Here is a 576,716-nt window from a genome sequence, read left to right as displayed (position 1 = left end):
GAAACCAACAACAAAAATCCAGCTTAATATTTGGCTTTGTTTTCAAGTTATTTCAGCCATCTTCTAATCCTCTGGGGGGAAAAATGTACAGCAGAATTTGAAATGAAAAAGTTTGTTTGAAATAAAGAGCTGTAACGTTTTGTTTCAAAAAATAAAAAGTAGAAACAAGAAAAAGACTGGTAGGGAAGAAAAAATCTCCAAAGGGAAAACAGAGATGCAAGTCTAACTTTGAACTTAGACGCTTCCCACATTGTAATCAAGTGACTTGCCAGCCAACCACACATGTATACCAGAGAAACAAGTGAGAATGAGACTGTGGGGAGTGTGGTAACAGTTCTGCACTCATAGTACTTTCATCTCGTAGTACATATATTTGTGCAGTTGATACATTTGCCAGTTGCATTTTTTTCATGTTGCAGATGACAGTTTGCTCAATAGCTTGTAGACTTCTAATAAAAAAATAAAGTAATTAAAGGGTTTAATAATATGCAAGCAACTCTTGTACACACTACACAGAAGGCAGTCTGTGAGGGTTTCACATGTGTACTCCTCAGTGACTCAGTTTTAGACAAATTATTTTCAGGTTTTAGATCACAAAGGAACTAGAGAATTCCTTCCCTCTCTCTTTGAAATTTTCTTAGAAGGTTATTTCTCTTAGCTCATATGGAAATAATACAGATACTCTATTTCAGACTTCAAGGAGCACTGGACGTCATGGAAGAAAATTAGGATGTTGCAAGTATTTCCTGGCATTATTTAGTACTGAATCATATTGCAATACATAGAATCATAGAATCAAAGAAGCATTTAAGTTGGAAAAGACCTTTAAGATCATCGAGTCCAACTGTAAATGTAACACTGCCAAGTCCACCACTAAACCATATCCTTAAGTGCCACATCTATATGTCTTTTAAATACCTCCAGGGATGGTGACTCGAGCACTTCCCTGGGCAGCCTGTTCCAGTGCTTGATAATCCTCTCCATGAAGAAATTTTTCCTAATATCCCATCTAAACCTCCCCTGGCACAAGTTGAAGGCCATTTCCCCTTGTCCTATCACTTGTTACTTCCTTTCAGGTAGTTGTAGAGAGCGATAACGTCTCCCCTCAGCCTCCTTTTCTCCAGACTGAACAGCCCCGGTTCCCTCAGCCGCTCCTCATAAGGCTTGTGCTCCAGGCCCCTCACCAACTCGGTTGCCCTCCTCTGAACACGCTCCAGCAACTCAATGTCTTTCCCGGAGCGAGGGGCCCAAAACTGAACACAGGACTCGAGGTGCGGCCTCACCAGTGCCGAGCACAGGGGAACGACCACCTCCCTGCTCCTGCTGGCCACACTATTGCTGATACAGGCCAGGATGCCGTTGGCCGCCTTGGCCACCTGGGCACACTGCCGGCTCATATTCAGCCAACATGTTAGGCTAGAGTCATAGCTGAACATTTCAATAAGTTTCATGTATTTATTTGCATTTGCCTTCCTTCAAGCTTTATGGCTTGAATGATGCCAGTAATAGAGGGGAAGCATGTTTGTCTTTCTTAACTGTCAGTGATGACACAGATAAGTAAAATGGATGTGGGTGTTTCTGTTTTGTTTCTTACTAATGAGGCTTTTCAAGTATTTCAGTAATGAAGAGTTTGACATTCGAAACGTTTGCATCTATTGCCCTCAGCAGGGTATGTCATGAAGAAGGCAGCCAAAGTTTTGTACTGATAAGAAATACAGGGGTAATCTAGCAAAGACAGCAAGAACTAGGGAAAAAAAAAAAAGACTAAATGTAATCCCTCAGGTTTGGTGCAGCAAAACACACATGGAGGGTCACTTTGACCTGAAAATAATGTATTGCCACTGGTGCAGCTAGTGAGTGGACAGACAGTGGAATGACAGCACAGCCCACAGGCCTCTCAAGAGCTAAAATCAGAGAAGAAAGAGGCAAAAAACCAGTATTTAGCTGGAAACGACTGTTTTCATCTGTGCACTTGGGCCAATGCTGACTATTCTACTCCCCTGTGTGCTATTAGATTATTTGACCTGATCAATTAATCTAATTTTAGACTGTTTGGAGGAAGGGAAAGTCAGTTAGAGGAATACATTGATGGTGGCATCAAATATGTTTGATTCAGTCTTGTCGTCTATCTACAACAAAATGTATATAGCACAGTTTCCTTGAACACAATCAGAATCAGACAAGACAGTTTCCTTGCTGACTGCTTCAAGCTCTTGTTATGTAAAGTTCAGCTTCAAAAACAACCCTTTCAGCCTTTCCTCTATTCCGTGTTAGCCAGCTACTGAAACCATGTCTGTTCCTTCCTTGCTGCCCTGTTTCTTTCCTCCTTTCTCTGAGCTTTTGCCTCTCTATCACAAGCTCTCAGACCCCTAAAAATACAATACCCAAGAAAATCCCTCCACACTGGTATGTATTTCAAATGTCCTGCTGGTGATTGCTATTGCTTCAACTGTCTGGTTCCACTGGGAATTTTCACAGGTTCTCACCTTTATCCCTAAATGAAACAATGCTGTTTACATTCATTAACGAAAACAGAAGGCATAACCAACTTCTAACCATATGATTTCATGAACAATTGCTGTGCATTAGGAATCCTGATGGAAATAACCTGACTCTAAAGCTAAGCCACAAGAACAAGACTGTTTAGAAACACATGTTTAAATAATAGATCAGATGATCACTTTTGCTAGACCTGGAAAACAAATCTGGTATACAGAGACATGGAAAGGTAGTGTCAGAAAGAACATTGCTTAGACCTCCAAACTTCTAGCTGTAGCATTGGCTAAAGAACGTAAGAAAATCTCTTTTAAAATGTTCATTTATAACCCTTTTTCTCTGACAAGAAAAAGAAAAAGGAGTGCAAGAAGAAGAACTGATTTAAAAATAAAAAGAAAACCTACCTCTTCTTTACTATTCCTAATATTTTACTGCAATCTCACATGAGTTTTAGTACAAAAATGGTTAAAATGTAAAAGTTATTTCTTTCCAAGTGAAAAGCCAAAGCCAAAAAGAAGAATTCTCATCAAAATTTGTTTAGTCAAAATGTGCATGTTCTATCAAAAAAATGAATAAAAACTATGTAATGAGCCGTATTTGTTCTCTTCCTTCATCACTAGAGCACACTGATATCCCTCCCTGCACCCCAATAAAAAGGAGATGCAGCAGCTCCTTTAAAAAATCTGACCACTGGAAAGCAGAGTGAGACTTGGCAGGAGCAACCTTCCCTATGGCAGAGATTGAGTTTGCATCAGCAGCAGTCATGGAAGTTAATACTAAATAAGAGAGTAGATAGTAAAGTGGCATTCATGTCACTTACTTTTAGACTACCACTATTAGACACCTACCTTTTTATTATTCGCCCTAGTCACTTTTTACAGTCAGTAGAGAGGAACAGGCATTTTTAAGGTGTTTCAGCTGACCTGTTTTAAATGTTTACACTGGGATGAGATAAACTGTATTCTAGTAGTGTCTTAGTTTCTCTAGGGGGAGTCATAGGAGTTCAGACATAGACATCTACATTGTACTCCTTCACTGCAGACATCTGCATTTAGTGATCTAAATCTCAGCCAAAAAGAAAACAAGACCAAGGGAGAAAAAGAGGGAGAAAGACTTAAGGGAGATATCATAACAGTGGAGTCCCCAGTATGTAATGCAACCTAAAATTTAAAAGCTAAGAAGTCACAAATTTAAAGTTAAAAAAAGATAAAACAGCATCTCAAAAAGTACTCAAATATCTCAGTTCATATTCACTAGATGGATCAGAAGCAGCATGTAGTCTTCTCCCCTTAAATCAAGACTGAAAGGTCATCTAGCTCACCACCCTGGCACTGCAAGTTTGTTCTGCATGGTAAATCTGTTAGTGTCCTCATAGGTGTCAAAATATATGAACTCAAGGAATGTTATTCTTTCCCTAAGGAAAAAAGGAAACAGTTTTTTAAAAGCATCTTCAAAGGATTATTTTTTTCTGAGATTAACTACAAATATTCTTTTTCCTGTTTTGGTTCTATTTCCTTCTTATACCTTCCAAAAAATTCTATTTGTTTTCATACATGTTAAGCTACTTACAAGCACTAATTGTGGAGAAAAGAGAAGGGGTTAAACTCTACTGTACTACTGTTATAGCTGGACTCAAAGCCATCAACTCAGCAAGGGGGTCAAAGTGTAATTAACAGATTTATAGATGAAATTATCTCATGACACTAAATTACAATTACTGCAAGGGATTTTTTAATTTTCAAATTACCATGCTGTACAATTTCAACAATTTGAAACCTTTCCTTTTTTTCAGAATGAGAAGGAATTCAAACAGCTGAGAGTGAAAAAGAATATTAAGAAAAGAAACAATGCAGAAAATTTTCACTCCATCAGTGGAGGAGACTACTTTTTTTCTTTCAGTTAGGGGAAAATTCATACATAAAAACCAGTCTTTTTCAGATTTGTATTACACTTTTTTCACTTTACAAACAAATATAAATGTGTAGCATCTTGTAAAAGACCACAACTTAAAAGATCACAGGTTTTGAGCACTATTTTTTAAAGTTTGTAAAGCTTTGTAACAACGGAGAAGGTTGATAGCAGGAGTATTAATGGGAGGTAGAACTGAGTATGACAGGGAAGTTTTTAGAGTCTTTTGTCTCTTTTAGAGTTGATACATATCAGTTCTTCAACCGTTCCTAAATACTTTCTTTCTCTACCAGAGTTTTAGCATTCAGTTATACAATATTGCACTTCAGGTAATCTTATTTGTAAATGAATCTGTAGGATTGATGTTCATATGTAGTTTAATTTGTTAGACACAATCTTGAAAAGTCATAAACTCACTTTGCATCTTTACGTACTCATATATTAAAGAGGTATAATTTATAATAAACATCTGCTTTATAATACCAATGTGACAGAAAGCATTAGGCAAGGAAAATTGACTGTGGGTGTGAGAGACACCAAACACAAATATGCACATATATAATTAAACCTTTAAAATATAGCTGAGTGATTTTCTTATGCCAGTCCAAGGATTATTAATACACATGTCAATGTCAAAATTAATAAAGCTGTTGCGTTAATTGTAACTATGGTGCCTTGTACTAACACCTGTCAAGGTATTTCTGGTGCAGAAAATCTTTGTCATGAGTGAGCTAGATAACATAAATTATAAGTGAACTAGCCTTTTACCTCTGGAGATCCGAATTCAAATACTGCTTTTAGTCTCAAATGAGTTGTTTGTCACACCCCACTGAACCTCCAAATATGGCACAGTTCTGCATGGCTGGAAATCCGGACTCTGGAGATGTGAAGGATTGGAATATCAGGCTGTATCACTAATCAAGATTATGGTGTATTGGCAGAGACAAGTAGGAAAGTGTGTGTGTGTGTAGTAATTGCCAGCTCCTTCCCTCACAAGCCAGCAATATTCATGTCTTAAATTCTATAAGCAGGAAGTTTGTTAACAAATTTTGGACAGAAAAACAAGCTGCTGTTACTAATGTCAGCTTTTGCAGATCAACCTCATACAACTGTCGATGATATTCTCCCATCAGAAGCAATGGTATCCATGTGAATGCCAGCCAGTGCTGCTTGATCTCTGAAAATGCTGAACGCCATCTTTTGAAGCCTGAATGCAGAGATCTATGAAAACTGCAATCCTATCAGTTTCAGCTTTCTACAGAACTGCTCTCATATAAAATAAAATTTTAGAGAAGTGTCTCATTCAAGAAAAAAAGGAAAAATTTCCAATGGAAAGTCAATAAAAAGTATTTTTAAGCCAGTAACTACACCTACTAATATCTCTCTGCAGAAATCATATCCCTTAAAATTAATCCAGCCAATTTTCATTGGAGGTAAGAAGACTGGCACAGAGCTAGAATCACAACTCGCGTTCATTTACACAAACATACAGAGCCAGCTACAGGCAGCTCCTGACATGTTCAGGTATACGATATTCAGCAACCATGGGAAGATGGCACTATCTTTCATCAGTAAGCAGAAGAGAGAAGAAGAGGGTGCTGGCAGCATGGTAGAACCACACAAACATTACTAGAGGCTATGGTGAAACCACATGTCCACCTGAAGATCTCATCATTGCATGTTCTCTTTTTTACACACCTAACTCCCAGATGCGCCTCAAAGAGTTTCGTGCCACAATATGTGTCTCAAGTTTGCGTAGGCTTAAGCAATACATCACTAAGAATCTCTAGGTTGAACGTGGAGATGCAAAGCCCCAACTTAAAAGTAAAATCTTTATATTTTTAGAATAAAGCAAGTAAAACCCTTGTTAGCACAAGACCAAGTTGTTAGCATGCAAAGCATTAGGTTAACTTCCAACAGCCCAAAGACTGACCTTCTGTACTACCTCAAAGAAAGGAAAAAGGAAACAACATACACTCAGTATACATAAGGCAAGCTGTAGAGGGTGGATACAAAGCAGAAAGTGACAGTTACAACATCGCATAATAAGCCTTGAGTCCTCAATTAGCAGACACTTAACATATACCCTCCCAGTTTTACTAGCACAGTACCCTGGGAGATCACAAAGAGGAGGGGAGAACCATTTTACCTTTCCTGTCTTCTTAAGTGAAGGATCCCAGCTGAACAGACTGAGATGTCCAAAGCAAAGAAGGGTGAAAAAGACCTACTTAGCAGGTGGTTTTTTACTATGAGTTTTCAATAAATAAAACCAAACTCACATCCCCATGTGAAAATCTGCGGGGAAAAAAATAAATCTGGTGTTTGCAATGTTCAGAAGCCAGCCAAGATGGCAAATTTTTTGTGTCTTAATAAAAAACTGTCTCACTCTGCTCTTAAATAGGGATTTCATTACACTAATGTAGATTGGATTTTGTCTTAGTATAGAAACTCCCAAATGGCAGTGTTAAATGAAAAAGATCACTGAAATTACAAAAAAATTTTTAGAATTACACGTTAGTCAAGAGCTATGTTATGATCTATCAGTCCAATAAGTAATATGTATTTTATAAAAGGCCTAATACATATTTACATAAATAGACAATTAATGCTTGAGAAGGTAAATGTGTATTCAGTTATTTATTTAAATAGCAATCCTATTTCAACCTCCTTTAAAAAAATAAAAAAATAGTATTTATACAAACTTATACAAGGATAAGAATATGAAAACCTACTCAAAAACCAAAACTCCTCAATAATAAACAATAAACAAAAGTCAAAATGAAGACCAAATGCTATGCTTAGTTATGCTTATTATGGAAAGAGATTGTATAGGAAAAAATAAGTCTCTGTAATTCACATGGTCATGCCTATGTCTTGTAGCTGATATAGTCTTCTAGAACTGCACAGAACAATAAGCAATGTTTTGACACACTGATTTTGTAATGGGGTAGGAAATAGATAGTTAATAAGTCATGTGTAATTGGTAAATAAGAAGCATACAGACTTAAGGGATACAGATCATTCAGACTAAGTTTTCTGACATTTATCTTCAGATAAATTAAGCATTAGAAGGCTATAGATACACACACGTACACATATATTTGTGTCTGTCTTCTAACTAAACGAGGGGATGTAAGTATTGTTTCACTCTCAGAGAGAAACTGGTAATAGAGTCAGATGTTTCTTTGATATAATCCTGTCTGTTTACGAAAATGTTCAGAATCCTGCTTTTCATAACAAAGTAGGAAATAAATAAAGGAATTAAAAATGCATTAAATGTTGCCTTTGGTCACAGTTGTCAGTGCTATTTTCAATCAGAACTTTTCTCAAAAGCTTTTGCTTTTACTCTTACCTTTTCTTCAAGCTGCATTCTCAGGATTTGTTCAAAATACATCTGATCCTTACTTACAGTCTTGCTTATTTGTTTGTCCCAACTTGCATCTCTCTGTCACAGATGCATACGTCTTCAAAAACAGTAACTAGCAAAACTCCTTCATCCATATGGGCCCATGCACATGCTCTCAGTGCTTTGGACAGTGACAGATGGCTGGATTTGGGGTGGAGGGTGCTATTGTTTCAACTATCTGGTTCCATAAAGGATCATAACTATCGATTATAATTATCTTAAATGATCTGAAAGTGGATTTTGTCCAATGAATAAAAGATGCATGTTTGAGGGCACATGGATTTAAAAGTATACTTTAAAACAATTCATGCAGAACCCTAACATTACCGCAGTACTACATTTATTAGAAGTACAAGAGACCAAAACTATTTTAGAAGTTTGAGATTCACTTTCAAGGAACAAAGAAAAGTTCAAAATGGATAAAGACCAATCAAGAATTAATTAAACTCATTGCTCTAAGATCATAGAGTGACAAGAATGACCACCAAGTGAGTATACTCAGTGGTCACTGAGGGGAAAAAAGCTCACAAGCAGTTACTGAAATATAGGTAAAAAGAATTAAGTGAGTCTTCTAAAAAAGTAAAAAGAAAACAAGGAGAAAGATACTGAAGGATTTAGCCAGTCCAAATATTATTTTGTACTGTAGATATCAAAAAATTTGACAGAAGTTTTTAAGTAAAAAGCCTACCTTTGTCCATTTACTATGTCTTTTGATTCTGATGGCACAGTAAGTTCTAAGAGTGAGAAAGCTAATGTTTTGATCTGGAGAAAAAAGGCAGAAGAATATCATCCATATCTCTGAAAAGCTTTGGAAAAAAACAGAGCAACTGATTTCAAATTAAACAATCAACATGCAGATTCCTGGGACTAATAAACCTGGAAAACACGGCAAGTCAGAAAAGGTTACGAGTTTGCTCTTGATGTGGTTAAGACTGTGATCATCATGCCAGCCCGAAATGACAGGAAAGAGATAGAAGGAGTCCTCGGAATGGTAAAGCATGAAAGAACATGTATAATGAGAACAGGAGCGCTACCGTGGAAAGCAAGCCAACGACAGTTCTTTGCAAATCTTCATAAACACTTTCAAAGACCTTAAGAAAAGAGTCCCTAGTCCAAAGGTGCTTTGGCAGTGAAAATGAAATTAAACCATCTCCAGATCAACATCCAGTCCAGTAAGAGCAGTCTGGTCACAATTGTTTAATGAGTCATAAGTGTTAATGAAACCTGCATGTCAGTACAGTCAAACACAGAAGGAGACTTTAGCCTTAGTGACAGGATACGGTATGGCTCATCTCTCTAAGTGCAGGAAGGCAGCATTAGTTGAAAACAAACTGTTTGTTTTGACATGTATTGTTAAAACTTAGGCATGTGAAACTTCAGCAGACAGGATCTCCCTCTGGAGGCATTCACAGGCAGCTACTGCTTTTTATTGACTGTATAAGGAAGTGAAGCATGCATTTTTAGAAAACTGGTTCACTAGCTGCTAAAATGTAGTTGCCAGTTAGGTGACTAAGCTGGAACAAGTGGGTCCCATTCCTCAAATATAAAAAGTATTTCTTTGATTACAGATATCAGATCTGCAAATTAAACATGAGTCTAAGAAAGATTTGAAGGCTGCCGACTCTCTTTCTGGAACATTTGGCAGAAGTGAGGTAGAACAGATTCAAGTGCGAGATATTGATACATCAAACTGAATTTTTTCAAAGTAGCCTAGAAAAGTATGGAGACTGTGATTCTCAGAACAATTGCTTAGGAGAGGGAGCTGCAGAAAGTGGTCCCAACTCTTAAGATAGGAATGGTTATCACCTGTCACTAGTCTTATCTGAAGTCAAAGCTCTCAGGTTTATGTGAAACTTTAAAGATACCACACATGGTGAACTCAAGTAATATGTGAAAAAATGTTGAAACATATACAGTAAGACCATTTAGGCCTACCAAAACATTTGGAAACAATATCTGCAAGGTAAATATCAGTGTTTAGATCATACAGCAAGAACAAAAGCCTAGTTAGAAAAAGAACTCATGTTTATATGTCTCAAAGGGATGGAAAAGGTGGTGATGATTGATCAGGATGGAACTGAAGGTATGGGAACTGAGCATGATGTCAATGGTATAGAATAAGGGGTGGATACTGTCCTGGTTTGAACTGGGATGGAGTTAATTGTCTTCCTAGTAGCTGGTGCAGTGCTATGTTTTGGGTTCAGTATGAGAAGAATGTTGATAACACACTGATGTTTTCAGTTGTTGCTAAGTAGCGTTTAGACTAAGTCAAGGATTTTTCAGCTTCTCATGCCCAGCCAGCAAGAAGGCTGGAGGGGCACAAGGAGTTGGGAGGGGACAGAGCCAGGGCAGCTGACCCAAACTGGCCAAAGGGGTATTCCATACCATGTGACGTCATGCCCAGTATATAAACTGGGGGGAGTTGGCCTGGGGAGGTCGCTGCTCAGGAACTAACTGGCATCGATCGGCGGGTGGTAAGCAATTGCACTGTGCACCATTTGTATATTCCAATCCTTTTATTATTACTGTTGTCATTTTATTAGTGTTATCATTATTAGTTTCTTCTTTTCTGTTCTATTAAACTGTTCTTATCTCAACCCACGAGTTTTACTTCTTTTCCTGATTTTCTCCCCCATCCCACGGGGTGGGGGGGAAGTGAGTGAGTGGCTGCGTGGTGCTTAGTTGCTGGGTTAAACCACGACAGTGACAGGAGGAACTGCACAGATTTGTTTATGTTAACTAAAGAAATTTATTGCTCCTACGCTTATAGTCTCACTTCCCTGAGACAGCTTTGCAAATGGATATTACAGCTGACTACATGGTTACGTATATTGTACCCATTCCTGCCAAACATACCACACTTAACACAGTAATATCTAAATATGGACATAAGGATTTTGGTTACAAACAACAAAAAATCTTGCAGAGGAGTTTGATGTAGCCATACATATGAGGGCATGCAAATTGCAGCCTCTAGATCTAGAGCTGTTACATTTCATCTTTTACTGTTTTCCCTTTTAAAAGGTTAGAGATGGCTTTTTTTCGCTTGTAGTTGGAAAATGGTGTCTGAAAATACAGCTCATTCTAAAAAAAGCTTATGAATTCAGTCTCTGATCATCTTATAATATAATTAAATTGCAGGATAACATCAACAAAGCATAAGACCATTACATCTTGACAATTTATTTTTTATGAGAATTAATTATAAAAAAAATGAAAACAAAACTGTCTTTTCTGTTAGAAACTTCTAGGAAAGAAAACAAAAATTTGCATACGTTGAACTTGCAAAGGCAAGTTCAAATAAACAAGCATTAAGAATGGCAAGTTGCCAAATTAATGTAAAAGTTAAATGAATCTTGCATATAACATCTCTTGCACCTAACTATTTTTCCAATAAATTGCTGTCTATCAGCCAGGATGACAGAATGGGTGAAACTTTTTCAACTTTCCTAAGAAGGAAATAATGAACACTGTCCACCATTTTGTCCTAGATGCTTTCAACAAGAGAACAATTTTATCAGAATAAGGCAAATAAGAGATCACACTACCTAAATGAACAGGCTAACCGTTTTTTACCAACAGCACTTTCATATCTCCAGAGGAACTTGCAAGTACAAATTATGACTGGGCAACCCCCGTGAGGCAAAAAAATCAAGACGAAAAACTAAGTTATGAGCAAACTTAGACCACACATAAGTATTGCTTGAGTGAATATGTTGAATTTAGAAAAATGAAGATACTTGAATGTATTTTCCCATTTTGAAATGAAAATTGCATTGAAAAAAAAGTTAAGCTGATTTTATAAAACCTAGATATCTGAAAAAGAACCCTAATATTAGGGCATAAATTATTTTTTTGTCATGAAAAAAAATTTCTAGAACTTTTCATTTCATTTGGATGAAAACTAAACTTTTCTACATAGAATGAAACCCAAAGTAATTTTTCCAATGTTGTAATTTAGCCACGTAACAAAAAGAAAAAAAAATATCAATCTCAGAGTTTTTCATACTAACCCTTCTTTTATTTATGTGGGAAAGGAATAAGTAGGCATTATACTTTTCAGATGCTCACATAATGTAATGAAGGGGTTCAAGGTGAAGAAGTACTACAGACATAATTTTAACTACAACATGAGTGAAGCAAATCTCTGCTGACCACCCTGTTTTAGGATGACCTGTATATACTCCATGAGTACCTCAGTGCTGGCAGTCAGTGGATAATGCTTCCAGGTATGCCAGGATTTCACCATAAATATTAACAGAAATATTAGCAGAATATTAACTGTTTCATCATGGAAGAAAAATTTAGGGGCCATTGGTCAACAGTGTGAGTATGAGTGAACTAATGAAAGAAGCTCCTTCTAAATCCCCTTCCAGTACACTAAAATAAATAGGCTGGTTTTGTATGGGACCTTTCACCCTGAATTTCACAGCTTCACAAGCATATAGGAGAGATTGATAGACTAGCACAGTGCCTGCGTGTGTGAGCAGCAATATGCATTGGATAATTAAGTAAAAATGTAGGTACTAACTGCAGGATCATTGGTGGGACTACGTACATTACAAAAGTCATGCCCAGCCTACATGATGGGTTTTTAGAAGCAATATCACTTAAAGTTCTTTTAATAATATGTATCCTTCCTCACAGAATTTATCGCCACATGGGAATGTAACAGCTTTTTTTCGATACAGCCTATGGATGTAGCCTGACTCTATCTGGAGCTGAGCATAAAGGTATAAATCAATAGATCCCTGCTAGTGCGATCAAGAGCCTATCTTTCAAAAATACCAGGAAAGCCAAGGCCTTCATATGCAGAAACACTATTTGCAGCTCTCCTTCAGCGCTACAGACACTGCTCCCCAAGGCTCCATCAGGTTTTAAACAAAAAGAAAGGCAGGGCAATAACACAATGATCAGAAAATTGAAAGGGTTCCTCTCTACGAAAATAAAACCCAACACATTATTGTTAGTGTTGTTGCTGCTGTTGTTATTACAGCTATGATTAAAGATTGTGCGTTTATGTTTTTATAATGGATTTTATAGGGTTAACACAGCAAGACCTTACTTATTCTACCACCTTCCACTGGGTACAACTGAAGACTTAATGAAAGCCTGCTTTCATTTGCCCAACAACTTTAATTTCTAATTTTGTCAAACTGCAAACAATATATTTAACAGGTTGGGGGCGGGGGATGTTACTGTAATGAGCATGTGTCTGTATACTTTCATGACTGTAAACCTATACCTCACACAGATTACACATGTGGTCATGTATTTATGACAGGAGTGCCCACATCTGTCTAAACAGATGCGGTGTGTATGTATGTTTGTGACACTCGCAAGGTACCAAGTAGCCCAACAGATAGCAAAAAAAGCATAGGTGGTATTTTTCCCTGAAGTATTGAGCAGCTTACAATAAAAACAGTATGAAAATACAGATTAGTCTAATGAAGCACTCAATAGCAAATCAGGACATGTCTCCAACAAGCAATGGAGTGCAGTATGAAACCCCTGCAATAGTCTCAGCGCTGTTCTCTCCTGAGCTCGAAGAGGTATAGACCTATCAGCAGAGCATATTTTAAAACTAACTAGCTCTGCTGAGAAGCTGGGATCACTAGCTCAGTCACAGAAGTCACTTACAGCACTGGTTTTGGTATCTGAGCTTGATCCTTGGCACAATTCCGCGCTGCAGGATGTGACACACCAACAAGACGAGCTTTAGCCAAGAGGTATCTCCAAAGCCAACATGTGGAAGTGTTTGCTGTTTTTATACCTGACCCTATGAGCAATCTTGAGTGTGCTCTCCAGTCACTGTCATGTGCCACACCATGCAATAGTTTCCTTGTGTTTTTTTCCTTGAGACCACCCCGTACCTGAGCCCTAAACCACTTTTCTTGCGGCGTAAGCACTTGACAGACTGTATCTTTAAATGGTAGCCTTTCTATACAAAGCACAATTCCTGATTTCTCTGAAAGGTACAATGAATACAGAACACAGGTAAAAATATATGCTTAGATATTCTCTTGCTTGCTTTATAAGTTCTCAGCGCAAAAGTAGCTTTAGCTGGGAAAAACACACTACCTACATGCCTGGACTTTAAAAATAGGAAGGCATTCAGAAACATCCCTTTCTTTCATGTTTCTTTATGGATTGCGTCTAGACAGCATCTGCACACTATGCTACTTACTGTGAATACATTCTTCAGGTGTTTGTCTCTCCCTATGGATCGCACAAAGTGCAAGTGCCTCAAGAGAATCCTGGACTGCAATCCAGGGTCTGAGGCATAAAAGTTAGGCATTGTAAAGCTCAACATTATGTCTTTTTTTTTTTGGATTGAGCTTTCTAGCCCCAGGCATGTTCAGTCTGCATCGACACCTAACATAGAAGTCATTGCAGCATCTCAAGCAAGACCCCTACAGCATTTTCCCTCCGCCACTTTTATTTCTTGCCTGCAGCATCCTTATTCTGTAACCCCATCACATAATCCTACACAGAGTACTGCCTGACCTCGGACAGCAAGAATTCAACAGGACTTTTGCACTTCACTCTGCAGCACCCTTTTGACTTGCTGCTTGTGTTATTGAAAGAGAAAAGATTGCAGACAATTAGTGGTAAAGCTGCAAAAAATTAAAATCTGGTAGGCATTTTTCTCCTCTCTCTAAACCTTTCAGATGAGGACAGAATTTCACCTTTCACTTCTGAACTTCCTGTTACTTGCACTAAAAAAACATATGTAGGTATGTCACTACCAAAGCTCTTCCTTGGTGCTGTTTCCCAGGACTGTGAAATCAATACATACTTTCTGAAGCAATAGTACTGAAACGTAAAATGTGAATTTCTTAGTTTGTAATTTTTCCCAGGTTTCACTTTTTCTTTTTACCTATGCTTCTCTGTTCTGTATGCTGTTAAAACGAAACAAACAAATGAATCTTCAGATGGTTGATAGCAATTGATCATAATAATTCTTATGTATTATTATTAAGGAGAAACTACAGGAGTTTTAATCTACAGTGTATCAATATCATACATCAAACTACCTCCTTCAGAGCAGTTGCAGTCTATCATCACAAAATAATCTACCATCAGTATCATACAACATGCACAGGCAAGAAACCTGCATATTAAAGCTTTTATTAATGCAGTCACATTGTATGCAAGGCAACTTTCTCAGTATCCAATGCATGTACTTTTCCAATAAAAATATTCAAACTTTCATCATACGGTCTACTACAGAGAATGCTTTGTCTTAAGACAAAAATCTGAGCTGTGAAAATACATGAAAAAATGTTTTACTTCTGTACAGCTTCTGTGCACTTTTCAGACAAGGATATTAATTCTATTTACAACCACTAATGAAAACTTTCAACACCTCTGTAAGACAGTAAGATAAATTATTGTTAGTGCATAGACAGGGACTGTGAGCTGCAAGACCAGCAAGTCACAGCAGACCTTGAATTATTAGTATTGAATCCAGATGCGGATTATTGCATCATCCAGATCCAGATTATTACCCAATTATTACTGAATCCAGATCCAGATTGGTCCAGATCACTGAATTATTATTACTGTTGAATTCAGATTTTGGATTCATATTTCTTTTCACTAAAATAATAACTTCCTGACAGGGTGGCCCTATACTGTGATCAGTAGGACCTTACAGAACTCTTGTTCCAGGAGGTTATTGGTAGTAAACAACAGCTTAAGTAAAGGAAGAAATAAGATCTGGAGGCTTTACTGGCTTTCTGCTCTGCTCCTCTCTTCCCCCCTGCCCCCCCTCTTCCTCTCTCCTCCTTGACCATTTTGTGCCAGAAATGAATTTCAAGAGAAATGTAAAATCAGATACAAAAAGAACAAGGAAAAAAAAAAAAGAAAAGAAAGAAACTAGGAGAAAGAAAAGGTCACAACTTAGCTGCATAAGGAGATGAGCATGAGAGGAACTTCCCTGACTAAGTAAGCAATCTTTCACCCATACAAGGAAAACTGCAAAGTAATCCATTTAAAAAGGATGCAAACTAAAACTGTCTCTAGATTGGAGGCCAAGACTATGCCGCTTCGTCCTTTCCCTTGATTGCTCAAGCTGGAAGACAAAACTAAAGCGCACCATGACGCTCCTGCAAATTCAGATTTCTTTCATACAGGAGCAAGGGCACAGAGAAGGGGAGGACACAATGTCATCCCAAATTGGAATGCCAGTGCAGCAGACAGATTCATCAGGGCTCAGATCTGGGAAGCACCGTTATACTCCGCAGCACAGACAAGCCCAAGAAGATAGTCTATAAATTGCAATGCCCCAAGCTCTAATGGAATTTATGTATTTCGGTGAAAATTCTGAACAATCAAACAAATCCTCTCAAAAAGCTTTATGTGGACACAAAGATGTTATATGCATTTTCTCAATAATTTAAAATGAAGACTGATGAAATAAAAAAGTATATTGCTAAGCTTCACAGGGTAGCTGGTGTGTATATCAGAAATTTTAGGAAAGTACTGGGTGTGGGTGGGATGGAGTTAATTTTCTTCATAGCAGCCCATACTGTGCTGTGTTTTAGATTTTTGACTAAAACAGTGTTGATAAAACACCAATGTTTTACCTATTGCTGAAAAGTCCTTACACAATGTCAAGGTCTTCTCTGTTTCTCACTCTGACACCCCCAGCAAGTAAGCTGGGGCACTGGCAAGATGTTGGGAGGGCACACAGCTGACCCAAACTGACCAAGGAGTATGTATGGTATACCATACGATGTCAGGTTCAACGATAAAACTGAGGAGGGATGAGTTTTTCCAACGTAGCCATTGCTCAGAGACTAACTGGACATCAGACTGCTGGTGGGAGGTGGTGAGTGATTGCCTTTGCATCACCTGGTGTTTTTCTTGGGTTTTTTTCCCTCCACTTATTAAACTGTCTTCATCTTGACCCACACTTTTTTCTCACTTTTGCCCTCTGTTTCTCTCCCCCATCCCATTGGGGGCGAGGGGTGAGTGAAAGACTGGGTGGGGACTTACCTGCCAGCTGGGGTCAACTCAACACAAGGACATAAATTAACCTGTGATAAATCAGTAACAGAGATGAAAAATATAGCAGCTGAAATGTAAATGCTCGAGAATCCCAAAGAAGCTCTTCAGAAAGCAACAGGTATGTGCAATCCAGAAGACTAGGCAGAGCTTTAGTGGAGCAGACAGATGAGTAATTTACTGATCAGCATTGAGAAAGCATGGAAATAGGGAAGAAACACCAAAATCCTCCCAAAATAATCAAACAAATATAACTCAAAGAAATATTGAGGCTGTAAGGAAGACTTGAAAGCTCAGTGGTGGAAATGCTTTGCATATGATGACATACACAACTATTGTAATAAAGAGAAATCAGTCTGCTAAATCAAAAAAGCAAGTATCGATTCAATGGATCTTTTCTTGCACATATATCACACTAATGCAGTGGAAATTAACGAAAATAAATGGTTTGCATAGTGTGGACTATCATCAACTGCAAAGACAAGATAGTAGAAAATATAGAAAATTTAAGGGCAGATAGCAAGTTCACTACATGAAGATTCCCTTAGCATTACATAAGCAAAAAAACCCCCTGCAATCAGGCTAACCTATTTTGAAATCATATGATGATATTTTCAATAACAACTGCAAGCACAAAACCAAAGAAAAGTATAAATGCTGGAATTTCAAGCATCTTGTTTAACACAGGAAAAATGCTTTCAGATAAAATAAGTTAATCCATAAATTTAGCAGAGTTCAGGCAGGGAGCAATGATTCACATTCTAATCAAAATTAAAAAAAAAAAAACCCACAACAAACACCTACAGCAGGCAAACCCACTGTGGTATCTGTCTGCTAAAGGTTACCATGATGTTTCTGAAAATCTGAAATGGCTTCTTCTATGCTACATATGAAGATAGCTGAAGCAATGTTGCTGGAACAGCACCTGCCTTTCAAAGTGTCCAGTGCATTAGCAGAAAAAATATATAAAGAAGAGGAGCAAATAAATACATGATAGATAAAGACATCTTTATGAAAGTCACAGAGCATACATGTTGGCTAAGTAGTGTGGTAGATATTGAAATGTCACGTAAGAAGTGCATTTGTATAGACTTAAGATATTTAAATAAAACACAAAAAGTGCTTACTGCCAAATGTCTACAGTTATGAAATATTACCTGACTTGGCAAAAGCAAAAATTAAAAATTACAGGAAAAAAACCTAGTGCCAAATTCCAAAATGCAAAGATAGATGTTGGCAAGTATTCCTGAGTAGCAAAAGTGGCTACCTCACCACATTCTGCACAACAGAAGTGTATCCAAATTGTCTGAGGATGTTCCCTGGAATGAAAATTAGTCCAGCTATACCACAGTTGATGTTGGACAGACACACTATGGTAGAGGGTATAGCAGACCACAACCATAACTTCCTTTGCATGATATAGGAATTGGGGAAATCAGTCACAAACTGTGTAAGTACAAGATGGCTTCACGATCAGCAATACTTACTGCTGTACAGGTCACCTATAACAGTCCTCTTTTTTCCCCAGCAGCTTAAATCTAAGAAAGTAAAACAAAGTGAGATATGTCCATACTTGAGATACTAATTGCTCAGAGGCTACTAGTAATTACAAAATACTTTTATGGGGAGGGGGAAAACAACCTGTGTGTGCAAATCTTTGAAGCTACTGCTGAAAGAAGATGACATATGACAATCAGTTCAATAAAACATAGCCATTAGATGTATCAATACATGGATGTAAATAAAGAAACTGCTGTCAGTGTGATGTTAGCGAGATGGGACACGGGGCAGTACTCTTACAGAAGAGACAGCCTGAAGTTGTCATGTCTCGGATTATTAGCATCACCCAAATCCAAATAAGTCAAAATTGAAAAGCAGTTTCTTATAACAGTGTTTGCATGCAAAAAGTTTGAACAATATGGTCAAAGATAGGAAAACTATCCCAGTAGGAAGTACCCATAAATCACTTGGGAGTGCTTTTTAAAAAACACTGTCAGTCACAGAAAGCCTTTAGTGTATGCTACTGAAACTGTAAAATGTAAGTATGAAAGAGACTGACAAATACATTGCTGATTTCTTATCCAGAGAAACCTTGCAGTGCACAACTACAGCAACTGAACGAGAATGTGAAATCTCTAGCCTGATATTAATGCAGAAAATGCAGAGAGACAGAAGCATCAGCTAAGTCTGTTATGTGCCAGTCTCAAGGTAGGGGCTACAACATATCTAAGAACAAATGATACAAGACATAGATTTACAAGTGCTTGCATCTATCATTCTGTCATAGTCTGTCAGGACAGCCAGACACTGTGGGAGATGCCTTGTCTGCTTCCCAAGAATACTGGAACTGACCAGATGAGCTAGGAATCCAAGATAGCATCATATATAAAGCCAATTGAATCATAAACCCAAGGTCAGTAAAAATAAATTCTTTCAGGTATACACTGAAGCCATCCAGGAATAGTGTCCCGTTCATTCAGAATGCAGTGCCATTGCATACTCTGCAGCAGTGCTGCACTAAGCCAAGGTATTTGAGACCTCAGGAGTAGCTTTGTAACGCCTATGATGAAACAGAAGCTAGGCTATAGGACACCATGCCTGCTAAAGGTTTTTATTCTAACGACAATAGTTGATAAAAGGCAATGAAATTACACAAAATCCCAACAGGCTTTGAACAGCCCACAGTCATAATTATAACTGGGCATTTTGTTTGCATGCCAATACAGATTATTTCTTCATTGAAGTGTGCTATTCGGGCATCAGTGGCAGAATTCAGATTCTCTAAATTCTGTTGTCTGCAAATGTAAGCATCTACATGTGAATTAGAAGCGTAAGATCCTATTACAGTCACTGGAAGTATAGCCAACACAGCCAATGAAGTCCTTAGGACTGTTCAGCCCACCAAATATATCCACCTACTTTACAGAGGATAACTACTCTCCAGTCTCCAGACTGGTGTACTGACAGGCCACTACCAACTATGATGAAGTTTAGATACTTGGTGCACATACAGATGTATAGATGTATTACACACAACTAAACTTGGGTATTTTAACCTTGAGCTGAATCCCACACTAGTGACATCATTCACGTCACTTAATTTCAGTTATCTAGGATTTAGTATTCAGCCAAAGCGTGTTGCCAGCTTCTTTCTGTAGTCAGCAGAAGCTGGAGAGCTAAGCCCTTCCAGAGGATGACGCATCACACCTACCAAGGCATCTCTCTTAAAATACCATATGCCTATTAAGGGATGCTTGTTTCTCTCCACTGACTACAGAGGCAGGCTACTGAAGGAGACTAGGGAGAACTAATCTGAAGTGAGACAAATCCCACCCAAAGACAATACGATAGTCACTGTCAACACTGTAGAGAAGTATTTTAACAGGCACTGCATCTTATATCATATCTAAATACATGGGAGCAGGACCAGAGCAATTTTGGTTCCCTGCCTTCCTCTATGCCCACATGCTCTCAGGTGGGACACGAGGGCTTTCCTCCATGCGTTACATTTTTCTAAGCAGCAGAAGGAAAAGAGGACCCATAAAAGATTCCTTGGAAAGAAACAAATGAAGGTGGAAGGAGAGGAGAGTCTGTTACTGACCCTTGATGGCACAAATTGTCAAGCTCACTAGGGAGAGAGGTGCAAAGCAAGATGTTCGGGGAAACCACATCAAAGAGAATCTAACATTCCACTCTGGGAATCAGACACTTAGAATTTACTAATTGCAACATTCCTTCATTCATTAAAAATGGATAAATAATTGCAAAGGTTTATTAACTAAAATGGTTAGTCATTTTTTAAAGAATCTAACAGAATAGTAGAGAGCTTGTATCTATTGATAATAACTTCTAATGAACAGATTATTGCCATCTACAAAGTATTTATTAATAGTTTACCAGTATATTATGGACATTAGTACCATCTGTTGCACATAGTTGTAATCATGTTGATAGGTGCTTGAACTGATTATAAGACACATATGACTCACTTAAACTTTATTATAAATGATTAACCATTTCAAAGAATCATTTTGTAAACTTATTATAACTGATTCATAAATGAATCTTTATTTAAAGGATCACAAGCTTCATTTGTTTTTCAAGATCAGATGATATACATCCAAATGCATGTTTTGCAGTTAAGAAAGTCTGCCAGGTTAAACGATAGCCATTTAACGTATATATTAGGGTAACACATTGAATAAAAATTGCCACAAATACACATAAAAAGACTGAATTATGGAGTAGCCTTTCATGATATGTGCAATCTGGTATGCCGCTCATTTAAGTGATTGCCATGACTAATTTATGTTCACATTTAGCTTTTGCTGGCATTCTGGAAAATATGCTATTAAAAAATTACACAAACCAAGGGCATAAACAAGGGTCTAGGCTGAGACTATTTATGCCAAGCTTTGTTCTGGATTGAGAAAAAAACCACCTTAAATTAGAATCTTCAGTTCAATTGCACACGAAAGCAGTAAGAAAATAAGGTTTTATGATAAAAACACTGACAACAATGGCAGTATAAGTCAGCACCACTAAAATATCCCCATCTACGGAAGAAAATGTTCATGTACAATACATGCTTGTACTACAGATGGACACAGCTTAGCAGAGACATGCTCGGTGCTTTAGCTGTTTACTTAGGCAGCAACGGAGTTCTAAGAAATAGTTGCTATGCCAACCCATCACAGGACTATATATATACATTCACGACCAGGGCTTATTTTGAGAGCTCTGTTACCCTTTCTTTCAGAAGTTTAAATACACTACTGCTATATTGTTTCCATTAAGGCAAAACTCCGTAGTCTGTGAACAATTCGCAGCCCTGACTTTTTAAAGGTAGGGTGTGGAGTATATAGAATAACACGATGAGATTTCAAAAAAGGAGCAGAACAGCCTTTTGACGTCACGTTTCTACAATCACTGAACAGACTGTTCTATTTGCAAGCCTCTAAAGATTTGGTGTTTAGATGATAAAGGGCACTGCTTTTTATAATCTATTATTAACTGTCGTGTGTGTATTACCGCAGGAGTTCTCCGAAGAGAAAGCAAAGCATGTTTTGGTGGTGCGATGATGAAGTGCTTTTTTGTACTATTTACGAGAACAATTTTCCATATTAACTCTGTCCAGTCAGTCTTCTTTTTGTAATACAGGAACAAGGCATAGTAATCTACCTCTGGAGCTTAGAAGTGATGTCTTCAGATAAATATGCATTTTGAAAAAATAAAAAATCATAGCAGGAGATCTTTAATTACCTTTTTCTGTTTATAGTACTTTAGGGGCTGTTTTTTCAAATGCATTTGAATTTTCAGTCTATTTATTTCATAATTATTGGATGACTACATGCAGCACTGCCATTTCAATTAGATTTTGATAGCTGATAAAATCATTGTTGACAGCAAGTGTGCAAATGAATGAAGGGAAACCAGATTTGCAATGTTTGTGTCATTGCATTTAAATAAAACTAAATGTTCGGGCAGCAATGCGATCAAATCTGGAGTCTGAAGAGAGAAGAAACACAGTAAATGGGATGGCAGGGAAGGGATCAGGTCACAGATAATCTTTCTTTAGACATTGGGTTTTCTGAAGAAGAGCTGTTTCCTTTTGAGACATAATTTTAATTCCTGGAGAGTATAGCCACTTCTTTTTCAAACAGATTAGAAACCCAAAAACATTTTTATATGTCTTCTAACAAGAGTTTTGCAACTAGACAGACTTCCTGAAATGTGAGAAGAGCAAGAAGATAGGAAAGATCTCAATGCAGATACAGAGAGCTCAACCCACTAGAATTGATAAGGCAAGAAAAGCCATTGTGATAAATTCCAAAGGTTAGGACTTTCTGTCTATTGTAAAAATCAATAACAAGGGGAGAGGAGAGGATGACTGTGATAACACCTTCATATCCATTTAAGAATGATGATATACATGCCAGATGAGAACCTGCATCAGACAGTTGTACTTTTTAAGAATATAATAGAGCATCACTGAAGCAACTGTCTCTTGTGTCTCTCAGATTGAAATGAATGACATATTTGGTATTCATTCAAATGTCTACAGAGAAGACACATGAAACTGAGGACAAGAAAAAAAAAACCATATTAAATGCACTGAATTAAATTTGATACAATGGGGCTGCCACAGGCTGAATGCAGTTCGCTGTTCAGTCTCAGAGCCCGATTCAGTTCAGTGTTTTTTTAGGTTCTACAGCTCTTTTTAGAATATTTCTCTATGAAGCAACAAATTAAGCCCATTTTTCAGTGAACTAACTTCATTTTAAAGATTAGCATACTTTGATTATTAGAGAAATGTTGCATTTCTTGCTGAAAGTCTATATAAAAATCTAAAATTTCTTAGAATTAATTTGCTTTGTTTACATCTCACACAAATTCATTAATTTCTTGGCTTTTGGACTTTTTTCTCCACACATTTTCTACACGGCATTTTTCTGTTTCTTGCCCACCTTCCATAAGGCCATACAGGCTCTTTGCAATATGCATCCAAAAGGCACCTTACTCTTTGTCTAAGCTAGGTCCATACTGTATTTGTCATCCAAACCCAGTCCACAGACACAATCGGCAGATGTGTCTCCTCACTTAGAAATGGACGTAACACAACTTTGAGGAGCAATAAAGAGAAAATATACTGAATTATGCATCTCGGTAGCAAAAAGTGTGAACTTACTTGCACGGTAAAAGGACAAAGACTTCTGAAGGTTACTGAAATTGACTGCAGCACCACCACAAAACCCAGAGTTTTCATTTGAGAACCATGGATGTAGTCTGTCAAAGGGCAAATAGAAAGGACCATTGAGAAGGTTTGCTGTTCAAAATCAACATGCCAGGGCTATTGCAGCTACAGATGTTCCAACAGCAGCAATAGAGAGAGAGAGGAGGTAGCTCAAGAAGCACATCACATCTCTCGTCTGGCCTGGCAAAGCCAGTTCAGACTGTGCCACAGTAACCAGCCATCCTCCAAACACGCTAACCAACACATACCTTTGGCTGTCAATAGCACTGTGGTACTTGGGTTCAGAGCAGAGCAGCCAGTGAGAATTTGTATTGCAGAAGTGTTTGAGGCAAGGAAGTGTAGACACTGAAGTAGTGAAGAGGGTTAAGGTTCTTTTTGTATTTGCCTTGACCTTGAAAAGAATCTTAAAGTCTGGATGACTCCCAGGATAACTGCAGAGCAGGGGAGGAAAAGAGGGGTGACCAGTTCTGAAGGATGTCACGATCCAGTTTACAAGAGAACAACAGAATAGATACCTGCATTTTAGACAGTATCATCAGAATGTATGTATCAATCCTTAGTTTCTACTTGACCTTTGAACTGCTATTTGAAGACACAAACTTCTAAACAAATTTGTAAATTTCAAATGTGATCTTAAAGAAATTATATCTTTTAAGTTTACCACTATTAATTTATTAGATAAAAAGTAATAAAAATTTTCTGTGCATTTTTTTTAAACGTAAAGGCAAAAAATTCCTCCCTACAGTACATTCCATCAAATGGTCAAATTCAAAACAGTGTGCAGGACCTCACCCTAAAGCCAGAACACAGCAAATCAACAATGGAGCAGAATTACTGCAACACAGGAAGTGTGTGTGTGGGGGTGGGTCCTCCTTTTTAAATTTAATATAGCTGACTTTTCTAAATGACTTAGGGGGCGGAAGTCCTGCCTCTCTTATCCTTTCAAGAACAATCACAGTAGGCTGGAATGGCTTGAAAGCCTGAGGTAAGGGAGAATCTGCATCCTTTTCACCTGTAACACTCAGGTGCTCACTGATCTGTTTTCTCAGATTCCTATTCACAACAAAATTGCTGATCTCAAACCAGCTGCGTTATTTCTGTTTTAGTGCTCAATCTGTAAAGAGAGAAAAACATGAGAGATTAATGAGATCTTTTTCTTCTCATGTTGCTCCATTTATCTCATAAGATCTATTTCTTGAGTCTTTCTTTCAAGAACTGCCTGATATCTCTTTGTATCCTCCAGCACACCTCTCCAATTTCTCATTTTCTTTTCCAGTACTTTCTCAGCAGCTTCTCAAATTACCATGTTATGGGAGAAAAGGTAATAATTAGCCTCACATTTCCTGATAGATTCTGGAGTCACAAATATCTAACTACAAACTAAAGATGAAGTAAAAAAAAATTCTGCTGGCCACATACACCACATAAATTCTTACAATTAACCATTCTATGCCAGTAATTTGGATTTTTTTAGTTATTCATAAAACCAGTGGAAGTCAATATGGTTCAATATGAAGATGTGTAAAGGACATCCTAACATGAACCTAAAAATAAGAAATATAGTAATATATAGTCATTCTATTCCCTTTTGTTATTATTATTCAGTCGTACCAGAAAATTGATAGCATTGCTGAATTCTACTAACCACTGTGATTATCCATAGTTCATATATTCCTATGAAGTAAATACCAGTGAAGCTTACTGCATTATTGCACAGTGAAACTCCTGTGCTACTGTAAATAAGGGAACAGTACTTAAAAACAATACATACACAAACCAAACCAAACAAACACAAAACCAAACCCAAACAAACAAGTAAACAAAAGAGCAGTTCTACACTGGAAGACAATATGTTTGTGTAAAGCTGTTTGTGGTGCCCTCTCAAAGTGCAGAAGAAATTCCCAGATACCATGATCATTACAGGAATTTCAGCAGCTGCCATTTCAAATCCAGTAAGAGTTTACTTGATCTTACTTTCAATCACAAATAACCATAGTATCTCAGGCATGAATTATATATATATTTGCATCTTCCTAGGTCAAAAAACTTCAGATAATTTCCCACTTGAAGGAAAGGAGTGAGAATAAGATGTGACAAATGCTAGTCACATCAGTTAATGATCTTCTGGGATATGCTCACATATTACACTGGTGAGGGCTGTATAAGAACCTGGGTAGAAGAGAACAGAAAATTCCAATGTAAGTAATTACATTCAAACCAGATTTTCTGTTACAGTTTTTCAATTACATACAATAATATTCTCTACTCCCCACCATGCATTTTTGTAGTGGTGCTGTATGTTGTTAAGCATTTACTGAATTTGTAATACAGATGTGACTATGTGTCGGCAGTTTGTCAAGCTATTTTATATGTTCATTTTATTGAATGCATTTTTAATCTTTCTGGATGAAAAGTACGTTTATACATGTAAGTCATTATCATTCCATCTATCTTTGGAATGCCTAAAAGTAAAAATAGTGTGCAATATGTTATCTGTATAGATTTTCTTGTAAAGCTGAGAAATTGCACAAGCTATTTAATAGAGCTGTCACAAACTGCATCCTATCTTCCATCCCAACAGAGTTTTGGGGCCATTTTGGTAAATTAAAACTGGCTTCCAATGGCATAAATGGTTCAATCCATAAAATCCAAGCAGGACTTTGATTTTAATTACAGTGCAGCAAATCACAAACAAGCATGCTTTTTCTTTGCAGAGTAAATCTAGATTTTAAGTGAGATAGCCTCAGTACGGTTAGAATCTGCCTCTATGCTTTTCCACCCAAATATGTGTCAGTGCTGTTTTATTTCAACAGTCAAATGAAATTACTCTCGCATTTCAGCTGTGCATCTTCTAAAATTGCTGTTGTGAAGTCTTCCCTCAAAAGCAAATTAAGGGGAGTTTGAGGTGTGGGGAAACCTCAGTTGCCACTATTTGAGTTTCATATGAATTAGTGTATTTCACTTATTTGATTCACTGAAACAAAATGGATTTGTTTTCTTTGGTGTCACTCAGAAGCCTAGAATTCAATTCTGAAGAAATACTGAGATAGAAACTGTATTAGCCTGCTCTAAAATACTTACTGAAGATACTTCTTTGGTAAGCTATGCTCATGTCAACAAAAAAAAGATGCACTAGAGATCACACACACAGCAACAGGAGCAGAAGGAGGATGGAAACCTGTGGTTCAACTGTCCCTGTAGGTGAGTAAAATTTTATTACAGATATCTCGTGCAGCAACTGTACAGCTAGCCCCAGTTGGCACCAGCAAAATCTTGGCTTGTAAGGCATATAATTCCTGTCTTCTATAGAAGTATGTGCAGCTTTAGCAGCCTACGAAGCCTTTGAATGTCAACACAAAACCTTCTGGGAGTTGCTTCTGATAGCTGATTAGGAGACAAGTAAAATGAAAATCCTTGTTTTATTACTAAGTGTGATGTTTAAAAATATATGAACTCAGGGGAGATATTTTTAGGTACATATATTTTCTTTTTTTTTTTTTTTCTGCTTTTCTCTTCTGTATTTGAGTATGCAAACTTAATAGTTGTATGTTTTCTATACATGGCAAATATTATATAGGAGCAAATCCAGCTTGGTCTCCATGCCAAGGAGTGGAAAAAATAGTATTATTTTTTACCTATCTTATGATGGATGGCAAGGGAATCTTTGGCAGCAGGCTGGCCAACTTGGTGAGATGGGCTTTAAACTGAAGGACTTGGGGAGTAGGTTCCAAAGTAACAATGTTCACGCCATTGCATCTAACTGGGGAATAAGCCAGGCCAAACAGAGCAGCGACAAATATTCGTTAGCTGCCTACCAAGATGAGAACCAGAAGACCAACCACCTGAAGTGTATGTATAGCAATGCACACAGCCTGGGGAACAAACAGGAGGAACTGGAGCTCCGCTCCCAGTCAGAAAGTTAAGATATCATACGAATAACTGAAACATGGTGGGACAACTCACATCACTGGAGGATTGCGATGGAGGCTGTAGGCTGATTCGTAAAGACAGGCAGGGAAGAAGAGGAGGAGGAGGAGTCACACTCTATGTTAAGGAGAACCTTGAATGTATAGAAGTCAACTACAGCGATTGTGGAAACCCTATCGAATGCCTCTGGGTCGAGATCAGAGGGGTCATCTCCAAAGGGGATCCTACAGTAGGCATCTGCTACCGACCTCCAAACCAAGATGATAAGGCCAACGAAGCAATATTTGGGTTACTTAAGCAAGCTTCGGGTCAAGAGAACCTGGTTCTTATGGGTGACTTCAACTACCCAGACATTTGTTGGAAGAAAATACAGCAGTTCACATGTCATCCATCAGGTTCCTGGAAAGCTTAGAGGACTGCTTCCTCATACAAATGTTAGATGTGCCAACCAGGAATGAGGCACTGCTGGACTTGCTACTCACAAACCAAGAAAACTTGCTTTGTAATACCTCGTTTAGCGATAGCCTTGGCTGCAGTGATCACAATATCATGGAGTTTGGGATCCTGCTGAGCACGCTGAAGGGTAGTACTGAGAAAAAAGCTTTAGATTTTAGAAAAGCAAACTTCAGCTCGCTCAGAGCTCAGTTGGGAGGGATTCCGTGGGAAGCTTCCATGGGGGTTAAAGGAGCTAGCGAGTGCTGGGAGTTTTTCAAGAACACTCTCCTGGAAGCACAAAAACAGTTCATCCCCTGTAAAGGTAAGGGAAGTAGGCAGAGCAAGAGACCCCCCTTGGCTTAACTGCGAGCTTCTGAGTCTGCTCAAAACCAAAAGAGAAGCGTACCAGAGATAGAAAAGTGGACAAATACCTGTCGAGCACTACAAGGGCATTGCCAGGCAATGCAGAGATACAGTTAGAAAAGCAAAAGCTCAGCTCGAATTGAAATTGGCCAGAGATGTCAAAAGCTACAAGAAACGATTCTTCATGTACATAACCAACAAGCAGAAACAGAAGGAAAATACTGATGTGCTGTTAAACAGGAGAGGTGAATTAGTCACCAACAATGCTGAAAAGACAGAGGTTTTCAACACTTACTTCACCTCTGTCCTTACCAGCACTCTTGGGTCCCAGGCTTTGGGAACAAAAATCCAGGTTGATGTAAACACAGACCCAGCGTCAGTGAAGGAAGAGTTGATTTGTGAAATATTACAGGAGCTTAACCCCTACAAATCAATGGGCCCTGACAATATCCACCCCAGGGTGTTAAGAGAGCTGGCTGACATCCTTGCGTCGTTCCATAATCTTTGAGAAGTCATGGAGATGAAGGGACATCCCAGAAGACTGGAAGAAGGCTAATGTTACCCCCATCTACAAGAAGGGCTTAAAAGAGGATCCAGGAAATTACAGGGCCATCAGTTTTACTTCAGTCCCTGCAAAGCTATGGAACGAATCCTCCTGGGGGCTATCACAAGTCAAATGAAGCACGTGACTGGGAAAAGCCAGCATGGATTCACCAAGGTCAAATCGTGCTTGACAAACCTGATCGCCTTCTACAACAAAGTAACCTGCTCAGTTGATGTGGGGTGAGTTGTGGACATTCTCTACCCGGATTTCTCCAAGGCTTTCGATACGGTTTCCCACAGCTCCTCCTAGAGACACTGATGCATTGCAGTCTAGACAAGTGGTCTGTGCGGTGGGTGGGCAACTGGCTGACACGCCGCACCCAGAGGGTGGTGGTAAATAGCTCCTTTTCAAACTGGCAACCTGTCACAAGCGGGGTCCCCCAGGGATCGATATTGGGCCCAACGCTGTTTAATATCTTCATAAGTGATCTGGACGATGGGATCAAATGCACCCTGATGAAGTTTGCCAATGGTACCAAACTGAGTGGGGAAGTGGACACTTTGGAAAGAAGAGCCACCCTGCAGGAAGACCTGGATAGGCTGGAAGGGTGGGCTAACAAGAACCTTGTGAAGTTCAACAAGGACAAGTATAAGGTCTTGCGCCTGGGAAAACATAACCCAGGAGTGCAGCACAGGCTGGGATCTACCTGGCTGGGGAGCAGCTCTGTGGAAAGGGACCTGAGGGTCCTGGTGGACAACAAGCTCAATGTGAGTGAACAGTGTGCTGCTGTGGCAAAGCAAGCCAACAGGATACTGGGTTGCATCAACAAGGGCATCACCAGCAGAGATAAAGAAGCCATTATCCCACTCTACACAGTGCTTGTCAGGCCACACCTGGACTACTGTGTTCCGTTTTGGTCCCCGCTCTGCAAAAAAGCTGTGGACAGGCTGGAGACGGTCCAGAGAAGGGCCACAGAGATGATCAAAGGACTGGGAAGCCTGCCATGTGAGGAAAGGCTGAGAGAACTAGGCTTGTTCAGCCTTGAAAAAAGAAGGCTGAGGGGAGACCTTATCACCATGTTCCAGTATTTAAAGGGTGGCTACAAAGAAGATGGAGACCCCCTTTTTACAAGGAGTCACATGGAAAAGGTGAGGGGTAATGGGTACAAGTCATTCCTGGGGAGATTCCGATTGGACACAAGAGAAAAATTTTTCACAATGAGAACAATCAGCCATTGGGATAATCTCCCCAGGGAAGTGGTGGATTCCCCAACATTGGACACTTTTAAGATTCGGCTGTACAGGGTGGTGGGCCATCTTGTCTAGATCCTGCTTTTGCCAAGAAAGGTTGGACCAGATGATCGTTCCAGTCCCTTCCAACCTGGTATTCTGTGATACTATGATTATCCTGCATAAATTAAAAGCACTCAGAATTGTTAGGTGTATGCACTATCCCTTCTTTGCTCTTCCAGGAGCCCCAGTGCTCCTGAAGGAAGAGATATGAAGAAGATGGAGATATAGCTAACTCGCCCCCCCGAAATGAATCCTATCTGAGTGAAGGTAATCATCACTTTCAAAGATGTTGCAGTTGCAACCACATATTCTATGCACACACTGAAAATTTTGAAGAGTTTTGCAGAAAACCTTCAAGCATTTCTCCTGAGGTGGTGTGGGTCAGTGTTTTTTTTCAGTCAGCTAAAACAGTCACAGTGACATTAGCAGAAACTACGCAGAGGTAAGAGTGAATTAATGGGAGAGTGGGAGGAAAAAATTTCATCATGCTTCTGAAGATAATGCTTTTGGCACTGTACAATAATTAGCCTTAATTTGCTACATTGCCAAAAAATGTCCTGACTCAAATTTTGAAGCTTTGGCATATTTTGCTTGTGTCTTTCTTTTCATGTTATTTTCTTGATAAGACAAATGTAAGTAATATATAAGGACTAATTTAAATAATATTATAATGTGTATTGTGGCCCTAGTCCCTCATGCTCACAAAGGAAGCTTATTGAAGGACTGAATTAGTGAACCCTTAGTAACAGCACACCAGTGGTACTAGACAAGCAGAGGACGGTCACTCATTAGAAAGGCACAAATTCTGCTAGCAGGCACTCTATCTGACCCAGTTTGATTTCAAGATTATTACTGAAAGTAATATTCAACTTACTGTCTTGTTCTAATAATTTTTTACAGTAATTTCAATAGTACCTTAGAATCTCTTGAATGCAATTTATAAAAAAAATCTAAAGGGACTGAACCTCACGATTTCCATTGAAAAGTAATAGGACTCTAAGGTACTGTGAGATGCTCCTTAGCATTCTACCTCTGGTTGATAAATTTGAGGAAATTTTTCCTGCACCAATTGTAACTCTGGGAGAAAAGCTCCTGACTGGGAAATTACAAGGAATCTTAGCCTCAGCAATATTGATACTTTATGGTGGATATATGCTCAAAGAGGAGTCAAATTCTTCCTGAGGAACAGGTTTTCTCACTTAGCTATGTCTATTAATTACACATCTAACCTGTTCAGCCCTGGTGAGGCCAAACCTGGAGTACTATGTCGTATTCCAGGCTCCCCAGTGCAAGAGAGACATGAACATACTGGAGGCAGTCCAGCAAAGGGCCACAAGGCCAAGGGCAAGGTCCTGCGCATGGGCTGGGGCAATCCCAAGCACAAGCACAAATACAGGTTGAACAGAGAATGCATTGAGAGCAGCCCTGAGGAGAAGGACTTGGGGGTGTTGGTTGATGAGAAGCTCAACATCACCCGGCAATGTGCATTTGTAGCCCAGAAAGCCAACCATATCCCGGGCTGCATCAAGAGAAGTGTGACCAGCAGGTTGAGGGAGGTGGTTCTCCCCCTCTACTCTGCTCTCGTGAGACCCCACCTGCAGTACTGCATTCAGCTCTGGGGCCCCCAACATAAGAAGGACATGGACCTGCTGGAGCACGTCCAGAGGAGGGCCACGAAGATGATCAGAGGGCTGGAGCACCTCTCCTATGAAGACAGGCTGAGAGAGTTGGGGTTGTTCAGCCTGGAGAAGGGAAGGCTCCAGGAAGAGCATATAGCAGCCTGCCAGTACCTAATGGGGCCCTACAAGAAAGCTGGAGAGGGACTTTTTACAAGGGCATGTAGTGATAGGACAAGGGGTAGTGGCTTTAAACTGGAAGAGGGTAGATTTAGATTAGATGTAAGGAAGAAGTTCTTCACTGTGAGGGTGGTGAGGCACTGGCACAGGTTGCCTGGAGAGGTTGTGGATGCTCCATCCCTGGCAGTGTTCAAGGCCAGGTTGGATGGGGCTTTGAGCAACCTGGTCTAGTGGAAGGTGTCCCTGCCCATGGCAGGGGGGTTGGAACTGGATGATCTTTAAGGTCCCTTCCAACCCAAACCATTCTATGACTCTATGATTATTAAAGAGGTGAAATTCATCATCAGAAATGAAGCTCAGAACAACTAGCCTAAATCTTTTAGGATGGAAGAAGTTATTCCAGAAATAAAGTGTGTTGGCTAGATGGTGGAATCTAGCTCAGACCAGATATTTAACTTTTCCCTGTCTGAAGTATATGAGACAAGTAACGGCTGCTTGCAGACTTTTGATCTTTTTCTTTGGTTTTTTTTTTTTTTTTTTTGTCTAAAGAACATTGGGGTAGAAGTCCTAAGCAGCTTGAAGTGAACTGCAGTGAGGTTGAAGATCACACAAATATTTGAAGATGTAACGATTTGCAATTTTCAAGTATATGAAGTTTGGGCCTAACTTTACTTTCATAGGAGTCAATAAAAGCCCTTTTGTTTTCAAAAAAAGCACAATCATGACAACAACATCCACTTTGGAAAATTACATGATAGGAATAAAACTGTTGTTGACAGGAAATACAAAAAAATTGGATCAAGCAAATAAAAAGGATGGGGACTGACTGAATTAGGACTGTTGACTATATGCTCATGTGCCCAGGCAAGGTTACAGGACTACTAGAGCCAGACCACAGTGCTGTTACAATGGGACGAGTGTGCCCATTGACACTACTGTATTATTGATTTGATGGATAGTTCTAAGAGATAAGTTGGGTAGCTATTTTAATAAAGCACTTATTAAAAAAAAACATTTGGCAGCTTATTTCTCACTCTTACCTTTTAGGGAACTTTAGTCAACTTTACCACCCCAAGATAACAGTGCTATTGTCTGCCGCCTTTTCCCCCTTCCTTGGTCACTAAAGATGCTCTGCTTAGAATAAACTAAGAGGAGGAACCAAATAACAGAAGTTCTTTCAGTATGTTCTCCGAAAAGAAATGGAACCCCAGCCTCCTTTCTAGTACTCCCTATCTTTTTTCAATTGCTCTATCAATCTTCTGTGTTCCAATTTTGCCATTTACTCTTCTACCTTCTTTGCACTTTGATTTCATGCTAAAATCGATGCTGAACCTACAGAAAAGGATTTGTCTGCAACAGATTGACAAAAATAAAAACAAACAACAAAAAAGGCAAACATTTTGCAAAGCCTAGGGACCCTGGCATGGTAGCAGTGGTCTTGTCACACATCCTTGCAGTCTCTTAGCAAATTAATTGGCATACATCTTCAGAATCCACTTTCTTCTTATCTTCTCCTATTTTTTCTCTCTCCATCTCTGTATATATCTTGTTTTCTCCCAAGAGGAAATGCCAGATTTCAAAACAAAAAAAGCATAGGAACAACCAATTTAAATTGACTCCATTCTTTTCTTCAAAATGAGGGACAAACACCCCTCCCTTTTTTCCCTAAGCATGCACTAGACAGAGATTATATGTACTAAAACAAAGCAATATAATGAAGGTTTCTTCATTTCTTCTGTCTTCAATATAGTATTAATAATAATTTTGTATGTTCAGTATAATTTTTCCTTGATAACATGTCAGAGAATGTCAGTGCTGCTTGATATAGACCACTAACAATCCACAAACAAAAGGAACTTCAGAGGCAAAGATGTGGAATAACTTCTGTAATATTAGAAACTATTTCACACAGAGGTTTATCAGCAGATAGAGTATGACATTTTCATTAATTGAATGATCACTCGGTCAGTCCAAATCTGCTGAGGTTTATGGAAATAGCTGAGTTACAGGAAGTTGGCTTAGAGCTTAATGCAAGTCACAGCACAATGACTCTTACATTATCATTACATCATTTCATTTACACAGTCACTCTAATTGACTTTAATAGGTTTTGGATCAGAGCAAACACACAGACAAAAAGATTGATTATACAAAACCAGAATGTTTTTATTAAACTTGCCTCAAGAATATACAATCTCGCAAAATTCTCTAAATTAGCAGCTAGAGGCTTTAGGGATTTGTGGCAGCCAGCGTGGAGACATTTTGTCAGCTCCAATTTAATTTTGAAAAGATAAGGTTTCCAGAAACTTCTTTGTGGGATGTGTTTAAACATAAAATCTGTCTCATGGATGGCCCTCTGCTCACAGTGACCACTAACAACTAACTAATGATTACACACAGTAACAATCATTTGCATGAAAACATAATGTTAAGAAATTATCTGATGATCTTTTTTATTATTTCTTTTTTAATATGACTTATAAGGAGAGAAGAAAAATAAGAGGGCTGGACTACATGATCACCAACAATCTATATAGATGAAGCAAGGTTTTTTTGCAAATAATAGGCAGTCCACAAGCTACAGTTTAGGAAACTGTTAAAGTTGATCCTGTCCTACAGAGCATCATTGCATCGCTCCATCAGAGGAAGCAGATGTAAATCACAGGAAAAGCAATGCAGTGTGTTTTGTGAAAAAAATGTTGTAGCCCATGCTGAGAATCAAAAATCACCAGTGTGTGTATTTTTTGCCACAAAATACTAAATAAGAGTGTGGGGTGAAAGGTAGATCTTTATAGCCTATTTTCAAATTGGTCTCTGCTTATATCTAAAAGACTTTGTATGTGTGGACACCTGCCTAGATGCTTTTCCAGTATCAGTTCTGCGGAGGTCCAAGGTCAAAATTTCCATGCATATGTCCATATATGTGGATATGTTTTACATGTGGAAATTCTAACTCTAGCAACTGTCAGTGTTAGCATTTATCCGTCATGCAAAAATACTCATTCTGGAAATATGAGAGTACAAAATTCTAGGTGCATGAGAGTGCTATACTGAAATCTTCTTTCAATCACAGTCTTAATTTCTATATACTGTAGCCCTCTTTTGTCTAACCATGCAATCATATTGTTCCTTTACTGTTAATATATAAGTGAAAAAGAAAAATGTATTCATAGAATTAACTAGTTTGTAGAACAAATTGGTTCTCGTTTGTTGTACTTGTACATGTGACAGCAGTTGATCTTGGAACAATCATTCCTGTTTTGTTTTTGACATAAATTTCTCAAGGCCTATTCTGCATGTGCAAACTCATCTAAAGTATTGGTAGACTCAGAATAAATTCCTCTCTCACCCTCTGCTCCACGTTTTCCCTCTTCTTTCCATAACTGTTTTCAGTCTGTCAAGGATTTTTTCTCCTATTTCTTAAGCTGGTTGGTTGATTTTTTTTTTTTATTGGGCTCTTCAACTTCTCTGATTTTTAAAGACAAGAGAAATGAAATGAGATATATAATCAAGATAGTTTTCACTTCGCTTGTTTCTCTAAGAGATATTTAAAAAGAGATTTTGATGAAGGGGAAAAACAGCTCTACTATGTAATGATCTTTTCTATGGTAATCCACCCACAGGGGCATTTTAATATGTAAATCACGTTATTGTCTCACACATGACAATCTGATGGATTTTAAATTCCTCATTTGTTAAAGTATAATGAACAGCACTTTTGGTATTTTTGTTGATGCAATAGCACTTTGTTCACACAAGAAGGTATAGTTGTGCCAAGCTACATAAGGTGATACTATTAATGAATCATCTGAGAGCCAGCAAATATAAATAGTAAGGAGCTCATTTCCACAGAAATACTCTCTAACCCCATGCTGGCAGCAAAGAGGTACAGAGACCAATTTCATGTCAGCAAGCAGGTGTCCTCTGGCCTGCCCAGGCAAAATAATCCCCTTACTAATATATACACAAATACATAAATATGCACTAACACATATATTCTCATTGTACAATGATTTCTAGAAACCCCAAAAATAAAACCAAAACCAGGCAAAGCTCTATGGACTGATGGATAGGTATCAAAGCTATGACAATAGAAACAAACTCCTCTTCTTACACACTGCTCTCCCTTAACAATTCCCAGGTATATATAAGCAAACACAAACAGAATGAATCTAAAGAAGAGATAAAAATAACTGGAGTATCTCTTTGAAAGATGCTGTAAATATACTTTGGCATGTATTTATTTGGATGGCATTTTCTTTGCTCTCTCTGTGTCTTTTGGCGAGTATATAGCATATTCTTTTTTAAAAATGTAAACATGAAAAACACAGGCTCAAAAATTGTGTGCATGTTATATTGTGATCTTAAAAACCCAACTCTATTTTCTGTAAAGGGCAGAAGTCTCAATACTGCTAATATAGCAGAAATGAAGGGGTACAGAGTCAGAACAAGTCCATTATTGACCTTATATCGTCTAAACCTTCAAACACTAGAAAACAAAACAAAACAGAACAAAACAAAACCCTCCCACCAGATCACTGAAACTGTAAGACTTATTTTAGAAATATCAAGAACATTTAAAGATCATGAATAAAGGTCACTTCTTTGTACTGTCACCACCTTTTCATACACTACAATTGACCTACAAAAGATCCTTTAAATGGTTTCAAAAGCCATAACACTTCTTTCAGGTTCCTTTGCAGGCAACTAGGATTTGCCTAGAAGTTGATGGAATGATAATTCACCACTGCTTTTGTATTTTTCACTCTCAATTTGGAGACTTAGGAGTGTGAACATTTCTGCAAGAAAATTGCAAATGTGCATAGACACTTTTTCAGACTAGTTAAAAAAGCCATAATGGATTTAACATGAAACAGGTATCCTAATAAAGTCAAACTCCAAAGAACTCTAATGGAAGGCAAAAAATATCATTCCCAGATGGATTATCAAATCTTTTGCAGCTTTGTCTTACAACAGAAGGGAAACCACTAAACAACAGGAAAAACAGTGGTTTACTAACATTATGACTTTGCCATAAGTATCAGGGAAAAGGGCACAAAATATCATTTTATTGTGCTCTTAAGTAGCACCTAGCAAAACAGAATAGGTCATCAACGGAATAGTACTGTACAAATGTTAAATGGAGAAATTAACACACATCACGAGTTGGATGGCACATTAAATAGTACTACATATTTAAGATTACTATCTGCAGCTAGTGATTCTCAAACATTTCAAACTACTGCATCACCACTAAAGGTTAAATTTCTACTGGATGCTGCACTTATCCTCAAGCTGTTTATTTGAAAATGCTGTGCATTTTATTGTTTAATTGCAGCTATACATAAACTGGTATGTTAAAGAGAGGGAAAAATGCCATGCCAGGAGCAGCCAAAACTTGGCAACTGTGAATTTATTTGTACCCTAACAGTCATTTTTCCAGGTTATTTCCTAATCACATATTGCACATATAACAACCACTCCACGCCACTATATGTCTTCTGCTTTACTGCAGTCTTGCATTTCTTTCTGGTTTTCTCCATGCTTGCAATTACTGAGGTGAAGAAAGGTCTGTTTCTTAATAGATGTCATATTTTCAGATAGGCTCCATCTAGAAAGTAAGAAGTGCCAACTGTGCTGTACGAATTAAGGATATCACAAAAAAAAATCCCCTACAGACTGGACTGACTGAATTGATTTTTTTTTCTGCTCTGGGAAACTAAGCAATTTTGATATTGCCCTGATGTCCAAGATACTATAAATACAAGGAAAGACCTTAGGTAGGATTCCTTTGACTAAATGTAGAGTTCTAGAATGTAAACATTTATTGATATGTCAAGGTAAGAAACCATGGCCTAGCCCCCAAGACTGATTGACACTGCCTAGCTCATATTCAGCTTTGTACAGGTGACTACTTCTCTGGGAAGAGAGAACTAGCTGGAAGAGTCCAAAACAGAGCCGAGAACTGAGATAGCCACTAGTTGGTGCTCAAAGGTTTGCTCCTGGGATCACTTTGGTGAGCAATGTAGAGTTGCCTTATGACTGAGACTGGCACACTAAGTTTCTTTCCAATGGATGACAGTAGGTACTTCTCAGGAGTGATTCATCTAACAGGATTTGAATATTTAACGTTAATCATGCCTTGAAACACTTATTTCTCACCACTATAGCAACTAGTTAAGCTACAGAAAATTGCAGCAGTGACACCTAAAGTTAGGTGAGGTAAGTCTCACTTCTGTGGACACCAGACCACTGAAGAAAAGGTTCTTTGAAGATTCTGTTTGCTCCCATTCATCTCGGTAAAGTTGTCACATGGAGAAAAGAAGGAGGAGGTAAAACTTCAAACATGTTTCTTCTAAAAGTAAAAAAAATAGGGATGCCCTGTCAAACATGTGCGCAAGTTCAACCAATTTCAGAAAGAGTACTATGGTATATATACATGCAACTTCTATATTTGGGCTTCAGCCAAATGTGAGAAAAAGTCTTTGTACCATAGCAGCCTTTAGAGAATGATTAATATAATAATTCACTCAACTTAATAATTTAAAATTTTATTATTTTAAATAGTAATTTTAAAATATGTCATAGTTTTAGCCTAACAGAAAGGTGTTAGATATACTTGGATATACTTGTATGACAAGTATGAGATGATAATGCAATCAGCCTCATAAAAGTATTTTTCAAATGAGTAATTTTATTAAAATTATTTTGGGCAATATACTTTTCACCTCATTTTAGACATCCATGGTACAGACAACTACAGCTGTGTCACTCACCTGAAATTCCATTTTCAGTCAAAGAAGAAAAATGGGCATTTGAAGGCACAAGTCTTTTGACCTATTTTAGAAAGAGATGATTCATACCCTACAAATGCCTATTTCCCTTCATAAAGGGAGCTTAAGATGACTAACTTGGATGTAGTCCTTCATATTCTATACTCACATTCATTGAGCTGGCTCCCATCCCTTGAAGTGTTTCTTCAAAACTTCATGTTGTTTTCTTAACCTGAAGAATTAGAGGAGATCTGAAAATTAAGTATTGTGGGTTTGGTTACGTATCACTAAGAGATGAGAGGGACTATTTCCATATTTGGGGGTGGGGCACGGGGGGAATGGTAATGGTGCATATGTATACATATATAACTCCAAAGAATATTTGGATTATAGTTTTACCTGAACTTAATTTCCTTCTGAGATGGTTTGAGCACAGAGATTCCCAGAAACTGGAATTTTTAATTCTTCTGGCCTGCCAAGCATGTCAGGTCAGATTCTTTCCACTCATAAATTGTTTTCTGATCTCCTAAACAACACTGCACTGCATTTTTGTCTTTAGAAAAAGGAAGACTTCAGAAAAGGCATGTTGTTGATTTTGATAGGCATTTTTTAAAAGGAAGTCCTTGCAGTTTAAGTGCTGAAAGTTAGCTTACAATTTTGCACTGTAAATTGTACTTAGATACTTACATTTTACTGTAATCATTAAAACTATAGGCCTAAGTATGTTATTTACAACCAACCAAAAGCATCTAAATCTGTTGTATTTCTAAAAACCAACCTCTTTGTCATGTGTCATTCTTTAGCGTAAACAGACACTGCATGCAGAATGAAATACAAATTTAGGTGGAAATGAATGTGCTGAACTTTTTTGTTAAAAGAACCATACAGTCAGTATGCTACACTGCAGGCAAAGAATAGGCTAGAACCAAGTGTGCAGAGTTCTACCATTTTATCATGTGTTTCTTTAGGTTAAATTTCAGTTTTCTGCTTAAAGCAAATCAAAACAAAACAAACCCTCTTTTCATGGTAAAGACGACAGTCTATCCTTTCCAGAATAACCCATTCATATTGATACAGCCACATGCATAGGATCAGTTGTCTGTTACCTTTCTCTGATAAATACAGTCCTCAGGACTTTATTATCTTTTGATATCAGTTTTAATATCAGTTGTTTTCTGCCTTGCAAAGCCCCACCTTCTCCTGCTGTCTGCTTGAATCTTCACAAAAATTTGGGGTGATATAATTTTGCTAATTCCTTTTATACACCAAGGTGCATATCATGCAGAGTCAATAATTTCTATGTGTTTAAATTTCACAAGTATTCCTATTCCTAATTTTCTCCTATTTAACTTGTGCAATTCTTTTTATATGTCTGGCTTTGTACAGATCATATTGTCATTTGGTGAATCAATTCTCTTCTGACTTGACAAATTTTGTATTTTTTCTTTTTTACTGTGAAATGTCTTGGATTCAGTTAAAAATACTCAGCAGTGTTTTCCCATAGGGGTTAGCATTCACACCACAATGAAAGAACAGTATCATATTCTCAGTGAAGATCCTAGGTCACTGAACATTTTATCAGGATTACTACTTTTGGTACATAAAAGAGGGAAATACATACATTTGTCATAGATTTTTGGTCCTTCTTTCTTGTACTCCTAAAGCTATGAATGTTGTATTAGACTTGGTACAGCACTGCCACTAGGTACTGGAGATGCACCTAGTGTAGTAGTATATGTTAAATAAGTACCATTCATTACTTCCCCACAGACGAGGAATTTAAAATCCATCAATTCCTCACATGTGAGGCAGATTGTGATTTACATGTTAAAGTGCCCCTGTGAATTGATTTGCATAGGAAAGACTTCTGGGGCACCGAAACAAAGGATTAGTGAGCATGACAAGAGTGCTATTAGCATAGAGAATACAGATTCTCCTACAACACACCCTTCAAACAATGTAAATATATTCATCATGAATATATAGATCTTGGTGGGTTTCCCGGCCAGGAACAAAACACAGGTCTTGTCTCAAGAGCCGCAAGTCTAAAGACGTAAACACTGAGCGATCCTCTAAGCAGAGTCAGAGACAGGGGTCTGCAGACAGGCCTTCCTTACACCAAACTCAGCTGGACTTTTGGGTTACTTCAAGTCATAAATCATAAACATTTACACCTGAGCTAATCTGCTAGATTTCCTTTTATTGACCGTGTATGGAAATAGGATCTTAGTGGTGTGTTTCATCTTATCCTAAGGCAGACCTCTAAAATAATAGGAAGAATTTCCTCTTACTATAATTGCATATTTCTCTTCAAGTTTTGGGGTTTTTTTGGTAATAGAAAACAACTATAGAGACAGTTACCTAAGCTTCTGTTATAGACAGACCTCATTAACATTGGAGCCTTTTGGGCTATTCACTCTAAGACAGCTACTTGTAGGTACCTGCAGTCCAAACCTGAACGCCTGTGTTGTAGATACATGCAATAAAACTCAACTGGCTAAACAAAAACTTGTGGCTTTGTATGGCTTTGTGGAGTATCCTTCCTCCCTTACGGCTAACTCTAGCAGGGAGCGGATTTGCTGCGTGCCATATCTGTCTGTCTGGGATGCCTGGGGAATCTCAAATGGCACTAGGTGCCTGTGTTTTGGCGCCTAACTCAAAAGTTACAATCACACTTTGCAGTGAAATAATATCTAGAAAGGCTTTAAACTATTTAAACTGGGTAAAAAGGGTAGAAAGGAGGACCCTGGGAACTACTGACCTGTCAGCCTCACCTCTGTGCCTGGGAAGATCATGGAACAGATCATCCTGGAAGCTATGCTAAGGCACATGAAGGACAGGGAGGTGATTTGAAAAAGCCAGCATGGCTTCACCAAGGTCAAGTCTTGCCTGACCAACCTAGTGGTCTTCTGTGATGGAGTGCCTACATCAGTGGACAAGGGAAGAGCTATGGATGTCATCCACCTGGACTTCTGTAAGGCCTTTGACATGGTCCCCCACAACATCCTTCTCTCTCGTCGTGGCTTAACCCCAGCCAGCAACTAAGCACCACACAGCTGCTCACTCCCTCCCCGCCCCCCCAGTGGAATGGGGGAGAGAATCAGGAAAAAACAAGTAAAACTCGTGGGTTGAGATAAGAACAGTTTAATAGAACAGAAAGGAAGAAACTAATAATGATAGTAATAACAATAATAAAATTACAATAATAATAAAAATAATTGCAATACACAAAACAAGTGATGCACAATGCAATTGCTTACCACTCGCCGACTGATGCCCCCTTCGTTCCTGAGCAGCGATCCCCCCAGGCCCACTCCCCCAGTTTACATACTGGGCATGACGTCACATGGTATGGAAGTAAGGCTTCCTTATTATTTGTAGAGTTCAGTGAAGTCTGTGAAGGAAATCTAGAGGAAAAACCAGCCAACTTCTAAAGCACACAACAATTTCAAAGGTGTGAATATTTTCCTAGAGTTCCATACGGCTGCTAAGGTCAACAGACAGTTGCTGGCTATGTGAAATAATCTGTGAAATCTATAGGTGATTTCTTCTAGGCAACAGAACTGCTGATCAGGAGTGTTTCTCCTTCCCTTTTTTGCCTTTACACATGTGAAATAAAATGCTATTAATATAATACTTCTCAATTAAGTCCCATTTTAATACAACTTTACTGATATCCACTTAACTTTCTTTCTAACTGATTTTACCTTTATGTGATTGGAATATTCTAATATAATATTCTAGTAAAGTGGACTTTCTGTGTACTCCACAGAGGAGTTACAGTGCCCAGTGTAATGGCTGTATGTTTTCATATGTATCTTTCTAGTCTTGCTCATTCCACAATACTTCTTGATGCAAATGTGTTCTGCTTATTTTTGTTTGAAATTTATGAAACATCTGGCCTGAAAAGTCTTTATAGATCAAGTATTTCAAGTGTTTAAAATTGCAGATTATTTCCAAGGCCTTTAATGGCACAAAGAGGACTTTCCTGCAATGGATAATACATCAGTGCAGAGCAAATAAAACCCAGACCTACAGCCAAGATATCTAAATTATGAGTCTTAAAGAGGAGACTGTGCAAAGTATTCACAAAGTCTATCTTTAGCATTATCAAGAGCAGTTTGCGTAGTCTTTGTCTACAGTCAGTAAAAGGAGAGGTTTCTCCTGTAGTTGATTCAGAGCAAAAACCTAATTTTAGATGCTTGTAATCAGCCCCATCAAAACTGCTCCACTTCACTGTCTGTAAAGGTAGCCTTGGTAAAATAGTCTCACTCAGGTAAATCTAACCTTTGGAAGTATTTCCATTTATCTTGCTTCGGATGATTTGAAACAGAACACCTATGCCAAAACACTGGCAACTCAAAGTCACTAGAGCAGATTCCAGCTCTGGAGTGTCTCCTGCAAGCTCTAGTCCCACCTTTCACTGCTGTGGTCCCTGTTGTATGTGATGGGCTCCCATTTAAACCACAGGGCTAGATATATGCTACAGCTAAGGTAAAGGAATCTCAGTTGTGGTCCCTCCTTGGTGACTTAGCCCAGTGATCTCTGCTGGGTCACTCACATTTACAAGAGAGGTACCTTCCAGCACGTTATTACTCCTCCCAGTCAGAGTGGCATGGCTGGCAAATACAGGACTACGCAGGAGCAGGGAAGACACTGGACTGCTATCCATTTCTTTTGAGGAATAGGTGGCCAGAGAAAAGTAATCTTCAGGCTGTAGGCTACCAGTTGTGAGGAGGCAGAAATTAATTCAGGGTCTTTGTACACTTTCATGCTATGCTGATTGAAAGTTCATTCTGGACTTTACCTAACCCATCTTCTGCTGTTTCCCCTCCAGGAGGTTTGAGTATTAAATGGCATTGATTCTTCCTATGGAGAGAGAAGACTGCAAATACATTAACATTAAAAGGGATATGCCCTTGAGAAAGCCATTGTCAAAACACTGAGCTACAGAACATCAGCTTTAAAAGATTTGGCTGAGGTTAGTGTTCTTGATGTCTTAGTATGTGGCACTGACTGCAAAAGTGAAATTCTTGTCTTCTGTAACATATTGCCCAAGGCACTAATGCTACCAGGATTTAGAACAGAAGTATCTTTATACACAGGCACAGTCCCACTAAAGTCAGGTTATTTCAGGGTTAGGTCCCTGTTTTCTCATTTTTGAAACAATGCTGCATATCCTTACATAGTGCTGTTGGTCTCTTTAACTACAAAACTAATTTTTAAAAAACACGACTGTGGTTATCTAATGGACATTTGCAGGTGCTTCACAGCAAATCTTTTTACCCTTAAAGATCCTGCGATTGAGTGTGCAAGAGGAAATGAGGAAAAACTTTATATTCATTAAGTTATACGAATTGTCCATTGTATATGGAAGATTTTTAGCATACTTATTTTTATTTTACAACAATAAAAAGCCTGTTCTATATTGCTTTTCCTCTATTTAGAGCACAAATTAATTGAGGTCATGTTTCTGTTAGGGGAACACAGCCATATTTCTAGCGAAAACACCATGAAAATTTAATCTGTGTCTGAGAGACTTTTGACCTTTCAAACTTGCAGGGTATTTATTATTCCTATTTTATTTTACGTTGGGAGTCCTCACATTCATCTGTTCTCTTTAAATATTTACATTGTAACTTCTCCAGCTAAAGTACCAGGTGCTTAGCTTATACATAATGCTCATTATTTGTGCTGCTGGCTTTCTTGACCATCTTACATTTTGTCAAGGGGTCTTCCAAAATTACAAGTGAAAAAAAAAGTTCATCTTGACTACTGTTTATTAATTATATATTATAAATTATCTTTAATAATTACTTCAATGAAGTATGAAAAATAACTTACTGAATGCAATCGCAGCCTTCCATTTTTAATATATTAGTCTCACCTTCCCACTTTTCCCTCTATGATCATTCACTTTCCTCTTTCTCAGGAAATAAATCTAAGTCTTCCAACCTCATTTATACTTTATATTTCATATTTTATTTATAATCTTTGTTTCAATTGCCTTTACTGGTAATTTATTCCACTTGTTCATTTATCTTTTTATGAAATACATTAATTCTGTCCAAGTTCCCTAATCTTTCTGGTTTGTTTATTATGTCTTGTTATATCTTCTAGATTTTAACCCCCTCTTAGCATAAAGACAAGTATCCATGTTCTGAATTGTTCCTTTCTTCCCTACTCACAAGTTTGTATTTTCCTTTCAGTGTTTTGTATTTTATATTCAAGTATTTTCCAGTGCTTATTAGACCACACTGAACAACACTGCTGTAGTGTTACAAAAAGGGCTAGTTATGTTAATCATGTAGGGGATGATTGGAGCAGATTTCTTACCAATGACTTTTAAAAGGCTTCAGGTTCTAGAACAGAATATTGTTCAAGGTCTGGTTATTTAAGTAGGCATCCTCTTTAAAGCACTGAAATCATATTTACCGTACAGTTACTAACATGAACCATAATATTCCAGATTGTTTTTTGAGATGGTGTCCTTATTCAAGAAATACAATTATCATATAAGAGTTTTCTTTCGTTTGTTTTCCCTTACTACATATTCTTTGATTCTTTTCTAGGTTTCCTGGTTGGTCCAAGACAGAGTATATAGGAATAGGTTTTCACATCAGTTTATCTAAAAGATTGTTGTTCTTCTTTTTGAGGTCCTGTATGGATCTTTTGTGATAAGGAAATATAAGAAAGCATCTGAAGAAAATATTTTAAACACAATAAATATCTGTAGGAATTATATTCAGATCATCTGGATTTAGCCCTCTCAAATACAGGCAAGTGGTCCTAACTGGTCATTTATACTCCTTCATTAAGGAGTGGAAAAAGACAGGAATTTCCACACAGGGACAGGATTTTTCCTGTGCTAAGTGCCTAAGTTGGGGATAGGTATATGCTAATAAAGTAAGCAATGCACAGGAACCCTTCTGGGCACTGGAACCGGACCATTGGTGTTATGAACCTACTCAGACTTTGCCTGGCATGATTTTGGGCAATGCCAATTACCACTTTCCCAAATAGCTCCTGGGCACAGTTCAGGAACTAGAGCTTACTAGGGACTATTCACAACGGGTATGTCACACATGGCCACATGGTTTTGGGGCCACAACATTTTACTAGCAAAGACGCAGGGCATTATGTACCAGCCTGCCCCACTGCCTCAATTCTGATGAATGTTCTGACAAATAGAGCCTAGATGACTAAACTTTAAATTACTTGAGAAAAAGATTATCCTGTGGGCACATTTTGCATTATGACTACAATTACTCAGAGTCTTCTCTTCATGAAATCAATTGCTAAAGTGACAGCAGGACTTTAAACATTTGTATTTTCTTTAGAGAAAAGTAATGAATGAAAACAAAAGTACCAGCAGCCAAGGCTCAGATTCACCATGTCCGGCTTCAGTTACTAGCAGAGCCATCCAGGATAGAAGATCAGTCTCTACAGTTAACAGGAAAAGGTGTGCTGAATTATTTTCGGTGACTGCACTCTGCAGTTAAGTTCAGCCCATAAACCACCATTTCAAAATATTTCTAATATGTTAGTTTTCTTTTCTATTTTTAATAACTGAACAAAAGGAAAAAATGTACCAAGCACAGTCTCTTCTCTTTGGGGACATCTTTGAGCTGGCTGTAATGTCCTTTCATCATTTAACAATTGGTAATAATATTCAAATGGCTAGAAATCCTCTTTAACTTTCTTATTTTGTTATAGTTGAGAAAATGTCATCAGCTGTGGAAAGCAGATGGATCAAAATTCTTTACTAGCTTTTTCCTTTGTATTATACTACAAAAAGATGATAACTCATAGCAAAAGCTGAAATACATAGAAAGTATTATTGAATTTAAATAATAGCAATTCTACCTTGTCAGTGTAATTTTTCAGACTCTTTTTACTATGTCTTACTAATGGCTCAAAGTCTTCTTTTTTTTACCACTTTGCTGATATAAATATCATAATACCACATTTTCAAGGGGAGGAGGGGAAAAAAATATACTTTTAAGACAAAACTAAATTTCACTTTTCATAATACACAAAGAAGTAAAATCTATACAAAAATCAGGCAAAGGGCCAGACTTTCAAAGGGTTCAACACACAGCAGGTCTACCTGAGAGAAACCTTTTTGAAAATTCACTTATTTAGGTGTTGTAGTAGGACATGCCAGGTTTGAAGTATTTTGAAACTCTGGGCATTATTTGTGCTTACTGTAAGAACATGAGAAATGCCCTACCACACCAAAGGCTCACCTTACCCAGTATTCTCTCTAACTGCGGTGGACAGCAGTTGCTTAGGGACTAGTATAAGAAACAGGGTATATATGATGAGTGATGTCTTAGCTAGGTCTTCCTAAATGCCAATGATTTAGGGCATTCCTGATAGGGGTGCTATTCCATAGGTCCTGTAGCACGACCCAAAGCTCACTTATATTATCAGGCATACACAATGCAATTGTTTTTACAGCAGCAGTAGTGTATCCTGCGGCAGTAAGAAGCTGTCCACAAAAGGAGGATTCTGAGGAGGAATATGGTATTAGTGTTGGCTGCAAATGCACAAATACCTTGATTAGCTGCACTATTTCACAGAAATCACGTGATTCTCGTGACTTTTTTCCCTATTTTGATTTATTTTACATTTAACTATATCATGAGTTTGTCTTCTCATTTTATAAATGTAATGGAAACTTTATATAGTTGCAGGTCTTCATCCTAATCCTTATTTCTTTATTCTACTGGAATATTTATGAAACAATGTCGGGGTTTTGGGGGTGGTTTTTTTAGGCAGGGAAGGAAATAGGAAGAAATTCTTTCATTCCAAATTAATTAACACAATAAAGAACAGATCCTTATGCACAATGAGGGAGATTAAGAGGTAACTACTTTTTCAGGGACTTATTACCAAACCTTCTTTTTCAAGAATTAGATTTATAGGTGAGAGTTAAGGGACTATCCATGTAAATACAGACATGTTGACAATATTCTTCTTTTAAAACAGAGGAAAAGTAAATTTATGCACTCCAAACACAGCTCCCTCGATAACTCAACAAGGGACTGACTTTGTTTTCCTTTTACTATCTCCTCTGGGGTACTTTATGGACCAGTTCTCTCATCTCAAGTGTCTGATCACAAGACGTAAATTAATTTTAGATGCACCTTTTATTCTTTGTGGCTGCTAAGGCAATATTCACTATTTGTTTTGGTTGCCATGGAGATAATTGACTTCCTGTGGTGGCAAGAGCCTTGTTTGGGGTATTAAAGGGGCTTGGGTGCAGGGATTCTTTAATTTTCATGCAGTGAAGAAAGTAATTTCATCAACAAAACCTTTGTAAGATTTCTCTCCCTTATAATTTGAGTCATTCTTGTTATAATCTTGTGAATATTTGGAGGGTTTTTTAGCTTTCCTTCCTTCCTTTTGTAGCTCAGCCTGCACACTCCACAATGCTGACTCAAACCACAGGGAAGAGCAGATAGTCTATTTATTAGTGTTGTACATTGGTCAGGCACAAGCTCCCAACAGCATATTATCTGATAGAACATCAACAGAAACAAAGATAATAAAACATTTGCTTATAACATAGCCTTCAAGATGAACTGGTTAGGATTCAGAGACAGAAGTTTCAGACAAACAGTCTTGTACTGAGGCTGTCAATAAAGAAAAAAAGCAAAGGCCATTGAGTTCATATTAGCTGTCTTCCTTACACAGCACTAAATTTTGGGCACCTCATATCAGACCTTCAAGCTAGAGACCTCAGCATCTGTATACTCAGCAAAGAGAGTAAGGCATGTTCCAAAAGTACAGTCCGCTAACCAAAAACTGCTCAAAAGTACCTTCTAAGGAGTTCCAGACATAGGGGTGCTGTGTAAATCCTTGAACCAAGTGCTTCCAACAGGAAAGTATGGCAAAGGATTTTGTGCAACACTCAGCTGAGTTTGGGGTTTTTTTGTTTAGTATTTGAAAAAATATACTTCAGCAGTTTGGCTCTGGCCAAGAAGATACAAAGTCAACATGGTTAACTTCGGTGAAATTCTTGTATGTACTATCCATCCCTTTCCTTGCATCATTCGCAACAGTTACCATCCCCTCTTCTGAGTTCAGGTATTACCACATTAACTATGAAACAAAATCGTTAAATGAGCAAAAAGAAGCTGGGACCCTGTTCAGATAGTATTGAGCCTATTTATGCCTGCTCAGGATTTATACACTCTTCAGAGTAACCTGGTGCAGCTCAGCATCACTCTGTGACAACGGTCATGAGCCAGGATGGATGGCAGCATGGGACTGGTGGCAAGCACTGGTCTCCACATCCGTGTATTCAGCTACGGTCCTTTCTGTAGCAGAACAGACTGCGACGTGATGTGACGTAACAACAGATGTGCTCCCACCATGCACATCTTGAACTTGAGATGGTACTGCAAGTCCCTGAGGAATAATACCTCTAAGTCCTCCAGCTGCAATGGTAAGCTTATGCATTTCCCAAGCACAAGGCTTCCACTGAAGGCACGATAAAGCCTTTGGACAAATCTTCATTAATAACGAGAATTAAAAGGGGATTTGTCCTGTTTCCACACTAACAGTGGATAAAAGCATATAAATACAGGAGGGATTATAAATTAAATCTACATTAATCCCACGATTAGCTCTCTGCCCTCCAACCCCCACCTCCTATACTGAGGGTTATGCCCTTTAAAGCAGCAGATCTGTTACAGTTAACAAAAGAACACACAATAGTCATTGCAGTTTTTTTCTAATGCATTGGGGTTTTTGGTCTGTTTTGTTTTGAATTTGGTGTACAACACCAAAATGCTCACAGGTATTACATTCAGGAGTATACTTTTGCTCCATGGAAATGATGTCATTTGTTCCTAAAGCATCTCACAGTGAAGAAAAAAAATTAAAATCAATAATAAAAATGGAAATCTTTCAGAACAAGTAATAGTAAAACAAAACTTTAGAAATCTCCTTTTAAGTGTACAACACAAAATCAATTTGCCATGACCCTGAGAGTCAGCTATTCTTGCCCTTGTGACAGCAGAAGAAAAAAGAAAAGAAACAAATTAAAGCAGTACATAAGTCTTTTGCTTCCCAAAGACTTTGGAGTGCTTTTGAGCTAGGAGAACATTTAAAGCAAGCTTTTGAATTTTTATCAATACTGTCTTACAGTATTTTTTTAGTGTCTGACATAGCATTAGCCTTCTAGTGTATCTGTCACTTTTCTTTTCTTTGCATGAAGATTGTTCTTTAGGTAGGGTGCAATCTGAGAACTACTACTGCTCTTGTAGTTATCCCACATCCTGTGTTTATAGTCTGTCCACCTAATCCATTATTGTTTGTTTATTAAGGTTCCTTTTTAATATTTATCAAAATCTGCATATGAATAATAACTTAAGATCTAAATTTGAAGATATCCAGACAATATTAAAATACTCGTACTGGACAAGAGGTTGATCATACTAGAGCAACATACTGCATTTTTAAAAAAATATAGAACAGCAATGTAGTCTTCAGCAATCATGAAAAAGCAATTTTTAAGCAACTGTCTCAAGGTTTCTAGGTTGCTTTTGTGTTCAGCTGAAATTTATATTAATCTCTTTCCTTAAATTAACTGAACTGAAGCATTCAGGGATTCTTTCACAAAATGTTCATTTCTCTGCAATATTTCCAAAAGAAGAGCCTAATACAATGCACAGTGAGAGATATGAAGAAGAGACTACAATAGGAGTACTTAATTTTTATTTCCTAAAAGCAAAACTTAAATACAGCTTCCTTACCAGCACTGAAATTGTAGTTACTGTAAGAGGTGTTTAAACCACTATGATGTCTTTCTCCCCACATCTGTACTGATACTGCATTTAGAAATCCTGAATAGAAAAATCCTATTTTCCTATTATAAGGTCAAGTTACATCAAGTTCTTGCTAGTAAAAAAAGATCTTTAGCATCCTATTGGAATGTTAATACATCTAAAACCTCTGAGACTCAATATTGTGATCTTTCATGATGATTTACTGCAGATAAAACTCCTGCGCAGCTCCAGCAGCACTTTAAAACACAAGATTTTACTAAGTAGAAAAAGATTTTCAAGCTAAAGTAACCATATGAAAAGATTCAATCTAATGTCACTGAGTCTGGAAACCTGTTTTCTAAAAATCCAACATGCAGACAGTGTTCAAATATAATATCAGCTCTTTCCCACACAGATATGGTAAAGGTGAACTCCTTGCATCTTAATATGATTCAAGAGCACAGTACAAATTTTATAGTTGTAAATAAGGTACCCAATAAAAGAAATTGCTAAAGTCTCTAACCCTTTTTTTCCATCCTACCCACTTCATATTTATTCATCATCTGCTCTGAACTGTGAACACAAATATCAGGTTTACAAACTGCAAGCAGAATTCCAATAAAGGTATGGGATTCCCATATTTTTGACCAAATAAAATATGTGCATAATTTCTGCAGTGAAAGATGAAATTCCCCTTCCAACAATGTGAAGTTTGAGCCTGGTAAGGGACTAAACTAGAAGCAGTAGCAGGTGTTCACAGTCCCGAATTCGTTAATGCTGAGGGTTAATAACCACAGGTGGTAAATACATTAAAAAAAATAAACAAACAGCCATTCAAAATTGAACATTTCCTGTTCTTTCACTGAAATATTTTCAAGAAATGCATCTTTCAGATATCACAAATATACAATTTTAGGCTTACAATACAATCACAGGGAACCTGACACTTTTCTGATGAACAGTGATGTTACAGCTTTATGGATTTTGGAAAACTAGTGATTGGATTTTCTAAAATAAACCTTATTTGTGAGTAACCTTAAGCATGCATCACTTTGCAAAACTACCCAGTTAAGGTCTGCTACTTCTCTTACTCTATCTCATTAAAAGCTTTATTAACTCAATGGATGTTGGAATAAATTCTTTAGGATTGTTTCCAAATGACTTCTACTCCAGCTAGTACTGTATTCCCACACAGAACCATGGTAATGAATCAACACAGTGGAGTAAAATCTTGGTAGTCAGGGATACGTTGGACCTTTTAGCGTCAAAATTTTATATTTAGTTTTAAATGTATTTCTGAAGTAAATTTTTTCAGACACAGAGTATCAAAATCATGTTTCCCCTGTTTCCCTTCCTATGCATTCAAATAATACTGAGCCCCAGAATAGGCAATTCTCTCTATCCCATAAGTAACATGTTTAAGGGCCAATATCTTACAACCACATGAGGCTATAAATGTGAGCTCTACACCACTGAAAAGGGGCCTCAACTTCTCATAATGGAAGGTCAGGCAACATCAGGCCATAAAACAGTGACATTATTATGTATAGAAAAGCTATTTTACAGAAGGTAATTTTTAGAGGCTTCAAAAATTTATTAGCTATCATTTTCCTCTCCCTCTGTATCCCATGCTCTGGAGGGCATGGTAAAGGAGCAAACCTGACTCAAAGTAGAAGGGCATGAAAAATAGTAATAATAAAAAAAAAATGAACTAAAATATTTCTAAAACTTTCTTTTTTTTTTTTTCCAAATGCACAGCATAAACAACATGTATAATAGTATAGTGTGGTCTGTAGGATTTATGGCATATGATAATGGAGTAATAAGAGCAACTAAATTCTCAGGTGGTAAAAATAGTTGTAACCATTGTAGCCAAGCTATACATACCAGCTCAGGATCTTTCTCTCTTTTCTGCTCTGCCAGATATTCAAGCTATCAAAACTGTCAAGATATGCTAGCCCCCGATAGACATAATCTATAAGTCACATTAGTTATTTATGTGCTTATACACACCGATTCTTTTTTTATTATTATTAAATTCCTACCTCCTTCAGTTAACCAGAAGGACATGAGAAACTGGCAAGCTGACTAAATACAAAGATCCACAATAGGACTTCTACTGGACATGGGATTTAGCTCTAAACTCGTAACTATTGAATGCTATTTTATGTTCGAGTCTATATGTATGTATCCCCAAATCACATTTATCATGTATGATTCTTTTCATTTTTCTTTTGGACATTGCTCTTGTGTTTCAGAAATTTGAAATAATGTATCTCCAAAATACAGATTATGCCATTGTCAAACTGGACCACTAAACTAAAATGAGATTTAAGACTTGCCTTTACATATCCTACACTGCACTACTGGGAATGTCACCTGGTGCGGAGACTCTTGAGCTGATGCTGGTCCAAGCCAATGAGCTGTCATGTTTATTGAAGAGGGTATGGAGGCTTGAAATTGGAAAGGCTCTTTCTTTTGGATGCATAAATTGTTTCCAGAACTAAGCTGACACATCCACACAGCACAACACAAGTGTCCATTAATATTTTGTGCCAAATACGAAACATCTAGAACCTGATTTTCTGTGATCAAAATGCAGCTTCTTTTGATTTCACTTGCAATTTGTAGGTGTTAGGATTTCTCCAGTTATTCTCAAGATGGAGAACAAGAGAGGTCAGGGGGATGACAATCTAGTAACATCTATTCCTTTCCATTGTCCATAAAGGAAGATGAGTTCAGTCATTCAAACTAAATTAGAAGAATTCCATTCTCCTGATGGAACAGGCAATGAATGAGAAACATTTACTGCATCATTTTTCATTTAAGGGCACTTGTGGCAGAGGTATGTCCAGGGTGACATTTGACTACATTAACCACAAGAAAAAACGTCTTATGCTCCTCAATTCCCTGTTGAATTCACTACAAACACACCAGTCTCTTCAGTAAACAAGGTAGGAGTCTTACAGACAAAACCTCACAAATTTTACCAGTCTGATTTTACCAGGCACCTTAAATAATACATTTGATAATTTAAGTGCTTGACTTTGCACCTCTGATATTCTGGTAGTTTAATAACATAAAACTGTAAAAACAACTCTGTAAGATCCGGATTTTCAAACCCATAATTACCATTTTCTAGCAGAATCAAACTGAAAATAAGGTCTATTTTCCGCTACAGAGAACTGCACAGAACACTCAGAGTAGCCATCAGGAGAGGTGGAATCTGTAGCTCTGCAGTGAAGGTCTCTGTCCCCTGAGCTAATGGAATAACCACCGATGCTGCCACACAGCCATCCTTCATTTGGGACGCGTATCCAAAGGGGATAAAGCATAGATTTGGTGTGCCTGCACACAACCCCAGTGGGGTTTCACAGAGATTGGCTGACATTATGATACTGCAATTTTGTAGTCCTGCCTCCTATTCTCAGCAACGTCTGCTATAAGCAAAGCCAGCAGAAAAGTGACAAGGTTCAACTGAAATATTAAGAGAGAAAAATTTCTTTTAAAACTTATAAATTGTTCACACAAGACCAAGCATACACTCTTCAGACAAAACTGACATCTATAGGATTGAACCCAACAGAGAAATTCATGATGAGGCTTTAATGGCATACCATAGGGAAATAAGTGAAGAGACCTGCTCATGGGATGTGTAAGATTGATGCATATGATGGGATTATTCACTGGTCTTTCTCAATAACCCTTTGTTACCAGCTTGCCCTTCATCGCTATTAAAAATATTTGTATTTATAAAGGTTACTCACCCTGAAAACAACTTAAGGCTAATGTGCTCTGTCCAGATCAAGCTTTTCATGAGATTAAAGCTTTTAAATATGTCTGCATATTTCCTTAGTGAACAATATATTTATATTCCTGAAAAAGAAAGATAATCTTTCCAAGCACTATTAACATGCTTTATTACACTGGGTTTTTACACATATTTTATACAAATGTTACTTATACCTAATGTCCAAAATATTTGGAAGCATGCTTGTTTTTCAATTCCATCATCTTTTTAGATGAAAAATTCTTACTAAACAAGCTGACTAGAACATCATTAAAATTTCTTCGCTTTTTAAGACACTGCATGATTGTTAAATATATTATTTTGTTGCAATACATTCAAAGAAAAAAAAAATCCACAAATGTCTTCAGCATAATTCCATGAAGACTGACCATCTGTTTGCTGTCATTATTTTTAATCATGTCTATATAATGCTTGGTGCTGAAATAAAATGTATCACCAAGGCTCAAACCAGCTGGCTTAACATGTTATTTAGAAATTCTCCTGCTCGCATTGTCTGTCTTCCTCAGGCTTCTTGAAGAAACGTGGCCAGAACACTTTTGGACTGACACAGCACCCCACTACTATAGTGGTTCCTCAGGGCTTTCTGAAGCGGTTTTGCAGGACTGGCCTGACGCCTCACAACATTTACAAACATATGTGCACACCCAGAAACTTGAGATAGGATTCACTTCCATTCCTAGTATAGAATTTTTGGCATGAAGAACTGACACTTCAAAAGACATACAATGATCAGATAAGAAAAATATTGGGAAAGCTATCTGAACATGACTGATTTAGTTTGTTAGAAAGTGTAAAACTCTTAACTGAGCCATGCTAAGCTACACATGCTAGCCAAAGTATTGATAGCAGAGGTTGATCTATATTGTCAGCTTCAAAACCACAAACATTTAAACTAATAATAAACAATTTCTTTTTTAGGAACACAGGACTGAAGAGGACCTCTTGACCCTCTGAATTTATTCTCAGGCAAGCGATGGTTACTCCAGGAGACTTTACTAAAGATCTTTTACATATTCTTTTACCATATTCTATAAAATGCTTCTACACATCTAGAAATAAAACTAAACCCAAAATAAAGTTAAACTCTATAATACAGTTTCAACACAGCTGTGTAACATTGGCAGTGAGCTAAACACAGACCCTGGGGTATTCCTTCTGGCTTCTAGATGCTGGTCCAGAAGAGCGTGAGTCTTTTGTTTCTTCTGGTCCAAATGTCTCAGCCTCAGGTATCTCCCACATATCCTAGAAAATTTTGAATGGCACTCAACAGTTATGTTTAGGGAATTGAACAGAGCTTAATGAGACAAAATGGGTGGGATTTAGCTTACAGGTTGTGAAGACCAAAGGTAGGTTGTCTATAGATAGAGATGTACACGTGAACTAGCTGTCTAAGTTTCCATTATACTCAGTGGTAATCTATGGCTTGATTCAACAATCCATACACAAGGTTGAGTGCAACTTAAGCTTCTCTATGATTTCCTTCCTGGCCTTTCAGAATGACACAGTCTACCATAGGTCTTACATTGTATCTGTCAGCCCCATGTGAATATCTGAGATACCCTAGGGCACCTCAGAGATTGAGATATTTATCCTGCTTCTGGTCAATACAGTCAGAGGAGTCTGGAGAGCCATCCAAATGACAAAATGTACATGACTAGTGTAGGATAAACTTGTGTGTCACAAGATAGCTGCAGACTGAAGTCTTTCACCTTAATTCCCATTAGAGTAAAGTACAGATATATATAGTATTAGTGGCAACAATGGTCCTAAGCCAGGTGTCCCAAGTGGACAGAAGAACAGCAGAAGGTTTAGTCCCTTTATGACTATGTGCCCTCTCTTGGGGAGACTATGTATAATGGGCCCTGGTTCCACTCTGCTCTTTTCTCCCTCTGCAGAAGAGCTCAGCATCCTTGACATCTATTCCTTTCACCCTTTGACACTAAGAAGAGAGACTGGCTTGGTCAGTGGAAGCATAAATGTTCCTTTTCACAAAGGATGATCTTTGTGCAGTATCTTTTAAAGTCAGGAAATGCAGTATGCAGTAGACCTAGTGAAGTGGAAAATCCATTTCTATAGGTTCTGTAGAATGAAATACAGTTTAAAAAAAAATCCTCTACAAAGTTAAGAAATTTAACAAGAAATTAGGTTCTTTCTGTTCAAGGTTTAATCCAGTCTATAGAATTTAATAGAGAATTACATCCTTGCTATAGAGTGGTTTACTGTTCCTGAAGAAAGGTGATTATTCTCTATTTAATTCTCCAGATCTTATTCTATAAGGGTAATTTCAGATTCATTCAACTGTTATGCTTCTTCTGCCACCTTGGAAATTCTCCCACTTTCATGAATTTGGCATGCATCCATCAACAGAGCCAGAAACAGGGAATTTCCATTCCTAATACAAAAGTGCAATGCTATACTGTTTTATAACTTCCCATTTGATAATTCATATGTAACAGTACCATCATCTTCCATTCTATCTAGACTAATTTTTAAGTTTTATTCAGAGAAAGGGCTAAAATGATTTGGAAAAAATCATGCTAAAACTCTGGTATTTCAGGCTGCAGTACAGCTATGCTAGTATCTTACTTTATTCAGCCAAGGTACAGTCCATTTTAGTGCTAAGTTAGCCTTCCAGAATACACGAGGCAAGTCATCACTTACACAGCAAGTGAAATATTTGAATTATTTTTGTGTTGCAAGTAAAAATCTTAATTATAAGGACAGAAACCTTCCCTCCTTACATTTTGGTAAAATGCTGTATTGGGTTTGAGTGGCAAGGTTTTGGTAGCGGGGGGGCTACATGGGTGGCTTCTGTGAGAAGCTGCTGGAAGCTTCCCCTATGTCCGACAGAGCCAATGGCAGCCGGATCCAAGACGGACCTGCCACAGGCCAAGGCCGAGCCCATCAGCGACAGTGGTAGCACCTCTTGGATAATGTACCTAAGAAGGGAGGAAAAAAACCCAATTGCACAACTCCAGCTGGAGAGAGGAGTTGAGAACATGTGAGAGCAACAGCCCTGCAGACCCCAGGTCGGTGCAGCAGGAGGGGAGGAGGAGCTCCAGGCACTGGAGCAGAGATTCCCCTGCAGCCTGTGGGGAAGACCATGGTGAGGCAGGCTGTGCCCCTGCAGCCCGGGGAGGTCCACGGGGGAGAAGATCTCCACCTGCAGCCCGTGGAAGACCCCACACCAGAGCAGGGGGATGCCCAAAGGAGGCTGTGACCCTGTGGGAAGCCCGTGCTGGAGCAGGCTCCTGGCAGGACCTGCAGATCTGTGGAGAGAGGAGCCCACGCTGGAGCAGGTTTTCTGGCAGGACTTGTGACCCCATGGGGCACCCACGCTGGAGCAGTCTGTGCCTGAAGGACTGCAGCCCGGGGAAGGGACCCACGCTGGAGCAGTTCTGAAGAACTGCAGCCCGTGGGAAGGACCCATGTTGGAGAAGTTCGTGGAGGACTGTCTCCCGCGGGAGGGACCCCACGGTGGAGCAGGGGAGGAGTGAGGAGTCCTCCTCCCCCTGAGGAGGAAGGAGCGGCAGAGACAAGGTATGACGGACTGACCCCAACCCCCATTCCCTGTCTCGCTCTGCCACTGGTGGGGGGGTGGGTAGGTAGAGAATCTGGGAGTGAAGCTGTGCCCAGGAAGGGATGGGTGGGAGGAAGGTGTTTTAAGATTTTGTTTTATTTCTCATTACCCTACTCTGATTTGATTGGTAATAAATTAAACTGATTTCCCCAAGTCAAGTCTGTTTTGCCTGTGACAGTAATTGGTGAGTGATCTCTGCCTGTCCTTATCTCGACCCACGAGCTTTTACTTATATTTTCTCTCCCCTGTCCAGCTGAGGAGGGGAGTGATATGGAGGCTTTGGTGGGCACCTGGTGTCCAGCCAGGGCCAACCTACCACAAAGGCCATGCACGTAGAAACACATAACTAGCAAGTAACAATTCCCTGTGTATTTTGTTCCATACACAATGGCTTTTATGAAGACCAATGTGTTTCAGTCAGTGAAATGCAGTATAAGGTGGGGGGCAAGGGGCAGGAATTACATTTGGACAATCATTAAGAATTTGTCACTAGCATTATGAAAGTCTTGTTCATATAAAAAATATTTATATGTATTTTCTGTATATTTTAAAATCAGGTAATCTCAATATAAGTCACTAAATATATTCTATATTCTGTAACCTGAGAAGTATGAAAATATTGAAAATAGATAAGCCAGGGGCCATTGGATTAGTACGCAGTTTTGAGTAGACTGTAACTGTAATACAGGGGTGCAGATGTCACTCAAACAGGACAAAAGTTATATAAACAAAGGTAAATAAAGAGTAAAGTGCAATTATATCATATAACTTCAAGTGTTTCTGCTTGTGGCATCCACCCCTGAGCTAATGACCTTAGGTTTTTTTTATTCAGGAGAGACAAATGTACATGTTAAAGTTTACATCAGAGTCATTTGACCTAATTAGGATGAGAGTGCATGTCCTATATACACCTATGTCTCTCTACTGATTATAAAGACAGTCTATGGCAACTGGTTCACCAATACTGTAGAGGTCAGCCCCTAGACAGATGAATAACATTGTGTCTAATCGTAGTAAAAAGAAACAAAATAGCCATCACCAAATATCCATTTTTTTAAACCTTTGTCCCTAAAAATATTTTGTGAGGAATCCAGAAGAGCTGATCTTTTGCATCATAAAGCATTGCTTTATATTAATGTAAAGGAGGTGCTGTAAAGCTGATGCTTACTAGCTCCAGTGAACTGTATGCTGTTAACCACAATTTTTCTGCCAGTGTTCTGCCAATGTTTGGGAGATTGCACTCTTAATGAATTAATAGACGGACATGCTCTGTAGTTTCTTGAGCAAATATTTCAGACTCTGCCATATCAAATTCAATTTGGATAGCAATTAATAATAGCTTTCTGTAAAGTTAGCTCTGATTCTAATAATAGTCACTCACTTCTGCTAGAGATGGCTGATTTCTTCACAAATTGGTCTCTGATAATTTCAACAGATTTGTTGTTATATCTGTATGTAAAAGTTTCTGTGAACTTGCAATACATTAATTCTAGATTCCCCTCCTTTTTCAGGGCATACATGAAACACACATCCTTCCAGTACTGTGTTCCTTTTTTTTCTTTAAGTTTCAAATTGTTCATTTAAGGTGAATCTGAGGTAACTATACAATTGTCCTTGAGAAGAAGCATCGTGTAAATACTTCTAAACAAAAAACTCAGTTAAAGTTTTGTTAAGACCATTATGGAGTCACTGAGTGTCAAAACTTACCTGCCTTCACCTAAACTTCTGCTGAGTTCAATTCTGAAGGCACTACTTGAAATTTAAAGTTTGAGTACAGATTTTGATATTTCCAAGATACTTTATGGTTTTAAAAAAATAGTTCTAATAGTTGTTAAATTACATAATTTCAATCTGTACTTATTAAATTACTTAAAAATTTACACACTGCAAGAAATTCACATTAATTGAACAAAACAGAGTACTGCTAACACCATAACCACACAGAATTGATTGCTGTGGATGCTAGGGAATGAAAATAAATAAATAAATAAAATAAAATCAGAGAAATTATTAAATATAGCAATAAAGCTAAAATTTAAAATACAGCAGTACAGATTTCTCCAGAACTATATAAGGAGAAAAACAAGCAAAGCAAGATAAAGAAACTAAAAAACCAAGGTGAATTCACCTTCTCCTTAACATATACAACAACAAAACACTGGAAAAATTCAGTGCTTTTGACTTAGGTGATAGAAAATTCAATATTGTCAGAAGAAAGAAATTAAAGAAATACAGGGGAGAAAAAAAATCACCTGGACTTGCCAACTACAGTCCAAAAGTATTTTAAGAAAAATTGTGTATAACAGAGTAATAAGTGTGACTGTTACCTAACATGTCTATATGTGACATTTTCCTTCAAGCAACAAGCTTCTGTAATAGTATGTATGTGTATGGGTTTGTGTGTACTTCTGTAAAAAAATAAAAAAAAAAAAGGAGAAAGAAAAAAGGTTCCCTGTAAGAAGAAAAGTGGATTTTTTTTTAATTCCTGAAAGATGAAACATGTAAAGATAACCAGAAGCTAGTTTTACTGCTAACTAAGTGCTAGAGGTTCATTTTGCTGAGACAGATATGAAGAGAATAATGCTAGTGCTCATGGATGATACATTCCCTATCTAAAATATTTACTTCAGAGAAATTTACATTGGTATAAATTGTAAACAAGCCCTGGGAAGCCAGAGCCTTCATAAAGGCTGGATTTTGCCTTTAGGTTCACATATGGGCAAAGCAAAATTTAGTATAAATGAAAAATTTTTCATTTTGTTTCCATTTAATAGACCTGAGGAATTATTTTAAGAACAGCCTTAAAACAAATACACAATTTGTGTCAGCATTTCAATAGAATATATTTTTTTTCCTGAACATTGCACTTTGAATGTGTCCTGATATCCTGCACAACTCCTCATCGAGATGGCAAAATCTCAGTGTGAACATTTATCATGAACAGCTTTCCTTATTTCCGTACAGAACATTTTTTTTCTGCTGTAATGATATTTTCTATATCATCAGTCATAGCTTATAATCAAGTCCATCTTAAAATGAAAAACATTTTAGGGTTTTTTTTGCACATGCTCTGGATGAAATTTTGTTTGGTATATCCTCTTTATTTACATTAATATGGTTCTCTATGTCTTTTAAAAGTGTATTTGTCTCTAGTATTAAAACACCCTGGCTTCTGGTGCAGTTCTCTGTGCCCACAAGCAGTCTCACTGAATCTCCCAAAAGGACAGATTCCAGGTCTGCAAATAACTAAAAAACCAAATTCAAAGTCTGCATGTTAGGATATTAATTTAAGGCTGAGGGGAAAAAGTGTAACAAGTATTGTCTGCCAGAGAAATAAACTCAAAGGAAACTGAATACAACAGTCCTGCTGAGTCACTAGATAATAGCTCTATATCCTCTGTTTTTAACACAATTGCTCATTGGATGGGGAAAAAAAAAGAAAAAAAACCCAAACAATTAAACCCCCCAAAACAACCACTATTTAATTTTCCTGAACCTGGGAGAAATTGGTAAGTTTTAAACTGCTTCCTAAATTTAAAAAAATTATAAATCAACTTACAAATTTATGTGTCTTTCCCTTATCTATTTAGCAGTTCCAAATATGTTTGTTTTTCATGTCTTATAATGTGCTCTTATTGTGTTATTTTTATGGTGTCTTAGTTGGTTTATGCTTTGTAACCCAAGTAAGAAGCATATGTGGACATATGTGATATTTAATGAATAAATTAAATCTGAGTTGATTTATCTGCTCTACCTTTGTTTTCAAATTACTGTTCTGCAGAGTAAGAGGATAGGGTGTGTGCTGCTTGTTTGCAGTAAGTATTTGAGAAGGAAGCCGTAATTTAGAATAGCTTCATTTGCATTAAAATCTAACTAAACTTATTGCTATTAAAAAAATAGTTTAAATGAACCAAGAGTGAGGCTTTGGCAACTGAAAATGGTAAATCTTCATGAATAATTTACATAGATGTTGTTTATGCTAATGAAACCTCTCATTTATCTCTATTTTGTGCAATTACTACACAATTGCAAAGATTCAAAGACAATAAAAACTAAAGGAGAGGATTTGGAACAGTTTTGTTGAGTACTGTTTGGCAAGTCAGCAGAGTTCAAGGTTATCTTTTTAGCAAATGTTACAACTCAGCTGCAGATTAGATTTGGGTACCCATCACAGATGGAAAGATCGCATTATGACCCCAAGAAACACTGTCAGAGAGAGAGTGACAGGGCAGAAGAGCTTCTCTGTGTTTTCTGGGATTCATAAAGTGGGAGCGCAGAGAGGAAATAGGACAAACAGTTACATCTATACATACCCTTTTATTTTAAAATGGGCTGACATACTTTAGGCTATTCTGTAGCATACGTATTACACCTTTAATTAGATTTATTTGTATTAAAAGCAAAACGCTGAAGCAAATCAAAACACATACATGATTTCTTTTTGGATTAAATTTAGGAAAATATATCATTGGTAAATGGAGCAGCAAGTTATTGCTGCTTCTCCTATTTTTGCTAAAATGCTGTGAAGAGAATGGAGGACATGTGAATCAACAAGCTAATTTCTAGGTACATACTACTGCTGCAAAGTTCAGATCCAGACCTGATCTTACCAAGTTTCATGTACAGGCTATACTAGTAATAATTTTTCAATGGAAAAAAATGGTTCCATCCTTTGTGGCTACGGAACCCCCCTAAAAATACAAATGAAGTATCATGATGACTCAAAAATCAGTACATCATATCTATTAAATCTAAAGGTATTCTAATTTTTAAAATGTACATTTAAAATTCACTTTTTTTTCTTTTTTTTTTTTTTTTAAGGTATTAAAATGTAACTTTTGAAAACTTGGGTGATAGATAAGCCTGGACACTCAGATTTGATTTTCAGTAGGAACAAAACCTAAAATAAATCTATTTTAATAGCGGTTACATGTTTAGACAGGAGGGATTTGGCACAGCTGCTTTTGAATGTCAAAAGCAAGTTTCTGGGGCATTTCCATTCCTCCTTTTATCTTCTGCCACAGAGATCAGAATAAAAAATTATCAGGAGGACCCAGTGTCATACAGGTCTAAACACAAATGAGACAAGTGAAGTCTAAAACAATTCTTCCAATTTCAGCTTTCCCTCTGGCTTTATTCTTACTACTCCAGGAATATTAAAAAGAAATGGGATGTTTTTAATGGATTGTCAACAGCATTGTTTTCATTAACAAAAGGGAACTCAATCAACTGCTCTGCCAAACCTCTCTGTCTGTTCTTTGATGGGCATGATAAATGGTGCCAAGCATTGTCAGATCCTGCCAGATTAAATTAAAATGATAGGTGTTCAAAATCTTTTATGACTAAGCCTAATGTAATTTTGACCGTGTTTCTTCCTGAAAGAAAAAGAATAGTTAAAAAGTAAGCAAGAAAGACAATAAAAGTTTAGAGATAAAGTAGATTAACGGAAACATTCTATCATTAAAAGTTTCTTTCCAAGGCAATGATAGAGATTGACTGAATTCAGAACATGTCTATTTACAAATGACTGCCAGCACTAGTGAGAACAAGATGAAAAATGGTAACTCACAATAGCACTACAGAAATAATTTTCAAAGAAGTGACATAAAACTAAAACATGTTTAGTGAGCGTTTTAAAACACCCCAAAGTTTATCAGGCTGTTAACCAACTATGTTAAAACAGTAAGATTGTGCCTGGGATTATTGTCAATCCTAGCAAATAAGGAGAAAATGTAAAGCCTTTTTAGGGGATAAGGGGTTAGTGTTTACAGATACAGGGTTAAACAGCAGTAGTAGTTTTATTTTTACTAGCATGAAATATTCAACTAGTTTTAAAATGTAATGTGCTTAAAAAGGGAAATTCCACTGAATCTTTCAAACCAGTAAATTTGTTCTTCACACAGCCACAAATTAAACCCTCTCAACGTATTTGCTCCCTGCCTCTTTAAATTTCAACGTATTTGCTCCCTGCCTCTTTAAATTTAGAAGCCTGGCCTGCTGTCCCACTTCATTTTCAGAAGAGTAAGCATCCTCACAAGTTTCAATGTGAGTGCTATATTATCTGAGTTTGCAGGTAGTATAATCCAGATTGTAAAAAAAAAAAAAAAACAAACCACTGTTACCACAGTGATATTTTCAAATACAAATTTTAATGACAGAAATGCGAGTTTCAGAAGATGACTTTGTGTGGCTGCTGTTCTTGGCAATGAGGGAAAAGCTCTGGCCAAGTAGCACGCCCTGGAAGTGGCTCTTATACCAAACAAAACATTAACACAACGTGCAGGATTATATTTTGCTTAGAACTGAAGTTTGGCAGCTGCTTTATAATAAGTCTTCAGGAAGTGTTGTATGATTTACTACTATTATATTTATTGTTGGTGGTCTTGTGGGCCAGCGCTGGATAATATTGAAGACATTTATGAAATATTCTTTACCTTTCTAACTCTATTTTATGTCAGTAGTTCAGACAATTTACAACTGCTGTTATGTGTACAACTGTACAGTGAAATGGAGCTTGTTGCAGGAGCTCCAGGTCCATGTCTCCTCCTACATAGTATGTGTCTTTTTAATTTGCAGTGCTGCTGACACAGTATGCTTGATTAGGGACTAGTGTTGAAGATAACTCTGTAGGATAAAATGCTTGCTCTCTTAGCTGCGTTGTTATATAAATTCTGCCATGTATACATGCCGAGGGAGAACTTGAGAGACGTAAAATGTAGCTTGGTGCAAGCAGGAATACCTCTATTGCTTTTAGTAGAGTTGCACAAAAAAACCCCCTCTCGAGACTTTGACCTACAGCAGTTGTTAAATTAATATGGCAGGATGATAGGGGGGTGTTATATATCCTCTGTTACTAATTATGTGGCAAATCACTGTTTTGTTTTATGCTAGTACTGAGGCTTTTGTAGGTAAAGGGAGCAGTCCCATAGCTGGACTGAAATCCAGGATTTCTGACGTCTGCTCTAGTGAAGTAAACAAAGACATTTTGAGAACTGGGGGTGGTGGTGTAAGGGCTAAAAGAGGCGTATATTTTAACACAGATGTAATATAGATTATTCTACAGCATGCTCTTTAGAGACAGAAGAGATCAATTATAGCTAAAGTGAGATGTGATAGAAGGAGATTTAGTGATATGAGGAAGCTTAAATTAATCCCCCCTAAGGTAATATCGACAAATGTTTCTTGCTGGTGTCGTCAGACCAGTGCTTTCAGTAGTCTGTGACAAAGGCAAGAGAACTGCATCACGTGAAAGGAAGGAAGCAGTTCATCGCCAGCCAAAACCCGTTCAGCGGATTCTCAAAATCTAGAAAAAAAACCCACCAATAATAAAACCCTGAATACAGACTGGCCTCAAGGACTGAATTTTCGCTGTCTCGTCCGATTGCCCTTGAACTCAATGCCTTGCTTTCATTTAAGGTCAAACCAGAGCGGCCGACCACAGCACAAGCCCCTCTCAGTGAGGCTCTTCTCAGAGACCTGCCACATGGTGGAACAGCTGAAGCTCGAGCCCACCTGCACCCACAACCACGCCTAGGGAGCTGCCTGGGCAGCCCGAACAGCAGCACCCGCCATCTTTGCTTCTACCAGCACTCACCTTCTTCTCGCCCTGCCCCCCCCCCCCCCCCGGAGGGTTTCCAGGTGACCCAAATCTGCCTAACAACCAGTGATGACATACCCTGAGCCGACTGCAGCCAATCACTCGTTGCCAGGCAAGCCTCTCGCGCAGGGCACGCCCATCCTTCTCTTAGCGCTGCGCCACAGCAGCCCCCGGCCTGTGGAGCTGCGGACCCTCGTCCTCCAGTCTCCCTCCTCGGAGATGGAGGTTGCCGGGGAGAAAAGGCCAGCCAGGAGCAGTCTTCAGTTTTCCTGTCCCCTGTTTCCCTCCCGGCCCAGGGTGGCTGTGGCAGGGAGGAACAAGATGGCTGCGGGTCCCCATCGGGCGTCCCCAGCCGCTGCGGCACAGGCGGCAGCTGCTGCCGCACCTGGCCCTCCTCCAGAGTGCCTTTGTCATCTGTGCCTTTGCTCCACATATTGCTACCTGAAGGCTAAAACCTAAACCCACATGTTTATTTTTCCACAGGGAAAAGAAACTACGGAAGCTGCGCATCTTAGCCTATGTGAAGGACCATTCTGCTGTTCACATATACCATGATTAAACACTTGTTCTGATATCACTGTGGTTCAGTTCCTTATGTGATCTTCAAAGGTGAAACCTAAACTCCCCCCAGCCCTCTAAATTCAATGGAACTCTTCATCCTTTGATGGTACTCCACATAAAACCCTTTGAATATGTGGGACTTTAATTTGATCTGATCCTAAAAGCCATCATACTAGAGCAGACCAAAGGCTCGTGTCGTCCCCCGCAGCGGCCGAAGGCTTCGTGGCTCTCAGTGGATTTCTGTTCCACTTGAAGTCTCCCCTTGAACCCGCTTGCTGTCTAGATAACCTGGCAGGATGGCACTGAAATCTGCCTGTCCGCAGAATAAACAGCGCCTTAATGAGGCAGGATACTTTTTGAGAGAGGAAACAGAGGGAGAATGCAGAAACGATAGGTTGTGGAACATCAGATACTGCCTGGAAAACATCTGAAACTGCATTAATGAAAGTTGCTAATACAGCTTTGGGGTGGATTGAGGGAAGGGAGGAGAGAAAGGAGCTGCTGGTCATAAACTTCAGAGAGAGATCTAAAATTAGAAAAATCCTGTTTAAACAGCAGCTTTGAAAATTATAAATTGAGCTACCTTTTGAGGGCAGTTAAATACTAATCTCGGGGGACTGTGGGCAGAACCTGACAGACTTCGAATGGCTAAAGCAACGTTTTCTTGAAAGAAGCAATAAAGCTTGTATGCTGCTAGCTTACAGGCTCAGACAGGGAAAGGGAAAAAAAAAAGAGATCTATTTTAGCAATTAGGAACTGTATTGGAGCTATGAAATATAAAACAAAAGAAATTTGTGAACTCTTTGAAGATTTCTATTAACACCTTTATACTTGCAAGAAACAGGTCTCTGGAGATAAAAGGTCAGATTGTGAAGGCTAATATGTCTAGTTACTCAGCAGAATAAAAGGCCAGGTTGGACTGTCCTTTTGAAGCTAAGGAAATTCAAAAGTGATTTTAAAAAAATGCCAGCAGGAAAAACTTCTGGGCTTTTCCAATTCCCTTGTGATTTTTTTTCCTATATTTTCAGAATATACTGGGTAACACACATAGCTTGGAGGACAAATTTGCCTTTCCATTATGATGGAGGCAAATTTTATGCATTCCTATAATTCATAAACATATTATAAAATGTAGATATTACGGATCCACTTTTCTGTTTGTCTAGTAGAGTATTTCCCATTACTACAGCCACAAGAAATAGAAATTGAGTTTTTGCATAGATGTTTGTTGAGACAGGCTTCGAATTTGCTAAACGCAGTGTATTATGTAAAAGTGGTGAATTAGGAGAATGAAGGTAGAAAGGAAACTGGATATTGCATGGCTGAGCTCCGTTTGAAGGTGAGTTTCATTTTTTATTTGGAGGGACTGAAGCTACTGACTGCAATAAATTCAAAGCTGAATTTATTGCTTTTGAATGTTGTGGTACCTTGGTTCATCCAGGCGTACATTACATTGTTCTTGAACTCAAAAGAAGCACTGAAACTGTTCCAACTACTGGCTTCCACTGTGGAAGGCTTTGCCTTAGCAGTCAAGCTCAAGCAGACTCCAGATTGACAGGCTTGTGAGTTTGTGTAGTGGGCGCTCACCTATCAGCTATTTGATGTTGTCTGACAAAGCCATTTGGTAGAAGCTGTGCTTCCTCATCTTACTCTTTCTTCCTGCCTCCTGAATTCTGCATTAAGAACTTGCTGCTGGTCTTCAGCACACTTTTGACTACAGTGCGATCTTGCCCAGTGGTTTTGGATTTTCCAGGTTCTGCTCTCAGTTTACCCTGATCATGGTACATGGATCTAGCTCCAACCCCTGACTCTGGCTGAGCCTTAGCAGTTGGGTATGACTGCTCACATCGAGTCATACATACAAGCTCAAATCTTGCGTATGCCTTTTTATTAATATTTTTGCCTTTCAGATAAGCAGCAGAACTCTTTTACTGGGGCTGGAAAGTTATTAGTGTAAGGTATAAAGACTTCCACAGCACACTAATATAAGATCAATTCTAACTTTGCTTATAGGGCAGGGACATTATAAAGATGTCACAGAATCACAGAATACAACACAGAACAGTTGAGGATGGAAGTGACCTCTGGAGGTCATCTTGTCCAGCCCCGCTACTCAAGCAGGGCCACCTCGAGCAGGCTGCCCAGGACCATGTCCAGATGGCTTTTGAATATCTCCAAGGATGGAGGCTCCACAACCTCCCTGGGCAACCAGTGCCAGTGCTCAGTCACCCTCACAGTAAAAAAAGTGTTTCCTAATGTTCAGATGGAGCCACCTGTGTTTCAGTTTGGGCCCATTGCCTCTTGTCCTGTCATTGGGCACGACTGAAAAAAGCCGAGCTTCATCTTTTTTACAGTCTCCCTCAGGTATTTGTATACATTGATAAGATCCCCCTGAGCCTTCTCTTCTCTAGGCTAAATAGTCGCAGGTCTCTCAGCCTTTCCTCATAAGAGAGATACTCCAGTCCCTTAATCATCATAAAATCATATCATAGAATGTTTTGGGTTGGAAAGGACCTTAAAGATCATCCAGTTCCAACCCCCCTGCCATAAGCAGGGACACCTTCCACTAGACCAGGTTGCTCAAAGCCCCATCCAACCTGGCCTTGAACACTGCCAGGGATGGGGCATCCACAACCTCTCCAGGCAACCTGTTCCAGTGCCTCACCACCCTCACAGTGAAGAACTTCTTCCTTACATCTAATCTAAATCTACCCTCTTCCAGTTTAAAGCCACTACCCCTTGTCCTATCACTACATGCCCTTGTAAAAAGTCCCTCTCCAGCTTTCTTGTAGGGCCCCATTAGGTACTGGCAGGCTGCTATAAGGTCTCCCTGGAGCCTTCCCTTCTCCAGGCTGAACAACCCCAACTCTCTCAGCCTGTCTTCATAGGAGAGGTGCTCCAGCTCTCTGATCATCTTCGTGGCCCTCCTCTGGACGTGCTCCAGCAGGTCCATGTCCTTCTTATGTTGGGGGCCCCAGAGCTGAATGCAGTACTGCAGGTGGGGTCTCACGAGAGCAGAGTAGAGGGGGAGAACCACCTCCCTCAACCTGCTGGTCACACTTCTCTTGATGCAGCCCGGGATATGGTTGGCTTTCTGGGCTACAAATGCACATTGCCGGGTGATGTTGAGCTTCTCATCAACCAACACCCCCAAGTCCTTCTCCTCAGGGCTGCTCTCAATGCATTCTCTGTTCAACCTGTATTTGTGCTTGTGCTTGGGATTGCCCCAGCCCATGCGCAGGACCTTGCCCTTGGCCTTGTGGCCCTTTGCTGGACTGCCTCCAGTATGTTCATGTCTCTCTTGCACTGGGGAGCCCGGAATAGGACACAGTACTCCAGGTTTGGCCTCACCAGGGCTGAAGAGGGGGGAAGGATCACCTCCCTACCTTCACCTGCTGGCAACACTCCATCTAATGCCGCCCAGGATACTGACAGTCGTCTTTACCGCAAGGTCACATTGCTGGCTCACGTTCAACCCGGCATCCCCCAGGACCCCTAGGTCTTTTTCTGCAAAGCAGCTTTCCAGCTGAGCAGCCCCCAACATATATTGGTGCCTGGGGTTGTTCCTCCCTGGGTGCAGGACTTTGCACTTTCCTCTGTTGAAGATCTTATGGGAGATGGTATTGATAACCTGTCAGTGGAATTCCTTCACAAGTATCTTCTCTGGAGGCCTATAATGTGATATTTGGCTACTGCTGGCCCCATGACAGAATTAAAATATGGTCCCTGCTTGGTTCTCAGCATTCTTTATATATTGCTATGTAATCTTTATATATTTGTGTTGGTCACTTCATAATTATCTTAGAAAATGAATCTTATTTCATTGTTGCATGACTTTAAAAGACCGTATTAGGTTGGTAAAGATTGAAAGATTGACTGTGTTTGCTCTAATGAAAGCATCTCTTTCATACCTTTAAAAAATAATTTATTACTGTTTAGAGTTCTGCACTGCTTGCTCTCTAAATACTGCTAGCGTTAATAAAAATCTTTCTGGCGCAACCCTAATAAATGTTTTATCAACTTGGGAACTTCTCAGAACAGATGACTTTGAGACTGACGTGAATAAAATTCAACTAGTGAGAAATTATCTGTAACAGAAAGAAGCAAAGTACTTTTTGGAGGTCTTGCTAATAACCTATTTGCCTTACCAGAGGTAGCAGCTCTTCTCCAATTTAAAACTACTCAAAATAACTGAATTTTAATATAGATATTTACTTCCATTTTATTTTGTATTGCATACCCTGCCCATTCATTTTCTGCAAGCTCTGTCCAAGGATATTAAGGTTTTATGTAATGTCCAGTAATGTTGTAGTGGAGCAATCTTTATGAGAGGTAAACTCAGATGTCTTCCCCTCCAGAGAAGTGCTCTCATTACAGGGCTACAAAGTGAAGCTTCTTCCTTTTTCTCTCCCTAATGCACAAGTTGACATTCCTTTTTATGTAGTAGTGATGGAAAATTATTTGGAAATCACAGAATCATAAAATAATTCAGATTGGAATGAGACTCAGGAGGTCATCTAGTCCAGATTCCTGTTCAAAGCAGGGTTAACTTCAAAGTAAGGTCAAGTCAACTGGGGCCTTGCCCAGCTCAATTTTGAAAATCTTCCAGGAGAGAGTTTCCAACAGCTTTTCTGGGTACCTTTTCCAGTGCTCAACAGACCTCACTATGAAGAATTTTATCCAGCTTATCCAGCCATAACTTCCCCTGCTGCAGCCTGTGACTACTGCCTCTTGTCCTTGACTGCGCACCTCTGAGAAGAGTCTGTCTTCTCCATAACTGCCCTTTTAGAAGTTGAAAGCGGGAGCTGGGTTCATACTTAGCCTTCACTTCTCCAGGCTAAACAAACATAGCTTCCTGGGGCTTTTTCTGTACATGAAGTTCTCTACAAACCTAGTCACTAGGTGACCTAGACAGGCATCTTAGTAACTCTGGACTGGATCCTTCCCAGTTTGTCAGTGCTTTTGTACTGGGGAGCTCAAAGCTGGACGTAGTGCTCCAAACCTCGGAAGGGTGGAGTAGAAGGAAATAATCACTTCTCTTCCGTTGACCTGCTGGCTGTCCTCTTGCTAATGCATCCTAGTATATGGTTAGCCTTAATCTGCAGGAGGCCCTGCTGCTGATTTATGTTCCATTTGTTCATGAGGATTGCACCTCCTTGACCAGTGCTATTCTGCATAGCTTCTGCCTGTCCATTCAGGCCCAGCCTATACCACATGGGCTTATTCCATCCCAGGTGAAGGACTTTTAATTTGCCTTTGCTGAGTTTCCCCAGGTTCCTGTTTGCTCATTCCCGCAGGCTGTGGAGGTATTGCAGCCCTGCCCTCCAGTGTATCAACTGCTTCACCTTGTCTAGTGTCATCTGGGAACTCAACAAAGATGCTTTCTGTCCCATTGCCCAAGTCATTGATGAAGACATTAAACAGTATTGAGAAGGCCGCTAGTGGCTCAGCTGTATAAAAAGCTCGCAGAGGTAAAGTGGAGGATGGTTAACTGCTCATTTCTGAAGCATTCAGATACAATAATAATAGATGCCATAGGGAATACCCATGCGGACAGTAATAATTCAGTCGTCAGAATGACATTTGAATAGTGTGCAGCAAACAGGGCCTGAGGCCACACATCAAATACTAAGGATAAAAGAAAAAACTAGCATCTGCTCGCTCTTTGAGCATTATCTATCTTTTGTGTTGAAAGGGCCAGGCGTTCAGTGAGAAATAACCAGTGATCACGTGATCATGAAAAATAATCAGTGGTCATTTACTTATGTGCACAAGGGGACTGAATCCAATATTTCCTATCTTATGCATGCTTATCATTGCAACCTGAAAAATAATATTTTGTCAAAGACATGCATGTATGTACTCCGGATGGATGAAAAAGCTTTATCTTGGAGCAGAGAGCTCCAGTGAAGGGACATGTGTTCCTGCAGCTTGGTCAGGTCTTGACACTGGTATCCTACATGAAACTACTGCTCTGAACAATCTTCATTTTAGTTGATCACTTCTACAGTATTGTAAGAGGAGAGGAGGAGGAGATTTGGTTAAGCTGAGGAGTAAGAGGAAGAGAAATAATATGGTAGAAGAGAACTAGATATGCTGGTTTTCATATTTTGTGGGGAAATTGAGCTATACTCTAATTTATTAAACTACTGCAAATTTATTAATATGTAGTCATCTTCTCTTGCAAGGTGTACATACTGCTACTACCATCAGTGTGTTCTTCATTTTGCACATTAGTTGTCTAGGAATTTGGATAAGATTTTAAACCCGCATCTGTCTTTAATCATTGCTCTTACTGAAACCAATACTAATTGGTTATTATAACCAATTATATTGGTTATATATTAATATGTATAATCACATATATAATTATGATTATAAAAAATATAATAATATAATTCTTGTATAACCAATAACCAATTATAACCAATTACTATAATATCTAGATGTTGAAATGGCCTGCTGATATCACACACCAATTCAAATATATATTTGCACTGTCTGCCAAGGAGAGTGCTGTGAAGAAAGCCATGTTTAAGATACTTTAAAGAATTCAATTTCAAACACTGTTAGTGTGTTAGTGTCCTGCACACGCAAATGTGTATATGCAAGCACTGGACTGAAACTGGAAGGCAAATAAATTATCGCTACTTGTATTTTATTACACTTAATTATTGTTTTATTTGTCAACTATTTTCAAATTCTAGCTGAAAAGGAACAGCAAATCATATTGCATAGGTGTAAAAATACAGCCATTTAATGATATGGCTGTGATTCATGCTGCATAGCTTATGATTTTCCTCTAGCTGGCAGATACTTAACGGTTATTAAAGAACTGCACATGATAAGGGAAGAGCAGAAATCTGGAATGTATTCAGATGCTGAAAAATACATGGCTGCTCTTAGTTGAGTGAAAATATGATTTATCCTGCTTATGATTTCTTCTAAAAGAGGAAATCCACTAACTTGCTTGAAAAAATAGGACCTGCAAAGTTCCTACTTGTTTGCTTTTCAAGCAGATCAGTGGCTTTTCTCTTTTACAAGAGAATATGAAGGGCACAATAAAGAATGTCAAAAAGAAATTTGTTCAGTTTGAAAGGTGCTGAAACAATTAATTGGAATGTCACTATTATAATGAGGCAATCATGTATTAACAACTATTACTTTTATTAATGATCTGCAGAAGGCTTGTATTTGCAGCTAGCTTGGGTGGACTTTTTACTCCTGAAACTTTGCGTATCTCCCTGTCTCTTTTTAAATAGTGCTGTAACTTGCTCGGAAATTTAATTTTCACCTGAGCAGTAGAAAAAGCATTATGCTAATGACAAATATATTAATAAAATCTTTGAAGAATCATGATGTTGCTTGAACGGGTGCACTGATTTCTTTTACTGTGAAGTCCCCAATCTGGAGGACTTTAATTCTGTTCTCTCTCATATGAAGAGATGTGCATTTCTTTTCACTGGACATTGTAATTGCCAAAATAGGTGGCTATGGCTTCATAAAACTGCCAAATTTATAAATAGTTTTTTCCAGCTATCATATATATCTAGACGTATGATTTTTTTTTTTTTTTACTACGACATTGCATTTCCAGAAGAGTGTTAGTGTTAAATAATGCATTTTAAACAACTGGAAACCATAAATTCTAATAGCAGGATTTTTAATCTTTTTCAAAAGACAAATCTTTTACTGCTGACTTAAAGATAATAGTGGGGAGATGCTCACTGTTGACACTGAGGGACACTTTTAGCCATATAAAAGTAAATGTCATATTTTGAGGTTGTATCCCAAATGAGTAGGAGATGGGGTTTTTTTCTAGTTAAAGAATTGAAACGCCCATAGTCTTTTTTTTTTTTTTCCTTTGTTGCCATGTAATCAGCTTCAATGCTTCACAGATCCTCTTGCCCAGGTCTTTAGAAACTGACCTGTGTGCCTCTGCTCTGTTAAGAAATAATGTAGTGTGCCACTTACTGACCTACTGACCAATGCCACTGGTTGGCACAGGCTCTTGACAATGGCAGACAAATTCGCTGTTCCCCAAGGAAGCTCCTTCAAAACTGGAAATGAATTCTAAAGTTTTAGTTTTACAGTTGGGTTTCAGTGTCTTCTGCATAAAGCATCTCAGAAAGGTTTACTTTTACTGCTGTACAGCACTGATGTGAGGTGGTACTGTGGAGGCTTGACTTAAAAGATGCAGAAATGCTTGGCTAGCTTCTTCAAATCCAGACATGTACAATGCCAAAGTTTAAGCAAGGTGTGGACGAAAGGTTTCCTATGTGATGAACAAGTAAATTGTATAGGATATAATACGCGAAAGCATTTTCCAAAATTACTGTGGAAGGGGTTTATATTTTTCTTTTCAATTTTTAACTAAGCATATTATTTATCACACAAGTGGTTTCATGTCAAGTAGGCAGAGGAATTATGTGAGCTCTAGTGATTAAACACAGAGATGTTAAACCTTGTCATAGCCTTGTGTTTGTCTCTGGGGCTGTCACTATAGGAGGTACCAGCTACTGAGGCCTGTCAAAATGCATTAAATGTGATCTGCTGCTTAATGCTCTGCATATGAAGACAGGGTAGGGAATCTGACAATACAAGAGGAGCGGGTAAACAAAACAGTGCTCATAAGAGAATCCCTGCTGAAGTGTGGAGAAGTTTTCATCACCAGTTTCTAAAGATCTTTTTTGAATAAAAACCAGTGGGGAATTTTAGAAAAGGAGTGGTTCATAATTGGAGAGGAGACACTGGTGAGATTCTTCCTTTTCTCCAAGAAAGAAATAGGAAATACCTGTCTCATTCAAGCTAAGCAACCAGGAGCATCTAAATCAGGAGAATCTAAATATTTTATCTAATTGGGAGGGTCCTAGCAGTCCAGACTATGAAGGTTGTAGGTAAAAATACACTTCCCAGTGAGGGCACAGAGATGGAACAAGAAGCTGGGACACAACAAGGGACAAACACTGCACCAGACTGGCATTCACTGCTGCTGTATGTAGACAAAAGAGGAAAAAAAGACTTTTTCCAGTAATTTCTCAGCGTTGATTACTCACACCAGTGCACAAAAAGAATTTGAGCCATAGCGCTCTGTTTTGCTGTTCATTCGCTTGCATTCAGCTGTGTGTGGGCAGAAAAAATACTGGGAATTACACAGTGCCAGGGCCCTGGGGGCCTGCCTGTCTCTGCCCACCCCTCCGGGCTCCCCCACCCTGCCCACGGCCCAGGACGCCATCTCAGCCCCCGGGGCCGTCAGCCCCCGCCCCAGCGACGCCGCAGCATGGCCGGTCTCCAGCTCCCCACAGCCCTGCCCGGCCACGGACCTCCCCCCCAGCCGGGCCCACCCGTGGGCCCACGTCCCAGCCCGGCCTCGGCCTGTCCCCGTCCCCAGGGAGGTGCCCGATGCCCGGGGCCGGGGCTGCCCCGGTGCCCCCGGCTGCCCTGCTCCTGCCTGGGGCGGTGGGACGGGCCCGTGGGGAGTCCTTGCATCTCCCTGTCCCGTAGCAAGCCACAGGCCCTCGCTGCCCGCCCGATTTTGAGAACCTGAGGCATAAGGAGCTGAATTCTTGAATTTGCTATGAGTTGATCAGTCTCCAGTTTTAAGTAATCTAATCTAGTGCCTGTTTCCATGACACCTATGGGGAGATTTTCCACAGTCTAATGAGTCTTCACTAGTAAGAACACTGAAATGAAGCCTTCCTGGTTTGCAGAGGTTTGTCATTTGACTGAGAAAAGCCTTACACTAAACCTTTATTTGGTCAAAAGCAGGCAACACATTTAAAATTCATTACATACACCCAAGCACGATAAGAAGGGAGATACAGTAGATTTGAACTGGAGTGGCACCTTTACTGTACTGAATGTTTGCTCGGTGGCTAAAGCATGAAATGGTTCTCAGTGCTCACAAAACAATTGTGCATCCTGCGTCTTTCCTGGTTTTTTTTTTAATTATCTTGCCATAGAAATACTAGTTTCAGAACTGCTATACCTTTGTTGATACTTACTGGACTATTAAATATGTCCCACTTCTTGCATTCATAAATATACCCACAAATGCGCAAGAATATTAAAAACCCGAGAAATCTGTCCCTCAGGGACATATTTTTATAGCTATGAGATGACAGTGTTTTACATAGGTCTGAAAAGATTCTCCTAGGTCATAAATCAAGAGTTCTCCTTTTGCAAGTAACCACATACATGACTTTATAAATTTATCAAGTGCCATATTAGAGACTGGGATTTTAATCTCATTACTACTACTGGATGGTTGTCCAAAACCTCTTTTCTGTAAAGGTTAGAAACCCTTGCCTAATTCACAACTTAATTATGTTTACACAGTTAGTTTTTGTGCCAGCCTCATCCTTTAATTTAAATAGTTTTTCCTTCCCATTTTTGTAATGCATTTTTAGAAACAGGTGAGTTTGCCTCACAGCTTTCATCTTGCTGGGCTAAAGAAAGCCAGCCTTCATTGGAAGGGTTTGCATTTTATGTCCTTATCCTAACACCTTATGTCTAAACCAGCTGCAGTTTTTCTTGATTACAAATGACCAAAATAATTTACTGTGTTCTAGAGAATAACTTACAGGTCATAAGAAAATACAATTCACTGACAAAGTATATTCCATTTTGATAATACAGTACTCTGCCCTTTTAGAAGATGCAGAAAGTACTCCACTCTCATTAGGTGGAAACGTGGTCCTCTTCATGGTAGTTTGGGTTCTGACTTCAGTAAGGCCAGTATTTCAGCTATTCTTTTCAGCAGATTTAGGAGTCACAGACACATCTCGACATTTTGTGAGTAAAATAAATCCCTTTAATTATAACAAAATGTTAAAGCTCCACAAATGTTCTATGGATATTACACAAGTGGGAAATGAGGCAATGCTCAGAAAAAAAACCCCAAATATTTAAACTGAAAAGGGATGGACTGGGGAATAATACTGTTATCTTGATAAAAGCGATAGTGGAGTTATATTTATGGTACTTTTTTTCCGCTACCTCCAGCAACTGGGGGAGCTATCTGCTTTTAATAGCAGTTGTTTCTTCGGTCAGTGCATGCATCCACTAAGCATGCAGTTTGGACTAAGAAAGGCTGTGTGTAACTAGACATGTGGCTCCGGTAATAGTTAGTGGCTTATAGTGTTCCTCTAGACTGAATCAAAGGTGACTCTTATTTGCTGTATAGCAAGTTCAAGTTCATCTTTGCATCCTTTCCAGTATTTTCAACTGTTGCATTGTAAGTACCAGTCTGTAGCATCTCAACAGAGCTGTTGTACCTCTAGCACAGTGGTAACCTCTCTCTTACTTGTTTTACTAACAGGCTGCTGGCATGAGTAATAAAGAACTGTCCTGAGACACAGACTCCAGTATCTGATAAAAATTAGCATTATATCCTGATGGCATGCTGTTGTATGTCTTTTCTTCAGTAACCTCAATATCAAATTTAATTACATAGGTTGAGCTTTTTAGACTTGTCTCAGGATATAAAATTAATTCCCATAAATCTCATGCTCTCCTCATTCTGCTCTGTGCAGAGGTTAGTGAACAACTGTCCCCCTTCCTTGCTGTTCAAGTTGGCTTTCAAAAGACTTGTAGTCTTAAGCGTAAATATTATTGAAAGACTGACAGACTTCTGCAAAACTAATTTTCCCATCCTCTTATCAAGGATTTGTAGACAAGTAGGCACCTAGAAACTGCTGTTTAAAAGCTGGACAGTGCAGGCTAATGCTTCTAAATGGAACTGGCTGCCTTAGGTATATTTATTTGTTATTTTGCCTATTCCTATTCAGATTCATTCTCCCTCCTCTTTTCCCCTGGAGTCTTAATGAATAGTTATTCACTTTCAATTGGTTGAAAAATAAACCAGCAGAGAAGATGAAAGCTTACCTCAGAGGCATTAGGAGGAATTGCATTCCTCAAGTTTTCTGTCGACTACCAGGTCAGTTCTTCACTGTGTTGGAGACTGGCCCTCAAAAAGGCATCAGGAGATGGACAGTGTCTTGCAAGTGTTAGTCTGAGAGTTAACTGTCCCCAAGGCAGACTGGGAGTGTGCCTTTCAGGGAATTGTTATCACAACCCTATATATTTTACAGCATTAGCAGGGCCTTCATGCACTCAAATTTTTAAAAGACTAGAGCAATTGTGTATTATACCACAAGGATATACTCAATGGCAGTTTCAACTATTATCTATAGGAATACAAAGAAATACAGAAGGCATCTGTGGAATAACATGAGAGCAGAATGCATATCCCATAGCCTCAACAGTGCATTTTAGTAGCATCTTGTAAACAATGGACTTAACTCTGCACTTATGTGCAGTGAATGTATAATTTGTCAGCACAGTGGTAGTCTGTTTAAAATATAAAGCAGTGAGGTTATAGTTGTCATAAATAGAGCTGGCCAGGATTTTTCCAATGGGAAATTTTATTTCATGGAAAAAGTTATTTGCAGGTAATAATTTAAAAAGTGAAGGAATACATATGTTAGTTTCAACAGTGGTGGAATTTATGATCAAAACAGGAAAGACCTTCATTCACCAGAACAGCTGGCAGCCCTGAGCTCTTGAGGATGAGGTGGGAGATCAGTGTGAAGATGCTGTGCTGTGAGATTCAGAAGAAGGATTTAATCTGCAGACTTCCCATTCTTAGATGAGTGGCCTGATCATCCCACATTTCAACTACTCTGGATGTATCTTTCCTTCTGGAGATGTTCCACTTTGTATTAATAGTGGATTGAAAGAGAATGAAAGAGACTAGTTTTAGCATTGCTTTTGGGTACAGAAGATGAAAGATCAGATACCTGTTCTGAAGGATATTTATTTAGACAGCAAGCAGCAGCTCCAACAAGAGATACTAGAAAACTCTTTTAATTTCCTCAACTGCTTTGTAGCCTAGTAGGTTAGACATTCATCTGGGATGTCAGAGACTGAAGTTTCAATTTCTGGACTGGATCACTTAGAATAAGCACTTGAATTTTAGTCTTTCTTATCTTAGGTGAACACACAAATATAAACGTGTGAGGATCTCCATATTTGCTGGTCTTAGCCTCAACCTCACATGTAGTGGGAAACTTAATGGAGCATAAGGAATCCACAGCACTCTGCATTTTGCAAATCTTCGCTCTGGCGTTTGAACCCACAGTACATATCAATAGCAGGGTAGAAGGGGTTTCCTTCTCAGTGGTACCATCATTTGGTTGTATCAAGTGATGTTCAAGCAATTCCCTTTCTCCCATGGTACACCAATTGTAACTGACAGCTCCCAGGGCATATTTTGTAGTGATAAAGAGATAACTGTAGTAGCCTTGCAAGAATTCACCTCTTATTCAATCCTTCAGACATACATATGCTCTCTAATGTCCATAAGTTCTCCAATATTGTCAAATAAATTACCCATCTACAGCATGAACTACTAGATATAACTTCTACAAACAGCTTTAGGAAACCTGGGGATTAAACGATGTGACACAAAAACGATTTTCATTCCTTTTCATATTGGGAGGGGTCTATGCTGTTGGTAACAAGAAAAGCACAGTTTTGTCAGTTAGGTTTTCCAAAGATTGGTACCTTTTATTTTTCTTTATAATAATCTCAAAGTGCCAAAAAATATTTACACTTCTAACAGAAAGAAAAAATTTGCACACACCTAAAGCCATTTAATCTGAATCATCTCTATTTTCTTCTCCTTTCTGCTTTCATCCTACTACATTTATTGTTGTTTTTCCTGTCAGTGGATAGACATAAATGCTGTTGCAGGAACAATTGGAAAACAGGAACATATATTTATGTAAACTGGTATTGATTCAACTTTTTAAAAAAAAGGAAAAAGAAACTAAGGCTTTCAACACTGTGCTGCAAATCATTATGATCAGGGCTGCCTATGTGCAAAGAATACGTGAATGAGTTCTGCTGATATTCCTTAGGTGTACTATGAACTTAGAGAGTTAAAAATTAAAATTGTTATATGTAGTAAAAAATCTCTGCACAATATTCATCATCAGATGTAGGTCCTTGTGTTGTTTTTTCTTGGTCTCACAACAATGATGGCTGTTTTATTTGTTTATGCAGCTCTATGCTCTATGGTTGACAGTTCCACTTTTGGGAACATCCAAAAAAGAGGTCACATGAACTTTCCAAACACGGGAAAACTCTGTTCTTCTCAAGATGACCTGAAATGTTCTAATTATTGGTTATTCCCTCTAGTTGTTGATGCAGCCAACAAGCACGTAAAGTTCAGTGAACCCACAAGCATACAGCTGTTATCTTTGACTTGTGGCCAAAATAAAAATTGGAACAAAATTTACCCAGACAAGTATAAAGCCTCCTGTTTAAAGCAGTTATTTTCTAAGGCAAATAATCAGATTGAAACTAAGGAGGAGTGAATCCTTTTTCTAGAAACATTGATTCAAACCAGGGTCAACATTTCAGAGATGAGATGTTAACATGGATTACTGACTTGACTGCAGAAGTCTCCCAAAGACTGCCCAAGTCTCAAATCTATTGATATGTGTGCAGTTTTACCTTGTAATCCAATTGTTCCAATTTCATCATATATGTAATCTTTTCTTACAGACTTGAAAAGAAGTTGATTTTATTTGTCTCCTGCATAATCAAGGTGAAGGTTGAAAGATACCAGTGATAGGTAAGCTGGTATAACCTTTGACACACACCAGTGATATCTGCTCTGGTGTACCAGTTTGGAGCAGCCAGAAATGAGAAAGCAATAGTTCCCTACTATTTTTGCCATTAGTGTTTCTTAGGAAATTTCTGTAATTAACTAATCTGAGTCTTCTTATATGAGGTCAAAAGGTATAATAGAGATCGGAAACATAATAGAAATTGTACACACCTCCTCTTCCTACTGCTTATCCAGACACTGCTGTCTGATCTGTTCTTCAGATCAATTTTGTATTACCCAAGACTATAGAGAAGGGAGACAATGTAATCAGAAATAAAGTTTCACGGTGCTTTTCATAGCTGTGCTTGCCTGTGTTGTACAGCGAGTAGATATAAAAAAGCTGATTCCTGAGCGTATGTAAGTCACATCCCTAGTAAGCCAGAGGAGAGAGGTCTTTCCACTACAGTGAATGTGCGTATCAACTCATCCGAATGGATATTTGATTTCTGTTGAACTGTATCATGAGTTGCAAATCAGCTTCTACTTTCCAGGTAGTATAGTCTGCTTGACTGATAACAAGGCTTAATTAATGTGCATCTGAAAAGCTCCTTCCTCTTTCTTTACTTTGAGATGAGGCACATTTGTACAGGGAACAGTACAGGTCTTACTAGCAGATGTAATCCTATCCAGAATTCTCCCTGCACTATCTGTTTGCGACAATAACAGAAATGCAGCAGTTCACTGAGATAAGACTTTTTTGGAATAGAAAGCACCTTGTTACACTGGATGGCAAAAACAATTGTGACTACAACTTCTTACAGCAAATTCTAAAATAGTTCACATTTTAGGCCATCAGCTCAGTAATCTGTGATCAAGGACAGTTTTCAGAAGTCAGTTGAACAAATGAATGGATTTTCTCAAACTTAAATGCATTGTACGCCTCAAAAAACAGTGGCTGGCTGTTCAAGTCATACTTTAAAAGGACAGGTTTAAATGTGAAGTGGTTTTAAAGGAGCACGGGTTTTATATTGGTTGGAAATTGGATTTTTCATCAAACAAAAAGATATTTCAAGGTAATGCTTGATAGACCGACAAATAACTGGCAACTAATCAGTGGTTGGACAAATCTATCTATAAAGGCAATGTTGCAGTTAAAAGTTTCTACAAACATAGCAGGCCATCAAAACATTTCATTGCAACTGTTGTGCATTTTAGGGAGAAAAGTTCTAGCAAAATTCATCCCCTCCTAAACTGTCTGTTTCCTGTCTCTAAGTGGCAAATAACTTCTTAGCCAGGAAATGGATTTTCTCTTGTCTTTTTCCTTTGACTAAACATTTATTTGAACGTATTAAGCAATGAGTTCTACCTCATTAAGTTCTTACTAAGATGTCTCCCCACTCTGCGACCCAGCCATTTAACAAATAAATTGCGGGATAGAGTAATGTATAAGCAGTCATCTCCAAGCTGTAGGTACCTGGTTCTTCTCAGTATTCCAGGTATTAAATGCTTTCTTTCCTGTTTGACTGTTCAATTGCTTGTCTTTCGGGTTTTGGGGTGCTTTTTTTCCCTCCTTCCAATGGGTGCTCTTGTTGTCTTATCTATCTGATGTTTTACTTGTGTTATTTAAAGTATGTTTTTCCTAGAAAACAAAGGGATAGGAAAGCTATTACCAGAGGCAAACAAGATGGATTAATCTCAATGTGATAAAGTAATCAGATTTCAAGATAAAAACAGAATTACCATGGAATGTTATGAGACACACACACACACACTACATGGAGGGAGGAAAGCATATCACACCAGATTATATGTATTTAAATAAATTTGCTGCACAAGTAATTTGTCCTTTTTAAAGTACATTTTATAAGGAAAAAGTATACCAATAGATTACTTTAAGATCGATTACAAAATGTCTTGTATCATGAACTGATTTTTTACCATCTGAGCTGACTAATGTTTATTTCTCCCCAGATCCGTCTGTGCCTTTCTGGTGCAGTTTCTTTCTTCAGCAGGAGGAGCAAGGCAGAGTCAAGTGCTTGGGTTAGGGAATGAAGGAATTTCTTGCTGCTTCATCAGAAGTCACTACTAGTGGGAAGGATATCCAGATGGGGAAGCTTGGTCTGTTGCCCAGAAACCCTGCTTGTGCATGATATGAGTGAGAGTTTGACAGCCACAGAGAATATCAGGTTGCAGCTCAGGTAGGTGGGTGGCACGGTCCCACCTGATGAGCCATTCAAGCAACCCTGCTGGATACTTTGGATCTTCCTGGATCCTACAGAGCTGATAAGATTTGTTGTTTTGAGAGCAGAGAGGGAAGGAGATACCCATCAGACAGATTAAGGGGGAGCTTAAACATTAGCTGGAAGGAATGCTGGAGAGGAAATGCTAATGAAAGGAGACAAAGACAGCATGGTCTTAAGAATTTGATGGGAGCCATAGGGGAAAAGTAGGCGTAGGAAATGTGTGGATAGCCATCAGTGAGGGGATGGCAGATGAGAAAGCTGTGACTATGTAAGAAAGGCTAATATGCGAAGGAGAGGGTTGGGTGAGGGCAATACCAAATATTTATGACAAAGAGGAATGAGATGGAATGGTTGTGAATAATCAAAAAGATAGTTCATTCAGTGGGCAGGAATAAACCAGGCTGTTAGAGTGGGTGTAGAAAGATAGGTGCAGTGATGTTGGATAAGAGGAGGGGGGGGAGAGGCAGGAAGCAGACACTGTCTGTGGAGGTTAAGTGATGCTTGCGGGGGTCAGAAATGGCATAGGACAGTTACAAGTCAGAGAAATGGGGTGAGGTGGTAGCTGGCACAGAAATGAGTGAAGGATTTATGGAATAATCTAGTTCAGGTATGTGGTGACTTGCAAGGCAAAATGATGATACTGAGCGGTGTGCATGTAGTGTGTGTGCTCAACTGCATGATGCTGCCGTGTCTTGTGGCCACTGAGAGGCTCGCTACCAGAGCACTTTTAGCCCTCCAAACGTTATTTACTACTAAGAGCCAAACAGGGAGATCCTGTCTGCTGCTCTTTTCTTTATTGTGCCATACCACCCTTAGCTAAACAAGTTTAAAGAGCATTTGCTGCAGTCTGAGAAGTAAAGTGATTTTAAACATTTAGTGTCCTAGATTTGCAGTTATCCTCTGCAACAGTACAGAGCATCATTAAGGTTCATGACATCACACTGTAAAATACAGAACAGTAGAACTGCATGTACAAGAGGTTGCAAAGTTTGTGTTTAAAAAAAGTATTATAAGCAGATTGAGGGGCTCTTCTGCTATAAACTATGGTAACAACAGGATTGTTGGTTATATGGTATAGTTGTTCTCTTAATCAGTTAAACTGTAGTCTTATTTACACTACCTACAGGTAAATTATTCTGTATTTTAAAGACAAAAATATCCATAAATGCATTAAGGAGGATATCTATCACCATTTATCATCTGAACAGGGGGACAAGGTCTACTGTACTTGTGACATGAGCGCAGAAAGATCGTGTTAGATTTATGAAAGTCTCTGCTAGAAAATGAAACTCTTCCATCTCCTGTCCTGCAGAGCCCCCTATCTATGGGCTTATTCTGTGCAACTTGATTATTTGGGGATGTCTTGTAAACTCTTTTGATTTCCCTGCACACAGTGAAATTTTCCTTGCCAGATAACAATGTTTTGTCTTCCATATACAGCAGCTTGTTAAGTATTCTTTGGTTTGCTATTAAAGAAAAGGTTTTCTTTGAACATCATAGAACTTTGCAGTTTGTAAGTTGATGCAGTTGCCATGTCAGGGGAGGGAACTTAAAATATATAGAAACGTAAGGTAACAGGTCCTTCTGAATAGTTAGGCACTGACAAGAATTTAAGCCAGTTAGCGTTCACTGCTACAGTTCTGTAAGATGAGAATGATTTTTTAATGGAGCTGGGAATCAATGTCTGTTAGTCTTGAGATGGAGTGAGTCTATTTCTTCTAAATTTGACTGCTCCTAGTTGTTGGCAAATTAGTTGCCAGCAAATATGACACAAATTTGTGCCAGGAAAAACACCAACAAATAACTTAATGGAAAAGTTTCTCACTTGGCTGAAATGACAAAGTGATATTTTCCCCTTCTTATCTACATTTTAAATTATGTGTGGGGAAAAGGTGACTTTTACATGATAAATTACAGACATAGTGAGTGATCTCAGTGGGTTTTACCTCCTTTTCTGCTTCAGATGTGCCTACGCTGCAGCCGAAAATACAGTGCAACTCCTGTAGGCTGTGAGCTCTGCTACAACAAAATGTAGTAAAAAAACAACACAGAGCTTAGAGCTTGTGCAATAAACCTGTGCAGACCTCAGGTATATAACTAGGAGGTACAACCATGCTGAGCTCCCATCTGCCCTCATGACACTGCTAGCAGGACCCAGCTTAGCTAGTATTAAAGCAGTCTCTGATACATCAGTATGAGCCACTTTCATAATTTTGTAGTTAAGACTATCATGACTAGGGCAAAGTCATTCTTGGTCTGGCCCCATTTCAGTGGATGCGTGTCTGTTGCTATGCAAAAGTGGCCCAAGGAGCAAGCTTGAGCACTGGACCTTGATCGTCATTGTGTAATTATTAGCTTTGTCCTTTCCTGTGCATTGGACTGCTCCTACTAGGCTCCTACTTGTTGACTCCAAGATGGGCCTTACATGATCATTTGTAGACAGATGAAATGCAGTTTCACTTGTAGTCTGAGTCAGAGAAGCATGGGGCAGTGTCGGTATAAAAGCCATGCTCTGCTTTAACTCAGTTCTGTGCCGGTACCAGTCAACATCACCAGCATTAGCTGAATTTGGTTTTAATTACCTCAATTCTGTCAGCATCTGTTAGACTTTTTTCAGCTTGGGCATCTATGAGTGTGTATGAAACCTAACCACCTCTGCCTGGGGCTTTGGGACTTTGGCAACAGATGGGTACCTGTCTCTCAAGGCAGGGTACCTCTGAGCTGTATCTAACTTTTAGGTGCCAAGAGAATGCGTAGAAGAACCAGTATTCTGTTTCTGATAGTGGCAAAAGAGGATGCTTTCTAGGGAGACCACATGGTCCTGGCTTCTTCTGTGATCCTTCCCCTTACAGTCCCCTGGCATCTACAACAGTTGTATCAGAGTAGTTAAAGAGTGCATCCCTGTCTAGTCCTTTTAGTACCCCTTAACAGATGTGCTGTCTATGAATTTATCTAACCTCTTTTAAATCCTGCTGATACTGTCTGCTTCCACAGCCTCTGTGTCCAGAACACTACCTGCTACATAGAAAAATACCTTCTTTTATTCAGTTAAACTTAACTACTACAGTTCAGTCCAGGTTTAGTATGTGAGATTTGGTAAATAACAGTTCTGCGTTCAGCTTATCTATTGCCTTCATTATTTTGCAAACCTTGATCATATCTCCTCTCCTGCTTATCCTCTCCAAACTGAAGAGTCTCAGCCTCTACTCCTTATGAAGCAGCTACTCCTCACCATAGACCATTTTAGCTGTCCTCTTCTGCACTGTCTCCACTCCACTCCACCCTTCTTCGAGATGCAGAGAACAGAATGACACACAGGACTCAGTGTGTGCACAGCAGAGCTTTTGTATAGCAGCACAGTGATATCCTTTGTCTTGACCACAGCACCCGTCCTGGTGATGTCCAAGATTTTGCAAGCTTTTTTGGCTGCCACTGCACACTGAGCCAATGATTCACAAAACTGTCTGAATCTCTTTCGTTAGTTTTAATATCAGTTCTGAAGTGAGCACCATGTAGACAGGGTTTAGATTCGTTTTCTCTAGATGCATTACTTCATGTCTGCCTACACTGAAGCTCACCTGCCAACCTTTTTGCCTTAGGTGGCCTTGCTTTCTGCAGACTAGGAAATGTTGCTGTTTATTCCCTTCTCCAGACCCTGCTGAAGATATTGGTAAAAATAGTTCCCATGCTGATCTCTGGGAGACTCCACTGATGATTATTCTTCATTTAGAAAAGTGACCATTAACCCCTCTGTATAGCACCTATTCTTTAACCAGCTTTCAGTCCGTAAAAGAGCCTTTCCACCACTTCCAGTGGCAACTTAGATTCTTTCATAATCTTTGACATAGAATCTTATCAAAGACTTATCAAAACCACCTATATCAATCTTATCAAAACCACCTATATTATGGAGACAGATTCCTTTTGTCCAGGTACGTCCTGACACTCTGTTCAAGTAGCAGCAGATTAGCATTGCAAGATTCCACTTTACAGAAGCTATGCCTACTCTTTTCGCAGAAGTCCATGTTCACCTGGGCTCTCAGTGATCTTGTTCTCTATTATAAATACTACCACCTTAACAGCAGTGGAAGCCAGAGTCGCCAGTCCAGTCTGTAGCTCTCAGGATCTCCTCTAGTGCCATTTCTGTAGGTGGGGTTTACACTGTTCATCCACCTGTACATGGGCACAATGACTGTAAAAATAGGCTTCATGACTTGGCCAGCATCTCTACAATTTCACATTTGAACAAATAAAATATGTACTGGTGGAGGGTCGATTAAGTATTTTGGTACCTGGCTAGACATCCAGCTTTGCATATACAGTGTGTTTCTCCAGTAACACACACGGTGCACATCCTGCGTGCCTTAGAGTCTCTGTGTAAAGCTGATATTGCCTTTGGCAACTACAGAATGTCTCTCACTCTCAGCTTCCAGGAGAATGGAAGATGCTAATACACTCATGCTGTTCTTCACCTTGTACTTGCTGTTTCACTCAGTATGTCAGTACTTGAAAAGTGCCAGGCATATGTTGGTTGCTGCATGTCACTCTTGCTGTCTTGGAGTCTTGAGACACATACATTAGATATGTGACATATGCTAAGAGTGAACTGTTAATGTTTGAAAAGGATTTCCATTGCTTAACATCAACTTTGTGAGTGTTAGCCCTCCAGCTTCTCATACCTAATTCTGTTTGTGTCCCCTGACTAGTTAACTCTGTGCTCTTATGAGCCTGCACAGTACGTGGAATTTGCAACATAACTATTCAGTGAATTTAATCAGTTGCTTATCAAACCTTTCTTCGAGCTCTGCTTTGTGAGGATGAATTGGCAAATCCAGAATGTTTCCATCCCCTGCCCTACTGTGCATTCTTTCATCTTTCATCTGCTTATTTTCATCTTACCACTTAATTCATTTTTAATTCTTGTTTAATTCTTTTGTCCTTATTTCCCCTCATCTCTGTATGTAAATAATACGTTTTAATGTATTTATTGACTCTTACCTGTTTGATTCTTTTCTCTTCTCAAGTAAGTGAGAAATCTAAATAATTATGTAATGGCTGTATCACAACGAAAATAATTTTCTAGAGGTTCTGCGCATACCAATTCAGACCTAAGCATAATCTTAATCAAGCCTCAGTAAACAACATAGAACTCCTTGTTAGCATGAACATAGTTGAACACAGAGTCATTTAACTTAAAGTGTTGTAACTGGGCTTTTTACTTCATCAAATAGAACTTCAAAACAAATTAGAGATGTAGTAGGAAGGACTTATCAGCTGTCTGCTATCTTTTATCCAGGAGGAGCAAAAATGCCTGGCTTGCATGTAGAAATAACATTGTAGATGTGATGAATCAAGGGTTATAAATGAGGTAAGTTTTACAGGGAGATGTGGCAAGTTTGATTAAACTTACTGATATAGCTTGGGGGGAAAAAAAAGACAAGCTTGATGAGTATTTTAGGGTGATTTAGAACAATTTGTATAGAGGCTGAGTATGACCCAGTTTTGCTTTCTTTCAGTCATTTGAAGCATATGTTTGTTTCTGGTCCTAGTGTATTCTAGGAGGAGATGAAGAGACGAAGTGAAGAGGTGTTTTTTTGCAGATTCTCTTTTGCATATAATGTCATTGTAATGGTCTGATAATCAGGGTTATGCATGATATATTTTCTGAGGATGATGTCATATTCCATAAGACTCCAACAGAGATGATACAATCATTTCACAGAGGAGGCTATATGATGTAATTGCCAGCAACCCCACATGGATCAGTGGCCCAGCAGGTTACATTCAATTCACATTTCATATGGTGCTAATGTGTCTTTTTTAGGTGTTTTCCATCTGAAGATATCACAGTGAATAATTTTTTTATTATGTTCAGATGTTTTATTTCAAACCTGATTTTTTGTTTGTTTTTTAAATATAGTCATTAAAAATGTCATAATATTTTTTAACTTTTGGGGTTTCTATCTGCTTTATCCACTTTATAACCTGATACTACTTGGGTTTGCATGGCAAGGTTTTTGTAGCGGGGGGGGGGGGGGGGCTTCTGTGAGAAGCTGCTGGAAGCTTCCCCTACGTCCGACAGAGCCAATGGCAGCCGGATCCAAGACGGACCTGCCGCTGGCCCAGGCCGAGCCCATCAGTGACAGTGGTAGTGCCTCTGGGAGAACAGATTTAAGAAGGGGGAAAAATACTGCTGGGGAACAGCAGCCAGAAGAGAGGAATGAGAATGAGAGCAACAGCCCTGCAGACCCCCAGGTCAGTGCAGCAGGAGGGCAGGAGGTGCTCCAGGCGCCGGAGCAGAGATTCCCCTACAGCCCGTGGGGAAGACCATGGTGAGGCAGGCTGTGCCCCTGCAGCCCGGGGAGGTCCACGGGGGAGAAGATCTCCACCTGCAGCCCGTGGAGGACCCCACACCGGAGCAGGGGGATGCCTGAAGGAGGCTGTGACCCTGTGGGAAGCCCGTGCTGGAGCAGGCTCCGGGCAGGACCTGCAGATCTGTGGAAAGAGGAGCCCACGCTGGAGCAGGTTTTCTGGCAGGACTTGTGACCCCATGGGGGACCCACGCTGGAGCAGTCTGTGCCTGAAGGACTGCAGCCCGGGGAAGGGACCCACGCTGGAGCAGCTCATGAAGGACTGCAGCCTGTGGGAAGGACTCATGATGGAGAAGTTCATGGAGGACTGTCTCCCCTGGGAAGAACCCCACGGTGGAGCAGGGGAAGAGTGAGGAGTCCTCCCCCTGAGGAGGAAGGAGTAGCCGAGACAACATGTGATGAACTGACCCCAACCCCCATTCCCCGTCCCCCTGCGCTGCTGGTGGGGAGGAGGTAGCAAAAAATTGGGAGTGAAGTTCAGCCTGGGAAGAAGGGAGGGGTGGGAGGAAGGTGTTTTTAAGATTTGATTTTATTTCCCATTATCTTACTCTGATTTGGTTGGTAATAAATTAAACTGATTTCCCCAAGTCGAGTCTGTTTTGCCTGTGACGGTAATTGGTGAGTGATCTCTCCCCGTCCTTATCTCGACCCACGAGCCTTTCCTTATATTTTCTCTCCCCTGTCCAGCTGAGGAGGGGAGTGATATGGATGCTTTGGTGGGCACCTGACATCCAGCCAGGGTCAACCCACCACAATGTCATAATACTTTTTAACTTTTGGGGTTTCTACCTGCTTTCCCCGCTTTATAACCTGAAACTACGTTATAAAGATTCTAGGTATAAAATGTACTTGAAGGCGTTTTTTTTTCTCCATTTTCCCAATTATTAGTGGAACCTTAGACTTCTCCTCAGTTATATTTTTTCTACTGATCAATCTAATAGGTAAAGCGTGGATGTCTACTTTGAAGAGTGTAATCCTTCAAAGGGTTTGAAGGATAAGAAGGAAACACAAATAGTCAACTGATAAACATATAGCCCACCTGGTATTTCCTATTAGTGTTGCCTTCTGCTGTGTTGTACCTCCACAATCGAAAAAGCTGTGTTGTTTCAGTCTCATAATGTAATTTTGGTAGGGATACAATTCCAAGTCACTGGGAAATGAGCAACTAAGAAATTTATAACCCATTCAAGTGCTTTAGAAAAACCCATTCTGAAATGGGAAGGTGCCCTAATGGGAGTGCCACAGACCCTCCTGGCAAATGGAGTCTTCCTACAGGTTTCCAAGTCATTCTGTCAGCAAACAAATAACATTTCTACTCTTTGTGGAAATAAACTATTGCAAATGTTAGTCTACCTTAGCTTCAGCATGGTATCAGGAGAATGAGTGAGAACTGGAGAGTGAGGAGAGGATAGAAATTAATCATGGAAAAAACATATAAACCTTTTCTTTTTTTGAAGAAAGGTTTCTAAAACAGAGACAGAAAATGTATAACAGTACTCCTAAGGTTCTCAGTGGGGTGTGACATTAGTTTTCCTGCTTTTGTATTCAGGTTTCTTTTCTACTGATAACAGAGTAGTTTTTTTAGAAGATAGGTATTGGTAAAATGATATGAATTTTTATCCAGATATCTTAGTATTTAGATTTATTTCTTAACTCTGGAAATTTTGCTTTAAAAATGGGTAGGCAATGCTTGATGTCTGACCTGTGGGGTTAAGTATGGAAAGATACAATATTATACGGAAAAAGAGTTCAGTAATACTGAAGGATCTTTCAGCAGGAAGAAGAAATGGGAGGACATGCCAATTATTTCTTTGCTGTCTTTGTAAATGCTGTCTGTCCATTTATTTTTCAAGGATAAAAGGGCATCTATTGTAGGATTCTACCTGGCCTTAGTGAAATAATTATTAATTGTGGTCTCAGCAGGTTCAGCATTCATCTGGAGAGCAAACATTCTCATCCTTAGTCTGCTTGATCTGAAATATCAGATGGTGCCCTGTTCTGTCACCACTAGTCAGTTTTGTGCATGCATTGCTCAGCGAAACCATCTTTCCATTGTATTAAACTTTTTATTGCTTAATTATCCTAGAACCTCTCACCCATTGTTCTTTTCCTTTCTCCTCTAACTTTTGGGTTAATTCAGTGCTCACAAATGTGAAAAGCTACTGATACGTCTCTGTGCCAGATATGGGGCAAATAGATACCATGAAAACATCCCCACACCCCTCTGCTAACGCATGGCCATTCTGTTCCATTGCCTTCCTTCTGTCAATTAGACACTACTAACTAGTAACTAGTCATAGGATGTAAACAAACATAAGACCACATCATTATTCCCTTGCTCAATTTTTACTGAAGCTAAATGGTCTTTGAAGTCTTTAACGGAGTTGCCTAGATAAAGATTGGGTTAAGTAAGATTCGATCCTCTGGAACTAAGAATAATGGAAGTAAAATTGCTTCCACATGCAAACAAAGTAGAGATTGAATTCAGACTTCTACAAAATTGTGTTGGAACTTTTATTTTCTGGTCCTTCCTTCCAGTCTTGCCTCATGAAGGATTGTCGAACAAATTCAGTTCTGCCCTTCTGACTGATCCCTCATTACAGACTGTTATTACCAGCACTCCTCTTCACGTGTACATTCAGTGGACACCAACACCTCTTCTCTGTATGTGTTCAGTTGCACCAATCTGTTCTTTTTGCCCTCTTATCTTTCTCTGGGGTCTGCCCTCTCCCCCTGTCTTGTTTATTTTCATGCGTCCAAGCTGCCCTGTTTCTGAGATTATGCAAATAAAAATATCAATCATTCAAGCTCTTTCTCTGAGATGATTGCTGTTATGATCCTCTACATATTCATCTTCAGGTTCCAAACCACAGAGGCCTAGAAAACAAAAATTTGATTTCACATTCAGCATGTGATCATAAAAGAGAGTACCTGTGGTGTGTGGGCTTTAGAAGTAGATGGATGCCCATTTTGACTTCTCATTACATTAAGAAAAAGATCAGCAGCGTGTCTTGGTGGCATCTTTCAGTGTTGCACATTCTTTTTAAGTAAGTAAGTGCCTAATCTCAGATTGAGAGGCTTTGCAAGTGTGGAGTATTTCCAGATTTCTTAGTCCCCAGTGTCCACCAAAGTTCACTCTTAGTGACTAAAGAAAAAATGGAGTCCTCCCCTAATAGACATCTCCCTGTTAGACCATATGTGCATCACGAGACAGCTCCCAACTTCTGTAGCCCTCATTAAAGCTTCAACTGCAATGGGTAATGCCAACACCCACTTGCCTAGCAAGCCAATTTACCATAAACACTGGAGTAACAGTGCTCTTGCTGCATTCTTGCTCTCCAGCGATGCGCAGTCTGAGTACACAATCTGGTTCCAGTTTGGTGGACTGGTGTGTGCAGCTTTCTGTAATGTCCCCTTAGATAACATGTATTCTCTGAGCCCTGAGGTTACTGTCCAGTAGATATTGCTCATGCATTTTGGGTATGAGAACGGGATATTTGTTTGGCAGCAGTTCATACTCTAAAGTGTAAAAATCAGCACAAGTTTTGATGAAGTGACCATTGCTTTGTCCCTCAAGTCTAAATGCAAAATGCCACAGGAAGAGCTGCGGACACAACCATACCCATTAAAATACAGATGCAAGGTTTTTCTTCTTCTCACTTACAGGAAGAGAAAGATTGGTTTTCTGCTTCTGTTTGGATACAATGGAAAGATACAAGCATTACTCTGGTCAGATTATATATGTATTTAAAATATATAGATCACATTATTGGATGTCAAATCAGGATTAAGGAAATTCCAAAGATACAGCAATTAAAAATTAAATTTAAAAGTAAAAAAAAAAAAGTGGAAAAGTAGTCAGTTTTTTTAAAGTACTGTCATCAGAAGTGCAAGTTGTAAAGAAACTCAGTTTACAAAATGCCATCACTCCAAATGATTTTGAAACACAAATATTAATCCAACTATCCTAATATCCACAGTATCATCCTGTTATTCAAACTGTACTTACTGTTTGGTAAACTTGCTCAGTTATACTCCGATGTAAACTTGATTTGACATCCATATTTCAAAATTGCATCTCCTATTTCATATATTTGTTTCAGTTGTTTAAAATTACATTGGGAGCAGTTTGACACTTTTCACTTGTGAGCATATTTACTCAGAAGTAGATTCATTTTATTTGTTATTCATCTCTGATTGCTCATATTTAGCTGGTCACAGTCCTTTATGAAGTAGCTGGTTTTTCCTGGATAATATATATAAAAATATTGGAAAATGTGACATTTAGATCTGTCGTCATCAATATTTCTTTATGATATTTCTGGATATAAATGTGTTTCTTCATTATTTTTACCCAAGGGTCCTTCAGGCAGTCACTGTCCATTACCTTGGGCAGAGCTGGACACTAAGCACTGTTGCTTTAGAAACTGATTGTAAATCAAATGCTTTAAAATGCAATTAATTTGTTTCCACACAGAATAAAGAATTATCTTGTCCATTTCTCTCCCATTTTGACTTTGTGCAAACTTCTGTGTTCAGTTAGATGGCCCTTTTTTCTGTCCACTCAGTTGTAGGGAATTTCCTCTTTAATGATAAGAAATAAAAATGGCTTACTCCAGAGCAAGGGGCAAGAAGAGAAATTAGAGGAATGTAAGGATGTTGTATTCCATTTGATTTTTATGATGGAGTCTCTGATTTCTTTGGGGGTGATTGCTCAATTTATGCTTTTACAAGAACTGAAATCAAGTGATTACATTGAAAATATGTCTTGACAGATACGGCTGTGCAAAATGCAGTCTCCATCATTTCCTCACACCTATTACCTGTAGTTCATTCTCTTCAGAAGAAAAAAAGGCTATCTTCTGTTTAGATAATGATATTTTTTTACCTCTGGTCTTTTTTTCAAGCAGAGACCATCAAATAGAGAAAATGGATCTACCTGTAACTACAGACCTCCACCTCATGAAGCTCAGAGATACAGAGCAGTGTATATGGTATGAAATTTTCTAGTCAGGCCTGAATACAACAGCTAATATAACCCACTTAACAACTTCTGAGACATTTTTTAAATTTCTTAAAATAGTTTCATTATTTGGTTACAATTAGCAATTTTAATAGTACTTCCTTCTCCTTTTATTGCAACATACTTTCCTTTAAAGCCTTATTATTGCCATCTTGTTGATGTTTTCTGGTCATGGCACTAATTATAAGATAGAGGTATTCTTCTTTCATTCAATAACTTGCAAGAAAAAGTGATTTAAAGAGAGATACTTAGCATAGAAAACTCATAAACTTCCACCTAAATAAGCAGTTAGAGCATAGCAGATGTTTTTAGATTGCATTGGTAAATGGTGCAGTGTTATAGACCAATCAATACAGTTAATGCTAATTGTAATGCACTTTTGTCAAAATGATGCTTTTTCTTAAAGTTAATTTCTAATTTATGTCATTTTCCGTAGAGTAATTCTGCAAACCTGGTGTCTTTTGCATTTTGTGCCTGCTAATGGAAAGCTGGATTCATTTGGGTATTAATCTGGCTCAAGTATATTAAAACAGACTTTGACATGCTTGATGGAAAAGCATATCAGATACTACAGAAGACTTGTTTTTTACTTTTCCATGGTATTGTGTTAAGTTACTTGGCTTGGTATAAACCAAGCAATGTTCAAGAACTTTCAAAGTCTGGATTTCTTGAAATTCTAATCTCATGCACTTGTACAGTCATATAATGCTGTTGGCTTTGGAAGCTTAACTGTTGAATTAGAAAGCAAATTGGATTTTTTGCTATAGAAAATAGCATGAATTTTTTGCCATTTTATTTCTGAAATGCTTTAATTTAAAATATGTGTTTCTAATGTGTTGTTTAAGCTTTCTCATAAGATCTTTGGGACAGAAGCAGTGCTGTATTTTCATTGTGTACAGTACCTGGGAGAGTGGAGCATTTTTCAACATGAGAGTGCTGCCGCAATATCAATTGTAGCTGTTCTGTGAAGTAAAATGGTTGCTTTTTAAATAGGTCAGTTTATCCTACTCTGCTCTTCTGGTGTCTCAAATGCCATTTTGTAGGCCATTTTTTGTTCAAAATACAATACAGTACAAAATGTGGTAATATAATAAAGGGGCTCATGTGAAAGACCAAATAAAAGGAAAAAAAAATCCCTGAGACAACTGTGATAATGAAAGTAAAATGTAATTAACTCATTGAAAATATTAAAGAGCTATTTGGCTTATGAAGTATCAATATTTTCTTCCATCTGCAACACTGAATGTATACTTATGCCACACATACAGAAAGCGAGTTTCTCATCCCAGTTGCTCAAAATTAAGAGAAACCCAAAGACAGTTGGTCTGGGCCTACATCAGTCTAATGCTTGGCTCATTGATTTAGCACACCTGTATTTTATACACACACTTTTATTTACATCTGCTCAGACAGCTCGCCCACTATTAAAGTCTAACATTTCACAACCTGTATAAAAGCACGTTTATTCTTTTCTGATAAATACTTGTTTAGAACACTTCCTTTTCTGTCCTCTTTTCTTGGAAGAAAATAGTATTATGCAAGTGCCTACATCTATACAGCAGTGACAGAAATAGAGAATATTGCACTGACTTCAACATACTCCCTGAAAAATGAACTGAAAATATTCTCTTTGTGAGACTGCCAGTCTGACTTTTTACTGTTGCTTGTACAAACACTGGCTCTGACCAAGGAAGGCTGTTTCTCATACGCCCATCATCAGTCTGAAATCATCTCATTAGCCTAATGAGGGCAAAGATGGGCAAGAGTTAACGGAGCTGATTGCATCAGCAGGCATTAGAGTTGTTCTTGCATGGACAGCGGTGGCCAAATGCGGACTGTGTACTGACAGGCAGGTCATCTCCGAATTTCTGGATGAGGAAAAAAAAAGGTTCTGTTCAGATTTTCACCTGACTTTTTAACACTGCAGCTCTCTGTGTTCCCTCCTGAAATCTTTCTTAATGCATTCTGATACTATTTAGATTAAACATGTCATTCACATTTGGATACAGCCAAACCTCCAGTGTCCCTTTCTGCCAGCGTTCAGTTATCACAAACATGGCTCTACTGACTAGGATGAAATAGGGTTTTCTTACATTAGTAGGATTATTGGTAAAATGACCCTCTGCTATTACTGGAATTGCTTCCCTTTGAAGTACTGAGAGATACAGTATAAAAGTTTCTGAATAGTTGAAAACTACAATACATTGATAGGTAATTTTTCTCTCTCTTGGGCTGTACCAGACATTTTAAGCCAGAGAGGGGCTATGTTGTCCCACACCAGGACTTCTGGGCAGGTGAAGATGTAGGGAATGACAGATGTCAAGTGAGGTGCAATAATCCTGAGGCAGCGTTTGCTTGGAAAGCTTCCAGCTTAGTCTTACTTTTTTAAAGCCTGAGATCATCAGACTTGAGACCGGGGCTAAACAGAGCTCCCTCCTCTCTCAGACAGTAAGTACGAGTTGTTCTTTTCTGGCAAGCCAGCGACTGAGAGCCAGACTGCCCTTTAGACTCCCGCAGCTGGGCAACGTGGCACGAAAGTATTACTTCTCCCTGCCGTGGCCTCCGAGGTAGGAGAGGAGTGAATACCCCGGCCCTCTCCACCTCCCTGCAAGGAAAGACACCGGGAAGGGGAGGTGGGCAAGGAGCTGGGTAGGAAAACTCCCTTCAAGTGCTCAGTGTTTGAAGGGCTTTGCTGAAAATCTGAGTGGGTCTGGAAGGAAGGAGATAAATGGCCAGGTTTGAAAAGCTGCATCAGGACCGCGTCTACAAATCTCACTTTTTTTGTTACGTCAGGCCTGATTTTACTGAAGGTGGGGAGGCAAAGGGGGTTGTAATGCTTTTGGTCACACAGCATGTTATCGGTTATACAGCTGTACACCCATTCACATTCTGCCAGCCCCATATTTTCTCCCTTACCCATCCCTGTGTGTGTCACAACTAGAGACTCAAAGGCACAGATCAAAAGTGTTTACAGAGATGTTGATTCCAGTCTCAGTTTTCACATAGCTGGTGAGTAATTTAGATATTCACAGGCCACTCTACACCTGTGTATTTCTCTGTAAAGTATATATTTGCCATGATCTTTTCTGGAATGGGGACAGATCCTGAGCACACTTCCTTGGAGTCAGAGAGACAATGTTACCATCAAGAATTTATCATGTCCTAATAACAAAGATGATTTCTGTGCTTTTCCTCAAGAAGATACTTTCTGAAGTATTTCAGGATTCAACAGAGATTAAATTAATCTAAAAATGATAGAATGTAATAGAGGATTACACTATCTCAGTGATGCGACTTCACAGCAGTCACTTCTTTTCAGACTCTTCAGGATTTTTCAAAAACTCTGCAATGTCTGTGTTTTAAAATAGTTTTCTGAAAGGAGTAAAGCAAACACACAGGACATCAGTGACCTTAAATCTTCATATGAATCTTTGTCTACTGTCTGATCATGGCAGTATGGTGACAAGCTGCTTCATTTTTTCCTAAGTAATTAAATATTATTTCAGCCTTTTGGAGCTCAACCTAATGATACAGGATTGTATCCAGGAAAAAAGCCTGCGTGGGAGCCTATCAGAGATGCTTTGCTTTCTTCAAGAATATACAAGCACTTAGTTAGCAGAAACATGCTAACTAACTCTTTTTTCCCAGCAGCAGCTTGTTACAGAGAAGTTTTGCTCACAGTGCAGAAGCACTGGTGCTCATACCTGCTAGTGTTCCTATTCTGGCCAAACTGGTCCAGGACTGCAAAATCCTCATGAAGATATTTTCTATGAAAGTTCCCTGTGGAAAGTGGGTAGGGAGAGTTTGGACAGCATCAGCCTCCTCTATTGTTCCTTTACAGATATATATGTCTCTCTCAGTTGGAATTTTGGAGTTTAAAAATAAAGTAATAGTAGGAGAAACTGATGTTAATCTCCATAGGCCCCATTAGCTCAATAACTTGCTTAGTCTCTAATGTGTGATAGCAGGGTGCAAGAGAGGTTGCTATAGTGTTAGCTTGACTTCTGTGTATTTTTTAGTCTTAGCAGCTATGCAGAAATGCCAGCACAACTCAAAAGTAATTGTTGTGCTGTGATAATCAGAATTGCTGCACTTTGTCAGCTCATTAGGAAGGCAAATATATCTCATTTACAAAGGAACTTTTTGGCTGATGATTATAGTACAGGACTGGAAGTCAGTTACTTAAGATCATGTTTCCATCTCTGTAGTGTCTGGGGGTTTTTTTATGTCTTGGTTTTTTTTTTTTCTGTGAAAACTTTGCTTAACCATACTGTTCCTCAGTTTCCTTTCAGGTACCAGGAAGAGAATATGTTGGAAGCTTTTGATTGACAAATTTAATGTTTGTCAGGTGCTTTGAGGTGTTCAGATAAAAGGGTCTCTTGAAGTGCAGATTACAGAGGCAAGCATGGCTGAGGTGGAAGTGCCCTGTTCCTATTTTGGTGTCAGCAGCTGCCAGACTTTTAACTGATTTTTTGTGAAAGCCTGTCTGGCAGCACTGGCTAATGTTCTGTTTCATTTCTTTTATGGGGAGAGCCTTGTTTTGCTAGGAAGCCATGCATTAGTTTCCTTTTCACCATAGGAAACTTATTTTTATGAAGTGTTTAAGGAACTCTATAAGTGGGAGATATAATACATATTTTTTATGAGTAGTCTGGGTGAAGTATTGCTATTTATTGAGATAGCTTTGGTGCATGGAGGTAAATTTCAGCTGATAAGGGTCAACTAGCTAATGGTTAAGCTCAAGTCCTTAAAGCTCTAAGTATGCTAAGGCTATACCTAGCTATCCTTCAGTCAAGAGTCATTGTTTATAAAGATGACCTCAAGATGTACAGTTAAGGTGCCTTTGTCCCTCTTGAGCCATCCCCTTTCTCAGGTCATCAGCTACCACCTTTGTTGGGTGGGATCCTCTTTCTCCCTTGACAAGAGAGGTTTAGGGAGGGAGTTGTTCGGTGATTCCCACCTCGCCGCTCCGAGTTCAGCTCGCTGTCTGCAGCTCTGCACCCACACTGCAGGAATAACAGAAGTGAGCCAGGGCGCTTGGTAGTTAGACGCTTCACATTATCCTCTGCCCTCATACTAGCTTGTGTTTCATGGGTAGATTCCTTTGGCACTACCTCAACACAAATGAAAATGAATATACCTACAGTAACTCTGGGAAAATTGAAAAAGGCAGATATTTCAAGGGGAAGGTCTTCATTAGGCTTCATGAATGAACTCTTCATTTTTAGAGTTTACAAAGCATTAGAGGGGAAAAAAGACTTTATCAACCAAAAGGGATTTCACATCAGGGCAGAAGATATGTAAATTAGTCTTAGCCTGTTTTATCAGCAGCTTTTTCATCATATCTGCGTGATGTTGGGAGAGGTTGGCAGCCTGGGAAAGCTATTAATTTTGCATTGTTTTCACTGTACCATGTCTATTTTTGAAAAATTACCTTTGATTTAGGTGCATTACTTTGAAGAAATAATTGTAATGTATTAACCAAAATCTTTTCCAACAATCCACAGTGGTGAACATGTAAGTGTGCATGTTTGTGTGTACCCATACAGTCTTCTAGCTACAAACCAAACAGGCTTATAGCTTCTGCAGGGCTGAGTTAAACTAGATGGACTTCATGTGCCTTCTACCTGCTACCTCTTCTAGAGGTCAGCACCTTGTAGGAATAAGTCAGTAGGCCATCCCCCAAGTTCACAGGTCATATTGACTTTTCACTGTCATATTTGAAAGGTGATAAGTAATACTTACAGTTTTAACTTTAAACTGTCCATTGAATATCAGTGTCTATAATAGTTACTGTCATTTGGCAATGCCTCGTGGAATGCAACTAGTGATTTCCTATTAATTAACATAAAACCTTGCACTCTTTTACTTTTGTACCCCTAGAATTTATCAGGGAGGTGTTCAATTCTCAGGAATCTGCCTTACCCTCTAAAAATGAGCCAGGCTAGGGGTCCAAGAACACTTGAAGACCACTGTATTTCAAAGCAAGCAAGGAAAAACAGTAGCTTTATCATCAGCAGAGATAAGGAAGCCTTGTATCCAAGAAATTTGGTCTTCTCATTGAATTATTTGATCTAATTCAGCTGAAGCTTTTTGCTAGTTGGAACATTTCTAACGTGATTTTTTTTCACTGCAGAAATTTGTTATTGTTGAGTAATATCTGCAGCTTTTTCCTTGGAGGAGAGGAGACTGATGGAGATTCTTCTTTACTTAGTCACTTACTTTTGTAAGTAAGATTTTGCTGAAATACATCTCTACATTCAAAAATTGTAAGGGAAAGGACAGAAAGATGTGCGTGCATATATACACTTGCCCACATTTTGATCCTAAACATCCTGTAATCTCAGGAATCCAGGCTAAAAATTAAACCTGCAGCATTAACAAAACGTGTTCTAAAGCAACAATAAGGTCATTTTGGTGGGAATATGCCTAACGTTTCTTGCAATCTCTGCTGAAAAGCTTTAAGTTGGTGTGAAGGTAGGAAGCGCTTCTGCCTTCCATTGTCCTTCCTTGCCTTGAGAGCACACAAGACCACAGAATAGAAGATTTGGTCAAGTACTTCCATTTTACCAGCCCTTGTTCAGAGGCAAAAAGTGTAAGAATCTGTTGTTAGTCTATTTTGCTTTTGTAAACTCTAGCAGGGAAAGTCAGCACTGTTATGAAATTCATTATAATCACAAGTGTCAGTGTGTCTGGAGTATCTGTGGAAAGTGTTGAGTCCTCTAGGGGATGTTTATTTCAGTTGTTTCATTTGTTCTAGCTATTTAGATTGTCCCTTGTCTGGATTTCTTTCTCTATTTGCTGCACCTTCAAAGCAAATACATATCTCAGAGTCTTAACAGCTGACAGCTCTCTTGGGCTTAACAGAAGCAACATATTTTTCTCCCCCACCCCCCACCCTGTGAATAACTTAAATGCAGTGGTATGCTCTCCTGGGCTTTCGTGTTTCTAACTATATATAAATAAACCAGATGCAAGTTCTTTAGAGCAGGGTTCCTGTCATCTTGCATTTGTCTGTAAAGTACCTTAGTATTTATCTTTGGAATTAAACAAACAATTCAGTCTTATATCTGATAAAGCACAGCAAATAATAATGATTAATCAAAAAAATTGTAATCTTCAGTCTAGCTTTAAGAAATATCTCCAGCTGTCTCAGGATTACTAAAACCTGTTTCTTCTTTCCATGTAAATGAGTTGTTTACAGATACTAATTTTAAATCACCCATGATTTTCACACAGGTTTTTGTAGGCCTTTTTAATGTCCTGCTTTAAAATGATCCCAGCTATTCTTGTAACCCTAGTGAGTAGGTGGATTTTTTATTTTTGGTCAGTAAGGTATTTATTTCAGTGGTGTATTCTGATATGTCTCTGGGATTTGTAGGATTTTATGTTTAGTTATACTGTTTAGTTACAAGGATTTCCTTGAGGACTTCTATCTTCAGGCAATAAACGCAGTTCTTCAGTGTTTCCTTACCAGTCCCTGAAAGTGTTAAGAAAGAACGCTACCTGATTTTTTTTTACCAAGCTGTTACATGACCATATTTCCCTCCAATACCTCAGCAAAAGGTTACAAGGACTGCAGGATGTTGAAATTCATACATCTAAAAAGGGAATTTAGCTCAGTTTGTAAGGGACAACTTGATTTTGCTCTTATATTCTCCAGGAAAAATGCCATGCTCTTCTGAACGTGAAAGTGATGTAACCAGAGACAAAGTTTGCATTTATAAAGCTTTAGTTGGGTATCATTTCCACCTTTTCCCTGATAGCTCCATATCATATGAGTATTTCGTTACAGGTGAATACACTAATGCTATTCACAGTCCAGTATGTATGTATGTCATAAGTTGAGAACAAGGCTACTTCTGCCAAAACCTGGGGGCAGAACCACATCTCTTGGTGACTGGTACCAAACACCACCATATATCCTCAAGGTCACACCAAGCATCCTGACTGCGAAAGGTAAATTTCAAATTTCTTTTCCAACCAGTAGACTCAAAATCAGCCTTGTAATGTATATAATTCTTGAGATATTGTCTCTTTTGTTAGACATTTCTTCCAGACAGATCCAAGTACTGTTCTAAGACACATGGCCCTTAAAAATGCAATCTTTCTGTAAGTAAAATCAGGGAAGATTCCTCTGTTGGTTAAACATCCAAGTCCAGTCCTCAGGAAAAAAGGCAGGGGTAGTCATAACTTCTCATTTATTGACAAGTGCTGAGCAGCATAGCTCATAGCATATTCTCATCAATATGGAAATCCATCAAGTTGTATATTCTGAATGTTTTTTTCTTAGCCAATTCCATTTTTAAGCAGAAGTTTTAATTTACTTTAATACCCAGAGCATTTGCGGGTTTTGTTGTTGTTGTTGTTTTGGTTTTTTTATATTGAACACTATTTCATCCTGGTATCTGCCTTGACAAGTAAAAATGACTGCTATGAAGTGGCCAGTTTACCTGCTTTAGAGAAGAGTGGGAAAATACATGCAAGTTTACCTGTAAACTTTCATTTTTCAAGTATTAGTATCCCCTGATTTAGGTGACCCTAAGATAAAAAAACGATCTAGAAATAAAAATGGAGATTGATATCCAAGGACTTGTGTTTGCTGTTATTAGGTGAAGTTTGTCAGACTCCATCATATTTTACCTGTATAGAGCATTGTTTGACTGAAAGCAGCAAATTTGACTGAATCTGGACATACAAATTAAAAGGAGATGGTTATTTTTTTGCTGTCAGTAGCTGGCAAAGCTGGCTGCATTCCAGCATGTGAGCAGATTTTAATGTGCATTATCAAACACAGGAATTTAGGTATTTTTCAGGGAACAATGTTTAATTTTCTGCTTGACGACAGAGCTTCAGTTTTCAAGTTGCTGTTCACCGGTTCAGCATGACAGGTGGGGAGCTCAGGCTCCGACCTCAACGTGTGAGCTCTGCACTTGATGTCCAGGTCCGCATTGCCGCTAGAGTTATCGGGCCAGGCTATAGCTACGTAGGTGGTTGCTCCGTCTGGCAGCCCAGGGAGATCTCGTGGACGACCCCGATGGACCTGGGAGTCACCACGTCCCTCTCTCATCAGCCTGCCCTCCTTAGGATGGGACCACATGAGCTTTCTTGTACCAAGCCCAGTCCTGTGCTCGCCTCCTCCATTGCCTCCCGCCAGCCCCAAGGTACGAGGTGCAACTAAGGCAGTGTGGCAAAACAAGCCGAGGCGTGCGGAGAACGGCCCTCGCTCGCTTGCTCTCTCTCTCGGTATCTGAGGAGCTAGTGCTGATCCTGAAGTTAAGTACCACTGATGGGGCCCCTAGCCCTTTCCATCACAGGGTTGTTTTGGTGAGACCTAGCTGAAGGACTGTAAGGCAGAAGCATGGCATGAGCCAAGAGTGGGACGATGAGGGGCCCACTGCTGTGCCTTGCTCCTTGGACATCTTTTTATACCTCTATTTTTAGGTGAGTCTGTTAGCTGGAACTTTTGTGTGCGCTCCTGGGAAGAAGAAAGGGAGGGTATAGACTGTGGCATCTTAGGTAGTGGCCTTTCACAGAAACATTTTTTAAAGTATTTTTTTGAGATCCCCAAGGTGGCAAAATTCAGCTTTGCCTACAGAGATGAGAAGTCTGAACCAAGCATGCTGAGTGATAAAATCCGTAGTTTCTTGCAAGCAAGCAGAATAGGTTAGTTAGTATTTACATTTCTTTTCAAGTTTTTCAGTTTTCTCTTGCAGGTCATAGGAAAAAAATCCTTATAACAATCTCATTGATTTTCATTTATAAATCCTGTTCTCAGAATAATTTAAGAGCAAAACAACATTAACTCTCAAGGAGACTTCTGATTCAAAATGTCTGCCCCTTTTGAAAATGGGCTTTAGCTTCTCAACCTGTTACTTTTTGGAAATCTAAACTAGGGAGAACAGACTACCACACATTGTTGGAGAAAGGCCAGATTTTAAAGACTACAAGATAAATGTATTGATAAATATGTATATATGGTGATAAATATCCAAAACCATTTTAGTTTTTCTTACAGCTGTCTGTGGAAATGCTTTCATTTTTTGAAGAACATAAAGTAAGTGTTCATCAAGTAAATAATAACCAAAGCTTAGGACCCTTAAATGTTGAAAGGGAAAAAATAATCTGTTACTGAAAATGTTTATCAGCAATTAGTTCTGAGCATTTTTTCTGCTGTCTGTTTCTTTGCTACAGTTATTGAAATGATGCCCACCCAGGGTCTATGGAAATAACAACTTATGATCCACTGCAGAGAGGACTTTTTTAAGCAAAAATAGGCTGCTTTTTGTTCTTTTCCTTTAACTCAAAGGCTCCGGATAAATACAGGAAAGAGATATGTTTCTTCATCTTCTCTGTATAGTTCTCAACAGTTTCCCCAATTTTTTGAGACTTTTCACTGAAAAAATGGCATTACCAACCAAAGTCTCTGTTTTTCATAATGAATTCAGCAACAGACTCGCAAAGTGAAATCCTTCTTTGTCCTGCATAATCTATAGTGTGTGCACTACCGTGTCTGTTATCAGTGCAGTGCACTATGTGACTGCAAACAGTAATACAATCAGGTTTTCATTTGTATTAATGTGACTAAGCTCTGTGTTTGATCATGTTAAAAGATACGCACTTTCTAAATGTAATTCCCATATATTAATATATTACCAACGAAAGGCCGTTGTTTATGTAGCGTGACTCACATGAGGATTTTGAATGAAAATTTATCAGTGAGATTGGTAAATATCATCATTTAGTTTTAGAAGATTCTTTTTTGAAAATAGAATTCACTTAAAATTTGCAAAGTACCATCGGCAGCAGATTTACCATCAGCATTGCAAGACAAAAGTCATCATTATGTATAAAGCCAAATTCCACAGTCCTGTTCCGGAATACATCCATTATTATTGAGTTAAAACTGAACTTTGCATTCCTGCTACAGAGGAATCACCTTCCTTATGCACAGGGAACTTTGGCAAAATAAAATCCAGATCTTAGCACTGTGGCCCATCACAATTTCTGTCTTACAATTAGAGCTGTGCCAGTAATCGATATTCCAGCAGCTGATATTCATAAAACTGAAAGTAACCAACAGCCTTTTCCTTGGTAAAACAGTGGTTAGAGAATGTTCTCGAAATGCAAAAAACCTGCCTCAGTTCCTTCTTTTCCTTGAAAGGACTTGAACTCTCATTTCCCAAAGATGTCCATTTTGCATTTGTTGTTAATTGAACATGAACTGGAACAAAGACTTAGATGCAAGTATTCTCATGCTGAGATGTCCTACTCTCTTATCGTAATCTTGTACTTTTCCTCACTGGACAATTTTTTTTAAGGTACCAGCACTGGCTTCAAACCCCTTCAAAGAAAGGAAGGAATTTAACCGAAGCCTAACCACATCCTAAATAAGTGCACTTCCCACTGAGGTATGAAGTAAAAGGGGATTATATGCACATACTCATTGTCATCTAGCTCTCCAGAGAACATAGGAAATTGCATTCTCTGGATACTTCCTTATGATTTCTTCTCACACAGCACAGATGCTAAATTAGTGGGAACTGGAGCCCTGTTAGTAAATTGGAGCTCTGTTCCCATTTACTTCAAAAATGTATCTGAACAGCATTTTATATTAATGTCACTTGGCAGAGAATGAAAAGATACCAATCTGATTGCTTATCAATACCCTGTATACCTCCGTTTACAGGTAGAGATCATCCTGCCTGCCTAGACAGAGTTAAAGGTTTGAAGAGGTAAAACTAGGAGAATAGGGAAAGCTATGGGAGGTGGAAAAGATACAGCATTGCACTACGGGATTTCTCTCTGGAGAAGTTAGTTATTGAGGAGGGGTTTAGCTAGGGTGGGAAATCTTAGTCTGTCAGGCTAGACCTAGTTTTGGAGGAGATAATGAAGCCTTAAAGATGGCAGGGTTTACTGGGAATGAAGATGAATAATAAGTTGTTACCAGCAGCTGGATAAGAGTCTCTGACAAAGAAAGGGGTGCATAAACTGAAGGAAGCAGATTGCATGTACTGGGCTGCCTGGAATATATCAAAGCTTCAAGGAAAATTTACTTTGAGGGAGGAAGGGAATATCCAAAGAAGGTTATTTTATTTTTAATGCTCTGCTCTGCATGTATGCACCTTTGAAAAAGGGAGTGCTTTGTTCTGAAAAAAGCCATTCTGAAAAAGCTTCAGTCAGCTCAGTAGTCACACATCCCTGAAGGAAGAAGGGTTCACAGATGCCAGATGCACTTGTCGTGCTACCAGAGTGGAAAAATGGGAATGTCTGGCCAGTGATCCATTTCGGGTTTCAGCTTTTGAGAGAGTGGCCTGCTCACTGACTACATGGAAGAAAGATGGAAACAGTCCAAAGGGAAGCTCTCCCGAACACGATGATGCTCCGTTTTGTTCAGTGACCAGTTTTAGCCGGTAACAAAGACAGCTGAAGAAATCTCTGTCCCCAGGCACTTGTTCTACAGCTTAGTAGCCCATCAGTTTTGCAAACTTTACTTTTGCTGGGGCTGCACTGTAACCTGGCGCAACAAAGCCGTCAGGCTGAAAAGAAACCAACCGATCCGGACTGGGAACTTCTTTAAATCTCGGCTGGTGGTCCCCTGACCACCACATCAGCGTGGCCACTCAGACACACTTTGGCATTACAAAAAGAGAGAGAGTGCAGTGCTGAGCTCTGAGGGAACAGCTACAGATGGGAACGGAGCGGGCAGCCTTTCAGCCTGTCAGCCAGCGTGGGTCACGCACCCCTGTGATGCTCACATTGCTCACAGCGAGCACTGGGGCTGGCCAGGTACTGCAAACTGTTGCATGTGTTTCTAAGATACAGTATATATTGGTTGATGGTTTGTCATGGCTTTGGGAAGGTATGGTTAAATGAGCATGGGATCAATGTGGACACAGCTTAGCTTTGTCAAGAGAGTGGAGAAGTTTTCTTTTTCTGAAAGCATATAATACTTCTGCTTTTTGCTTGCATACCACAAATCAGCATTCGTTTACAGAAAAGCTCAGAATAAGAGAGCCGATTAGCTTGGAGGTAATTAAAATCTTATTGTTATCCATGGGTAGGGGAATGATCTGGGATGTACCTTGTATATTATATGAAGTACAACATAAAACCACTGAAGCAATATCAGATGGCTCTTTGACAACACTTTATGTGGTGCCACCACATTACTGAAAAACTACTGACATTTTTTAAAGGGAATGTTGTGGTGCAGTTTTCCATGAGATACTGATTAATATGCTATTGAGTCTATAAATAAGGTGCCAACCAGTGACAGTTGTGACAGCATGTCTGCACTTTGCTAGGATGGGACCGAGACCAGTAACTCAGTTCACACAGGCCAGTTATCTACTATCTAACAGTAATGAATGGTGAAAGGCAGGATATGAGTTGCTATTTAGAGAGAAAGTGTTCAGAAAAAAGGACAAGATGAGAATTTCCTCATACAACTTTAGCCATGTTACAAACATACTCAGACAGAAAAATGAGAGAAGTGTCTAAGTGCAAAACAAGCAATAAATCCAAAGATAATAAAAAGCGGTGACTGACAGTCCAAGGCCACACACTGCATTTCACCATGTGTACAAAAAAAAAAAAAAAAAAAAAACAGAGGAAAAAAACCCCAAACAGCCCTCTGATCTTTGGTTTAGGCTTAAGGTAGTTAGTCCTGTATGCCTATGTCTTTTCTTATTCAAGTCCCATTTTGATACAGCTTCAATTGATTTAAAATTGAGCACATATCTTTTTTTTCTTCTGTGTTCTGGACTGGATTCTAATTTTGAAATATCTTTATGGACCTCTCGGAGGTTTGTACTGTGGAAATAGCGAGGCTGCAGTAGAAATGTTGGCGGAAGGAGAGGAACCATTTAATGAATGAGATGCTCTGCTTTGGGAGTAACTCAAACACATGGGTTTCAGTAGGTACCTCTCTGTGTGCAGTTTGTAATTTCTAACCTCTGTTTTTTCTAGGACATTAATGGAAGCCCGTGCAGTCCTTTTGTGTCCATTAGAAGTAATGAAATAGGGTAGCTTCCTTAAAATTACAGCATATAGTAGGAAATCTAAAGCCAGCGGAGACTATAAGCAAAATAAATCTCACACAATTTATTGATATAGACTATTGAAATAATAATATCTTCAGTATCCCAGGCAGTGGTTTGTAACTCTTGGTATGTGGTAAGTTTTCTATGGCAGTTGTGTATCCTAACCAACACTAGTTTATAAAAAAACTTATTAATATTTCAACAGTCTATAGCAATAATTTGTGTGAGATTTATTTTGCTTAAAATTTTGCCCTGAGCCTTCTCTTCTCCAGGCTGATCATCCTCAGTTCTCTCAGCATCTCCTCATGTGACAGATGCTCCAGTCCCTTAATTACCTCCATGGCCCTTCGCTGGACTTGCTCCAGCATGTCTATGTCAGTCTTGTACTGGGGAGCCCCACACTGGACCCAGCACTCCAGATATGTCTCCCCAGGGCTGGACAGAGTGGAAGGATCACCCCCCTCCATCTGCTGCCAACGCTCTTCTTGCTGCAAGGGCCTTCTTTGGTTTCCTTGTTACTTAAAAAAACCTACTCTTTCCGTTGACAGGGCTTTAAGAAAAATTACATTTTATGCAACTATCAGGAACAATAACTTGTAAACTGTAATGGAATGTAGGCACAGCATACTAATTTAGGAATTGTCATACTGAGGGTATTGGCACTTATTAATTTTGGGCACCTGTGTGTCCGTGTTTGGAGGTTAGTCTGCATTACGTAGCAGCTAGTACCAATTGCTTGTGGGATACCAGCCACTGGTAGGATATCATATGGGTCCTAATATGTTTTCTCCTTACAGGTCAGTCCTGAAACTTTAAATTCCACCTTTTTATTTTTATTTGGTTTTGCTGCTTGAGATTATACCAATTTTATTAATAGGATTATGTGTAGACTTCCTTTAATTTTGCTGGTTTATTAATCTCAAGAGCATCCTATGACAATCCGTTCCACAGGCTGGTCACACTTTCTTGTTTTGCCTACTCAATCAATCTGTTCTTCTTTATTCAAATTTGGATTTGCTGTCTTTTAGTGTATCTGGATGTCATTTTAGTCTTATCCTGAGAAAAGAAGAAAGAAGATAGCAATTATCTTTCTTTACACTATTCATTATTTACACTCTTTATTATTTCTTGCATCCCTTGTGATTTAAATGCTTTTACATGAAAAATCCTATTCTCTTTTTGAGATTTTTTCCCTGTTAAAATCATTCTTGTTGCCATAAGGGCTTTGTTTTTGCGAATGATGTCAGCAGAATCATTTTATGGCATTTTAGCTTTTTGCTTAATGGTTGCATATCAAAGTATATAATCACTTATGTCTGATGATTGATTGATTACTGTTCTGCTGTAAACATGCACACAGGTATCTCTCTTTGTGTTTCATCTTGCCAGTGAAACTGGGGGCTATTTTCCTTTTGTTAAAGACGTACAAAACCCGTTTGCCTGCTTTTTATTTTTCTTACCTTTCCTAAGCAAAAATCCCATTCTGCTCTTTGTGATTTCCTTGCTGTTTACCAGAGGGACATCAATTAAAAAGATCAGGCATTATGAAAAGTCATTATTGCTTAAAGACTTTAAAATCCATGCTTTTGTGACTCCCTTGTTACCTATTTTCATATAACCTCTTCCAAATTCACTAAGCTGATATGAATTGAGATAAATTAGATCATTTGTAGCCTAGTCTTTACTGCCAAATTCAGATCAGTAGTCTGTGTGCTTCACTGTGCAGAGCATGGCATTGTATTCTGGGTTCTCTTGGAGGATGAAATCTCAGATTTACTCTCAGTTCAGACAGTGATTTTGCTTCCCCAGTGCAGGTCGTAGTCGTTGCTTTCCTCATTTTCTTTCCACAATTGTCAACACTTACTTTACATCTTTTCTTCTTTTAAGAAATACGTATATTGTAGAGTTCAGTTCTGCCTGTAGCACTCTTTGGAGGAGTGGCATTTCTGCAATGAAAAGTGAAGTTTGAGTAGAGCAAAATTCATTTGAATTTTTATGTGAACTTTCCAAACTACAGTGGTCTGGAATAGAATCTGCCTTCAAAAATGCCCCCACATTTGGCTTTGTAACAGTTGACAAAATTTTGAATGGGAGAAAAAAAACCTGTTGTACATCAAATTGTCCCTCTGAAACCTGGCAAATGTAGATTTGGAGAGCAAGGTTGGGATTACATTAGGAGTCCTGGCAAGCTGCTGCGTATAGTTATTACTTTGGAAAATCGGGTAACATCCATCTCAGTTCAGAACTCGGAAGAATGACAAAGCTGCAGTTGTTTACAGAGACCTGCTCCTAGGCTCTGTTTGCCCAAGACTTCAGTGACCTGCTTAAAACGGTAAGTCCGGTTTTACTCACAAGACTCCTGTCTGCTTCCAAACACCAGAGGTGCTCCAGGGAATTGGTATGAATGGATCATCTGTGGTTTGAAAGGACGTTAAAGCTTAATTGATAGAAACTCTTCCATCAGTTGTCTTGCAGCATGTGTGTTGAGCAGCTGTTTTAAGGGAGGTGGCTCATGGCTGCAGAGGCCACAGGTTGGAGGTGGGTCACACTTGAGGGAGTAAAGTGCTGCTACTAATAGGCTTCTGCATTAAGGATTGGTCCACGCACACAAAATAAAGGATTTAAGAACAGGATTAGGAATCACAAAATGACCAACAATGATCATGCAGACCAGCTGTTCCACCACAAGCCAGCTGTAGTTCACTGGCCACATAAGCAGTCAGTGAAGGAGGTGGAGGAGGCATTCGCATTGTGCTGGAGCTAACCTGGTTTACAAAAGTGTTAGCACACGTACAGTACTATGTGGCTGTATTCATATAATAATAAACAAAATAAAATTTTGTTTTAAAATTACTTTAAAAATAAAATTATGATTGTGTTTCTGGGTATTTCTGTGCGTTTTTTCAGCCTTTGGAATATGTTTAGGACATTATTCAAGCTTGTCTTCACACACAGACTGTGAATGTGCTCTCTACTTAAGTTAGGGCTGAAGCACTGAAAAATCACCAAGAGCGATTCAGGACTGTGTAGCTCTGTACAGACCAGAGTCATAAAATGCCACCCTATGTGATGTAAATTCTTGGAATTACCTTTTCTGGTAATACGAGTATGCAGCTGTCATTTTTTTATCTTCATGAATTCGGGGGAAGATGGATAAGCACCGCAACCAAGTCACCTGAAAAAAAACTCCAAAAGTTAGGCATGGTTGATATTACAGCTAGTTTCATCTGAGGAGGTGGTGCACAATTTATGCCTTCAGAAATCACCAAGGAGGACATAACCAGGAAATAGGTAAACCTCATTCTAACCGTCATTCATCCTAAACCAGCTTGAACAGTCTCTGATAAACGATGAGAATGCTCTGACTTCAAGACCATGGGAGCATTTTGGGTAAGAAGACTTAAAATCGCTCCTTTGAATGTGGGCAACTGTATTGCCTGGCATGCAAGAGTCCTGTGGATAGCTGGCAAAAAACCCCAACCAACCAAAGCAACAAACCCCCAAAACAACAACAAAAAACCCCAAACCAAACCCAGAAGATGGGGAAGCCCTTCTTTAGCTTTGTGCCTAGGGCACCTAGCTGAAGCGTTAAAAATCAGCCCAGAGGTTTATGTGTTACACTTATGTTAGACCACGGCTAGATAAAATGGAACAAGGAGCAGACCCCAAAATCTCGCTATCCGGTGGAGCGCCCCGAGTTAACACTGGACTGCCCTTTGGCAGATCTAGTGCCTTTTGCAATCCGGACTGCACAGAAGTCCGGCTACAAGAGGTGCCGAGAACAACCCGCTAGTGACTACACCTCTGGGGGCAACGGCATTTCTTTCTACCGAGTTGAGTTTAGAGTCTGAGGGCCTCACCATCTCCTGGGAAGCGAGACCTTTGCGCAGAAGGTGCCTGCTCCTGTCACGGTGCTCTCTTGCCCTGCCTGCAGAGACGGCCGATGACGCTGAGTCCTGACCGAGGCGGCGGTAGGAAATTGCTCTGCACCGGACCGACAGACGGCTTCTCACCCCCATCTCCTCTTCTCTCTCCTATCCCTTTGCTTTCTCCTGGAGTTGCTGTGGACTGAGCAGCTGGTGACAGCACTCTGTTGCTCTTTCCCCGTCCCTCGCCTTTACTGGCCGTGGCTGACACCCCACAGCAGGCGCCCGCGCTGATGGGCTGGAGGATGCTGTGAGGACTAACGGGAAGGAGAAGTGGGGCTGCACTACCGGCGGCAGCAGAGGAACATCCAGCAAGACTCAGAAAATACAGAAAAAGGTAATAGCCTAGATTGTGATAGTTACAGCATTAGGCTGGCTGCAGCATTCAGAGAGTTTCAGTGAGATCATTTCTTCTGTGAAAGGAAATGTGGGATCCTCCTCCAGCATGTAAGCTATCGCTGCAGACGCACCAGCTCCACTTTGAGGTATATTGTGCTGCGCTGAACAGACCTCACCAGTGACATGGTGGGCAATAGGGAAAAGCAGTATGAAAATCATTGGCATAAAGGAGATATTGTAAAATAAATTCATCTGTGCTATTCAGAAATAAGAGTATTCTTGCACAGCAGCTGCTAAAGGCGAATGCGATCTGTGCAGCTCTGCTCCGGTAGCAGCACTGGAATGGAGACAGCATTGGAAGACTTAAGCTTTACAGTGTCTGTTCACAGCGTATCAAACTGATGGAGATAGACAAAATGGGAAGATTGGCTGACAGGAATTCATGCTTCTGAGGAGATCATACACCAACAGATTTTGAAACCAAAGTTAATGGCTAAAGTGCCTAAAAACTGGACACTGCGGGGGGGGGGGGGGGGGGGGAGCAAAAACTTCTTTTGAACACTTTCTGGAGTCAGGCTAGAAGAGGAATAAATCAGATGGCTTTGAGGAAAATGAAATGCATGTGTTGTGTTACTCAGAGAAGATGGAAGTTAGGCATTAACGTGTACCAGTCGAGCTCAATGATCTCCATAGCAGATGTGAGCTGCTATAATCTGTGAAGATGCACTGTAATAGTGCAGAGCAGGACTGAAAACTCTAGTATAGGCACCCCCCGCTTTTCCTATATATGTTAGAAGACCTGGTGATGCATGCCAAGTTCTGTGCTTTCCCCTGTGTAATAAAAAAAGGCAAAAGAAAAACATATCTAGCTTGTTATTACAAGGGGAAAAGCAGAGACCGGTTGCAAGAATGAGAACTGAACTGGGATCCTGTTTGCACTCGCAGTCTGGAAAGAGTCAGTACCAGCTCATCTCTTCATTCAAGCAGAGTTATGGATCTCAGAGGGTGTAAAATATAGAGTGTATATCCAGGAGGAGATCTAACCACAAGACCAATTATTTTTGTCCTCAGGGCAAAAACAGCCTGAAGACCAATTTAGACCAGCTGGGAAACAGGATATCTCTTCCCTACTGCGGTTGAGTGGATGACATTTTGGTATAAAAATGTGTATATTGTTAATTGGCCATGAGTTCCTGCATTTAACAAGGACCCGCTCAGGGCACAAAATGTAATAAATCAGCCAGGCAAGACCACAGAGGAAACTGGAGGACTGTTGGAAGGACTGGACCAGTACAAACTCCTGGAAGTGTTTTTCAGTCGAGTGCCACGTGGTAAATTAGTGAGATAAATACAAGTCAGGGAGTGTGTTCATCGTCCTGCTCTGAGGAAGGGTCCACCATACCTAGACTACCTTGCACTGATGTTTGTCTAATCTTTTCCTTGAAAATCCTTGATGATGGGTGTCATGCCTGGGGGGTAGTGGTGTAGCTGTTGCCCACTCATTGTCTGATATTTTTCGTCTCCAAGGGAGACAACGTGCAGCACAAGCATCCTGTGCTGGCTCCCTGCAATGTGTATTCGCCAGCCTCTGAACCTCTTCAGTACTCAGATCTCTGCAAACTGCCTTAGGCTGATCTGTCATTTCCACAGAGACTGTGCATCCCAGTTTATCATCTCCTCCCTGGTTCGTCCCATGACACTCGGCTCTTCCCATGAAACTAGGCTGTCTTTTTAATGAAACAAATTACAAGTGTAATTATCCAGGCTTCATATGTCAAAGGAATAGACACAACAACTGAAAGAAAAAAGATTACAAGTGAAGTAAAAGTCAGCTTAACAATGGGATACATCCCTTGTTGCACTACTGGCCTGGGATGCAGACTGCCTCCTCTTTCCCCTCTTTTTTAGCAGAAGACCACTATGTCTCAGGATTAGCTGCTTCCCTGCTCAGGAGAGTCATACCTATCTTTAAAATGTCTTACATTTACAGCACTCCATGCATGGTGCATTGCCAAACTGTTTGTTGTACATATGTTCGGTTGTGTCAGTGCCCTGCAGCATATTCTCAGGTTTTTATTATTAAAAAGGTACCACAGGAACAGATATTCTCTCTTGACTTGTGTCTGAAGGCAGGCTGTTCCCTCACCTACTCGAGTGTGGGGGCACGGTGGGAACTTCAACACTTCCATCGTAATCTAATAATTTGGTGATACTCAAATCCACTTTTCCTGTGCTGTGAACCGAGTGGATTGCACCCTGTCTTCCCTTTTAGTGAATTTGGACAACGACTGCCATTTCTCCCTTTGCGTGTGTGTGTGTGTAGGTATAAGAAAGCATAAAGTGTATACATACATAACAAGTATGTGTTGTGTGAATATATATGTATAAATATATAAGAATATGTTATTTTCCCTCAATCTATTCTCTTGGACAGAGAGTCCTTTAACCATTCCTCACAGATCTTCTGTTCCCAAAAGTGTCGTCTCTGTTGTATCAGCTGTCTGTTTCCCATGGACTCTTCTGCATTCTTTCCAGCTCTCTGCTGAAGTGTGCTCCATGAAGCTGGACACAGCGCTCTGAGTGGAGTGCGGTCACATAGGGTACACTAGTTTGTGTACGGTCACATAAAGGTTACTGTGAATACATCCCAAAATGCGAAAAAGGGCAAATCGCAATGGTAATTTGTTGTCTCAAATTAGGATTGCTTGACAGTACACTACTGGATTAATCAAGCTCTCCACATTTTTATTGTTATATTAATCCTTTTAAATACTACCTTTTATTGTTTATTGAATAGCATCATGCTTATTTCATACTATGTCTCCAATTTACAGACTAATTTAAGACTTCAATCCTATTACCCCAAATGCTTGCAAGGCCTCATGGCCCAGTACCATCTGTAGGTTTTCCAAATGTAATCTCTTCTGTAATCCAACCAGTTCAAAGTAAACCTGGCATAGAACTGGATCCATGATTGATCTCTCAGGATCTGGTGCAAAATGTTCTCCCCATTTTATCAGCGAATTACTTACAGGTACTCACTGGATGAGGCCTTTTTGAACAGCTATGTAGCTACCCCAAGGCAATTTCATTTAGATAAAATTACGCGGGGTTTGGTAAAAAAAAAAAAGTCATCTGGATTAATGTGAGAAGCGCTAGTGAAGTCAGAGTGTCTCAAAAGATCTGGCAACCCCTTCTGATCCACCAGGTCCGATCAGAGAAATGAGATAGGTCTGCCACAGTTTATTCTCCACAGCCTTAGGTTGGCTGCCCATCCCAGCCCCAAGTGTCTGTCAAACTGCTCGTGGTGCAGGAGGCTGTTGTAAGTGGCCTGGAGCTGCTCCGTGGTTGGCATCTGCACCTAAAGGGGCCACATGAGTTTGTCGTCCTCTTCCCCACCATCCAGCCTGGCAGGTGTCACCTCAGACCTGCCTGCTGCCTGAATATGTTTAAGGAGGTAACAAGGGTCAGGAATGCTACTTTCAGGGCTTGTAAGTTGCTAGGCGGTAACTTGTATAAATATTAAAGTAATTACTCTTGGTTCCTCAGGCTCTCTTTTTTTCATCAGACAGGGGTATATTTACCTTCCTCTTGATCACTTGGGCCTTCCTTGTGTCCACAAGTTTTGAAGACCATGAAGATTCCAGAACTTAGAGTTCAGAGTCTGCTTTGACTCACATCTTCTGTGCCTTAGGAGGCATGTCTTTGAGCAATACTGACAAGAATTCATCTAAACTATTTAAGTGTTATTTCTTTATTCTATCCCTCTCCTAGCCTATGTTTCTTTCTCCTTGTAAAACCATTGCTCTAAGTAGCTGATCACACATAATCATTTTTATGAAGACTGATGCAAAAAAGCAATTAAATTTTTCAGGCATCTCTATACCATCAGTTATTGCTCTCCTTGATTTGAATAATCAGCCTATATTTTCCTTTGCCTTTTTCACACTTCTATTTTATTTGTAAAACCTTTTCTAGTTTCCTCTTATGTCCTTTTCTACTTGTAAACCGTTTCGGAAATGACTTTTTCTGATTTTATCCCTGCATGCCTTGCTTTTTCCTTAATACCGGTATGATCAAATGAAGTGGTAGGCTCTTGCCTGTAGCACTAGAACTAGGGTTTTACTTCTTATTACCATAGGCAAATGTGGGAGTCCAGATTTAAAATCCCATCTCTGCAAGATGTTGAGATGGAATTCTTCAGCCCCAACCTTTTCTCACGAAGCACCAAACATCACGATGAGTGTGATCTTTAAAGCTTAAAAAAATTGTTTTGGATCACCTGGAATTTTTTTATTTCCTACAGATACGACGTGGACTTACCATACTGTAGTTAAAAAAAAAAAAAAAAGCTTCCTGAGTAATCGTGGAAAGTCGACTATTAAATGTCAAATGGAATAATCTTTATATTACAATTTTCTTAGAGTTGCTGTGAGTTTATACATTACCTCTCCAAAGCATACAAGTATAGCACAACTGAAATGAAGCCAACTCTGGAGCGAAGGGCATTAGCCAGGCTGGCTGTTGACGAGGCAGAGAAAATGTTGGTGAAGGACAATGGGGCAATCCTTCTTTTCATGAGAAAAGTGTCACTCATTCTTTAATGTCCTTGCAGAGCAGACAAGGCCTCATTTTTTACAGTCCCGTATTATCATAATGGCTCTCTGTTATACACTGAGTAGTCACTAACAAGGCTACCCCCTGCCCTTTCTTTTTAATTACTTCCAGGTTAATGCATCACATTTCATTCAGGTTCATTTGCCCAGGCCACATTTTTCCCTTCTGGATGCCCATTCTGGCCTCTCTGTGCCTCAAACACTGACAATATGAATATCAGTCTCAAAGCAAAAAATATCTCTGCCTATCAGACAACTCTGTAATTTACATTTAGATTTATTTAATTTCTCAGACTCTGCAAGTTACAGAGCTGGGAACATTTTGGCCTGCAAAACCTTTTTCAAATAGCTGAAGCTGCATTCTCATCCTCTTTTCAAACCATCAGACACCAGGTGCTGACCCAGTCCCATTAACCAATTACTCACACGTCACACAATTAATCTTTCATTGCGATTCGATCAAGTTCATTCCCATCTCCATATTATTCTTTACAATCCTACTGTGTAAAACCTGCACATTTTGTCACTGTTCATTTTGCCCTGGTCTGCGCTGCTTCAGGCTGGGAAATGAAGTGACTGTAAATGTAATTTATAGAATCATTGGCTGTATGGAAACTCTTTTCAGGCTGACCTGATACGACAGGTTGTAATCGTTTCTTTGGAACCACTCTGGTTTGTCAAGTAGACAGGCTTTTTTCTTTAAATATCCAAAATAACAGATTTGTTTGAGCAGGATTAGGTGGTGTTCAGAGCTCTATTGCTGTCTTATCCTTTGTCTCTTTTGTTTCACACAACCCCTTTTTCTTGCAGCCTTTGGCTCATACTGAGCTTTGGAAAGAAAAGGAAGGGAGTTCTAGCAGGTAAAAATTAGGGACGGAAATTGAAATCCCCACCCTCACCTTCAGGTATTTGAACGGAATTCAGTAAAAGCCTTTGCCATAGGTGGGGTGCAGGACCATGCGCTGCCTCTTCTGACAGAAATAGAGTTCTCTGTTCCCATTTCCCTCCCAGCATTCACACGCTGTGGACAGGGCTCTGAATTAGAATTATATCTGCTCAGCACAGGGCGGTCAAATATCGTGGTTTGGTTCCAGGGAAAGAATAGCATGTGGACCACACATCTCGGTGTGAGCACCGGCAGATCGGCTTAGGTGTCAGGGGGTTACTCTGACTGCCGTTATCACCAAGGAGGAGGATAAAAGTCCTGTTTTTCTCAGATGGACAAAAAAATTAGAGGGCAAGAAGGGATCTTAAGAGACTGCTTACTTAATCCACCACCCTGCCATAAGGCAGGTTCAAGTCTAATTATGGAAATCCTGATAGATACTTGACTAAGCAGTTAAAAGACGTGCGATGTGGGGACTGCACATCCTCTGCCAACGAGGGGTGTATGCAGCGGAAGCGGGATGTATGGTGGAATCACTGCCCTTCTCCATATGGCTGGGAAGTTTTCTTTATTGTCTCTCTGAATCACTGTCACTTCAGTTTGTCTGTGACTTTCATCCTGACCATCAAAGGCATCAAAAACAGAGTATTCCTCTTTTCTTTGTGATCCTTTTCCCTACTTTATTTTGTATGCCTCCTCATTTTTATTTAGGTAAAAAAACCCAAATCTTTCATTCTTTCCTGCTAGGTCACATTTGCTAGATCTCTGATTATTCTCCTTGCTGTTCTCAGGATTTATGCCTGGATTTATTATTGAAGTGCAGTGCTGGAAAACTGGACACAGGTTTCCACGGACGTTTTACCTGGGCTAAATAAAAAGACTTGATTACTTTAAGGGTGTGTCATGCTGTACAAGTATCTATAAGCCCCAGTAGGTTGATTACCTGGTTTTGAGACAGTATGCTGTTATTCACTTCTACTTGCTTTGGTTGTACAAAAATCCTTACTACTTTTTTTTGACATAGCTACTTACAGTTGTTTTTTTTTTTTTTTCCTATTTGCACAACAGATTATTTCTGCCTACAACAGAATACATTCTTCTAACCAGCTTCGTAACCATTTGCAACTGTTTTTGTGTAGTCTGTGTTTTCCTGCGAGAAAGTTACGGAGCATAGTGTGAAATGCCACATGGATGCCAGGGTATATGAAATTCTGAGGCATTGCTCTATGGCTTCTCCCTCTTTTCTGTTAGGCACCATGATAGCCCTTTCCTATCCTTTTCGCATCTCCTGAACCCTTAGTTCTCAGGGATGGTCACTGAATGAACGGGAATAAAAGGCTCTGTAGCCTATGTTTCCCTATTCAAAAATGAGGTCTTGTCCCTTACTCGCACTTATGAACTGCCAGCCATTTGATCACAGTTTCTCTTTTTAGTGAATGCATGCAAGAAAGTTAAAAGAGCTTTCCTGAAGCTGTCTCTTGAGCTGAATATCAGACCATCACTTCTTAATCTTTGTGTTAATGCCAGTATTCTTACAAACCAATTTCTTACTATCTTCCATGTTCCTTGTTAGTTGAATCTCATGTTACATTGTTTATTTTCTGGGGGGTTTTTTGTGTTTTCAGTGTTCTTCTTTTTGTCCTCGGAAGCTTGACTTATATTTGTCTCGTGAAATCTTTCTGGCTCTCAAATCCAACTTACTCATATTTGTATCTGACAACCTTTTCCTCTACAGATTTGTACCTATCCCCATGGTTGGTTTGTTTTGGTGGGATATTGTTTTAGGAAATGCCATCTTTAACTCTTATTTATTTTCTTTGGATTAGATCCACAGATGATTTTACCATGCAAATCTCTGAATTCATTGAAGTCTCCCTTCCAGAACTCTAATATTTTGTTTTGTTATTATTCTTCTGCTGGTAAGCTTTATCCACGTAATTGTGTTATGCCAGTTCAGTTGTGGACTTGATTGTGTATCTAGTTTTCCATCGTCTCCTGTTTACTTGCATTAGGATACAGTAACTGGATTGCTCTGGGGACTGATTTAGCATCCTCCTCTATGGACCCTATGGGAATATGCTGATTTCCCCTCATTTTTAGGGCAGTCTGTTTATAGAATCATAGGATCACAGAATCATAGAATAGTTTGGGTTGGAAGGGACATTAAAGGTCATCTAGTCCAACCCTCCAGCCATGAGCAGGGACATCTTCAACTCAATCAGGTTGCTCAGAGCCCCGTCCAACCTGACCTTGAATGTTTCCAGGGATGGGGCATCCACAACCTCTCTGGGCAACCTGTTCCAGTGTTTTACCACCCTCATCATAAAAAATTTCTTCCTTATGCCTAGTCTGAATCTACCCTCTTTTAGTTTAAAACCATTGCTCCTTGTCCTATTGCAACAGGCCCTGCTAAAAAGTCTGTCCCCATCTTTCTTATAAGCCCCCTTTCAGTATTGAAAGGCCACAATAAGGTCTCCCTGGAGCCTTCCCTTCTCCAGGCTGAACAACCCCAACTCCCTCAGCCTGTCCTTATAGGAAAGGTGTTCCATCTCTCTGATCATCTTTGTGGCCCTCCTCTGGACTCGCTCCAACAGGTCACTGTACTGAGCACTCCAGAGCTGATGCAGCACTCCAGTTGGGGTTTCCTTCCTTTTACTATCCTCTATTAAATGCAAATACACTCATAAAGTTAACTTAATCCTTTCCCAACTGCTCATTAAATAACAGCCCACAGATGAGAAAGCCAGTACTCCAGTGTCACCTTGTCGTGGTTTAACCCCAGCCGGTAACTAAGCACCACGCAGCCGCTCACTCACTGCCCTTCCCCACCCTGCCCCCATGGGATGGCGGAGAGAATTGGGAAAAAACAAGTAAAACTCATGGGCTGAGATAAGAACAGTTCAGATAAGAACAGAAAGGAAGAAACTAATAATGATAATGATAACACTAATAAAATGACAATAATAATAACAACAACAACAACAACAATAATAATAATAATAATGGAATTGGCATATACAAAACAAGTGATGCACAATGCAATTGCTCACCACTCGCTGACTGATGCCCAGTTAGTTCCCAAGCAGTGATGCCTCCCCCAGGCCCACTCCCCCCAGTTTATATACTGGGCATGACATCACACGGTATGGAATATGCCTTTGGCCAGTTTGGGTCAGCTGCCCTGGCTGTGTCCCCTCCCAGCTCCTTGTGCCCCTCCAGCCTTCTTGCTGGCTGGGCATCAGAAGCTGAAAAATCCTGGACTTAGTCTAAACACTACTTAGCAACAACTGAAAACATCAGTGTGTTATCAACATTCTTCTCATACTGAACCCAAACCACAGCACTATGCCAGCTACTAGGAAGAAAATTAACTCTATCCCAGCTGAAACCAGGACATACCTCCAAAAGCCTACTCCGTTTTTACATGAAACATGATTCTTGTTAGAGGCGATTGGTGCATGCAAGTTTTTCCACCCACGCTCTAGTTCCTTGTAGCCACTTTTGGTCTGCCATGGTCATTCCTGTCAGTGTTATTAATAGCATACGGATAAGCAGCATAGGGTAGCAGTTGGTGCTAACTTTCACTGGATGCCACGTCTGGTTGACAGATATGTTCCTCTGTCGCCCTTAGGAAAGAGGCAGCAATCACCACCGTTGCTCTTTTGCTTCTTTCTGGAAATGATGATGAATTGCCGAGCCTTCGGAGTGTGCGTCTCCTCCTAAACTGGCCGTGAGGTTGGTGCTATACCTGCAACACGAGAATTAGGACCGGAACGTGGCATCGGTAGGAGTCAGGTTCAAAATAAACAAAGGAGATGCAGACGGGGAGTAAAAGGGCTGAGTTCCTTGCCAAAGGACGCTGTCTGCAAGAGATGTTTACATGACTGGACAAACAGCAGAAAGACAGATCAGCTGGGTGCTAGACATGTTTACAGAACTGAATCGTTTCCATAATACGTAACTTCCCGCAGTGGAGTACGTAGCCAGCTAGACACAGGTAAGTCCCTGCATTCCCCTTCAGGGATCAGAGATGGTTTGTTGTTATTGCTATGTTCCCTTAACAGTATTCCAGTTATCTCTGGAAAAATCTCATGGTTTTTTGTGAGCTGCTGGCAGAAAGGTTTCTCTGCCTTCAGTAGTACAAAGATCTTTGCTTTGGAATAAAATCTCATTGCTTTTTGTCTTGATGCCATGTGTCTGCAGCAATCTTGGAGGAATGTGCATTTTACTTTTCCCATTACTAAAAAAAAAAAAAAAAGCATATCTACACTAGATATTTTCCTACCTGACAGCAGCCGTGCCTTTCAGAAGCCCTCTGTGCAAAAGTGGCACTCTTCATCCTTTTGGAACACGACACAAGACAATCCCCCTTTGCCTTCCCTGAGATGGTGTAAATCTGCCACAAAAGCAGAGGCTTTCGATGTGCTGCTGCGCCTATGATCTACGAAGCATCTTGGAATACTGCGGCAGGAGATTATGCAGTTCTGCATGTCGATATAATTAGGTGAGATAAAGGTGAAACTGGGAGGTCAGTATTCTGAGATGTCCTTGTTTTTGCAAGCTTAAGTAATTTATCCTGTTATGTTCACAGGCTTTTCTGAGATATAAAGTGTCTAAAAACCACAGATATCAAGTCCTTTGCTATGTAACACTTAAGCTGTATCTTCTTTTTATTTTTACAAAGAACCTAGAGTCATATTATAAACCTGCAAGATGAAGTCCGAGGAGTTGTTCTTGTCATCAAATCCTGAGGTGAAAATACAGCCTTTCATTGTACGTTTTATATATAAAATTCTTAAGAGAGAATTTTCATAGCTGTAGAATATGAGATGGCAAACAGGTTTTATAGGTGACTGCATGCTGGTGCAAAGCTGAGACATTTGCAGAAGTTGCTTATTACAAATATAATCCAGGCCGTGAATAGCTGTTGTACCAGACAAAGGCTGATTCAAGGCACAGCAACATACAGGAGGAAGAGCAAAAGATGACACCTCCTTGCCATGTGATTGCTACAAAGATTATGTTTTCTTCAACCTGCAGTGCCTGCTGCTTTGTTGATGGATTGGTTTTAAGTGAATCGTTGTTTTGCCATAAGCTTAACGAGTCAATGCTGGTGGATGGGTCAAAGGTGGGCATTTAATTTCAAGGACTAAACTGAGCAGAAAATCCATGAGACAACAGACGACACCATCGCACTAAAGTCCAGATTAAAACGTACGCTCTATTGGATCGTGGTCAGTGCTTCAGCCTTTGGGTTATATATCCAGAATATTGTCAACTGTAAGGCAGACAGAAGGGCCCTGGGGAAGAGAATTGTCCAGGTATTTTTTTTAGGTTCTGTAAGGAAAAAAAGTTGTGCTAATACCATTCAAGGAGAGAATTTTCTGGCAAGAGGACTCGGTTCAGCTCCTCCTTTTGAGAGACAGCTGCCGTTTCAAGACTGGCAAGAAAGAACAAAGCACGTGAAGTTCGTGACACAACGCTGAGCAGGAGCTCCATCTTCCCTTTATTCTAGATTTAGGTAGCACACCAGTTTCTCTAATCATTTGAAAATGCTCAGATTCATCTGCCCACATCTGAGCTGGTCCCCTCAGGCTCTCTTTCTAGTCAAAAGAGGGAATAGGCATGGCTGCAGACTGCTTTCTCTCTTCCCGATGTATGCAGTCAAAAGAGTTCGAATTGGCCTGTTCTATACAGGAGGAAAGCCAGGATGAATGATAAAGAAAAGCCGGGATGAATGATAATCTCTGTTGGGGATTTTTACATCAGCAACTTCTGAAGTTAGGTGATATGAAGCCTGCAGAAGAGATTGTGTATTGTTCCAGGCAAAAAAAAGCTTTCCTTTCACTTTTGTTATTAGCAAGAGCAATTTGTACAAAATGCATTTTGCTCTCCATTATAGCTGGATTGTGTGCAGGGACCCTAGATTTCCATGGCAGTGCTCTCCTGCAGCCCTCAGTCTGATGTTGCTAACAATAAGCATCTTCTTTCGTGCATGACATCTCTCAGGGAAGCATAGAGAGGTGTCATATCACAGACTTCTGGGCCTCATTTTTATATAATTAACTGGTTTGCCACCTGAAATGTTGTAATTAAGCTTTCATGTGTAAAGCAGGAGCATATGCCACTGTCAAGCAAATGTGAATGAGACAAGTCAGGCATTTCATGTTAATTTAACTTTACCATGATTAACTCTCTTCCACTCGTTAGTGGTGACCACACACACAAACTACTGGTGGTGACTATTGCTTGCAAACAAACTTGAGAGGTTCCTTGCTAAGGTTATGTACTGTGCCGTGCACTAACAACCTGATGTATGTTAAAGGTGGGAGTTAGTTCTGTCCAGCATGACTAATCTCAGTGATACAGAGGAATTTTCACTCAGAGATTTCTTACTCCTACTCAGTAACGTACATCTGAGTTAGCATTGGATAGACAGAAGATGCGTGCTAACGTACTTTGTTTTTTAAAGAATGCTAGAGCATGGATTTCAAGTTCACAAAGTCTCTGAATATTATATTACTCTAGAAGGGGTCATGGCACGGGCTGAGGCACTGGCCCAGGATCACCCATACTATAAAATTGTTAAACTGTCCCTGAAACAAGTTTGACCCATGCCAACGTGCCCATGACGAGTCTGTGGGGTGACACAAGAGGCAACATGGAGACGACGTGGTCTGGGACATGGTCTTCAAGACTGCTTGCCCATTGCTTTGTCCCTCAGTTGGTTCAGCCACTAACTGGGATGCTGTCTTGTAGACTCTGTGTCTTCTGTTGAGTGGACTTAATGGCTGTGGATCATTTAGGGAAAATAAGAACCGTACGCAAGACCTGACTCTTGCTTGACATCCTTTCTTTTCTTTCCTTGAGAAACCAGTGTGATGGCAACACGGAACCGTTACGTGAAATCTGATTGCAGGATCATTTTTGCTGGTTAAAATTTCAGGCAGGGATTCAACTCGCCTATTCAGCATCATATTTATTGGGCTGGCAACTAGAAAATAATAATTATACTTAAAAACTGCACAGATTGGAGCTGGAAGCAGAGACAATAAAGCCCCACAATACCAGCTGTACAGCTGCCTCCAGGCTAGAGCTGCACTTTGAGTCATCCCATTTAGGAGCTGTCTCCAGCAGTCACTGAAGTCAACAGGAGCCTTTGATTTCTTCTCAGTAGGTGCTGGATCAGATTGCTATAGTCTCCTTTTAAAGTCTAAGAACAAGGGGGCAAAAGGCATGTTTAGTAAGCTACACTGTGTGGATGAAATAATATCACTTTAAGAAGAACCATTCCCTTTGGAGGAGCATTAAATTTGCAGGGGGATAAGAGTTCAGGGCACTGCAATTACTACCTAATAGTAACATTTCATCAGCGAGCAAGGACAAAGCTGAATTTCTGGGGTAATGCTTGGTGTGCAGCGTGGGGAGATTTGTAAAAAACAAATCCATGCTTGGAAAATGGACAGCATTTAGAAATAAAAACATAACAATTAACAGTGCAGTTCACATGCAAGGTGCTTGAAGTTAAAAAGGTATTATACACTCATCTAAAACTTTACAGTGATGTGAGATATAGCTGCTGTATATATGGTGCAACACGCCAATCATTTGGCAAAAAATTGCCTAAAGTTCAGTTGGATGAATTGGTTAGTTAGAGCATTACCCATTCCTTTCTCAAGGCCAGTCACACAGGGGTCAGGTTGTTCTGCCAGGAAAATGTCCTAAGAGGAATATTTTATTTTACCTTTGTCAGCACATTGGAGAGGATTTTACTCGAGTCACCTTTGTATATTTTATTCATTAGGGCATGATCCTTAAAGGCTATAGTAACCCTCTGCTCGGAATGATTTTGTGCAGTCTGAGGATGATGAGTACTTGCGAGGACATGCAGGGGACCTCACAGGATTAGGTCCTTATTTTGGCCATCTATGTTCACATATTGGACTTCTGAGTTGAAAAATGGGACAGGTTAATTCTTTGAGACAAGGTGCTGAAACTGTGCTAATCAAAGCATCTCAGTAAAAGGTGCAGGATGAACACTGAGTCTTCTTGGTTTTATCTAATTAAAGCAATTCTAACTTTATTTTAATATAGATTTGTGTATTTAGTATTAAAGATATTGGAGATGGAAAGGGAAGAAATGATCCCGCACAGCCTTTCTCAGGAAGGGCTTAATTTGTTCTTGCCTGCTGATTGTGATGCTCTACCTAGGTGCTATTGAATTTTAACTGGTTATTAGTTTGTGGAAAGAATTACTGTAGTGCAGTCCTTCTGAGAAAAATGAAAACTTCTCATCCCTCTTTGGGGATTTGGTAATCAAGGAATAGAAAATTGTATTCTGGAGCTGAAGTTTATGAGAGCTCATTCTGTTCCTCGTGGACCAGAGTGCCCCGCGTTCCCTGCAGAGGGGACAGGGAGAAAGCTGGCTCTTCTCCCCTGTCATCTTGAGGCTTCAGCCGTTAATCTGTAGCGCGGGTTTGCAGGTGGGAACCTGTTAAACCCCAAGTGAAAAAAATTCTCTTACTACTATAGTTACTGTTCCCTCTGATTCTCCACAGTGTCAGCGGATTCAAGGATAGATATGAAGATAGGACCCTTCGTTGCCTTACTGTAATGCTGCAGCACAAAATGGCGAGGTGCCACTAACTACGTGGCAGGATCATATTTTTTTCTCTCCAAGCGTCTTTAAAGCAGTGCCCAGGCACCTTGGAGATAAATTCGTCATAATCAATTCCACTTTTAAAGGGGTGGAAAGCTCTCATCCCATTTTTCATTTCAAACCACTTTTTGTGGTTCCTCTACCTCAGTGGCTGTCTTTCAGGAGCAATGCTGATGGGTTGTGCTCCAAGATTCATTACTGAAGAAGTTGTGTGCAAAATTGATGGGTCTTGCATTATACTATCAAGGTGACTTGTTTGACTGGACTGCTTTGCTTTCCTATCCATTAACAGAAAGTACCCTTCATTAGTAAAAAATCCGATCAACAGACTGCATAATTGCCATTTCTGTCTTACTTAATGGAAAGAGTCTTGTTGCACTGCATGTTTTCAACTACGTGCAACAACCTTCACATTAAAATGCAACAAATTTAGCAGAGCTTGTACAAAAGCCATTTTTTTTGCTAACAGTTATAGACTGCAAAGTTTATATGGCTTGCTTTGGACTGAAAATTTCAATTAGAGGTTGAACTATATATAACAAAGAAGCCTAAATAATTGAGAATTAAAGCTCCTTCTGAGTGTGTAGCTTGCATGGAGTCATCAGAGTTGCAGGGTTGATGTAATAGCTGTCTTTAGGAGATATCAGGAGTATGCTCACATTCTGCTGCCATTTTGACACCTGAACATTTTAGAAGACAGTCTTTTTCAATTATACTTCATGTGTGGCTATAGAACTGGGGGGGGTTATTGTAATCCCATGATTTGAGCCCACATTTGCTGGCCGTGGCCCTTGTGGCTCTCTCCCCATCTGAAACACTACCCACTGCAGCTACCACGAGCAGTAGCGTCCGGCACGGCAGCACAGGCGTATGAGCATTATGCGGACTCCTCTCTCTCCTCATGCTCTTCCTTTAGCTATCACAGAGAATAGGAGCAGGACTGACGCTTGGATTTAAGATGAAAATATTCTTAGGTTTTATGGGGGCTCACATTTATCTCTGTCAGACTTTTCCTTCCTTTTATTCATTTGAGGGCTCTGAGAACTAACAGCCCAACAGCACTGCTATTCTGAGGATATTCTGATATATGTCTTCGAATAGACAAGACACCTGTGGCCATACCAACTCTGGATCACCCACCATCATTTCCTTCATGACCTTTAAAGATGTCAGATGAGACTGGTTTTTTTTCCCCCAGTTGCTTCATTCTGCACTAGATGCAATTTCAGGTCCCAGAAGTGAAATCAGGCAGCACATTAATCAACTCTGCTTCCCAGTCTCTGCACTTCTGTCTTTCCATAGTTTATTTTTCTGGATAATATAACACAGATTTAAAAATAGAGGTGTATTACCCTCTCAAAATACATGCAATTCTGGTATCAGCAGTGGAATAAGCTCATTTAGATGAAAGGAACTATTTTCTTTCAGTGGAGTGAAATACCTTATCTGCCTCTGTTTGGATTACATTCAAGTGTTATGCCTCCTATGGTATATAGGACTGATGTTGCATGCAAGTCATCTGCTCAGTGTATTTTTGGTATGCTGCCGGAAAATATTTCCCTTAATAATACTTCAGTGTATGCTGTTGCATGGATCACAAAAAGAAAAAGCTGCATTACTGAATTAAAAGTACGGAGAGGTTTAAAATGTACCCAGCTAATGTATGAAACTTAATGGCTCTCTTTGTAACTGGGAGGGAGAGAAAAATTCTATCTATCTATCTGGACCACCTCTTGTTTCTTCTTCACTGGTCTCAGAGTGACCAGAATGCTTTACCAGCATGGTTTTACAGTGAGATGTATAGCCCTGATCTTAATACAGTACTTCAGGTAAAACACAAAATAGTGTGATGTAGAAAGTGTATTTGGAAAGGAAGAAAATGTGTTTGCTTCATGTGCCAAAAAAATTTAAATCAGTTGGTTAGTTGGTGGCATAGTTAATTTAATAGCAGACGGTAATTTTAGAATTTCTTACATATAGGAACGTTGGCACAAAATTAGACTGAAAAGTGTTAAAATCTGCAATTCCTCTAATTCTTTTTATTTCATATACTAGACAAACAGTTCCTCAAACTTTTAAGTGAAGTTATTTTTCTGCTGAAGTTCAGTTGTGTAAAACCCACACATCACATTAAAAAAATAGAAAATGGTATAGGATTTTGTTCTGGAGAAAACAATGTTGTCATGTAATTGCTTTTTTTCTGAGCTCTTTCACTTGACCCTGGTTGCTTATTATAATGTTTTAGGTACCATAGCTTAGGTTTTATTGACCCCTGCTTGCTGCCTATTTGTTTTATAGTTACTGAGTATTGTAAGGCTTGGAAAGTTTAGTGTAAAAATTGTAATTTGGTCCTGTTCATTAGAAATGGATGTGGAAAAAGTGTTAGCAGTAAATGTCTTCTTTTTCAGCTTTTATTATAAAAGCCTAAAGGGCTGCAGTACCTCAAGCTGCTCAGCATTAACTTGTTCAGCTCTGGAAAGTGTGACTTTGGATGGGCCAGGCTGACGACTGGTCATATATGGTAAAACAAGGAAAACAGTGTGTTGGAGTAAAGGTGTTTGTAACGACTGCATCTGAGATTTTTTTTTCAACATGTGGTCTTTTCAGTCTCCTGAGCAGTAGCATGGCCATAATTAATGGGGAACCAAAAGTAACTACAGTTTTTTCAGGTTGCTAGTCCATGCTCCTTTAACAAAGTGCCTGATTCAGAGCAGTATCATATCTCATGGCAGCCACCACCTCCTGATGCTGTTGTACTATTTTGTAATAAAGTTGCCACCATCATTTTTCCTTCTGGGTTTACACAGACTAGTATATTACCTACGGTCCACAAACCGGGTGTCAAGATTGGTTGCATGCAGCTTGAAGAGACTGATCGCAAACACTCATATTTTGAGAAGGTCAAAATATTAGAATATTACATATGAATTTAGACCACCACCATGAATAATATGGTGTATATATAAAGTAAAAATTGGATGTAGTAATCAAAATTCTTTTACTGAGTGTCATGGTTTAACCCCAGCTGGCAGCTCAGCCCCACACAGCCGCTCACTCACTCCCCCATGGTGGGATGGGAGAGAGAATCAGAAGAGTAAAAGTGAGAAAACTCATGGGTTCAGATAAAGACAGTTTAATAGGTAAAGCAAAAGCCACGCACACAAGCAAAGCAAAACCAGGAATTCATTCCCCACTTCCCACGGGCAGGCAGACGTTCAGCCATCTCCAGGAAAGCAGGGCTCCATCACGCCTAACGGTGACTTGGGAAGACAAACGCCATCACTCCAAACGTCCCCCTTCCTCCTTCTTCCCCAGCTTTACATGCTGAGCATGACGTCGTATGGTGTGGGATATCCCTTGGGTCAGTTGGGGTCAGCTGTCCCGGCTGTGTCCCCTCCCAACTCCTTGTGCCCCCCCAGCCTGCTCGCTGGTGGGGTGGGGGGGAGAAGCAGCAAAGCCCTTGGCTCTGGGTAAGCACTGCCCAGCAGTAATGAAAACACCCCTGTGTTATCAACACCGTTTCCAGCACAAATCCAAAACACAGCCCCATACCTACTATGATGAAAATTAACTCTACCCCAGCCAAAACCAGCACACTGAGTGAAATGAAAAGTCATCCAAAATGAACGTGAAGAATCAAAACGATGTGTTAGACCTTTACAGTTTTACTGGTAAGAAAAGCCATGGGCATTTATGCCTTCTGTCTGCTGCTCAGGTAGAGAAGGAGCAGTGGAATGTACCTCGCAAGATTACTTCAAATGCTTTTATCTGATCAGTCATGTTTGAAGAAATCAGGAAGCTCTTTTTATAAGGATTTAATTTTCAGGTGTGAATTACAGAAAGAGAGGGTTTTGCACGGTATTTGAAACCTTCTTCAATATCTAGCACAAGTGGTATATAGCTCAATCCCTCACTTCAAGGAATAGACTTGATACTTACTAAAAAATGGCTTACTAAAAGTAACTAGCACACACCATTAAGTATTTTTAGATTGAATTAACTTTAAATTTTAGACTGAATAAAGGAATTAATTTTTAAATTTAATTAAAGCAATTTACTCCATATAATTTAGAAGCTAAGTTTTATACTTTAATAAAAACATAAAAGCACAGAAAAAGAATACAGACGTAATACTTTCAAAGTTATTTTTACTTGAATTCATTAGGCAATACAATCATTTTTTCCTATCAAAAATGTCCTGTGTATTTGTTTGCTTCTAAGTGAAGATAAAGAAAGATGAAATGTAGAAAGAAAACTTACTGTGTACTTCAACTGGACTGTGTACTTGAACTCTGAATACATCAAATTATGATGGTACAAAGAAATACTGAAGGGAAAAAATTACATACTGTATTTACACGGATTCTAAGATGTATAGCTTTTTTTATTCTCCTAGTTATACAAAAGAAACTGTGAATTAACTTGATGGCTGCTTGAAAGGATTAATTCAGAAACACAGTATCTTAGAAGGACTAAAAGCCCTGGAATACATTTCTAAAAGCTTCTCAAACTGTAAGAAAAGGTAGCTTAAGATTTATAAATCTGAATGTAAATATTTCTTTTAAAATCAGAAGATGCTAGGCTGCTAGTGGCATTTTGTTCATTGAAAATTTCAGTAGATAGATAGTTTTGTAACTTTTCTTTGCTTGATAAACTACACAGTAGTGTCCTGAACTGTCAGTTTTCTGTTGTGGAGTATTACCCACTAATTTAAATGAACAAGTTTACTGATTCCGGAAAATGAGTTTGTACTTCCACCTTCACTTGGTAGGTCACCCTGCTAATATTTCAGAGACAGTTCTCTACTCCTAGCTCTTTTATTTTAGCACATCCTCAGCAGCTGAAGACATCCAGTGAATGGTTAATTTTTTTTCCTTCAACATACATTTTCTTTCTGTTTGAATCACCGTTTTGTTTAGTCAAGCATATCGTACTTTGCAGACAGTAATTTTTACCGCACCCTGTAAATGGGGGCAGTAAGTCTAACAGGGGAGGTGCAGAAGACCTTAGTGGAACAACTAGTAGTAGTTGTATTTCTAGTTATTCACTAAAGCTGCATTAAGCCCCAATTCTATGGTTACTCTATGCAATTTCAAGTTACCGAAGGTGGCCTTGTATGACAGCTTTGCCCGTTGTTTGCAAGGAGAGCTGAAGAAATAACTGTCTGATAGGCTTTCTCTGTATCTTTCCCTGACTTCTGTTTATACCTCTTATTTTTTTCAGCTAAGGCGGGAAATGTAATTAGAGGGTATAATGACAGTTACAGCAGCCCCAGAAACATGAGATTGATTCCCATGACGGCTGAAAAACCCTCCATGCAGTACATATAAACAGGCCCAGTTTCTGAGTTCTAATTAACTTTATTAACGTTTAGTGCAGGAAGTACGAAGGCAACTTAAACAAGGATATAAAAAGCACTGGAGCATTGAAACACTGGTTTCGTGTAACTGACTCTTATTGAAAGACATATTTTTCAGCGTTTTGTAAAGAAAAATAGAGTAATTTAGAAGAAAGATATTAGCTACCTAATACACTCTTATAATAACGAAGCTTTAAATAATGGAGCAAAGATACTAATAGTAGCTTCCTACTTGGTAACATAGGTAGCGATTCTTTATGATGTGCAATTAATAAATACGCTAGCTAACACGTAACAATGTACAATGACAATGCGATAAAAGAGATGCAATTATGTGCAAGATTCCTATTGTGCCAGCAAATAAGACTTTATGGGCTACTGGAAAATGAGTTTGGGAAAAACCAATTGTAAAAACCTTTTCCATTACATGTTCCTTCTATAGAAACATATTAACTCACATGTGAAAAGCTAAAATATTACACTGGTAAATAACTGTGAAGACATTTTCCCCCACTATGGACACAATTGCAAAACTTTGCAATCACAGAAATTGTATATATTATTTTGATATAATAATCATAACTAAGCTTAACAGCAGTGATATATTAATCACACATAAAGTATATTTTTTGCATAGATTTTTTTGTTCACTGTCCATGGATTTCCATTTTGTACATATATATATATAATTCAGCAAGCTTTGGTGCTCTTTGATGAACTCAAACTGGAATATGGCTGATTTATATGATACGTATTTCCTATTACTATAATTGCAAACAATGCTATAATAATACTTTTCAGGTGCTAAAATCTCTTAAGTATAGAAATTGCAGTAGAAAAACTAAGATTATCTTTTCTGTTACTTACTGACCCTTATTCCCAGGCATGACGATTTAACAATATTTAAAAGATATTCTTGTTTTGAGAAGCTCTCAAAACATGTGGTCAGCAGTTTGTCCACTAAAAGGATTGTGCCCTGGAATAATTTAGTATCTGTTTTCTTCTGATATTTTTTGTATGCTCAGTAGGTAAAAACATACAATAAAAATAATCTTGCAGTCACGCAAAACTATAGTATCATTTTGTACAGTCTTGCAAACAAACAGCATAGAAGTAGATCATTTATCCATAGAGAAGTTTGGAACTCGGAAGTACGTAATGTCAATAATAGAAAATTAGTGTATCTTTAAAGATGTAGGCTATCATAGCTTGTTTTTAAGCTTTGATTTAATCCTTTATATGATTATTCTATAGTGCTCGCAGTCTTGCCAGGAGAGCTTCTACTTCTGGCACGGCTTCTCCCTTAGAAGGAGACCCAATACGATCCATTTTCTTTTCTTTGTTGCCTTCTCCATGACAGGCTTCCTTTCTCCCAACAGCCTTGTTCCACGCCGTAGAACTTGGTTCCACATCATAAGTAACCTCTTTGGTGACTGGGCTTCTTGTCAAGTTTAAACTGATATTGTGGTGCGAACATGATTTCTCTAGTTGCCCTTTCTGGTTCTCTGCAGAAAAACCAAACAAACCTTGTTTCACTATTAAAATACTCAGTTTCAATATTTTGTAATATAAAAGACCTCTTGATCAGACAAAATTTTACATGCAGATGATGTACTAGAAGGAGTAATAATTGCCAAGGAAGCAAGACAAAAAATATTATCACTTCAAAAGCACTGGGCTTGGTCCCTTGGAAGTGATACAGACTGTACATGACTCCATTAGATTAGCATCCATATTTCCTATAAAATCACATATAGAGCCTGACAGGATCCTCCTTTCTTACTGGAATCAAGGAGAAAACAGAGTACTTGCCACCTCTCAGTGTCTTCCAAAATTTTATCTAGTAAATTACATTACCTACGTATTTTTTTAATTGTTCAAATTTTAAAATGTATTAAAAAAATCTATTTCAATTTAATTATCCATTGTAATAATTTTTCTTTCCTTTGTGCCAAGGAAATTACAGCTAAGTAATTTTAAGAATTTGCATAACTTGCTACTTTTTGCTAAACAGTACTGGCATTGACTGTCACAAGAAGTTGCACTCAGTTAATATCCAGAAGCTTTGCTCAATTGACATGTATTAATAGACAGATTTCTTTTTTTGTTCCCCCCCCAAATCAAGTGACTGTTCTCTAAACCAGCATAGGAGTGGTCCCTCTCATAGATCTCAAACTTTTTAAAAACAGGTGTACTCAATATTCATGTAACCTTGAGCAAGGCTTGAAAATGGCTTCAACAAACTTGACATGACATTTAAAGTTTTTTGGTTATTCGCTGAAAGATGTTCCATCATCCCAGTAGTAATGACTTTGGAGCACAGGCAGTCACTCATGACAGTGTGTTTTATGTGAGTGCTGAAAATTCCTACCGAAAACAGCTTGTACATTAAAAGGCAGCTGCTGAAGATATTTACTGCACTGTCATTCCCTGACCAGGGGCCCTCGGTGATGGATGAGGATTTTACACACTTTCTTGGACAATCTCAGCAAATTTTGTAAGTACGATCACCTTTTGGCAAGTGGAAGAAAATAAATACCTTCCTTCTATCATCTTCTAAATCAGATAACCAATTCTTAATTAAAATTTGAGAATAGCCAAATTTTGCACTTAGCTGAAAAATGCAATTTCCATTTTATACTATGGAAAATAATTTGACCCTGAAGATGCAGCAGCACACATTTCAGTTCTCCTGAATTACAGGAGGCCAAAGATTGGGTATGAACACATCTTTATAATTACATATAATAAAACCATCATATATAATTAAAATATCCCTGGTGTGTACACTCTTAAATATCCCATTCTACTTAAATGTTTATAGTCATCGATTCTGAACACATATTTGCAGGCTGATAAAAGCATGCTACCTGTATCAATATACAAAATACTAGCTGCACCATAGCCCTTTTTGTTTACATTCAGTCTAGGGGCAGTGGAAAAAATACTTGGTGTTTTGAAGATCGATACATTTTTTTTGAAGTAGAAGAAAACATACTGTCATATAATCAGAGATTAAGTATAGGTGTTGGACTTATAAAAAGGCAAAAAAATAAATTAGGCCCCGAAAGTAAGCTTCTCAAGTGTACCAACAACCAAATTTTAACTACTTTGCAGTTCAGCGGAGTCTTCACCCCAAAATACTCAAGCATGAGGATCAGTTAGGTATCATCAACTAGACTGAATAACAGAGGTGCTGAACACTTATGAACTGAGGCCTCAAAGTAAAATCTAGCTGTATTTTCCCCAGTTTCTCATAGTGTGCGAGGGGCAGAGTAAGGTGCCTTAGAGTGAGATTTAGAGCAGCAAATAGTCTAAGCAGGGAACTGCTGCAAGTTAGCTATTAAGAAGTAGTAGATGTTGGGTTCTATGTAAACTCTTGTCCCACTTTGAAACTCGGTAACTGATTTAGCCTTGCAGGAAGGTGTATCCCATAACTTGCTGCTTACAATCTGGAATTGTTGCGTGGGGATAGTGACTGAGTAAAGCTGACTACAGCTGTGTCTTTTTCCCCCCCTTAAAACAGCAGCAATCGTGTTGATATTTGTGACTTTCTAGGCATAGACTAATGAGTGGAGCTTTCAACTTGAAGGACCAGTGTCTTTCCCTTCAGTCTGAGGGGCCCTGCAACAGTGGGAAATGGGATTGGGAAAGCGCCTTAATCACTGGCCAGTTTATGTGAGTAGTCCTTGTTTCATCTGTTGTAACTCCTGTGCAGTGAAGATGCCATGATTCACTGGAAAAATCACAAAGTGTCATGGTCTTAATACAGGACACTTTACCTAGTGATTAGCAGCACTTCCTAAATAACGAGAACACTTTGGTCTCAGCCATGCTACAAAAAATACTAAGCAGCTAGTGTGAATTAAAAAAAATAATGTGGACACGCATTTTATCTAAGTCCAGTTTTATCATTTCAAAGTTATTTCAGCTGCTTCCTAAAACATGTGGCGTCTTTACTGTATATGTTGTTTCAATCAAGGAGGAGCTTCTCCATATGGCATTGCTACGCCTAAGTGCGTGTCCAGTATTAGCAGATCTGTAGATAGGCAGTTCCCTGCTTAGTAAACTGGCTGTTGTGAATTTCATTCAGAAACACTGAACTTTGCTAGGCCTGGCTCAGAAAGCATACATATTTACATACAGTCCTAGATTTCACTTTGGTAAATATGCACCTAAAGAATTAACTGCTGTAATACTTGAGGTATATATGCTGCTAGTGGCATTCTTCTTATCTGAGTGAAAGATCACTTCCATTTAAGTCAAAGTTTAAAATTAGTTTAGGTACTAGCAAGGTAAAAGGTCTCACTAATTCCTCAGAAATTAATGTCTACCCTGCCAATTTTTTATTTTAATCAAGCAGGAATTAATTTGTGTTAAACCCAAACTCTTAAACACCCTGTACTGCTTCACACACTGATTCAAAACTTGCATGCATTAGTGATTTGGTACCCCATCCATTCCACTGGCGTGACTTTGGATTGTTACCACACCTCCCTCAAATCTTACGCTACAGTGGTTTAAAAAAGCCAATGCACCTTGCATATGAATTTAAAACTACAAGGCTGCAAGCTACTGCAAGGTTAGCATGTAACTTTGATCACAACAATAGAAGAGCTGGACTTCCTTAGTTCAGTGTGATAAAGGCTATAAAGCATAGAATTATTTACTTTCAAGAAAAGCCCCAAGTTGAGATTAACTGACAAAGTATGCACAAGAATAAACAGCCATTAATATATTTCTATCAGAAATTAAAACCTTTTGAACCATCAGAGTAATGAAGTTTTGGAATGCACATATAGAAGTGAGAGCAAAAAACCATAACCAGTTATAAGCAGGAATTTGATCTGTTTCTGAAGACAATTTTTGACATGGCTGCCTGCAACAGCAAGGAGATAGCTTAGTGACATTGGCCACCATTTTAATCCTACGTTTCTAGAACAAGGGTACCCACAGAAAATCCACAAACCATACAGATATTAACAGACTTTTCCTAAACTACTTTGAGCCATTACATCATGGACATACGTCCATTTGGTTTTGTGTTTTTGGCAGTAAACTATATGTGAAACAAGTTGCAGAATAAAGTAAATATATTTACACACTTACACACCTTGGTTCAAATACACTTTTAAAGAACTGAATATAATAAAGTTATAGAAGGTTAAAAGAAAACTACTCATGGAAAGGCACTTCTACATGACGTCTTGTTAAGAAGAAAGCTTACATTTCTGGAGATGCGCTATTTGTCCACCTACTGTAGCAAGGTGTACCTTCCGGCAGTAGCAAGGCAAAAAGAAATCAGACATTAAAAATCACTGGATAAAACCAGAACTTATTAATTTGCTGTATATATTGGAAGTAGTTGAGACAAATTTCTAATGTTTGGTCACTTTTAGTAATCAAAACCTGTCGTACACCTGTATCACAACAACCACTCTGCAGATGAAAAAAAAAGCTAAAACTTTGAATTCATGTTTAAGTTTTCTAAACACTGGGGTGAGAAGACATTTACCCATAATAGTTTTGACTTTACTGCTACTGAATGCTTCCAGGCACGGGTTAGGCAGAGATCACGTTGTACCACTACTAAAGTCTCGGTGTCCAGATTCCATGGCATTTAAATCTTTTTCTTTCCCTTCTTCAATATCTAAATCTTGTGGGTCCTTCAGACCTATTAAAATTCAGTTTTCACAGATACGAATTTCCTGAACATTGCTGTTAATCAAAACCATTTCAAAATCATAGTCACATAACCCAGAGCCAAATAGCTACTATCATCCAGATACAAGTCTTTTAAAATTACTTTGATTAACAGCAATGCTCAGGAAATTCAGTTGACAGAAAATTGTGCTTAATAGCTTTCCATAGTTTAAATGGTGTCCTAGCATAGAATAACTTACAATGATATGCTTATAATCTATTAAAGGCTACATACTTTATATTCAGAAAAAGGAAATTGTGCACTAGCATGTGAACAAAAAAAATCAGCAGCATGAGACCTGCCTGCTGTGAACTTGGGGAAGCAAAATATGATCAGTTGGAGTTTTTTAAATCCTGCATAATACTGTTATATATTACCTTTAATAGAGAACAAAAATGATTGCAAGAGACTCACTAAAGAAGAGATACGGATTTTTTTAAAACGACTAATAAATATTTAAAATAAAAAAGGACTTTGAAAAGCTTTATTTCATTGCATAGTTTCTCAATAAAAGTCTTGATACTAAGGACATATTTAGTTTTTATGTAAATACTTGTACACCGATTGAAAAATAAAGTTGCAAATACAATAAGGAGAACTGCATTACGTGGTATTATATGTGTGTATTACAGTCATACATCTCAATGTGGGGCATGACAAAATCGTAACATAAGAAAGAACAATTGCAGTTACAACCTCATTACATCTTTTACCAAGTTAACAGGGAAAAATGCTCAAAAACCCAGTGGAATATTTCTGATCTCTCTGGCTTGTGATCTGCATGCTACATCATATTCCTGAAGCTATGTCTATGCCGGGATTTCCTAAAGCCCACACGTACCAACCTTACTACCAATGCAAATTATTTTTATGTTTTAAGTCACGACTTGCCTGTGCTAGAAGCTACTCTGAGGGCATGTCCCCATGCCAAATGGCTTTGGCTTGGGAAAAGTAACAGCCCCAGCCGTAATCCTCATCACTGGCTCCCCAGTGCGGTGCCATAGTTTGTCTCTGGTTCCGTGCCCCTGATCCATGGAACTGAAAGTCAGGGAAAAGCTACACCACCATGTCGGTGCTGTGCTCACGTTTTCCCAGCAAAACAGCAGGGGAAAAGAGGACGTGTTTTTGACAACAGTGTGATGTGCTGATTCCGGATGCCGCTGTAGAGCATTCCCACAAGCTGGAATGCTTGCAGCAGTCCAGCCTCCGTCTGGAAGTCCTGGCCATCTTCCACAAATGACACTAACCGCGTCATCACGCGTGTCCCAGTGCAACCTTACCAAGTGTATTTAGACAGTGCTCACATACCATGAGCCTTGTGAGGATATCAGTGTATACCCCCATATGCTCCATCTAAATAAACAGAAACCCATGAGAAGTTAGTCTGGAGATGTTCCTAAAGGGTTCCCCTGCCGATACCAAAGTATAAAGCATTCCTGGTGCTTTGCTGAAGATATGAGGAAACCCGCAAAACAGTTTCTAAGCGTGAACTACTTTTTCTGATATAAACTGGGCAATGCTGGCTTATGTTTCAGACGGTTGAGATTTACTTAGGTAGACTCTTGTTTTGAAAGGCTGAATGTGACCACTGCTGGCAGACATTTTGAGGACCCCGGTTTTTAAGTTCAGGACAAAGCGGAGGTTCTGAATTCCCACTTCAGCTGCATCTCGCTTCAGCTCTGAAGTAGACAGCTGTATTGGGTGTAGGTAGCAAGGTTTTGGTAGCAGGGGGGCTGTGGGGCGGCCCCTGTGAGGAGCGGCCGGGGCTGCCCCGTGCCGGACACAGCCGGTTCCAGCCGGTTCCAGCCGGCTCCAACCCGCCCACCCCAGGGCACGGCCGAGCCTGTCGCCCCTTTGTGCCGTTAGTTGCCTCACTGATGGGACCGAGTGTATCCTGCGGTGATAATAAGGAGGTAGGAGGGGGGTCTGGAGCGAAGCCGAGCCTGAGAAAGCAGGAGGAGTGTGTTTTCCCTAAGTGTTTTGATTCTTTGTTTCTCAGTACCCAAATCAGTAGTTATATATATATATATAAATTGGCAATAAAATAATTTTCCCCAAGTCGAGACTGTTTTGCCCGTGACAGTAACTGGTAAGTGATCTTCCCGTCTTTATCTTGACCCATGAGCTTTCCCGCTCCTGTTCTTCCTATTCCCCTCCGCGTCCCACCCCACCAAAGGGAGGACTGAATGAGCGGCTGGGTGGGAGTTTGGCTGCTATCCAAGAAGAAAACACCACATAAGCTTAGCCATAAGAAATTTTAAATTTTCCCATTGAAACACCCCACCAATTCTGAAAATTGTCATTTTGAACTTCCAGATTCCAAACTCTTGGCTTTTTACTATCAGAAATGTCAACAAGAAAATCATTAATTCTTGTTTTCTTCTCAAGTATGAAATGGGAGTCTCGTTTCCTGCACTGATCCCCCATTCCTGTTAGAGCCTAAGATACTGGACAGTTGCAAGCCCTGAATTTTATTCAGGCACCCATCTTTCCTTAATGTCATTTATACAGCCCAAAGTTGGCCTTCTAAAATCCATTCCCAGACCTTGGCATTGGTGTTAGAACATAAGAAGACCCAATCACCTTTCTTAAAAGCCTGCCTTACCACCCAGAAGCAGAATTTAGACATAATATGAAAGACTGCTATAGCTAGAAGGTCCATGTCTATTACATAACATCACTCAAAAAATGGGATAGCTCCTTGCTGGATAGTATAATGGAAAATACTTTAAATACTTTTTATTGCCACTTTTTCTTAGTTGCATATTTTTCAACAATTTCTGTGACTGACGAGGGTAGGATTGGAGAATGTCTCTGAAATGTTAAAGGAGTGCTGTGTGGTGTTACCACTTATTTCAGTTATACCCTGCAGCCCCAGCCCTAACACCTAAAGGAGTGGTAGCTATACTCAAATGATCTTTGCTTGATAAGTAATTTCTTACACCTTAGTATTTCATGCTGAATGCTCACAATTTGACTAATCTAAAGCAGACAATAATTAATGACGCATGGAAAAGTGCCACTGATTTTTGGAACATTTAAAAAAACCATTTTTATGCACATTTCATTTAACAGTTGCTGTTGTTCTTGAGTATTGTGTTAAAAAGGTGTGAAACACAAGGAACAAACACTAATCAGTAAGTTCAATTTAGATGAGAAAGTTTTCAGAAACAGTGAATATAGGGTTTTTTGTTCATTTCAAAGGCAAGAATAGAGTATGTCAGCACCAAGTGAGGCTAGCAGAGGATTTATAGAAACTGAATTTCAAAGAAAATCCATTACAAACTGTGAGCAAACTAATTTGTGATGAGAGGAACTATGCTGGACCAGCTCCCTTTTACTTGGCCCTAAAGAAAATCCTTTAAAAATTCTTTTAATCCCTTACCTACCTACATCTCCTCAAAGACTACTTTAAGTTCCTGTTGATCACTCCATTCAATCTTCTTCCTATCTTTTCCAAATGTATTTTGCATTTGCATTGAGTAGGGACCAATTTCTTTGTTTAAACTAATATATTCTCACCTCTAATATGGCAATGACTTTTGTTACAAGAAATGCAACTTTAAGTTACTGGGATTTAAATGGAAGTCTTGAGTGCCTGTCGAGATGAAAAGAGAACAAAAGTGTGGATCAGACTACTGACAGAAATCACCCAAGGTTTTTATCTAAGTGAGAGAAGAAAACTCTGAAGGTGTCTGATGGCTAATTCAGATTTAGGAGTTTGGCATCCTCCCTGTTTCACTCCGAATTACAGTGGATCTTCTGTGTCTTCTCACGCATCTTTCCCCAAATGAAGGCACATTTGGGAGTTTCTAGGAAACTGCAAATCATAACCTTCAAAACCAGAAACCTACTTTGTGGTCATTATTGATTTTTAGAGCAGACAGTGTCGTGGTTTAACCCCAGCCAGCAACTAAGCACCACGCAGCTGCTCACTCACTCCCCCCACCCAGTGGGATGGGGGAGAAAATCGGGGAAAAAAAAGTAAAACTCATGGGTTGAGATAAGGACAGTTTAATAGAACAGAAAAGAAGAAACTAATAATGATAATACTAATAAAATGACAGCAGTAAAAATAAAAGAATTGGAATATACAAATGAGGCACAGTGCAATTGCTCACCACCCGCCGATCGACACCCAGTTAGTCCCCAAGCAGCGATCCCCCGCCCCCACTCCCCCAGTTTATATACTGGGCATGACGTCACATGGTATGGAATACCCCTTTGGCCAGTTTGGGTCAGCTGCCCTGGCTGTGTCCCCTCCCAACTTCTTGTGCCCCTCCAGCCTTCTTGCTGGCTGGGCATCAGAAGCTGAAAAATCCTTGACTTTAGACTAAACACTACTTAGCAACCACTGAAAACACCAGTGTGTTACCAGCATTCTTCACATGCTGAACCCAAAACATAGCACTGCACCAGCTACTAGGAAGACAATTAACTCTATCCCAGCTGAAACCAGGACAGACAGTTTGAATCATTCTTAAAAAACTAAATGTGTAAGTCTTTTAATTTCAAAATGGATAAATAATTTGGCATAACCTTAGAATTAATAAATAATAAATTAATCTTCTCATTTATGTTGGGATGAAGGGGGTAAAAAGATAAATATTGATCCACATGGATATCCTGTGGCAGTGGGTCTTCAGGCAGTGGCCAGAAATGTTATGCAGGCTAGCTGTTTATGGGATTTCTCCCAAGGTAAAAATAGGACAAACATCAACTTTTGCTCTTCTTTAAATCAGGAAATGATCATGAAATTACAATGATAAAACTGGAAGTTAACATATTTAGACTATTTTAAACTCCTGAAATGTGGTTTATTACTTGTTTTTTTTACTTTGTTCACAAGTATATTGTAGCTTGCCATTCCAAATCATCTTTAGAGTTAACAGAGAGTCAAAAATGATGACTGTGTAAGTCAGTGAACTGTGACAAGATACATAAAGGTCCATAGTCTAAAGCTATCCTCTGTTCAGCGGATGATAATTTATGTAGATCCCACGTCCTAAACTGCCCCTGATGCTTTTGAGCAGTAGGCACATTTAGTTCCCAAACCTGTCTGCATAGCATCTACCTATAGATGAACACTGCTTTCAAGGTATGCTTTGATAAAGAATTTCAGGAATATGCATAAAGACTGCTGCCATCAAAGGAAAGCCACTGGCAGCTGCAATGGGTAATGATAAGTAATAAGCTGATGAAGATAACCAAAATGGAAAAGAAACACAATTTGTGTCGTCTTTTACCAATTGTTGCGGAAAAAAACACAGTAGGAAGCCTCCTACCTCTGGAAAATAAAACCCCCAACAAATCCAAACAACAAAGCAAGTCTTAAAGACACCTGATATTTATGAGATTCCACTCACTGCAGTTCTAATAACATTGTTTTTTCTGTTAAGTATTTACTATTTAGCATAGACATTTTAAAAAACCTATGTAACTATGTCTAGTAATTGCCTTAAGAATTTAACACTAAATTATTTCTTATCTACTATTCTTGATATTAAACATTTACAATCTATTCCCTAACTATTCTAATAACTGCTACAAAACCATACAATTTGTATTTCCTATTTTTAGCCCAAACTTCCGTTCCCAGGTTTGTATCAGCAATCAGAGTATTGGTAGGTTGCATTGCCTGGAGATAGAGCACAAATATTTTGTAATGTCAGATCAAACCAATGGGAAAAATTGTCTTTCCCTCATCACCTGTTGCACTTCTCTCCTAAGGAATCAATCTGCTTCTAAAGGAAAAGGGGGATCTACAGAGTTGTGCGAATGTTTTTGGGAGCAACATAAAGATGAGAGGCTAGAGCTAAAAGCAAATTAGGTGGGTGTTAGTTTTAACAGTTGAGTAGAAACACAGTTTTCTCACATTCCTGTAACAGGCACAGGACCAATGTCCTAGGGCAGTTCTTGCCCACACTGGTCACAGGCACAGTGGGCTGTCATTCACTATTATCCTAAAGATTGCAAGAATAGCATACGGCTCTCAGGCACCTCTCATTTTAAAACATTTTTAAAACAAGTCTCTGGAGGGAAGGAGGGCAACAGAGAGCACTGCATGCTGTTGTTGCTGTGACAGGTGAAAGCGTAGTGATTTACTAAACTGGAAAAGTATTTATGAGAACTCCAAATCCTAAGTAGATCGAAAAAAGATTTACACAACATTGATGTCAGCTTAAAGATATCTGTGCTTCTTTATAGCATGGGTGCTTCTCAACAAGACAGAAGCAGACTTGATTGTTAAGTTCAACCTGTGTAAACTAACATCCAAGATTGCCTTCATGAATACACTGGAGATGGGATGAAGCCAAATCATCTTAGTTCGTGTAACTTTAATTGTTCAAGCATTATTATTATGGTCCTTTCTTTCCTCTGCAAAAGCTCTGCAGAAAACAGTCAAAAGCATGCCATCGAGGAGACTGAAACTGTGTAGCAGGAAATAGTACATTTTCAAGAAGATCCTCATACAAAACTAAATATTGGGAAATAAAGGCAGAGGAAAAGTGATTCATCTTCCACTTGCTCTGCAAGATTGCATATATATTCCTTTGACAATTCTTCTCTCTCTCTTTACATGAAGCTCTAATTAATGCTATGTGCTTTCACTTAATTATTTCTTCTCTTTGGGATGGACTGTAATTAGACCTTGCTCATGTGTGGAGAGAGACGTGATATAAAAAAATGTTTCTACTCCGCACATGATCCAGCTGTAAGTGTATTTGACACCAACAACTGTACTTGCAAGTGTGACAAATTGCTTTGAAAAGGGACCAGGATTTCAACAGAGTCTAAAAGCGGAATTATTTTTTAAAGATGGCTTTTACTGACTCTTCCAAATATCACTGAATTATCATATGAGACAAATTCGAGACACATTGTCATGGGTAATTAATCCAGTCATTGTGAATTCAAAATGCTGTGTTTAACATCATTAATGGTATGCATTTTTCACGTGATGAATGTATTTACTGCCTTATATTCTAACAATTAGACTCTTAGCAGCCACTTTGGTGTGTAAAAAAGTCAGAAGCCAACTGTAGCATTTCCAGTTTCCTCTTTTCCTAATCAATTGCACGCAATTATTGTTTAGTGATAACCAGCTAACAGAAGTTAATCTTGCTATGTAAGAGAGGATTTTTTTAATTTTAAGAAATTAAAGACACAATACATCTTTGTGCTTACAGAAGAAACCTCTCTCACTTACAGAGGAACTTAGAAAATTTTACGTAGTGTATGAAAAAATAAGATAGACTGAAAAACCAAACCCTTTACACTCACTGAGAAATCAAGGCAGAAGGCAGTAAGACCTTCCAAGCCACTGAAACAAAGGATTCTTACATATAGACTTGGTTTTCCTTTGTCTGTTCTGACTTATGAAGCAGCCTTGCAAACGTGTTTAGCGCAAAAGGTGATATTAAAAACAAATGGTTAGAGATCATCATAGTATATTAATTATGCAAAAGAAGCCAAACCAAATTTAATCGGAAACCACAGACTCCAAACAGGAAAAATCTTCTTTTTTTTGACACAGACAGTTAAGAAAACATTTATGGTAATGCCGGAGCATCTGCTGATTACAGTCAAAGCTGCAGGACCCCAACATTAAATCACTGAACCATCTTGACAGCTTCTGGGTATTTGAGTTTCATTCTAATAATAATTTGCTGTGAAATTTACCAAAATTTGAAAATTAGCCAGAAAATGTTTACAAAGAATACAGGTAACAGTAAATAAAGTAGATATAAAATTGATTTTCATCTGAAAAAACATATCTAAAATAGATGTTCAGCACTCAGACTTTTCAGAGCTGCATGTAAATTGGTAAATCTCTAAAAAAGACTAAGCACTTTAAGAACAGAATATAATTTTATCGTCCATTTCCTATTGATTGTGACCTATCACTTTTTTTGTTTAGAATTGTTAGTATGCTTGTTTGTTTAATATAAACACAGATTAGCCATTTGAAGGCGGCCTGCACCATTTAAAATCAATTTTTAATTCCTGACACCTGAGGATTCTACACAGAACAATATACTTCATTGTAAAGCTTTAATTGATGCATCTATGTGCTGCAGAGGGTGATTACTTGAATAATAAGTATAAGAGACGTGTGTGCTCTGGTTGCTAAGCAAATGTGAGTAAGAGAAAAAGCCCAAGAAACGACGTAACAATGAATCAAGGTGTGATGACAGGATAATTATTCTATGAACTGTCATGTTGAAGGACTCGCAGAACATTGACCTGCACATGATCACACATCAGAAGACTGCCTGAGGGGTAATTAAAATAATAATACACAAGGCCAGCCAGTCACAAAGAGAAAAATATATGCTTAACTTATTTCTCTGTAGCATGCACGGTCAAATGCATTCTCATGTTAAATGTAAATGCTTGAACGGTGCAAGCATTCAGAGGACAACAGATTACAGCAAAGACCACTGAAGTTTATCTGAACTAGCATTAATGCTTTTCTTTCTTCAGTTACTCTGGGCATTCAGCTAAATATTATTCATACTATGACACATTAAAGCATAAAACATGTGAACTGACTTTCTAAAGGAAGTTGGGAAAAAATGTAATCCTTTCAAAATATGTTTAAGGTTGTAACGTAATACGTTTTAAAAGAATTACTGTTGTGGTGGGTTGACCCTGGCCAACAGCCAAACACCCATCCGGCCTCTTGCTCACTTCTCTTTTCTATGGGGTGAGGAGAAAATAGAAGGCAGGCAAAAAGACTCATGGATAGAGATAATGACAGTTTAATACAGATGGCAAAAGCTGTGCTTGCTAGCAAAGCAAAATAAGGAGTTCATTTGCTATTTTCCACTGGCAGGCAGACGTCCAGCCACCTCCCAGAAAGCAGGGCCTCAGTTGCTTGGGAAGACAAACGCCATAACCAGGAACGTTCCCCTTTCCTCCTGCCTTCCCCGAGTTTTTATTGCTGAGCGTGACATCATACGGCATGGAGCATCAGTTTGGGTCAGCTGTGGCGGTTACGTCCCCTCCCAACCTGCTGCCCGCCCCCAGCCTCCTTGCTGTGTGTGTTCTGGGACGGAGGCAGAGCAAGCCCGGGGGCTGCGCAAGCACTGCTCAGCTACAGCCACACCACCGGGGCGGTACCGCCGCTCTTCTCGTCGCTCGTACGAAGGGCAGCAGCACACGGGCTGCCCTGCGGAAAGTGAGCTCCACCCCAGGCTCACGCAGTAGAACTGCAGATATTGTAACAACGCTGTACTCGCTCGGCTGCCATTGCGTGTCTGAACTTGATGAAAGCTGTTCACGTGACAGATTTAAGACTTTCAAGGCAGACTTTTACACAATTCCATTTTTTCTCTTTAGGCTTTTGTTCGGTTGTTTACTGTATCAGTTTATATTGGCATACACCCCTCTACAAGCCTAGACTTCAGCTCCGAGCACATACCCCTGATCACGTTCAAGCAATGTATTCTGCGTTTCCTTCTCACATGTAAATGTGCAGAGACACTTGAACTGCCTTTAAACTGGCCATCATCAGTCTTGTTCATGGCAGAAATGTTCTTTGCACTGTCTGTGCTCTTCAACCTGCTTTTTGGGTGAGCTTTGACAGCTGTGTGGAGTCACTGATGGTTACTACTTCGCAACTACATCGATTATAGATGCCTACTCAGTGCAGACAAAAAAAACCCATAAAACAACTTACTGCCAGAAACAAGTCAGTCTGTGATGGAAACCACTTGTTTGTGCAGAAGAATAATAAATTCAGAAATCTCCTCACTTTCTTTTCCCCCTGTTATTCCTTATGCAACTGAAGATACTGGAAGACAGCCAATCAGAAGCTCTGTGGATACTCTTCAAAAATTTAAGACAACTGAGAACACCTGAAGATTTTTTGGAACACAAGGTAAGCGTACAGTTTATGTGTACATAAATTCATACAGACCAGGATGTCCATCGGATACTCTCACGTTGTATATAGGCACAACCATCGCACAATTCTAAAAAAGAAAATTCTTTTTCTCCCACCGTATTCTAAAGAGATGCTAAAAACACCTTTTAGGAAATGCACTACGTGTAATAATTATCATAATGACACTTCTTTCTAGAACAAATATGTTCTGTAAACACATTGCTAGCTCATCAATGAAGTTACTCACTCATACTAAATATACTAGAGTTATAGTCTCAAATCTTTTCTAGCATCTTCATTAGTGCTCATTTCAAGAGAGTAATGCTATACCCACACAGCTTTAAATGAAGGAAAACAAATGCTATTGAAAAATCTCCCGATGTTCAGCAGCTCACTGTGGTCTAAGTAAAATTTATTAAAATGCAAATCTCAAGCATGTTAGTATTAATTTCAAAGTAACATCCTTTGTAATAAAATAATAATAAAATAATACCACTTACAAATCTAGATTCTCAACATTAGCCAGCAGTGTTAAGAGTAACAATTCAGAAGACTCCAAAGACATTTGTAAAAATTTTGGAGCAAAAATAGTAGGCCAGATATTTGTATATTTTTACTCCAGAAACATCTTAACTGAGGAAAACAATGGGGAAGGGAGAATATCCTCTGCCTCTAAGAATTCAGCTATTGCAATCGAGAATTTATCAGACATCTTCTCTTAAAAATGTTTGCTTTTTCTGAGATTATTAACCACACAGATTTTTTCCGTAAGTTAAGCTTAAAATCAGGACAGTTTCAATAAGCTGAAGTGGATGTATAAATTTAACTCTTTCATTATCTAGGAGTATACAGCTTAAACCAAAAGTTTGATTACCTTTGTGTAGGTGCATTTCCCTTTTCTTCACATTAACAAACATTTTTTTTTTTTGTGGTAATGAATATGCTAAATTTCAAACCAGAAACCACAAATCTAACTGGGCTTATTATAACTACAACTATGAAATACATATAATTCGTTGATTACAGATACATACGTATTGCAGCTACAGAAACAGAACCAGCTCTTTTCTTCAGTGTTGTATAAAATTATTTGAAACAAAAGCATGCTTAGTCCTGTGCATCCTTGTGCCTGACCAAAGGCCGTTGATCCCAGTGTGAGATTCACTGGACTGAATGAATTTGTGCTGGTTGCCTTAGGCTCCCTTCCAGTCAATGAGGAGAAACAAGCACTTCTAAACTGCGCTTCATTTCACCCTAATGTAGATACTTTAAACAGGTAAAGAGAGCTTACGGTAACTAACTCAGATGTGAATGCCTGCACTCCAAACATCTAAAGGTGACTTCTGTATCTGGAAGCTTCCAACTTTTGACTACAGCAAAGTCTGCATAAAAGATGCGGTTCCTAGTCTGGACAGTGACAACAGATTGTAGAGATCATACGTTGTCTGTGAGGGAGGACAGGGTGCAGATTCACTGATTTTAAAGCCTCACAGAACATTATGGGTATCGATCTCACCACCTATTTTACACAAGCTATAGAATTTCACAAAGCTTTTTTTAGCTGCATAAAGAATAGAATTGAAATAAATTATATTCTGGTTGCTACAGTGAACACTTTGGATATGAACAGGGGAATTCTGTTTTGTATATAACATAGTGACTAGAAGTGTAGATGTGAAAGTTGCCGTTATTAAGTTTGCTGCTCAGCCATTAGCTATCTCAATTTTTTCCTTTTTAAAAATCCATGTTCACTAATCTTTTTCTTACATAGACATAGATCTTACAGTTTTTTAGGTTCCTGTCTCTTACAGATTTGATACCCATGCTTTTGCGTAGCTTTGCAAGTTTCTGACAAGCTTGAAACCTATTCTGGATTTAAAGTCAGCCTATAAAATAAATGATTCCTACTTCTGTACTGGTATATGGAATCCTACCCTTCACATGAAAATCATCACTGCTTTAAACTGAAGCTGGCTTAGATTTAGTCCTGGCCATGCAAAAGTTATAAACTCCAGTAGTGTACATTCAAACTTATGAATCTCACATCCACAGAGGACTACGTGTTTTAAGTTTAGTCTTTAGGGATGCAGATATAAAAGTGATACTTTGCTTGGCAAGGCAACTCCATGATTTTTAGACATTACTCAGGCCTGTGCGCTTGAATTTTTGTTAAGATAGCTAGCGTAGTAGATGAAACAATTAAAGGAAGAGTGATTTGAGTCCCATGAAAACATTTTATGAACACTCAAAAAAAAAAAAAAAAATCCCGTAACGGTGCTTATGTTGAGTATGCAGCAAGTTAAAAACAAGGATAAAAATAGTATGCAGTGATAAAAACTATAACAGCACCTGTTATTCAGCACTACTTTAATTCATATAGTCTCATTGCCATTCAAAATAAGCAGTAAACAAAATATTTTCATTGGATCTTATAATATTTTATGCATATATTAAAGATTATTTGCCTCTCGCTTGTAACCGTACTAAATATGATGTAAATTTGAATTATTCTATAAAACATGAAGCTAAAGAATTAGTAAAGAAAAGCATTAAGGTTTCAACATAGGAAAGGCAATAATAATAATAAAACAACAACATACAAAGGTATTTTTGGTATGAAAGGAACACATGCAGTTACTTAAGACTCAATCTTTTGAAAAGACTATTTTGATTAGTCTTTTCATTATGTTTAATAGACTTTAACAGTATATTCCATCTTTCATTCAGAAACAAATCCAAACGACCTATGCCCATCAGAATTGAAATTCTGATTTGGCAGAATCAGAGGGAAATGCCATTTCTCTCACTGGATTATGCACAGCTCCATATTCTTTCATGCATGTAGGAATGACTGGGATACACAAAGAACCAGCTGAAATGTATTTCAAATTTAGGAGACACCTTTTTTATAGGCAAGTACATAAACAATTTGTAGGTAGATGATGTTGTTTTGTACTGTACTAACTATGCAAACTACATAATTTTTGAGTGTAACACAAAGTGTGGGATGTTGTCTACGGATCCTATGCACCCACTAGTGCTGTATTTCACTAAAATAAAATAGTTGTAGCGTATAGTAGCCCTGGTGCAGAATCGTTGTGCCTGACTCTGCAGGACAATAATGGCAAAGAGGTTGCAAAGGACTAGTCAAGGGAAAAAGGCAATCTTCAGAGCACAATTAAAAGCACATAATTTAGATATCTATTGCCTTCTTTCGATTAGAGAGAGAGAGCCTAGCTTAGATTAGTTATAAATAGATAGTGAGGGCAAGTAAATTAGATCCCATGTAATTAAGCAGAATATGCCTACGTCAGACCGTGAACTTTATTTACCTTCTTTACATGTGTCTAAACCTGCCTGAGAACTGCCAGCTTTGAACAGCAATTTCTGACCGATACTCTGTTTGGAAAAAAAAAAAAAAAAAAAAGAAGTTTTTTCAAACAGAAGTGGTGTAAGTCAGATAGAGAGGTGGGCTGAAGTAGCTAAATGGGGTACATGGCAGACAGACACCGTTGAGAGTAGCGCTGTGGATGATAGCTGGCTGGCTGTAGAGGATGCACTGACACGACTTCCCCAGCCAGAAAGACTGGTAAATCTTGGACTTGGAGTCCTCACCTGCCACGGGAAGACATTTCTGCTATTCAGAGAACAGCAGTTCTTGACTGCTTGGTTTTGGTGGGCGACATGAATGTCATTAGGAGGAGACTGTACTTCTTGTGTTAGTTCAGTAACGACAGACTAGTTTCAACTGCAATTGTTTTTCTGAGGATTTCATTCTAAATCAGATCATAATGAGAGGACAGCTTGCCTTCTAACCCTGGGACCTTCACCAGGTCTAGTTTCAACCAGCTGTTTTCATTTGTAGTTTCACTTGGTTTTAAATGGTGTTTAAGACTTCTTTAAAAAGACAGATTAGTAAGATAGCTAATAGTAATAAAATTACTGTGAGATAGTTAATTATACATATTTATATAAAACATTGACTATATATGAATCTGCATTAGATGATAAAGCATCTTGGAAAGAATTAAACACTTCCGATGGATGAGAGAGTGTTGGAAAATCATTTTCAGCTGCACCTGATAGCATATAGGGAAAGGAAGGATAGGGAAAGGCAAGATATCCAAATTTATGATTATATAAATCTAGGGCTCAGAACAGCACTTAGATTTTGGGCAGACTTATTTGACTTGGAGACATGAAATCCACTAAATAGGAGCATTTAACAACAGGAAGTTACCATACAGTAAGATGTTGGGTCCAATTTAAGAAAGCAATCACCACCTGCATTTTCTAGGTTTGAAGAAACATTATAAAAAATAGAAATGAAGAAATGACATGACAAAGAAAAAATGTCTTTGATGTTGTGTATTTTTGACTGATGCTTCATATTGCTTCTCTTTTAGTCTAATTAAATGTCCTTTGTTATTATCAAAGCATGAGTTTTTTTTTATTGGGTTGAAATAATATACGTCTAGCTATAGCATCAGCTCAGGATTTTATTCTCAAAAATACATTAATTACATCTTCTTGCTGTATTTATTAAAATATAAATAAAATATTAAAAAAAGCTATTACAGGGTAAAGCAGAATGTCCGCTAATATGAAATCAGCATTCCTGGAACTGTTTTTGTCTAAACGTAAATATTTGGAGGTTAGAAGCTACAATTATACATGGGTTATCAAAGAAAATATACGAACTCTGTGGAGAAAATCATTAGCTTTCTTGGACAAAATTTAAAGTCTTTTTTAGTGAAGTCTTCATGTAAAATGTTTCATTGAATAATTGCCGTAATATTTCAAAAAATAACAATGAAATGCAACAGCTGACTGAAGATAAATTCTGTCATATTTCACACTCACAATTTGAAGGAAATCATATTTTTATTTTTGTAACTGCTTTACTAATAGGTTTGTCCTACTTTCTGCTGGGATAGAGTTAATTGTCTTCCTAGTAGCTGGTGCAGTGCTATGTTTTGGGTTCAGTATGAGAAGAATGCTGATAACACACTGGTGTTTTCAGTTGTTGCTAAGTAGTGTTTAGACTAAAGTCAAGGATTTTTCAGCTTCTGATGCCCAGCCAGCAAGAAGGCTGGAGGGGCACAAGAAGTTGGGAGGGGACACAGCCAGGGCAGCTGACCCAAACTGGGCAAAGGGGTATTCCAGACCATGTGACGTCATGCCCAGTATATAAACTGGGGGGAGTGGGTCTGGGGGGGATCGCTGCTCAGGAACTAACTGGGCATCAGTCAGCAAGTGGTGAGCAATTGCATTGTGCATCACTTGTCTTGTAAATTCCTATTCCTTTATTATTATTATTGTCATTTTATTATTGTTATTGTTATCATTATTAGTTTCTTCCTTTCTGTTCTATTAAACCGTTCTTATCTCAACCCACGAGTTTTACTTTTTTTTCCCCGATTCTTTCCCCCATCCCTCTGGGTCGGGGGGAGTGAGTGAGCGGCTGCGTGGTGCTTAGTTACCAGCTGGGGTTAAACCACGACAAGGTTTTACTCCCATGAATGGGAAACATTACATTTGTCCTCATTTGAAAACTTGGTTTTCAATGTTCAATATCCTGTGTAATTCGTAAGTCAAATATACCGTATTGTCCTTCTTACTACAGAGAAACTGGTTTACAGTAGGATGCATACCGTTGCAAGTAAGACTGTGGTAGCTGTTCATTGGTAGCCAGAGTTTTCTAACAAAAGCAATTGAGTAAGGAGAGAAAATGTCCTTATTTAAGACTATAAGGAATACTCTAATAGACAGAAGCAATTAAAAAGATATGCACTACTACATCTTTTAGAAACAGGCATTGGGAAGTGTCTAGTGTCCAGCGTAAAAGACATTAGACATCATCTTGTGGAAAATAACCCTCCAGAGAAATGAAAAAAATGCAACACACCCCACTCTGGATGATACTGTGTAAGAAGAATTTTCAATTCTTTGAAGAACTGAACTTTCATCACTGGACATAAATTAGTTTATTGCAATTATCACTGCACTACCCGATGACTTCCTATTTGGAAAAAAAACGAGTATTTTTTTCATTCTCACCGCATTTATTGCTTTTAAGCAGGGGTAAGAAAAAATAATTTTCCAAAGTAAAGAAAACCATGCATAACTGCTTGCTTTCTTTCTTTCCCCCCAAACAACAGCAATGTTGTTTAAATAACTGCTCATTTAAAAATACTTTATTTTTTTTATACATAGCTTTCAGTTGATTTCAGTTAAAAGAAATACAAGACACTTACTAATGTTGCATTATTAAAACATAAAATTAGGGGTAGTTTAAAAACCTGTTGCTTGATGCAGTTACTCTTTCACAACGGGAGGAATAATTTCTTGTAGAGTGACATGTTTCCTTATGTCACAGCTATTCTTCCTTTACAAAAGCTGTTACTGTGATGGGGAGGACAAATGCCTGCCATATATTACTATGCAGTCCATTACAATGGGTTCATTCATATTTATAATACAATCTGTGATGTTGATGCAATCACTTTAGACTTCACTGTTATTTCAAACAAATCCATAACTGAGAAAAAGGCAGGCTGTTGACAGGAGTTAATGTGGGTTTTACTCTGTTTACAATTGCTTTCTAATCTACTAAATGGCTGTGAAAATTGATGCACTGTTAGAAGTGCTTTTATACACTACTACAGATAAAGGGCTGTTATACTGCAGTAATCTCTGTAATGCTAAATTGAATTTTTGACAGTGTTTTTTTTGTTTTTCCAATTTGAATGTGACAAGGTAGGCTACTCAATTTATGGTAAGCTTAATTCCATCAATGCAAAGCATTTTTCCATCTTTATTAATTGAGATGCCTATTATTGCTAGAGAAAAAAGTTAGAGAGAAAACTTGTAACTATCACAACATGTACTTCAGGGAAAACCTCTTGGTGGCCAAAGCATGGGCCAGAGTTGCTAAATTTTGCAATCAAATTTGTGATCTGTTGAAGCTATGCAAGTGAATCCTCAGCAGGTAAAACACAGTAGTACAGCTCGCAGAATTGCCTAGCTTGCCATGAAAGTAAACAGATTCTGCTGAAACATCACAAAATAGAATTTGGTGTTAGATGATTTGCCACTAAATAACTTTCCAGTGGGATTTTAGGGTGACATGTAAAGATAGTGTTTTAGTTACATGACCAACGAAATCACAGTCATAAAGAAGTCCAAAGAATGTATACTTTAGTTTACCACCCTAAAAAGGAAGTCAATCAGAAAAAAAATAATAAAGCCTTTTAAGCTTCAGATTTCTCTGATGAAGAAGGTGCAAAGAAATACCAAGGCCACTGCTGATACGAAACAGAAGTACAGACTTTGCTACTGTAGAATACGTGCCCTAAAAAAAATTCCCGACACACTTAACTGAAATGTCTGGTGTCTCATTAAAACCTGAACCTGAGGAATGCAAGACAAAATGTCGTTTTATGTTAATCAAGGAGCTGCTAATTTTCTATAGGAATATGAAAATATTACTAAAAATTAATGAACAGAACTTTTACATGACTTCCAATGAAAAGAAATCCTTTATATTCAAGACATTTGCATGTCTAGTAACTTTAAAATTTGCTTATGTGTTTTAATTCTACAAGAATTAATAAAGAGGCATAGTTCCTGCAGATAATAGAATAATTTAGGTTGGAGGAGACCTCTCTTGAGGTCATCTGGTTCAAACCCAGTTTCAAAACGAGATACAGTGGTTAAGATGGATCATAAATTTTCTCAAAAAATAGGCTGTTAGATATAAAAATTCAAACTTCATAATTCAACCTTGATGACATTTAATCACATCAGCTGAATTCAGTAGTCAAACATAACACAAAAAATGCCCACACATTTCGTGCAGGACAGTATGATTAGTCTATGCAGAGTAGTAAGTAAAATTCACTTAAACAGTCTGTGAAATAAGGGACACAAATGTGTAGTAACCAGGCTTCATGAACAGTAAAGCTCACAGAGCATTTTATTTCTTGTGTGCTTTTTTTTTTCCCTATATGACTTATTTCTTTTCTTGAATGCTCACTTCTTATCCTCTCCATTTTCAAAAGAAAAAAGGCTTAAGAGCTAAATTCTGTAATTCTTACAGACTCAGATGAAGAACAACTATTAAAGTTAAGTGCTACTGAGTAAGTCTTATGGATTCTGCAACATAAAGAATAAATGAAAGCTTGGTATGTAAAGACTGAATGATTTTAGAAGATGACAGAATCGTAAGAAGGTACCTCTAGAGTTGCTTTAAAATGTACTGGGAATGGTCATCACTTACAAGCTATCACTGATTGTTTAAAAACACTGTATTGATTGCAGTCGCAAATGGAATTTCATCCTCTACCAAATTAAGTAAAATATTACACAAAATGGTTCTATAGAAAAGTGATTCTTTTGCTTGAGCAAGGTTAAGAAGAAGGAAAATCTGCTGCACACCTGTAATTTTCCAATATCTCTTATCTGAGATCAGCTAATACAACCTCTTAAAAACAAAAATGTTTCTTCAGATAATTAGTGGCATTTTCTAAATGCTGTTAAGTATCATTTCATCCCAACTTGCAGTTATTTCTGAAACACAACCAAAGAAGCCATTTAGTTTAGCAGCCCTGCTTACTTCAAATACTGTCATTCTTCACAGCAATACCAAAACAGCCATTTAAATTCAAGTCTACCATTTCAGTAGAGGTTCTGCTCTGCAACACTGCATTATACAATGTTGCTTTCAAATTTTCAAACATCTAAAACATTGCTTTAAAACTATATTAGAACAAAAAAGAACTTAGTTTAAAGGGTAGTTTTATAATCTGGGAAAATTACAGAAAATCAGTAATTATATTATTTGGGCACTAACTCAGATTAAACTTAGCACTCCTTAGCCTAAACAGTGAGTGATATCTCCTTCGTTCATCTCAACAAAGTTGAGAAAGTTGATACAGGAAGCGTCCCCTTTGGTGTATTATAATACATTTACCACATAGCACTTCAAAATATGGCTGAATGAGCTATTCCTAAATATGACTGGAAGACTTCATAATGTGCAACTCAGTCCAAGCTAATGTGCATATTGCATCCTTCAGGTATTTCAAGAATCATGGGTTTTTTTTTAATCCCTACACTTAAAATTGTAATCAGATTTCTAACTTACAATTGTTCTGCTTATAAAAACGTTTGAAAGAACTCAACAATTACAGACATGCTAAGATCTAATCTAGTAGATCACAGGCTGCCAATAAGCACAGTGGCCATGAAAATCTTAGTTACAAAGACATGCTAACATTTTGGAAGGCTGACTTGTGGCAGAAAAGCAGAAATTAAGTAATAAGAACATCCTGTACAATCTAAGGGAAAAGAGGTGATGGAGAATGAACAACCATATGCCTGGAAAGACAACACACATTTTGGGTAGCAGGCATAATGAAAGTGGTAACAACTGAAGATGGAGTTATTACTAATATGGAAAACTATATAGGGTGTCAAGGATTAGCTGGTCATTTAATGCGTCGCAACTTGCAGCATGATTCTGGAAGGCTGGATTTCTTATTTAAGTACAAAAGTGAGGATGACTTGATAGAAAATGTTGCTTCTGTGAAAGCATAAGCATCTCTGCTCTAGCAGGCTGATGTGCATGAGATAGACCGTACATACTTCATACATACATACCTAAGTTCTACCTTACCATGCACTAGAAAGAGACTCCTTACTATTAAACTGTCTTAAGCTGTAATAAAGCTGGCTGACTTGCAATTTGTGGAAATTAAAATGACCTACTTTGAATAATGCGTGTAACACAAAGGATTTACTCATCTGGAGCAGAATTTGAACATATTTAACAAAAATAGCCATGCACAATTAGGGAGAAGTTTGACGAGTATTTCATAAATATACCTACTTGTATATCACAGAAATAGAACAAGATCATAAATGAACTGTAGTTGCCAAGAAATTTAGAAATCTCAGTTAACCCGTCAACAAGAAAAGGGCCTTTTCTTGAACAACAGTCTCATACAGCTGTAAGATCCTGCTTTGTCTAAGAGAAGAGGCAGAAATACGGCAGTCAGCTCATTTGATCCTTCTTTTATTCCCTCTCCTGTATAAGCAAACTATAGTTTTGCTGTCTATCCGTACTGGAATCAAAGTGAAACATTAATGAAATTTTTCTTTAGACATTCATACGAGTGCATCATAGTTAAGAAACAAGTTTGTACTCCAAATGGCACTAAGATAAGACAGCTTCATGTCTGTTGCCATAACTATTCACTGCAAATAAGTTCCCAAAGTACTCTGCAGTAGGCAGTAGATGTTAAGATTTATTTTCAAAGAAATGAACACTGAAATTTTACCTGTCCCCTAGATACATTACAGTTAAGAATCATCTACAGAATATGAAACTGGAGATGGGTTTAGACAATCATCTCACATCCCTCTTAAGAGCCTGTACAGGTGCATTCACTGAGGAAAGGCTTGCTAATTAGGGACAGGGAATGATAAGAATAACTGGGACAGTTAAACAATTGTAGGTGTATACATCTTTAAGGAATTTTAAAATAAATCTAAATTGAGAAGACATCTGAATCCTAAACTTGGGAAAGCACCTGCAGATGGCACCATGTCTACTTTGCATCACTAAGCAGAGGAATGACGTATAGTGATGTTCCCATACCTGGTGGGTTGACCCTGGCTGGATGTCAGGTGCCCACCAAAGCCTCCATATCACTCCCCTCCTCAGCTGGACAGGGGAGAGAAAATATAAGGAAAGGCTTCTGGGTCGAGATAAGGACGGGGAGAGATCACTCACTAATTACTGTCACGGGCAAAACAGACTCGACTTGGGGAAATCAGTTTAATTTATTACCAATCAAATCAGAGTAGGGTAATGAGAAATAAAACAAAATCTTAAAACACCTTCCCCCCACCCCTTCCTTCTTCCCAGGCACAGCTTCACTCCTGGATTCTTTACCTACCCCCCCCAGCGGCGCAGGGGGACGGGGAATGGGGTTTACGGTCAGTTCATCACACGTTGTCTCTGCCGCTCCTTCCTCCTCAGGGGGAGGACTCCTGACTCATCCCCTGCTCCACTGTGGGGTCCCTCCCGCGGGAGACAGTCCTCCACAAACTTCTCCAACATGGCCCCTTCCCACGGGCTGCAGTCCTTCATGAGCTGCTCCAGCGTGGGTCCCTTCCCCGGGCTGCAGTCCTTCAGGCACAGACTGCTCCAGCGTGGGTGCCCCATGGGGTCACAAGTCCTGCCAGAAAACCTGCTCCAGCGTGGGCTCCTCTCTCCCCATGGGGCCACAGGTCCTGCCAGGAGCCTGCTCCAGCACGGGCTTCCCACGGGGTCACAGCCTCCTTTGGGCATCCCCCTGCTCCGGTGTGGGGTCCCCTCTCCCTGGGCTGCAGGTGGAGATCTGCTCCACCATGGACCTCCCTGGGCTGCAGGGGGACAGCCTGCCTCACCAGGGTCTTCCCCACGGGCTGCAGGGGAATCTCTGCTCCGGCGCCTGGAGCATCTCCTGCCCTCCTGCTGCACTGACCTGGGGGTCTGCAGGGCTGTTGCCCTCACATCTTCTCACTCCTCTCTCTGGCTGCTGTTCTGCAGCAGGGTTTTTTTTCCCCCCTTCTTAAATCTGTTATCCCAGAGGCAATACCACCATCACTGATGGGCTCGGCCTTGGCCGGCGGCGGGTCTGTCTTGGAACCAGTTGACATTGGCTCTGTCGGACACGGAGGAAGCTTCCAGCAGCTTCTCACAGAAGCCACCCCTGTAGTCCCCCCGCTACCAAAACCTTGCCACTCAAACCCAATACACCATATAGGAAACACCACGCAACAGATGAGAAATCTCAGTAAAGATTCCATAAAGCTTTTCTTTAAGACATTGACTTTGGTCCATCTATGGAAGCAGTATTACAATATTAATTTTTACAAGGCCTGATCAGATTTTAGAGAATAACAAAACATTTGGATGGTGACAGCCCAACTCTGATGCAACGTCTTTGCTCTGCTGCATGAACGGAGCCAGCAGCCAAAATTCTACCATCTATCCCTATCCTATCATCTGTAATTCACTATGGAAGCTCAATTCTCTTCCTTCTTTTAATGTACTATTTTTACTTGTCTGCATATTCCCTGTATTTTTACTCTAACATGAAAATGTTAGTAAGAACATAAAATACACTGCTAGGAAACTGATTATCTCATGCAACCAATCAGACTGGAACCTAATCCAAATTGTGCTGCAATCCAGTGTCAGTGGAAATGTCCTCTTAAGTACCTGGTTTTCATACCATCCAAGTTACCTTTGGTATGTTTTGTTGCCAGAACCTGTAACTATTACCTCACTAGTTTTTGTGAAGATCTGAGCTTTGGTAGCACAGCTTTGACAGCTAAATCTGTTTCACCTTGTAATAAATTACATTTCCTGAAATGCTATTCAATGAAAACATAAAGGAAATGATGACGTATAGGCAAATATAATTAAAATCACAGTAAGATTTCAGTATGTAATATTTGTAATGTTTAAAATTAACGACATTTATAGTTTCATCACTAGCATTGGATAAAATTACTTTGTACAAAATGCTGTTTCAAAAAGAAAACAAGTTGCTTTGCAAGTACTCGTATCTCTTTGAATTCCTTCTTTAGTAGGAAGGGGGCTTCTCAAGAGAATATTTTATACCAGGCAACACAGTTTCTTCAAGTATTATTTTTTATTTTGGTTTCACTATTTCCAAAACAAAATATCAGATGAAGCCTGTCTTCAAAAGTATAAAGCTCATCATTTAGCTTCTGTGACGGTTGTCTTTTTCCCTATGTATCTTGCTTGTACAAAAGAGAAAAAGAAATTAAATACAGCTTTTATAATTTCTATTTCTTGTAATCGTGTCTTAAAGATAGGAAACCAAAAAGAAAAATCAATCACAAATGTCAGCACTGGTTTTTTAGATATACATCTGTAATATTACAGAAACCGTCATTTAGAAGCATATAATTTAAGTCCAGATTGCCTGATTTACATTACTGACTCCCTGATCTAGTTTAGCTGAACACTGAATTTAAATAGAGGTGCTTGAAGTCAGGAGGGACTTATGTATGTGCTTATATGCTGTGCTGAATCAACATCCCATTGCAGCAAATCACAAGTACAGTATGTCTAACAAGTGTAACATGGCAAGCATATTTATCTATCCACAACAAAGCCAAAAATGACATCTCCTCTATGTATTTTTGTGAGTTAGCAGAAACCAGCAGGCAACAATAACCTTACTTACTACCTACTTTTCCTTAGAAAGAATTATTTAGCATAATAAACCCAAACCAGAGTATATATGTTGAAGTTGAATGGAAAAGGTCCAAACTGGCATGCTTTAGCTGTTTGTTAACTGTTTTTCTCCTAATGAATTGCCCTGTTGTTCTGCATCACTCCAATTGCAGTATAACAGCTTTCATTAGTCATTATAAATATGGCTTTGTGCCACATTATTTACATTCTTATTGCAAGTAGCTAGAACTTCACATTACAATAATTCAGGGTATTTCTGCACTTGCTGAAAAATAATATGGTAATGCCTAACACATGATTTACCTTAAAGACCCTTAAACACAAATCTTTCAGTTTGGGGGTTTGTGGGGTTTTTGATACAACTTTGCCACCAGCATAACTCCACCATGGCCAAATTCTTGCCAATAACAAGGCTAAAGGAATCAGAATTTTACTGTAATTAAACTTTGCAAACTGGGCTTCTCTTCTGGTAGAACTGTCACATGGGGAAACTGATATTCAAAGCTTAAAATATGATTATTGCTCAGAAATGAACTAGCACTGTAAATATGCATAAAAATGAGCTTAGGAAAAATCTGAATCACAAATATGAACAATAATAAATATTAATCAGTAATAGGATGGTTTTCATAATATACAACTATTTTCTAGATATTTGCAGTAACATTTCATTAAGAGGCTTCATTTTCTTCTTAACACTTTAGCAAGTCAAAAAAGAGGACAACAATTGTTATCTAAAATACTGTTTGATGGTAGAGATCCTTTGTAAAAAAATTTTGTATTAACTACATTATTTTACCCAGGTCAATCTAAAGCCAATGAGTTTCAGACATAACTGACCTGCTCTGAATTCTAGTCAGTGATTTAGGTTCAAAAGTCAGTGTGTTTATCATCCAAAAGTGAAAAACTTCACCATTTTTTAAATTTCCCTTTAAAAATCAAACTTTTTTTCCTAAAGTTGGAAAAAGAAAAGTAACAAAACGCATATCTACATTGAACAATAACTATTACAGAGAATATTTGTCGCTACTAGTGTTCTTCAAACCCATGACTTTGGTACTGCTGAAAAATGAATGCCTGACACTAACAAATATAGATGTACGTACATATAAAAATAATTATTTCTATACACATTTTATACACACAGAGACATTACGTGTGCATATACATTGCATTCAGGTGCTTTGACTCAACAGGCTTTAGTATAACTATTGATGCCAATACAAGTTTTATTTATAATCTATGCCAATACTTTGAAACAGTGACTTCACAAAATTCCAGCTGGCAATCTAAACTCAGTTACAGAAAGGCATTTTACCTTTTAACTAACTTATTCTGCCAAAGAAAGATTTATCAAGTGCATTACAAAGATTCCAAAATAATATTTACATAATATACTGGGAAAAAGTACAAAGATGTGAAAAGATGTCTATAAATGAGGCTTAGTCAACAAAAAGGAAAAATAAAAGATTATAGAGTCCTTTGAAAGAGGAACAACGGTATTTTTTAAATTCATTTTTAACCTTCCTGAAGTAAGGAATTAAACTTCTTTTGTTCAAATATTAAGATCTTTTAAACGAACAGATAAAAAAATTCTCTTGTATTTAGCATTTTTCCTTTCTGTCTAGCTAAGTTTATATTAATCTCCTCAAATTCAGGCTGTATTCAACATCTCCGGACCCATGCTGCTGCTGAAGATAAACCTTGTACTGTGCTTTTCCAGGCGACAAACTTTCAGCAAGTAGAAAACAATTTTAATTTCATGGATGTGATATTAGGTATATTTAGTTTGTCACCTGGCTGTTTTTCTTCCCAATTACATGTTGGCAAAACAGTCCTCGAAGGGGCTTCTTTCACCTCGTAACCGGTTCTGAACCATACATCACAAATGTGGCACCCAAAATACATCTATGTAACCTCTTTGGCAGCATAACTACTTAATTCCATGGCAGAACTTGTTCTCAGTGCTATTTTTATATTCTTTTAAAAATTTGAAATGTTTTTGTAAGATTAAACTTCTAGACACAATCTACAGACCTTCTCTTGAATGCTAGAATAATTTTCCACCCAGCAAAGATGAAGAACACAGTGTTAATGCTGGTCAGCTGCTGTGGCTGTGAAGCTAGTTAACTGCTCATTCATCAAATTCTCATATGGTAACTTTAATGGAAAATATTACGTCTTCATCTCTAATGAAATTATTGTGTAATTATTGCATAATAGATTCCAATCCCTTGCACTAACAATGACACCCATTTGGCATCACTATACTTATTCTCTAGCATCAGAGGATTACATATAGCTCAGAAAAATAGCTGACAACCTCCTTCCATCAATGTACTGCATGTATTCTAGAATACGTAGGACAGTAAGTGTAGAAAGGTACAAAAACATATGGATGGGGAAATTCTTCACTATATTCAGTAAATTTGTTGAATCTGATAGGCTAAAGAGCATGCTGAAGATAGGTTTATAATATGTCAAAATCAAGGAGAGCTTAGTGTCTTTTGGTGTGCACATTAATCATTAACTATCAAGTGGTCTCAGACTCAAGTCAGTTGAAATATTCTGCATTTCCCAAATGCCACTAAAAATGCATCTTTTTTCCACTTTTGCTATTTGAAATCTTTTAAAAATAAATTAGAAGTTTACTATCCACCTTCAACACTGGTCTAGCTGAACACCAAACAGATCGGTATGAACAGCTACCTATCTTAACCACTTAATGTGGGAAATCAGAAATTTTATCAACCAGAAATCTTACCAAAAAATAGATTTTGAAATACTCCAGAAAGCTGAACTTGTGTCAGACAACCTATATATTCTCTTTCCTTAGATGTAATTAACGAATAAAATAAAAAATAGTTTTCTCCAGAAAAGTATATTTTTCTTTTTAAAAAAGAACATTTTCAAGTCATTGGATATGGCACTTTACTCAATCTTTAAGAGGGAAATTATTACTTAGTGCTACTTACTAATAAAAATAGTTGGAACACCAACATTTTAATTTAGATTAATGCTAGAAATAGTTTATAATCTCAAAAAAATGCTTTAGGAAAGGAGAAATAAATACAGGCTTTATTAGCTTTGTTGTGAACACAGCCCGTATTATTTTTTGCAGAGAAGAAACTTCCCATAGCAAGAAATACTAGGAAAAAGGGGGCTCAAAAATATTGACATGGTTTTAAGAATGTGATATAAAAGTAATGAAATCCCATTATCTCAGTGCAGAGGAAGTACAGAAAAGGTAGTAAGAAACCAACTTGATTAATTCACAATGCCTTCTATGACTTGAAATTCAGAAAGGAAAAGCAAAAACCATGGTAATGGGATAGAATTAGTAAGGATGAATATACAAAGAATAATGCGACTGTCTAAGGACAAAATAACATCATCAGTGCACAGAATGATACAACTAGCAAAGAAAGAGAGAAAAAAAATCATTCTATAAGTATAATGATAAGGAGGAGGAGACCAAATAAAGACTCAGTTCATTACTTAAAATGGAAGGAAAGCTTTGAATGGATGAGGCCACCAACACCAAAATGTTTAATGACTTCTTTTACTTTAGCATTCACTAAAATTATATTTTGAACATAATTAATACCAGTGACAGAGCACTAATGCACAGCTAGCTCTGATATTCTCTAAGAACCGCCCCCCCCCAAACCTGAGTCAGATAAAATCAGAGAGCAGGGCATTAGTTAAAGTAACCTCAAAGCAAATTGCAGTTATACTTGGTAACTTTTTTAGAAGAGATGTGATTTAAGAAAACTGGAAGAATGCAAAAGTCGTGACTTAAATAATAACAAAGGAGAGAAGTGTTAGAGAATCACTTAACACAAGTAAAAATGTCAGGCTTTTTCTAGGAGGTATGAACAGGAACATCATCTTTTAAGATACATGGAATCATGCTTTAGTTCTCCACTAAAGTTCATCAACTTCAGCTCTTTGTCCAGTTTTAGACACTGACCTACAAGAAACAGGTTTACTTTTTCCTTTTAGATATGAAGAGACTAATAAAAATCATGAATGTCTGAAAATCTGAATCTACAAGAACAGACAGAAAAAAAAAAATATAGTGCTGTTTAGTCTACAGACAACAAAATACCAAGGAAAACACAGGACGATAAAGGTACTTCAGAAGGCCACCTAAGCCTCTTTCTTATTCCCAAGGTCAATGCTGTCTGTCTTTTTCTAGTGAGATACTCCATTCAGTAATATTTTTTCAAATATATACAAAGAAGCAAAAAAGGGGAACAAATATGCAAAGAAGAAACAAATATGATCTTCTTTTTGTCCAATGTGGATGTATTTGTCTAATTTTTTCTTAGAAAGCTCCATCAAGAATGGTAACTGTATCCTCAAACTCACTGTGTAAAAGGGAAATAGATTAAATAAACTCTTAACTATTCAAAAGTTTTATGATTCTTAAGTATAGTGAAAGGAAGAAGAGCTATCCACCATGAGAAAAAGTGAATTTATGATTTCTCCTGTGTAATATGACTTTATTTTGTTTTACTCAAAATACAGGAAAACACAGTAGTACAGCAAGATCACTAATAAGGTATATGTGGATATGTTGAAAAAAAAACAACAGTGGCTCACCTGTCACACAGAACATGAAACTTCACTTAATTCTTGTTAAGGCATCAATGAGAAGATGACAATGTGCTACCAGTTAAATTATGTTTGTGAACCAGCATTTTAAAGTAAACCTCCTTCTGGCATTCATTAACAGAAATTCCACAGTGAGACTAAATAGAGCTAAGAGAGACAACTCTAAATTTAATTCCTTAAGTATCTAAAATAGTCAAATAACTCTTAATGTAAAACTAATTTTTCTGGGAAGCTGGACAGATATCAAATTAGGGCATAAGAACAGAGTTGTACTGCAGTGTCCTAGTGAAAGCATGATCGAACTTTCCTTAAGCCTTATAGTCAACGCAGTCTACATTGAAGCATTTGTATTTGTCTTATTTCTTCCTACAGAGCCAAAGTTGGGGGGTTTTGTGTGGGTTTTTTTAATTGTAGAACAGACATACATAGTGATATTCTAAGAATTTATAAATACTCCAAATCGACTTGAGCTACATATGAACAAAATAATATATTAATTTCATTTGCAAATGATTGCTACAGTCACATTAGAAGTCTGAATGAGCTTAAAAACAAGGAAACAAATTAAAACTATGTAAGAATTTTTATCAGAACAAGCTTAAAATGTATTTATATGCAAAATGTATTACTGTGCCAGTCAGGCTCTATCAGAGCTGATGATAACTCTTCTCCCTTTTTTCCCTGCAGTTTTCTTCCTGGCTACTGAATTTCTATCTACATACTGTATTTAACAACCTGTTTCATTAGATTTCCAAAATGTAAAGTTCTGTAGTGATGAATATGGAAATTATGAAGAATTAACTCAGTGAATGAGCTGGTAAGCTATGCAATAAGCAAGTAGTCACATAACATTTGGTAGAACTAAAGGCTTTAATATTAGGATGGTAGTTAAACACACAGGCATTTAGATCTACAGATCAGGCCATGTACTCACTTCCATTCCCAACTATAGTGTTTAGTTTCCCAAATAGTTATTCTTCAAACCTCTATGACTGATCCACAGTTTAGGATTACCCATCCTAGATTAGAATTACCAGTCTCAAACTAAAATGACAGATTATTTTCTTAACTCCCCAGAATACCCAACAGGATGATTGGGAATAATTACCGTCCCTTTCTGGTAGGTTTTCCCTTAGCTTTTCTCCCTGAACTGGGATAAGACTCTTAATTTTAAATTATCCGTAGATCAGGTGCCTGAGTACTAGCTTACTAAGGAACAGCCGTTCTCTCTTTTCTACTTGAAGTATTCATTCGGAGACATCTCAAACTACAGAAAATTTGGCATGGCTAGGGCAGATTTTGAGATATATACATATTCACCATGCAATAATATACATTTTGAAGCACTGCAGGTCTTAACACATTATAAGCATACACACACCTATGTGTGCATGCATACAAATGAGGAGTGGATGAGTAAAAGTCCATTGGCTGTCCTAGTAAAATGTCTTAATATAAAACTACTGTGATAGGTGATCACCATGTTTTAATTTTTAGGTTTGCAAGGTTTCAGAACACAGAATCTTAAATAACATTCTAATAATGGAGAGGCATTGTTTATATTCTCTCTGTTCAAGAAAACAGAATATGGTGAAAGGGAAAATTGGAAGGTTTTAGAAAGATAAAGAATGATGGAGATTGTTCAGTACCTCAGTAGGATTTAGTTAGGCATCAGTATCTGGTTAAATGTTTTCAAGTGCTTTAGAAAAAGGACACAGCCAACTTAGAAATCACATTTGCCCAACTGCAATTCAAAGAAATAAAATAAAGGTAATAATTTCCCTTCTATAAGGGAACATTCTGCATTATTTACCTCGCTTAGCTTACCAATTTCCTCTTTTGCATTGGTCTTTCACAAAGCAATAATGGACAGAAAACCATGAAAAATATAATAATAAAGCCACAGAAAGTAGAAATGGAATACATAGATTGGGTATAAATGCATACAATTAAAATTTCAAGCTAAAATGTGTCCCCTGAAAACTCCTAACACAAAGTATTAGGCTGTAAATATATAATCTACTGCAATATAGCATGGCCTTACCCTTCAAGGTAGGAGAAGGGGAAGTAAAATTAAAAAATAAAGAAGCAGCTAAAAATAAAAATCTTTTACAAGAAAGAAACAAAACTTAACCTAAAGATTCATGGACAACGTTGCAGAGGCAAACACTGAAAGCTTTCTTTGCTCCCCTCCCCACCAAGGCGTTAGATAACTTTTAAACACCTTAAAGTGATTCAGTTTATCTCAACTTACTGCTAGGTAACAGCATTATGCAGAAAATAGCTGTAAAGTTTGTTTGTTCACAGTTCACTGCATGGGTGCGGTAACATCCATTTTGTGAAAAGACCATACCAGCAGGGAGGAAGGTTGCCTGTTTACCATCTCCTGACCATTGCAGAGCAGGGGAATTTGAACCTTCTGGAGACAGGGCAATTTGCTTCTTGCTTGAGGAAGTAATCGTGCTCATCTTTAGCCAAGTTTCTTAATGCAGGATGGAAGGGGATGAAGGAGAGATGCACTTTTTCAGAGGACACTGAGAGCAAGATACAAACGGGTTCTGAAGTTTTTAAGGTCATCCAGCTCACCCACCAGTTTTGATTTTTCATTACATACATAACTATTTTATTCTTTTTTATATTCTTATATAACGGGAAGATAAATAGGGACCCTTTGGTGTCTTTTGGTGCACTTCCTTCAAAGCTCTGCCTGAATTGGAGTCCCATCATTATATTCTAATCGAAAAACATGCAAGTTCCTAGGGCTTTTGATATGCCAGCTTCAGAGGCAAGAAGCACCTTGGGAAATCTCAGAGGTGATTTGGTCTCAAGCTATATCAAGTCAAAGAACAGTCTGATGAGATACTATGTAAATGTTAATGAAATGCTCTCCAAAATGTTAATGGTCTAATGCAGGTGACCAGAAGGAGAGTCTCTGAATAAGTACACTAAGAAAAATCGGTAGCTACATATCAGTTTCATAAAAAGTTGCCAAAGTAGTGAAATTAAATTAATGAAAACAAGCTATTCATTTTATCCATCTGTATCTAAGCTCAAATGCTATACCTTATTTAGCTTACAGGATATGTAAATTTAGATTCTACCTTTTATAATGGCTTCATATCTATTTAGTATAAATACTGGTTTTGGAAATGATCACTATTATATGGCTCATGTTAAATAGTTGTACCCAAAGAAGAGAGGCCTCACAATATCTAGGGAAAGATGAGGAATTTCTAGAATTTGTACCCTTAAGGTCAGAGGCTAGAGTACCAATGTTGCATTCTAGTGACCTGCTTCAAATTTTGTTAAGAGGACACAGGAGTCTAAAACAGCAAGCAGAAAACAAAAATTGTGGATTAATGGTGGAGAGAAATACCAGTTTAATAACTGAAGTGATTTTTCAGATTTTGGGGCGGGGGGAGGCAGGAGGGAATGGTTAGAAACTGATAGATAACATAATGAGCATACCATGAGTGCAGAGCAGCCAGTTTTAGCTCTAAGTCTCAGTAACAGTCCTCAGTGCAGTGCCAGCTCCATAATGAGGAAGCATTTTACTCAACTGGGGAACTTAGTGTATTAAACAAATCAGAGGATATAAAAAGACACTGCTTGTGGAAACAAGCAGAAAGAGATCAGCATTAATGATGAAGTGTTGTAGGTAAAATAGTGAGTCAAGGACACAGAAGCACGACTAGTTTCGATACATCATTAAGCCCAATCACCTTTGACACAGGCAGTTTCAATATTTCTGTACTCCACCTATGTCAAAACCCATGAACTTCAGCATGTTGGAATCGTGTCTTAAAGGTTGCAGCTAATTAACCCAGATTGTCTTCTGCAAGTTCCAGACCTGTTTCTTGTGGGACAGACCTTGCAGGGTTTTTTTACAGCTTAAATTGACTGGATTTACAGTGTTACTTTTTAATATAAACGTGGCATAAAACCAGAGAAACCAAATGCATCATTTTCCGTGAGTGAGCTGTTGTTTAGGGCTTTCAGTCGGTGTTTCTAGATTTATTATAGTTGCTCAGTAATCTGAAGTAGCATATTACACCTGTGCTCCGATGCCCTGCTGTGGTCACACCTAGGTAAAATATGAGATGATAAACAGACTGTATGAAGTCCAGATAATTTAGACCCCAGTTCTTCAGAAACTCTTCTCACTGGGTTTTTAGGGTATCTGTTCCTAGAGTAACATATTTAGGAGCTGGAACAATGATCTCACTACAAGTTTTTCACTTGTAGAAACTCAAGTTCTTCAGGATTATACCCGTAATATTGCTTTTACCTACATCTTTAATCCGTTTCAATTTTCTTGCTCTCTCCAGGTTCCTTGCAGACTTCAATACTCCTTTTGTGTCTTCTTTAAATCTTAGCTTCAAGTGTTTTATCGAAACACCCATGTAATTGAAGCAGACTTCCACTTCTTATCCACCTAACACCCTCTTTAAACTGGATTTTTTTTAGAAGCAGCATGAAATATGATCCCTCTTTACCTCCATGAGTTGCCTTTTCTTTCTTTACCCTATCTATAATGTTACCCTGAAATGAATATCCATCAGCATAAACCAAAATGAACATTTTTTTTTTCTTTTTTTTTTTTTTAGCATGGAGATGTTAACTAAATTGAAGGAATTTAGGGAAACTATATATATTTAAAGAGTTATATTTGATGTTTGGAGTGCAAAACAACTTACAATGTTTTTTTCTGTAATACAAACTCAAAAAATGACCATCTCTTCTTGAGAGAGTATTTTATCTAAAAAAAAGATGATCCTTGTAAGCATACAGCCATAGACTAGGAAAGATTACAAACGAGTGTGGAAAAATCACAGTTAAAAATATAGGATATAAGTCTTAAGACATTCCAGTTCCCTATTATGTTCAATGATGATGCTAATATACTTTCACTTGTTGATAATAGATGAAATTTTAAAACATTTGACCAGCCACCCATCCTACTAGAATGCTATTTTCAAAACCTCACTTGTTACTAATCTCCCCTTGCTCTTGTGTTTATGCTGTCTGCTAATGCAACATTTCTTCCCCCACATTTACCCTCCCAAACATATACAACATATATATGATATATAACTGTATATAATTATATTGTATATATGTGTGGATTTTATATACACACACACATATATATGTGTACATATACACCTTCTTCTTGCCTTTGTTCTGTTAGACTAAACAAATCAGGCTGTTTCAATCACTTCATTTTAAATAGTCTCTATTTTTCTGTGTTACCCTAGCAGCCCTGCTCTGTATTTACTCCAGTTGAATTAATTATTTTTGAACACCGGTGAATGGCATCAATATTTCACTTTTTTTAATTGCAAAAATACTTTCCTTGTTCCAGTCAGAGAATTGCTGACTTTTCTTACAGATACACTGCAGTGGAATTAAAAAATAGGTCTGATCTTTCCACCTACTTACCTGAGTCCTTCCTAGCTCATGAGTCCCCAGTTTCTAGAAAGTATATGATGCTTTCTCATCTCTCAAGTTCTCACATACATAAAATAATTATCGAAACATAGTTCTGTTTGGAATAAAGTCTGTATCTAATTGGTATACTTCATACTTATAAATGAAAAAGAGGGCGAATGTATCCATGACTTCCATGCAATTATACCAAAATATGTTTTGAGTATTTCTTAAGATAATTCTCTGCAATGTGTTTTCTAATTCTATAATTCTTACCCTTCTAGGGAATGGTGAAGATGACAATCTGTCTTTGTTAATTAACTCAGCTGGAACCCCAAACTTCAAAATTGTTCAGTAATCAAAAATTCACACAGAAACAAGTCAGGTTTTGTGGACATTACACTACAGAATAATTTAGGGTTAACTCAGAATTAACTCCCCAAAGCCTTATCTAATAGTCTTATCAGGTCTCCAATAGCCATCATTATCTCTTTTTTTTTTTTTTTTTTTAAACCACAAAACCTAGCCTATTACAGAGGATCAAAGTGTCATAGTGATACTCTACAGTCACAGTAGGCATAACTGGGACAGATACTGTATCAGGGGAAAAGCTTCATCAAAAGACTAAACTGAATGAAATCATGTAAGCTGCTGTTCAAGGAAAAGAAAAGAGAAAAAAAAGTCTCTTTACCCATGCAAATCCTTTTAGGTCATAAAACATCTATTAAATTAATGCCACAGTATATGATAAACCCATTTCCAGACTAACCTCAAAACCGTATGCTATCAATAAATTGCATCCCAGTCTGAAAATTCTGATTTATAAAATGTTTTGACAAACATACCCCTTTAAATCATACAACTTTGCCTCTGAGGAGTCATGTCACTTCCTTTTCATGTCAATTCTCTGCACTGCTGCATTGCCACAATCTGTGGTGGCCACTAGAGCTCAAGTCAGACGGAGCTATCAAATCAATTATAACAGCCTGCCACTGTCTTACACCGACAACAAATGATTGATAACAAAACCTGCCTACTTTCAGTTCTCATCTGACAGCAACAAAACAGTCCCTGCCTGCTTTTACTGGCATTTGTCATAAATCAATAGCAATTTCATCACTCAGAAAGGTGCTGTCAACTCTACTCAGTCCATCTGGTTTCACTTTACTGTTATAATTTTTAACGCATAAACTATTCAGGAAGGTTAATGTATAAAACTGGTTTCTTTTAGAATTTCCTATACATTGGCACCAGAGCAACACTTACAAAATATAAAGCATCAATCATTTTTAAAGATGGGAGGAGGAACCAAGAGAACCATGCTCTATAATCTTAACAATATATCTACACCTATCTTTGCTGGGAATTCTCTCTTTATTAGGTAATACTATCATCTGATCCAAAAAGAAATTGCTTTTTCTGACCCGTTATTATGGCCTTACAGTAATTACACGTGCAAGTTAGAACAGTGAATCTTTTAAATGAAACTCAGACTTTTCAAGCATGAGGTGATAGATAAGCTCTGTATTCTTCCTACCATGCTCAGCCAGGATGTCAATACTATGAAAAAAAAAAAAAAAAAAAAGGGAGCTCTTCAATATTCTAGAAAAATGAAAAAAAAAATTATAATATTTTAAACCATCATGAATAGTTACAAATATAAATTACAGAATTCTCCAAACTACCGAGTGGCACAATGAATTGCGTGGCAACAGAGAAGCTACGTATCTTAACACATGGATCTGCTTCACATCAAAGTTTCCAGGGCTGATCTGAAAAGAATTGTATCACTAAATAAATGGCAGTCTTCACTTGGTGAGTATTTCAACTTTATTGCAGTGTGTGAAGCTCTGAACCATGGTATTTATCAGATTATAATATACGCTTAAGGAATAAAGGTCTTTCACACGTGGTTTTCCAGCAAACCACTGTTCAGACGTTGCAGGGAGGCTGGGGAATGCTGTTTTAATGGTTTATATCTGCATTTTGGGACACAAGCCATGTTATATTTCCACTTGGAATAACAATGATACTTCTACAGGGGTACTTTATAGTAATGTTACTATTTGGATTAATAATACTTGCATTGGCTAAAATTAAGTCCGTATTTAAATCACTTGGAAAGTATTTCTGATCCATAATATTAATATTAGGTTTTTAAAACAGCAGAAAATAGCTCCATTAACACCTAACTCTTCTATAAGAGAACACTACAATATGTACTCTTCTGGGAGAGAATATTGATTGACCAACAGATAATTCTGTTCTTCCTTCTGTAAAAACACCTAACACTATCACAGACATTCACAGGGTTCCCTATGCTAAACTCTAAAGGATTCATGAAAGAACACAGAAAAGTGAGTCCAAGTAACTCAAACTGATTCCTGGCAGTTTTGGAACATCCAACTTTACAAGAACCAACCCCCCCCACAAAACAACCAAAGCCAAGTCATGCACACAGCCTGACTGAAATTCCCTTTCTGATGTCCCTGAGTGCTGCCACTTTTTTTTTTTTTCTTTCTTTCTTTTTTCTTTTTTTTTAACTGAACATCTTTTGGGATCTTCCACTTGTATTTATAGCAAGGCTAAGAGATTATAACCAGTTTCCACATGACTTGTCTCTCTGAGTTTCCTTCCCTGGGTACTTAGGGCAAATGATATCGACTAACAGCCTTCTCGGATATTTTGTATTTAACAGGAAGACTAAGACATCACAGAACCCATGGGTTTTAAAGGAATAAATGACGTACAAATTTAGAATGCCACAGGTGAATTAAACAAGAGGCTGCTCTCTTACATTACGGAAAGTCAGAAAACTTCACCTGCTATCCAAATGAACACCTATGCCTGAAGTGTTATCTTACCACTCCCAAACAATTACTTGAATCTTTAATGTGTAGCCAGTCCAAAAGAGTAGAGTTTTTTTCCTTATGTTTTACTGTGACAGATGTATCAAAACCTAAGAATTTGTTTCAAGAAATGAGTGGGCTGATCAGGTAATGGAAGATGCTAGCATTACAATGTAAAACCCAAGAAAGAAGGAATTCATTTTTTCATAAAATACACAGAATAGGAAGGACATTTTCATTTGGGAAGAAAACCTAACCTAAATGCTACCTTATATCCTTCTGTTAGTGTAGGAAAATATGGTAGGCACATTAGAAATACATGCTGTGCTCTTCAATGCTTATCTTAACCATAACTAACGGCTAAAAAAGAAGATAAAGAAAAAAATACAAATAAATAAAATATCCAGGAAACGACTGGTTAGTACTTGCACACCAGAGCTTAATATGTACTGATGATTATTTGAAAGAAAAATACAAGAGACATTTTCCTGAAACTGTAGAAGAATTTATCTTGCTTCTGCCTAAATTGATGCATCATCTTTTTAAAACAATTTCTCCCATGAAGGACCCAGAAAAGGGCAATGAGGGAGATGATCTGGAAAAATATAAAGTGAAATTAGAACAGTAACTTTCCTCAGAAGTCACTATGTTAATTTGAATCCTGTAGCAAAACATGAACCTCCAAAAGAAACGAAAGAAAAGAAAGAAAAAAAAGCATGAAGTAGTAGTATCGGTCCTGTGATCTACAGAACTATGTCAAACACAGTATCTTTTATTCCCAAGGAATTCGGGGAAGGTGCCTTGGGATTGCATTTCTCCAAAGACAGATAAAAAAAAAAAAAGTCACTTATTGTGGCATGTTTTCATGGGTTATTACAAAAAGAAGGGTTGTATGAAAGTTGTGAAAAGAAAGGCTGCAGGCATGTTTTCTTTTGATTTTACTAGCACATCATCCACCTAGAAAATCCTGTACCTCACAGAACAGGCCCACAGATCAATCCAGATCATCTTAGATTTTATGTCCCGACCTAAGGATTATCTAAATTGTAATAACTGCAGCCGTAAACCTTGCAACTTCACCTAAAAAGTTAGTTGAAGATCCAATGCAGTGGCTGGATATCTTGACTAACTCTGTCAAACCCATTTCTCACTGAGACTTAAGTGAGACTCTCAGCCCATCAGGACTGTTCCCCTACTCATAGGTATTCAGAGCATGCTTCGACTGGGAAAGAGTATCAAAGCTGGGGAGTAGGTGACTTGTTTATTTCTAGTAAATTCACAAATATTCTCAAGCAAAGGAAAGAAACTGGATCTGTGTTCCTCACATCCTGGCTAAATGATGAAGTAATCTAGGTGTTGAGCAAAGGCAGTAACATCCAACTGCTTCTTTCTCTATTGCTTTTCTTCCTTTCTCTCAGAAAAGCAAATATTTCATGCCAAATGGAAAGAAATTTCAGTTTTCAATACAAAGCAGAAAAATGTACCTTTTTTGGTAAAATTTATTTTTTCTCTTTGTCTTCCCACCAGAAAAAGAACAATATGTATGCACAGCTTCGCTCCAGACATTTCTCTCAGGTAATATGTTCACAAACTCCTCACCAAGTAACCCATTCCATAAGTAAATCCCCCCTTTCACCAAATACATCTACAGTGGCAGAAGTCCTTCTTCTTGATGGCAGTCAGCCTGCTGTTCAGTGACAGACTCCCTTCAGCCTAAGATTTCTCTTAAATCTTTCTGGATATCCCATTACAACTTTAACAACAATGCTTCCCCCCCAAAAAAAACCCCCAACCCAAACTGAAACAACAAAACCCTCATTGTACAGGCAGTTTCAATCATTTTCCTGGAGATGAAGGAAAGAATTGAGTGAGAGGATTGGATGTTATAAATAGATATACGTGCACAGACAGGAAAGAAAAGCAGAAAGACAAACATTCTGCCTTTTAAGCCAGATTATGTGGTACAAAGGTAATACAAATCTCAGTCACCTGAAAATACAGCAACAAGTTTTAGCTGTGAACCAATTTTCACCTTTCAGAAACAAACACAAACTATGTCCTCCTCTGATGAAATTTTAAGGTTGAATGTAATTGGCTATTTTAAGGATTCTTTCTGGTATGTAAGGACACACGGCTTAAAGGCTCCATTTAAAGCCGAACAAGTACAATGCACTTTTGAGACTGCAGGTAATGCCCACTTGTGCAAGAAATAATATGTGACTCTTACTACCATCAAAGCTCATTGCTACGAGGCATATTTTCATTTTTATGCCATTTTGACAGAAGGCAATTAGAGTGTCTGTGCTACTAGTAATCATATGCATTCCTATATAAATACTAAAAAAAAAAAAAAAAAAATTTAATTCCATCATCACGAGTTTCCCTGGAGTAGTACCAGTGTTACTTTATTTTCCAAATTTGCCTTTTAAGCTGTCAGTATCGCTTCTTTTCACCAGCCGGCAGAAACACCCACGACCAGAAAGTTTTGCTAAACGTGCAACAGCTTTTGCAACCCGGCAGCAGCCTTCGGCCGGGCCTCTCTTCAGCCGGGAATGAATGCATTTTGCCAGCCAAGGGTTTGGAGGGTCGCAAACACCCGGCTGGCATCCCCGGGCGGCGGCCATCGGTACTCGCCCTGCGGCATCACCGTGGCAACCCGGGTTGCCCTGACGACGCGGGGGCATCTCACGGCTGATGCTCCCCAACACGGCGGCCACCGCTCGGGCTAATACACTCGTTCACCCGCGCTTCACATCCCTCTCCCTTTATTTCCCTCCTTAATTCATAAGAATCTGGTTTTCTTCATCCCTCCCCCCGCCCCAGCCCAGGTACATCCAGGTCAACTCAATAACCTGGAACAGCTGAAACACCTTTCTTACTCCTTCCCTGACACAGCCATAGAAACACCTGGAATACAGCCAGACAAGCAAAGGCAAGAAGCCCCTCCAAATATGCTAATTTTTTTCGCAGGTGGTTTGCATTCCTTTCACAGCAACTGATGGGGAGAAGAAAAGATTTATTCCTGAATAACAGAGCTGCTACAGCAATGGAGTAAAGGCAGCTACAGGGGTAGGCAATAGTCTGCATGGTGAGCCAAGATAAGAGGAGACTGTAATTTAATTATCCCAAAGCACATGGAATTGTTAATTTGAGCTGAATTTGAATTAACTGAAAATATTGTACCAGAAAATAAAACATGTAAATAAAGTGTTTCAGAAGCACTCTTCAAAACTTTTAACCCAAACAAAAAGAGAACTTCACGCTGCTTTTTCCTGTTGGGCCACACATTTAAGTCAGGAAGCTGCTGTGAATTTTTAAACCTTTTAAAACATCTTAGACTTACTACTTTTTTGGTAATGCTTATGAATTTATCAAATGCAAATTCCACTCTGAATAATGGCTATAAATGGTCCTTCAAGTGACTCATGTTAATGTAGCTGGGCCAATGAACTGGCTAGTAATTAAATATTCCTCACAAGAAACTAGTACACTTGAAGTCTCCAAGAGTCAGTTTGGCTATGAAGTCAGCTGCCACATTTTTTGACAGCTTCCTATATGCAGGGAAAGGGTAAAAATGAGGATACTTTACTGATTTCTTTCTGCAAAACAAGTGCTTTCATTTCTCTCTCTCTTTTTTAATATGTAGAGAATGGCTATTACCACAGTAGATTAAAAAAAGTGACTATCAAGAGATAAAACACAATCTCATTTCTAGCACCACTGTTTCTGTGAAATAATTTCCCTATTTCCTTTCCTATTCAAAAGTAGCAAAGGAATGAGCACAAACAAATCAATTTCTAAAAACAAACAAGCAAAAAACTATAAACACTGTTTCTTTAAACTAATAGCCGCCTTGCCCCAAGTTCTACTTATAACATAATTATTTCTATTGCATTAGAAATCAAACTCTTAGGTAAACTCTGATTTTGATAAAGAAATATGCAAATTTTCATCATAAGTGCCAGTGATGGCAGTTGGATAATTTATATATTATCTTCTTGCTGCTTTGGAAGACAGTCTTATTAACTTGCTTTAAGCTTTAATTTAGTTTGAAAAATAATATTGGTTAGGCCATCGTATTTCTTGTTTCCTTAAACTGCTGAAAATGTAATTCATCAACAAGAAAGAAATAAGTAATATTAATTGGAAACCTAACTTTGAAATAAAGAGTACCCCAGAAAAATCACTGCTTCTATTTGACTGTTGCACTGTGATCCAGTGAGTTTCAAGGTTCACTCAATTTTTGGTTAATATTTAATGGAATTTTATTTACAAAAAATGTAGAATGAAAACTAGTACAGATACTTCCCATGAGTACAAATTACAACAGAACATCTCTCGTGCATTGATCAGTAATGAGGTATTATATGCACTCCAATCATAAATCCCAGTGGAAAGTTTAACTGATAGAAGTTCTATTCTTAGGTTGACTTAATAAGCCTAGACTGATTTACTGAGTAAACTGAAAGATATTTCAACTTTCTTTGGGTGAATTTATTCAATTCCACACACCACTTCTATACAAGTATAAGAACTAATGTTAAATACAATACTGCACTACTCAGCTCATATACCTCAAAGATAAGAAACTCCTCAAAAGCAACGGGTAAAACATCTGTTAAAGTATATTTTACTTTCATTAAAAGAAGGAGGAAGGATTTCAACATGTACTGAAAATGGCACAGGTTCAAAGCTCAATTTTAATTTCTTTGATACACCAAACAAGAACATGTTAAAAGGACTTCAAGTACCAATTATGATACTTTTAATATTATGCAGTGTGAGAACCACCAAACTCTTTTTGTCCCAAAGAGACGCAACAGAATTTGATACTACAGAGAAGCACTGCGCTTCAATGGAACAAAATAATTCAAGGGAAATATATTTTTTTAGTTTTTCTAGTTCTTGCCAGTATACCTCATGCAAGTGTACCAAGCATACCATTAGCTCCAAAATCTGAAAATCTTGTTTAGGGCAGCAATGCTGCAGTGTTTTCTGAATACAAAGCACCTTTAAGTGGACTTCTCCACTAGCATGCTCCTCATATTCCAAGAAAACTAACAGATTATAAAATTTTACTGCACTCAATTTGGTTTTTGAAGGTGGACAATTTGATGTAAAGAGAATTCCACATTAATAACAACAAAAAAAAATTAACGCTGAAACCTGCAACTGAAGCCAAGAGCTTAAGGCAGGGGACTGTGCTCTTTACTAACATACACATCGGCAGCTTAAAAAGAGCTTTCAGATTTCTCATATTTTCCTATTGTTCTCCCTAACTTGTTCAGTTTAGCTTCAACCTTGGAAGATTAGTTTTAGTCAAACTTTATTTCCATATAAAATACAGTTAGTATTCTTGTTAAAAAGTGTTCTTGACCAAGTAAGTTTTCTTATCACTTGCAGAAATGTATTACTTACTGCAAACATTTAAATAACTTCCACTATGTCAATGCAGGCTAAGGGAATAAAGATTTTCAAACTAAAAATAAGAAGTAACTCCTGGGGTTTTTTTAGTTGTTTGTTTGTTTTTAAATGAGCTACATTAAAGCAGAGAAGTATTAAGTATAAGAGAAAATACCCTGCAACTACTCAGTGTAGTAGCACTGTAGAAACACAGATGAAGAAAACCTTGTTGGATCACATGGTGCAACACCAGAGCTAGCAGTTCTTAAAGTGCACCTTATAGCAATTCCTGAGCAAATCCAGATTCTGAGTGACACAGAGTTTTGGATGGGAGATCTTAGTGTATGATGTTTGAACCCTGCCCTGCTACCTTTCCCCCAGATCTTTAAAAGGACATAAACAGTATGGCTATTTAATTTAAAAATATTTTACGAAGTTTGGACAGTACTTTAAGTTATTGCTGACCTGCCTCTCATTTAGCTTTCTCTTAAGTAGCCAAACGATAATTTTCTAATGCATCCCTTTGTACTTTTGGATATTAGAAAAATAACAATCAAAAGTATACTGCATTTTGTGTTACTACAGCTTTCCCAGAAAAGATTAGCTGGAGATCCCTTTGCAGCCTTTCTGGCTGCTTAGTTCCTTCAACATGCAGAATTTCACCAAAGCTTTATAGCTAATGTGAGTGTACAAGATTTCTATAATAAGTAATACTCTCATTTAGGCCACACTGCATTTTACAGTTTATTGGTACAGGTCAAAAATGCCCTTTTTATTAGGCTAAGTCTGCAGTTACAGACTGAAGTAGGAGTAAAATGTTTTATATACTACAGTTAAGTGCTACTGTTGAATGTGCTAATGTACTATAGCACTGATAGATGAGTAAGAAAGATGGGCTTAGAATAAGGAAGCGACAAGACGTGGTCGAGGAACAAGAAAAACTATCATTAGGTATCACTCATACGGTTTCAGAAATAACTGGAAAGGAAGAGAAAAAGATCCATGAAGGAAGATCAGATCCCAAACCAAGAAATTTGGGATATAGCTAGTAGTATCCTCAATTAAAGACACAGTCATTAACAGTTTATTTTTTAACTTTTAATGATGAAGACAAACCTTTTTTTAATTGACTGTGATTGGAACGTGGAAAAAGAAGAAAATAATTCCACTTCAGCATGCTTTGGTTTACCTCCCATAGGAAGCAACTATTCCAAATAATATAATATCCAATCTTAGACTTGGATACGTAAGATCTACGTATTTTTGACCCCACTGAAACAAACCCAACATTTTATAATAGGAGATCTCACTACATAACAAATTTTCAATAAAATGATCTCAGAGCAACTGCTGTTAGGTGGATAAACAGAGACTGGGTAAACTCAGCGGAGAGTAATTGGCTGTGTTCTGTTTTCAGTCAGCAGCTGGCAACAGAGAAAGAACAGACTTAAAGCACTGGGGTAAGCTTGGAGACTGATTAGTCAGGAAGCTATTGCTAAAGGCAGCAAGAGTAGGAGCCATCCCAAGAGCTCTCTCACAGCAGTTTTCTCTGCCCTGTGAGACACAACTGGAAATCCCTTAATGCACTCTGCCCTTCATTTATTTTTGCTACTGGACATTTGAGAGCATTTAAGAATGTTACTTTTTTGAGTAGTTGCCTGATGATGGATAACACAGAATTAAAACGATTTTGTATTTCTTAGAGAAAGGGGAAGACTACCATCTACAGTACAATTATAAAACTAGGGATTACCTGAAAGCAAAGTACTTCTTATTCTGTGCTGAATAGCCAGAACAGAGTTTGCAACTACTCACTCATCAATCCTGATTTACTCTTTATGCTGCAATTATGAACTTACCTCGTATACCAGGAAGGCTACATAACTTAAAGCCACAGTATGGATTCATTTACTTTTAATCCAACTAGTCTAATGAAACATTAGTACACTCAAAAATATTATCATTGCAGCTAGCAGTATAATATAAATTACATATACACACTCTATAGTAAAGGGAAAGAGCTGAGTATCAAAGTACTAGAATTTGGAAGCACAACAAAGTTAGCTATCCAAATTTAATGTAAATTTTATATATATGCATTGTAAGATAATTACTCCCCCCCCCCCCCCCCCCCCCGCCCCAAGTTGCCTAGGACAGAATGTACTAACTTAAAGAGCAACTATTCAAGCTATTGTTTTATCTTCAGTATTGAGTGCACTGTGCCATGTTCTATTAACTTTATTACAGATAGAGAACTAAAACATGGAGAAACCTCTTCAGCTCTCTCAGCCTCAAGCACTTTAAGTTAGAGGCCTGAACTCATTGACTATTAACAATTTATATAAGCTAACTCCTGTGTAAGATGGCTATTTCCCACTCTCTAGACAGTATAAAGAGCCTAAGTTCTCTAAATTGTGTATCTATATCTATGAGGTATTTTATCTCTTCAAGAGAATAAATACATACATTAATTTTGGGAGATCAGTTAAAAATACTTAATACCTGATATCCCAAAGTAATTAACATTATAAAGCACTGAATGCATTTAGTGCTTTGGTCCTACTGTTTTCACTGCAGTTGTAGGTGCTCAGTATATCTTTAAAGCAGACCCTGTAGATCTCAGCTTAAGAACTAAACAATGTAAACTGCGAAAAATACCAAACAACCCAAAACCAAAGCAAACAAAACCCCCTCCCACCCAGAATGGTTTAGGACCAGAGGAAAGGGTAGGGCATTCTAGCAGTTTCTAGCATTTCTTTTGATGTAGGTCTCATTTCAGCTCTCTCATCTCATTTTTTAAACACTGACCAAAATTTAACAGTCCTCCCCAGGCTCCTCCATCAGCCTAATTGCCTACTTTGGCATGGTGTTCATGTGGGTTATCAGCAGGTTTGGAACCATTAGATTGACTCACCCAGCTCTTGAGCTAATGATGGCGGAGTGAAACATTAGACATCATAAAGTTCACTTTCTCATGGAAAAGAAGGATCAATGAAAATATTTGTATTTTAGAATGTAGGAAAGTATATTAAGTCTCCCTTCTCTGGTAATGACAGCAATAAAATGCACCCCACTGAAATAAGAATAGGTCCTCAGATAAACTTCTCAAGAGACAGTTCTTATGGGAAGAGAAAGCAATTTTGGCAAGGAATTGAAGTAAGGTATTTGAGGAGGAATCTCTACTTTTGAAACTAAGGAAACATAAAAAAAAATAAAAATCACCAAATGTAATTACGACTACAGTAAAAACCAAACAAACCCCCAACCTTATACAAAGCTATAAAAGCAATAAAAGCCTCTATGTATTAATAGAGTATATATTCTGATCCCTTCTCCAGAGGCTAGAGAAAACAACTGGAAGATCAGTGTAGCCCATCAGTCTCCACCTTGAAGACTTTTTTCTCTAGCTAACATCCGTAGTACTTCAAACCACTGTCTCTCATTTAAGGTACGCAATTCTGACACTAATTTCTTCTGCTGTTAATAAATTCAGTTACCAAACTAAAAGACCAGTAAAATTTAGGTGCCAAAGTCATCCCAGGTAATGAAAACTCTCACTCAGCTGCATTTAACCCTGGTTCATCCAGATTCCATTAGTCCCTCAGGGAGAGGATTTAAGCCATGTTTTCCATATCCCTGGAAAGTTCCCTTCTGTTCATTAGCCCCTCTACTCACAGAGTTTCACTGTAAAGAACAGATGTTACCAAGTCTAGTGATTCAAATATTCATATTGAATGGGGAAGGCTGATGATTCCTGCCACAAAAATCCAGTGACTGCAGTAAAATGCATACCATGACCTGGAAGCTCTAACCATCAAAATACCAACCTATCAATTTTTGTTGCATTAGGCAGGCATTTGCCAATAAATAGTCTACCTGTGGTTCTATTAAGCTCTTTTATCCAAGACATTTATACCAAACCAGTGGTGATTTCATTCCATTCCATGCGACACATATCTATAATATTAATACAATCTTCTCCATTTCCCACTATTACAACATTTTTTTGTGTGAAGTAGAAATTCATCTCATATTTTAAATAAAACAGTCAGTAAATCGAGCAAAATGGGAGGCATATCCTCTTTTCAGATTATTTAAAATGGTTTCCCTCTTTCTGTTTATGAAAAGCAATTACCAGAAAATGCTGTCTTTCTGGTCAGTACAGGTTCCCAAATGGCAGGGAAGAACCCAAGTGACAAAATGATTCTAGATATAAAAATATATAACCTATTAAATTAGTTAATTCAGATTTCAGAAATAGAAAAGAAACCTATGAAAAGATTGTTCATTATGGCAGTGCATCCTACTTTTCTGTGGTTCAAGGCTTGTTATAATTCTTGGACATCCTCCTGAAACCGCATAGCTCGATTAGGTGCTGTACACAGATACCCAAGTTTGTTTCGAAACCCCCAAACTTGTTTGTGATACTCAAATTAGTTCCTGACCTAAAAGCTATCCTGCTTCAAGTAGACAAAGTAGTCTGTCCAGAGCTAATTCAAGTATCTGTATGTGCACTGTACTGTAACGTACCATGTACACTCATCTCTTTTCAAATACAAAGAAACAGGCTTAAAGCCTAAGAAAACAGATAAAAGGAAAAAACTCTGGAATAATTATTTGCCCATGCTGAAAATCTGCTGATATGTCATTCCATTTCCCTGTTTATGACACTAAGTATTCTCGATGTCATCTTTTCAATTTCTTATTTTATCGTTTTGCTATGCCACAAGGAGAGAAAAAATCAAGGACTGCAAGTTTGAATACAATGTAGAATAATAGGTTTCTGATGTTTCTAAACGTCAGGTTTTAGTTTTTTGAAAACTTAAGGCAAATATGGTCAAACTTGAAGGGTCAGATAACAGTTTTTCTTTGATTCCTCTTTATGGAGTTAGATAAATAGAATGAGACAATAAAGCACAAGAAAAACTCTTTCCCCCGATAAAATAAAAAAACCTCACCATTACAAAAAAGTCTTCTTTTTAAGATATCATGACAAAATATTGTAACAGACAGACCATGCTACTAACAAGGCATTGTTAGTCTTTCAAAGAAAGAAAGAGTATATATTAGCAATCCTGATTTTTGCAAATCTTGAGGAAGTAAAATCTGCTAAGAATTGGATAGACATCAAGTAATTTTTCTGTTTGGTTAAAAGGTTTTTTTTTTTTTAAAAGACATAACCATGCAAGAACAAGGGTCAAACTAATTTACAGTGTATGCTGAAAGTGAATATATTCTTCATTAGCCTAATATCCTCCAAAATCCAAATATTCTTTCCTGAAATTACTTAAACTATAGCTTCTCATCTTGGATTTGTAAGCCACATCAACATAAGAAAAGAGGAGTTACAGTCCAACTACCTCACACTATTCCAGATCATTCACTGTAAGTCTGGCTACCATCTTTCCTTCTGCCATTCGTGTGAAAGCTGCATTTGCCCCCTGTATTTCCTTCCTTTACTACTTATGATCTCTCAGTTTGAGCCACCAAGAAAACGCCTCTTGAGGCTTCTGATTATTTTCCTGGGTGATTGATGTAGATTTTGCCTTAGGCATGTATGATGGAAATACACAGGACTCATCTATTTTTGGAATAAAACAAAGATGATACTGCATTTATCAAGCAACTTACAGACACAACCACCAGTTCTGGTTCAACTTAAATGCCAATTTCCCTTCAGAGTATTCCAAAACCTGAAAGTAATGCTTCCAAGTGTTCCTACCCCAACAAAGGGAAGAAGCTACAGGATACCCTTAGTTTCCCTGCATCTATTTAATGGCCTTTATTTGTACCTTTGCAGAGCGTTGGCTTATAATGAAAAAAAATCAGGCAGAAACATAACTCCAGTATTTCTTTTACACTGTACAGTTTTGCTCTGTTGCAACAGCCACTTAGGAAAAAAATGAAACTAAATTTTCCTAAAAGAGGAAAAAAAAGCCAGAATATTAAGAGAAGACATTCAGGAAAGAGGAATTAAGCAGTGTGCTTAAAAAGTTTCACGAGTAATATTTTGTGCTTTCTCTACATTTTTTGAATTACTGACTAAACAGTGTTGCATTAACCAGACATCACCTGAGTCACAAAACAGACGCAGGTCAGGGCTGATACACCATTTGTTTCCATCTCAGATTTTGTCCCCAGTGGAGGCTTTTAACCAGAGAAAGCTCATTTCTTATGTCTAGTTGATGAAATTTCCCTACCCAATATTTCACTTTTATTTTTTTTGTGTAAAGAAAGATAACCACTTAAAAAAGATATAAATATATATATATATAACAATATGAAGAGCATTAAGGCTTTTGTTCAGTCAATAGATACATCATTTATTCTGTCTGGATCAGAGTTCTTAAAGCCTTTGAAGAAAGAAGCAGGAGTTTTGATATTACTTCTTCTTAATATTCAGAAAACAGAAGTGAAAGAGTCTGGTAAATTTATACCTAAAATCTTGTTTAACAAATACGGAAGAGACTTGAGAAGTACTCTGAGAAGTGACAGAACCTCTTTGCTATACAGACCAACTCAGTAATTGTCTTCAAATGGGAAGTTCTGCGTGACTAAACAATGAAAAAACAAATATGGGTAAATTGTTGGTAATTTACAGCTCCCTTTGCAGATTTAAGATTGTCCACTGATGCATATTCAGAATACTGCTTTGAATATATAACTTGCCTGCCATAGCTTTTGGAAATCTGGTTACCTAGCTAGACGATTATGAAGCTGACATTTACTGTATGTGCAATTATGGAATATACAGTGTCACTGCTTTCAAATGTCACCTCTTTGCCACAGTTCTTATCTTGCAGAAAATGTCCTTGCCTCCCTTGAGAGAAGTAGTCTTATTCAACTAGTACCAATGAACACTGGCAAGATATTTACAAAAGCAATTAGCTCTTCTGAGTGCCTAATTTGACATCTTCACAAGGTCTCACTTTAGAAATGAAGTTATCAAACCTCTGGAGAATAAGCTCCACTAGGTCCACCTTGCCTCACGGTGGCACCTAAAATTTTTACTTTTAAAGAGCTTTGGTTCTCTTTCTTGTCTATATTATGTTCACATATAATTCTTTACGATAAGACACAGAATGGAGGATATGCGTGTCACCATACTCATGTGAGTTGATAAGGAAAATCTCACAAGACTAATAAAATAGACACAGACATTTTTTGTAGGATTACAATTCCTCCTTTTCTAAATATGGGTACTGCAAGGTCGACAGTGTGTGCCTGGCTTATACTAAGGGCAAGTTAACAAAAAATATTTTCTTCTGCCTATACCAATATTTTCACAGTACTAATATGCATTTACTACTAATTTGAAGTACCCTTCTCCATTCTTAACAGAGCTTGCATCTATTTTGCAGCATTTGGCATTTAAAATCAATTAATTAATTAAATAAACAAGTATTTTATACCTCTCTTTATGTCAGTCTTTATTATAAAAGTTGTTTTTCTTAACTTCGTTGGAAAGGCTCTGGAAAAAAAAATAAATCTAATTTTGTTGGTTTTCATCCAAAGCTCTTCTTGCTGGCTGTCATACCTTCTGACTTGAATACTTTCTCCACTCCAACATTAAATTACAAGAGAGGGAGATTGTTAGAAAAAGATCCTAAAAACTTTGCATCAAAATTAATCTTATTCCTAGATATTTTGGAATGTAAATTCTTCAGGGCCATCTCTATGAGAGACTGTACGTGTATGCACCTATGGCAATGCAGAAATAGTTCCAAGCAAATAAAAATGAGTAAATTCACTTTCCTTGTCTGGATCTTTTTTTCCACACATGCAAAATTGACTCTTATGGTCACAGTTTCTTTGAACTCTGCTGCCTGCTCTAGGAAAAAACTCTTTGTTATAAACAGTGCAGATGGTTTCAGGGGAATTATTTCTGTTAGAATAAGCAGCAATTTTACTTGACCTATGAAGTCAATATTGAAGAGAAGCTTTGGTCTTAAAATGGGAACAAGTGAGAACTAGGTTTTGGTTTTTTTAATAGAAATCATATTGAATGTTTTCATTTCTTAACAGTGCCTACAGATATTCCAAGTCTTCTGCCAAAAAAACGTGTCTATTGAGTAAAACTTCACAGAGCCTTACAAAAATTTTCTCCACCAGAGGTACAAACACTGATGTTTTTAGATCACATACAGAAACAAGAATAGGCTAACATGCATAGTGCCTTCAAACAGTATCTACCATGAAGAAGTGGTAGTGTTCAAGAATGCATCTTTACTATTAACATGTACTGGGTAAAAAGTTATCTTCACAGGTTTCATTATTTCTCCAGTGTTAGGTACTTCCTAATGTTCCCTACATACAGTTGTGGAAAAGATAGCAATGTACATAGACTTAAGAAAAAAATAAGGAAAAATTAGGTTGAAATGTCAGTCATAGTTTGCTGCCTTATACAGCAACGATGAAATAAAATAGTGACCTCTAAGTGGTGGCACTGTCGGTTTCAAGAATTAAGATGAGCCTGAGCTCATTGTCAGCTATGATTGTCAAAAATAAGGTGGCAGAGACACTAATATGAACCTCAGATGACAGTTCTATTACGAATAAGAGATGAAAAAAACCCAACGAACATGAAAAAAGGGTTTTCTTCTGCATAATTGGGACCAGAATGACATTGCCTGACAAGGATTTTATTTAACAGAGGTGTTTGAAATGCTTCAGGCTAAATGTGACATGAAAATTATTCCATTGTTTATAGATTTATGAACAAACAGCTATAGTAATTATGACTATCACTTACCATGGAGGTTTGATTTGAATATAGAAACAAGACCTTATTTTTACCTTTGGAAGTATAGTCCACAACCCAATTACTCATTGCAACAGAAAGATTTCTTTCTACCTTTGCAGTCACAAAAAGCAATCTGTATTTTTTTACTTCCATTTTATTACAGCTTTTCTTTACTCACAGCATTTTGAATACAACCTACTTGTAAAGAAGAACACTTTCTGCTGCATTTGAGATACAAATACATGCAATCAAAGCTGCAACTCAAATTTGTATTCATGCATTTCAGATAACATTACCTTGGCTAATGTTACTGCAAATAAATGTGTAGCCATAGCAGCAGAGAACTTGATGCAGGCTGCAAAGCCTGACCGAAAAGTTAGTGAATAATGCAGCTTTCTGTGCTGCAGTGGGCTCTGTGCTGCCTTGGATATGCTGCTATGTGTATTTGAAGTTAACTAGCTTGAAATAAATGTGCAAGCTGCAAATATGCCTTGACTGTTGTTGTAAATAATTGATAAACTCAGATCAGCCATAGCTATTAGCTGCTTGAAATGATCTTCTAATGTGCAAAATCCTGATCATTGAAAATTAAGTGCTTTCTTCTGCTCCCTAAATAAAATAAAAAAGCTCCCCTGTTAGATGCTATTGAACCAAAACCTTACCAAAGTACAACGCTAAAACTATACTAATACTCTGCTTGTGTCATACAGTGCTCTGAATAGGAATTGCAGCAAAAGCATATACCACAATATTTACTGCAATCTATGGCTCTTTGCAGTTAAAGCAAACTGTAACATTAACAGGTATTTTTGAACATATAAGTAATTGAGTTGTTAATTGAATAATACAAAGCACTATGAATGGAAACAAAGGAAATAAATATACCAATCATACCTACGTCAACAAAAATCTAGTGACAATGATTTGTATTCTTAAGGTGTTAGAACATTTCCAAGATCTAGCAATTCCAAATGTATATTATTTTTATAAGTTATGCAGCAGGGCTTTTCCTCAGCAAGAAATTATCTGACTTGATGGGCCTTGTCACAAGCAGAAAAAATACAATTGGTAATTCTGATCACAGAAATAGAGTAGATTTAGACTCGACAAAAACCACATACCATATTAGAAAGAGGCAATCTGTTCAATAAAGGAAGACTGCAGTAGGACTAAAAATAAAATAACACACCCAAGAGGCTACCCTGGGATACAGCATAAGAACCAGTACTCCTTTTTAACCAGAAATATCAGCTGAACACTACCAGAGCTTTCCGGGGAGCTCAACAGATAATGAAGAGAAAAATGGCCAACCAATAGCTAGCATACCACTAAAGGTACTATTCCTCTTTTTTTTTTTTTTAAGCAGTCCATTTAGTTAAAGGAAACAATTTCAATTCTTAGTTCTACAGCTAAGTTGCATTGCCTTGCTCCTCTGTATTATTGTGTTTCATAGGGCTTGGCTTGGCTCAGCCTCAGGAGCAAGTGATAAGTTTGGTACCTTGAGCAGTACCGTACTGAGGATGACAACGGCAATGGTTAGAGAGATTTCCTTCCTTCTTCCATTTATATTACAGCTATGGAGAAAGCGTGCATTCTGGGTGTATTTCTCTCCCTTGCCATCCCCTGTGAGACATGGAGCCACTACTCTCTAGTTCCCATCTGCGCTCGGGTCTGATTTGTATTCCACTTTTTTAGAGAAATATCTTTAATCATAAAGACTAAAGCAATTTTTGTTCATTTGCTTGTTTTTGTTTTGTTTTGAAACTGAAGAGATTAGCTAGAACTTGATGGCACCTGCCCAAAAGAGATTGCTACACTCTGAATGATTCAGAGGACAGACATTTCAAGTCATGGCTTGTAATTCCTTTTGACTGCATGAGTCGTCAAAGAAGTTCATCCTAGGTATGAATCTGCAGTGTGTATTAATAAAGTATATCTACTACAAGTGAATCTGTTAGTCTCAGCAGAATAAGCAGTAACCAAACCAGTTACCAGTTAACCCACAGCCAAAACCAGTAGAGAAGCAAAAAAGGAAAGTGCTTGAATTGCTGCTTGAGGGCTTTTATCAGTCTCCACATATTTTAAGCTTAGACTAAGCCAGTGGCTTTTTTGCCATGATACAAAATCTAGCATCCATTTGAAATTTTAGGTTGGGAAAAACAGCAAATCACTGAAAGACCAAGCCAATACTTCTGTCTAATGACATATCCCAATTTTTCTGAAGTGGGCTGAAATCACAGACTTCTTGCTTATACAGTTTATATGTAATAAACCATTATATACAGTATTCATCACTTATTATACACATATACATAGAAAGAGATTGTTGCATAAGTATCTATATTAGATATGAAGTCCAAGAAAAAATGATACAGAGGATAATACTGAAAAAACCCTGACATTATATATTGTTGAACTCGGAAACAGAAAATTAAAGAAACTTTACCATTATAATTCTTGCTTTGACTGGCCACATTGTTAACTTCAGTGAGGTTATTATTATCTAAAAATGAACTTCAATTCTCAGGGTCTAGTATTCATTCCAGATAGTATGCAGCCTACATAATTTCTGATTTCCCAATAACAAATCTCAACTTACCTATACAGCCTTTGAACGGAAAAAAAAAAAAAAATTTCACCTCAAAGCTGAACTCGAAGCAACTAATGACCATACATTTCTATCAAAAAGCGAAAAAGACTTTGATAAGTGAACTCACCATATCTACACCAAGTTTAGTGCTCTGTTTGGCTCAAGAGAGGAAGATGTAACATGTAGATATTGTGACAAGTGTCAACAAATCAAAAACATACTAATGAATTCCTTAAAAGCAAGCTCAGAGTTGTATTATCCTGTTCCTGAGCTAACAAGACAGGTGAAAGAAAAGCTGAATTCATTTTTAAATGTCTTAGAATCAGATTGTCTCAAAATGCTCTACAGAAAAACTGACATTGGTAAAAACAACAAAAAATCCAAGAGTTTACTTTTACTCTTCTCTCCAAATCAAATGTCTGAACTTCAAACTTCAGTATCAAATTATACCCATCTGATGTACAAATCAGTCCCTGGGTTAGACTAAGATTTTGCAGAATTAAAATCCTGGGTTGTTGGGGTTTTTTGTGGTTTTTTTTTTTTGTTGTTGTTTGGTTGGTTTTTTTTAGTTTGTTTTGGGTGTTTTGTTAACAACCTGAAACATAAAACATGGTCCTAATGTTTGTGCAAATGCAGTTAGTTTGAAAACTGGAAACTACACTGTCTGTCCACAGACAGCCAGATAGATAGAATGGGTTGAAAAGAAGCAATATTCACATGATTGTTCTTAAAAGCAGAAACACTTATAGGATAAATTCAGATGTGCTCTGTAGTCATTATTCAAATATCGATATGTTATGTGCCAGACAAGCACCTGTCAAATATATTTGATTCTTTTTTGAGCCAATTCCTATAAGTGAATTATCTTTAAACTGTCCTTCCAGCTCTAATTTCTTTAATTTTACGTTTAATAATGCCAAATTCTGTACATTCTTTTTTTGCTACAGACATTTAAGAAATAAACACTTAAACATGAGGTACAATTAATATCAACAATTTGATGATATTTAAATATCAAAGGATAACGCATTCCACCTAAAAAACTGAGGAGACTTTTTTTTTCTTTACGTTTCAAAGAAAATTATTCTTTAATGGAGGTACTACTTACATAACCTTTTTCCTGAGACCACTAGTTATGAGCCACTGAAAACAGTCACTCTGGACTTCTCAAGCTTAATTAAAACACAGCTAATATAATAATATTCTGCAGATTGTCTAACAAACAAAGCTAACAGGCACCCCCGCCCTCATTGTTACTTTTCACATATGAGCAAGTCCTACTGATTACAGTGAGATAATTCAGGAGTTTATGAATAAACATATGCATAAGACTCATGCTCAAAATTTGGAGAAATGTTTTGCCATGAAATAACTGATTAATTCACTTTTACTTTGCTGACACACCTTCACTTTTGAATTATACTGGTGAAAAATAGCTTAAACCATTCCACTTATAGTATCAAGAAAACCAAGACAAACAGAATGAATGCAAAAAGTTCTGTGATTCGGTATCACAAACACTTAGTAACATTTAACATGTTCCACAATCTCTGCTTTCTATTATAGTTCCACAATCCACTAAAAAACCCTTGCATAATTGTTCTTAAGGATTATAAAAGTACTACATTTAAAAATATAACCAAGCTTTAAATAAATACCAGCCCCCCCAAAAGATAGAAGAGCTTTGCAAAGTAATCTGTAAGTATAGTTTCAGAATGCAATATTCAGGTGATTCTTAAAAAGCAGGTTCTGATACGGTTTCAGTATTCCACTAATGTAGAAGACTGAAAAAATCACAGCAGTCTTTTGAAAGCACAGATCAACTACATAAGCTAAGTTAAGAAGAGCATGCAATTCATGAATATGGTTCATTACCATGGTTACAAGCTTTCAGCACAGGCCGCTGTGTAGTTGGACTGAGATTTTGTGGTACGTCTGCAAAAGCAAGGAAACAATGGAAATAAAACACACCTTTGAAAGTTACTGGAGTATTATAACAACATTACTAAGTAGAATTATTTAGAAGTTAGATATTTCTATAAGTAAAGTGATAGTTACATACCAGTGAAATAATTTGATTCAATTATGGGGCAAGATGACTTTTACTTCCCCCATGCAACTATAAACCCTAAAAAGTTAAAGTACACGTGGCTGCATTGAAGAGTGTTGTCATAATAACCAGGCTATGCTAAGTTCAGTAAATTAATCTCCAAAGTGCTACTGACATCAGCAAAACAGCCTGAACATCCCCGAAAGTTGTCATTGCAAGAAAGAATGAAACACAATAGCACTTAAGTTCTAGAGCACTGGACCTGTAACGCTTTTAACTTTCTCTGGAAAACAAAATGTAAAATAGAAAATTCACCTTTAGACCTTGGTGTCCTTTTCCTTCGGTCTCGAAAAGCTGCACCTGATTGCAAGGCCTCCAATAGGCTATCCATCACTCCAGTCTCCTCACCTTCTGTAAAGGAGAGAGAAGGAACCTTCTAGGTTACCATAGCAGTATCAAAGCATAAATAATAATAACAATAAACAACAACAATAAGAGCTATTAATGGTATTACTAAAAGTATTTATTTCAAACTTAGACCGGGGTTTTAACATTCACAAATAGCTCTCTTGCAATTAATCACAACAGATTTGGTCTTCTATACATTGAACTAGGCCAAATTTTAATCGATTCATTTCGCATTCCTCTTTCTCTATACTGAGAGTCAAGCATAGTTTTAAGTGAAATGTCATTTCACTCATATTTTCATTTCAGTACCCTTTTGCAACTGTAAATAATCAGTTTCATGTCAGCATTCAAGAGCTGTCCCTTAAATGATTTGCTATATTAGACAAGAGATCATTTCAGTTATTGTTATAAAAAGTTGAAATTGTTTCTCAGCAGGAAGCTGAGTGAACAATATTGGACTGGATAGGATACAGAGGAATATCCACAGGTAGCTTTAATCAAAAGCCATTTTCTCTTCGTATTTAATAACCTCTGGCCAATATTAAATAATTGATGTAGTTCAGGAAAACTCTACTCACCGCATTACACATGTATTTATAATATCCCCTGAAAGAATTATGAATGTTACTTTGAGATTATAACTAAATGCAAGCATTATACGCTCTACTTGTATTTCCTCAAATAAACACATCAGAAAATGTTAGATTTTTGAACCTTGTTAAGCCCTTGTGTCTATGCCTGGGAGGACAAAGAACATAACTCCAGGGATTTACTATATGACAAAAAATCACCACAGAGGAATAAAGAATTACATGATAGAAATCTCATTATGCCTCACTGGGCAAAACTCCCCAGGTCAACACGCACCTTGGATACAGTCAGACACATCACATGATTCTGCAGTTATTGCTAACAGTGAATATTCAAATCAGGATCTAAACTAGCTGATGGGTATAACGAGATGCCACGCCACCGATTTAAGGAATTCTGGAAGTGCTGGACTACAAGTAAGGAAGTAAGGCAACCTTCTAGACCTGAATACGAGGCAAAATTATTATGGGAAATCTTGCTTTCCAACACTATTTCTATTTGTTTCCCTCCTTTAAATAAATTCCTTCTTTCACTAAGCTTTAAAGCATTCTAGCATCTTTCTAAGGTAAGTGGTTTCAAGGACAACAAAAATGATTCAGACCAAAAGAGCTCAAAGTTGCAGAGAGGAAGGTCTGGAAAAGTACTGTCAAATCAGCACGGGCCAAATCATGAATACAACATTCTAGAAACAACATTTTTGCTTTCATTTTCTACCGCTATGTCAAGACTTGAATCTAATTTACCTTCTGAGAACCCTAAGCCTGGATATCATTTAAAAGCAGAAGAGGAAAGCATAACAAAAAGAGGCATAAAATTTGAGCTTTCCTGTCCACAAATTAAAGAAAAATGTCCTTCAAATGTAACTTAAAGTCACATAGCAGTAATCTCCTCATAAAATTGTAAGAGTTTATATTTATATATTCAAAAAATCTATAGAAATACACATATAAACATATGTAAATCTCATGACAGATGTTCCCTAACATTGACTCAAATTTAAATTAGATTTTCATAAACTTTTTTGTCATTTTCTCTATTACACCACCAACTACTTTGTTATTTACAGAAGGACCAAAATAATTTATTTTAAATTCTCATTTTGTCCAATTGTATTACAAATTGCATTTAGTTGGCACTTCTGTTCCTTTTGCTTGCATTTTTACCCATTCTTTAATTTCTGCTAATTCTACATGTATATTTGTGTTTAGAAGGTGATACTGGTTTAATTTTTGCAATTTCCTAAAGATATCCTCTAAGGAGAATCCTCTTCCTTCCTTGTAGTATTTGATTTCCTGCTCTCCCAAGATGTCGTTAAAACATAAAAACTGTAATCTGAGAACACCCTTAGAATCATGGAATAATTTAGGTTGGAAAAACCCTTTAAGATCAACAAATCCAACCATTAACCTAACACTGCCAAGTCCACCACTAAACCATGTCCCTAAACGCCACATCTACACGTCTTTTAAACACCTCCAGGGATGGTGACTCCACCACTTCCCTGGGCAGCCTGTGCCAATGCTTGATCACGTCCCCTGGAGCAACTTGGAAAAAGAGACTGACCCCCATCTCGCTACCAAACCCCCTTCAGGTAGTTGTAGAGAGCGATAAGGTCTCCCCTCAGCCTCCTTTTCTCCAGGATAAACAACCCCAGCTCCCTCAGCCGCTCCTCACAAGACTTGTGCTCTAGACCCTTCACCAGCTTCGTTGCCCTTCTCCGGACACGCTCCAGCACCTCAATGTCTTTCCCGGAGCGAGGGGCCCAAAACTGAACACAGGACTCGAGGTGCGGCCTCACCAGTGCCGAGCACAGGGGAACGACCACCTCCCTGCTCCTGCTGGCCACACTATTGCTGATACAGGCCAGGATGCCGTTGGCCTTCTTGGCCACCTGGGCACACTGCTGGCTCACGTTCAGCCGGCTGCCAACCAGCACACCCAGGTCTTTCTCTGCCGGGCAGCTTTCCAGCCACTCTTCCCCAAGCCCGTAGCGCTGCATGGGGTTGTTGTGACCCAAGTGCAGGACCCGGCACTTGGCCTTGTTGAACCTCATACAATTGGCCTCGGCCCATCGATCCAGCCTGTCCACATCCCTCTGGAGAGCCTGCCTACCCTCGAGCAGATCAACACTCCTGCCCAACCTGGTGTCATCTCCAAACTTACTGAGGGTGCACTCAATCCCCTGGTCTGGATCGTTGATAAAGATATTAAACAGAACTGGACCCAGTACTGAGCCCTGGGGAACACCACTTGTGACCAGTCATCAACTGGGTTTAACTCCATTCACCATGACCCTTTGGGCCCAGCCATCCAGCCACTGTTTTACCCAGGGAACAGTAACCCTTAGTTCTTCTCTTTTCTCTATACTCTGTACTACCAGACTAGTTAACAACATTACACAAGAGCGCTATACACAAAAAGAAATAGGGGAAAATTAGCAAATACTTTATAATTTTGCATAACTTTTAAGTACATTTATTTTCTGTACAATACATGGCAGATACAGAATAAAAATGAACACTGAAATACAGATTTCTTCCCCCCCCCCCCCCCCCCCCCCCCCCCTTGCTTTGTGTTTGGTATAACATGCTTTATTATGCTGAAGTTTGCTCTCTTATGACTAATAGTCTATCACAGCTATTAAAAGGGCTTGGAACATACCTTACAAAAAAATCACTCAGATTATTTATTCAGCTTCCTGGGTTTGTTGTTGTTTTATTTGTTTGTTTATTTTTTGTGTTAAAAAACCCCTTTCCTTTCTCCATCTGCTGTCATGCAGTTCTGTAAAATACTTGTGTCTGGAATGAAAACACTCAGTGAATAGTTTCAAACCAAAGAGATGCTTGAAGAAATTTCGAGGCCAAGGCATTAGTTACATTGAGGTACAGGAATGCTGGAGGGAAGTTTATAAGCATTTTGGGTAACAGTAATTCAGAAAAGGTTGAATAATATCACAGTCCCCAAAATGATACCATAAATGTTTATGGAAAAGAGTTCATAAGCTTTGTTTTAGGAAGTAGGAATAACAGAAGAAAAATTTCAATCCTATTTCAGCATGCCATCTCTTTCCTTTTAAGCCTATCCAAGACTACTACGGATTTCATAGTTATTTCAAAAACTTAACATTTTTCAGTAGAAAAAAAATCCTGGTGCATAATCTGCTATACTATAAAAAGACCCATCGAATAAATAAAAAAAGATTTTAAATAATGGAATAGAAATACTGCAAAACCACAACTTTTTGTAGCATAGCTGTAACATATTTATGGGTAATATCTGTTTTTCATACTTATCTGAAATATACTGTAGTCACAAACTGAATTATAGATTAGTGCTTCCATTGACATGCAAAACAGTTAACAGAAGAATAAATGGAGTATATAGAAACCTGAATTAAAAAACTCCTCTAGTAGTTTTCCTGTATGCACGGATGTATTGAAAAAACTTAACCACTGCAAATAAAAACATTCATAGTTAATCATCTATGTACCCAAAACATGCAGAAAGCCTGTTTTCAGACTCCTACACCTTCAGTTAGGCTCCAAATTCTGTTTTTTGATGCCTACATCAACAGTTGACTGTGACACCTATGAAGTTACACAGCTAGCTATCAATACGCACACTATCTATAATACTGTCCAAGTTCATATGATGGAAAGTTTAAGAAATGCAAGTGCACCATACAGTATTTTAGAAATCTTTTAAACTGCCCTGGGAGAACTGCATACAACATTGCTACAGTGATAGTATAAGAGTCACAAATATTGTTCAATATTAACACTTCCTATGGGACCTTTCAATCGGCTTTCACAAGCTGCTGCAGACTGCTGTCACCAGTCCCAACTGGCTTCCTAATTAGTCAAGTGCATCAGTCTTTTGACATCCTAGAACTAGTAATCCAGTTGGCTTGCAGATAGCTACATAGCCCACAATAATTCCTTTGAGAAATATACCCTTTTATGATTCAAATGATCTCTTTTCCTTCAATTGCAGAATAGGAGATTCAAACACTTTTTAATATCATACCTAATTAAAACTCATATGACTGTCTTTTAAATACCATCTAAAGCAGAAGTAAACTTGCCAAAATAGCTGGGAAGTTTTGCCCTTGACATTTCAGTGCCATGTCAGATATAAACTACCTAATTTCATAATTATGTCTTTAAAAATGTTAAGAATATTAAAGACCCTTCTTCTTTAGTGCACTGAGTATCATGAGCTTTACAGTACAAATTTAATATGTCTTATGATGATAGCAACAGATACTGCAGTTAGTAATGACTCCTGCATTTTATGTACTTATTAAGGAACAAATGATATATACCATAATTCCAGGAGCAACAGTCCACTGACATGATAGAATCACAAATATCATTAGCAATATGGTTTTAAAATAAGAGTGGTGCAACAAGATTACTTTGGATGAAAAATGTTTCATTTTTACAGTACCCCTGCATCTGTCCAATATAAACTGAAACATCATACTCAACACTAAGACTCCAGAAGTTCACTTTACCAGGAGAAAAAGATATAATAATATGTCTATTTCCTCTTTCAAGCAATCAAAGCTTTAGTCAGCTACTCTTCTCAAAAAAACCCCCACCAAAACAAAAACAAAAAACTGGCAGGTTTTTTTTTAATGAAGGAAATACTAAGGAGCTTCAGAAAAAACAAACCAAGAATTCTTTAGCATGGTTTCTGCTGATGTCACCTACTCAGTCTGTACACTTAAGAGATTTATCTACAGGGACTTCAACTGTCATTTTCCACTGGGATCTATTTATGGCATTGGAATTACATACAGCTTTTTTGTTACACTGTAAGTAATGGAAAAGATCAGCTCCTAAAGCCAACCTCTGAATACTAAGCCTCATCTGAAATTAAAACTGCACAATTTGGACAAATGTATACATTAAAAACAGACCTTAATATTTCATAGCTGTAACAGAAGGAAAAGGGTGCAAAAACTCAAGGGCTACTCATCAAGTTATCTGAATTAGCAAAGACTTTAATTATATGATCTTTGAAGTAACTCCATGGCAGCACTCAAGCTTTTACATAACTTAAAAACAAACTTGGAGTGCTGAAGCTATTGGATTTGTTTTTCTTCTCTGAAGAATTAAGTCCTGATCTCCCAATTCAGTAATTACCAGAATTAATACTTTTTTATTCTTGACTAGAATATAAACTGCTTTTTTTTTCCCTTCAGTTCAGGATATAATTCAGGTCAGATATAATGTAACCAGTTTTTGATCAAGTGAAATTTAATCCCTTCACAGCCTTCTTTCAGGTTTAGCTACATCACGTCTTGTGCCTTAATGTACGAAAATTTCTGAGGCAAGTGAACACCAGGCCTGGGACAGTGACAGCAGAGATTTTTCCGGACTGTTCACACAAGGTGAGGAGAAAAAGAAAGATACATGTTTTAACTTTGTTAACATTGTATCTTTACTCTCAAGACATCATAAAAAGTCCTGTATGTTTTTTTTGTATAATGATTGATTTTGACCAGTACAGCCTGCAAAGCAATGCTCAGCTGACTAAAGGTCTCCATCTGAGTAAAAATTGAAGGACCTCTGAACAACATCACAAGAGGAAAGATTTAGCAATGGTATAGTGTTGAGTGACTTAAGCTCCAGGGAGCAGAACAGCAGATCACAGAGAAGGAGATAATTTAAGCCATCAATGCAGGAGTGAGCTCCAATGTTTTGGAAGTGGTTCTATCTTTCAGTCTCAGAGTCTCAGGCAGCCATTCTGCAAAGTATTCATAGTGCTGACACAAAACAACTTCTAGACCTCTCAGACTTATATATGAACAGGTCAGGAGACTTTTTGAAGCTGTTATATTGTCAACATAAAAACACAAAGCAATCTTAATGTCCAGAGAAGGGAAGATTTCAAAATGTTTAACAATTTGACCACCTAAACTCAGACTCTTCACTCCAGTGAAATTCAAATGCAACCTTACAAGGAAATCGTAGGTGGATGTTAAGGGTATCTGTGTCCAGAAAATCCACAGCATATACCTTCAACCTGAACTTGCTCTAAGGCTTTGAACTTTTTCTGATAAAAGCCATAGCACCAATCAGATAATCCTTCATTGACAGGAGAGTGAAGGAATACATGGCTATCAGTTCAAGTTTCAATAATCGTGCATGGACTAAAGCCATGACTCTTAAAAAAGCACAGGGGTTCCTTTGACCCTGATCAAGTCTTGCAAGAACGTTGTTATATTACGGTCAGGAAAAAAAAATAATCCGATATACAGATGCAAAGCAGAAATAGCTGCCAAGCGTGCCTTGGATGGACTGGTTGAAAGGACAGTTCCTTTTAGATTTAAAAAGTGTTAAATCCAACTTCAGCCAGAAATATCACTATTCACTCGTCTTTCCTCCATGGTGACTTCGGGCAAAAGACACACACCAGTCCTTCCCAAAAGTGAAACACATGTATATACCTCACAGGAATCACATAAACAGTCTAGTCCAGAATCAGGAGAGTTACATTTCTTACTGATGCCCAACACAAAGTACTAAGCCTTTGCTAGTGCTTCAGAGCCCTAGGCAAGTATACAATGAAAAGGTATGATTTCCCTTAGTGACTGATGCATCTATTCCATAAATCTTCTAGCTGAGGAGAGTGTGTTTCATGCCATCTTGTTTGCTCTCACTGAAATTGTTCCATTGTTGCGTTGTCATAAAGTGCTTTTATGGTACAGAAATAGATAGATTTTGACTCTGAGCATATGAATAATAGTGTGCCCCAAGTTCCAAAGAGCTCAAAACAAGTGAAATGCAAACTAAGTATCCATCCTTCATGAACTCTGAAAGACAGCTGTCCCTTTCAAATCAGTTATTGAAATTAAGGTTGGTAACCACACCAATTTAACTTCCATAAGATAACTCATACGATATAAACCAAAAGGTAAACTGTGGTTTTAGAGGTGGTCCTGTACCACAGAGATACAAAAATACTTCAGTGATACAAGGTACCTATTTCTGCATCTCAACTGGATCACAATTTCCCATTTAAGTAATGGGACTGATAGTGAAATCATCTTAATATTGAACTTTGCAATAAAAATGTATACACTACTGATGTTCATCGTGAGTCTGTAAATCCCATTCTTCCTGTGACAACAGAAGAAAGCCACTGTAAACTCACTTTCCACAGAGATTATCCAGGATCATTTATGTTGATTCCAGATCCAGTAAAGAGTTTGCCAGAGCAAGCTTTTCTGAGAGAGATCCCAAAAAAGTTTTCCTGAGGTAAATTGGACTTACAGAAGAATAAACAGAATACCAAGCCTCTGAAGTGGTGTACCCCAGGACTTGACACTAGGGCCAATTTCTGTAACATCCTTCTTCGTGACGTGGATGATGGGACAGAGTGCACCCTGAGCAAGTTTGAACATGGTGAAAAATTCAGAGTAATGGTTGACACACCAGACGGTTGTGCTGCCATTCAGAAGGACCTTGACAAGTTGGAGAAATGGGCAGACAGGAATCTTGATGAAATTCAACGAAAGACCTGCATGTGCTGAGGCGTAACCCCATATACCAGCGTAGGTGGGGGCCAACTGGCAGGAAAGCAGCTTTTAAAAAAAATTGGGGATTCTGGTGGACAACATATTGACCATAAGTCATTATTGTGCCTTTGTGGCAAAGATGACCAAAGGAAAGCATTGCCAGCAGGTCAAGAGAGGTCATCCTTCCCCTCTACTCAGCACTGTGAGACATGGCTGCAGTGCTGGGTCCAGGTCCGGGCTCTCTGGTACAAGGGAGACACAAACATACCCACGCAAAGTCAGTCAAGGGCCACGACGATGATCAAGAGACCGGAGCATCTCTCATATCAGAATGTGCCGAGAGAGCTGGGACTATTCAGCCTAGAGAAGAGAAGGCTCAGGGGGATCTTAGCAATACATATATATACCTGATGGGGGACTGGGTGGGGTGTAAAGATGACTGAGCCAGAATCATCTCAGAGGTGCCCAGAGACGGGATAGGAAGCAATTAGCACAAAGTGAATTACAGGAATTTGCAATCAAACATAAGATTAATTTTTTTTTTTTTTTTCCTATTGATAGTGGTCAAACCCTAGAACAGGTTGCCCACCCACAGTGGAAACTCTAAACATGGCTACAACAAAAAATAGGTTACCTTTCCTCTAAGTCCACAGAAACAGTAACTAACAGTCTGAAAATGAAATGATTTATCTGTGTACACACCTACTCTCTCACCAACTCAACAATACAGGATATTCTAGTAACGTGTTATATATTGCATTACCTGATGATATTTTTAAAAAGACATTTTAAAGACACAATCTTCTTATAGCCCTTTTTCTATTCACTAGGGATACTGCCTTTTTAGTGGAAAAATAAAACTGCTAAATTAATCAGAATGCTAAGTTTTAGTTACTTACATTTAATCACTCATAACTAAAACATACCAACCTTACGGACTGTTATCTAAGATTAAGATTTGATAGGACAGCTAATAGTGAGAACCATCAGCTACATATGAAGAAGTCAGTAAGTTTTACTGTTAATGAAGGGTTTTTCTGTTTTCTTTGCACATCACAGCTCCAACTCCAACGACACTGACAAGAATGCATCCAATCTGTTTTTCAGACTAGCCAAAAACTAGTATTTTCATTAGTATTGTTTCACAGAGGGGAAAAAAAAAAAAATCTATTATTGAGACATACCAACTACAATTTCATTTAGGAAGAAGTTAAAACCACTCTAGTAGCATTCTTAACAGAATGTGGCTTCTTATAAGAGTATATGTAGCTGAATATAATATATATGTGTGTGAGTACATATGAACATCTTGTCTTTTAGTTACCGTGTACCTCTGAAAGAGTTCATTGAGCACAGGGAAAGACATTACTATTTCCATTCAAATTTATACACAACGGATAAATCAGAAAATATACACAACGATCACTCATACTGACAGTTGTGCTACAGAGATGAGTGGCTGAAGGAAATTTAAAAGTTGTATGATTTCTCACTCATGGAGTGATAGAAGTTCTGCCTGGATTACATGACTGAGCTTAGTCAAAGGAAAGCTTCCAGATAGGTTTGCGTGGGCAAGGCCCTTTTTATGTGGGTGGCTATAACTGCACAAGAATACTCAGGAGGATCAGATCAAAGGTCCACCTAGCCCTGCATCCTTCGTGCACTAGTAGTCAATAGCAAACATCTATGAAAAGGACAGGATAAATATGTAATGACATTTCTAGAATGGTCTTTTGGTGTCCAGCAGTTTGTGATTCAAAGACTTTGTATTTGCATTTAATAGCTTTCAATGGATGGAAGCTGCCAGAGGAATCAAGTAACTTCTGTCAGCAAGCTTCAGAGCAAGAATATTTTGGTATGCAGTAACAAGACTGTACTTCTGTACAACCACTGAGGTACTGCTGAGTGAAGATAAGCGTCATAGTGAACAGAACAGAAACAGAAGCAGCCGCAGACTCAGTTTGAAGGAAGAGTCAGAGACATGACCCTCCCTTCTGCTAGCTTTCCAACAATGACAGAGGAGGTTCTTGGCTCTTTTACAACCTTGGACCAAGGAAAGAAAAAATAAAGCATACCCCTCTAATGCTTTGGTAAGGATATTTATTCCTCCCTTCCTCTGCAACTTGAGAGAAGAAACTTTTGATGATTCAGAAAAAACAAAAAGAATAAAAGCTCTTACACCTAGCAGGAGTGAGAGCTGAAAGAGGACTCTGATGTCTACCTCCTTATGGAGGAGATGCGAGGTAGTATTTGGAGTAGGAAATGCTTACTCAAGCCAAAACCTACTGTCTGCATAAATGTTAGAGCTCTTAATCCCAAAGATGGCTCCACAGATTGTGATTTCTTTTCATGGTAATGCCATTTTAAGTTTGTGGCATTCTTTTCACATTTATTTAGAAATTTTACTGCTACAACATAAATGAAAAGTCATATAAGAATATTTATCTACAGACATTACTTTAATGACCCTTAATTTTTTCGACAGTTCTGTTTGGTTTGATTATTTCTTTCTCTCCTAAATACAGCTGCTACTTATTTTTCCAGTGGCTTTGTGTAAACCTCAGTTTCACAAATGCCTTTCAGCTAGTATCTCCAAAGGTTCCACTTCTAAGGAAAATTTTCAGAAAGAAAAATAATTGTTTCTTCTAAACATCTCATTCTTTTGGAGCTACTACTTAGTACAAATGAGTAACAGCTGCTGCATTCTGAGCCCATGGGTTGCCAACAAGTGCATGAACTACACCTCCGTGCTTCAGAAGATTTAGCACCTTTGAGATCTTGTTAGAACATGACTTGTGACTATTAGTTGTTGGGTTTTAATTAATATACATTCAGATCAGTTCTACTTTTTTTCACTAAAAACATCCAATTCCCTGAACATCCTACAGTGTGAGACTTGGTAAGGTTTTGTTGTATCTCTTCTTTGCTGTGACTTCTGCAGACATATCACACATTGTTTCTCAGGCCAGATTTTTTTTTTAATTCAATATACCTGTATTTTATCATTCTCTGTATCATATTCAAGTACAAATGTGACAATTATTCCTGAGGGAACATCTGTTCTCAGTAATTTATACTTTACTGTCAGAACAATACAATTGCAGCTGAAAACCAACCTCCACACTTAGTGACATAGCAGGTGACATCTCCTTTCTGATAGATTTGTGGTCAATGTCTGTCACAACTCATTCCTCATATATAGGACTTTTTTTTTTTTTTTTTTTAAATGGGCACAAAGCAAAATTAGATCTACTCTCCTAGCTTGTCATGGCCTTACTGTCTACTGCCCACTAAGTATTAACATGAGTAAGTACTGAGTAGGCAACCCTATAAAGTCCCACAGTTCTTTCTGTTTGTTGTTATTTAATGTAAGAGGAAGAAATGACACTCCTCACAATTACGGAACAGATTTATTCCCCACTGGCCTCATAATAAAAGTGATCCTTAAGAATAGATTTAAATAACAAAAAGTGACCTCAGGAATCCTCTTGGTGAAGAGGGTCTAATTTGAGAATAAGTGGAGGCAGTCATGGTACAACTGGAAAGAGTTATCCCCACCAGGGAGGAACCCAGATGAACGGAGCACTTGAAATTCCAAAAGGGGAAACTCCCCAGAGAAGAGAGCCCTTACACAAAACAGTTGTTGGATATTAATATTACACCCTCAGGATTTCTTCATATATAGCATTGTCAGCAATTCTGTCCCCTTCACAGTAAATTTAGTTGCACAAAACATATACCTAAACGCCCCAAATCGAGCAATAAACCTACCATTGTCCAAAACTTGTGGTTTTTAGGAAAGTAGCCCAGCAGACATTTTAAAACAACAAATTATCAACATATTTTAGAAACTACTGATGTCATCTCAGTTGTAATGGAACATGAGCAGATTTTTATAATCTGTGACATTTGCAGTCCTTCACTCCTCTCAGAGGAAAGGAATACTATTAAGAAGTATTGATTCTCCTCTCCCAATGCGAATAAATTAATAAAATTGAGGCCTTACGAACTTGAACTAGGTAGGGAAAATAGGGTCTTTGAGGATACCTACTAATATAAGCAGGTTTGAGGTTTTTTTAATTTATTCCAAAGGCAAGCATTTTATCTGTTGGAATCTGAATTTTAATTACCTAATTACGTTTACTATTTTCCTTGCTTAAACTGTCAGTGCTGGGATCCATGGTGTCCTTTTGTTTTGCAGAACACTACAGAACTAATGAAAATATTCATATCGCACAACTTAGCAGCCAGTAATAAAGTAGTAAATGTTTGAAGAACCAAAACCTAAAACACTCTTAGCAAGTCTGTGAGACATGAATGTTTTTTTCCAAAACCAGATAAACAATGTAAAACCTCTGCAAAAATAAGTTGCAAAATTGACTGAAAAAAAGGCCATAACTGTCTAAATGAACTGAAACGTAGATTTAAAACCAGTTAGTTGTGATAAAAGTGAAACTGAGTAACACAATTGAAAACAAACTAATATTCTAGATTGGAAATCAGATGTTTAAGACCTCATTTTGGCATCATTTCACTGCTTTTGCGTAAGAACGGGCAGCCTTTGTAAATAACCACTGATTAAAGTGGCTTGTTACTTAAATAGTATTCTAAGTAAGACACAATGAAGATGCCACAATGATGGAGTTCTCAATTATGCTACAATAAATGTAGCTGGTGTTATCACAGTTACAGAATTCTTTACACTGTGATAAGATCAAAATAATTGATTGGTGCGCTTTCTACTGAGAATCTGAACAGCATGAGAAAGCATGTATCTGAATGTTAATAGTATGCAGACAAGTGGCATTTACATAAAGAACCCCTTCCACTGGCTATTTACCTTTGGAACGATAGCATATGATAGTTTGAACTGGCTTCACAGAAGCAAGTGAAGCAATCTTACTGACAAAGCATCTCATGATGAATATCATTCTGTAGAGAGTATTTAGAGGACAGATTTTACCATCATAAAATTTCAAAATACCAAGTATCATTCCCTGCTTAGACATTCAAAATTTTTACTGAATTCCACATAATTTTCAAGTTAGGATGGAGCTGAAAGGAAAACATAGAGCTGATATTTTTCTTATGTAAACTTAAGACTCTCAGCATTTTGTATCAGTGAACCATTTGAACTGTGATCATCAGGACATGTTAAGTGTTGCTATCTAAGACGTAAACTAGAGACTGAGAATTTTAGCAAATTACAATTTAGAGGGATCTAAATCTGACATTGGCTTCATGGCCAAATCTCCAAAATATACTTGTAAGAGAGTAAGTCAAATGATTCCATATAATAACAAAAATATATGGTCTTATTAGCAGAGATCCAAATTTATACTATAAAGCCTACCTAAAATTTTAAGTTTTTCTAAAAGACGCTGTACTGCGTATTCATAAAACACTACACATTTCACAATCTACAAAATATTGATATATTTAGAACTGAAATATAAAAAAAATCAAACAGAAAACTGTATGAAGATTTATCATACAGTATACATATTTATCTAATTTTAGAAAATGATCATATCAACACTGAACATGGTGTAACAGTATTTCGAAGGCGGTCTGATGCAGAGGTATGGATGACAGTGTAAGCTGTGATCTAGATGGCTGAGTTGTCACCTGTATATCAAAGACACAACACAGACTAAGAAGACTATTACAGTTTGTGAGAAGGCTGATATATTGTAGGACCACTTTGGATCTCATGTTTGCAATAAATGTCAGGTACTAGTGATGAAATTATTGTTTTCACCATGAAGGAATCCCCCCCGCCCCAGTCCCAAAGTAGTTTAAGATAAAAATTGGGAGTTACCTTAAATCCAGAATCAAATTTTGTTTTGGGTTAATACAATCTATGTAGTGCTAGTCAAACCTGGTATAATACACTCTTAATGTGCTATATGCAACTTATTGACTCAACTCACATATTTGGTATTAATATAATAGATATTAATAATAATAGATGTTAATAAAAACTATATTTTGGTACATATTTAAGATCTTAAGTTTTTGTGAACACAAAAAAAGTCAGGAATACCCCCCAAATAGCTAAAAACTTTTGCAGTATTATGTAGGTCACTTTTATGCGAAGCAGCGAATCACTCTTTTCTCTACCTTATGCAGCTGAAGGTGGCACCATAGGCAACAAAACCCTACTCTTCAAATAACTTCCAAAAGCAGATGAAAGCTGAAGAAATCCAAAGAAAAGGACTTCAAGAACAAAGAAGAATCTAGGACAGGTTAAATGTCTGTGTTTTAAATGAGACCAGTGGTTAACAAAACAAGTTTAGGATGGTGACAGAAATCCTGTTTAAGCACTGGATAGCTGCTCAGGCCTTGAAAGGTATGGGCACAGGCTGAAAACAGAAGCTCCAGAACCGTAAACTAGTCAACTAATGGCCAATTAACAGTCACTGAAAAAAAGCACAACTTCAAGCATTGGGAAAAGACTGCTTTTACATTAAGAAAAGAAGCAGCAGCTAAGCAAGGGAAAAACATCCAGCTGAAGGCACTGCTGTGAACTGGAGAATTTTTTGGTGGTGATTTTTTTTGTGTTTTTTTGTTTGTTTGTTTGTTTTGTTTTCTTGTTGTGGGTTTTGGTTTGGGGTTTTTTTTTTAAGTTTAAGAGAAACAGTTACGAAACTATGAAGTGGCATATACCATAGTGATACACAGGCACCCCTAACCTTCAGGTCATTTTCAGTTAAAAAGCAATGTTACTCAAAAACGAAGAGTGGAGATGTAGAGTACACTATGATCTGTTCACTGAGGAAAAAAAAATAATCTTGAAGAACCAGTTAGAACATATACTTTATTCTTTTCTCCTCTTCAAGTATGCACCTCTTTGAATTCCAGAAAATAATTTCTGCAATGGTGACCTCAATGAGTTGTCAGATACTTCATTCAAGCAGTAATTGAAATAATGTTTCTACAAATCTAACATCTGATCTAGTCACCATATAAAGAAATGATACGCAGCAAAAATAAGTTATTCCACAGTCACACTCCAGGCAAGAGGGTTTTGGTATTTTGATAGAGGGAAGACCTGGTTAGAAATTTGTCAGCAAGTCAGATATAAACATTTTGTGACTGATTTACAGATTCTTAATGAGAAGACAACCTTTCAATGAACTAGTTATGGGTAGGGAAAAAAAAAAGAGGGAAAAAAAGGAAAAAATAATTTTTGAATGTCTATGTTACTCTTCCATCAGAATCAGAGCAACTTTATGCCTCTTCAATTAGTAAATACAGTTTTCATAAGACTGCCAAAATAAAAAAACAAAACCAAAAACCCAAACAAAAAACAAAACCTCACTTTTCGTATTGTTGTTGGTGCCCTTCCTGACAAACAAATCTACCACAGGTGCTTTCCACTGCCAGAATTCGTGTTTTCTAATAGACTTTTAAAATGACGTTGCAAACAAGCACAAGAAACCTTACAAGGAGCTCTGCAGAACAAAAAACAACCCATCAGTGGCCAATTTAGTGAATATCAGACTCAAGATGAGGTTCAGGTGATCTTAACACCATCTTTTCCCATTTGCTGTTGCTTAGATCAGTCATTCCAGACTGAACCTTAAGTGGCTGCTAACAAGAGCAAGAAACCTCCTTCTGTACACTTACATGATTTAATAAAAAACCAAGCTACTAAGAGACAAAACAGCTATTTACGCAATGACTTAGCTGATCTGTAGATGACAAGTACATAGTTCCCCACTACATTAGCTGAAGCAGTAGGTTTATATGACTCAGAAGTCCATAACATTGGCACCTGGATCCTGGAAAGCCTGAACATGACATTATGAAGAACAGGACTTGAGAGGAGCTTTATTTTTCCCTGAAAGACTAGCAATTTTCTATCCAAAGCACTATCAGTCATACATACAACATGCCTGAGAAAAGAATATCTAACCTCTTTTGAAACACTTCCAACCATGCATGAATACAGATACTGGTTTTACCCCTTCCTAGTCTTCTGCAGCCTCCTCTATCTTCTGTGAGCTTTAAAAAGATTGTCACTGATAGTTTTCTGATTGGGTCTTGAATTTATTTCTAAAGAATTAGAAATTCTGTGTTTGGAGGGCAGCCACCTTGTTTCCAACCTTAAGAGAAAGCTTTAGTCTTGCACCTCAAGACATGGATGTTCATATGAAAATAAATCAAAGACTTTTGGTCTGAAGAATCTCTGAAACTAAGTACACCTACTCTGGCTATTAGTGAAACATGGAAGAGACAGATAATCATTTATGCCAAAGGTGCTGACCAGGGTTTGAGTAGGGAACTATTTAACAAGATCTGCTCCGAAAAAAAATGAGAGTAGCTCACCATAATTTACACAGTAAGTCATGTATCATTCTGAAGGATTCCAGAAGCTCAGTCTACGATAAAATATAGCAGTATAGAAGATCATCAGACATCTTTTTTAGTAGAGATCTCACTGTCTGCCATCTCTTTTGGTACAAAAGACAACACAGCATAAATGAGTAACTTTAAAAATGCATGGCTAAGTTTTCTTTTAAGGTGTTTCAATAGGGACCTATTGAAATAACAATTGACATACTCAAAGAAAAATCCAGACTACTTCAGGAAGAGCTTATTCTCATAAAAGAGCAAAAATGAATATGTAACCTTAGTAAAAAGAAAGAAAATGGCTTTGTGATTTGGAAAATGTCTGTTCTCAGGTAACATAAAGGTTTCTGAGCATAACTGAACTTATACTTGGTCACACAAGGTTTAATATATTCTAATGGAAAAATACAAAGAAGCATTATGAGTTCTAAAATAGCTTGAGGAAAACAGGTAATTAGAGAAGCTCATTAACAAAACAAAATTTAAGAACCTCTTTGCTGTAAACTTTAATTGGTGAAAATCATTCATTTATTCTGTCTTTTCTCATAGCACATTCAAATAATGAAACAATAGCAGCTTTATTTCCAGTAAAATGCTAGGTAAAATGCATTTTCTACATTACTTACCCGTTTTCATTTCTAACAAGCGCTTTTTCTTTTGTTGCCTCTCTTGTTTTTCTTTTTCTGCTTTCTCCTTAGCTATTTTAGCACGCCTCTGTTTTTCTTCTGCTTCCCTTCTTCTCATATTCTCCTTTACTGCTTGCTATGAAAAAAAAAGTTCCATTAAAACAGAAGTTTTAGCAAAAACAAAGCTGAACCTTAAAAACAAAGAAAAAAGACTTAAAATCACATCTCCTAACTAACCTTAATTTATCAAGCCAAATAAACACTTTACATTCCACATTTAGTACATTTTATTCAGAAGAGTAAGCAAATGCAGAATAAATACGTTAAAAGCATACTAATTGCCCCCAAATGGGGATTATAAATTCAGCAAGAAATACATCTTAAGAATACACATGTTAATGTAGGAAAAACTCAAAATATCTAAATCACCTGGTTTTACAAAACTCTAAGTATGTTACTATTTGTATTTCTAGAATAGTTTCAACATTTATTCTTTCTCATGCTGCCCCTATACCAAGCAAAACAAAGCTGCTTGGGTGACTTAGCTGTGCATTTTTCTTATTCTTATCCACATATGCATTAATTCACTGGGTTTATAAATTCTTGTCTTCTGGTTAATACCCGTACAACACTGTTTATTCTGAATTATAAATAAGTACTCCAAAGCTTCCAATGAAGCCAAAACAGAACTATGAGTTTCAGAGTTTTTAAATCATTATTTTGCATATTCATATATTAAGCAAAAAAACCCTGTCACATTCAATAATTTTTTAACAAAGCTATTTTAGGATTACCTTTTTATTATACTGTTAGCTATGTACACTGGTAAATTCTCAGTGCTCTACTGTGGCTTGCATTGAATGTAAAGTGCCATGCACCTATTCTTCATTGCAGAAAGTTTCTCTTTTCAGAAGGCAGTTACACGCAAAGGTCTCCTTTGAGACATCAGGTAGGCAACTCTCCATATTCCACTACCTGTACTTAGTATGCATCTCCCTTGACTAGAATACGAGATGAGACACTCAAGCTCGCATACAGATGCCGATGTTTAGAGGTCTATGCCCTACAGCCAAATCCTATCCTACATATTCCATGTGTTTTCAACACAAAACATAGGTGTCAAGCTCTGCAAAATGTTTATACCAAGAATTGTCACAAACTTGACTGAGATGAACACATATTTGTCTCTCACCCTGTTTGCATTTCAAAGATTAAATGTCTTAACACTTCCTTGCTCAAAAGGCCTAAAAAGTTAGACGTGGTCTGACCACATCTGCTATATAAGAGCAGCATTGCACTCAGCATACGGCACAGTATCCAAAGGCAACTTTCAGAAGAATTACCAAAGTATATGCCTTTTGCATAACATGCCAAGGCCCAGAGTTTCCGAGATGGAGGCATTCTTGGGATCTTTCCTGTACGTTCCACAATCGTTTCTGATTTTTATTCATTTGCATAATACAAAAGAAAAATCCTCCAGAGTCTAGGGAACAAACTTTTACTTGGTTGCTCTTCTTATCATAGAATCATAGAATCATTTAGGTTGGAAAAGACCTTCAAGATCATCGAGTCCAACCATCAACCATGCCCTCTAAACCATGTGGTGAAGTACGCCATCTACTCGCTCTTTGAACACCTGCAGGGATGGTGACTCAACCACTTCCCTGGGCAGCCTGTGCCAATGTCTGACAACCCTGAGTAAAAAAATTTTTCCTAATATCTAACCTAAATCTCCCTTGCCTCAACTTGAGGCCATTTCTTCTGGTTCTTTAAGTCATATATCTGCTGCAGAGCAATCTAGTGTCGATAGGAGCAAGGGGTTTCTATAGTCCTATGATTAGCGTACTGTCTTGGACATAATAGTTGTTGCCTCAAGGCCTCTTCCCTCCCTCTCCTACAACTGCAGGAAAATTCTAACCATTAGACAAACACAAGAAGAGGAAATACTACAATTGCTTCACCTTATTTCAGGAATGAGCCTGCTAGCCGTACCTCTGAAGCTGTGAAAGTACAGGAGGAGGTTAACAGAGATGTCTGATACCTAAGGTGTTCCACTGACCGTACCAGGAATTTAGCTTTGGGAGTTGAAGCACTGAAGGTAAGGTACTTCACCCATTTTTTGGATCTGGCCAAGTAACTGCTCCAGATTTAGTGCTCACACAGTGTGAATAATAGCAGTCACAGCCGCCAAATAATACTGAAGTACAAAGTGCAGTACAAAGTTAGCTATGAACCTGAAGTCTATGTCTCCAGATTTAAACATGTTTTTTTAAACATTTTAAACATTTTCAATAATTGAGAACAAAAAAGAGCATTATAACTAGGTAAGTACTGTATGTAAATTATCAACTTGGCTTGACAACAAGGATGACTGAACTTCACTTTCCCACACCTACTGGTGACTTAAGTAGTCTTTTAGTTTGGGACTTTTTAAGAATCCAATGATATTTCAGCACTAAATTTAAAAGTCTTTTGAGCTAAGTTTTGTAGGATGCCAACCACCTTCAGTTTCTGTCAGTAATCAAGACCAAGGCTAAACAATCCTGAAAATCAGACCTCAGGTGTCTCGCACTAGGCATCTCAAAAATCTTTTCCAAAAAGTTTCAAAACTGAGCAGCTACTCAGTATTTTGTTTAGTGTCATTGAATAATAAGTGGTTTCATGCCTTATCTATACACCTTTTTCATATAGCCTTCAAACTGTGCTCTGCAAGACAGAATTATTAATTTTCCTCAAGGTTTCTTCTATCATGCCCATCAATAATATCTAACTGTTTTGAAGCATTAATTAATCTATCTATAACACTGCTGTGAAGTAGGGGTTAGTATCGGTGCTAATTTTACAGACACAGAAAAGAAATATGGGGTAATTAAGGTAAAGCATAACCATTTCTTTGAGTCTTCAATTCAAGATGAACCTAACCATTTAGAATTCTTATTCCACAGTATTTAAATGGGAGGTGTGGTTTAAACATCAGAAATTAAAGTAACATAACTATTTCATAATATTTAGCAATTCTGAAATCAAATTTGAAATTCTGAGTTTCAAATTAGGCACTGATCAAGTTAGGAAAACATAATCAATGCCCATGTTGAAAAATCTGGCATATGTAACTTGCCAAGCAAAATTATTCTGATTAAAGACTGTGCCTTTTAGGTTTTTAGCTGTTAAAACTCTGAAGTAGCAGAAGCTTGGTAATCTTCACATGTTCCAATAGGTTTGCTAAATATGGGTTCCATTTTAAGTCCTTTCCTCAAAATAGATGGACATAGGAATTTAAAACCCTTTCTCAATATCTACGAAAGAAGTATTTTTCCTTATCTACACCCTCAGACATGTCTGAAATAATTAAAAAAAAAAAAAAAAAAAATCAACCAAGCAAACCCAAACAAGACTGGGAAACATGCAAGCAACTTAAGTAAGTGTGTTGTAATGGTAAGTGTCAGGCTGCAATGAGGAGTAGATGGTAAAATAACTTAATTGAATCTTTCTACAGATCAATAGGCATGAGTCGGATCACTGCTCCAGATTTTGTCACAAAGCTCATGCTCAGATAACATGCCTGCAGGAGTGTAGCCAGTAAGTTAAGCTATTTAATCATAGGTAGCCAGATGTGACATGAGTCACCTTTTCCAAGTTATCCAAATTAATAAATTCATACACAACCAGGGACCTGCCTTTTTATTCTTCCATTTCTTCATTGAGAAAGGGTTGCTTACCAGCCAAGTGTTCAGAATCCAAGAGAAAAAACTATTTATGCAAAGAAAGCTTAAAAACCTCCGAAAACAACCACAACCTCCATACAAAATCAACAACCTCTCCTTGCCCCCCTAACTTTACCTTTTTGAATGTAGTTATAAATCACCACGATAGCAATCCCCACTAATCCTAAATAAAAGCTCTATAAAAGTATTTTGAACTTATGTAGCCATCAGCTTTCCCAAAGTTGTTTGGTTATTTTAAATGGAGAGATATACCAGTCTTGAGTATGCATTCTGAAGTATATCATCAAGTTAATAATCCTTCTTCCAGAAGAGCTAAATTGACAATGGTAAAAGAACCTGCAATATTTTGGAGAACATCTGATTATTCTGAAATTTGCCAAGAAGACTGTTTATAGTCATGTATAATCAGCTCCAAATATATAAACACACACCCTGGTAAGAAATTTCTACCTCACTTTTCAGAAAGGTCTTTTCTTAAAACTATTAAATCCCATTTTGGTAAATTAAAAAACAAAAACAAAACCCAACCTATTATTAAAATTTGTAAGCATAATGAAAATGCATTTGGGCTCAAAAAATACATAAAGAAAAATAAAATTAGATTTCCAAAATAGCTCAAGCTTTTATGATAAGCTAGTATGTGCAAACATTTGTGTACATAATGTAGGTTCTGCCCTGTGATACAAGGACAGAGCTAACCTCCACATCTGTGACTATTTTAGATGACTCTAAGGCAAAGCTCTGCTAACAGTGAGTCTGAATTATGGTTATAACTATGTTCTGAGCTCTATCCAAAAGGAGCTACCCCACAATAACCTGGATCAGCCTAATGTCTGTTTCTCAAATATAATTACAAGATTTAAATTAATAATAAAATAATAATTCTTAGCCTCTGCCCCCAACGATCATCCTTTTTAAAGGGAAAAGAAGAAAGCAGGCATATAAAATGCATAAAACCTAAAATCCTAGAGAACCTATTGTCACAAAAATTAAAGATCCTTAGAAACAGTCTGAGTTTGAGGAAAATATGCTGGTTTTTTAAGCCAGGGTAAGGAGCTCTGAGTTTCCATAGCAGGGAACCTGCTTACAGATGCAAACTTTGACACTGATCAAGTGCTGCAGGCAAATGAAAAATTAAAGGAAATAAAATCTTGGGTCTGGATTTTGCATGGGAAGAGCGTGCATTATAAATACAGACTAATTGTTAGAAAATTTATTTTTAAGTAAATAACAAGCATCCTTTAAACAGAAAATGCAGTTGTATTTAAGAAAGGCAGAGTTTCAGGTTTTTTCCCTTCAGGTTATACATGCATGTAAGAGGCTCCGTTTTAAATTACATTCATTGTTATTAGGAATCTCCAATTCTTTCAGAAAGAAATCATCCACAAATAATAATTCAAAACTCCATTATCCTTAGGATATCCTATCATTTCTGATATGAGTATCAGCTACGATTTGAGGAGGAAGAAAATTATTTTTAGTTTGTTCAGTAACTGAAAGATTACAAAAAATAATTTCTAAGAAACATTAGGCATAGAATAAACAGATTGTACCATGAACATTGTCCTGAAGTTGTTTAAGTCTGTTAAAAACTCCTCCACCGAAACTTTCTTCAGATCAATGGCATAATATCCCATCACATTCTGATAGAGTTTTTCCATGTTCTCATGCATCCTTGAAAGTTTCTGAAAATCTTCTTTGGCATGAATTAGAAAGCTGTACGCTGCTGTTAAGGTTGCAAGAATACTCAGTGAATCCAGTCAAACTCACAGTTCTTAGTTAACATTGACCTGTATTTCACACACATCTTTCATTTGCATCAAATGAAGTGTCAAAAGAATTCCTTCCATGTCATATAGGCTTCCTAGTATTTACTGTGTATATTAGACCTATGAATAAATCAGGGTGCTTTCAGAAAATTTTCTCCACCACTTTAAATTTAAAGATTATTCCATTAGCATATGCTTTTGTATGAAATGAAATGTATGGGACTAACCTAACTTCAGGCACCTATGTAGTTTATTTAGTATCACTGTCTCCTTGTTGAAGCTAAAGGCTTAGGTATATAAATTACAATTTACATGGAATTTAGGTACAGATACAAATAACTAACCTGAATACTTTAACTTATCAAGAAATAGTATAGTTCCTACTAAAATTAGAGTAAAAATAGAAATATTAATTCCTGTTCCTGCTGGCTGAATCAGGTATTTAGGCTTTTTCTAAGGCTATCTGCAACGTCAATACAACTTAATTAAATTAGAGGTGAAAACAATAGAACTAGATCTACAAGAGAAAGACAATTTATAAACAGCACCAAAATACTGTATAACATAAATGAAATAAAAACCCTATGTTTATCCAAGACTTCTGATAACATAGTTTGCCAAAGAAGCTCAAAGAAGAAATATTGCATTTAGTCATTTCCTTATGTAGGACAACTTCATAAAATGTTTACTTTAATGGCATGGTAGCTAAACAAATATTTATGTTCCATTATTTTCCTGCTCCAGGAAAGACTACAAAAGTCAAGAAATGGTAATTTTACCCTTACTCCCAATTGCCCACCCCAACTACTGCAAAAGAGAATTTACTGTATTTGTATTCTTTATACTACAGATACATACACTATGGTCACTTTATTTTATGAAGCACAGGATTTTGAATCAAGTGCATTAAAAACTAGACAAATAGAATTTTTGTCCACCATGGTGTTTTAAACACATAGTAACAATTTAGTGCTGGGTGACTGCTTTCACTCTTCAGGTTTTTTGTGATGCACTCGTCTTTTAGTTTTGTTTAGAAGCTGAATCCCATTTGAATTTCACTATTCAATGTCCTTCAGGTTTGTTAACGTTGCTTTTAAAATACCAAGTCAGCAGTTAATGGTTTTCTTTTTGTGATTTAGAATCCATGCCAGGAAGTCATACAATAATGCTCTCAGACAGATGCAGGAAAGGAGAAACAAAGCGTTTCCACAACATTAAGATTAGTCACTGTGATAGCTGTTAGCTGGGTCTGTAGGGGCAGAACAGTCTCCACTGTAACAGTCTTGTAGAAGAGGACTAACTAAAGCCTAGATATCAATGATTTTAAATCCCTCTTCCATCACCCCCAACCACTTGACTTCAGACCTTCTCTTTCTCTGACAAGGCTCCTTAGCCAGTATGAGCTTCTTTCCATGTTGCTTTTGACTTCACAAGATGCAGCTCGTGAGAGGCTTCAGACCGCCAGCGCTGACTGGCTAGCAACAGCTCAAAGAGAATTGATGTTGCCGGCCCACTTTTTCTTCCACATCAATTTGAATCTCTCCCCTTTACTTAGCTCCCAAGATGCACAAAGCCTACAGGAAACTATGCTTCAGAGCTGAGTTTCTTAAAAATTATTAAGGATGTTAAAAAGCTATTGGTGGGACAGCGAGGAAAGTTGGTGAGAGATTAGTTTGTAACAGCTGCCCAAATATTTAATAAAAAAAGGATCATGAGAAACAAGACATGACAAAACACAAGTTAGGACCATCAAAAGAAATGTCAGCAGTTCAAAAAAACCCCAAACAAACCAAAACAACAAACAACAGTAATAAAGGAAAACAGTAAAATTAATGCTGAGTGAAACTAGAAAAAAGCATTTCTACATCCTGTTTATTTTTGATCCTACAATTTAAGATACTTATTATTTGTGATTCCTAGATCATTAACAGAACTTAGGGAAAACTACATTATTTTTTGCAATTATGAGGCTGTTATTTCCACAGAGTGGAAGGGTAAAGAAAAATTAGATAAATTTGTTTTGTTGCCACTATGTATAAATGCTATACCTCAAACATTCCAGTAACTTTCTTCAGTTTTCTAGGAGAGAAAAAAACGAGGAAAAAAAAGTTACAATTATTAAAAAAATGTATACTTCATCTTGTAAATGAATGATATGCCAGAGTATATCCTGAAAAGGAAACATGGGGGGGTGGGGAGGTGAGAGAGATGAAATTTCTGTGATATTCTGCAAGACACAGCTAAAGTTACAGCTATGTTAATAGAGTCCACATAGGTTGCCTAGTTTATACTGTTAAAACTGAATCCCCTTGAATATGGGATGCACAGCTTTAACTCAAAGTACAGCACTCCGGAAAGATGTTTTACTATCCAGTATGTCAATGCCAGACACAATGAATCCTGAGATTTTTATTTTCCATCTGGTGCATTATGGGATACCCTAAGCTCTTGGTATTCTACTGAGACTGTGCTTCAATTTAGGTATTTTTAATAAGCGCTCTTCCTTTTTTCCTTAAACGTGGCTTTTGTTAGCTAGCTAAACTGGAGGCAACAGGGAATACTACTGAGTACAGCAATCCCAACTGTAATTATTATGAACAGGTTGATATATATGCATTATCAGCTACACAATTCATTGGCTTTGGATGAATGAAGACAGAAGTACAGCAGAGCTGCAACACAGGTGAGAGGAAAAGGAAGTCAAGAAGTTAGGTATTTGTTAAGTTTTTCTGAAGTGCCTTTACTTCACGAACTGCCTTTTTGGACTCAGGGGACTACAGATCATCATTCTGCTCATTAATGGAACAGGAAAGCAATGCAGGGCTGAGACAAGTAATATCTGCGGCAAAATTTCTAACTGCTGTATGTTTGGTCTTGCATATTCATGGCAGCTCTTCTCACAGTGAATTGCTTGTCTGAGGTTTATACTGATTTTAATATATTGTGGTCTAAAAATACTAATATAGTGCAGAGTATCAAGCCAAGTAAAAGCAGCTGTCACCCTAGAACAGGTAATTAATGATGTTAATCTGTACCAAACACTTCCTTAAAAGGCCCCATATTCATCACTTCTGATTTTTTCACAAACTAACCTATGTATTAAGTGTCGACAATTGAAAAAGGAATATTATTCTGCATAAGAACAAAAGATTAACAGGTACATAGATGCTGCATATATTTTAGCAGAATCTTCAAAATTGCACTGAGACTGCCACTACACTAGGCAGCAACAGTCTCCATAAAAACAAGGCAAACTTTTTGAAGGCTGGTGCAAAAAGACGTTGAGGTCACTTCAAACCAGCATTGTTTTCTACTAAGGCCAAAGGGTGTGAATGTTCTAGGGCTCTCTTGAGGATTTCCCACATCAAGTTCTTGGGAAAACAGTAGCAATTGTCTGAAAAATACATGTCACAGACACTTCCTTTCATATACATATAGCAAGGTTCAACAGCAAAATTCTGTATCTGAATAAAATACTTCAAGAAACACACAGAAATGTTTAGATTTTTAAATTAGTACCTTCTGAAGAGTATTTGTCAAATAATACCTTTTCCTTGACTCACTCCTACTTATCTATATGCTATAAAACTAAAACAAATTGACATGTATTTGTATCACACAGAGCTGCTGCATCCAGTGTGTATATCCCATATATTATGAGCAAAACCAGTACTAGCTGTAATACATGCCTGAAGTCCAGACCAGATATTAAAGACCTGTATAAAGGAATTATATACTTAAATTAAATTCACATTGTTTGCCAAAGCCCTATCTCACTACCTGTCCACACAGTCAACACCTTGACCCTCTCCCAAAGAATAACATACAATCTTTTATCACCTAACGAGCTCAGGTCCTGTAATCTTCCACAGTCCTTGGGGTATGAGGACATCTTACAGACTTCAGTTTGTTTATGTTGCACAGAGGGAAGTTCAAACTACGAGGCCGATTAAGTAACTGACAGTTTAGAGGCAGCACTTAGTGTCCTCCTTGCAGCTGAAATGGGTTTCTTCTACCTCACTTAAATCAGGCTCTGACTTGGGTAATAGTTGTTCCTTCCTTCTCTTTTCGCAATGTCAACAAATCAACTTAAATGACAGGAGGAATAGAGAACTGATCAAAAAGAAAGGACTCTGTTTCTAGCTGACAGGCAGCAACCAACTCATTGTCTCTCAAGTACTAGTTCCATAAGCTTCTGTAAAAATTGCCATCAACGCTACGTTCAGTGGTAGGCTGAAACTTGTCAAGAGTTTCTCAGCTGCTACTTAGAAACATGAGATGCCGACTGGACTGATAAAGAGCATGTTGACTAAATTACTTAATTAATTACTTAATTAAGTTTTTAATATGCAATTTAAATACTCTCCATAAACTCACTAAATTTTTATTTTGAACGTACAAGTGTATTTTGTTCACTGTGCTTTTTTATTGAACATTTCATTCAATGGATTTAATATTCTAGATCAATATTAATTCAATATTCTTTGACTTTCCTAATTAAAGCAAACAGAAGAACTGCAATAATAACTATAATTCCTTTTTAGCTAGCATACATAACATGACTGACAGACTAGCACAATTTAATATATAGGAGAAATATTCATAATTATAGACTTTGTCAATAAAAGACTGCACCAACTGTGCATATATCTGACTTCCTAAAGAAACAAGAATGCTAATCAGTTCATTAGGGGCCTTTGGGTTGTGATATTTAGCGACAGGATGTAATAGCCCGCTTGTCCATGGAGCCTAATTGTACTCAGGATGAAAAATTATTTCCAACAAAGCACCATCCTTCCTTTTTCAGATTTCCTGCTGGTTTCTTTTTATGAGCTGCATGCTTTTCAAGACATCAGCATCACTCAGCTTTCCTTGTCATAGGAATAAAAGTAAAGACAGGTCCAGGCTTCATCACGCTGTGCAGGATTATCTAACCTTTACATCAAACCTTTTTTGCTTCGTAATTATTGAAGTTCCTGTTTTTCTAAAAGTGACCTTCTTTAATTAGTGTGTTCACAGACATTACTAGAAACCACATGCAACTTTACTGTTTTGAAATTACTGCCTGTCTGCTGGGAGAGGTAGTAGGTGAGAGCAAACTATTCCTGTTCATAATATTTACTGTTCAAAATATTGCATTTCTATAGTCCTAGCAATCCTTCTGAGAATGTTATCATGGATATGTGTTCCTCTAGCTTCCTAGACAATAGTTTAACGCTTGCCTTCAGGACCCCTATCCTAGTTCTCCTATTATGCTATTGACTTCTTCAGGGAAAAAACTTATGTTTTGTACTATAGAGACACCATGCTCGTGGGCTGCAACATATCTCTCACAACCACATTGAGCTGGGAAAAAAAGCCAGCAACAACAACAACAAAGAGAACAACCTCACCAACAAAATATCCAACCTTACAAAAAATTAGTAGCAACATTGAAAGGTTACAGATAAAACACTGAGTGCAGAGAAGGCCTAAAGCTAAGATGTAAACACTTTGGTTGCAGCTAGTCTAGTGAAGATAAAACTGGCCCTAATGCAGCAAGAACCGGTATATCCACTTGGCCTCAGGGTCCCTTGCCATCTTTTATTTAATAGTATGAGGTTAATCAAGAGGACCATCTCCTGAGTACCCCTGCCTTTGTACATAACAAAGTAGTCTTCCAGCCAGGTAATAACCTAACCAGGCCTGCAGAGGAAATTTCAACCTGTCTCTATCTGCTGATATTTCTGCTTCCAGATTAGTCTCAGTGCCAAGCATATATGATGATCATCTGGTAGGGAGGTTTAAGCGAAAGAATGGGGGTTTTTTCTGCTTTAATTAAGTATCTTCATGTCACAAGCTTTCTTATGAGAGAGACAGGCAGTGAAGTTGGCTGCAGGATTTGGAATAAATAGTGAGGAAAGGAATTTTGGCAAAAACAAGACCAGAAACCTGTTTTCACATGCTATGAATCTTATTTCTGAAATAAGAGAAATTTTTTGGTTCTGTGGTTGTATGTACAAAAACATTCACAGTGGTAACACATAAACTAGAAAACTAATAAACACAGGGTAACAGACATCTCTCTCTGAGATATTCTCATGTAAAAAATCATTTAACACTAAAGTGAAGTGCTTAACATTCCTATTATAACTGCTTTTCACTAAGTTAAGAAACTTGTACACAGTGTAAAACCTGACAGTAAGCATTTTTCTCCTCATTCCATCCACTACAGATGAATCCTTTAATTGGACTATTTGTGTATTTCGTTTTTGAGGGAAAAAGAGTTATATTTTTCAAAAATAAATGCTACACGCTAGACAGAAGTTAAGCAAAGAAATTTAAAGTTTAAGGTAATGCAGTTAAGTTACTTCTGGTTTTGCTTTGTTGGTTTTGTTGTTGGTTTTTTTTCTTTTTTTTTTTTTAAAGAATACTCCAAAGGATATTGACATTTTTGCTACAAACTTATCATGCTTATCTTCAGGAACCGGAAAAGTCTGCAAATCCTTCTCGAGCTGTTGGAGTTGCCTCTCCATATGCTTCAGGCTCTTCTCCAGGTTTTCTGCTGAGACTAAAATACAGAACATTCATTCTGTTAACACCTTAAACAAGAAAGATTGTTGGTAAAATACATGAGTTAAAACCTTACCTAAATCAGCGTACTATGTTTTTAATTCTGAAATAAAAGCACCCTGAACAAATTACCATACAAGATGAGAGGGTCACTCTACAACGTTCAGTTCCCCTCACTTACGCAATTGCCTTATTCTGATTAGATGTATGCTGTTTGAACACTACATTTTGTTTTCTTTTTATGCCTAAGGTTTTGCACTGCAATTAACATTCTGTTTTAAATAACCTGAGATATACATATGCCAGTCTGTCTCTTCTGATTAACCAAAGCACAAGTTTTGAAGCTACTCCAAGAACGACAAAGCATTCTTCAGTCTCATTCTGTTAAAACAGAAAACATGAACGTTTGTATGGAAGATCATGAAGAAAATAAGACCCTCAAAACATAGAGCAAATGGGGCTATTAAACACCCACACATGAAACCTAAGACTCAATTCCCTACTTTGAAAGCACGATGCCTGGTAAAAAACAGCAGAATTCGTCAGAGCGAAAGTGCTTGCCAAGCTGGGGGGAAGTGCAAGCACTTGAGAGGGTGGAGCAGAGCAAAACAGGGACTTAGGAAAAAGAAAAAAGTAGAGGTGAAACATGAGGGATTTATAGAAGCATGTAGAAAAAGTGCAAATTTTCTTTATCAGAAGACGAGAAATACAACTTTCATCCATTTGAAGCAATGCATGGAAGTTGAACACTTGATCTGTAAATAGTTGTTTAAAATATCAACACCGTAAGAGTAACCTGAGGATAACTCCTGTTAGCATGTATTCTATCTTGGATTTATATTATTGCAATCAGTTAAAACTTATTTCCTGATTGTTTATGAAGTAAACTTAACATTTAAATACATTCCAGAGGAACAATATATATAGTTAAGAACATACTCTGAATATTAGTCTAATGACTTGATTTTTTTTTTTCATTATATATTTCATTCATAATATACTATACCTATAAAGGTAAAGCTACCTTAAACTTCATCTAACCCCTGGAGAAAGTTTGTGGCCCTATGATGTTACTAGGATCTTTAATGGATCCATGATTTCACCCACTGAGTAGAGTTATGTGATGGGAAATATAAGATACACATAGAGAACACATCTTTCTCTCATAAAAGCCTGACAGAGTCCCTGAATTATTAGAGTAAAATGTTGCATACTAACTACAATCCCATTCATAGCAGAACAGTTAAGACAACTACAAAACGACCAATGGCAACCTGTTAAAATGCTAATGTAACCTAACAAAAACCCCCCAAAACAACAAAAACCAAACCAAACAACTTGTAGACAATCAACTTTTCTAAAAAGAATAAGGGAATATAAATATAAACTCATAATTTATAATCACAATTTTTAAAACCCTCTGTTTATGCAAAAACACTGTTTTCCAATTGTATGTTAGACTTGGCAGATTTTCACTCAGCAATTGGTAAGCCCAAATCATCACCAGGTAGGTCAGCTGGCTTCAGTAGTTAAGAAACTGCCTTGTTTGGGAAGCAGAGCTAAAATTAGAAGCTGACAATGTTGACTACAGATGCGTTTCAGTGTTCACAGGTTCCAGAAACAAACGGGATTTTGTTAGAAAGTCATACTTCTGCTGTCATAAGAAGCCTTTGAGGGGAGGCACACACAATTTTAAGACAGTGATTTCCTTAGAAAGCTGCTAAGAAACACAGAATATAATACCTTGTGCTTACTATAAGTATTGATGACTCTTCACAATACAGTTTGTCTTGCATAAAGAGTTCACAGAATAAAATTAAAGTCACCTACTTACAAAATGTCAGAATTATGAGACTCAGCAAGTACACAGGTTTAAAAACAAAACAAAACCAAACCAAAAAAACCCAACACACCAAAAAAATCTCTACATCAGTTGCAGGTAGCAGCTGAGTAACAGCTACACTCTTTTACCCAGATTAAAAAAAAACCCAAACCAACCCATAACTCAGTGTCTAGAGCTGATTAACAGGTTGTGCAGAAGAGATTTTCAAATTCTTGCTTTCAGCAAAGCCAATTTTTTATTTGTATTACTTCAGTTCCTTTGACATTGAACAGTTACATAGTTGATCAAGAATCTTTACATCACTAGCTTGTTCTGACTTTTTTTTTTCTTCTGTCATGGTCTTAAGTTGTTCCCGAATATAAAAATTCAGCGTTCCTTTGATTTCAGCAGTGCACAACTATTAGACATATTTTGCTTTAAGACTGTATTTCTGGTGACATACTCAAGCAGAGGCTAGCTCGTAATATGCTGGTAATAGTTTAGTACTATTGTCTTTGCAACTTCCGATTTAGTGAAAACAGATGAAAAAAATCAAATCTGGAAATATAAGCAGCTCTTCAACAAAAAACTGACATGAAATACCTGCCAACCTTCCCTCGTGCCCCTCTGGAAGACATGGTGTAAAACCTGAAGGGCCACAGAAGAATGGCAGAAGAGAAATAAAAAAAACCAAACCCTAACTTTGACCCCTAATCCTGGGAGGATTCAGACATAAACCCAAGCCAAATTGAAGTAAACAACTCATTTGATAGTTTGGAAACAAAGTCAAAGACTGGGGTTTTGAATGTTCGTGAGCCCACAAAACCAGGCTGTTTGTTGAATACAGTGCATGTATGCCTGAACACTCTCACACCCTTTTCAAAAAGGCTCCTAATATTTTTATAGGCAATAATTAGATTTCCTCACCTTCTGCCTTTCATGGTTAAAACAACTTTGTTCTTAAAGTTTCCTCTCTTGACTCAGGTTTTCTAGTACCATGATTATTCCAGAAGCCTCTTCACCTGTATCTGTTTAAAACCTTTCTGCACAGTATTTCAGGTGATGACTCACCAGCCCTTTTAATGTTTGCCTTACTATTCTACAGTTCTACTGGAAATACCTTATCCAATTATCTTATGATAAAATATCCTTTTTTCTTGACCAAAACTCTTATTACTGCATCAAGATGCACTATCTTGTACTTGATACTATCGATTTTCATTTCTTTTACTCTGCTTCCTCAGGATCATTCAGTGATGACAACCCAATCTCTCTCTTGGCTGGCAAAGCTGTCTAACTCGTTGTGAGTTATGCTCGTTGGTTCAATACCACAATTTTATTTTTTTGCCATATTCCTTCTAGACAGTACTTTTAGACAGTTCCTTCTGTTCTTCTAATGAATATTCTCCCATTTTACATAATGTCAAATGCTTTCCTGAATGTGACGGTCTGACAAATTATAGTCAATGTCTCAAACATTCGTTAAAGAACTTTGGTGGAGAAGATGGCCTCTGTAAAAGCGCTGGAGTTGTGTGAATAGGACAATGTGGCCGGAGGAGAGGGCCCCACGGGGGGTGGGACCGCGCTTCTCCAAAGCCGCAATTCCTTATCTTGTGTGACCAGGAGAAGGAGCACAGCGTATGCGCCTGGAGGAGGGGGCCCCACAGAAGATGGGACTGTGCTTCTATCTTAAGTGGTCATGCCAGCAGGAAAAGAGGCAACTCCACAATGAACCCCCCAAGCTCACCGACTGATTCCAGAGAACCCCAGGAACGTGAATTGTGCATGTCGAGACCACCGACTATAAAAAAAGGGAGAACAAGTTCTCAGTGCGCGCCCTCCAGAACTGGATCTCTAGGCTGGCTGGACCAACACTGGACCCAGGACTGGTGAAACCGTTTTCTTCTCTCTTTCTTTCTTTCTCTCTCTCTTTTTCTTCTCTCTTTTTTACAGTCCCTACACCTCATCCTTTTAAACAAAATCCATTGACCAAGTCTGGAACTAGGAGTGGATCCAGCCGCCCTGGGCTCCTCGTTGAGAAGGAGTCCAGAAAGCAAGGGGGTCTGCTCTGAACCTCGTGACTCAATGGGAGGGCTCTCCTTCTGACACAGTTTCATGTTCCTTTTTTCCACTTCTTTTTCTACACCTCCCTTCTCTTTCCAAACAGCGGCTTAATGACATGATGCAAGGTTCATATTGATAAGTTCACTTGTAGTTGGGCAAGGTTATCTAGGTTGAATAAATGTTGATTGTTGAACTCCTCTGGTGTCGTTTCACCTTAATTCCGACAAAGGACATCCACGAGCCTGAGTCGCTCCAACCTTGGGACGCGACACTGAAGTCAACATAGATTTCATGGGGGGGAGGGGGGTTGAAATTAATAGTCAAAGCTAGCACATTAGTCTACTACCAATAAATTCATCTTCATTTTATGCTCCTCTCATTAACTTCCATGTTTGATTATTCTTTCCTCTATAAACTTTCATATCAGTAAGGTCAGATAAAGAGAGGTGTAATTGCCCAAATCATTCTTTTCTCCTCAGTGTCTTAAATATTCTGTAGTCACACAACATGACTATAGCCACAGCAAAACTTGGTAAAAAATGTACTTACTAAACTTTTAGTTCCATATCTCAGTTATCTCAGAAGGCAGAAATGGAAACGGGTATTTACAATATGAGAATACAGTACTCTGATTTCTTTTCTTTCAACAAATATCTATGGTGACATTTTGCTACCCTCTCCCCCATTCCCAGATCATTATTCTTGCTTAAAATTAAAGCAATATTTAATCTAGTTTTGAGACTATATCTGTTTTATCTCAAATCCTAGAAATAATTCTCCAAAGCAAAGCAATACTACTTGTGTGCATTCTCATTTATATTGCTGTAAACCTTCTGCTACTTTTTGCAACAGGTAGTTCAGCTGATATTTCAGAAATCTTACGTGCTGCCCACCCCGTATGACAATTTTCTTGGATGGATGCAATCTCCATATCAAGAGAATCTTCCTCTTGCCTACAGATATTTTGCTTCCCTTGTGTTATTCTGGCCCCTATATTCTGAGGGGAGAGAGTCACAGTGACAAGCTGATCTCTAGCCTGATGCAGAAAACTATACCATATTATTTAAAAAAAATATGAAAATATACTATTACTTTTGCCATTTGAACTTCAAACTGGACCGATGGACAGAGTTTACTGAATAATTCTGTAAAATTGCCAACGTATTATTGATACAGCATTTAAAAGTAAAGTTAAATTACAAAAATTTCCCCGCCCTATTGTCAGATAGGTTTAGAGCAGTAACAAAGAAATATTCCAGAGGCAATGTATTAGAAGGTTTCTGCAAACACCAGCAAAGACCTGAACTATCCATTAACAAGGGAATAAGAACTAGTTGGATATACTCACTCAGTGTCACAGACAACTGAAGAAACAATATTTATGCTTTACTTCTCCCAAGATGACGTTTCCTCTTGTCTTCTGCAGCCATTTTCTGGCTTTCTTGCCTTTCCCCCTGCCCCCCCTTCTTTGTGTGTGTGTAACAGGCATATACAATACTTTAATACTCTTGAAATCCTTTTTTCCCCAAAGTTCTGACAATGCCATTGCCTCTTGAGCCCTAAGACTTTCCCTTCTGTAGCCAAAGCAGACTCCAGTCGCACACATGAAAGAAGCAACTCTCTAAGCAGGATTTAATTAATTTTCTCCTATTTTGAATTCAAATATGAGCACACTAATGTAGCGTAATTGGTAAACAATACACAAGCATTTTTGTACCCAGTTGCCTAGTAATAACAGTACTATCATCAGTAGGAATAGGCCTCAGACCTTATACTAACTGTGCCCTATACTACCTACACAAGAGCCCTGGTCTGCTAGACTCATTATAAACTTCTTTTGAGAACCTCCTGGGTGAAATGCAGCCTGACACCACGTCTCTTTTTACAGTGTACAGTTTAAGCTCAGAACTTGAAAATATGGGCAAAAGCTGAAAACAGAAACCCCCAAATGACAAACAACTCACTGATGGTCAGTTATTCATCACTGGATTGCTACTGAAAGAAAGAAGCAGCTGCTAAGGCAAGGGCTAAAAATGGCCAAGCCATAGGATACGGCAGCTGCCCCAGCACGGAAAAGTAATATCCCTCGGTGTTGCACAGTACACAGTGATACGGTGCAGTGGTGGACTACGAGCTGCCAAGAGACAGAATCGTCTTATAAAAGAAGAAATCGAATTTTCAGGAGGGAAGAGAAAGACAACCCTCGCGTCAGTTGCGGCTTCCCTCACCCTCAGCTCTTAAGCCTCATCACCTCGACCCTTGGGGACCCAGACCATGAAGTACTGTGCTGAGTGCAGTGTATTGTATATTCACAGCTAATTTAGGATAAGATTGTTAATAACTAGTGATTAATAATGATTAAGAATGAACCATTAGCATGAAATGTTAATGAACATCAGTCTAGTAAAGTTTAAAATAAAAGTTTAAAACCAGCCAGACTTATCAGTCTTCTAAACAATGCCATCACTGCAAACTCTGACTCCCTGAGACAGATATATAGGTAGCAAGATACACAAGCCTACACATACATATATATGCACTTGCAACACTTCCCTACTAATTAAAATTAAGCTTTCTCACCTTCAAGAGTCTATACATCTGCACAATGTATTCAGCTTTTCTATTCCATTGCCCTTTCCGCCATTTTAAGGTTCCTCTTGCAACTGATTTCTGCATAACCCACTTCTTATTTTTTCTTTGTCTTTTAGCAGATATCTACATTTTTCCCTTATAGAGTATCAATATTATTTTATTTGTCTTAATCTCACTATCACTTAAAATGCTATACAGAAGTGAAATCTCTCAGTAACGTTCATATTTATACCCAGTTGAATAAAAATTAAATTAAAAGTACTGAACAGCTTTATCTGAATGCTGGTCTGCCCACAGATCAAACTGTCTACACGTTTAAATAACTGGGGGCTCAAGGATTGCACCAGGGAATAGCCATGATACTTAACTGTTGGATCACTGCAAGATGATAGAGAGCGAGCTACGTTCATGGACTACTGACATACTTCAATATCATATTAGAAATTGAAGCACTGTTTTGGTATAAATGTGCAAATATTCTAACTCTTGCTTAATATTTGATTTGCTAATTCATGCTTGTAAAAGATGCATATATTTCTATGCCCTAAAGAAACAGAATATTTCACTTACATTTTACTAGTTCATTGCATAATTATATCTTAAATTTACTTGCCAGATAACAGTACTGTGCACAACCTAAAGCCACAAACATTAAAAGAAATGAGACTATTTGCAATAAATACATAACAGTATTGCATATTCCATAATATTGCATGTTCCATCAGCTTTTAAAACCAAAATTTTTAGATTGTGAAATGCACTCACACGCACAAAAAAAAAAAAAAAAAAAAAAAAGAAGAAGAAAATCACAAGAAGGTGTGTTTAATTACTTATTTTCAGTAAGTTCAATTTATTTTAAAATGGTTCAGACGGGAATATGGCAAGTCTGTAGTGTGCTGATGTAGGACTTGTGTCCCAATAGAGCAGGCGTTGTTGATCCATTACGGGTATAAACAGGGGTGCAAAAAACATCAACAAACACAAAATTGAAGAAATATTTAAAGGTGTACTTAAACCACACCACCATGAATTTCTCTTTGCAAATATTTAATGCCCCTGGTATGGTATCTTAAATGCCGGAGTAGCACATTTTTATGTCTTAAATTGTACATTTCTGGTAAATAGATAAATATCTTTAGCCTAAGATTTTCAAGATTAAAAAACAAGCTCTCTTCAAATTTTTTCAAAAAACAGTAGCCAGAAAATAACATGATTTTTCGGTCTTGTATAGGAATCTCTTTCACACAGTTTAGAGCTTGAAATAGTCTTCTAAGTACTGCATTCATGGACAAATATTTACTTAATATCTTCCTCTATTGCTTAGTGCTCTATAATATTGTAACATTAATTGCTAAAAACATTACATGTTTTCTCAGTCTTTACAACAAAAAGCAAGAAAAAAGATGGCTTTTTAAAATTTTTATTCTTTTTAAATAATGGTACCTCAACACCCTTTTTTCCACATGGAATTCTTTGTGTGTCACTACTTTGTTACACTTCAGTATTTATTTTAAGTTTAATACCATTACTTTACAGTTAATGGGAATCTTGTTTGAAAGCCAAATCTAACCAAAACTTCAATTCCTATTAATGTTTATCTTTTGAGCCATAAAATTTAGTATTTGCTATTTTGAGTGCCACATTTATATAATCATTGTTATAAGCAATCTAACTCCAACTTAAAACATATAGTTGCTTTTTTCCACTGATGAAAATACATCTCAAGAAGGCAATTCTGTAACCTTAACTATTTTGACAGTTAGGCACATTAATCTTATTTCTAAACTAATTTGTACTTGTGGCAATGTAATCAAGTGAAATATTTTTCTGTTCTTTATTACCCCCATACCCGCACTTTAGTCCGTTTCCTGATTGTGATATTCTAACCCTCCTCTAACAACAGCGCTTAATTTTGTCTCAATGCCTCATTTCACTAGGACATTTCTACTCCTAGTAACAGTAAATATTTACTGAAGTAACAGTAAATCTTTAGAAATCAGCATAGGTACAACTGTTCCTGAAATGAGCAAGCTCCTTTACAAAATTAAGTACTGCATTCTTGTTTATACATTTATTTCTCTAATTCTCATTTTGTCTAACTTTGATAGCAATTTTCCATGGGGCAAAAAATCAAGTTATTTACTATGATAAAATTCCTGAAATTAAGTCCACATTTCTTTTAGGATTTTCTTCACTTGATGTGAGGAATGTTTAGTTTGTTTAGCTGCCTCTCGACTAACTTACAAGAGTAGACAATAGCTGTGGTAAAGCATACACTGGTTTCTTTCCATATAAACTAAGGCATAAGATATGCTTGATACCTCCCTTGGGTCCTGTCTTGATATGCAACCAACAGGATCACAGACCAAGAAACTAGAAGGTCTCATAGGTGCAAGTAATAGAGTGATTTTTCACTCAGAGGATAAACCCTGTGTTTTCATTGTAAGGTTGATTCCTGAAATTTTGTGACTATTATCAGATTACAGCCCTGTGTGTACCAGAAAGTTGCAACATAAGCCATTAGTCACATTATTTATTCTCTGCCATTGATGGAAATCTCTGAATATCTACTTTGAAATGTATTTCATAAATGTACATATAAAAAACATAACACAGATGAACTGTATACTATAAGTGAAGATACTTACCTAATAGCTGAATTAATTAAATTAACATCCAAGAATGAACAAGGATACTGTTCCTTTTTCAGCATTCTGAAGAACTCTTTTTACTCTCTTTCTGAAGAGCCACCAAAAGAGCCACCAAAAAATAAAATTCAGGTAACAGATACAGAATAAAAAAAAAGGACTTCTACAAATGGACCTCTGGTTGGTAGTAACTTTCCTGGTTATTCCTCATAGCCATTATTCTCGAAAACTGTCATTTAAGGCAGAGAAACATCTCATACATAACATTAAAAAAATTGGAAAATGAACTTTGCATTTAAAAAGAAAGGAATTCTCACCCCCCCCCCCATAATTACGATAAAATTGTTACCATGTTAGTCACAAACATTTTTCAAAGCAAATCTCTGAATGGGCTACCATTCCACAGTATGTATCTGCTATGAAAACTTAGAAACTTGTGTAATCTGCAAGGTAGTGGAATTATCTATTGATTTTGGTACTGGTTGAGTATAATACATTTTGGAGTAACTCATGAAGTTTGTAATGTTTTCTGAAAGCACAAAAAAAACCACCCAAACAAACACAACAATCCTGACTACATGAAAACACACACTGTGAATTTGCAACCTAAGACAAAATAGAAGCCCAAGCAATGCAAAGCAGAAAGTATCTTATGTAATAGTACTGAGAAATTTGCCATAGACTCTTAGAAATTCTGTAATAGGAAAAAACCACCTTTCCTTATGACATTCTCCTGGTTTCAGCTGGGATAGAGTTAATTTTCTTCCTAGTAGCTGGTATAGTGCTATGTTTTGGGTTTGGTGTGAGAAGAATGTTGATAACACACTGATGTTTTCAGTGGTTGCTAAGTAGCGTTTAGACTTAGTCAAGGATTTTTCAGCTTCTCATGCCCAGCCAGCAAGAAGGCTGGAGGGGCACAAGAAGTTGGGAGGGGACACAGCCAGGGCAGCTGACCCAAACTGGCCAAAGGGGTATTCCATACCATGTGACGTCATGCCCAGTATATAAACTGGGGGGAGTGGGTGTGGGGGGGATCGCTGCTCGGGAACTAAGCGGGTATCGGTCGGCAAGTGGTGAGCAATTGCATTGTGCATCACTTGTTTTGTGTATTCCAATTCCTTTATTATTATTATTGCCATTTTATTATTGTTGTTATTATCATTATTAGTTTCTTCCTTTCTGTTCTATTAAACTGTTCTTATCTCAACCCACAAGCATTACCTTTTCCCCCCTCCCCATTCTCTCCCCCATCCCACTGGGTGGCAGGAAGCGAGTGAGCAGCTGCATGGTGCTTAGTTACCAGCCGGGGTTAAACCACGACAGACATATAGATTGCTTATAGCATATATATTAATATTGTTCTCTCATGCTGTCCTAATATTTTTAAATGTCGTAGGTGGGGGTGTTCTGTTTTTTTAATGAATATAGATTAAACTTCATTTTTACAATTTCATTCCTAGCTTTAGAAAAAAAAAGTGAAATTAATTATCTATGAAAAAAACTGAATGAAGTTTCAAAAATGAGAAAATGGATAAGTTACTTGCAAAGCAACAATGAGTTAATGACTTTTAGAGGAAGGAAAAGCTGCAGTTCTATGTTGTTATTACAATATGAAAGGAAGACTCTATACACTGTTACCTGTAAGGTCTGTGTAAATTGGAGTCAATCAAATAAAACAGCAGCCTGGATAAATGCAATATAAATCTTTAGAATACCATAAAATAAGAAATTAGTAAAGTGTACTAAATTACCAAAATATTTCTTGTCTGGAATACTAATAGAAAAGCAGGAAAGTCATTATGTTTAAAAGAAGAGACAGCTTTAATTATATGAATCTTCAGGAACTGTCATATCAGTAGGCTCATTAGTGGCAATGAAAGTTCCTCCTGCTGATCTAAGAGTACGTAAAAAACAGGATTTGTTATACTTCAAAGCAAAAAGGTATCTTTAATTCATGTACTGTAACAGTGAATTAAGCCTACTGCTAGTATTACAAAAGTAAAAACTAAAACTTTAGCACATAATAGAAAAAAAACCCCACAAATTAAATACCCTGAAGTAACCTACAATTGCATAGGTCACATGTTCCTTGCTACTTGCCTGTCAAAGTTAGATTTTAAAAAATTAAAATTTATTTTTTGTAATGCAATTCACATATTGTGAATGTTTTATCATTTATAAAATACATGTTAGCTTCACAACTAACAGACCTTGTCACTGCTCTTAAAGTCTTGCAAGCTATGTTAACAGCTTACTGTATGATAATTACTGGACAATATTAATTAAGTGAAAGGACCAAGAATGTCTCTTCTAAAAAGCATAAAAAGAAAATGAGTTGCTAAACATTGTAATGTTCTAATGTTCACCATTTTGAATAAGAAATAACTTGAGAGAGAAGTTTTAAGAATGAGCAAGTACGAAGTAAAAAAAGATCCAACGTATGCTACAAATGGGCTGGCTGATACAAGGACAGTCATGTCAAGGAAGAATTCTGTAAAAGCATCTTTTAAGTAACTTGTTTTAAGAAACTTGTAGAAGACTCAACCACCACTTGGTGATCAAATCAAAACCAATAAATGCACAGTATAGTTCCATTTTTATACAGTGTGTTCAACTTAAAGTTTTCTGTTAATATTGTTCAAATGGCATTTACACATCTTTCTGCCACATTAATTTTGATTTATAATTTAAAGGACACTTGCAATTAATATCTTTATGCCACATATAAAATGGGAAATTATTGTATTTGAAGAAATGAATATGAAGACAGGAAATAAAAACAGCTCAATAAAAAAAATAGCTTGCAACTAAGGTATGGGAGAAAAGAATATTCTTATCAAACTTCATTGATTTAGTCTTGGGAATTACTTTTAAAAATTACTTCAGAGCACAAAGGAATGGCATTCCACCACCTCTACAAGGCCCTAAGCTTTGCTAGGACAAAAGGTAGCGAAAAGGATTTAGAAACAAATACTGGAACAAAATACAAACTATATGGTACACAGAAAATTCGAACATTATATTAGTACGATACAAAACCAGAAAAGAATGATCTATCTCCTCACCCAACAACTTTGACCAACAAAGCAGCATATATGTAAACAGAACCTTCCTATCAGATAACAGGAAAACCCCAGGCTGACTTCCTTCCTTCTGTACTATCAGCAGCCTGTAACCTTTAGATGTAACCTTTGGATCCAGTGGTTTTCCAAATTTACTGGAAGTCTGAACTGCCTCCAATAAATACAACCCAGGAGAGATTATTCTTGTTGTACAGTATCTTGGAATGGAGGAGATGCTCTAAGCCCTCAATACCCAAATTCTGTTCTAACACAACTAATATTTCTTCTGGAATAAGCATATTTGACTAGATGATCATCAAGATAAAAGATTTTTGATGACTTCCCCCTCTGTCACTCACTCTCCTTAGCAGCCATAATGATGCCTTGTAATATCTGCTGTGTTTTCCCAGCTCACTGTAAAAGCCTCAATGCAAATCATTCTTGGTCAACTTAGTCTTCATCAGCATATCAGTAAGTGACATCAGACCAGGTGAGTCCATTATGTCAGATATGGCTGATCACAACCACAGATTCACAGATTTTTTTGAACTGACCTTTTGGTAAGCTCAAGCAAAAATCGCCACCTCATTAAAAATTTACTGTGCAAAAGCTCGTGCATATTAAATCAACTTTCTTCGTAAAAATATACTTCTGCAAAAGTACTAAAAAGTTTAAAAAAAACAGTAATGAACTGCAGTCTTTGGGATGTGATGGATTTTCCAAAATTCCAGTGCAGGAGTCATCTTTCAAAACAAAATGAAATTTTGCAGGTAGGGAAACAAGTATAAACAAACACACTGATATGCTAATCTGTTAAAGACATCCTAATCCTTTGTCTTTTTCATACAGGAAAACTGAAATGCAAAATACACCTCAGAATACACTGAAGCAAATTCAATATATAAACTTGAAAATATGGTCATTGATTTCCATCCCACAACATACTGAGTGAGATCAAAGATTCATCTAGTCAATAGCAGACACCTAAAAAAGAACAGAAAGCCTGGACTAACTGATAATTTTACTGGCTACTCTTTCAATGGTCAGTGTTTTATATCTCAGAAGCTTTCCAGAAGACAATCAGCAGCTTCATATAAGATGACTGTCTACACTGAAAATAATGGCTTCTAATAAGGAACATTTTTCTGTCCGATACACAAAATTCAACCACAATACAGCCAATAACATACTAGTAAATCAAAAATCAGTGGCCAGTTAACACTGAAGGTAATGCATAAAATACTAAATTTATATACATCAGAAACTCTTTCTATTACCAGTACGAACAGTTAGATGAAGGGCTTGAAGCATTTGACAGCTATTTAAAAATACTTGAACTTCTAAGTGGTTATAATGCACCAACTAAAATTGTAAACTTTAAGAACCACGACAACAAAAAGCGAACTCTATGGGATTGACCACTACCTCAAGTTCTCTATCAGGAGCAGGTTTTGCAAAGCTGTAGTTTGTGGCAGGGAGAATGACTGAGGCATAAGAATGACACTGTACAAAGCAATACATATAAACAGTGATATTCTCCAAACTGACATAAACTAAAAAATTTTTAACTGAGACAGCCCACCCAATCTTCTTTTCCTGCAAGAGTAGGACAGTGCCAAGGTGGCATCAATTTCTAACTTCATGCTTACTCAGTTTAAATTACTTAAGCTGTGATAAAATATGGAGAAGGTACTCTTAATTAAGAAATTAACTGCAAAAAGACCACTGCTGCTTATAATGAGATTTACCATATTCTATACTGCATGATGAAGCAGTAAAAAGAGGATTTTATTTTTCCACACTTCCAATGCTACTGTTTCATGAAAAACATACACACAAGGAAAAAAAAAACCTGTTCTGATTCATGTTTAGAAAAAAAAACCAACATAAAATTAAGTGATGATATGACAGCCTTTCTGCATTTCTGAATTAAAAGACACTGAGTGTTTGTACTACACTTACCATATAAAAGATTGAGAGTTGGACATAGTTTAAGATCTGTTAACAGAAAAGAACTTTTAAAAGAAATCTATTTTGTACAATGATTCTAGAAGACATGTTAGAAGAAATGTAATGGGAAATCCTGTAGTAAATTTTAGAGGACTGAACAATAAATATCTTCAAGACCACTCGCAGCAGCTCAAATTACCAATTTATGATATAGACCACTAATGTCTATTTTTACAATAATGTTAGTAAAAAAATAAGCATCATCTCACATAAAAGACACTGCAATGCACTCAGAATCAAAACTTTTAGTTAGTTATACAAACCTTTGCTAGCTTTATCTAAATGCTGAAAATCCTCAACAAAATCCAGGACATCCTGATAGCTTTCCTCACACACTTCTACAAGAAAATGGAGCAATGTTGTTTTTTGATCTGCCGACTTCGTGTCCTTCAGCTAGAGAGAAAAAAATAAATGTTAAAACACTGAGAATAAGATTACTTCTGACTATTTTGATAATTAATATATATTACTAATTGTGAAACCAAGAAAGGTAAGAACAAACTGTTGAACTGGTAGAGCTCTTTTAAAGAAAACCCTAAATAACAGGCTGTTTCATTTTCCCCCTTGCTAAAAATCACTAGAAAGATCACATTAAATATTTTTTAATTCTACGCAATATTTGAGTTCTGTACTCAAAACCAGCGCACATTTCTCTTTTTAAATGTAATTATTTAAGCAATACAGGAATATTTGCAAAACTGTGAATAGACTCATGAAAGTGTAAAAAAAAAAAAAAAATCGGAGCTAAATCAGCAAAATCTAACAATACATGATGCACATATCCACTCTGTGATGTGATTTCCTTACGTGTGAAGCTAACTCTAGCCCAACAATATTTATGCAGTGGAAGCTGCAACCTCAACCTGCACAAGTTCTTGTTATCAATTCTCAATAGGGCAAACGAATTCATAGGCTTCATTGTTTAAAAACTTCCAACTTCAAAAATTCTTAAGCACAGTTTTCTTTCTGAACCCTTTATACATATAAAATTATTTTAAGCCCAGCCATTTTAAAACTTGCAGCTACTTATGTAAAAATACTAACAATTGACAAACATTCATTTATACATTTTTGTTGTAGTCTCCCATTTGAGCTAGTCTTTCAAACCATTGGAGAGATTTTTACAAATAGAAAATGACATCTCACATGAAAGTGTTTCTTCGCTACTTAAAAACTATTTCTGCATAAAACAATTTAACAGAAAAAGTATACATGTACATAGGCACACACAAAGTATGCACACATACTAAAGGGCTGCCACAATTGCACACAGACCTGTACATCTAAATATCGGGGGGAAAAGTCTTTAGTGCCAACTAGCTATTACAACTAGCACTAAACAAGTAGAAAACTCATGGTAGCTTGTTTCAACTTCAGGACTGTTCTTTAGTTTGGTTACCATGAAAAATACAAGTGATCAGCAACGCTCAGCGGTATAAGAGTAACTAGAGCAACAAGGCAGAACGGAAAAATCACCTTTCTTTCCAAAGAGGGTTCAAAACCAGACACAGAGCTATATGGGGATTACTTCTGAATAAGGAACTGAGAGCAAGATCAATCCCAATTTAAATATACATACAGATTTATTATTTTTTCAAAAATATATTACCACAGTTTTCCCATGGTTGCAAATTTCTTATAAAGAGATTTTTTCACACTTCTTGTGCTTCCCAATATCCTCAGAGATCACTTGAGGGGCATTTTACTGATCTGATTTAAAAACCAAATTAGAGCATACTGTTTGCTTTTTCCATACTGTATGTAAATTGAGAATTTTGGATGGTGGTTATCACTGAGGTTGATATTTCATACTTCACTGTAAAAAGTCAGTGATTATTTTCAAAGATCAAAATGCTACTATCTTAATAAATATGATGAGATATACTCTTTCAGAATGTATATGTTTTCCTTCAGATGAGTGGATTAATAATAATGTGAGACATAATTTTTTAAATAAACAGAAAATGGAACACACAGATATATATATATATATATCTCAAAAGCAAAAAATATATGATAGGGTCATTACTGTATGCAATGTTATAAAATAAGTTACTTCTACCGTGCTGGGAATCTCAGTGAGAAACATCTCAATAATTGAAACATCACACAATATTTCTACAATGTGACACTGCTTAAAATACAGGTAGTTAACAAAAGTTAGTTTTAAAAATAAACTAGTGTTATAAACATGCATATAATTTTAATATATCAGTATTTAATAAACAATTGAGTATTAGCATAGCAATATCATATCTCTCTTCTGAGAATATGCACACATGTTCTCTGATGCAGAAGAACTATTACAGTTCAATCCTACACAATGCAGGGACAAGGCAAGATATGGAATTGTCTTCTGCAAAGTGGATAGTCCCTATGGATAGTCAGGCACCAATGAAGAAGAGCATATAAATTGTATATTCCTCAGATATTACAAAAACCAACATCTTTGAAAGACAGAAGCCACTGTAAATTTCTCAAGTTCTCAGAACCCCTACTGAAAACTGATGCAGACAACAAAGCAGTCTGCAATTTGCAGCTTTCTAGTTTGGGGTCTTGAAGGAATATTCGTTTGGGTGGAGTTTTTTCCTATTTTAATACTAATATTTTTAATAGTTGAACCAGTTTATTATTCTCAGAACAGAGGAGATTAAGCATTAACCAAGACACTACACATAGTTAAGAAAATCCCAAAATTTACACATACATACTTTTACCTCTGTGTTTCCAGACAAAGTGATCTGTCTGTGTAAGACACAATTTCATAACCAGTGAAGGCTTGGCACTCACGGACTTCCTAAATGAGGCCACAATTGGATGAGGTAAATTAGGAATTGCTGACTAGTACCCTGATACACATAGGATAGTAAATGCAAATTCCCAGTGATTCTCTCTGAAAAATCTGTCAACCTTCAAAAGGACAAGTAGTTGCCTGTAGGTTGCACTTGTCTGGGGATATCTAGTGTCAGAGATCTGAAATTTTACAGATAATCTCTAAGGTGGCCATAGTTGCTGTGCCCCCCAGCAAAATCTGTAATAGTTGGTATTTCTTTCCTAATCATAGAATGGTTTGGGTTGGAAGGGACCTTTGAAGATCATCTAGTCCAACCCCCTTGCCATAGGCAGGGACATCAATACACTCATATTCAACAACCATTAAGGTTGCATTATCTTCCCCCTAGAAAAGTTTTTAAGCACTGTGGTCTGGTATTTACAAACTAGCATGAAGTGATGCTAAATCAAATATATATGAAATCTCTGTCATTGGAACTTCATTTTTTTACTTGTACATTTCTTATGTAAATGAAGCATATTGAGTACTATGATATATATTTATACATAAATTAATAAAGTCCTGAAAGGAGTAAACCAGTATCACTACTTCTAATCCTATAAGATGATACAGTATCAAAATTACACTGTACTAAGCATTTTGATAACAGGGAGCAAATTACCTTTTTTGGTCCTTATAGCTTTGTATCTACTTCACCTACAGACCATCAGTAGTGATCAGCATTTCTCTTGAGCAGAAGGTTGGACTAGATGCCTACTGACAACCCTTCCCACCTGAATTATTCCATTATTCTTAGAAACATGCACACACTTCCCAACTAGTTAACTACGTACCCTATTCAAAGTATTACTTACTTTAGCTCTTAATTTGGCCTCACGGAGACTCTTTGAGAATTATTAGTATACCTGGATTTCAAAAGCTTTCCACAATCTTCTTCACTATCAAGTTCTTAACTATCCTTCCAGTTAGGAAGCTTTCGTAACTTTTAAGCAAACTTCTTTTGTTACCAGCAAAGCCAATTATTCCATCTCCTACCTTAACTACATAGAAAACAAATGCTCCAATGCCGCCTTTATCATAAATTAATAACAAAAGAACACTTATGTCCTCCTCATGTTCCTCTTTGCTAAACTAAATACACCCAAATGCTTTTTTTTTCAGTTTGGAAGTGTTAGATGTTACTGTGATCTGGATTCTCACCAGTCAGTCTATATATTTTCTGCAGTAATTCAGACAAAACTTCACTTAAAACCTTATCAGCACCAAGGAAACAGTAGATAATTACCATCTTTATAATACATAGAAGGTCCACTAAAAGAAACATTTTTTTCCTCTCCAACAGAATGTTGTAACCTCCTGTAAAGCTAAATAACCTGTAAACATGCAAAATCTAAGCTAGTATGAGATCCTAGATTATCAAATGCATTTAATGCCAGAGCACTGTAGAGTTAGCCAGGACTTAAAGACCATTTTCTGGAATTCTGCCTAGCCATTCACTCCTTACTTTCATTATCTGCACACATCACTTCCCTTTCCTATGTGTAGTACTTCATGGTAGTCTTCAAAATTTTCATCTTCTAGATCTTAAATTTTGAATAATAATTGATTTTTAATCCTCCTCTGCAAAGTACCTGTAACAATTACCTTCATATTGTTTTCATAAGTATATTTCTTTTTTGTTGCCTTGTGCATTAAAAATACAGAGAATATAACCAGACAGATTCTTGTAAAATCATACCTAAGAAGTAAATGCACCCAATTAGAGAGAGAACCTTTAGTATGTTCCTTCTGAACATGTTTCTCAACAAATTGTACTTTTAACTCAATAATTTCATCTATGCTGTATTTCTCTAGGTGGCTGATGCATGCTTAAATGTTTACTTTAGACTAGGGAAGATATATAACTTATTCTCTATGAATATTTAAGTTATAGGTAGTGCATTCAACACTCAAGAACCATAGTGAAAGAATTCTTCTGAAACATGGCAGAGTCAGGGTCATTATTTTAAAGAATGCAGAAGTTAACATATTGTATTTTTGCTTGTGTAAAAAGATAAAGAAGCTGAGAGAAGACAAAGAGTACATACAAACTTCCAAATAATTCTTTTCTCATAAGGACTATTAAATACATGTGCACCCTCCATTAATTTTGCAGTGACCTCCCAGAGGGCAAATGAAAAAAATAACAACAATAAGTAAGGGGAAGGGAATTAGGATTAGAATCGATTATAAATTAACACTCAGGAAATTACAGATGTCTTCTTGTATATACCTTATATAAAAGTTGAACGAATGAAAATGTAAGGAAAAATAGAAGAAAAAGGGAACTGATGAAACTGAGCAACAACAGAAAAGAATCAGATAATGAGAAAATTTATGTAAAACAGAAAACATAACTGTACTAAAACAGATTAAAATGTGACAGCCTTAGAAGTGTAAGATGACAACACTACTATGATGACAGTGATATGGTCCTTCCATAACCTTATTTAGTTTGGGTTTTTTTTATTATTATTATTCTCTCAACATGGAATCTTCTAAAAGTTTAAATGCAAACCAGTCTCAAGATGGCTCTACACAGCTTAGCTGTATTGTTCAAACCATCAACTAATGCTAAGAATTATGGGAGGAAAAAAAAAAAAGAAAACAAAAAATTAACTGCAGAAAAAACATCAAAACAAAGTATTTAAGTAGCATAATAAAATCAAATTAAAACCTCAGTGTAATGCTCAACATGGACATTTCAAAACTCACTTTACATAGGGAGCTGAGATTATATCCAAAGGTCTGTGCATTTCGAGAACCTGCATTCATGTAGTTTCCCATTAACAATACTAGTTCCAAAAGCTTGCTAAAGCTTTTACTCTTCTTTATCTCTTCACAGGCAGCACTGACAGCCATGATGTCAGGTTTGATGTTGTTCACCTGCTCCTCAAACTGAAGCTTAAAAAGAATAGCACTGAGCCGTGGCCGTAGTCTCTTCACGTTGCTCATCTGATTGAAAAGAAAATAGGAGATTTCCTTTAAAATTCATGGTACACTTTGGCACTGTACAAATGCATACAATCTGAAATGATTTATTGGTGTGACAGGCTTGAAGAAGCAATATATCTGCTATAACTGATAGCAAATGAACGAATGAATGAGAGACACTTGGGTAAGCAACTGAAATCCCATCTTGTGGTTAATACGAACTGCCCCCATCCTGTCCCAATAACTAGTATGTGTAAGCAATAAAAGATAAAGTGTCATCATATATCACATCTGTCAACTCATATACCAAATCCTGTAAAACTAATCCAAGTTTATGACCCAGTAGTTGCAAAGTAATAGAAGTAGTTCGCAGATTTTGTATAACTCGGGATGTACCAAAACAAGGTAAATCTCATTTTCTGGTGCAAATATTTAAAAGCTGATTTCAATAAAAGCTTAGTATAAACTTGCAGGAAAATAACAGTTTTGAAAAAAATCTCAGCTATGAAACACTTAATATAGCATATGTTAATATATACCAGTATTCATACCATATACTCCTGTATACTAACCTCACACAGTTAATTAGGTAAAGCAGAACGCTCCAAGGAAAACAGTAGCTTCTGTAGATCATGTGCAAAAGACCTGGCCTTTTCTGTGGTTTACTGGTCAGATATTTTCAACAGAAGTTTCAATCTTCCCATATAGCTTAGGTCACTGAATTCCCAACCCAGAGTTACTTTGCACATTATTTACTCTCTCCAAACAAGAAGACTCCAGATTTTATTGCTTCTTTAAATCAAGGAACATCGAACGCATATTAATGCAATAAATTACATTCCTCCATCTCTCAAGTTTCCAATGTACTACTCATCCTTCCAAGTCTATCACAGTGTCCTGCTTTCAGCTGGGATAGAGTTAATTTTCTTCCTACTAGCTGGTACAGTGCTATGTTTTGGGTTCAGTATGAGAAGAATGTTGATAACACACTGATGTTTTCAGTTAAGTGTTTAGACTTAGTCAAGGATTTTTCAGCTTCTCATGCCCAGCCAGCAAGAAGGCTGGAGGGGCACAAGAAGTTGGGAGGGGACACAGCCAGGGCAGCTGACCCAAACTGGCCAAAGGGGTATTCCATACCGTGTGACGTCATGCCCAGTATATAAACTGGGGGGAGTGGGGGTGGGGGGGATCGCTGCTCAGGAACTAACTGGCATCGATCGGTGGGTGGTGAGCAATTGCATTGTGCATCATTTGTATATTCCAATCCTTTTATTATTACTGTTGTCATTTTATTAGTGTTATCATTATCATTATTAGTTTCTTCTTTTCTGTTCTATTAAACCGTTCTTATCTCAACCCACAAGGTTTACTTCTCCCGATTCTTTCCCCCACCCCACTGGGGGCGGGGGGGGGGGGAAGTGAGCGAGCAGCTGCGTGGTGCTTAGTTGTTGGCTGGGGTTAAACCACGACACACAGAAATCTTCAAACATTTTTTAAGTTTGGCATCACATACAATCCCCGAAGATTTCTGTTTTTCATTCTTGTTCCTTTTCTTCCTACCAGGCATTACATGTTCCTTGCTTTTTCCTTCTTCCACAGCAGAAATAATGGTTTTTTCCTCCCTGCTCTGGTTCTGTTTGCACTTGAGAAACACTAGTCTCAAATTCTGCCATGAGCTTCTTCCCTCATTTTTCCCGATCCTTATTTTCTCACCAATTTGATGAATTCTGTAAGACCTTCTTCCCCATCCTTGTATTTTTCCTTCTCAAGGCAGGGTTCAAGCCAATAATGCCTTGATAGCTCCTGAAATCCTAAACTAGGTTTGGTTTTGTTTTTTTAAAATAAAAAAACACGTTATGGTTTCCAGCTATCAGTACTTCTCAATGCAAGAAAAGCAGCAATAATATTAGCACTTCTCCTATAAAGTAATAGGTTTCATGTAGTGGCCTTAAAAGTTTGCCTTTAAATTGGAAATATCCCCCTCCAATCCACAGTGATACCTAAGGTTTTACAGAATATTTCTCAACACGTATCTAGCCTATCAATGCGAAAATCGCTGACAGTGCAACGTTCACAAGTCATTTGGTGCCAATTATCCCACAATAGACTCAGTGAAAAGGATAATGGTGACACTCTTCATCCATTTCAGTGTAAAGTCAAACAAGTTACCTTTAACTGATACTGAAGGCTGTCTAATCCAAAGGGTTTGATACAGAAGCAGAAGAGGGTGGAATTTACAGTGTATTTTATTGGTTTTACTGTGACAGCAGTAGAAAATAAAATCAGGTAGAGTTAACATTTTATGCTACTAAGCCACTTCTGCAATGCCTGCCTAGCAGTGCAACCACCTGATGATATCCCATTGAAGTAAATACACCATTTGGATTTTAGTTCAGGTAAGAAATCTTCAAGTAAAATAAGCAATCCTTTCCACTAACACTTTGGTTTTCATCACAGAGCAGAGCACACAAACAGGATGCCTTTCAGATGAAACTAGGTTGAAAAATCAACTCCACTACTGAGCTTTAGTCCACAGACTGCCTGCAGCCTGGTCCTAAAGTAAAACATTTAACATGTATACAGTTTGAATGTTAGCTCAGTATCAACTGTAGACAGATATTCTGTACTCATCATACACTAAATAGCATCCAATAGTGTGGTAAAACTGTTACTTAAGAATGGGTAAGCAAGGATAATGGGATTTGTATTTAAATAGGGCATTTCACAGGGAAATAGAAACAGAAATACCTAAAATCCACCTAAAATGAACATAGTGCTCTTACTACTTTACACCTAATTTAAGAATAAATACCTAAAAGAATATTAAGGAACTAGATAGAGGCAAGTGTCACAAGGTCATTCTCCCAGCTCCATCAGGAAGAAACTAGTATTAACTCCTTTTCCTCAAACTCCTCACTCACTAGATTTATATACGTACTACTACTTTTCAGCATAATGAGAATATTCTTCTTAATTTTAAGTTTTGCTCTCTGTTCAGCCAGGAAGAATTTGAGACTAGACTAGAAAACCCACAAAACTCCACTGAAATTATCCAGACTTTTAATATTTATCCCTACTCAGGGTGCAATAGAGATGATCATTAATATTAAACCATGGGAACTAACAAAATAAAGTGTAAGTTGCATTGATTTTAAATGGTACCAAGCTCAAGATACTACAGAACCAGCAGATGATGTATCATTTAGTGACTCTTGGCTTCTCAGACAGGCTGATTCTTGAAACTGAAATAATCAGGTACTTTAGATCACAAAGATGTGTTGCACAAACATGAGCAAGCACATATGCATAAAAGATGCAAAGTTTTTATCAGAACCAGTTATCAGAACCAGTTTATCAGAACTGCAACAAACTAAGAAGTTCTGTACATAAATCGTAAGGATAGATGCAGAAATATGTCATCTAAAAAGTCAGAAACAGAAGCACATGCCAGAAACACAACAGAAATGCCATTGGGTGCTTTTTTTGGTAATTGTTTTTTAAACACTCTGAAATCCATAGTTCATGTACAAGGCATGTTGCTGGTACTATCTGTTTACCTGTTTGCTAAGTCAATAACTGAGAAGGGAGGAGATGGAGAGTTCCCTTAGCAATATGTGGCTTTCTTTGTGTCATGTAGTCTACAAATATATTCAAACTGTAAATTCCATACACCTCATCACAAGAGATGCTAAGAATTTGTGTCGCAATGTTGAGAGGCTTATGTTCATTCCCTATACTTTTTTATACTCAGCATATAAGTCTACTTATGTCCTTACAGTGGAATCCTGAAAACAGATAATCCAAATAACTAAAAAGGGAAGTTGAAGTAGAAAGCTAAAGAATGAGCAGACTACATGTCAGAGAACTCAGTGTATAGGTAACAAATTGTGCTATCTTTCACATAGCAGTCCGCAAGAATATTCTCACTATGTGCAAGTCCAAATGGGAACTGACAACTGAGTTGAGCTGTCCAGTAGCAGCTCGCATAGCCCTTTATCCAACAGCAAAGAGAGTTTTTTCTCTCAAATACAGCATAAATCAGAAGGCACCTGCAAGAGTGTCCCATCTGGTAAACGTGTACTTTCACTGTCTGCTTTGTTGATGCCAAGTAAAGGAACACGTCTCAGAAGTTACCCTGACATTAAATTTTGATCACTGAATGGGATTCATTCTTACCACAAGCTCATAGAGAAAAACACTGCAAGTGTTCCAGTTTCACAATACACCTTCCTTAAAAGATCAACAGTGCCGAGGCTGTCAGACCACCTGAAAGTGTTCCCATCCAAAAATTAAAATATCAGTTATAGCCAAGCAGACTAAAAGAGTAAACTGGAAGGGCATCCCCTGGGGAAAACGTATGGTTTTCATCACTGCAGCATCAGTGAACTCTACAGACTGCATAGGTATAAAGTGTGAATTTCTAACATTTCTCTTTAGACTCAGGCACTTGAAAAGCAGAAAAAAAATTTCAAGTAAGGAAGAACTGATACCTTAACAGACCTTTTATCATATTTAAAGAAGAAAAAAGAACACCCTGCTTAATTTGAAATAGGCAGTCAACATCCCCAAACCTGAGGGAAGACCACCAGCATTCTGGAAAGACCAAACATTAATTCAGTGTATAGGAAGTCAATCCACTATAACGGAGCAGTATTTTTGTTCAGATGTTTTTACGGTTATGTGGAAATAGTACATCTTTCTTCACCTTTGACACAGTCTTCTTCCCAAATAAATGATAATGAAGTCAAAACCTGACAACTCAAAATTAAAATAACTTATGAGAAACCAAAAGTCTTTATATTTACAATGTCGATATGTGTACATGCAAACAATTGAACTGATGACTTTTCAGCATTACTAGCACTGATAGAGGGAACATCCTGCTACTCTATTTCTCCAGCTTGATTTATAAACAGCTTGTATTTGCACCACTGACTTGATCTCTTGTAAATCCAAGATTCTCCTAAGACATTCAAGTTAGAAGAGAAGGGAGTGTACTGTAAATGACACAGGGACAACACCTATCAGTTACCTCCTAGCTGCACACAGGTAGCCTTCCCTTGTCTTGTGGATGACAGTGCACTGATATACAGTGCAGAAAATCCCTGGTACTGTTTTTGATGGCATTATGTTCAACAAAGATGGATGGGCAAGGCCAGTCTGCAGATGTCAGAAATGGGGGCATTCCTTTTGAGTACTCCAGAAGTCACCTGTCTCATGAAATACATCTAAATTGCCAATGGGGGCTATAACAGAGTTGTCAAAATAAGCTGAGTTTACAGTCTTCATGCTGAAATTCACAGATAGGTATGTTCTACTATAAAAAGAAAGAGGTGAGTTTTTTTGTCTTATCCAAAAAATACAATTAGATTTACTGACATCTTGATCAGAATGGAACGTAGAGACAGCTTTTGTTTCTCCAAGTTAAATTTAGACAATGGTGTTTTCCTAAAAAGGAATCATCCAAGAGTGGGAGGGTCTGAGTTTACCCAAATTCTTCTATTTTTGAGGTCTATTAGAAGTCAGGTTTTTTTTTTAAAAGGTACATATTGAGCAGATGCCACTAAACTGAAAAGCTTTCCTCGTGGGAAACCAAGTCAAGAGTTTAATATAGGTGAAAATCCTCTGTAAAACCTCTAATTAGCCAGATAGCAAACAAATAAATTCATACCAGAAGTCAAAGGCAGAAGTCATTGAGGAATTGAAAAATAGAATAATATAATATCAAACCAAATGGAGAAAAGTTTCTAAAAGTAAAACAGACCTAGCTGTATTCCAGATTGAAAAATCTGATCAGCTTAGATCTAAAATAAATGCCTCGTCTTCTGTCTGGCTACTTCCAGGAATCCACCTCCTAATGAAAAGTAAGTCTACAATATCACTCTGAGTCTCCCAACATACAGGCCATGAAGGTGCAGACAGATGATTAAGGTCTGGATGCGAATGTCTGAAAACCACGACAGCTGGCTTCGTACTTTCCATCAGGCTGAACAACCATAACTCCAACATAAAAGTGGAATTTGATGCTATGTAATTATTTAAGCAATACACAGTGGTAACAGACCACAGTAGCAGCTGATTGTGATGTCTTGGATGTGACAGACACGACCCATTTCAAAAAAGCTCAGATGTCTAGCACATTCATATTTAGTATAGTCTTCTCTACTGACCCAACAAAGCGTCCAAGTTAATTTCCTAAGCAGGAAGGTATGCATCTATGATGACAGTACTGGTAAGGAAAAAAGTATTCCACTATAGATCTTCTGTGGTCCTGTCAATAGGGAATTCAATAATGGCTGTGGAATTTTTATCCATATGGTTATTTAGTGTATTTGGAACCACAGATAATCTGTGGCAAAAACAGTCTGACATGAAGTGTCACATAAGTCAATGCTGTGGAAGACTGCTTGCATAGACTGGAGAAAGTTCCCCAGTTCTACAAAATGATCACAGGGAAAGTAAATGCTAATGCACTTGGGCTCCATAGGAGCTCCACTGACCTCTAAAGTCTGAAGCTGGAATAGGTGAAATACCTCCATAGTAATTTCAAGCTCCAGGGATCTAAGAGGTACTGACTAGCCTCAAGATTCTTTCAGCACAGCTGCCCTACATCAGCCAGTCATTTGGATGCCTTGCTCAATTTAGGTGGCTAAATTCCAAGAAACCCTTGCAGCTGCTGAGAGTCAAAATGGCACAATCATGTATTATCATGGTCCTTACTCAAAACAGAAGTGTTTTTCTTAAGATGTTCACATCACAACATGAACATTAGAGGATTGCTTACATTTCTAGTGAAGCAAAAGCATCAAATCAGATTCAGGACAGGCTCTTGAGACATTTAGAGGAATCTGCAAAGCGAATGGCTGGAGGCAAAAGATGAGGACCCTTCAGACAAACAACCTTACTGATCTGAAGTTGTAGAGGTATCTGCCAAGAAAAAAACTGAAAGAGATAGCCTATGTGTGTGCTAGAAGAAACAACAACAAACCACTTCCAGCCATCTGAATTAACATCAGACAACAATAAGACAATTTTTTTTAACCTATTCTTTAGATTAGCTTCCCAAAATAGTTTTACCAGAACTTAAGAGGGATAGGAGTGAGACCTGCTAGTACTGAATCTTTTACAGGAGTGTTCCTCTATTATTCAGCATCACAATCTTTCAGTGATACAGAGGAAATAATATAATCCAATCCAATCGCAATTGCAAACACTCAGATCAGTGCAGATCATGATGGCCACTTTCAGAAGATATTTCTGGAGCCTGGTTCTCCATCCTATCCAGGTTCAAGGTTTGAAAGAGACCAACATTACAGGAGTTAAGGATGTTCTCCCTCTAAACAGCATAAATAACCTGACTGCAATTTGCCATAAAGATTTTTTAAACTGTCACAGATAGCAGATAATAGAAAGTTAACCTTTGGCAACACTCCTGGAAAGGCTGGAATTACTGAGAGAGAACAGTGACAAGGCAGAGCAGCAGATACCCAAGACTTCTAGAAGACAACAGAAGAAGGTAAGGTTTACAGAATGAAATTAAAACAATCAAAACATCTCACAGCACAGACTCACCTCACCACTTCAGGATTTTAAACAAACTGAAACGTCCCTAGGTATGGCTGTGCCAAAGCATCAAGTATTAGGAAAGGTAGAGTACAACTCTGCAGATACAGTGATAGTATGATATTTTCCAGACAACAGTGAAAAACATTAATACATTCTGAGTTATCCTCAATGAGGACATACAGGTGAAACCATCAGCTGAATATGGAATTGATCATTTTAAGTGTCTGCTGAATTATTTAAGACAAACTAGCCTTCATCAGGCCTCACTCTAATCTTCAATTTACTCTAGTGAAATCTTTTCCTTTGGTACGAACTCATTAAAAACACATCCATCAACGAACAAGCTGTGAAGCCACGTGAGGATTGCTTGCCAAATTCTATTTGGGTTAGCTATCAGTGTATTTCACAAGGTCTGGGCATTAATTATTTCTGAAACAATATTTCACAACTCCCTCAATTTTATCTTTGAGTAAATAAAAGTGATCAAGGAAAAATCTGGCTTTTTTTTTTTCACTCCCAGACAATATGGGAACATATTTCCAAATATCTGAAGTTTTAAGAAAAGAAATAAAGCAAGAGCTATCAATCACACATGGCTCTTGAGATGCTCTTCTCAGGTGTCAGACTCCTAGCACAGTTGCCTACACCTGAGGTCAAATGTCCACTAATAACATCCTGACAAGTATTAGCAACTTTCTACATCAAAAGTGGTTATAAAGAATGTCAAAATTATGGTTTCTTAAATGGAATTGCCCTTACGGATTTAAAGCCATATTAATAAACATATCCAGGACTATTTTACAGCACTAAGGATTACAGGCACTGATGAGTCTACATGCTTACTACTGGACACAGCTCCCTCCATGCAGCATAACCAAATCAGAACTACTTTTGGGAATGGTTCCTGGTGCAATAGGCAGTTAACATACATTGGCATGGATAGGCCTGAACCCTTAGCATTGTTGTGTGGGCAAGAGAGTGGGGAGAGGTGGATGTGTGCTGCTGGGGAACTGGTGGGGAACTATACTTACAGGACATTCTTAGCTGGAGCAGCAAGAAAGCCTAACCTCTAATAACAACATGCAACTATATTTTGAGTATTCTGGCACTCTTCTATATAAACTGCATCCCAAAGTAACTTGGGGAGGGTGGGGGCAAAGATCTGGAGCCACCTGATATGGGACCAAACATTGCCATGCACCTCTGTGCCTCCAAAAACGCTGTGAAATGTCAGGCCCAAGAGATGCAGGGATGCCTGCTAGACACTCAAGTTCTGAACAGCTGGAACATGCATGTACCCAGCTCCCCTATGATGTGCTTCTCTGTCTTCCCCATGGTGAAAAAGGGAAGATGTGCTTTGTAACCATTAGAACATGCCTTAATGAACCCATCTGCCTCTCTTATTCTTCAGTCCTGAACTATCTGACCAGATGCTCAGCTCTTGAGAACTTTTGCTATCTCCCAACCCGTGCCCAGAAATTGTTTGGAAAGTGCAATTCTGCACAGGCCAAAAGCATACCCGTCTCTATCCTAACTTAGCACTATGGACAATTAAGATTCAATGTCCAAAAGCATTCTCCAGTGCTTTTTAGTTTATTAGTACAGACACAGCCTTAAAATATCATCTAGTGATTTATCATCCCCACAACTGCTAAAAATAGTGGGATACAAAGTGGTTCAGAAAGTTACTTTCAAAATACTGCATAATATCCAAAACTGTCCTGGTTTCTGCTGGGATAGAGTTAATTGTCTTCTTACTAGCTGGTATAGTGCTATGTTTTGGGTTCAGTATGAGAAGAATGTTGATAACACACTGATGTTTTCAGTTGTTGCTAAGTAGTGTTTAGTCTAAAGTCAAGGATTTTTCAGCTTCTGATGCCCAGCCAGCAAGAAGGCTGGAGGGGCACAAGAAGCTGGGAGGGGACACAGCCAGGGCAGCTGACCCAAACTGGCCAAAGGCATATTCCATACCATGTGACATCATGCCCAGTATATAAACTGGGGTAGTGGGCCTGGGGGGGTGGGGAGGATCGCTGCTCGGAAACTAACTGGGCATCGGTCTGCGAGTGGTGAGCAATTGCATTGTGCATCACTTGTTTTGTATATTCCAATTCTTTTATTATATTGTCATTTTATTAGCATTATCATTATCATTATTAGTTTCTTCCTTTCTGTTCTATTAAACTGTTCTTATCTCAACCCACGAGTTTTACTTTTTTTTTCCCAATTCTTTCCCCCATCCCACTGGGATGGGGGGGAAGTGAGTGAGCAGCTGCGTGGTGCTTAGTTGCTGGCTGGGGTTAAACCACAACAAAAAACAATATAAAAATTGATGAGAACTGAAGTTGGATGGTTTTGGTCCCTACTATTCCCTGAATTATTTTAGTACAAAAAAAAGGAAAGGCCACCAAGGACACAAAGGACAGCATATGCAAAACAACACTTAGAGATCAAAAAGAATAAAGGATTTCAGATCTCATACAAAATGTAAAAGCTATGTGGATTCTCTGAACCATCACCTGCAACAAGCTATCTTAATCAACATTATTTTGCTTCGTCTCAAATACAAATATATTGAAGAGTAAGAAAAAAACCCAAATCTATCCAACATTTGCCTCAAGTATTTTCAGCATAAAACAGCATGCAGATGAAGTCAGTAAACCTCTGTCATTCCAGAATCTCTTTTTCTGAATTTAAAAGTATAAATTGTGTGAACAAAACCTGAGAAGCTTAATTCAAAAAATGGGATATCATTCTGTGTTACCAATTCTTTACCATTAATCCACTAATAAAATCCACCTTACCAGTTTGAGATGAATTTCAAGGTAGCTTGCTTAGTAAAGGCAGAGATCAGATAATCATGCTATGGCCTATGGCTTTACCCGAGATCTGTGATATGATATCCTAGGTGCAAAGTGTTTATTTTCATCAGAAAGGTGTTCTTAAAAGTAAGTATTTAAGTAGTGGTATCATACTAACTGCAAAGTCTATATGCCATAAGCTATCCAAAACAATACTGTGTTTGGACATTTTGGTTAGTGTACGTATAGAATAAGCTGGGAAACATCCTTCACTCTATTCTGGTCTCCTATGGAGGAATCAACTACGTCACCCAGAAAGGGTGCCGGATCAAAAAGATGTTGATTACAGCTTCCATAGTTTCCCTAGTCAGTCAAATCCATTGTTTTGTTATTCCCACTATTAGAAAAATATTCCCATTATCTAACCTTTATTTTTTGTGTCAAAAATGTAAGCCTATTACATACTGCTGTACCAACCATCAGTATTCATGATAAATTATTCCCTTCCTTTTTCCATTTTTCCTACATGTATTTTGAGAACACTCTGCCTTGGTCTTAAGTTAAAGGACTTACAAACAATATTTCTTCATATTAGATGTTGCTATAGCTATCATCATTAGTCATAGAATCATAGAATGATTTGGGTTGGAAGGGACCTTAAAGATCATCCAGTTCCAAACCGCTGCCATGGGCAGGGACACCTTCCACTAGACCAGGTTGCTCAAAGCCCCATCCAACCTGGCCTTGAACACTGCCAGGGATGGGGCATCCACAACTTCTCTGGGCAATCTGTTCCAGTGCCTCACCACCCTCATAGTGAAGAACTTCTTCCTAATATCTAATCTAAATCTACCCTCTTCCAGTTTAAAGCCACTACCCCTTGTCCTATCACTACATGCCCTTGTAAAAAGTCCCTCTCCAGCTTTCCTGTAGGCCCCCTTTAAGTACTGGCAGGCTGCTATAAGGTCTCCTTGGAGCCTTCCCTTATCCAGGTTGAACAACCCCAACTCTCTCAGCCTGTCTTCATAGGAGAGGTGCTCCAGCCCTCTGATCAAAGCCCTCCTCTGGACTCACTCCAACAGGTCTATGTCCTTCTTACGTTGGGGGTCCCAGAGCTGAACACAGTATTGCAGGTGGGGTCTCACAAGAGTGGAGTAGAGGGGGAGAATCACCTCCCTTGACCTGCTTCTCCTGATGCAGCCCAGGATACAGTTGGCTTTCTGGCCTACAAACGCACATTGCTGGGTCATGTTGAGCTTCTCATCAACCAACACCCCCAAGTCCTTCTCCTCAGAGCTGCTCTCAATCCATTCTCCACCCAGCCTGTATTTGTGCTTGGGATTGCCCTGACCCATGTACAGGACCTTGCACTTGGCCTTGTTGAACTTCATGAGGTTCGCACAGGCCCACCTCTCAAGCCTGTCAAGGTCCCTCTGGATGGCATCCCTTCCCTGCAGTGTGTCAACCACACCACACCACACAGCTTGGTGTCGTCATCAAACTTGCTGAGGGTGCACCCAATCCCACTGTCCATGTCACCGACAAAGCTGTCAAACAGCACCGCTCTCAATACCGACCCCTGAGGAACACCAGTCTGGAGTCTCTGTTTTGGTCCACACATTTATAACTGTTGCACTAAACATCTCCAAACTGAACGTAATATAGCTGGTGCTTCAGCAGAGGTGAAGAGAGGAAAACTTAGAAGTTTTACAGGCTACATTCATAGTTCTACATTTCAGTTTCATGTATGTTTATTGGCTGCAAAATGAGGACACAACTGATTCATGTCTGACTTCCCATCCACTAGAATCCACTGTTCTTTATCAGAACTGCTCTGTTAACTATAGACTTTAACTCTACAATCACTGCCATTTAAATCTTGAGTCACTGATGTTCCTAAAATATTTTTCACTCTCATTAAGCAACCTATATTAGGCAAAGACTGTTTAGTAAAAAGAGGTACCCAGCAAAAAAGGAAATTATTCAAGAGTCAGTCACAACAGAGCAACATAACAAGAAGATGGTTACTGTCACCTGAATTATGATGTTTCCGAAACAAAGAAAGCATAGTGTATCCAACCCCCCCCAAAAGTATTGTTTGAAATGTAAATTATGTCAACATATCTGAAATACTTAAGTTGTATATTTATCATTCCCATAGTCTTTCAAACACTGTATTTACTACACAAATAAAAAGAAGAGTTGTCTGTCAACAAGTTCTTTTTCAAGGGCATGTTTCTTGCTGAACAGGTTTTACAAGTAAAACGTGTTCAAAGTCGTCTTTGTCATGGTGGCACTTCCTGTCTGCAGGATTGTAAGAGGCTGAATTGTTATCTCGAACCATTTGCCTCAAAGATTGTTAGGTATGAGGGACTGGGCTGTCATCAAGGAACTGTGAACTGCTCATCTTGAGCCCTTTGTCTCCAAGATGGCCGGTTTAAGCGGAACACTCCTGTCCATAAGGACGATTACCAGGCCATTGAGGCATCCAGGGGAGGAAACTGGGCTGGAGCTGATAAGATATTGGTTTCTGGTATTGATCTCGCGAAGGTTGTGTGATAAATGAAACCTGCAGCGCATGACATCATCGAAATATGCCCTATAAAAAACCCCTAGAGACAAGTGGTGAGAGGGCCTTTTCTTCCTCACCAAAGAATTGAAGATTAAGGACCGACGGGACGCCGCTGGATCGGTGCTGGTGACCATCCTTGCAACTCCCACCACCTACTGCTTGCCTGAGGGCCGACGGGACGCCGCTGGATCCATGGTGGCGACTATCCTTGCAACTCTATCCCGACTGCTTGCTTAATTTCTACCTTTTCTTCCATTCTATCCTATCGCTACCATTTTCCACTTTTGATACTTTTGATAATAAAAACTCTTTTGACTATACGGCATTTGACCTCGTTTGTGTCTTAATCTCGCTCTTGGGATCATATCGAAACCTTCCCCGACATTGGATCGGGACAAGGATAAACATTCACAAAAGCCCTTTTTACTCTGACTACATTATTAGGTCGATGTGATTTCTTCCTGCTGTACTTTTCTTTAACAGAAATATTAAGGTTGATGCAAATAGAAATGTGTGCATGTAAGCAGCAGAAGACACAGCACCACAAGGGTCACCAGAATGAGCTGTATTTCTTCTCAGCATTCCCAGCAGGTTGCAGGGGCAAGTTGAATACGAGTCAACAGTGTGCCCTGGCAGCCAAAAGCGCCAACTGTGCCCTGGGGTGCATCAAGCACAGCATAGCTAGCTGGTCGAGGGAGGTGGTTGTCCCACTCTACACTGCACTGGTGCGGCCCCACCTCAAGTACTGTGTGCAGCTTGGGATGCCTGAATACAAGAAGGACATCAAACTATTAGAGTGTGTCCAGAGGAGGGTGATCAAGATGGTAAAAGGTCTCAAGGGCAACACTTATGAGGAGCAGCTGAGGTCACTTGGTCTGTTCAGCTTAGAGAAGAGAAGGCTGAGGGGTGACCTTATCACAGTCAACAACTTCCTCATGGGGGTCAGCGGAGATGGAGGTGCTGATCTCCTCTCTCTGGTGACCAGCAACAGCACATGAGGAAAGGGAATGAAGCTGCATCAGGGGAAGTTCAGGTTGGACATGAGGAAAAGGTTCTTCACTGAGAGAGTGGTCAGTCACTGGAACAGGCTCCCAAGGGAAGTGGTCATGGCACCAAGCCTGTCAGAGTTCAAGGAGCATCTGGATAACACCCTTAGGCATATGATCTAGTTTTAGGTAGTCTTGAGAAGAGCAAGGAGTTGGACTCAATGATCCTTATGGGTCCCTTCCAACTCAAGATATTCTATGATTATTCCTTTTCTTATTAGCCCACCAGTAAACTGTAAGCATGTATTTTAAACATAGATTCCAGAAGTTAGGAGATTCTGAGGTAAAGACAACCTCATGGCAACTGATGACTTCTTAACATATAGAAGATCTGTCCAAAAAAGCTTGCTGTCACCAATCAAGAACCACCACAGAGGCATAATATGGTGTTGAGAGAGTCCCTTATCCTCTGTGCTGCACATCAGCGATCCTGGCCAGACTGCTCAGACACACACATGGTGGTGCTCCAAAGGATGTGGGTATGACAGCACAAGTGAATCAAAACTATAAGAGACTGAGCAGGTAAAAATCAATTTATATCAAGTTTTTCTAAGTAAAAAAACACTTTTCCTTCTCCATAAAATCTCACACAGAGGTTTTTTTTCCTAGGTTTTTTTTTCCATTCAAGTCTGAAACTAAAAGCTTTAGGTTACTGTAAACTTCTCTTTTGTATTTATCCTTCAACTTAGAAGAAAGTTCAGAAAGTTTACTTCAAACAAGCAAGCAATAAGATGCCCTTATCAGTTGCTTCATGACCCTTACAATTTTAATCTCAGAAAAAAACCTCATGACTCAGATCTAATTAATACAAATGAACAATAGAAGATAATCTTTAGTACTTGAATATTTTACATTCAAAAACCACTGAACAAATGTTGACTCACACATATCTATTATAGCTTTATTAAAAACAACTATAATGAACAATGGTTTATTTTTCAACTCTCCAGCAGTCCTTCAAATAAGCACATATTATTTCTTTTCTCACACTATGTTTCTTAAAATGCCCTAACCTTGCTTGCCTGAAAATACCACTGTATTATCGGATCACATTCTTAATTATGCTGTAGTTGCGCAAGTGATCTCCATTACACAACTACATAACTGTAAACCATAACTCAGAATAGCATTTAACTTGGTCTTCTCACTTATTTACAAGATAAACTGTCGTTAAAAAAGGTTCATAAGGGTTCTTGTTGAAAAACTACTCTACAAGTCACGTTTCCCAATAAACCAGCTGATCTAGAAACTTTTAGCTTCTGCTTTCTTCAACATAACTATATTTTTCTTGTATTTTGTCATCCCTAAGTTCTTTTCCCGTGAAGTTGAATTGCACCTCCATGGTCCAAACCCCTGTATTTTAACCTGTTCTTTATACTTAAGATTACCCATGGTGGTGTTTTTCCTTTTAAGTTTCTCTCAAGTGAATATCTAAATGACCATTATTTTTTTCTGAAGTTATCAGCACCTTCACTTGGCAGCCAAATGATGGTTTTAGATGGCCTAAGCAAGAGTTAAGAAAAGCAGAGCTGTCCCCAGGTAAGTCAACAGTGGACTCATGCCAGAACACTGTCAGTGCCTGGAGTACAAATAAAAAACATACTCTAATGGAGTGGAACTGAAGCAATGTTAGATGTTAGCTTAGCTCACATAACCAAAGAAAGGCTCTGTTGCCCCTGGAAAGCCACACAACACCCTGAGACTTGCACTAAGAGGGAAAAAACAAACAAACAAAAACCAATCAACCAACCACACAGCTAAAACAGCTATGCGTATTGGTTTCTGTCTCAGCTGTAACTGGACACATGTTGCATGGTCATCAGTGTTCAAGACAGACATCATGCTATGCCACCCAGACAAAACCATTAAAGTCAAAAGGAAGCTGAAACTCAAGATGACCAAATAATAGCTAGAACAGGGGACAATATAATTATGTGCAAGTAAATATGAGAAACTGTTCAAGTTCGGGCAGGAAATTGTCCAGGATTTCATGAAACTATGAGAGAAAACAGAGGCAGTGAAGCTGTCAGGGCTTCAGCAAAAGGACACAACAACAGGGCTGATAAATACACTCAAGGCTAGTAGGCCTTGGTGTTTGGAAGAAGTGACTGAGAATTTCATACAGACAGGACCACTTCTTTGTAGAATGCAGTTTTGAAAGAGACCAACCTTTAAGAATTTTACACAATCAAGATAAGGAATTTTAACCAGCTAGAGAGGAATGGTGAGAAGGAAATTGAAAAAAAAAAAAAAAAGGGTAAGAAAAAAAGAAGTATAAAATTTTTTTACATGAGGAAGATAGAAGGACAAAAAACCAGCAGTGAGCTCATCATCAACAGTGGAATACAAAGAAAAGATCAATGCTATAACAGGAATGAAGATAAGTAAAAACATAGCTAAACTTATATTTGGATAAGAGACATTGGATATATTGATACAGCAGAGTGAGTGTGTAAATGACAGCTAGGATGTATTCTGAAGAATATGCAATGGATCGAGTTTTGAAGTAAAAAATTCAGAGAGAAAGAAGTTACTGCAAGCATGAATGAAGATAACAGTACATGGATAAGTGTTTCTACTTGTAAAAAAATTAAGGAGATAAATATTTGGCAAAGACAGGCAAACTAAGTGCCAAACTGCATTAAGAAGAAAACAAGAGTTAAAAAATTTAAACCTGGCTGACAACAAAATCTGGGATCATCAAAAAAGTGAAGATGACAAATGTAAAAGAAAAACAACTGCTATATGAATCAATGGACGTAAGTGCCTAATATTAGGCATTTTGGAAAAATACTGCAGATGGTTAAAGCATGAGACTTGTCCTACAGAAAATTTCCTCCTCAATCTTTGTCATACAAACAAAACAATTACCTTATACTGCTCTAATAGTGCAGGAATTCTTTATACACATGCCTAATCCTCTTTTACAACCCTTTTGCAAAAAAAGCTATATAGCATAGTTCAGAACAAAAAGTGGAGTCAGGTAAGTATTAGTTTTGTAGTTAACATTCAGTTGCCCATGCCTGATTTAGAAATGTCAAACAAAAAAATGTGAGGTTAAAAAAAGGCTTTATTTGTAACAATGATTTCCAAAGTCTGGTTATTTATTTCAGAAATATCAATTGTTATTTAGTACAAAATATCTTCTTAAACTGGGATAAATCGCCATTTGGTTAATACTTTTTAGTTTTCTTTAAAAAAATTCTAACCTATTGGGTGACATCCTAACATTTATTTCTAGATTATTATTTCTTTGATTCCAAGTCTTCTTCCAATAGAATACTCAAAAAAACTTATAAGATACGTGATGTGAGTTTACTTATCACATTTTTACAATATTCAAAATCTTACCAGTGGTTTCCGATTCACTCCTTGACTGTGAGGACCAAAAAAAAAAAAGAAGAATCACAGACAAATTCAAAAAGGACTGCAACAATTCTTCAGTGTTTTGTCATCTTGTTTGTGTGGTAGAAAGATATTTAATCACTATACTTCAAGAACACAATTTCTTCTTTGCCCAATAAATTTTAGTAAAATAGTTCAATGTTTCAGCACTTTCATCATCTCTTATCCAAAAGACTCAAAGAAACAAGCTATATTGTATACCTTAGGTATAATGAAATCTTCTAGGGCTGAATAAGACTACATAAGAACAAAAGCCTTTGGTGAAAGATGTCTGAAATGCAAAACATCTTTGTTGACGTGAACACATTGGGTCTTGTTTCAGATGAAAGCCAAATATACACCTGTACTCAGCAGCAGGGCTTGAATGGCGGTATGGCAATAATTCGCCAGTGAAAATCCATTAAACAGATTACTACATTTAAAGTATCAGTAATGATTAATAAATCTAACTAGTAACTATTATATCAACTTAACTGAAAACGAATGAGATCAACATTATTAGTCTACGCGGTAAACATTGTTTATTTGATATGATGACAGCGACTACGCCCAAAATTAGAAAAAAATATTCTGTAAACCAATACTTTTTTCTCAGTAGGAAAGAACTATCTGCAAAACAAATCAACATTGCTAAATGTTTTAAGTCCTAAAGCAACATAATACTTATACTGCCCATTGGAGAAAGCACCAAGAAAAACAATTTAAAAAACACCAAAACCCCCAACCTTCTGTCAACAGTAACCTACCAAGACGATCATCTAGCCAAAACCCCATTCATCAGATGGGTCTCTCATTGCAAGTGTGCTGTCATATGACTACTCATTTCTAAACACAAAGATAATCTTCATCATTAACAAGCTTTATAGAATATATCACCCAATATCAGTCATAATCAATGAAACCTCCAGGAATATAATCTGAAGGTTAAATTACTTTAGGAGGAAGTTTATTGCCCTAAGTACAGAACAAGAACTATAGTAAAAGAAAATGAAATTGAATATTTAAATTTCAGCAAGCACTAGCATACTTCATCAAGAATCTAAGCAATAAAATACAGCATTCAAAACAACATCGAATTAAGTTAATACTATGAAGCTAAGTTAAAGTGCTAAATAAGTGGAACAGATTTAATATAGTTTTCATAAAATAGTTCATGGATGCGTGCAAGCCAAAAAAAAAACCCAAAAGCCAAACTCCACAGTTATAGGTGATAATATCTATGTTCTGAGACATCAGCCTGAAGTAAGTGAAAGAACGAACGTACAGGAAAATAAAGTAGTTTATCTAAAGAAAACCTAAAGTCTGGAAGAGAAGATAAGGGTAATAAAGGATTTATTTTACACTTACTGCTGAATGAACAGAAAACAAAGTGCAAAGTAACTTAAAAAAGAGGACGATTGCAGAAACCACAAAAGCAACCCATAGAGTCACTATAAAAATCCCAAACAAAATCACAAGCCACACTCATGAAGGGAACCTGAACTGTTGAGAGTCATGCCCTCAACGTCTTTAAGCCAACAACAAAAGTTCATTTTAACTTCACTTGAGGTAAAACATACAATACTGTAACAGTCACAGCACGCCAGTATTTCAGTAAGTGTCTAGCTGTTTCTTTCAGAGTACCAAATCTTGACTTTGAATTCAAAGCCAGAAGGATAAAAGAAGGTTTCCATTACAAATTTTTTTATTATCACACAAGTAGTAATTATCAGTTTATTCACTACTTAGGCTTTTCCTTGGGAGTCAAGTAGTTTAGTCTTTCCCTTAATCACAACTTGAGAGCAAATTAACAGGGGATCTCCAAATTCTCTGAAATACCATAACCACAAGACACTACTCGCCTAAAATATACACCTGAATGTCTTGTATTGTGTGTCTAAGCTTGATTCTCCTCATTTGAAAAGAATACCAAAAAACGAGGCATGAACCAGCAATTTTAAGAAAAAAACCCAAAACCAGCTATACTGAGAAGATTCATATTTGTGTAAACAGCAGTTCTCAAAGAAATGAGTAGAAGTTCTCAGCCCACTCCCCAGTCAGAATAAAAAAAGATACAAGAGAGCCTGATGAAGATTGAAGATGCATAAGATTCCATATTCAAAGAGTAAAAAAAGTGACTTATTCAAAACTTCTCTCCTCCAAGAGAAATGAAAAATGTTTCATCTCAAAAACTGATTGTAGCTTGTTCTCTGAAGTCAGCTCTACTAGATGCATAGAAGGTGTGACACTAGAAAAATTGTGCCCAATGATGGGGTTTGATTTTGTTCATGCTTTTTTTTAATGCTTTGCATGGAAAACTAGGGAAAGCACACACTTGCACTGTTCAGTGGGAATCTGGTTGTTCCTTCAGAAAAGAAACTCCACCAACTTTTGAGATATAAGAACTCTTATTATTTAATGCAACATTTTTCTGAGTTATCACATTGATAAATTAATCTTAAAAAATTGAGGCAAATCAGTTGGGCCACATCCAGCAAAACATGACCTACAGTGCTCCTGGTCTAGCTCTTCTCATCAGACTGACAGTCCCATCTAACTGAAGAGGTAGGTCTGAAAGAAATAACTAACAGTTAAAAATGTCCACCAATAATGTTGCACCTTGTCAATCGATACAAGTCAATCACTGTCTTAAGCCAGATCATTTCATATTTATTTATACTTAAATACCACTGGATTTAAAAAAACACAGCAAAAGGACAGTGGCATAAAATGAATTACTACTTAAGATTTAAGAAAAATGTGAATTAACTTGCAGGGGTGCTTTAAAATATACCCTCATTTTCAAAATAACACAGAGACAGTGCTGAAAGGGAAGTAATTAAAGCATTAAAGTGACTGAACTAAGTAACACAAATATGTGTAAGAGTGTGTTCAGAAATTTTATTAATCTTAACAATATATGCAGCAGAAGAGAGTTAGACCATAGAATACTATACTGATACCAGGAAGGTTCATTGGTTATTAAGCAGATGATACCTTTTTGCTTGCCAACTAAAGTACCTTTTTAGACAAAACTGATCAGGATAGCCAATTCTGTAGTTGTACAATAGTGAGGATACTGTTAGCATTACAGAGACAGTAATACGGTATTAAAACCTCTGCCAATAAATGCTCCAATACTACAGGAGTGTCTCTGAAAGAATTAAAACTAGAGATTATTCTTTAAAATACAAAAAGATACTTGTTATGATGGTCTGATGACAGCAAAAGTTAAAAGATAAACACTTTTTTCCCCATAAAGCGAGTTTCTTTCCAGAAGACACCTTGTATTAAGTATTAGAGGGTTCCTGATCAATTGGAAAATGTTGACACACTATATTTCAAATTTATTACTGTTGTTAGTATGTCCAACTGTAGTAAGTCCGACATTTTTGAAGAGCAAAAGACAGACTTGTCAGTTGGGCGAGGCTCAAATATGAAATGAGAATAGCAAAGCAAGCTTTAACCCATGTGGAATTCATTTTTAAATGTCTTTTTTTGAATCAATGTTTATTCTTGATAATAAAGTAAAAAATATGTTTGCTACTTAACTTTGTATTTTACTAATTCGATTAAAATGCATAACCCTGCATGTAATTGTCCTATATAAGTACTTCCCCAATGAGACAGTTACATACATATTACTGTTGGAATGATTTGGCACAGTCAAGCAGGTGTCGACCCCTCAGTCCAGTTCATGGTCAAATTTACTAGTGTAAATCCATCTCTACTGGCATTTTGCCATAATTTGTCAGACTCAAATGAAGCTGCTGAAGTTTAGACATGTGCTTATCTCTGTCATCCTGGCAGACACAGTTTGAAACAAGGTTACCAGGGAGAAGCATCATGCTCAGTCTACTTTACTCAGCACAGGGCACTTCAATTTTCTCAGTAAGTCATACATATGAACCTCTCCTCTACGTTAACAATCTATCCTTTCAGTTTTCTAATATTAATTTTTCTGGAAACCCATGAACTTTTAACATTACTGACCAGAAGCGCAGCATTTTCAGAGCTCAATTCCAGAATAGACTCAATTAGTTTTTCTTTTAAAAAATAAAAATGTTTGACATTTACATAAAACTTAAACATAAAACCCAAAAAGATTTACATAAAAAGGGTCCAATTCTGACAAGTACAGAAAGACTTGTCATCTGTGCCACCAAATAGCACAAAAAAAACCCAAAACCACAAACAGAAAATGGAGCTCGACAAAGTCTTTGTAAAATATTCCATTACTAGCTTTCTCCTCTTTTCCTGCGTTGCTTATCACAGTGTCATCTAAATGTCTGGGTCAACCAGATTTATATTAAAAGACTATGGCAGAGGTAAAAATGCAAGAGACTGTTTTGTTTTCTTTATCATACTCACTCTTCCTAACAAGGAATTTTTTCCCCCTTCCTTTTGTCCTTTATCAACTCTTCTCCAAACATTTCAACTTCTAGATCAAATGAGCCAGGAACTTTATCAACAGCTTTTATTCATTACACAAGGAAATTTCATTCCTAGGGCACCACCACTCTCATATACTACTGAGATATGGGCCTATGAAGAAACATATTCTTAGGAAATGTACGTATTACAATATATTACTTAAATTTTGAACATGTGGGACTCCAGCCTAAACCTAGCACATCTGACTTCTAATTTCATCAGCTGTTTTAATGGCATTTAAGATGAAGACTTATTTCTAGAACAAGGAAGAAATTTGGATAATCTAACATAGCCGTTTCACCCTACAGGATTTGAAGAAATTTCTGGAGCAAAGATGAAAGTGAGAGGAAGGATCTAACTCTTATATCAGATAAGAAGCCTCCCATACCATAGATCTGGCTATAAATTCCAAGAATGCCCAATTAGCATCTACTGTTTATCAGCTGCAGTATTAGTACATGTTCAAGAAAGTGAAATAACATGCAAGTGAGAAAACAAAAACATTCAAAGCCTAGTACCATGGAAAATCTAAAGAGAATTTGAAAAATCAGAAGGTACACTTTAAGTCAATGTAAATTATTTTTTAAAAATTATTAAAGTGATTCTTCAAGGGTTTAGTGGTTTTGCCTTTTTTTTTTTTAAGAGACATTAATATATTGATGCATCTTAAATTTACGTTGATTACCACAACTCAGTAAATAAATGTAGGAGCTCTCATTTATAAATCTAAGTACTTAAACCAAAAGTTCCACCTGAAGAACTGATTCAAACATAATGTTCATTATCACAGCCTCCTCCCAGTTCCTACCACCAAAAGGTTAAGATCTGTTGGTCATGGTAGATTTAACTGCTACCCTGTTTCTCTCTTTCTAAAGCTATGTAATATAAACTAGGTTGAAAACAAACCTAAAACTTACCATTGTGAAACCTACCTTTGTGAAACTACTGCTATTTTCTGAATTGAATAAGAAATTTTATAACAAAACAAGTGAAAAGGTAATAATTTCTCTGACTTCAGAGCTTTTGTGTTCTTTGCAAGCAACAGAGGTGCTGAAAGCATTAGTTTCACATCTCATAAAACAAAAAAATATGTTTTGACTGGATTTTTTTTGTTGAGGGAGAATACTTCTTTTAAAGTATTTGAGAGACCTCTTCAATGACCTTTTGAGATAAGTGGTGATAATTTAATCAAATAAAGTAAGGTTAAAATAATGATGAACTACAAATAGATCCCTTAAATGTCTGATAACACCTCAACAAGAAATAAAAAGCAGAAGATTTCATTAGCTTTTGTAACTAAGAAATTTGGACCAAGAGAAATTGATAATCTGGCTTTAGTCAGAAAACTATATATGAAAATCTTGGAAAATAAATAAAAGTGTTAAAAACAGTGGTGGTCTTTCTCTTCTTTTTCTTGCTCCCAGAGTGTAGTTAGAAGACTCCCAAGAACACAGAAACCAGCATTACATTAGATGTACAATGACTGTTACTCTTGTTAAAGATGGATCGAAAATGAACAGCTGCAACAGTTTTCAGCAAAAGCACCACTTCAGAACTAGTTTTGTTTTACAAGCACCTTACTCAGAGAAGACTGCCTATGTCACATGTGTAACTGGCACCAATTCAATGCAGTAGTGTTTCCTGACCAGACCAATGTTCTTCAGCTGATTCGGAATAGCAATCACTGCTCTTATATCCCATACCTGTACTCCAGCTGTTCCAATATTTAAGTACAGGTATTTGATATCCACACAGATAACTACCAACAGTAAGTGCCTACTGTTACAAAAACATGATACTCCTTTTCCTGAAGCCCATAGATACAACTGAAAGACTTATTCCCTCCCATGGAAATCCTCCCAGATGATGCTAACAATGACCATCTTAGCTTGAAACACTAGGAGTGGACAAGAAAAATGAAAGACTTGCACAGATATATGCACCCAGGAAAAGAAATAGCCTTATTCTGTGTTTGTCTGCGTGAAATAATTAACAATCATGAATTATGAGCTATATAGAAATTATATCCAAACTATATTTCCACAGAAAGGATCAACTGCCAGCACTGAACTAGCAGTATTTTCTTTTCTCTCTTCCAGTCTTCCTTTGTTAATTCAGCCTGGGAGATGATATAAACATATCTTCCTGCTGGAAACGGAAAAAGTGACTACAAGTACTCTTGACAGAACATACTATAAAACACAGGAGGAAGGAGGCAGAATAGGTTAAACATGATGATAACTACAGTATTTTCTTCTCATTTACATGGAGAATAGAAAGAAAAACATCAGTGTAGAAAACTTCACTGAAAAAGTTAAGAGTTATTAATGCAAACAAAAGTAAAGCCAAACTATTTTAGCTATAGGAATTAAAAAATAGCTCTGTATCTCCCAGTGAAACTTTGCCACAGAAAATACCACTGATTTTTGGTTTGGGTGGTTTTTTTTTTGTAAACTAAATGACTTTTTTAGAGAAAGAGGATCCCAAATCTTTCCAACAGTAATATTCCAAGAATCAGGCCTTCCACATGTGTGGATATGTCCACCAAAAGTCCGAACAAAAGGCAGCACTTGTACTCTTCTCCCAGTCTGGAACCTCTTCACATTTAGGAAGGAGCAGCTGGTATTGTTTCTATAATATTATATTAAAACTGTATTTCAGGAAAGAACAAAAAAAAAAAAAAGTTATAACAAAACAGAACTCACCACAACTCCAAACTGCTCCGGCTCAGACAAATTATTATACTCGCTCTTGAACTTGGACAATGCATTCAATTGTTCTTGTTCAGGAAGATGTTTTATTAAATTCTATCAAGAAAAATAAAATAGGGTTAAAAATCTCAGATTCTGTGTTGCTTGTATTATTGTAGACAAATGATATTACATATGCATCATTCCCGTATACTCCAAAGACAACACTCCTGCCTGAAGACAGTAATATGTAAATAAGCAACACACAAATTAACGTAACTGAGGGTGTAAAGAGCAAGTGATACAATACTGCTAGCTATCATCTTTTGCCAATTCTACAAACATTTTTGTAGTCTTTTTTTAAACACCATTTTTAAAGAAAGAATATGCTTGATAGGCACTATGCAAACAGAACACTAAGGAGCAAATAGAACATGAATTTCAAATGTAACATACCCAACTAAAAGATCACAAGAATTATTAATGCTGGACAAAAAGTATTTTGAAAATGGATAATTTATTTTCTAGTATTTCAAAACAAAAACGTAAACCCATTACATGCTACTTAGCCCAAAAACTTGCCAGAAGTAGGAATTCAGAGGTGCGACTCAGCTTTGGCTGAATTCAGGAGTCCATATGGGGAGCTTGGACACTGACACAAGTGAGTATCTTGTGAACACAGGTAAGGGAATCTAAACATGTCACCTTCATCTGATCATCTGAAGAATCCTCAGACTCCCTGGAGCTTCCTGACACCTACATTTGTGTATAGACACTTACATTTAGGCACCTGAATCACACTCTAATTACCATCAGCTAGGTTGGCTAAAAATGGCTATCCTGAGGTTCTGGAAGTAGAGACCTTCTCAAACATTTAATTATGGTATAAAATTTGAGTCAGTAGCTCAGTTCTGTCCCTTCCCAAGACAACTACTATAACTACTAGGCTACAGTCAGGGTCCCCCTAGCCTGCTGTCTTTCTCAGGTTATGACTCTTGTGTTCCTGGTTACACATTGGCTAAGCTTCCATCACAGTAAGAAAACCAGAGAGAAATTGTGTTCTTTCTTAAAACACTGCCCGGCCTACTGGTAACATCAGTCTTCTGAACTCAAATAAAGATTCAATCCTTCTAACACTGAATTGCGTCTAGCAAACACAGCTATCCCACTACCTACTACCATATTTCAAGAACGGGTCAGAAAGACTAACTCTAGCATTTTCACATTACTCAACAGAAAAGGCAGACATTCCGATTAAGTCAAAATCTATTTTATTACCCGGCAAGTAAATAGCTTTGGTGATATACAATCAACGGAAAAGAATTTACTTAAGGTAGTGAACAGGATTGCCATCTGAAAGTCTTTAAAAAAACCACTAATTTTTTCCACAAAAGATCCTATTTCTTCTTCTATAGGAAATTCAGCCAGTTAGGATATACAAATTATCTCTCTGGGGCCAGAGAGATAGAAAGTCATAGCTATGCTTTGCTTAACACAGTTCCCTAATGTAAGAAGAAAGAATTCAACTCTTTAACTATCCCAAAAATATCCCTAAACCGCTAGTCAACTAGTGGCTCTATGCTATCTTCAGAACCTGTATTAGCTACTTCAAAGTTAGCTCCAGGTGTTTATTCAAGTTCCAATAGCACCCTTGGATCGCAGTATAGACATTCCTCTTGTTAAAGAGTGAAAATACTAGATTTGTAACTAAAGAACAGATGTACCCAACGTGTTGAAGTTTTTTAAAAGCAGCTTGAATATTTTCTTTAATACTACTTCTTTTTATTTTTTATAACTCGATCTCTTCACTTTTGTAACATTTGTTATTTTATGGTAGTTTAGCATTTATCAAACCTTTTTTCTAATGGATAAAAAGACCTAGACAGTCCTTTATCACTGTTTCAGTTCAGTGTAAAAATAGTTACTATTTTAAGAACTGAAACCCTACTTTGATTCTAAGGAGTACGATAAGTAATTTGTTTTACAATATTATGTCATATCCGAAGTAAGGATCACGTAGTTTATCAAGAAAGTTAAGTCAGCAAATAAGAAAATCTAGACTTAAGAACAAAGGTCTAAATAAACCAAAGGAAGAGTAAATGACAGTTAAAGAGTAGACTGCTTCAACACTGTTCATGCTCAAATAAGGATTTTGGTAGGGAAAAAGAGAACTATTAAAAACACATGAATGATGATGCTTAAAATAACAATGTAAACTTAAATTTTATGGAGCTTGATTTGGACATGGTCAGACTGACTTTCAGCATGAAGAATTTATGGCAGTAGTCATATATATGCTTACCATTATTACATTTGGAAAATATTTTTGTAAAAAAAGACTACATTTATTAATTATTGATGACGATGTACAGCACTAAAACAGTAAAATTGAGCAAAAATGAAAGGGTAGAGTGTAAAAATGTACATTTTAAATTAGAAATTCATAACACACTTATTTCTTGTCTTGATATACAACATCCATATAACCACCTCTAAATATACTACAATTCCTTAACCTTCACTGAGATTAAAATGTTATTGCTTGATGCTAAAATAATTTTCACATGTAGAAAAACTGACCACAAAACTTTCAAAAAAGAGAAACAGTCAAGCGTTCTATGAATGTTTTCAATATTGAGCATCAGAAAAAAAAACAAAAAACAACCACCAAACTGAAGGAGCAGCTGATATCAAAGCAGCTTTATGGTGTTCAGATAAAGCTTTTGAACTGCTAGAGATGAAACACATTTTGAATATCAAACAGAGAGTAAGCAGGAGAAAATTTTGACTAAGTCACAAGAAACATTCCAATAATTAGTCAATTATTATTTCCGATTACAATATGACTTTTAGAGTTTTTATGTCTTTCAGGACTAGATTTAATTTGTAACTGGAGAAAATGACAGGCAGAGGGGAGAGAGAGAGGGAAAGGATACATTTTACTTCTTAAGCATAACAAGAGTAGGATTAAGGACAAATTTCCAACTTCAGAAACTGTGACATTAGGATATACTGAACAATATTTAAAGCTAGAAAAAAAAAATTGATGAAGGCAAGAAATTTCCAGAAAGTAGAAGTACCATTATATCTAAGGTATCTTATAAAAATAAATAAAAATAGCCATATGCTTGCAAACCTATGTATGCTTTTGCCCTTCTCAGAATCATGAAATACACAGGACTACATTTTCATAGCATGGGCATAACCCATACTTGGGAAGGTTTTTAAAGGTAGAAATATAGAGACATGCAGCTGGATAGTTAAATTTGTTTAGTAACCTAAGCATATGTGAAGCTGGATACCAAATTTTTAAAGCAATGAGGCACATTATTCTACCACTTCCAAAGGAAGATGGGCGTCTTAAGTGCTTTTTCGAGTGTAAACTCAGATGGTCCCCTTTTCAAAGTTATTACAGGGTTGTTTTACCCAGAAACAAGAAACTTGGATGAAACCATTTGATAAAAATAATTACATCCAAACTTGCAAAGTAAATTTGGAGCCTAAGTTCTACTGAATTTTCCATTTGATGTAGGCCTGCAAGTTTAATCACTTTGCAAAAAAATGCAATCTATACTCTTGAATCATTTATATGCTTAAAAAAACCCCAATATGTGGGACTTGCCATCCTCTTAACAGTATGTCTTGTTATATATATGACTGTGTTCATGTAGGATCCTGTGAGCATTATCACTTGTATTCTACTACACTGACTCAATTCCAGCAGCTGCTAACATCACTGTCCTTTTGTAGGACATCATTCCTCTCACCTCATGTTTTGCTCTTCCACCTTCTCTTATCCTTTTCTTAAATCAAATTGTTCCCTCCCCTCCAAAAGCAAACACAAAAAGAATCAAACGCTGTCAAAAATACTTTAGACTCAATTTTGATGCCAAGAACTATATAGAGAGGTTACTGGATACACTGACTTTCAATATACTTTACTGTTAATACCGATTAAAAGACCCACAAGATTATCAGCATAGTGTCAAAAAAAAACCCCTATCTCCTATTATTGTTAACCATGCCTATTGCACAGAGAATAAAGTCAGGCTAGATTCTGTTAGATGTTTTAAATATACAGAAAAGTAGACATTCTTTATCCCAAGGTATATACCATTGAAATGGAAATAATAGTCCACAAAAGAAATTAAAAAGAAGGAAAAAAAAAAGTAAACAATTCTCAATGAAAGTAAAGTTTTTCTTCTTAGCTTATTACAACCGATGGAATATTTACCACATGTTCACATAAGTGTATGCCATTAGTTAACTACCCATTAATGGTTTGATGATCTTTTTCCCTAGAGCCTAGATGAAAAAAAAAATATTTTGCCTTCTTTAAATAATATGTATAGAAATTAAGATGCCAGTTTTTCATAATTTTGATATATAATATTTATTTAGTATATACAGGTTGCTTCATGAAATTATTGAGGACCTAATTTTGCTAAGAACATAAGTTTTCACCGTTGAAAAACAGTGCTATGGTCAAATAGCATGAAAGAGTCTCAGAGCAAGCATGGACTATCTGAGACAGAGTTCAAGCTGAACATAACAGCGTAGCATATTCCTTCTCTCAGCTTTTCATTCTATTTTAGAGACTTTCTACTATTATTGCAAATAAAATAAAATAAAGATACACATCATGCTTCCTTTGAGCATGAAGAAAACCTTGAAAAAAGAAAAGTGATGTAAGTGCAAACTAGAATAAACAAACAGCTTAGAGGTATAAACTGCTCTGATCATCCTAATAACCTTAAAGTAATACTTTCAGTGTCAATATTAACTTCAACATTGAACAAAATGAAGAGAATTATACAATGATTATATATACAGTCACTGGAAATGATGGCTCATGTTTGTTCCTTCATATATTTCTTAAGAGAAACTTCTCATTCTTCAATGAAGAAAGGAAAGTGAAGTCCAAATAACTCAAGAGTTTAAAGATCTTTGAAATCCAAGTGACAAGACTTGAGGGCCAAACTGCACGCAGGAAGAAATGGAGCATGCTAAACATTGTACAGCCTCTTCAGTAGGACCTTCTTTTGACATTCCAATATGGTGGAAATGTGTTTTGCGAGCAAAGCACACAAATACAAATTTGCCTTGTTTTGATCTTTGAATACAAAATGCTACATGTTGCAGTACAAGTCACACATTTGAATCTCAAAAAGCCTTAATGTTACAACTCATTTTATGACTCTCTCTTTTACCTGTATTCTGCAAAAAGTGTATGTTTCTCTCCTGGTTTCAGCTGGGATAGAGTTAATTGTCTTCCTACTAGCTGGTACAGTGCTATGGTTTGGGTTCAGTATGAGAAGAATGTTGATAACACACTGATGTTTTCAGTGGTTGCTAAGTAGTGTTTAGTCTAAAGTCAAGGATTTTTCAGCTTCTTATGTCCAGCCAGCAAGAAGGCTGGAGGGGCACAAGAAGTTGGCACAGGACACAGCCAGGGCAGCTGACCCAAACTGGCCACAGGGGTATTCCATACCATGTGATGTCATGCCCAGTATATAAACTGGGGGGAGTGGGAGCGGGGGATCGCCGCTCAGGGACTAGCTGAGTGTCAATCGGCAGGTGGTGAGCAATTGCACTGCGCACCATTTGTACATTCCAATCCTTTTGTTATTGCTGTTGTCATTTTATTATTGTTATTATTATCATTATTAGTTTCTTCTTTTCTGTTCTATTAAACCGTTCTTATCTCAACCCACAAGTTTTCATTCTTTTCCCGATTTTCTCCCCCACCCCACTCGGGGGGAGTGAGTGAGCAGCTGCGTGGTGCTTAGTTGCTAGCTGGGGTTAAACCATGACAGTTTCTAAAACATATAACTTTCTTGGATGTTTCAGTAGGGACTGGTACCCATGCCTCTAACACACTTTCAGGTATGCTGTAGAAATCAGCTATCTAAATCCTCTGTAATTGAAACCTATGCCATATTACTAGTAGATTGATAGTAATTATGATTTGACATTTATGAGCCATAATAGCCATAATTCAAAAAGTTCATCACAGTATGTAGGAGTCCTGTCCAAAAGACAGACAATCTTGGTCTAAAGACATATCTTTGCAAATCTAATGGATTCCCATCAAGATGACCGGGGAACATGGCACACGACAGTCAAGGAGAGGTTGAGAGAAGTGGGTTTGTTGAACTGTAAGAAAACAAGCCTCAAAGGAATTTAATGTTGTCTTCAGGTACCCAACTGGAGGGTACAGAGAAGATGCAATTAGGTTACTCTCCAACTCAAGGGTACAGAGAAGATACAATTAGGTTCCTCGTGGAGGTGTGCAGCAGAAGGCCAAGGTCACAAGTTGCAACAATGAAAATTCCAGTTTGATAAACGAGAAAAGGTCTTTCACCACAAGGGTAGTTCAACACTGGAAAAGGTGTCCAAAAAGGCTATGGAGTCTCCAGCCTTGGACATATTAAAAATTGAATGGGAAAAGGCCCTGAGCAACCTGCTCTAGCTGACCTGGCTCTGAGCAGGGGCTTGGATCAAATGACCTCCAGACATCCCTTCCAAATTATTTTTTCCCATTATTCTATAATGAAATATTTGTATTTAAATTATTTTATGAAATTCTTGAAACTATCAACCCTCTAATTAACACTGTGCGTAGAAGAACAGGAGGAACTTCCAGTTTCTTTTGTCTCCACAGAGAACCATACTGATTTTGTGCTTTGAATAAAATAATACAGAAAGGGAAAACACTATCCAAATAAACTCTAGGGAAGAACAGTGGTCACTGTGGATGCCTAAAGCAAGATCCCAGATTCTATCAGCTCTAACAGGACAGGGGAAAACAAACAAACAAAAAAACCACCAAACAAAACACCCAAACCTTTTTCCATCTAGTTTTTGACCAAGACAACAGATTTGTGCAGATGAGTCAGAGGCAGAAACAAATTAAAGGAAAAATTAGTAACTAGGGAAGAAACAGAATATCATATGCTGTTTGAATATATACCAAAGAAAAATCTCTAGGTGTGGACAATATGAATGCAGAAAATAGAGAATAGGAATTCAGCTGCTTTCATTAAAAAAAAAATAAATAGCATTACAAATATAAAAACCCTATAGTTCACAGAAAAAAAAAAGATTCTTGCAGCGATTTATTAGCCAAAAGTTTATGTTAAGAGGCTTTTTAGCTACAGGTTTCTATTTAATGTGACACTTACCCTGAAATACTGGGATTCAAAGTGTCATTTTCCTTACCTGAATCATGGACTCTGACAGATGTGTTTCGTCTACTTCCAGTATCATCATTTTGATTTCCTCATAAGGCACTCGGAAAGAGCCAAGGAAAATTGCTAAAACAAAGATTCAACACATAATGAAGAAAGCAAGACAACAACAATCTTTTTTCTACTTACAAAACACCAATTAAACAGGCTATAGCATCTACAGGTTAACAAAGACTGTCCAGAATAATACAGATAAAAGATAACAATTTAAAATGCATTTTTAATTACTGTTCTCCTACAATCCCAGCCTTCTGCATCCATTTGTTGTGCACAACATCCAGAATCAAAGAAGACCTCCATAAGTAGCCAGTGACAAGTCTACTCTGTAGGATAATCATTACTGTTCTAGTACTTTGTTCTGGGGTGATGATTACACTTTTTTCTTCAACGGTCTTGTCAGAGCTTTCTCTTTAAAAAGCACCATGAGAAACCAAAACCATATAAACAGTTAAAAAAAAAAAATGGTCTCATAAGCACTGTTTATTCATTCACTGTAATCCAATCATTTCCTATTTTATCTCTGCCGGCATTTAGGAACCTATTCTTTATAGCACTCCTCTCCGCCCAAACTTTATCATCTTTATTTGCATACTACTGCATAATGCTGAGTATTGCCTTCTCTCTACAAAGTACATAAGAGATGGCCAGACAACCTGTAGACATTATTGTCTTTTTTGTCAGGAGGGGAGTGGCGGGCGTAAGGAGGCAGGCAGTATTCCTTGATGAATATGTTGAAAATATAGAAAGATAATTAGATATATAGCTGTGTGCTTGTACTTCAATATATACAGAAGAGAATAATCTCAGTCTTAAAGGATAACCTTTAACTGTTTTCTGGGTCTCTTTAAACGTGTTTCAGTTGTATCGACTCACATGCTTGGGCTTAACACCAATATGCACATATTCTCACATGCTTTAAACAAAAAGTGGTTACCAAGCAGTCAGACAAGAGAGAAAGACATTTTTATGGAACATTTACACAACATTACTTCGTCATAAAAACAGAACCCACTTACACAGATTCTGCGCAATCTTTGGGTCCAAAACTTTTAATTCTTTGATTCGTTTCTTAATGGTTTTCTTTTCTTCAAAATCCTCCTCCTCTTTTTTTACTGCCAAAGTAAACACAAATACACTCACTGTTAACTCTTAATGTTTAGAGAAAATGTTAATGAATTCAGAAAACATATTTGCTATCAAGGGTAGTCAATTCACAAAGAAAAGAACATATAGAACATACAGACAAAAAAATACAGAGGTTTTGCATTTATTGTGTGTATTCTCAAAATTTTTGCTCTTCAGTCAAATTTGTCAGCACGTTAGCCTTCTATAACAAGATTTTTTTTTTTAATATATAGAAACTGAATAAAGATGCTAATGTTAATTGTCTGAATGGCCTGAGGTCATGAAAGTCATATTTAAAATACCATGCAACATACTTAGTCAGCCTGGCCAGGTTAGCATTCTGAATTGGATTTTAACAAAAACAAATCTTAAAGAAGATGCGATAATGTGTCTCAACATTGAACAATAAAGAGCCAATCCAAAATTTAAGTATTTTTGTGCCCGCATTTGTCTAAATATACGCGCCAAAATTATCAAAGATCACCGGCTCATTAAAAAAATTAACATTACCTTAGAATATAAGTGAGTATATACCTATTTTCCTTATCTCCTCAAAAAAAGATGTATTTTTAAATATATGATGTAATCACCTTATTATAAAACACCACAAAGACAAAGTGATTGTATAAACATACATTAACATTGCTGGAAATTTTGGCTTATTCTTTCTTTTCAGAAAATAATTCATACAAATAGGATCTCCCAAATGCATTATGTAAGCTGAATTTATTTCTCATCATTCACACACTGTCATAAGAACTTCATTTAAAATAACAGCATAGGGTTGATAATGTATTAGTAGGAACCATTCCAATTATTATGCAAACAAACAAAAAGACCAAAACCACACAAATCTTTTCGTAAATCCAATCTGGTTGTCCTTTTTTATTTTCTTCCTTTTTTTTTTTTCTTCCTTTTTTTCCCCCCAGCACAAATCTTCACTGTCAAATGTTATTCACCCAATGTATTACTACTGTTTATGTAATTCTCTATACTATACTAGACTAATTCTCTATACTATTTCACAAATGAAACTAGTTTCCAAGCTTTTACAGCATGATTGCTCCAAATTAAGTTATACATGCTTCAAATATTTGAAAACATGTTGTAATAAAAGTATATGATACTGACTTCAGAAGCAGATGGATGTAGACCAGAAGACATAGGATTAAAATTTCTAGCTCATTGATGATTCTTGACAAAACTAGATCTAACATGAATTATCAAGAGGCTTTCCCTAAATTTAAATTATTTCTGTAAAATTTAAGAGAGATCTTTGAGAGCTATATCGTTCTTAAAAAAATGTTTTTCTAAGCAAAATAAATTTTGCCCAGGATTAGGACACAGACTAAATGACCTCTTGAGGTCCTTGAGCTTTGTTGTCTAGGATACTACCAAAGAGGTAAGAACTTAAAGACCTCACATAAGGATTGAAGGAACTAGATTCTAGTCCCTTCCGAGTTGGTGGAGGCACAAATTTGAATCATCTCCTAAATCACTTTTAATACTCTACACCTGCTAGGCAGCATGATGTTCCTCCTGAGGACATGCCACAGTGCAGAAAAGAACCTGGTATTCTGAAAAATGAAATTACTGAGCTAAGACATAAAGACCCATAATTCCTGGGAAGGAGGACTGGTATCCACGGTCCCGGCAAATGGGTTACAAAGCCACAATCATCCTCTTTTGTCTTTCTCCCCACCCTACCCACAACAATCAGTTGGCCTTGAATTTCTTTTAGCACAGATTTAACAGAAAGGTTAGTATTCTCCTGTCCCAGGAAAAAGGACACACTCTACTCACTATGCATGTGAAAGCAAAAGAAGTAGGTTTTAACCACCAATGTGAGAACTCAATACCCCGTATGCAAAAGGAACAGAATGACATTTGAGCCACTGGATAAAAAGGAGGTTACCACTAAAGCTTCACTTTTTTTCTAGTTATGCTTTATGAAGAGCCCTTACTGAACCCAGAAGGGCATGTCAGAAGCTACAGATCTCAGGATCATGGAACTGTTTTCTCCTGCAGTTACACACCTTAACAGACCTCTCAAATTTCTTATCGGTTACATACTGAAAACAGTCATTCTTAAAAGCATCATTTTGAGTTGCCTGTCTTATCAATGCTAGAATTACAGATTCTACTAGAAGACCCAGACATCTCTGTAGCACACGTTCCATGCCACCTTCATGCCTTACTCATCTGAATCATAATGAAAATACAGTACTGCTTTTTGGCTACCTTGGAACTTTGCAAATCATCATTTTATGGGAAACAAAATAATTTCCTTAGTAGTCGCAATAAAAAAGTGAAATTATCTGACTTTATTAATTTACTTAAACTTTTCCTGACAGCCTTGAACTGCATACTAATAGGGGCTCAAATAGGAAAAAATACAAATATGTTTGCCTTTTCCAGCACTAAAAAGCAACAGTTATGCATTGCAAGTCTTACAAGAGATAATACACAGATACACAAACATACAAAAAAAATATCAGCAGTTATTTTAATTCCCAACTTTCAAATCAAGAAACAAGGCTGCAAATGAATTGGCTTATTCCCTCTGGAATTTTCACCCAGGAGGGGGTTACACACAATGTTACAGCAATACTTAGGGCATCACAACCCTAAGGAAAAATGTATAAGCATAGAACATATTTACTTGCGGAACTCATGCAGGAATGGTATGCAGAGTTATACAATTATGCAACAAACTAAACTACTGCAGACTTACATGATACTTCTTCAGGAGAATTCAGGTCACATCCTTATGTAGTTGGCAGCAGTAAGAAGCAGAGGATATGTATTACTTGTCTTCCCTATTGGAAATGTTGCACTTTCCAGTGAAAACTCTGATACCTCCTACTGCCACTAGAAATTTTTACCTCATTTGCTTATTAAGTTATAAGGGAGAAAGACAAACAAACAAACAAGAAACAAAACTATTATCTATTTCCAACAAAAAAAAGGGGGGGAAAAAGCCCACTGGGGGGTTGGGGGGAGAAAAAAAATGTAATAGATTTGAACAGATAAAGTAAATATCTAGACTAACAGGAAATCAAAGAAAATGACCAATTAGCTTTTTATTTGGGGAAGGCACTGGAGCAGGGAGGAAAGTACACAGAAGATAGAAAATGGGAAATATCTGCTTACACTGGAAAAAGAAAGCAGCCCAGTGAGAGTGGGCAGCTGCTGCAGAAAGGAGGTGACTCCTTAGGGAAATAAATGTAAGATGTTGTGCTAACGAGAGAAGAATCAAACCAGGGGATCTCAAAATGCACAGACAGCTCTCATGGCTCCAGAAGTTGGACCATCATGTTAAACCATTAACTTTTTCAAAATCACATGTCTTATTTCAAGTATTATAGAACTAAAAAGGAATGCTACATATCAAGAACCACACATCCTTTCAAGTTCTGTCTATGTGCTACATCTATCACACTGAGGGGCATACACATGGCCCCAGCACCTGAACTGGATAATTTTTAGTCAGTAGTACCTCATCTAATGCTGCACCTGCTCTCTGCCCTCTCAGACTGGGAAACAAAGTGCTAGAGCACTTTGAAACACACAGTATTCATCTCCCACCCTTCACAGTTCCTCTTATCTCCGCAATCCCACATCCTTATTAACATGACTCCAAAATTAACAGATGTGGTTGCCAGTGTACAGACAAATACCTCAAAGAAGTTTCAGCTATTGGAAAGATTGCTTTTACTGTCTCCTTCAAACATGCATCCATATACACGTTCAACTGTAGTCAACTACCTCCATCTGTGGCAATGACCTGACAGAAATTAGAGTCCTGAAGGGAGTGGCAACAGGACTGTTTACAAATATAACATCACAGTTGGAAGCCTACAGAATAGCATTTCATAAAAATGTGGATTGAATCCTATGTAGCTACTCTGCAGATTTCTGAAACAATTACATACTTGGTAGGTGCCACTGAAATAATCTACATTCATGAATTGCTATCCACATTTCCATTTCTGCCACAGGTCTTGATATAATCTGCTACCCACAATCTTTGTGTAAGAAAAATCATGTCTGTGCATCTGTATGCTAAAGGAAAAAAAAAAATCTTCTAAAATACATCATCCTACTGAATAAAAACAAAATACCCTTGAAATACAGGCTTCAAAAGGAACATGCAGATCTGAACATTATTTTTAAAAGTCTGAATTCCTAGTTCAGATGAAACCTGAAACTACATTACACAGAAATCTACAGAACACTCAGCGGAGTTATTTTGTCACTAAGTAACAGAGTGTACAGAAAATTAGACAAGAACTCGCACCTTTCCTACCCTCTTAGCTAAGACAACAGTCATCTTGCAGTCTGTCTTCACTGACAAATGAAAGAACAAGCCTGGGGTCACAGGCTCAAAGGATGTACCTATACCGAGTCTCATTATGAAAGCAGATGCCAACCTCATCTGTTTAAAAGTCTAACTCTTAGAAGTAAATGATAGCTTGTGCCCCATATAGTAGGATATTCAACTGAAAGACCTGCATTCTTTATCTCCAAAAAGTTATCTGCAATCAAAGGAATGGATCTTTAATAGAAGATGAGGTTGTAGCTAAATAACAAATGCTGCAGGAGTTCTTAGTTATTCAATGCAAGAAAGTGGAATAACTCACTATAAATCACAGAACTACTAAGGTTGGAAGGGAACTCTGGAAGTCATCTGGTCCAACATCCCTACTCAAGCAGGGCCACCTAGAGCCAGGTGCCCAGGACCGTGAATATTTCTAAGGAGCGAGACTCCACAGCCTCCCTGGGCAACCTGTGTCAGTGCTCAGTCACCCTCACAGTGAAAAAGTGTTTCCTGATGTTCAGAGGGAACCTCCTGTGTTTCAGTTTGTGCCCATTGCCTCTGGTCCTGTCACTGGGCACCACTGAAAAGAGCCTGGCTCCATCCTCCTTGCGCCCTCCCGTCAGGTATTTATATCAATTGCTAAGATCCCCCTGAGCCTTCTCTTCTCCAGTCTGAACAGTCCCAGCTGTCTCAGCCTTTCCTCGTAGGAGAGATGCTCCAGACCCTTCATCATCTTCGTGACCCTTTGTTGGACTTCCCCCAGTATGTCCATGTCTCTCTTGTACTGAGGAGCCCAGAACTGGACGCAGTACTCCAGGTGTGGCCTCACCAGTGTTAAAATCAAAGGCCTGACACGGAATACATGCCTTTTGGCTAACTGCAGCCTTTTGAAGACTTGGATTGTTTTAACAGCTCCACAGCTACGGTCCCACAATATGACATGAGACAAAGCAAGGCAAAGTTTAGTCTCCAAAAAAAGGACACCAACAAGCCTATTTCCCAGGCTGTGACACTACAACACAGGTGCCATCAGCTCCATTTACAGATTCCATACTGAGTTGCAGGGTTCACCAGCACAGTTATTTGTGACAACCTGCTTCAAAATAGCAAAAAAAATTATGAACTAGATCCCAATCATTCTGCAATATCATTGAAGACACCTATTTGCTTTATTTTGTGAAAACAAGGATAAAATGAGGATACTGGGCACAGCCCACAGCAGTAGGAAGAATGCCTGAATGCTGAGAGGCCAGGAAGTTGGTAAATGTTCTTCTTTCCAAACAGAGCAACCTAAGGTTGTATCAATGCAAATGTTAGCCTCAGGGACTGTTCAGCACTCCTAATAATCTAATTCAGCCCTTTTATGGGGTAGAAACTATGTTTCAAATACTATGAAAAAGCTTTCATGCTCCATCTTATTTTACATCTACATATGTATAAAACTTGAAAAATCATATGAAGTTACTAACTATGGTAGGAATATAAATAATGTTTCACAGTTTTACCTGCCAGCTATGAAATTGAAAACATTTCCAGTACTTTACATCAAGCTGGATTGCAAACTCCTAGAAAGTATGGGTACTTGCTATTCTTCTTCACGTTCACTACAACAGTTATGTGGAAAATATAATACAAAGTTGCCGAGCTCCTGTTTATTCAGGCCTCTGTCCTTTTTGACAATTTCTATTCATCAGTAACTCGTATCTTTGGAACGGTAGTTGCTGTAACAGTGAAATGTCTTAAGTTTTACCACTTGTTTTCTGAGCAGTTTGTAAGAGATTGTCACTTCTTACCTCCCTCAAACATGTGTTCAGTCATGCACACGTGCACTGTTGTTCCTATATTGACAGTGCTGCTGTTGAATTGGCACAAGTCATGCATACCTCATGATAACTCAGTCATGCTTCACGATAACTCATTCAGAATAGAGGATTTTATCACAACTAATTTCTCAAGGGTACTTAAGAACTGGCATCATTGATAACAGCAAAGGTACAAATGTAATCAGGGATTTTATCTCTGACAGGCTATTGCAAGCTAATTCAGAAGAATATGCCTCTATAATCAGCTATTAAATACATCCAATGACTGACTTTATAGATACTTTCACACAAAGTTTCTCTATGAATCAGCTTATTTTTAAAATATTTTAATCTACCACAAAATATCTATCCTATTAAACTTGTATAATTATATAATCTGCATGAGAAACCAACTGAAGCATATATAATATGTATGAGAGTTGGAGAGTAATTATAAATAAGTGCAATATACTGATACTTTCTCTTATAGCTCTGTAAAAAATTAAAAAAAAAATTTGAACATCTTTTCAGATGGTTTTAGCACATAGCACCTTTTATATTACTTAATACAGTCTTTAATATTCTGTATGTACATCACATTACATGCACAAAAATAAGTACTTCAGCTTAGAATTTTTACAGTTCCCAGCACATGCACCTTGCCCATTGAAATACTGTACAATCATGGCATCAATAGGTGGGCCAAGGTAAAAAAAAAAACAACAGGTAATTAAGATGGACATATAAGGTCCTTGTTTGCAAGAAGACATAGCGGTAACAGGCATAGGCCAACTAATCACGTAACAGGAACTAGTACACTGGCAAGTGATTAACCACATGGACTTGTGTGTGTGCTTCCACCCTTCTCCTCCTTTATAACAATGAACAGAGGAGTTTACAGTGAAAGAGTACTGCTTTTGGGAAATTAGCCAAGTGGCTAAACTAAGTCACCAAGTTTTTTAAAGCAGAAATACCATCTTCATTTTATTTTGAAAACCTAAGTGTCATCATACTGATTAAATAGTTTCTAAATAATGTTAGTTCATTCATAAACCAAAAACATGAAGCTCTCATGTTTGTTAATGGCATCCGATAAAATTGTGAAGAAAAAATATCAACTCTGAGATCCTATTTCTTAAGAAGTAACTATCTAAAATACTCTCAGAAGTATGGCGTATATAAATCAGAAGAATCTTTTTCTTAGTTACAATCTGAACACGTGCTTGGCTCCACACTAGAACTCAAAGTTTTAACCAAAACTGATTCAAATCCTGGAAGAATTTAAAACTTCACTAATTTTCCTGGAAGGGGAAAGGAAAAAGGGGTGTTTGACATGAGCTTTCTGCTACAATGGAGTTTGCTTAACAGGAAAAAGCAAAACACACTGGTGTTCTCAGCAGTAAAGCTATTTAGAGTTTAGTTCCTGTAGACACATAATTCTGCAGTTTTCAGGCGTCCCCATTTTAAGATATATTCCTACCATCAAGACTTAGCTGTTCGGGCCTTACGAGGCTGATCTGTCACTTGACAGAAGCTATCAAAAGCAGAATAACAGGACCCGAGTGCAGTTGCACCCCAGGTGAGCACAGCTGATTCAAGAAGCACCGTAATGTTACTTATTACCCTGTGAAATGGAATGACAACTTTTCAACTCCAATTTTTTGGGTCCAATATCTGAAAGGAGATAGAGAACCACACAGAAGTATTGGTCAAGGAGCCAGCATGGGTCAGATTAAGCAGGACAAGGCAACAGAATGAGCTAGACCCAGTTAAAATAAGAACAACTATGCCCTGTTGGATCAAAAGTCAACCTCTTCCTGGGATCCGTAAGATGCATAGGAAAAAGTACAAGAACAAATCAAGCATACACATCTTTGCAAGTCTCCATATATTTGCGTTTCAGAGGTTGCCCAACTCCAGAGCAAAAGCTTTTCATTTAATAATCCTCAACAGATTGTTCTTCCATGCATTTGTGTTAATTGTTTTACAGCTAGTAAATTTTAAACATTGATGATGTCCTTCAGCACAGTTTCCTTACTTAATTATTCATTGTACAAAGAAAGACTTCCTTTTATTTGATAATCTTGATCAGTTTTGCTGTACCTCTACTATACCTTTTATTAGCGAGAGGAAACAAAACCACACAAAGTATAGGATGTGGGCACAGCTTGAACTTGTAGTGATACATTTATTATTATTTTGTTCTTCTTTCCTAACAGTTCCCAAAATCCTATTCGCGTTCAACCATTACTGAGACTGAGAAGATTTTGTCAGTGTATCAGTAGTTTATTAAATTGTTAACTAATTCTACCCTTTATTAATGATTATCTACAATATGTCCACCATGGGTATCAACTTTGCTAATTGTAGATCCTCAAAGCCCAGAAACCGTTTTAAAAACTGTCATCACATTTGTCACCTTGCTTCCTTTCCTCTGATGCTAGCATAGGCTCAAATAATAGTTTACACAGCACAGTTCATAGCTCAGCTGTTTCATCCTTCAGTTCCCTTAGAAGTCTGGGGTGAATACCAGCTGGTCTTAGCAATCTGTTACTGTCCACTTTATTGACCTATTCTAAAACTCCCTCTACTGACCATGCAAGTTGTGATTCATCCTCCAACACAGCGCTCCCCCCAAAGACCAGTTTGGAGGCAACTTCACTATTGGACAAACAGAAATAATTCTAAGCTTCAGCAGCTGGAAGTAGGAAAGAGGGGTGTTACTCAAACTTTTTTTTTCCTTGGAACACAGATAAGAAGTAGTAAATCATACTTTTTAATTGCATTTTTATAAAGTCTTTATCCATGCTCAAAATACACTAGTATGAAAATTTTAACAGCTTAGCTCTAACTCAGCAAAGCAGTAAGAATTAGAACAGCATTTGAAACATACTGAAGTCCCTGGAATTTAAAGACAAGCATATACTCTTAAGTAAAATCTGAGTAAAAAAACCCCAACACTCCAAGATGTAGCTTCTGCTGCTTATAGATTTTATGTACTATATATTAAATATCATTAATATGCTGCAGTATTTGTACTGCCTTAACTATGTTCTGTTGTTGTTTACAAGTAAGACTATGTTAAACATTTTTTTAATCTTCTAATGAATAATTTATTACTTTGCTTGATACCAAAACTTTCAACTTCACTAAATAGCTTCTAGAAGTTGGACAATGATTTGTTTCTAGACCAAAGTCCAAGGTAAAACCTAATTTTAGATCTTCTTACTGTGCAATTTTTCAAACTGTTAGTATTTATCATTTTTTATTTACAAGGAAAAGTAAAAATATTTTTCCCATTTATATCTTAACTCACAACACTGTCAAAATTGTTTCATCATAATCTTTACTTTCAATAATACATATGTTTCCAGCCCTTGAGTTTCAAAGACTGGAAGTCTGGACCGAACATAAAGCAATTCAAGTTTTTTTGCCTTTAGTTTCTCATACAGTAACCACCTTTGTTCAAGTTAGACTTTTAATTCCAAAAAACACACCTAACCAAGGTTGACTTGATGACTACAGCTCCCTTTACAGAGACCTTAGGACTTGCATGTAAGAAAATAACTTTCAGCGTCTTACAGACTGAAGTATAAGGTTATGCATTGTAGATTCTTAAAAACACAGAATCTGATAAAAAGTAGGGCAGGTTTTTCAAATACCCTTATTACTATCCATTTCTGTTAACACTCCAATAGAAAACAGGCTGTAACAAGTAATTTCATGAAAGGAAAGCAAGAGCACACTTATAGACTCATTGGACAAACTTACTTCCTAAGTTACTTGCAAATTCTTACTTTATCGCTGCCATCATTACTTTATCACTACCTGATCAATAAGATCCTTGAGGTCATTTTCTCCAAACAGGATTTTGAAAACAGAGAATTTCCATGGCACTTCCTATGGCCAGAAAACAATTCCCCATACAGAAAAAGATATACAGTGCAATATATTCAAAGCTCAAGTTCTTCCTCCTGAGTGCTGCAAACCCCTTCTCTATTCTGCTTAACTGTCTTGTTAGAGCAATTAACTCTTGCCATAGCCTCTTTTGCTTATTACCCTCAAAGTCAGTGTCAAGTTTTCCACTATAAAAATTTCAAGTAATACAAGAATTCAAGTGCCTAAAGTCTACAATTTTACAAGTTTTCATCTGTGGGCCACACATAACATAAGGGGTGGGGGGGAGGAGGGAGACAAAGAAAAACCCCAAACCTCAACTTTATAGAACACAGAGTATGGCAACTAAAGAGTTAGTTGAATTGTCCTACATTTCCTGTTTAAAGTTTGCCAACCCCCTCCTTAAATTTGCAATTCTTAAAAAAAAAAAAAAAAAGAAAAAAAATCAAAAACTATACTAGCCTGCAAAATCATCACTGCAAAAAATCTTAATTATTCACTAAATTTATTTAATTAGCAAGAAAAGTTGTAATTTTGCTTCACACATATACTGTGAAGTACAAAGGAAAGACAAGTCAGAATACTTTTCAAAATTGAAAAAAAAAAAAAAAAAAATAGACCGGCTTCAGATATAAATAATGAGAACACGCAATAACCATTGATTCCATTACTTTCAAATTACCTAATTGCCCTCAGAGGTTTAGCTAGAGCTTGTCTGATATATGTCTATTATTGCATATACTGCATGCTTACCAGTTAAACAGATTTGGATTAGATGTAAGGAAGATATTCTTTACTGTGAAGGTGGTGAGACACTGGAACAGGTCGCCCAGAGAGGTGGTGGATGCCCCATCCCTGGAAACATTCAGGGTCAGGTTGGACGGGGCTCTGAGTAACCTGACCGAGTTGAAGATGTCCCTGCTCACTGCAGAGGGGTTGAACTAGATGACCTTTAAAGGTCCCTTCCAACCCTGTTCTATGATTCTATTATTCCATAAAACACAGTATGTAGACACAGCAGAGCACTGCTGGTAATACATGGGAATCTACTCCTCCCCTCACACACTCAGCTTTTCTCTTGGCTGCATATTCCTACCATTTCTGAAAAAGCCAGCATGATAATTGGGCTGCTTAAAAAATTTCTTCAACTCACTAAAATGGCAGAAAAATTATCAAGCAAAAAACCAAGACAGTGGGTAGTTTTCTACCAAAGTAGCAAGTCTGATCAGCTTGTGGAGTAGTCTAACGAGCACCAGAGTGAGGCAGACCGTGTAACCAGGAGCAGGGCAGAAGACATCAGTCTGGCCTCTTCCCTTCAGCATCAGTGAACCGATACATCTGCTCAGTTGCTCCCAGAGCACCATCCTGTGATCCCAGTTGAGCAGAAGCTGGCACTGCATCTGAAAGAGGCTGCTCCACCCTTTTTCCTGTCACTTTATACTGACCAGAGTACTTTTATCTGTACAGTGAATGCCAGAAGCTAGTTTTCAGTTGTGTCAGTTCCTTGTCCCAGTTCACTGCACAGCCACATAAACACTCGTGTCAAACAAGCAAGAGAATTGGACCCCCTCATCTAGCAGCACCAGATTCACCTGCCACTGAAATAGGGCACAAAACAAATTCACAAAATTGGCTGCCACATTAAATTATAAACCGAAGTTACACATTTTCAATTAAACATTTGTTTTTACTTAAGGGTTGTTCCTCTCATTAAGGTGTTACAGTGTACTGTTCTGAGATAAACATTTTTCATAATTGATTAGATCTTTGTTATCATAAGATTTAAAGTTAACAAGTACCATCTATATGTACAGCTAAGTTAAAGACATACTTCTGACAGAAAAATTATTCCATTAAAATCTCATCTCCTTCCTTTAAACTATGGTTTTAATTTCACTTCATAAATTCATGCAGTGTTGTATAGTCTTACCAGCACTCAGCTCTCAAAATCAGTGTTTTACTACATACCTCTCCAGATGAACAATATCTCAAGGTACTCACAAAAAAGACAATTTATACTAGTTATTATGTAAAAGTCATTTCATTGCAGAACACGTGTCGCACTATACAGTATGCTTTTGTAAGTACTTTCGCTGAACATAGATTTTCAAAGGGTACTCTATGTGTTCTGATGTTATTTTTAATTGTTTTATTAACCTCTGATCTCAACTTAAAACAATTCAAGATCTTTCCAGCAGGGAAACAGTGGATCAGGCTTTCAATCTAATTCATCAAGTAACCGCACACACACACAAAAAAAAAAAAAAAAAAAAAAAAGGGACACGGCAGCAAAAGAGACGGGGCAGTGCAATGGCAGGAATGAATGATCTGACATAAGAGGGACAAAAAACTTACTAAGCTACCACTGTCACCTCATAGCACTGTCAGTGCCTCACACACCAAAACGGCAGGGGCAGTACTAACCTGACAAAGGACTGATCATTAATTTGTGGGAAGAAACAGCAGTACATGGGACTCCAAACTGAAAGGGCAGAGAGGAGAGAACAGCAAACTGGCATTACTAGGGAGGAGCTGCTGTATCTTGAATGAAACTGAATGAGGAAGCCACGGTCAGTAGCGGACTCCCAAGTTACACAGGCAGCAGGAGACCAAGGACATCGGAGATAATACACAGCACTTTCTCACACCAGTCCCTGAAGTACCTCAAAGCACCTTAAGCACCCTGAAGTATGCCTGGAGATCTGGATGGGTCACTTCTACCAACCTAAGAGATCAGACACCAGTACATAACCAGGCAGTGCAGTATCTCCAGATCTCCAAGATGATGGCATTATGCTGAATGGCAACCTGAAAGTAGGAGTGGACTTGCAGGTCAAATGCTTGGGTTTGAACCTTCAGGGCAAACCTGCTTACTCACTGTTACAGCCCCTGGAAGCTGGGAAACCTGGGAGGCAAACCAAGAAACAGCTGAATCACTGGGAATTTCCCATCCTGCAATCCACAGCCCAGCCTCTTCCTCACACACTGCTGCTGCACCTGCTGCTCAAACTTTTACCTTATGTGGTGTATGGGGACAGGGGAGAGAAGATGAAGGAAAGCAAGTCTACCTCTTACTTGTAAATTTTTGCAACAGTAATACTAACTATAGTGTCATCTAATAAATGTAAAATAGGAACTCTCATGGTCCAAAGACCAGGTCACTGCTATATGAAAGCACAACATATACATTTTTCATATTTTTGTTCGGTCTACCTTCAAAGCACTGAGCTCTTTTTCTTAAAGATGCATTCACAAGATAAGTGTGTCTGAACCTCTCTGATCTAGTTGATTGGAACCAATCTGTAGTTTATATTTATTCATGACTAGTTTATACCTATTTCTCTTGGTTTAAACAGTTCTCTTCCTTTCCTAATGCTCTTCTAAAAGAATAAGAAAACAGCGCTACAACATGAACTTTGCTTTTTCTTAATTAAAGATTTCAAATCCATTTAATCTCTTTACCTGATGATACCAGCAGCTTCTATGCATCTGTGATTTAATCTGTCTTGAGTCTGGGACAGCAGAAATGAAAGTCACATTACAAAGCGTGACTTGTAAACATATTAAAAACAATGCTTCCCTACTGGAAACACTTCCGTGAAATCCAGGATTTGTTCTGCTCATCTTCCCTTACCTTTTTTCTTCTTTTTTTTTTTAAACAACTGATACATACATACACATACATACATGTACATCAACCCAAGTAAAAATCACAGATTCTAGCACTAACCTGCAGTTTCTGTCCACCCTGTTAAATTTCGGGCATATGCACCTCTTAGTTTAAGCTCCGATACCCTGACGACAAGGAAATGCAAGTTCTATGCTATGCTCTTATACAATATCAAATGTGTTTGAATGGACTGGCGAAGCATTAGAAGCTGTCTGAAATAAACTTTCTCAGATGATTTATTACCAGGTTTTTTCGTTTCTTGTGACACAGGTACACTTGAACTCACACTTTCCGTTCTCAACCACCACCAGTACTCTGCCACTTCGTAAGTAGTCCATCAGCTACTATATGTCTCCATAGTAAAGTATTACCAGATGGACATTTTAATGACTGCTACAAAACTTTAACATAAAGGTTACTAGTTGCTCTTCCCACCTGGCTCTCTGTATTCCCGCCCCACCCCCCCCCCACTTGCTCCCAACATCAGACACAGACACTGTGGACTAAGTAGCATGCTGTTAAATACCAGTTAGGCAAATACTGTAGCATTTAGCAATGTGAACAAGGAATTGATCATATTGAAATGTCTTTGTTATGTGACAAAAGTTCTGTTTAAATACAGACAGGCAAAGTTACAGATTAAATTTTGTATAAAAAAGTCCTATGGTTCTTACTCTGTAGATCATGTATGTAGTATAAATATCTTGAGATAGCTTAAATGCACTTAACAAGTTCTTCCAGAATTGATGGACTTAACAGCAAACAGCAAAATTTGCCAATCATAATTAAGTATTTGGCTTTGTTCCCAAATTTAATTTAATTGTGTTCCTACTAAACATCCAGTTTCTTACCTGTGACATCCTAACCTCCTTCAACTTGAGAATGCCTCCAAACTTGGCCATCACAAAGTTCAGCCTTCTCTTAACATATGCAACAAATCATTGAGACTATTTAATAAATAATTATTCCCATAACTGATCCGTCAGAAACTCCACTAATACCCTCATAGTCCAATGCATCCTTTTTCAATATTCCACACCTCCTCTTGAACTTACCTGTTTTACAAGTCTGCACCTTATCCCACTTTTCATTAATATCGGCACAGTGGCAACCCTACTGCAGTCCAGAGGTTAAAGCTATCACACTTATTTTGCTTAGAAAATTATCATCTTCTCAAATTTTATCAACTGTCTGGCACTTTTCATACACTGAATCTGACACACACGGTTTTCCTTTTTTTTTTTAAATCTACCTCTATATCTTTGATTACAATTTTGTAGAAAAACTGTTCAGTATTACTGCATATCATTGATATTGGACTAAGGAATTTACAACACAAAGTCCCCTGTGATTTTTGAAATTAACTTATAGAAAAATTACTAAGACTTTTTTCCCCGAGAAAAAAATACATATAAAACCCCCTCAGTACTCCCTTGCTATAAATACTGAAAGATGCATTATTCCCTTGCAATCATCACTAAAAATTATATACTCTGTTCCTAATAAAAGCAATGAAATGGATTTATATAATTGAATAAAGAAAAAAAACAAAAACAAAACAAAGAAAATAATGCTCCACAGTATAAGTTAAATTCAAGATCCTTATGTGCACAAGCAACCCAAGTATTAGGCTGAAACTAAATATGGCTTCAGCCAACATTTCCCATTGCTAAATCAAGAGCTGTCAATCAGCACATTTGTTTGTGTGGTCTCATTAAAGTATATTGCCTCAATCTCAACAGTCATAGAAAAGAATGAGGAAAGCGTAACTGTATCTACTTAACCTTCATCAACCAGCATTCATGCACCCTCATTAATTTTTTTCACCTCACTTTCAAGCATGACATGGCTCATACCAGAACAATAACTTGCTGATAATTGTTCAAGACAACAGCTGGACAGGAAAAGTGCAGAGGTGAACTTTCTTATAGATTATAAGATGCCTCAGTGAATTACAATTAGTTTAAAAAGTCATCTGTCCTGTTCAGCAGCTTTGAAAAGAAGACATTTCATTAGCAACTAAAGATATCCTAACATATTTTAGGCTTTAATGACCCAATTGCATTGCATTTTCTAAGATAGGGATTTCTCCAGATCACATGACAAATATTGAAATGTGTGAGCTCACAGCTCAGTAGTAGATGTAACATTTAGGAAATTATCATGTGATAGAAACTGAAGCTTAGGTTGCCATTCATTATTGTCTAATTTAAATGCTAATAAAATAACAAGAATAATTTATACAACTCCCAAATTACAAACCATCTTTACAAAACTCTCTGATAGTGACTTTATTGTACTCCTTTCAAAGAAAATCAGTGTCAATCTTAGGAATATAACAAAATAATTCAGATCAAGTACACAATGCTAAAACAAACCACAAAGGAAAACAACTGTATATATAGTTGTATAGTTGCATTCCATAACAAGCTAAAGGAAGACAGAGCTCTTGGTTTTCTTAATATTGTTCTTTCTCTGGGGTAAAAAAAGCAAGCTATCCCCCAGTCTTCCAGTCTCGCACAGAATTCCAAATATAATTTGCCATAATTGAAAAAAGGAAATATCAGTGGAAAATCCAATATATATCTGCCTTCTTGTGACAAAATACTATGTCCACCTAGTCCAGATTACGGTTATTTTAATGTACTGATAGTATATAAAAAAACACAAAACAAACAACTAACTACAACAAAACCCAACCAACCAAAAAAAAAAAAAAAACCGCAAAAAAACCCCAAACCTAACAAGATTATTTATAAAAAATATGTTAACAAATCTCTCAGATGTCTATCTCTGTTAACAAACTGTTGTGCGCTGATAATGTTCCTTGTCTCTTCTACAAGAATCACTTCAGTGCTGCATTATCTCTTGCCTTTCCTGCCCCAAAACATGACCTTTTGAAAGTCAGAGGATAACTTTCACTACATTTATCTACAGTTTTTGAGGAAGCTGTTGAAATGGAAGTGCTCCATTTCAGCAACAGAAAAATCTCCATATCTAGAGAAACATTATTTCTTAAAAATTATTCATAGTTAGAAGGCTGTCTTCATGATAATAATGTGTTTTCTTTTTATTCTTGTTAATGACAGATATCTGCAGAAATTACTAGATTATTTTTTTTACTATGATAAAAAAATAAAGAAATTTAGTGATAAAAGAAGAGCTATAAAAAGGAAGGCAGATTTTCAATAGCAAGTCTGGCTTCAGATACAGAAAAAAATTGCACCTGAAGGTCCATTAGAAACCTATATCCTGCCCAAATTCTTCACTTTTGAATAATACATGGGACTGCAGCAACAGCTAGTGATGCGAATTTATACAGAAGACAATCCTCTAAGAAAAAAACCAATTAACTAAAAAAAAAAAAAAAAAAAACAGATTTAAATTAAAATTTCCCACTGCCATAGGAAAGAGCATACATAATGACAGCATGGGAGACAGAGCAATGTGTCTATTCCAAACAGAATGTTGGACATGTATCACTAAAAACAAACAAAAATAAAGAGAGAGAGCACAAGACCTAGTCTTCTCTTCTGCATCAACCAACCAGTAGTAAGTGTCCTTCAGGAGGCAGGAAAGATATCAGATACAGTTGAAAAGTTGTTTATCAATGAATTGTTTTCTGTAGCATCCACCTCCCAAAGGCAGCACCAAGTAAAAAAGCACATCAACACTGTCATGCCAGTAGTACTTTGAGAAAAAAAGTTGCCAGTAACTGAAATTCTTTGAGATTTGTTACCCAGACATACATTTGCTGTTATAGTTTCTAGCATAAGAGCACAAGTATACCATAGTATTTTTGCCACTGCCATTTCTCAAGGTACACAGTAATTCACCATGTTCCTTTCTGTATGTCCTTCCCCAAAGCTGGGCCTGTTGCCATACAAATGTGGTTCATGATCTTTACTTTCATCCTCGCAAATTCAGAAATAGAAAGGTTACATACGTACACACAGGTAACGTCTCAATGAATTCCAATTACTGACAAGTAATCTCTGTCTCTCAAATAGTTGTTTACATAGGTGTTCAAACCGTGGGCAATGAGATGCTCTACTCGCACACCATCATTTACCTGGAATAGTATCCTGGAGTTTAATAGAATAAATATCGCTCTTCCAAAAGCGGTATGAGGCTTAGACATATGAGCAACAGAGTAGCTGATAAAAATATAAATGTGCTTGAAGCAACCAACAACCACATTATTATCATAAAGATCTCTCCATATGGCAATCAATGCTTATTCATCCTAAATCCCACCCATTTCCCTTGTAACACTGCCTGATGCATCTGCAAACAAAGCTTTCTGGGGCCTCTACAATGCAGAATTTGACATACTCATGACAAATGGGTTGCAAGCATGCTGTTTTGTTTTGGTTTAACCTGACCAACTTAAGGCAAGAACGGAGAGGTATTTAGAAACCTCCATTTTAATCAGTGGGGGTGTTTTTCTTGTTGGGATTTTGGGGTGTTTTGGTTTTTTGGGTCCCCCCCCCCAAAAAAAAAAAAAAAATTCACCCTTTATAAACACTTTACTGTCTACTTAAGTGTTGTTTAGCAATAGGGCTTGTACTTCCAATGCTTACTCTGGACAGAGTAAATTCAAAAGGTTCTTATACTTCCCATACTTACACTGGAAAATGGGATTGTGAACAGGTCAATACTAACAGTGTTTTATGGAAAAAAGAAGGTAGATGCAATGCCATCTACCCATTATAATTTTCTCTGTTAGGGCTCCATTGGACTTCAAGCGTATCCAAAGATGCGAAGGCATACACCCACCACAATTTTACCTGGACAGACTTTGGGGAGGGAATTTCAGCAAGAAAGTACATCAGAAAAAAAAAAAAATATATATATATGTATATACATATATATATACACAGTATCTGTACACTCTGGATGAATGAACCTTTCTCTAAGAAAGCAAAACTTCTGCACATGTGAAGACATAAACAAGTGTCATGGCAGCATCTATATATCAGCTCAGTATTACCCCAAATCAAGTGCAAGAAGAATGGGAGTATACCATGTATTAATTTGGAGAATTTTCTGGTTTCTGCCTTCAGAAATCAAGACTTCTAAACATTATGCAATCATCACTTAAGGTTGTCAGCTCTTCTGCCCTTCCCTCCCTCTTTTCCTCTGGCACAGAGGTACAAAACACTGAACAGCTCCAGGAAAGAAAGTGGCCTGAACTCTGCCTGCAGCCACATAACACTGCTCTGCCTCTGTTAGGCAGGATGGAGATGCTCATAGTTCAGACCATGAATATCTGAAGAAAAAGTTCTCTTTTTCTTTTCCTTTTTTATAACATGCTTTAGAGAACTTGGCTTATTGATGCTAAATTCAGGCTAAGAACAGAAGAAGAGTTACTCTGTTGTAACAAAATATTCATCATGTCACATTTTATAATTGGGGTGGGGGGCTTTAGAAGAACAGGTTTAATTGATGTTCAAAACCAGGACAGTAATTCCAACTTGTATCTTTTCTATCCACTTAAAAAATTAAGCCTTTGTTTCCCAGAAAGAAAATAGGGAGCTGCTGCCTGTTCAAACTTATTCAGCAGTTGGATGCAAAATGCCTTTTGCCCAGTCAACCTGAACAGAAACACCGCTGTGTTTACACTACCCTGTAACAGGAAGAAGGGAGGCTATACAGCAGTTTCACACTTCAAAGTAGAGCCTTCAATTTTTTATGACTACTACGAAACAGTTCACACTAACATAGTGGATAACCAGAACTGTACTGTATTAGACACTGAAGAACTGTAAAATTCTGCTTCCAAAGCTTTCCAGTTCTTCCAGCTATATTTCTTTCCATAAAACTTCAAGTATTTGAAATAGCCACTAGGTTATAAGTCAAAAAGATAGACTAATGTTTCAAAAGTTAGATCCCCAAATATTGGAGAGTTTTTGCCACTGCAATTTCCAAAACGAACCATATTCAGCACCATCTCAACGCAAACATTGAGAAGGGATGTTTTTTCTACACTACCCACTTGCAAAAATAGGGCTTTGAAACTAGAAATCCACGAGCTTATTGTAGCTCTATGATGATGATTTTTGTTATTGTTGATCATCACTACGAACATAATTCATTCATTAGCAGCTGGGACATGCACTTTACATCTACAATTTGCCTTACTATCAATCCGCTTTTTCACTTTGAATGAGATCTAGAATACACTGAGGCTTCACGTGATAGTTCTACTTACTAAAGCCACCTCACCATAAAAATGATCCACAGAGTTGCCTTCTTGCATCTACTTTCTGAAAATAGATGCAAGCACATAAGCTACAAGTAATAAATAATAACATGGCTGTTCAATATTCAAAATATTCTTTTTTTTTTGTCCAGTTAACTTTAAATCAGCACATAGATCTAGACTGACTACACGTGGCACTCACAGACATAATTTATGTTTTTGTCAATGGATATTCGAAGCTATTAGTGTAAACGTAAACAACAAAATACTACACTTAGAGAAGTATAACTATTTCTAAACTGTGACCTATATTTTATCTGAAGGTTGGTAGAAAAAAAATCTTTTTCTATACATTAGAGAAATATACAAAATAGTACCTTATAATTTTATTCTGAGAACTATCACGATAAAAGCCTTTTCTGAGAACTGATACTTTAAGATGACATTGCTTCGTTAGAAAGTATATAGTATTTCTGTAATTCTCTACGGGTATATTTAAAACCACAGGTTAACTACAATAGAAAATATATTTTAAAAATACCTGTTACTGTTGCAGACTTGGGGAAAAAAAAAAAATCTGTACCTAAAGCTGCGTAGCCATTACTTTCAACACATTCTAAACATTAGATTTTTAACCAAATATTTGAAACAAGTCTGAAATCACAGTTCTAAACTGTAACACAAAGAGGGAGGGGAAAAAAAAGATTCTTAGCTTCATAGTCTCTAAAACCATAGCATACGTACCTATATATCAAAAGCCCAAGAGGTTACAAGGTTTACAGAGAAGCACGAAATACTAAGTTATTCAATAAGACATTAAGATCTGCTTCTAGTGAGAATGTAAGATGAGTAAAGTTTGGATCTTTTTTAAACATACAAAGGTCAAAATAATACAAGACATAATACAGGCTGAAAAAAGATTCAAGAATCTGGTTGCTATGGTGAAGACAGGAGGAAGCAGAAAGTCAAAATGGCATGCATAAATAGTTTAAAAAAAGTATTTGGATACAGAACAAAAAGATGTGATGCAAGAACACAATGTGAGACATTAAGCTGATTTCACAAAATATATGTGAAATTAAAGAATAATGTATACAAAGACAGAAACAGCCATTGAAAACTTACTGAGAAATCTAAAGTAGTGCAGAGCCAGAGACATTTAACTGACCATTACTATTTCTATCAGAAAATGACAGCGCAAACTATAATTCTTGATCTTCATTAAGTTTTTGTTAGGAGACTAATCTTATTGATTTCAAAATGATTACTTACATAAAATTTACAAAATCATATTACATTGATATGACATAATCATTATTCAACAATTAACATTTCATTTACTTTGAATCCCTTAAGAGCTAAGGTGACAAAAGTGTTTTACTGTTTTATTTTAGGATTTCACTTAAACGATCTCAGCCATTAAATGATCAGGCAGATGTAAACAAATGCTAAAACCCAGAAAATTTACCATCTTAGACTTAAGTAACTGAACTATCATATTTAGATATTAGTTTCAGATCAAATAGCAACAGTAAATCACAAAAGTTTTAATTTTGATCTAGCTATTCTTACAAGTACATATAATCTCCTCATAGTAAGAGACTGAGGTTTAAAGTAAGCTAGAATTAAGAAAACAGAGATGAACGATAAAAGTTACAACTATAACAGTTCAAATTTAGTAACTATGTAAGTACTAAGATTTATTCTAGTGCACAGAACGTGGTTTCATAAAGCATAACTTTGCTTCAGGAAATTTCCACCCCCTCCTCCCCAATATAAACTGAAAATGGCAATTAGAGAAAAATACAAACATGACTAAGGCAAATTTAAAAGCAAAAAAAAAAAGTTTGGTTTGCTCTAATAAGGGAATGTTCATATTTCACATATCTACCTCCCTAAAAGAAAGTTATATTCCACCTTAATTAAACTACACTACTTAGTACTGTGGACGTAGATACCATACAAACTGGAGAAAGCAGACAGTTTGCAATGGGAACACAGTGAGTGCATAGCTATTGTACCATGAGCAGCTTATAGATTTAGTCTTGAATGTCCAAGAAAGAGGGGAGTATCTTTTCTCCCTGAAACCCAGATTATATTTGCATACATGTACAGTTTTCTGAGAAAAATCTCTGTGAAGGAACTTGATCTGGCATATGAAGCTTAATATGTATGTAGCAATCACATTACAGGTGAGCTCTCAGTTGCACAATGGAACATTACATTTGATAAAAATCTGTCAAAATAGTTTTTGAGAAAAAGTTGAACAAACCAGAATATTAACTTACTGAAAGCAGCATTAATATATCTTTCAAACTAGCTAGCAACCAACAAATAACAAATTAATTCATTTTTAAGTGTAATAAACAAATCTTAATGAACATCAAATCTCTAGAGCACAATGGAGTACTTGTAGGATAAACAAGTTATACAGCTGTATAACTAAAGCCAGTGTCAGTCAAGGTCACACAAAATCCCCATGCGGATAGAGTTGCCATATTTAATAAATAAATCCAGGTATTATCGACAGCATTAACTTGTTGATAGGTGAATATAAACAACATAGTCCAAGTTCTGTAGAAAAAAGTTAATTAAGAATAAAGAACTGCCTTGCACACATCTGTACTGTAACTCCTCAATAAGCTAGATTAATAGCTTTACATATTTTGCAATGGGAATTTATTAACTGTCACAAATACTAGGCTTTCATTCTCACAGTGCATATCAAAAGTAACTTTCTGACAACAGCTTGAGGACTTCAGACCAAACACTAACAATTAGCTTCTGAGATGCTCTTTCAATTGAAGGGGTCACTTATCCTATCCACTTTAATTTTTTTTTTTTTTCTTTCTAATAGAAAGCTATTTTTTTCTCCCACATTTCAGTACTCCCTTTTGAAATTACATTTTGGTGCCTGTAGGGTGAACCAGAGTCTCTATTCTCTTAAACAGCACAGAAACATTACATTGACACCAAAAATCAAATCGAATGAAGAAAGAAGGAAGATACTACTAAAAAAGAGGGCCCTCAAGCTGATCTCAAACCACAATGTCTTGACATCAAAATAGGATCCAGCAGCAAAAATTAAAACAATTCCTGTAACAATTCATACATGAAAACAAAAGCTAAAAAGGAACCATACAAAAGCTAAAAAGGAACCATACAAAAGCAGTAAATGAAGAGTGTAAATTTAGAGTATTTTATTTAGATGTAAAGGTCAAACATTGATCACAATCCCCAAGATATTTAGCAAAAAAGAGCAAGAAAATTCTTGGTCCTAGTAGCTACCACAAAACCTCTTCCTGATCTAGCAGTTATTGGGGGAGGGAGCCTGGGAGTATTACTTTGCATTTAATTAAAGTATATTACAGCATTTAGCAAAAGATATTAAGATACATATTCACTCCGGAAGGGCTTGTACTTCCAAACTGAGAAGAACAAGTGCATGATCTAACATACAGAATGAATTCCAGATTTGATGTTTCACACCCCAAAAACACGCCACAACTTTTGGGACTAGCATAATCACCAGTATTATACTCTTAACTAAGTTTTGTGAATATGTTCAGATTTAAGTCATCAGTTTTGCATGACCAAAAACTGTCTCAAAGAATTGAAAAGTATGTCAAATCTCAGTAGAAAATTACAACAATGTAATTCAGTCCCCCAAACCTGATTTCCCACCTTGACCTCCTCTTCTGATGTCTTGAGTAATATTGCCAAAAACATTTAAATAACCAAATGTTTTTAAAATTAGATGCCAGTTCATACAATTTAGGCTGGCTTAAGCTTGTAAACATCAGAAATTAATCTTAAGGACTTCTGTCTTAATTTTTGCTAGAGTGTCTGATAAATAATTTCAACCTACTTCCAAAGTACGTCTTTAAATAATGGTAGAAAATTAACTAGTGAAAGAGATGAAATATTCCAGAGGGCAAGGGAAGGCAGGTTGGTTTGGGGGGGGTGGCCGGGGGTAGGGGTTTGTTTTGTTTTATTTTCCTTGGGTTTTATGGGTGTTAAACAGCTCAGAAAAGGTATTACTATTAGCCTTCTATAGGCCAAGAGCTCTGACTTACTTCATACAGTCAGGGTGGAAACAACTGGATTTACCAATGTGTTCTAGTTTAGGAAGTTTCTACTTAACACGCTAGAGTTTACATCAAATTGTAAGATCACTTTAGACACATTTAAAGGTTGCCTAGTCTATTAACAGTGGTTGAAATCGGACATTAGGAATACTTAATGAGGTTTTAGAATTTTAAATGCATTTGTGTGTCAAGCAAAAGATTACACTATTATGGGGTATACCGTCTAAGCATGTGAGTTATACTGTTAAGAATCCCTGTGCTCATCATATTAAACACTAAATTCTCGTAGTCTCAAGCCATAACGAGACTGCAAGTAAAGGCAAATGGAGCATACCTTCATTTAGATTATATGCTTTAATATACCCTGTAATAAGCCAATTATTCAAGGCTGTTCAGAAGAGTGCCCATTTTAACTATTGATTTTGGACAGGTCTAATACAGAAAAAAAACTAATAAAAAGTACTGAGAAAAACATACAAAATGAGTCAATGATCATTTATTTAATTTTATGACCTTACAGAATGTCTATTAAAGTTCTGCTTCTCTTGAAGAAAGCCTTAAGAGAGAAGAAAACTAACTAAGCAAAAAAGAAAGCAAGTACCATCTACTAACTGTAGGCACAAGTTCATTTATCAGAAAATCATTAAACTACAACAGGTAAAATGTCTGTATTCATAACATACTCATGAAGGTGGCTACAGTATGAGGAAATTGCATCACATACCTCTAGGCACCAGATTATTCAGGTAGCAAATTATTTTCTTTTCTTTGGGATACAGGGACTCTCATGTACAATGCTCAATAAATAAGAGCTATAGCTTCTTCCTGTTAAAGACTTATTAAGTACCAGAAAACAATATTTTTCAATAGCAATCTATAAGGGAAACAGGCCATTAGAACTTCGCTGATTGATTGATATTAATATATTTTTCAATGAATATCTGAAAATAACACAGAGAGAGGTTTTATGCTGATACGGTTAGTTACAGAAAATGCCAACGTCTCTTCTTTCCAGATTTAAAAAAAAAAATTAAAAAAGGGAAAAAGTAACATATAGTGTTCTCAGTGCTGCTTCTGACAGTAGTGCACCTTTCCAATTCTTTGAAAGATGCAAGCAGCTTAGATCTTTTTTCTCCAATGAAATCAGTGTGAAAAATCGGTTATATACTAAAAGCAGTAAAACCTGCTTGATTACTGCAAGTCTGATATACTGTACTACCATAACTAAAATATTGAAACAAGAAGCATATATTTCATTCTCAAAGGAAGCTTAGCCTAGCATTGCTGTCATACATCCACAGGCTGATTCTGTGCAATCATATAGTCCTTGCTTCCCCCGTCTCTTTCCAGAAATCTACATTAAAATACTTTATAACCTAACTTAAATACTATCTTCATGTGATTTTTTAACTACTGCTTATCTTCAATTACTGTATTCAGAAATACAAAACCAACTGATAAAAATACTTCCAAGAAACTTCATTGTTTTCCATGTTTATTTGTACTGTACTTTCCCTTTGCAGCAGTTTCCCCATATTTTAGAGCATATTTTTCATGATTGCTCATAACATCACAGGTATGAACAACAGCTGGAGCCAAGAGCAAGTTTTCTGGGAAAACTGAAAGTAAATTAAATAACTAATAACAATAAAATGCCATAGATACCTTAATGAAACACTGTCTAACTACAGCCTTTCAAAAAAATAAATATACATACATTATTCAAAAACAGAGCACCATAAACCCCACAAAAAGGCACATGGTATTTATTTCTATTCAGTGGCATGAGATGTGCAGTAAAATAAAATGTAATGAGGGTTGTAGTTCCCAACTCTCAAATTTGAAATAAATCCTGAAATCCTAATCTGAAATAAACCCCACTTGTTCAGTTAATACACAAACATAATTAGTAAAAAAGACAAAAAGGTTCCATCTTCTGTAAGCTTATAAACAGCATGCACATTAAACGCGTGTAAGTCACCTTATCTTTTTCCTCAGAACCAGAGAGTATAACTGGAGACTATGTCGGAATCTGCAGCACAATTTTCCAAGAACACATCGGTGTTCTCATCTTAGAACAGTATTTCACAATTTGCACATTAAAAGCTTTTAATCATTACCATAAAAAAAATGAAGAGAGTGAAGTAAATTTAGTAATTTAGGTACATGATTTCTAACCCACTGAAGAACCTTTTCCATTAATTCACAGCCTAAGCACTTAGAAATATTTAAATATACTCAAAGATTTAATATTCAGTGTACTATTCTAAATAAATAGATAACAAAATGCTACAATTTTCTTTAAAAAAAAAAATTCTGTTAAAAGATTTTGCTAATATGAAGGACAAATATAAAAAACTGACACAAGCAGGAATCAACAAGGAAACTAGGTTCTGGGTTACAAGATGCCACTTGCTAACCAAAAATACAAACTTGCAGGAAATAACATTGACCTCACTTCTCCAAAAAAGTGCAAAAAGTCTTCTAGTTGAAAGTATGCCTATATATCTTCCAATTACAGAACCACGTTTCTTCAGCATCGTTACAGAAGTACAACATATGTTACTTCCAAAGGTTGTATTTCTTAGAGTTTTCTCTCATCTTTCACCAAATCTGTAACAGATATTCAGTAATACAGATCATTTACTGTACTATGACACACTCTTGTGGTACATTAAGGAATGAAGTGATCAGCCAATCGTAAACGGAGAAAGAGATTCAAACCGACAAAGCATCCACTGCAAGCAAGCTTTAAGATACAGCATTTCAGAATATTATATTAAAAAGCAAGTGGGAGAGAACTGCAGCATTCATTCTCACTGAAACGCTGTTGTATCTCACCTACTATTTGACAGAGACTAAAAGATGGTGATGATGAAATTGCAAGTGAATTCTGATCTACGGAACGCAAATACCACACCATACTATAAAACCGAGTGTAACTTCATTGCAAATTTTCTTCTCTTATCTTAAAAAAAGGTACGTATTTCTGCATTAAAAACAGATACTAGAAAATCTAACATACCGATGAAAGCTGGCATATCAGACAAATACTGTGAATATGGTTTTAGACTAAATATTAAAAGACTTTCTAATTAGCATACATTTAAAACTCTGTCCAGAAAACTTCTCATTCCTTCAGCAATTTAGGCAAACAAAATTCGTATCATTAAAGTTTCTTGAATTCCTGCTCTCAAAGTCTGTGCTGTAGTTTTGTGAGACTGAAAATGATGTAGATTCTATTATAAAGATTCTGAATAATCAGTCTAGTATGCAGATTCAGTTATTCTACACGTCTTTTACAAAGAAAAATCCCATTTATCATACAACAATAATAATAGTATTTTTTCACTATCTGGTCACACATCTTTGTTATTAGCCTCAGATTTTTAAATGCCGGAGAAAGATAAGAAGGGAAAAATAAGTCTCTTTGCATCAGTTTTAGTCCTTTCCATATTGATTACATTAACAACTCTAAATGCTGTGGAACAGATTTTATCCCTCTCTCCCTGTTACATTTACATATGCATAACAGTTGACTACCTAGTCACTAGACCTCTCTGACTTTTGAGGAATTAGTCTAATCTCATATAAATCAAAATTATTTATTTGTTCTACTTGTAAACAGTAACAAAGTATTAATTCTAATTGACCTGAATATACAACTATCAGAAGCATCATTATCTGTAAATGTGGTGCTTGCAGCAGAATTAGACTTTGATTAAATCTATATGACTTCCCACCCCCACCCACCCCAAAGACTGAATACAAATATTTCCCTGAGTAAACAGAAAAATCCAACTGGTGATCAAAGAATAAGCCTTATCTTCAGAGACTGGAGTCTCATAAGTACCAACAGCTCTATAGACAGTCCAGAACAAACACTGATAGTGGTACAAATGAACAATTTTTTTGTTATTATTTTTAAAGGAAGTTAAGCGTAATATAATTTCCATTTCACCATAAAGGTAGGCACAAGTTCTAGCAAAATGAATCACAGTATTTTCTTGACAAATCAGAGGCAAAATAGCCCCTTGGCACGAGAAACCCTTTGTCCTTAATTTCTCTTATTCTTTTCATACTGACTTATTTTTGCCACTGTTGTTTCAGGAAGGCTTTTATTTAGTTCCAAATATGCTTCTTACTTTTGAGTTTTGGTCCATACTCCCAGGTTCTCTCAGCAACAGTAATCTGAAGATCAGAACTGCCTGCTTCCAGTGCATACGGGTATTCTGTTCTCAAGAAAACTATTTCCGTTCAAGTGGTTCAGATTCCTTATATTTATTATAAAGCACACATCTGCACAGCACAGCTTAACTTGCCATTTGTCCCCGCTTGCTCACTACCTCTTCCATTATTTTGCTGAATAAGGAAAACTCACAGGTACATTCTGAAAGTCAACTGGTAGCAGTGAATGGATTCTATCTTCCCCTTTTTCAAGTTTGACTGAGTCCAATCCTCCATTTATCACTAGTGTTTCTCTTCTATAGAGCATTAAAAGAGCAATTTCATTCGTCCTACTAGATTACTACCGACAATAAACTCTCTCTCTTGGCTTTCTGCAGTTAGGATGATCTAACCCAGTTTGTTTTTAGCTATATCTATCCAGGTTTGTTTCTTTTCACAGCAGCATTATAGATCTGTTGAACTCCACATGCCAAGATTTCTCCTGCAATGTGCAACTGAGCCTTGAATCCCAGTTTCTTTTCACGCATTCCAGTTATATCTACCCTCCATTTTGTCAGCTTTGATAGCAGCTTTCATTCAAACAATCTTGCTGAACATTTACTTGCTTTTTCCATCTTCCCACCGTTTCAAATAGATGACCCAATACTTTGAGATCTTACACTGAAAGGCCAGCAACAAAAAACAACATTCGGCTGCACGTATATCAAGTACATTGCAGCCAAATTTTAAGTGCCACAAGGCATTACACCGCATGATCAAGGAACTGCGAAGATAAGCAGTCACCCTAAGCAGGCTCTTTCTAACTTGTTATCCTTGCCAGCTATACATATGCATTTAGAATTTTAGAAAGAGGCATTTCTATATCAAAGGACAAGTCAGATTGCACAGCAGGAAACATTTAGTCTTTACAACTCTTAAGCTGAGTAACAGAGCAGATAAGGTTTCTAAGTTTCATTACTCAGGTGCTGTTAGCGGTGAGTAAGGTTGTAGAACTACTGCGTGAGTTAAAAAGAAAAGTAGAGCCCCACTAACTTGTAAAAATAGGAAGAGTGGGGAAGCAAAGCCATAAAACAGAAATACAAGGTTGTTAAAAGCTACAGAATATGTTGTCCAGTGTCTTCAGTCTCTTAATTTAAATGAAACTGAAAGCAGCCAATTGATGCAGAAGAAAAATGTATCTGAAGACACAACTACTATTTAACCGTAAATATTTAAGTATTGTATCAGACAATAATAATAATCATCATCATCATGATACAAACACATCCTGTCCTAGTAGGAAAGTTTTCAAAATGCTGAACTAGATTATATCCTATTTAAAAGAATACTTGGTTAGAATTCCGATTTAACCCCCCCAAAAAATCCTACCATTTCAGATCAATTAAGTTCTCTCCATTCTTACATAATCTACAGAACCTGATTGCTATTAATGGGAGGGGGACCCCCCATCTACAGAATACACATCCTTTATGGTGATGTTTGTTTCATAAAACATATTGAAAGTCTGTTAGGAAACTGTCAAGGCAAGATATTTACAGACTAGAGGAATGTATTTAGAATGAAGAAACTGTATGAGAAATTTATCATGTAGAGATCACGTAGAGGAGGACAGCAGCCTACAATGGAAGTGTGTTTCTCAAATGTTCACATGAAGTAATCAACTTACTGTTTTTTATTTTCTTAATTAAAGTGAGGTCATATAAGTTATCTATTAGGTAAGGTTTGATCTTATTTACACAGAGCTATTAGTAAAGAGGAATATGTAATCTTAGTGGGTAAGGAAAGAAGATGTCCATAACCACTTTTTCTATGTGAATAAATTAAAATATTATTCCAGCAGAACCAGATCAAATGCAAATGAAACCAAAGGCTCTGCCAGAGATAATGCTATATTCTGCATGGCAGAGCAGTGTCCACCCAAGTACTGTCTAACAGCTGCCTAATTGGAAGTCACTGCTCCATTAACACAAAATCTACTTGTTTGATTTTTTTCTGTTTGTTTTTAAAAATGAATTGTCCTTGAAATGAATTTTCTCTGAATCAAGCCATTCACTGAGAAAGTAAATGGTAGATTTTCTTACGGACAAAAAGTAGCGCTCATGGAAATTTAAATGCTAATAATTTTCATCAGCAGTGACTTTGAAGGTTCGCCAAATAAGGTTTGTTAAACATTTCTTTTCTTGCATGTAAATTATTTTTCTCAGCTCACAAAGAAAAAAGGCTACAATAAAAGCACTGTTGTAATGAAGATTTTATTGCACTCAAATATAGTGTTACCTTTAGTCAGATATAAATGCTTGTAACATTAGATTAGAAATTCATCAAAAGCACTTAGTGCATAAACATGTAACAAAACTAAAAAGGAGGTAAAACCCATGAAAATAGGTTTGTAGTAGGTGTAGAGTTTGATACCTCTGTGTGATACACACATTAGCAAATTAATTCTTGCAAGATCCTTGCTGGCATAGGGACAAATGTATAAGTTGTTAAAGTGAGTATTTTCCATTAAATAAACAAAATTATTAGACTGAGCAGGGGCAGTGTGATGATCCCCTTTAACTTGCATTTTAAGTTCCAAACCTGGGTTTCCATTCCATTGGTATTTATGGTTTAGGACTTAGGATACTGAGCAGACTTTTTCCCCTCTCCGGATACGTGAAAATAGTATCTATCACCTCTAAGATTTTACTTATTCACATTGTAGAAACATTCTCTACCAGAAATCAATAAAGGAACATTCTTGTTGCTTCTAAAACATCGAGCCCTTGAAGGCTTTTCCTACCACAGTGTTGTGAAATAGGAGTAGAGTGCTTTTGTTAGCCTGAATATACTGTCATATTTTCATCAAACATGAGTTGACTGCAGACTAATATTGGATTTTGGGTAGAAATCAACTATTAAAAGAAAAAAAAAAATCACTTGTTTGATAGAAAAAGGTAAAGGTGAACTACAGGAACTACTCCTTCAAGGCACTTCACTGAGGAGAAAGGAAAGCACTCAATCTGTTTTGAAGCCATCTGAAAATAAATAGTCTGTGCGTAGAAGGCGAGAACCAATCACCTAATAATAACACATACTGTAACTCTGCCATAAAGCAAAAAAACTAAGTTAAAGTAAGTTAAAATAAATTAAAATTAAGGTCAAATTAATACTGTGCTTAGGTAGCTACTTAAAAGTGCTGTAACAAACTCTTCAACAATACCCCTTCACTATCTGAAAAAGCATTTCCTAACTGCAAATACAAGTCAAAGTACCCTTCCAGCAACAAAAGTTTTTCTAAATGTATTTATAACAACTCCTGACAGACTGTCTCTTTTCTACAGTCCTACCAGAATAAGGATCTGATGCTACTGTTGTTTCCGACATACTCAGATTAGGGTACTGATGACACAGTCATTCAATAACTAATAATTAATTGAATTAATTTCAAAGGAAGAGATTAAAGGGAAAAAGATTCCACAATTTATAGCTTCAAAAAGAATCAAACTACAAAACAAATGCTATTGTCAGACTATTCCAACCATTAGTATGTTAATGTCCTCTTTCGGTTTTCCATTTTTTGTTTGCCATGTATTCATGGAGTTATCTGGATATGAAAGTCAGGTTTTAGGAGTTATTCACATCCCACTTTAAATACATTTAACACTCTGAACAACTGAAGGTTTCTCCTATCTGTGATAGGACATTAGAAAAAAATAAATGTTAAATTAATTTTCTCCAGATTGGGTCTGTTTTGCCCGTGACAGTAATTGGTAAGTGATCTCCCTGCCTTTAACTCAATGCACGAGCTTTTCCATTTTATTAGAGAGCAGCTGGGTGGGCATCTTGCAGCCAGCCAAGGTCAACCCACCACAGAATTATATTCATTCATTGATTCTTATATATCAATCTGTATATAAAACAAATATATTTGATGCAAATAGCAAAACAAGATAAGAGCAGAGATCATTCTATCTATTAAGAATAGAAACAGCTAATATATTTACTACCAATGCAACAGTAAATATACCATCCCTTCCCTCAATAGAAAGATGACATACTGAAATTGCAAGATACCATTGACATTTCAGTGATTTATAAAAGTGATCGGTTGCTGTCCCTCATAAATGCCTATAACTTACTCCTGCATTCTTCAGAAAGAAACTATTTTGCCTTTTTCAATTTATATGCAAAAATCTTTTAGAATAAATTTTGGTTTAAAGGGTAGTTAGGGTGATATTGCAAGGCAGCCAAACTGAAACACATAGCAGGCTTTACTTCTACTTGTACACAGTTAAATTAAAATGTAACTCAAGTTACTCAGTGCTATATTATTAGCAGAGGTTACTAGACTATATTGTTGGCAGTCTTACAGGTTTGTAATAATAAGATTCTATAAGAAGCACAGTTTGGAGCAACTTCTGTGTAAATCCTCCTCCAGTGGAGGAAAGTATGAGGACACTGGGCTCTACCTAATCCTAATCTTGACCACAAATTCTATTGCTTATGCTGGGTAGGCTGTGGCGTGTCAAATACAGCACTAAACTAATTTATATTGCTGATTTGACCTTCTTGCTGGCATTTACTCTCTTTTCTGCTTTAAAGTATTTGAGGCTTGGTCGGCACCATAGCAGTTTAGGCCTTGATGGTTTTTCTTACAGAGTATACAGGGGAGAAAAAAAAAAGAAAAAAGAAAAAAAAAATTAGAGAGAACTATATTGACCTTTTCAAGACAAGTGCCAACAGAGATAGCACTCCCACAGAAGTGCTTTATTTCTGAATAATCAAGTCTGGCAGGAGCTCTGGTGTGGTGCAATCAGACACTGCCGTCTCCAATAAGATTAGGATAAAAATCTGTTCCAGTTGATTAAAAAGAAATAAAAATAGAGAGAGATCATGCAATCTTTCTCTCTCAAGTTTACTAGATCAGTTCCCTTTGATATCTAGAAAAGAAACAAGAGTAAATTACTAATTTTTCATACCATCTCCCATTAACAGCAGTTATCTGCATATTGCTAAAAATAATGAAGAATTTAGGTTTCTTGTATGTTTGATCTGCAATTTCTAATCCTCATTTGGACTTTAACACTTTAAACATAACAGTTATGTAAAAAAAATTGTTGGATCAAGTCAAATAAACTTATTAATAGGATATTTATAAACACACCACACTAGTTATAAAACATGCGTTTCAGAAAACTACTACCTTTCTTGTATTTTGCATACATGAAACAAATTTTCATTTTGTATTTAAATGCTTCCAAAGATTTCTTTTTGGTCAGAGGTTGCTTTCTTGTACACTGCATACAACCTCCTAAGTCCTGGAATCACCTCTGGCAAACCACTTCAACCACCCAAAGGATGACTTTAAGCAACATGCAGCTGGTTTTCTCTCAAGTTATCCTGAACACATATCCCATATTAAGCCTAACTACTACAGCCTCACTACATTAATTACACTTATTCACAGACTTCCACCAACTTATTGCTATATCTTCTCCACACCAGTACTCTTCAAAGTATCTCCACAAAGTACATTTCTCCCTTCTATAAGTGACAAGACCAAGCATTTGCACATTACAACTTACCTTATTTCAGCACTGTAAGTATTAAACATAGTAGCTTGAAGCTACTCCAAGCAAACAGGTACTCTTACATCCATGATTATGAACCTAATAAATGCCCTACTGGGTCTGACCAGTGACCCTCTAGCCCAGCACTCCATCTCCAAGAGCTGCAGTAAGAGATGTTACTTAAAAAAACACTATGCCAGCCTTATCACTACTTATAATCCATTCTCCTCACTTCCCGAAAGAGGAAGCTCCTCTTCCTACAAATACATGCCTTCCTATTTCCTTTGGGTCTATTAAACCTGAATTTGTCTACTGTTCTTTGAACCTGCTGAACTTCTGAAGTTGTCACCAACTGGTCCCACCAATTCCCTGGCTAACTTCATTTTCAAAAAAATTAAATACACTTTTCAATATCAGCTGAAGGAATCTTTGCAAAAAATTCAGATTTCTAAAAGAGTATGTGAAGAATGTCCTGTTTACATTTATGTAGCTACATTTAATGAGTTTTCCTGTTATCTTCATTTGGGCAAGCCCTCCACATTTTTAATGCTATCCTTTTCCTTGCGATACTGTCTTTAACTTTCCTATCAAGTCACACACATTTTTTACCCCATAGCTTTAGTTGGACTTTTTCTGAATTACAATACAAAGTTTACTCATATCTTTAAGATGGCATTTGCAGAATAGCCTCTGGGTTGCTAGCAGGCATGGGTATCTTGCTTGCTTGACCATCTGCATCTTTCATTCAGTTCCCTGTCCTGAAGTTGAATACTTGTATAATAGATTACTTGGATTGTTCTCTCCTGGTACAACATTAAGACAGTGATCATTCTCTCCTCCTCTCACCTCCTAGGTCCTGTGAATGACTCAAGCCCATTCCCAGAACAGTTCCTTTTCATTTTGGTTACAGGAATATTGGAAACAGTCATTTGTTGCATCCAAAGCTTTTATCTTCTCATAACATCCTGATGAGGAACCAATTCAACCCATATGCAGGTAGTTATATCTCCGACTTTATTGCCACAAAATTTGCAGTTTCTCTAACCTCACTTAACATCTTCTCATCACAAACATCATCTGACCTGAGAGCTATTAATACAGTATAATATTATATTATTAGAAGGAATTTCCATTCACAAGGTTTAGCACGGTAGGCTTCTTCTCCCTCCACAAGATTTTCATGCTGCTACATTTCATGCTGTCTTTTATGCAAAGTGCCACTCCCCTGCCTGTACATCTAATCATTCTAGCAAAGTTGGCAGCACATTAACATCATACACCAGTGATTATTCTCCTTCCATCAGGCTTCCAACACATCTATTATAAAGCGGTTGTCATTTGATAATGAGCATTTTTGTATGTTCATCTTATCTTTTAGGCTTAAGATGATATAAAAGCACTTATAAGGTTTGCTCCAGCTCTGCTACTCGGTATTTCACATACCAGTTAAACTTAACTCATATATTCAGTTTAATGTTTTCAAAGAATTATAGCAAGATTCCTTTGATACCATTGTTGCCAAAAAGGCTTTTCACAGATTTTCTTCATTGATGTGCAACCATGAGTATAATCCTGATGAATCTTAAACACTTGATATTTCTTATTATTTCTTTCTCTTTCAAGTCTCTGACTACCATTAATACCAATCCTTCTTCTTGCCTTTAAAAAGAAAAGTTATCAGAAAACCAAAGATCATTTATGCAACCCATTCACATTCATCACCTTATTTTCACACAGAACTTCTCAATTACTTTTTTTTTCTCCCACCCGCCAGCCAGGAAAAGAGACATGTAGCAATACCTTACTTCCACACTGATGTCTAAGGCAGTGATTTCACTCCTTACTTTTATTCTTTTAGCTGCTGACACAAAGCTAATGATTTGAGGGTTCCAGAATCTTTTGTTTGTTTCCTTCTTGGGGCATCTCAGAATAGTCTCATGTTTTCTTGCAAATATTTTAAATGTATGTACACTTTTCAGTCACAATCAAATCTTTTCTCAAGTATTCACATTGAAAATATTCCATTCACACACTAACCTGTATTTCCAGATTCCAAACCAATATTCTCCTCCCACATCCCCTGTGTAGCAGTAAATCTATATGGTTTTATGACAAAGGAGTTGGTTTTCCATTATGCCCTTGCCTACTTCTTTCATAAATATAATCTTAGATTTCTTTAAGATTACAAATTTATTCTGAGACAAGAATAAATTCTGAGCCAATAAATAAATCACACTTTGTCTTCAGTAAGTTGCTACAAGAATACCATCAGCAGTTGATGCTTTAATACTTCTTAATGTTCCAGCTCAAAGTTTTAATTTTTATAAAACACGTTGCTTTCACAAAATGGTTCAATTCCTGGCAAGTGACAAAAGCAGCTTTATAACAAGTAAAAGAATGAAGAGAAAATACCCTATACCACCCACAGCCCTTACATGGACTCATCATTATCACCATCATTATTATTATTACTAAACAAGCACCACAGTGAAAACATTTCCTCCAACAAGTTACCAAGACAGTTGTCAGCAGGTCAAAGAAGTGATTATTTCCCTCTACTCCCCTTCTCTGTCAGGGAGAATTATCTGGAGTAGTTTTTCAGTTTGGGGTTCCCCACTTCAATAAAAATATAGATATATTGGACTGAGTACAACAGAAAATCATCAAGATTATTAGAGGGCTGAAACACAAGATGCAGACAGAAAGGCTGAGAGAGCTGTCAGTCTTGAGAAGGGTAAAAGGCAAGGGAACTCTTACTGCTGTCTCAGACTACCTAACAGAAGGCTACAAATAAGGGGGAACCAGATTTTTCTTGGAGGTGCACAACGAGCAAGAGGTAACAGACACAAGTTGCAATAAGAGATACTCCAAGAAGATGTAATGAAAAAAAATTTACCACAATGGTGACAAACACAGGAACAGGTTGTCCATACATACATCTCCATCTTTAGGGATATCTCAAACTCATCTGGACAAAGCCCCAAGCAACATGAACTAGACTGGTCCTTTTACGAAGGTGATTGGACCAGATGACCTACAGAGGACCCTTCCAAACTAAAAAAATTCCATGATTCAAGGACATGTCTCTGGACATCCTCAACAAGACTGATTTTTTTCTCCATGTATAGTCTTTGCTCTGTGTTACTACTCACTATTTTTCCTACACTCTGAAGCTAGACCCTCATTTACTTTTTTATTCTTGCAGTAGTTTCTTTCATACCTACATAACATCTTCAGTTATTTCAATTGCTTCAATACCCATTCAGAATCAACATCATTTATAACTTCTGTACAAACATCTGCTAAAGCTTCAAATCTATTCTATACTGTTCTGTATTCCTTTTTCTAGTAGAAATTCCTCAATGGATTATTTACATAGACATAAGACTTCCTCTTTTGGATCAACACTGAAATACTTTTGGCACATCAGCTGGCAAAATGCACCAACTGAACATTTGAGTACTTCAATGTGATTTTACTTAATCAGAATAAAATTCACTTAAAGCATCATTGAACATTCTGGTCCCTGCTTCCAGAACTAGATACCTCTTCTTACACAATGACTTCAATGGAAAGAGTGCATAAGCAGACCCTTCAACAGAGTGGAAACCAGCTCATTCTTTGCATGCCGTCACTTGGCTACAGAATCATTTTCAACTTCTCGTCTTTCTGGTTTTAGAGACAAAGCTTTAGAAATAGTCAAGGACTGTTTCCAAATTGAGTCTAGTGAATAGCTTGCTGATTCTACTTTTGAAAGCATGGTATTAAATCTCTTTAAGACTGAAAAGTGAAAAAAACTGGATGTCTCCAATTTCTTTGGCAAGTTTTGTTAGTAAGTTATGTATAAGCTACAAAGAAGCATCCCCTGTCTCCATGGTCATGAGAACAAAAGCAGTTACTTTGCTGTCCTTTGTACTAGAATTCATGCTGTTAGTAAGAGACACTGAGATGCCTGGTGCTGTCTACTTAAGTATTTAAGCATTCATGCAAATTTCCGTAAACCACTCACTCAAAAAAAGATGAAATTTATTTCCATGTTGCCTTTTAGACACCTACTTGCTGTTCTAAACAAAAATCTTTAGTGTCTCCACTTCCTTTGAAAAATTAAGATGACGGCACACTTATATCACCCACGTGAGATGAGAGAGATTGCAAAACTTAAAAAAGGTTAAGCAGTAAGCTCCACCTGTAAAAATATAAATTAAATTTGCCCCTGCAGGCTACAGCCTTTTAATAGCCCTCCCCCCCATTTGGTATAAGAGTATACTTCACTGATTTTTCAACTGTAGATCCAATAACTCTCTTCTCTTAGGTTTTGTCAAAACAATGTATTCGGTCCATTCAGTTAAACTTTGAAGGGATGTTAACCTTGTTAACTCCAATGTTCCCACTGTCTGTGGAGATTCACAATCCTCTTCTGAGCCACTAACAAGTTTGGCCTAAACATCATTGTCTCCCAAATTTTACTGTTTAATTACACATAGGAAACAGTATTTCCTCCAGTGGCTTTTAAACTTTCTAACTTATTAAATCAGGGAACATTCTTGGTAGTTCTCCTAACATTATAAAGGTACCACAACTATCTTTCAGACTTATTCTAATAGATTCAAGCAAAAATATCTATGGTCTGTGAGGTTTTCTTGCCTTTTTATCTTTGTACAACATTCTTAATATTATTAAGTGTCAACAGTAATAAACTGTAATACTCAACTCAGTAGAAATACTGCTCGAGCATAAAAAGCCTGCTTTGACAAAAGCAGAATAAAGTTCTTTGTTATGGTAAAAAAAAAAAAAATAATTGAATAATACACGCCAAAGCATAGCAAAAAAAAAAAAAAAAAAAAAAAAAAGAGAGAGAGAGAAACTTGAGAATGCCATGCACTGTATTAAATAAAAGTATTGAAGTGAAATTTGTAAAGCAAATTAAAAATATAATAATGTCTTCAATTTGAAAAGGAATTAATCATTGCACCCCTTTGGCTACCCCAAAGTACTAAGCCTCTGATACCAATCAAGGGGCAGGGGGGTAGGGGAGGTGCAGAGGGCAGGGGAACGTGTCAGGAAATTACAGTGGAAATACAGGCATTTTACATATGGGGCAGAATAACCTAAACTACTAGTGAGATGACTCACATCCAGAAAGGGAGAAAAGGTTTAAAGCCAGGAATACTTTCAAATATTTTGCTTTTCCACAAGGCTTTAAAAGCTGAAGAAGCTAAGCAAAATATCAAAGGAGATCTATGTTGCTACAGGTTTATCAGAAAGTTAAAATTCCATTGAAAGACTCTCCCTCCTTCACAGAACCAAAACACATCAATTATCATATGCATTCTGATGCATTTCATCATTTTCTGGACTCTAGATTAGGTCACAGTATTTTATTAAGGTATTCTGACAAAATTTTATAAATTTTTTTTCAAACGTGACTGAATAAAAGCCTGTATTATCCAGAAGCATTTCTTAGAGGTTTTTTGGTAAGGTTTTCCTTATAGGTCACACAATAACTGCCACTCTAAGTAAAATAGTTCAATACTACTAAGCAGTCTAGAATTTTTAAACTTTTTTCTTCACACATTCCACTTAAAAAAATAGAACATTAATGTTATGTTCTGAATGTTTCATATATATATTTAAGCCCTAAGAATTTTAAAGATAACTCTAAAACCTGAAAATTAAAGCAATCAATTCCTTACCCCTTTTTTGACAACAGAACGTAAGTTCCAATTTGCAAAGCATGTCAGCATTCTCGTACTTGTCCTCTTCTGCTTTAACCCAAAAACAGGATTCTGTCATTTCCTGAGGCCTGATCTACAAGCACGGGAAAAAACAAGATTTTATTCATTAAATTATTTTGATACTATGCAAAGACTGTACCCTGTAGAGTGTAAAGCACATGAAATACTGAAGAGGTCTGTAAAACACGTGAACTTTTGGTACATAACTCATCTTTAGAATTGTTAATATATTTCTGATTGAAGATAGTAATGCTCACAGTAAGTGCTTTTGGACAAAGCAATACAGACAACATACTGTTATCCAAGGTCTAAATGTAGCAAATTATCTTTGGTCTAGATTTAAAACCTGCGTAAACTTTAAATAGTCTCTGAACACAGCTGGTTTAACTAGATATTAAGTACCTTACTTTTTAGATTGTAGCTTTGATTGCTTCATAAAACTCTGAAAATCTTTTTACTGACTTATTTTGGTTGAAATAATTATACTTACCAAAACTCAGTAGATTGATATTCCTAGTATACTTGATTCTGTCACAATGGATAGAAAAAAATAAACGGACTATATTTTTTCAACCATTAAATTTACATAAGTACATTTACACTAAGGAAAAATGGAGAGACCTGCAATGCTTCTTCCCGCAGTCCAGGCTAGATAGATGCAAGATACTTGTTTGGAAACTGTATAGCTATCAGTACAGTGCAGTGACTGATCCAATGTAAACAGTTTGCTAAAAGACAAGGCATAGTAGGACCCAGGAAGCATGCTGGTATCAAGGTTGTATTATTCTAGACCAGAACTGACTTTTCCAGGCATCTCAGAAAGTCAACAGATGCTTGCCCAGATGATTCATGAGTCAAGGAAACGTAGTTTTCAGAAACAATGCAAACTAAAGGCAGAAAGTATTCATATCTTACGTAATTTTAACTAATATATCAATTGCTTTATATAGTCTTACTCCTGACAATCTATTTACCCTAAGCTCTATGTAAGATTTTACATCAAGTATTTGCCATTAACCACTACTACCTTGGACCAGTTGAGTCTTTTCATGGTAACCTCAGGTCTGAATTCTTTTTTAGGCTTCATTCCAAATGGCAAAGTGCATGAAGGTGGAGACCACTGTGCTCCAGGCAGGCCTGGCAGAGGCGGTGGTGGAGGAGCACCACCAAAAGCCAGAGGAATCCCCAAGCCATTTGAAAGTGGTGGAGGAGGCGGGGGAGGTGGTGGTGGTGGAATTGCTCCATTAGAAGGCAGTGGCGGAGGCGGCGGCGGAAATTGATGTGGTCCTGCAGCTTCCAGTGGAACGACAGATGCATCTCCACGCGCTGATGGTAGAAAACCAGGTGGCAAGGAGCCATACTGTTAAGGAAGATATTCAGTTTCACATTTTTTGTCAACAAAATGCCATAACGATCATAGTTTATAGATTAAACCCAGCAAGCCAATTGAAAGTCAGTGCCTTTTTTCTTGTGTACGACAGCTAAATAGGAACTATAAGGAAGGCAACGTGCTTTTGATTTCATAATTGAAGTCTCAACTCTGAAGTGGACATTCAGACCAGGGTGTGCACACCAGAAATGACAAACTGCAATGCTATATCCCACTTATTATATTTCACTGATCATGACCCAAGAAGGGTCTGACAGGTATCTTGATGAAATTTTATCTAGACTACCACAGTTTAGCTCAAATTAAAAAAATAACATCCTAGTCTCTAGTGTTCTTACTTATCCTACAGAATACAGAGAAACATTCCAAGGATATAATAGCAGAATCTGAAGAGATTATTAATTCTGTTGAAAAACAGTAGGAGCATTCTTATTCCACAGAATTGAAATCACCAAGTGATGATGAAAAAAAATTCCTTCCAAAAAATACAGCTGCCTTACACACCAACTTCTTATTCTATATAGTAAGGACATCTATACTGTATCAAGATGGGCTTATGAGCACTTCAGTAAGTCTAAAAAAATATATTTATTTCTAGTATTTGAAGAACTTCTATCATAGACCTTCAAACATTAATAAACAGCTACCTGACAAAAACAGAAAAGAATAAATAAGTATTTATCTACTGGTGATAGTATTAATCAACTTTTCAACTGATAATTATGAGCTGAAACAGCCCATTTTATTTTTTAAAAATGGAGGGAAATACAATAAGCAAAGGCTTTAATATTTTTAAAAGGAAATAGCTAAATATCAATAAATAAAAATAAATACATGCACAACAGTATTGTTCTGAATTTCTGAACATATGCATTTTTTACACTAACAAGTAGACACTGAACAATTAGGCTCTAATAACAAAAGAAATACAAGAACAAATACCAAATGCAACAAAAGAGTAAACAAACAAGACCAGGAGAAAAATAGTCATAAGAGGTGGAAGTAGGCATGCTAAGTAGCTACTGATGTCATATGGAAACCAAAGATTCCTCTTAAGATAGATTTAAGAGTACTAAGTTGCAGTAATCAATTACTTGAGATTTACAAAACATTCCAAATACCCCATTAACAGAGGGATAATTCATGGTATGATAATTAGTGAGCATAATCATATGTTAGGCTTACTATCTGCATGTAAAAAAAAAAGTTCTATTTAATACAAGAACAAGAGAAAAAGTAAAATAGGAGAGAAAGCCTATTTCACTCACAAAAAGTATTTAAGTATGTTTTCAAGATACACAGATAAAAATACTTTCTTAGTGAGTGATACACAGCTCTCACTATTTTTTTAGAATGCAACAATTTCTGTAATTGCTTTTTTAAAGCCTGTTTGACTTTGACATTAACAGTTAATTCTGACCAGAAACCTGAATTTGAATGACATTTTTAAACAGAGCAAAGCAGAGCTAAACTAATTTTCCTCACTAAGAAAATTAAACAAGCTAATTAAACTAAGAAAATTAAAAACCCTCTATGATAAAAAACACATATTTTATCACCTTCATAAATGCATGTCTTGCCAATGCTGTCTTTCTTTAGCCATTTTTAGACTATGCTTCTTATTCCACGAAATAAGACACAGGAAAAATCACTTGGTCACACAGTCTCCTTAAACAGATTTCAGAGCTGAGGCAGTTACAAGTTAACTCAAGTATTAGTCTCAAAAATCTGCACTATTCCTCTCCATGACATCTAAAAATATCTATTTATGCTTGGAAATTGAAAAATTATCAGGAAATGTTCTTATCCAGCCACAGGTTATTTCTTTCACTGCTGGAGATTCATGGTAAGCAAACTGAGTAATGAATAATTTCCTGTGTAGGGATAAAGATCAGAGTTATGAATGCTAATCTAAAAGCATAAGACTTATTACCCTATGTGGTTAATTACTTTGGAAATATATGACACTGAAAGCAAAACCCAAATGAAACATAAGGAAATAGTTTAATTAACAGAGCTCAGGCACAAAAAGGATCATCTTGGAACCCAAGCAGCTAATTAATGTCACACTACAATTCTTTGTATAAAACAGAAATAAAGGAAACTAACGATCAATAATAATCAATAACAAGGATTCTTTGAAAAAACCCTCAACTGTACTATCAGAATCTGCAAAAGATGCAAAATTAAGTCCCTTTCAAAAATAATACTTCATACATTCATTTAAACTGTCTTATACCTGTGATTTAAAAGCTTGTAATTCTGCTTCAAGTTCATTGATTCTTTCTTCTTTTTTTTGCAGTAGGGCCTGGGTCTCCTGATGAACTACAAAATCTTTTTCAAACTAAGAAAAAAGAAAAAGAAAAAAACTTGTTGATGCTAGTCAGTCCTGCGTAGTTTCTTTAGTTTCCAACTCTTCCTTTTGTGTTTGTTAAAACTCACATGTTAATAATATAAGGACACATACAACATAGCTGCTATTCTAACTTCCATGTATCCACTGAGTGAAATTGCCATGTCTATTACCAGTACAAGTATTTACTATATGAAATGGCATAAAGTACTTAATGTATTTTAAGTTGGAATTCGGCAGAGGAGCTTAAAAAAATTGACGTACAGTAATACAGAGTCTGTAGATACAAATGAGTCAATTCTTACTCTCCACCTGTTTATCTTGTTGAAGAAACTGATAACTGTTCAAATAAAGTATTCAGTTGATTTTGAGAGATTTGTACATGAAACCTTATAATAAATAGTAGAAAGACTCTCAATTAAGGTTAACTACATTACACTACTTTCCTCTGCTTCCTAATCCACAAGAAACATCCAAATTCCCACTTAAACACAGAACTAATAGTAATTTGAAGTTAAAAACTATGCCACATTCAGTTACATCGTTCATGAAGCTATCAAGTAACCCCCTGTGTCCATCTTATGGTCACATAACTTGAGAATTACTTACTTTTCTAGAAAGTTCAGAAGCCCTCTCTTCACATTCTTCTAATCTTGCTTTATCTACACAAATATCTTGAAAAAATAAATAAACACACTTGCACATATACAGGGAACACAAGATTCTTTGTCACATATACAACTTTAACTTGGTTTTTGGAACATATAAAGTAGTATGATACTGTAATCATTTTCAAACATAGTACTTACCTACTAAGTGGCTGAAATTTATATCTAATCTTTTACGATACGTGAAATCTGGGTCTGTTCCACTTCGATGTAACACTATTTGGGACACACACTCTTCAATTAATTTGAAATACTGTGGACTAAAGACAGAGATGAGTTCTTTTACAGCATATTCATTTATCAATGTATACTTAAAATCTTGTCTATAAACACAGTAAGGTCAATAGATTTGGGCTGACTTATTTCCATAGAAGGGCAGGTGCAAACCTCAAAAGTCTCAAAGGACAAATACATCTGGCAGCTTACTACACAAGACCAATTTACACAAAGCCTGAAAAAACAGTGCACCTAAAGATAAATGATTCTTGTATTACAAACTTTGCATCTCTCCCCCTATAGAAATACAGAAAGGAAGGAATCCCTCCTGATTTCTCCCAGTAAAGAGAATGCTCTTCCTTCAGCTTGATCCCTTCTGGTTTTGTGACTTTTGTAACTATGGATGCATTCCAGCCCTGCTTCAGTAAGAGGAATGAGAAACACCTTGTTCTAAAATGCCAAGGGGTATGACTGCTGGGTCACTTGCCCAGAACATGCAAGCTGTGAATTCAAACCCTTTCAGGTGGAAGAGGTCTAGCACAGGTGTACCCATGTCAGGCAAGCACTCTTAATTTTAAGGGTACATCTGTGCTAGACCTTGCCTGAAAGGCAAGGTTATCCAGAACACTACGCAGAAAACAGTCAGCTTTCCTTCCTGAGTCAGTTCATACCTGGTTCCTCCAGTGTTTCCTCAAAAACAACACAAGCAGATTTTAGAAAGGAAAATATTTGGCAGCTTCAAACATCTAAGATTTTATTAACCATTTGCCTGTAATTTACCTGACTAATTTCTCAAGAGACACTAACATGTTCATACTGACCTATAATGTAGATTGAGAATACTTAGTTCCCAACCAAAAGTTACTTGACATTAAGCATATGTTCCCATTTCTATATAAAATGCACTTCTGTGCATACTTGGTTTCGTCCTTTGACTCAAATACACCACAAAATTACAATGCTACAAGCATGATTTATAACCGATTAAGAGACCTGTCCTGATCATTTATACTTGCAGTCAATAAGGCTCAGTTTTCAACAAAAATAGTTTTATATATTTATGTATAAAATTGTACCCTAAGCAGAAGAGACATAAACATACAGATGGCATTCTTATTCAAAGGTGATACTTTTGAACAGGACCTCACAAAGGAATAATTACGAATTGCAATCCACACAGAAAAAGACTAAACTGTATTTATCATTAAATTTATAGAATAATCTATTAATAACTAAATGACAACAAAATACATAATTAACATTTAACATAGCATTAACCATACCGTATAAAATAATCATTTCTTATCAGCAAAAGATGTTGGAGAATAGAAAGAAAATATCCTTCAGCACTAGTGTCCTTAACTGTATTCCACACCATGTTGTAAACATCATTTACTTCAGTAAAAGTGTTAAGGAGAGTAATAGCAAGGAAAAAAAATACTTCAGTCAAACGTTGACTGATAACTTTTTAAAACAGAAATTATACCAGAAAAATGTCCATTATACACTTTATTTTGTTCATGTTTCTCTTGCTGATATCAAAAGGATATTCTAGTTCAGATCTAATATCTTCTAAACGATGAGAGAATTCAATCATGTCTTCTTCCTTATGCTCATTGAACACTTTCAGCTGAATATCTAGTGCTTCATTCTTTATACATTTCAATTGCTGCAAAGAGGAAACAGTAGAAAGGCTTGCAAAATTAGCATTTCCATATGTAAATAGACCTTATCTTTTTAATAACTTACATAAGTCTATCTTATTTTAAAGTTTAAAATTACAAGAACACATGAGTTAAGTTAAATATTCAAAAGGTAAACATGGCTTCAGTCTGGCTTAACAAGTGTCTGCACAACAGTCTGTCACACTTTCTAAATCAAAGTCCTAAAATGCTGAGGAATCAGCATAAAGTTCAGAGAGCAGACTTCACCTTTTCATTCTTATTTTAAGACTGATTCTCATATCTAACTGCTCATACCCAGACTTAACAAAATGCCTTTGAGAATAATTCATTAGAACTTGTTCTCCCATTCCCCCTCTCAAGCTTAAATAGTCCAATAATTTAAATAGTAATGCAAAGAGAGACTACAAGACGCTTACTGGCAATATCTCTTTCAATCCACTGCGCATAAATTCATTTCTGATGTGAAGCCTAAAATCCAAGTCATCAGGAGATGTAACGAGAGCATTGATGAGCTGCATGCAAGCTACCTATAACAGAGGAAATATTAAACTATTTTATTTCTTAGATTTCAATATGCATCACAGTCAAAAAGACACAACAAACTACTAATTAGACATTACATCATGTCTAATTATTAATCTACTGTAATCTTACAGTTAAGATACTTAAATTTCTTATCAGCCACATGAGCTATAAATACCAAACATAAGTTCACAAATTTCCATAAAAATGAAATATTTTCTCACTCCATTGAACTTTGTCATTTTATACAAATAGCAAGTTCCTTTAGTAAATGAACTTTAGCAGCGTCCTGGTTTCGGCTGGGATAGAGTTAATTTTCTTCCTAGTAGCTGGTACAGTGCTATGTCTTGGGTTCAGTATGAGAAGAATGTTGATAACACACTGATGTCTTCAGTTGTTGCTAAGTAGTGTTTAGTCTAAAGTCAAGGATTTTTCAGCTTCTGATGCCCAGCCAGCAAGAAGGCTGGAGGGGCACAAGAAGTTGGGAGGGGACACAGCCAGGGCAGCTGACCCAAACTGGCCAAAGGGGTATTCCATACCATGTGACGTCATGCCCAGTATATAAACTGGGGGGAGTTAGCCTGGGAGGGATCACTGCTTGGGAATTAACGGGGCATCTGTCGGCAAGTGGTGAGCAACTGCATTGTGCCTCACTTGTTTTGTATATTCCAATTCTTTTATTATATTTTCACTTTATTATTGTTATTATTATCATTATTAGTTTCTTCCTTTCCATTCTATTAAACTGTTCTTATCTCAATCCACAAGTTTTACTTTTTTTTCTGATTCTCTCCCCCCTCCTGGGTGGGGGGAAAGTGAACAAGTGGCTGCGTAGTGCTTAGTTGCTGGCTGGGGTTGAACCACGACAAGCAGGTAGTAAATACCTTGATAAGCGTAATTTTCAACATATAAAAATCAATGTAGATATACATTTATCTATACATATATAAAAAGTTAGTGACATAATAAAAATGCTAAAGGCTAAAGTCTGCATGAACAGTGGAAAACGTATTAGAAGACAAAATGCTGATTAAACTAAACTGAGCCTGAAGAACAGAATGGGCTTTTTTCCCCTTCTTTTTAAAAATCTTCCCTTTCTAAACATACTGAACCAGTACTTCATGGGAACCAGTACTTCAGCTCAAAAGCAAGCATCAGGTCAACTAGTGAGTAGTCTCTCTTCTGAGGAATCAAGAGATTCATCTTGAAAACCCATAGCCAGGAGCAGCAGGAGTTCACTGTTCAGATTCACAAATATTTAGAAAGATGGCAACTTATTATTAATCATAAATAAGGAGGACAACAGCCATTATTTCCTTTTTTTACCTTCTCTATTGTTTGCACGTCTTGCTTCAAGGCACAGGAAATACGTTATTCATCTATTTCCAGCATTTTAAGGGGTTTTTAAAAACACGAATCAATTACAATTGTCTTCTGGCCTAATATACTATGTAAATAAGTAAAGCAATCTGGTACAAATACTTTCTCTGTTGTAAAGCCTTTTATTGTCTAGAAAATGATGATGTATTATGCCGTGGTCAGGCAAAAGGTGATACCAGGAACATACTGTTATCAAGTCATCTTCAAAGTACATATAATGCCAAGTACTGAATTTACATATGGTCACCAGTAGAACTGGATGGCCAAGCTACTTTGATATAGACTGTAAGAAACAACAGCACTCATTAGTTTCCAAGACGAACATGCTAAGATTAAACGATAACACAGACTACAACCATGATCCTACATTTATCCTACTGCAGGGAATGTAAGTATAAAAGTAGTTCTATATATTATTTTAGTTGAACTGTTATGCAGGTGCATTGCAGTCAGCATAATTTAGGCCTACTTGACAGCAATATTAGCATATGCAGATGAACTTTAGTTAACACCATAGGAGAAGGAAATAGCTTAGTTATAAGAGCAGAGATGTAACAAGTGTGAACAACCTGTTAATCAACATGGGAGCTGTGAACCTGTGGAGGATATCAAGTCAAGCAGACTGAGCTCCAGCAGGATGTTAGGGACATGTGTTAGAATGACCCAATTAAGCATCAGGCAATCTCCACCCGATCCCATAAATGATGGTATTTGGAGTCACTTATGAGACTCCAGAGAGAGAACTGCAAGGGCTCCACAACTCTTCACCAGGAGTTGGGACCATCTCTCCAACTTCCAGAGGTGCCTGAGAGGACAAGGATGCTCAAGTGAGGATGCTGTGGCATGGTGTGGTTGGAACCACTCTAATAACCTATCTGACACCTCTCCTGGAGAAAAGCTACCATAACAGCATCTATTCTTATATTACTCTGTCATATAACATACCTTGCATCAACAATAACTTTAAAGCAGTAATAGGAGAAGGGAACAAGCTTTGCTCCTTCCTCTTACTTGAATGGAGAGATGAAATTAAGTTCTATTCCCTCAGAACTTCTATGAAACTCAGTACATGCAAATACCTAGATTTGCATAATAATAAAAAATAAAACTATGGCTTTTACTTTATTGACATCAACAGGACAAAGCACACTAAAATCAATTGTTTAAGTCAACTGCATGAAAATATTAAGATAGACTTCTGTAACTTACTCCAGTCTCAGACAATAATTATTCAAATCACATCATCTAAACAAAATACAACAACACAAGTGGGGAAAAAAAAAAAAAATCAAAACTTTAGGTGATCAAACATGAAGCTGTATTAAAGCAGGAAAAAAAAAAACAAGAGAGAGAGAAAATAAGATTGAGGGACAACTTGCAAAAAAACCTCTGTGATTAACACATCTTTTTCCTTGAAGATAACAAGAGAAGGAAGACAACCAGAGAATCTGTAAGGTCAGTAAAAGATCACGGTGAAAAGGAGTACCCAAAGAAAACAAAGGCCACAACAACACTTCATCAAACGTTCTACTGGTGTGTGAAAGGAGTTCCCAAAGTAGAACAGAGACACAAACAGGTTCAGGGGTTGGCAAGAAGAATTTAAAGAACAAAGCCAACAATGAGAAGTCACAAAAGTGTATTCATTCTTAAAACATTCAAAGTTTTGAAGAAAATTGATGACAAAAATAACTTTAGTACCTGCTATTGCATTCAAGTTCTTACTTGAAAGCATGTTGACACCCAAGAAAAGGAAGACTGCAGAAATTATATTGATATTTACAAGGACATTTTCAGGGAGATCTGGACAACCACAGACTGGTAAGTTTGACTTTTCTACAGTGCAAATACATTGGAAGTATAATAGAGAACAAAATTAATGAGTAACATGAAAAAAATGCAACATGAATAAATGGATACTACGAATACATGCAACATGGCTTTGTAAAGCAAAGTCCTGTTTCATAAACCCATGAAAGTTGTTTGAAAGGCTCAAGGAGCAGGCAAGAATTGGCCTAAGTCTGGACTTCAAAAAATACAAAAAAGTTTATAAAATGTCAAAACCACTTAGGAAAATTTAGAAAACAGTACATTAAGTAGCCTAATTCCACAAAAAATAGTATTAAAATTCTATCAAGAAGAGGAAACAAGCTTGTGAACATTTTAGTAACACTGCAGTCTGGAAAGCTAGATTTTGGGGAAATATGCTAAAACCAAGTGAAAGATAAAAATACCCCTCTTAAACTTCATGAACAGCAACCGATTGGCTTATTAAAAGGCAGTTTTAACCAATAACCCAGGGAAGATTCAAGAGCAAAGAAACTTTTTGATATACTAAACTTTGCAGTTGGAAAAACAACGTATTAATATCAACCTATGTTTGACGGTAAGTAAATTAAAAAAAAGTAGCAAGCTTAGTTCAACTAGTGTCTGCATAAGGCACAGGAATAAACTCAAACAGAATACTTGAGAGTTTTCCAAGACAACACAGTTCAAGCTTCAGATATCTGCATTTAGATGCCTATATGTAGACAGATATCTATATGTAGCTACATGCATAGCTAAACTCCCATTCTTGTTAATCAGTAGGCTACTAGATTCTTCTTTAAAGCTCTTCTTTAAGATTCTTGATTATAAAAGATCTTCTTTACAACACACATGGAGTGACCAGGGCATTCTAGGATCCATTGTCTTTACTGATTAGGGACCCAATTCATCAGCTTAAACATGAACACATAATAATCAGAGTACTATTACAGCTGCTAGTGTCTCCCATCTGGCTTACAAATGCCAATCCAGAAGGGTGGGAATCTCCTAAAGGAACTGTGTCACATTTACAAAGGCATCTGAAATTACATTTAAAGTTCATGCACAGGCAACTAAATTGAGCCTTGGATTTCCATTGGTTACATTAGAGTTTAGACATCTAGCTCAAATGCTTCATGGGTTGGCTTGCAGACTAAATCCTATTCAGTGTCTCACTTTCTAAAGAGAAAGATCTGCCACTTAGAAAGCTCCTTTGTTCCCAGTCTACAGAGTTTTAAATAAGTCTGATATTTTACCTCCATCTGTGTCTATTTGTTTAAGAAGTAAGTCTCAACCACAAAAATGCCTCAGAAAAACAAAAAGTAAAGTCTGTCATGATTTTTTTTTTAAATTACAAAGATAGAGATACGTGACTTTTGTTTAGAAATACCAGATTATGACTTTCTCATCTTAAAGTAGTTCTAAATCTGCTTAACATCATGATTAAAAAATTCTGAACATTCAAATACAGACTGGTATTTAGAATTATTAAATTACCAGAAAGTAAAACTGACTTCAGATCTAACAATATTCAAACAATGAGTTTGTTTCCTGCTTCTAGAGTGTGGCTACTAACTAAAGAAATGCAGTAGAAATAACAGATACGGTAATCTCTTCCACAAAAAGAGACCATGCTGCTAATAAAGGGTCAGACCAAAGAGAAAACAGTCCAAAGAGTTGAAAGAACTTCTTAAGGGAGAAAGAAAGCTACAGATAAGTAATTGTTTTCTTCAAGTGCTTGTCTCTACATACATTCATACTACACACAATTCCAAGGAGTATCACCTCATAATTATTTCTCTTCAACATTCCTAATTAAGAAAAAATTGAAGAACAGTTATCCCAAATGTAACATCATTCCTTGACAATTCTCAAAGTATGTAACACTTAAGGAAAATGCCTGTGACATTCCCGTTGACAGTTCTATAACTGTCAATTCCTGGGACACAGAACAATCAGTCACTACTTGCACTCCAGGTGAGTGGGCCCTAACTCATTCTTTTACACTCAATTATCTTGAATAAGATTCTGTAAACAGACTGACAGCCTTTTGAATTTTCAGCCACGAACACAAGGTGGGAAAGCTGTGTCCATATCAAAAAAGATGTCTCATCTTCAATAAATGAAGAGGTAGTTCTGCTGAGGTAGTATAAGGATTAGTGAAGATAGGTAAATTAGCTTCCCAGGAAGGCACAAGTCATTATGAGCAAAACATTCTGGGCAAATGGTCTCTATCTAAAACCAATTCATGAAGAGTTGTAGATTCTGTAGGTGGAGGTATTTTGTCAGTCTGCCCTTGAGAAGATGCCTGAAGAAGTGAAATTATTTTAGGCTCTAACAGCAAAAGGTATATGGTAATACACAGCTCTCTAGTGTACCTTCTAAAATTTTGTTGTGGTGCTGAGGACTGCAATTTCTAAGTACTCTTTCCTGAGGGACACCTGTAACCCAGACAGTAATTACATTTTGAGAGTATCCTGCTGTTTACAACAGGCATGCAGTGAAGGAGTGTAGAGGCACTTTCTTTTCTTCAGGGAAAAGCCAAGAGCAAATCTTTCATTTCACCTGGCAGACTATTTAGATGCTTCCCTCCCTTCTTCATGGCTAGAGAATGGCAGCTAAGTATAGTCCACCATGTTAGTTTTCAGAGGGCTCTCGGGTCTGCGAGTATATTCCATCCGGAATGCTTTGAACGCCCTGCTGCCACATGGTAGGGAAATCTACAATACTTGACTTTGTATGTTTATCTAAGAGATGGGCATATATTGATGGATACACACACACATTATTTTTGGTAGGGAAGAACTTCGCATGGATGATGATACAGTTCACCTGGAAAGTCAAAACTTTGAATGCTTTCTTCCTTGAGAAGCTAGACCAATGAGATCAGATATATCCTGCAAAGTGAGAAGTTACATCTTCAAGTTCTAATCTTCTGTGATTCCAACTGGTGATGTCTATCAAGTTACAGGATGCATTTTCTGAAGATTCCACAGTCTGTGCTTTAAACTTGCATTTTTCCAAGTTGAAGACCAGACAGAATATACCTGGTCCTTTTCTGGTGGAAAATGTCACATACATCTCAGTAGCTCAGAGCAGCTTTTTCCATGCATAGACAAGACAGCCAATACTAACTATATGCTAAGTATTGTCTTATGTCATATCTTGCTCATTTGAATAAGAGGAACTGCGGTAAGATTTTCTACTTCACTTTTCTCACTCTTACTGCAAGTATGCATTCGTAGAAAAGGCTGTGAAGATGATGCATATTTGGTTAAATTCTGCTTGCCAATATTAAACTGGCTGTAGATTTGGCTTTGGTACAGACGCTATGACTTGGACTTGATGATCTTAGAGGTCTTTTCCAAACTTAGTGATTCTATTCTACTGTAAATGTGTCTTTTCTCTTCCCATTTCATTCACATGGACTCCACTAATGGCCTTTCAGTACTTAAAGCGGGCTTATAAGAAAGATGGGGACAGACTTTTTAATAGGGCCTGCAGCAACAGGACAAGGGACAATGGTTTTAAACTAAAAGAGGGTAGAGTCAGATTAGATATAAGGAAGAATTATTTTTTTTTACAATGAGGGTGGTGAAACACTGGAACAGGCTGTCCAGAGAGGTGGTAGATGCCCCATTCAAGGTCAGGTTGGACGGGGCTCTGAGCAACCTGATCTAGTTGAAGATGCCCCTGCTCATAGCAGGGGGGATGAACTAGGTGGCCTTTAAAGGTCCCTTCCAACCCAAACCATTCCATGATTCTATATTGATGTTCATCAATTATTTACCCTTGCTAATGACAAAATATTCTTAGTAAAGGCTTTGAGATGTACTATCCACATATATGTACATTTACATGGATCTTAAATACATATTATCAGTCTTTACATTTAGATAAAGTGAGCTTTGCTCTGATTCAACCTATTACATATGCAGTTATGGAAAGGATCGCATTAGCACAGAACAACCAAGAATCATCAAGTGATTCAGCTAACCAAAATATCACAGACCATACCATCTCACCTTCCCTTATTACTAGATTAAAAAGATGAAGTTGTATTCCCTGACAACTAAAAATACTGGGAGAGTAATGCTAGTGATGAATAGATAAGACCTTTTACTTTGTCACAAAAACGCTTCTCCTAGGACAGTCATGAAACACCTGCAGGTTTCCACAGGGATGATCAGTACTCATTTTTAAGGAACTAAATTGGAAAAGGAAGAATTGCACCTTTGCTTCAACACTGTACCTCTTCCCAGTTCTAACTGGAAAATTAGAAGGAGCTGGCATGTGCGATTAGAACTGTACAGAAGAACCACAGCACTCTTCCATTAGTTAAACTGCCTGCTTGAGGAACAGTGATGAAAGATGATGATCAGAGAGTAGAAGCATTCATTTGATTCTACAAGAAGAACGAGAAGAACTGGGCAACACACAACTTGTTGCTGCTGGTTTCATCATGGTCTTAAATACATAAAATGGGTTGTGTCAGAAGAGTTGTATTTCCTGCCTCCATGCCTTGAACAACCAAAGTATTAGACTTTATCAGTTGTCGTCATAAGTATACAAGGTACCAGATTGCCTTGTATGCATTTTCTTGAGCACAGGCTTAAGGTGTTAAAACTACATTTAGCTTAACGAAACCAGAAACTCAATATTACTCCTGCCTGTAGTTATATTCTCAAACTAAGATCACCAATCTTACCTTGAACCAAAAGCATTTAAGTAAGCTTTCCATAATTTTGGATTTTATGAAAGATAAAAGGGAAAATACCCTTTGGTTTCAACAAATGCAAGAAGTAGATACATAGAGTTTTCACTAAAAATACAAAAATCATCATACTGAGGCCTTTTATACGTTCAGCCTTCAAGTAACAGAAATGTTAGTCAATTCAAAATTGAAAAGGTCAGTTGTTAGTGTCAAATAGAACTGCCACAAAGCAAGCCTACATATATCAAGCAGATAATCAAGGCAAGTATGCCAAGTAACTGACAACTGTAAACTTTTGACTCATTAAAACACTGTCAAATTAACCACCAGGTCAATGTCATTGTTGTAAAGGTTTATAACATGAGGAACCTTGATTTTTCTGGTCTTAAAAAAAGAAATCTAGCAACCATTTGTGGAGTCTGAAAAAGAAAAAAAGCCTTTTAGCAGAAAGAATGTCTTCAAATGGAAGTTTAACTCAAAAAAAAAAAAAAAAGAGAACTTTCATTAAAAGTTTCCATATCTACATGAGATACAGCAAATGAAACAGCAAAATGTTACCTATTTTCAGGAACTTTAGGGTAACACTCTCAGTAAAGCCAAATTAATATATTTAGCTTAAGTATTGCAATTGTAACAGAGTAAATTCTCGGTTTTAACAATGGTCCTATCTTCCACATCAAAGGATAACAAAATACCAAATGGAGGTATAGCACAATCATGAGAAATCATAACTAGTAGAAAAGTACTTGTTTAATATCTGAAGAGTAGTCCTAGAAAAATAAAAATTGTGACTGCACAGTTAACAACTCAGCTGAAGTTTTTTGCACTGATTCAGTTATCTCATCAGTTGTACCTCACTAATGGAGTTAAGAATCGCTGTAAACAGTGAGTATGAAAGTACTCATGTTTTATAAGAAAGATCTAAGTGGTTAGAGGTAATCAGCTATGACCTTTTTTCCCTGCATATCAACTGTCTCAACTGCCATTAATACTGGTATCTACCTATTTCTTAAAGCAGTTGCTTACCAACAACTGTTCACAAGGGATTATAATTTCTGAAGCCTATGCGCCAATGTTGATCCAAAAGAGCTACTATCTGCTCACCTTCAGTTTAATCTGCAAGGCATATTTATAGATTTAGAGAGGCCCTTATAAATTTATTTAATTTTTAAAAAGGGGGAAATAGGCAAAATGCCCATTTGGGTACCCATCATGGATAAGATTAATTTAATTTACCTGCTGCTTCAAATAAAGCAAGGGGCTGCTTTTAAGGCAGTTTTCACATGCTTTTTGAACTGCATAGAAAACGGAGTTATAGATAGCTTTTTTCCCTTATTAAATCTACACACATGCAAATACATGCAAATCCTGAAAATTCAGGATCACATTTGGAAGCCTAACACTCAAAACAAAATGCTGTTAATTTCAGGACTCTGAATACCTATAAGCTAGTAAAGAATAGTCAGAGATGTACTGCTCTGCATACTATTAAAATTTAGGCATCTCATATAAGTGCTGTGATGGACCTGGAAGTTCTCAAACCCTTATATGCTCTATAGAGAATACAGGCTTTTAAATTCTCTTAAGTTACATACAATATCCTGAAATTGGAAAATATAATTTCCATGATCTAAAGCATTTCTCCCTACTGAATCAAAATATTTTTAAAAATTTGTTGATATCCATATTCATGCCAAAGAAAGCAAGCTGCTCAACCAATATAAAGAGACACTGAACTACCATTTTTTATCATTTTTGACATATTTATGAAAAAAAATTCTTAATACATATTATATATACATATTTACCTTATTGATTATACTAAAATGATAGAAATAAACATAACAGAAAATCATCAAACTTTTCATATTTTTGCTTTTCATGTTGATCAAATAAGAACAAATTTTTTTACTTATATCATGACTCGATATAAAAGTAAACCAAGAAGAACTAAAAAAAAGGCTAAAAAAAAAAAAAAAGCTCCAGATGCAGTGAGACAAATGTTATATTGTCCTGGCTTGCATGCCTGGCCCAAATTCATATTGCCTACTATCTCCAGGATGCCAAAATATGGAGCAAAAAAAAAAAATCATACTGAATAGGAACTTAACTGAACATCATTCACCTTGAAATCTAAATGAAACAGAGACCCCAGAGGAGAACAAAAATATATGAGATGTTATATTTAAATTTAATACTGAAGAACTCCAGTGATGCTTGCAAAAATATCTAAGGTAAGGATCCACTCCTACAAATTTATATCCAATCTGGAAAATGCAGACTCAAAAGCCTTGGGAAACAGGAAATTTGTTGTCTTACAGTCTACACTTCCCTTCTACAGTCCCTTTCCAGTCCCACTACAACTGGAACTCAAAGCTTTTCCCTCTCTTGCTAATCTTAACTGTAGGCTCAGTCTTACACAAAGCTCCTCAGCCACTGCTCAAAAAAAAAAACTATTACTCTACAGTTCTCCTTACAGCCGCTTTCCAGCCCCACTCCAGCCTTGCCAACATAAAGTCTTTTTGACCTTTCAAGGCAATCACTATGATTTTCAATACATTAGCAAAATACACAAATCTGGGGTGGGGGGAAGGCGGAGGGGGTGGGGGGTGGAGACCAATCTTTCTGCACTAAGCCAGAATGAACATCTTCTATATGAAGACAATATGAACCTGATACATTTTTAAAAACAAACAACAAATGAAATATAAGAACAAACAAAATATCCCACACTTCCAGCCAATAAAAATTACTGCTGGGGGGAGAGCCTACTTGACCCTGAAGGTGACTGTCTGAGGTTCCTAAGCACCTTTGACTATCATCATTGATAATGGAGTGCAATATGCATTCAGGCATTTAGAAATCTTCAAGATTGAAGCAAAGGAAGGAACTAGAGAATCCATAAATTCTTTGATTTTTAACTCAGTGTAATAAGTCCATGCTGAGATAAACAAACATCTACAAGATTAAAAAAAAAAAAAAAAAAAGATATTTGAATTGGAGGATTGTCCTTCCCTCAGCTATCACCTCACCTGGCAAATTACACTGTGGCTATGTATTCTTACTGCCACAAAACTGAGCAGTAATTCAAAGCTGAATTTGTTCTATCACAGTAACTGATTCCTGCTATAGCTATGACAGCAAGATTTACAGAAAAGGAAAAAGAAATAATCTTGCTATCAGATCTCTTGCTCAGGACAGATAACACAGAGATACCTATGCACACTACAACAAAAAAAAAAGCAAACAAAAGAAACAGAAAGTGACATTCCTTTATCAAATTAAAGTAACTGAATTTAACTGACTTTATGCTGGATAGTAATTTTCTGTCTCCTTCATCTTTTGTATGATATTACCTTGACCTCAGTTTAGCACTCCTAGAATGTATGTTCTAGAATGCACTTCAGAAAACAAAGTATTTCGGTACTGATTTTCGCAATACTGGGTGAAAAAGAAAGACTGTCTACTCAACAAGTTATACTACAAATTAATATCTAGCCTACCAGGGTTAGAAACCAACTTATTCAGAGGCTACAAATAAAAAAGGTAAATAAGTAATTGTAACTGTAAAAAGCTCTGTTCTAGAATGAAGAGGCATGAAATTATGTAATAGGAGGCTGAAGATGGGAGCATCAAGGGGTGCCATCCAGTGGGACCTTGACAAGCTGGAAAAGTGAGCCCATGTGAACCTCATGAAGTTCAACAAGGCCAAGTGCAGGGTCCTGCATCTGGGCTGGGGCAATCACCGGTATAACTGCAGGCTGAGCAATGAACAGATTGAGACAAGCCCTTCAGAGAAGGACTTGGGGACATTCATAGATGAAAAATTAGGTATGAGCCAGCAATGTGCGCTTGCAGCTGAGATAGCCAATCGTAACCTGAGAAGTTGTGGATGCCCCATCCCTGAAGTGTTCAAGGTCAAGTTGGATGGGGCTTTGAGCAGCCTGATCTAGTGAAAGATGCCCCCTTGTGGTAAGGGGGTTAGAACTAGAAGATCTTTAAAGGTCCCTTCCAACCCAAACCATTCTATGATTATAAGATAGAAAGAGTAAGAAAGGAGGGACAATTTTTCAGAAGAGAATCCCATCGGTACTGGCATAATTCAACTACAAATTATCCCCCACCTGCAAATGTTCCTTTATGGTTAGCTTTTCTGTGAGACACATGAAACAAACAGCAATCTTTACTGTCAGACATGGACTATTTAAAACAAAAGGTGACAGTGGAGTAACACAATCACTTCTTTCAAAGTTGAGATTCATCTTTTACCATTTTTGTAATATTCACAAAGAACAACAATTATGAAGAGCATTCAGTTAATTACTGAACTACATAAAAATCAACATGAGTTAATATTTACACTCTTAGACCAATGATGTATAATGATCATTCAAATGCACTACAATACTTTGTGTCTTTCTGCAGTAAACTCTATATCCAACTGAAGAAAACTGAAAATAAGGTGAAAGATTTCTTTCCTCAGACTGTCTGGTTGCATTTTTATGAAATCATAAAGTGGGCAAGAGGAACAGATTTTCTGCTGATTTAAACATTATTTATAAAAAGCAGTTGCCTAAAAACTTGCTTTTTTACTATTATTAATCTTTAAGTTTCAGCAAATATCGTCAGAAGTGAAATAATCTTTCTGCATCTGAATATATGACTCATGGTTTATTTTAAAAGGAAGTTTAAATTTAAACTCCCAAAGTCTGTAAAATTTGGATGAATAGAAATCAACAAATTAACCTGCAACACCCCTGTGTTCTCAACACTGAATGTTCTCACAACGCATTTTAAAAGATAACATTATAAACAACATTCCAAAAATCTGACCCTTATCTGAAACAGTATCCCTCCTTCTTTTTATTGTAATGACTTGTTCAATGCAGAAAAATAAGTAATTTTATTTTTACTTGTTGCAGAAGTTTGTGAAAAAAATTTGCTTACTTGCAGCTGAACTGAGTTATCCTGAAGACCTTCTACAATAGGAGAGAATCTATCAACATTCCTTTCCTCTGCTGCTGCTGTTACAGCTTCCAAAATTTTTTCAAGGCTGTAAGAAAAGAAAAGCATTTCACTCAGGAAAGATATTTAACCTTGCTGTTCATTTGTTATCTGAAGAGCCATGTTACCAAACTATTCACCTGCCTCAATTTCTTGCGTACAAATTTAGGAGGTTTAAGCATTACTTGTTTCCTTTGGAGACTTTTGTAGCCAAAGAATGACTTACTGGATTACAATGGTTAAGATACCTTAAAAGTAATGCTAAAAGATTTTTAAGCTAAAGAATGGCTGTATAAATACTTCCGTCTAATCAGCACATCCACATGTCAAAAAGAAAAATCTTATTGATATGACCATAATAAAAATCACTGACAAAGGTATTCTGAAAAATGACAATATAGTACAGATATTACTTTCAAACTTAAATTGAACATTTTAGCATTTCATTCAGGTATAACTATAATTTTGGATATCATAAAATTACCTTACTGTTTCTGGCTAAATACAATACTTACATGTTTTCCTCTCCAACAATGCACATTGCAGAAAGGAGTTTAACTATATCCGTCATCATGTTAGTTTGCTTGGGATCAATTGCTTTGATCAGCAACAAAAGGCTCCTCTCTTCTCCTAAAATTCTTTCCAATCCATACTAAACAACAGAAGAACAGTTGTAAGGAGAGTCGGAGGGACTCCAAATGACTGTATCAAATAGCTAGTAAAAGCAACAGTTCCCTCAAGTAAATATTTCAAATTATATTTATGTCCATCAAATACTTAATTAAAAAAAATTAAATGAGCGAAAAGTCCAAAACGGGTCACTTATTCTGTAATAAAGGCATACATCAGCATCAAAAGTTTACACTATTCTCTGAGTATATTTCCGTAGAGAGGAAGTGGCAGCATAAAGAACTTCAAGCCACAGTTGACCAACACACCACTTCTCCAAATTGCACAGGTTTATACCCACTGATCATATACATTATCTGATTGAACCGTAGTAATTTAGATTTCCAGATTAAATAAAATCCCCTACCTTATTATTCATGAAGGCTCTCAAACACTGTATAACCTTATGCTGACTCCTCTTCACAACTTTGTCCTGGCTGAATAAATAAAAAATTTAGTGTAATTAAATGCTGTTTACATATTAAGAAAAGCTGGCAATTTTATATGAAATCATCCTTACTTTTTTGTCTCAACCAATCTTTCCAAAACATCCAACAGCAGCCCCAGACCTTCTCGACCAAAGTTTTCAACCCAGCTAGGGAGAAAGAAAAAAGACATTAAAAAAATTGATGTTTCAAAGACTAATTACAATGAATGAAAATTGTCAGCATAAATAAAAGCAGTATAACTGGATCATTTTAAAACCTCAAATCAACTCTTTACTCAACAGATGATCAGGAGGCATTCCATTCACTCATTGATGCAATCAGATAACAAATTAAAAAAGATTAAAAAATTACAGTAGCCATTAAATTTAGTGATTTTAATTTTTAAATCAACAATTATACATTCTTTGGCACAGAACTGTAATTAAAAAACCCTTGCAAGGGAAGGGAAGAAAACCAAAAAATTTCTACTACACACTGTTCTAGGGTCTCCTGAAAAGGTAAGAATCTAACCGTAAATGGCAGAGAAGGAAAGGCCAAAAGGAATTGCAGAAGTGGCTGCCTGAGATATTAATCCATAGGAACATCTCAAAGTGAACACAACAAAAATTTAAAATTTCAGCTATTGCCAAAGCTATCTTTTGGGAAGGTTAAACCTCAGCATGTTTTTTCTACATGAGACAGCTGCTTCATGGTCCTGTTTACTATTGCTCAAAACCTCTTGATATCAAATACAAGTAACAGCATGACTGACAGCAGTATTGCAGCCATCCCTTTGACAGCAGCTGTTGGTCTTGCTGAAACTATGATGTTTGATCAATTACCTAACCCTAAAGTTCACAGAGAACACTGTCATTCATAGTCATAACACAAGGAATATTTTGCTCTTTAGACTTCATTGTCTGTGTAAGGCACAGATATTTTAAACTTCAAACTTCTAACAAAGTCCCACTGGAGGAAGGAGAAGTTGGCTGCAAACAAAAATACATATACAGCAGAGAAACTGTAGAGACTATTTCCTCAGGAAATTTCTTTTGTAAAGGGTGAAATTATAATATTCAATTATGGAATAAATTGACAGGTACGTGACTACTCTTCTCATTCCATAAGAGGCAGGACTATTTCCTGACACCTTTAGTCAGCTTTCTGTGCTACTGCCGTAAGACAAGTCCTTGGATCTCTTATCATTGTCTTTGGCCAAAGAGACAGAAAATTATTTTATAATGGGCATCTCTTCCATATTTTTTCCACTTCTGAATTAGCATATTACTTTTATCTAGTAACAGATTACAGAACCATATCTATTTAGAAAAAATACAGTTAGCATGATGAAGATGTAATACTTTTCACCATCTTCATCACCAAAACATGGATTCTGTTGTGGGTGTAGTACCAATAGTTTCTGTGCATTCTTTAAATTATTACTTAAAAAAGCTTAAGCTGAGGAAATCTCTTGTTGTGTATTAACAAAACAGTCTTTTACATAAAAAGGAAGCATCCATTCTGCAACGTCAGAAGTTCAACATCAAGACATTGATCAGAATTAGTAAAAAAATTATAATGTTTACTTTACTTATGTTATAGCCTCTCCATTGTTTTCTCTGTTTTGTCTATTTACATATCATTGTACACATTGGGTAATACTTATTTATCACTACTTTGGATTAGTAACCAGAATATTTATATATTCCTATAATGGTAGGACCTTACTAGTGACAAATAAGCTATTCTGTTGGAAGTAACATGAGGGAGACGCAATAGCTCTTTTGAAATACATAGTACTTCCAGTTCCGTCATAGGATGGGATTAAACAGTTCTTCGTATCTGCTAGATACAAAACTGTAATGGACTTAAAATTGTAAAAAGAGAGAACCAGATCACATGCTTTTATATCTGTATATGTAAATATATATGAAAATAGTTTTTCTTCTTCCTGGATGGGTGTTTCATTCTGAAACAGATTAGGCAAATAACTGGCAATTGGTTTTGGTATAACTGGTCATATCTGACCTAAAGATGATCCTACCAGACACTTATTAGCACATTTTGTATTAGACAGAATTGTGAGCAGCCGCTTTGTCATACATCCAGCAGCTGAGGATACTGAGAATGATCAAGCGCCTAAAATACTGTTGCAGTATTACTGCCCTTTCCTCTGCTTCTGCAAAAGAACAAAGATTACTTACACTATCCAGAGCAAACACTCAGCTTTTTGTCAGTCTGACAAAACACCAAGCTATCAGTGCCCCTATTTTCAATTTATTAAAAATGTCCTCTTCATGAAAAGAGCCAAATCTGTTGCAACTATTATACAAAAGGAGAAGAAATAGTCATAGATAACTAGTTATCAGTACACTATGCACAGCTAGATCATGGAACCACTTTTGATGAATTGTGTTGGCAACTGTGAGGTAAAAACACCCCATTTATTTACCTGAAGAATAGTGACCAACATCACTTTTAAGGCTTTCTTTTTATACTGATGGAAAATAAATACTACTTTTTGCAGTAAGCCATAGATTTCAATGTATTTTTCTAAGTACCAGGATCAAACTACTCGTTATCACTTGATTCATATTTTCTCTGTGAACTAAAAATACAGTTTACAAAAACAACTAATTGAAAACAATGTTGTAGAACCAGTTCTTGCATTAGAAACTGAAATGTCAACAAGATTAAGAGGTTGATTAAAGTATAGTAATTGGAAAAACAGCAAAAAACCCTAAATTGTTATACATTGTCAAAAAGATCACAGCCCACAAACGTGAAGATTGTCAGGCTAGATCCAATCTAAATTTAATTCTCATCCTGTTAAAAAAGCATAAATTTATTTTTAGGTATTATACATGCACAAAATAAAATCCTAAAGCTTCATCAGTTATTTCTAATTGTCCATATCATATGAAGCTGGAGTTAAAAATAATCATTGATTTATAGCAGCTGGACTGGAGTTTAGTATTTATGTGTCAAAGCAAGTTCTTACACAAAGATCTGGCTGCTGATAGGAAAAATCAAGGTCACAAACACCTTCATCCAATGAACATCAACTGTTGTTACTCATTATAAAGAAGGGGACATGGTTTAAAAATGTTTACTCCACAAATTGTTAGTATGAATAACAGTGTGCCGATGTTATATTTTTGCTATTTTTGTATGTAAGCCCTATGGAAGAACTTTTTTTTTTTTTACTAAGGCTATTTTAAAATGCTCTGTTTAAGCCTAGTGAGGTCTATCGTAACAGTCTCTTTCAACACCACTTAACACACCAGAAGACTGTTTCAGAACCCATATGTACTATTGGTTGTGATCCTTCTTTTGATTTGTAGACTAAAATGCATTCACGGACTAATAGTAGAGATTTATTTTTTTTTTATGAAACTGCTGCCTACTTAAATACCTCTTCTCTGGTGTTTTTGCAAGACGCAGTCACTCTCCTTGAAACACAAACCTCTCAAATTCAGACCTATTCTTAGGCCATACATCCAATACATACATCCAATAACTTAATAATGGGGTTTACTCCAATCCAAGCATTATAGTTCTCTTATGTTGTCTCTTACATTCTCCTTAATATTTCAAATTGAAGTTAAATTTTAATAAATTATGTCAAGTTAGGATTTAGATTCAACTGTCAAATCTTCTACCTACCATAGTTTATATTTGACTGAACCAAGTTAAAGCCAGTCGTGCAATCTAGAACTATTTGTACGAATAAGTTAAAAGAAACTAATCTCTCAAAAGTATCAATGCAATATTTTGATATCAACAATGCATCACACCCTTCTAGCATGCTTTGAAGGATTGACATAAAATACACTAAGCTTATGAAAACATTCATTTTTCCATTTGTCCATGCATAAAAGCACTTGCTCTTTTGCCTGTACTGGTAACATGTATCTACAGATTTCAATCCTTTCCTTACTCAAAGTGAAATGTGTGGAAAACCTACTTAGTCCAAAATTTCATAATATTTCATTGCTGTAAAACTCCTAACTTTCTGTACTTTGTTCTTCCAGATAATATTGATCAGATGCTCTATTACAACATCATAGGCCACTTCAACTTGCATTCTCTAATGCCTCAAGTATAGACCAACACTGCGCTCTCATAGTGGCCTCCACACTCCTTATTCTGATACCATTTCTCCACCTTCCTCCCCCCTTCATGTCCTATCACATAGTACTGTGCTTTCAGGCAGAACTAGTACCTCACCAAGATCATGGGTTTTGGTTTCTTTAGGTTTTTTTGGGGGAGGGGGATTAGCTTTTCTCTTGGTGTGTGGGAAATGGGCAGCAAAGGGGATCTATCCAGTCATATCAAAAACAGTCACATCAACAACAGAGGGGAAAGAGTGCTCTAAACTTAAGTTGTCACACATTTCATACACTTTGTGTTTCTATTTCCAGATGCGTACTAACAAGCAAAGTTTTCTTTGTTAAATCAACGTAAGTGTAAATAAAAAAATCTCTGGGGTTGTGGGTTGTTTGGGTTTTTTTTTAAATAAAGAAGGGGAAGCAATACTGTATCAAAAAGTAGCTTCACATTCACAGAGGAAGTGTATCTTCTGTAAAACCCCTGTCAGAAGAACTCAGGTTAATGTAAAGCATGTTTCTTCCCATGTGAACCATTACATATTCTAAATAAGAAAATCCAATTCAAAAATAAATTAACAGAAGGAAAGAAGCAAACACCCATGCAGAAGACCTACATCAGCAACTCTGCCAAGCTAGGTGCAGAAAGAAGAAAGTTGCCTAATCCTTTTTTAATCATGTCCCATCATAAGCATCCCCAACACTGCATTTGCACTATTTTGCACTAATTCCAAAACAGTTTCCCAAAGTCATGTGTTCAACCATTGGCTTAAATAGGAACTGTAAAACAAAGGGTTGTAAACAGAGTAGAAGAGAAAAAAATATAATTTAATAAAATAAAGCCAGCATCCATAAATCAAGCTGCATGGATCAAATAAAAATTAAATGTAAGGATTGATATCAGTGTTAGAGTTATGATTACTGAAGAGTTAGCCTTTTTAAAAAAAAGTACAGGTAAACTAATGTTGTGCTCTTTTCTGTCTAGATAAACCCCACAGACACAGCAAAAATTACGAGAAGGCAGCAAGAAAGTCTAAAGCACACTGGACAGAAGGAGGACCACACAATTAAAAACTTTTATGTTTTCTGGCTAACAAACTTACACCAAGGTGCCCATCTCCCGTTAACTCTCACCTCTCTCTCTCTCACCTTAACAAAGTTAAAAGATTAAAGAGTTAAGAGAACATTAAAAAAAATAAAAATGAAAAAAACTTTTGACTATTTAGCACTAGAAAACAAAGTGAACTGCTCTGCACTACACTTGTTTTACATTCTCTTAGCATGACCTTGTACAGACCAGTGAACTCTACTGAAAAACAGATCTACAGAAGATACACAATCAATAAAAAAAAAAAAAAAGAAAAAAGGTACAACCATTCACTGATGCATACATTAACTGGAAAACCTTGAAACATGCATATCTACAGATCCATTAATTTTAATCCATTAAGAAATAAGAATATGATTAATCTTTGCAATTTGTGTTAATGATGTTACCTGACAGGATTACTAGTCAAGGACACACGGAGAGATTCTAAGCAAGTGACTAGTCTTTCATCTGTTGACCCAGATTTTAATTCCTGAATAAACTCTTGGGGTGAAATTTTCCGACTGTTCTTGAGACTTCCCTGAAATACAGAAAATACATTCATTTTTATTTGGCACATATAGAACTTGAATAGATTATTAATGGCTAACCTTCATTTCTGTTCCTTGAAAAAACAGGGGAGAAAAAAGATATAATTTAGTCCTAAACCTGTAACTGTTTGTTGTCAATCTACTATATATGTTAAATGCTGACTAAATTCTTGTCAATTTATGAACAAATTTATAATCAGTAGTTAAAAGCAGTAGGCATCAAATGTAGAAATGTATCATGCACACTCAGTGAAATACAATTTTTGTAATGAATGGATTCTGTTTATGCATTGCAAACTTCTTAATTTTCAATACTCAACAGAAGAGAAAAACAATTCTGAGCTGCTCTGAAAAGATCACAGAGCACGTGTCCAGAAAGGCGACTGCATTCATATGAGAATACAGAGGGAAGAACCAGCACACCAGAACAGTACTCAGGATGTTACTGCAGTAACTTGACTTCTTGCAGATAATGTTGTAAAACACTTTTCCCTTAAAGGTCCTCCAGATGACTAGTATACGAGACTGGGATTATAAAAACAGACTAGCTTTGGCTGTAAGGGATAAAGCAAAAGAACTTAAAAAATAAAAAAAAAGAAAAAAGACTTTGTTAGAACCACTGATGTTCTAAAGATAAATCCCAGCTCCTCATTTGTTCTATTTGCCATCTGTAAGAATGCAGTGCAACACAAATATGACTACTGATGCAATAATATAAGGACACTTACTCAACCTTTGGGTTTGGATTTTGCCTTGCTTTTTGGGTTTTGCTCTTTTTGGCAGGTGGGAAGGCAAATGGGAACACAGAGAATGGAGATAGAAATGAAAATGCAATAGCAAATTAATGAGGCACTGCAAAAGTAGTTTTGTGCAAACAAGATATTTTCTGTTCCAAGCAATATAGGTTGAAAGACACTGGCTTTGACTCATCATTGTATCTGTGGTGTCAAATGTTGCTTAAAGTAAACTCAAGATATTAATGACTCTTCTACAGGGTATATTGTATCCATTGTTTTAAACAAAGCAATGGTTATACTGAACTAATGAAGTTCTACAATTTGCAACTAAAATGGCAAGTCTAAGAGGCATTGACCCCATTCTTAAGAGTATCCTCCTCCCTGCCCCCTTTTTTTTTAAGCAGCAGCAAAGACAAAATTTGTAGACAGTGGAAAATAAGTCTACTCAAGCTAATATCTATTTATGACATGAAGAAGGATAGATATATTTTCTACAGAACATATCTAAATTCCAAAAAAGAGGCATACAATGGGGTATAAAACCTATATTTGACTTAATTCACTGGAAAGACTCCTTTTTCGAGAACAGAAGCACAACTATTCTGTCATGTAGCAATAAAGAGAGTTACTAAATAATACTTGATTATCTAGTGGCTTAAGTCAGGACTTGAACTTTTCTCCTCCTGAAGCAGAAGGTGATGAAATAGTTTCTGGCAGAGAGGCGAAGTTAAAAAATGGGAAGAGTGGTTGACAGACCAGACTGCTGTGCTGCCATTCAGAGGGACCTCAACAGACAGGAGAAATGGGCAGAGGAATTTCAGGGAGTTCCACAACAGGAAATGCTAAATCCTGAACCTGAGGAGGGATACTCCCATGCACCGACGCGTGTTGGGACTAACCAGCTGGAAAGTAGGTTTGTGGGGAAAAAAATGGGGGTCCTGGTGGATGACAAGTCGACTACAGGGAAGCGCATCACCAGCTGGTCAAGGGAGATGATCCTTCAACTCAGCCTGGTGGTGGTGAGACACATCTGGAGTATTGTGTCCACTTCTGGGATCCCCAGCACGAGCGCGACATGGACGTATTGGGATGACTTCCAAAACGGTTGTGGATACAATTAAAGGAGCATCTGTTGTACAAGGAGAGGCTGATACAACTGGCATTGTTTAGCCCTGAGAAGGCTCAAGAGAACCCTATCAGTGAAAAGACAAGAGGCACAAATTGAAATACAGGAAATTAATTAAACAACAGACATAAACACAAATTTCGCCCCTCCCCCCTTGTTTTTTTTTTAACCATGAGGCTGTTAAAGCACTGGAACAGGTTGCCCAGGCAGACTGTACAGTCTCCTTTATCAGAGATATTAAAAAACGGACTAAATAAGGGGTTGGACAAGACAATCTCCAGAGGTCTCTTCTGGTCCCAATCATTCTATTCTATGACTCTGTGTTTTGGGTTTGTGTGGCAGGGTTTCGGTAGCGAGGCAGGGTCAGCAGGGCCGGCTCCTGCTGGAAGGTGCTGGAAGCTTCCCCAGCCGGGAGCCGGACCCGCCTCTGGGAGAACAGATTCCAGAGGGGAAACCTGCCGGGAGTCGGGGGATCGGGATGGGAGAGGAACCCCTGTGCGGATCCCGAGGGCAGGGGGGAAGGAGGGGATGCCCCTGCAGCCCGTGGGGAGACCAGGCGGCAGGCTGTCCCCCCCCGGCCCACGGAGGGGAGCGGGGGAGCAGATGCCCACCTGCAGCCCGGGGAGAGAGGAGCCCACGCCGGAGCAGGGGGTGGGTGCCCCCCGAGATGGCCGCCGCTCCCTGGGGAAGCCCGCGCTGGGGCAGCCTGGCACTGAAGGACCGCGGCCCATGGAAAGGACTCACGCTGGAGCAGTTGGTGGAGGACCGTCTCCCGCGGGAGGGACCCCCGGCGGAGCAGGGGAGGAGTGCGGAGTCCTCCTCCCCCTGAGGAGGAAGGAGCGGCAGAGACAAGGTGTGACGGACTGACCCCGACCGCCATTCCCCGTCCCCCTGCGCCGCTCGGAGGCGGGAGGTGGAGAGAACCGGGAGTGGGGGTGGGCCGGGGAGAGGGAGGGCTGGGGAAGGTGTGCGAGGGTCTGGGTCTACTTCACAGTATCCTGTTTTGGTTTGATTGGTAGTGAATTGGTTTTGTTTCTTCCCCAAGTTGAGCCTGTCTTCTGCCCATGACCAAAAGTGGTGAGTGATCCCTCCCTGTCCTTGTCTCGACCCACGAGTGTTTCTTTATATTTTCTCCTCCTCATCCCACCGGGCGGGAGGAGTGAGCGAGCGGCCCCGTGGTGCTTTGTTGCCAGCTGGGCTTAAACCATGACACTCTGTGATAAGGGAATATTGGGGGGCGGGGGGGGTGTAATGGGGGCTATACTACCTCTCCGCTCCAACTATATTTCCTCAGATTTGAGAAATGGATGTTCCAGATGCCAAAGAACAGACTACTGCCAGGAACTACCCTGAAAATATAGCATCTCATGCTGTATTTTGGTACACCACACATAGTACGTGGAATGTCATTCAAAACATGCCACTGAATTGATGGAGATCACTATTTGCTTAAATACGAGAGTCACTCCCGATAACTATGTTCCACAAAAAAGTAGATGAGATAGCCAGGAAGGAATAAGGGTTGAGGGGAGCCTTAGAATTTGAGATCTAGGAAACCCAGAGGAAAAAAAAAAAAATCCGTAACAATAAATGTTCTCACAGACAAAAAGAAACTCAGTGTTTTCAGTTTTCTTTCATGTTCTGTGTTTAGTTCATAGGCACATAATACTCAAGTCAGAAAGGCCCTACAGCAAGGGAACTTACTTTGATCTCTTCAGATATTCTCTAGGTCCAAGAGCTAACAGTATGTATTGGTAATGCCAGGAACAGAACACCACCTCCTCAAAAACATCTAGTTGGCAAACTTATTCCATAAACAATTTATGCTCCTCACCAAGATGGTATAATTGCTTGCACTTCTATAAGGTAAGAAAGCTCAGCTCCCCTACAGCTTTGACACAGCTATATCTAAAGAGGAATGAAAAAACAACTGGAGAGTATCTCCAAGCCAAACGTAGAAGATCCTTAACAAAACAAAAAAGCATTCATAACATTAAGAACTAAATATCAGACTTGATAAAACATGAAAGGTAAAAGCTAGTACACCATGAGTTGCCCAAAACACTACAAATTCACTGGCTTAAGGGGAACTGGCAACAAGGGTTTCTGTCTGGTTATTCAAGAGCTTTTATACGGTTACAATATCCTGTTACAATAATCCCCAAACATTTTAAGACTAGACAATACATACCTCTAAGGCACTATCAAGGGAATTTGAGTTACGGCTGTGATATAAGGAGGAAATTGTTACAAGTGTGGTGTAACAGGGGATCAGGGCCGTGCCTGTATGCACATGCAGCACGTACAGTTCCCCGTGTGATCCTGGATCTGCCCAGCTGCTCTCTGCATAGATGAGATAATGGCCTGACTAGAGACAAGATGACCAAACAAACTCCTAGCAGCCTTCGTGACAAAGTATTTAACTAAATGTTACAGGAGCCCTCCAGTTGGAAACTTCAAAAAGTCCCAGAAATTCTCCTGGCAGCTCCTGCTGTGCATAGACTAGTTGATAAGCACTACTTGTATGCCTAAGCATATGGATTAATATCCTGGATGGAGAATCTGTCATTTCCAGTGACTTCCCCCAGCAGTTCCTGCTATAAAATTGATCAAGCTGGGTATAACTAAGATACTTATAAATAGTCAGTAAAATTGCTTTCTTTTGATGCAGAAACAGTCATATAGGGCAATCATATGGACAGAACATATAGTTAACATGGTTAGCAGATACTTTGGAAGTAATTTAATATAATCAATAGCAATGTGTGCAGTGGAAAAGTCACATGGGACAAGAGCCCAGTCAGACTATAAGAAATCACTAGAATGACATTTCAGAGAGTCTCATCTGACCCATCTGAAGACAGCGTCACAAGCAATGGAGACTCACATCAACATCCAGACAGTAACCAGCCATTCCGTTTCAGACTCAGTTCCCCACCTAAATATTACCCTATGCAAAAGATGCCAACAAATTGTGAATGTCTGTACAACATACCCACGGTACCAAGTACCACTTATTCATAGTTATGCCAAGGTTCTGCAAGATAATAACAATATGATACATCTGCCAGTGCTTAAATAAAATGAGAGCTGCATTTGGTACCAATTGTGAAACTGATTATATTAGCTATATTTCAGCATGGGAAAAGCTGCTTAAGTTCAAAATGCTCGAGTTAACTGAGAAACAGGAAATAACTTGAGGCATCAGTGCCTCTAGAAATTTAATTGCTCAACTGAAGAACAACTGGTCTGTGAGCAGATGCAGTATGAAGTCAGCATTAATTAATTCAGTTAAAACATTACAAGCGAGTAAGCTGCACAACAAAAACAAAATCTTGTGAAGAAAACTCACTTTCAAAACCCAGTTTGCGTGTGTTCAACATACAGAACAGCAAAACTTATGGTAGAGTAACATTATAGCAATGCTGCTTTTATTTCCACTTGAGTATTAACTCCATGGAAATTGATTTTTAAAACTTTTCTGGGCTGGAACATCTTTGTATGTGTTTATACAGCACTTAAAAATGTGACACTTTCTAACCTCAGATAATCATAATACATACAAACAGCTACAAAATCACAGAAAATACATTGGACATAACAATCTCTAACAACAAACAGAACAACACTGCTTTCGGTAGATGAGAATTCACACTCGCATAATAGCCTTTAAACACAACTGTTGTTCCCTTCTCCAACTGTCTCCTGATAAATAAGACATGACACCACAGCAGACAGAAGTTTCATTCAAGATTTCTAAGCCATGATGGTTTAAACAATATGCGATATACTTCTCTAAGATAAGGTTTTTAAGAGAAGAAGTAAGGCTTCATCTAAACACTATACATTACAAGAAAACAAGAAAGTACTAGCAGAATAGTGAGGCACTTGAGCAGAATTCTTCCAAGCATACAATTTTTGCTATCATTCAGATTTTCAGTAAGTACTACTAGTATCCCAAACCCCAAGACTGTTTATTCTTAGCAATTCTTCTACAGGGAACCCCTGAACACATTATAAAGAGTGATGGTAACAGCATACTTACAAACATATGCAGACATATATACAGAAGCATGCCTTCAGCTAACTGTTCAAGAAGTGTCTAAGAAAAGTGGGGTGAAATGAATGAGTATTGGACAATGCATGTCAGTAGAACTCTGGTTACTTCTAAGTAACTTTGAGTCCTTAAGTGATGGATCCATTCTAAACATCTCACGCATACAGAGGTAGCTCACAGTACTCCATACATAAGCACCTGAGCACAGCCCCACCAAACCCAGCATAATTTCTAGATGCGTCAGTAACAGAGATGTGCTTTGTGAATATTGGGAAGGAGTTGTGCATTTCTAAGAAACAGAAACCCTGATACTGAGGTCAATGATGAAGCTTTGACTATAGTGGAGTCTGCTTTTATCACCTGTGGCTGCTTCACTTTCAGTGATTCATTCGAGGTGCAGACTCTGTTCTTCATTTTAATAGTTTTTATAATGATAACTGCTTTAAATGAAACCTGCTCAGTACTCTGCATAGCATTTGCAAATAAGGATATTTGTCCCAACATGATATAGCTTAGTACTTGTCTCCTTAAAGTTTGAGAAGTATGAACTATCAAAAGGTGTTACTGCAGTATCACTCATAGAAAGAAAAGACCTGAGATGGGATTAGTTGCACATAATAGTCAGGAGCTATATGGCACTTCAGCTCTTCTGAAAAAGTATGACACTCTTATCAAGTCAAGGTACACCAAAATTTAGCCAAGTATCCTGGGAATGCAGTGCACTATTCTCTCTAGACTGAGAATGCACTCAGACAGTCCAACGTGCTTGAGGCGTGAAAGAGCATGCCAGGAACAGAGAGTTTGCAAGGACGAGGGAAGGAGTTTCCCATCCCAGTAGCTCCAGCACTAAGCTGAATTCATGTGAAGCACTACTGTATCAAGCAGCTCAATCTATGCATCACAGAAACAGCTCCTCCCAAGTTATACAATGGGTGAATGCCATTTCCAATAAGAACACAACAGTAGAAACAGAGTTCAGTAAAGACAAGAGTTTCCCTACATGAATTAGTCTTCAGTGATCTCCCACAGCAGAAAGGGAGATAAGTGGGCTGGCAGCGGAGGAGGAGACAGAAAGGAAAAAAATGCTGTTGGGGGAGGCATCACTACCTTGGGGGAGGAAACAGACCTGTCCAATAGAGTACCTTGTATGGCTGCTTTGGGCATAGTGCAAGAAGCTCCATTGCCAAGTGTGATGACAACCAAAGACAAAAACCAAATATTTATTGCAAAAGGCACTCAGAAGGAAGGATCAATGAAACCTACTCTGCTATAAGCTTCAGTTCTTTGCAAGTATTAAATATCAGGAAGTAAAAACATGAAAACCTTTCTCTTGAGAAAGAGTCCTAACATCACCATCATCAGGATGCTAAGATTCCAGAAATAAATGCAGATGCAGCAACTCTGCAGAGCCGGCCATATCCTATTATAACATTACTTTTTAGATCAAACAACTGAGGTCTTAGAATGGGTGTGGAGTAGGGGTATCAATGACATATAAACCTTGACATGCTGGTTTTTTTGGATTGAGAAACTTCAAGAATGTTGTGAGATTTATTAGCCTGTAGTTTCCTGATTTCCCATGAAATATCTCTAAAAACAGAAAAACAGGCTAGACCTCCTAATCTTCCAGTACTAAGGAACTTTTATGCTACAGAAGGACTAGTAGCTTTGATAAGCTAATCTTAAATAAAATAATCTCCAGACAGTTCGGTCCTGCACTAGGCATCTACCTTCCTAAAAGTGCTAGAGCATTACACTAATAAAGTACATCATTTGAAGTAGACAATAAGATAAATACCTCATTTAAATTACTATATTTAATGTCTTCTTTTCTCAGTATTTAATCACATATGGGCAATTTTTACTTATCTCTCTACATGCATGGAGCAATGAGAGTCAAAGAATCAAATATTTGAATTCTAAAACAATCAAAAGGTCTAAGGAAAATATTAGCAATGCAGCATTTAGCACTGGAGTAAGTCCCCACTTTGCAAAAACTAAGCAGTTTTTCTTATGCCAACTTAATCCTTAAACTGCCCAGTACACATGCCAACTTAATCCTTAAACTGCCCAGTACACAACTCTTTGCGCTTCTCTAAAACAACCAATAATTATCCCTATAACTAAAAAATGGACACTAATTGGGTTCATGTGCAACACTTTCATTACCAACTATTACACAGCATCAAAACATGAATTCTGTACTGAAGTATGAAAAAGGCTAATCAGTTAAGGAATTCTTTTTTAACAGTGCTAGAAAAGAAGAAAGGTTCACATCAAACTTTTCCAAGAAGTTTTCTGCAGAATCTTTCCATCGCCACTAATAGCCACACCTTTACCAAAAAGAAATGCTTTTTTGTGTTCAGAAGACACACCTCAAGTACAAGTGAATATCTTTCATTGCAACTTGTAAAATAATGATAGGGCCCTCTAAAAATGTTTGTGTCTATGAGAAACAAAAGTTAGTCAAAAGAATCTAACATGCATGCATCACTTTTTCTCTCCAGTAGGAAATAATGTAAACATTAAGTCATTTTTTTGTGTTCTTCAGAGAAATTTACTTACAGACTTCGAAGCAGTGCTAATATATTGCATCACCATTTCTTTTTTGGTATTAAAATCCTTTTCTCTCAATGGCATCTTCTTGTCTTCATTTAAATTCATATCTTCCTAGAATGGGAGGGGGGGCGGAAAAAAAGCTTTAAATGTCATCCAGCAACACAGTTGTTTAAGAGACTGATTTAAAAAAATAAAGACACAAAAATAAGAACTTGAGCAAATGAAAGCTGTTACACAAAAAACTTTTCAAAAGTTACATGTTACTAACAACCGTAAAAATCCTTATCCATCTTCCCTAGCAACTCAGACTAAAAAAACCAGTCAACTATGCCAGGATGAACAAGTGCATGACAACCATTACTAGCGTAATCTCTTCTTAGAAATCATCTACAGTTTCACATACACACACAGACACTAAACTACAGAAAAGCATTATTTAACACTTCCTAAAACATTTATAAATGTACTCAAACCAGTTTCTTAGAAAGATCTTTTTAATTATATATCCATTTGTTCTATAATTCTGTTCCTCAGTTCCCAAAAACTTAGTCCTGGGCAGCAGAATCTGCTTTGCACTGAGAGTAGTTCCCAAAATAATATTCATCTTTGCAATAGGTAAGGCCCAAATTCTTGACGATTTCATCATTAAATCAACAACTTCAACTGTTACCAAAACCCCATCACAATTCATTCATTCCAACATAAACCCAGAGGTCAAAAAGAGGAGATGCACATTCAAAGCCACACAGCAGCTATTCGTTGACATTTCTGACACAGAGACTTCTGTTCCAGCCTAGAAATGCTCTGATCATTGTAATCAGTTCCACATCTGTGAGAAATGAAATTTCCTATCATGCTGGATGTTAAAAAAAAAAAAAAAAAAAAAAAGAGGCTTTAAGAAACAATTTAGGCACTAGCACATGCAGCCTTACTATGGTCACCCAAGCTTAGCAAGAATTACTGCAGTTATTTTCAGCTGAGACTCATGAGGTGAATCCCCACCAGCTTTGGCAGGAGCAATGCTACAAAATCAGTGGGTAACCATCTTGACAACAAGGCTATTTCACCTAGTCAGAAATCAAAGAAAGACAAACAGCAAGCAAGCTCATAACCTTAAAATTTTAAGAAAAAAAAGCCTAAAGACCAAAATTTTATACTACACTGAAACTTGTTTCCTTGTCTTTCGCAAGTTTCCATATTGAATATGATAGAATCAAGCACAGTTCCTAGAAACATTTAGTTTTGTATAAATCTAAACTGTGAGAAGACACTGCAGAAAATGCTTGACGCCTTAAGTTGAACTTCTTCAAAGTACAATTAGGGCAATTTTGTATAGATTCTGGATTTCCCCCCCCACCAAAAGTTACTGTTTCCTTTCTTTAAGGACTAGAAAAAGTTCTTTACTTCAGTCTAGTATGCATTTAAATTATTACTTATTCTTTATTTGATACTATATAGTGTTTTTATAGTATCAGATTTGTATATTTGATACTATATATACACTATATAATTATTTGATATTTTTAGTATCAAATAAGTACAGTGTGCATGCTGTAAAAAGTTCTTTCATTCAAGCAATAATAATATAGCATTTTGCCTCCTTGGCAGCTAGCTTGCTTATTTGCGTTACTTCCTACATCTGAAAGTCAATGTAAAACATCTTTATCTAAACGACCTGCAAGAAAGGAGGCCACACATCGTCAATCTTTTCTCATAGTTCTGCTCCTCAAAATAGTGTATTCCTTTGATCAAAAAATTCATAGAGAAACTATTTGCTTAGGCCCAAACCAAAATTCTAGCAGTGCATAAGGACACACATATTCCTGAATATTTTGCAAGTTACCTCATACTAAATCAAATGTTGTGGGCATTATCTTGAATGGGCATGCTGCATTTTCTAGCTTTTCTTGGATGAAAGGCAAAGAAACTACTATGATTTATTTAATGATGGGAAACCTGGTATGATCCAAAAATGCTGCATGGGCTCAAATATTCATACTAAAATTAAACAAAAACAAAACCAGGCTTAAATACACATACATTAAAAACACTCTTAGGATCATATATTATATGCAAAGAAATCATTTTCTTCCAAGACATAAAAAAGTGGAAATTTTTTTTTCTGTGTATACACTCTTTGGAAAAAAAGTGAAAGATATTTAAAGTTACCTGTCTCTATCAAAGATTACAAAAGTTACTGCAGCTTTTTTAGGATGAGAAAGAACACAAACAACCACAAAAAGTAGTGCCTTTAGTATTTCAGAAACAAAAACCTAAAGTAATTGTCTGCTCAACGGAAGGGTACATGAAGGCTGTTAAGCACACTGTTAAATGGTCAGGTGGAAACCCAAAAATTTATACCAGTTGCACAACAAATCAATCTAAATATTTTAATTTATTGGTCAAGCATTTACCAGTTAATTACATAACTAGGCAGGACTTTCACAATTCATCAATGAATTCTGACATTGATATATGGGTTTGGACATAAAGATTTGGGGACCGCTAAAAAGCATTTAAAATAAGGACAAGTAAGGAAGTTCTTGTCAATTTACTTCTTTAAATATTTTTTCAATAACAAATTCTTTCAAAGCCAGAAAAATACTACAATTTTAAGTTCTCAACAACTGCTCAAAAATCTTTACGCCTTATCTAAGACATTTCCTTAGCTTAGCAGGGGGGGGAATCAAAATCAATCAGATTGCCAAAACTACTACAATGTTAGGATTCCCTCTAGCCTTTCATTTGTTATCCTAGCTTGTTACAGGTATTTCTTATCTTATGTAGTATTTCAGTTTAATTAATTACCTTCTATTAAATGCACAACAACATATTTATGACTATTCTTATTACCAGGCAACACATCTGTTGAGATACACAAATGGCAACCCATACTGTAAATTACTAAAATCAAGTCCAACTTGACATTACCAGATAAATTTGGGGTTTTCTGCAAGTTCCAATAAATGTCTTTGGAACGCTGTGCCTCAGAATTCTTCTCCACAGGGATGTAATTGTATAGCAATACTGGCTTCAAATGAAAACACACTTTACATGTATATTTAATAAGGGTAGCTGTATTTTATTTAATACTTAAATTGCAATTTTAAAACCTACACAAACACAAATGTAAGAACACTGAAACCAAAGTATTCCATTTTAAGTTTCAAAAAAAATATATGGCTAGGTCTTTCTCAGTGTTTCCTGAGAGTTATCACATCTTCAGTACCGTGCCTGCAACATGCCACAAGTTTTTTTTCATAACATTGAAATGCATGTATATCCTACCTAAGGAGGAAGGAAAACAAACAAACAAAAAAAAGCTTTTCACATTAGCCTGTAGCTACTGCAAAGTTCATTCTTCTGTTTAAAGCAGTTTTGCACTTCTTTCAGACTTCCTCTTTTAATTTTTCTGAAAAATAACTTCTGAACTTAAATAACAAGGAGAAAACAAAGGGCTTGGTTTTCCTGAAAAAAATATCTACCTTCTAATCACATTAAAAAAAAATAATAATAAAATAAAAAAAGGGGAAGCAAGAAACCTATCAGTACAAACTATATTCCATAATCCTAGATGTAACGGCAGGTTTATTTATAGGAAATATTCAGTCTGTGTGTGCAGTAAGAAGTAATTTCTTTGTTGTTGTTTTTAATAAATCTAACATCATTAAAGCAATTGATTTATACAGATTAGAAGTATTCAGCAGTACAAAGGGCACGTCAGATGTGGCTTAGTTTATAAAATACTTCATTTCTTTTATGTCTTCTTAAATCGTTTAAAGTTATTCTACAGGTGAGCAATACCTCTTTGTAAAATAAGTCATTTCACATGGATGTTTTCCTAATAGCACTAACAGAAATGAAAGGAGCTAAATGACAGTTAATTATTGGCTTTAACTGTCCAGTTTTAGGAGCTCTTTCATAACTTTTGCTATCAAAACCACTCAGGATGCCACTGTATAAAAGGTTGGGAGAAGGAAGCAGTACATATCCAGGAAAACCCAAAGTATAATGTAACGCACTCAGTGAAACTTCAGAATTCAGAAACTGCTCCCTTCAGTACTAACCAATTGACTATTTTTATTGTGTGCAAAATTAACTCTAGAAGCCTGGCTACAGCTTTCAAATTGTTCACCACCCCCCCAAAATCACTTCATTTGATCAGAACAGCAAACTAGAGCCCACAACATATAATTAGCTATGTAATATACTGTGACTAAACTAGCTTTATTCCAGTCCATTTGAGTGTGGATAATCTGAAGAATCTTTTCTATATTACATGTTATAGCTAAAATAACACTGATAAAGTAGTTTATCAAAGACAGTGTAAGTGCTTTGTTATTCCACAAAACTAGAAAAGCATTCAAATTATCCAGGATGTCATCATTACTTTAACATATTTTTGAGAAGTACTTATAAAATTGGAATTAATTGCTTCAGGATCCATGGATTATAAGCATTTCTGTTGACCTAGACACACAGTAGTAGGTTTCTCAGGATTTATTTATTCCTTTTTTTATGGCATAGTCTCAACATCACACACTATCCTACACCAGAATCTCTGTGGGATGGTAGAGAGATACAACCTACGCTTATGTAGCAGGGGGTGCGTGCAGGGAGGCATACCTTCAAGTTTTATTAAAAAACCTCTCCCATTTCCTAACATTTGAGCAACTAGCATTCACAGTGAACTTTCTTAACAGAAGTAAAATATCCTAGACACCGAGGTAAACCAAGAAAAATGAACCATGTGAGAACAAGTACAAATACAAAAGTTGGTAACGCAGTAAATTAGTCCTCCCCTTCAGAAGCTTAACCATGAAAATCCTGAATCCTGTCTCTCAGTCATAGCTCTCAACAGTTCCACAAAAGCATCTTCAAAACCAAACTAACATTATTGAGTACTAGGAATTACAAATTCCATAAAGGTACTTCTCTCATAGAACATTTAATTTCCTCCACATCCCAGCCCCTGGTAGTCCTTTTGTGTTTCAAGAGTTACTTGTTACTTGGCTGTGAGGCAGAGAAGGAAATAATAACCTAGGCATCACTCTCTTGTTAATGTTCTCTTGTGCTCTTCAGATTGCAGTCACTCTCTTCTCTCATGGCCATTCCATGTTTAGTTTTCAATTGCCCAAAATGCCATCATCATGATGACAAAAAACCTCAACCTATTGAGGTGGTACCAATACCACATGATCTTTCCAGCAAGCGACTGCTCTTTTGTAGCACAGTAACAATGACAGCTAAGGAAGGAAGCAAATTTGAGACAGCATGTGCAGACAAAAGCTGCTTCAGAGACAAGAACCTTAAGTCCTTTTTGTGCAAGAGTGACATGGAATATAGGTTCAGAACAAAACCCTGCTATGACATTCAAGGCATAAAATGCTTTTGTAAAAGTTTCAGGTTGTCTTGAAAGCAAGCAGGATTCCCCATTTCTTGTTGCTCCTCAAAATCTGTTGCATAATATCACTTCTAATAATCAAAAACCTTTAGTTTCCATTTTAAATATACTGGGAGGAAAATCTTGTCAAAGTAATTCAAAGACTTCATCCCCTGAGAAACGCCCTAAAAAACACGTAACAATAACATTAATAATTCAGGTAAAGATCAGAACACATGCACAAAAGAATGCTCCACCTGTCAGTTAGTCACACTGTCATTCTTTAAATAAAAGAAATCAGCGTAAGACTCTTACCATCATTTTTTCAAACAACGCTATGATTTCTCTTTCCGACATGGGTTTTGGAGCAAAATCCTCCGCATCCATAGTTGTGGATGACCAATCTGTAGAATGTGACTGCTTCATATGCGGCAGAGGAGGTCTTTCCTTTTTACTTCCTGGAATTCTTATACTGGCAAATCTATCCAACTGAAAACAGAAAAGGTATAAGATATCACATACTGTTTCCAGTAACATCATGTTCTATGTAACCCTAATTAAGATGGGTGTTCTTGGAAGCTTAACATCCTTATTTTTCTGTGGTAACTTGCCTGTTATTTAAGTGTCTTATTTTAAAGGGTTTTCATACAGATACATATAACGGTCAGTTGCCTCAGCACTTGAGTTAACAGACCAGAATCCCATTACATTATGGAGAAATCATGCAGAACATGAGAATTTTACGGAAAGTTTGGAGGAAAAGATATCTACAAAACCAATTTATGAAGAGTTCTTCCCAACCATTACATGTAGAATATGAAAAAGCAGGCTTATTTACCGAAAGCATGGTTTTAAAATGTTTTTTGTTACTCTGAAACAGCTGTACTCCTGACATTGTATTAGAATATACAGATATGCAAATAAGCTACTTTTTATTAAAAGACAAGTTAGCATAACTAAGACACTGTTCTATTCATTTTTTATTTGCACTATGTTATCCAAAACTTAGTGCCTTTCTGTGCTCCAATTATTTAGAAATTCATTTAGGAGAAGCATAATAACCACCAGCTCCTTTAATAAAGTTAAGTAGGATACACTCACAGTTTCATGAATAATCCTTAGGACTTATCACCAACACGAGACAACTGCTCTGACTTTACCCCTTCAAGAGCCAAAAAACTTCTTTGGAAAATTGTTTTGGGTTGTAGGGTTTTTTTACTGGCTAGATATTTATCAGCTTTTCAATAAAGACTTACTAAGTGAAATTTTTAACATTTTCATTGTTAGAGCTTGTGTTTTAATGTATATGGGCAAGGACCAACAGAACACAAAAGCAGCTGACATACTCAATGAGATGCATTAAATCTTAATCATCTTTGTAGCAGCCTTTTGAACAGATGTGAACAGCAATATTACACTTGTCAACACAGAAGAAAGTTACAGTAGCATTTGATGCATAAGAGATTTTGGACAAGATTTCAACCATATCAATAGACTTACATCTTTGAAATGCTATGCAAAAATATTCTGAGGCTTCAATATATCTTGAAGATAAGTATCTTGAGATACCACTTAATAAGTACATCAAAGTTACCAAACTAAATGACAAATAAAGTTATTATAGCGTCTGTGGAATTAAGATCAGAGAGAGCAAAGAAAATTAGTAGCAAAAATTGGGTACAAGTGTTCCACTCTAGTCAGAGCAAGAATTGACTATTAGACATCCATTAAGAGAGGTTTAGAGGAAAACAAAAAAGACTTTAATTCTTCCTGTTCAAAACTGAAAAGGAACAGTTTTTGGAACATAGAAAAGATTATAAGCCACTCACATACAGATGGTTGAAGAACATGCAAAAGCAGAAAATTAATATAGCATAAACATAAAAGAGCTCAGCATGGATGATGGGGCCCTTCAGTGTCATATCAAACCAGCAGGCAACAAGAAAAGTACACTCTACAGGAATAATTACATAGGCAAGACCCAGGAAGAAAGAGAATGCAACAAAAGCAAAAGGGAGGGTAACATCATCATTGGAAGCGAAGTATAGAGTCATCAGTGGCAAAAAACATCTTACAACTTGACCAGACAGCAATTTCCCTTCCTGTCTTTAAAATCAGAAGTCTATGGTAAGTATGGGGGGATGAAGCCAGATTGCAAACTGCAGTGACTAGACTGGAAACTTAAAAGAATCGTATTATATCAGATTTTTCTTCTCAAACAACGGCTTTCACAGAGCACTGATGAAAGGCAGCACACCTGCTCCAAAGAACAACTTAGCTAGTCGCTTCTCCATGCCCCACTGTTCACTATCGATTGCATAACCTAAGAAATAAACCATTACATTTGAAGATTCCTTGTATGCAGACTTGAAGCAGGGGTAGAGGGAAGATACTTTGGCTGAAATAACAGATTTCAGCCCAATGGTTCAGTCAGCAGAGAATTGACTAAATTAGGTTTAAGAGAGGTGTGCCCTACACTTCTTACCCCATCTCTCCTGAAAAATCTCAGCTCCTTCCTTACAGTCTGTGTTCCCCAAGTGTCCCTTCTTCCTTCCCCTGCTCCACACAGGAGCAGGGATAGCAGTTCTGGCCAGGCAGAAACACCCTGGTCTCTGCCGTGAAATACCCCATGCAGTCCCAGAGCTACTCTTGTTCCACTAGGAACAGGCAGCACCAATTCAGGGATGAGAGCCCATTCATCCTTGAAAAGGGATATTTCACTTCCTTTCACCTGTTCACATTTTTACTTTTCACTTGTTCACATTTTTGGTTTATGCTTTGTTTTTAAGCACCTCTTGAATGTTAGACTGAATGGTAGATGCTTTACAACATTACAGATTAGGCCATAACATTCATATTCCCCATATTCACCAAATCCTATACCACTTGTCCTAGAGGAGGGAAGCACACTCTTGGAATATATTTGATCAGGCAGAACACATAAGACAAAGTGAGATACTTTATTATCTTTAATATCTTTATAAGCACATTTAAACATGTGTCAAACAAATTACTTTAAATAATTTAGAACAATGCAGTCTAAAAATAAGATTTCCATACGTTAAAAAAAGGAAATTCACAAGACCTGCCACAGCAGTACAGTGTGGGTATTCTACATACACTTCTCTTTAGAATTATATATTGATAGTGCTTCAAAAAAGTTAATACCTCTCAACATTCCATACAGGCAAATAATTTCATGGTCCACAGAAAACACTATACAGAAAGAACAGAAATTTCATTGCTTGGTTGTAATGAAATCTACCACTGATGCTGCTGGCGATCCCAGCGCATAGAGGAGGAAACGGCAAAAATATAGTTCAATAATCTTCCATGTTACATCAAAAACATTTTAAATCAGCCTAACCAATGGGGAATATCTAAAGTTAGCTTTGATACAAAGTGTCACTACAGTTTAAAGCAGGTGCGACCTTCTATCTTTTCTGAAGATGTCTACCCTCTTTTTGTACTTATTTTACCAATAAATACATACAGACCCATACAGGAGTAGTGCTTTAGGACAGTAATTTTCTGAAAGGGACAAACTTTTCCCTTAAGGTCTTTGTAGGGACACCATTAAAATTAACCAAAGAATAAACAATGCTTCATATGGTCTTGATACAAAGCATTCCCACAGTAAAGTCTCTTAGACGTTCTCCAAACTAGTATCTGTTTTGACGCACTGACGGTACTCAGAGTAGATTATCCAGAGTTAAGAGTTCAAAGGCAATAAGGAGTGAGAAGAAAATAAGAATGCAATTAAATACTTCTGGGCACTCAAAGAAGAAAGCTAGAAATTTTTTAACACACTATACAAAAACATAACAGGGAATCTTTAAGCAGCTCATTAATTCAAACAACAATCTATTCCTATCATCATAGCACAGTGTTACAGAAGATGAGGAAAACTATAGTTCAGATACATAATCTAAAAAGAAACAATAGTAAAAAAATTAAATACTGAGTACAAAAATACTGCAGAAATATTCATTAAAAACTATTATCTTCTAAATTGTAAAAAAAATGAACTACCCGTGTGACCACAATATAGGCTGCACAGTGGTTGTAATTTTAAAACTTATGTGATATTGAAAGGAGAAGTGAAAGTAACTAAAAAGAAAAGTTAACTCTGGAAAGGAAAAAGCATTGAAGGTAGGAAGAGCTTCCTATCCAAAGGTAACCCAAATTCTAGACATAAAGAGACGCTACTATTTTGTTAGCAAAAACTAACCAAGACAACCCTAAGTCTTTTTTGGTCAAAAGGCAGGGGTTTTGGTTTGTTTGGGGTTTTTTTAAGGTAGGAGAGAAGAGGAAGACAAGGGAAAAGATAAACAAAAAATTAACTAGGACAGCAGAGAAGCCATTAAACATAATTCACACAGTTCTCATTCCTAAGACTAGATCCCCCAGCACAAAAGGCATGAGGAGTCTTTTCTCATAAACTGAAATTTAAACCAATGAGCTGTTTGCATGTATCTTAGCTTTTATGTCTTTATGCCTCCTACCACCAGAGATCGGAACATCTATAAAGCAGTGTACTTTATTCTGCCAGTTCACATTCTCCAGGAGACAAAAACGGCAAGGCAACTGAAACAAAATCTTAATGTCAGAACTGAAACACAGTGAAAAGTAAATCATGGTCAACACGTGAATATGAGTTAACATTGTAGTCATACAGTTTGAGTTAAGGCCTAGCCTGGTGATACTGCTCAATTTAGGGTTAAACATCGTACTTCGTACTTGAAGAAGGACCATTACTCAATAGCTTCACTATGCAAGCCTGATTACTGGATTACCATGTATAAAGGATGCAAGGACTATGCCCTTGAAGAGGGAACTAAACAGTGGTAGAAGGCAACATCCTGCCCCAGAAGGCGGGAAGGCAGGATGACTGCCAAAGAAGCATGAACCAAGGGAAAGGGAAAGGTGGAAGGGGAGGATCTAGACCTCCCACTCAGTTCCAGGCTGGAAAAACTTGTCCCCCCACTGCAAGGAGCATGCGTGCTAATTTACATAGCAAGTGAGGCTAATTAAAATATAACTGGCCAGTAGTAGATGAGATGGTGACTACTAACCAATGAATGTAAATTTAGGCAGGTTTTTACTAATCATGTAACAGAATAAATACATTGTTTTTCTTTGGTGTGGTGTGCCAGCGTTGTGGATTTACGGCCTGGCACCTGTCTCTGCGCAGACATGAAATAAAGAAAGATCTCAGCTCTGTGTGTAAGATTGGCTCATTGTGTTGTCCTAAAAGCAGATTTGTTACCCGGTGTGCTACAGACCAATCTCACACACTCAGGAGAGATATTGCTTTATTCTGCGCAGGGTGCTTGGTGGACTTTCCACAAATCAAGCACACCAGATTCATCAGGTGTGTCCCTTTTATACAGCAACAATTGCATCTAATCTATTAAACTACTCTTACCTAGTACATATTCACACTATCTAATGCATATGCATAGGATTATGTAACCATGACACATCAGATGCCTCCTCCACATGCAGGGGGGTCTCAGCTGGTCTTTGGTGGTCGTTTGAGGAGGTATCCCCTCCTCACTTTGACCGCTAAGTCGCTCTGTATTGGGTCAGTAGTTCATTTTCCTGCCAAGAGGGACGCACCATCCATCAGGAAGAACAGAAAGGATCAGAACTGGTGTTCCAGGTGAGGCACCATTAAACAGGAACAATAGAAAAGATCAGAATGATCTTGGCTAACTAACTTAATTTAAAACAGGACTTTCTAATCTGCCACAGGATTTTCAATATCTGACATCAATTGCACACCACGTACCAAACCCTGCTTGTGGGACAACACCATGAGACTGTTTTTCAGTAGCATTTTACATTTACCACCCTGAAGATTCTCAGGGAGCCTTGGCAGAAACTCCATTATGGTTCCCTTACACTGTAATAGAGTTTAAAACTGTATTACGGTAGTGTTTCTTCCACTGCTCTGCTCCATCACAAAGCTCTGTGAAACTACAGCTTCAGAAGTATGGCAGCCAAACCCTACTGACAAGCTCTAGCAGTGTATGAGGTGCAAAGCAAGTTACTGTATGTGCATAGTAACAGTGCTGACAGCATCTGCACAGGGAAAAATTGTCTCAATAATCACCTGGCAGGCAAGGTATGTGAGTGAATGATTAAGTTCTCACATGACTTTAAATATAAAAAAATTGTGCACACAGTACCAAAAAGATCTGAGCTGCACTTTTTTATTACTAATGGTACAAGAAAATGTGATCACTTATTTCAAAGGAGGTATTATCAGACCAATATTCAAATCCCACAGGGATTTAATTTCTAATGAATATTTTTAAAAACAGCCACATTAAAGAAATTGCTTGAAAGAAAACAACTGACACAGGTAGGACATATCAAAAGTTGTCTTCAATGCCCATTATCTGTAGGAAGGATGAGAGGAAAGGAGATGCACCCAGTGGGATAAAGACTAAAGGAAAGGACCCTCTCTTCAGTCTATGTGCTAAAAAGCCCATCTGCTCACAAAGAGAAGAGCACAGAAAGACAATGGTGGGTGGTGGAACCCAAATAATACCTTCACCTGCCTCTTCCCAAACTCATTACAGGAACCATTAACCCATCAAACTTTTATCTCCGCAAGCCCAGGAGAACACAGAGGCACAATAACAGGTGGGAGGAACCCAAATTTTTGATTCATAGGAAGGGACATGCTGTCTAGGCTCCTCCCAAGGCTATCCCAGCAAAGCCTCTGCTCTATGTCCAGGTCTGACAACCACCCCATGAGTCAACATGATCAGCTCTCCAGAGCACCTTTCAGGCTGAGGGCTGTTACTTCTTAAGGGTATAAGACACATTATGGGATGAAGAGGAAAAACATTTTGGGATTGTGCAAGACTTATTTTGCAATGTTTAAGGGAAGAACCAAAAGCAGGGAAAAGGATGGATCTCAGTGATTTGGAGAGGAACAAGCATGGGAAAATGATAGGATATGGGGATAAAAAGGGCCAGTTGTGTGTAAACAGTTTGCTAGTTGGTACAGTTCTGTGGCCATGTCCTATACCTCAACCAGCACCACCTGTCCTACCTTATTAAATTCTATTTCCAACTATTTTCCTGGGTGAGACGCTCTACTTTGTGTGCACGTTTGTATGAAGGCCCATGTGTCAGCAACAGGATCAGACCATGAGTCAGAGGGACCACAGACCAGCAACTGGAGCTACAGCAGCCTCACCTCTGCGGGGTGACAGGATTAATTTCCCCCCTTACATTTTCCTTCCCTCACAGAACAAAGGATTTATTTTACCCAATAGGGCTCACACTTTCATAGACACCTTGCAAGTAAGATAAGATATTCTTAGCATAGGAACAATTTTTGCTACTTAAAATACTAGAAACATTCATAGAGTCATTTAGGTTGGAAAAGACCCTTAAGATCATCGAGTCCAAATGGGCTTTAAAGCCCCCAAACCTGCTATCAAGTGTTATACGACAATCTCTGTCACGGTTTGAAAATACTAACGGTATTCTAGATGTTCTCAAAATATATAGAAAGCCATGATACATAGTACTAAGGAAAGAGATAAAATGACAAGGCTAGATAAGCAGCATTCACACCCTCAGAGTTGATTTCAGGCTGACTGCAAATCAGGTACCAGAATTTGAATCACTGGTAGCAAGAATAATAGCTGTAAGAGCCAAAATGAAGCAACCATCACAGGATGAGTGGCGAAGTTTTATTTTGTTCTTATTTCATAGGCTCTCTGTTATTCCACTGAGAGCCTATGAAATAAGAAAGTGATTTCATGCATACACCATGGACCTGAAAATCAAAGTTACAAAGAGATCCACAATACAAACCTTTTGGCTCATCACACTTTCTGATAAGGTCCCTAGAAAGTACATTTATTATTTGTGCTCTCAGTTTGATCTTAGTGGACTTCTTATACCATTCTCTGTAAAATAATAGTGTCTATTGAACTTACACACTTGATAATGCAGGAATCAATGGATTAGTTATTGCTAGCTGGCTCAACAGCTTATGAAGACATCACCTCCTAACAGAGCTGCTATGCATGCAGGAATGAAACATATTACTTCCCTGCCATCCTGCATCCCTCATACTCTCCCCACCCCCTTAATTAACACATCAGTTCATCTATTGATATATTAAGAAATTCCTCAAAAATAAAACCCAACAGATGCATGTCTAACCACATTCATGATCACTGAAAGAACTCCCTAGTTCTGCCATTGCTTCACTCCAGCCTTCATTCAATGTCTTTCTCAGTAAGAAAGGACAGCCAGTCAGATGAGAATGGGACATCCATGGAAAAACCTGATGGCATCAGCTACTACTGAGGGAACAAGACTTGCTAAGGGAATTCTCACAGCACTATCCATCTTTGAGGCTGTTAACAACTGGAGGTCCTGTTTAACACAAAACTGACATATGCAGAATGCCTAGTCAGCCAATAAATTCAGTATCATTCTTATAAATACACATGCTCTATTTAAAAGCAGAGTTTTAATTGCTTTGTATTGTTGAATTTGAACCAAGTGTAAAAACCAAATACTGCAATAGATTCTCAATCATTTTTACTTCAAGTTATTGTTGTAACTCTCAAAACTGTAGTGCTTACAACTCAGCATCCAGTTAACTGAACAATTTATGTTGAATGTGATTAACCATTTGCAGACGGTAACTCCTAGAATAACCCAAACGGGAGAAAACAGTTATTTTCTGAGGGATGCTACTAACACCTCTGCTTCATGAATGTTCTGAGAACCAACAAATGAAGCTGAATTGACTAGCATGGCTGGTCTTATTTACGATCACAGAGAGGAAGTGGGTAGCGAATAAGGGAAATAATTTAGCAGCAGAGGTTACCTACATCGAGGCTGGAACATGACATATCTGGGTTTTACCTTTCTTCTCCATATCCACACTGAAGCCCTCAGACCCAAACAGGCAATGGAACATTAAGCACAACACCAGAAAAAACCATAAATACTGGGAGGTTTTTGTAGAACAACTTCCAACAGCGTTTAATGAGACTTTTACTGAGATAATTTGGACTATGAATGTTGGTATCAATGCAACTTGACTAACAACAGCTGTTTATTGTATACAGATTAGACTCGTAAAATGAGACTAAAAATTTATTTTTGACTTTGCATATAAAGTGTGTTTCTTATTGCCCATATTTGGAGCAAAAGCTTGCATGCAACATCTTGTAGGCCTCCAAAGTTAAGTTACTATGCACACTGTCCGCATATCTAGCTGAGGATTTTACCTAAAAAGGGATGCTAACCATACTTAAAGTGGTGGACCTAATCAAATATCTCATCACTAGCTGAGCAACCTACATTTTGTTAAGTACACAAACACTATGAACATAAGCTATATTTCTTTATAAACACTGTTTAGACTGTATTTACTGCAGTGACTGGACCCCAGCATTTAGGAAAAAAATAGCTGCTGTACCAAATTAGCAGGTAGCTGCTGGAAGGATTAATTATGTTTATGCAGGATATGAGAGTCATGAAAGTGGGCCTGTCATAACAAACAGCAAAAGGAGTTTACAGCTGAAACATTATCTGAAGTCATGAAAAAAATTCTTAGAAGAATTCACAAAAAAGCTATCCTTTTCCAAGGTAAGCAGAAGCACAGTACAGTGGCTTTGCCATGGAAGATACACTTCATGATATACTGAAGAAGAAACAAAGGACTGAAGTTCCTTCATCCACCACAGCCTTTGATTCCTTGGCTTTTCCTTTCTTTTTCATTCTTGGAGACAGGGCTTACCAGATTAAACATGAAGTACATCGGTCTGGATGCAAGCTAACACATCAACTCAACAGCTGCATCATACCATGTGGATTTGACATTTCTGGCACTAGCTCTGTGGTTCCTGTACTTTGGTTTAGCACAAAGAACAGTGATGCCTGGAACATGTAAAGCATATAAATCACGTCATGCCAAATCCTCTCACATTAAAGTTGAGGCCAACAGATTTGATGCCCTTGAAACAAGAATAAGAACCACTGCTGTATCTCTTCATATTCTGTTCCTCCAGCTGTACAAAGCACACCAATCTACACCAATTTCATAAGACAGAAGTGGTAAAATATTATCCTCTGTTACCATCCCAAATCCCTATGCAAAGCTCTGGGATGTTCCTAGAGAAGAAAATTAACCTAAAGGCTCCAGATCAAAATGCTACAAAGCAACGACTGGCTTGGATCTTTGTTTCCTTCACCACGCGAACAGCAAAACTTCCACCCAAGAGAAGTTCATGGAGTTTGTATTACTAGAGGATGTCACTGCACTACAGGAAAATCTTTATTCTCAAAGAGTACAACCCAATATCTGACAAAAGTCCTGACTACATGAAATGTGTTGTCTGTCACAAATGAGGTATCACGACTTCTGATACTTCATTATGAAGAGACAGGATTACAGAATTGTTATGGTTTAGCCTAAACTGCATTACTAGAAGTACTGAACAGTCTTCTTTCTTCCCCTCCCCACTCCCATTCTCATGAAGAAACACACACACGCATATATGGACCATCAAGACACTCATGACAATCACTCAGCACAATTTATTAGGAGAGTTCTGATAAGAAATATACAGGTACAAAATCTTCATTTCCTGGCTGAAGGCAGGATAGAGCAAAGCTTTGCTCTTTCTCGTGGTGTCCTCACTCTGCCTTGTAGATCTGTAGGACAAAAAGTACTGCCACCCTCAATTTTCAAGTTCACATGTTTTTGACTGCCTGCTATTTATATACTCAGTAAACAGAATTTCACATCCGGAAAATCTGCTCAAGTACACCATAGCTCTATCTCCCAGACATTTTGCCAGTTATTCTAGTTGCAGAAACCAACAGCTCAGCCATGAAAGTCTGCTGTAACACCCTGATGTTGACACACAATCAAGAATTTGTAGAACATTAAAACCTAGGAAGGAAGGAGAATACAAAGTCGAACAAATCCTATGGCTTCATTCGAAATAATTCTCATTCTTAGTGGATGGGGAACACACAGGAGAATATGAGTTGCATCAATTTATTTCAGTATCTTTGGAAATAAAAGCAAACCACTATTTTCCCTTACCAGCAAAAATACTTCACATAAGATCAAAGAAGTTACTTCCAATGATTCTGAGTCAAAGACCTCTTAACATCTTTTTTGTCCTCAAAGCTCCATAAGATTAAAAAAGTATATTCTTTCTCTGACAGCTAAATTGCTCTACAAGGTTAAGTTCTTACTATATGAGAAATTCCACTGGTAGCAGTAGAGTTTTTAGTAAGAGAAAGACTTGCATAAACCAAGATACACAGAAGAATCCCTTTCATTAGATGACTTCTTATTCCTAATACGCTCAATCTCCCAGGGATGATTTTACCTTTCTTGAGAGCAAATCATTTAACTAATGATAGAAAATTAAAAGTTAGAGTTTAGGCCTGAGCACAGTCACATCTTGAATGTGTAGAACACATTTCACTCTGAATCTTGTTTCGCTATATACCAGAAATTATACAGCCTTTCTTTTCTTTACAGCTGTTGCTATGAAATCAGTCAACGTAACTGTGTGTTACAAGGACTTTTAGTATATATTTCATTTTTGCCTACATATCTTTTTAATAAAATTCTGTTAATATGCAGGCTTTTTAATCTTTATGAGCCTTACAAACCATTTCCTTGAATGTGAAGCACTTGAGACAGAAAACAGGCTTGCTTCCACAGTGATCTTGCAGGTAGATCATTTCTCAGATACCTACTTGCCACTCCTCTGTGGAATAAGATTCCTGCTTTTATAGTTTGTAACAAACAAGTTAAAAGAAGCATATGTTGATTGTGTAAAAAGCAAAGTGTTTCTTTACTTAATGGGGATTTGTCACTAAAATTCATCAGCGTCTCAGGAATAATCCAATACAATTCAAATATTGAAAAGCAGTCTGCATTTTAGACTCTCAAAATGTTGCTAACTTACCTAAATTAAAAAAAAATTCTTGGTCACTGTTATACAACACTGTATTTGTAAGAAACAGACTGGGAATAATAAAACATAAATATTTTATAAAGCATAATGAAGCAGCGAGCAAGTTAACATGCAAACAATTGCCCATCAGAAGAAAGGAAATACACTATTTCATTGAAAGCTACAAAATCAAGTGATCTTAAACCTTCAATTTCTTAGTCTTCTCTTACTACAATGTTCCCCCTTGTCACAAAACGAATTTGGAGAAAATACATTTGCCAGTTTTTGTGCTTGCTATGAAATGTCAAAACCACTCTGCTCTGAGCCACATTTAAGTTCCCTAGGTCTCATATACTTAGTATTATTAGCTGTTTGCCCGAATCAGACACAGAAAGACTAAACCAACAGAAAACTCAGATAGAGGGACAAAAAGTGTCAGTTGGAAAGCATACCCTTGTTCCAAGATGAAGTTGCAAGTCAACAAAACACACACCTTTAAAAGCGTACACCACTGCAACATTTAAGGTTTTGGGGTTTTTTTTACTGTTAGCCTTTTACTAAACAGCTGTCATTTCCCTTCAAAAAAAAAAAAAATATATATATATGTGGACAATTTGATACTACTTTGCAGGTGATGTTTCTTTAGTCTGTGAAGAGGCCTTCGGTATACCCTGAGAAATACAGGGAGTGGGGGAGAAGATTGCTTACTACAGAGCTATCAGGCTCTTTGTCCGTATTCCAACCAACACAATAAACCTGCTGACTTATGGCAGCTACCATTACAAGTTAGACAAGTCCAGTAGGCTAAGGAAAGGACAAGTGCAACAAGGTAGCAAGCTAGCCCCTTTAACAAAAAAAAACAAAAACAAACAAACAAACAAAAAAAAAAAACCAAAAAACTACCAAAATTTTTCAGTTCTGTTTACCAAAAAATACTTTTGCTTTGAGAGAACTGTGAACATTGCCTCAGCTCTCTGCAATAAAGCACAAGTTTATAGAATCAAAGTTTTATTATTAACCCATCAGACTCAAATTTCTTAATAACCATTTCCAGCCCATGAAACTCTGCTAAAGAAATAGCAACAGGTGATTTAAGTCAATCTAGGAATGATAGGTAGAGCCAACATGCTCAACACTACTAACTTTGCACACCTAATCAACAATAAGCAGACCATTGGTTCCTAAGCTAGGAAACAGCAGTGTTTCTCAGCACGTGTTGCACATTGTCCAGCACAAAACTCTATACGCTTAAGCTCTCAGTTATGCACAGAAGTACTTCAGCAAGAACTCTGTATAGCACTGTAGTTGTAACAGCTGATCTTTAGGTGCCTACAGAACATTACTTCCTAGGTAAATTCAAAGACTTTGTAAAATGATCCCCTTTAAGAAAAACTATTCTTACCTACAAAAGCATAGTACAGACAATGAAATAGGTAACTTCAATAGCAAGAGAAAGAAATCTTTGTGATACAGAACCTCATCTGCTGTTCAAGAGACAGATGAAGTTTGAGAAATACAGTGTTAGCATGACACTGAATATACCTAACACCATTATTAATAAGTTTTACAAGCAACTGCTAGTTTGTTAAACATGGTATTCCTAAGCTAGCCATGCAGCCCAAGTAACTTTAATATTAAACATGCAGTCACAGATATCTTAACCAAACCGCATGTAAATTGGCACAATTACCTGTGTCAAACTCATATAGCTGTGATTAGAACATACTTCAAAGCCATACATAGATTTTTGCCACTCACACTATGTTACAGATAATTAAAATAGTTTCTTGTATCAATAAGGTTATTTCTATTGCATTAGCAATAAGGTTATTAGCTCTGCATAGCCAAAGCAAAACTTAAGTTGTCTTACCACATCATCTGTCAGTGTCTTGATATCAAAGTGCTGTAAATCAAACAGGAAACCAGTCATGTCACAATTGTGCAGTAAAAAAAACAGAAAAACCCAAACAAAAAAGCAAGTCTCAGTGACAGTTACTGTTATTCAAAATAAGATGCAAGTCAAACAGTATTGAATCATGGCACTTGAAGTAATAATTTCTTGGCAAGTTGTACTTTGTTGGCTCATAGTGCATATCAAGTTATACAGGGAATACAGGGTAGATTAAAAAAACCTGTAATCTGATTCTTAGAATAGTACCAGAGGAATATAAACCAAGCACAGCTTGAAAGAAGTTGTGGTTTATTATATTTTATAGCTAAATATGCTAGAACAGAAGACCTGCTCATAATTCAGGTACTAGAATTGTGTCTTCTCAAAATGGCTGTGGGGACACCAAGGAATCAGTCCAGAGATTTTAAACTGAACAGAAAAACATGGAGTTCCTCAACAATTCAAAACTCTCTGCCAAGCTGCAACACTCAAACAACTAAGACTGTTGACTACTCTCAAGCAATGCCTACGTTGCAGGCGGAACACAAAGGTATTAGTAGTAACTGACATAAGCATTTATTAGTAGTAACATCCAAAAAACTATAGATCACTCGCTGCTGTGTGAAACAACAGTTCCTGAACCAACTCTTTTGCTCTCCACCGCACTTTTACAAACGCAGCAAGTGCTAGGATGCACAGCTCTTGCTCAAAACTGAAGAGCAGCACTGAAGAACATTGGTGACTGATGAGTCAGTGTTGCAGGGATCCCATTTATAGTTTTTATGAAGAGGCCGAGAACAGACTTGGCAGGGTAATGGGAAGAATGTGAAGTAGCATACTTAGTGAGATAGAGACTTACCCTATTCTTAGACTCCCCTCACTGCCTCGTGTACAAAGCTTGGCAGCAGCTACAGCAATTATCAATGGCTATATCCAAATTAATCAGATTAGGAAACTCTTGCTTTGTCTTCACCAAGTCAACAATACTTAGGCAGCATTACTTATGACATGTTCTCTGGCTCTTCCCTCAGAATTGAAGAAAAATTTCATGTTAAGTCAAATATTATCCCACAATGGCTCTACTCTGAATATTGTCAAGAAACTGAGAAAGAAGCATCTGATGAATGGCTATGAAGTTAAAAATAAAAAGCAAGTGAAGCGTGAGGGAACACTCAGTACTCAGTGACATAGTGTAAGTTCTACCATCAAAAATAAAAAAAAAAAATTGGAGCTAGGTCAGTATGAAATTTTATGACAATACCATTCCATGTTCTAATAGATGAGGATTTCTAATAAATGAAAACAACAACAAAGTGAAAATATTTCAATCCGGTCAGGAGACTGAAGATCTGTATCCCAGTGTTCCCATTGGTGTTTTCCTGCTGCAACAGATCAGGCTTTTGCCCCACACACTGCTATGGAGCTGGGTTTTATGACTTGTTCTTCCCATTCTGCTAAATAGCTACAAAGACAGCATGAGCGTTAATTTCTGTCATTTGCAAGAGCTCACAACTTTACATTTAGCAAGTTGTCGGTATAATACCTCTATCCTTAAGTGATCAAAACTGCAGGAGAAAACACTAACATATGGTCTTACACTGCAACTTGGTAGCAAAGAACATAAAAATTTATTCCTTTTTCATACACAGGACTTGAATCACTAAGCCTTAAGCAATGCACAGATACCATTGTGAAGCTCCTCTAACATGGTAGGAAACTGAGTAATCTGCTTAGAATGAAAATCTTCTGCATTATCTGCTTTGAGGTGGAAGTTCAAGATTCATGTCAAACTCATGTACATTCCACTAAACAGACACAGGAAGCACAACATGAGGTTCACTTCCATTTAGGAATAGATGTTGGATGTTCTGCAACTGCTTTGTACAAGACACCATCATCATCCGTGGAATCAAGGCAATATTTTTCAGATTCAGGTTTTGTTCTCTGAAAAAGGCAAAAGTGAATGGGATAGTTCAAGACAGTGTTGTACCTTTCAATTAAGCTGTGAAATTCAGCAATGGAATTTACTGTCATAAAGGGTGAAAAGTTCCCCATTTTGTATATCAGAACACCTCACTGACTCAGGCCATCCGACTAATTAGTGAAAAAAGACTACCATGCAACCCGTTAAGGACACCATAATGGTATAAGAAACTCAATATACAGATATGAGTCTCCTAAGCCTTCATCTTACTGGCTACTAGCAGTACAGGAGTCTAAAAATACCAGCATAAGACCTCTTTCAGACAATGTTGTGGGGTCTGGTTCAAAAGTAACTGCTACAAGGAAGTACACCTACTTAACCAGCACTCATCTATCAACACTGGTGACATTCTGTTTGGAGATTTCTTTATAAAGGAGGAGAAACCCCATGTGAACTACAACCTAACGTTCAGATCTTTTAGCACTCTAATACTGAAGGGCTGAATGACTTGCAGTAAGACATCTCAAAAGACTTATTCTGTGAATTTTATAATACTTCTCAGTCAGAGCAGCTGGTTAAAACTGAGAACTGGGATGATCTTTTCCCCCCTCTCCCTCACCAAGTCCTTCTCTTCTGGCAAGGCTGTACAAAGTAAAACCAGTTGCCAACTTTCCTGGTCTTCTGTAGCATTCAAGGATACAGAGATGTAGAACATTACATGCGGTCTTAACAAAAAAAAAAAAAAAAATCTTACCACACTGGATCTTAAATGGCATTACATTTAGAGGAGTGCTGTGACTCAAGAACAGGAGGGTATTTTTATTCTTGCCAAAAAAACACATTTCTAATAAGGGAAAAAATAACTAGACCCATAGTTAGGTAGAGGTTGGAGCACTTTACTACCACAGGAACATATTTTTATTTTCAGGCCTGGATATATCAGTTCACAGAAGTAAGACATACTCTGCTCAAGTGAACAGGTTGCCTTAAACATAGGCCTGCAAGTAAATAAATCTGGCTTAAGTAATATTCCTATAATATTCAGTTACTGCTAAAAACATGATATAAGCTTGCAGAATACTGCTTTACAATGGATGAAAATACTAATATGCTATTCCGTGCCTTCCATGAACTCCAGAATAATAAAATTACTGCTTTTGAGAACATAGGAGCTATGTACAAGTATTCCTCTAGTCTGTTTATCATGTAGGAAGTAGATATGCAAAATTGAAAAACAAATTAACGATATTTTAAGTACATTGACATCCTGTTTTCTAGTCAAAGGGATACAAAACCATGAAGAGATTAAGGAGGTAATTAGGATACCTCAGAAGTCCAGATTTCTCGGTAGCACCTACAGGTGGAAAAGCAGAAGTATCACCATTGCTTAGTCTTCAGCTATACAAGCACATCTATAAACAACTAACATTTTAAAACTACATTTTCCAGGGTAACTTAGTTGTCAGTCTGGGACACAGAGGAAGAAGTCATTTTGTTTTGCAATTGAGAAGAAGCAGTTTAGTTAAAGCTAAATCACAATTAAAAACAAGCGTATAGATGTATCATTTTTGAAGAAAGCAAGCAATGTGACATAGAATTACCCTTTATTGAAGATTATGTCTCTCAGGCATACTGGTAAATAACTGATTTCATTGCACACAGGATATACACATACATTCAGTGTATGGTACAGTGTTCTTGATAAGCTGTCAAAAGGCCCGATCTCAAAAACATCAAAGACAGTGAGAGCCTTAGAAACCAAAAGGTACACTGGGACACAAGAGCTGAGGTTCACAACACAGGCACAGCAACAAGACTACTCACAGAACACAAAGAGCACTGTGTCTCTTGAAAAAGCCACACGTGACACAACTTTTGCACCACCCAGCTAGGGAAAGTAAGCCAAATGCTATTTGGCTTCATATATATTCACAGAGAAGAATCTTATTGTCATACAGAAGAGGATGATCTTATGTTGCCTATCCAAACAGTAGTGTTGTCCCAAAAGTGGCGTTGTTTACCTAGTGTGCAAGACACCAATATACACACAGAGCAGTGCTATTTTATTCCACTTGATGTTTGCACAAAGATGGGGGCTAGGTGGTAACCCACAAAGCTAGCACCACTTATACCTAAATGGGCAAGCAATTTATACAGTTTAGTTTTACATATTTAGTTTCCAAAGTTGTTCCCCAAAATTATTATTGGTAGTCGCTTATCTGCCACAGTTTCTATTGGGCTAAAGTTTTCCCCACTTCGAAATAAAGGTAGAGTGTTCTTTTATTCTACAGCACATGCTCAAGGCGGGGGTGGGGCGGGGTAAGTCTTTTTGGTCTTGAATTGGGTCGGTGGTCATGATCTCCCCCTGCCGCCTTTACCTTTCCCCCAGTTAACGACGATCTTTGCTGACTTCATGCCTATTAGCAATTATTCAACTTTTGGCACCTCCTAGGGTAGGATTTTCCCTTCTTCTCAGTCTTTTTAGTTCTTCGGGGGCACAGTTGTTAGCAAGGCATGCATTGTTTATACAAAGGGTATCCTGTTTCACAACACCTTTGTGGCCTTTTTAAGTACATCAGTAGCACATACTGAAAGTTAATCTGCAAGACAGAGTTTAACAAATTGAGTCATTGTCTATTACCCCAGCCAACTCTGGGTAGAGATAGTGAAGTGAAGCAAAGAAATGAGAAATGCCACCTTGTCGGATCAACAGTACTAGTTTGATCTTTTGTGTCATCACATGTATTTCTCTATCTTCGCGTATGAATATTTATAAACAAAACTCTATCTAAATGCAGTACAAACAGTCCAGGCAACCAGGCCCAGAATTCAGAAGAATGTCATCTTCTCAGACGGGACTCTAGTCTCATGTCTTCAGCATTTTTTCCACCAACACTACAGCCCAGCGTGGCCTGGAAACAATGAAAAATAGTGTAATACAATATAGGGAATAGTCTGTATCATCTAAAAGTTTTGGCACTCTACCAAAAGGTGCAGCATCTACGTCCTCCACAAGTGCTCTTTTCATCATCACGTAAGCACAGAGTGACATTGCTCATCTGACTTTCTGGATGAAAACAGCATGTTTAAAAAAACCAGTATGTTTGGTACTTGAACTCAGATCATGCCTGGCAGGGATGGATATTGTTATTATGCCAGAGAAGCAGACAAAGTCTGATTTGTTGATCATAAATGGAATTTGAAGACTGACAAGCACCCAGCCATATACCCCTGCCGACTTCAAAGGAGTTTTAGGCATGCAAAGTAACAGGATCTCAGGCAGCTAAACAATAATTTCAACATGCATGCCCTCCACTGCACTGAAGTACTTCAGTTTACAAAAAATAAAAAAAATCCCACAGCCTGGTATCTGAATCCTTTTGGGATATTCATTTTTGCCTTCCTTGCAGAAGAAAATAAAGAAACAAAACCACATATAATACCCCCTCCAAACCACAGCACACATGTACTGCTTCTTTCATACATTAAGAAGAGCTTAGAGCCTACATGTAGCTGGGGAGGGGGGGAGAGGTTTTGCAATGAGTTTTAGAAGAACTGGCCAACTTAAGCCTGAATGCTGAAATGACATATACAAAGACTAAAGATGTACATATAATCACATAATCCCTTCTGTATCTTTTTAAATTAGAAAGTGAGAAAGAACTCATCACACGCTGCCATTAATTCTATCACCAAAAAGATTCAACACTAGCTGGTTTTTTCCCCAAAGGCTATTCTCCAGCAGAAACACAACCAGAAGACTGAAGCAGGGATCGCAATGAAACCTGTAGACTCAGACAGACGTAAATTGGATGATTACAGTGAATGCTATTACTTTAGGATCTCCTTTGTCACAATATTCCCTCGGTAATTTTGCTACCTCAGTCTGTAAGCGCAATTTAGAAACTGCTGTATAACCCCACAGCTTTTCCTACTTTTAATTTCCAATATACTACTTCAGCATTTATTTAATGGCTTTATCACAGACTCTGTTGCTTGGAAAGCAGTCTGAAAAGCAATCAGGGGCAAAATTATCTTAACATGACAGTTTCTACACAGTGATATTCTTTAGACATTGATGAGTTAAATGCAAAAGTGGTGCTTACAGGTAAGATTATATAACAAAGTGCTAGAACACAGCACTAAAATTTAGTATCATAACACACGGTGTTAATTCATGCCAACAAAAATAACAGCATGAGGAATTTACAATTTTACAAAGCTGCAATAAAGTGTTTTAGGTAACATCTGTTCAGCAATCATTTCTTTAAAAGACTAATTTAGATTCAAGGTCTTACACTGCAGCGTAACTGCAGCAATAATTCAGCCACTTCGTAATTAAAGATATTGACACAGATCGGTCTTACCTTTCTACTCTATGCCAGAGAAATGGAAGTGCTTTTGCTCTTAACTACATCTTTCTTTGATTTACAGACACTGTTAAATGCAAGTGTTAATTTGCCTATTTTTAACAGATTGATGCAAACAAGAAAGCCTTCTTGACTCATGTAAATTTCATAAAGAACTTAATCAAAAACATAACCTGAAAGTCACTGAAGACAGGTCAATGGTATACTGAAATTAAGAGAAACACCTCTAACTTGAGCTAGAAATTCATTTTTTGAGGACTAGTGTTCCAGTCCTCAGTGTGTAGTGTTCCACTACAAGTTCCAGTCTCAGTAAAATGCAATTGGAAGTCACATAATCTAGCACTCATTTTTATGATTTCCAAATATTTCCAAGGGGGAAAAAAAAAATAAAAATTTAAAGGAAGTGGCAAGCAACTGCTTTTACACCAACCCCCCCAGCAGATTTCAAGTTTCCTGCTCAGTCAATGTATACATAGGAAAAAGGTATAATCTCTGCCATCCTTCAATTCACTTCCTTTTTTTATCAAGCCCTAAACCTCAAGGGTGAACGTAAGAGCTTTCAATAAGCTGAAGTACCACAGTATCATAGAATAACTTTTACCCTTTTAAGAGTCCTACTCTTCCAAAATCTTGGACCTGCTGAACAAAGCCAAGCTAGTATGTCCTTCAAAACTAGCCATCACTCTGTAAAAAAATTTTTTTAAACGATTCTGTAAAAGAACAGAAAGAACTGAGGCTTACAACTCATTCACTTCTTCTGAGAAGCTAGTTTATTCAGAAAGGCAGTACTTCAAGATGACATTTGATTGGAATCAACCTCTGTTTAGCGCAAAGACTCTTTCTCCCCACCCCAAATGAAGTGGGATTTAAAAAGAGAGATTTTTCGCCCTGCTAAACAAGAATTTTCTTTGGAAGGGAAAAAAAAAAAAAATAGGTACACGTTAATGATGTCAACTTTGTCAACCAGCAATCCAATTTCACCTCAAGGTTTGTCAAGGAATCAAATTATTTTTCAGATTAGCATATCTGCTGTGACAGATCAATATGTTGCATTGATTGGAAGGGTCCAACCTGGAACTTATTTTCAAGCCTTTCACACTGAGGAAAATTAGACTAATACAATCTGGATGACTTGAGTTCACTGAATCTAACAGCCAATTTCATCCACATTTGACAAACATACAAGAGATCAGCAATGTAATTCCGGTGACATGAAGAAGTATGGCACTGTAAGTATCCCAAACACAGAAAAGACTACAGCCTATATCTAAGACTGCATTACAGAGAATTCAAAGGGGTGAGGGAAGTTTTATGTATTCTGACACAAAACTAATTTAACTAATAAAAATATATTGAAGAGGTATTACGGGAAGAGTTAGATGTGAGCAAGACAGATAGAACAGAATCATTTAAGTTGGAAAAGACCTTTAAGATCACTGAGTCCAACTGTTAACACTGCCAAGTCCACCACTAAACCATGTCCGTAAGCACCACATCTACACATCTTTTAAATACCTCCAGGGTTGGTGACTCAACCACTTCCCTGGGCAGCCTGTTCCAATGCTTGCCAACCCTTTCCGTGAAGACATTTTTCCTAATATCCAGTCTAAACCTCCCCTGCCTCAACTTGAGGCCATTTCGTCTTGTTGTATCACTTGTTACTTGGGAGAAGAGCCCAACACCCACGTCGCTACAACCTCCTTTCAGGTAGTTGTAGAGAGCGATAAGGTCTCCCCTCAGCCTCCTTTTCTCCAGGCTAACCAACTCCAGTTCCCTCAGCTGCTCCTCATAAGACTTGTGCTCTAGACCCTTCACCAGCTTTGTTGCCCTCCTCTGAACACGCTCCAGCAACTCAATGTCTTTCCTGGAGCGAGGGGCCCAAAACTGAACACAGGACTCGAGGTGCGGCCTCACCAGTGCCGAGCACAGGGGGACGATCACCTCCCTGCTCCTGCTGGCCACACTATTGCTGATACAGGCCAGGATGCCGTTGGCCTTCTTGGCCACCTGGGCACACTGCCGGCTCGTATCCAGCCGGCTGTCGACCAACCCCCCCAGGTCCTTTTCCACCGGGCAGCTTTCCAGCCACTCTTCCCCAAGCCTGTAGCGCTGCATGGGGTTGTTGTGACCCAAGTGCAGGACCCGGCACTTGGCTTTGTTGAACCTCATACGATTGGCCTCGGCCCATCGATCCAGCCTGTCCACATCCCTCTGTAGAGCCTGCCTACCCTCGAGCAGATCAACACTCCCACCCAGCTTGGTATCATCTGCAAACTTACTAAGGGTGCACTCGATCCATTCCCCCATTTTGCAGGGGGGGGGGAAGATATATCATCTCCCCCTCAAAAAAACAAACCAGTCTTGTAAGACAACAGGAGGTAGAGAGGAAGGAGAGTTTACCAATTTTAGATTTAATAGCTAAGTGATAAATATTCTGTATTGCAGTATCTTCGGGCAGAAATTTATGAAGCGATAGAAAGAAAAGCATATCTTATAGTACCCTTAAAGTGAACTACCCCAATCAAAGAAGCTGGTTGATGTCTATAATTATTAGAGCAATTCTACCTGTACCACTGTGTATGTTTCCTCGCCAGAAATTATTAGCCAGGACAAGCCAGGGATTAGAGACTACATTTCAAATGTTATAATAGCTATACCAGGTCCTTGGGTTTTGCGGCATGGAGCAGCCTGCTGCTCTTTAGTAACCGCTAAATTCCACAGATCACATTTGTAAACTATACCACTCACAGCAGTTTACATGAAGACAGAGACAAAATCCTAAACTCTATTCAAGAAATATTCACCTCTTGACTCTTTTTAAGGTCACCGAGTGAGCTAATGGCATACCTAGAACAAAGTCCATCATTCTTCAGTCCCCTGTCAACACCACAGGGCAAAATCTTTGCTTTAAGAGATCACTTAAAGATGAAAAGCAAGACTACTGTCTAAGGTCAAATGGTTTTGAAAGTTGCAGTTTGACAAGGCATTGTCATGAATTAAGGATATTCTCAGTCATCCCTGCTTAAAGAGTTTCAGAAACCGGGCAGGGGGAACTGGGACAGGACAAAATTAAAAAAAAAAAAAAAAAAAAACACAAACAAAAAATGCAACCCGCCTACATGATGATCATATACCCTACAAAGCTAAGTCAGATACCCAAATTCAACTCCCTTTATTTTCTGTAGCTGGGTCAAAAATCAACACTGTGACCTCAAAAAGCCAGTCAGCTGATGCCCACATCTGCACATGCTCAAAACCACCCTTGCCTAGCCTGGGAGGTCCGGACATATATCAGACAAGCTCATCTGCACCAAAGAGAAGCCCTTCTTTCACTGAAAAGACAGTCAGACTTCATATAAGAAAAAAAATCTCAATGGCTTGTATCACTTATCTGGCAGGGTAATACACCCTATAAATTATTGTATTTCTCTTTTAACACATTGTTAGGGGAAACAAAGTGAATATGATGGCAACAGCCTATTTCTGTTTTAACATATAGTTAGGGAAAAAAGTGAAAATGATTGCAGTATCCTATTTGCATAAGAACTTAGCAGTTAAAGTATTAATAATAAGTAAAACCTCTTGACTCAGTGCGCTTGTCAGTCTCAAGCACACACAAATCCATGTCTCCCAGTCCCCACGGGGATAATCCAACCATCAAGTGTATACCTGTAACACTATCCAACCTTTTAGACTGGGCAGACTGTATAGGTTTTTACTCAGGGATGCTATAGTAAAGCATGTCCAGCCACGTCACCTGCATGACTAAAATGCATGTACCCCCAGTAGATACGTAGCCAGTTAGGAAGACAAGCAAACAGCTCTTGGTCACAGTTTCATATATGCCCATTCTAACAAGAAAAAACAGGCACAAGGACTTGGTTCAAACAGCAGTCTGTGCAGGCACAATATGAAAAGGATTCCAGAAAACGACTGCCAGGAGCAAGTTGTGACCTTCCAGAACAGGTTTGGCCACCCTACAGTTTGATACTGCTTATTACCTAATTTTTTTGAACCTGTGCTCAAGTGCCAGATACTCAAGTACCGAATATGACACAAAGATGCCTTAGAATCAAGAATCTACTGTATGTTATGTATTATAGTATCTATTTTGTAAGCATATAATACAGCTTAGAGCAGGTGGGCTCAGAGCCAGCTGAACATAGACTACGATGTGCATCACCTAAATATGAGCATGGGATGCATCTGCTCTGCATGTGGTGGATACAAGACCTGTAGAATATACGTTTGTCCCAGCTTTAATACTTGGAAATTTCATGGCGTCGAAACAAAAACTGGCTATTTCTGGGTGCTTTTTAGTTAGAGCATATCTTACAGACACATTATCTCATGGACAATTATTAGCCATTTCGAGTTTCCCAGTTTCTTAGTGTGCTAGCCAAGGGCTTGTAAAAGCAGGGCTAGGGAGGAGAACTTTACTATGTCCCTTATATTCAAAGACTCAGTTTTTCACGATACAGTTGACATCACCAAAATAAAAAAAAAAAAATCCCAGTTCTGTTAAAAGTAACATCGTTTAAGAGCTAGAAGTCTATTCTGTTCCCCTTACGCCTATAGCTGTCAAACAGCGCATAAGACAATAAAGCTTTATGATGAAGAGGAGAGACCTGAAAACTTGCTGCTAAATAAAGCCAGGTCCTTTCGGGCAGCCAAGGAAGAGGCGAGCTGGAGCGGGCGGGCTCGCCCTTTGTAGGCCACTTGAAGTCGACGGCGCCGTCTCGTAGCCCGCCTATTCCTACCGGGTCCCCCGGTCTCTCGGGGGGCTCCAGATCAGTGACCAGCCCCGGGGGAGGGAGCGGAGGACCGGCTCACCGCACGGTCGGGCGGGCCCCATCGACCCGAACCCGGCAGGGAGGCGTCCCGCTGGGCTGGGCCGGGCCGGGCCGGCGACAGGCCCACGCCTCAGGCAGCCCCGCCGCGGCCGCCCCGGCGGGGATGGGGGGCGGCTCGGGATCGACTCGTACTTACGAATTTGGGCTTCCTGCCGTCCGCCGTCTCCTCGGGGCCGCCCGCTCCCCCGGCCCCCGGCGGGCCCTTCCGACGGAGCCCCTTGTTCTCCCGCCCGCCGCGACCCGGCGGCGAGGACGGGGCGCAGTAACGCGGCCGCGGCCGCCGCGGCTCCATGGCCTCGCTCGGGAGAGAGGAGGGGAGAGGATGAGGGAAAGACCGCGGCCCGCGACCGGGCCCAGGCCCGGCGGCCCCGGCCGAGCTGGGCGCCTGCGATTAGCGCGGCTTAGCTGGGCTCGGCCGGGCGGGGCGCCGCGGGGGGAGCTCAGGGCTAAAGCCGCTGCTGCCGCCGCCTCAACGCGGCAAAGGATTTAGCGAAGAGCCTCTAATCCCGGCCGGCGGCGGCCGTCCCCGGCCGCGGCACCGCCACGCCGCAGCACCGGGCGGAGAACGGGGCGGGGGGGGAGACCGGGGCGCGCGCCCCCAACGGCCGCTCCCCGGCGCCTGTCAGAGCCCAGGAATGTCCCGCCGTCCGAATCGTCCCGCCACTGCCGGTCCCCGCCCCCGGCCTCTCCGCGCCAGCCAATCCACGGCGGCAGGGTGGAAATGGCGCTTCCCGGTTGGCTGGCCTTCTGCCAATCTCCGGTGAATCAGCTGTTCTCTGCAAAGCGCCGGCGAGGAGCCCCAGTGACCGCACCTGTTGGCCCGCGCCGCGCCCCCCCTTCCATCCCTCAGGACTACATGTCCCAGAGAGCAGCGCGGCCCGCGCCCGCCGAGGCAGACGGGGCTGCGCGGCGCAGTGCGCGGCGGGAGTCGTAGTCCCAGTCCCGAGCGGGCGAGGCGGGGGTCCGCGGGGGCCGGTGCGGGAACGGGGTCAGTCCGTGTGCGGGTTCTGTGGGCGTACGTGGGTTTTCCTCAGGGTTTGGGGCGTCTTGTTTCGGTTTGCCCCCCGGCAAGTTTCATGCTGCCACGTAACGGCGGCGGCGGCGGCGGCCACGGCCCGCCCTGAGAGGGCGGTTCCCCTGTCAGCGGTGGGTGAATCCCCGCGTTCTGAGGCAGCGGCTTCCCCTCCGCCTGAGGGGGTAAGGGACACCTCCACCCTCTCAGGAAGGTTTTATTTCCTTGCCTCCCAGGTCCCGCCGTGTCTTCTGAAGGATCTGATCACCCGCAGCCGAAGGACGGGACGGGTCCCTGACCTCCTTGGCCTAGGGTGCCGATTTCCAAAGCCTGGTTTTGTTAATTCTGATTTCAGACGTAGAGCCACTGTTTCACAGGTGAAAACTTGTTCATCTGTTTCTATGGAGCTTTTTTATGTATTTAGAGCCCTGATTTTTTGTATGTAAATACACATTTTAATATATTTTATATGTACTTAATATTTTTATAAATTTTATACCATTTTGCTGGTACTGGGATAAGGAAGCAGAGGAACAAGGGAGAGACGTAGGCCCTGTTCAAAACAATGGCAGCATTTCCATGGACCTCTTCAGGCCAGGATTTTGTTCTGTGACCAACACAGTCTTTGTGGAGGAGCTGTTACTAGCAAGGCCAAAAGAACAGGCGTACCTACGTTCTGTATTTGCTTAATGCAATCTCTTGTTTTCTGCCACAGAAAGACCTCCAAGACTCTGTGGTTTGTGGGGAAATGAATAAATAGAGATTTCATTACACTATAGACTGGCAAATTGTATATGCCTTAGAGAATAATTGAATTGTCATTAACACAATCGATACTTTCCATTTATCTTTATCTTAAATTAACAGTAGTTAGAATAATGATGCAAACTGGAGACTTACATAGGGGAAAATCTATTTCCAAATCTCAGTGTTAGGTATTATTAAGAAAAAGAAGGCTAACACTCAGCATTCGAATCTCTAGAGTATTTTCTAAAACAGAACAAGTTTCATTTTTTGTCTGCCATTCAGTAAGAAAAACTGTTAGGTTTCCATACTGTTTTTATCATTTTGAGTTGTCTTGAATACAGTGAAAATAAAATGCTCCTTCCAACAACTGCATTCACTTCTTCCACGTAATTTGAGGGGCTTTCATTCCAGTGCAATGACATCAAAAGAATAAAGAATTCAATCCTTCAGCATGACTTACTTACACAGGCAGTGACCTACAAAATGTAGTGACTACCACTACACAGAGCTCTGGTGAAATGTAACAGAATTCAGTCCCAAACTGGACCTTTGCAGGACTGGGATTTAATGCTAGGGAGCCATGGGGCGGTGTAGAGTGAATGCTAGAATTATTTGTATACATTAAACTGTTTGTCCTTTGGCACATTTCTATAGATGTTTTGTAAATTTATATTGGAATTCTTTGTGGAGAGTATAATTAGCACAACACTGTTTAATGTCATGGTTAATGATTTCCTGGAACATTTGATTAGAAAATTAATCAGCCTATGTATGTGTATGATAAAGCTGTTTAAATGGACCTCCTAATTGCACTGTAGTAGAACACAATGGCTTGTGCCAATATATCACTTTCAAGGTACTGTATTGCAATAATAGAGAAACACTAAAGGGAATAATTTGTCAGGCAGTTTTACTAAGCCAAAAGTAAATGTTAGTACTTTTGATCAATTATTATTATTTTATGCTACCCCTCTTGTGCTTGTTAGGTGCTTCACAGAACAAATACACTCTTCCAACAGCTTAGGTGGCCAAGATTAATCATGACTGAGGAAAAAATTGTGAGAAAGAAATGAATCGGTAATACTATAATTGTGCAGAGATTATACTTAGTCATAGCATGCATATTGTCTGCAGCAGGCATATAGTTTGGCAATTTGGCGTTATTTTTGTTCTGGAATGAGAATTTTTTAATTATAAAAGTCTGAGACAAAGTAAGTGCATAAAGTTAAACGTACAGATATTTGCAAAACTGGTCCTTTAGATTGATGGATTTAATTAGGCTCTTCCCATTCTGTTCCATCTCTTTTTTTTTTTTTTAAATATACTGTAACTCAGGTCTTAAACCAGAAAAAAAAAAAAAAAGAATACCCTCCTAATATTCATTGTTCCAGGGAGGCGGTTTTTCAAATAAATCCCTGTGCACAGCATTCGTAAGCTGGCTTTTGACTGAGTTTAGGCAGTTCTCCATATTTCATTTGGAGACGCCTAGTTCTTTCCTACAAGAAGAAGATAAAACAGTTAATTAACTGTTCTTTAATTAGGTTCATCCTCTTAAACTGTCACATAAAAGTTATGAAGGATTTTGTGAGCAATGTTGTTGTTTTTATACAGCAAGCATACAAGTTTAACTGTCTTTATTACTAATGCTATTTAAGTATTCTGACAAGCAAAACCTTCCAGAGCCACAGTTCCTGCGGCTTGGCAGAAGCAAGGCAAATGGCAGATAGACGTGTCTTTTCCGGAAAATGGTTTCTTCTTTCTCTCATGAAAAGCACCAAACAGGCCATTCTACCCCAAATCCCTCAAACTTGCATAGCTATTTGTAAGTCGTACCAATTGAATATGTATCTTATACCTTTCCTAACATCTTATTCAAACAGTTAATAAAGTAGTTAAACCAAGTTACAGGATTGTTAACTCATAATGCTGATAAAAATTACGTTGGAAAAACATGGCCTGTCTTCATGTCTTTCAGAGACAATGGATGCTGTTTTATCTAAGGAACTCTTTAACAGTTGCATTTTCATATTGCAACAGAAATCATTAATAATTTAAATGTATTACAATATAATATCCTTAAATGTAACCTACGGATAAGATGTTACTTAATTTTGATAGCATGGAGGGTTCGCAAAGCATATTATTCCATTATTAAGATAATGGGTAGATAAAAACTCAAATGGTTCATCTAGTCTAGTCTATTAACTTTACTAAGGAACCTGGCTGTTAACAAGTTTATCATACTAACAGATGAACAAATTTATGTTACAGTTATGAGAAAATTCATGCTCTGTTCAAGTAATAAATTATTACTGAAGAAAATTTACTATGTTTTTTCCTGTAAAACAAACAGCTAGAATTCTTGTGGGTTTTTGGACATCATTTGATTGTCATTTAGTCAGTGTCATTGCCACTATACTAGTATATGTGATCTCTGCTATCTGTTTGGGGCATAGACTAGGAAAATCCATAGCTAGAACTCTGTGCTGGAAGATTGTGGTTATCAATCAGAAAAAGGAAGCAACTAGAAATTTGCAGCCTAATAAGACACTGGCCTGAAGTTCTTAGAAGGGAAAAAGCTATTAGACATTTTCTGATGTACAGTTATAGTTATGAACTTAGTTATGAATGGTTACAGAGTTATAAGTCTACTAAAATGTGACAAAAAGGAGTTTGTGGTTTAATAGTCTTTTCACAAAGAATTTAATTTCTCCTTTGCTTAAGCTCGTCATCGAGAAAACTTCTGTTTGTCATGAATCTGCTTAAAGGGAATCTGAGAACTGAGTTTAGGCTAAACCCTAAAAAATAATTATTTTCTTTGAGGTTCTTTCTTGGTAACAAGTTCATTTTACTCATGCAATGCTTTAAGAATGTATGAAGTTACTTGTCTTATGATGCTTCTTTTTTAAAATCTTGCTCTTACTCTCATCTGTCTGACTGCCCAGTGTGCTACACACAGTTGGAAGTACTCAAAACACTTCTTTACCATCATTCACTGGCACCCTGGCACACAAGTATGTGTGCGCTAGTTACTATTTGTCTCATGCTTCTGAATATTTTAGGTGGAAGTAGGGCCCTATGACAGAACAGATAATTAAAGAAATTGCTGTCTTACCTCGTATGTTGAATTGTCTGTAGAGACAAGCAGCTTTGAGCCATTTGGGTCACAGACTTGGTAAAGCGGAACTAGTCAGACCTCTTGGCATATGTATTTCTTGTCTCTTAAAAATCTCTGAACTAGTATCTTCTGAAAACAGTTGTTTTCTTCCCTTTCTCATAAAAAAAAAAAGTATTATGGTCGTATTTCTTGCAATTCATTTCTGCTACCAACAGAAGTACTTTCAGAAACCAGAATCCTGTTGACTTTGATCCCAATTCTTTATTGCTAGGTGTCTTGGTCAGTCACAATGGTAAGTATCAGTGTTAAGTATCGATGCAATATGTATCTTGCACCAGTTATAAAAAACATTCAGGTTTTAGAGAAACACAAAGGACATCAGGGGTCTTTTTCAGTTATGCATGGCAGTAAATTACAGGCACTTAAAATTGAAGGACTCAAGCTAAAATGAAGCTTTCACTGAGATTTGTCTTTAAAATATTTTTATACATTTTTAATTATTACATGGGAGTTATTACTGAGGAAAACAACAATGCAAATGGATTTAGCAGATTCTGAAGGTATAGCTGTATAGCTGTCCTTACTCAAGAATGTACAGATGAGAAAGGCGTCCCTGAAGACAGCATGTGTCACAATCCTGTTATTGATTTTATATCAGTCATAGCTTTTTGAAATGTCAAACAAAATTTTACATGCAATGGATTTATTTTCTCTCTTTTGTAGCTAGAATTTAAATTAAGGACTTTCAGAAGTAGCTGTAGTCTGACTAAAGCCATTGTCCTTTCTGAAGCTTTCAAAGTCACCCTATTAAGGGTGAGGATATAAGAAGTAAGAAGGTAGTTTGCTTCATCAGTTTATTGTGGATTGCGTGTTGCTAGTAATTTCTCACAAGATATTTTAGGCTAGTCTCTCATTCAAATGAGGAAGTTTAGTATACCTCCTTCAAGATACTGTCTAGATGGGAAAAAATCAGTAAAGTAGTCCATTATACAGTTCATCAAATGGATCTTTATGAGGATATTGGAGATGTGATTTGTGGCACTATTTAGGATACATTGCATGCTATATTATTATAAAGTTCAGGTTTGTAATTTAATTATGAAGCAAATTACCTTCAGTTCTAACTTTAGTTGAAGTGACTAGGCCAAGCCTGACAGCTGATATAATTTATAAATTTTAAGTGGTCTGAGTGTCATGGGCCGCAATAAAGGCTATGTTACATAATTTTACACTTCATGTGGGATTTTCAGAGCCACCTCAGGAATTAAATAAGCTGCTCAAACCTTGTCTCTTCTACCATTATGGTATTAAATGTTCCTAATAAAATGATTACAAATAGTTAATTTTTCCCAAAAGAAAATAAAGATGTTTCCAGAGGAGAAAATTGTGATGAAGTTTTTTTGTGAACATAACAGTCTGCAGTAGTGTGATCAAGTATAGAGATTTTTCAGGGCATTTACTATAAAGTTTGTAAGGCTTATGTCAGAATGCTGGGATGTAATTATCTTCCATTACTTCTTGATAACTCTCTGAATTCCTCATAGCTTTCCTTTTTTAATATACTTCTGTCTTTTTTTATGATTCACTTCCCAAATTTCTTCTAAGATTCTGTCTTTCATTTTCACTTGTGGTAATTTATATGACTTTCTACTAGGTCATGATACTGTTTGCTTTCAAAAATCCCTTATTTTCCTTTGACAAATGTATTATTTTGAGATATATATATATATATAAAAACACACGTGTATATTCATATATAATGCTTTTTATGAGTTAGTTACGTTTTGAGGAAGTCTCAAAATTGACTATCATTTGTTTATATAGCTTTTATTTCTCTCTGACTGATTTTCTTATTCTAATCCATCTTTAAGTTTCTCATTTTAGTTTTTCCTCTTGCAAGAATAATGGATATAATCATCTCATGGTTACTGCAACTTAATATTCAGCTACAGTAAGTACTGTACATGTACATTAAGAAAAATGCTTCCTGTCATTTCAAAAATATATATATATCATTTTGGGAAATTCCTGAATGTATTCTATATGAAACAATCAGCAATTTTGTGGGTAACAGAAGTCACTCTGTTGCTATGCAATCTGCGTATTGCTTTTTGATCCTCTGTTCCTTTGCATGTTTCAGTGAACAACCTGATTTTTAATGGCTCTTTAGCACATGTAGTTGTATGCTTCTACAATCAGAGTGCAATGTGCTACCTTTCTTACGTTATATAGAAGCTTAATCTCTTGTCATAGGAAGATGAAGAACATAATTTGAAGGTGTACTTTGTATCACAAGTTGTCCTCCAGTGCAGCATAGCTACTAAGCTAAGTTTCTTCTAAGAAGTTTCTTAAGTGGCAGTTTTATGACAAGTGTGAATCAGAATAAACTTTGTAAGTTTCCATTTTCCTTCACATATGTTATAATAAACGAAAGCTGTTGGTTAAGAAAAATGAATGCTTTCACTTATTTTCAAAAAATACTTCTGCAGAAGCGAGGGAGATGATTATGTTGAATTGTGATATAGAGGTTATCCTATAGGACCTAGAGATGTAACTAACGCTCAGGTATTTGTTTGGAGGGGAAGGCAGATGAGAGAAATTGTATTGTGATCATTACAGGAGTGCCTCTCCGCTGGCAGTGGTTGACAATAGCCTCTCAGGATGTTTCTGGTCCATTGTATCATGACCTGACGACAGAATGAAGACTACCGAAACCAAAATGTATCTGCCCAGAAAAACACAGGCCAGTTGACATGGTTTCTGTTACCCTATAAATGGAAAATAGAGAGAGAGCAAAATCTCAGCCTCTGTGTAAGTGTCAGGGCATGGTGATAGCCAGCTCTCCCTAAGGGATGGGGAGCCGAGGCAGATACCACGGCTGGCAGGGCAAGGGGCCTCGCTAGCCAGGGCCCATCCCACCACCCCCAAGTGAGGCAAGCAAGACCAGCCCGGGGATGGCAGCCAGGTTCAACCAATAGTCCAGACTATCAGGCAACTTCGTGATGATGAGGCAGGTCTGAGGCCAAGCCAGGAAGTCAGGCCAAGGGTCAGGGTCAGGGTCAGGATCAGGTCCAGTGAAGGTACCGAGGGTCAGACACAGTCTAGCGATGAGGGGGGCATGTCCACAGTGATGAGACAGGTGAAGCTTGGAAGTCACGCTGCAGATCAGGATCAACAGGGTTCGTGTCTGGCAGAGCGAAGGTCTTTCGTCTTTTCTGTGATGTGGTATGATACGTGCTGGAATCCATCCTGTTTGTGTATCCCATGAGTGGCCTCATGAGGCTTAAGATCTTCGTTTGTTACTTCTACAGCCACCATGAATCTGAAAGAAAAAAATCCATGATTATGTGTCCATCTGTCTCTGAAAAATAATGTAATTCCTTATCCCCATCTGTCTACAAAACTGTGTTCCTTTTAATTTATGAGTTCGTTTCCCCTTGTTTTGAACAACCATGGTGGTACCAGTGAAGAGGAAATCTCCTCAAAGAAGTTAGGATAACCTTTGACAAGATTAAAAATCAAGCAGGGAGTCATCAGGGAGTCAATCATTGTACCCTACTAAGTGCTCATGAAGTTGTTATTTACCATTATGTTGTGTGAGTTTCAAATCTGGACGTCAGATAGATGCATGTTTTCCAGCTAGAAAAGCATCAACAAAGACCTCTTTTAGTCCCATTAAAAGAGAGGGAATATGAAGACCTGCACAGGCTTGCAAAATGCTGACTGTACTGGGGGATTAATAAAGGCAGCCAAGCTGTGATAAACCAGATACGTGATTTGGATGGATGATTTGTACTTTCAAAACAGCTTTCTTTATGTGAACTACAACATGGAAAAAGGAATAATGTTGTCCCAGAGGTGGTTCAGAGCATACATGGTTAAGAGCACTACACTGATCAACTCTTTTGCATTCTTCACTGGAATTAAGAATAGAGCATCAAGATACAGGATTGTCTGAAGAGCAGCATGCAGGGCAAAGAGCTCAGCAGCATGAACAGCAGGCAGGCTTATGTATGGAATGATGCTGAGAACTGGATGTTTAAAGGTACTGATCCCAAATAAAACTGCATTGCTTATTCATATCATGAGCTTGACTCACCTACCCTCTGCCCCCGACAGCAGTGTCATTCACTGTAAGACTCTTGGTCCCTGTAGTGATTGCTCCTAGTTATACTTAGGTGATGTGACTTCTCTGCGGCCCTGCATGTCACAAGTCAGTAATGATATTGGGGATAAGTGTCCGTATACGTGAAATGAGAAAGTATTTCCAAGTACTATGGTTCCATAAAACAAATAAAATATGGGGAGGGTTTGTAGCATTTATACATAGGGAAGATTCATATTCTCCAGCTTAGGGCAATCTAAAAGTTAAAGAACTAAGCTAAACTCTTTCTATGATTAATGAAGTAACACTTAACTGAAGCTCTCACTATAGCTAGTGAAGAGAAACTAGCACCTACAAAAGGCAGTTCATCCATTCTTAAAATATGAATCTAAAACAAATGGAAAGAAAAACCTCTGGAGATCCTTCTCTGTCTTCACTGACTATAGAAGATGCTTCAATACCTGGCTTAGACTAGATGAGTACCTTTTATATGCTGAAGGTAGGTGAGGTAAATCTCATTTTCTCAAACTATTCTGGGGACTTCAATCTACAGTCAATAAATTCACTTCCTTTCACTAGATTTTATTAGACATGTTCATATTATTTCAGAAAACGGAGAAATATTTAAATAGCAATGTTAATAACTCCCTGGAATTAACAAGAAAATTCTCTTGTGATCCTCGGAGAATAAAACTTTGAATAATCATACTTCCAAGATAATCTGCACATCTTTGACAATAGTTTTTGATAGTCTAAAAATTGAAGACAGATTTTTTTTTTCCCAAAAGGATTAATGACTACTTCCCTTACTCCTTTTGCTGCAGTCTGTTATCATTATGGATATTAAACTGCTTCAAAGACTGTGAGAAGTGTTAAGTTGCAAATATACTCTCCTGTTGTATGGACTTACTTGGACGGCGATTAAAAGGATTGATGCTGCTACCAACCTAAATGTTCTAGCACATTTTCTTGACAAAATCTATTCCATCTTGCTGCTTCATCTTCCCCCCTCCAGCCACCTTTTCTATTACAAAATATTGTTTCTTCTCACTTGCAAAACTTCCCCTTCAACCTCGGAAACTTTTGGAGTATGAAGAAATTAACTCTCTTCTCTAATCAGTGCATGACAGTAGTCTCGTCATTAATTTGTTACATTTCTAAACAGGTACCTTTGAGCATTCTTCCCAGATTGCACTCACTCTATGAAGAAGTCATCTGTAAGCATCCACAAGCAACTTAATTATTCCTTTTCGAATCCTTCTTTAGAACTCTCCTTTGCTGGTATGCCCACAGAAATGTAGATTTTAATTACAGCCTCTCTCACTGTTAGGTGTTGCTTCTGATCTGGTCTCTATTTCCTATCTCTCTTCTACAAAGAGACAGCAAGCTTTTGGGGCATTGCCTTGTTTCCATCCAAAACACTTACAGCTCTAGGACCCTGGCACTTTACAATAATAAACATCTTGACTAATACACAGAGCCTGATACTTGTGTTACATGCAAAAACTAGAACAACTAAACTCTGTTTGATTTCTAGACTTTCTGAGTTTCTGCCTGCATTTACACAGGAAAATTCACCACAACAGATATATCAGAATAAAAAATACTTGCTTTCCACTCTTCACATAGGGCAAAAAGTCACTAAGTACCTGTTGGAATTTGTCAGTGTTCACCATATTTACCAAATGATCCATATTTTATAGTTGACATTGTTCAATACAGCTTTCAGGCTTGTGGTATTTTATAGCTTTGAACTATACATGTGCACAATCTCAGAACTGACTGTTTTATCCCCATGTCTATTAGTATAGCTTGTGAGAGGAATTTGAGATGGACATAATTATCCATTTATGCTTTAGGTAGAAACAGAGGAAAACTTGGCCTGTGTGTCTAGAACAAAAGTCTGTCATTGTACAACCATTTCTTTTAAATTGGGAGATTATACAAGCTATATTCATTCAGATTCAGTCTTATGTAAATCATGGCTTTGCAATCACTTAGGAGTTGTATCATATTAATCTACAGTGACAGTGTTCAACAGAGTCTAGAAAGTTGTTTGATTTTACACTTTGTAAATGACAGTTCTTGATTTCCTGTAATATTTTGGATCACAGACAAAACCTTGTTTCAGTAACTACATATTAGCTGGACAGTTACAGATGAAATGCAGAATTGTTGTGGTTGGGTGATATGATCAACATTCATCACAAGCTAATAACAATGATTTTGAACATCTTAATTGGCGATCACACATCTCTGTGTAGTGTGAAATAAGATGTCTGGATGATTGCAAAGGTTTTGACTGGTCCTTGTGCTGATAGTCTGCAGGAGATTTTAATATTTTGAAGTCACACCAGATGGGCAATCTGCTGCAGTATATACCTTGGCTCAGTTTTAAGCTGCAAGGGTTTGATATCTGATGTCACCTCAAGGGAAAAATAATGAACAGCTGCACTAATGACATTTTTTAATCTCTCTACTCTTGATTTACCTACGGTTTGACTGATGCAATAGTCAGCTAAGGATAACTGTAGAAAGGCACAGACCTTCTACAATACCAAGGTGTAAAAATGCAAAAGGGCATCAGAAATGGAACTGGAAAAAAATTAGTAACTATTATTTAACTGGTCTATGCACGCCTTCTAATCCTATGTGCAAAATTTAACTTGTTGCAAAATATTTTTGGAAAAGCATACAGATAAAAGAAAAAATGGCAGAAGAATCACAATTTGAAAATGAGTATTGTAAAAGCATACAGATAAGGTTTTGATTAATTTTTATAGCTGCAAGAAATGTAGTCAGTTTTCTGGATCAATGGAGTTATTTATTCTGGGAGTGAGTAGGTAGCAGTACCAGCACTCCCCTAGTCCAAGGTTTTGCTGAATAAATTCTTTCATAGAATATTCCATGGAAACAACTTAAGTCAATGTGACTTCTGTAGCCCTTAACTGCAGTCCCCAGAATTGGTCTTTTGTCCATTTTGATACTGGACAACTCATAGCTTCAGGTATGTCATGGTGTTGTGTATCTCTTTCAGTGTGGACTTCTAGCACAAAGAAAGACTTGTAATTTACGATTCATCAGCTGGGTGAGTCTGACTGGTAGGCTATGCAGTGAATATGAAATAGAGGATATATTCAACTTTTTGAACTGACCTGTAAATTCAGGTTGGGTTTTTTGGTTTTGTTTGTTGTTTTTTTTTTAATCAATTGCTTCAGACTATAGCAAATATGTCATGTTAAAAGAGAGAGAAAAATGTGAGGAATTAGAAGCTGTCGTTATAAATGGCTGGTTTTGAATTAGGGAGCCAAAGAAGGAACTGCAGTAACTTGTATTCTATTATGCAGACGCATTTAGAACTTGTCACTGAATAAACGAGATCTCATCTAAGTGCTTTGCGCTACTGTGGCTGCTGAACACAAGTACAATGAGTAAATGGTAGAGGAAACAGTCTGGGTTGAAAAATAGGACATGTAAAAGATCACTAGAACTTTCACCTGGATTGTGAAAGGAAAACAGAAAATTTAAGGAACACTTAAATTTGCCATCTAAGCACTGAACGAGGAGAAAGACAATCAGAAGGTCCCTTATTTCTGACTATATCTGGTTCTGTGTCACTTGTTATGCTTCATAGTTTTTAATTAACTCAAGCTAATTATTAAATAACTTTGTCATGATAATACACTATGAAGCCTGACTGAGAATGGGGCCTTCCACACAACTGTGAAATGCATGAAGGATGCGTTTTAAAAAAAATCTGAGAATATATAACAGTGTGTGAGTGACGCAGGAGCCCAGGACAGAAAGGACATCTGGTAAAAGCCCAGATTGAAATTGGAAAGTACAATACACAACTGAAGGTAGAGAATTAACACATAAAAGCATATGTAGCTAGCATTTGCTTGGGAACTGAATTCAGGAGGGCCAAAACAAGCTTAAGGAGGGTCAACAGTGCTCTGACACTACAGACTTGAAGGATAAAAAAGATGATAGCGTATGATAGAGAGACATATGGGTTCAAATTTGGATATGGATCTGTTTGTGCTCTGGTAACCAGGACAATTACCAGCATGTGAAGTAAAAAACAAAATTGACCCCATTATTCTGCAGAAGTTACAAGTGATGACAGTGTGCGTACATCATAGAAAAAGATTGTGCCAGTCCCATCACTGATCCCAGTTAGTCACTCAGTACTGCAATATATGAAATTCTCTAGAGTAATGGGGCATTCAGGTTGGCCTTTTTGCTTTTCCAGAGAGTTGCACTCTATGAAAACCTGGCACTGGGACAGGCTGGGAATTGCTGGAAAGCCACTTTGTAGTTCCCGGCTATTTAACATACCCCGGGTTAGGAGACTCAAGTCCCAACATTTTCCAAAGTCAAAGTCAGGACAAGATGCTGACAGAGCTTGATACCATTTGCAAATTTCAGAAAAAGTTCTTCCACCTTCTACCTCTGTCATTAAAAACCTTGTTGGTTTGACTTCTTTGAGAATCCTAGAAAATGAGATAGAAGAAGGAAAATTACACGGAACTCCACTCCAGCACTTTGTGGGATAACTTACATTTGACTTGCCATGAACAGGCTGAAAAGCCAGACAGGTGGAGTGATTTGGTTTTAAAGTGTGATTTGCTGAAATAGGCTTCTTCTATTTGAAAGGCCACAAATAAACCAATTACACTAATTATGAAGCAAATGACTTCGTATTGTTTAACTCAAAGACAACGTATCCAAAGTGGATTATGATAGAAAAGGCTGCCTTATGCCTAGGTCTGCTCAAGAACAAGTGATGCCATGTGATACGCATCTCTGAAATACTGAATAATGAACAAAACCCTTCCTAGAAAGAAGGGTCTAAATGTCTCCTTTTCTAAGTGAGGATGTATTCTTTCTTTGAGATGCACAGTACAGTACAGTGAATTAAAGACATTTTGGAGTTTTGTAGCTGAATGTCATTCCCTTTAAATGAGATACTGGCAGTTAGATGGCTTTGATTGCTGCCAGCTGTCAATACCCCTGAGGAAAGCAGAGATACTTCTATAATGGAAGATGAACAAGAAGCCTGCTGATCAAACACATCACAAGTTGTGTCAGAGGATTACTGAGTTAAATAAAATAGATGCGTGTTTACACTCTTCTAGTCATAAACAAGCTGTCTGTGAGGTGGTTTTTTTTTTTTCCTACAGAGAACATTTCATACTCCAGTATGTTAACTGTTTTTTGTAGCCTCTGTTCTTGCATTTATGGAATACATGTCCATAGACGGAGGGGAAAGGAGCTAAACCAGTCATTTAAAAACGTCTGTCTATTTTCCTTGGGTAAGTACCACTTAAACAGACAACAGAGTAAAAATGGTTTACTTCTTGTTACTGTTACTTGTTGTAGTAAATGGATATATGGGCTAGAATTTCAAAACTAGATACTCACAACTTGAAATATGCAGTTACTTCATGGATCCAATACCTGCTGTGCAGTACAAGTCAGGTATTGGTGTTGTACTCGCTCAGTTACCTACTATTAGTTTCTATATGCATAATTTAGAAATACACACTAGATTATGCCTAATTTTGAAAAATGTAGTCCATATGTTTTATGAGTTCTCTTCTGTTTCTTCTCATTACACCTGCTTACTCTCAGTGTTCAGCAGAAAATTAGCTGAAAGAAATAAAAGAGGAAGTGTAGACTAGCAATGTAGTTTAAAAAGTCTAAAAAAAGTCTTAAAAAGTTTAAATCTGTCTTTACACCTATGCATTATCAAGTGATTGAGAATATAAAGTGTGTCTTTGAGTTGGTATGTTCTTCTTTAAAGCCTTCAATGTTAGCCCAGTGACACATTTTGGAAGTCTGTGGAGCTGATATGTGTTGGACATAGGTAAGTAATCTTAATAGAGATACCTGCTGGAGGACATGTCCAACCTTAACAATCTTAAACAAAGAAAGAATATCTAATTATCTTACATGGTAAGGGAATGTGAAGTTTCTGTATATTTTATTCCTCAAATAAAAAAATAATTTTATATTTTTTTCTTGATAAAGGGCTAGATAATGGAAATTAGCCTAAATCAATATGAGAATATATCTGAGTGTTGTATGAACACCAAGGTGTCCAAAGTCTGCAAAAATTCTTTATAAAACTGATTGTGCCTTCTGGGGCACCAACCACTGCAAACAATTTTCTCTGAGTTTATTAAAAGCTTCTGAGAAGCTTTTAATGACACGTAGTCATTATGTAGCAGCCACAGTAGGAAGTCCTGTAGTGTTACATGTCTTATTTGTCAATTATCTTTCTACTTGGACATTTATACTGCCTAAGTTAGGAGGCTAATCACCAAGGCCCCTGTGCTCTCCTGAGGCTGTCCTTAAATCTCTTTCAAGAGGCGGAGAAATCCTAGGCACCTCACAAACTGAAAAACAGAGACCAGACTGAACACAGTCAGCCAACAGCAATCATATGAGAAGGGGACTAGAGAAGGGTTGAGGACCAGGGGTGATAGTGTGAGTATCTCATATTCTTCAGAGGCAGGCAGTCTGCACGTTTTTGGTAGTGCTCCTAACTTAGGCTTAGCTATGTGCACAGACCAAGGCAACCTGGAATAAGGAGTTCTCTTAAGTTTTTTTGTTTTCTTAGTTTTTCGTGGTGTAAAGGATAAAAATACATTACTGGAATGGGATTTAGGACCCAAGTTCAGTTTTTGCTCAGATAGAGATCCATGGTGACTATGAAAAAGCAAGTGGAGGCTGTAAAAACCAGTCACGAAGGCTGCGTTTACCCTTCTCTAGTGTGATTCATTTTAATAACATTCCCAGCCTTCTAGGTAAGGGAACAACTGCAGTGTGCTGTGGCTGTCCTCCCCAAAAACGCATTCCTTTTCTGTGAGTGCCCAGTGGTAGATGAGAGGTGGTATGTGTGTTAAGTCTGGCCCTGATGGAGAGCCAGCATATGCCCGGACCAGGGAACGCTTCTTACCGTAGGTGTGGCTGAAGCAGTGCCTCTAGCAAGTAATGACACGTAACATAAATTGCTTTCTGAACATTATGTAGGTTGGTTCTCTTTCACCTCTGTGTTAGTCTGCTAATGTGGGCACCTGACTGAGGCTGGGTAAAAGGAATTCCCTCCTTCCCTTTTGTGCTTTGAACCTCTTAGGCGAGGTACCTTTTTTAATCTTCCCTATTTCTCCCTTTTGCTTTGAAGGGAGCTTTTATTCAGTATCTTCATCAAGGTATTCTCTTTTTTTTTTTTTAGGCCTTATGACTCGAATGTCTGACCACCTCAAAACTGAAGTGCACTGATCTTTAGAACAGCACTGTGAAGCAGGCAGGCTCACCGCCGTCTCAGAAAAAAAGGACTGAAGTAGTTCAAACGACTTCTCAGCAGCCGCACGCTGAATCTGTGGCTGAGCAAAAACTCCAGTCCTAAATACCGTACCTTCCCCAACCCGGGTGTGCGTGGGGGGTGTGTGGATTCGCTGGGAAACCCCGAGCTGGACCAGCCGGGGAAGTAGGAGGCCGCGGGTCCGGGCAGGGGTATCAGGCAGGCGGAGGGTCCGTGCTGGTATTCGGGGGGACCCACGAGAGCGGGGTGCCCGTGGGACGAGTGCGCGAGTGCTGCGCGTGTGCGGCGAGCGCCCAGCGGGACCGGCCGGCGAGTCGGGGACCCGTGGGGCGGGTAAGGGGGGCCGGGACGCGGGCAGGGGTGCCGGGCGGGCAGAGGGTCCGTGCCGGTGCCGGGGGGATCGGCGAAGGCGCCGGTGCAGGTGGAGAGTGCGGGGTGTGTGCTGCAGCAGGGACCTTCTGCCTCTGCCAGCCCCACAGGAGGAGGGGACGTGGCTGGGCTGAGTCCTGAGCGGGGGGGCTGCCGCAGGCACCCCCTGCTCTGTGGCCGTCTGTCCGCGTCCGTGTCCTCTGTCCGCGTGTCTGTGTGTGTGTGGGCTCCAGCGGCCGGGCAGGAGGAGTCCCCAGGCCTGGAACTGCTGGAGGTGGTGGTCTCTTAACTTTATCACCGTGTTATCTGGTACTTCCCAAAACTAATGATTTTTTTTTCTCATACTGTCCCTTAAAGTTACAAAGGTATTATGCTTATGGAGACATGGACCACAGTGATTAAGAGCGGTATTTTCAGTGACTAGTCCTTTTAGGTTCCTCCACTTAAAGAAAAAACCCCCCATGTCCAGCTTAAATCACTTTCAGTGGGTTTGAATCTTGTCATAATGTTGTAGTTAATAAAGCTAGAGCTCTTCTAGGGCGCATGAGGCCCTCAGTGCCCTGTAAATAAGGATTTCAAAAAAATGAGGGATGAAAAATTGTTTGACATTTTTGAAAATTTGGTTTGTGACATGGTTAATATCACACAGCACATGTAACGTGCCACAGAGGCCACAGCTCACTGGCTGAGGTGAGCTAACCGAGCAGAAACCACAAGGAGAGATTATACCCACAGAAACAGTTTATTACAAGAGAGCTGAAGGGCATTGGCTGTGAATAAGCTAGAGAAATTTATGTCGTAGTTTAACCATCACTTTAAACTCCTGAAGCTGCCAAAAGAGGCATTTCAGCCTTCCCCAGATTACTTTTCCTGCTGCTGTGCTCATACAAACAGTTGTGCTGGACAAAGGGAGGTGATGGCAGAGGGGCAAGCAAAATAAATATTCCATTTTTAGCTTGGACCGGTTTCTCTGCCTAGTTTACCACCTGGAAGCACAAGCTTTTCTGTTGGCACAAGTGAGGGGTTAATATAAGGATGGGAATGAATGGCTGAGCAAGGGGATAGGAATGGATCTCTTTATTCAGCTGGTCTATGCTGCATAAAAATGACTGCAGAATTATAGCATTGTAATTGCTCTGTGCATAAGTAGGAAAATGGATTTCCTCATAGTTCATAGCATAATTCTCGTTGGAAAAGTCTGCTGAAGGTTACCTAGTCCCAACTCCTGATCAGAGAAGATCTTGCTTCAGCAGTAGTTGCAGTTGCTCAGGGCCTTCCTCAGTTGGGTTTTGAATGTTTCCATGGTGGAGGTGACACAGCCCCTTTTGGCAGCCTGTTCCAATTCTTAAACCCTCTTTGGAAAGAATTTTTTCCTTATGTCCAATTGGAGTTCCTTTTGACGACATCTCTTGTCTTGGGGAGCCCTGACCTGATCACTGTATTTCAAATGCAGCCTCCATAGTGCTGAATAAAGGGAAATAATTGACTTTCTTGACCTGCTGGCTAAGCTTTTGCTAATGCAGCCCGGTACGTGGTTAACCTTTGTCACAGCAGGGTACACTGCTGACTCACGTTGAACTTAAGGGCCATCAAGATGGCTTCCTCGCTGGTCCTTTGCAGCAAGGCTGTGTTCTAGCCTTGCCTGTACTGCTGCATGGAGTTTTTCCTCTTACCTTGCAGATCACTAGCATGTGATTGTGTGAGATGAAATAGCAAAGTGATTCAGAAAACTTTGAAACAGCCCATGTTGAAACTGTTTCCTAGAGTGGTGTCTTAGCTTTTTTGGGTCCTCAGAAATCTGCAGTTTGTTGTCTTCCCATACCTTCCTCTCAGTCTACTAAGGTTCGCCTTCCCACTCTTGCTTTCTACCCATCCATGATCCTTCTAGTTGGAAGTTAAGAGTAAACATAGTAACAGCAAAACATTTAAAAATTGAGGACATAGATGAGAAAGGAAAAGGATAAGAATGCAGAAACTTGTGATACTTAGTTTTCCAGTTATTAGGACTGTGGCACAGATAGTAGATTGTATAAACAATCAAAAAAGAAACTGAAAATAGCATATGTTACTAACATTAGAATAGTGTTGTCATGTCAGATAAAGCTCTTGTAAAAGTACATTTTGTTCCCTTTGTAATCATTTTGCTTTTGAAATTACTGTGCATGAAGCTGTGTTTAATCGTTACAAGTGTGACTATCCCTATACTGTTCAAATGCCTTCTCCTACTGCACTTTATTTCTTATCAGGAACAGCACTCCAAACAGTTGTCTCAGTATTCATATCAAAGCAGACAAAATTCAGACCTCTGAAGGACTGAATTGCCTTATGTATTTTTGTTCATCACAGAGAACAAAACCCATACTTTCAAGTGCACTAGGTATATTTGTAGTGCCTTGCCCATTGCAAGGAAATTTTTCTACTCTAACGTTCTGCTTTGCTCATTCTTTCCTCCATTGTTATAATTGAATTCATAAAACAGTTCTTTATTTTTTTGTCTCATAAATGGAACATTCTTCAGGAACAGAGCAAGAATACATGCACAGAAATCACTGAAGAGTCGCCAGTATTGGAAAAATGCTTTTAATTTCAACAGTGGAATAAGTAGATTTAATAAATGATGACATTATATGAAAAAGAAAAATTTATTGTTTGCTCACCTTAAAACCACAAAGTTTCACCAAGCAAAGTAATTTGGGAATAATTTATTTCATATTCTTTTTCTTATAATAATTTAAAGATAGAGACACATCTAATTAAGGTATCATTTTAAGGGGGAAGAAACTGTCATGATAAGATTCAAGTGTGAAGGTTAGATTCAGTAGATGCTCTATATTCTACAGTACAGTAGCTCTGAGAAAAAGATCTCGTGTCCCTTTTTTCAAGTTCTTGCAGCATGCTAAGAGTTTATTTTGCTATTATATCCATCTCAAACATGCTAAGAGACTACTTTGTCATTATATCCATCCCAAACAGGGTGAGGTTGAGCCACACCAATTTGAGAAACGGTGACAGTTAGAAAAGTTCATGTGGTTTGGGTTGTCTGTGAAGATCTCCCACCCATTTTGTTCCCAGTTTTTCTTTCCAGTTATGTAGAATAATACGCGAAAAATAATACATGCAAAATTTTTCAGAATAAGTATGACCAGTTTCATGAATAATTCATTTCTGTCTTGTATGACTTCATTATGTCATGTATAACTAGCACTTTGTACTGTCAGACTGAAAAGCTACAAAAAATGTTTAACCTTGCAGTATAAATTCATAACTTGTAATTTGAAAAGTTACATGATACTGCACAAGTCGTAGCATTCTCAAATGTGCTTTCCCAGATACCTTATTTAAGATAAAATAATGCAAGACTTAGAGCTATTTTTTCCACTCATAGAGGTCTGCTTTTTATAGAAACAAATCATATATTTAATAATCTTCACTGGCCTAACAACTCTCATAAAGGAATTACTTTCAGCTATTGGTCTTAATTGTGTAGGATAGCTAAAGCCATAGCTAAGTGTTTCATCAGTTATGTCAGATAAGAGAGCATAATATTACACCCATCTTCTAAGTAAGTGAGGAATCTCTGGCACTATGCAGAAACTAATGAGTATCGTTCCCTAATTGCCTAAAGGAACAGTCAACAACACAGCCGTGAGTTTGCTGTGGTTTGAAGCCTGGAGGGTGACATGGCTCATCTGGTAGCTGCGCAACTGGTTAGTTGATTGTTCCAGTGGGAAGATAAAGGTTTAATTCAAGACTGTGTTTGCACCTACAACTATTTGGTTGTGTTTGTATCAATATTCTTTCATACAGTTTCATAGGTGCTGACGAGAGAATGTGTTTCTGGAGAAAATGTTCCTAGAAGGATGGTAAGTTGCATATGAGTCAGTTGGGATGCATATGAGTTGCCTTGGGATGTTCTCCTGCGGAAAAAGGAATGAAAGCAAGCCAGCCTTCCTCTTCTTGCATCTCTCAAACTACGCAAAATGAGTTACAAGGTCCTGCCTTCAATAATAATGTAATCCACACCTAGTGAGGAGATACTCCTAAGCACTTTGTGTTAGCACCAAAATTAGGTGCCTGAAATTTCCCTTTAGAGATGTTTTGAAGCCCACACTTTTCTTTATTGAATATAGAAGGAACCTGAGCACACACTTTGGTATTGCTCCCTTCTAACTTTAAGGTTGCGACAGGTGCAAAGGAAATCTCATACTTGGGGGTTTTTTTTTTTTATGTGTGAAATATGGTTTTCTAAAATTACTATTCATGGTTACTAACAGTTGCTCCTCAGCGGTATTTAGAATAAGCTGCATTCAGGGTCAACAATTTCATTACCTGGTCAGAAATTCAGTTAAGAGCTGTGTGTACAGATCCTCACTGGCTTGCCAGTGTGTCCAGTAAGGAACAGAATCAGGATTAACTGGTAAGTCTTAGCACTCCAGTGCCCTTCAGTTTCAGTGCTCGAAGCAGGCTTAAAAAAACTACCTGGTTTTGTTTTAATTGCTTCATTTTTCCATCATGATCTGGAGGCGAGGAGAATCATAGGGATTGACATGGATTTGTTTTTTGGGTAAATAAGCTTTGTTTTGCTTTTTAAACTGTTGAACAGGGATTTTTTTTCTTTCAAATACATATTTTTCCCTTTAAGCATACCATTATGTATATATCTCATGTATGCAGAGAAAAGATCACTGCACAGAAATGGAACATGAATGACATTTTGCTATCGTGTACCATCATGGTTTTAAAAATAATACGTTTGTTCAGATTTCTCTCTTCACAAACTGTGATCCAAGAGCAAGGCAACCTCATGACAACTAACAATTACAGGCAAAACATCTCAGAAATAGTCTTTAAAGGATGAAGCCTCAGGCAAATTCTGTTTCCTGTAATGTCAGAAGAAAAGTTAATACAAAGTGAGTCTTCAAATGAACAGAAACTAATTTGATACTTGGCAGTAGCTAAGGAAAACTTCTTTCTTCTTTAACGTTTTATTTTGTTTTGCTTTTCCTCTTTATGCAGAGAGATTTTATAGTTTTTTGCACTTCTTCATCAAACATTTAAGGCAGAAGAGTCTAGATAAGACAAGTGATTCATTGGGCCGGACTTCCCAGCTGAAAAGTGTATGTTAAAATTACATATGAAGAATGTAGATAGAAATTTTATATTCACCTATTCCCCACAACAGCCTGGCGTGTGAGATTATGTGGGGATGCAAATTAGTTCACTAAATTCCATTTTCACAGTCCTTGAACCAGCAGTAATACTGGGAATGTAACTACTGCTCTTCTCCATTCCAGGTCACTGTAAAATTGCTGGTTCAGAAGCTCCTCCTCTGGCCTGCCATCACCTTTTCAGGTCAGAAAAAGTTGCTAAAGACATCAGTTCTAAACCCAAAGAGGACAAATAGGTGACTCTGCCATCATCCCTTTGTGGAGGGGTTAGCACAATGCTTCCTTAGAACACCTGACCTTGCAATGTCATTGCAACAAATTAATTCTGGCCTATAGGTAACATATTTGTGTAGATGTTGGCAGAAATTGGATGATTTATCAATCTCGTCCTTCATTTGCAATTGTAAATAGAGTATTGAGTAGGCAAGTTCTATTTTCATCATACAAATTGACTGTCTGGTACAGAATTATTCAAATACTAATCCTAATTTGCACCCAGTGCAATACTATTAAAGTCAAAGGGTAAAGCAGGTTTTTTGGCTTCACACAGCAATTGACCCATTTATTTTTCATTGTGTTCTGTTTGATGCTTTATTTATTAGAGAGTAAGGACTGTACGTAGTCTGCAATTGTATTCCCATAGATGAAGAAGAAAATTTGAAGCCCTTTTCTGAGACAGTGTTATGCAATTGAGTACTGTGATCAGCATTGCTGAGGCATGGTTGTCACCAGTTCATTAATCTTTGCCTAGCCCAAGTTTTAAAGCAGTGGTAACTTCACATGGTCAATACAGATCTTAAAGCCTCCTTCCCCTTACTGTGTTGCTGGAAGGGTTTCTGGTGTTAAGGATGTAGCTGCATAGAAGACAAAAAGTTTGGAACTGACTACTCATTGTTTTTGCAGAAAATGTATTTAACTTGTTATTGCATCTTCTTTTCTATCACCTTGGTTATCCTCCCTCAGAGTTTCCTTCTAATATTTGTTGATACCTGTACTCATTATTTACTTTAAAATTTTTCAAACAAGCACCTTTGTGTTTTCTCTCATGCTCTCATCTCATCTAGGGCTTTCTTCTGAGTAACACTTGCAAATTCAGCTCATTATCATTCCTTGTTTCCTCCAAAGACTTATTTCTTTTACTGTGAAGTCTACACATTTTTGAAAATTGTTGGACAGCTTGTATTTTAGAAGCCCACTGGTTTGGTTGACAAACATTGTTTCATTAGTTTCAAGGTTTCAATGCAACAAACTGCCCATATCCACCCATGTCTCTCTTTTTTAAAGCTTTTGATTACATTTTCTTCAGGAATTTTTTTGGTTTAATATTTTTCTATAGTGCCTTTCCCAGTATGATACCATGATAATCTGTGATTCTGTGTAATAATAATGAATTAGAAAAACACAAATGCTAGGTAGCAGATTTTTATAATGTAAGCAACATGTTTGACTGATCCTGCTCTGTATATATGCTATTTACATGCAAGCATAAGTAATAAAAATAGTTGGTGGATTTTATGTATAGTTCAAAGATTAATCCTTATCCTAACAGCTAAATACAGGTCAATAGCATGAGGGGAGACATACAAGCAAACTGACCAAGGTGAAGCCTGACACCTTAATTCCATCTTTTTCTTTTTCCTCAGTTTTTCTGGTCCTTCTTACAGCCTGTCCTCTAAAGCAGTGTCCTGCTCCCCCACCTTCTTTCTCTCTGTCTCCATTATGGATTTTGATTTGAACTGTAATATACAGGGACTCACTGTCATGAAGCAAATAAATGGAATCCTATAGAGCACTTGCCTACACACTTTACAACTTTTCTTGTTCATGAATTTGTATCTTAAATTTATTGTTTTAATATCTCAAAGTCCAACAGCTTATTAACTGCTCAGGCACTCAGAATACACTTTTTCTGATCATGTGCCACTCATTCTAATGGCTTTGTTTTTTGAAGGACCACTAAATCTTATAAGCAGAGGTTTAATTTCCTCCTTTGAAAGAAAAAGGAAAAAATGATGAAAGTACTTGATGTTGGCTGTATAGCAATGAGGTATTCATCTCTATTCCTGTCTATTGAGATGCTTTTCAGGCTAATAATGGGGAATTGATCATTGTAAAAAGCTATATTACAGCAACAAAAAATGACATATGCATTGCACTGATAGGATTTTAATATTGAAATCAATTTTTCATAATAATATTGTATGGGGAAGCATGAACTTTTCACTCTCAAAATGTATTTTGAGATTTTCAAGAATACTTAGTATCTCTAATTATTTCATGTAAATTATGATTCCCCTACTTGCATTGTTTAGTTAATAAGTACTGGATTTTTAAATTGACGTTCTCTCACATTTTTTCATTATTATGATGAGAATTTTATCTTCTTTGGGCATTTGTATTTCCATAGGTAATAAGCATAGTCAGTTGTTGCAAATATCCTAATTCTGAACTGTTTTCTGCAGTTTTTCTTTGTATAAAATTAATTACAGCAGTTCAATAGTAGAATAGTTGGTGAGCATCAGGGGTGGGGTGAGGGGCAGAACAGAGGTGGGGAAATTCTAAATGTGGAGAATTAACTGAAGGAGGAGGGACCTGAAGAAGGACCTGACCCACACAGATTGAAAAACTATGTCCTGTAGTCCCAGGTATAAAAGTGTTTCAGATAGCAGGAGAACATGACAAGGTGGACTTTTTGGTAAGGTGGTCTCCCTCAGAGGGAGCTCTTACCTCTGGAGTACTAGGATCCATCTCCACGAGGACTTTATAACAAGTAGGAAAAACTTTCTAAGTCTTAATTTTCTCCTCAATAAGCATGGTAGCAGACAGGTTAGCGCCAGCCCTGGCAAAGCATCACACTAGAAAAGGACGTACACATGGGGAGAACGATAGGTTTACACCGTAGCTCTCAGTGGAGGCAGGGGCATCCTCACCAGGTGAAAAGCGTTAGAAGTGGTGCTGCTCCCCACAGGACAGAGCTAGTCTGGTCCGGACGTGGTTCCAAATTGGCTCTTGCCACGTGTGGACCTCTGGGTTCAGCCTGGAGCAGTTGCTGCTCCTCAATTTGTGTGAACCAAAGCTGTTTCTATCTGAGTTTAGCTAGAAGTTTTGAAACGGGAAGATAAATTCAACCCTCCCTAAAGTTTTGGTGCTCAAGAAAAAGAGGTGGAACTAGGACGACCCTCTGGGAAGGGTATTTTGAGGAGCAGGTTCTGAATCTAGCTGGGACAGACTTTGCATTTCCAATCTCTCTTCTGTTTTTCTCCTATCTGTACAATTAGATGCCATGGATCATAGCAGGGAGTGGGAGTTGGGAGACCGATTGTCTCCTTTCCACTTAAGCAGAGATGCTTGTCACGTACGCTGGTGTCGTTCTGTACTGGGTGTCCACGGTGAGGTGCTGGCATTTGGGGGGGGGTGCGGGGCGGCCCCTGCGAGGAGCGGCCGGGGCTGCCCCGAGCCGGACACAGCCGGTTCCAGCCGGTTCCAGCCGGCTCCAGCCGGCTCCAACCCGCCCACCCCGGGGCACCGCTCAGCCCCGCAGACAAGGTGCTGGCTCCTTGGGGAAAATGTGCTCAGGAAAGGGTAAAAAGTGCTGCCTGGCAGTGAGGAGTGAGGAAAAACGTGAGAGCAACAGCCCCGCAGACCCCAGGTCAGTGCAGCAGGAGGGGAGGAGGAGCTCCAGGCGCCGGAGCAGAGATTCCCCTGCAGCCCGTGGGGAAGACCATGGTGACGCATGGGAAAGGTGTGAGGAGGAAGGAGCGGCAGAGAGGAGCTGTTACGGACTGACCCCAACCCCCATTCCCCATCCCCCTGCGCTGCTCAGGGGGAAGAGGTAGAGGAGTTGGGAATGAAGGAGTGATGTGGAGTCTGGGAAACAGGCAGGGTTGGGTGGGGGGCAGGTGTTTTTAGTTTTTCTCTTTGTTTCTCACCATCGTACTCTTTTTTTAATTGTCAATAAATTAATTTTCCCCAGGTCGAGTCTGTTTTGCCTGTGACAGTAACTGTTGAGCAATCTCCCTGTCCTCATCTCAACCTATGAGATTTTTCATCCTATTTTTTCCCCCATCCTGCAGAGGAGGGAGGTGGGGGAGCGGCTGGGTGGGAGTTTGGCTGTTAGCCACGGCTAACCCACAACACCTACAACACGGAATTATACATGGTCTCTAGTTCTCTCACTGACTGACTATCCATAACTTTTTCCTCTGTGTGACAAAGATGCAATTATACTTCTCTTGCAATAGTACTACAGGCATTAAGTAGCGATTGTCTATAAAGTGATACCTCCTTGTTACTCTTAATTATGCAGTGAGTAAACAGTATGTAGTGAGTGTAATAGATAGTGAGTTGAATGTATTTTGTTAAACAATCAGCAATATCACAAACACAGACTTTAGGAAGAAAATATTTCAAGTAAAATATGCCAGGATGTACCCCTTCGTTAATGTCTTTTACCTGAATATTGACAAAATTATTAGCCACTTAAGAGCAGTATGACGATTTTATTAATAAGAATTAATACCAGATATTGATACTAATTAATAATGCCATTACAATTCTGATGATACCACTTCCTTTTTAATGATCAACCGAGCCATTATTTCCAAGGCATTTTAAGATGCTCACAAGATTAATTGTATTTAGGTGCAATTGCTGTTTGTTCTGGGTAGTAATGGCCTATTGACTTTTTGAGATGATGACGAGATCAATGGGGATTTGGAGAAGATGAGTAAAGTAAGTCCACAAACACCGACATCCTGAGGGACATAAATATCTTCACCTTTGCTACTTTGCTTTATGCAGTCAGAATTAAACAGAAGCAGTTACCAGTCAGTGTTCTCTTATTAGCCTCTGTGAAACAAAACGGGGAGAGCTCAGTCTGCTTTGAACACAGTACTAACCCACTACTTGATTAGTATCAGGTTAACCTTTTTTATTGACACTTTCTGAAAAAAAGAGTGGGGATAGATTAATAATGGAGACAGCAGCCGCTCTAGTCCTTTATATTCATGCGACTGGAAAAAGCATAGGCAGATGAGGGCTGCTATGCCAGGGCAACATAATTCCTCTTCCACTATGTATTCCTGGTCTTAGTGTATATGGTGCGTCCCGTTCTGATGTGGGTCTTGGTTCTGGCGCATGTGGTCTCTGCCCTTTGTGCAGCAAGGAAATAAGCCTCAAAGATTTTATGGAAGGTTTTAGTGCTCTGGTGGAGAACTCAACAACTGAGAATCTTTTTTCTCTCAGATACATAGAAAAGCTTCTGGTTTTAAGTGACAGCAAGTTATTCAGCAGCTCTGCTTACATTTTAAAATTTGTTAACTGCATGAACCCAAACAGATCTGCAAAAGGGAGCTGAGAAGCAAGCCAACCAGAAATCCCAGTAGCTTTTGTAAGTTCTGTCAGCTAGTTAGTCAAGGTCTGATGAATATGGCAATCTAGGTACGTGGTTATGCCTGGAAGTACGGTTTTCATTATTTTACTGGAAACTGCTGACTAGAGTGATTTACTTTAAATAACTCCTCTGTTCTCCAGAAAACCTGTGGAAAAAAAGGAAAACTGAGCTTTCAGGTCTGTTTCTCAAATGCTTCTCATCATTTGATAGAAGTATATAGTCACATTATTTGTAGATCGAGTATTTATTTACTTATAAAAGTAAGGGGGTTTGCACATGAAAAAATGCCCATATATTTCAGTGGGTCTATTCACATCATTATAGTTATTTATGTGAACTTTTTATAGAACTGGGGCCTTGTGATCTCATCTATATCCATATGCATAAGAGTCACAGGTTCCACCCTGAAGGGCTCTCAGGTGAATGAGTACGTGACAAAGGAAAATGTCTCCCTTTAAGACAATCATGTATGTTTTCTGTAACATGCTGCATTAACTCTGTTTCACAAAGGAGCAGCTGCTTGTGTCAGCAGTTGAACTATACAGTTTTAGTGTGCCGTATGTAAAAGTACATGCCTTGATGACCTACTGAGTTTGCTAGTCTACCCTGAAACTTGGGACACTGGCACTAATACCAGCAGCATTAACAAAAGTATCAAGAGTCTCTTTGTTTCAAATCTGCCTTCAGTTTTCTGTACAAATACCTGAAAATTCCTTCATTTACTATCTGAGATTTAAACCAAAGGGCAATAAATTACTAAGAGCAGATTGTTTCTTGTGTGAGACCTTTTTTTCAATATCTGTCTTTAATTTCTCTGAAGTTCTGTGACAAAGAATAGAAAATATTCTTTTACTTGGGATTCTTTCTGTCTTTCCACCATCCCTTGCACCCTATACCTTAACGAGCAGAACTGTGCACTCCTTCAGTGTGAAGAAGTATCGCCGTAAGAAATATGAGTGTAATGAAGTTTTCTGACTCTGACTACAGGAAAGTGATATTGCTGACAGAATGGAGTCTACAAATCTGGGAGTCCTCCCAGGATCAAGCTTTCCAATATTCCTCTCTATCTTTACTCAAGATCAATTACATTTGATGAACCATCATGTTTCCCTATAATAGTGTAAATCAGTCAGCTGCTCCACTACATAGGTGTGGGTTTGGGTATGTAAAATGGAGAGTTATTAAAGCCAAAGGAATTTTGGACATTAAATACAGAAATGGATGAGAGCATATTGATGTGGGGGTTTGGTAAGTATAGGAAGTACCAGCATAGGAAATGTGCTCCCTTTTTTTCAGAACTAGAGAGTACTTCTAAGGAGGACATGCTATTGGGGAGCCTGTAAAAGCAGCACAGTGAAGGCACCCAAAAGACAAACGATGAGGTTGGGGAATAGCGTGGTGCTGAGAAGACAGTGGTTGAAGGTAGGGAGATAGCGCAAAAAGAAACTGCAGAAGCAGCCCACAGTTCACCACTGTGACAGTTTCACATCTAAGGATTCTCCAGGAAGGCTAAAAGAATTCCTAGCATCCGTGCATTTCTTCTGTATCATCTGCTTGCACAACTTAGCCCTCCTCACTGCCATTCCATTCCCCTGGCCACAGCCATACAGAAATCCTTGCTCTGCCACCTGCAGCTCCCTGCCAAAGCTCCTCTCCCCTATCCCTTAACCTGGGAAGCATTTTCCAGGATGTGCCTCTCAGCGTGAGAACCATCAGGTAGGTGGTATGAGAGGTGCTGGCACATACTCTTGAGTGGAAAAGCAGGGAAACAGGGAGCGTGTAGAGCTCCCCTATCTACTATAAAGGAACTGCTTATTTAAAACAGTGAAGCTATATTAGCAAGTTACTTGCCCTCATCCTGTTTTGAGGTAGCTTAGGAATCTCCCTGTGCTGCTGCACTGTATTATCTGGGCATACTCTGTCTAATCCCTCAGCTGAGCACAGGGAGAGTCTCAGTGTGCTGTATGCACACCGTGCACTAGTGGTGATTAGCCCAATCCTGGTATTATCAAGTGGTTCTTCCTTGTTATGTTAGCTGAGTGAAAAGGAAGAGAGGCAACAACAAACATTTGAATTTGTAGAGCTCTCTTCCAGGCATAAAATGTATTATTTGACATGTCTGTTAACAACAGGGTTCAAACCTATTTGATATTTGGCTAGTCCAGTATTTGGCACATGGTCAAAAAAAGCAAAGGCAAAAAGGAAACACGAGATTTTGTCTGAATCAAAGTTGTCCCCTTAATCACCTGTAATTATGTACCTAGCAAGTAATTTGAACAATAATAGGCTGAAATCTGAGAGCTGTGTTAAGGTTATTTGTAAAGAAAAATATTTATAAACATTGTGGTTTTAAAAGTGTGAATGTATTTAAATAAAGGGTATGCACTTATAGTCTAAATGCCATTAAAGTTTGCCATGTAAGAATAAATATCCAGTTGCAATGTGTCAAGCACATAAATTAGAAGGATTGTCATGCATGTAAAAAAACTCCATTGTTCTGATGGTTCTGAAGTAAATGACAAAAATCACAGAGTAATTTGCATAACTTGGAGATTAGAAATGTATCCCTTTATCCTTATTAATATATTTGCCCTTCTTAATTATAAAGATTTGAATCTTCTTTTAAAATAATTTCCTACAATATATTCTTGGGGATAGAAGCTGCATGTTAATTCTGAATGGATTATTTGCCTAACTTTACAAAAGAGATAAATTGCTTCTATTTGATAATAGCCAATTTTTAAAAAAGGATTTAGGATATCTGGCAAAAAAAGTGACACCTACATAGGAAAATGGTTCTCACCATAAGTTTAGTTGTTTTTATCTGTCATAGACCTTTACATACAAAAGTTACATTTCTGTTTATGTCAGTTACACTTTCATGTATATAAAAAAATACACAACATCATAGAATTTCAGATAAACTTTTGCCTATGTTTGTAAAACTTTTAATTTAACTCAATGTCAGTTCTCCTGTTTGTCAGTCTGTAACACAAGGATCTTGACTGATGTTTTCAGTTGTTGCTAAGGTGTGTTTAGTCTAAAGTCAAGGATTTTTCAGCTTCTCATGCCCAGCCAGCGAGAAGGCTGGAGGGGCACAAGAAGTTGGCACAGGACACAGCCAGGGCAGCTGACCCAAACTGGCCAATGCGGTATTCCATACCATGTGACGTCATGCCCAGTATATAAACTGGGGGGAGTGGGAGTGGGAGATCGCCGCTCGGGGACTAGCTGGGTGTCGATCGGTGGGTGGTGAGCAATTGCACTGCGCATCATTTGTACATTCCAATCCTTTTATTATTGCTGTCATTTTATTAGTGCTATCATTATAAGTTTCTTCTTTTCTGTTCTATTAAACTGTTCTTATCTCAACCCATGAGTTTTACTTCTTTTCCCCATTCTTTCCCACATCCCACTGGGTGGGGGGAGTGAGCGAGCGGCTGCGTGGTGCTTAGTTGCTGGCTGGGGTTAAACCACGACACCGCCCAGCCTCCTCGCTGGTGGGGCAGCATGAGAAACAGAAAATGCCTTGATGCTGTGTAAGCACTGCTCAGCAGTAACGAAAACATCCCTGTGTTATCAACACTGTTTTCAGCACATATCCAGAACATAGCCCCGTATTAGCTACTATGGAAAAAATTAACTCTATCCCATTCAAAACCAGCACAGCAAGCTTCACTGCTTTGAAAAGGCAGAAAAAGTCAGTGAACATCCAGTTGAAATCTATTATCAACACAATCCTAACACTGCTTTTGTCCCCTCATTCAGTTATCTGGAGGTTCCATTTTAGCAGCATCTCTCTATCTTTGGTCTCTACAGACTTTTCCATCTTCTGGTGACAGAAAAATACCCTGGCTTCAAATGCAGCCATTCAACAATAAGAACTAAGTGTGGGTTCCATCTATATATCCTCTGAATTTCAGTGCGCCTGACAGTTAGAAATTGGAATATCAGAAATAACTATGGGAATTGGGAGATTAGTAGTAATATAATTTAATTGATTTTATGATCTTAATTTACCCAGGATTTACAGAGGCCGCTATATGCCAGTGATTAAGTGGATCTCTTTGCTGTTTTGTAAAAATATTTACTTTGTATTTATAGATAGAGTTTACTTAGTATGGACATTGGGATTTCGTATCTGACAAGCCTTCATATATTTCTTTAAAATAATCCTTTGTTTGCAAAACAGTGTACTCATGATCTAGTGGTGTCCGCACGATCAAATTTTAATCTAGTTAGTTTTGTTTACTCAGCTATTATAGCATATCAAAATGAGATCATGAATAGAGCAATTATTATGAAGGAAGGGGGTCTGGCTTTTAGAAACTGATATTGCATATATTCTACTTGTTTTTCAGACTTTTTACTAGCTTTGGCATCTGCCTGGACTTGACAAGCACAAACATGAATCAAATGACATGAGAAATAACATTCTTATTCGAGGGAGATAAGAAAAACAGAGTAGCCATAATTAATTTGTAAAGAACAATAATAACAATTTGTAGTCTTTTTCCCTGGGGGGGTGTGTGTAAAATGCTCCTTTTCCTGCAATTATTTGCATTCACAGTGTGCAATTATGAGGGATTACCGGGTAGCACTGATGCAGAATGAGCCGATGTGGTGGCACATGTTGTTTGTGTTAGCCAACCTCCTCTTCGCTAGCTGTGCCTCATGCTGCCAGGCGCTTGCTAGCCGTGCTTGCCTGGTGCTGCCAAGGCTAGCTGCTAGCAACCTGTGCTTGCCACTTTTTCCTCGCCAGCTGCTCTCAGCCAACCGTACCTTGTTCTGCGAGCTGCTGCCCCTGCCTCTTCCTTCCATCCCTTCTCAGCCGTGGCCTTCGGCTGTGCCCAGCACCGCTGCCCAGTCCTGCCTTTCCCACCGCCAAGGCCTGAGCTGCTCCTCTCCCCACAAGCCCCCAAAGCCCCTTCATCTGCCTAAGAAATAATTTATATCCTTGGAAGAATGCTTTCCATGACGACTTGTGTCCACTGCGACAAGACTTGGACGTACATGAGGAGGCAAAACATTTATGTGATCGTCAATGGGATTCACGCCTAGGCTGAGACTGACCATGGAGATTACTGCGTCTAGAGCAGAACGTTTAAAAAGAAGTCCTTTACGTAATTTTTCTGTTATAATCTTTCATACATGTAGGTGCGTAAAACAGTCAAGCTATTTCTACAAGCTGGGAAATAAAAAAATAAAGATTTTCAGTGTTTAGGAGGTTGTTGGGTACAGCGATGGCAGAAGCCACATAATTATACAGATGCATAAAGCAAAATGAAATCAATGGAAAAAATGCACGTGGACAACAGTATGAATTTTTGGTCTTTCACTTCCAGAGTTTGACTTTCACAGTTGTTCTTCAGTAAGGTCATTGGATAAATTTACCCTGTATTTGCATTCCTAGTGATGATGAGGGCTTTGTTGACTGCTCCTGCTTTTCCGAGGAAAGAAAATTTCTTTCTAGTCTTTTAGGAAGGCAGATCCTGGTTAACGACATCTGCCAAGTCTTAAAGTCTTTACATTATTGGCAAAATGCTGTATGGCTTAAGATATGAAACACTTTTATTTGAACTCTTTTCCTCTGCTGGATTCTGTCACTCATCACTCCTCACTGCATCACTATTTTGTATGATATATGACAGCATTGCTTTCCCTGACAAAGCAAAAGAAATGAAAACTGAGAAAAAAAACCAGCAAATATGTCACATCCTTGAGGCAGAGCTGAAGGAAACCTTTCAGAAACAAGTTGGTCACATTTAATTATTCTAGGTCCTTCAAGATAAAATCCATCATATTGTTATGTTCTGAGGTTATCGATGTCTATTTGTTGAGTGCACATGAAAAGGGAACTTTCGGATTTAGCGTCAAAGGACACAGGTTTAAGAACGTCCTGATCGATGCGCTGAGGTTGTTTGATGCAAGTCCAGAAAAAACATCAGTTGTACAATTGATGGAGCCCATACAGTGACTGGTGAGACAAATTGTTCTGCTGGCAAAAGAGAAGTTCGGGTCAGAAAGGTCTACCCCAGACATTTTTTCTTATGATATTTCATTTTCAGCTTTACCAGCCACTTGACAAGTTAAATTCCCTTTGTGCTGTTATAAAATAGTGAGTTCAAAATGAAGATCTGGAATCACAGGCAAATCTGGGCAATTATGTAAAGTATTAAAAACATGCAGTTTCATAGCCTGTTGTAACATACTGAGGTCAAATGGTTTTCATGAAGACAAATGGTCATCCCCGTAACACACGCGAGAGCGAGCCTTGCAGACTGGCCGTGGGTAGGTGCCACAATTTCCAGTTCTAGATGACATCTATAAAATACTTCATACTGTAATGTATTGTTTGGGTGAATTCCAGTTGGAAAAGATTGAAGTCAGCTGAAAGCAATTACAATATAATTGCAAATAGAATTTGTACTTTGTGGTAAATACTTGTAAATACTTTTTGTGTTCTTCCTAGCTGCTTTCTCCTGTCTCTCTTTATCAGATATGAATTATGAGAGGACAGAGACCTCTTCTCCCACATCACAGGATGACTACATGGGTCTTCCTGTCTCCTCCTATCTGTGGGTGAAAATTGTTTTACCCTCTGAGTTGTGTTTTGTTACCTTTCCTTTGCCACATGGGAAACAAGGAGAAAACAAAAAGGCTGCAGCTGACTGGTCCTTCTCCAAATGGGTTCATCTGTACTGTTAGTATTTAAGTGAGGTAAATTGGTTCCTGCTTATCTCCAGTCTCTTAGGGTTTGCTTAATTATCATGATATCTGACACTTGACTGCACTAGATGTAGGCATCAAGTTTAGATTTCCTTTCTATACATTCAGGAACCTTCATACCTTTCTACGTATATATTTATATTGGCTCTTAGGTTTCTTTTTTCCCTCTGGCTTTGCTATTTGCGGTATCCATTTTCCTACTTCCCTCTCAGGCTAACTTCATGCCAAATCCCATGTTGTTCACAGCATACATAGAATACACAGAATAATCCTTTTTTGAAATGGGTCAGAAGGCTATGATGACCTTCTCTCCCTCCTGCTCAGTTTTGTCATGGGTCATACCAAAAATTAGCAGATATCTCATGTCTAGACACGACAGCAGTTAGAGAAATATCTTATTCATTATCTTAAGCTAAGGAAAGTGACAGGAAATAGTTTTTTCCTCTGGTCGCTTTTGTCCGTTCGTTTTTGGTTCTTCATCTTTGTTGTAGAGATACGTCCTGGCCCCTGTTTGGTGCCTGCTGCTTGTCAAGGTCTCTTGTGACCATCCAAATGGCAGAGCTGCCCAGAGCTCTTCCCTGTGTGCCTGCCTCCGCACGGACACCGCAGCGAGAGAGAGGGCAGCTCAGCGCTTGGGGAGGGTGCCCCTGGCTCTTAGGACCTTGCAGTTTGAAACTTTTTTAGAATTAGCTTGCACTGAACAGCGGAGCATCCTCCTTTCCCTCCTAGGTCCCTATGTGAAAATCGCCTCATCGGGCAGTACACTTATTGAACTCGGGTGCTGCCTGCTCTTTATGCTGTGCATGGTCCAACAAGGTCCAACAATCATGACTTGTGGATGGATGAGCCATTTCTTTTTGTGTTTATGCTATTTCTGCAGCAGAGTTTAGGTAATAGGTTGTACAGTGACAAGGTTTATGAGGAGCAGGGAAATCAGATATCACTATGGACCTGTTACCAGAATTAACTCCATTTTAAGCTGAGGAGGCTTTAAACAATGTTCATCTGCTGGAAATCAGAGAGTGGAAGAGGGAGTAATATTCCCATGTTAGCTACACATAAGATAGCATAAGCTGGCTTGTCTCCATGCTGCTGTGTGAAGGCTGAGTCCAGGGGCAGAGCAATGCTGGTCTACAGGGAGGCAGGCAGTGGTGTAAACAAGTGATAGTTCATGTGTCCTGGAGCTACAAAAACCCTAAACACGTTGGAAAGTATGGGGATGGTTGTGCCTCCCCCCTATAAAACTATTTTTCCCTCTTGATAGGAGTTCCATGGGATATTTAGCTAATTCTTCCCACTCCCCACTGGGGCAAGCAAATGTGCTGTTGCATCTACTTAAATAAACACACTCAGTAGGACAATCAAATAATTAGAACTAGAGGGGTTGTTTGGGTTGTTGGGTTGGTTTTTTACTTGTTTAACAGTGTATAATGGAAATGCAAGCACAGATAGTATCTTTAATTGCCAATTTGAACTGCACAACATAGTGTCTGCTAGTCCTATCATGAGTTTCTTCAGGCTGCCGTTTCCAGGGGATTGTCTACTACCCACCCTGCTGCCACCAGACCACTAGCTGTATTTCAATATTTAGTGTTTTTCTTATATATAACACTGAGATGTAATGAATGCAACACCACAGTTGTTTCAATGGTGCTTATAGGCTGCTGAAATCGCAGATTATTCTTCTGCATGAACTCTGATCATTCTTCTAGACAGTACGTTTTCAGATGCCATCTTTAATTTGTGATATTAATACTGAACTTCATCACTGTTCAGTGGTTTTACTGAAGTATTTACATATAGATTAGTGAAATAATTTTTTCTAGAGTATTGAAAGCTCTCCAGGCCTAATTGGAATCATAAACTTAACCACAGTATCTGTATGACATGAATATAATTTTTGCTTATGAAATGGCCTTGGAGGTTTACTTTCAAAACAAATTGAGTGTATTTCCTCTGCCTCATACATTTAGCTCTGACTACTTGGGGAATGATTCGGCAAGTGAGTGTTTTGAATGAGCAGCGGTGAGTGTATTCTGAGAATTGTTTTTTTCCACATCAGCACCCTTTTAAGCAAGATGAACTATCTCAGTGAGTTTTACCAAAAAATACATTTTAAAATAATGAACTAATTAGTTAAAACGTGTATTACTTTATTATGTAAAAAGAAACCTTTCCCAGAGTGATAGCTTAGATACATAAAGTGCCCTTTCATTTTATATTAAAATGGAAAGATGGACCTGTTATAGAATACTTGGACCACTACTATTAATTATCTGATTTGAAGATCACCTCTGGCTGTTAAAAAGATTTATATTAATCTGTACTTGATAGATTCAGAAGGATTAAAGGAGTGAAGGAGAGCGAATAAAAAGAGAACATCTTCCTGGCTTCATTGTTAGATGACCTTGTGCCATGGTACGTTTAAATTGCTTACTTCCTATAACTCTATAAAGTTCTGTGTTTTCATTTTCTGGATTAGATTGAAGTGTCAACTGTTTTTGATGAATTACACTAGTAATATATGTTCATGTTCTTCTTTGCTCCTTTCTTTTTTATTTATATATGTCCAGTATAATTTAGTTCACCTAAAAAAGCTTTCAGGAATTTTTTTTTTTTTTTAATTACAGTTTTAGCAAAGTATTTTTTTTTTCAAATGCCTTTAACTTTGTTCTGAAGAAATAAAATATATGTTCAGCTGTTTAAAAAAACCTCAAATGAAAAGTTTATGCCAAATGTCCTGGTTTTCCATGTCCTGAAATTCAGCATACGTTGTAGAAAAGAGAGTTATGCAAATAAAATGGACAAGTTATTGCAATTAGTGATTTAAACCTTTATCCTTTAACTTGATCCATGTGAAACACTACTGAAATCAGAAGGTCTCCTTGCAAGAGCAAGGGTTTAGCCTTACCTTCAAGACTGGGGTCTTATTTATTTATTGCTGAAAGGTGCAGAGGGGAGGAGAAGGCTTTAAGTAAGTACTTTACTTCTGTTATTGAAGATTTGCACTGATGCAGAACTTGAAAGAACAGCAAATTAAATCACGACACATTTATATACAGTATGTGTGATACTGACTGGAATTATAAAGGACTGTACATACATACATAGGTTTATAGCCTCACATCAGAGGGGACAGAGATATCTTTAGTCAAGTGTATTTTGTGCTGGTTAAGTGAGATCAATAGGTTTAAGTTACACTGTTAAATCTATATTTTTTCAGGTTAAGGTAGTGTAAAGGCCAACAGCTTCTCTGTACATTAGATAGCCCTGATGTGTTAAACTGCAGTGAACATGTTTTATTTGTAAGCAAATGAACAAAATCATTTAGTATAACCATCAATAAAGTACAAGTTTGGATTTCTTCTTAACATTGCAATTTAAAATGAAGATATTTGGGATGTTTTGTCTGAAAGAAAACTCCCATCTGAGACAAACGCTTGTTTTTCTGAAAGAATGGGGTGAACTTGGAGATGTCTGAGCACAGGAATTCTTTTGTTGCAACTTTGACCAGTGTGACAAATACTAAACAAAGCTAATAAAATACATCCAAATATTTTATATTTATTTTACATATTTCTTCATTTCAGAAGCTGTCATGAGGGAATTAATTGCACTATACTATACAGGGGAATTGGTACATCATAATATCTGGTGTAGATGGTTCTCATCTTTTTCCCCAGTCGGTGTTTCCACTAGCTCTGTTCCACACAAGAGTGTGCGCATATACTACAGCGAGAATAAAAACAACTCCAAGTTATAAAGGGTTAAGCATCAGAATAACTTTTTTATCAGCACTTACTGAATCACGTTACTATCAAGGGCTTTTTGTGTCTTTGTTTGTTAAACCAATCCATGATTTCTCTTGTGGCTTTAAGCGACATCTCTTTTTTTTTTTTTTTAATCCCACTGTGTACTGCACCATCATCTCAAAGAGAACCGGAGCTGCAGTTGTACTTCCACTATGAATGGTGGTAAGCATGTACCTGCCCTCCTATCTGTTGTTTCCAAATGCAACATTTGATTGAGTGGAACAGTTTCTCAAATTATACAACCTTGCTCCTATTGCCACCTGTCATTTAACATTGTTGTTGCTATGGCTTTCGCTATGTTGTATTTTGCTTTCCAAAACTGTATAGAATCTTGAATGAAAAAACTTGGAGAAAATCTGCTCAACCAAATGAGACATCTAAACAGAAGTCATTAAAGGAACAACACTGTCCTACAGAGTTTATTACTGTGGTTCAAATATAGGAGTAAATTAGGAGATGTAGTCTTCTGCTCTTAGCCAAATATTTTCCATTGCTGACTTCACTGATTAATATAGGGGTAGTGTGATTTTGCTGGCTATTTGTCTATTGTTTTGATGCTTCTTCCAATTGTTTTAAATTACAACTTTAGTTTTGGGGCAGAAATAGCTGTCATGGAGAAAACATGTTTACATAGGAAGGGTTGGCTCTAGGAACATCACTTTGGGCAGCTCGAAAGCCAATTGCTCTGTTCCTAGGAAGTGAGTTAATGAAGTCCTATAAGACTCTACCAAGTAGATGTGAAAGACTGTCGATCCTAATGCTGCAAGCTATAATACTTCCAAGATATTACAAGTCCTCCGACCTGAATCATCTTTGCCTTACTTTGGTAGTATCAGCTAAGATTGTTATCTGGGGGGTGGAGAAGGGAAGAGGCCAAAGACTGGCTGGGGGAGGAAGGTCTCCATAGATTTCTTCAGTTGTTTAGTGGAAAGACAGAAAGAGAAGCATCTTTAGAAGAAAATTCTTCACTAGGGCCCGTGTCAAACAGTCTCAAGTAATATTGAGGAATGCTACCTGGCATGGCAGCTTAACTGTAGGTATTTATCATTTTTCAGGATGCTTCTTGCCATGTTTTTGGCCCAGGCAAACTAGCTGTTTCTCCAAAAATTCCCAGGCACAGTTCAGAATCTATGGGAGCATTTTCAACAGAGAGTTTGCATGCAGCTGTCCTGTTTTTGAGGGTCAAAGAGTTTAACAGCATGAAGGTGGGCCCTTCTGCACTAGGTCTCAGCATCAAAAAATGTTCCCGGGATAAATTATCTATTCACATAGGTGTAGCCTAAGTTACCTCCTGGACAAAATAGAAGGCATCTGAAAGTTGAAGTGTTAAACCACTTAAGTAATACTGCTTAACTATGGTGATGGCATCACAGGGCAAGAACAAGCCTCTAGAGTCATCTTCATCCCAGGATTTCTGTCAAGTTGTTTGAGAGCTCTTGAGTAGAAGCCAACAATATCAATTTTAGGAGTGATGAAGGCTGTAAGTTGATAGGACAGATTCACCAACGGAAATAAGGCACTAAAATGTCAGCCATAGTAAAGAAACAAACCCAGTGGAAATATAATTTCAATGGCACCAATGCAATGACTTGAGATCCACAACAAACCAAGCATAATTACACCCAAAGTACGTTTCCCATCTTACTGATGATTGTAATGCCTGACCTAGACTGAAAGTGCAAATGTATCCTGCCTAGAGCTGTAAGTAGCTCTTCAAACCCAGTGCTTCCTATATTCTCCAATTTCCAGCTTGTGCAAAACGGAGATGGAATGGCAGTGGAAGAGGCAACTTGCAGTGTCTGCTAAGGATGATATGTAGTTACTTCTAAGGATGATATATAGTTACTTTTCATTCACCTGGGTCACTCTGGGAAAGGTGGAAGGCTGTGGGAAAACTCTGTGAAGTTACCTGTCTTAATGTCAGCTGGGCTGTGAGTTGGGGAAAACAGGATTGTCTTTTTCCCAGCGTGTTGTAAATGGAGAAAACTTTGTCTAAAAGCCAATTGCTTTGTTGTTTTAAACCTTTCGGTAATAGTAAAATCAGCCGTGAGGAATGGGGCTTGAACCAACTCATAGTATCATGCTGCTTTGCTTTCACCCTGAAAACCTGCTGCTTTCTTTGCAGAGTTTTTCTTACATATGCTAGGGCTATACTCTGATATTAGTCTATTTCTATCATCTTCTACCATCTTCATTTCATTATTTGCTTGCACTTTTTGTATCTTTGCTTTCTTTTATCTTAAATTAATTGTATACATTTTCTGTTCTCCCTCTGCACCTGAAATTTTACGCTGCTTATGTATCTTTTTATTTATCTCTCAATATCTTTTTCAATTCTGTGTTTATTTGCTATGCTGTTTTTTCTCCTCCTAGTGTACATATTGTTGGATAATACGCATCACCCTTGGATATGCAGTAATTGCTTTCTGAACAGTTTCCATTTCCTCTGTGTCCTTCCCTCCTCCCACTCCTCCCATTAGACGCTTAACCCACTGGATCCTCTCCAGCACTTCCCCATTCTTCTACGTTCAAAGTCCTTGGGGGTTTTTTATTCCTCTTGCAGGTTTAGTCTGCAGTAATGAATCCAACTGGATTATGGTCATTAGTGAGTCCTCCACCTCTATCTCCTAACAGCTGCACTGTTGAAAGTCAGAACTTTCGTCTTTCTTGGCACCTTTTAATACATTGAGGATATAGTACATGACTGTTGCTTGATTTATTTCTCTCATTGTGTCCCTGTTCCTGTGTGTCTGGGTAGCTGAAATCTCCTCTTATTAGTTTTGACATTTTGCTATATCTCATAATCTTCTTGTTCTTTCTGATCCTATTTTTTTCTGGTTTATATCCAGTCCATACTGCCACCTCACTCCCCCTATTGTCTCGAATTTTGAGCCATGATGAACCTTTCAAACAACTGCAAAAACTTTTGGCTTCTTCAAAGTTTTGCCCTGTTGGAAAGAAAGAGTTCTGAACTAAGCCATTACGACCTGAGCGGTGTCTGGCTTAGCAAAGTGCATTTTCCCACCTGTAGCTCCCTCCTGCAGCATTCTCAGCACTCTGGCCCCAAATCAAGCAACTAAGTACATGCTTAAGTTCAATCATGTGAGGAGCACCGTTAACTCAGCAGGACTACTTACATGCTTAAAGTTGGCACAGGATTAAACGCTTTGCTAAATAAAAATATTGGAGCTGTGATTTTAATGCAGCTTGGTTAATGAAGACTATACATCCCTGTGATATGAAAGGTGCAGAGTAACTCATTCTGGTAGATTTTTGAGTGTGAAGGCAGAGAATTCAATCCCACATCTAGGTCTTAATAGCGTGTGTGTCTGTGAATTTGCATACACACACACAATTGTAGGGAAGACAGCACCGTATTTGAGAATATCGAGCAGATTGTAAAAGCAAATGTAAAGAATCTAGGCCTTATTCATTACCTGTAGATGCAATAAGAAATTCCCATTGACTTTCATAGGCACAGTTTGGGGACTGACAAATCCTGCAACAGCATTTATCAAACAGCTCCATACCATGGACACATCTCTCACTGCAGTTTAACTTTACCATGTCTTATACCTATGAACAAACTTTACAGAGAGCAGTAGGTTGAGTTAGTTGTTCTTCTGGATTGTGTTAATGCCTGACAAAATATTTAATGAAGCACGTATAAATCATCTAATTTTCGTACCCTTTATCCTATCTCCTGCTCAGAGTCTTTAAACATTACAGTGATAATCCTACTGAGCATTTAAATAATTATGTATCAACCCCTTTTCATCATAGATGACTTAGCAAATACTGGATTTGCCTATTGTATTTCAGTTGTAGGGTGAACATTGTCAAAATTAATATCCATATGAGACAAGGATATTTATTCTAATCTGTGTCTTGTAGTTTTCAATAATGTTTTAAAGAAAATTAAATCACTTCTGAAAACTGAATTCTCAGGGTGAAATTACATATCGTCATAGCCATGATGTGTCACATTCATTTTGATACAAATGAATATATCAGCTTAGATTTATTTTAACATGGCTTATGCTTTCCAAATTCAGGTTTTAAAGGTTCACTCTGAATAGTATTTCAGCAAAATGCATCTGGAGAGACAGTTGGATCTCATTTATAAGCATCTCTCACTTTCTGCCTTATGCCATAATAAATGTTCTTGACTGTAAGATTTTAGATGAGATCAATTATACTTCCCGCTTATCCCCTTCTCTGCCGGCAAGTCTGAAAAAAGACGATTTCTTTTTCACAGCCTTTAAAAAGGGAGGACTCACTTGACTCATTTTTTAAAGTAGATCATTTAATATTTTTGGAATTACTGCTTGAATTCCATCTGTAGGATGGCATTTACTATAACAAGCAAAATAAGAACTGCTCACATCACAGCTTCTTTCTTTCACTGCCAAGAACTATTTGCCATATCAAAGACATTTGTCTCCAAAGTTTTCTTTTTTAATATGTTATAGATTTTAATGGTTATCTTTGGCAGGTGATTGTAAAAACCGAATTCCTAAAATGTATGAAGAGCTCTAGATCCAAAGTATCCTTTTATGATCTTTGCAAACAATCCTGGCTCGGGGAAAAATTTTTAATCTTTGTCTTTAGATTAAATTGCTTAAAGTATATGCCATTCTTTTTAAAGTGATGTAATTTACACCTCATGGCATAGTAAGAAAATGCAGATGCAGACATTTAATGTTTGCCAGCCTTAGTAAACTCGTAACAGAGGGAAGGAAACATGTGATGGACAGGCATTTTGTCTTAAATGGACAGACATTTTTGCCTTAAACATTTCTTGGTACAGTGGGTGCGAGCTTCGTTGCAAGGTTTCCAGGCCTGCAGAGGCTGGACTAAAACCCGCCGCAACAGCGTTAGCCCCTGCAGCCTGCCTGCAGAGGCAGGAGTGAATGCCCTTGCATCCCGGGGCTTTGGTGCCCGCAAGCTCCTACCTGCGCGTGTGCAAGGACACTAGGGTGTTGACCTTGGGGAGCGAATCATCTGATACAACCCCGAAATCGTCTGATACGACCCCAAAATCGTCCCCCCCCCGCGACCACGTGGGACGCACCGAGCCTGTGCAGAACCAGACCACACCTACCCTTGCCGTGCATCACACCCACCAGGCATATGTATGAAGTTTCTTGGAACCGGGCAGAGACTTTGGAACTCGGACTGTATAAAAATGGTACCATCCAAAGCTCTGGGTGCACCCTACCACCGAAGACTCGAGGAACATGGACCACCACCGAAGAACTGAACACTGAGGACCAACCAGACGCCGTGGATCTGTAGTGGTGACTATTCTTGCAACTCTATCCCAAATGCTTGGTTGATTTCTGCCTTTTTATTCTATTCTATCCTATTGCTACTATTTTCTACTTTTGATAATAAAAGCTATTTTGGGGGTATGGCATTTGACCTTATCTGTGTCTTAATCTCGCTCTTGGGATCATATCGAAACCTCCCTGATATTGGATCGGGGCAAAACATCAGATCTTTTGGGAAGTACCAAAAGAGATTTCACCTCCACAGAGGTCAGGAAGAAGCTCAGTGTAGTGGGTCTGGCTGGGATGGAGTTAACTTTCTGCATAGCAGCCTGTACAGCACCGTGTTTGCATCTGTGCCTAAACCAGTGTTGGTAACACACCGGCGTGTTGGCTATTGCTGAGCAGTGCTCCCGCAGCATCAAGGCTGTCTCTTGTCTCTCACCTCCCCATTCCCCAAAAGGGCAGTACGCTGTGGGTGGGCAAGAGGTTGGGAGGGGACATGGCTGGGACAGCTGGCCCCAGCTGACCAAACTGACCAAACCAAGATGGAAAATAATGAAAGACCAAGTTTTTCTGTGATACTCGTGTAATCCCACGGAAACTCATGGAAATGTTGTAACAAAATAAAATAATCTTTGAATGGAAGGTGGCATAAAAGGGAGAGATTCACAATGTTTGCCTTGTTCTTCAAATACCAACACACTATACATGTTCCTCAACTTCCAATATTGCCACTATGTGGCAATATCACTATGTGATAAGACTTATCAGTAAAGTGTGAAATGTTAATAAAGTGATAAAAGTGAGAGATTTTATAAATGAGATCCAAAAATGTCCCCCAATGACAGAAAAGTATCTATGCTTAGCATGTGATGCCGTCATTGAGAGATTACACTTTTTAAATTAGAAGTCATATACCAAGAGATATATATAAATTATACAATACAATTTCTAAAAGAAAACTGGAGGGAGAAAAAAAATTATTATATGGCCACAGGGTTCATTTTCATAGGCCATCAGCAGAGTTTGAATTCTCTTCAGCCTTCCTAGCGAATATCCAAATTCCTGTTTGCCATGTTCATTCCAGGAGGACCCTGCCTGAGCAGGTGAAGCTCCAGTTTGCCATAAAAGAGAAAGGGATTTTGTCCAGCTCTGCCAAAATGTTAGCTCAGGGTTAGTGTGCAGTGCCACTTTATGATGAATTGGGGAGTGATAGTTCCAGCTTTCCAAGGAAAAGTCTGAGGTCCTGCTACACAGTAAGCTTCCCAAGATACACAGACATATAACATAGCAATGTGAAGAGGGGACAATCAAGTTTCTTCATTCCTAGGTCAAAGCACTTTCCCTCTGCTCATACATAAATAAGGAATCTCCCTCTTGCAGATGAATACCGTAATGGAAAAACGTTTCACAGTATTTTTCCCTAATCAGATAAATCAATATAACAGACATCTCTCTTGGCTGAAATGTCAACTTCCTGCAAAAATCAAATCTATTCCATGTTTCTGATCATAATACAAAATTAATTGAATTTCATGTCAGTGAGACTGCAAATATGGAATGACTCCCATCTAATAGAACCATAGTCACAGTTTTTAAGGAAGATTCATCAGAAATAAATGTCAGAAATGTAATGGTGGAGTTGTAATAACCTCCAGCAGGTGGTCTAGAGAAGGAACTGCAAGGCATGGAGGAAGCTACTAAATTCCCATCCTCTTAAATAAGAAAAAACAGAAAGGAAATGGGGAAGAGGTATCTTGCAGGCGAGTATCCTTCTGTTGAAAAACTGCTGCCAGCATTTTTATTAAACTTGCTACCAGCAGTTGCAGTAAATGCAAGTGCTAGAGAGACCACGAGGAATGGGGAAAAGCTGTCTGTTAAAGAAATACCTTACATTTCAGTGGAATTATCTGATGTTAAATAGAATTTAGTGTAAGAAGGTGTAGAAGCAATTTCTGCTTAGATTAAAAATTACTGAGCAGATCATGAAAATACACCTCGATAAGATCTTACAACACATTTCCCTAATTTCCCTTCATACAAGGATATATGACCTGGCATCTGCTGGTAAAAAGATGAATGAGTGTGAGTGTAGGGTGTTCACAAGGTCATTAGTCATTTTTAAAGAATGATTCAAATATGGCTTATTTGTTAAGAGAAGGTAAAAAGACTTACGCCACCTCTTCTCCCTGGGGTTTGCATGCAACGGATCTATCGAACCCTTGATTGTTATGGGTGAGTACCCAGCTGGTGGGTTACCCTGGCAGGGAGAGAGGGGCACGGTGGCTGGCTCTGTGTCGGTCTCAGCAGACCCCGCTGGGTCAGGCACAGCGTTGCATGATCGCAACTGCACTGCTTCCAGGGTCAGCGCTAGTAAGTCAAAAGCAGTTTTAGCTACTTCTCCATGGCTGATTGATCAATTAATGACTCCTACAAGCCTGAGCCTGCTCCTTGCAGTGAACCGTGAGTCCTGGGGTGCATGTCTCAGAGGCAATTAGCTGTCCCTCAGCAGAATCAGCCGGGCTCGTTTGCTCTGGCTCGGTCCCAGCACCCTGCTGAGCGCCGCAGAGATGCCCTCACGGCTTCGCATTATTCCTCCCAGGGCTGTGAATTCCGTGAGGTTTATTAACTTCCTCAGCAGCGCGTCGGGAGCAGACAGAGCCAGCTCGGATGTGGGGCTGCGTGCCAGAAACCGTTGATCGGAGGGTGCTGGCGAGCACAGCGAGGAGACTGAATCTGTCCTGTCCTCAGCTCCATCTCACGCCGGACGCTGGCTGACTCCTGGGGTGCTTCGTCAGTACCTCCGCACTGTATTCCCTACTAGCCATGTTTTGGGGGATTGACGTCAGTATGGCTTGTTATACCCCAGCTAACGGAGAATGTGCCTGTAACATTTTTGGAGCTTACCTCGTTGGCAGGTGGAAGAGGGAGTTTTTCCAAAAGCGGTTCCTGTGTGGCTTCGGGACCCCAGAGTGACCTCAGCCCTAAAGCCTATCAACTGGGAGACGACTGGATTATGTTAACTGTATGTAGGGCATACAACCCAGTATTAAGGTTGAGATATTTAATCTGATATTTAAGAAGCTCAGCGCATTTATCAGAGACTGCGTACAAAAGAAACACTTCCAGAGGTGATCAAAGACACACATAAGATGGATATGTAGCCTGTTAACTAAAACAGATAAAAGAAGTGTCCCTCCTTCCTCTTGGATACTGCACCTTCTGCAAGAGGAGGTGAGAACTGGCTGACCTGGCTATGCCAGTTAGACAAATCTGCTGCTTTCTATCAGATGCATGCAGGTGTCAAACAATTTAAGCAAGCTACTGCATCAGCTATTCTATGCAGCACCTGCGTAAATCAAAGATCTTAAGACCAAGAAGTGAAAGTGTATCTTTCTATTTCTTCTTTTCCTGCTTTGTGTTAAGGAATATTGCTTTCTTGTTCTGCCAGTACATGAAAGCGCAAAGAATTAATTTATGTGCTTGTGAAAAAACAGTTCTGATAATTCTTTCTGAAACCTTAAAATGAGTTCCCAAATTGGTGTTTTATGTTAGTAAGTGCTGCCACAGTTACAAAAGTGCTTTCTGGAACAACTGTTGTGTGTAGAAACCTGTTGCAGTAAACACTCTTCTGTTTTATTTCTGTTGCTTCGTTTTTATGTTGTTATGTGCAATAGGGAAGGCAATAAGAATAGCGAGAGAATAGCTGCTAGAACAATTACGACATTTAAGGCAAAGGGAAAACAGCAGTAAAACTGTAGCTAAGGAAGCCTATTTGGTCTCTGTACTTCCTTGAGAATATCCAGCCTATGCATAACTCTGTGAAAGGAGTCACAACAGCTGAATCACTGTCAGAAAATCCCTATTACTATGGAAAAAATGGGAACAAAATAGTTGTATTAAACTGAGATAAAAAAACAATTTCTTTCACAATACAGGACTAGAAAATACCGGTTTTTTCTTGTCTCAGCCTCATAACTGGGTTTGACTCCTAGTTGGATTGATTTGATAATCTAAATCAAACCACCAACTTGCTGATTTTATTCGCAACAGTATTTTTAATTTGATTGTAGTATTATCTCAGTTTTGGTTTAATAACTAATGGTCTTTCAGTCTTAATGTGTTTGTTAAATCTTTATATTTGTCATCTAAATTTCTTTTAATGTGCAATAAGGAAAACTGTACAGACTAATTTGTTCTTTCAGACTGTACCTCTTTCAGCATGTCAAGGGTGAAAGTAATATCAGCTATAGTATTTGTGTACCAGTTATTTCTCATCCTTCTAATGAAAATGTTCAAAAAGAAAGGAACTGAGAGGAAGGAAGCCTCTGTCTGTTGAAAAGAGAAAATGTTTCCAGTGAAAATGAAGAGATCAGCGGACAGAAATAGTTAATACAGATGGCTTTGGGGAAAATCCCCTCTCATGGAAAATAGACAATATATTGAGGGCTGGTGAGATGACAGTACTTGATTTGCCACGGTGCAGAATGAAGACTGAATTCACCCTGCAACTCTCATGTCTTAGTTTTGAAAAGTTACTGCTCTGGTGGCTTTATTCTTCTACTTCTGTGGACCCTGAAATATTGCTGTGAACAGAATCAGCCCCTGATGGCTCACAGCCCTCAATGTGACTGCTCCGATAGTCAAGACTGTTGACGCCTTTTCCTCCGCTCTTCCTCCTCTCCGTGATTCAGGAAGCAACACATAGCGAACGTTTTATTTTCCTCAACAGCTACTTTCCGATTTACTGTATTTTTACACAAAGGAAGATTCTGATTAACCAGGTCTCAGAAGACACACCAGAATCTGACGGGTTTCAATGCTACGTGCAGTTAAGATTTTTAAGCTGAGGTGCACTGAAAATATAGAAGTGGAAATGGATTTTTCCCAATAGTTAGCATGAGTTTGTTACCATTAGCTTAGGCAGTAAGTATTAATGGCAGTTATTGTTGGTGGATATCTCTGAGGAATGCGCCTTTATTTATCGTTTGCAAGGGGTTGCACAGGCGCGATTCCTTACAGTTAGTGCCAGTTGATTGCCGGCTGTGTGCATGCTGCTGCTGTCAGGAATTACATCTCACATTTTGGATTATAAACCGGGTTTTAGAGAATTGCCCCCAGGCTTTTCAGTGACTCTCCTTATTACTAACACAAGTGAATCAGCTGTTAGCCGAGCTTTGCTAATTTGGACCGATAATTGGTACAACAGTGCTGCTCAGTACTTACTGGCACCTCCCGCAGTTCTGCCTTCGGTCATTTAGCAGCCCATGCATAAGTCATGGAAATGGTAGAAACCTATTACTGAGCATAGCTGCCGTCAGTTCTCATGATGAGGAGTTCCTTCCAAAAGTAACTTCAGTTTCCTTCAGCAACAGCCCTTTGCTTTTTTTTTTTTTTTTTTTTTTTCCCACTCTAGGCACTGCTGGTGCTAAAAGAAACAAAATCCACAGCTGTCCGGTACTAGAGAGCATCAGACTTATTTCAGGATTGAAGATGTGAGTAAGTTGAAGAAGGGTTTGAAGAGCCAAGTGGAATAACTGAATGAAGGGAAAGTCAGGAGAGGGTCGTTCAAGAAATGACCAGAAGGAAACCTCTTACCTTTTCTGAAGATGTATTTTAAAAACCGGTACAACTGAGGACTTTTGCTTTTCTCTCATCTAGGCTAAAGGTCAATCATTTACTGATCTCTGTAGAAGCTTTATCTGCCTTCACATTCTTCCAAATCCAGTCTATTAAAGTGATGTCTCTGATAGTAGTTTCTTTGTATACAGAAGTGGTTAGGGCAGTTGCTATTGCGTACCAAAGACTTGTATTTAAAGTCAAGTTGAAACAAAGGAAAAGCAGAGTGCTACATTAACCTGCCTTGTTAGCCCAGATCCAGTATGCAATCTTAAAAGAAAAGTAGCATTTGACTGGCTGTAATTATATATGACTAATAGCAGAAATTTATCCTAGTTCTCATTCATTTTGGATTATCCCTATTTGTAAGATGAGCAATTGAAAGGACCTTGATCAAGGAGTGTATTTAAATTGTTTGCTGTTTAATGGAAGAGAGAACAGAGATCAAATGATAAGCTATTTGTACCTAAGAGAAATGAATCAGTTAAGGGAGTGCAATGATTAGTGAGATTTTTATCTGTGGAGAGGGGAGAAATCTAATCCTGTTCATTCAAATTCCAGTCTACTTTACCTGTGCCACTTAGTGAGACAAAAACTTAATTTTAAATTTGTATACAGGAGAAAATCTGCATTAATTTAGCATGGGCCACATTTCCAAATGCAAACCCAAGTCCCTCTGTTGGGCAGTAGGTTCACAGCAATCTTTAGCTGGAGACTTGGGAATGCCAGGACTGATAAATTCACAGAAGTAATAACCCCTTTGTGAGTGACAGCAGAAAAACCCCTGAATGCATACTAAGGCATTGCTGCCTGGCCTGTCCTGTCCTTAAGACATGTTCAATATTTTTCTGAACAAAGCCAGCTTGGAGGCAAAGTTAGTGAAAAGTTTTTCCATACATACATATATATATAAAGGTATAAGGTTATACACACACACATTGTATTTACATTTAAACACTTCTGTGATTACAAGAATAAGTATGTTGCATTCCTGCATTCTCCTGTTGCACCTGATGACATTTCAACACAACTGGTTTTGTAGATACCATTTGCCACTAACTAGAATTCACACTAGTTGTTTTTTTTTCCAATAAAGGCACTGTAGCAATTTAGCAGGTAGTAGCAGAAGCTACAGCTGTATAGTGGCTGTTGCACAATGGGCCCCATTACAAGTTCTACATTCAGTAGTCCGAAAACTTGATTTGAAATGAAGGTTTTTATCAAAACAAACAAACAAACCCCCAAACCCTCAAATAGGCTCTTGGACCAGTGGTAAGTTCATTGTTGTTAAATTTGAAGAAAATTAATCGAGTCAATGTGGCATTTTGAGGCCAAACAGTGTGTGCCAAACAGTCTTACGTATTTGGCTATCTACAGCTCAAACTTAAGTAAAAATGTGGGTTTCTAAGCCTCTGTTAATTGAGCCAAATAAGCAGCAGTAGCTAAAGAGCAGCTGGAACAGTGAAATGGGAGAAAAGATAGTGTTTACTCTACTTGGAAACTGCAGTTTACTGACTTAGCTTCCCAGGGTGAAGGAAAGGGATTAGGTCATTAGATCCAAATGTGCTGGGTGAGAGGATGTGACATATTCCGTATACCTTATACCGAGATGCTGTTGCCAAATCCTCTCTTCTCCAAACCCATCTCTTCTATGGGCCACATGGAGAAAGTTGAGCTAAGGCAGTTATGGTGACTCTGTTCCACCTCAAAACTCCCTTACATTGAGTTAGGTCACTGCACTATTTGAGCTTCTGGAGAGCAGCCCAGGATTGGCGTGAATATTTTTGCTGTACCATGGAAACAAATGGAAGAGAGATTCTTGGAATACCACCACTTGCTTATAGCCTGGATCTGAGTTAGGATCTGTGTCAAGAAGCATGTCATCCAAGGCTGTTCATTTAACTCATCAGATATCCAGCCCACTCTAAATGTGATTTAAAAATTAATTAAGTCACCTTTTTTTTTGTGTGATAGAACACCCAAATTACTAATTGGTTAGTCAAGTTTCTTGCTTTCATTGATCCTCTGAAAAAATGTTAATCTGCTATCCCCCACCCCAAATCAATATTTTTTTGAAGGGTCAGGAATCTTCAGGTCCAATCTTCAATTAATGGCTACAGAATACATTGTAATTTTCCTTCCTTGGCATGCATGGAATGGGAAAAGTCTATAACAATATACGTTTAGGAGACATAGCTAAGAAAATATCCTTATAAGATCATGGTTCTACCAGCTGAGTTGGCTAAGCTAACTAAAAGTCCACAGTGGGGGAATTTTCTATTTTCTTTATTTTTTATTATAAATTCCTGATTGGGTTAGATCTACTCAATTATGTCTGGGCAAATGATCAATAAATATGTTCAGATAAAAAGAACAGAATATCCTCAGTCTTTCACCTACGCATGCACCTAGGTGGCCCATTAGTACTTTCATCATGTGGGTGGCTGCCTCCCAGGAACATCAAATGTTGAAACCTGCATTTTGACCTAACATGGCTTTGAGCCGCTCACCTAGAGATAGAGCTCTGTATTCCCCTGAACCACTCTTGCATATATCTTTAATATCATTCCTCTCCATAATACACTTCTACTGTACGTTATGTTTTATGAGTAAATCTTCCAGCCATGGGAATTTACAATTAAAATAACCTTCACGTTGAGGACATTTCTGGCATTAGCTCTGTCCCTTATTATCCTACTTCTGTTTAAGCCTCTTAGATGTGAAATTGAAATGGTTAGTTGTACATGGTAAAACAAGGAAAACCTATTTCCATTTTCAAAAGATGAAACTTTCTGGTGCATTGGCTGGGACTAAACTCGAGGGCGGTCAATTTTCAGTATGGTATGTAGAGAGTTAGCTACACGACTCATTAACATTAATTCCCATCTGTAAATAATTTTGAAATACTTTAACTAGCAGGGGAGCTATTTCATCTTTTATACTTAGCTGATTGTAAAAATGTATGCTGAAACCATCTGGCCTTAGTGTTTTGTTGGACTGCAGACTTTTAATAGCCAGTCTGATTTCCTTCACTGAATTGGGGTTTTCTAATCCCTGGCTCAATTCTCCTTCCAAACTAGGTAATACTGTGTTGCTATTTGCTTGTCAATCAATCCCTATCTCACCAATTGAGATGAATAACAGAGTTGCTATAAAAACTTAGGAAGGCTTTGGGCCTAATTCTCATTCATGCTAAAGTTACTTTACACTACTCTGGTTGCTCATTTACTGGGTGTAAATGCAATTTACTGCCTGAGCAATATAAAGCTACTGTAACATAAATGAGAATCAGATCCCCTATGTTCAGAGCAGCTAACAACTTCAAATTGCTGAGTACTATTTTCCCACAGGAGCTAGCGTGCTAGGATTTCAATGCATATAAAGAATGCAACAAGCCAATTAAAAATGAAGATATTAAAGGAGAAATTGAATGGTTATTTCTAAGGTCTGTTTAGAGCTGATTTTTCCAAACAATGGGACTGATTAAGCTGGGCTGTTACAAACATGCTGACTTCATCTAAAGTTCAACCCTGCGTGAAGCTTGGATATTTGCCACGGTACATGCAATGAGCTCTCCATATTACTTGGAGAGGAGAACTACATCTCAGAGGTGCATGCAGGACTCCTTGACTCACCTGATGGCACTTCCCTCCCAGGGACTGTCACTGAGATTCAACAGTTATTAAGCAGTGATGCGCAATGGTGGGTTTTGATAATGGGTGAGTGGGGGGATAATGGCAAAAGTAACTTGAAACTGGAGTTACCACAAATGCCAAAGCAGACAGTGCTACCTCACACCTTTTCCCATTTCTGAAGTCATGTTTTTTATTGGCTAAAGACTTAAAACCCAGTTTTCATTATAATGCCTTGCAATGACTGTGAAGAGCTAAGCTGATGCTGGTCTATACTAAGGAAGACATTTGATGCCAATGATGACTGTGGAGAGGGATATTCCAGTTTAGGCAGGGGTCAGTCATCCCCATGCTCTTCTTCCACCTCCGTTATATCAGCATGAATAGCCCCTTTGCTGTGAAGTCCACATTCCTGCCCCCCTCCTCCTTTTCTTTTGGTCTGCCAAAGACACTTCAACAACCCACGTGCTAATAAAGAATTGTTCTATCGTGGAAACCACAGACACAAGAAGACTGATTTGCTAATACATGAATCCTTATATGCCGTAAGTAAATTGTCCTCTGTGCTCTGTTCACTACTTCAGACCTATAAATCTTGTGCCTAGTCTTCTCTCACCAGCTGCTAGTCAGCTGATTTCAATCCTACCTTCACCTTGCTGAAGAACATAGGGAATGTAGTGTATATATCATCTTATACAAAGATTAATAGCCTTCTGTGGTTGCTAAATAACAGCCTGGTTGTCTAACCTAGGGCTGTGTTAAGGTATGCATGTCATAGTCCAGAGCCTTCATCTGCTATAGCAGCATTCTTAGACAGTGTGATCTTTTTGCAGCACTTCTCACACTAACTAAGCTCTTGAGACTAGATTCTGTAAAGGAAAACCCATGCAGTATCTCTCCTGAAGGAGCAGGCATGTTCCGGTTGCACAAAAAAAATCATCAGCAAGCTTCGTGTCCATCTAAAAGTGACTTCTGCACTGTTCTAATGGAGACCTATGTCTAAAATTACTTTGCTAATTTTTAAATGAAAGGTAAAAATAATCCTACAGCTCCTATGTAAGTACACAACAGGCTTTATGGGTGCTAATAAACAGAATCCTCTTCTTATTCTTTGGCACTGAACATTGTGATTTACACCAATGTAACTGAGAGTGGAATATTTTCCTACTTCCCAGTTCAGATAAATCATTGTAAGTAGCGAAATATTTTTGAGTTGTTGATCCTGCTATCATAACTGTCTGTTTTGCTATGAGAAAAAAATCTATATAAATGTTTTAGAGCAGAGTTGATCATCATATATTACTTAGGCACTTATGATTAGTTTTGCATATGTTAAAACACTATAACATTATTTAATGTTGTGGTGAATGCAGGAATTACTAGTGCCATCTATTGGAAAATGTAGACTTGTAAACGTTAATTTACATATTCTATGGTAAAGTAGCATTAAAAATTTAATATTTTACTAAGTTTTATTGCAAAATGAAATAGTTTATGTAATTGCATGTTTGGAATGTTTGTACTTCGCATTCTTTGAAATTTGTCTATCTTCAGAAAGAATATCCCTGGGTTTTATTTTCATTACAGTCTTGCATCTGAAACCAAACTCTATTTTAGTTTTGTACCCTGAAAAAAAGCTTGTACTGATTTACCGCACAATAGGAGAGAAACCAGATTTTTGCTTCCTGGACACAGTTAATTTTGAGTTGAACAATCTTCAAAAGTGCAGAGCAATTTGAGCCTGAGTGTCATATTCCAAAGCAGTGCTGTGATGCAGAAGTCTCCATGTCACTCATCGAGAAACTTAGGGCCAAATTTAGATTGTATCTTTTACATTTTCATGGTGTTGGGAAAGTAGAGGCCCAGCCTTTACCTACAGCAGAGTGATGCGAGGCACGCGAGAGGTCTGCGCTGCCAAGACAGGGAGGAGCTGGGCGGCTCCAAATAGACCTCAGAAGACCTAACTGCGGTTCCTGTCTTTCACCATTGATGCAAAAGGAAACCTCTGATGGGCAAAGCTGATAAAGCAGAAGGAACTTAGAGGTCTTTTCCAAACTTAATGATTTGATTTGATTTGATTTGATTTGATTTGATTTGAAAGAGACATGGATTTTCTCAGCCTCAGCATGCTTGGGAGCTGTTGCCTTGGGAGTGGCAGTGGTAAATTTTTTCCTGAGGGAAAGGTGAGAGCTGTTCTCCCGCTGCCAGGGGAAGCACAGAAATACTGCTACAGCATATCCAGAGCTCTGTGGTCTCCAGATGCCAAACCAGGTGACATTTGTCTCGGTGATGTTTGGACAATGGTGTCTCAGTATTATTTGCCTGTATGGCAACTCTACGCTGTGGCTGCTGCATCGCCACACTCCGTAGGAAAATTCTTTGTGAAAAGATGGGTCAGTTGTACTCCAGGAGTGTTAATCTGTCTCAGCAACACCTCTAAGCCACACAGCTCTTCACCTGGCTTTTGGGGGCACTCTTGCTTTTTGGCTGCTGTTACTGTACAACAAATCATAAAAAGATTGTAACTATGGGAAGAGGGCAGTGGCTGCCTACATCAACAGGTACATTTGAAGGACGATGATATGATCAGAAGGAATACAGTCTAGCTAAATCCTTTTAAAATCAGGCTAAAACTCAGCTACATGCCCCACAGCAATCCATTGCACCTTGGCCTAATCCATCAGGCACTTGAATCTGTTGGTGGTGGTTCCTGCCTGCCTCTCACTCCATGCTCCATTGCAGTCCCCATGTAGGCAGGCATTTCTTTGACTTGACCCAAATCCCCTAAATGTACCCCGATTTTCAGACATGGCCAAGTCACGACTAATGCACCATGGTGTAGCTAAGCATGCAAGGGTCATGTGGAAGAACAGACAAGCAAAGCCTAAATAAAGGTTTGTGGTTAAGGCAATCACCCAAGGAGGAAGAGATCTCTGAATTCCAGACCAGGCTTCCCAAACACATGCACTTTACATTAGACCATCTTTGATTAAAAATACCAGCAAACTTGAGAGCAAGAACCAAGGATTCCTGCCCATATTCCAGCAGAGTGCCCTGCAGACTTCATGCTTTATCACTGGGGGCTTGGGCGGTTTATGCTTTTTCTTTCTTAACATGTTCACTTGATAAGAAGGGAAATGTAAACTTTGAAAAGTTATTCTATTCCTTTACCCCTGACAGGAGTAATTGTAACAATAATTAATCATGTAAGAAGGAATAGCTATATCATAGAATAATGAAGATGATACTAAACGAAAAATACTCCATTTCTGCATGGCAAAATGGCTTCCTTATGACAAATCAGCATCGCTGTTTTGCTTGGGGTAAATCACTCCTTAAGAAAAATATAACATTTAGGTATAGAATGATTTACTTTTAAGTTACAAACTGTACATTTTGGCTTTAGATGAAATGTGAAATAATCCCTCACTGCCTCGCAAACATATATATTTTTTTTCCTTCAGTTTGTAACAGACAAACTATAACATTTTGGAAATGTCACTCTTTTTTTTTTTTTTTACTGGTCTATAATAAGAAGAATAGCAAGACAAAATTCTATATAGGTATAGCTTGAGAAGTTAAGCAGTTTGAGGCTTTTCAGATTGTTTTATTTTCCCCTGAAATTGATTTTGCAATCAGGTATGGACACTTTGCTGTAATCTTGTTTATTTTAGAAAAATGTAGATGAAATCCTGATTTCCTGAATATGGTGGAAAATAAGAAACAGGAGATATATCTTTCACCTGATGATAACATTTTAGTCTGAGTTCTCTGGTTTAGATTGCTCTCTGATATATTCAACAATTAATTCTCTTGCTGTGTTTTCCTTCTTGTATACACAGATGCATACATAGTAATTTCAACTCAGGTCATGTATTACGGCTTAATCTAAACTTGAACACAAGTCCTATGAGGAGCAGCTGGGGACTTTGGGCTTGTCTAGTTTGGAGAAAAGGAGGCTGAGGAGCCACCTCATTGCTCTCTGCAGCTTCCTGAGGAGGGGATGTGGAGAGGGAGCTGCTGAGCTCTTCTCCCTGGGATCCGGTGACAGGACGCGTGGGAATGGTTCAAAGCTGCTCCAGGGGAGGTTTAGACTGGACATTAGGAAGCATTTCTGTACTCAGAGGGTGGTCAAACAGTGAAACAGGCTTCCTAGAGAGGTGGTCGATGCCCCGAGCCTGTCAGTGTTTAGGAGGCATTTGGGCAATGCCCTTAATAACACGCTTTAACTTTTGGTCAGCCCTGAACTGGTCAGGCAGTTGGACTAGATGATCGTTGTAGGTCTCTTCCAGCTGAAATAGTCTATTCTAAATTTCCACTGCTGTCTGCCATTAATAAAACAATCAGAAATCTAACTGTTTCCTTGTTTGGCTTGAATGAAGTAGCTGGCCTTGCTAATCACATCAGCTTTTGAAAATCTGTGATCCTATATCAGTTAAAGACCAAAGAGTTATAAGTCATTCAGCTTCCTGAATAATAGCTGAATTGTGAACAAAACATTTAATTTAAACTTTTCAATTGAGATATTTACCTCCTCTGGGTTTTTATGGTACTTGGGGCAATGGAAAAATAGAGAATTGAGTATGTACAATGCAGATTAATAATAATATCATAGGTATATCATGCCAAGTTTCAGAAAGAAAAGACTCTCACAGGCAAAAGTGAATTCTTAAGCCTGAAATATAAAGACATGGGGAGTGCTCTAATCCAAAAATCAGAACGTTTTTGAAGAAGCTCAGCTACAAACTGTAACTTCCTTCTTAGCATTTTGTTGAACTTCTTGGCTTTGGTTGATACCAATAGATGAGCCACTATCATAAATACAGAAGAACTGTTTTTCAAAAAAATCTTATAAACAGCCACAAGCAATTTCAAAAGTATAAACCCCAACTGTTTTAATAAAAACATCTTGGCAGATTTTCAGTTGCCAGATTTGTTTAATACTATTCTGAAATTGGATAAAAGTTTGATGGAGCTGATTCTTCACTCAAGACAAAATTAAAAATCTATTAAGCTGCTTTATAGATCTGATAGCTGAAATAATTAGGTGTCACCAGGCAAAACACAGGTCATATATAAGGTCAGTTAGGAATCTGAGTTTTATGGATCAGATGTGTTCATAACCACTATGTGGGCAAGCCACTTGCTTGAACACTGCATGTGCCTCACATCCATTAGAATCACTTCCAGGTACTGTAAATATTTTTGGAAGGTTTAAAGATACTTAAGCTAGATGTTGTTGAAATGTCTAATACCACTTGCGTTATTCCTTGTATTATCTTATAGTGATATATCTTATATTAGCTCCACAGTTCAATCACATTACCTTTTACATATTAATTCCCTAATCTAAGAAGAGCACTGTTTAAATTTATCACTGTCTGATGTCTTGAATTGTCAGAATGCCAGGTGAAGCCATGTATGTAATCATGCTCGATTGCAGGAGATAATGGCAGAAAGCCTGAGCTGCAGAAAGCTGCAGGAAGCTACAGAAGACTGCCTTAGCTCTGCTTGGCAAGTGTGATGCTCCAGCAATGTTTCAGGGACTCATGGACAAGATATTAATGTCACTGTGGTTATGTATTCACATCTTGATGAATGGTACCTTACTCATACATCTTAAGGATTGAACATGTATGAAGAACAAGAATTATTTTTCAAAAGTTATTGAGGGCAATGGGATTAATTTCCACTCCAGCCCTGTAATGAAATATGAGATATAGGGAAAACTACTGAGGATAACCTTTTAGAAATTAAAAAATTATAAGGCTTATGGATGTGTCTTTTGCTAGAGTGTCCAGTTTTACCCACAAAATGGCAAGTGAAATCTTTCATGGGCTTAGCTAGAGAACACAAAGTTGCATGCACATATTTTTTATAATTGTGACTTTTTGAATGGACTCATTTGATAGAGATCAAATTAGAGATGATACAGAGACGATACACTGGTGTGGTGGGTTAGCCATGGCTAACACTCAAACTCCCACCCAGCTGCTCTCTCACTGCCCCTCCTCAGCAGGACAGGAGGAAAAATTAAGATGAAAAAATCACGGGTCAAGATGAGGACAAGGAGATTGCTCACCTATGACTGTCATGGGCAAAACAGACTTGACTTGGGGAAAATTAATTAATATTTACAATTAAAATAGAGTAAGATGATAAGAAAAAAGACAAAAACTAAACCACCTTCCCCCCCACCCTCACGTCCCTTTTTCCCAGGCTCCACATCATTCCTTCGTTCCCAACTCCTCCACCTCCTGCCCCCACCTCTGAGTGGTGCAGGAAGAATGGGGGGTTGTGGTCAGTCCATAACCGCTCCTCTCTGTCGCTCCTTCCTCCTCACATTTTCCCCCTGCTCCAGCATGGGTCCTTCCACAGGCTGCAGTTCTTCAGGGTAAACCTGCTTCTGCGTGGGCTCTCCAGAGGCTGCGGTTCCTGTTGGGAGCCTGCTCCACCGTGGTCTCCCCCAGGGGCTGCAGGAGAATCTCTGCTCCAGTGCCTGGAGTACGTCCTGCCCCTCCTTCTTCTCTCACCTTGGTGTCTGCAGGGCTGTTTCTCTCTTTTGTACCATCCTCTTCTGCCTGTCTGGCATTTTCTGGCCTTTCTTAAATATGTTTTCATGGAGGTGATGCCACCCCTGCATCTTCTAGCTACCACAACCTTCACACCTGCACCCAATACCATCTGGTCCATGTGGGTCACCATTCTACCCACATGGGCCAGAGAAGATAAAGCATAATCCTATGTAAGACCAGTAATTAAAAGCCTGGACTGTACAGAGAATAGGATCTTGGGTTAATACTTCTGCAAGAGTTTGGAGATGGAAACTCTCATATAACTTTTCATATGAGTGAAGCTACAAGATGGTCGTGCCTTTTTGTGGCCATCTGTGTGGTTCTAGTTGTCAAAAAGGTTATAAACTAATGGGGGGGATTTGAACACATTGACTCATTGGTAGTTGGCACTTCTTACACTATGGTACTATGGTTTTATTCACACACATGAGGCTTGTGTGCTTTTTTAAAGAAGTGAAGAAATTACAGACAATGAGCGAGTATCTACCTCTAGTCTTGGGTGGACCTGTATCGAGGATGGGTACTATGGAGACCCAGGAGGAAAGACACTTTCAGCCTGTGAGAAAAAAAAGATGATGTTGGAAATTGCGTAAGGAGATGATTACCAGCTGAAGGACTTGCATAAATGCCTGTGAGTAAACAATTCATGGCCTTTGAAGATGGCCAAAGTCAGAGGTTGGAAGTGTATGTTGTTCATTGCAAGAGGATGTTTCTGTTAGATCAGCAATGGCCACTTGTTCAATGTGGGATGGTTGTGATTATGCTGTTATTTTGTCTATTGGCTTAAACCAAAATCCGTTTGGAAAATTATTTTAACCAGAAATGTGGTAGTACGTAAGTGCCTTAGAGTCAGAACCCACCAGGAGAGATTGTCTTTGTTGCTTGACCATTCATTTCTTTTAAGTGATAGTGCCTCATGAAGTCCATGCAATGGCCCTTGCAGAATTATCAGTGTTATCCTCCCTTTCCTGTGTTTTAGAGTATGCAGCAATAATGTTGCCCTCACTGAGCATGTGGCAATGGCTATCTGCTATAGTTATAGTCTACGGAACAGAAGATAAGATGATTTTAAGTTTGTAAGCTATCTGGCAGGTTGTAGAATTTAATTTGCAAGACCAAACTTCCGCAATATTGTGTTTACGTTGCAGTGTCATTTACTGTTTAATAGAAACATTCACAATGCCCTAGTTCCATCTGTTATAAATAGTGAAGGCTGATAAACACTATGCAAACACAAGATGCAGCTTTCTGGCAAATTATGTTTAGTACAGCCCCCAAACATAAAGCAAGATTTATAATATTTGCATCTCTTTTTTTTTTTTTTGCTTTTACTCTACAGTAATTACTCTACAGCTTTGATTAGATATATAAATAACACTCAAAGTTTTACATTATTGTTTGAGAAGACAGGGACAAGTGTACGCGCACACACATACGCATATTTCACACCTTCAGTTGCACTGCGGTTACAAATCTTGTTATGGTCGCAGAATTTTTTATATAAGCACTTGAAAATACATTTTTTATCAGACAAATACGGTTGAAAGGCAAGCCCCCCCACTATTATGCATTGTATGAACAAACCTCTCAGTTTTCGATTAAGAAAATGGAGATGAACCAGACAAGTAGCAATAGACTGGCAAAGGGCTCTCTGATGAAAAAACAAAGACGAAACTACTGCTGTCCCCTGCTCTCAGGGAAGAGGGAGAAATTGTGTAGCAATAGGGCGAGTGAGTCACTGAACAAGCCTGTTTGTTAGAAGGTGTGGGTGAGGTGCGGCAGCAAAAAGAGGTTCCTGCTAATGCTGTTTGGGCGTGATCGCTTTATCATCTGCCAAGACTGAAAAACAAATTATTCTACACAGTTAAAGAAAAACAAACTTGCAATCTGAAACACCTGAGACAGTTTACAGAAACACTTGAAAAGACAGAATTTAAGCAAGTTTATGTCTTCTTTTGCTCAAGCTGGATGCTGGCAGGTGAATCATGCATCCACTCAAAAAGTGGAAGAAGATTTTTTTGTTTGTTTTATTTTTGAAGCAGATATATTTCAAAGGAATTAACTTGACAAACCTCACTGTAGTCACTGCTGACAGTCTTTAAGGTTAGTGGATATTTCTTCCTCTGCAGAAGATGTTTGTTTGTTTTTCTGGTTGGGTTGCCTGCCTTTGACTTAACCTTACCCTTTCCAGGACATACCCCCCCACCATTTAAAACAGCCTGATTCTGCGAGCAGATCATGTTATAGACTGGACTTTTTGAAAGCTAAGCTAAAACACTTGCTTTTGGAAAGAGAAGGTGTAAAAAGCTCTGAGATGAGTTTTGAGCATCCATCTCCTCAATTATATTTGATCTTGGAGTAATTAGCAGAAGGAGACACACTCTTTAAGGCAAAAGGTATATTATGGAAAACAACTCCTTCCCAGGCTGTCACCCCAGTGGAAGACATTTCTTCCATATCCACAGCCTTAGCTGAGCAACCCACAGTGCTCATACATGCATGGATTCATCTTCTGTTTTCCCCAATATTTGAAGTATTGACTTCTGAAGTCTTTTTCTCCTGTCAATATATGGATGTGACTTTGATGTGAGCCTCAAACTGGAGAGGAAAATCGGGAGGCAGATGTGTATATTTACAACACACTGGCCAACGTAGCTGTAGTTTAATCCATTAACATGTTTATTTCTGACTTTTTGCTGCAATATGGTGTGCTTGGTTTCTGCAATAAAAGTGCAGCATTTTAGGTATATTAGGTCAGAACATGTAATGAGAAACTGACCTTAATCTGGAATATAGTAGAGTGTCAGGTAAAAAGATTTCCATCAGAAAGACAGAAACTTAAAGTAAATGCAGGTCCCTTATCCCTCTGGCCATTATTTCTTTTTATTCTGGAATTTTAAAATGTGCACTCTTCCCATTCTTTGTTTGTGACCTTTCTCATAAGGACAGGCAATTTCTTATCTTTTTCTTCCTGGAGTCAAGTTAATTTAATTTACTGATCATATCAAAGGCCTAATTCTTATGTACGTGTATTTCACTGGATTAGTTTAACTGGGTGTAAAAGAATGTTAAGTAAAGATAATAGGATGATAATAGGATGTTGTTTGAACACAACAGGTACAAATTAAGTTGTTAACTGTATTATATACATTGCATTGCTTATCATGTCTGATAAGCAAGCTCAATAACATTTAGCTTTGGCACATCTTGTAGTTTCGTCAAGAACATAACTTTTTGTACCAATTTTTAGTTGCAATGAAAGCAAAAAAGAAGGCTCCTGATTAAGAAACTGGTTTTGCCCCGTGCTTCCTTTTCCTCTCAACCATCTACCCTCTACCTCCTGTGGGGACAAGTCAGTGTTTTATGCAGAAGCTACTGCTACTTTGCTGGAAATTATGGCATGGTCTAGTATGAGGAACTGAAACCGGTCTATTGTGAAGAACTGCAATTGATGTCAGGTTACCATACCAGGTTGCGGTGTAAGGTGAAGTAGTTTAGTTCATACAGGAGAGACAGGGAGGTCCAAGAGAAGTACGATGGATGGATGAGATGGATATTCAGCTCTTGTCCCCAGAATAGCCTTTTGTTTGTATGAATCAGCACCCTGATAAAAATCCTGTTCCTGTCAGGTATCATGTAAGGTCTGCGGAGAAAGGTCTGCGCTTCCAGCCTGAATTACAGCCTCGCTTCAGTTCTACCACTGAATAAGGCCAGCAGAGCTAATTAATTAGTCATAGAGTCAGAGTCATTTAGACTGGAAGGAACCTTTCTCTGGAAGGAACCTGGTCCAATCCACCACTCAGAGTAGGTCTGGCAGGTTGCTCAGGTCGTCCAGTCAAATTTTGAGTATTTCTAAGGGTGGAGATTCCTCAGCCTCCCTGGGCAACTTGTGGCTGCCTACCCTCAATAGGAGTAATTTTTTTCTCTTAGTATTTTATCAGAATTTCCATTGTAGCAGTTTGTGCTCACTCCATCTCATGCTTTCACTGTGCAGCCTCAAGGAGAGTCCAGCTTCATCTTCCCTACACACCCCCATAGGCATTTGCAGACAACAACTTGCCCCAGCCTTCTCAAGGCTAAACAAACTCAGTTCTTTTAAGCTTCTCCTCATAAGTCATGTACTTCAGGTCCTAATCACCCAGAGTAGATAAACAGTTTATCTGAACTTGTACTTTAAACACCGTATAGTGTTCAGCTCTTGGAATTCAAGTCCTAGACATATAGCAAACTTATCTTTGTGTTCAGGAGACAGAGGAGCCAAAACAAATTACAAGATTTATCCTAGATGCATGTAAATTGGCAGGATAACCTAATATCTAAAGTGTCTGAATTAATTGCTGTGATCCTTAGATAAATTAACAAGAAAACTGAAAGGTGTATTTGTATGCTTATATATGGCATTAGCGCAGAGATGAGTAAGAAATAACTTTATTTTCTTCTGCCTAGTCTTTAAAAATACAGAGCAAATACTTGTAGCTTTCTTCTGAATCTTTTTTAATTTGGTAAAGTTTGGAAATCATACCTTAAAGCCAGAAGATAAGTTAATGAGTTTAATTTAATAAGCTTAGCCAACAGGAAAGTCAGTGGTTATTTGATCATAGTCTGTCAGTATGTACACTGGGATGAGACTTAGATCAGAGAACTGTGGAATCAATAAGACAACATATAAAACTTCTGTCATTGGAAGACAAACACATCAATTCAAGCTACAATAATGTACATCATTTTAGCATGATGGCAATTTACAGTCAAAACAACTTACCTTGGGAATTAATGAATTTATCACTATGTGAAGCCTTTCAATTACAATTGTGTGTCTTTCTAAAAGATGTCCTCCAGCCCAGTCAGAAATTATAGGTCAGGAATTACTGGGTGAGGCATTGTGACCTCTATTATGCAGAAGCTCAGTAAATTGTTTGCATAATTATTTCAGTTTTTAACTCTGTGGATCTATAAAGTAGAACCACAGTGATGTGCTACATGGTTAATCCCCCTTAACATGGTTGCCTGGATGAGAAGAAATACCTTACTTCTGTGTCAGATACTACCATGCTCTCCATTTTCCAAATTTCTAATCACCTGCATTCATTTTTGCAACACCCGTGCCAAAAGATGGCAGGAGGAAAATAAGTTCTTCTTTTTTTTTTTTACATAAGTTAGACTGTCTTCTTTTGATATTTAAAGTAACTTGGGTTGTATCTCCTATTGCAAATAACTAGATTTTTTAGGGCAATCTCTGACCCCTAAGCATGATGAAAATGAAACTCATTAAATAATCTAGGTGGATTAAAATCCCTAATAACATTTCACTTTCAGGTCCTTTGAACTTACATTTTATTTCTTGAATCTACTGCATATGAAATTCTATGAAACAACAAAACCCAAACAAAACCGATGCATATAACTTCAGAAAAGAACTGAGAAGAGTGTTCCAAACCTAGGAAATAATTTGTCTCTCTCCTTTTGGCTACATGTGGAAGCAGAGAAGCATTTAAATCACCCAAGGAAAGCTATTAAGATAATTATGAGCTAAAATCTCTGCACTTCATCTTTCTGCGATGTTTCTACTCAGAAAAGCATTAGGCTTCAATTTTCTGTGATTTCCTCTAGACAGCCCTCTCTTCTACACTGGGACTCCTCCCGCTTTGCAGGACTGGGCTCTTTGTCCCTGGAGCTATTCCATCACTTCTGTAGTGGCATACCATGTGCATCCCTCAGCCTCCTTACACAACAGATTGCAGTAAATCTTCAATTTAATATCCTAAAACCTTTTTTATGAGGCATAGAAATAAGCTCTCTTTCAGTAAGTGATACTTCCTCAGCTTTCCAAAAGCACAGCCTAACTTGAGAAACCTAAAATAAATTGTATGCATGTTCTATAGAAAACCTCTAAACAAATAAAACTGAGAGACATTTTATAGCAGTAATAATTTCTTACTTGCAAGTGTTTCAAAAGACTCCCACAGCAGCAGGTGTTAAGGAAGTATCCATCTGTTCTTGTTTCTCTGCACAGAAGTATATTGAATAGATAGAGTTTCTAAATGTTCAGGGTTGTCATTAAAATGGGTTAGCTGTGATCGTCACTTAAGGCATTCCTGATATTGAAATTAAAATGAAGAGTATCTCTGGTTCTGTTGCAATTTGAGAATGCGATCAATGGTTCCCTGAAGAAACATCCTGTCAACTGAGTACTTTTTAAATTATCTTCTGAAAACCGCTTCAGTATTCCTGTGACTGAACTGGAAATGCTGTATCAGCAGCATTACTGTTCTCTGAAAATATGGATCAAAACCCAGCTGTTGCAGATATGTTAATTGATGAATAAGGTTAAGAGATCTGAAGCCTTTATACTACACTTGAAACTTATGTTTCTATTTAAATATTGAAGGCTTTTCAGCTTTCTCCTCTGTTGCGAAAAGTTGTTTGAGTCACTTCTAAGCAAGTCGTCAGAGTCTCTAAACTTGAGCGCTGCAGTATAAAGACCGGAGAACTGGAGCTTCCTTGGTGCAGCAGTGACATCAGCATGAGAAAGGAGAGATGCACACAAGCTGAGAAACACAACACATCCATGTTTTTGGAGGCGAAACAGAAAATATATGGGGCAACAGTATGAATGAATCTACGAAAGATCTATGAAACTTCTACACACTCCAGGGTGTTTTTATACCTTAAGTATTTATATTTAAGCTACTACATTGTCATATATTCAGATCAGAAAATGCATCTTGGCAAGCAGTGTGGAAGTATTAAGAATGAAAATTCCCTCTTTGCTCTTTAGCATTGTACCCCACTAAACAGGAGGGAACAAAAAAAGGTTTTTGTATGTAGCACATATAACAATTTTAATATCTTTAGAATTAAAGCTAAAATAATACCAGCAGAGGTATTAAGGCTTTGTATTAGTCTGTGATTTGCAATGGCTGGTAGCTTCCACCCAAACAACTACTAGCAGTACCTTGCTCAAATGCCAAAGTTTCATCTGCCCATTATGTTGTCACATTTATTTCTATATTCCTCCAATTCTTTGTCCTCTCACAAAGACACATTGCTTTAAGTCCTATAGAACATTTTGCTATCTGTATGTGAATGACTTGGTCTGGCTACCTGGTAGCCAAATATACTCATTCCATGATGGAGTAATTCTGGTATTGTCAACCACAACTGTTTACAGCTGAATCTATCTGCAAAGCTTCAGGATCTTAGCTTTGAACCCATCAGTTCAAAAATAGTAATACAGAGCTTTGCATCTTCCAAAGAATCCTCTCAAACAAGTAAAAGTTGGCCAGCCTCCAGCTGGTATGGAATCTTTCCAGATTTAAAGTCCAACCTTAAATGCAGTTATAAATATAAACCTTATATTGGGTTTTTTTGTGGTGTATGGAAGGCTTTTTTTTTTCCTTGGTTGTTGACTTTACTGAGATTTTTAGATCTACAAAACTGTGCGTAGAGGAAACTGGGTTTCTTAGAAAATAGTTTGTTACAATTTTGCAGTTAATAAGTGGTAAAATTACAAGAATAGCATTTTTACCCAGGAAAAAACTCCAACAAACAAAAAAAGCCTCCGCTCTAGCATGATCTGGACAACAGAGCATGAGATATACTAATTTGTTTGATGGAAAAGTATAGATTGTGTGCTAGGGTTGTTTCAGCACTAGGCATTTTGCTAAGCCACCTGCCAGGTTAAGCCACTCTAATAAGGTAACCATGGTAATACTGCTGGCGTCAGCCTGAAAGACTGATTTGTGCAGCCAGGAAGGATTGGGGACCTTAATGCATTAACTGGAGCTGTTAGGATATGCTTGGAAATAAATATGTAAAATAGGTATAAAATGTTCTTTTAGATTGTTTAGTGTTTTGCTTTGGGCAATATTTGTTAACAGCAGGCCATCCTGTTTATAGGGCTAAGCGAACATGGTTGCGAGCACTGAAATAGATAACAAACTGCTGGTAGATTCTGCTCTGCTGCTTTGCTTTTTGTGCTTTGATGTGAAACAACTGTTTCATTTTTAGCAGTAAAAGTGTGTTAGCCCATGCTTGTGTTCTGCTGATGTAAACCTGAGACTTACAGCAGTAATTGCAGAAACTCTGAAAATAGACAAACCCAACAAAACTTGAAAGTTTTAATTAGGCTCTATGAAAATGGTCAGCGAGTTGGTCAAGGTGTTGCTACCACATTTTATCCCTCTTCTCCCCATCCCTCTGTTGTTTTCCATACGGTTTTCTCACACACATATTTCCAGTCCCTCTCACTTTGCCTTTCATATGCCCCTCAGTTACGTGTTGTCCTCACACCTCTAATTTGCACCTACACTGCTCCACAAATAATGGGTTTGTTTTTTTCCAGAGAGGCAATGATCTGATGATATAATGCCTCCAGCATCAGTGCTGACTTAATTAATTTCTACCCCTATGTCAACACAAGTGGTGCAGGACTGTAATGTGAATCAGATCATAAAAGAGATCCACTTATAAGTAAAAACCTCAGTACCTCTTCTCTCCAACTTCCCTTTTTTCAGCCAAGCGCCTGCTTCACGCAGTAGCCCCACAAGCATAAGCATATGTAAACATAATTAAAAGAATGCCTCAGTGAATTTTATAGAGGGTGGAACAGACTACTGATTATTTCTGATTTTGTGTCCAGATGAGGAAAAATATAAACTTATAAAATCTGTATTCACCCTTGGTGCCAAACGGCAATTTGTATGAGAAGAAAAAAGGGAGTCCTTAATGACCAATTTGTACATTTTTATGTTGTGTCTACTTTGGTTTGCTTACTAGTAGCATTACTTCACGTTTTATTGTTTCATGATAAGAAATTATTTTCATTCATTGCATCTTATCTTACTAGTCTGAATTTCAGTTGAGACAGGTGGCTCAAATCGTTACTCTAGGCTGTGGCCCAGTTGTTGACAACTTTCTTTATTCTCTCAAGTTTTTATTGTCTTCCTCTAGAACTTTTTCTTCTGATCGCTCATTTGTCTCTTTTTCCCCCTTTTGCTCATTTTTCATGGTGAGTGCCAGTTCTCAATGGTTCACTAATTTGCCAGACAGCACTGTGCTTTCTGGAGCATATTTGTGTCCCCCAGGCTGTCAACTGTTGGATTCTGCATAGAGTAGTTGCTGAATTAGCATGTATATTTGCTTCTGAACTGAATCAGGATTTTTTTTTTTGTAGCCTGTGGAAAAAGTGAACTTGTGCTTTTGTACTGAATTAAAGGAATTACAGCTTTTAAAACAATTGTGGCAACGGGAACCCACTTGTGGATGTGGGGCTATGAGCCTTTTCGATCTCTGAAGCTCTTCCTTTAGCTCTTATGCCCCATTGTTGTATAGACTCCATTTGAAATATCTTAGGCACTCGGGATAAATATCCAAGCCAGGGAAGTTCAAAGTGTATACATGCAAATAAGGAGAAGTTGCTCAGGGCTCTAGCATTTCCGTTTCTTTTCATTCTTCATGTTTGAGAACAGCAGACTTTAACCTAAAAGTTAGCTGAAACATATAGTTGGAAAAAGAATATTTTGCTTTTAATAACGTAAAGTATGTAAGGCTGCTTTAATGATGATTCTATAATTCCGTAATTCCCCTCATAATTCTGCAGTTACTCAGAATATAGGGCCCAATTCTCTATTGAAAGGAGATGAAAAACCCACTATGAAGATCAGACAATTCTTTCACATTCTTTTGTTTCTTGTGTTTTGCTAACAGGCAGGAAGCAAGGAGCACTGAGGACAGAATAATAACTAAAATCAACAGAGACAGGAAAGATACATAAATAAAAGCGGAATCAGAAGAGAAAGGAACTGAATCATTCATAAGTGAAGGTCAGCAAATAGCATGCCCAGTTATTGCATTCAATTGTTCGAAGTGTTGATTTTGCTGCTTCTTGAAAGTTCTTAAGAAATCTAGTTATTTTTCCAAACTGCACTGGTTTGGGCCTGCAGACTACAGGGGAAAAGCAGTGGTAGGCAAAAGCTGCCACATCTGAATAGGAAAGATGCATGACACAGTATATTTTCACTGCCAGGAAATAACACGAAAACATTCTTGCCTGTTTAGTATGTATTCAATCATGGATAGAAAGTCAACTGCTTAGCTGGAGCCTGGCATAGATTTCCAATAACTTGCTTTTCCTCAAGCACAAACACACGACAGCATTTGAGGAAAACCACAGAGTGAATCTTTTATAATCCAAAAATAATCTTTTTAGATTTCCATGAGAAAACAGTATTTATTTATTCGGTCTTTTTCTCCCACCTTGCAATTAAGTCAAGTGCTGACACAGACTGCTGGATCATTTATGCCCCAAACTGTTCATAACGAGATGATGGCTTCTGGTATTGCGGATATACAAAATTAAAACTTTATGACTTTTAATAGTAATAATAGCAAAACTGATATACAGAGTTACTACACAGCCATGTACATTACTGCATAATAGGTAGTCACCGTTTTGCTGCGCAGCTGTGCTCTCCAGTCTAATCTATGTTTATAGTTAAGGTCATATTCTGTTCGTGTGCTGTGCAGGATGATGGTGTCTATGCCTGTATTGCTGCCCTACCCTGGAGGAATGGGCTTGGCTTTAACACGGACATCCATGCGGCCGGACAGGCAACTCTAAGGTGTTCCCTCTGTGCCCACACTGCAGGTATTTTATGTCACCCTAAGAGCTACCTGACACTGTGTGAGGCACCCTCTTGCACCGCACTTATTCCACAAGGCCTTTAGCACGTCCGGGAAGGCGCTCCAAGTGCTTTCCCTGACTCGTCTGCTCATATATATGCCACGGTTTCACCATGCAGCCCTTCCTGAGCAGTTCTGCCCGGCAGTGTTCATTAGTATCAACCTTAGTTTTGCTGAGACAAAGTATGACGAATTCAGCTTGAAAGGCAGGGGAAGCGTGAGGGAAGCAGAACCTGCAGAGAGGACCGGGCATTCCCCACCTGCTCTCCTATTTGAGGGCTCTGTTGCTGTCTTGTACATTGAGTGGCTATGGATAGCAGTTGGCCTTCAGCAGTGTCTCCACTGTTGCTGAGTTTTGTTCAGTTACATCACGTGTATCGACTTCAGACGTGAACCGCCTGCCAACGGGACACTAATTTCTCCGTGTAACAGACCACATCCATAGCTCTGGCGTAGGAGCTCTCGGGCAGCAGCCAGCACCGGCTGCCCCACACGGGAAGGAAGCCGGGAGCTGAGGGCAACAGCAAGGCAGGTAGGGCAATGATCCCACCCGGGTGGGCACAGTCCCCCAGTACCTGAGCAGGTACCATGCTGGTGAGGAGGGTCAGACAATATTCAAGACCACCAGACATGTCTGCGGTGATGAAGCAGGTGCAAGGTCAAGCCAGCAAGTCACATCAGTGGTTCAGGATCAGCAAGGCACATGGCCACGCACAGGCATACCTCAGGCCAGTCTCAAGGATGGAGGCCTGAGCTTCAACCCAGCTCCCAAGCAAAGGGCAGGAGGTCCCCATGAGGCTGCCCATAGCTCCTTCTCACACAGCTCTTTCCCCAGCAGCCTGATCCAAGGCTACAGCTGCACCGTGTCAGAGCTGGAATGGAGCACGGGCAGCCAAACCCCAAGGAGAGGGGAAGAGGCTGCAGAGCCTCTTGGTGCGCTCAGAGCCCTGACAGCAGCATGCTTATTTCCAGATTTCCATCCAGTCCAGAAGGTATCAGTCTCTTAAAAGTCATCTTGTTAGAGACGAGGCACAGCTGTTCAGGGCTGGGATGTTTACTGCAGCCCGGTGAAAGTCTGCAAAGCCATATGCCGTTTGATCCTCTGCTCCCTGGCTATTTACCAATTCTGTGTCCAGAGGACCAGTAGGTTGAGCTGTGCCAGAATCACTGACAAACACAAGACCTTCTGCTGGCCCTCGAGGGGCCCCGCCAGCGCCATAATTATATGAGATTACATTCTGCTGTACTTAGTGATCCATCGTACCCTCGTGATCATTGCAGCGGTTCATCCGCGCTTTCAGATCTGAACTGTCCACCTTTTGATAAGCAGCCACGCACAGACGTGGCAATAGCATCATCATGCCATATATGAACGCCCCCATCCCGACAACCACAGTGCCTCAGTAATTGTCTTGACAGCAGTGATGCTGTCTTCGTGACTGACGTAATGCCAGCATGGACTATAGCTTCAGGATCACCATGGCCTGCCATGCACTTAGTGATTTGCAGGAGAAAGTGGGGACTGTGCTCAAAATGAGGGGTTCCAGAAGCGGACAGCCAGATGACAAAATCAATTAGAGCAGCCTGACAAAAATGTTAGCCTTGGCCTTAGTGGAAATTCTCTCTCCTTGCAACACCACCTTAACTACAGTCTGTGGCTATAGGTGGTGGCGTTATGTCCAAGACTTCATAATTCTTAACAATTCCCAGGTTTCAATATGTGCCTCCTGCTTGTCTCTTTCCATCATCCTGCTCCTTTCCAAGCCTCTCTCCTTTCTCTCCCCCATTAAAAAATAATTACTTCTGTAATTTTCCCTTCTTCTCTTTACTCTGTGAAAAGTCAATTCCTTCTCCAGTTGCCATAACAGATGACAGCCACTTGATTGCCTTGAGACACAAGAGGTCAGGCATGGACCCTCACCCCCAGCAAACACCTCCCCAGTGTGAAAAACTTGTAGTAACCAGCCGTCTTTGCTCTTCACCTACAATTTAGGGAAGTTCATGATAGAAGAAGGATAAGGAGAGAGACTGAGTGCTGACTACTGTCCTCGTCCTTCAGATAAAACAGAGAAAACATTTACAATATTTTGGTTGGAGTGCAACAATATGTGCAGTAAAGCTGACCCTTCTGACTGCAGCCAAATCAGATCAGGACCTGGCCCATCACAGGACGCAGTGATAAAGCCACTTCTGTTGAAACCCCAACATGCTTCTAGAAACACAGGGAACAGAAGTGAAGGCCCTTTACCTTCAGTGCCCAGTTACTTTCAGCTACAGATCCAGGGTAAGGTTCATCTGCTGTTGCATTCAGTAAGAGGACCTCTTACCTTCAGATAATGTAACGAAGAAAGCGTATTCTACAGAAGGTGAAATAAAAATTGAGACCAAAGCAGCATTCTTGTCCTTGTGGGGACTTCCCTTCGAACCCGGTGTTCGGGGTCTCCATCCCACTGTTGCTGGTTTCAGCACACCAGGTTGGGGTGCATGGTGCCATAACTCACAATGAGTGTTACAGGTTTCTGGTCTTGCCCGTTTCTGGCAGGTGCTGTCAACAGTTTCAGCTCCCCAGTTCTGTGAGCCCACTGCTGATCCAAGATGATCGGGGCTGGAGTTGGCAGGAGATCAAGGCAACAAGGATGAATCAAGCCACAGGTGGGAACCTGTAGGGCTGCTGCAAAAACTGGCTTTTGCTGTCTTGCTCTGTGTGATAGTTCTGTCTGTTCTCTGCCTCACCAGTGCCCTAACGGAGGTGCTCAAGTAGACCTAAAAAATTTTAGGTACTTACAATTACACAGCATTGTGGAAATAACCTCTTTGTCATGGATTAAGTTGTCCCAGCGTGGGCGGCAGTCAAGAAGAACTGCATTTTAGGCACATCTTTATATGCCTATCATTAATCTGGTACTCCAGAGGAGGGGCTGCCTCCCTCAGTCACTGGACGACATGGTGTACACGTTGTGGATTTTGTGAAGAAATCACAGGATCTAGTTATTCTTTGCTAAAATAAACAACAGGAGCTAGTTCCTGCCTAAATTCAATTTCTGCTCTTAGCCTCTTGCATTTCTAATAAATAAGGCAGATAAATACAGGATATGCAAGCAAAGTGATAGCCATACAGCATTAAATAGTAATACTTTAAACTTTGTTGGTTAATAATCTGAATGTAATAGAAAAAAACCCAAGTTGTACTGCATAATTAAATATGGTTTAGAAGAAGAGCACAGCACAGATGAGAGGGCCTTACCACTTACCTTGTCTTAAGTTACATTACTGGACATTGTTTCATGCTTGCAGTTAGCATGCTTAAGATGACATATTAAGCAATCTTTCCCCATTTAGCCCCCTACCTTTTTAAATAGCCACGTCATACTTTGAACATATATAATATCTAAAAGCTAAATTCAATAGATCTAAAACTTAATGAAACAATCATATTGATTTAAGAAGATTTATTAAAATGTGAATAGCTTCATGCATAGCACTTTGAAGATATAAAGTAGTAGATACATTTTATTTCTTTGAAGGAGAAGATCAATACAGATAATCTCCAGTTTTTCTTGAAACCTGAAATCCTTTGTAAAAGATGTACCAGAGTAAGCTGTTAAGTCTCATGCCCTGTTTTTGGATGATTCAGAATGCTGTTACTATTAAGCCTGTTTCTGCTTAAAACACTGAGAAACCCATTTTCATAGACAAATCGTGGATAAACGACTATGTTGCTCATCAGATCTGTTCACACACTAATACAGCACCAGAACTGTCTTGTTCTCAGGGCCTGGAGCACATCACCCTTCTAGGAGATTGGTTAGCTGAGTCAATGAGTTTAGCTGGTCGAGTTCACGGTCAGTTTTGCTGCCAGTAAGAGCTGTTGCGAAGAAGGTAAATGCGAGGCCCTGCCTCTCCTTTCCCACGGGAGCTACATTTAAGCAGCGGCCATACCGCCAGCCCCCGCCTGGTCTACATTGAGCCGTGGCACAGCTACGTCTGTGCTCGGGCATCACCTCCTCCATCCTGACCCAGACTCAGACCCGGCTTTCTGGCTGAGCTCGGACCTGTCTCGTCCGCGCTGGGTGATCACCGGGCTGTGCCTGACCCTGGCCACCGTCTCTGGCCCTGATCCTCGCCCGGACTTCCCGCTCCATATCCTGGATCCTTACGGGGAGGCTGCTGGTCCTGCCTGCTGTGTTGCTGCACGTCACTCCCGGCTTGCCTTCCCTTGAGGTGCAGCCGGCCCTCGCTGCTCCCTGACACTTCCCTGTGTCATCTGTAGAATAACCGGTTGGGGCATTTCTTAAAATTTAACATAGCTGATTTACATATGTAGCATTTTTAAATAGGACTGTCAACCAGTCATGCATGGAGGTGTGTTTATGCAAACCATCACAATGACTGAAAATTACTCTTTTTTTTTTTTGGCCGGTGTCGACATCTTTCAAAGGTACTACAAAAAGTGATTTTTTTAATCACAAATTATCTTGAAGCTATATATGAAACTTAGCCATGTTAGTTGTCCCTCACAGACCTTGTTTTTTAACTTCACACTTTTCCATGGCTGACACTTTGAAACAGACGCTTGGAAAGAGAAATTGGAACGAGCCCTTCAACTTCAGTGAAGTATATCAAACTAAATTATGGTTTGGACAGAAGGAGTCCACGTGAATTTTGTGAACAGTGATGCACTGGTTCATCTTGAGTAACATGAATTTTTCAGAGAAGGCTATGGAGCCACAGAGCCCCTTACAGGTGTGCTGGAGTCTAGGCTCTGTCTCTGTATCACCCCAGGTACTCTGATGATGCTCATTAGCTTCCGCAATGTCGTTTATTCTAAAGGTGATAGATACGGAGATATGCTCAAAGAATGTTTTATCATGAACAGTTGGCACAGAGGGTCTTATCCCTCCAATCTGCGGTTTTCTGACTGCCTGGCAGGCATTGTATCGCCTTCTGTTTTACAGGGGAGCTAATTATTTACCTCAGTGCAGCACAGCTAAGAGCAGCTAGAAACAGCAAAGATCAGACAGTGCCCTCCGTGAGCAGAGAAACATGTACTAATGGGGACTTCTCATGTACCAAAGGATGTGTGTGTACATATATATATATCTCAGCTTACATATAATGAATTTGTTAGAACGGATGCCTGCAAACCTTTAAGAAGGACAGTGCTGAGTACTACATTTTCTTTATAGACGGTGTTTTATGCCATGAGGTACAACAGCTAGCCATATGCTGGCGTAAATTGCTGGTATAATTGCCTGGTGATTTCGATGAAGATTTAAATAAGCAAAAGCTTCCATGTCTTAAACTAACATGAGGTAATGCATAGTCTGTAATTGCCATTATCTTTTCCTAGGTCATACTCCATCCCTTACTAATTGGCAATATGGGCACCCCTTTTTGAGTTACAGTAATGTTTACAACCTTTTCTTGATAATCTAATGTGCAGCCAGGTCAGACTCCAAATGCAAGGTGCTTTTGTTCCCATTTCCTCTGCATAATAAGTGTCTGAACTGGCACTACACTTCCACCTATCTGTTGGTGGTTTTGCATGACAGCAGCTGCTACAGTTGTTAAGTGTGCAATACGGGTGTGACCTGGCCACTAACATTTCAGCATGACTCTTCTGCTTAACTTTAGGGTATTCCTCAGCACTAATTTAAGAGTTTCTTTGATACAGACATACAGTTGGTCTATTTCAGGGCTCTTAAATTAGTTCTCCTTGATGTTACTCCTTTGGAAGCTCATATTCACCCAAAGTCTTGTCATGATAAGGGACTGCACAGCCTTTGAAAATCCAAATAAATGATATGGTTATTCAACCCATGAACTATACGGCTGGCTGGGTTGGCTCAGTTTACTGAACTCTGTGTAGATGGCTCTGGTGATTGTTCTCCACGACCTTGCATCAAAAATGCATTGTAGCACTTTCCCAATTAATAATGCTCCCTCTGCTAATTTTTTTTTTTTTTTTTTTAATGACCAGCATGAGGATTAAAACTTCCCGGAGTGTGATACTCATTGTTTTGAGATTTTGTGGGCAGAGATCGCATACATCAGTCTTCTATTTTAAGTGGAAATTTATTATTTTAGGGCTAGAGTACATTCTTTCTGTTAAGACTCCAGTTCAGAAAAGCTTCAAGGGTATGTGTAACATTAGACATTGCTCAGATTAATCTGAACAATATAGGTTTTGTTTCCATCTTCTGTGTCAAGCTTTTTATAATTATTGATTTAAAAAAGATGTGTCACCATACGCACTGGTGACAAAACCTTTGCCCTAGAGTATATAATCTATAGATACAAAATGAGAACACAATGAATTAGCCCCACATAGTAAAAAAAAAAAAAAAAAAAAAAAAAAAAGGCAAATAGTGTTGATCAGGACAGCAGAAATCACAGCTTGTTGCGTGTAAAACTCCTGAATGATTTCTACTCAGTATAGCAAAGGGAGGTTTTCAGGTGGATCAAAAAAAAAAAAAAAAAAAGAAAACCAGCAAGCTTTGACTTGAAAATGCTGCAGGAAAACTGAAACATCCCAAGGATGCGAATGTCCCATGAAGAAAAGTGCACCTTTAATAGACAAATATAGCAGGTGGCTAGGTTTTGAAACCTCAGTGCAGTAAAAAAGAATTAACATTTGGCACCGACGGGTTACAGAAGTAGCCGGACGCGACTCACTAATGGGAATTGTGTCTTCTGGAAGGTAGCTGCCCTCACCTGCAGGCAGAAGCCCCGAGTGCCAAGGCTCTGGTAGGCATTTTGTTAACTCCCGACCCGCTCCCGTTCACCTTCTGGCAGTCTCTCTGAAGGGGGGAGCACCGAGGAATGGGGAGGACAGCACTCCCAGCCCGCTCATTACTGGAGCCTGAGGCAACTGGGCACTTTTACAACAGCAGCAACGGAATAGCGCTACTCTTATAGAGTGTAATTCCCATTAAAAAGGCAGATCACAAAAACGGACGTTCATGTCAGCGCCCAGCATTTTAGGGCAAAGCGTTAAAGAAAAAAAATAAAGACATTAAAGAACCACAGGAACAGCCTTGCACATCTTGTCACTCTAAAGGCTCAACCCCCTCCTCACCCACAGCACCCGTTCTGGGGGCCCGGAGAAGACTTTTCCTACACAACCTCCCTAGCAGTAACGTCACTTAGAGACGAAACGCGTCTAAAATAAAACTCTTCCCGCTACGACAAGGCGGCAGGCCCATCAGAGGGCTCCGCGGCGAGGCCTGAGGGAGCCGGCGGGCGGGCAGGGCCCTCACGCCCGCCCTTCTCCGCCACGGCGGCGACGGCGGCCGCTTCCCCACAGGCGGCAGCCCGCCCCGCGTCGCGGGCTTTACTCGTCCCTGCCTGCGCCGCCTCCGCTCCTCCCTCCCTCCCCCCCTCCCCCGGCGGAGCGCTGGCCGGGCCGGGCGCCCCGAGGGGCGGGGGAACGAGCCGGCCCCGCGTCCCTCCCTCCGAGCGCCGGGGCTCCCCGCAGCGCCCGGCGGCCCCCCGCCTGCCCGGCCCCGCCGCGGCGGCCCCGAGCTCTGCGGGTAGAGCGGCGGCAGGAGGCGCCATGGCCGACAGGACGAGGGCGGCGCTCTCCGAGTCGGGCTGGTAAGTGGGGCGGCCTCCTCGGCTGCACCGCGGCCTTCCCTCCCCGCCGCCGGGGCCGGGCCGGACCCGGACCGCCGCCGTCCCCCGTCCCTCCCCGGGGGGGGAGCTGGCCACCGGCCACCGCCGGGGGCAAGTACACCTTCGCGGGTGACTCCGAGCAGCGGTGTGGGGCCTGGGGGGGGGTGTTGTTCCTCTGTTCTGGAAGCCTGCAGCGGTGAGGGGACCTCCCCGCCCGACCTCCGGCTTGAGGCCAGTCGCGGTGCCCGCGGGAAGGGGGTGGCCGCTGCCCGCTCCCCCCTCCCCGGTGCGCCTGGGGCCTGTCGCGGGCAGCAGCCCTCGGCCCCCCGTGGCGGCCCGGCGGAGAGAGGGGGGCGTCCCCCGGCCCCGCTCCCGGTGCTAGGCCGCCCGCCGGCGGGGCCGTCAGCCTCCCCGGGGCAGGCAGCGGTGCGGCCTGCCCGCCCGCCCGTCTCCCGTCGGCCTTTCCCCGAGGCCTGCCTCGGCGGGGTGTCGCGATAGCAAGCGCTGGGAGGCCTGGCGCTTGCCGATAGTTCTGTTGTTTTTAATGACACCGCGCTCCCTTTCAGCAAGGAAGATAAGATCGAAAAAGTGGAGTTAGAGTAGGGTAAATACACACGCGTGAGGCTCGAAGCCAGGTACTCGTGTTCTCTCCACGGTCCTAGTCGTTGGGCACCGCGTACCTGTTTCGGAACAACGTGTTTCGATGGGTTGCACGTTTCAAATACCAAGCGCAAACTCTGCATCTTGTTTGCTCGCCTAGAGGTGTTTTGGCACTGTTGACTGGAAGTTGATTTTTTTTTTTTCAGTTGACCAAAGTAATTCGCTTATTAGTCAACACGTAGTCCTTTTTCCTTAAGTACGTACAAGTCTTTCGCTAAAACGAAAGCTCAGTGCTAACTACCAAAACATAAAGCAACTTACTTTGGTTGTAATTGAGAAAAATTGCTCAAATTACAAGAAGCATCATTATTCCAATGGCATTTTGGGGATATTTCTATTCTGTTGTTTAACTTCGTGGTTCTGGACTGTGATTTCATATACGGCTAAGTTGTAAAAGATTGAAACACATGTCATACGGTTCAGAATATAACAGACTATTTCAGTTGGAAGGGACCTACAGCGATCATCTAGACCAGCTGCCTGACCAATTCAGGGCTGACCAAAAGTTAAAGCGTGTTATTAAGGGCATTGTCCAAATGCCTCTTAAACACTGACAGGCTTGGGGCATCGACCACCTCTCTAGGAAGCCTGTTTCACTGTTTGACCACCCTCTGAGTACAGAAATGCTTCCTAATGTCCAGTCTAAACCTCCCCTGGAGCAGCTTTGAACCATTCCCATGCATCCTGTCACCGGATCCCAGGGAGAAGAGCTCAGCAGCTCCCTCTCCACATCCCCTCCTCAGGAAGCCGTAAAGAGCAATGAGGTGGCTCCTCAGCCTCCTTTTCTCCAAACTAGACAAACCGAAAGTCCTTAGCCACTCCTCATAGGACATTCCTTCTAGGCCCTTCACCACCTTTGTTGTCGCCTTCTGGACACATTGAAGGACCTTCACATCTTTCTTAAATTGTGCACACAGTACTCGAGGTGAGGCTGCACCAATGCTGAATGCAGTGGGATAATCACCTCTTTTGACCAGCTGGTTATACTGTGTTTGATAACCTAGCTTTTACAGTGTTACTTTGTGATAATACTAACCAAATTGAGAATATTAGTGTCTTTAGGTCTGCTTCTTGGGTAAGTGCATCATGTTTCAAAAATACTGTTCTTAGCAGTTATAGAGTGCACAATCCTGTGATTCCTGGCTATCAGTGAATTGAAAGAATCATAACTTATTTATGCTAATTTTCATAACATTAGCTTATTTAAAGGAAAGTTTTGACTGTAACTAGAAACTCACTCCCCCTCCTTTCTTACTTATTCCTCTCCAAAAAGGAGAAAGCTTTCCATAAAAGTAATTTTTATTTTCCTAGTTTTGTTTTCTTGCTTTCTGTTGCATATTCAAAATTTTTTTCACACACTTTTCAATTCTTAGTTGTTTTACTACTTTGTCAGTTGAATGACTGCCATTGGCAAATGGCTTTCAGGTTTTGGCAGTACAAATACGAGGCGCCTCTGAAACGATCTGTTTTTCCACAGTATTTGGCGCTCTCCTTGGGGGCATATACTCTTGAATGGCTATAAATACTTGTTATTCTTGCAGCACTGCAGGGTGTGAGCCAAAGGCAGGGACTGAAAGATGATCGGGCAAGTAGTGGTCTGATTATCAGGTCCACTGGAATTATGCCTTGACCGGGTTGCATTGGGAAGGGTAGTATGCAGGAGGGGGAAGTGACTGCATATACTTTTGAGGGATGTGAGGTGGAGTGGAAAAAGGAAATAGTGCTTCAGAAATCTTGTTTAGGTGAGTGTTTGTGCACTTTTAAAAAAATAATAACCTAGACAACCATGCTTTTAACTGTTTTGCTGTTGCTTTTATGCTTATGACTTTTCTCATCTTATTGGTAGATCTTAAAATTATTTAACACATGTATGAGTAAGCCTTCAGTGGTATTTAATGTAGTATATTTCTGACTACGCTTGAGTACACTGGTCGTTAAACCATGTTCTGCACCAAATCGGTTGTTACTGTCACCTCATGCCAAAATGGTACGTTTTCTAGTACAAAAACGAAGCTGAGTTTATACATTAAAATCTGTCCCCACTACAACTGCAGAAGTACCCCTTGGCGTTTCAAACCAAGTAAGAAACTGTTGGTCTTCCACAGCTGCAAATCTGCTAGGTTGTAAGATACTGCCTGTACTGATAAGATTTTACTGTATCTTTCTTAAATCTTCAAAGGTAAGAAGAGTTAATATAGATGCTTGTTTATGTGAATTTCTCCATTTTTTTTTTATTTTTTATGATTCTGAATACAAAGTAATTTTTCAAGTAAAGCAGTAACACGGTGTAGTTAATATAGTATAGTAGTAATATATACATTTTTTTTCCAGTGAGGTATTGTAAGAATTATCCATTGTAAAATTGCCTGGAAATTTGTAACGTTTGCCTTTTAAGCTTGTTTCAGTATATCAATTATGTTTTTATCAGCTTTTGAAAGATGAAGTAGCCCTACCTAGTAAATGTAACAGTGGCAGCTAAAGCTGAGAATCTTTTTTTTTTTTTTTTTTGTGGTGGTGGTGTTTCATGAAAATGGGTGAAAGACCCCTGTAGTTTGTGTGCAGAATTGTAGTTTTTCTGAAGAGATGTCCTTCCAGCTGTCTTTAAAAGTATGCGTTTTTTGAGGCTAGTTCTTTCCATTATGCACTACACTGTACCTTGGAATGAGATATTGGCTCTGACTTTGGAGATAAGGTGTGTTTGTATTAGGTTGCAGTGAAAAAGACATTCTGTCTTGGAACAGAAGTTCTGTGTTAACTTTATGAGAAGGAAGGCTAAGGGGCAGAGAGAATTACCTTTTTGTATTGTTATAGTTACATTTGTGAATTTTGGAACCAACTTTCCAGTGTTACCATTAAAATATAGACCTTAATGGAACGTGAGTTATTGAATCCAGTTTTCTTACTAGAAATGAAGTCCAGAAGGACTGCAGAATACATCCTCCTTATGTAAACAGTGAATCCCAGAACACTTCTCACTGGCTTGCAACAGAATGTTTTGGCTTTTTTGGAGGTTGCCCAGGTCGCATTTCACAAGAGAATATGACAAGCCAGGACCTCTTCAGTGTCCTAGGTCTTTGCAGAACTTGGAAATTTATTACATGGAAATGCCTGTACATTGTCAAAAATGAATGATATGCCATGTCCTACAGCAGGTTTAGCCTGTGGTCCCACAGGTCTTGGGTGTAGTGACTGATTGATCTCTGAATGTGGGAAAGCAAGACATGCAAACTGGATAACTAAAGAATTTCTTAGTACAACTAAATGGACATGTGAGTTCCTTGTCAAGTAGTACAGACTTCTTAATTGCAGTGTGTGATGCCATAAAAATTAGTAAGTCTGTGGCAAAAATATATAGTCTTGTAAAAGTTCACATATTTTGATGATTATGTAAACAATGTTGTGGCTATGAAAAATTATTCCCAGAGATGAAGAGGAATTGGAATTGTACTGGTATTTCAGCAAGTAATGTGCTGCATACTGGATAACTTTAGATTTAAGTTTTAAGATCTGTTTGAACTTGTTCTTTGTAGGACTGATCATGTGATGTGATCCAAGCTCTAAAGCAAAAGCAGGTGCATGCCTGGAAATGCAGGGAAGTGCTCATGGGGTGAATCTAGCACCTTTCTAAGAGTGCAGCAGGAATTTGGCAAAGTAGTCAGTTCCAGGATCCTGTAAGGTGATCTGCTTTTGCTACATGTTCTTTTGCTGTTCCACTGAAACATCTTTGGAAAACTCAGCTGAAATTGGTCCCTGCATATGGAGCAAGCCCAGGCTGGATACAAGATGTTCCTTAGACACAGGGATAACACAGTGATTCACAGGAGAGGTGCATGTGTTTTGAGGTTCTTAACAATCCTTTCGTGACATAGGGGATTTTGTGAAGTTTGGTTGGTACCGTGAAATCTCAGAAAGTGCCAGTACAAAACAAAATGCCGCATCATTGCATTTTTTGTTTGTTCGGGTGTATCCGTTACTGGCTAGTCTGGTTTGCATACTTGCAGGATCACAAATAATGGGTAGTTAGGACCTGAATTCTTTATGTCATTTTCACTCTGGAGGAGCAGAAAAGGTCCAGCATTCTACCTTCTCTTAAGGGAAACAAGCCCAAGAAACTAATAGAGATGTTATTTTTCTTTTTATTTTTTTTAAAGATGATGCTAGGTGGTAAAAAATGACTAGTATCAGATTGAATGATCACAACTTTCACAAGAAACAGATTTAGGGCTATAATTAATAGTTAAAAAGGTGCAAAGAACGATAGCTAAAATAAGGAGGTGGAGGGAGGTAGGGGGCTACCATTTTTGAAACGCCTCAATTTGCAGAAGAGAAAAATGAAGGGGGAGAACTTAGTGAGGCTTATGTAATCTGTAGGCAGTACGTAAGATGAAAGTAGAACTCTTACTCGCCAAATCCTGCTCACTGAATGCTGCAACACTAGAATTAGAGAGCACTTAACAAAGCTAGTAGCAGTCTGGTTTGAAAATGCGTAGAATATCTGGCCAAGGTCCTCAATGAAATCTTTATTTGCCAAGGATAAAAGGTTATCCTGTGGATTAGTACAGTTGGTTAATAGACAAAAAACTAGATAAATCAATGATTGCTTCATGTTGGAAAAACGTACCAGTAGATTTCTGGGACCTAGGGTTTCATCATATTAAAAAATAGTCTTAAAGAATGATAGTGTTGTGGCACCAGAGCAGTTTGTTGGTGTATGAGGATTGGTAAAATCTAAACTGATTGGGTAGTTGCATCAAAATCTTATGATACCATTGCCTAGTGCTTTCACATACAAACATAGTTCAGTTTTGGTGAATGCCAAATGATGCTCCTGTAGGGGAAAATAATGCAAGCCTATCTACGCAGTGATGAGCTCTAAATTTACTAACGTTACTTGGAGAAGGGCAGTGGTCAGAAAGCTGTTGGGAATTGTTCGCAAAGAATGAAATCATTTTTAGGTCATTATGTATATCAATGGTGTGTCCAAATCATTAATGGTGTGCATTGATGTAATTGCCCCAGTACAGCAAAGGTTTCATAGACAGTGAAAAAGTGGATGAAAGGTGTGGAAGAAGATCCTCTGTGCTGGGAAGATTAAGATCTTTAGTCTGGAAAACAGAACAATAAGAGGAGAGGTGATAGAGGTCTATAAAATCCGTAGACCATACAGAAATGATGACTAAAAAGCAAGAATAGCTTTTTTTTTTTTTTTAAGACAAGAATTAGGCCACCCAGTGAATTCAACCTGCTACCTGATGAAAACTAAAGTAGCTTTTCAAGCAATGTGTAATTAAATTGTGGAACTTAACTGCCACATGATATTGCAGAGCAGAAAAATATAAGTGGGTTAAAATTGTAGTTAGGCAAAGTCAGATAGGGATAGAGGCACTGAGTACCTAACTTTACCACGGAGTTGGACTACCAGCTCTAACATGGCTGAAAGCTAGGAATTATTCCAGACACTTCTAGATATTTGCTGTGTTTTACATTCTTTACCTGAATCATCTGCTTCTGGCCGCCCTTGAAAAGAGAGCTGTGTTAGACCTAGACTGCATAAGTAAAAGCACCATTTATGTTCTTATTTTTACATTGTTAAGTAAGTGTCATCACACTGTAGTTCTGAGGAAAGGATTTGCTCTTCATTGGAGGTGGGGGAAGAGGGAGTGGGAACTTGTGGAGAGAAACGAACGGGACTGTTGGAAACAGGACAGAGAGAAAAGACAAAGCAAGTGTGACAGTCCCCTACGCACTCAGTCTCACCTGTGATTTTCACTGCCTTACTGCAACTCAGCCTCCAGGTTTTCATTAGTTGCTGGGAGAGACTCTCCTTCTCTGACCTTGTTATGCCAGATCTCAAATTGATTTATGCATCATCTTTGGGGACACAGACTTCACCTGCTGGTTTCTCTTAATACTATGCTAGTAAGCTGAAGCACTAGTATAAGATGTACTTGATTTATAGAATTGTTGCCACTTAGAGTGAAGTTGTTGCTACTGTGAGCCATTTACTCAACAAAAGAAAAGAAGAAAAAAAAAAGACAAAAGGAAAAAAGCTTAGTCTCCTTGCAACACATTTACAGCAGGAAGTCCTTTAAATTGTTACAGACCCTTTTTTAACACCTGCCTTTTCAGTGACCATATTTTTCTTGATAAAATGTGTCTCAGGTTGATTCTCTCCAATCAATGAGTTCTGTAGGAGTGTGTAGGCCTTCCATAGCTACTCTCCTTTTTGGAGTCCTTGGAGATTTCAAATGTGTTGAGTCTTGTTTCAGAAGTTATTTCCTTAGCTTTTTAATTCCTAGGCTTTGCTGTCTTTTTGAGATGCAAATACTTCATTAGGACAAGTGTAGCTTAATGTGTTTGACTCAATGACGTAGTAGTTTCCTTCTTTCTGCCTCTTTTTGTCCCCATGGTCTTTGACTGACCTGGTGTTGAGCAGCGCACGTTATCTCTGAGATGGCAATGCCTGCTGAGTTTCATAATGTTTTCTATCAATTTGTCTGTTGGTAAACTAACTGATATCATCACCTAAACACGGTGACTGGGTGGAGCTTATTACATGATTGCAAATGACTCTTTTGGGCTAATTTCCCGCCCACAAATTTTGCTTCTAGGTATACTGTAAGTGGAGCATGTAAAAAGGTGATTTTGGTAGGGATTTGTGAGAAGGACTTGGGCAGGATGGTGTAGCAGCATGCTTTATTATTATTTGCCTTTTCCAACAAACTCAAATGAACTTCCCAATGGAAGAGTGAGTTAATAAAAGCAGCAGTGTGTTTAGGAATTCTGCATTTTCCTGATGATCAGTATCTCTTATAATTTGAGTAAAAGTAGGTGTGTTTTAAACTTGTATGTTCCTGGAGATTTAAATTATTATTCAGAAAGCCTGTACCTTCTAGAAAGTGGAAATTTGAGGCATTTGGAGTAGATGTTGGATATAGATGAACCAGGTCTCAGGAGAAAGCCATTTGCAAAGATTTTTGCATTCTGAAATCACGGTATGAGACTCTTGAGAGAGATGGTTTTTTTCTCTCTTCAGTCTCTGTGTGCTTACACTGCCCAGACCCTGAATCCCTGAGCAACAAGCTGGTGGAGGGTAGCTGGTAATTTTGGAGTGAGGTGTTGTTGTCATTCATATTGATAACAAACAGATATTCAGTAGATTTTTATATGTGCATATTTTACAGAAGTGTTACTGCTGGATAAAATACAGTTTAATGTAAGTAATGCATGTAGGAGTATGCAGAAGTATGAAGTATGAAGCTGTCCTGAAGCTTAACTTAGAATTACACTTAGAAACATTGGATTTTAAATATCCTATAGATGAGTTAATTTTTTATAGATTGCTTATTTTGTGGTAGTCATAAAAATAAATTTAAGACTGATTCTCCAAGCTGTGCATATTGTTCATCTTTTCAGTAGTAGTATGTTTTCTACTTCTTTAGAGCAAAATGAGGATATTTAATTCCAATAACAATATTAATACAGCTGACAGAAAGAAGGAAAGGCTTTCTGGGGGATGAATAGTATGTAAATGTTTCTAACCACGTTTTATGTACTTAATGTATAGTTGTGAGGTGTCAGAATTTAGGAAGACTAGACAGCTCTAGGAGTGATGTACAACGTTTGAGAGCTGCTGTGCACATTTAAGGAAAAAGAAAGTTACTGGTTTAAATAATCTTTGTAACACTGGTGAGCAATTGAAGCACGATGGGCATTCTTGCATTGGCATCATTTTAAGCCCTTCACTTTGAGAAATGTAGCATAGATATTCGAAATGGAAGTGATGGCATTAACTGACAGCAAGCAAAGGCTTACTCTGAGTTAGAGAACAGACTGCCAAAATTGCTTCTTTGACAGAGCACGCTGTCTGGGGAGTGTGGTCAAGACAGGCTTTTCCTTTCCTGTTGTCTCCTAGTGCTCCAAGAAAGGCTGGGAGCTTCTTGTGCTGTGTCATGTCTGAAAAAGAGCTGTTGAGGAAAGCCAGAGGAGAAAAAGCCATGTGTGTTCAGACAGCTTCAAGATACTCTCAGTGGTGTGGCAGCTGTGTCTTTGGCATGGCCCCAGCTTTAGAATATTTGTGTTCAGTTTAACGCTTTAGGGTGGCTGCCAACGTTTTCCTGGGGAAATGTGAGTGAGAAACAGTATTTACAACTTGTATCTGAGGGGAAAAAAAAAAAAAGAATTTCATTAGATGAAGAAAGAAAACCCTACTCGTTGTGACTTTTGTATGTCAAATTGCTGTGGCCTGTTACGAATCACGAAGTAACAAATCTCAAGGAGCAAAGCACGCAAGAGCTCTTGTCCAGTGTTTTCTGACTGCAGGGGCTGTTTCTAGCATCTGCTGTATTACAGCACTGCTGCTTGCTGAAAGCTTATCTTACCAAAGTTTGGAGTTAGTGAGGTTATCTTGGGCACATCTCTGTGTGTTACCTGGAAGAGTTTGACATTTTTGCATTGCAGCTAGTGCTGCCGGATAACAGTGTGTCTACTTATCACTAAATCTCTTCCATTAAGTAGTTGTAGAGACTCATGTTAACATTCTTTTGCAGTCTGCTGAAGTTTCACTCTGTTATATTATTTTACTGTTGAAAATACACTATGTTGTTATCTCAATGTTTAAATACTTATGTAGATGTAAATCAGGATATACAATTAAAACACGGGCTAAAAGTGTATGCTATCCAGGACCCTTACCAAGTGCATTAATAATGTTATTTTCCCATTTTATGAAGATATGAAATCACTTATTTAGCTCTGACATTGATGGTAGCATACTGAATGGGGAAAATACAACTTTCAACAGCTAGATCATCTTGTTACGTAGTATTGCTTGACAGAATGATAGAAATAAAAATTACTATTTATTATGGAAGCACATTTACACTTCTGTCTTTTGGTTGATGTTACTGTAATTAATGGTAGGTTCATTGTACACTGGGAGTGGGGGAGACTTTAAAAGGCATCAGGGCAGTTAAGTTTACTATGAGGTTCCAAGTACACACTTTTTTTATTTGTTAAACTGTGATCCTGTATCCAAGACAGTTTTAAATACGAAGCAGAGATGTTGAATTCTAAATTACTTTTCAGAATGGTAACAGTAATGAAGCATTACATTTTTCAACTTCTTAGAACACTGTTTTATAGTTGAAAGTACTTGCAAGTGCTAAGGTTTTCATTTAGCTGTTATTTGGAGGAGAGTGTGAGGGGGAAAAAGTCAGTGAAGGAGCTGAAGAGAAGGTGGGTAATTTTCAACGGTCTGGTTCTGACTGTGCAGAGTAGTGATTTCTGAACAGCGTATTTTGTTGAAGCAGTGAGCTGCTGGGGAATGCTGAGAGGATCCTTATGTAAAAAATATGATCCATCAAGCTGCTTTTCTTTCAAAACAGAATGTATAATGAGCACAGTCATGATTTTTGATTTTAAAAACTTATTCAGGGTTGTGTTTTTTAATTCAGATGTGACATACGTATACGTCTGTGTAATACATGTTATTATTGATAGACTTGAGAGTTGCCATTCAGCTAGTCTAAGAAACATTTTGGAGTTCTGCCTTGTGGTGAGTACTTGCCAAATTCCTCTGCAACTTTTCACTTGAGTGCTCTCTGCAATGTTTGTTTGTAACTATGAAAATCAAAGTAAATGAAGGAAGTGGATGCATCGATGTGTATACTTAATATTTTAAGCTAAACTAGTTTGGGTTTGTTTGATAGTTAAAATTGTTTTTCAATATGTAGCATATAATGATTTCAAACCATTTTTGTGTGATTCAATAAAGTTAAGAATGTAACTTTTTTTTTTTTTTTTTGTTTAATGGCTGGAGATGTGTCTCTCTGTCAAATTGGCCTGAAACTTTTCTTGCATACATTTCAGAATTTCCTTTTGAAGGATTGGCTAAACTGGAGAAAATCCCTGTGGAATGAGCAAATGAGGAAACAAGAACTTGGAGTGCTTTTTATGCTTGAGGTGTTGAATTTTGTTAATCCACCAAGTTTTCAACCTTGATAGATACCTATTACAGAAATTAATGATTGATGCTTATTATGATCTTGGACACTTATGCAAAAAGATTCTCTATTGTGTGGTTTTTGAGATGGAAAAAGATTTCCTTGGACAATGCTTCTAAGGGTTTACCAGCTTGTAATGTTCTCTAAGTTTGGGAATGGGGAAGAGAAGGGACGAGGAGATGTCTGTCTAATCATTTATTTACTCACTGTGTTTTCTGTTTTCTTAGTTTACATTTCAGTTCCTAACCCGACCACGTCACTGTATGATAACAACATGAAGAAATGGAAAAAACTTAGTTTAGTCTAGAATAGTAATTGCTGTTATGTTCTAGCTATCATCATATTTTCTTCATGCTGTTGCACTAGAGAGATGAACTTAGTGCTTTATAACTGCAGAATTCCACTCTTAAAATGTTTTCCAGTTTCTTCTTTAGGTTTGATTTTGTAATCTTTTTTTTGTTCTGTGCAGAATAATTACTGTGTTACATTGTTGTTTGATTCTTAAATGAATAACATAGTTATTACCACCTGTTAGATAAAAATTGACTTCCACCTTCTGCCCAGTTACTGGCTGACCAGAAGAAAGTAATTTTCTGTCAGATGAAATGTTTCTGTGACTGACTTAGGAAGGAGAGGAAGTGATAGCTTGAGTTAGAGCATAATTGAAAAAAAGCAGGGAGAATAAAGACTGTATGTTGCTCTCCCGTTACACATCAGCTGGCTGGGAGGTTAGATGAATCTCTTGAGTGTTAGAACCCTTAATTTAAATCCTTCCTCTTCCTGAGCCTGCAATGCTAAAGTACTAAATTGAAAATATTGATTAAACAAGAGAATATGAAAGTAAAGGCTAGTAGTTAAGGAACTACTTAAACACCTGATTTTTACCTGATATTTCAAAGAATGTTTAAGTAAAACATACCAAATGATGTTCCCTTTCGTGTCTTACCATGTTTCTTTTTTGTGCTTTGTTCATAGCAGTAGCAGTGAAGTGCAATGCAGGTTTTCTCTTGTGCAAACTGGTCTTTTAATTCTTACAAACTTAGGAAAAGTAGGGTCCTGGTTGCATGTTCAAACTGTACTTATGGATACCTGACTTGATTTTGCAGTAGTTTGGCTGATCACCTTCATATTTTTTACAGACCTATACTTGTCTCTAGGTCAGTGGTTGAATGAGACTTCTGTAGCTCATGTGCAGCTGATGAACTGCAACTTGAAAATAATTCTTGGAAGCCCTTTAACAGGTGCAGTAGTATTTTTCAGTTTTAGAAATACATGAATCTCTGTAACTGTAGAGCTTTTCCAATAATTTATTGTAAATACATCTTAGTTTTAGTGTGTCTTCTTTTACATTGCACGAGTATGCATGCCTTCTTGTTTCTTATTTTGAGTGGGGTTTTTCTGTAAATGTGCTATAAATCTAGTTCTAAATATCTTTAGAAATGGCTATTTTTAGCAAAAAGTAAAATAAAAAGAAAACTTCCAGTTCTGCAGGGTTGAAAATAACTTCTCCCTAAGCAGAAAAATTTGCTATGCTGATTTAAAATTATGTAATCATAGTAATAGGGCTGTGTGTATTTTAAGCATTGATGACAACGGCTGTAAAAGAAATTATTTTCTGCTTGGCATTTTCAGTTATATACTTCTTTGTTTCAGTAATGAGTACTCATCTTTAATCCTTGTCTTCTGAGCAGGTTGTAACTTTTTTTTGTTTGTTTTTGTCAATTTTGATTTGTAGGAGGGAGGGATGTGCATGGGGTGCACTTCAAAAGTTATCGTTTTTTTAGCTAGAGCTAAGAACCAATTCTGTAAGAACAGTACCCACTACAGCAGCTATTCTTGGGGACTTTGTGTTGGTGATAACATTCGGGTTTAAATATTTCAAATAAAACTGCAGGCATTTGCTTAGCATCTTGCTTTGTGAGTCAGCAGACACTGGGGATGTTAAGCTTCTATTTTTTCTGAAATTAATATGAAGTATCTTGAAGCAGTAGTAGTCCAGGTCTTTGATATGGAAGACATGCTTTAATAACAAAATAGCAATTAATAATGTTTCCAAGTTTCATTTTGTAGTTTTATGGTTCAGTGCTATTTCTGTGTGGTAATAAAGTGAGATTTTACAGCTTGAATTGAGCAATTATTAATAGTCTCCTTCATGAGTACAGTTGATAAGCTGAATTAGGTGATCAAAAATGATCACAATTATACTTGATCTACTAAAAATATAGCCTTTTGTTACTTACGTATGAATATTATATGTTACATATTCCAGTCTCAATAAGCCAACTTTTAAGGATCCTTACTGGAAAAAAGTGCACAAAATGTTCTTTTGAGAAAGCATTTTTAGGAATTAATTCTTACAAAGATGACAGGTTTTGCTTTAGTTTGAGATACTCAAAATATAATTGAAAAAAAAAAATTTTGCTTGAACAACTTCTAGAGAGGCTATCCTGGTCCCAGCCCTTGCTCAAAGCAGGGCTAACTCCGATGTTAGATCAGCTTGCTGAAGCCCTTGTCTCATTGAGCTTTGAATATCTCCAAGGTGGCCTGCTCCAGTGCTTAGCCACTCTTCCGGAAAATTTTTCTCTCTGTTACGTCCAGTTGAGGTTGCCCATGTTTCAGCCTGTGTCTCTTGCACTTTATCATTTCACTCCACACCTCTCAGAATCGGCTTTGTCTCCTTAAACCACCTTCAGTTAGTGGGGTGAGGGGAGGGGAGGGAGTTCCTCCTTTGGCCTGCTCAGACATCAGACTTGACAAACCAAACGGTGCTCTCAGCATCTTCTCCTATGACATGGGTTCCAGCCCCCAAAATATCTTAGTGGCGTATCTTCGGTTTGTGGGTTTTCTCTCATAATGGGGACCCCTGAAACTGGACACGGTGTTTTAGATGTGGCTTTACGCTGGGAGGAGGGGAATAATCATGTCTCTTGATTTGTTGGCTACAAAATTTTGCAGCCCAGTATGTCGTTAGTCTTTACCACTGTAGGGGCACGCTGGTTTGTGTTCAAATTGTTCTTTGCCATGAACCCACGGAGCTGCTTTCTGTCCAGGCACTTCCCAACCTCAGTGGTTGCAAGGCGTATGGCTTGGTGTTTATCTTTGAGTTCTGTGATGTTCCTTTTGGCCAAGGAATGGCTATGGTAGTGCTTCTTACATAGTTTGGTTTTTACTAGCATGTCATCCCCTGCACCCTACCTCCCCAAAAGAAAAAATGAAAATTAGTTCTGTTATATTTTTCTTGATGACAAGTTGTGCATCTCTCTTAAACTGTGAAGTGGTTATGTTAATATAATTTTGACATGCTTATGCTAGCACAAACTATGGTGATGTGTAGTGAAAAAATGTAATGTACTACTTGATTATAGAAAATGTGATATATAGAAAGTAAGTACTTAATAAGAACCATTACTAGAATGCCTTTTTTGGTCTGGCAGCTACTTAAACTTCTGATTTCTCAAATTTATGGAGCCTAACACAAAAGATGAAAGATCTCTTCATTTTATGCGGAAGTGGTATTTTGAGTTAACTTTGCTACAGATCCAAGAAACTTAAATCATTCTGTTCCCCATACACATCTTTCCTTGCTCAGTCTCTACAGTGGATGATCTTGGGCTGTCCATCAAAGTTTCTGTCCCAGTACTGTGTCTCTAATCAAGTCCAATAACTGATGTCTGTAGGGAAGCCTGAGAGTGTGACGAATACGCAGAGATGATGTCTCAGAATGTTTCCCCAGCTTTTAACTATTGTTTTTTTCAGCAATTTCCTCAGCTGGATGTTTTCTTTCTATTACATAGATGATGAATTTTGATGAATTTCTTCTGCATGGTTCTGTGCAAGGTTGTGGGTTTTTTTGGTTTTTTTTTTGAACATATGTAAAATTTTAGCAGCTACAGAATAGTGAATAACAACTTTATATGCTTTATGAAGCACCCTTTTCCTAAGTTTGCCGAATTTCCCACTTGCTAATTTAGAGACAGTGAGTACCTAATACCTTTTTATCTCTTAATGTCATTTGCAACCTTATAGATATGTTAAATCCCTTCTTCAGTCTTTTTCATGGTGAAGACGCCTATTCTGTGTAGTTAATCTTCCAAAGAAAGGTGTTCTGTATGTTTGATCCGCTTTATTACTGTCAAATAAAGAAGGGCAGACAGAAGACAGAGGATCCTGAAAGGAGGGAGAGTTTAGGAAAAGAAGTGATCTGATGAGCACAAGTAGAAAGAGGAAAATGAAGTGAGATACCTTGTAGGTACTTGTCATTCAATCTCTGTCATTATAGAGGAGAGTACCAAATGACTGAGAAAATGTGACGTGATGCAGATGTGGGTATTATTCACCCCCCTGCCCCCTCCCCCCAAATTAACAGCTTATTAAGCTAAATGCATGATAAATTGCATGCAAGTTTCAAAATTGCAAGTGTGTGGCCTTTGGGTAGTGCCTTTTAGCCTGTCATGTACTTGTGAGTTTGAATAGAAGAGGGTGTAAGAGTGTGAACAGTCAGTTGCAGTTGTAAGAGTTGGGGCTTGGCTTGCACAGGCTTCTGTGAGACTTTGTGACTGGATGTGGGTATGTTCCTATGTTGTCAAACATACAGAATAAAAAGGTTTAGCTTTGTCATGCTGTCTCTGTGAAGATGATAGACCTATTTTACTAATTGGCAGATGAAGAAATGTCTTACCTCAGCTGGTTCTTGCTTGCCTGCCTGCATGTGCCGGAGTCCTGACTCCATCATGCACTGTGAATTACATTTTTCTACGGAATGCAGATGTATATTTCACTCTGTACTGTTCAGCTTAATATTACTTCCTAAAAGTTGTGACACACACTTGATTTCACTATTCCTCAATTGGAATATTAGGGCGTAAACATTAAGTAACTTGCATTAAAGAAAGTAAGTAGTCTGATTTTGAGTCATAGCATTATATGATTACTTGACTCTATTGATGAAATGGAAAACAAGCTGAAAATAAGCTTTTCAGAGCTATGGAAATCTGAAAGTGTGGTTGTCTTCAGGCTTGTGCCCTCCGTTCCTAAAACTGAACTCATTATTGTAAACTTTCCCCTTTCACTCCCATGACCACCTGCTGCAGTGCCCTTGGTACTCTCTAGTGCCTGTGTACTATCATCCCTTCATTTTCTTTTTGTGGTCTCTCCTACCCCAGAACACATTTGGCTTCCTCTCATGTCCCTCTCTGTTTGGCAAGCACCAGCATGTGTTATGGCTGGTTTGGAGCTAGGCAAGTGCTTCAATTGACCAGTTGATTGCTACTGCTTGAAATGGATGAGAGCCAAGTTCTGTTTCCCTTTTCCACAATGCAACTGCTAATTTGTATGTCTTGCTTCTACCCGGCAGCTGATTCCTGAGAAACTTAGAGGAACTCAGCATCTTTGAGACCTCTGTTTCTCTGTCAAGTTTGGCTGAAATTGGCCTGCGTGATTAGAATTCATCGTTGTGACAGGGCTGCTGGACAGACTGCATAATATATAATCATTGTTTTCTAAAGGTAATTGAATTCAGCTGCATTTTAAAAACTTCTGGATTTGTTCGCCAAAACAAAAATGAAGAAACTAGACTTCATGTGAAATGGTTTATCTATTTAATCTGTAAAGTGTTTACTTTTTCCGAGTACTGAATACAAAAGGAGGGAGGAGAAATTTGGCAAAAGTGTCTGGCTCTTCCTTACACTCATTAGTTCAGCAGCTAGAGTGTTTCAGTATAGGTGAAATGGATACTAGCTCAGGCCCTGGGGATTTGAACCACGTATTCTGCCTCCTGTGGGAGCGTGCTTTGTTTGTGAATCTGTAATACACACTGTGGTGAAATAGTCTTTCTTCTTTGATGCTATTCCGCGTTTTATAAATAATCAAACTTCCTTTAGAGTTGCCTCAGCATCTCAGGCAAATTACCCCTTAGGCTTAGTGAGTCAGTCTGGTTGTTTTCATTTTTTTTTTTTTTTTCCCCTCCTTTGTCTCTGTGTGTATTTTAACATTTGGAGCAACTTCAACAGAAGGAATCGACAAAGGCTCAGATACCTGGCACTGAAACTGTGGAGAGATGCTAATGTTCATGCAGTGCTATGATTTGAATTCTAATTTTTGTGCACAATGTTATTCCTTGTACAATTATCAACTGCAGTTATTCTTTGCTAGGAAAATGTGCAGCTGCGGTACAGTGTTTTTAATCCCTTTATGTTTTTAGAAGCAAATCCCTTTATGTTTTTGGAAGTAGAAACTGAGCTCGTCATTCAAGACGGGTTGGAAGTGACCATTTCCTGAAAGACTGGTGAGGTAGATAAAACTTCAGCAGGTGCAGAAAGGATTTTATCAGAATTTGTCCAAAATAAAAATGGCTGAGAGGGAAGTTCTTCTCTTACGATTTAGTTTATAGGGCTTGTATGGTTATTGGCAGATAACTATCCTGCAAAGCATGAGAGAATAATTTTTGAAGGAGATTCTCTTCATAGAAAACAGAAGTTTCAGTGCATCTTATCTTGATTTGAGGCAATGTCTTCAAAATAAGCAAGATGATGGTCCTAAGAGTTGCTTTGCAAATTTTACTTTTTCCCCACTCTGTGATGAGGCACCATGACTTGTCCTATCTCTAAGTTAGGCATGTTGTTCTCTTCTCCCTGGGAATCAGAAAGCAGAAGTTGTGAATTTGACTTCTTTATTTATCCTGACATGTTAGTTTTGCTTGCCACCACCTCTTCCCTTACCTGGCAGAGATGAAGAGCAGGTGCATACTAAGTTGTTTAGCTTTTAATACTTCAGGTGGAAGTAGACTGGAGTTTAGCTGTTTGTGAAACTTGCAAGGGAAACAGAAGCTGAAGTAGCTGGGCGGGGGGGAGGTCTTAATGAAGGATGACAGAACTGCAGGTAATTATAAGTTTCAATTAATCTGCAATACACTGAATAGATAACAAGGACATGGGTCTCCTGTTCCCATGTTTCCATGTTTTCTAACATATTAACTCCAGTCAAATAACTTTAAAGCAAGAAGGGAAGAAACAAAAAGGAGAAAAGAAAAGCATTCAGAAAAAGCAACAAGTTATCTGATAAAATGGCTGTCATACTAGTTACCTCTTTATGACAATAAAGACAGACTTCATGTTGCTCCATTCTTTCTGGATATCCTTTCTGAATACTGCTGAAAGAACATCAGACTGCAGAAAACTGAGTGGTCTCAGTTGAAGTGATATTAAAAAAAAAAAAAAGCAGAGACAAGTTTACTTGTCATTTTCTTCTAGCTTTGTTCTTCATATATTTCACCTCTGTCACCCTTTTTTGTCTGGGTCCTTTGCAGTTCTGCGTACCGAAGCTTGCAGTTCTCAGTCATATGAGCGAGCATATGAGCAGTTTAAAGAGATTTTTTGGTCAAGGGAAAGCTGCAGTGTGTAAATGCTGCTGGTGACTGGAGCTGAACACCTCAAGTCTTAGTCCCTGTACAAAACCCCTCTACACTCCATGGCTTGCTCACAAATTGCCCCATCTCACCTCTCTGGTAAACATAGGTGGAGCTGTGAATATGCTTGTACTTGATGTTATATAAGTTTTGATGATATATTGTCATGTTGCCTCTAGAAGATGGAGTTCAGTTAATTCAGACCCATAAAATTTTCAGACTTATGAGCAGAATGCATCAATTTAATTCATATCAAGAATACTTTGTGATGTGCATGTTACTATACAGTTTATTGTGAGGTGAGCCTTCATACTGAAGTTTGTGATTGCAGTTGTTAGCATGGAGATCAGGAATTATATCTATCCATCAATCAAACTTCGGAGGAGATACGGGTGAATGACTACATGTGTGAAGTTAGGCAAAACATATAGTAAAGGGTTGGCACTGGCTGTGGAAGAATGAGATGATGCCTGGTTCAGGAAAGAGTCTGTGAGTAAAAAAGGACTGTGAGGAAAGAGTCTGTGAATAAAAAATTCTCTGATCAGATTTGTATGGACAAAGCAACTTTATGAGATCGGTACTGTGAGTCGTATGGCTATTTGACCAGTCTTCCTGAAAGCTAAATTTTCTGTTGTCAAACCATTAACTTCTCTTAACTTCTTAGTAGTAAAGAGCATAATAGTCTTGCCAAGTGCAGGCAGTGACTCTTGATCTTTCAAAGAGTTATCAATAATGTCAAAGAGGTGGGGGCAATCATGTTTGGGGAGAGGGATGGGAACATGGTCTCATGAGGAACATATTTTTTAAATTTTATTTTTGAGCAGACATTGGCTAGATCCTTAAATCTGTAAAGACAAAATAAATAGTTGGCCATAAAGGGTAAGCATAGTCTGAGTGTACAGCAAGACAGAGTGGAGTGGAGGGGGAGAATCACCTCCCTCAACCTGCTGGCCATGCTTCTTTTGATACAGCCCAGGATACAGTTGGCTTTCTGGGCTGAGAGTGCACATTGGCAGCTCATGTCCAGTTTTTCATCCACCAGTACCCCCCCAAATCCCTCTGCGCAGGGCTGCTCTCGATCCCTTGATCCCCCAGCCTGTATTGATACCAGGGCTTGCCCCGACCCATGTGCAGGACCTTGGACTTGGCCTTGTTGAACCTCGTGAGGTTCACAGGGCCGACTTCTCGAGCTCATCCAGGTCCTTCTGGATGGCATCCCGTCCCTCAGGCGTGTCAACCGCACCACTCAGCTTGGTGTTGCCAGAATAGAAAAATGGCAAGCCAGATGCCAAGTTGCTTTGCCTGAGCATACTTACCGAAGTACTTTTTACCTGCCTCCCCGTAGCTGTTACTGAGTCTCTCTGTAACACTTTATTGACAATCTCCTTATTTTCGGACAGTGATCGAGAGAAGACTGCTTTGCATCAGATACAGAAGGCTGAGAAGTGAAAGGGTGGGAATTCTGACTAGGGACGGCAGCAGAGCAATGAGGAAAGCTGGAGTTGGGATTTTCAGAAGTGCAGAGCTCATGACTGTCATACATTCAGTGCATACCTCTAAATTAGTATTAAAATACTAACTACTCTGACAAAAAAAAAGAAGTGTGGTGTTTTCAAACAGGGCATTCAAAGTTTATGCTTGTCTCTCTGATCCTTTTAACTAAAATCTAACTGTGCTTAATTCCATATTGTAAAAGAAAGGTAATGTCATCTTACCTTACAGAATCCCTTGAGGGCATGTTTAATTATTTCATATTGTTTGCTTGGATTCTCTGATGACAATACCCTAACAACAATAACAAAAGAAAAGTATCTTAAGGGTGGCATAATTTTGTATTTAGTGTGGACTGCAAATAGTAGCTGTTGAAAATGAGTGACTGTGTATTATGATATTGCCTGTGCTTGAAGTGGTGTGTGTAAATACACATAAAAAGACTGTTTATGAAACCTCAGTTTGATTTTTGAATGTTTGTATTTTCTCTCTTCTGGTATTGTCTTTGAAACCTTAATGTGTCTTTAATATAATTTTTATGTAGTAATACATAGGTTTTGAAAGCAACCTATAGGTTTTTAATGTATCCCATCAGATAAGTAATTGAGAGCTTTATTTTTCTGTTGCTGAATTTTCTATCTACATGTGAAAGTATGGTTATAAAATCAACTTGAGAAAATTGTGAGAGGCAGTGCAAGATGGAAGAATTTTTTTGTGGTGCTCGTAGGATGAAACAGAGTAGAGATTGTAAGATTTTGCATTATTGTTGCTGTTAACTGGCTGCATACATCCTGTGGCAAATTTAAGATACGCAAAGTAGAAATTTAGGTTGGTGTCTCTTCAGTGAAAAAAATAATAGCATTTTTTTCTGAAAGCAGGCACCTGCATTAGGAGACTTCCAGAGTTGTTATAATTATGTGCATTATTTGCTTGTCATGGGTTTCTTTCTTTAATGTTGAGGCAGTCATTTACTTCCTGGTGGTAAAATATTCTAGACCAGACTATGCAAGCAGTTTATGTCTATAGCTGTGCTGTTGGCTGTGAGAGTTGCGGTGCTGTGTGTGCTTGGAGATGGTGATTTCCAGAAGGGACATCATTCAGTCATCCTGACTTAAGCTGTCTCCCTTCTGCACACTTCTGAAATCTAATGCAGCCATTGGTGCTGTAGGTGTAAAAGTAACTTAGTGTTTGAAGTAGCAGTTTCCCTGAAATCATCCAGATCAATCTATTTCATTTCAGTGAGCCAACAAATTCAGTCATCGGTGGAGGATGGTAAAATGGTTCCTTAACTTCTTGGGCAAGTCCTCTACAAGACTGACTGTGTAGTAGCTGTTTCTGTCTTCCTATTAGAGGAAAGAGTAAGAAGCACAAGTGTGTTTCCTCCTAAGAAGGACTTTTGTTCGATATTCAGGAAACTAGGGGATTTCTTGGGATTCTCAGAAGACTTTGATTATGTATATACATATTCTTAATTTGTATTTCCGAGGAGAGAATTTTCTTTTCCCTAGCATTATGATTCTGCCTATTTAGCAGAGGCTTTTCTGACATACTGAAAGCCTATCTTGCATTGCATTCAAGTATTGGGTAAATCTTAGCCTGTGCTTCAGAAAGTATAACTCTTGTCTTGATGCCCGTTGTCAAGAACGTGTGTAGTCTAGGAGTTACGCTCCAACAGTAGACACAAGTTTAATTCTCTGTCCAAATTTAGTTGTCTAAGATATAGATGCCTGTGTTGAGCTGGTTACTCTTAAGTCTCCATTAAATTTACAGAAATAATTACCTCCAGAAGGCCATTCATCTCTTTCTAAGCTAGGTGTCCAAGATAAGAAAGATAAATTGCTGTGGTGATTACAAATGGAGCAAAGTGACTCATTCAGATTCAAATATCTAGCTTACCCCCGAGTGAGGGTCACTGAATCTCATCAGAACTGTTCAGATGGTACTAGTTCAGTTGCAGATTGCTTTTTCCTGTTTGTGGTTGTGTATATTATATATATATATATATATATGTATATATAGACATGCTGGTGTGTGTTCAAAGAGCAGCAAGCCTGGTGAGGGGCCTGGAGCACAAGTCTTATGAGGAGCGGCTGAGGGAACTGGGGTTGTTCAGCCTGGAGAAAAGGAGGCTGAGGGGAGACCTTATCGCTCTCCACACCTACCTGAAAGGAGGTTGCAGCAGGGTGGGTGTTGGTCTCTTCTCCCAGGTAACAAGCAATAGGACAAGAGAAAATGGCCTCAAGTTGCACCAGGGGAGGTTTAGATTGGATATTAGGAAAAATTTCTTCATGGAAAGGGTTGTCAAGCATTGGAACAGGCTGCCCAGGGAAATGGTTGAGTCACCATCCCTGGAGGTATTTAAAAGACATGTAGATGTGGCACTTAAGGACATGGTTTAGCAGTGGACTTGACAGTGTTAGGTTTATGGTTGGACTTGATGATATTAAAGGCCTTTTCCAACCTAAATGATTCCATGATTCTACATATATATATATATATATTTTTTTTTTTTTTTAAGTGTAAGTTGACCCTCACTGTGTGCCTTTGAGGCTCTGGAGGTTTGTATGAGTTACTGCTGTTTCCTTCACCTTTTGGTTCTGGAGGCCCAGTTCAGAGGGTCAGTGGTAGTTCGTAAAAATGATCCTTTTCACCTGAGCCATTTTTAAAGGAGTATTTGTTTAGCCATAGTTAAGATGGATGTATAATACAGTCCAGTGATTTTTTTTTTTTTTTAACCATGGTAGACAATATTAATTGTTTTTGCTTTTTAATTATGTTTTTAATTATAGCAACAGATGTAATAAATCACCATATATAAAATAAATGTGCTTTTTTGTGTGCCTTTTCCTTGGAGGATGTGGAGGAAGATAACAGAGCATGGTGTTGTGTGTGTGATCTTTGCAGTATTTTTGAACAGGAGGTATAATAACTGTGTTGCTTCAAATGTTTAGCTGTTGATTAAGACGACTCCAAATTTGCTCATAAAAATAGACACTTTTTGTCTCTGAATGCTTTCTACCTCAAATTCAGTTTTCCCTTCGGCTCTTTTGTGAGGTTAGCGAAATGTTGTTCTTGCTCTTTTATGGATGGCAGCTGTGTCAGAAGCTTTGCTTTTTCATTGTAAGCGAAGAGGGCAGCGTGCACATGTGAGCCAAGTGCCAAGTCCCGTAGGTGCGAGGGCTCCGTTACGTTACCTGAACAGGCAGGTGTCTAATGGCGATTGAGACTCAGGGCTGGCAGGTATGACCCACAACTTACAGGAGCCTGGTATGCATCTGAGCTGGAAGCTGACAGTGTCTCAGATAGTACTAATAGGTACCTTGATAGAGTGCTCTTCAGGTTGACCACATCAAGATTTCAAGATCCCTGTTACTGGAATACCTTAACTTTTGGCATATTCTTACAGCATTTGAATGCTTCAGTTCGCTGGGGAGAATAAAATCCTCAGTCTGAACTGAAAATTTTTGCGTGATTCTTCATTACCATTAGCTGATAAATTAATTTCTTTTTGAAGTAGGAAACTTCTAAAACTAAAGCTATTTATGGAAAGAAAACATAACTTTTTTTTTTTTTGTCAAACATAGGCTTTTCTCATTTGTAAAAACCATGCAACATGCCCTTTTACAATTCTTGTGTGTTTTGACTTAAAGTATGACAGCTTGGTGCCAAATTATTTGTAGCTCGCTATGCTGTGAGTTGTCATGAGTGATGTTATACTGTTAATATAGTAGCAGATATGTAGGAATTTTTAATTGTAAACTAAATAAATACTTTTGTTAGTGTATTGCAGTTTATTTTCACTGCTTAGATTTTGATATTTTTTGTTTCTCTCCTCTAGTTATAGAAGACAATATAAGACTAAACTAAATGTGAGTTTCACTTCTAATTAAGCAGGCATAATTATACTGGTAAACCTTCTGGATGTGTTTACACTGCCAAAGTTTATAGAGGAAAGGTATGCTGTGGTTGTGGCTACCTCAGAAAATGCTAATGATGCCGGGAATGGTGCAACAAAACCTTAAATTCATAAATCTTGAGAAATTGTAAGTCTTTTATTATATTGCAGCAAATACTTCGATGGTGTAGTTCCTATTTTAGCCTGTATGTAGGGAAATATAAAATGGCAATTGCAAAACCTAGTGTTGTTGCCTGAATTGGGGTTGTGACAGGTGGAAGCAGGGTCACAACGAGCAAAAATCTTTTTTTGTCAATACTGTAATACTTTTCAACCAATGCTCTGAATTATCTCAGCTGAAATTGTATAAAAATGAATTGGATTTCATATTGAATATATGAAGCTGAAAGTTGTAGTTAGCAGCATTGAAATATCAGAGAAGCGTTAAGAGTCAGAAATGTAGTTGTTTGGGGCTTTTGAAAGCTGCTCTGGTGCTGGAACACTGATTTGTGTCTCTTCCCCATACCGCAGAATATTTCCAGGGGAACTCAGGTGAAGATAAGAGTTGACTTTAATTAAATTGCCAAAAAGGTTTTGTTTGCTTGCTAAGAAATATCTAAGGTTTTACAGTCTCTGCATTTTGAGGCATCAAGTTGGTTGTATACTGTACATCCCTTCCTAAAGATGGGGCTATTTCTTATGTACTGTCATTGAAAACTGTTCCTGGCTGTCAATAACAGTAAGGGCCTTTTGCTATCTAATCATTTTCTCCTAGTTTTGGATCCATCCTAGCGTAAGTTCTGAGCAGAAAGGAGCTCTGGGTTGTGGTTTGTTTTTTTTTTTTTTCTTCATCCTGTATAATTTTAACTTTTTTTAATGCTCTGAAACCTTATATTTTGTTATCCATATATATAATCTTTTTTTCACTTTAATCTGTAATAATGGTAGCCGTCATAGATGTGTTTTCTCATCAAGAGGAATGAACTGTAGAAAGAAACGAAGTTTCTTCAACAACAGTTACAGTAACCTGTAAATGCTTGGAGGGGATCAGCCTTTTGTAGTGTTGGCTTCCAATTCGGGGATCGCATGTTACTGTCAACCCAAAGACATTTTTGCAAATTATGAAGGAATCTACTAGCTGCTTATTCAATTGTTAGTTGTGACTTAATTTATTTGCAGTAGCCATTAACTGTTGCTTCATTGGTCATTTGTAGTCTGCAGCTAGTGTATGTGAAACAATCTTATAGGAGGATAAAGGTAAGATACCTTTAAAAGTACTGTGAGAAATATATCACTGTCAAGTGGACACTTTGAAAGTGTGGGGTGTTGTTTTGGTTTTTTTTTTTGGTTTGGTTATGTTTTGTTTTGGGTTTTTTTGTTTGTTTGTTTGTTTTTACTACAGCAGTAGTGTTACTGTAGCTATGATGGGCTAGGGATAAAAGGAAGCAGGATTTATAGGAAGAGGTAATAAGTTTGGAAAAGGTGAACAACCTTTTGGGCTCAGAATCCTTTCAGTTTTTAAGAAAGAGCAAAATGTAAGGTAAACATGGATCAACATAAATACAGTTCTTCTGGATCAGCAGCTAGGCTTTTATAGTTCAGATCTCTTGGGGGAGAAAAAAAGGGAATTTAGCACCCAGTAGGCAGAGGGAGGGAAAGGTGGGAGCAGGGGCAGTCTCTCCTTGAAGATCATGCCTGCAACTGAGGTGTGTTGTTTACAAAAAAGGTTTTTCTTGGTGTCTGGGAGTTTTGCTTATTGATTGAATTCTTTCTGTGGTGCAGTAGCTTGGTTTTGTCTGGGGAGTTTTTCTCTGTATGTTGAACCTCTCAAATGTGAATACTCCTATGCTTAGTGTGTCTTGGCTTTAAGAATCTGATAAATCTTCATGAATGCTGCATCTGTATGTAAAATTGGGAAACTGTTTTCTGAAATGTTTTGCCATGGCATGATAATATCTTGTCCTTAACAGAAGGAGATAAACATCAGTATACAGGTGCATATCTCCAGCAATGCAAAGCTGTTGCAGTATGCTGAAAATTAACTTGCTTTTAGTTTATTCCCTTCCTGTTTTAGTAGGATGAGAATAGGAATAGCCTTTTGCTCTAACACAGCTTGGGCTACCAAGTGAGCGTTTTTATTCGTGGGCTGTAAGAGGGCAGGTTAGAACCAGCATATTTCATACATCTTGATTAAAAAGCTTGACAAATGTACTTTAAGAAGGTTGTGAAGCCCCTGTACTTCCAGTAAAAAACAGCCACCTCCTGGGAGTTTGTCAGGTCTGGGATTGGGGAAATGTGCTGAATTGCCTAACAAGCTTACAAAAGTGTTTTTACAAGCTAAGATATTTTATAGCACAAGTAGACTGCTTTCTTAAATGAAGGAAGGGAATGGGTTTACCTTTTGTAGCTAAAGGTGATTGTCACTGCTTCAACTACTTGCAAGCTGCTCTTTTGATGGCAAAGCATACCACATCTCCATAGAAAGGATTGGGGCTGCCGCTGAGAGGTTCCAGATAATCTTTGCTGTGAATTGCACTACTACAGATAGGCGCGGTTTCCTTCCCCCCCCCCCCCCCCCCCCCCCCCCCCCCCCCAGGAAAGATATATTCATTCTTCTCTATTGTCCTGGTGCAGCCACCTGAATTCGTCATAGCAAAAATTTTGCTGTAAGGTGCTGCCAGCAACTACTTGGCTGCCATCCCGCAACAAGAATAGCCCGCATCCAAGTTCTGATGCCAAATCATTGTAGGTTAACCTTTGTAACCCATCTCAAATCAGTGCACACTGTGTCTGGGGAACAAATCTGGCCTATTTATAGGAATACTCTGGCTGTATTAGATAGCTTGCATGCAAACTATGCAATTAATGCCTCTAGCAGTTGTTGCCGAGAAGCCTCCTCACTGTGAGGCAGTGTCTGTGAGAAACTACACTTGTAGAAAGTAAATCCTTTTTTCACCTTAGGATTCCACATGACTGACTCATTGAATATGGAATTATCAGTAAGGTGTCTGTTGCTGAAATAGTGTCATGTGCAGGAACAAGTTACAGTTCATGTCTGCTCACTTTCATCTGACATATGACATGAGTGGTAAGTAGCAATGTTTAAGTGAAAGATGTTGTGGCCTGTGATCTGGGATGTCATGTGAGGACTGTAAACACTGCAAGGCATACTGTAAGCTGACATCAGTTAAATTTCAAATGCCATACTTGAATGCTAGCATGTAACATAGTGTAATGGTCCAGCCACTAGCAACTAGCACAGAAGGAAAGTTTAAATGACCAGGTGTTCTTCAAAATCTGAACAGTAGGACAAAACTTTCGAGAGGAAAGCTGGTAGATGTTGGGTTTTGTTTGTTTATTTTTCTTTTTTGAACTCTCTTTAATTAGGGGTGAGAAACAGGATTTTTTTCCAGAAGATAATTCTTTATCTTCCCCTATAATAAAGTAGTACCATGAGGAACAGGTTAAGATAGGGGTATTATTGTATGAAGTACTCCTCCTTTCTCATTTAATATGTTTCATTAATTCATTTGTATTATCTCCATCCAGGATTGAGTTAAAATTGTTGGTCTATAGTTGGGTAACAAGATTACCTCCAAAATGCCTGCTTTTTGATATATGTAAGATTGAATGATTCATGCTTCACACTTTTGTAAATGTGGCAGCAGAAAAACACTGGTTGAGCAGATTCATGGGCTTTAGCCATTGTTACTGCTGCTTTAGATTTTTTCCTGTAAAAATAAGAGTCTTAAAACACTCAGGCTAGCTTTGTTTTCTGTAAACAGTTTAATAATTTTTCAGTGTTTTTGTAAACAAACATAATAGGATGACAAGCAACCACAAACAGAAATTTAAGAAACAAGGTATGACAGGTTTTGACAAGGGAAAAAGCTGTACTGTCTTGTATGTTTATGAAGCTTTTGGGTTTTTGTAGGTATTTAAGAGAAAATGTAGTTTATATACAGCAGACACAGTTGCTTGTAAGATGGGGGATTACTTACAGTATGAGACAATATCTAACCTGAAGGATTGCAAGCACTTTAGCAGCAAGCCTTTGGAATTTAAAATTAACTTTGAAAAGAGTGCAGAATGGAAGGGAAACAAAGGCAATGTATTTCAATAGGTTTAATGTGGATTATTTTGTGGGTGTAGGTAGGATTAGTCACCTGCATATCGTAGGGTTCATAAGAAGTAGTTCTGCAGAAAAATATTTTGTGGTTTTTTTCTATTTTGTCATATACCATACAGAGTACGATGCAGTATCATGCTGTTGAATGGGGTATAGAAAGCAATTGTTCCGGTTGTTAATTAAGTATGGTGTTTGTAAGATACCTGAAAATGTTCTTTCACTTTAGTCAGCATTGGAAGGCATTAGCTGGAGTTAGTGTCCAGTTTGGGTGCAGCACTGTATGAAAGGTGTGTGGGTGGGAGAAGGGAAGAGTGAAAAAGAAGTCTTAAGTAGAGAACTAGAAAACAGCATGACCTTTTAGGGAAAGGCTAAAAGAGTTGGGGTAGTTTAGTTTAAAAAGAGAAGCCTAGGAAATCCAAGTCTTCAAATATTTAAAAACTATGCTGTCCTCTCATAGCTGTCTATAATACTTTAAGGGCAGTAATGATCAAGGTGTGGTCAAGGAGTGTACACCTGACTTCTACATCTACTTCTGCACCTACCTCTACAAAGTATAATTGGGTAAATTTATTTTGCTTGTAGGATTAATGTGTGACCAGTACTGAAAATAAAAATAGCCTGTATGATTTATAGGCTAGCACATAAATCCCATATATGCGAGTATAATAATATTGCACTAACATGGAGAACAGTGTACTTTCAAGGAAATGTATTTATATTGTGGATCTTTTATTTTCTCCGAGAATATTGTTAACTGCCCATTTGCAAGCTGTCTTGTCATATCTTGGTCGCAAAGCCCTGGTATTTTACATGCTGCCTTACATATTATTACATGAGATCAGCATACTTTTTTCTGCAGTCCTTCAGTTTGAGAGTAAGAACTGTTTAGATCCATGGGGAGGAGGAAGATAAGGAAGAAAATGAAATAGAAGTGAATCCTTCTGCCATTAAGTGTTATGTATGCTTATCTTATGGCTCCAGTTATTTTAGATAAATGAGGAAACACATCATCCTCATGGGTTAATTAAATATGTGGACAAATAATGATTATACTTACAATGTCACTATTTGAAGACAAAATGAACAAACCAGAGAGGCAGGCTAGAAAGGAGAGCATTTACAGAGATTCTTGCCTTTGTAGCTATCATTGGTAAGGTGAAATCTCAAAACATATGATAAAATTTTGCAGAATTTTTTATCCAGTGTTGATATAAACTCAATTACTTTCCCAGTATTAGCTTTGAGACTCAGAAGACTGAAATAAAAACATTGATTTTGATGATTAGGAAGTATTTCTAAAAACAATTCATGGACTTCAGCAATAACAAATACTCTAATGATTATTTTATTAGGGAAAAAAATATCTGTGATTTGTGTTTATGTTGGAGCTGCTTTTCCTTTGTCTGAATTTTGGTATGGTTAATGGAAATTACTTTTTGCTGCCATGCTTCATGTTTCAAGATTTTAAATTTTTCCTTTTGTTTTGGCAGAAAACAAGTTGTTGTCTGATGGTAGACTTGGCTTTTCTGTGCAGTAGAATGCAGAAGCATCACAGCCTTGCTTTGTACCTTGCAATAATAGTTCAGCTTAAACGCTATAATTGGTGTATTTACCTTCATTTTATAAGCTGGAAAAACATAGTTATAAATTACATGAATTTAGAAGGCAGTAACACCAGTTTGAGTGCAAGAGGAAAAGAGAAACAGTACTAAATTGATTAAGAAATGAAATAACCAAGGTGGTTCTGGAACTACATATTGACAAATATATGCTTATGAAGATGCAACCCAAAATTTGGCAGCAAGATAATGACTTAAAATTTATGCTATTTCATGCCTAATCCATTTTTTGGTCTCATTTTTACTCATCAGGTCTCATCAGGTTACTGCTGGTAATACTTAATTACTTGATAGCCTTATCTATGATCGTTCTCTGCATCCTAATTCTAATCCTGCCTTTCTTTTGTGCCTGTCTTGAATAAGAGAATGGTTTCTGTGGGTGAAGGGCTTGTGTCTGGTCAAGTTTTTCAGTGCTGACATCCAATTAGAGCCATCAAAGATGGTGATTTTAGGGGTGCTCTGTGTCACCAAACTACAGACTTCTATCACTTAGTCAACTAAGTGGTGGTGGGATCTTAACTTTGGATGACTGGTGGTGGTGGTAGACGGAATTGCTGTGTTCCTGCCAGGTATTGAGCAACACGACCTTAAAAAATACAGCCAAATGAAATCTCTAACTATCAATTGCAAAATTGGATCCAGATTCTTAAAAGTGTTTATATAACACTTAGAACTTGTAGTTTGTGACTGATTTGGGGGGGGGGGGGAAACAAATCAATATCAGTAACAAAAAGACTCAATTGCCTACATTTATCTAAGTGATAGTTTCTTACAGATCTGTTTCAGTATTGGAGGCATTATTGATTCTCAACTGCTTCCCAAGTCATTAGTTGATGAAAATACATACTAAGTTCCTGTACAGTAAATTACCACTTCATTAGTTGTGTTGTATATGCTTAGAGCTGGTCTTGGTTAATTCTTTTCTGGCTTTTTATAGAAAGCTGAGCTCTGTAATCTGTCATGTAATCAGCTTGGTTACACAGAGGCTACATATGTATCAACTCTTTGCTGTATATCTTATAAATGTTAGTAAATTAGGACATTAAATTATAAAAGAATTGTAACATTTGAAGGCATATGCCTTGAACCTATGCTGAGGTAGCAGTACAAACTACAACACTTCATGCTCTCGATAAGATGGAAGACCTGCCACGTAGAGTATTAGATGTATTCTGAACTGCGATTTGTTATCTTTTATCTCTCTTCACTAGTAGTAGCAACTGACTTTAAATTTGTCCTGTACTTAAATGTAAAACGTATATGTTAATTAAGTTATTTGCTAAAGGATTACCAAATCAATTTATAGAAGCTAAATAGCTTTTGCTCCAAGGTATGAAAGAAAACAAACAAAACACTGACCCGAAGGGCTGACAACAACATCTGTGAAATTGTGCCATAATTCCAGTTGAATTTAAAACCATGGAAATAAAAGTAAAAAAAAAAAAGTAAAATAAAAAAAATATAAAAACCCAACATGGAAGTATGAGTAAAATGCATTAACTGAAGGCAGCATAACTTTAGGTTACTTAAAACTAAGCCTACATGTTTGCATATTAAAATGTAATGTTCAGGTAGAGGTGCAAATTGGATTGAGTTCTTGAAATAACAGAAAGGTTGATTGGAAGACATCCCTGAAAGTGATCTTAATTAAAGCTTTTGCTCCAAGAAGGACTCCAGATCAGGTCAGCTGTAGCTTTGCCTAGCTGTGTCTTGAAGAAGCCCAAGGATGGAGGCTCTGCAACCACTCTGGGGAACCTGTTTCTGTGCTGCACTGTGTGACCTGTGGTGGAAGTCTGTGTTAAAAATTAAACAACTCATAATTTTTAGCTTTTATAACTGAAAGTTATGTACAGCAGCACTCTTGCTTAGTAATTCTTACTTGATTTGCATTGTTTTATAATGTTGTGTTTTGAAAACAGATCATGGTACTCTTTGTATGTTTTGGACTACTACTGAGCCATGAGTTAGTATCCAGAAAATAACCACATGACTGCGTATTTTTCATGAAAGATAACTAAGTTAGAGCTCAGGACTGTGCATGTTGCGTTATGGTTGTTTTCTTCTTGTGCAATATTTTGTGTTTATTAATGTTGAAATTCACGCGACGTCTTATCCTGTGGTCACAGAGGGCAGTGAGCTTCAGATTTTGGTGTCCTCTAGAACTATGTATAATCATCACCAGTTGCCACCTGGCTATCCAGTCCTTTGTCTTAACATTTGTGGTGTGCAGTGCAGACCAATGGAATATATCCACTGTTAACTAATCCTCTAGAAGAGGAACTGTTGTATTCACACCCTTCCTTTCCTGTGTTTTAGTATGTGAGAAAGGAGTCTTCCTTCTTCTTGTGCCTTAACAATTCAGTTTTTTTAAGAACCTTTGGTGAAGGATCTTACCAAAGCTATTTCAACAACAGTCTTTCCACCCCCTCCTCCCTGCCTCCTTTCCTGTCCACTCATTTTCTTCATCTTTCAGAGAAGTCTAACAGCTGTGGTTGGGACATCTTCTGTCTGCCAGAAGTATTGTCTTCACCGGAAAGCTCACAGGGTTCTCACAAGCCTACGAATTCTAGTCTCTGTTATAGCTTGTATGAGTTTGCTCATAAGGTTCTATGTAACTCCTAGGATTTCATGCGATTGGTCCTTTTAAAAATTCTGTGTGATGTTTTACTGTCTTCCATTCATTCTTCTGGTAGAGGTGCTGATTTAAAGCATGTCAGCAGTTTTGTATTTTGGCTCTTGTAGAGCTCTTGAGTGAATACTCGCTGGTCCTGGTGGGTTTCGTTGTCATTGCAGTATTTATTCTAAGACCTTTTATATTGTAATACCAATTTGAGAAACTTGCTTAGATACATATTTCAACAATCACTTCAGTTTGGAAACCTTCCAAATCTCTGTTGTAGAGATTTAGTCTAGAAATAAATTTAAAAAACACAACAACAACAACAAAACCAAACTTACATATCATAACTTTTTCTTTCTTTATCAATCCTTTTGCATTGCAGTCATTTATCAGCCTTGTCATCTGTTCAGTTTCTTGCATCTCCTTTGAAATGTCTTTATCTTTTATCAAATTAATCCTCTAGAATATTATCAGTCTTTCTTTTGACTTCTTTTTTGTTTGGTTGGTATGATTAACCTCACTTTTTTCTTTGAAGCACACCCATTAATTTTTTGGTTTTAAATATAAAATTCATTACTGCTTTACCATTTTGCCTAAGCCATCAGTAATAATGGCCACGGAATAAAGTTCTCTGGGAAGTCACAAAAACATGAAACATGTTTTTTTATTATGAAAGAATAATTCCTCACAGTTTTAAAATATTTTTTTTATAGTATCTTAAGTATCTAATTTTTCCTGAGCTTTTGGCTATTTTCTTGAACTTGATAGCAACTCATTCGCTCTGTAAGATTGTGTATGTAACTATCTACATGGTGAAGTGAGAGCTATATATATTTTTAATCTTCACAATAAAAAGATAGTATGCAGCCACTGAAGCAGAACAGAGTTCTCAGTTTGACTCAGACACTCCTAGTCTTACATACATGGTGGTGAAATAAGTGATTTCTGTGTCTGCATTTCGATGTGATTGATGATTACCTCTGGGCTATGGAACTTGGTTGGTTACTTCTAGTAGAGAAAGTTATACTCTGTGTCTCCTGTGTTCATGCAGGACTGAAGAAGTGGAAATACAGTCATGGGTGAGACAGACAAAAGTTCCTTCTAGACTGATGCTAAGCAGCTGATGATTGCAATCGTTTCTTTGGGGAAAATTCTGTTCTCTTTCATCCTTTCAATCCACTTAATTCCCTACTTCCTAACAAGTGCTTCAGACTTTGACATCTTTAAAATGAAAAATTTATACTTTGTTAGATAATTTTTGGATGTAAACCACCTGTTGAAGTATTTATCAGTAGCTTTTGCAATTGTTTTAAAGTTGAAAATAAAATGGCTGTTCACTTATGTAAGCCTTGAGGGTAGTTACTTTTGCATATACTCACAATGCTGCTAATGCAATTTAAAAGTATATCACAAATAATACCCTAAAAGTGCAGCTGTACAATTTATTAAAACCTACCACGTGCAGATCTGACAACTTAATATGTAGCTTTTATCCTGTCTGTCAGTGATTTCTTGCTCTGTTTACAGATGACAGGGAAAAGAGATGAGCATTGCAGCATTCGGTGAAGGCCATCTAATTTGAGCTTTTTGAAAGCATAAGGAAGTAAATTCAACAGCTGTGCAGCCCTTTCAGAGAGTACCCTGCTTAGTTTCTTGTCTATTCAAGTGAGGCTTCTCCACATGCATTTCTCCCTTTCCCAGTCACTTGCTTGGAGAAGAATGGTGGGTGTCCTGAAACCAGCCTCTTGTAGCAACTGTGTGATGAGACATTCTCTTAATTTCTAGGATTTCTGACTCTCGTTCAGGGCTTTACAAGTGATTATTTTATGTTATTCTATTGGGAACTGAGATTATAAAGGAAAGTTGAATCTGGTTTTTAGTTTTGCTTACATAGTTTAGACAAAGCATTTGGTGAGCAAAATATATTACGTGTAGGAAAGAGCACACAGAGTCTGAGGTTTTTGATGGTTGCATGATTGGAGATGGGTAATGTGGCTGTAGAAGTGTTACAAGTTTTATGTTTGGTTTAAGGACAAAGCTTTTCTTAATTTTTCTGTTGTGAAATGCTTGTGAAAGATGTGCTGCTAGTCTCATAATTTTAAATGTTTTTGTGTTTTAAAAAAATAAAATTGCATTCTCAGCAGTAGGAATTTTACAGAAGAAAACAGACTTGCAAAAAGCATGTCAGACTACGTATCACACTATGGGAGGTACTACTATAAACACCTCACTAACACAAGTGTTAAAATGTCTTAAAATGTATGTTCTCTGTGTAAGACCTTGATGAAGACTATGCTGAAAACTTGCTTTTGATACTTAATTTTTGGAACAGAGTCATTTCAGGGAGGCTAGAGGGGAAAAAACCACCAAACATGTGCCAGTGATTAAGAAGAGAGGAGTGGTGTGTGGGTCTAGGGAGGTGTGAGGGAGAATGATGGACTGTCAGGCTAACCTAATAATAGACTTATACTTCTGTTTGCATATCAAACATACTAAAGAATAATTCTAAAACTATCACTGATTACTCAAGCTTTTGTATAAAAATAGTCCTTGTCTTTTGGAATTGGATGAGAAGCTGGGTTAGTAAAGGTGACTAGAACATCATGACACAAATACAGACTTTGAAGCACTTGAAGTATTGCAGGGAGTGCTGGGGTGCCCTCTGCCTTTGGTGACCCCTGGCAGAAACCTCCTTAGCACCAAATCCCATCTCAGGACCTAGTGACCCAAGTATAAAGCAGCTCTCATCTCCCGTATTGTTGTAGGAGAGAGGAAAAACGCTGCTTGTTAGGGAGAGCAGTTATGTCCAGACCCTTTGCCTCTCTGGCGTTGGTAGGAGGAGAAGGAACTGGCTCTGCAGTGGGATCAGGTAGGCTGGGTGGGGAGCAGGAGGTTCCCGAAGGAGCAGCACTGTGGGTGCTTCCATTGGGCCTCGCCGTCAGATGCCGGACTGGTGTTGCTTACGCAATGAAGGAATTCTTGTAGTGTACGGTATTACATATGTTTAGGACTGTAATGCTCCTAAATTATTGGTCTTTATCCCATTCCTACTGAAAGTTTCAGGTAGAAGTAACCTATGAAGAAGTTAATGCATTGGTTTTGTTTAAAGCACTGTACTTTTTTTTTTTTTGTCTTTTTTTTTTTTCCCTTGGCTCTGAGCATTTGCTGTGCTTTCCTTAGGTCATGATTTCGCTGACAAAATAGATTTTACTGCTAGATAATTAACTTGTGTTTGCTTCCCCACCTTTAAAAAAGGGGGGTGGGTGGGCAGGGGGCAGTAATGGCAGACATTCTGCATCTACTATGTAATGTAAGAAAAAACCACCCTTTTTTGTTGTTGTAAAAATACATTGTCTTTCTCAGCTGGTGTTTTTATTGAAACTCAAGTGTCACAGACATCTGAGAGAGGTTTAGGCTTTAAATTTTGTCAGATAAACGTGTGAGAACTTGAGTTTGGGAATGCATATTTTATTAATTCCTTTCTGGGTTTCAGTTTGACCTGGATTGGAGACTGCACTTAAGGAAGCGATGTGTTCTCAGGAGTGATAAGTTATGTAGCTGGGATGCAAGTTTAACTGCCTGGGCAACTGAGGTGCTGTAGATGCTGTGCACCAGTTTTAGGAATGCCAGTAATATTTAAAGATAGACTTAAGTACCTTGGTGTCTGTTCATCTAAATGCTTCCTAGTTGCAACCAAAATTTTGTAATTCTCAGTGTGCTTTCTGGATGGTGCAAATAGGTTTTTGCTAGCATAATTCCACTTAAAACTTAGTGAGTTTTGAATAGTGATATAATACAGTACACTGTTATTTTTAATGTTTTGGTTTTGCATCTTTAAGGACTGAAATAGGGAAACAGTATAGATTAAGTTCCTGTAAGGCAATTATAAAACTGGTTTGACCGTAGTAGAAAGGATGGCTACAGATGGTTCACTGTCAAAATCTGAGGCTGCATGAAGGTATCTTCTAGGTCAAGTTTTATTTGATACTGTCATTAAACAGCTGGACGATGGAGCATGAAGTACTAAGCTTAAACACGAGATAAAGCTCCTTAGGAATGTGAAGCTGTGGGTGCTCAGGGTTGGAGTTCAAAGTAATGTTAACAAATTGGAGAAGTGATAGGAGAACAAAAATACACTTGGATAGCAATAATCATCAGTATAAGTACAAGATATAGAGGAAGATATACCGGATGTACAAGATACAGAGCAAGATGTACAAGATGTAGGAAGTAAGTCTTTAAATGTGATTGCAAAAAGGAAAGGCACGGTCTCTTCTCCATAGGTGTGCAGAAAACAAGAGGCAACAGAAGGCAGTGCAGCGAGATTAGACGTTAGGAAAAATGTCACTTGTCTGGGTGTGAGAATATTAATAGTAGAACTGCCAAGAATGCCACTGAATCTACATTTGTCATTCCTTACAGACGTTTGCCTTGTGGATAAAGGAACAGTTGACCCTAATTTTGGCAGGGCTTTTGAATCTTTCTAAAATTTTCTCTGTTCTTTTTACCCTTAAGTTCTATTTTATTTTGTCTGGTAGTTTGTATAATGCTACATTATTCTTTAAATAAAAAGCTCAGAAGCTGAGGGGAAGAACAGTGTCAGTTGCCTTCCCAGTATTGTTATGCAGGTTATAGGGTATGAAGAAACCTTCTTTGAAATCTGATTTTCATATTTAGCATAAAGTTTTAAAATGTGTTGTTTAGTTTTTGGGTTTTTTTTTAAACAGCTCTAGTGATAGCCCCTCAATAAAATTTGTAACATTGCAGTATAATTCCTTTATACAACTGAAATTCAGCAGAACATTTTGAAACCCTATTAGGAGAACTCCCAAGTTTTTAAAATAGCTAATAGAGGAGATACTGTTCTTCTGTTATGGAACAATACTGGCACCCAGTGGTGGTCTCATACTAGTGCGTTCTTTGACGTTTCACTTTGCTTTATTGTTAAAATTGTTCTCTCTTCTTTTGTGGTGTTACCAACTATAAGAAATTTGAAAGCTGTCTGCAGATTCTCCCTCCCCCCCTTAAAACCTTATCTTTTGTATGACATGATTGTATAAATCTGTTTTCTTAGCAAAGTAATAGAAGGAACATTCTGATTTCTGCATACACACATTGAAAATAGCTATATAAAATTTACTGTAAAACTTCAACATTGTTTCATGTGGCTGGCACTGAATTACAAGAAGTACTGTTGGTGCCTTTTGTGTTTTCTGCTAATATCACAGTGATTCTGTGAAGAGTTGTGAATCTGAAATATGTAAATTTTATAGAGCATGTTTATTAACATTAATTTCCCTTATTTACTTTTTCCCTTAAAGAAAGCTTGTCCTTAATAAAATGTTAATTGTAGAGTTGATAGGAAAAGATTACAGAGGATTTCTAGAAATACGGGACAGAGAGAGGATGGAAGATTGAAGATTTGTGTTTGCGCATGAACTGTTAATTACAAATAGAGAAAACATGCTTTTCAAGAATGCTGCTTGTGAAAAATAAATATTATTAGGAAAGTTGTTTACCTGGTGGGTTTAATTCTAGAATAAAGCTCTTATTTTAAACCTTTTAAAGTGTGTGTGTGTGTACACGTGCATGTTTGTCTGCAGATCAACTATTTGATCCAGCAGTATAGAACAGACAAGCAAAAATGCATCTTCCTTTGATGCGGCTGATTTCTTCAGTGTTTCAGACATAGGTGGCAATAGTGTAGCAGTACAGAAATCTGTCTATTTAGGCCACGTCAGGTGTAATCTGTTCTTGATGAAGTAAAGTGGAAGATAAAATGAGATAAGTAGAGGTGCAGGTGAGATTGGTACTATAGAGTTATAGCCCTTAGCAATGGGAAATACTGAAAAGGAGAATGTGCACACCTATAATGTGCAAAAGTGGGTAATTAAATTGATGTCATACTTGATACGAAGGAGCAGTGGGAAAACAGCTCTGCTTGTCACTGATGTAATATGTTTTTCTGTGTATTACAAAGGAATAATTACTGAAATCTGGTTTTCATAGAAGCTTATTGGAGAACATTTTGACAGAGAAATTGTAGATTTGAATTTATATGTAAATGGTTCACGTAGAAAAAGCTGATTCATTACTAATGACTTTGTTTTAATGTTTCATTTGAAGATAAGGTAAGAATCTAGGTGCTTTCTAGGAGATGTTCTGACAAAAGCTGTTGCTAAGAGGATTGCACTGCTACATGTCTCAGATGAGCGGAGCTGGGAGGCAGGGGAAGGAATAGGTGAGAGATCCCATAGGTTTCAGCAAGCATAATGTGGAAGAATTGCAGTAGAAGCATTTATTTTTCTCTTGCCTCTGGTCTCCTTTCTCAAGAGAATGCTCCACAAATAACCATCTCAACCATTTGCAGCAGCTTTGTGCCCATTTGGTTGTAAACTGGTTTTATTTCCTTTTTTTTTTTTAATTTGTATTAATGTTCCAAGGCCACAAAATCCCTATGTGACGCATGCAGCATTACTTGCTATAATTCCTTTGAAATCAATTGAATTGTCTGCATTACTTCAGTTTAGAACTTTTGAGATTGTTTTAAAACATCTGCAAGAAAGAAGTCTAGTGAATACTTTTTTTTTGGAAACCAAAGGTGCTTGCAATGTACGTTACTCTAGTTACTACTCCTCATAGAAGAAAGTTCAGTGTGTTTTTTTGTGTGTGTGCTGGGTTTTTTTTGTGGTGGGGTGGTTTTTTTTTTTATTTCCTCAAAAATATAAATATCTCTTTAGGATGCTTAAGACTTTGGTGGATAAAGCCAAAAATTAAGCTGCCAGTTGGAATATAGTTGCCTCCTTTTAAGTCTTTCAGGCTCATCTTCCAGGGTAGTATTATCTGCATTGTGTGTTAAGGAAATAATTTGTCTTGTTGCTGGCAGTGTAAGATGCCAGTGGTCAGCTACTGGCTAGCCTTTGACTTCTTAGAGAAGTTTGTGGAGCTTGGCTGCTTCTCGCTCCATGCTTCTCACCCGTTTATTTTACCATTTATTTATTCACCCCTTCACCTTAAGCAAAAGTGCGTGATTCTGAAATGTTTGTTTATGGCAAAGACAAGGGAAATTTTGTTGATTGTGGCAGCAGCATTTCTGTGCCAGATTATTCTCTGTGCCCCTTTGCCTTTTAAAGAAAAGGTGAGGACAGCTTGGGATGGAGGTAGGGAGAGCAAGAATTGACGAGGACACTGCTTGTACAGCACTGCCAGGTACCTCTTGGGGATTGGGAGCTCGCGACCTGCTTCCAGCACTGTGGTCTGGTTCATGGGTGGTTTAGAATTGCTTCCTACCCCTTGGCAATAGGAAATGTGTTGGATTAATGTAACAGGATCTCATTGCGGTTCACCTTTCATTACCTAAGGTTGTGATAGGTCGTGATATTTTGCAAAATGGGCAGAACGGGTGTTGTGGTTTAATCCCAGCCAGCAGCTCAGCCCCACACAGCTGCTCATTCACTCCCCTGTGGTGGGATGGGGGAGAGAATTAAAAGGGTAAAAGTGAGAAAACTCGTGGGTTGAGATAAAGACAGTTTAATAGGTAAAGCAAAAGCCACGCACGCAAGCAAAGCAAAACCAGGAATTCATTCCCCACTTCCCATGGGCAGGCAGACGTTCAGCCATCTCCAGGAAAGCAGGGCTCCATCACGCCTAACGGTGACTTGGGAAGACAAACGCCATCACTCCAAACGTCCACCCTTCCTTCTTCTTCCCCCAGCTTTACATGCTCAGCATGACGTCGTATGGTGTGGGATATCCCGTGGGTCAGTTGGGGTCAGCTGTCCCGGCTGTGTCCCCTCCCAACTCCTTGTGCCCCCCCAGCCTGCTCGCTGGTGGGGTGGGGGGAGAAGCAGCAAAGCCCTTGGCTCTGGGTAAGCACTGCCCAGCAGTAACGAAAACACCCCTGTGTTATCAACACTGTTTTCAGCACAAATCCAAAACACAGCCCCATACCAGCTACTATGAAGAAAATTAACTCTATCCCAGCCAAAACCAGCACAACGGGTTATGTAGATGTTGTGACACACTCAAATGTAATAGAGACACAGAGCTGCAGGGCTGTTCTCTTTGACTCCAGAGGAGTTTTTTGCTGTCTTTGATTCTATTCAGGGTCAGATTTTTTTCTCCTTCATCTCATACAGAGAACAAAAAGATTGAGTGGCTTTATGCTGTAAAGGTCCTACCTTCAGCATATGGCATGCCCTTATTAAGAGCAGATAGAAAAGGGGACTCTGTTTCTTTCAGAGCCTGGAAAAAGAATTTTAGCCTGAATAATCTGTATGTTGTTGGGGGAAGGATTATGCCAGCTGAAGAGTTAATTTTGCCTGTTGTAACTCGCATTTCATACTTGAGAGAGGTAGCTGTATGTTCTTCTGTATAAATATATTTATTTTAAACAACAAAAATTTCCTAAAAATACTGGTTGTTTGGTTTTTTTTCTTAAATAATTTGTGGGCCTGTAGCAGGAAATATTCAAAACTAAAACTTAGGTAGTTTTTATAGGAGACTGTACAGACAATGAAGAGAAAGTAATTTATTTTAAATAAGAACTTTCTGTAAGGTTGTAAAGAAAATCTAAACATGTATTTGGAGTATTCGTTGCTGTATAAAGTAGTCTGTATGAGAGTTATTAGGGCAAAATGGAAGAGACTGACTTGATATACACTAGTTCCAGGCTTCTATTAAAGAAGGAGAAATCTGTGCTTTGGCTAATTCTGGTGTATGTTGTGTCCTGGTTGTGGTTTGTTCCCTGACCAATTCCTGACTGTTCCTGATGAAATCTGCACTTTTATGTCCTGTTGCACAGAAGCAACACCTGACACATTACTGGAAAGCTCTGCTAATTTTGGTTTTTTTCTCTGTTGAAGTTCTTCAGCATAGTTTTGCTGATACAGTTGTTGATTTGATCTTTTATCTTGAAAGTAATTTTGATCCTGATCTTATGCATTGAAGTAATTTATGCTTTCATGTAATAAATATCTAGAAAAACCAAACCAACCAACCCCAAACTATAAAATATCCCCCCCCCCCTTAAATGTTGACAGCCTTTGCTTTTTTGAAGACTATTTTAATAACCATTTTAATCAGTCTTTTGCTGAAAAGCTTTAGTGTTTGTTTAAATCAAACTAACGTTGGCAGAGATTTCAGTCAGGTGGGCAATGTTTCTGCTAAGTGCTGTTGCTTAAACTAGCACAAGTAAAAAATGAATAGTCTTTTCCAGTGGGTTTCTCTTTATCTTTCTGTCTCAAAAAAGCTCCAAAGTAATGAGACAAAGTAAACTGAAAATTTATATATAAAAATTTATAAACTCAAAATTTTGACTAAAGAAGAGTGGGATTTTGTCAGCTGTGATTCAGTCTTCACTTTGAAGTGAGAAAGTAAAACATGACTCGGCAGTGAATTTTGTGATAGCAGAATTAATCTTGTCCTACATAGGGAAAATTTAATTCTAGGTCAGGTTCTTGTTTATTCATGCTCTAAAAACATTTTTTTTTTTCCTTGCTGGAAAATGGTAGTGCTTACATCTAAATACTAGGCTGAGTAACTCTGTAAGAGAACTGGAGTCCTGCTAGCTTCAGTAGAATTGAAGAATGACTTCATTTACATTAGGAGCAGAAGATGCGGAATCTTTCCACGACTTGCCCGACAGTCTAAAACTCAGCTTATGAATTTTGCACTCCCTCTAACTCCTGGTGTTGAACTTGTGTTCATTTTTATGCTGAAGATGACAGAAGGTAAACTTGTAGAGTTTCTGATACTGCTCTTTCTAGGAAGTCTGTTGGTGTAATTAAACCCCAGTTGAAGCCTTGAGAGTAAGATAGTGCCTGTAGGATGTATCTGTTCTAGTTTCCTCTGGCACAGAGTGGAAATGCTGTTTTACTTTACTTTCTGTCTCCACCTAATGAGATCTGCTAATTCACAGTACTTACCTGAATCTTCACAGGTCATAGTACTTGAGGTCAGAGTCACTTAGCTGGGAAATCCTGCATTCCCATGCAGGCCACCAAAACTCGCCACCTTATTCTTCTCAAGCATCTGCCTTTTATATAAAAAATAAGATCGTTCCTTATGTTTTTATATATGCATTTTTTTCCCATTCAGTGCATCTGGGTTTGGGCTGTTTTGGTTTTGTTTCTTTTTTTTTTTTTTTTTTTTTTTTTTTTTTGGGTGATGGCTGTCTGGTCTCTCAGGGTTGGCTAGATGTCAGTGTCCAACTTGAATAGTTAGATCCCACCAAGTGTCTGGGTTAGAGCACAACTGGGATCATTAATTAGTCTGGGAACACTGGCAGGGCTGGAAAGGGTGATGTTAGTGTTACCTGGGCTAGAGTCAAAAAGGCCTGTTAAGAATACTTTCCTTCAAATGTTTTGCCTTGTTTATATGTTACACTGTGGATATTATCTTCTTTAAAAAGAAGTATTTCTTGAAGCACTCAGGAATATTTATTTTTAATATTTCTTAATGTATATTAAGCTTTATTTCTTAAATCATTCTTTCATTCTTTGGGGAATAGTGATTTCTTGGTATGTAGCTATTTAAAAGTTATTTGGGCAAGTACTGTGTTTCAGACTATCTAGCAAATATCAATTATTTAACGATTGCTGTGATGTATTTAAATAAAATGAAGAGCTGTGCAGAGAAAGCAGATTGCCAGCTACGTAAAAATGAGCTCTGTGGCTTTGAATAGGAAATATTAGGCAAAATGAATAACAAATGTCACAAATTCTGACCACTCAAGTTAAAAATATCTTTCTTTTTTTTTTTTTTAAGTGTTTTTCAAGGTTAGAATAGGTCAGCCCTTTTGAATTGATTAGCTGAATCCATTTAGAACTTCCTTAGTTTTCAGATGAGCAAATTTATTGTATGCTCACAGAATTTTTGCAGGAAGATACTGATCCTAGACTACCAGCATGAGGGTCACAAATGCTGTGTCCAAATGTGATTGTGGAGGAGATTTTCTATTCTTATTTAAACTTTTTCACCATATTTGACTACCAATTCACTGTAATGCGCTTCCATTTTTATCAGTTTCTTTGTAGCCCAGGCAAGCAAGAATACATTTTACAGGATGGCAGTGTTGTGTGCCCCAGCCCTTGAGGGCTTAACTGTACAATCTTGCTCTTTAGAAACAGCTGTGGTTGTGGTTTGTGCTGTGTGTGGGATGGTTTGTTTTGTTTTGCTTCTTCCTTGCAAGTGTGTGAGTGAAAGTATGCCACTTACATCAACTAAAGCCCGAATGGTTGATCTTGAAACCAGGTTCCTATAATTTGGGGGGGGGCGGGTGTGAGGAGCATAGTGTTACCATGTTTGACATAAACGGGATGATGGCTGTTCTTACTTTGTAAGTAAAGCTTTTTGTTTGTTTGTTTAGAAATTATGGAAGAAGTCTCTTACTTCAGTGTAAGGAAACTGATTACATGAAGTAGATTTAAAAATACTTAGAAAATTATGCTTCACCAGCACAAAAGATACAAACTAAAGAGAATAATCTTATATACAGAAAAAAATGTTTGCCTAATAGATACATCATGTGATATTCTAATATTGTTTTTTCTTTAACAGGTATCTTTCAGATGAAGGAATTGAAGCTTGCATAAGTTCCTCTGAAAAAGTTAATACAAATGACATTATCCTAGTTGCCCTTAATGTAAGTTATGATCGTGAAAACTTTTTGCTGACAAATCATGCTAAAAATGATGTATCTAATGGCTCAAGTGTTAGGTTTGTGTGGCTAATGAAGTGTACCGTTGTCTGTGTGATTCACGTAAAGGATAGAGTACCTTCTCTCTCCTTGCGTGTATGAGTTGTGAATTATATTTGGAAATAACACCTATTCCAAACTGTGGAACCTAGAGGAGAAAAATGAACATAATTTTTAGTAGGAAAATATTTTTATGATTATGAAATGTAAATCTAAAGTCAAACTATAAGCAGTAATAAAATCAGGAGTGCTGTGTATTGACATAAGTGTGAAATTGTAGTACAAAATATTAGTTTGTTGGGATGAATAAAACACCCTTACTTAGTTTGACTTCTGGACATGATATTCCTTCAAGCATATTCAAACTAATGGTGAATTTTCCTGTGACATGTACATATTTACGTAACTACAAACAGTTGTTGTTTTGGTTTTTTTTTTTTACTGTAGAAATCTGGATTAGTAGTCATTATTCCTGCGGACAAATAAATACAAAAATATACAAGATAGAGAAACAACTTGGAAGCAATAAACCTTAATACTTTTAAGGACTCCAGAAAAGTGTGCATGTGAATTCGTGTTTTTCAGAATTCTAGTACATTCATTGTTGGTAAACATTAGTAAGTCTGCTCCCTTTCAATAACATTGAAAAGAGGGCAGCTACTTAATCCATGTATTTACTTATTTTTAATTTATTCTATCAAAATCATGAGGGAGAGTTTGAGAATTTTACATTTTCTTTGTTTAAAACCTCTCAGTCATCCATACTCACAAGTTTTAAAGCTTGTATGTGCTGTATATGGATTTATGTAAACTTTGTCGTTTGTAATAACTATATGTAGTTCCAAGGGGAAAAACAATGTAGTAGAGCGCTTAAGAGAAAAGTAGTCTTTCTTAATGAAATTGTGAATGAGAATTGTTAGGGATTATTTTGTCCATCTTCAAGATTCAACCACTGTTGGTTTAAGGTGATACTCTGAAAAGAGTATCCCCTCTGTTCCTTTCATTTATTCTTTGAAGCACGTGTTCAATCACTCACGTATGCATGCACCAATTCATGTAATGAATTTGAAAAGAAGTAAAGCAAAATTATAATGCAAAAATGCAAATAATGTAATACAAAACATGCAGAGGGTAAGCATTTGGTTTCTGGACTGTAGTAGCATGCCTATATATATATCTGAGAGTGCATTACTGGTTTATAAAAAGGCAAATAAAATATTTCCAAGTTGCTGGGTATTACCCGCATGTAATTATATGCTGGAACAAGCACTAACATGATCATTTGAGCATGTATGTGTTGTATTTCCAGTTTCTTTGATACATAATAAAAATAAAATAAATCAGAGATGTTATGCAAGCACCCCAAACCCAGTTTTAATTGCTTATCAATATTTTTATCATTAAATCAGTTGTTTTGATGCCTCAAAGGTTAAGTTGCCTGTTGGGTAAGTAGGGAATAGCATTGTGGCTTGAACAACAGGATAACAGTGAATTTAGATTTCACTTCTTACAAATTCACAAATTCTTTCCTTGACTGCTAGAGATACATTTCAGGCAGAAGAAACCAAGAAGTCAACTGACCCTTTTTTTTCTGTGAATTGCTTAAATAAGTATGAAATAGACATAAATGTACCTTCAGTCCTTCAAATGTTTTTATTTTGTATAACATCGTGCAAAGAGTTTGTAAAAGTTGTGTCCTCTTCCTGCTGCTGTGATTGCAAAGCATCTTGCTGGAGACTTGTTAATTACATGGGTATGGAACATGTGGGAACAGTTTATAGGAACCTGTGTGCTAGTCAGAGATAAATAACTGACAGATGACAGATCAGTTCCCTCAGGTGGGCTCAGATTGAAAACGGAATGTGCTTTCTTATCACTATCTATGGCTATCTTGTGCAACAGAAAGTGGGTTGAGCATTTATCCACTCTATAGATACTCAGAGTAAATACCCTAAAAGAACATCCCTACAATTAGTTTTCCATTTGTAGGGTACCAATGTTTCTTGCTGAAAAACAAACTAAACCACTTGTTTAGTGTTTTAGATACTAAAATGTAGTGCTGCTCAGTTCTAGATTAGGATGTCAGAACAATAGTCCATTGGCATATATTCATGGCAAGTTAGTGTACAAGTTCTAGTAGTAATTACATCTAGCTCATCTTCTTTTGGAAGATCATAATAAATAAGAAGGGTTTTCAGCTTCAGTACAGTAATCTGCATCAGCATGTTCTATTTAAAACAACAGGCTTATTTCAAACAACGGAGTTTACAAGACATGGGTGTTTAGGCTGCACTGCTATGCTTTATTTTTTTTCTTAACAGATGTAAATGCACTAAAAAAACTAATGTGTAAAGTTTAATTAGTTTTTATACCATTTGCTGTTTTCATATGCTGCACCTTTTAGCCATCCGGTGCCTCCCTTTGTCACACATCACCCTGATTGATAATTCTTGTACAAACAGTGTTAGGTAAAGGAAAGTGCTTTTGTGGAGACTTGTTCCTTTGATCATATGAATTCTTCAGTTTAATGTTGTCAGTGGCCATGTTGCACAGTTGCTGAATAATGTCATGCAGCTGTCTACCTCACTTCCAAAAGAAGTAATCAGACATTTAAGTTAAAAAGCATTTAATGGAAATACGAGGTAAGCTTTTACTCCAGGTATAATTGCAAAAATCATCCCAAACTCTTATGAAGGATTTCTGCATGTAAAACCACGCAAATTTGAAATGCTTTTCTGTAAGTGCCAGATGGAGAGTGAAGAAAGAAGTTTACCTCTATTAAACCTCAGTTAAGTCTAATAATTCAACCTTACTTAGTCATTTTGTTTCATCTATTAAGAGCATTTTAATTATCTTTGAAAATGTGCTTAAAACAAGAATATCATTTAAAAAGCAAAAGAATATCTTTTGTAAACTCTTTTAGTTGAATTTTTTCATATGCAGTTAGAGGGATTTTTTTTTTTATAGTTTATAAATAGTTGGCATTATGGAAGAAATACCCTTCGTTTTCCTATTTTATGATGAAAACTTTTTTTGGAAACAAGATATTTTAGGTTAATATTCTCTTGTCTTCTGTATTAATTTCAGACAGATTTAAGAACGATTGGCAAGAAATTCCTCCCCAGTGACATCAATGGTGGAAAGGTGGAAAAGGTAGACAATATTTTTTACTTCACTTCTGTGTTCTGTGATTTCTGTGTGATGACAGCTTTCTATGATGCATTAGTCTCGTTTTGTCATTATTTCACATACAAAAGAACCCAATATTTGAGTATATTATAGGATAAATCTAGGAACATAATAGTTTTCCCACTAGTTTTCATAAAGAGGGGACTCTCTCTTTTTTTTTTATTTCTCCACTTTGAAATACTTAAATAAATGCAAACAACCCCAGCAACTTATTTTATCACTCAGAAGTCATTTAACCTGTTTGATCTTGATGTGGCATCAGAAGTTCCTTTTTTCCCCTCTTTTGTTCTTGCGAGGGCAACAAGGCAGGTTAGGAATAAAGCAAAGCAGCTGTATGGTTATGATACTTTATATGCTACAGAATAGTATTATACTCGAAACTTGGATGTGCTAGATTTTTAACATATGTTGTATGTTTAGATAAAAATTAAATTTGGCTCCTTCAGTACACCCTTCCTGTTTTCTTCCTCACATGCAGTTAAGAGAGTGGATAAATGAAGGAATTTAATTTTAAACCTAGTAGTAGTTCTCAATTCAAATTGTTATCCCTAACTTCCAAATATTGACAGTCTGTATCACTGATGTGAAAGTTCTGGCGAAACATACTTCATTACTGTTGAAATTCAAATAGTGATAAATCAAGGCGGGTTTGTTTTAAGAAAACAAGATTGATGAGAGAAGCTGTTAAGAGCTGTTTGGATTTGTTTTTTCTGCTGATGCTATTGTCTAAATGGAGTGGTGACTGCTGTAAATGCTGGCTTCTATAAGAACAACAACGGGAACATTATAATCAGATATGAAAAGCACACTGCAGAAATAGTGTATTGCAGGATCATAGTTTTTAGCTAGGCAGCAGTCTGTGCATGCAACATTTCTTACTAAACTAACTTTCTGGGAAAAGTTTTAACTTTATTTCTTACTATTTGGAGCTATGTTTTTTGCAGGTATTACTTAAAAAATCAAGGTGATATTTTATGAAACTGTTTATCTGTTTAGGTTTCTGGATAACTTGCTGTTAAAGATACTTCAGTGCTTAAATAATTTTTTACCACCTAAAAATTTGATTTAGCTGTTTCTTCTGTCTATGTTTTTAATATTTCTCTTCCTCTTCAGAATCCTGTTTTTGAAATATGGAAAACAAGCAAAATGATTGCTTTTTATGTCATCTGTTTTTGCATTGTTTGTTTCTCAGTTGCTTAATTGGAGTATTACTGAATTTTGCATTTCAGATCATGTAATATTCACAAGGTCCAAATGTAATCGGTCAAGTGTAACTCTGCAGAGTATTAAGGTTGTATGTGAAGTAATGTTTGCCTTATTTAGTTTTGCTGTTGAAACATGATTTCGGTTCAAAGTGACTTTAATAGTACTGTTTTTTCAGAGTTTTGTTGCATTATGGTACGATTTCTTTAGAGGTAGTTGTTCAGTTTTCATTTATCACTTGAGAATATACCTAGTAACTTGTCCTTTTCCTTTAGAGAGAATGTTTTAAAAATTTCTGTTGTCATTATGTATTTCAAGTGGTAAGTTAAAGGTAAAAGTGTCATTAATTTCATCAAAGCTTTGATGGACATTATATATGAGAATCTAAAATGTTTGCTTCTAATTTAGCTGCTCAAGTCACTGCTTTGGTTTTTCATGTGTCTCAGCTCAAAGTAGAGAAGGTGCAATTGTGCCATTCATTTCCACAAAATACAAAACGTCTGCACAAAAATGAGGGATGTGTGTTTGAAAACTATGGTGGTTAGTGCTTTGAAATACCTGTGAGATAACAGCTACCCTTTTGTGGGAAAAACCTTCTGCACCTGTATACACACAAATACATTTATATTTTGTAAAACTGAACATCTCAGAAAATGAAAAGGTGGAAAAGGTGAGAAAAGTCTAGTTCTACTTTAATTTTCAAGGATCCCTATTAAACTTGCTGCTGTCTCATGAGTGTATGTTCTGCTTTGTGGTACTGTGTGTCCTTTTGAGGGTTCTCATTTTAGTTACTGGCAGTACAGAACAGTACATATGTAGGATCCTAAATTAAAAAAAAAAAAAAAAAGGAACTGTTAGTGAATGGAGCTTGATAAATTTCCACATGGGATTGTCTTACAGTTGATAGAGATGGAGGACTGGATAATAGGGTTGAATGCTGCAGGAATCCAGTCCAATCCAAACTTTCTTTTGGAAAATTTGTTTGATTCAAGGTAATTCTGTTTCCCAGATTGTCAGAGAGTTGAGAGAGATCAGTGCTTACAGACTCCTTCCATTTTTAATGGTTAAAGAGTGAAAATACAGAGGAAAAGGGTATTTTTTTCTCTGAGGTGGTGACTTTTGACAACAGCAGGAATTTTGAGAAGCTGGAGGAAACAGGCAGGACAGAAGAAAACTATGTCCCCTAATGGTCTTTGTTAAAGACAAATGTTTGTTTAACAAATGGTGTTTGTTAAATCCTAGGGATTTACACACTTCTATCAGTATTGTTAAGGAGCCAGGGTTCTAGTAAAATTTAGTTTGGTCCTACTTTAATCAACTGTCTTTATTTGGATCATAGATCTTAGAAAATTATTCTAAAAAACCCCAAACCAAACCAAAAGAAATGCCTGCAAATCATTTGCTGGAGGATGATAATCCTCCAGGTTTTGAAAAGAAGTAATGATTGCACAGAAAAAGTCTGTGTTTTGAGAATGACTTGTATTTATAGTTTTTAGCTCAGACTGTTAGACAGTATGCTGAATCTTTGTTTTCTTAACTGTAGTGTTTCCTTTTTTTTGAGTAATATAAAGCAAATCTGACCACTTCATAAGTGCTGCTATTTAGCTTGCAATGTATACAAATATTTTGTTACAGAACTATGTGTTTATAAAGAAGAGTATTTGCTTTATGCAGGTAAAGGATACGGTTGGGACAGGAGTGACTTATTAATATAATCTCTCAGTTAAAAGTAGTCATTTGTGGTTCAAAAATGCTTCAGGAAACAATAGGAATTACGTGCTACTATTGTTCCTCTCATCCAAGACTAGGATCAGTATTAGTTATCTGTATCTTGAGAACATATGATGTATTTCCATCTTGCATAGAAAATTATTTTGTAGTATTAGTGTAATAGGGAAATATTTGCATAAAAGCTGGCATAGAGTCCTAGTGTGAAACAACATGAGTATTTGACCAATATAGGTGGTTATCAACTTCAGTCATTAATACACAAAAATGTTTTAGTCACTAATTTGTATCTGTGTTTTGTATGGATTAAAAAAAAATCAATAATACCAGTATTAACCACAAGATGGCCACATTTGCATAGGATTTGAAAAAGCTGAACCCTCCTATTTCCATCCAGGTGACTATAGACCATAAATATATGTTAAGTGTTTTTAATGGAATAAAAATGCAGAGAAGACTATAAAGTTATAACGTATAATTTAGTAATGATGTTATGTTTAAGGAGTAACTGGTTTTCTTTTGAGTATATATGTTCTATTACCATGGAAACATTCATTCCAGAAGAAGCATTCAGGAAGGATTTAATTTCTGAGCTCAAAGAGATGCTTTCTGAGTTGCAACAGATTGATAGTATGCAGCTGAAACATAAGTTGCCAGTGATTCCAATTCCTGTTTAAGGTTACTCATACACTTCCCAATTTCTGTCTCATTACTTTAATATGAATAACTGTGCTTTGTTGCCTTTCAGTGTTTCTTTGATTGTGGATTTTGGTTTCCTGCAGGCTTTTTTTTTTTTTTTTTTTTTTTTTTTTTTTAAATTATTTAAAGGATGATCAGATTTGCTGTTCCAGTTAGAACTTAAAAAAATCCCCTCCAGTCTTCAGGTGCTTGTCTTCACCTTCCAGTGAGAGCGGTTGCTACATCAGGTCTGCTGATGTAACTGTGCTTGAAACTGCATGCGTCAAAAATTATCCTACATATTTCTAGTTGATTGTTTGTATTTTTTCCAGTTGAGATGATTTTGACAAGACTATGTGTGAGGTAATGCTGACAGAGCGAACTGAGTCATAGTCTTTTTAGAAATTGCTGTTTGGCAGCCTTAGGTAAGCTGTGGGCCTTGAGCTCTTCACCTTCATCAGTGTTTTGATTGTGTTCTTAGCTCCTAATGCCTATTTCAGGAGCTCTTAAAAAGGCATGATTACTTCCATATTTTTGAGAAAAAGTATACAGTGTTAGATATAATGAGCTAAATCTTTGTGAGAAGCCGACTAGTTTTTGGTTTCAGACCAGTTTGTGTCAAAGCAAAGCCTCTAGGAAGACAGTGCACTAAAAGTCTTGAAAAGAGTAGAATAGTCTAGTTGCTATATTGCAAAACTTGTTGAAAATTATTAGGCAGCTATTAGGCATTGTTTGAAATTCTGTCTCTAACTTAGGGATCTGAAGAGATTGATTTATTAGAACACTATTTTCTACCTTGATCACATTGGCAATTATACTTCTAGATATTTTGACACCCTAGCTTGATCTGGAGCATCTCCTCTCATTCAGAGGATGGCAGTAGTGGTTTAATCCCTGTTTGTGAGCAGTAATGTCTTAATTAGCAGACATTGAGGCCGGTGTAAGCACTGTTTGAAGAGCATAGATACAGAATAGTTTTATTGACTTTCTGGATGTGCTGGAAAGGCTATTGTTTTGTTGTAGATAGATAGTATCTCCAAGTGTTGATCAGTTATTCCCCTCCACTCAATGTGTAGAGTTAGTATTTCAGAATTTTTTTTTTTTCTGAACATGACATGTTGTAAATATTAGATTTGTTTCGTCATATTGAGGAAGCCTATAAGCTAACTGCACATGAGCGAATGATGTTTTAATGAATTTAAACTATGTCCAGAAAGACCCAAGTATATTCTATCTATATGATAGCGTGGATATTTGTGCACTTCGGGTTTTTTGTTTGGTTTTTATTTGTTTTTTTTCTTTCCAAGTCATGTGTGTTCTTGAATTAACGCTGATAAGTTTTGTGGATAAAGGAGTGGGATGTGGTATGTCTCAATAACTTTTGATTAAACTTTCATTTCCAGTCATTCCTGTTATGCTTCTTTCTGCTGTTTCAAATTTCAGATTCTGACTTACCCAGGAGTTTTCCCATGCGTTAATGTAAAAGCTACAGTATGAAAATTTTAATGCCATTATACAGTATAAGATATTGTTGTTATATTTTTCACCTTGAAAAAGTAGGCAGAGCGTTCATTACGGGATTAATGACGGATAAAGCTAGTCTTCATTCCTAAATTCATTTAGCCTATGTTGTGTACTTTTATTTGCATCCTTTAGACTCTAATCACTGAAAGCTGTTTATACTACTACTTTGGCACATAAAATGCAATTTCTTTATTTTTCTACTTGTTTCTCTTCTTTAAATGTTTTGGGTTTTGTTTTTGTTTTTTTTAAATTAAAGTCATCTGAACCACTTTTCATAGCATTCTAGCCTTAACGTGTGCAGTTGCTTGTCCACTTTGTAAATGCTTCTGGAGAGAGCAAGCTACAGCTGCACTATTTGGAACTTAAGAATGAAGGCATTACTTAAATAATAATATGGGATTGTATACAAGAAAACAGACGCAGGATCACAGAGTGGTTGAGGCTGGAAGGGACCAGATGAGGCCGTCTGGTCCAATGCCCCTGCTCAAGCAGGGCCACATAGAGCTGGGTGCCCAGGACTATGTCCAGATGACTTTTCAGTATCTTCTAAGATGGTGATTCTACAGCCTCCCTGGGCAGCCTGTTCTAGTGCTCGATCACCCTCACAGTAAAAGAGTTTTTTTCTTCATGTTCAGATGGAGCCTCCAGTGTTTCACTTTGCGCCCATTGTCATTCTCCAGGCTGAACAGTCCCAGTTCTCTCATCCTTGCCTCCTAAGAGAGATGTTCCAGTCCCTTAATCATCTCTGTGGCCCTTCGTGTCCATCCTGTTATAAGTTTGGTCTTTTCCACGAGATCCATGGAAAGGTTGGACTTGATGGGCCATTGAGTTACACTACAGTGGCCCATCAGTCAGTGTTTTAAGAGTTCTGGACTTTGCTACCGTCTCCATTATGGGCTGTTTGTTAGGGTTTCTGTATCTGTGTATTTAATGTATTACTTTTCACCTTCTCATCTGTTTCTTATGCTGAATAGCCACTAACCTTTACAAAGTGTGGTAAAATGTACAAACCTTTACAAAGCCATTAATCTTTACAAAACATGTATCCTTTCATTCCAGATAATACTACAGTTTTGTCAAATTGCAATCCCTTTTTTTAAAGAGTAGAGGTTGTAGAAGTGTTGAAAGAAAGAACTTGCTCTAATCACAAGCCAAACATATTGTCCATTTTTAGAAATAATTAAACTGATTTAGCTGATGTCTTGAAATGTTTTCTCTTTCATCTGGTTTCACCTGGAATCCAGTGTTGGTTGTCGTTGTTCTGCAGGAAAACTGATTTTCTTTTCTCCTGTCGTTTTCTCCTGTGCTTGTTTTATGTGATGAGAGGGGAAATAAGCTGAACTGGAACTGGGAGATGTGGATGCTCTAAGGTCTTGATTAAGTCCATAAAAATAATCGTGGTGTTAATGTGGTGTATATTTGTGAAAAGTACATGCTTCCATTCCTCTTTTGCACCTGTTTTCTGAAGTGAGGGGTAATTTTCTTCGTTAAAGCAGCAGACACTATTGTCCAAGCTCAACAAATGTGCAGCTCTGCTTTATTATAGTGTGTGCTTGACACTGTAGGCACAAACCCCTGAACATATTGGCATGTATATTCCTAGTTAGCCTAGCCCTCATTTCTTTGCACTCCAGTTTTTTTGAGGGATCTACCAAACAATTGTTTAAAACCAAAACCAAGTACTTAGAACTAGAATTTGCTCAACATCTCTGAAAGAAATTGCCATCATAGTAAAGCTACTATTCAGCTGATTGACAAAGCTAGTTGTGGTTAACTAGAAATGCTTCTTAGTTGACTAGTGTTTCTTCATCTTTACTTTGAAAACATTGTATAATGTTAAAAACTGTTAGCATTAATTTATGACAAGCATAGACTTCTGTTGAAGCAACACATGAGTGTGGCACTGTGTTTGATTGAGTACTATAGAAAGAATCATTCGTACAAAAACTCGAGAATTTTTTTTTTTGTGGCTTCTTTGCTGTAGTTAACTGAGAGGGGAGAGGAACTTGTTTTCATACTATGCATTAGATTATCCAGTTTTCTTCTGTTTGAAATAAAGGGGAAAAATTTCCATTTGTATGAGAAACAGAATTGGTCTTTTAATTGTTACTGAAAGAAATAAGGTTCAGTCAGCATTTGCTAAAAATACTGTTGTTCTTATTTATGCCCTTTTCTTCAAACATTCAGTATTGAAGAAAAAACATAAGAAAGCTTCAAGTTTCAGTAGATTCCAAATAAACAACTTCTTCAGCTTTTGAGAAATCCTCCATCCCAGATACTGTATTTTCCATGGTTTGATTTGAAGTCATAAACAATGCAGGTGCCTGCAAATTTTAAATTTATTTGAAAGTGTCAAGAATAGGAAAATTACGTAGAAAATTTAGTTTATATTACCAGCTGTTGTCTCAAGATCACAAAACCATTTAGGAAGTGAACTGCATGGGGTGCTGCTTTTGCTCTTTTTAGTGGCCATTTTCCTTCTCTTAGTACAATTTCATGCTTTGTTGATATTCTGAAGTACTTTCTCTTTTGTTCTCATCTTAAAGTTTCTGCTCCTCATCTTCTAATTTATCTAGTTTCACTGCTTCTATTTTACTTACTAATTTCTCTTTTCTTTTTACATATTTACCTCCTGGTTACCTGCTCTCATTTTGTGTTCTTCTGGGCTACCTACTCTGTTTCTGAAAGGGAAGAAGCTGATGAAATGTACACTTTTTCATCTTTTCTGCTGTCTTGTAGGTGCTCGAGATCAGTTGAGCGGCAACTGATTATTCATTTTTATTTCTCAGAGGGATCAAAATGACTGTGTACTCAGCTATAACTGAAATGTGATGAAGTGGTTTGGTTGGTGGGTTTCAGTTTGGTTTTTTTTTGTGGTGGGTTGTTTTTTTGTTTTTCAGGGTTTTTGTGTTTTATTTTGTTTTTTATTGTAACATAAACTGTGAAGTGTATAGGAGTATATGCTGCATTTTTAGGTAACCAACAGATAGTGATGTCTCTTGAGGTTGTTATGTTCTGATTGCACCTCTGTTTGAAGAAGCTGTGTTTCTAGTTAGTGTTTACAAAGTGGTTGCACTCGAAATGTACTCTTGATACAACCAGATAGTCTTCGAAGGTGTTTTTTTCTTTCTTTAGAACACTTTGTTGATGAGACCCTGCGGTACAGCATGTGAAATCTTATCTGGACTCCATAGTATGTTGGAAGTGACAATATTGGTTTTTTTGTTTCGTCCGTGTCCCGTCCCCCCATGTCCTCCCCCCCCCCCCCCCCCCCCCCCCCTTTTCATTCACTTCTTTTCCATAATCGGTATCGCAGAGATGTATGCAGCATCACAACTGTTTCTCTGAAAAAGCCATTTTTATCATGCTTTAGAACATACAGTACATGAGTGACAGAAATTGAACATGACTGCCTGATCAAATTACACTTTCCTTTGCCTGGGGGCATCTGTTAGTGTGTCTAGATATTACAGTGTGTTTGCTTAATGGTGTTAACAGTTTTGTCTTTTCTGTTTTGCCTATATAGCTGGAAGGGCCGTGTGTTCTGCAAATACAGAAAATACGCAATGTTGCTGCACCAAAGGATAATGAAGAATCTCAGGCTGCTCCCAGAATGTTACGTTTACAGATGACCGATGGACACACAAGCTGCACAGCTATAGAATACAGTAGCATGTCAAAAATAAGGTGAACACAACTTTCTTTTCAAAGTTTTGCTTTGCTACTTAAATGTCCTTAAAATAACAGAAATGCCCTTAGTAATATATGGAAAAATTGCTTGACAAAACAGGCTTCCTTCTCAAGTTTTATATATAAAGGAAAACCTTAAATTCAGCATGCAAAGGTGTATATGAATGTAATTTACAATACCGTTTATGCTGAAGTGCGTAATGGAAGAAAGTGGATTTTGGCAGCCGTCTGCTGAGTTGGAGTTGACATGGCATGCAGCATTTTGGGTGTGTGCAAACTTGAGCCAAATTCCCAATTTTTAGTAGTAGCGGATCTTTTGCCTGACTTTGGTAGCAGGAATGTCACAGGCCTGACACACCTAACTTACTGCAACTAGTGCTGCTTTACCATGGGCAAGGCTCTCACTTGGATTGAATTAGTAAATAGTCTTCAGTTATATATGAAGGGTAAGAGAGCTAATTACTGTTTAACATGAGGATTTTTGTGTGTTTGGTTATGAAGATGCTGAAAATTTGTGTTTAGTCTCTGGAGTCATGGTGTGCTTTGCTCTTCACTCTAGTTCAGATTACTCTGATTTAAAAAATATCTTCTTCCTCTCTCTGCTAGCTGCAACAGTTAGATGTAGGTACATACATCATTTTTGAACGTCATCTTTTACTGTTAAACTGCTCCTGAGCAGGAGCCAGCTTGCAGTTTAGAGTGATGCTCTCTTAAAAGGGAGAACACTTAATGATATTTTAATTTTAGCTTGAGGCAGCAGAACTTGGAGTATTATATTCCAACATGAATATAGAGAGCAGAAACGGAAGGCAAACAGGCTTGAAAGCTTTTAGATAAAATCTCAAAAATGTCAGAGAACTCATCACTGTAGTTGATGATGGGAGCTCTTCTTTTCAAGTAACATTGTATAAAAATTTAATTTGTGTTGTATGTGGTTGTTTCAGGTTTGAAGTTGGGCTATTAACCTGGAATAATATGCTGCTTCAATACATAGTGTTTCTTTAAATAAATGATTAAATAAAAATCACAGTTTTCTTTTAAAATAGAAGTTCTTCATGACTGGGGTTTCCATTTACCCCTCACCCCCTCTTTGCATAATTTTCGTTTTTTGCCATATTTCTTGTCTATTTTTTCTGATCTCATTTTCTTTGCATTTATCAGAACAATACTGAAAATCCATGAATATTGCTAAGGTTAATGCCACTAGTGCTGAAATTGGCTGACTCCACTGTGAATGTTCTTTACCATGTGGTATGGTCCTGTGATTGCAACAATAGCTTTAGCATATTTTAAAGAGGGTATTGTGTCTCAGTTGAAAGGTTATAACTGACTCTGTCCTGTTTCTCACAAGAAAAATCAGTTTCCAGATTGTGCTGCTTGTCATACCTTTCAATTACGGATTGGAGATGCATGATTCTTTTATGCATCTGCTGTTGTTTTTCACAGGGTAGATTCACATGAAAAAAGGTGAGGTACCTCCTTGTGGGAGTTGACCACAGAGAGCATCCATATGTTTTTAAATGATAGAGTAACGAGAGAAGCAGCACTACAAGATGCATGTTTTTTATATTTATTCTGGTACAGTCCTGGCTGTTAGTAATGTATAGAAAGCTTCTTTTCTAATAGCTCTTTGTTTTCTCCTAAGTTAAATGTCTAAAACAAATGAGATGATTAACCATCTGGAGATACTCTATTTATTAGCTATAAATACATCCTAGGATGAGGAACTTATTCTTAGACGACTGACTCTGAGATATCTTCTGTTAGTCTAAACAAATCACATCCTTAGTGTGGTATTGTTAAATTGGATTTTAACCAAACAGACAATTTGCAAACATTCATCTCTGTTAGAATCTAATTTGCAATATGGCATTTTTGTGTAATGAATGGGAAGTGTTCCAATAAAGCTATTGAAAAGTACTGTTCATACTGAAGGAATTATTGCAAAAGTTTTTGATGCTAATTTTTTATTATGAAATACAACATTGTTGGAAGTGTAATAAGAGTAGAGTTTTATATGTTTTTGGTGGCAGAATATTAATAAATGTATTTGAAATATTTGGCTTTGTTTCTACTTCTAGTCTGAACACTCCACCTGGAACAAAAATTAAGCTTTCAGGAATTGTTGAAGTGAGAAATGGATTCTTGCTGTTGGATGACAGTAACACAGCAGTTCTCGGGGGTGAAGTGGAGCATCTTATAGAAAAGTGGGAATTACAAAGGGTGAGGTAACACCACTCAAAATGCTTGTCTTACAGGATGCATATTACATTTAATGACACCAGGCTTAATGTGTTGACTGTGAACTTTCATATGATAAGCTTTTAGAACTTTACTGTCCCAATATTTTCAGGGATGCAGGCAAATATATATAAATAGGTCTTATATATGATTTTGTAAATGAAGAAATTATAAGTGATCTTTGCATGGGAACTGATTCCTTTTGTAGTCTGTAGGGATTGAAAATATTAAACAAACGTATTAAACTTATTTTAGTGCAGTCATGGGTTGTTGCTTTCCTAAACAGTGTATTTGGTACCAAAATATTACGGAATGATGCCTTTTACAACTACCATCTGCAGACTGTATATTTTTGAGGCAAAAAAAAATGTGGTAAGTGTACGGAAAGCATTGAAGTTGGTAACCTTAAGTATGAATTCTGTATTGCAGATTTCATCGGTGCTTTAGGTGGGTTTGTGATTAGAAAGACAAATAGGAGGTTTTAAAATCTTTCTACAAGCCATAAATACTTGTAAGCCCCTTTACTCTGTTTTAGCCTGGTTTCTGTCCCAATAGAACAAAAATTGCTGCAGAAAGACTTTTTCATACACTTGCTCACAAATGAGTGGCAGTTCCTAGGGCAGGAAGTTGTGACCCTGCTACCAACAGTCCCAAACACTTGCCAGATCAGCTATCACTACTACTACCACACATAGCTCTATATTTCTACATCCGTGTCTCTGAAACAGAGTAGCTGCTTATGAACACAATGGTCATTTCTGTGTAAAGTACTTCTTTTATTGTTGCTGATGCCAACTTTGGCACAGTTGTTTTTGTTATGGCTAGCCTTCTTTGGTGTTTGTTTGCATTTTATAGATTTGAGCAAACCAGGCCAAAATTTATTTGAATGTTTGAGTTACACAGTGTCCATTCTAGTTGCTTCTGTTTGGCGTCCTTTTTGTGCTTTTATAATTGAAAGTAGTTTTTTAAAAACATTACGGGTTTTAAATGAAGCTGCCTGTTTGATTAAAAAGAAGGTTCTGAGGCCAACAGCAAAAACATCCCATTTTATTGGTTTTATTCATATTTAGTATAGTCTTGTCAGTCCTCTCTTCAGTTAAAAAACACTAAGTTTTAAGACTGATGGGGACGTAAGAGAGACACATAGAACTAACACGTTCTTAAGAATGCCATCTAATTTGTAAGAGAAGGGTCAATAAAATCGGTTAGCTTTCTTGGTGATATTTTGGACAGTCTGTTTTCATGTTTCTTCTATCTGGGCTTCAGCAAGTAAATGTTGCTTTGTAAATATTAATTTGTTTTTGAGGTCAATGTCAAGAAGTAATTCGGAACATGTTCTGTTTACAAGAAAGCAAACCATTTAATAACCATTGGCGTGCTGCTGACTACAAAAACTTTCAGCATTTGTTAGCCAGTTCTGTTGGCTTTATGTGATATGTTTAAAAGAGAGGTAACTAAGTTATCACTGATTTGCTCTGATAAGATGAAGTATAGAAAGTTAACTATTGCCTCTTGCTATCCCCTCGATTCTCTGGTTCCATCCTGCAGTTTGCCAGAGTATCATTTTCTTTTTCTTGTTGACCAGTTAACACCACACGATCAGGTTCCCAGCATGAACATGGCCATGTCAGAAAAGCTGTGGGTGACATGAAATCAGTCTGGACAGGTGAACCATGACCACTGGAAATCATAGTTCCAGTTCTATATCTGGACTGACAGCTAGACAGATAGGGCTCAAACAAGTCTATAGAAGCCAGATGCTACTTTGATAGCAGTTTCCTCGTGAACTCAATGTTTCTGTCCTGTTCAGAAAGCTTTACAGAAGAGGATGGTTGACAAATAAGCAAGATTGTCAACTCGCAAAGATTTTTGAGCGAGGACGTTGCCTCTCCTTGTCTAATCTTGCCACTGAAGCTTAAATCAAATGCTGAACTGTGTTTGCATAAAAAGACAGAAAACTTGTATTTGTGTGACTATTTCAAATTACTTGTTTTGAAGCCAGTTTTTTTTTTTCTCTCTGCTACAGTGTCTGAGAATTGTTAATTAGGCTTGTTGTGTAGACGGTGAAATAAATTTCTTCTATACTTATTAAAAAGCTAGTGCTATTAAGTCAAATAATATTACAAAACGTTAGAATTAAAGTTGTTTATCCTGTCTTAAATTATTGCCCTTGCACCTACATGTCAGCTTCTAGTTGCGTAGTTGCATTACCGTTTTGTTCCGTTCAGAATGTTGTTTGAAATTCCTCCCGAAAGCAATCAAGTTTTAGTAATGAAAGACTTGCACTACAAATACGATGTATGTGGAATGAATGCAGTATTATCACACTGCATGTGGAATAAATGTGGTATTCCTTGTAGCATTCAATTTTATCATAAGATAGTTCTTGCCAAGAAATTTCAATTTTTTTTGAGTGTTGCTGTTTAAGTGACAGTAAATAAGTAAGTAGGGAGTAAATGAGAATGTTACTGTGTGATCTTTTTTCTAGACTATTTGGAAATATGAGGTAATGTGTCATGGACTTCTTTAGGTGAGAATACAGTTCCAAATAATTATCACTTGATAGTGTTCCTAGTGTTCTGGTGGTGACTGGTGTTTCAATCAGTGAGAATCAGTATCTGTGAGATACTGCTGCTACCCTTCTTATGAAGGAAAAGTACTTTGTATTGCTATTAATCAAAATATCAGATGATATGTAAGTGAAGGCTGAAGCAAATTGTGCTGAGATGATTGGTGAGACTGGTAGGCCCTTGTATTTTTAAAACATAGAATCTGTCAAATTATGGATTATCTAAAAATAAAGTTCTCTAGTATACTTAATGATTCTTCTATTTTGGTGAAGGCCAGGCTAAATATTATGGTTACCTGATGGGAAAAGGGAGTAGTTTTATGTATCGTTCAAAATTCATATTAGAAAGAAGTGTGAGGGTATAATAGCATACAATATCTAGGAGTTCAGTTTTATATTGTAAACCTTTGTTTCTTAAGCAATTCCCTAGGAAATATTTTTTAATGTCACAATCCAAATACAGCAGAAAGGATAAAAGAAGCATACTAAATGTATTTATAACTAAGTTTGTTGTAAATGATAGTGCTGTGCTACGAGCAAATTTAATTGTAAGTTACAAAATATTGTTCTTGTTGCCAGTTTGCTTTTTATTGGGTGCAAAGTGAAATTTAATTTCCAAAGCAGTTGTTCTCAATTCTCAGCAGACAGTTCTACCTGAGAAGAAAGTGTCAAGGCTGTTATTTACCATTAGGCAGCATTCTTTCATTCTGGATAACAATTTTATGTAATAAATTGTTATGATTCAAAATCCATGTTACTAAATGTTAGTAAATACGCAGTCAGTTTTTAAGTGCTTTTTTTGCTATTTGTCAAATTAGATGTTTGAGCAGTAGTTTGGAACAGTCTTTTTCTTGTATGTGTTTCTCTGATTTCCTTGAAAATAAGTGTGTCCTTAAACTTAAGCATGTTCTTCCTGATTACAGGACATGAGGAATTAACTATGATCAAATGCTTGAGTTCTTACGTTATCATATAAATATTTTTATTTTAATTTGATTCAGTGCTGGAGTCCATTCCAGAACTGCCTACATTTCTCTAGATCCAAACAAAAAAAAAGTGTAGGGTTTATTGGACCTAGAGTGCCTACCCTGGGGAAGCGAAGCAGCTTGGCCATGAAATCACTGTTGTACTGTGTTGCTTCAGTTAATAGATGCAGGAAGGTATGAGTGTGCTACAGTGATCAGCCCTTGGTTAGCTTGTAATTCTAAGGCAGCACTTTAAGTGAACTGGTAGAAACTAAAAGAGAAAAATGTTATGATTTCTGCACTTATAAGTGCTTTGTTTTGAATAATTTATTGAATACTTTATCAGTGGTTTTTGCTCCAAGGCATGAGGAGAAGGATTTTTTTTTTTTTTTTTTCCCCACCCTTGAAAGGAATTAACAACCATAAATGATTTAGAAAACGGTCTTTGGTTCCTGAATAAAAGTAGTTAACTTGAAAAGAGTGGACCAAAAGTTTTGATTTGGGTATTAGTTAGCCAAATTAATGTCTTACTTATTTTAAGAAATTCTCTGATAGTATAATGGCTTAAAGCATATTCATGTTTATACTACAGTACTCGCATGATAGAATTAAATCAATTTTACATCAGGGTAATAAATGTATAGGTAAATGTCATATATAGCCTTGAGTAATTAAAACTTTCTCTGCCAATGAGGAGTAGGGAATGATGTATGTAATCATGCATGACTGTCCCAGTGGGAAAAAAAGGGACAATGAGAGATAAAGATGATAAAACAGATGCTTTACAGGAAATGCAATTTTGAAGCATTTTAACAGCATTAAGGACCTGTTCTTCCTTCTTCCATTTCTGAAACCAAATATTTCTGTGTAATATGAAATAATTAATATGGAACCAAATGTCAATTCCAGTGAATTTCATTCTCTTGCAGGTTGCTGCTGTTATCACAATTTGTAAAGAAAGAAAAAAAGTATCAACTATGAACAGATATTGTAATGCAATTTTATTATCTGAGAACGCTTTGTTTTCAGGTCTAGGTCACCGATTGCCTGATTGCGGCTAGGACTTTAGAGCACTTCTATAGATACTATGTAGCAGTAATTCTTATGGTCTTTGCGATCCAAAGATCTGCTGATCAATTTAACACATGTACTGTACTTTTCATAAGGCCGTAGGGGAGATTTCCTAGTGGCACAGTATTTTGTTTCCAACAGTGGCAAAAAGAGATGTTTTTTAGGGAGAGCACACAGCCTAAGCAGTTATACAGCCTTGGCATCCAGAATTGTTGTATTATGTTTTATCAGGGGATACAGTCCTGACTAATCCTTTCAGTATTTGCTTATGCATGGGTTCATGAATTTAACAGAATGGTTGAGGTTGGAGGGGACCTCTGGAGATCATCTGGTCCAACCCCCCTGCTCAAGCAGGGCCCCCTGGAGCCGGATGCCCAGGACAATGTCCAGGCAGCTTTTGAATACCTCCAAGGATGGAGATTCCACAACCTCTCTGGGCAACATGTGCCAGGGCTCGGTCACCCTCACGGTAAAAAAAAAAAAAAAGTGGTTTCTGACGTTTGGAGGGAACCTCCCGTGTTTCAGTTTGTGCCCATTGCCTCTTGTCCTGTCACTGGGCACCACTGAAAAGAGTCTGGCTCCATCTTATTTACAGTCTCCCTTCAGGTGTTGTGTAGATTGGTAAGATCCCCCTGAACCTTACCTTCTCTAGGCTGAATTGGTCCGATTCCTTTTTAAACATGCTGAAACTGTATGCCTTCACAACCTCTAGTGGCAGCAAATTCACTGGACGCTATGTGAAGAAACATCTGCTGCCTCTTTGTGGGCTGCTTTGCTCTGTTAGTGTAGATTTTGGTATATAACTGCATATGCTGCATTTGCTGTGTGTGTTGCCTTCATGATTTTGCAAATTTTCATCATTTTCTTCATCTCCCTGCCCTTCATCCAACCTTCTCCTTAAGTTAAGTGCCCCAGGCTTTTAAGTATATAATTTTTTATGCTTAAAATGTTAATCTTGCAAGTTTCATATAATTTCTGAAGTAGAGACATTTATCATATAATGTTTTCTGTTTGCAATTTATTAATCAACAATATTCTTTTACAGAGTTTAGCAAAACACAATAGAAGTAACATTGGAACAGAAGGTGGCCCTCCCCCTTTTTTACCTTTTGGGCAGGTATAGTATACTTCTCTTTGTCATTTCATAAAAAAATCCTGTATCATGATATCTAGGGGACTTGATTCCAGTTAGATAAAGGCTATCAAAACACCTTAGATCATGATGGCTTGGATCTAAAAAATGTGCCTGTTTTTTAAAAAAATCGCTTTGATCCTGTCACTTTGTTGTGCCAATTTATATTTGCATTTTTCCTCTCAATTTCAAATTTTAAATTTAATTTAGTATGTGGAGCCTTTGATTCTTCAGGTCAGATCTTGTAGGCCCTAACACAATCCCTTCGTAAATGCTAAAGGTATTTACAAGAATCATACTACCTACATCATGAAATAAGCTTAAAATGTAAAAGTCATTGTTTTTGGCCCTTCTAATGGACCAGAGGAGTGTGCTTTCAGCAAAGACATCTAGATGTCCCAGGTGTACATTTTTGAGATCATATTCTTTATCCAAAGTTGTCCTACTTTAATAGAATAATACTTTATTTTTTTCAAATTAGAGTAGGCAGAAGAGTTAATTAAAACTTTCTTTTGCATTTTCAGAAATGTGCATCTCACGTGCAAGTGGATAGCAGAGAGCTTGATCGCAGAAAGACTCTGCAAATGACAAATACTGTAAAAACTGTTGTGGACAATGATGAATTTGAAAAGCAGAGAACAGCTGCTATTGCAGAAGTAGCAAAGAGCAAGGAGGTTAGAATGCATGTGTTGCAGCATTTTACTTACTGTGATTGATCTTTTCTTGTTATTTTAGGTATTTCTCTTAAATGACAAATGCTTTCTGATGTTTGCCTGCTTATAATTCTACTCATGTATCTTTAAAAAGATGAATCAAAAATAGAGAGTCCTTTTGGATTGATGGGTATGTTCTTATTTTAATAAAGCTAATAAATGTAACATAATGTTTTATTGTAGGTATGATTTTGATTTGATACCACTATTAAAAAAACGTGGTTTTTAAAATTCAGCTAATGAGATTTAAGTAATAAATACAGGTTATCAATTTTCATCTCCTTTTTTCAATTCTCAAACACCCATGATTCCCTGCATTCAGTCTGAAAGAATAGCTAGGAATTTTAGTTCTAATGTGTCAGGCTTTTATGTCCTCCATTGCTTTTCCTTTTAGTTTATTTTTCAGATTTCCTTGGTAAGTCATAAAAACTAGAATTAACTACCCTTTTTACAGCCTCATTTGGGCATAGGGCAGAAAAAAAATACCTACCTAATAAATTCATCTTTTTTGTGTGTGTAAATTAGTGCTTTATTTGTTGATGCAAAGCATAATCATAAAAATACAGCTGCATCAAATTTACTGCACTTTTTCTACTAGCTAAATATTAAGGCTTATTTTCATAAGTTCTGTTTACTGAAATGTTATTTTTGTGCTTATCTGAAGACCAAGACGTTTGGAGGAGGTGGTGGTAGTAGCAGAAGTAATCTCAGTGTGAGTGCTGGAGGGAATCGAAACAGGGAACTGTTCCAGAAAGAGAAGATAACAAAACCTGAGGGAAAGAATGAAGGTGTCTACCGAGAACTGGTAAGGTGGAAGACTTAAATGGAACCTTAAACGCGTACTATTAAAACACACAAACCCAAATGTAACAGAAATAAAACCAAAAGACCCTGAAGAATAAGGGCTTTTCTGTCCTTCAATTTATTTTGAAGTCTGTTTAGAATACTTAGGGTGCTGTTCTACCTTACAAGTTTCAATGTGATTTTTGTAAAAAAAAAAAAATTAATGTCGTCTTACCCAGTAAAATTTAAAACAAGTTTTCACAGAAGAAAAGTAGTAGTGTATGTGGTATAGGACATGACAGTATAGTTTGATTTTCTTGTTTAAATAACCTTAACAGTTTTCCATGTTAACATTTACTAATTCTTTTTAGGCAGGAAGACTTTCATCCTTCAATTTCAATACATCAAATAATATTTTAATGTAGCTTTTCTTCTGAATTAATTCAATATTTATTTTAATCCATCTGGTGTGTTACCTCCTGAGAAACCTGAAGCACTGTATCTTTACCTACAAAACAAGAAAAAAAAAAGTAATTTTTCCTGTTTATTCGTAGACAGACAATAGATCGCGGAGGTCAATCGTCCTCCTCTCTTAATAGTCCTTATAGGATATGTCCTACAATTAACGATTCTAATTTGAGTGATGAAAGCAGACTGAAAGAGGCATCGCAACAATGTAGTAACTCAGTAAACCAGTATTAAAATATGACTTATTTATTGTTAAATATTTTCCACCTTATTTACTTTTACCAAAGATTTAACGAGAAGAAAATACATTTAGGAACAGTAACTGCCTGTTACAATTTTGTGTAGTATGTGCCGTCATCTTGCAGCGAGGAGAGCTTCCAGCAGTGCTGCCTTCAGCACTGTGCTCAGAAATGTCAATACAGAATTCTAGAAATACAGGCTGAAAAGACCTCAAGAGGTCATTTAGTCATCCGTCTGCCCAGTGTAGGACCAGTGGTACACCTTGTCATTCTTGACAACTGTCTTGACCTAAATAGACTTTAAAAAAAACACAAAACAAACAGAAAAAAAACCCAAGAACAACAACAACAAACCCCAAACAGAAACAAAACACCACAAAATTTAAATTGGGTAATTGTTTAAAGTATTGTGTTTTCTAATTTTTTCTATGAACTGCAAGAAATTTGTCTTACATTGCACTGTAAAATGGCAGTACTTCCAACTTTTCAAAACTTAGTATTATGTCATTTAACATAGCTAGGTGCTGTTTAGAAGAAGCAAATATGAACCCACTAAGTGTATATAGAAAGCCTTCTTTGGTTACAAGTAGTGCTTTTTAGATCTTAAAGCAATGAATAACAGATTTGTTTTGTCTTTTTAGAATTGTGACATCACGTAGGTTTGATTATTGGCTCTCAGGTATATTGTTGACTTGTGTGTATATTTAGAAACGGTTAAAGGTTTTTAATCCATCTGGTGTGTTACCTTCTGAGAAACCTGAAGCACTGTATCTTTACCTACAAAACAAGAAAAAAAAGAAGTCATTTTTCCTGCTTATTTGCAGACAGACAATAGATCGTGGAGGTCAGTCGTCCTCCTCTCTTAATAGTCCTTATAGAATATGTCCTACAATTTTCTTTGTCTTTCCAATTTTGTATAGGAGAAGCAAGATTTATGCCATGTAAATGAAGTTGAAGGGAGAGTTTTTGACATCCAAAGATACTTAAGATACAACCTCCGTTCTCAAACAGTCTTTGTATATGGGAAATTGCTGTTCCCTTGGGTCTCAAATTGTGACCTATCCAAGATTATTTTTTTTTAATCTGTAGCTGAGAGTATAGTTAGTGTACATATGAGTCTTCATCTCCCACTGGTCTATGAATGTAGCTGTCGTGCACAGAATTTCCACTGCTGAAAGGAGGTGATGCAGCAGTAAAGGCTAGAAGTTCTCTTCTCATCCAAACCAACTACTTACCTATAAAGGGAAGAAGAGTGAAGCAGATTTGCTGAGGAAGTACTTCTCTCTGGACCCTTGTTGCCATGCAGAAGAAACTAGGGGAATGGACCAGAGGAGGAACTATTATATTCTGTCCGAAGTCATTAGTTAGGCAACTTGAAGTCAAACTCAAGTGGGATGATGATTGCCTGCAGACACTGAGGTCATGTTTCTGCCCCATTGGTCTTCAAAGACCTTTTAAATTGTCATTCCTTTACGTAGTCAGTCTTTGGACAGTTAAAGTAAGAGTATTGTTGAGTTTGGGAGTGAAGAAGGCTACATGAAAGCGTTGGAGTTAACGTTGCTGAGCATGTGGGAGTTGTAGCCAAGTGCTGCTAAGTCATGTCTTGCCCATTACAGTGATTTTTGCATAGCTAAGCATAGTTATGAAAGTTATTTGAGTTGTTATATCTTCTGGCTTACTGCATTGAGATATATCTGTATTGAGACATATCTGTATTGAGATAGTGACCATAAACACTGATTTTGTGTGTCTGCCCCCAAAAGGAGACCTGCTCATACCTGTTGTCCCAGAGCACAGTGTGTAGCTAGAATTAAGACAAAAAGTGAATGTATTAAAACATCAGGAGAAATGAGGATTGGAGAAGTTAAGTCTTAAGACTGTGGAAAACAGTGGAGAGGAAGGGATAAATGTTATTTGTCATACAACTCTCATACAGTTGTAATTTAAATCATTCTAGCACTAAAAGTTCACGTTCTTTTAAGCAGTGGGAGAAAGAAGGGGTTGTGTATCTTAGAGGTTAGATTCCATAGGGTTGGGTTTTTTTTTTTTTTTTAGAGGGTCACAGTATGACTATTTTGGTACCTGCAGACAAAATTTCATGTTGTTGGGACTCCAGTTAAGAATGTATTTGGTTACAGATGTTGCAGTAGATGGATAAATGGCATCATTTTGGTTGGGTATGGGATGAAGGAGGAGACAGGGCCTAGTCCCATTTCATGTTTAGTGCATGTAGGTCTGTCTGCACTGGAAGAGGCAGTTCTCACCTGAATGTTTTAAAGTACAGTGAAGATGTAAGGTTATTTTCTGTAAATAATGCTCTGTGATTCCTGCTTTGCCTTTTTGTTATCATGCTCTATACAGTTTAGAGTAAGAAAGCCTGTATTTCTGTGGAAGTAAATTGTTTGTATTTATTTGCTTTCTTCTACAGAACCTTTAGCGATTATATTTTCTCCATGTTTTAAGTAGTGTATAACTGGGTTTGTATTGTCCCTAAAAGCTGTGAAAGGGTTCAAATAGGAACAAATGGCTAGTTTTTATACCAGTATTACTTTGAGAGATTCCTTTTAGCTTTCATCTTGGAGAAAGTATATTACAGTCTGTCATACTACTCCAGTGTGCAGCAAAGGAAGAGGTAGACTAGGGGAATTTGTGCTTGAAACCACATAATATTGGACCTGAAAACTGATGTATTAAAGATCATCATAATAATATTTTTAAAAGCCTCTACTAGCCAATTGTTTGGCCCTAAGAGAGATTGTATGTGGAGATTTTATATAATACTGAAATATTTATCATCAATTAAATATGAAATAGTCTTTCAGTTAAAAATGAAAAATTAAAGTAAAATCTGGTGTTTTTATAGTCTCTGTTGTATCTTATGATTAGTTCTGTGTGTACTTTTTATTTCAGGTTGATGAAAAAGCTCTAAGACACATAACAGAGATGGGTTTCAGCAAAGAAGCAGCAAGACAGGCACTTATGGATAACAGTAACAGCCTAGAGGCAGCATTAAATTTTCTTCTGAACAGCAGTAAACAGAAACCCATTCAGGGACCACCACCTAGAGGTAAAATTTGCAAAGAAATTCTTTAAAACAGTGTTTATGAGCAAAGGAATTTGTGTATGGTAGATTACTAATGTAGTTAGAGTATATATAGGCATATCTGCATGTATTTTTTCCTGCAGTTTAGAATGCATTGCAAACCTGAAAGCAAGTACTTAGAACAGCCCTCTGTGTATTGTATTCTTGTCAAAATTTTTGAATTTGAAGTCACAGATTTGAATATGCTTAAATGGAAAATGTCTGTATCTATTTTGTCCATGATAAAATTTTTTAAAGATAGAAAATACAAACATTTTATAAATCAAATGAAAAAATGTGTACACTTTTTTTTTATTTATTCCCCACTCACAAATAACTTTTGATGTTTACAGGTAAAGGGAAGGGCAGAGGCCGAATAAGACCTGAAGATGAAGAAGAGCTAGGAAATGCCAGACCATCTGCACCAAGCACACTGTTTGATTTCTTGGAATCCAAAATGGGTACTCTAACAGTAGAGGGTAAGTTATTGAAATTAATGTATCTGGAACCAATATTGGACAGTGTTGGTGGAATTCTTTTTCCCAATTTTGTCATCTAAAAGGTGGTTCCTAGAACTTCCTCCACAGTCAGCCGTAAAAAAACCAAGGAGTGCTAGAGAGGTATTCCTCTCCTTTGAACAAAGGTCAAATAAATCTCACTGTGGTGGTTGGTACTTCTGTCTTGATTATAGAAGAGCTTAGGGTGTTTGCTTCAGGCTTAGATGTCTAAAAGTCAGTAATTTTGAAATAAGGTGACATAAATGCTAGTTTGTTAATCTAATTTGAGAAAGGCTCTCGCAACTTTAACGGACTTCCATGTTGTTCAGAAGTAAACAAAGAAAAAAGCCATAACCACAGTCCTCCTTCCTCAGTTTATAAACAGCATGTTTTGTGTGCTGCTCAGTTAAGAGTTTAGTAGTTGTGGTAAGCTTAATTGTTTTTGTATTCCCTCTCTCTGGAGGGAAAAAAAAATAAATCTTTTTGGCTGCTGTAAAATATTAAACAACTATTTTCACCTGGTTTTCCTGTTTAATAACTGTAAGGACTGAGGGAAAGGTAGGATTTTAGAAACAGGGAAGCCAAATAATCCCTCAGATTTAATACAAAAGGTCTGAGATTTTTCTTTAATGCCATTGTAGTTACTTATCTTTCTTAAGAAGCCATATGAAAAAGTAGTCAATGCACCAGCATGTCTGTTTAGGTCTAAATCATTCAGTGCTTTGGAAACTTTAACAGGCAGATGCATTAAAACAAAAAAGAGGAAACTCCATACATCCTGAGGTCTCTAGAGGCTTCTGTAATATTAAAGTCAAACTCACAGTAAGCTGAGTAATAAATGGAGATCATTATTTCTTTTGGGTATGGCCTTGGAGGTGTTTCAGTGGCCAACATGAAATGAAAATATCTGCTTCCATTATTTAACACGAAGGTTTTGTGATGGAGTTGTAATTTTTTTCTCCCTATAAAATGACACTTTTCATAAAGGGTGGAAAAAAAGGTCATACTAGTTTATATGAACTGTTTGATATTTTGGAGTTTTCTAAGGAATGAGCGTATTTAAGGAATGACTGCATTTGTATGTAATTATTTTTTTTAACTTAAGTTCCAAAATAGTCTTTGTCGACAATAGTGGACTCTTGCTTTGTGTATTTTTACTGGATTTGGGATTTAAAAAAAAGAAGTTAATTTAAAAAAAACGGTAATAAGGATAAAGTGGAAGACAAGCTTGTAGTAAATGAAAGTGAACAGGTTGCCCTGTTGGGAAAGGTATGAACGGCTGTAATGTCAGTAGGCACCTGCATCTGAAAAAAAGTAGAATGTCCCCATCACTCTGGTTAGTCCAGTGAGAGATCTTTTGTTGAATGTATTATTTTTGTTTGTGTCTTATGTATTAAAAATGTGTAAATATTTGTCGTCTTTTGCTATAGCAGTGAATTTCAGGTTAGTTGTGTTTGAGAGTCATTATTGAATTAGAAATCAAAACATGAAGCCATGTAGACTCTGTCAGTGCATCAAACCCCCAGTTTTCTGTGAAAATTACTGGGACTATCTGCTTTCCGTTAAATGCATGGCATATTTTTTTCAAGAGTTATTTTTGTTAGATCTTTCGAAACTTTGAAGCTGCACATTTACAGTTGCTACTTGCATAAGCAGTGTAGCATTTTGTGTTAATGTGTTTAAATATGTTTTGCAGTCTGTAGCAACTGAAGGTCAGCATATTCAGGTGGAAGGAAACACAGCAGCCTAGAAATTCAGTTCTTAGAGCTGTACAGAGGATGCCTTTATCGAAAAAAGAGGAAAGAGCAGCAAAGAAAGAGGACACATGTTTTGTCATAGAAAACTTGCCTCAGCAGATGGGCTCAGGAGTTAGTGAACCTGCTGGCAAACCCAGGGGTCTGTTGCTGCTGCTGGTAGAATTAGATGCACTGTGAGCCATTTTAGAGTTCACTGAACATTGTTATGAAGTGCTAAGTTTTAACTATGAACAGAAAGGCATTTGCTGATAAATGTGATAGCTTATAGTTCTTTTGATAGCAAATACTATATTGTTGCTGTATCTAGGTTGAGTTTCATTGCAACAGTGTCTTTTTTGGCCTGCAAAATAAGCTATTTTAAATGGCTAAATATTGTTTTATATTTTAGTTGGGTCTAGGTCTTACTAAAACAGTTTGTAGAAAGTGAACAGAAAAAGTTATAAGAGTTCCTTTTCTTATGTATGTTGTTTATAGTTTGTTTATGGTGACTAGGCACAAGTTTATGGCTTTCTTTATGAAATGCAGCTAGTTGTAGTTTGAACATTTGTATCATGAGTCTTCACTGTATGTCAGGAATTTAAAATATTTAAAGCAAATACCTTTCAAATACACAGCCATTCTGCATTAGCTGATACAATTTTGTAAACTGTTCAGGTAATGAATATAATCACATTTTCAAAAGCCTGTGTAGGGAATTATGCTTAAGAGAGATCTTTTGGCATCTCATTGTGCTTACTGAAGACGCTTTAGATTTTTACAGTGAACAGAAATGGAAACAGTGGTAGTGTTTTTTCTCTCACATTACGAACGTTGATTTTTCTTTGGGCAAGTTTTGTGCTTATGTTGAGACATTAGAGAAGGCTTTTATGTGTGGCAAAGACATTTCAAGGAAAAATAATAGAAATAATCTCTGTGGGATATATGCCTTTCTCATTGTCAGTAATTGTATAGTAAGTAATAGTAATTTACTATTGTGAATTGTGAAATGAGTGAATTCCTTCTTTAAAAATGATATTACTGATTGGTAGTGTTTGTTTAGGGGGACTTTTCTGATCCTTTGGGTTTAGTACGTGTATTGTTAAGGGAGAAGCCACTGCCCGAGCATTCACACTCCGATCAGGAGTCGCGGGCACTGCACCGGAGACTGTAACTGCTCGGACCGGCGTCCCTTCGCAGCGGGAGACTCCAGTGGGCCGACGGGTGACCCTGCAGACCCCTCACGCACACACAGACACTCACGCACCCACGGGTGCTGCCTCTTCCCTCAGGCTCGACCCTACGTTCCCCGAAGCGGAACCTCTAATCAAGGCCTTCAACATAAAAAGTGTAATTTAGTCTATCTATGCTGCACGCGTTTAAACAGCTCGAGCTGGGTGCCTCTGGCGAGGGACCCCAAACACCAAATTATACCCGTACCATCGAAGTCCCTGCCCCTCACACCACAGTCTGGTCCAATAGTAATATTCGGGTTTGGGGTCTCCTTCTCTCTCACTGGGTCCTTTTTCTGATCTCTAGGCAGGTTCTTTCCTGGTTTTTAGGCTAGTTGTTACTATATCTCTTTTTCCTGGCTCAAACTGGCTCTGGGGCTTTCTGAGTCTCCTTATGCCTTCAGTCAGAGAATAGGTCAACGTTAAGCAAAAGCATTAAGCAGTCTAGGAGTTCCGCTTTATCATGAACGAGTACTTTTAGGCAGCTAAACAAAACCCTTAAAGCCCTCCAAAACATATTAACAGCCTCTATAATTTATATACGTTCCTGTGTTATTGTAGCCTCACAATCTTATTGCGTTATTGCCACGTGCTGTTTACATCGCGTTAAGGTGTGGTCCGCATGCTCATGTAGCTCCTCTTTGCCACCTTCCACAACAGTATGTAGCCAACATACTGTAGGGCAATAAAGCATAGTGTTATGCAAGTAGAAAAAATGGTTATATTAGCATATATACTTACATTTCTAATCTTCAATATTGTGTTTTAAACATAAATATACTTTGCTTTTGTGTATTTTTTTCCTTCTTAAATAAAAATAAAAAGATTCTGTAAATGTTGTAAGAAGAAAAACATAGTTCTATGAAAACTTTGTAAAGGCTTTGTACTCCTTCAGTTGCCAAAAGTTGTGGCATATTTCCTAACATGACACACAGGGGTTTTGGTTTTGTGTTTTTTTTAACACTATGTTGGGTTTTTTTAGCGTTATCTGAATGACCAATACATGCTCTGGTGTAGTATTCCTGAGTCATGCTTTTCTGAAAGAAGAACTTGTGAGCGTTTTTGAAGAGTTCAGAAAGTGTTCTGATTATTTTCTGATTTTTTTTTTTTAAATATTTCTGCCTTTTTTCCTTCTGAAGAAATAATAATACATGTTCTTGTACTTCCTGTTATTTGGAAGTCACAGGGCTTTAAAGTCGTTGCCCAGTTTCATTTTGTTAGTTTTTATTTTCTTTACTGAATGTGTCTAGCCCATAGGATTCTGCCTCTGTTTCTATGCCAGGTTTTATTTTTATCTTGCAGAGCAAACTTCAAATGGATTTTTTAAGAAATATATAGGCATATGCTGAATTGCAGGCTTTTTGTTTCTTTAAAAGTGCTTTTTTTTTTTTTCTTTGTCAAGTTTGAGAAAACCTGTGCGGTCTGATGAATTGAAACACATCTTAAAAATCATTTCTTGAAAGTGTTATTTTTCTGCCATTTTTATGCCTCTGTGGTTGAAAATAATCTCATTTAAATTCTTAGTTATTAGCTGTCTTAAGTTCCATGGAAACTGAGGTGACGTGAGTGTTAACAGTGTTTGCAGAGTGATGATGTATCTGCAGAGATTATACTTACCACTGTGAACTCTTTCATCATGAAGTCTGCATCCAAGTGTTTGCAGAAAACAGGATATATATTACCAGCACCTTTTTCATTTCATTCAATCCTGTCAGTTGTTAGCAGTAGAGGCGTATAGTTCTCTCTTAGTATTAGAAAAGTAGTGGTCAGAAATGAAAGGCACATCGGGGAAATTGCTAGAAACAACTCAAATATGTAATTTATATAGCCAAGAGTAAGATCTCTTCATTGATTTTTCTGCACAGTGATTGTACTAAGGAGGGCCCCGGCAAGCAGGTTTTTCTGCATTTTTATGTAGCATAGTACAGTCTCCACTGAATATAAAAGAAGATTGATTGTTCTGCAGTATTTCTGGTCCCTTGCTGTCCCATATGGTCTCTAAAATCCCAGTTTGTTTTTTAGATGTTCAGAGAGATGGCCTTTGTATAGGGATAGTGGTTTTAAATAAATGAGCACACCCCTACTATTACACTAATGCATATGATCAGGAGCATGTGATTACCTGGAATGGCCATATTTATCATTATCGCAAGCATTAGGCTTCTCTACACTTCAGACAGATTGCAATTTCTTCTAATTGACTGAGAGTCTATGTAGAAGCAAAAACAAAAGGCAGTTTTGCTGATCTGAGATAAATATTTTTTAATTCTGTGCCATGCCATGTTTTCTTCTAAAATGGCTTATGTGATCTGGGGAGAAAGGGTCTGGAAGGAATTGTTTCTTTTCAAGTACACAGAGGATTGATTTGCTTTTCTCTGTGCATCCCTTCTTGTTCTTCTTATCTAGCGTTTCTAATTGCACCTGAAACCTCAGTACTGTTGAGAATTTCTAAATTCACTTCTGGATTTGCAGTAACCAGGCTAGTTGGTTCTGTTTGTGAACAGGAACTGCAGAACAGTTGTCTAATTTAATATCTTTGATTTGGTACCTTTTCATAGTTGGATTTAGACCAAGTAGAAAAATATCTATGAATTGAAATACCTTTGTATTTTTTTTAGGAGGTACTTCTCTTCCTTTTTAGAGTTAAGACAGCACATTAAGCTTTTTGTTGTTTGTTTGTCACTGTACAAAGTACAAATTTAAAGTACAAATTAGTTCTAAGACAGTAACGTGTTAGTCTTTTGCCCTGTAAGTGGTGTCTTGTGAGGTTTTGTTACATTTCATCTCCTTTTTTCAGAGTTAATGAAATATTGTTTTAAGTAATTAGAGCTATCAAAAGTTTTAAATACCTGACTCCATGATCTGCTAGTTCTTTAATTGTAAAACAAAGCATATAGTAAACATACTTTATTTAAATGAAATGCAAAGAATTAAAACAAACCAACCCATAGTTTTATACTACATATTTATTTGTTTATTTTTAGCTGTGGATGGTTGGTGACACCTATGAAAATATTTCTGTGTTGAAATTAAGCAGTTTGAGTTTTGGTTGGCAAGAGAAACCTGCTGACTGTGAGAGATAACAAAAATAGTAGACAAAATTGCTGTCAACTAGCTGCCTTTGCTTGCACTTGGATTATTTCTGCTACTGAACACAAAGATTTTTCCATTAATCATCTTATTTTTCTTTTGTTATGAGGAACAATTCATCCATCTTTGCCAACTTAAATAAGTAAACACAAGGATTATCAGGGAGAACAAAACTGTGCCAGAAACTGACTGTAGAATTAAGAAATAATGGACAAAATGCTGAGAACCAGGCATGTTTCAGATACTTTCTCTCTCTTCGGTTCTTAGGGACTGAGAATAGGCTGGTGCTTCCATCTGCTCAGTATCGAAAGCCCCAAAAGCTTTTGGCAGACATCTACATCTTTGAAAGACTCAAGCAAAGATTAACCATTTCATAATTATTTATTTATTTGTTATTTAAATGGGGTAAGAAGCATAATGATGGTTTTCGTTAGAGCATTGACCCAGGATGTAGAAGGCCAAAATCTTTTCAGTTTCAGACTGCGCAGAATTGCCTCTTCAGTCCTCCCAAGAGACAGGCTGTGCTTGGGGTGGACATTTCATGCTCTTCCTCTTAAACTGAACCTCCTGTGCAACAAACTACAACATTAATGGGGTCACAGAAAAAGCAAGTGAGAGGTAGCATGTCTGTGTAGTCCGTTAACAGGGCCACTTCAGGAGAACGGAAAAGTAATAGGCTGTAGTCTTCTGTTTCTTGCTCCAACAGTTAGGCTTTGACTGAAATACAAATTTAGACATGCAGGTTTGATTTAAAGGTGGTGAATTAATTCTACTCCAAGGTTAATTGTTTCAGCAATTAAAGATCAGCATTTAAAAAAAAGAATTTTCCATTTCTAATCTCAGTTTTCTATACTCAGCTTATAACTGCTGTATAATATTATGTCTTTCTTGCCATATAAAGAGTGATCAAAATTTGCTTTCCTAGTAGCTATTTATAAGACGTAATTGACCTGTATTTTATCCATCAGCTGTGTTAGCTGTGTGGATTGAGCTTTTCTAGCCTTTCATCAAAGACTTTTTTCCAGACTTTTCTCTCTTTTCTCAACAAACTCATTTGTCAGTATTCTTCTTCAAATATGCATTCCATAATTACGGTGCATACTCTTGTAGTGGTTTGAATGATGCTGTGTAACATCAGTATCAGGTGGACCCTTGCCTCCGCTCACTCTGCATCTGAGCATCTCACCTAATTTAGCTGCAGTTACCCTTATGTTTGCTGCCACCAGTGTTGTCTGCAGGAGATAAGTGACGAAAGAGGTACTGACCATGTAGGAGGGTTTGCAAACAGTTGACTTTGGCGGACGTTTTCTTCCTGTTTCATATTAACTCTTAAAAATAGGACTTTAGTGGAAAGTGAGGATTTATCACAAGCAGAAGGTTACACACCCAAACTCTTAGGGACCCAGTCCCAGAGATCTCCAAAGGGACAGGGCATTTCTGTGCTTTCAGATTCAAATTTCTGTCCTCCTACTTAACTGTTAATGCTTGAGGTAAACCAGGATGTGTGATGTATTGGGTTTTTTTGTTTTGTTTTTATATGGTAACATATTCTTTGGACAATTTGGGGCTAGTATATCTTGTCTAATTTCAACAGTCTTTTTCTTGTTTTAGTTTATTATGCTTTATATATTACCAAAATAAGTTAAAGGTTTGAGATACATTGGTAATGCAGTAGAATATAATTAAACATTATTTGTTTTATTTCCTGGTCACACAATTTATTTGACTATTTGGGGGCGAGGGAACTTGGGAGGAAAAAAAGAGTCTGACTTTTTGGAGTTAAAGGGAATTTGTACCCTTTGGAATTTACCACTTAGTAGCCGTGTTTTCAACAAACACAGTGCCTTATTGACAGTAAGAGATCCAAATTGCAAAATAGTTGTTTATTATGCAGCTTTACTTCTAAAAATTGAACTTCAGTCAGTGTTAATTGTGAGTATCAAGACAATAAAACTTACTTCTGTTGTAATGTTATGTTAGCATTGGTGACATGTTAGGAGACTTTTGTATTTTTATTTTGTCAATAACTTCTCTTTAAATATGAGAGAAAAATACAGTGAATTTCATGCACTTAAAGAGTAATAAGAAAATTACCAATTTTTGTTTCAGTCCTTTTATCCTGTAAGTTAAAGTTTGTAGTGTATACAATTGCAGAATGTTTTGGGGCTTTTTTTGCCACTTCATTATTATCATCATCATCCTCCTCAGCTTGTATTTATTTTATTTCAACAGAAACATGAACTCAAGTTCCAGTTCCTCAGTGTTACTACATTTCAGAAAGAAAGATATTGATATTTATGTAACTTGACAAAGCTCTTGAGTAACTGGAATTTTACTCCATGACAGGAAATGCGTGCAAATGTATCGTTAATTTCCTTCTAATTTTTTAATCTTTTGGCCAGTTCGAGACAGAACATGCCCTGGGGGCAGCTGTCTCAAAGGCATGCTTCTGTAAAGTTCCATAAAACCATAATTCAAGTTGTAAGGAGAAACCCAAATCATTGCCACCGGTGTGGAAAGGGCCGCTGTCTTTGAGTTTAACCACATTATTAAACATGATAAAATCCACAAACTACAACTTAAATTCCATTGTGCATGGGGCAGTGCTTTTTAAACTGTGTTGGCTGGGATTTCCAACTGCAGCAGGTCCTGCTGGTTTCTGGTAAGCAAGGGAATGTGTTTGGTTCTGTACGGTCTTCTTGGGTCATCACATACAAAAGCTAAAATGAGTAAAAAAACTGAGTGACGGTTTCCAACTGAGAAACACTATTCGTCATCTTAAAACTACCCAATAGATGACAAGAGCCTTGTCATTAATTTTGAAATAGATTTTTTTTCCAGGCCACATTCCCAAATGTCCGATTACAATGATGATGACTGGGCTGATGCATCTGGCTGTTTGAGAGTAGTGTACCAAATCTTCTTGTCAAATGCCAAATTAATATTTGTTTGTTACTGCCCCATAGGAACTGTTACTTTTCCGGGAACATCAGCTAATACTTTGTTGGAGGTGGGGCAAGAAGAAGTAGAAGCAAGGAACAGCAGCTGCAATAGACAATCTGTGAATAACATACCTCATTGCTTAACTTTTTCTATAGAAGAAGCTTTAGATTCCCTTCAGTTTTTTGGTGATCAGGCCAGACAGCACAAATTCATGAAGAACCTGTAATATTCTCATCTCTAGGCATTTTTCATTGATGACTGTTTACAAAGAAACATTTACTGTCATTTGGCAGTTTCTGTTTGTCAATGGGTTGTGCTTGAACGTTAAACAATCAGTTAACGTGTCCTGCTCGTTCAAGGCTGTTGCATATGATGTGGTCCCCTGGGAAGCTTTTAGCACAATAACTGCATCTTTGTAGAATACATCAGTTAACTAGGTTTTGCATATCTTAAGGTTAGAGTAGAAAAATGTCAGGTGTTGTGTGAGCAGCTTTTGCATGTCACAGTAAATAGACCTACAAACAAGATGTTTATGTTCACTGTTTTGAAATTCTCTGGTCTCTTTCTATGCTAACACAGTATTATTTAAATTTTCCCATAATATTTAAAAAAAATTCTGTAACTGAAAGTTCCAACACACTTTAAAGTCAGCCTGTTGCTTTCGTATCATGATCACATTATGTTGGGTAGAAATTATTTGATCATCCAATAGTCCTACTTTTGCAACTGATAGATTAGAAATTTGTTGTTGTTAAGTAGATCTGCAGCAGATGGCCTTTTCTATTAACATACTGCTAAAATTTCTGTTGCGTGAAGAAAGGAGAAAATAGGAGTTCTTCCTAACAACTTAGTTCTGGGTGGAGCTATTCATGCCAATGTTTAAATGTGTTGCTATTTTTTCTTAGCAGTTACTCTGGTTTAAATATTCATGGAATAGCGGGTTATAACTCTAAAGTCCTATTTTACAGGTAATTCTTGTTAAGTAAACGAACAGCATTTGAGTTTTGAATTATTTCTTTCTAGATTTTCAAGATTAATATTGCCTTTCTAAAGACAGAAAATATTGTCTCACATGAGAATGCTTGTAACTTTTTATTGGAAAGCAGGTCAAAGAGGTGGAAGAAGGGTAGAATGAGAAGATCTCTGCAGCTGTGCGATGGAAGTAGGTTGCTTGGAGATCTAGTATATGCAGATTTTTTGGTGTCCAGTAAAACTAGTTATTTTCATTAAGGTGCCTAGACAGTAGGTAAAATTACTTATTACATGGTATGAAATCGAATAGAAATTTCAGTGAACCTTTTCCAATTATAGAATAATATGTATATGTTTCAGTTTTCCCTCAAGGCTATAACTAAATTATTATAACTGCTCTGCATGCTTTGGGGATAAGTCTTGCAGTTGTACAGAGTCCTTGTATGTACTAGATGCTGCCTGAGGTGACTACCCATTTCAGCCCAAAAAACATTTCTCCATTTAGAAAAAGGTCAAAGGACAGCCCTCAAGAGGAACCATTTAAATTCTAAGTCAATCCTAAAATCCTGCCAACTAGCAAAATATTAGCATGCCCAATCTAGTCTTTAGCCCATTTTTACTTTTACCATTGGAACAACTTTCCCCTGTGCAAGTGACTTTGTTTAATGAATTTCATGTTACAGAATATTAAATAAGATGATTTATAATGAAGTATTTTAGAATTTTATACACATTTTTCTTTAATGGTGTATACAAGGCAGTAAACATTCAGAGGTCATCAAACAGTTCAGTCATTTCATGTGTAGTTAACATTAGGGATAGACATGAGAGTTTAGGTTGGGCATAGGAAGAGTGGAAGCCCAAGGATTTTACTACCAGAGGAGATGAGGTATAAATTAAGAATGTCATGAAGGAAGACTGTTAATTAATTAGGAAGATAAACCTTTCTAGACAACAGGAAATCTAGAAGATTGGTATGTATTATACAGAAGTGGGAAAGTATAATGAAGATGCTTACAGAAAAGTTACAGACATAAACCAAAGACAGCCAGTATTTTCATGTTCCATTTGTAAAGGAGAGATAAAGAGGTACTTTTAGACTTGAAGGATTTCATCTGGAAAAAAAAAAAAAATTGTGTTACAAGATTTGAAAAGAAAATGAGTATTTATGAAACTCTTGGTTCTTTCTGAGTAGTGTGTATTTACATATTCATGCATTAAAAACATTGGTTTCAAAGTAATAAATTTTGCAGTAAAATGTGTTTTTTATCAAGATTACAATCAAGCTAAGCCTCATGTATGCTCATGTCACTAAAAAAAAACCCCAAACCACTAGGTTATTTTACTCAAACCTTTTTGACTTCTAAAAGTTAGGGTAAATCAAGTGTATGTAAAAATAAAACTAGTTTCTTATTAGCCAATTTAGTCAATTAAATTGATAAAGATTCTGTGACCTATTAATAATAATATGATGCAAGGAAGTTTGTTTGTTTTTTTTTTTAAATCTAAAATTTACATTTTAATTTTAACTCTCACCATGTGACAAGTAATTATGAAAATTGATACATTTGTTGTCAGGTGTCAGCATTCATTGTTTCTAGTGGTAACATGTAAACTGGAGTTCTTAGTTTTTCCTTCCCACAGGAGCGTGTTCAGGGCCAGGCAGCACAGAGCCTGAGTGCGTAGTCCCACCAGGCCCGTGCACGCACACCGGACTATGCACACAATACATCTGTGGCCAACCGCCATGGATGGACGCGGGCAAGCGAATGACACCTTTGCGGGCACAAAATTGCTCATATAAACATGAATCACTCTAATGGGTTTGTGCTTTCCCTTTCGATCAGGTTCAAAGTCTGTTAGCAGCCCTCATACCCAGCCACCCACATGCACGCGCTCACACGGGTCTCTCCTGGCCCCTAGACCCTTGACCTCTGGTACCACCTCAGACGCCTCTTGTCCAACTTGCTGGCTAGTACAACCTGAAGTTCGCAGGAGGGTTGCACGAGCGTACTTACGTAGGTCTGTCCAGTATCTGAGCCCAGACCTGCGGTCTCCCTGGTAGGTGGCCTTCAGACCTGTGGTCTCTCTGGTATTCAGCTGCCAGGTCTTTCTTGTCTCACTTACCAGCTTATCCTGTCTCAAGTTCGCCAGCAGGTTTAAAAACATTTCCCCTCATGCACAGAATAGAGAACTTAATCACACAGAAGATTTTTAGAAATGAATTTGATACAGAGGTGAGACAGGCTACAGTGATCACTTGCAGGATTTGGCCTAGCAAGTGTATTGACCAGCAGCCTGCTTACTTGCAACTGTCCTGTTTAATCTCATTCCTTCTTTATTTTCTTATGCTTATTCCTCCTGGATTAATCTTGATCTTTCCTCTCCTTTGGTTCTTCATGTAAACATCCCATCAAAAATTCAATTTTTGCCTAAAAAATATAATTCCATAAAAAGTTTCACAGATCCCCACAATTCCCCTTCTGCGGAGCATCCCTTAGCAAGTTTGCTCTTCCTCATGAGATCCATGATCATCTTGTTTTTCTTCTCATCAGTTAGTTCTGGTTAAATCTCTTACAGGTAATGCTTGAGCAGTTCCTGTTACGGCTCATTGATCAGGGTCTCCAGAGTTGTCTGCTTTGTTACTATTCCTGTTATCTACGGTTTGTCAGCTGTGTTCATTTTATCACTTCTATTTCTTGCCTTTGTCTTTTATGCTGAATAGCTGTTAACTATTTTTACAGAAAGTTTCAATTCAGTTTAAAAGTATTGCTTTTTTCTCCTCATTTTCCTCCCTCTTCCTTTCTCCATGTTGGAATTCTATTTTTCTGTCTTAAATGGCTGTTATTCAAGTGAGTTACTGATGTCCATAGGGAGAATTGAGTAACCTCCTGGAAATTATGCCCACCTTTTCTCATACTGGTAGGTGGTTCAGTTCTAAGTACAGCCCAGAGTAGTGTATGTTTTCCAATAACTAGGAATTACCATTCAAATGTCTCTGCTAAATTTTCTGTGTACCATTTAATTTCTGTATCACAAAGGTAAATACTGCATACTTTTCTAAATGATACTGTTGCTTTACCAGTTAGGGTCTGAAACACTATTTCTAAAATACATTTGTGTGGATATGTTAATAATTGAAATAATTTTTTTCTTTGTAGAACCAAAATTGCAATTTCAGCCACCACATCAAGTACAGCACAAAGTTATGAATACAGAACAGAATGGCATCAAAGAGAATCATTCAAGACACATTTCTCGCAATGACATGAGACAACCAAGGAATGAGAAACCCCCTCGTTTTCAAAGGGATATTCAGAATTCAAGGCAGGCTTTGGAAAGTGGTGGCCTACCAAGAAACAGAGGTCCTGAAAGGCACAACTCTTTAGAACATTGGACAGATGAAAAAAATAAAAGTGACAGACATTATCCTAGAAATGATAGGCCAAAGGATTTAGGTTATTCCATAGCCACTCACCAGAGTGATATTACTTTCAAAAAAAGGGATAACAATATGCAAAACAGAGTAGGAAAAGGGGTGTCTTTTACAGAATTCAAGGAGAACTCTGCTGTTCAAGATACTACAGACAACAATAACCAGAAACGTGGGAAAAGGGAAAACCAAATACATAATTCTGAAAATTTTTGTGATAGGAAGGCACGAACAATAAGTAGTGAAGCCTTTATGGTAAAAAGTGAGCAACATTTTGGTGTTAACAATGATTACCAAAATCCTGGTAGAACTGATAATTTTAATGCTGTACCAAATGGAGATACTGAGCATCATCAGAAAGGAAGACGAGTAGGACCTATCAAATCATCAGGACCCACTACGATCCCGTGTTTTGATGATAAAATGTTGTATTACAACACCGGTCCCAAAAGGAGATCTGGGCCCATCAAACCAGAGAAAATATTAGAACCATCGATTCACATGGAATATGGAAAAAGTTGGAGACCAGGGGATGAATGTTTTGCTCTTTATTGGGAAGACAACAAGGTATGCCTTTGTCAAATGAGAAGTACCTCAAATTGTACCTTTATTGTTTTCTTACGTACATGTGGGAGATATAGCCCGCTAGCGCAGAGACACAGGCTTTGTTCATAGGTGCGTAGTGTGCTTCTTGGCTAGCTTCTTGTTCTATTTTTTTTATTATTTATGAGATGTCTCTTATATTCATTGCATGAAACTTTAAGTGCTTAAATTAAGTCATCTTGAAGGTGATTGTTTCTCTCATTTAGGTGGAATTTACGATGACTAAGCTCCTAACTGAAGCATTTGACTTAAGTGCTGATAATTTGAAAGGACGAATATGGAGCTAGGTGCCCGTATTCTTTTCCAAGGAACAAGAAACAGGATGCTGTGCTATCTAGAATACTCTGTAATGGTAGACGTGTAATGCCTTTTTCTAGAATAAGTCAGCATGCAACCTTTACTAGCGCAAGGGAAGATCAGAGTCTGCAGGAATGGGGCTGTTTGAAATAAAAGAGGGAGTTTTTCAATCATTACAGAAAGGAAACAGCAAAAGGCTTATTTTTTATTATCACTAGTAGACTATTAGCTGAAGAATTTGTGCAACAAATAAGTTATGCTGCATGATGGTTTTTGTTTTACTGATTTTTAAAGTTTAAATACTTCCTCTTCAGCTGTTTTTCCTATTAATAAGATTTCTCTTGCAGCAAGTCACTTTCCTTTCATCTTCTCCTTTGCTAAAAAAGTTTTTGATTATTTTCTTTGAATTTTTTATTACCTGTTCAGGAGTTTTCTGTCACTCTTCTTGGGTAGTTTCTTCAGGTTTTGACCCTTTCTGATAGTCTGAGAACTACCTTAGATATTATTGTTCTTTGAATAGGTTTTATTCCCACCATTTTCTGTCTTTTTGTTGTTGTTGTTGTTTATTTTTTGTTATTTTTTTAAGTTTTTTTCCTTTTTTTGTCTTTTTTTACAGGAAGTAGATAGTGTTAGCTCAGCAGCATGACTTTATTTTTCTCTCTTTTGTTTGTATGACTAAAACATGGTAAGGCATGCAAAATTTTTGGTAGTGGCAACTTATAGTGAGTTGACTCTCTGAAATAGGAGTGTGTAGCTTGGGTGGACGGATTAGTGAAATATAATGGCATATTATGGAATTGTCTCTTATTTTGAGAAGCATATTTGCATTACTGGGAGATGAGTTTTCGTAATTCTGGAAAGCATGAAACTTGCAAAATAAGTAGGTAGGAGGTAATCCCAGACTGTTACCTCAAAAGTATTCATCACATTAGAAGGGGGTTTTTTGAGGGTTATTGGTTTTTTAGGTACTTACAATAAATGCTGCCGCTCACATCGAGGACAATTTTGGAATGCATTGATAAAATACATACTGAGCTTAACCATGTTAGGAGGCAGTGATTTCTTTGTGTTCAGTAAGATAAAAGTGATTGAATATCTTGAAGAAAGCTGATCTGTGTTTGCATAAATGTCAAAAAATCAAGTTCTGTGTTTAGAAGAAGGACTTTCTGAAGGGACAGTTTTATCGTATTTCTATCATATTATGTATTAAAATAGGTATATATTAGTATGTACAGCATATGTGGCTTATGGGCATGGATACATGTATTTTAAGAAGTCTTACAGTTACACTTCTTTGTATACAACAGCATTTGTGTTAGTGATGAATTTGTTCTGCTTTCAGAGAAATGAAAACAAGTCTTTTAAATGTTCAGTCTAATTCCATAAGCTGCATATTTTCTTAATGAGTATTCTAAATACATTCTACCATGTCCTTGCAGTCTACCATGTTGAAGGTTAATATATTCGGTTTAATAGCTGCTACAAATCTTATTCAAAAAATAATACTGACTAAGACTAAAAATATATATATATACATATATACACACACACATATATATGAAAAGGTAGTTGTTAAACTGTTTGTGATATTTCAGGTAGTATTTTATGACCTTTGAAAATTTCTCTTTTAAGTTCTACCGGGCAGAAATTGAAGCTCTCCATTCTTCTGGGACAACTGCAGTTGTTAAATTCTGTGATTATGGAAATTATGAAGAGGTACTTCTCAGCAACATCAGGCCTGTTCATGCAGACACATGGGTATGTGATAACAAATTGTATTAAAAAATACAAACTACATAGTCTGTACAAAATATGTAACCCTTCAGAAACTAATGCCTACTCATGCAAAGAGTGCTAACTGCATGTGTAGAAAAATAGTTAAGTGAATACATGAACAAAATCTCAACTTTTAGTTGTCTATATGAAACTTCATAAAAGTGTATTATCATATGGTATTCTTCCTGTATAATAAATTTCAATTGTATTGTTTGAAAATAATTGACCTGTCAGCCAAACAGTTTTATGCATATTTTCTCTCTAAGAGTTGTTGCTTACTCTATTAAACACAGTTTTCTGTACGTTGTATGTTGTTCTGTAAAGGTTAGGAAACAGTCTTTTAAAATATATATTCTGAAGGTTTTTACTACGTGTGTATGTATGGCTAAAAATAGATATCTGTATCACTTTATTTTGTATCGTGATTTTATTCTTGTTTCAATGATTTCTTCTTTGCCAAATATTGTGGTGGAGGTGTATGCCTCGAAATCTGTTTTATGAGGTTTAGAACGTATTAGCCTTATGGAAGTTGGAAATTTCAAAAGGCTTTATTTGTTAATGTCATGGAAATAGAGGTACATTTTGATTTAAAAAAAAAAATCAGGAGTGCACAATTCTTTCCTGTTTACTCTTACTAGAAAAAGCTGCACAAAAAGTATTTGTATTTGTATATTGATTCCTTAATGATGAGTTGACTGTGCTTATTTTAATTTCTTAACTGTGGGTCATACAGCCATGTTACTACTGTTGCAGAGGCTGAACAGTCAAGTATTGTTTCCTGCCAGTGGTCTTTTAACTTGTGGTGTTGCCTGTAGATCTCAGATGCCCTTACGGCCTCTGAGATATCCTTTTCGTACTTAAAAAGATATCTGAAGCTCTTCTCAGCTGATGCACTGCTGTTTCTGGGAAAATTTATCCCCCCCTTCCCCCCCCCTTTTTTTTCCTTCTTTATATCCCATTAACTGAACTGTAAGGTGCTAGTTTCTTACTGTATGATTGTACTTATTTTGACCCTTTTTCTGGGTTAATTATCATCCTTTGTGCTTTTGATTACAATCTTGAGGAGTGGCTTTTATTTTACTTTAACCCTCTGAAAGTTAGCTCTCGCAGTCTAAGAACTTGGCCTGGTGTTAAGACTGAGTTGATCTAGTAGTGAGGTGCCAACCTGAAGCAGTGGTTATTCTTCCTGCCTCTTCTGCCTATCTCTGACCACATGTTCTTCCTCCTCCCTCTCCTCCCACGTTGGATCATCAGTCACGTAGCCACAGGATGAGTCGAATGAGATAGACCACTTTTTTGTTCCCCCCAGGTTGGTTTGTTTTATTTCAGAGTTAGTTTGTTAATGCTGACACAAGATGGTGCGACAATGGATGGAGAGGCAATTCTGCCACTGAAGTAGCATAGTCCTAACGTCATGCTGCATCCTGATCTAGTCATTGAGGCTTCCTCAGTTGTTACTGGGGAGAAATAAGGATTTTCCAAGGATTTCCAGTCCATTCAGGAATGAAAGATACCTTTCTCAAGGTTCTTTTTTCTCTCAAGGGAGCCTAGGTGAATGGCGTAAACTTAAACAACTAAATTTAGATCATTATAGTTATATAAGATAAATGCCAACCAACATCTTCACAGTAAACAAAATTTTTATGGTTTCTTTCCAAGGTTTTACTGTGTTGTTTCTAAAAAGTCCTTGTACCTATAGGATTTTTGCAGAAAGTTGATTAGGACCTTGCTTTTCACTTTTTTGTGTTTGGATGCTAACTCTAGTCCTTATTATGCATTTGCAGTTCTTAATCACCCATTGGAGTCATGCTCTGATACTCAGGTTTGTCTTTTAAGCTGAACACTGTTGGTCACTTTTCTTTGTCTCAGTGTTCATATTAATATATCAATCTAGAAAGCACACGCAAATGCAAAATGAATTTCTCATGCCGCTTAATACTTAATTCTTTGTCATAAGATTTAAGTAACTTTGTGATACTTCCTTTTTAAAAGAGAACAAAACATTTTAAACTGACTTCAATAATTACTTTTCTTTCACTGATCAATATTATCAGGAAGAATGAACTTGTTTTATTAGAATTGTTATGCTGAGTTCTATTTCAGTCTTTCCAGGTAATTTCCAGATAGCTAAGTCTTTCTTAGCCGTCTGTACTCCAAGACTTGTTACTAATGTAGAAATATACTGTACGTGAGTTCTGATGTCCTAATATTGCCAGTTTTTCAGACTCGTTTTTGGAAGAGTTGTTGGTATTTAGAAAAGATTTAGTGAATTGAATTAAAGGCATAAACTTAGTCTATATGTTAGAATCAATTATTCTTTACCGTTTTCTCCAGCACACTTTTTGGTACTCATGTGCTGAATTCAAATTTTTTTCCCCAACAAATATAAACTGGTGAAAGTATACTACTGGGAGGAAGGAAAAAAAAAAGGCAAAAAGTTGCTCAACTAGTGACTTGAAAAAACAGCCAAAATATCACAGTGACCTTATTTTGATGACATGACCTATTGCTTAAGCACCTGAGGTTCTGGTCTACTTTTGCAACCTTCATAATTATCAAAAATAGTAAATTAATGGAAATTCTTTACGTTGTTAGTAGGTTTAAAATAAATTTTGTGTCACCCCCTGCTAGTTAACATTCTGTTCTCTATTCTTGCTGTCTAATACTGAACTGTACTGCATTAGTACAAGTTTTGTGGGTTTGGTGGTTTTTGTTTGGGTTTTGTTGTTGTTGTTTGATTTTTTTTTTTTTTTTTTTTTTTTTTTTCCTTGACTGTAGATCAAACCTGCCTGATATTCTCAGGATACATTGTGCTTTCCACTTTAATGGAAAAAGTGTTACTAGATGATCTTAAGACTCCTTGATAATTGATTGTATACTGTCCATCACCCAGTTTGCCCTGAGTCCTTGTAAGTTTTAAGTCCCTCTGACACGTAACATGCTGCTATTTATCTTTCTGATGGCTAGAACTGTAGAAGATAAAGCTGTGTTTTACATAAGATAAATCAAAAACCTAGTGGGGAATTTTTTTTTTCAATAATCACATACAATACCCATATAAATATAAGTAAGAACACTAAAACTGTTTGGGTTTTTTTTCCTTAGTGCTTGCAAAATATGTCTTAGGTATGCAATTCATAGATATTTTTAATAATAAAATTACTTTTGGATTCCACTGTTTTAGAGTTCTTCTAAGTACTTGTATGTAACACTACAACACTGTATCCTTCTATTTCCCTCAATGTAGCAGGGGTCACTTAATGAAAATATTATAATCCCAGTGAAAAAATTCACTGAAAAGCCATTGTAGAAATAAGAACTGCTTGTTTTTCTTGTAAAATATATAAGATTACACTAGTAACTGAAAAGCATGGAACGTTAAGGGCCTTCCTGACTCACTTAATAGTTTGTTCTGTGGAAAAAAAAAATTAAATAAAGGCAAGATAATACTTTAAACTTCAAGTCTTAATTTTATTCTCTAACTTGCAGGATTTTTTTTCCTTAATAAATTATGAAAATGTGTAGCCTAAGTGCTTACCTTGTGACATTTTTCCCCAAAGCCTAGTACTGGCTTTCCCTTTTCCATTCTGCATTTCCATGGTCATGTGACAGGCCTTGTTCCACCATTTATACTACGATTGCCCTTCTTCTTTTGCTTTTTTTTTTATTATATGAAAGAAATAAAGATTGTAGTCTTCCCACCTGTATATGTTATGGCCTTATTCTGATTGCTCTCAAAACAAGCTGGAATTCATATGAACTCTTTGCTTACAGTAATTCACTTAAAAATACTAGTATGAAGTGAAGTCTGTAGTTTAGCGTAGTTTCCAGTTCCTGAATCTTGCACTGTATTTCTGCCTAAAGAGGTAAGAAGGCAAAAATTATTATTAAGGTATGTATAATCCTAGTTCTTGTATAACTTGTTTTGTTCCGTGGAGACTGAAAATGCACTTTGCAGCTTTCCTCAAGTCATTCCTTCAGTAAAGAATGAGTTGAGGAAAGAAAATAGCAAAGGGTCTTGGATTACAGTTAATTCATGCCAGCAGGCATTTGAGAGCTCAGATTTGGTAACGTTGTGTCTTGTACCTCACAGAGCTCTAAGAGCTTCTACAGCTGTTGAATTATATTAAATCAAACTGTAATTCAGGGCTTCCCCTGTTTCAGGTAAGTAAAGAAGTAAACTCCTGTGAGTTTTCTGAAGGTGTTCGAACCTCTCTCCAGCAATGTAAAGAGCATCACTGAAAACCACTAAATGGTAAAGGCTTACAGCTGCCTCTTTAAGCTGGAGAAAACTTTTGCCTATCTGTTTTATCGAGGGTTTGAACTCATTCCAGTGTCTTGATTTACAGCAGGCAAATACTTACATGAAGAATTGGGTGCCATTTCTTTATAGCTCTTTGGCTTGGACAGCCTTGGCATCACACTGTGATCTTTTTGTGTTGTGCGTCAAGCAGGAAGTCTTTCCCATTGAATAGTTAAGTAGGTGCAGTAGATAAATGTGTCTTGGCTGGATCGCTTATCTAGCTTCTGTCCTCATTGACTATACTAAAAACAAGGCTGTTAAAAGATAATTGTACAGCCTACTACCAGTTCTAAGATTGCTGTAGAAAAAATGTCCCTAAATAGTTGCATCAGACAAGAATTTGATGGCTTTAGTTCTTTGACTTGCGTACTGTTAGGAGAATCTGTAGAATAATTTTACAGTTCATAATTACTTATTGACTAAATGTATTAAATGAAGGCAGAGTTTTTTGGACTACCCTTCTTCCTGAGTGGTGGTGCATATTTAATTAATTTTAATCTAAAAAGTTACTAGTGTGGATTTAGTTTCCACAAAAGGCTGTCTTTCTGCTTCATTAAAACACTTCAGATTTAGGCAGTTATTTTGTTGGGATGTGCCTCATTTTCCATCTCACCAATATGTGGTGCTTTCAGTTGCCTCTGTCCTGCCAGGCTGAAAAATTACTTTTCTTAGTCTATCCTAAACTTTTTTTAAATTTTCTTATCAGAGACTTTTTTTACTTACTGGAAATGTTGCCTTAAATGCCATCACATCTTTTGCAGAGCGTTGTCATACATGCCTTTACCCAGAATTAACCTTCAGGTTCTGTCAGGATAATTCTTTATGTACTTTATTTCCCCAGCCTTCTTTTAAGAGGCAGTATTTAGAGACAAGTGTTGTGCAAAGCATTTATCCTGATAAACTACTAGTAAGTATTTTTCTTTAGCAGCTCTGTCCTCTGAGAAACTACATAGTTTTTCAGACTTTAGCTTGGTGTATCCATGTTGGAATACAGACAGATGATCACAGCTTAACTATTCCTCTGAAAGTTACTGGCCCTTAGCTGAAATGTAATAACTGACATTTAAAGGTGGTTAAGGAACTGCATTTTACTTTTTAATAAACTAAAAGCAGTCAAATTTCAGTCGAGAGGAGGTAATTTATACTAAGCGGGCATAAGATAATGGCTTTCAATTTTCTGTCTGTATCATTAGGCATTGCAAAATATGTTTGAGTCTTCTGCTTGAGCATTTCATATTCATCAGACTTTGAAATATCGTTGCAAATTATTGCCAGCTGTACAAATCAGAGTAGGGACACATTCTTCTTGGCATTTGTAGTTATTGAAAAAAGTGGTGACAGTTAAAGCAGGATACTTGGAGCATTACACTGTTCTTCTCCCTCCCCCCACCCCCTTGTTATTAAATATAATTGCATATGATGATGATTCATTATTTGGAGACTGCATATGGGCTTCTTAGGTTGTTTATTTTGAGAGGGACTGTTCCTCACTTAAACACCTTCCTTTAAAGTGACTTGCAATTTTGTTTTGTGGTAGCATAGCTTAACCTGTTTTAAGTATTGTGTTTGATCCTGCTGTCATGTGATGAAAGTTCTTCAGATTCTTGTTCTGAGACTTCTGAAGGATTTTATGTTCTGATTTCTCTGTATTGCGTGTGTTGAGGTTGAACATGTTGCGTATGTAAAAGAAGTTTGATGTGTAAAAATGTCTGGACTATTCCTGCCATCACCATTTCTCTTCTGATTTCCCTGTCTCCTTCACATTTCAGTGTTGTGAGTTTGTCCATATTTAATAGATTAATTCAAAGGATTTTAATTAAAGAGGAAACTGGAGTAATAGGTGTAGTATTCCTGACTGGTTGCTTTCTAGGGGAGAGAGACACGATACTGTTGGCTTGGTATTGCAGAAGAAAAGCTATGACAAACCTAATTTGTAGTGGGGTATGTGTTTATGATTCCCGATCTTACTCCTTCTTATGTATACAGCGCCTGTTGAATAGACACATTGTTTAATGCACTGAAGTTTCTTTGTACAGGGATGGTTAATGTCTGGAATGCTTGGGTTTATTTTCCTTGTTTGACTTGCAAGTGTTATCAGTAATAGTATCTGTAAACAAGAAATCTTCTATAATGTAAGAGCTAAAAAAAAAAAGTTGACTGTGAAGGCAATTTTTTGCAGAAAGGTGATTTGTTTTTTCTTCCTAAATGTTAAAGCACATGAAATTACTCCTTTTGGTTTTGTTTGTTTGAGTTTTTTTGGGGGGTGGGGGGGTGGGTTGTGGTTTGGTTTTGGGTTTGGTTTTTTTTGTTGGTTTTTTTTTTTTTTTTTTTTGAGAAGTGTTTTTCTGCTTCTGTTGGCTTATTTTTGTAGAGTAAATTTTGTAAGGTTTGTAACAATGACAAGGACTCTACTCATGGTTTATTTTCTTCATATTAATAATGTCATTTGCAGGTTTCATGTCCCAAGAGAGACAATTATAGACTACTATTAAATGAGCGCATGTGGATGTCTGAGCTAGACATAATTGTTCATGTTGTCAAAGAATAGCAGCAATTAATCAGATTTTCTCAGAATACCTTTAGAGAGCATAAACAGAAGAGGAAATGTTTTGGTCTTGACATCTTTCCTACAAAATTTGCTTGCCTTCTCAGAACTTGGTTGGTATATCTAGATTTTTCAAAGTTTTAGAGAAGTAGTATTTGCTTCAGCCATATGCAAAGCATTTAATATATTTGCTACGTTAGTTAAGATGCATTTTTTAATAAGTATAAAACTTGACTAATTATTCTAATTTACTGGGGGGGGTGGTAGACTGTCAAAGATTTTGACATTAATTCCATATTCCTTTTAAAAATTAAGTGTGATGTTGAAGAGCTCTTTGCCAAAGCAGAATGCCTGTTTCTCTAATGAGAGCAAGAGTTAGTTAACAAGAAAGCAATAAATATGTGATGGCTATATAGAGGGTTTTTTTCCATGTTTTGTGCATTTATTGTGTATGGCCAACATACCGAACTTCAAAACATCATTGGATCTTCTAACTTGGGACATGCTATCATGCAGGAAGACATCAGGGAATATCTTCATTGCTCAGAAAGATTGTTCCAGATTCTCCTATGCTTATCTAGCACATTTATTGGTGGTCTTTTCTTTTTGTTTTTGTTCTTTCACTACCCTATATTCACTAAGTATTTCCAGTAGTACCTAGTTGGAAATGTTATTTCTGACTTCTTACTGGAAATCTTGGGAGCTTATTTTATGCAGGTTCATTTCAGTAGATAGGAAATACTTTGCTGAAAAGGTTTGTGTAGTTATGTCATAGTATCCTGTTTCCTTTTTTTAATTTGTTCCTTGTGTTGATCTGTTTCCTGATCTGGGCTTTTTTGTTCTTTTTCCACATTGTATTTGCTCATATAGGACTTGTACCGTGGGTCACATGGCATATAGGAGAAAATGAAAACAGTGGTGTTTAGCTGTTGCAGTAATCTTTGTTCCTTTCCTGACAGAGCTCCCTCAGTGTACCTTTTCACTCTAGGACAGTGATGATGAACCTTCTTGAGTGCTAAGGCTGAAAGTAGAATTTTACAAGATATTGGATGCAGACTTGGTGGGGCTTCTCTTCTTGCTTGCTTTCTTTCTTCACCCATGCCAGTCTCGCTTCTCTTCCCTGTGCACATAATCAGCCTCCTTTCGATGTCTGACACCCATTAGGTTACGTCAACAGTCCTCACTGCTGGGCGTTGTGAGGCCCAGCCATTGGAAATTGCATCATAAGTCATAGAATTCCGTCATTGCTGTCCAGGAAGAGGAGAGAAGTTGAGTCGCCAGTGAGAGACTTGAGTCTCCCATGAGTTCCAGGCCCGTTAAAGGTGGGAGCTACTCAACAAAGGTTGATCTCTCGACCTGGAAAAGGACTTCCTTCCATATCAAGGAGAGAAATTATCTTTTTTTTATGGGGCTATTCTGAGTTGCTTCATGGGCAGTTTCACTTTTAAGACTTTCTTAAATTGCTGTGTGCCTGCACCACCTGTAAGCAGTTTGTTTTGTTTTGTTTTATTTTAATTAGGAGTTGGGATATATTTTTTTGTTTAAAATTTTTCTTTATATTTCCTTAAATACCTTTTACTACACTTCACTTTCAAAAATTTTTGTGCAGTTGGTCATTCACAGGTGAAATAACGTAGATGTTTTATTTACTGGATATACACAATGTGTGTTTGACTTTGAGGATTTGTATGCCAAATTTTGTCATGGGTGGGTGTGTGTACACAGCATTCTGTTTCACCTAAAATGTCACCAAAACTCACTGCTTTCCTGTTTAGGTTTTGATAATGGTTTTGTGACCTAACAGCAAAGCATTAGATAATTTCTCACAGTATCACTTAGCATTTCCATTCTGAAATTTTTGTTGGCAGAATTTTCTGATTACATACTAAAATAAGTCCAGCAATACAGCAAATACTTTTTTTTCCCCTGTATGGAAGTGTATGGTTTTGCTTATGAGTGCACTTAGTGCAAAGAAACTGAATGCTGATTTTTTTTTTTTTTTTCAAGTCTATGCAAGTATTCTGTTTCGCTATATGTTTAGGACTGTGTCTGTATTACCAGCGTAAACTAGACCTTTCCAGAGGTCTTCATTCAACTTGATGTTCTGAAAAACTGGATGAATACTTTATTTATTCAAAAAGAAAAACAACAAAATGTTGGGGAGAGGAAAGGGCTGACAGTTAGTTGTATGTGGGAGGAGGGATGGAGAGGGACCCTTAATTTGCTGCTCTTTTCCGAAAACTGGCACAATTACTCCTTATAGTAACATTACTCCTTATGGCACATAACTCCTCATGGTGGTTACTGTTACTGATTTCATGTTGTTAAATTTATGTGTTTTGTTGAAAATGCTGCTACTTCCAGTTTGTGGCCGCCTTCTTGCTGAATTGAGAAAACTCGATCTGTCATCTGGTTGAGTGTTATTTATATAGCAGATCTCACTTCAGTGTATCTACTTGTCTTTTAGAAATTATTGAAAATAAACCTTTAAATATTTATAGTTCGATATTGATACTACTCAATGTGAAGAAGCTTTTACTAATAGAAGGGATGTGGTGTGAATGGCTTAAATATGTATTTCTAAGGAACTTCTGAAATTAATTACTTTTTTCTGTATTGAGAACATAGTAACAACTTGCAGGAGAGTATGTTTGTTTGAAGCACAAACCTCACAGGAAGAGTTGCACGTTTATTTTAATATGTGCCACAGGGAGTGACTGCAAATATGAATAACCTGTGCAATACCCTTAAGGGGAACAGATAAGCTAGCAAAATGTCTGTGGGATAATCATGCCCCAGGCTTACATTATCCTAGTTTTATGGAAATGTAATTGGAATGTAGTCGTTTAGAAAACAAATGAGTGCTTTGTTTTCAGAGTTGAAGAAAAGCAATGAAGTACAAAGAAATGTCTGATTCCAAGTTAACTGTTATGTTGCTTTTAGTGGTCTCAGATTTAAGTATGTAATTCTTTCCTTGTCCATCCATCTATTTTCCATTTCTTCATGTTTTTGTGAAGAATCTAGAAATTTTCTGTCACTTGGTATCTAATGTTTATTGCTTCGCTCAAAATGCAGGATGTTTATTGTTTTAGCGGAATCATTTAAAAATCAGCTGTGTTGGAAGCTTGGCTGTTTTTGTCACAACTTCTAGTTTTCAGCAGAGGAAAAACGAGATAAATCTAATTTAAAATGTTAATAGTATATTTCCATTTTTTCAGGGTTACTGAATCATTTATTATAAATTTAGTATCTTAAATTAATAAGGCTTTAGTTGATAAATTGCTGGCCCTGAAGAATGCTTTGTAGAATTTTACAAAAAACTGGCCAGGAAAATGTAAAATTATTTGACTTCTGATGTTTGGATAGTGAAAGCCAACAGAAAAGACTTATTAATTTACTTCTGATGCTAAAGAAGAAACTGGTTGGGGAAGGATCATCTTGTAATTTTCATTTTGAAAATGAAAAAGCAATAGATGTTATGGTGTAGCTCCATACCAGCTAGTTTTACGTACCATAGTTACATTTACTTGTGGCTGGTGTGTGTTCAGTGGAGACACAGACATACCATTATAAGGATCAGTTCCTTTTTCTAAGTGTAACTAAGGGAAACAAATGGTTTGTATATGTTTTGGTGGTTTTGTTGGGTTTTTTAAATGATATTACAGCAAGTTTATTTTAATAAATTGTCAGTAGCTTTTGAATTTGACTACTCCTGAATTAGGGAAACCATTAACTGAGTTTCTCTGTTGCGTAAAAGGCTTTGTACTGAGCTTTAAAGTGGAATGCAGTGTTTTATTTATATAATACATCAAAATCTCATACAATTTGAGAAACACTAGAAGAGAGAAGGATGGCACTAGTATAGTAGGTTAAAATGTTATATAAATGGGTAGGAATTATTCTGGCTGCATATAGAATGGCAACAAACGATAATTGTATAGTTACAGTTCAAAGTCTCAGGAGTTTTTAGTAAATCATACAATACCATACAGCAAGTCAATTGCTATTTCTGTCACCACTGTCTTATATTGTACAGTATAATATAATATTTTACTGTAGTGAAGCTAAAGCTAAAAGTTTCAGCAAAGCTATTGATGGCTTTGATGTAAAAGTCAAATCAGAATTACATATGGAGAACTATACATGTAGTATATACATATTTATACACATGTATGTCATCTGCACTAATTATCTAATGCTTGTAATGTTCCATATGTAGCTAGATGCTTATGGGGTTGTGACTTTCAAGTAGGAGAAGAACATGTATACTCTACAAATCCTTTAGAGTTGTTTATCCTGTTTATCCTTTACAGGCAGAAAATAGTGCCAATGTATCGATGTAGTCGGTAAGAAATATCTTTGAAGTCCTATGTAGTCCCTACTGCCGATGGATTTGAGCTTCTTATTGGAAGCGGCCAAAGTCAAATTTCCTCAGGCATGTACTATTAGAAAAAAATTAAAATTAGATTGAAATAAAAGTTCTTCATAAAATTTACTTTAAAATGAAAATCTTTTCTTTTTGATCAGACCTTACAGATGCTTACCAATTCAGGATAAAAGTATTGCTTTTAAAAAAAATTCATTTAGACAATAAGGCCAAACGTTTCCAATGTATGTGATCCTTTCATTTTCTTCCTGTTTTGTTGTTTGTTGATGTTGGTTTAGAACAATGCAACTGTTTCCATACATTACAGTAGATCCTGGTTAGTCTATTGATTAAATATCCTGTAGTTCACCAACTTGATCATTGTATCCAGAAGCAAACACTAAAACAGTACTTTCTCAATGTGAGAGAGAAAAATTTGAAAAAGCATGTGTAAACATTTTCTTTCTATTTGGGGATTTTTGTTTTGCATTTATTTGAATAATTTAAAGATTTATTCTTGGTGTTCTATAGGTTTTCTATATGCTTTTCTAAGAATAGTCTAAATATCAAAAATTTTCTCATCCAAACTGGAAGATAAAGTGCTTATTTTAGCTCTTTCTTTGTCACCTCAGTAAAATATATCTGGATACCTAGAAATATGTATATGGAGAAAGACAGAGATAGAGACAATGGGAAAGGATGAAAGAAAGAATGTAGCTTGAATGTCATTGTTCTGGTTTTGTGAGTTAGAAAATGCATGATTTTTTTCCCTTTCATTCATTATTCAAGAATGAGGAAATACCTGATTCTTTATTTTTGAATTGTCTTTGCCTTCCTCTCACTTTATTTTCACAAGTGCCATGTAAAGTTACCAGTTCTATTCGAAGTTAATGGGTTTGGTCTTTAGGATAGTTTAAAGTTAATTAGAAATCTGGACAATATTTTAAGTTCTAATTTTGCTTACAATCCATGCAATTACTTTAAATTTAAAAAACTATCATGCTGTTTAAGTTTTAAAAAATCGGAGGAGGTCATGTTTACTAAGAGAAGTAAAACCATAAAACGTAGAACCAATGAACTCTATACTATAAAAATGTTTCTGCATTAGAAGGATATGGATGATAGTGGGGGTTAACTTAAAAATGAAAAAGTCCTGCATAGGTTTTGTTTTAACTCTCTGTGTTTAAATAGTAACTTAGGGACCGCTCTCTGACATGCACGCACACAGACATGCACACACTCTGATAAGAAGCTGTAAGTTTCACTTCAGCTCATAAGTCATTATCCTCCTCAGATATAACTTTTAATTGTTCTTAATTAATTGCTTCTAATGTCAAAATCTGTTTCACACACCCGTAACATTTGAATGAGGGCAATCTAATAGCACATTCCGTAAGATTATTTTAATGGGAAAAGAATTTGAGTGACTTAGGAGTATGATTTCATGGACTGAGCGGATGACCGGCTGTCAGCTCTGAGAGAAGGAAGCAGTTCTTCCTCCCTAATCCTGACCATCCTGCCTTTTGAACCTGCATTAGTTAAAGCTTGCAGCTCTACATCTGAACAAGACAGGGAAAGGAAAAGTGGAAAGAAGAGTGATGGAAAAAGGTGCAGGTGAAGAGAAAGGAAAACAGTTTCAGCAGTAGCAAGACATTACATTTATGGAACTGTCTATGGCACTACAGCCTACATGTCAGAATTAAGTTGTAAATTTACGACTGTCACATAGTTGATTCCTTTGTTTAGTTACAAAAGACTTAATTGTAGCGGGCTAATACACTTCAAAAGGTCCAGGCAAGAGTTAAGTAACAATAATAATAGTGTATCTTATACTTAAGATTCTAAATGGTATATTAAAAGGTTAATTTTAAAAAAAGCTTTATCATGATTACATTATAAATTTTTTTTTAAAAGTAACATTTTTGATTGATATCTTCACAATTAGTAATGTGTACTTTTAGTCATCAGTGATACATTACTGCAGTGCCTTACATGATATGTGTGAGCATATTTACAGTTTTTCTATAAATGTAATGCTACCCTGACTCCTTTAAAGGCACATTAATAGGGCTAAGAGTTTATATTAATTATCTGACAGCAGTGAGGGGTCAGCTCTGTGCAGGTCTAGCAGTATAACCTTGGATCCCACTTGTCCTTCTCACTCATAATTTAACTCAGAAATTTCTATGGCTGTAGGCCCAGTCTAATATAGATGTGTTGTGTACTGTGAAAAGAAAAAAAATTGTGAGCATCTGCGGGCTCACAAAGATTAGTCTGAGAAGATTACTCTGTGAAAGGAACTGGTATTTTAAGTAACAAGCATAACTTGCAAAGAAAATTGATCAAGAGCAAATATGTTGAATTATTCTGTAATAGACACTTGAAAAATGCTCTTTTCACAAAGTCAGTACTTGGTTAAGATCCTTGAAAAATCTACATTAGCAGTAGTTTCTCTTTTACTTGGAATTTTCACACCTCATTTGATAGTAATTTTTGAAATTATGCCCTAAAGCCACTCTAAGATCGTATAACTTAAAACTTGTGCTTTTATTAAATGACAAAAACTATTTTTTTCACAAAATCCTGTTTTCATTTGTAGTTGTTATGGAGTTCTAAGAATCCATTTAAGTATTCAGATAAAGTAAAAGTTTAAGGGAATACTGTAGACACTTTAGCCAATGCTTTTTCCCTTACAAACACAGGGTGTGTAATATATTGCAACTTAATATTTAAGTTTAGCTTTTTCTAGGAAACTTGTGAATTTTTCAGTATGGCCGAATTGTGGTTCGGTTTTCTGTTTGGTTTCTTTTTTTGATACATCTGGAAAATCTTACAGGCTATTTTCAATTGATACAAGCACAGGTAAGTAGAAAATGCAAAAATCAAAGATTAAAGTACTCGGGGAGATCAACACTGGATGATTAGGCAAAAGAAGCAAGTTTTGAGAAAGCAATTTAACCAGCAAAACAAGAGATCACTTGGTGTGTTAACAGCAGGAGACAGTTGTTGCCAGCATAGTGGGCAATGGAAAGAGGCATTAAATCTGGACTGGGAAATGGGAGTTGAAATACACATGAAAGAAAAATTCATTTTGCGAGGAAGCCAACACTCTTTCTTTGTACCGAGTCCAGCAAGTTTTCCATGCATTGAGTATGTGGGCGAAGTTAAAACTACAGCTTAAACTGAAGCAGTGGTTTGACATTACAGAAATGGAAAAATGTCTTCTGCTTGCTTTGCCTTCTGTCTCTTCTTTGTCCCATGCGTCCTGGCCCCACACTGCTCCTTCATGCCTCCTTGCAGAGGCGCTCATGCTCATCCCTTAATAGCCCCCAGACAGCTATAACTGAAAAGCCTTCGCAGAAGGGCCCAGTGAATAGAGCTAAACTTTCTGTTCATAAGCAGGAATAGACTGGTAACGAGTTTGTAGGTGGCAAACTGTTGGAGCTGCTCAGCTCTGAATTGCAGCTGCATCCTAAATACGTGAGCAGAACGTTCAGCAAAGCTTTTGTGTAATGCCTAAATTCTGTCCTGCTCTTTACTGTCATCCACCTATGTGTTGTTCTCAGAAGTTATACAGTAAGTATTCACTTCAAGGACTGTATTCAAAAAAAAAAGTTTCTAAGCAGTTCTTTTGAATGCACTGAAAGAAGTCTTGCAATTGAAATTCAGTGAGAAAGCTTTTAATGAAATACAAATTTACTCTGCTCTAATATTGTTAATTTTAAGAGTAAATTGGTTGTTATAGTGTTTTAAATGCTGGATTTATAACTTTATTCTGCAGTTACAAAATCCGTTGAATTTTTTATGTAAAAGCATGCTGGTAGTCACTTGGCTGGACTGAAGTTACTTGCTGATTCACTAAGCTCAGCTGGTAAAGTATGGTGGTGGTACAAGCTCTTCAGAATATATGAGTTCAAAATAAAAGCACTAGTGTGCATATATTCCCATTTTACACTTGTTTAGTTCTTGTCTGTCTTAGGAGATGGAACAAAAATATCAAAAGTAACAGCAGATTTTTATGGCAAAATTGAAAGTTGAAATTCCCAATGACTTATGCTTCCCTCTTTGCCATTCTTTTTTGAAATACCAAAAGAATGCTGACATTCTCCAACATCTCTTTCCTGTCATTCTAACCTGTTACTGCAGTAATTTCTTTGTGCATTTCATTGTTTGCATTGTAAACCTTTCCTTGGTTTTTCCTATGGATCTGTCAGTTTTTGCTATCTTTTGCAGTTGTGCTTAGTGGTATCATTTAATCTCAGGGTACATAGCCCTAGGTAGGCATTGTGCAAGTACTAGAAAACTCAGTCCTGAATCCTGGAATGTTAGATAAATAATGAATAATAAGCTGAAGGATGGAGATAATAAAACATATAAGTTTTTTGAGTAGTGTACTAATATGAAACCTCTGTTGGTAATAGAAGGAGAATGAAAATGCTCTAAGAGATTTGTAGCCACCTTTGCTTATAAAATGTAATCTAGATCTTACATGGATAGGGAAGCTGGAAATGGAATAATTTAGAATGAGTCACAAGCAACTGACAAATTGAAAGCAAGCAGCAAGAAGGATTGGGAAAATAGAGTTGGTGGCAAGATGCGTGACCTAATTGACTGCAGAGTTATAAGGGAAGAAATGTAGACAGCTGAAGTTTTTAGACTGAAGAACAGAAACATTGAAATGTCATGAAACTCCATGAAAAACATTGGAGATACTAAGTTTTGCCTACAAAGGGTGGATGCTGTTCTGGAAGAGGGATGGCAGTTTTGAGCATGGGGTGGAGAGATTGTAAAGTAAATTGAGATAAAGATGAACCCAGAAAAAAATCCTTAAGATGGAAATAAAATGGCAATAGAAAAAGGATGAAAGATCAGCAGTGGTGGATTGAGGGTCAGTGATCAAGAAATGGTAGAAGAAATGCAATTACTTGCAAAACAAGAAACAATGTTTAATAAAGATACGGCTTGGCAAATTGTGATTTTGGAGAATGTTAGATCCAATTAGGATCACGTGTGAATAAGTAAGACCCAAGAAACAAATGATAATGTGTCATCTGACATGAAGATGGTAGACTTCAGCAAGACAATCAGCAACTGTGGGGAGCCACTGTGCATAGAGAAGAATGAGGGAACAGTTGAAGGGCGTTCTGTTGCTCATTCATTCTTATTATCATTTGCTGCATTGCGTGCTTTCGTATCATTCAGAGCTTCAAGAAAATGAATGTGATTCCACTTTTGCCTGTTGTACTAAAAGTACTTGCATTGGAATGTATGCATCTGAAGCTTTTCATTCTGTGTGTAAAGGCAACTACACCAAAACAGAAATGTGTAAGACAAATTCTAGTTTTAATTTGATTTTACTGAATTCAAAGGATCAACAACATTAACTTTGAGATTTGATGAAGATTTGTTGCTCTAGAAATTCCCTCTGATATACTTATCCTCAGAAAAAGGTTGGCGATTGCAGGTGAGACATGATGCACTGAACTATTTAATTTCTGTTCTTTTTGAGCAAAGACTACCAAGGTTACAAAGAAAAGATTCACGTCTAATTCGCTACAGTCTCTTGAAACATCAATATGCACTGCTAAATTTTCAGTGATGCATATAGAATCATAGAATCATTTAGGTTGGAAAAGACCTTCAAGATCATCGAGTCCAACCATTAACTGCCATTTAGTTTTCCAGTTTCAAAGAAATCCAAATAGCGAGCATGTGAAAGTTCACCAATTTATTCTTGAAGAGTGAGCTCTTATGTTAGACTGAAGCTTTGGCAAAGAATTTTAAGAAAACTTGCAATTGCATCTTTCTTTACTCTTTTGGCAAATAATATGGAACTATTTTCAGCTATTCAGGTTTCTTGGAGTATACTGAAAGAGCTAAAGGTATTTAGACCACTTCAGGCATCTAGCTTACCTTTTAATGTTTTGATGCTAGTAGAGCTTGCATTGTCAGTGATGGGAGATTACTTCATATACGAAGTTGAGGGTTTGTACTAGGGCTCACAGTATTGCAGACTGTGTGGATTTTTTGGTTAGACATCTGCTTTTGTGTTTTTTTTTTTCTTTCAGATAATTGGTGTCTCTGAACCTCTTTATATGAGGGAATCAATAGTGCTGCAAGCAGTAAAAGAGATACACTGAGAAAAATAAGTTTTATGGCCGAATTCCATGGTTCTCAGACTTTGGCTACAGTGAAACTAAAAGATGTAAATCAATTATGCTGTATTCAGTTGTGTTGAAAATCTGTTTTCTTCTACAGTTATTGCAGATTCTCTGTAGTAGGTCTTAATCTGTTGTTCTGGAAATATAGCTATGACCACAGACCTGCCCTGTAAATAGGAGACCTTACCATGAGGAATGTGGTTGTCTCTAACTGCCATTTTAAAAATGCATGTTTATTGATATTCAAGCTGATTCAGAAAGAAACATTTCTTGAGTGAGATCTGACTTTTCACAACAGAAAGAAACTTAGGCTGTAGATTTTCCTTTCTGTCTCTTAGAGTGAAATATTTTACTGCTGTGACTTGCTTACTCTGTTATATGCATGCTGCACTCTAAGACAGTTCCTGGGTGTTAGAATTGTTGACGAACTTTTAATGAATCATTCAGTGTTCTTGGTTTGTGTTCCTGTATGTTCCTATGTTGTGAATGAAAGGGAAGTTAGAGTTACATACTCAGTACTTTTTCCCAAAAGTGGATTTCTTACACCATATTCCCTCTAGACCTGGTGTCTGCTACAGTGTAGTGTTAAGATATTAAAGAAATGAAATTGTTACTGTTTCCCTGAGACACCATTTGACAATCATACTCATGTTCAGAAACTTTTTTTTCAGCCTATAATTTTTTCTTCTGTTTCTCTTTGTTATCAATTCTAATACTCTTAAAATCCTTCTCTATCTTTAATGTATATCACCTTCAAATATTCCATCAGATGAATGTTTTTCCTTTCAGTATTTCTTGACCAAAGTAATTATGTAGCTATTTTAATCTTCCTTTGTAAATCATTCTCCAGTCTCCTGATTATTTTTGTTGTTTTTTTTTTTTCTCTGAATTCCATGTAATTTGTCAATATCTTTCTGATATTGAGATGCCTAGGAGTGAATGGAATATTGCAAATATGTAATTACCTCTCCTCTCGTTATTCAGAGTTTATATTTATTATTGCTGCACATAGCAAATCCATATCTAAATTGCTGTCCACTATACTTGTAGGCTTTTTTCAGTATTACTGGATCACAGATTTGTATCTACTGTTTCAGATGTGTTTCTAGCATGCATATTGCCAGATGCTGTTCCTTGTTTTTCCATTTCCTGATTCTTTTATTTCATTCCACACACATTTCTAAACTCCCAAAAGCTGATATTACTTTTGCTCTGGCAGGTTATCAAGGTTATCTTGCTTCTTGAGTTGTTGCTTGTTTGACTCTTGGAAAATAATTTTGCTTATATATATATATATATATATATATGCTTTTTTTTCTGCAAATATGTAATAACTTCTGCTGCCCTGGGGATTGAGATTTGAGATTCTCCATCTTGTTTCTGTTAGCTTTCCTAGGTTTGAAAAACCCACTCTCATTATCTCACTTACTTTATTAAGTGGTCATCAGCACAGAAGCAGCAGTTGCTATGTGTGCATGAATTCATTCATACATGTCTATGTGTGTGTATGCGTTGTGTGTGTGTATGTATGCCTATACCTACTCAATGTATAATGCATTTCCCTACTCTTCCATTTAAAACAATGCTATTTACCTGCAGGAGGAGGAGGAAGAAACATATGAGCAAACTCTAGAATTCCGCAGAGGAGGTGATGGTCAGCCAAGACGGTCCACACGACCTACTCAACAATTTTATCAACCCCCAAGAGCTAGAAACTGATTAATAAGAAATAAAAGGTAAATATATGATACTGACATTTTGTTTATGGGCTTAGATTTCAAGAAAAGTAGATCTTGAGCATTGTGTACTTCAGTGTTCTTCAGTCTTTGTGAAGTTCACGAGAGAACTTTCTACAACTTTGCCAGTAGTTGGTTGTATAAGAACCATCAGCATTGGGTTGCAGATGATGAATATTTTGAACAAATAAATTATTGTAATCACCATTTTACAAGCAAATAGACAACTTAATTCTTAGAAAAACCTTGTTTCTCATGTTAAAAAAAAAAAAACCAAAAAAACCCAAAACACAAAACCCAAAACTATTAAGCACCAGCACATGTATGACCTACTTTGTTTAATAGTGGTAACCTGTTTATAAAGAGCAAGCACAGAGCAGTGATTGCTATACCTACAAAGAACTATTGATACTAAATCAGTGTCTTATTTAAGTGAAAGTTTTATGGTTGTGTCTTTTTAGTTTAGAAACCACTTGTTGCGATCACCTACGTGGAAGAGATGTTGGGCATATTGCTTCTAAATTTTGAGGGGGGATGTTGCTATATTTATGATAGAAGTGGAATCTCTCTTCCCTGCCCTTTGTGGCTGTATGAAGAGACTTAATATACCTGTGGGAAGAGGGGAGGCAATAAAAACACTTTGGCAAATAGCTTTTTAACTTTGCTTTATGTAAGGACTCACGTCATCTGTGCAAGCTTTTACTTGATACTTTTTCACTGAGAGTAGCAGCAAGTTTCTCTCATTCACATAAATTGGACCAGCTGCTTCTCTGAAACAGGTGGCTGTAGTCCCTGCTGAACTCAGTACTGTCTGTCTCTGTCCAAGGTCCCATATTCTGCTTTTTATGAGCCATTTATGTGAATAAATATTCTTTCTATTGTTTTGCTTAGCTTGGAAAGGAGAATTTGCAACACTAAAATCTAAAATCTGTGAGCTCGCCATTGAATGGGGAGGTACAAGGCCTAAGAATATTTACCATGCTCTGAATCTTGAGGATATACTTGCACCTATACTTTATTAATTAGCAGAAATTAAGGGATTATATATCATCCTCAGAAAATACATCTGATATGTACGTTCAGAAATCTAAAAAGGCCAGCCAGATAAAACAGTTAGAATTCTTTTACTAAACAAATCCAGTATGCTGTACTGCTTTCATTTTAGTTGTGGACCTTCTAAATCCTTGATTTTCAAAACTGATTAAAAGCCTATCCTGAATAAAAGCTTTGTAAAGTCGCATGCTATTTGGTGTACATCTACAATGTGTCTTTATCTTGAATCTGATTTTTTTTTTTCTCCTACTAGCCAGTTTATTTTTACCATGCTCTTTTTAGTTCCTTTCCTTGCTCCAGACCTCCATGTTCATTTGGCTTAATAGGTGCTGCTGATCTCTGCAGCTTTTGATGTTTCTGACATGCAATAACATATGATTTTACTTTTTTGATCATATGCTAAAATAGCTTTTTCATTTGGGGGACTGCTGGCGATATAAGAGCGAAATTTATTCCTGACTCTTGCCAAGGTGATAATTATTCTATTTTTGCCCATATAATTCAATTTTCTATTTTAAGTAAGTGTATCAGTCACTATCAATAAACATGTCGTGAGGTAATTTATGCAGAAATAATTGTGACATGTGCACTGAGCTGAGTTCTAAACCAGCTCACTTGGCTCAGAAGAGCGTCAGTGTGATCAGCTGAATGAGGTGTGCTCAGTGTAGACAGCACTCAAAACCAGGGCGGTTTTTTTGTGTCTGTAGGTAATATTTTTGGTATTTCTCTGATTTTACAGTATATAATTCTGGAAAACCGTATTTGGCTTTGGTCAGCTGGGAGCGGGTGGAGAACAGACATCCAGAGAGAGTGATAGTGACTCCTGTATCTCAAGAAGATCGAATAATTGTTGGCAAGTGAGGAACAACCTTTCTAAGCTACAAGTGGTTGTTCCTTGCATATTTTCTTATACCGTGCTTTGAAGATTCTAACAGGATCCTGATTTAAATGGACAGCAGACTCAGTATCAAAACCTACATACCATAAAAAATAAATAGTTACAGCCCTTCCCCTGCCCCAGTTCAAATACTATTGTTTTCTGTCAGACATCTCTAAATAAAGGGGCTAGATTCAGGTGGTAAATAGCGTCAGTTAAATAAACCTTAAACCATTTGTCAAGAAGTAGCAATGGACTCCTCTCATCCAGGAAAAAAAAAAATCAAGATAGATTTTGGAAAATATGTCATGAAGCTGAATATAATTTTTCAGCAACTACTTTGCTTTAAAAAGTACATCGTTTATTGGCAATACTTCCAGATATATCCTTCTTTTTCTTCATCACAATGTAAAACTCTGTTCCTTAATTGATGAAATGAGGTATTTCTTGTGTCCTCTTTTGGCCCAGGACTGTTCACTTCAACATCTGCTCAAGTTAGTGCCAATTTGTCATCCAAAACTGAACTTCTTAACCCTGTGCAGTATACAATCAGTGGCAGCTTAATCCTGGTAAACTTTGGCTACTTTTGTAAGTCTAACACTTTATCTTCTACAATACAAATAGCAAATATTGAAGGAGTTACACATAGCTTAAGTAGTCATCACTGTAAACAGCAATTCATTATGAGAAACTACAACTTACTGCTTGGCAGGAAGATTCATTCCCTCTGGATCAAAACATTCAATGCCATCATCTTTGGCTGCCATAACTTAATTGTCTTGAACTTTAATTAAGTGGAAATTCTCTAAATGGCTCAAACGTAGTCAATTAGAATATTTGTGTATTTTATATTAAAATGATTTGCTAAATCTAGCTATTTTAATTAGCTGCTTTATCAGATTTAGGTTTGTATTTGGAAAATTTCCAGTATTAAGCTCAACTACATTTCAACATAAAATAATGTAACAGCTATTCGATGTTAACACCAAAAAGAAGTTGTCAAGATATGAAATTGGTCTTAGATTCTTGAAATGTTAGGATCGCTCAGGTAGAAAAAGAAAATAGAGAGGCAAGAGATGCCTTCTATATAGAGGTTGGGTGGTGCTACTTAAGCATAGTTAGCTCCTGTGTTATTTCCAGTCAAAACAATCCTTTATTTTATCTAGAATTCCTAATATGGATTTTTTTCATCTGCCACTGTGTTCTAGTGAATATTTGGTAGGCTGAACTTCTTGTTCCTTTCTCTTCAAGAGTGTGGCATTTTCAGTCATCTCTGAATAATGTCAAAAAGTGGAAATTCTTCATCAGTTTAAGAACACTCGATTGCTGATCTTTTTGAGGATAAAAATATTGTAGTGCTGTATCAAGAAGCTTTTTCTGTGTGGTACAGTCAAGCTTTTGCCTGTTAGATTTGCTTTCTGAAGCTTGTGTAGAGTCCAGCGTAGCTGCCCTCATTTGCCTCATTTGATAGGTAAAGTCATGTGAGGAGGTGTTTATTGTGATGCTGTGGTGGACATATTTATCAGGTATGGCTTATAGCTCCCCATAGTACATCTCATGCTACCATATATCTTATACTTAGGTTGCATTTTGAAATGCATTGCACTTGACCTAATGAGGTACTGATTGAAGACAGTGGAACTGGAGAGAAACCAGTAATGAAAATCTATTAAGCTTTTCTAAAAATAAGTGGTAGATATAATCAGTTCTTCTCTGATTTTAAATGTAGGCAGAAAATCAAAGGTAGTCCTTTTCTAAATTGCTTCCAGCTTAGCCAGACTTGTACAACAGTGTAGCTTTAATGCCTTGATATGTAAAAGTTCAGGAATATTGAATGTCAGTTCCTAGAAGTGGATTTCTATACCTTTTTTCCTCATTTTTATTCCTTATAGCTTCTGAGAGCATGGAATATTGTTGTTTTGTCAAGTTTTTGATAACCTGTTAGATAAAGACATGATTTATTAGGGAAAGTTTCAAGGGATCCAGTGAGACATAATTTTACCACAACTTTCCACTGAAAGATGCTTTACTTTTTCACAAGATCATTGATTAATGACACCTTTACTCCGTGAGAGGGAGTACCTGTGTATTATGTAAAGTAACTTAATTTTTTTATTTCTGAAAGATGGAGAGCCCTTGTTGATGATGATTTTATATTATAAATTAGTAATTTTGGTAGAATTTTAATATTGTAGTATTTAATATTTAAAATGCCAAGGTGCCTTGTTTTCAAAGGCAACTTAGACAATTCTAAAAGTAAAGTTTGCTGGCCGTATTTGTATTGAGTATGATGGGGATGTATCAAAGATGAAACATTAGGTCCATACAGTAGACGTATTACCTCAGACCCAAAAGCTCTTAGACATACCGGTATAAGGTTACATCACTTGACAGGAAGGACTTATTAGCACTGGTACGACAATGCAGCAATGAAGCTATACTGCTTTCGAGATTAGTTTTCAGCATACTCATTTAGGTGTTGAAGTTGCCCTTGTGAATGTGGAACTAGTATTGAAAATTATCAGCTCGTAATCTATGTCTACAGTGTAATGTGGTTTTCAGTGTGAGGAGGCTTAAGTTTTTAAAATCCTGAGTTGTGTTTTAAAACTGGAATTTGGATCCATGGGTTTGTTTAGCATGCAGAAGAGAAGGCTCTGGAGGGACCTTATTGTGGCCTTTCAATACTTAAAGGGGCCTTATAGGAAAGGTGGGGACAGACTTTTTAGTAGGGCCTGTAGTGACAGGGCAAGGGGTAGTGGTTTTAAACTAAAAGAGGGTAGATTCAGACGTGGTATAAAGAAGAAATCTTTTATGATGAGGGTGGTGAAACACTGGAACAGGTTGCCCAGAGAGGTGGTAGATGCCCCATCCCTGGAAACATTCAAGGTCAGGTTGGACGGGGCTCTGAGCAACCTGATCTAGTTGAAGATGTCCCTGCTCATTGCAGGCGGATGGGATCAGATGACCTTTAAAGGTCTCTTCCAACCCAAACCGTTCTATGATTCTATCCTTCTGAAGAGCTTCTTGCCACACTGTTCTGCGCTTTGGGTATTAAGAACAATTGCCGCAGACTTGCAGAAAGTTTTGACTTGGTGTTTATTATGAAGACAGAGCAATAAAGTAGTCACGTTGAAGTGAAGCAACAGAAGTATGGGGTAGTCGGTACCTCACTGTGGTTAGAGGTGACCTGGAAATGATTGGTTATTAATATCTAGCAGCATGAGGTAGAGAACACTAACTCAGAATTTTATCAGACCACTGCACTGAGAGCCCTTGAACCCACTCCAGGTTGTTTAGGGTATGAGTCAAATACTGGCTTTAACAGGTCTGTAAAATAAGATATTCCTCCTAGACAATCAAGATATAAGAATTAGAATTTAACAATAATAAAAATACATCCTGAGATTACACTGCCTGTATAGAATGTCATGATAGTATGAAAAAGAAGGGGAACAGGTAATCAGAAATGAGTGTTTTGAAGGATCATAGCTTTTGGAGGAGCTTGAAAGAACCTAAGAGTGTGAACCTATGAGTGCTGGGTCATTATCTGTTTCTTTGATCTTCCTTTATTCCATGACAGAATTAATCTACACCTTGTCACACTTGCTATAAAATCGGTATTGAAGTCCTTACCAATGGAGAAACTGCGTTTTTGTGAGAAGTTATTGCCAGAAAGCGTTCTTTCCTTGTATTATACCAGTCATATTTATTGCATTGAAGTGCAAGCTTCTGATTTATTCTTTTAAAGGCTTACATCTGTAAGTACTGAAAAGCAGATATCCACTTTTTTTGGAGGAAGAAAATAAAATAACAGTAAAGAGTATGTTGCACAAAGAGCAGAGAGTTTTTGTGCTTATCTATTGTATTTTTTTTTTTTTTTTTTTTTTCATTTAGAAACCTCGGGGTGGGGGGAAATTCACTGGCAGCTCCAACTTGCTGAAGACTTCTAGAAGAAATTCTGGCTTTTTCCAAGCAACAGGATGGAACAAAGAAAGCTCGTGTGAGCAGAAGGAATTTGGACCTGAAACCACAAGACTTTTTTAAAGTTCTTAGTTATATGAAGCTGAATAATTTTTACATATGGAAGAGGCAAATTGTCATTGCTGCCATCAATAAAACCACAGTGCACTATTCTATTCTTTGCCTTGTATTCTTTTTACTGAGCCTTCATTGTTAGTTAACTTAATACTAATGTATCATGATTTTTATTAATTTTGCATTGATTTTGGTTCTAATATTGTTTCTAGTAAAAGTAAAACATATTTTCTCAAAAGCACACAGGATTGGGCCTTTAATTTAGTTTTTAGGCTAGCATTAGTGAAACGTTCAAAATTTTCAGCTAATTATTGTACAGTGAAATTCTGAATAGGTTTTGACTGTGTTTTCTGTGTTTATTTTCCAAAGTTGCTGAAGGCCAAATTACAGATTTGCCTATTATGTTTTTCATGATCTGTGACTAAAAGGTCGAAGGGGAGAAAAAAAAATAAATCATCAGTTTCAATAGTAATTTTCTAAATAATTTTACGTAAATATTTTCTTTTTAGGAATATTTATATTACAGAAATAGAAACATTTATAGAAGGTACAGGAAAGTAGTTTAATCAAAAAGTACTGGAAGATGCATATGAGTATTTTAAACGTAATTATGTGTATACATGCACGCAGGTGCAACCTGTTGAATAGTGTGTTCTAACTTTCTTGTAGCTTTAAACTCTGCTTTTATTGCTTCATATTAGAATTTTTTCAATCATTGATGCTTTAAAGAATCTTATGTCAGACTACTTTTCATTCTAAGCTGTATCTTTGAATCTTATGTGATTATGACAAACAGTTGAAATTTCACTATTTCTTTAGCTGAGAAGCACTCAAGATCTATGTACCATGCAAATCCCTTCTAAGCTTTATTCTGATCATTTAATTAAGATTGAAATAGCACATGTGTTTTGAGGTAGGTTTGTAAAGACAGAATTTTACCTGAGATATGTATTGATGGTATAAGAAATTCTACTGACTTTCTCTCTGAGTGCTCATACAAAACTCTGTTTGGATAGAACCTGGTTTATTTGGATGAAAAGAAGTTTTATATTGATGATGTAATTGAATGTATTTGCAGTACGTAATGTAGATTACTGTCCAAATGAAGGGAAATCTTACCAATCACATAAATATTTGCAGAATAGTAAGGAACCAAATGGTTAGCTGCCTTAATGGATCCTAAGCAGCTTCTGGAGAACTATAATGCAACTCACTAATAATTCTAAAGAAATTTGGAAGCTTAAAACATGACCTGTACAATGTTGAAGTTCTTTACTATCAGCTGACACACACCAAATTTTATGAAGTTTGTTAGATTTAAGTTAGAAACCACTTTCCAAATACTATGAATCATCCTGGTCAGTTCTGCTAAATTGTACCAGCAAATAAATAAATTGTAGATCTAATACATTGGATGTTGGATGCTTTACTTCCAGAATTATCGCTAAGACCACTGATAGCAGCTATTCAGCTTCAGAAATTGATGCAGCCACTGCATCGTTTTAAAAAGCAGTTTTTTCTTTACAAACAGACCGTGCATTAAATGAGCCCTACAATCAGTGTACCAAAGCAATTTCTGAAATTAAAATAACTTTTATGTTCTTTTGAGCTTTCATTTTTGCTGTGAACTAAATCATAAAATTCAGGAAACTGCAGTCTGATTTAGTGAACTGTAAAAAAAATAAAGCCTACTGAGGAAAATTTGAAGTCTGTAGAAATACGATGCAGCATTCTTCTGTAGTGGTTGTGGCATTCTCAAATTACCACATGTATGTGCAGCTGTTTGTAGGCAAATGAAATACATTTGAGGGTGTTGGTTTTGTTTGTAAGACAGTAAAGACTACGTCCTGGTCTTTTCACTGGTGCTGAGGAACTGGAAAGTCAGAGTAAGCAAACAGCTGGAGAGTCTCCTTGAAAAGACATGTTGTCTTTGTGTGTTTTATGATTCTTTGTGTTTTGGTTTCAACTGAAGTAACTTCTTTTGAAAGCTCTGCCTGTTTAGGATCTGAAGATGAGTAGATAAAAACTATTTGCATTAACCTATTCTGAAAAGCAAGAATTCATATATTCACGCTCATCGATTCCTATATTTGGAAACAACATGATGATAAACTAGGTATGTATGTAAGTTATTTTCTTGATTTGCATAATCCATTGAAACCGCAAATACAATAATTTGCCAGTCATAATGTAGTAAAGTTTACATACACAAGACCAACGTTAATTTATGTAGCTTTTATGTTCAGAAAAAGTTGTCATGACTAGGAAGGTCTTCAAAACTGACATAAAAGTTAACTTCTGATTTGTCAAAAGCAACAGCAAAAGCAAGCTCCTGAACTTTGTGGGGCAACATACCTGTAGTTAAACAAAAAAGGCTGATAAGGAGCACTGGATCCTGATCATCCGCACTATTTATTTACTAGCTTGATTTCTGACTCTATTTTGGAGTGTTCTTGACTAGCTGTTTCTAAGACAAACCTGTTAAAAAGAAACTTTCCCCTTTGCAAGCTAGACGTGAGCCAATCTGTGCCTCTTGACCTGTGAACCAATAGGTCCCTGGTCTGTGGCCTTCCTTTACTAGGGTTATAGATAGAATTTATGAGAATTTCTGTCTTGAATTTAGGAATGCAGTTCTAATGAGATGTTTTCCTTGCCATGGACTTGTATGTAGCATTTTTACATAAAGGAAATTAAAAGCTAGAATTTCTGATTTAAATTATTCTTAAAGTTATGTGCCAAGTTGGTAATGCTGTCATTGAATAAAATTTTAATTTATTTTTTCCCCTTTATATTGTTGAGATATAAAATAATTTTAAAACAAAGAGTGGAAATGTTCTGGTTTTCTTGTACATGTTTTCAGAGTTTTGTAACAAAATCTGATTGAAGTTGTCATGTTTTCATTTAAAATTCTTCCTTGGACTAGCATCTTCTGGTAGGTATTCATATATATTTTATATATATATATATATATATATATATATGTTAATACAGCTTTTCCTTTTGTCACTAACAGGTACTTTCTTATTAAGTCTTTGGCAAAAACTGTACAGGATCACTTGTCAAGGTCGCTCTTCCCAGAAACACTGCTGGAATTTTCTCTGCAGAATCTCTCTGTAATGACTTGAGCCTTATGCAGATGAAACTTGTTGGGAATATGGCTTTCCAAGGCAGTATTAACAACACGTATTTCCATTGGGTGGTGAAAAGTCGATAGATATCACAGGAAGGACAAATCTTATCCATGAGATGGACTTGGCATTAGATACAGAATGAGTAAAAGCTTAATGGAAGATAAATATTTAGCTTGAGGTAAACCTGAAGAGACATTTGCAAGAGAACTCTCAAACAGCCAAATTAGCTAATGAAGGTTGGTCTAATGTTAGCCAGGTAGCTGAAAGAATCTGGCAGTGTAGGGTAAACAGTCCCTTTCTAGAGTTATGGTCAGAGGGGACTTCATACAGAAAAACCTCCAGTGCTTTTGTGCATACACAGGAATGTATCGTTCTGAATGATTGGCCATAGATGCTTTCTTGAAGAAGAATCCTAGTTCAACTGTCCTTTCATCAGATGACTTGATCCAACTCCAGTAAAATCTTATAACTTTCTTGAGAACTATATAAGCCTCAAGAATGGCTAATTGCACAATTTAGCTAGCTCAGTTTAGCTTTCTACTTGCTACACAACTATTGAGTTGTTCTCTTGGTTTGTTTTTTTTTCTGAAATGTTTTAGAGCAACCTATTGCAGGAGAGCAGCTAAACTATGGAAGGTACTCCAGACGTAGGCACTGAGCTTCTCATAGCATGATATGCATATGAAAAGCTTTGGTTATTAGTGGTATCCTTCAAGCAATGGTAAAGACTCACAATTACTTTTTTTTCCCTCTGATATTAATTTCATATCAATTGCTTATGTTGCCCTGTTCTGGCTTTAAATTACAATTTTGTTTTGTGGTTTTGAGAATGATTCCATATAATTTAAAAAGTAAAGATAGAAATACATCAACACTTAATTTTCCCCCAAGACTGAGAGACCATAAAAAGTCAGTTTCCGTACAAACACATGGCCTTTTGATGGACATAATTATATTCTGGAAATTATGGTGGTATGAATGAAACCAGAATCTAGTAAAATGTATTTTTAATATATACATATGTTCAAATGAATAGGAACTGTGGGAAGGCAAACAATTAGGTATGTAACAGCAACAGAGAGCTATAGATGGTCTAAAAAAATTCTGCAGCTGCTTCTAAGGAAAATGTTTGCAGTCATACTATAGTGTATCCTGATTTCGGCTGGGATAGAGTCAGTTTTCTTCCTAGTAGCTGGTACAGTGCCATGTTTTGGGTTTGGTGTGAGAAGAATGTTGATAACACACTGATGTTTTCAGTTGTTGCTAAGTAGTGTTTAGACTTAGTCAAGGATTTTTCAGCTTCTCATGCCCAGCCAGCAAGAAGGCTGGAGGGGCACAAGAAGTTGGCACAGGACACAGCCAGGGCAGCTGATCCAAACTGGCCAGAGGGGTATTCCATACCATGTGACATCATGTCCAGTATATAAACTGGGGGGGAGTTGGCCTGTGGGGGGTGGGGCTCGGGAACTAACTGGGCATCGGTCAAGCAAGTGGTGAGCAATTGCATTGTGCATCACTTGTTTTGTGTCTTCCAATCCTTTTATTATTATTATTGTCATTTTATTATTGTTATTATTATCATTATTAATTTCTTCCTTTCTGTTCTATTAAACTGTTCTTATCTCAACCTACAAGTTTTACCTTTTTCCTTCCAATTCTTTCCCCCGTCCCACTGGGTGGGTGGGGAGTGAGTGAGCAGCTGAGTGGTGTTTAGTTGCTGGCTGGGGTTAAACCATGACACAGTGCCTTGTAATATTTCATGCAACTTGAGTAATCTATTTCTGTCTTAAAATGGATGCACAGGTAAGTATTATGCAGAAGATACTAATGTCATTTTCAGGCAGTTTAGTATGTCATGGGATCTTGCATGCTTTGCTTTAATTTTGTACCATATATTTCTAAACTGCAGAGGTTAAAGCATGTAAATAATATTTTATATTTGTTTTATAGTCAAAATATTCTTAACCCCAAGTATATTTTGTTAGTCATTAGATAAATGGCTATGCCTCTGCTAAAACAGCTGTAATCTTACATGACTGTGCAAAGATTTAAGTCTCAATTAACCATCTATTTTGTTCTGATTATTCTGTAGCTATTTAGCAAAGGAACTTGGTTTATTTACAATAATAATAAAAGTAAAAAGCAGAGTAAATAAGGGATGCTCTATCATTTTGACATCCTGCAAATGAAACTTTTTTTTGTACTGGAGAACTAGAACAACATATGCAAAGTCAGTGTTCCGTGTGCTATTCGAATGACTAAAATAGCTTTCTTCAAAATTGAAATTTTTTTTAATGTAAGAATTTGACACACACACACACACACACCCCACCCCCACCCCGCTAATTAAAGAAGATTTCATGCCAGTTTAATTGATGGGATAAGACAGATGATCACTCGGGCATTTCACTGCCCTTGCTGTGTCAGTCTCTTTGGGTATGTTATGATCAAATGCTCCCAATAACAGATATTCTTGATGGCCAGGTACTAAGTGTGTCTTTTACTCCAATTGGTTGGATTAAAATATGTATCAGAACTCAATTTAGCATTGTACATGGCAAAGTTGTCATGCTGACATTAATCAGGAGTAGGAGCTATAGCAAAGTTTCAGTGTACTACAGCTGCAGAAATGACAACAGAATTCAGCATGAGCTGCTCCTTTTTACTTAGTTGCTTAAACTTTGAACTCTTCAAAGGAAAAATCATAAATTCTTACAGTAAAACTGAAAATGTGACTGAATTTAAAAGAAGCTGATGCCTACTGCGTCTTTAGAAAGAAACAAAAAGTTGCAAGAGTTCTGAAATGTGAAAACGTGCCATGCACATCAGTGAAGAACCTTTGTGCTCTGTGGCTGTGGAATCTGGCCTTTTTTCCAAAATGTTGAAGATCTGAACAATACTGATATAGAATAGTCGTGTTTGAAAACAACTTACCCCAGCACTTCATTCAGTCTCTGTACCCCATGAGGAACCTGGCTTTAGTTGCCTCTGGCACTCTAGCTTTCTCGCAGCACTTTGCAGGAAGCCAGACCACAGTTGGGAGTCTCAGATGAAAGCTGATAGAGATGTTAAGATACTGATGTCAGTTTGAGTTCCTCCTAACTTAATGTAAGAAGCTGTACTCTATACTTGGAAAATATGGAAGAAGCTGGGACACTGTGGTTAACTAGTTGTTAAGGGTGAATGCTGTATCATTAACGTGTTGCAAACTGCTGTTGTGCGTACTTGGACAAGACAGGTGGAAAAAATAACCATTTAAATGATGATATGGTAACAATTTTGCTAAATAAAGTATGCTATCTGCAGAGTACTTAGCATCCTGAAATGCAGCCGCTGATGGGTAGAATGCACAGTACAGAAAGAATCTCAAATTTAAGATCCTTTGAATGTGTCATCTATATCAGCACCATTTGTTTGACTTCTGTGTTTTGCAATAATGTGATTATCTTGACGTGGATGTTAAGAAGGCCTTTAACACTGTTTACCTGAGGTGTAGGTGAGATGCTGTTGTTTTCTAGTAGGCCAATAAAAAATAGTCTGCCACTAGATTATTTGTTTTCTCTTTTCATTGGTTGTTAGGAATAATGATAGCTATGTATTGTTGTTTCCTTGATACTAAGGAGGCCACTCTTTTAGTAAGAGCAGGCCATATAGCTTCTTATGGAGGAATTGTGGGTCATATGCTGAAGCCCAGCCAATCTGTATAACTGAATTTATGTCCTCATCTGACCAAAACATTGATGTCTCCTCCCATAATTCTTGTACCTCCTACTGTAGAGAAAGAATTCATGAATGATGCGTCACACTGTTTCTTTGTTATATACAGTAATGTTCTGTTTGGGCAACAAGTGGCCATGGGGTGATCTGTGTGTATCTCAAGAAAATGCATGTCCAGTGTTTGTCTGGACCACACTGTTCAGTTGGGCCATTTCTGACCTGCAATCTGTAAACTGTTAACCATTGCATTAGTCATTTTTGTGACTTTTCCCTAGGTAATGTAACACCTACAATTCAAAGCCTGTATAATGCAGAATAATAACAATACTTGGTTTGGGTTTGGTATGTTGTTTTTTCCTGGCAAAAAATCTATTGTAAAACAGGGAAAAGTACTCTGGTTCAGGATTAACTAGGCAGGAGTAATACTACTATGTACTTTTGTCTCAGATCCTTTCATCGAAGACTGCTTATCAGTACTACTTTACATTTTAGTATCATATTTTTAAGGCAATTTTGACATCCATCATATAGGCTGTAGACTTTTATCCAGATATTTCTTCAGCATAGCAAACGGGAATCTCCCAAGTCCTTTGCGTATGAGGACTTTGTTAATTTTTGTGGACATTGATTAACTTATCCCTTTGATAAAATTCCTTAGCTCTTGGAAGCACTTAGCTGTTATTCCCAATTACTCCTATTACCAGATTGTTTCAGAATTTAATTCATCAGAAGGCTAAAAATCTTCTAATTACAGCCTAAACATATTCAGTTGTGCACACTTGTGCTTTTGTCACCATTGACCTTTACTTTAAAGAGCTCTCATCTGACCCTTGAGGTATTTGTAGGCAATTTCTAAACTGTGCTGAATGAGGGTATGGAAGAACAATATTCTGTGAATCCTGTTCAATAACCATTTGCAGTGTGGTAGCATGCTATCGCAGGAGGTTCTATGGCTCGCATGGTCCTTCATGCTTACATTGTGTGCAGTAAGTTCTGTTCAGTTGTATATGCTTTCCTTGAATTGATGAATTCTTTAAACTTGTAGTTTCATGTGCTTTTATTCTAGTGATCAGGGAAAAAGACTGTATAGTATTACAGAGCAGTGCAGGTTAGAAGGGACCTGAGGAAGTGTATCTCCAGGCCAATCTCCTACTCAAAACAAGGTCAGCTATGAGATCAAATAAGATTGCTCAGGGCTTTATCCAGTCAGGTCTTGAAAACGTTCAGGGATGCAGTTGCATAACCTTTCTGTGCAACCTGCTCCAATGTTTGGCTGTCTGTCCTCATGCGGAAAAAAGTCTTCCCTTACGTACAGTCTGAACCTGTCCTATTGCAATGTGTGCTTGTTATCTCTTGTCCTCCTGCCATGCACCACGGCGCAGAGCCTGGCTCTGTCTTGATAAATTTCCCTATGGGAAGGCTGCTGCTAGGTCCTTCTGCAGCTGTCTCTTTTCCAGGCTGAGCAAGCCCAGTTTCTTTGGTCTCTCATCACAGGGCAAGTGCTCCTGCCCTTGACCATTGCAGTAGCCCTCCACCACCGAACTCATTCCAATTTATTGATGGCTTCCTTGTATTGGCAAATCCCAAACTGTATGTGATATTCTAGGTGGGGTCTAATGAGTCCTGAGTAAAGGAGGATGATAATTTCCCTTGATCTACTGTCTATGCTTCTGTAGATATAGCCCAGGATACTGCTGGCCTTCCTTGCTGCTATGGTATACCACTGGCCCATATTCAACTTGCTGTCTACCAATACCCACAGGTCTTTTTCGACAGAGCTGCTCCCCAGCCAGTCAGTCTGAAGCATGTAGCACTGCAAGGGGTTCTGCCTTCCCAGGTGTTGGACTTTTTATTTGTCCTTTGTTTAATGAGGTTCCTGTCAGCCCATTCCTTCAGCCATCTAGGTCCATCTGAACGGTAGCCCTGTCTTCAAGCGTATCACTGTTCTCTTCCCAGCCCACCTCCAATTTGGTATCATTGCAAACTTTGAGCAACCACTTCATTACCTCTTTCAGGTCACTGATAAAGACGTTAAACAGGACAGATCCCAGGGTAGACCCCTGTGGTACTCCTGTTGTTACTGGCCTCTAGGCCAGTAGGTTTGTTGTCTCCTGCAAAGACATAGCATATCAGCACTCAGTGACTGCTCTGGTCCTTGAATCATCTTCTGTCTCCTTAATTACCATAGATTGCAAAGGAACATTGGTAGGACAAAGCTTAGTTGGTAATGAGTTAATTATTCCAGTAACTGGGGGCTTGTC

General features: G+C 37.7%; 2 protein-coding genes across 8 annotated transcripts; one reads left to right on the top strand and one right to left on the bottom strand.

Annotated features, from left to right (window-relative positions):
- Positions 1-130,891: 130,891 nt before the first annotated feature.
- On the bottom strand, positions 130,892-380,797 carry DIAPH3 (diaphanous related formin 3). Of its 5 annotated transcripts, XR_003926581.2 has the most exons (31): positions 380,118-380,797; positions 368,814-368,846; positions 355,287-355,460; positions 349,595-349,699; positions 340,969-341,099; positions 335,455-335,529; positions 335,302-335,371; positions 334,781-334,917; positions 334,209-334,314; positions 321,259-321,369; positions 320,708-320,826; positions 320,441-320,557; positions 319,083-319,201; positions 318,883-318,947; positions 318,160-318,264; positions 315,558-315,890; positions 314,489-314,603; positions 277,807-277,839; positions 274,964-275,059; positions 273,919-274,013; positions 266,713-266,814; positions 241,986-242,225; positions 236,701-236,830; positions 222,113-222,237; positions 215,472-215,636; positions 210,194-210,329; positions 192,998-193,093; positions 192,508-192,567; positions 139,132-139,176; positions 137,347-137,392; positions 133,565-133,624 (listed from the first exon to the last, which is right to left on the bottom strand). XR_003926581.2 is itself a non-coding variant. In XM_030036634.2 (30 exons), exons 1-30 carry the CDS (start codon positions 380,271-380,273, stop codon positions 133,531-133,533), a joined length of 3,489 nt encoding a protein of 1,162 aa, XP_029892494.1. In that variant the 5' UTR covers positions 380,274-380,795; the 3' UTR covers positions 133,380-133,530. The 5 variants fall into 5 exon arrangements, 4 of the variants coding, with proteins under 4 accessions (XP_029892492.1, XP_029892493.1, XP_029892495.1 ...); XM_030036634.2 differs by lacking the exon at positions 139,132-139,176 and having other exon boundaries at positions 133,380-133,624; positions 380,118-380,795; XM_030036632.2 differs by lacking the exons at positions 137,347-137,392; positions 139,132-139,176 and having other exon boundaries at positions 130,892-133,624; positions 380,118-380,786.
- A 76,139-nt stretch (positions 380,798-456,936) lies between these two features.
- On the top strand, positions 456,937-567,703 carry TDRD3 (tudor domain containing 3). 3 transcript variants are annotated; one of them, XM_041128676.1, is made up of 14 exons: positions 456,937-457,144; positions 500,542-500,626; positions 503,768-503,833; positions 512,529-512,689; positions 514,774-514,915; positions 520,584-520,655; positions 521,195-521,344; positions 522,048-522,188; positions 525,784-525,940; positions 526,309-526,434; positions 539,584-540,422; positions 542,388-542,513; positions 561,506-561,642; positions 567,153-567,177. In XM_041128676.1, the coding sequence occupies exons 1-13, from the start codon at positions 457,104-457,106 to the stop codon at positions 561,623-561,625; spliced, it is 2,226 nt and encodes a 741-aa protein (XP_040984610.1). In that variant the 5' UTR covers positions 456,937-457,103; the 3' UTR covers positions 561,626-561,642; positions 567,153-567,177. The 3 variants fall into 3 exon arrangements, with proteins under 3 accessions (XP_040984610.1, XP_029892324.1, XP_029892325.1); XM_030036464.2 differs by lacking the exon at positions 567,153-567,177 and adding an exon at positions 567,467-567,703 and having other exon boundaries at positions 456,938-457,144; XM_030036465.2 differs by lacking the exons at positions 456,937-457,144; positions 567,153-567,177 and adding an exon at positions 567,467-567,703 and having other exon boundaries at positions 503,772-503,833.
- Positions 567,704-576,716: the final 9,013 nt, after the last annotated feature.

Source organism: Aquila chrysaetos, chromosome 14 (assembly GCF_900496995.4).
Source record: "Aquila chrysaetos chrysaetos chromosome 14, bAquChr1.4, whole genome shotgun sequence".
NCBI classification, from domain to species: domain Eukaryota; kingdom Metazoa; phylum Chordata; class Aves; order Accipitriformes; family Accipitridae; genus Aquila; species Aquila chrysaetos.
The sequence above is the reverse complement of the archived record's forward strand: the minus strand, read 5'-3'. Positions and strand labels throughout refer to the sequence as shown.

Bases quoted from the DNA above. Each gene is read 5' to 3' on its own strand.
- DIAPH3 (XM_030036632.2), bottom strand. From the start codon at position 380,273: ATGGAGCCGCGGCGGCCGCGGCCGCGTTACTGCGCCCCGTCCTCGCCG. The intron at 318,265-318,882 runs GTAAGTAATTCT...CTTTTTTCTTAG, and splicing joins CTTCTGAACTTTCTAGAAAA to TTTGAAAAAGATTTTGTAGT. The intron at 193,094-210,193 runs GTAAGTAATGTA...TCTCCTTTACAG, and splicing joins CTTGTTAGAAATGAAAACGG to AAGGTGAGGAGACTGGAGTG.
- TDRD3 (XM_030036464.2), top strand. From the start codon at position 457,104: ATGGCCGACAGGACGAGGGCGGCGCTCTCCGAGTCGGGCTG. The intron at 512,690-514,773 runs GTGAACACAACT...TTCTACTTCTAG, and splicing joins AGTAGCATGTCAAAAATAAG to TCTGAACACTCCACCTGGAA. The intron at 540,423-542,387 runs GTATGCCTTTGT...TTCTCTTTTAAG, and splicing joins TTTATTGGGAAGACAACAAG to TTCTACCGGGCAGAAATTGA.